The following is a 576,716-nucleotide window of genomic DNA, read 5'->3' as shown; positions in this document are numbered from 1 at the left end:
ATTCTAATCCATATCTTATAACTATTTTCGCATTTTTTTCAATAGCTTTTCCCTTTCTTTACTTCCTATAGCCTTATTTTAAATTATCTCATTCCTTTCTTAATTCAATTACATATCTTTTTCTAATTTTTAAAATCTTTCTAATCAATGTTTTTGTACTTTTGTCTGTCCTGTTTACAATTTCATATTATCTTTTCTCATAAAACAAATTTTCCCCTGTAACTTCTAGACTGGAGTGTAACACCTTTGTATCTTTTTTCAAATCTTGTTTAAAAATTTAAGTTACACCTTTACAGTTATAACATTCATTTTTTTAACCTCTATTTTACAACACATACCTATTTTCAATCGAATTCTGCTTGGTACATTCCTTTAAAAATACACACTAAATTCTTAAAAGAAAAAAGTATATATGTATATATATATCTGTGTATGTATGTATAACAATAGTAAATGGAATAATTATTCTATTCAAGTACAGCTCTGCCATTAATATTAATAACAATCTTTTACATTTCTATTTCTTTTAACAAACATTACCTAGTAATATCAGTTGTCTTTCACTTTAATCATCTATATTTCATATTTTACTTATTACTGTCTTTAAATAAAAAACAAAACAATAGTTATTAACAGTAGGCAATAAAATTATTATTCTTATTCAAATTCATCTTGTCAACTGATAAAAATCTTCCATGTTTCTTTTCAGTTTTTTTAAACTTTCTTTTTAAATCATTGAGAGCCTTGTTCTCTTTACAAACAAATATTCCATTACACATCAATACAATTTTTTTCTATCACTTTAATCATCTAAACATATTTTCTAACCCTTTTCTATTTCTAATATAACAATGCTATCCCATGCACCCTTGCAGAATCCTCTCCTTAAGTTAAATTTTAACCATTGTCTCTGTGTCTTTTAAATAGGTTTATACCTTTAATTCTTGTACACTTTTCCTGTACCTTTATATCTTGTTTCTGTCCTTTGTAGCTTCTTTTCCTTTCCCTCTTCCCTCTGTTCTTCTCCTTCCCCTTTTTAGTCCCTTTTCTATCTGATTCTCCCTTCTGTGATCCTCCCTTCTGCTTCTTCCTGATATTATGATTGCTTTTCAAATTACTCTTTTTTAGGTTATTGCTTCAATGCTTAAGTTTTTAACTCCCTTTTTGCCCTTTCCCTTTTTTACCTTGCTTAAAGTTGCTTGGTCATTAAAGATGGCTTCTTCTTTATCCCACCCTTCTTGTCCTGACAACGTTTCTTGTTGTTTTTCATAGTTCAAAATCTCAATTTCTAAAAATTGAAATATGAGGCCAAAAGATCCTCTTTCTTTAAGTCTCATTTTTAACTCTTCAAGGAGTTATGCCATTTTAAAAAAATTTAAACAACCCCCAATTGATTTTATTTTATTTCATTAGGTTCAACCATCCAAAATTCCAGGAATAATCCAATAATCCAAAACTGTTTCTTGCTTCTTTTCTCACTTTCTCTTTTCAGGGGCTTTGTTATCTTGTAACAAAGTTTCAGCTACAATGTATCTTTTGCAAGCCTTGTTAAAATTCCACTATCTATTTTTTTTAATTTCCAGGTAGTCTCCTCCATTTTCCAGATTCCACCCTCTTGTTTCCTTTTTCCCTCCTCTGCTTTCTTTCTTTTTTTAAGAAAATTTTTAAATTATCCAAGAATCTTTATCCCTTTGACACTTTATTTTCAGCTAGAAATAGCCTATTAATGTCCAAGTGGATTAGTATCAATTTCTTATTTGAATCTCTTCTTCTTAACATTCCAAGTCAATTAAAACTGTCAATATGAGAGGGAAAAAAGCCAATTCTGTTTCCTTTCCCTTTCTCTTTCGCCGCTTGAGATCTTTTTTAGGAATAGTATTAGTCTTTAAAATTCGGGTTCCAGGTACCTTAAATAGATGTTCTCCATTCAACCTGGTCAGTCAAACTTTCTCCTTTAAACTTCCTCCTGCACAATCTTGTCCAGTCGGGTTCTTCTTTGAGGTGGCCATTTCTGACCACCGCTGCAACCGCCTTTGGGAAAGGAGTAATGGCCAGCCAAGGAGGAGAGATGCAGCTCAACCCTGCTGACAGCTCCCCCTTCTTCACCACCTCTACGGGGTGGCTTCAGCCCTGAATCCGGGCGGCTTGGGCGCTCCAGCAGCGTCCATGGATCAAAACTGCGCATGATTGCGGATTTTGTCCATCGCCGAAGAAACCTGAACCGGAAGTCCAGGAGCTTGGCTTTCTTAAAGGGGAAGGGTTATTTTAAAATTTTTACACTGCTGTTGGGAGGAAATACTTCCCTGGACAATCAGCACTTTGAAGAAATAATTGAATAATGAAGCAAAGCTTTTAGTGACAGGGAACCAAGATGAGTGACATTCAGCAAGGCTTCTTGGCTAGCTAGAAAGATTGACATTCAAATGTGAGTTTGCATACTGTTTCTGAGTTTTGGTCTAAAACTGGTTTTTGGTGAAGGTTAATTCTGTGCTTGGTGAAGTTTAATCCTGTGTTTATTGATGGGATAATTTTCCCTATTCAGCTTCAATAAGCAACAGCTACTGTTGTGATTTAATTATTTGTATTGTGTTTGAATTTTTTCCTACCTCATGGTTTCTTTTTCTATCTGGGGAGGGGGCTTCCTCACTGCTTTAGTACTATCTGGCACTGTCCTTTTGGGGAATACTTTCAAGAAGCAGGATGCAAGCTTGACACTGATTTTTTTTATTGCCTTTCTGGGGGACATGTGACCTTTTCTTAATCTGGATGATTTCCTTAGGATATCTTGTGAGGTGAGTGAGACCAGCTTTAAGTGGTGCAAATGGATCTAAGGATTGCTTTTCCTGGATGTGCTTAAATGACCTCTCTGCTAAAGGGTTTCACTTTATGAGCAAGAGTTGGCTGCTTGATATTTATCACTGCATTTTAACTATTTTCATTCCTCAAGGTGCTCTGGCACCCTGCTTGATTTGTAACTCTGGCTTGCAAGTATTTTTAATCTAATGATTGGTATTTAGGGCAGCTTTTTGCAAGCAAAGAAGCTTTTTGTATTTTTGTACAAGTAAGCCTTGACTTACAACAGTTCATTTAGTGACCATTCAAAGTTACAATGGCACTGAAAAAAGTGAGTTATGACCATTTTTCACACTTATGACTGTTGCAGTACCCCCACTGTCATGAGAGGCCAGGCGAGGAGAAGCACCCCTTGACATGAGTAATGTCGAGTTGGCCATGCCCACCCAGTCACATGACCACCAAGCCACACCCACCAACTAAGCCACGCCCACAGAACCGGTTGTTAAAAAAGCTGAATCCTACCCCTGACCATTGTGGTCATATTTATATGCTGAAGAAGAAAATTAAAATAAAATTACTATTATTCTGGAAGCTGGGGAGCTAACTCTAAGATGCAGAACTTTATTTTTATGGAGGCAAGAATGTTGAAACAAAACTTGGAACTATACTTTAATAAAATGAAGTATAATGCAGGACAAACAAATTCTATTTGGTAGATTCAAGATTTTATTTAAGTTACCAAACAAGCTTTGTTTATTCATGAACATCAACCAAATAAACACTGACTTTTTATTTCACCAAGTATTTTGCCTCTTTCTACTTAATCATGAGATATACAGTTTTTATACCAGGGGTTCTCAATCTTGGCAACTTTAAGATGTGTGGACTTCCAGAATTCCCCAACCAGAAAGCCCTGCCCACGAACACAAAATGGAAGGCCATGCATCTTAAACTCACCAGGATTGGGAACCACTGATTTATACCAATGACTTCCATATTGGATTTGTAATGTTCATAGCAGAAACCTGGATCTTGCTATGACTAAAACTTCTCCAAGCCATCCTTCTTCTTGATGATGGTGCAATTTTAGAAGTGTATTCCTGCAGCTTCAGGCCCTCCATAAATTTATGTGCTGTCAGCCTTTCCTTCTGTCCTCATGCTAAGTTTTTAGGATTAGCCCAGCAAAGACTGGAATTGTGGATTTTTGGCCCCAGTTAGGCCTGGAAGATGTTCCAGATAAAACTTACGGCTGATTTAGCAGGCTTCCGCCACCCCCCACTTTTTATCACTAAGTAAATGTATATTGCTAGACAAACAAATATTACTAGAAAAGATTATTAAATAAAATAATACAGTAATCCTTTGTTTGAATATTACCTGTTTGCGACATGGAATAAATTGGGTATTTGCTTTTTTGTTGTTGTTTATTCTCACCTCACTGACAGTATTGAAGCAGTCTGAATTTTACTAGTAATGCAGTCCAAGACTTTGTAATATCCCCCACTCTACCCTTCAAGCTCCAAAACATAGTTGGAATACCCCCTTTTATAATATGTTTCTATTGCAATAGGATTTAAATAAATACTGAATATTCTGGTCAATTATTGTTCTGAGGAAGCACTCGATGTTAAGTGTAACAAAACTTAGACCCCAATCTTTGCAAAGAGACCTAAATTTTATGCATGAGGGAAAGAAGGCTGAGTATTAAAGAAGTGAAATCCTTTAACTATCTGGACAAAATTTTCTACGTTTCCAACAAACATAACAGACACTAAAATGAAGTTATACAACTGATCCAAGAATAGTGGTTACAATTAAATCTTTTCATTTAATCAGAGGAACACAGTATGGGAAGATGGTTAGCCACAGAGGAAGATGGTGTGGTGAATTCTCTGCTTTTCCCCCAGTCGAGCTTTTTTTATATATATAGAGCCAGTTTATTACATTAAATGTCTTATGAAATAGTAAAATATTTTAAGCAGGATATTAAGGAAGGAGACTCTTATGCAAAGGAAAGGGGACGAAAGCTTATTTGGAAAACCTAAAGGAGAGGGTTTTGAGGAGCTACTTCTTCCCAGCAATGAAGAACCAAGGGAGAAAGCACTGCCCATAGACACAGACCTCTGATATGCAGGTAATTGGACAATTAATAAACAACTTAAAAAAGAATTGTAGGCAGAATAAGATATGAGCCACAGTGGCACAGTGGTTAGAGTGCAGTACTGCAGGCTACTTCTGTTGACTGCTGGCTGCCTGCAATTTGGCAGATCGAATCTCATCAGGCTCAAGGTTGATTCAGCCTTCCATCCTTCCGAGGTGGGTAAAATGAGGACACAGATTGTTGGGGGCAATATGCTGACCCTGTAAACTGCTTAGAAAGTGCTGTAAAGCACTGTGAAGCAGTATATAAGTCTAAGTGCTGTTGCTATTGCTATTGGTATAAACATACTATGGAAGACATGGCAGGTATGTCTAAGCAAATGAATAAAGAATTTAAGGAATCTCAGTCTTTTTTACCATGGTCCTGTTCTAGTTTTCGGCACCTTCCCATTGTGTTTTTTCTGTGCTTTCTATGATTTTCTCTGTCACTGTAATTGATTTTGTATATTTCAGGGGATAGGGTAGAATCATCGTTGCAATTGGTGTATCTGCTCATTTGCATTTTGTCAAGCTTTATAAAACTTATATTTGATTTGAGAAACTAATGGGAGAAAGACGGGAATGAACTTCTAATGATATTTTACTGCACATACTATTTTGAATTCAGAGCTTGTTGTACTGTCCAGGGTTTTTTCCTTTCCTTTTAAAAATCAAAATGCATCTCCCTCCAGAAGGTAACAAGATAAGGAAGGCATGCAGAGCATGACAAGACTGAAAACCACATCACAAGTAGTATTTGTTCTGCAGAGACGTAACCCACTTTTTTCAAAGGGAGAAAATTATAGCATCATTACTTTGTTTATAGGATGAACAATAAAAAAAAACACACATGATTCCACTCCCCATCCTTTAAAAAAAATATTTTCAGCCCGATGAAATACTCAAAATAAATTATGTAAAAGAGATGAGAGCCTGATCTGTCTTTCTGTCCGTTGGCAGGATAAATATCCCAAAATGCTCAGAAGTGGACTAAATTTTGGTGGTGAAAGCAAAAGTACATGCAGGATCTAGTGTCCTCAACAAAATGAGGAAAGCAGCATTATGCTGATGATATGAGCTCCCTCCATCTTGTACATACAAACAGCCATCACCACTCACATACAAAAAAGGCAGAGCTTCTTTTATCATTTGCCCATTTATGAGCTCCCTGGGAAACTCCAAAACAGAACATATAAAGTTTTCTCCATGCTTCCCACTGTCTCCCACATATATGTGTAAACACACATAGATGCAACACAAAGGAAAAGGAGAAACTCACACATACAGGCATAAAACATAATTTCCAAGTCCAAAGGAGAATAAGGGCATCTGATGTTTTGGAAAAAGGAGAGGAAAGCACTTCAGAAGCATGTTCTGCAAATTTCCCCAACCTTATCCCCCGATCTTATAGAATATTGGGAAGAAGTTACACAAAGCGGGAAGTGATTCTACCTCCATCTGTCTCTTTGTCAGCAGAGGAACTGTTAAGACTTGAAAAGACAGACTGAGAATCAAGTTTCCAAAAAAGGCCAGATATAGCAGAGAGCTGCAATGAAACAAAAATCCCCAATGTGTTTGGGCCATGGCTTGCAATGTTGGTGACTGTCCCGTTCTGAGCTCTCATCCCTTCTGGTCATGTGGCCTAGAGAAGATCACAATGCATCCTTTGCTTCCACATGAGCACACATGAGATAATGTAAGGAAAAAGCAAAAACATAAACACATACATTGATTGATTGATTTAAATTTATCCATTGGATTCTGGGTGGGATGCAAAAGTAGAGCAAACAGAACAGCTGAAGAGATGAAATCTAACAATTAAGACTAAAGTAATCTAACAGGCAACAAAATCAACAAAACAAAGCAGGGGCCAATGAACAAATAATAAACATCAACCCTCGATTTGGAACCAAAGCCAAGTTTTCAAAACTTTCTTTAACTCCAGGAAAGAAGAGTTTATCTCTCCTTATCTCTGGGAGGATTCTGTTCCAGAGGGTAATGGCAAAAAGTCCTGCTTCATAGGTCCCAGGAGATGGCAAAGCTTAATGGAGGGGACATGGAGGGAACACACTCTGCTGAATTGTACTGGATGAGGAGAAACAGAGATAAGTGTCCTCTTACTTTATTACATGAAGATAATGCAAACTTTTGTAGGTGCTTACTGGGCAGAAGGTTGGAAAATCCAACATCTTCCAGAAATCTTCTGGGGCTTCACACCAAGTTTTACCTCCTGCTTTGAGGTAGTGGCTTGGTATTTCCCATCATTTATCATTCAGGGCATGTCCTTTACCTAACCCTAGTGTGTGAGAAACAGTGACTTCTCAAATACGATGCCGGCTTTCTGACAATTAAAAGATCAAAATGTGAAAATTTGAATACTTTTAACAGTACTACCTCCTGGCTGTGTATTGTAGAGACTTGTGATTGAGATTCTGACCTTTCTTTCCTCTTCGGTAGATATATTAATTTTACAGGAGGTAAACAAAACCAAACGTTTATTTTTTTAAAAAACTATAATTTAAAAAACTTTGTACAGTACATGTTAAATGTTAAAATGAAATTCATTGTTGAAGAAAATAAAGTACAGACTTGCTCAGATTGTAAGATACTGCAACCTCAATTTAGTTGAGCAACAAAATCCAAATAAAATCGAATGTCCCAGTCAGATGATAATGATGATAATGGACTGCTACAAATGGAAAATTGTCTCCACTCCCAAAGTTTTCCCAAATAGATAGAGAAGGAATTCTAAATATTATTACAAATCCCAAGAAGAGTCTGAAGAAAAGCTATATCACCGTGAACAGGACTGAAGTATAATAAGGTTTGGAATTATATTCTTCTTAACTTTGTACAAAATGTACAACAAATGGAATGTACCTTTGACTTGGCACAATACAACAAATATAGCTTTTAAAGAAAGCATTTCTACTAGTAGTTAGATATTTTATCTACTTTTACAGAGACAGAGACTCCCTGAAGTGTATACTTCTTTGCTTCAATTCCTGGATCTCCCGCTTCTTATGAGTTTCACATGTTACTCAGATACAGTACTACTAGAGAGATAGAAATCTGAAGCTCCTACACAATCCTTAATCTATTCTCAAATTCTCAAATTCGAGTTAAATGGGAATGAAAGGGGTTCTAGTCCAATTCTGTATATGACAGAGGGCCGTTCCAGGCAATGGGATTATTATAAATCCATCTGGAAACTGGCAAACAGACTACATTCACAATACATCTCCTGTTATGTCTGCTGGTAAAGGGGTTTGAGAGAATGCCAGAATTTTCTGAGTGTTTGCTCTACCTTGTTTAGCCAACCAAATGGAGCAAGAACTATCCATAAATCCAATACTTTAGAACACTACACATTTCTCCCTCTGTATATTCTTCAATCTCCTTTCTGCTCCTTTTCTTCATAGACCAAACTTAGTGATATATTTTTTTAAAAAAACCATTAATTTGTTTTTAAAACACCAATGAAAACAGCTATTAGGGAAAGTGAATTAAGGATAATGGCTGGCATCAAGGTGCAGTTTAACTATAATCTTCCCTGATACAGATGGGATGAAAATCACTCATCAAAAGTTACTTGAAGTATTTGTGGGGGGAAAAAAGCTCCCATTGCCATCAACCAGAGTTTTTAAAATTCCAATTGAAGGAGTAGCTTTGGATGAATAATTATAATCAGGACTTCAGTAGAGGGAGAAAGGCTATAACTGCTTTCCTGCTTTCAGTAATGTTGATTGTACTTATGTACTACAACAGATGCCATTTGCATATTAAACCTCCTAAAGCAATTTGTGAAGGAGTACAGATACCCTCGACTTACAACTGTTCACTTGTAACTGTTCAAAATTACAACAGCACTGAAAAATGTGACTTATGTCCATTTTACAACCTCTGGAGCATCCCCATGGTCATGTGATCATAATTCAGAAGACTCACCTAACAACCAAGTTACTAACTTGCCAACTGCGGTGATTCACTTAACAACTCTGGCAAGAAAGGGTGTAAAATGGGGCAAAACTCTCTTAACAAATGTCTCACTTAACAATAGAAATGTTGGACTCCATTGTGGTTGTAAGTCAAGGACTACTTATACTACAAATTTATAAAATATAAATTAATTTCATGCCATTTCTAGTTTTATCCATGGTATTCATCTCCTGGGAGGAATGATTATTTCTTCTTCTTCTTCTTCTTCTTCTTCTTCTTCTTCTTCTTCTTCTTTCTTCTTCTTCTTCTTCTTCTTCTTCTTCTTCTTCTTCTTCTTCTTCTTCTTCTTCTTCTTCTTCTTCTTCTTCTTCCTCCTCCTCCTCCTCCTCCTCCTCCTCCTCCTCCTCCTCCTCCTCCTCCTCCTCCTCCTCCTCCTCCTCCTCCTCCCTCCTCCTCATACTACCCTTTTCCCAAGTTGCTTGGAGAAAGTCAAAGCTTAGTCTTAATTTATAAATATTGCTGAAAAATTACTGTGTGTAATTTCAGGCTTAGTTTGCACCCTGTAGATTCCCAGTCAATCCCCACATCCAAGTAAGGACACAAACCACTTAGTGCAAGTAGCAAAAAACAAAAGCTTGATATTTATTAAACATCAGCAAACATTAAAAACACTGAACTAGAAAAATGGGACAACAAGTACACAAAAACAGAGAAAGAAAAACAAATGAAAAATGATAGGTTGTCCTTGGTTGGTGTCCACAATCGGGACTGGCAACTCAGTGGATAAGCAACCGGTTGCTAAGTGGAAAATCACCAGACCATGATTTATGATTTAACTTCTGTCTTCTTTATTAACTCTACTTGTTGCAAGCAGATGCAAAGCATGCAAATAGTGATTCTGTAACTGTGGGATACAGTAATGTGATGAAAGAGTCATTGCATGAAGTGGTCAGTAAGCAAGGATTACCCGTAGGTAAGAGATAAACTAGCAAAGGATTTAATTATTTATATTTAAAAGTATGTGATTTTTTCAGAACAATATTGTGGCTAATTGGCATAAATAACTTTCAAAGGGAAGGACCTTTAATTATTCAGCTTTAAAACTTTTATATATAGAATAATAGCAAAATGGAGATTGAAAAGTAGGAAACCAGATGATCCTCTTTTATTCCTTACTATGGAATAGACAATTTGGTGCAGGGAACTCTGCGTCCAGTAGACATTTCCTGTAACAAATATCAAAGAGTAGGAAATTCAGTACCTCAATCCAATAAAAGGTTGCTCCTAGTCATCAAACTCAGCTAAATGGTTGTTTAATCGAACATATTTTGCCTCAGCAACTAGTGAAAAACTATCTTTGGTCTTCAGTTGAAATAAACATCTAGCAAGCATTCCTCCTGGCATGAGGACCGCAATACTGTGTAAGAGATCTATCCTGATGTTTCAAATTAATGGGGGAGGGGCAGGTTGATGCACAGGGCCAACTGCCTTCTGGTCTGACAGCAACACAGCCACACATTTTCCCCATGCTGGTGCGCTTTTTCTTTCTGGCAAGTGCTAAAAGCAATTTTCTCACTACTTCTCACAAAGCTTTTCAGGCTGTTGATCTCCAGAGAATGGCGTACAGTTCCTGTCATCACCAGCCAGCAGGTCTATAGAGGTGCTACTTGAGGGGGGATGGAGGCTATGGAAGCCATGGGCAGAGTGCTTTATTTAATGGCCAAATCACCATTATACCACAAGAGCCCCAAATACTGATCTGGGTTGAAGAGAGCCAGTACAGCAGTTGTCAGAAAGAGGGTGACTTTTATGATATGAGTTCAATTTTGTCGGTATAAAGTTTCTCTTCTCTCTTTACCAAATCCTTTAATTTAGAGGTGGAAGTTCTAATTTGCTTGCACAACCCAAACCGTACCATATTGCATTTTTCTGTGCAATTAGTTAAGCTCTTCTTTTCAGAGGCAGAAATAATCAGTTTCCTCTTATCCCCTAGACAAAAGCATGTAAGAGTGTTTATACAGAAGGAAGAAAAAGCAATTTCATGCTACAGAAGAAGAATGCAGGATGAAATTATTTTATTCATTATCTTAAATAGCTGAAATCCTACTTTCATTTTCCAGAAGGTAGTCTCTGCATCAGAGCAGGATTTGTCCATTGGAGAGATGAAAGGAAGAACCCAGATTCCTGTTTTACTCCTGTATTATTTTAGAGTTTTCAAACCAATATCATTCAATGTTTTAAAAACGACATTTGTGTAAAATTGTGTGCCTAAGGACGGTTGAAGAAAATATGCCAAAACTAAAAACTAAAAATACAATCCTACCAAGAGGAAGGAGGCTATTAAACAGGAAAAAAGCCTATTAGATTAGCCAATCCTAGGTGACATTTGGACCCTGTTGGTTTCCAGTGAGAATTTGGGGTTTTCCATGAGGACTCGGTGGGCAGTTCAGCCAAAATCGTAGTTGCAGCCTGGAATGGGCTGGTGCTTGAGACCTTGAATGTATTGAATCCTTGACTGGCTTGTCCCTGTATGCAGATCTCAGAGTACCCATGCCTCTGGAGAAACTTTAGGAGATTAAAGCACCTAGAGATACCTAGAGTAGGACTGGAGAAAGACGAAGAGGAAATCTGAGTGAGTATAAGAAAAAGGCCATATATATGAGCACATCAGGGGTGGGATTCTACCAGTTCGCACCTATTCGCTAGAACCGGATGTTAACATTCTAAGCAGTTTGGAGAACCGGTTGTTAGAAGAAATTACTGGCCTAATCCTGTAAGGAAGGCAAGAAGGAAACATTCTGGTGTTGCTTACAGAAACTGCCTCTCTGTTAACCCTTATTACATTCTTGGCAGGACTAGACTTCCTGTCTCAGGAACTTTTCTGGAATTTTTCCCCCCTCCTTTGCTAGTACTTTGCTTGTGTGGAGTGACCATTTAAAGTTACAATGGCACTGAAAAAAGTGACTTATGACCATTTTTCACACTTACAACTGTTGCAGTATCCCCACAGTCATGAGAGGCCAGGCGAGGAGATGCGTGCCTTGATGTGAGTGATATTGAGTTGGCCACACCCAGCCAATAACATGACCACCAAGCCATGTCCACCCAGTCACATGACCACCAAGCCACGCCCACCACCTAAGTCACGCCCACAGAACTGGTTGTTAAAAATTTGAATCCCACCCCTGGAGCACATCATGGTGGTAAAGTCTGTTAATACTAGTATTTTAGTATTTGATTTGTCAATCGCTTACAAGATACAGGTATAAGACTAAATATAGTTTTGAATACATGAGATAGATACTTATAAGAAAAATTAAAAAACCAATAGGACAGGGACAGTAGGCACAATTGGTGCGCTTATGCACACCCCCTACAGGCCTCTTAGGAAGGGGGTGAGGTCAATAGTAGACAGTCTAAGTTTTTGGGGTTTGGGGAAGAAACCACAGAGTCAGGTAGAGTATTCCAAACATTGACCACTCTGTTGCTGAAGTCGTATTTTCTGCAGTCAAGTTTGGTGCGGTTAACCTTGAGTTTGTATCTATTGTTTGTTCTTGTATTGTTATGACTGAAGCTGAAGTATTCATTTGCAGGTAGGACATTGCAATGTATACTCTTCCCTTGTTGTTGTTCTGACCCAGCCTTTTCAAGCAATGAGAAACCACTTACTCACGAGTAAAACAAATCCCTTTTTATAGCAGAGCAGGAACAGTCTTTATTCACGTTGGATAGACCAAATCAAAAATAATTAGTCACAAATGAAAGTCTTTTCCCCTTCTAAAACTTGGCACGAACAGTCTCTGTTCACATGAGAACTCAAAATAAAATAAAAAGTCCTTCAATGATTAAGCCAAGCAAAAACAGTTCCTGTTCACAGCAGCTGAGGCAAATTTGCTACCTATTATTTCCCAGCAGGGAGGCTCAGTTGGCACCTCAAATACAGAGCAATTAGTCCCAACAAACCTGGTTCTGGCAAAGGAATCCAACTTGATTGATGTACCTTGGAAAACGAATAGTTGTCTGCAACAACTGGCCACTCCCAAACAACTACTATTTATTTCTCAGCCGGGGGGGGCTGGTTAGCGTCTATGCCTTCTTTTCCCTGAGAACCTGCTTAGTGCATTCCGTTGCTCTCCTCTCCTCTCTACACATATGCGTATCTGGGATGCGCCCCATCTATTCCTCCCCCTCATTCAGTTCAGGCCCCAGAGTCCCACTAAACCACTGGGGGCTCCTATCTCTCTTGTCTGATTATTTCTAAGCAACATCTCTTCCCTTTGTTGCTCTAGGTTATCCACATCTTCCATTACAGATCTCATGTGTAAGTTCAGTTGAAGTGCCTGAGACATGGTCTTACGAAGTTACCTAGACTGAATTTGAGTCTGTGATTCCTGATGAAGTGGACTATTTCTTTCAAACTATGAGCTCAGCCACTAATTTATTAGTTTCAGATCCTTCCTGAGTTGCTAAATGTACTCAAGACACAACATGCAGTTGAAATCACACAGTGGTGTGCTGAATGGGACAATTTGCCATGGTCAACTTGCTGGGGCCATCTTGCTACAGCCATCACACTGACACTAACTCACTGAGGCCATCTTGCTGCAGCCAACTTGCCAGGGCCATCTCACCATGGTCATCTTGCTATGGCCAACTTATTGTGGCCATCTCGCCATAGCCAACTCACCATGGGATAACTCAAATTGACAAAAATGAAAATAATGTTGAAGAAACAGTGGCAGTTAACATTTATTGCGCTAGGTTATCCTGCATGGAATTGTCCATGATGAGTTGGACCCAGCAAGTTATCGTGCAGCAAGTTGGCTGCAGCGAGATGGCTGCAGCAAAATGATCGTTTTGAGTTGGCTGCAGTGAGATGACCATGGCAAGATGGCTGCAGCAAGTTGGCCATGGTGAATTGTTCTTAGATCCTCCTCAAAAAACAATGCTCGACTGGATGATCTGGGACAATTTGCATCCATTTTGGGTAATGTTATTGAAAAAGAGGTCAAACAATAGCTTCTGATAATATGGAGGAAATGGATTATCTGGATTCATTTAAGTCAGGCTTCAGCTGCTCTTTGATCATTCAGAAGCTTTCAGTATTGCCAATCATGACTGGCTGCAGGGATTGGGAGCAGGAATCATCACATTACAATGGTTCTTTTTGTAGTTGCTTTCAATTGCTGTTGATCAAGCTCACAGCCCTGCACTTGTGAGGTGCTTTAGGGCTCAGTGCTTTCAACATTCCTCTTTAAGATCTCCATAAAGCCACTGAGTGAGGTGATCTGCCGGTTGGGATTCACTATCTTCATTATGTTGATTATACCCAACCCTGAGCTAGACAAATGATGTTGATAATCTGTCCCAGTGTCTGGAGACCATGTGGATCTGGATCTCAGGCTCAATCCTCCCAAGACCAAGTGCTTGTACATATTTGAATTTTCTGGTTCAGGGGTCCTTCTACCTATAACCTTTTTTTAATTTTTTTTATTGGTTTTTAAAACAAACATAAACAAAACATAAAAACATCAATCCATCTTCCATATATATACATACAGTGTGCCGGTTGGTTTACAAATTGTTTCGTACTTCCATTTTGTAGTCTTCAATTAAAATTACATTGTATATAATCTCGTATTTTCAATCAAATATTAAATACATTAATATCATTATTAATCAATCATTTGACTAAACTTTTATTCATTTATGCTTTACGAAATAATCATATTTTATTTAATTTGTTTTATGACAGTTCATATTATCATCTCAAATCTATCCTAGAATCATTTTGTAGATATAATAAGAAAAGAATACATCTTTATATACTTAGTATTTTCTAAAAGTCTACATATTTCATTACTATATTTTATTGTCTAACCATTGATAGAATAGATCCCAAATTTTATAAAATTGTTTATTATCTTGTTCTCTAATTTTAAATCTCAATCTACTCATTTCAGCACATTCCAATATTTTCTTAATGATTTCCTCCTGTGATGGTGTTTTCTCATTTTTCCAGTTTTTAGCAAATACAATCCTAGCCGCTGTTAATACATTTACAATCAGCTATTTCAAGTCTTTACTATATATTTCAGGTAAAATTCCCAATAAGAATATATCTGGTTTCAAATCTATATGTTTTTTTGTCATTTTTTCCAACCGCGTGTGGATTTTAGTCCAGTATTTTTTAGCATCCGCACAAGTCCACCACATATGGTAATATGAGCCAGGTGTCTGATGATATTTCCAACATTTTTCGGATTTATTCTTGAACATTCTTGCTATTCTTGTCAGGGGAAATGTAAAACATCTTATACAAATTTTCTTTATATGCTGTTGACATTGTCATTTTATAATTTTGAGACCACAATTTTTGCCATTTCTCTAGATCAATCCCATATCCACAATTCTTCCCCCAAGCAATCATAGTTTCTTTAACTTGTTTTTCTTCTAGTTTAATTTCTAATAAATATCCATACAATTTTTTAATCACCTTTTCATCAGTACCTGTCAAAATCTTATCTAAGTCAGTCAGTTTATCATAGAAACCTTCTGTTTTAGAATCTTTATCATACCTTGAATGTATTTGCGCATATGAAAACCAATTCATCTTTATACCTTGTTCCTCTAGTTTTTGTATAGATTTAAGTTCACCCTTTTCATTCAATATTTCACCATATCTAACTGTTTGTTCCTTTTTGTATATTATAGGATAAGAAAATGCTTCAATAGTCGATAGCCAGACTGGAATTTTCAAATAACATTGTCTTTTTTTACCTTGCCATATATATTTCAACACAATTTTATATAAATCTTCAAAGTAGTCTTTTCCAAGCCTAATTGGAATTGTTCAAAACAAATCTAAAATTCTGGGTAATATATTCATCTTGATTATTGATATTCTCCCTATTAATGACAGTTGTAAATTTTCCCATTTTGCCAAATCTAGCGCTATCTGCTGTTTAAGTTTCATATAATTGTTCTCTTTTAGTGTACTGCATCTTGCTGTCAAGTATATCCCCAAGTACTTGATCTTATTCGTGACCTGAATTTTCAATAGGTCTGCCAGTTCTTCCGTTTGTCTTGATAGCATATTCTTTGTCAAGATCTTTGTCTTATCTTTATTTTCAAACCAGCCACCTTTCCATATGTCTCTATGTTTTCTATTAATTTTGATGTTGTTCTAGTGGGTCTTCTAAAATGAAAACCAGATCATCTGCAAATTATATTCTTTTCATCTCTAATATTTCTATTTAGCACTTCCAAAGTTAACATAAACAACAGAGGTGATAGTGGGCACCCTTCTCTTGTTCCTTTTCTTATATCGATAGAGTCTGTTAGTTCTCCCTCTATCATTACCTTTGCCGTTTGCTTATGATATATAGCTTATATTGCTTGAATAAATTTTCTAGCAAAGCCCATCTGTTCCAGCTGTAATAACATGAATCGCCAATTCACATTATCAAATGCCTTCTGTGCATCTAGAAATATCAAAGCCATTTGGTTTTCAGAATGTGCCTCGTAGTATTCCAAAGTGTCCAAGATTACTCTCATATTGTCTTTAGTTTGTCTCTTTGGCAGAAATCCGTTTTGATCAGGATGGATAAAATTATTTAAGTATTTTTTAAGTCTTTCTGCCAATATTTAAGCAAAAATTTTATAATCTGCATTTAGTAGGGAAATAGGTCTATAGTTCTTGATTTGTAATGGATCGGTTTCCTCTTTTGGAACAAGTGTAATATAAGCTTCTGACCATGATTTAGGTATCCTCTTCTTTAACATAACTTCATTCATAACTTCTAGCAATGGAAGATTCAACGATTCTTGTAACGTTTTGTAAAATTCTGCCAGAAGTTCATCTGGGCCTGGTGCCTTTCCATTATTTTGCTTCTTGAGTGCTTCAGTTAACTCCATCATTGTTATATTACTTTCTAACATTGTTTCAATATCTTTAGGTATCTGGGGTAACTTAGCATTCTGGAGTACCTGTTTAACTCTTTCCTCATCAATATTCTCTTGTGTGTATAGTTTCCCATAATAGTCTCGTATGATTTCCTTCTTCTCTTTACTACCATAGCAAACTTGGCCTTGGTCATCTATTAATTGCAATATTTTCCTTGATTCTTTCTCCTTTCTCAATTTATATGCTAACCATCTACCTGGTTTATTTGCATCTTCAAAGTAGTTCTGTTTAGCACCTCTGATTTTCTGTGCTAATTTTTCTTTTTCTATTAGACCCATTTTATGTTTGGTTATATCCATTTTTAACTTAATGTCCTTTTTCTGTGGCATTTTCTGTAGCTCTTTTTCAAGTCCTTTATACTCATCCTCTAATGCCTTAGAGCAGGGGTGGGCAAACTACGGCCCGCGGCCACATCCGGCCCGTTGGTCTGTCCAATCCGGCCCGCCCCTGAAAAAAATCGCTGGCCGTGGCGTGTTGCCCTGCGCCGTGTGGCCCCCAAAGCTGCAAAACAGTGCAGAGCGCTCTCAGGGTAGGAAAGAAAAGAAGAACTTTGCAAAGGCCTTGGCTGGGAGTTCGAAATCACCTTCAAGTGCGACCTCTCCGTAGGTGAGTCCCCGCCAATCCCCCTTTTTTCCGGGGCTTCCAGGCTTAAAGTTTGCAAAGGCAAAGTTTGCAGGCAGGAGCGTCTTCCGGCCGAGGAGTGGGAAGGGTTCCGCCTGGTGGGCGGCGGGCTGCTGGAGCCACCTAAAGCTAGGCCACTGCTGGTGGAGCCTTGCCCTGCCTTGGTGCCCCGTTCCCGGCTCGGCGGTCCTGCTCGGGCGGCACTTTAAAAGCCTGCTCCCAGCACCCGAGCAACTTCCCAGCAACTTGCGGCTTCCTTTTTCTCGCGGGCGCTCGCGCCTGGCCCGAGCCAGCGCAGCTGAGGGGAAACCGGAGCACCGCCGGTCGCCTCCTCCAAGCAGCCCGCCCGCCCGCCCGCCCGCCGAGTGGAACCCTTCCCGCTCCTCGGCGGGAAGACACTCCTGCCTGCAAACTTTGCCTGTGCAAAGTTTAAGCCTGAAGCCCGAAACCCGAGCAACTTCCCAGCAACTTTCGGCTTCCTTTTAACTCGCAGGCGCTGCGCCTGGCCCCAGCCGCACGGCAGAGGGAAGCCCAGCGGGCGGGCGGGCGGGCTACTTGGAGGAGGCAACCCGGCGGTGCTCCGGCAGCAGCAACAGGCAGTTCCGCCCGGGCTCCGCTCAGGTGTCCGGCTGGGGCTGTCGGGAGTTGCTACCGCCGGCGCAGCTCAGCGCTCCAGTCCCACGCGGCTCCAGTCCGCGTTGCCTTGGGAAGGAAAAGGCAAAACCAGGAGCCGCTGAGCCTGAGCCTCCGGTGCCGCTGCTGCCGTTGCAAAGCACCGCCACGGCTCTTCCTTTTTGCCTTTCCCTTCCCGAGGCAACGCGGGACTGGAGCCGCACGGAGCCGCGCCGGCGGTAGCAACTCCTGACTCAGGGGCCTCCAAGGGGAGGGGAAGGAGGAGAAGGGGGCGATTCCCAAAAATCTTGTGCTGACCCGGCCCGTCTGTCAAATTTTAAAAGTCAATGCGGCCCCGAGCCAAAAAGTTTGCCCACCCCTGCCTTAGAGGCTAATCTTTTCATGGTATTTCTTTTCCTTGTATTATCAAGCCTCTGGCATATGCCTTCATTGTATCCCATACATTCTGGATTGATGTATCTTCTTTTTAGTTTTCTCTAAATAAAAAAGCCAGTTCTTTCTCCATCCACTGTGTGAAGTCTTTTTCCTTTAAAATAGTATTATTTAAAGTCCATCTAGATCTTCTTCTTTGTCCTTTCCATTTAATTGTCATTGGATTGTGATCTGCCCAAGATCTTGTTTCAATATTTATTTCTTGAATATTAGTTAACAATTCTGTTGACATCCATATCATATCTATTCTGGACCATGATAAATGTCTATTTGACTAGAAGGTATATTGTTTAGTTTTAGCATTTCTTTCACTCCATGTATGTTTTAAGTTTATTTCATCTACCATTTTAAAAAAAGATTTAGGGAGAGTCTTTCTGTTTTGCTTTATTGTTTTCTGTGCTGTATAGTCCAGTTTATTGTCTACAATTCCATTAAAATCTCCCATCATAACTATATTAGCATAGTCCAGTCCAATTATTTTCATATGTAATTTTTTATAAAATTCTTCTTGATTGTCATTCGGGGCATAGATTGCAATCAGGAGTGTTTTCGTATTATTGTCCATTATTTCCACCATTAGTATTCTTCCGTCGTCATCAGTATAAATCAATTTCACTGGGATGGTCTCTTTAATATATAAAACCACTCCTCTTTTCTGGCATTGTGTCAGGAAAGTAAATATTTTCCCTAATTTTGGCTGTATCAGCAATTGTTCATATTGCTTTTTAATATGTACTTCTTGCAGGCAGATTATATCAAATTTTAATTTCTCTAATTTATGGAAGGTTTTCCTTCTTTTAACGGCTGAATTAAGTCCATTTATATTAATTGTAATCAATTTTTTCTCTTCCATGGTTATATTTTGTAGTTGGGTTTGACAGCTCTCGTGGATCTTGATTCACGTTGTTCTTTGGCTTCCTCCTTTCCACCTACTGCACCTTCTTCTTTTTCAATCGTCATTTGGCAGTCCTCTTGGAGTTCAATTAGTGAAATTTCTTTTTCTGCCTCTTCCTCTTTCCCTCTGAAAAATTCTGTGTAAAATGATTCAGCTTTCTCAATTGAATCAATTCTATTTCTCTGTTCTTGCCATGTGAACATTAAACCTTCTGGAATCAGCCATCTATAATTCACCTCTTTTTTAAGTAGAATTTTAGTTAGAAATCAGTATTCTCTTCTCATCTCTCTCACTCTTCTGGGTACTTGTTTCAAGACCACAATCTCCTTGTCTTTATATTTCAATGTTTTCTCTCTTGCCACTTGCAATATTTGCATTTTAATGGCTTTCTTTGTAAATCTGATGTGAACTTCTCTTGGTAGGCTATTTCTCATTGCATATCTTGTGAAGACTCGATAAACTTCATCTATTGCATCCATCATCTTCTCTTCAGTTGTTTCCAAAGCTTCAGCCAATATTTCTATCATTATCTCAGCTAGATTTTGTCCTTTTTCTTCCTCTATGTTTTGGAGTCTAAGATAAAATTCTGATCTGTCCATCTCCCATCTCAGCATCCCACTTTTATCTTGTTCAACCACAGTTAATCTGTTATCAATGTCTCCAATCTTCTTGTCTCTTTGTTTATCTTCTTCTTCAATTTTTTGGAGTCTCTCATCATACTTCATCATCATTTGTTGGATGTTCTCCACTTTTTCATCAGTTTTCCCTGTTCTTTGTTCAGTGTTCTCTATTCTGTTTTCAATATTCTCTGATCTTGTTTGAATATTTTGAATTCCTTGCATAATCATCTGCAGGGTCACTTTTTCTTGTTCTTTTTCTTGCCTTAACATTGTCTGTATTGAACGTTGTCCTCCAGATGGTGAAGAGGAAGAAGTAGAAGTTGAGGAGCCAGGAGCTGTTAATTTCCTACTCATTTCGAGCGATTCAAAATCTTCAGGTTCTTCTAGACCTTAATCCAATTGTGAAATAACCAATTGCAGTTCCAAATAAAAATAGTAGGAAAAAAGAAGCCAAATAGTAATAATAATAATAAAATTCTTCAGGTTCTTGTATACCTTAATCCAATAGATTGGTTAGATAACAGTAAAAATTCAAAAATGAAGGAAAAGACCATAAACACACACAAAAAAGAAAAAGTTGTAAAATCCTAAAAAAGGCGGAAAAGTGAAGAATAAAAAGCTAAAAAAAGAAAGGAAAAATTCTTCAGGTTCTTCAACACCTTAATCCAATTAAGAGGTCTCAAATATAAAAGGATGCATTAAAAAAAAGAAGGGGCGGGGCTGGCATCACGATGATACGGCATGCGATCTTGGAGGTCTGAGATCGCTGCCGATATCTTTGCTCCTGGATGGTCCAATTGGATCTAAACCATCCCGAAGAGACGGTGAAAGTGAAGAGCGCATCCTGTTGATCCCAGGGATACCGCAAAGTCCCTGGTAGATCCAGGAGAAGCTCTTTTTGCCAGCAGCAAAGAGGCAGCCATTAAAGCTGCTGAAGTTGGGACAGCTCCGAAACGAAAGAGAACAGAAAGAGAGAGTGTGCCGGTTTGGTGAGAACTTTTTCTTTATCCTGAGATTTGAAAGGACACCCTAAGGAAAAGAAAGAATCTGTAAAAGTTTTGACAGAAGTGATTAAGCGGCGATTTTAAACAGGAATCTCAAAGTAATATTTTTTTTTCTCATTGCTGGATTTTCTATACATGATTTTATATTTTGAAACTGGACTGGGTTTTTTTCTTCTTTTATCTATTCTTTTTCTCCTTTTTGATGTTATAGTTTTTTAGGCTAGAGACCCCCTTTTAGTTATTTTTTTAAATATCTTTTTCTTTTTTTAATTAATTCTTATTATATTTTGCTTGGAAAAGGAGGGGGAAAGTGAAAGCAAAAGAAACTTTGTAACACTGCCAACTAGAGACTTGGAAATATTTTATTTCTCTTTTGACCAGACAAAGCTGAGAAAGAACTGAGACTTCTTTTCAAGGACATTGCCTGTTTGATAAGATAGAGGGAAGAGCATGGGAGAGTATTATTGCAGGTGCTCTTCTGGGTTTCTATCAACAGCTGGTGTTGAAGGTTATAGGGGAAAAAAAGGTGATAACTCTCTGGAGAAGAGAGTTATAACAAGAGCCTTGGATAATTAAACAAAGTGCAGTGTGCTCTTTTTATTTCTTCTAAGCTGCGCTACCCCTCCTCATCAGTTCACTTTTTGTAATAGCTATTTGGATTTTTGGCTCTTTGGAACTTGTCTTTGTTTTTTTTTCTTGTCTTTGGAAGTTAAATTTCTATGCTTGCTTTTTATTTTAAAGGAAAAAGCTTTAGTATTAATGATTCCCTTCCTTTTCTTTTTAAGGGAGTAGCCTTTTCTCTCTCTCTCCCTTCCTGGTATTTTTGTCTTTCCATCTACCTTCCATAATCTTGAATGGTGTAGTTAGATGGGTCCTCATGGATTCACAGCTCTTGTTCAAAAAGCAGGTGACAGCTATGGTTAGAATACCCTGGGTACACAGAGGTATCTACTTTGCCTATTGTGCCCATTATTGGATTCCAGATGTGGCTTTACAATGGACTGTTGCAATGCTCTCTACATGAGTTTGCCTTTAAAGACCACTCAGGACCAGCTGATCCAGAATGCTGTGGTTCAGGCAGCAATGGGTATGTTGCAATATGCTCATGTGACATTAGAGTTCCAGAGCTGCATTAGCTATCAGCTACCTGCCATGCATAATTCATGTGCTGGTTATCAGCTATAAAGCCCTTCATGGAATAAGGTCTAATAATTTTGCCTGCCCAGTAAGAGTTTAATTAAGCAATATCATATATGAGCCACAGTGCAGTGCTGCAGTGGTTAGAGTGCAGTACTGCATGCTACTTCTGTGGCTGCTGGCTACCTGCAGTTTGGCAGTTCAAATCTCACCAGGCTCAAGGTTGACTCAGCCTTCCATCCTTCCGAGGTGGGTAAAATGAGGACCCAAATTGTTGTGAGCAATGTGCTGACTCTGTAAACTGCTTAGAGAGGGCTGTAAAGCACCATAAAGTGGTATATAAGTCTATGTGCTATTGCTATCATCTAGTAAGACTTAGGAAGTGTGCTTCTCTGTCATGTCACCTGCTCTCTGGAGGAGCATCCCCCGAAATCTGTACAGCTGCCACCATTATAGGAAGTCACTGAAAACCTAGCAATTCTTCAGGCCTTAGGGAGAGGTGATAGTGTCAACTTTTTGTAGTTTGTTTTTAATGGATCACTTCTTCTGGATATCTCTAAATTATAAGATAAATCAAACTAAATTGAGCAGAAAGGTTGTTTCTCTCTCTCGATGTCAGAGGTCTAGGTTTGCAAAGGTGAGAGGAAATTTTGTGGAGCCTCTGAAAGGAGGCAGAACCCTTCTCCATTCAAAAATATTTCATTTCAGAGCACCTTCAAAAGTGCCACAGTAGTCAGTAGATTTATACTAACAGAGATTTCCCCCCTCCCTTTCAGTTAAGAAGCTTTTCTGCGGCATTTTAATCTCTTTCACTCAACAGTAGCTGACATTAGGATTGGACTCAAAGGTGAGGTGATGGTTATTTGTTAAGCGTGCATTCAATTTCCAGAGGATTTTCTGAATCAGCCATTACAAGGATTGCATATTGCAAAGTCCGTTGGGATGGAGTACAGTGTCTAAACAATTTCTCCCTCATGAAAAGACCATCCGTTCAGATCCAGCTATTTACCATGTTCTTCCATGCAACAGTGCTGCTCATTTTGCTGGTTCCTGGTGAGAATAAATGAAAGGAATATTTAACTCTTTAAGATATTTAACTTAAGATACCTGCTCCTCATCATGACATCAAGATATAAAGCATGCTTTCCCTACTTGCCGATCCATACAAATGTATAACTAAAATTTGAAAATGATTTCCCATCTCAAAGATTAAGAAATCCGCCTGTAGCAAGGCTAATGAAACATAGACCCAATTAACATATATTTAAGCAGCTTCATCTAATTTGCAATTGTCATATTTTCCAGGTACATTACATCCAGGCTAGTTTTTATAATATAACCTGAAAAACTCAACAATAGGTTTTATATATGTCACTGGAGAAACAGCCTTTCTGCAGCTTGTCTTTGAAACAAGAAAGATCTTCATGAATAAAAATCCGAATTTAAAATAGGCCATAAATGACTTGGGAATACTACTGAGAAGAAAAATGAATCTTATCTTTGACTGAATACTGTACTTACAATCTGCTGTATGCTTTGTCATGTAAACTCTCAGATTATATTTTTATAAAGGTTGTTGTGAAAATAAAACAAAAACAAAAAATAAAAAAGAAGTGCATCTCCATAAATAAATTGTACAAACTGAGTTTTAATTATTTTTAGGAAATTAAATTGAACGTAGAGCTAATTATTCATCCTGGCATGTCTAGGCAGGAAAGAATTCAAATTAAAAGCAGAGTTAGAATATTATCTTGGGACAATATTATCATAAAATGGAAATCTAATTCTCTAAAATCTTGTTTTACAGTGATAGAATAGTGACTCCTCTAAGTGCGAGAAAAAGCAACGAATACATTTAATACTTGTCCATTTTCAGAATCCAGAGTTAAAGCTAAGGCCTTACCATATTCTCCCTATGAATGAAAAAGACATTTTGCAGTTGTTTAAAAAGTTTTTGCATGGTCGGCAAGGGTTGTATTTAAATTACATGCAAAATCTGACCTATTAGAATAGGAATTGGCAGAGGAAATTGTGAAAGGACCAATGCTAGCCTGGGCAAAAAACTTCAGTTACAATATAGATCTGGATGATTGGGAGGAAATCTGGCAAAGGAATTTTACATTAACAAAATCAATGCCATACAAGGAAAATCTATATAAAATGATATATAGGTGGCATCTGGCACCCTCTAGATTAGCTAATATATATCCAACAGCAAATCCAAGCTGTTGGAAATGTAAAGAGAAATTTGGTACCTATTTCCACCTTTGGTGGACATGCTCTGAGAGTAAAAAATATTGGACAAGGATAAGAATATGGATAGAAGAAATTATTGAATGTGGACTGGAGTGGAAACCAGAACTGTTTCTCCTGAGGATGATTAAAGGGGACTATCTTCCCAAAGTGAGATACCTGATTATCCATTTACTAACAGCGGCACAAATTCCTTTGGCGCAATATTGGAAAAGGCCCAATATACCACCGATGCACATTATTATTCAAAAAATTTATGAATGTGCCAAAATGGAGAGGCTCACACTCAAATTAAATGGGAAGGATGATTCAGAGTATTACCTGGTCTGGGATAAATGGTACAGCTGGGTAGAATGCAAGTAAAAGAATGTACAGAATAAATGAACCCAGGAAATATATTATATATAGGTTGTATATACTGAATGTATAAAATAATGGTTTCAATCTTCTCTCCTACTACATAAACACTATGAAGGATTTATTGATTAAATAATACAGTTATAATCCAATAGTAATAGTAGAGTAATAGGTGTTATTTATTAATTAATATGTAATCTGTAAGAGATAAGGAATACTTGCCAATTATTATTTATTATTGTTTACAATGAACTATCGAACCTAATATATTGCCAATGTAATAGAAAGAAATATGTTTACTGTTTTATTTGTACGTTTACTATTTTTTATTTCTGTATATTTGTATGTTTGTATCTTTTTAATCTTTTGCAAATAAAGTTCATTTTAATAATTAAAAAAATAAATTACATGCAAAATCTGGTTTGCCTTATCATTTCAAACAGAAAACAAAATAAGGAAATCCAAAGTATATTGTAGAATCCTGAGAGTTGTCCTATAAGTTGTCCTTCTAAATGTTAGAAGTGTGCATTTATCCAATGGGGAGAATCCATTGCCATTACTTGAATCCATTACTTGACACCAATATTTTCTTCTGGTATAAATATGGTTGCAGGGGAAAGCACGCATCCAGGAGAGATGCATATTTTTTTTTTCAGTACAACAGATGGTTGGTATTTCCTTCTGTTAGTTCCAAGATTATTTCAGTCTTTAGATATATCCCACATAAAAATAGAAATATATGCATGCTCAAAGCAATTTTCCGCTTATTATTTGTGGGAAAGAGTCCTGAAATGTCAAGGGTAAAATGTATGTGGCTGGTATCGTCACAATAAATGCTTTCTTCTAAATATTAAACTTTGTTCGAACACAAGGAAACTGCAAACTTACCTAGGAAAGAGTCAGCTCCCCATCTTTCCTCTGAGCTCTAGCAATCTGGGGATAGGATGCTAAGCCTATCTGGGAAGGTTCTCCAGATAAAAGCCATCATGAATATTCTTAACTCACACATGCCATGAACTAGATTCCATTCTGAAAGTTCCTCGGTGCTCCCTGAGCCTGGTTGTTTTCTTGCAGATGTTTCATTACCCAACCTAGGCAACATCTAGTCACTGTTAATGTTCCTTTCTAGTTTGGGCAATGAAATGTCTGCATGAAAACAACCAAGCTCAGAGAGTACCAAGGACCCCACATTTCAACCCTGAGCGACACACATTTTCCTTTACTGAGATTCCAGTCTCTCCTGCAACACAAGACAAAATGGTGACAGAGGAACACTCGCGGTGAGCACAAGGAGGAGGTCTTATCTACAAAAGCCTACAACAGCCAATAAGAAACGGGCAAATCTTACCCCTGACCAGGTGATTGACCACAACATCGTTAAAGTTTTGCAGATCCTGTGTATAGTAAAATATATCAGAAGGGGGAAACACCACTTTTAAGCTAAAACACCTAAGTATTAATTCCAGCTTTCTCTGTGAAGGACAAGGGATAGTTCAAGGTGATATTTAGCTGAGTATCTTCATGCCATGGCTACATATGAGGATGAGCTAATCTACCTGAGGTAGATAATGGCAGTCCAGATTTATAAATTCAAGTGTCTGCCAAAAACTACTAATTGGCAGGTGTCATTAGGGTGGCAGATATATCAGATGAGCAAGAGGGGTTAACCATACCCTGCCTTTTTCTTTCCCACTGAAAATTTCCACTGAAAAAAGTTGCTTTCCTGTTGTAACCAGGCTTATGGACAGATTAAGAGAAGCAAAGTAATACAAGGGTTAAAGATGAAGGATTTCTGCTCTGCTTGATGCCTTTTCATTTGACATTGTATCTTTTCTTCATAGCTTTCAATTTGGAAGGTAAAATGGAAGATCCAATTTAGCCTAATTGATATGCTCCTCTCCTCCTCCACCTCCCTTTTAACATGTCATAAAATTGATTCCTATACATTTCAGATACGACTCTACTTATAGTTTTGTTTGTTTGCTTTTGTTTTGAATTCTCCCAATTGATCACTGGGTTGAAACAAAATATGATGGCATACTTACATGGTAACATCCAGTCTGACCCCAAATCTACAAAAGGAGAGATGGGAAGGGAGAGGGCTATATAAAGCAAAGCACAGCCAGTGTTGGTTTTATTCATTGCAAGATTCCCAGGACAGCAGTATGGAGAATATAAACAGGCAATTGCCTCTTACTGGTATAAGATTGGATAATGAGCAAGCAAATTACCATTACACAAAGGCAGATAAGGGAAGAGAGGGAGCTGGAACTGAAACCAAGGAAGACATAGACATAGGAATGGCTTCAACAGTCTGTTACTACTATCTATTTCCATCATTCTTGAGTTGCAATAAAGATTTAGTCCTAGCTGTGTTGTGTTGAGTCCCTGTGAAGCTACAGCAAGTTAATTACTACCTTGGGGCATCTTGACAAGCACGAAGTCACTAAATTCTCAATTTCCCCCATGTCTTTTGCTTCTTGTGCTGGTTTTTCCCACAATGGGTCTGTAAAGAAGACAACTCAATCCAGAGCAAAGGAGTGTCTCTATAAGATGTGTTTGTGGGTGGGGCAAACAGGAACTCATGGACATTTTCATTTTATCTTCTTAGCCCATCTCCCCGAAAACACAGAGCCCCTCAAGGCTTAATTTTGATTTGAAAAAATTTGAGGTCCCCAGACAGATGTCTCCTGAATTGTTGCAGAATTGGATGCATCATTTTAGAGATGCCAGAAAGATTGATGTTCTTTTTTAAGGTTCACACTTTGTTTATGAGCCTCTCCTCCTCCTCCAGCCCACTGAGATATCATGAATGGCAGGCTAATTTATCATGACCATAATGATGGAGCAGTTCGAACTTAAAGAACTTGTTCCAGAAACAAAACACTTTTTATATTGATTTTTAATTAACCCAAATAGTAATTGTTTTGCTTGATCCTTATTTTCTATACTATTTTATAGGCAGAAATAGGAATGTGTTAACAAATAATTAATCATCAGCATGGTGATAGCAAGTTACAATGGTGAAACAGTTTTCACAAGGAAAGTTGTGTATATGCATTAATTCACCTTCCCTAAGTTTAGGGTAAATTCAGTTTTATCTGAATTGAAATCAGGGGCAAGTCTTTAAACTTAGTTTTGACAGCTGGGTCTTGAGGTGTATGAGGGAGAATATACTGCACTGTTGACCAGGCAACACATGCACGCACACACACACTTCCTAAAACCTTACTGTCTTGTATTAATAACATGCTCAAACTGTATAGAGGTTTCACTTTGCTTGGCAAGGAGCTACACCACCATTGCATCCATATACATTTCCTTAGGTGTTTTAAGGGGGGCTTTGAATACCACAATTGGCTTCATGGGCTGACTTTCAACTTTGGATCTTACAGTTTTCCTTAGGTAGACAAGTATACCTTACATAGTTTTGGATGCTACAGGTCCAAACACATATTTTAATTACTGGATGTTCTCAAGTCAAGATGTTGCTCCTGAAAAAGCAATTCATGCTGTTGCAGAGGGAATGTGGCTGTGGTTACCTCCATTAATGAACCTTCCATTGGCACAGTGGAATCCTTTGCTACTGAGGAAACTCCCTCCTATTGGTGCAGATATCACAGACTCTTTTGTCATATCATAAACACCTTTGTTATTCCCTGTCTAAAGTTGTTCAAAGAAGATGGTCTGTTTAAATCACTGCCCTTGGTTTTCTCACTTCAGAAAATATTTTAATACTTTATTTTAACATGATGGGAGATAATGATTCTCTTTATGCCTTTAAATCAACTGGTAACAACCATGCATGCTAATGCTCAAATTTGCAATAAAATAAAGCTTAATACATTGGAAGATCTAAGGTCTCTAATAATGCATATATCTAGTTCTAGCAGATGCTCCTCCTCAGAATATGTTTTCAAGGCTTCTCTTGAGGTTCTAGTTTTGAACAAAAGCCTCTTTGAATATGGAATTATTTGAATTACTTATGCTATATTTCTTAAAAAGCTGACCATTACATGTTCAGCCTCTATTACTTTCTACAAGCTTCTCAAGGTCAAATTAGGTGGTTTCAAGATGAGAATGTGGGATAGAAGATGACAATGACAGCTTGGATAATTAGAAAGCCTGGTTCTTTAATAGCAAACCCATCCCACCCCCCAAATATATTTTATTAAAAATGACATAAATTATCATGTATTAAGAATTGTTCCACTTAATATAACAGAGACCAATAGATTATACACCAATTACAATTTTCTGCTGCAAAGTGTATTATTGTTAGCATCCCTTTTCATCTGAATAGAAAAACAAACTTTGGACAAGTCTGGGTATAATGATTTTGAGTCTAGACTAATTATTTAAATTAAGTTTTCATCAATTTGTCATCTGAAAGTAAATAAATATAACATCATCTCAGCATTCCATATAAGGAATACATTAATTAATTTGGTCAAAATTCAGCCTTGCCCAGATATTATTTTTATATGCATTGCAGGAATTTGACCTAGGTAAAGTTGAGTCAACCTTTACCATTCTACTCTGTTACTTTGAGGATGAGATGTAGAGGTTTTTCACATTATTTTTCAGATATCTAGTAAGCATTTTTTTTATTTTCCAATAGTAAATTTATGCATCCTTTAATTGCCTAATCTGAATTCAGTTCATCAAAAGTTTCCTGAACAAGTTCTTTAGTACCAGAAGCTATACAAGATTATGCAAAAGGTATCCAAAACAAACTTTGATGCATTATAGTCCATTTTGACAGGTATAGTCATGCTTCTCATCTCACTATAGCATAGAAACAATGTTATCCTCTATTATTGAACTACTTTTTGTTGTTGTTGTCATCTCTTCTGAAGAATATTTAGCAAATGTGGCAATTTAGGGTAAATCATTTTATCCCAGAGCCTAAGAACTATCCAAGTACTGCTATAATCATTTTGAAGCTCTAGCAAGGCTGCTTTTTGTTTATGTGATGTTGTGAGATCTAATAGTATTAATTTTGTGAGTTGTTTTGACAATTACATTGCTATAGTACAGTGGGTTACCCCAAAGTTCTGTTTTAGGCCCAGTACATCTTCATCAATGATTTGAATGAGGGGATAGATGAGGAACTAATCAAATTTGCAGACGATACCTAGCTGGCAGGAATAGCCAACACTCCAGAAGATAGGCTTAAGATACAGAAGGATCTTGACAGACCTGAACACAGGGCGCTATCTAACAAAATGAAATTCAATGTTGGAAAAAGTAAGGTTTTACAGTCAGGCAAGAAAAATCAAATGTACAGGTACAGTATATGTGGTACCTTGCTCAATAGTAGTAACTGTGAGAGAGATCTTGGAGTCCTAGTGGACAGCCATTTAAATATGAGCCAGCAGTGTGCTGCAGCTGCCAAAAAAGCCAACACGGTTCTAGGCTGCATAAACAGAGGGAGACAATTAAGATCACTTGAAGTGTCAATACCACTTTATAATGCCTTGGTAAGGCCACGCTTGGAATTCTGCATCCAGTTTTGGTTGCCATGATGTAAAAACGTTTTGAGCCTCTAGAAAAAGTGCAGGGAAGAGAAAGAAGATGATTAGGGGACTGGCCAAAACATATAAAGAACGGTTGCTGGAATTGGATATATCTAGTTTAATGAAAAGAAGGACTAGGGGTGACATGATAGCAATGCTCCAATATCTCAGGGGTTCCCACAAAGAAGAGGGAGTCCACATCTTCTCCAAAGGCAGGACAAGAAGTAATGGATGGAAACTAATCAAGGAGAGAAGCAACCTAGAACTAATGAGAAATTTCATGACAGTGGAACATCTTGCTTCCAGAAGTTGTGAATGCTCCAAACACTGGAAGTTTTAAAGAAGAGATTAGACAACTATTTGTCTGAAATAGTATAGGGTTTCCTGCCTGAGCAGGGGGTTGGACTAGAAGACCTCCAAGGTCCCTTCCAATTCTATTATTCTATTACCTTCCCTTCTATTCTATTATCTCTAATTCACCAATAATCATGGAGAAGTCTTAGTCGTTTTAGTAAAAAAAAATCTCTGTATTCAGATTGTTCAGTCCCAATACTTCTTTTGAGTTGCTTTAGTATCATTTAGTATTGGCACATCTATAAATAAAATTTGATTTTCCTCAACTATGGGCGGAGGAGGCAGTTTGAGATTATCTGGTTGGGACTGGAGATCAGGTCAATGATCTACTCGGCTTTAGTTGGTCTGGTAAGTCTGCTGTGAGACCAGTGGTGGGATTCAGCCAGTTCGCACCACTTAGGAAGATGGTTGTTAACTTTCTGAGCAGTTTGGTAAACTGGTTGTTGGAAGAAATCATTAGGGCAGAGAGCCGGTTGTTAAATTATTTGAATCCCACCACTGTGTGAGACCAAGCTCTTTGGTCCTGTGGTTGGGGGACAGCGTGAGGGAATCAGGAGGCAAACTGAAACCCAACCTCTGTAGCCATTGTAGCGACTTATTTTTTATTATGTATGTATGTTTTGTCACAGGTAGATTTATCAAACAATCTCAACATGATTAGACCAAGAGACTGTGCAATCCCAACCTCCTGAAGATGGACACTGCATATTCACCACTCCAGCTCTTAAACATAAATTTGATTCATGCCATGCTAGATATTGAGTGACCATTAGTCCTATAAGGTAGACCTGACTAAAAAACAGACACTATGTGGTCCTAAAACTATTTTTATTAGTACTGTTATAGTAACAGAAACTCCCCCTCTCCTTTTTCCCCCCCACGTGAACTGGCAGGCAAGTCTATCTGAAGTGTTTTTGAATTTCTTTGTATGGTGCTCAAGCCACATTCATCTGATTATTGCCTTGGGTTTATGTATTTTCTGTCTGTCAAGGCCACCCAGAAGTTCCTCCCAGTTCCCAGGTAAAAGGAAACTCCAGCAAAAGCTACGTGATAGTCCCTAAAATGGCAAATCTGTGGCTTGACTTTACTTCACAATGAATATGGACATTCATATGTTAGAATGAACCCTTCTCCAAAGAAGATTTCCTACTTGCAACAGGAATTATCTTTTGAAATACAGTTTATTAATATCTTACATATGTATAAAGAATGTTTTTTTTTAAATAGTATATATAAATGCATGCTTCCACATGCTATCTATGTTGAGGGCTATAATCCCATGGAGTTTACCACTTCAATAAGGATTAAGTTTGAAATTCTTCAACTCAGATCATCACTGAATCCAGACAACAGCAGTTTCTTAGCTCAGGATCACATATAAACATTATGTCTTGTAATATATTCCTTCAGCATTATTCAAGTGTTTACTTAAGATACAGTTCCCAAGAAGATGAAAATCTGACCTTCACAGTTAACCTTGGAAACTTATATGTGATAAATAATTAATGGAGCCAAGAGGATATATAATAAGCTAGGTTTAACCTTTGCAGCTGAAGTATAAAATATATCTCCTTCTGTTTACACTGCTGAAAATCTGAGTCTTGGTCCTCAACAACTTAAACCTTTCCCTAGAATATTTGCTTTGCAAAAATTCCCTCTCTCTTCTCCACTCCCTCTCCCAACTACATAGAGAGGTGTTTTCAAAAAGAAATAAAATCTGCATTAGAAGTGCTCTTCTCTTTATTAAATCCTTACGTAACGAAGAGGGCTTTTGAGCTGTAGCTTGTGCCTTCTCATTCTGGTCTCATTAAGATTAGGCCCAGCGGTATCTGGAAGAAGCAAAACAAGCATCATGCTGTCCCATTGCTCAATCCTTTCCTTTTATATGTATGTGATGATGGTCCATGTATACAAAAGGAATGTATTGCAATACGTCATGTTATATTTAAGTAACCAGTGGTATTATAAAGCTATGTACAATGCAGGAAATAGTTAATTGCACCCGATAAGGTGACTATGTTTTCATTCTTTGTTAACTTTGCATTCATCTCCCTGTCTTCAGGTAGCAGGTTGGCTGGTTCCTTCTTAAATCCTCTTTGCAATATTTTTCATTAGGTATTAATATATGCTACTGTGCAGATAGGCATGGGAACATTTATTTAAAAGTTAATGAATGAATTCATTCTGACTAAAATCAAAAAGGCTAAATAAAAACCAGCAGAGTACAAAAAGTAAAAAAGAAGAGAAAAGAAAAAGAAGGCCACATGGCAATTTGCTGCAATTTGGACCCACTGGGAGTAGATATGCAGTTGCCATGACACCAAACTTCTTTCTAGCAGAGAATTAGGAGCCAACAGCCACCGTATTATGACTAGGATTATTGCTACCTATGCCACGCTCCCTTTTCTACCTTTGCCAGGGTTACAGGAGGTTTGGAGAGGTAAACAGATGGGTGAAGTGGATATTGGCAGCTGCTAATATTATTGGCTCCAACCAGGGCCTTCTAACATAGGGTTGCCAAACAAGCTGTTATGGCACTAGGGGGTGAATCTAGGGCTGAAACCAGTCAAGATGGTGGCCAAGACTGCATGATCAATCCCATTTTGTACATGGATTGATATGCATGCACAACACTATAGGACTTACAAGCAGATGGCTATGATGGTTGTTTTGATTTTATTGACCCCATCCTCCTGTGGATATTGTTGTAGTGTGATTATCCATTGCTGAAAACTATAGTGCTTTATTTCCTGAGATCCAAGGTGCCAAATAAACTGCCAGTAATGAAGAAAGACTTCTGCTTGTCTTTGCAAGTCCAGTTGAAGCTGGTAGGATGTCAAAGCTGCAACTGTGTTCATGTTGAGAAGGCGTTCCGGAGAACTGACTGGGATTTACTACTTAATAGATATGAAAATCAGGCTAATTAGATTCCCTAGTAATTACATTAATGTTTGACTCCAAGCAGTCAGATGGTATTCTGTATTGTATTTTTTCTTCTGTGTTTTGAATAGGAATACACAGTTGTATTTTCATGCTTTTAAATACTTGTATTTCCATGCATAGTATCTGTGGAAATTCTCAGTCATCCAGGGTCATAGTTGTCTCAAAGATGCTTTTCAAAAGGGAACTGGACTGTTTTTTCTCTGAGGAAGAAGGACAAGTGAAACGTTTTGTTCTTCCTTGAGGAAAAAAACAGTCCAGTCACCTTTTGAAAAAATGCCTTTGAGACTTCCATGCATAGCATTGTGCATGCTTCTGTTGGAATACTTGGAGCTTGTCCCATTATTTCTCTTTTCTTTCAGTTACAAGGTAGCCCTAAATTTGAGGGGTAAATTCCTAGTATTACCAAAATTGCTTACTTTCTAATGTCAGCAATGTAAGCATACGAATATATTGGTGAATAAATTATTCAGTCAAGTGTTGTGTCTATATGAGGCAAAACTATAACTAGGCCGTCTTGTATAATACTAATGAGTACTTTACTTATGGACACATATTTTAGCAGAAAAGCAATCAAGTAAGCACTTATAAAAGCCCAGTGGCAACCTGACTATTGCTGGAAAGAAACAGGATGCAAGCCAGAAAGTCTTATTATAATATTGGAGATCATGGTAAAGTGCATTACATTAGGAGTTAAATATTCCTAATTTTAGAGAATTTAAATATAGCACAGGAGATTTAATTTCCCTTCAAGACAACCTATAGGAATGCAACACAGTATATCAGTTATGGCGAACCTTTTTGGTGTGGTATGGTGTGCTGAAAGCACAAGCACGCGTGATAGCATGTGCTTGCATGTGTGCCAGCACCCACAATGCAATGTGCCCTTCCCACCCTGCGCATGCGCACGCAACATCCCCCCTTACCTGCACTGCACATGCGCATGCCTCCCAGCTGATTTTCGGCCTCCCTGAGGTTCGAGAGAAGCCTCTGCAGCCTCGGGAGGCCGAAAGACGGGCCTTCCGGAAATACCAGAAGTGCCCGTTTTCAGCCTTCGGAGGGCTGCTGGAGCCCGGGGAGGCTCTTTTTGCCCTCCCGAGGGCTTGAGGGAAGCCTCTGCAGCCTTTGGAGACCGAAAAACAGCCCCATTTCATTACTTCCGGTATATCCCTCGAGCCCCCAGCTCCAGCAGACCTTCAAAGGTGAAAATGGACATCCAACCATACATTTCTCAACCAATGGTATTAAGGGTCATTTCATTTCTCTTCTCTAATTCTGAAATACACTTCCAAAAAAACTAAAACTCACAAGGATGTCAAACTCAATTTCATTGAGGACCGCATCAGGGTTGTGTTTGACCTCAGGGGGAGGGGCAAAAGGGCGTGGCCAGGGTGGGCATGGCCAGCTTGACATTACTCATGTCAGGGGCCACCTGGGGCAGCCCGGGCAGGGCTGAGGGGATATTCCTGCAGCCCTGTGCCAGTGAAAATGGAGCCGTGCATGGCCCACCCTAGCTCCGCTTCGCTAGCAGAGGCACCACAGGCTGGTCCTTTGCTATTTCCAGGGTCACCCTGAGGACCAGATCTGGCCCGCGGGCCTCGAATGTACCCCTGCTATAACCTATGGACTAAGAAAAAACCCAGTAGAAAAACTAACTACTCAAGAAAAGAAAAATTATAACTGGGGTGGGGGGGAGCCTACATGAAAATTTCTGCTAGGTTTCAAAGTGCTACCTTCTCTGTACTAAGTGTAGTGTATTTAAATAGAGACTTCTAGGGCGATGTTCCTATTGGTTAACAGAAGCAACGATACGATTGGTTAGTAACGTTAGTACATGATTGGCCGCCAATAGCAGCGGGAAGTTTAACTAAATGTCATTGGTTGCGAGCCATGGAGCAGCCGCTATAAAAAGGGCTGCTGGCTCGACTGCAGTTGAAGTTACTGTTATTATTAAAGAGCTGAATTCAACTCCGGTCTGTGAGTCTCTTTACTGGCGACAGAACACTAAGCAAAAACCTTAACCTCTGTGCTGTTTCAGCAGTGTAGGTAACTATAGAAACGGTTGATTAAGCCATTTGTTGTATCTGCATATATGCATGCTTATACATTTTACTTTTGCATATAAGATTTCAATTTACCGTACATATCATTCACATGCATGCATACAAATATGACTGGGAATACTTACCTAATCATATATAGTATCCAGAAGGGTTAAGCCAGCCTTCCATCTGAACTGAATACCTATCAAGTTGTTCCCAACATGTCTCAGCCCAGAAAGGATTTTCTTAAACCAGCATAAAGTCAAGCCAGCAGGACAGTAACAGCTTAAATGGTGAGTGCAAGATATTTTCTCAGAAAGCAACAATTGCCTTTGGCAAGCTTAAATGATCAATTTATTAGTCAATTGCTCATGTAAACCAAGTCTCCTGGAAAATCTGTTTACATTGCTCTGAATTTGTGAACTTGATTCTATTTCTGAAGTAAAATAAGCTTCCAAATTCTTAAACCATTGAATTCCATGTTTATTCAGAGTTACTCTATTTCAGTGCTGATTCACCATCTATAAAAGTATGTGATAAAATAGTTTAATAGTACTGAGAGGATTTTGTGCCCCCCTCTGCCTCTTTCTCTGCCCAAACATTTGAGCATATCAACAGGAAGCAAACAGAAAGAATTTGTGGCAAATTGCATCTGTAAAACAATCCCTGCAGAATCTGAAACAGAAGAATTGCAGTGATACTGATACCACTTTACAAGCCAAATTAATTAATTTAGAATCCAAAAATCCAGGAAGCTTAAATGAAATAATTCTGTAGTATCACCAATACACTTACAGAATTAAAGCTAATGGACTGAATGCTATTCTCTGCAATTTCTTATTGAGCTGGTTGCCGCATCAATTCTGTCAGTTCCTAGGCCAGACACTACTCTGCTGGTTCAAACATACGCAGTACACATTTTCTCTAGGCCATGATGTGGCCGGGAACTAGGAAGATTACCCAGAATGCCCTCTTTCTGCTGAAGAGGGAAAGTATTTCTTCATAAACATAGATCCTAGCCAGAATTTGGGTATGGAGGCTAGGAGAAAAGAGAGAAGGAACATTTCTCTCTCAAGCCTTGGATTTAAATTTTTAATCTATAAGGATCTGGAAAAAGGAGAAGCAAGCAGGAAGCATTTGCTGCAAAGATCCTTTCTTTCTAAGATATTGGTAAACTTCTAGCCATGAATCTGCAATTAGGATCATATGTGCCAGATAAAATATTTATTGTCTCTAATATTATCACTAATATTTCTTTTATATATATTATATACTAGCTCGATACCCATGCTTTGCTATGAAACTATGTGGTTGGGCTTAGTTTTTGGGGACAAAATAAGGAAAAGAAAATTCTGCCTCTGCCTACCAGCATCCATTGGTATTCATCTGGCTAGTGTCCTGTCAGTGTGTGAGAGAGTTGAAGGCTGTTTGGAAACTGAAATGGTATTTGCTGTGTGAACAAGGAGACAGCAAGGAGCCTGGGCGTGGCTTAGCTCAAGCGTTCTGTAGTAAAGCTGGTTGCTGCTGTGAAACTAAAACTGAAACTGAAACTCCTCTCCCCTTGCTTGTGTTTTGCATTTGGAACAGATTTCTTTTCAGGTGGGGAGGGGGAGTAGAACTCCCTAACCCTAACCCTACCTGAAGGTAGGACAAAGAAGCAATGAATGGAAATTAATCAAGGAGAGAAGCAATCAAGAATTAAGGAGAATTTCCTGACAGCGAGAACAATTAATCAGTGGAATGACTTGCCTCCAGAAAATTAAAAACACTGGAAGTTTTTAGGAAGAGATTGGACAATCATTCGTGGAAAAATGTAGGCTTTCCTGCTTAAGCAGGGGGTTGGACTAGAACCAAGCTGGCTGAGGAATTCTGGGAGTTGAAGCAGGGGTGGGATTCTATCAGTTCGCACCTATTCGCTAGAACCAGTTGTTAACATTCTAAGCAGTTTGGAGAACCGGTTGTTAGAAGAAACTACTGGCCTAATCCTGTAAGGAAGGCAGGAAGGAAACATTCTGGTGTTGCTTACAGAAACTGCCTCTCCATTAACTCTTATTACATTCTTGGCAGGACCAGACTTCTTGTCTCAGGAACATCTCTGGAGTTTCCCCCCCCCCCTCTTTTGCTGCACTAGTACACCTCCAAAGTCTCTACCAACTCTGTTATTCTAGTTCTGTTCTTATTTATGGCCCAAGCCAATAATTTAATAGAAATCACCAGACAATCAGTGGAGACTCAAATTATGTTTATTCATCCAAAGTTGTCACAGTGCTTTGGACTAGTGGCATTGCTATGGCTACCATTCCATCCCCTTTTTATACGTCTTTAAGTTTAAAATTTAGCCAGTCAGTATTAATGAAATGTGAAATGTGTCAGCTTATTACAATAGTTTCCCTCTATCACCATGAAAATCTTCCTTTCATATTCTGTTAAAACAGCTGTCTCCTTATCTCAAAGTTACAGCAAACTTCCTTATTTATGGCGAAGCAGGTGTCTCTTTATCTATAGCTAAACAGTGGGCATTTATCTTTCCTATACATATTTTACTATACGTAAGATTTAAGTCTTCTGTGACATAGATTTTCCTACATGATATATTCACTTCTTTAAGAGGAACCAGCATTTCTAGCTATATTCCAACAGTACTTGTGAGCGTTTTGTGCAACTTGGGACCTCTTTAAAGAAATAATTTTATAATCATCTTCTGGTTTATCTAGAACTTTATAAAATCCTCTATAATTCTCCCCTTGGGAGACCCTTTCAAAATAACTGTGTTTTGAGGATCCATTTCAGGAGTGGGGTTCAAATTTTTTAACAACTGGTTCTGTGGGCATGGCTTAGTTGGTGGGGGTGGCTTGATAGTCATGTGACTGGCTGGGTGTGGCCAACTCAACATCACTCACATCGAGGCACGCATCTCCTCGCCTGGCCTCTCATGTCTGTGGGGATGCTGCAACAGTCATAAATGTGAAAAATGGTCATGTCACTTTTTTCAGTGCCATTGTAACTTTGAATGGTCACTCCGCACAAGCAAAGTACCAGCAAAGGAGGGGGGAAAAACTCCAGAGAAGTTCCAGAGACAGGAAGTCTAGTCCTGCCAAGAAAGTAATAAGGGTCAACGGAGAGGCAGTTTCTGTAAGGAACACCAGAATGTTTCCTTCCTGCCTTCCTTATAGGATTAGGCCAGAGAACAACCGGTTCTCCAAACTGCTTAGAATGTTAACAACCGGTTCTAGAGAATAGGTGCGAACCTGCAGAATCCCACCCTTGATCCATTTCTTATACCCCCTTTACTGAAAGGAATTAAGCTAATTTTGTCAGCCTGTTTTCTACCAGAAACCTTTTTGATGGCGTTTGAGGATGGAAACAGAAGCTCCGGGATGCACTCTGCTTCCATTTCTAAGCATTAACCTTTTTTCTAATATGGCCTGAAATTAGCTGCTAAAATTTGCTAGCAAAGCAATTAAATTCACACCATTGAATTCCAGGAGATTGAAGGGAGGGGGATTCTTAAGGATAGAATGAGGAGGGGGTGGTTTACTTCTGACAGATGTGCTATTTCTATTTCCACACTTATTTTTAAAAAATTCATAATCTCAAGATAATGGATGCTGGCAACTATACTCAGCTTGTGGGCATTACATTATCTACCTAAATGTACTTAAGTGTATTTACTTACCAGCCAATCAAGGTAGTCAGTGGTTGTATATATAGAGGTAATTACTATTATTCCTTTAAAGGCTAGGCTTGATTCATCTGTTCTTATCATTAACCTTAAATTAACAACAGGTTTTTTTTCTCCCTCTAGACAGTGGAGGTGGCTTTTGGTCTAGTAATGGAAAGGGTGATTAGATGTGCCCTAGAAATATGCCCTCCAATCACTTGGAGCAGGAGTTACCTACCTGTCTGATCTTTGTTTGTGATGGCTCAGAGTTCTGAGCATTTTAGCCTGGAATCATGTAGTTTGCACTAGGGTTTTTTCTAGCTGTGTAAACAACAACAACAACAAAAGCTAGAAATAAAATCAACTCACTGTTGGTACTATCTACACAATACATTTCACTGCATTTTGAATAATAGTGCTGAACTGTTTATATAAAGTGATGATGATTTTAATTCAAGTGATTTGTACTGTACATATTCATCTGATACATGTTCCCATAAACAAACAAACAAATATCCCTTACCATCTTACAGTCCAAGTGTGAATATTGATCCCTCATATTGATTTTCAAGGTGTCCAGAAAAGAAATATGAAATTGTGTTTTTGAGTGTCATCTCTCAGAGAAGGCAGGTATGCAAGTTTTCAGTATATTTCTCCATTAAAAATTCAGAATCAGGTAAGATTTCCCACCCATCTACCCACCCATGCATGCATACCTACATTCCAGAACAAGGTCTGGTCATAAGCACTTTAATGTTGAACTTGGATAGTTGCTCTTCCCTCCTCCCCCTCTCTTATGTTCTGTTGCTACTTTCTTTTAATCTAACATTTCAGCTTAGGTTGCAAAAGAAAAGGATGGCGTTCCGCCTTACAAATATAGCAAATGGCATCATATTGAATTAATGTATCTCACTTTGAGCCATTTTGCTTTGTAATCTTATGACCTCTGTTTAACTATTCTAGGTTCTGTTAGTCACCAACTCTATGTGTTTCTAGAAGAAACCATGGCAATATTTTGCACTGAGAGGTCTTACAAGGCTTCATGTGCATATCCATTAATTAATTTGCAATAAATAAAATTACAGAAAGGAAAATTGAAAACTTTGTAATGGAATTCCAGAACATGTGGAACACAGAAGTGGACAGATGAAATAGCAGTATTTAAAAACTACTACAGAGCAATTGTTTTTTAATAATTAAAATGAGTAAATTTCTAAATTTTCCCTATACTTACTCACATATCTTGAATTTTAAAAAAACCCTTTTATCACATTCAAATTTTTTTGCCTGTCTTTCTTTTCAGTGTTTTATTATGATATTTTTACTAATTTATTTTTCTCTGGATCTGTCAAATTGTTAATATCATTCTTTATCAAGGCACTTCTACAAAGTATCATAAAGCATGTCTTCCAAGGAATTCACAAACATTTTACAAATATCAATTAGGGATCTGTAAACAGTAGCACGCATTATTTCATACATTCCAAATAATTTGCTCTTTACTAATATAGCATCCTTTTACCAGTTTTTCCTTCCACTTCATTTGTAAAGTCATGCTCTTGATCAGACTAATCTTTGCTGTAGTCATTTAAAAATGAAATTCTATAGGAAATGAACAGATCAGTATTTATCTTTCACTGAGGTAATATCTAAAAGGCATTTTAAAAACCCAAAGGTATTTCTAGAATTTTTTGTTTAATCTTTAACATGTATTCAAAACTGGGGTATTTCAAAACTTTTGTACAGTGGATAAAACATATTAAGAAAGTTTATCAAGGATTTGTATCAATAATTTAATAAGCAAAATTCTGTTCATACTATTTATTTACTTCGTAAGTTTTAAATTTTGCCTTCAAAGTTGACAAGGATTGATTTATGTCCATTTCTTCAATGGTGACTTCCTAGAGGTTAATAAAAAAGAAGAAAAGTTGATTCCAACAGACAACATAATACTGATTACACAAAGTAATCCAGTATGCTGCAGACAAATAATGAGAAAAACCAGACATATTAGGCAAAGAGATGAATTGCATTATAGGCGGGCCTTCAGTCTGGAAACAGATTTATTTATGTGCTATTGAAATTTGGAAATTTTGTGTGAAATGCATTAGAGTTAGTATGAAATTTCATTTTGCCTTTCCTTGCCTGGTTGAGTGACTGCAAATGAAGAAGCAAAGCTTGGTACCCAGGTTCCTAGGACATTCCCTGATCTAATGTATTCTGCACAATTTTTAGAGTTAATTTTAATCTGGTTTACTTAAGCAACCCAAGTTTCTGAATTCCCATGGAAAATTAAACCACAAACTAACCTAAAAAGAAACTGAATAATTTGTGATTATGTCATGTCGAATACAACTCATCAGTCTGGAACCCACATTATGTATCTGATATTAACACAATTGAGAAAGTCCAGAAATATTTCACAAGAAGAGTTCTCCACTCCTCTACTCATTGCAGAATACTTTATGCCACCAGACTTGAAATTCTAGACCTAGACAACCTAGAACTACGCCACCTTCGGTCCAATCCAAGTATAGTATATAAAATCATACATTGCAATGTCCTACCTGTCAATGAATACTTCAGCTTCAACCATAACAATACAAGAGCAAACAATAGATACATATTCAAGGTTAATCGCACCAAACTTGATTGCAGGAAATATGACTTCAGCAACGGAGTGGTCAATGTCTGGAATACTCTACCTGACTCTGTGGTTTCTTCCCCAAACCCAAAAAACTTTAACCTTAGACTATCTACTATTGACCTCACCCCTTTCCTAAGAGGTCTGTAGGGGGCGTGCATAAGCGCACCAACGTGTCTACCGTCCCTGTTCTATTCTTTCTTTTATTTTTCTTATATGTATCCATGTATTCATAACTATGTTTTTATTTATACCTATTATCTTGTAAGCAATTGACAAACCAAATAAAATAAAATAAATAAATAAAATAAAATGTCAACACAACTAGAGACCTCAGTGAGTGGAAAAGTTTTTTCTCCTTTAGAACAAGGAAAGGTATTTCGTGATCCTAGCTTGTTTTTCCTGTTGACTCACTGTATGCAGTCGTGATGTTCTTAATTAAAGAACATGCTTAAATAAAAATGGTTGAATTCTAGAGATGAGCCAAACAACTTACAATTTTTTGCCAATTTTTTTTACAATGCCAAAAATCATTATTTTGTCAGCCTTTTGGTGGAAGTGAACTTCTGCAACTGAGGAAGGAATCTGCTTTAGTTTTCGATTTCCCTTTCTGACATAATTGAACCAAGTTTGATTGGCCATAAAGGACATGGAGGTTATTCCACTCATGGCATGGTTAGGTTTACCGGTGTGGCTAATCCAGGTAGGAGAGAAAAACTGACTGTTAAAGGGAAAATGTTGCAACAAATCCCCTTGCTTGTAAGAAAACAAGGCATTAAATAAGAGTTTGTCCTTTTGTTCAATATGAATATTTACACTGAAATACAGTATATTGAACTATATGGGAAAGGGAAAGATGTCCAAATGAGCAGATGAAATAAACATATTTGAAAAAGAAACTGTTATGCATAATCATACCATTAACAGACCATCAAATGCAGTTTGTTATGAATTAATCTGCATTTTGTTTATTCTTGCATATATGTTTACATCAGCCTTTTAGAATACCTATGTACGTTGTGCCCTTTGGTCTACTGTAATCAACCTTGCTGATGCTTCATGTGAAAAAAAGCCCATGATCATTACCTTAGCTGTTTTATTACCTTATAGTACATTTACTCATGAACAGTAAATATGTGAAGAACTGGTTCTTCAATTTAGGAAGGAAACTATTTGGCCATTAGTTTCCAGAACTCATTTAACAATAGAAGTAGCAATCGCACTTCATAGTGTTTTACAGCCCTTTAAGCAGTTTCCAGAGTCAGTATATTGTCCCCAACAATCTGGGTCCTCATTTTACCGACCTTGGAAGGATAGAAGGCTGAGTCAAACCTTGATCCAGTTGAGAATTGAACTGCCAAACTGCAGGCAGCCAGCAGGCAGCAGAAGTAGCCTGCAATATTATTGCATTCTAACCACTGCACCATCACAGCTCGTATTTACTTCTGCAGAGCCTAGAAACCTTTATTGAATACCTTATTCATAACAACTATAGGCAGCTTAAAATTAAAAACAAAAGGAAATTGTGTAAAGGGAAAGATTTTGTTTATATAAAGAAAAACTTCCTGCCAATAAGATCTGAACAACCGTAGAATGGTGTGTCTACTTGTGAGCTTTCAATTTCTGCTAGTTTTAAAAAGATACTGGCCCACTGTCTCTCAAGGAGAGTTTAATTGACTGGATGAGCCTTGTGCTCCTTTACAACTCCATAATTCTATGATAAAGATAATTGTCAGTAACATTCATTTTGGATTGAAGACTCAACAGAATAAAACTGGGTTTAGTGATTTTCTAAATACTATGAGAGAGGGAGATTTACAAGCATTGTCAAATACTGTAAATAAAATTAAGTCTACAATGAGAAATTGAAGGTGTTGGGAAAGTTTTGCTTTGAGACATGAAGATGAAAGAGGATACAATTGCACTTTGAAAATACCTGAAAGGATGTTGCAAAATTGAAGCATCGGATCTATTCTTTATAATTCCAGATAGTAGGAATGATAGGACATGGAGTACCGATCTTAAGATAAAAGAAGACAAATTTTGGTGTCGTGGTAGGGGAAAAAATGTCCTAAGAGAACAAAGCATGCTCTGAAAATGACCTAAAAGTCTTGTGTCAGAACAGCATCTGCATGCTGCTCCTGTGGTAGGAACAGTTTGACAATGAAATAATTACTGAGTAATTGAGCTCCCATTCAGTGGATGTCTTCAACCAGAGGTGGGACAGCTAGCCTTTGGGTATGCTTTAACTTACATTCCTACATAGATAGTGGCTTCGTCTCAGTGACCCTTAAGTGACTCTGCCAACTCTATGACTTTTAATTTTGTGTATGTATTTTAATTTATTTTTAATTTTTAATTCTATGTATTTTAATTCTGCTAATTGACTGATGGTCATAGAGAAGAGTGAATTTCTGATTTCAGCTATAATGCATTTCTTGGTCACCTGTGAATCAACATGGTTTACAATTTTCAATTTACACTTTACAAATAATGTGAGTATATTTTTATGTTTAATCATTTCCTTGAACAGATGTACTATATAGATATCTTCTGCAGTGGTGATGGCGAGAATGTTAGTTTCACTAATACTCGAATAAGCCACTTCCTTTTCATTATCTGCTGCATCTTTTCCAAAAATACCAGGCAGAGTAACTTTATATGATTTCAAAAATAATTATCATATAATTTGGTGTAATGTTTACAAATTAACTAAGAATATAATTTCCATATTGATCCCAAAGCTCCTCTTTTGCATACATTAAAAGACAAGTCATTTGCCTTTTAGCAGGAGAATAAAAACATAAAGCTTTATTCTACCAACTAAACACTTAAATGAAGAATTTAGCCCAAGGAAGTAAGAGAATCACTTCAGACAGCCGATTCTGGGATCTGGCATCAAACTGTTGGTGAAAAAAAATGGCATATGTCCTATTTTTTTTCAGTTACAGTGTTATTTTCTTGGATGGTGGAAGCAGAATTTCAACATCAGTGTCGAAAACATAGTCTATAGCCAATCCATCTGGGTTTTGGAATTAGAGAGGGTCACTTTCTTGTTCCCAAATGTCTTGGCTAGTTCTGTTTCAAAATTTATATCAAACATTTGGAACTTCTGCACATTTGTGAGGCCTCTTTGCCAGATAGGCAGAACCTTATCAGAAAAAAATTCATGGAATCAACCAAAGTCCCTATTCTCTGGAAGTAAATAATAATAATATTATGCGCTTTTATTGATCTGGGTAGTTTTCACTCTTTTAAATGTAACCGTGAAATGTTCTATTCATTACAAAGGAAATAATCGCATCATATTATAGCAACATCGTCTGCAGAAATTCAAAGATAAAAGTTTCACACCAAGGATGATGATCTGATAATATTCACTATTTATATCTGGTTCAAAGGTACCCTAACTTTCTCATGTGGGAAGTGATGCAATTATAAAATCATTTTCATTGTCCTAAAAACAATTATCTGGCCCCAGACCCTACATTTCCCCTCTGACTCACCAATTCTCAACCTGTATTTTGTTCTAAAGGCATTGAGTATTTAGCTTCCCAGGTGTCGATAATGATTTTTTTTGGTTCTGTTTTTGACAACTATAAATGCAGTGGGGGCTGACTTCCAGTATATTCTCAGAAAATATGGCACAAATTATTTCCTACCTGATATCTTTCACAAATTGTTTCTTCTGTTAAAATTGGGTGCTACATGACAAGGTTACCAGATCTGATCTGAAAAAAATCCCAAGCAATTATTAAATAACAGCAAAGAGTTCAGGTATTTATCTTCTGCTGGAATCCAGATGTTTGGAATCTAGATCTGGGAATAAGAGATAGGACAATAAGGACAGGGATGGACTATTATGGGTTCACCTGGGTTCGGGAGGACCTGTTGCTAATGTTATGGCTGGTTCAGCGAACTGCCAAATCCCACCCCTGGCTGGCCTCCGGAGTCCGGGGAAGGCAGTTTTCGCTGTCCCGGAGGCTCGAGGAAAGCCGCCAGAGCCTGGGGAAGGTGAAAATGCCTCCCCCACAATGGTGCAGGAGGCTGACTAGGCCATGCCCACCATGGCCACACCCACCCACAACTAGGGAGAGAACCCATTGCTGACATTTTTGAAGCCCACCCCTGAATAAGGATGTGCAATGAAGCGACTAGGACAGCGGTTGGATATTTTATTTATATTTATGTACATTACTTTAGAACTAATTTGCTAAGGTGCCTAAGGCACCAGGCTTTTAGCCAGGAGACTGTGAATTTAGTTCTGGAAACTAAACAGGAAACAATGGTAAACCAATTCAGAAAAATCTTCCTAAGAAAACTGTAGGGACTTGTAAAAACAGTCTCTGAATATTGAATGCTATTGAATAGAAGCAAAGAAAAAAAAGATAAGCTAAACCAGTGGTCGCCAACTGATGGGCCACGGCCCACTGGTGGTCCGCAAGAAAATTTTGGTGGGCCGCAGAGAAATGAGCACCCTCCCAAAGCACCCCCCAGGCTGCGCAGGAACACAAGGCTGCACTGCCCACATGGCCCGCAGGAACCCACCCCACCCACTCCTTACCTGGCAAACTTGCCTGCTAAGTTGCTATTTTTTCTTTTTCTTTTTCCCGACCATCAGTTGTTCTGCTGTGCCGGGAGATTTAGATTAGCTAGAAAGCAGGAAACCATTGGATTTCTTGCTTTCTAAATAATCTTTAGATCTTCACCTCTGCTTTTAAGCAGAGCCAAACCTTCCTTAGGATTGAAGCTTCTATTATTCAGTGTAGACCAAATGGTAGCCAATATCAGAAAGATAGATCTCTGAATGAATATGTGATTCTGTGAGCAACTCAATCTGCCTGCCTGCTTTGCCTGATTTTGGGTAAAAGTTGCTCTTTTTTAATAAAAAATTCAATATTTACATAAATATTTACAATATTTACACACAAGCCATGCCCAGCCAGTCACATGACCACCAAGCCACACCCACAAATTAGGCCATGCCCACAGAACTGGTTGTTAAGAAATTTGAATCCCATCCTTGCCTCTCTGTGTTTGTGTGTGTGTGAGAAAGATAGAGAAGAAGAGAGAGAGGTTAGATCAGATCTCTCTCTCTCTCTCTCCCTCTCCCACCAATGCCAGCAAGCCACTGTCAGTCAAAATTCATATTAGTAGTCCCCAGGATTTAAAATTATGAGTTTGGTGGTCCCTGAGGTCCAAAAGGTTGGCGACCCCTGAGCTAAAGCATATAAACCGGTAACTTGGTTCTCTCTTTACTTTAAGCCAAAACCAAGCATCAAATATTTTATAACTGAAAATAAAATAGCAGCTGATGGACCTGAAAAAGCCCGTTTCTAGGAATTAGAGCAGTGCCATATCATCTGAGACCTTCTACTAGGAGTTGAGATTTTTTTTAAAAATATATGTTGCCAATCTCCATTTATTGGCTTCGGCAATATTATACAGATCAAAAAGACAGATGGTCTGCCTGTTTCCTTTCCTGTATTTCCTTGTTTATCTTGATCTTAAGATAAGAAGGCTGTGTGGAAGGGAAGATGCAATTCACAGGAGTCTAAAAAAGAACTGCAAATCTGAAATTATTGCCTCTCTTCCTGCCAAGAGACAGAGCCTTTATAGTGCTGAGACAGGCAGAAAATTGACAACTGCAGTTCTGTAGCATGAAGGTAGAAAATCAACACCAGTTGAAGTTCTTCCTGTGTCAAGATAAGGAAATATGAACATTACATATAATAGAACAAAATATTGAGTTACTCTTAGCTGCCTGGAAACCACAATACCCCAAAGATTAATCTGGCACAAAATGCTGACAAAATAATTTCACTTCAACACGATTTCATCTAGCCTATTTTATTCCACACAGATTTGGACATTTCTGTATTTGTGAGATACACTGAAAATAAAATAGAAAGACTATGTCCCCTGAGCCCCCATGCTTAGTTTATTTATGTAAGACAACCCTAAACAGGTTTATTCAACAACAAAAGTCACTGTATACAATGAACTATACTCCTTATATTTTATAGTAATATCTGGAAGATTAATATTATTGTCAAAAAAAAAAAAAGAGAAGAGATGAGCTTCTGAGATGCTTCAGAGAGTGTGTCTAAGATTACCAGGTCCCCTTTAGTCCCCTGTGCCATGTCAAATAGTGATAGGGGGTTCCCTGAATTTCAGAATACAAAGACCATTATAAAAGTGAGCACCCCAAAGAAGTCCCTGTAGATCTACATCTCTTTCTCTGTAGGTAAAGATATGTCTCTATATAAAATGTCTGTCTGTCTGTCTGTCTGTCTGTCCTTGACTCATGACCACAATTGGGACCAGAATTTTCTGTTGCTAAGCAAGGAGTCACACCTGATTTTATCACCTTTTTTTTGCTACAGTTGTTAAAGAAATCACTACAGTTGTTAAGTGAATTGTGCAGTCGTTGAGCAAATCCAGCTTCCCCCCATTAACTTTGATAGAAGCCAGCTGCGAAGGTCATATATGCTGATCATATATGCTGCAACCATTGGGAATACGTGCCAGTTACCAAATGCCCACATCTTAATCCCATGGATGCTGTGCCAGTAAATTATTGAACTAGGCAAAATGATGAAGGTATAATAATAGATATAGATCTATTTAATTCATGACATAGATGCAGCCTAAATAAACGATTAGAAGGCAGGAATTAAATTTGCATTAAATATATCCCATTTGCCTTGCAGAAATGTTCTTCAAGTTTGATTCCATATTGTAATTTGGGGAGTCCTTGGTACTATCTTAGCTTGGTAGGGGTTTTTTGCAGACATTTCATCACCAACCTAGACATTTCACAACCAAACCAATTGTTGTAGAGCGGCGGAATAACCTGAGGCAAAACTCGGAGCGAACTTCAGCTGTTACTTTATTGACACAATAAAGGGTTGCCGCGGCTGCCGCGCTAACAAGGCAGCCAGCTGGCAGACAACAGCTGATGCCGTTTGACAGCTCCTTTTATAGCCGGCTGTCAAACGGCATCAGCCAATAGGAACGGTCCGTGTTCCCGCTGGAAACACGGACCGGAGTGAAGACTTCGGCTTAGTCCATTGCGAACGCTACACTCCTTTCCCCCAGAACGGAGCATGCATAGTCTTTGAGATAGCTCGTGCACTTGCGCAGGCGGCCAGATTGTCTAAGTTCTGGTGAAGCTGCTGCTGGAAGGAACTTCTCTGCTTGCTGAGCAACTTCTGGTGCTGACGAAGCTGGCGTCTCGGCTTCAGGCATCTCGGCTTCAGGCGTCTCTGGGCGAGGGAGCAATGACAGTTCAGGTAGGCTTGCGTTCTTATCGGGTCCGAGGGAAGTTTCTGTGGGCGCCGGCAGTTTCTCTGTTGCAGGAACATCTTGAGGGCCATCTGCAACTGCATTCCAACGCCTTCTAAGCTGGTCGATATGACGGTGCCAGATGCGCCCGTCTTGCAGTAGGACCCTGTAAGACTTAGGACCAGTTACTGCCACAATTTGCCCCGGCATCCACAAAGGGTGTCCCGCATAGTTCCGGGCATAGACCTTGTCATTCTCAGTGAACTCCCTTGCCTGGCTTTTAGACCCTAGGGGTGTGACTGGGGCATAATGCGGATGGAGTCTGTCTAGGATGGTCCTCAGACGTCTACCCATGAGGAGTTCAGCTGGAGACTTATTAGTGGTGGCACAGGGGGTTGGGTGTTGGGTCAGGAGGTACTTAGAGAGCCTAGAGTGCCAATCTATAGGCCCAAACCTTGCCAGGGCCTCCTTAACTGATCTGACTGCCCTTTCAGCCAGGCCATTACTGGCAGGATGAAAGGGAGCTGTAAGTGCGTGCCTTATTCCTAGGTCGGCTAGGAAGACCTCAAACTCACAGGAAGTAAACTGGGGGCCGTTATCAGACATAATGGTGTCAGGGAGGCCATGGGTAGCGAATATCCTAGATAGAGCCTTAGTGACAGCTTTTGAAGTTGTGGTGGTCATCAAGGTCAGTTCCACCCATTTAGAAAAAGAATCCACCATGACCAGGAATGTACGCCCATGAACGGGGCCAGCCAGATCAATATGCACCCGGGACCAAGGGGCCACAGAATCTTCCCACCTGTCTGGAGTGGATGTGGGTGGAGCAGGTCTGGTAGCCTGGAATGGCTGACATGCGTTCACCCAACTTGTAATCTGAGCATCCATGCCTGGCCACCAAACATAACTGCGAGCCAGGGCCTTCATCCTGACAATGCCAGGATGGCCCTCATGCAGGACCTTTAAAACTGAGTTTTGCAACTTGGAAGGGATAACTACCCTAGTTCCCCAAAGTAAACAGCCTTGCAAAGAAGATAGTTCTTGCTGGCGAATTTTGAAAGGCAGGAATTCGGGGGCATAAGGAATTGCTGGCCACCCCCTTCCCACCCAGTCAAGCACTTGGGTGATTACCTTGTCCCTGGGAGAGTGGGCAGCGATATCAAAGGCAGTGATGGGGAGTTTGAGATCGTTGATCTGGAAAACAGCATTAGTTGGTGCAGGATCTTCCACAGGAACAGGCAGTGGGCAGCGACTAAGAGTGTCAGCGTGGCATAGACTCTTGCCAGGACGATGAACCAGTGTATAGGAATAGGCAGCCAGAAATAAGGTCCACCTGGTCATTCTTGGAGACAAAATCTGAGGAGTTTGTCTTTTGCCAGACAGAAGGCCTAACAGAGGCTTGTGATCCATAATCAACTCGAAATAGTATCCATATAGAAACTCATGGAATTTTTTGACAGAAGCAACTGCAGCCAAAGCCTCCTTGTCAATTTGGCTGTAATTGCGCTCGGCTGGGGAAAAGGTTCTGGAGAAAAAGGCAATGGGTGCCTCAGAACCGTTAGGCAGTCTATGACTTAAAACAGCACCTATGCCAAAAGGAGAAGCATCTGCAGCTAGAACTAAAGGCAATTGTCCATTAAATTGTATCAGGACAGCATTGGATGTAAGTAATGATTTGACAGCGTGGAAGGCATGGGCTTCCCTAGGTCCCCAGTGCCAGGGGGACCCTAGGTGTGCTTGTCCAAGAGTCTGTGCAGAGGCTCTGCAACGGAAGTTTTGTGAGGCAAGAATGAAGCGTAAAAGTTAAGAAGTCCTAAAAAGGCCTGGAGCTCAGTTTTGTTAGTTGGCGTGGGTGCCTCGTGAATAGCCCTTACTTTGGATTCGATTGGGTGAATACCAGAGGCGTCAATTCTGTATCCCAAAAATTCTACCTGTGGGGTGGCAATAGTGCACTTGTCTTTTTTTTAGCTTAAGGCCATGCTGTCTGAAGCGATCGAGGACTCCTCTGACTCTTTGTAGTAACTGAGGCTTGTCAGGGGCAGATATTAAAATGTCTTCAAAGTACGGAACTACGCCCGGTAATCCTTGGAGAAGTCTTTCCATTAAGGATTGGAAAATCCCTGGGGCTACACTTACGCCAAATTGGAGGTGCCTACATTTGAAAACACCCCTGTGCGTTACAATAGTTTGCAGTTCAGCGGCTGTGTCATCAACAGGGAACTGTTGATAGGCCTGTGACATGTCTAATTTAGCGAAAATGGTTCCTTGCTCAAAAGAATGTAGAAGGTGTTGGATAACAGGGACTGGATAGGGGCTGATTTGTAAATATCTGTTCAATGACGTCTTGTAATCAGCGCAGATTCTCACGCTCCCGTCTTTCTTCAGGGGTGTCACTATTGGGGTTTCCCATTTTGCGAAGTCCACAGGCTCCAATACACCTTGTTTAATTAATTTGTCCAGCTCAATGTCTAATTTGGGGCGGATTGCAAATGGCACCCTTCGAGGCTTTAAACGGATTGGTACTGCCTGAGGGTCCAAGTTGAAGGATATTGGGGTTCCTGAATAACAGCCCAGCCCCTCGCTGAACACATCAGCATAGTCCTTAAACAAGGTATCCACTTCAGCATTTGTAATAGAGTGGATTCCGCTTACATGGAGGCCAAGGGCAGGGAACCAGTCTAACCCCAACAGGCTAGGGAGTGCACCATCCACTACCACTAAAGGCAAGTGACCTTTAAAATTTTGAAATTGTACAAAAAACTTGCCTTTTCTGAGGACTGGGATGGTTCTACCTTGGTGGTCACATAGGGTTAACTGGCAGCCGAGAAGCTTCTTCTTAGCCATTCTGGGAAGTAGCTTTTTCAAGGTGCTCCAGGAGATGATGGACAGTGCTGAGCCTGTGTCAACCTCCATCCTGCAAGGTTTTCCTTCTATAGAAACAAAAACACTAATTTTGTTAGAGCCTTTGTTAGTCAGCTTGGCTTGATAGCAGGTAAAACAGTCTTCAACTTGTTTTTGGAAATGTTGGGTTGTCTGAGGCTTTTGGGCAAAAATCTTTCCTGCTTGACAGACCCTGACTAAATGACCCTTCCTTTGGCATTTTAGACAAATGGCATTCCTGAACTTGCAGGATGCCCTGAGGTGGTTTCCCCCACCGCTTAGACAAATGCCATGGAGGTAGAATGGGGTTTGGCCTATTTTCCCCTTGACTGGTTTTTTGCTGCCTGAGACGATTTACATCATTAGCCCCTTCAGAGCCTTCTTCTAAGGAGGTTTCATCGTAATGGATGGCTGAGTTGCCCTGGCTAATTGGATTTCCCTGAATTTCTGCTGCTGAAAGTGCAAATAGTTCAGCAGCTTGAGACTCTTCAATAGCTATTTTAAGGGTTAAATCTCTTTTAGCCAATAGACGCCTTTGTAGCCTTAAATCCCTGACTCCACAAACTAGTTGGTCTAATAGCATGTCTTCCAGATAGTCTCTAAACCCACAATGCAAAGCGGCTGTTCATAGGGCAGTCATGTACCCACTAATAGTTTCTCCCTCAGCTTGAATCCATCTCCTAAAAGCATGCCGCCTGACAATTTGGGATGGCTTAGGGGAATAGTGGTTGGAAAGAATTTCCTGCAATTCTTCCCAAGGAATAGTCTTAACTGAACATGGAGCCAATAATGCCGTAGCAGTGTCAAACACTGTGGCTCTGCAAAAACTTAAAAAGTAGGACTTTTTCCTATGGTCAGAAATGTCAGCAAGGTCTATGGCATCTAGAAAACAGTCAAATCGGTTTCTGTAGGACTCCCATGTTTCAGCTGTCGGTCTGAAAGGCGGGAATGCAGGGTTCGAAGTCATCTCAATTCAGCGGTGCCGTATCTTTCGAAGGAAAGTTGAAATTCGCGCTCGTGAATAGTGATGGTAGCTCTTAAATGACAATCAGCTTGGTAGTGACTTCGGCTCTTTTTGTAGTGACTTCGCTCAGTGATTCTTTGCCTGGTTGCCTCTTATAGGGATCCCATCCTCGTCGCCAGTGTTGTAGAGCAGCGGAATAACCTGAGGCAAAACTCGGAGCGAACTTCAGCTGTTACTTTATTGACACAATAAAGGGTTGCCGCGGCTGCCGCACTAACAAGGCAGCCAGCTGGCGGACAACAGCTGATGCCGTTTGACAGCTCCTTTTATAGCCGGCTGTCAAACGGCATCAGCCAATAGGAACGGTCCGTGTTCCCGCTGGAAACACGGACCGGAGTGAAGACTTCAGCTTAGTCCATTGCGAACGCTACACCAATCATCAGCGCTAGTACCTATCTAGTTTGGTGATGAAACATCTGCAAAAAAACACCAAGCTCAGAGAGCACTAAGGATTCCACAGTTTAACCCTGAGCTACAAATACTCTCTTCTCTTGATATTGTAGTTTGGCAAGCAAAAGTCATGATCCAGACAATTGTGTAGTTCTTCAGTCTTTTTTATTTTTGGATTATACACAAGTTTATTGATGAATGATTAGGTCATTTAGCTATGACTTGCACATGTGAATAAGCAGTTCAGATGCAATATCACTATAAATCAAGTGTAAGAAACTCATATAGCCCACCAATTTTTGTGTGTGGCCTCTTGCAGACAGCTTTGGAAAACTGCAAAAACTCTATTCCCTCCATGTATATAAAACGTGCACATATTGGACTGGTACCAAAAGTTATAGATTTTTTATTACACCATTCCTACAACAGTCCATTATTGGGACAAATAGTACAAAAGCTTACATTAAACTGTGTCTGATAAATATGGGCCCATTATTAGTATTAATTCATGACAAGAAATCTCTTTGAATGTAGACCTTTGTTCCAAAATATTAGACAGAGTAAATGTGTAGAGTAAAAAATATTAATTTCTTTGTCATATAAAAAATGGTAGGTTCATCAATATTTATCATTTAAATACTTAAAACTGTGTTTATATAAACCAAAGCAGGGTTTTAAAATCATTACTTATTTGTTTGTCTCAATGAGGGATTATCTCATTTTTGATACACTACTCTCTTTTATAATCTTTTTTTTTTTTTTTTACTTTTTATTAGGTTTACATTCATACCTGAATGAATTTAACAGCTTTATAAATGTGGAGTGCTGACATAGAAACATAGAAACATTTCAGTGCTTTTATAAGATATTTTGCTAGGAAAATGCAAAATGTTTTTGGGGCGAAACGAACAAGGTGTATCAGCAAGAAGCATGAAATCCATTAAAATCTCTGAAATATTAGCCTTTCAATGCTAAGTGGAAAAACCAGCATGCGTGTCCAGGAAACCCTTGTTGCCCGTTAGCAATCTGTCTCATGCTGGTTTTCGCTCAGCTGTCATGACAAACCTAACAATCTCCATTTTAGGGGGCGGTCAGGGGAATAATAAAATGTTCAGTATTTGCTGCCTCTTGGAGGAATATCTTGAGACGTTCCTAAGCAAAGTGTGATACTTCATTCTCTCAGTTGTACAAATGGAATACAAGGAATCCTGGACTTAATGACCATATGTTTAGTGATTGATCAAAGTTATAGTGCTGAAAAAATGTCTTACTCTAATGACCGGTCCTCATTTACAACCAACTCATTGTCCCCTTGGTCATGTAATCAAAAACAGCAACCGGTATTTATGACTGTTGTAATGTCCCAGGATTATGTGAGCAGCATTTGTGGACTTCCAAGATGGCTTCCAGCAAACAAAACCAATGGGGAAAGCCAAGTTTGTTTAACAACTGCATGATTCACTTAATGACCATGATAAAAAAGATAGTAAAATGAGGCACAACTCCTTTAACTACTGCCTTGCTTGGTGATAGAAATTCCAGTTCCATTTGTGGTTGAAAGTGAAGGACTATTTGTATACAATAGCCCATACTCTTTATTCTATAGCCATAGTCTCAGAATTTTAAAGAATTTTTTCCAGTGAAGGTAGTACAGTAGAATCTCTGCTATTGTTGAAGGCACTAAGGAATCTGATAAGGAAATACCTCTGAAATGTTGATGCAACAGGTCATGGGGTGTCTAATATTTATTTATATTTATATGTATTGGTTAAATAAGTTGGTTTACATTTGCTGTCAAAAAACATACTGTCCTAAGGCAGTTACCAGTTACCAGTTCCTCACTGAATGCTAATTTATTGTTATAGGATATAATAAGAGAATAATAAAAAGGCTGTTCAAGTTTCTATCTGTCCCATCTAAATAGAATAGAAGCAGGGTTATTTGAGTTTCTTACCATTTGCTTCCATCCCTGGATTGTGTTAACTTTCCGGCATGTCTCTCCTTAATGATTCTTCTTTTCCTTCCTAAAGGTCATCTTTAAATTCTTTGACATTCATGCCTCATCCTCCAACATGATGAAATAAACAGGAATATTTTGAATGGTTGTTGTTGTTTTTTTTGCCAAAGGTGCATTGGTGAAGATTACATTAATTACTTTTATAGGAAAAGAATCAACACAATCTGATTATCATAAAATAGTGATGTTAAAAGGCAATATTTAAAAGTCTGTAGAGATTCTCATTCATCCAAGTCATGGTGGTCCTAAAGGTGCTTTTTTCAGGAGGCAACTGGGCCCTTCCGTTCCCCACTATCCTTTCAGAGCTGAAGAAGCATCTTGGATGAGAAGCGAAACGTCTTCAAAAGGAAACACAAGGAAGTCCAGTTGCCTCCTGAAAAAAGCACCTTTAGGACAATATTTAATAGTTTTTGACATTGTGATAAAAAGCAACAAGTAAGATAACCTCAATATAAGAAACAATTTATTATAAGAATCAAACAAAAAACTATTTGATGTTCAAAGTGTATTTCACTGTTAATTTTGTGTCAACCAATCAGTTTAATGAACTGAACTATTGATTATATTGGTTATGTTTGCTTTAGCCATAATATTAAATAAAATACATAGAAGCTAGATTGACTATGTACACTTATATAATTCTTTATTGGCCAAGTGTGATTGGACACACAAGAAATTTGTCTTGGTGCAAATACTCTCAGTATACACAAAAGAAAAGATACATTCATCAAGAGTCAAGAATCATGAAGTACAACACTTAATGATAGTCATAGGATACAATAAGCAATCAAATCATACTAGGAAACAGTCAATATAAATCGTAAAGATATAAGTGACAAACTTACAGTCCTACAATCACAAGTGGCAGGGGATAGGTGATAAGGAGTGATGACAAGATTAACAGTAATAGTAGTGCAGACTTTGTAATAGTTGAATAGTGATGGGGAAATTATTTGTTTAGCAGAGTGATGGCTTTCGGGGAAAAATGTTCTTGTGTCTAGTTGTTCTGGTGTGCAGTGCTCTATAGCATCGTTTTGAGGGAAGGAGTTGAAACAGTTTATGTTCAGGATGTGAGGAGTCTGTAAATATTTTCACAGCCCTCTTTTTGTTTCGTGCAGTATACAGGTCCTCGATTGAAGGTAGGTTGGTAGTAATTGTTTTTTCTGCAGCCCTAATTATCCTCTGAAGTCTGTGTCTGTCCTGATGGGCTGCAGAACCAAACCAGACAGTTACAGAGGTGCAGATGATAGACTCAATAATTCCTTTGTAGAACTGAATCAGCAGCTCCTTGGGCAGTTTGAGCTTTCTGAGTTGGTACAGGAAGAACATTCTTTGTTGTGCTTTTTTGATGATGTTTTCGATGTTAGGTGTCCATTATACGTACGAGGAATAGAATTGTAATGTTCATTGCAAACTATATTTTTTCTTCTCGCCACAAATGTCCTTTACAACGAATTGTTTTGCCAAGTGTCAGGGCAGTGATCAGGTGCCCGGACAATTGGTTCTTCCAGATCCAGAGATAATGCACACTTCAGTGAATAAAAATATTTTAAGATTTATTATTTAACTGTGGAAAACAGATTTTAAAACCGTAACATAAAAAGCATTACATACTGGGCAAGATGATACCCAAATATCTTATAAGCTGTCCAGAGCTCCTTAATAATGACAGCAGAAATACCCCAAGGGTGGCCAATTTTCACAGAACTCACTGTTAGGTTCTGTGCATACACAAGAACAATCACAATCCCAAGGTTTTTATCAAAACCTTGCACCATGACTTCACGGCCCTACTATGGTTATGAAATTGCAGGATCTGACTTTGATTGGATAGCACATGGTTTTAGGATGGGAACTGTAAGTCTGACACTTTCACAGGTTTGCAGTTATGTGAAGATTCTCTTCTTATTCAGCAAAGAAGAGTGAAAAATAATCAGGTTAGCTTAGAATGAGTTCTAAAGTTCTCAACTTTTCTTAATATGAAGGAGAAATGTCACTATAAACTTATTGAAATAACAATGGTATTCTGAATTGCCACTACACAAGTGCCACTGTTTCTTTGAAGCATGTAAAAGCCAGCACCAAAAATATATCCATTGACAGAAGCAATTGAGCATCATTTGATAATCATGCTGTAACTCACACAATTATTAAATGTGCATTTAGATATGGGATTGTGTTACTTCTTTGAATCAAGAAGCTGGAAATAAGCTAAGGCCGAATTAAGAGATTGAAAGCAAGCATTTAAAGTCTTAATACATGGAAATGGAAGAGATCAAAAATGGCAGCAAAACAATGGAGCACAGCTTTGAAGATTTACAGGCTGGGTGCACAGTGAAATATCACTGAAACTCATTGATATTTCTGTTCATTTTATCCAAATGGGACAGGAGGAACAAAGCTTTTTAGAACTGCAATCCCCAACCAACTTGTCAAACCTGCTGCCAGAAGCTTTTTTTTTTTTACACAGAATGTAGGTAAGAAAGAATTTGCAAGTGCAACCTTGATAATAACCGTGCTTTTTTATTTTAAAAAAATCATCTTATAAAAGATTTACCTGTTTACTTGTAGACAACTGTAGTTAAAAAATAATAATTATGTATAATAGTAACCTGATTTCAACAATATTTTGTTTCTTCAGCTATAAGGACAAACAAGGAACAATAAAACATCTTTTTCCTGGGTCACTAGTAATTCTAGTGATTCTGATTTTTGATTATTCATTAGACTTTGCTCATTGTAATGATAATATTTTCTTTATAAAAATAAAGATGATAGTTTTGAACAGATATACCTCTGTTAATTACTATCAGACTGACAAGTTCCTGGGCACATGAGGAGTTGGAATAATTTGCATATAGAAATTTCCCAGTCTATTTCATAAAAAAAAAAACCTCATCTGAGATTTTTAAAATTTTGCAATGTTTCAGTACTCTTCATATTTTACCTACTACTCTGCTTTTTTCCTCACTCAAATTATAATTGGATGTGCATTTATATATGTATTTTGAATTTACCAGTTCAGATGACATTGTGCAACAAGAATAAAAAAATAAAGTATAATATCCAAGAATTGCCCAGCTATTTCTAATCCATATATATGAATATCACTGCTCTAAAATTGCTGCTCTGTACTATATACACTTGTCCCTGCTGTCCATTTTCTCTCAGTTTCCCCTTGCATCCTTTCCACAGGGCAGATTACAACCAATAAAAAAGTATAAAAATATTATGAAATAATATAAAATAGTATAAAAATCAACAACCATAAAATAAAAAAACAGAAAAACCTGGCACTGCAGCTTCATTAAAAAGTCTTGGAAAATGTTTGAATCTCTTCATATAATGCTATAAAAAGAAGTTCTTCCAAATTTAGTCTAATTTATTCCTTAATGTACTTTCCCCCACTCAAAAACAAAATTGCTGCCAAACTTGTCCATGATGGGGCTCTTAAAAAGGGTCCCATTGGTAATCTTAGCGCGTTTGGGACAAGTTCAGTTTGTGACTCCATGGACACACTTACACCCTGTCACTGCTTCCTGAATTTTGATTTCCATTTTTTGCAGGGAAAATCTGTTTCTTTCTTGGGCCCAGGCAAAGATACAGCTTCTTTCAAGAGGCGCCAATAGCACATATGTCAACACAGAAACACTTTGCCTGTTTCAGCTCAGAATAATGCCCAGTTCTAGAATAGGTGACTATCTGAATTGCTTCAGCTTAGATTATATAAAGCTTTATTCACTATTCTGTAGATGTAATTATATGTGGACAGAAGCATGGGAGACAGGGCAAAGATGGGCTGCCAAGGGAACAGTCAGAGATGAGAGATCATGGCCCACGGATGGATATTGAGTAGAGCAACAGACTCTGAAGGGACCCTCCCTATTTCCCCAGACTATAAAGGAGACAGTGGGAGGATTATATTTTGAGGCTTGCAAAATTCTATTAATGTAACTTTACAATGAAGTAGAATTCATTTATGTGGTTATTTTTCTTGTCCGGTCTACCTGAGAAAGCTTGAACTGGCCTCAGAATGCAATAGATAGTCCATGAAGCTGTTTCAAAAGAGGACGAATGAGGAAACTTTATGTCGTTCATGCTTCACTTAGTTGCAGTGCTTTGAGGGCTATCAAGGGATATTGTGCACGAAGAGCACACACTCTTTTCATACTCTGCGTCAAGAGCAATACTCCACCCTTGCGATTACTGTCAGCCCTGCAAGGTGGTCAAGACAAGAAGCACACTCAAAATTACTAGTTCTAACTTTATTGTAAGGTTTACATTAACAGAATTTTGCAAGTCTGAAAGTACATTTCTCACTTCCCCACTTGCCTTTTCCAGCCCAAGAAACTAGGGAGAGTCACTTCTGAGATGTTTGCCATGCCCCCACTCCTTCTGTGGGCTCAGCTTCTGCTTATCTGACTGTTGCCTAGCGGCTCTTCCCTGTCTCCCAAGGTCATTCCCACATACCACTACAGCTACCACACACATGAATCACCAGCATCAACGCTCACTGCTCCTGTCGAATTTTCTTTTGCTTGTATTGTAGTATTTCATAATACGTGAAACAACAAAGTGGAATGAATGTACAGCCATGAAAGAACTGAACACTGAAGGGGATAGCTCTTTGTTGTTGATTTTTTTTTATTTTAGAAATTATTATAGTTTAAATTTTATTCAAGAGGAGTGGGATGCTGAACCAGAGTACAATAAAGTAGAGAAATGGGAAAATATGCCAGTTGCAATTCTCCATACTTATCCCTTCTTATTCCATTCCTAGGCTCATACTTCTATGCCCTCTTCATTCTTTCCATGCCTTGAGCACTGCAGTCAGCATCAGAGGTTGCCACAGAATGAAAAAAATTCTCTTGTTGAAAGACAATCTAGCATTTACTTATTGATTAAGTTACTTACTCCCCTCTGTTATCACTATGCTGAGTTCCATGGGAACGGATAACATTATATTCCATAGTAACAAAGAGAACATTTTAGTCTGGTGACAAAGATTACAAAGAATATAACATGACCTCAGCAAGGAACAGGAAATCAGACATCACTCCAATTGTCACTTTAAAAAGAACCTGGTCCCTATCTTTCTCAAAGCTGATACCATACCATGTAGTAAGAAAGATTTGTTCCTGTTTTTCTGAACTGTTTAGCCATTAAATCAAAAGTCCTAGCAATAACTGAAATATACACTGTCTTTTTCAACAATCCAACTGGGAAATGTTACTGCCCCATTAAAAGGGGGGATGTAGCTGTGATTGATCATTTGTACATTTATTTATCTAAAACTGCAAAGAGCAAATTATAGACAGCATTCGGGGTGGCCTTGAAGACTCTGTGGGGAGATCCATTATCGGGGCAACAATGAGACAAGCCCATTCTAAGAAACTAATTTCAGAAAATGCCTCAGACCCCTCCCTAAATCACAGAAGGATAAAGGGAGGGGGCACAGAAGTACTTTTAGACTTGCAAGGCTGTTACTTTAGCTGTTCTAATAAAAGTAGTTGTAGACCCATACGGCATTGGTTTCTTAGTCTGATCTGCTCTCAAGGGCTGAAAGTTCTCCCTAATTTGTTCCTTCCTTTTTTACTCAGTTTTTATTTTAAAATAATGGTGATTCGACTGAATTTCTAAACATTTTAAAACTTGCAGATAAAACATGTCATATTATTTACATGCAACAGCAATTGATATATTAGGGGATTTTGCCAACTTTGTAAAGTAAACTGTACTTGTTCTGCTCTTCTGCAGGATGGGAGTGGAGCTAAATCAATATAATATATTCTGCAAAGTAGTTGTTTAGTTTCCTAGCTTAATAGGAGATATTTTTAGAGAAAATAAGGTGCAATACAATTGTCAAAACATCACAGTAATTCCTCATGCAAGCAACATTTGAATATTCCAGAGAGTAGAGCATTGAATTGAATTCTTTATTGTCATTGTACATATATACACAGTATACATACATACAACAAAATTCACATAACACCCAGAGACCAGACTCAACATGAACATGACAATCCCTAAACACCTCCCCACCTGCCAAAATTCCCTGCCTCCTAAAACACACACAAGCATCCACACAACAGACCAAGTAATACTGTCCAACAGCTCACTGATGGTGGTCCTTAAGTTCATTGTTAAGTGCAATTATAGCTCTGGGATAAAAACTATTCAGAAAACATGTGGTCCAAGTTTTAATTGTTCTGTATCTTCATAAACAGTTCATAAAGATTCTAAGCAGGATGGGAAGAGTCTCTGAGAATGTTTGTGCAACTTCCTCAAACAGTGAGATGCGAAGATGTCATCCAGGGCTGGTAGCTGGAGCCCAATGATATTCTGGGCAGTTTTAATGATTCTCTGTATAGCATAGGAAGGAAAATTCCAACTGAACATAAATGATTTGGGAAAGGCAATGGGACATGGGTTTACATTGCTAACAAAGTGGACAAAAGGACAAGAAAAAAGATTTAACTTTGCTTTGTTTATCAAAGTAAGGCCAAAGTAGATGTGAATTGTGGAATACATTAACATAGAGGATGCTGAAACATCTTCAGAATAAGAAGTGAAAAAAAATGTATATTATCCCCCTATATATGAATATATAGTGAATATATTTTAGGAATGATGGTAGAGATAAACTTGGTAGGTGAAATATTACCAGTTTTGAATATGCAAATTTCCAAACATTTCTTGTTAGCTAAAGATAAAGAATTCTTAGGAAAGCTTGATGTAAAAGTTAAAATGGAAAGTGAAAAATCTAGTTTAATGTTAAATATGAAGAAGATAGAAGCAACATTAATGTTAACTGGCATATCCAGTAAACTTAAAGTTGACAGCAAAGAAATTACATTCTAATTTTAGAAAGACAGGCAATTACAGATTTAAACAAAGATGTGAAGGATAAGGATATTTCTATAATAGCAAATATTAGAACAAAAGGTCTTTTCAAGCTGGACAGTGAGAAAGAGTGGGGAAAATAGGTCCCTTTGAATTATAGATCTGGGTACAGTTATTAAGAGTACCTACCTACCTACCTACCAAATAAAGACTGGTCATACCCCTGAAATGTTGATCATCAAACAGAAATTCATAATTCATATAATATAGAGATATGTGAGTGAAAGGTAAAGGATCGGGGGGGGGGGGAACTCTAGCAAAGTGGAAGGATGTTGAACTGGAACAGAACAAAATATCACGAGATGGGATCAAAGAGATTCCTGCACTAGTCTTCAAAAGACTGCAGGATATTGCATGAAGCAGGTTGAGATGGCAGCATCCCTGCAGACATCAGAAGCCTAATAGTGCCAAACTAATGTGAGAGGGATGCTGGGGACTTTTGTACTTTATTGAAAAGTCTAGAATTTTTTTTTTTTAATGGTGTCAAACAAGCCTGCAAGTTCTTGGTACTGTTGTTGTCTGACATGCAGTTGCTCACTTTGCTTTTTGGTTTGGGGGCTAAGATCAAGTGTGAGGAATTAATATTCTGTCTTGTATTATTGTAATGCATAACTGTATTATCTGAATCTTTCTTTGTAATTTGAAGAACAGATACTGGGATAAACTATAAAATGAACCTATTATGACAGAGACAAAGGAATCTGAGGGAAAAATTTATTGAATAGTTTCTGTCCTCTCAAATAGTGCTTGAATTGATTAGCAATAATTAAAGAAAAGAGAATCACAATTAAACATAAATAACTCAATTGAAATAGTCAAACACATCAATTAAAAGACACAAAAAGGACCCACTCATGATAGTCATTTTGGCATAGTAGTTAAGGCACTCCTTGGTAAAAACCAGAAGACATTGAGTGCTAGTCGCACCTTAGACTCAAAGCCAACCTTGAGCCAGTCACTCTGTCTTAGATCTAGGAAGGAGGCAAAGGTTACAAAAATACTTCCAAGAAAATTACATACACTTGTACCAGGAGTCAACAATAACTTTTTAAATAATATTTTTTTATTTTACATTGTAATATCCACCTATTGATTATACGATATTAATGTAGTGATATTCAACCTAGTCATAATATTAACTTGTCTCTTTTAACATATCTTCTTCTTTTAACATGTTATCTTAATTTTGTTTCCCCATTTCTAACTTCCACTTTTATTATTTAACCATTGGTAGAATAAATCCCATACCATATAATCAACAATAATGTGAACACACACACACACACACACACACACACACACATGGTACATCTGCTTTCAGCAGCATACAAGCCAGGTTAAAAACATGCTTGTAAAAAATGCTTTTGCATCCTTACATGCAGCAATAGAAAGAGAAATAACCTGACAAACCTTAACAGGCAGTTTTGATAGTCTGGGAGCAGCCACTTAGAATGCCCTTCCTTGTGTTTCCATCTATGATGCCTCCATTCTTCTGAAAAACTTAAAGTTCCCATAACTTGTCCGGTACACTAGAGTCTTTCAAATAAATAGTCCTAAATTCACAGGACTTTATAGATTATAAACAGCATTCTGACATTTTTCCCTAAAAAAAGTACTAGCCAGAAGAGTTGCTTCAACACAGGATTTCTTATGATTCTTATCACTAGCCCATTTCATAGTGTGAACAGTTTTCTGAACCAAATACATCAAGCATAAGACAATTATATAGAGAGCACACTGAAATAGTTCCAGTAGGATATAACTAAAGCATGGTGAGATCTGACACTATTATTCTGTCTGATCTTGTAATTGGATGCAGGGAAGAAAATTCCTTTTCTAAAAAATGCAACACTCTTTGTCACAGATGATGGAAAGCCGACAAATTTAGGAAAAGGATGGCTTAGCCAAAAGCCATCTTAAAACTGTTGTGCTGCGTTTCTGTCATGGACTATGAAATGAAGCAATAGTGCAGAATACAAATTAAAATCACATCCTCAGTTTATCATTTCCCTACCCAGTTAACCTATTGCAGACTTCCATAAAGTTAATTAAGCCCCCAGCCTTCTAAAAATCGTGTACATCCCTTAATAATAATGGAATAGTCCAATAATTAGTCCAGTGCGGTGGCCTAGAGGTGGAGCTCTCGCCTCACAATCAGGAGGCTGTGAGTTCGATCCTAGGTAGAGGCTAATATTTGGAATAGACTCTCCTGCTTGAGCAGGGGGTTGGTCTAGATGACCTCCAAGGTCCCTTCCAACTCTGTTATTCTATGTTCTGTATAGTATCAATAATAATAGGCAGGGGTGGGATATGACAGGATAAACTACCAGTTCGGGACTTACGAGCTTCCCTGCCAGCTGTGAGCCGTGCGCCTGTTAATCGTCATTAGCACGCTGCATGCGGAGAAGCAGCCTTTGAAACTCTTTTCTTGTTTTTTTAACTGCAGCTGTGCCTCGTTCGGCAGCTGAAGTTGAAAAATCAGGAAATAAAGATCAGGTAAGAGCCCGGGTGGGTGGGTGGGCAAAAAATCAGCAGACATAGAACCGGTTCTATGTCTGCTGCTCTTCAGAGCTACCGGTTCTACAGAGGTGGACAGAACCAGTAGAAACCCACCCCTGATAATAGGCATATTGAGTGTAATCCCAAAAGTACTGGAGCACCACTTTAATACCATTGGCATTGACAAATTCACCATCAGTCAATTGCAAAAGTCAGCTTTACTGGAACAACTTACATCCTGCAATAATACCTCTTCAAACTTTAACATCTGCCTATCCTAGGTCCTTTGGACTCAATAGATAGATAAAAATGTCAAATCTTAACATCTGGATGACAATGTGACAAACCATAATAATCAGAGATGGTATTCAGCAGGTTCTGACCAGTTCTGGAGGACCGGTAGCAGAAATTTTGAGTAGTTCGGAGAACCGGTAGAGGAAATTTTGAGTAGTTCAGAGAATCGGCAAATACCACCTCTGACTGGCCCTGCCCCATCTATTCTCTGCCTCCTGAGTCCCAGTTGATTGGCTGGGTCTTCTTTTGTTGCCCTGCCCAGGAGAACAGAGCTGGAAATCAGGTCAGTGGGGTGGGAATGAGATTTTGCAGTATCCTTCCCCTGCCACGGCCACCAAGCCACACCCATAGAACCGGTAGTAAAAAAAATTGAATCCCACCACTGATAATAATAATAAAAATAATACAATGACTGTGGCAAATGTAGTACCAATAGTAAAAGGTGCCTTGTGTGTAATTCCAAAACAGCTGAATTACCACTTGGGCACCATTGGTACTAAGAAATTCACCATCAGTCAATTGCAAAAGACAAGCTTTAATTGGAACAGCTTATATCCTGTGACCATATTTCTAACATTCTCAAACATCAATACCTACCTATTCCAGGTATTTCAAAAGGACTCGAAAGGGGAATAAAAATGCAAAATCCAGTCTGAACATCTGACTGACAGCGGAACAAATCATAATAATAAACCTCCAAGTTAGTGTCAGACTTTTAGTCTGTGTTTGGCTGTTTGGGAACCAAACTAAGTGATGTGAATTTGTCTGCAGTAACTTACCAATTACTTAGTATCACATCAATATTCTTTATTTTTCAATTTTATTTATTAAGTTATTGTCCACGCATCTTACCACAGGGTAACGTTGTAATGAATCTAAGTATATTAAATGTATATACCACCCATCTCACACTGCAAAGCCACTCTTTAAATAGTATTGTGTGTTAAATTAATTGAATTGTACTTCTTCCCATTATATAAAGTAAAGGAATGCTGACACTGTCCTGCAAAATTGCACAACTCTCAGTCTTGGGTGAAACTTCCTTTATATAAATCAAGGTGCAGGTCTTGTTTATCCATTCCATTTATTTCGCTTTCTTCCAGCAATTATTGGATTGTTGATGAAGCTGTTCTCTAAAATCTTTTCTCTCCCTATCACTATTTCACAAAACACATAGAGATACACTCAGCTGAGCTCTTCTTTGAATGCCATACCTATTTATTGATAGCTATGATACTAATACAAAAAGCTGATCTCTAAGTTGTCATTGTAATCTCAATTGGTCCTATTTCTATTAGACTGTTGACTACAATTCTGAACTAGAACAGCTTAATACAAACTATTTAATACAAAGGGCAAATATCCTGTCTAAAAATGTTGACATTTCAGGTTCAAATCCTTTCCCTGCCATGTTTCCTGGGTAACTTGAACAAATCCAGTTTCTCTTCCCTGATTAGTACTCAATAACAATTACTGTTACTGAAATTAGCTCAACAAACCAGAAAAACAAGCCAAAAAATATTTGCACTCTTTCTTCCCAACAATTCAGAACACTTTCTTCTCTAGTACATATCAAATTGTTTAATTCCATATGCTGCTACAACTACCAAATACTGTCAAATTGAACCAAATATTTTAATATTTAGATAATTTTGAATGACTTTTTAAGAGATGAAATTTCTTGGAGATAATGCTAGAGGCCTCCAAACCTAAAGTCAGAAACTAATCGTCAGTTGATTCTGGCATAAAACTGCTGCGTAGTCTCTAATAGTTTTTTGACAATGAAAAGCTCAATAAAAAACTGGGGCTGGACCTTTTTTAGGACATCTTTACCTCACTTCCACATCTCTGGGATTTGAAGATGCAATTAATTGCTTTAAAAAAACATGGTTCCTGATAGCCAAAGGGAAGGGGAAACACTAAAAAATGGCTGCTGTGCTTAATTTTGTAAAATGTTTATTTCAAGTTCTAAAAGCGCTGGTCACACCCACACCCAGTATAGTAAAGGGGGGAAAAGTCCTGATATGTGACGTGAAGCCTCCATGACAATGTGAGGTTGACACCCTTGTTCTACATTGTAGTCCTTATTGCAGAGAAAGCAGAACCAACTCTTGTAAATGAAGACTTGTAAAAGGCGTTCCATTGGTGATCTGTGGGGTGGATTGTATGGGAGTTGGTGGGCCTGTAAGTTGTGTTGGTTTGCTTTCACTGCTGATTCTTAAAGAAAAAAATACCTGAATTTATAAGATTAATTTTTCAATGTTTTTCTTCAGTGCTCCATGACAATTGTTTCATTAAGTGATTTGCCTTAACTGCAGCCCATTTTCTTTACTCAAGGTTAAACATCTTTTTTTTCCCCACAGAACATCCATTTCTTATTTTAAAGGCTAATATAATCTGATGAGGTTACCTAGATTGAGTAATGAAACATCTGCAAGAAAACATCCAAGATCAGAGAGTACCAAGGACCCTTCATTTCAATTCTGAGCTACAAATATTCTCCTTTATTGCTAGTAGAATTTTTGCAGCACTCTATAGAAGAATGGCATCTTTGAGGGTCTTGTTTTTTTGTTGTCCTGTTTTCCTGAGAGGAAGAATCAGTGATAACATGGGTGCATAAAGGCAAGAAATTTTCTAAGTCACCCAGGAGCCTTTTATTTGTACTGACACTTGTCTCACAACACGAATTTTCAATTTTACCTCAAGAATTTACTTTTTGAGAAATGTGATGAAAGCTCAAATGACTTCTATATGGAGAGTCTCTTCACTAGACGTCTAAGAGGGCATGCAGTGCTAGGAAGCAAATTGGGCTACACCAAATTCAGCTTGTTTTTCCATTTAAAAATGTGGTCAAAATGGCATTTTGGTAAAGCAAAAATGTTTTTCTAAGAGGAACACTTTAGTGCTTACAAAGTTCACCTTTGAGGGCTGGTGCCATTTTAGGAACATATTTATTTCTAGAAATAGTCATATGGTGATGTCCAGGCCAATCAGAAACTCTATAGCAAATCTCCTGTTACAATGCCACAGTTTTTCAGGTTCAACTATATTTAGACATCATGAACACAAATTCAAGGCAATTTGAGAAGGCGCCATGCTTCCATGATAAGTAAAAGCTAACTTAAAAATGATCAATGGCAAGGCTGCCTTGGCACACTGCCAAAATACTATGAAAATCCCAAGCCTAAACAGTAGAAGAAAACAATAGGAGAGCTTACCTATGTTGTGTGGCTCCAGGAAGAAATGAGAGAAGGCTCTCTAAAAATAGAGCTGTTGTTGTCCTGGCAATATTTCTGGGGACCTTCAATGAAGTCAGGATGGCCCTAGAATTTCTTTAAGATTTCTCTGTAATCAAAATAATAGTCATATTTCCTATTTTAATATGGTGTTTTTAGTGATGTGTCAGAAATCACCTCCCAGAATTGCTGTATGAGGAAGATGGGCAGATTCTAAATGTGACATAAAATTAAAACAAAATGAAAAATAAAACAAAACAAAACAAAATGTGGATGATGGAGAATGTATTTCGCAGAATTTTATAACAGCAAGATGAGTTTCTGGCATAAATAATTTCTGGATATCACTAAATAGAAAAGATTGTAAGCACAGTTTCAAAGCTTAAAAACTATTTTAAACAGGATAATTAAAAAACGCCTCCATTGTGAAAATGTTTGCATCCACTGAACTTTCAGTTTGCTAAAGCTTGTTAATGCTAGTTAGTGACAGATGAATGCCAAATATTGTAGAATAATATCTACCTTGAAAAATGGGTTGTAAATCTGCACACTCAATTATCAGCAATAATTTACTTGTCTTTATAACCTACTGAAATGCAGACTTCCTAATGTAATATAGAAGATAAAAGATTGCCAAGAGATATCTCAGGTATGGCATTGTATTTGATCATACCTATTTCTATGGAATTCTTCACATACTTTTCTAGAAACATGATGCTATTAAATGACTCTTACCTACAATGGCAACAAATGTATAACATTTTTAAAAGCATTGCTAAAATGAGTGTGGATGCATATAATAGGTACTCCATTCTCCCAAGATAGCACAAAAGTTAGCAGCTGCCTATTATCCTTTGTTAGCTTAGCATTACAAGCCTTATATCAGGGGTATCAAATTCACATCATCACGATGTTGTCGTGTGATGTATCATGACTTTTTTCCCCTTCGCTAAACCCGGTATGGCCAGTGTGTGACGCATTCGGCCCGTGGGCTGCGAGTTTGACAGCCCTGCCTTATATGAATGATTTAATTTCAATAAGGTACTTCCAGTAAGAGGAAAAGATAGATTGGGATCAGCATTTCTTTCAAAAATTGATTAGAATTGTTTAGTGCATTCCAAGTAAGCACCAAGAAAGTATCCAACTAAGTTTCCAATATATTAAATACTGAGGCAGTCTAATTAGTCCTTCACACATTGAAATATTTACTTTGGTTAACTAATGTGATTGATGTCTCCATCTGTATGTCAAAAAAAATGGATCATCCAAAGAGACCTACAGAGTTTTCCCATTAAAAAAGCAAAATAGTTAAGAATCTCCTTATTTATATTGTGTGAGCTTCAGAAAAGGGAAAGAGAAAGTTACAGAGGGCAGTAACTGTTGTTTTTATTGTGGCATTCATGGAAGTTTATAAAAACATAGCTTCAGACACAATGCCCAGTATACAATTCATGCATGAGATAATGGAGTTAAAGGTACATTTGTATTTTCAAGTAATATTTTAAAAATTGATACATTGATTGATGGTGTTGGGAACAAACACTTAGCACAACTAGGAGATTACAATTCTTAGATGGTTATTTCAAAATGATACGCAAAATCAATCCTTCTCACGTCTATAGTTGCATCTAATATTTATTAACTTGTCTATCTCTTTTCCTAATTCAGTTGAGTGCACCAAGATTTTTTCCTCCCAACATTCTTACTGTCTTGATATCTCATTTTCTCATCCCATCTTTGGGTTTCTTAATTTAGATCAGGAGTTTCCAAACTTGGCAATTTTACAACTTGTGGACCAACTCCTAGAATTTCATTGCTGGCTGAGGAATTCTGGGAATTGAAGTCAACAGGTCTTAAAGTTGGAGACTCCTGCCTTAGAACAAGACTGCACAAGCTCTTTTGTATTGAGGGCAATTGATATAAATCTTCTAGGTCTGCATGGAGAGTGAGCCTAGGATTAGGAATGGGTAGCATCATCAGTCTCTAACAAAGTCTGTTTTCTTTTCTTATATCCATTTCTCTCTCCAACCCCACATCCCCCAAAACTGGCAAAGAAGGAACATATGGTTGAGATATGGTTTAAACTGATCTTTAGTGCCAGGATTCTGAAATTGTGCCCTTATTATATACAATGCTTATTCTGCAAAACAAGACTTCTTAATGTCTGAGATTGCAGGAGAAAAGCCTCATATGGTTCCTTCAGCTGGTGTAGCCTTAGGCATCTAAGTCCTCATTTTGTCAGATGAAATGTGCTGTTTGGCAAGTTAAGTTCAATTACTGCATTTATATTGACACACTGCTGAGCTAAGATACCACACACTGAGCATAATCTAAAATAAGATTAAATTTGAGTTGGTTGTAGAAAGAAAACATCATCTAAACTCCATGTTTTTCACTTTAATCTACTTCAAAAGTACAAAGGTAGAAAGAAAATGTAATATCAGTTCAGCAGCACCTTGTAATTACACCAAAGTGTAGTCATTGGGTACAATACCAGGTCATTATTAAAGAAAGCTAATTCTTTTTATTTTACCTTCATGAAAAGAAAAATTCACAAATCTAAGTAATCTAACAAATGCTTCCCTAATTCTTCCTTCCTGGGAAGAAAAGAAAAAGTTATGCATATGAAAAAGAATGCAGTGGACTTTTACAATAGTAGTCAACTACAAATTGAATATGATCTGTGAATTTATTTAGTTATGTTTATCATAGCAGAAGTTGGCCTGGTATCTAATGGTTTTGTTTCTGTAAGAAAGCTTTTGTATAATCTCAAACATCTGTGTTCCACATGATTATAAGAGTATAATTGCTCAATTGTCATCTCTCATTCTGACTAGCTGCAATTCTTCAGACGTCTGGAGGGGATGTGGTAGCAAGAATATATAATTTACTAGTTTTACTGGGATTCAGCTTGTGCCGATTTGGTAACAAGTTGATTTTTTTCTTTGTGTGAGTGGAGCATTCCCACATATATATTAAAAGGTCCTGGACTTGTGAAATTAAAATTAAAATGTTTTGCTTTGTAAGTCCTGTGAGATACAAACAGTATTTTACTATTATATGCCAGGATGTTATTCTGTTCACATTTGCAGAATTCATTTCAGTTTCTAGCATTTTGAAGGGAATATCCAACTTTGGTCTTAAAGTTCTGCTTACTGCTAAAAGAACTCTTCTTCATCATGGTCCTTTCCCATCTCAAAAAAAAAAATTCATGAGATTGAATCTGTAAAATGGAAATGAATACTTCTGTTTTTATTCTTTTTTGTCAAATAAATAAAAATTTTGGTCCCTGTATGGTTCACCTATTTCAGGCATAGTTCTCATTCCTACTTTCAAATACTAGCTCAACTCCTGCTTCTATTTTTAAAAGGACACAAAAATGTAAGTTATAAAACAATTCAATATTGCCTCTGAATACTGATAGATTTCAATAAACATTGCTAAACATATTTGGTGTTTATATTTTCAAATTGTTTAGATAGGATATATTTATTCTGAGATCTTCATTTAAAAATCTGTTTCCTTGAAGTAGTTTTTTTTTAATCTGACTTTTTGACTAGCATTTTAATTTTCAGTAGCCAATTTTTATTTCATTTTTCTTTTTGTCTCAATATCTAGCTTAGTCTATTTTATTTTTTTCTTTTAAAAATGTTGTTTTGGTACAATATATCTCAGAAGTATGTGACTTTTGAAAATATATGTACAATAAAATATTTTTATAACTAAAATGAATTTTTTTAAAAAAATTCAACTTCTGTCAGAATAGTAAAAGTTAAAAGAAGATATCAGCCTGAACTTTATGTAGCATACAAAGTTTATCCATCATGAATGGCTTAAATTACAACTTTCACAATTGTAGAAAACAGGGATGGATTTGATAGAAGAATATTTGCAGCTCAGGGTTGAACTATGAGGTCCTTGGTGTTCTTTGAGCTTGGTTCTATTTCCAGGCACAGCTAGTCACCTAACTTTTCTTTTTAACGTAATGGATGTGACAGCCTAATTGTTCTTACATATTTTGAGGCTGCCCAAAAGTCTATGAAGGTTTTGGAATACTTGTGAAACATTACATTAATATTGGTGGTATTGAGGACTACTTAAGCCTCTCTCACTCTTGGGCTACAATTGAGATGAAGGCAACATCACATCAGAAAAAAGGATGCTGCCTGGTTATATTTGTGCTGGAGAAAGGCTAGAAGGCAACAATCCCAGCACTGGGGAATGTGGAGAGAAAGTGGAGAGTCGTGAGTAACTCATTCTTCATGTGGTCATTGTGACTAATGGAATTATAGCAATAGCACTTAGATTTATATACCACTTTATAGCGCTTTACAGCCCTCTCAAAGCAGTTTACAAAGTCAGCATATTGCCTCCAGCAATTTGGGTCCTCATTTTACCCACCTCGGAAGGATGGAAGGCTGAGTCAACTTTGAGCCTGGTGGGATTCCATCTGCCAAATTGCAGTGGGAGTAGCTTGCAGTACTGCACTCTAACCACTGCGCCACCGAGGCTCCATTATGTACCAAAAGCCCATACCTGTAATCCTCCCCACTGTAATGAATTTCAGAACTCCCTTATCTGCAGTTTGAGTGCCATCATTCTTTCAGTGGTGTGGTATAAGGTATTCTAAATGCTGCCGAAGACATAATTTCCTTTGTTTTAATGTACAGGTGACTCTCTACTGATTCTTGGTTTGGATTTCTAGGGTCTTTTTAAAAAACACACAAAGACAAGGCATCTTGGGTTGTTCCAAAGGTCAGTCTAGTTAAATTATTCCTCAGATGCCATCCCAATAGAAATTTAGTGCACAGTTGCATGTCTTATATTCCACCGACAAGAATGTAGATGTACTCAGTTTTGCCTCTAGCAAAGACTATCAAGGAAATTCTGCATCCACCTTGAAGGTCCACAGTGTCTCCCTGGGGTTCATTTTGAATTCCTATCAATTTTAAGTGCCTTTCTTCACTGGAGGGCACTTGAAACTCTCAGTATTTCAAAAACAGAGAAGCAAATTTCAACATATGCTACCAAGTTCACACTTCTGCATGTAGTTATCCTCCTTTAGAGACCATCTTTCTCTTAATGTTGAAATGCAGTGGAATGCTTAAAGAAACTTTAATTACATATTTGAAAACACAATGAAGGGTCTTCATTATTGAACAATACAATAAAAGATATGTTCAAATACGTATGAAAACACACAAAAGTATCTTTGACCACTATGTCCTTCCATGCCCAGGCCCAGATAGGATTAAAAGCAAAGGACAACAAATGGCTCCTCTGCTGAGTCCTCCTAAATCTCATAAGAGAGTGCATTGAAAATGAAGATGTGTTCCACCCCATCAGGATTCTTAATTGTTTCTGAAGCCTACTTGAAGAAAGCAGGATCCTTACTCCAGAACTTCATCTCCAACAGGTGCATATCAATGGGGACAGGCAACAAGATTTTGATCAATGAGGAACAACAATGAAATAGATGAGTGAAGCTAACAGATGTTCTACTCACTATGGGTATTAACAATTGAAGATTAAAAAATTAAAAACCATTAAAACGCTGGGAATTCATTACAGGCATTATTAGGTATTTCAGCTGTCCCCAGAACATAGGATAGAAGGAGTCCCAATTAATGTGTAGCAAGGATATTTTGTTGCCAAACTGACCTATATGCTGCTTTCCACAGAAAGATATGCCATTTATTAACTGGTATATTTTAAAATGAATTACGAAATAATTTCATTCTGTTGAATGTGATTTTGTCACATCTTTATTTCTTCTATTTATTTATTTTATTTATTTATTTATTTTGATTTGTCAATTGCTTACAAGATAATAGGTAAAAGAAATAAAAGAAACCATAGGACAGGGACAGTAGGCACGTTGGTGCGCTTATGCACGCCCCCTACAGACCTCTTAGGAAAGGGATGAGGTCAATAGTAGACAGTCTAAGGTTAAAGTTTTTGGGGTTTGGGGAAGAAACCACAGAGTCAGGTAGAGTATTCCAGACATTGACCACTGATGAAGTCGTGTTTCCTGCAATCAAGTTTGGTGTGGTTTACCTTGAGTTTGTATCTATTGTTTGTTCTTGTATTGTTAGGGTTGAAGCTCAAGTATTCATTGACAGGTAGGACATTGCAATGGATGATTTTATATACCATACTTAGATCAGACCGAAGACGGTGTAATTCAAGGTTTTCTAGGTCTAGAATTTCAAGTCTGGTGGCATAAGGTATTCTACAATGAGTAGAGGAGTGGAGAACTCTTCTTGTGAAATATTTCTGGACTTTCTCAACTGTGCTAATATCAGATACGTAATGTGGGTTCCAGACTGATGAGCTGTATTCGAGTATTGGTCTAGCAAATGTTTTGTATGCTCTAGTTAGTAGTGTGATATTACCAGAGGAAAAGCTACGTAAGATTAGGTTAACAACTCTTAATGCCTTTTTGGCTATGTAGTTATGTAGCTATGTAGCTATGTAGTGGGCTCTAGCAGTTAGATCATTAGAGATGAGTATTCCAAGGTCCTTTACAGAGCTTGGATCATCAACAAGGTCTTGACTATTCTGCTTGTATTTTATTTTCTGATTTTTTTTTGCCAATATGTAAGACAGAGCATTTATTTGTTGAGATTTGAAGTTGCCATTTGTTTGACCATTCTGATACATAGTCAAGATCTTTTTGTAGGGTAGCAGTATTGTCTGTGGTGTTGAACAGCTTTACATCATCAGCGAAGAGAACGCAGTTGCTCTTAATATGATCACAGAGGTCATTTATGTAGAGTATGAAGAGAGTTGGTCCTAGAACACTGCCTTGGGGGACACCACTATTGACAAGTACAGAATTTGATAGGACATTCCCAATTTTGACCAAGGAGCTGGTCCTGAAAGATTTTTCAAAGATTATGCTTAGAGGTTCTGCTATGGCAGTGGATAGCTTTTTTAAGAAGTAGGCACATATTCCGTCCAGTCCAATAGATAGAGATGGTTTTAGATTGCGTAGTGCTTTTTCAACATTGTCGTCTGTAAAATCGATATGTATTAGATCATTGTATTTTTCTGTGGTTCGGCTAGGAAATACTGGGCATGATCCATTGCTGTTTACAAATACTGAGCCAAAGAATGTGTTAAAGATGTTGGCTTTAATGGTGCCGTCATTGCAGTCTTTACCATTAGGTCCTATCATGGGTGGGATGGACCTTGAGTCTTTTAGTTTGTTGCTTACAAAATTGTAGAAAGCGCGGGTGGAATTGGTGCATAGAAGGTTTTCCTCTTGTTTAATGTGATAATTGGTGCATTCAGTCTTTATCTGGTGGCATACATTTTTGTATCGGCTTTTGAAGTTGGCAACATGACCAGATTTGTTTTCCCACCAGAGTGATCTCTTTTTAGATTGAAGTTTCCTTATTATTATGGGTAATCTGTTTTTTTTTTTGTTTTGTTTTGGAAGTTGTTATTTGTACATATAGTTTGATGACTATTTTGACTTCAAGTAAAAATATGTTGTAATGGTCTTCAACAGTATTGCATCCAGTGAATAGAGATTGCCAATCAAGGGATGAGAGATCATTGTCAATAGGATCATAGTTGCCTTTTTTTAAGTTATAATTGGGGATTACGTCATTGTGATTATTTTTGTGTGGGCGTATGTTGAGACAAAAGTCAATCATGTTGTGGTCACTGTTGGAAAAGGGTTCTTTAGTTTGTATTCCAATCTCATGGGTAATTTGGATGTTTTTTAGATGTAAGAACTTTTTATAGAAGATAGCAACACCACCTCCTCTACGAATTTCACGATCTGATTGGTAAACATGATAGTCTCTTAGTGTGGTAATGGAGTCAGGGAGAGATGCGTTGAGCCATGTTTCACAGACAAATATGATGTCGAATTTAGCCATATTTAGTAAGAGGAGAAATTCAGGTATTTTATTCACAAGACTTCTTGCATTAAGTAGCTTGCATTTAAGGCCAGCTGTAGTTGAGGTAGTTAGGGGCGTGCGTGCCTAGACTTGGGTGATGGTGGATTGGTTGAAGTAGGGTTGTGGTTGAAGATTAAAGCTGAGTTGCGGGTTGTGTGAGTTACTTTTGATACAGTCAGTATGGTAGTCAATGTACAGATCCTTCTCTCCATTGTCTTAGACATTTTTTGAGTTCTGTGCAGAGTACACCGGAGCGGGCACGTTGCTGTATGGTTAGGTCAGGGCGAGAATGGAGGTTCTTATGGTTGGTGTTGCTTTTGGCAAGTGAATTTATAGTATAAATGAATTTACGTTTGCTTGATTCATTTTTGCAAATGACCCTGCACAAGCGTGGGGCCACAGAGCCGTCTCTGTTTTTGAGCTCTCAACCAATGCAGGAAATGTCAAGTATTTCATCAGGGGAGATGGTTGATGCTTGATAATCACTGATGATGTTTCAGACAGTTGTGATGTCATCATTGTCATTGATGTCCTCTAGACCAAATAAGATGGCGTTTGGACGTTTCCGTTTATGCTCAACAGTTTCTCTGATGAGGATTGGGATATCATTATTTGTCTGATTTATGTTATTTTTTTTGTGGATTGGGTTGTGGATTGGGTTGTGGTTGTTGGGTAGAGATGTGGTTTGTAGCTATTGGATGTTCAGGTTTTTGCATTGTGTCTTTTTTTTCGAGGTTGGATAATCTTCCTTTTAAAGTGTCCAGGGATGCTACTATGGTGTCAAGGGATGTTATTTGTGTTTCTATGGTATCAAGTCTTTCAAACAGATCCAATTTGGGTCTTCTAAGATGTTCCAGAAAGTAAATTAGCTGAACTAAAATTAGTTCCACAAAACATCAACCTGCAATTCAGAATAACTCTAAACTCCAATTCAAGAGTTAGAGGCCAGTCCCTGCATAACAAATACTCGAGAAGGAAATATCAATTCAGGTTAATATACAACAAAAGTTTAGCAGCATAGACAAAACAATATTTTAAACCCAGAATTCTTCACGCTATCACAAATTGTATATATACAAATATATTTCTTTTGTTTTTATCCAAGAATTCAGCTAATTAATAACATCTACTTTGTGATCCAAATAGACTATTTCAGTACATCTGTCCTAGGAGTGAGAAGCAAATTTTAAAAGTTGCAATATGGACTCCAACCAATGCCTCCACCATGTTTCCCCAAAAATAAGACCTATCCTGAAAATAAGTCCTACCATGTTTCTTGCACTTGCACCCAATATAAACCCTACCACCAAAATAAGACCCACTTAAGTGCCTGCACAGCTGGCCAGATGCCCATTCCATATGGTTGCTTGTGGTGCCCCAGCTGCAATGTGAGGCAGGGAGTGGAACTGCCCCACATGCCCCACATTGGCTTACCTCAAGGCCCCCCTACATCCAAATACCTGCCTCACTTTGTGGCAGTGGCTCTAATAGCCCCATCCAGCAGGATTTCACATGGCCACCAGCCCACTTCTTCTGCTTGTTCATGCGGCTGCAATGGAGCAGGAGGTCAAGCAATGCATTGGTGCTGTGGCTGTGAGACAAGGCAAGTGTCGAGATGTGGATAGTCTAGCTACAGGGGCTGTGAGATAAGTCAGTATGGGGTGCATGGTGCAACTCCTCCCCCTGCTTCAGCCACAGCACCAGCACATCACTCAGCCTCCTGCTCCATTGAGGCCATGTGAGCAAGCAAAAGAAGTGGGCCAGCGGCCAAGCTAAGTCCTACTGGATGGGGCTGCTGGAGCCATCACCATAAGGCATGTGTCAAGGTGCGGGTGGTCTGGCAGCAGGGTCCCTAAGCTAAGCCGGTGTGGGGCATGTGGGGCAACTCCACCCCCCTGCATCATGGCAACACTGGCACACCACATAGCCTCCTGCCCCATAGCAAGCAAGCAGAAGAAGTGGGCCTCCCATGTACTTTTAAAGTACATGAGGGGAGGAAATAAGATATCCCCTGAAAATAGTATTTATTGGAGCCCAAAACAAAATAAGACCGGATACTATTTTGGGGGAAACATGGTATATTGATCTTACAACTTTAAATCCTTTGAATTTATTAAACCAAATATAAAGTGCTTCAAAACTCATTTTCTAAAAGTAATTTTTATTCAGAAAGAATGATGTGATGTTATGCAATTATAAGACAAAAAGCTAAACTCAGCCATTCAGTTTCCAGATTTCAGAACAAAGACTGTTTAGTTCATACAAACTTTTGTCAACAAAAATCTTGACAGCCCTCACTCAACTTTTAGTTATCATTCCACAAAGAAAAAGATACACTTGACATCCAACTGTTTTTTAATGATAAGATCATGACTCCCTGGCTTCCAAGATCTGTTTTTGAGGTGACTGCACTCCGATTTTACTGATTATGGCTACCACTAGCATATTTTTGACAGCTATTGTATATTGTATCTCCACCAAACATACAGATACAATCCTTCCTGATGTTTGTTTCTTGCAGCCATAGAGCCCTCTCTCCACTACTGTTCTTTTCTTAGTAACAGAGATCTCCAACTTTTTCAGGGGAACATTTGGAAATTAACAACATATCAGAGGTCCTCACATAAAAGGACTGCATTATCAATATGGCCAGTTAGAGGATTGTAAGCTACCAGGAAGCAGCTGGTAAGATTATCCCATGTTATCTCTCTGGACCCCTAGGAAATTTTTCTCTCTCCTTATCTTATGCCTTTCTGTTTGCTGCTCTGATGGGCTATTTCCAAAACAAACCCCAAGCCTCAAACCTTTAATATTTTTATTCATCAAGACAGCTTCTAGAGCATATGCAGGGCCAAGAAGCATTAATAAACACATCAGGAGCCTTGGGTTCCATATTTGATTCTCTTCCAGTTTTTTTTTTTACATAACTGGCTGCAAAACATCAGCGAACCACTAGAGGGCAGCAACATTTTCTGTGTCCCTTTGCTGCCATCCAGTGGTTTTGCAACGTAGCTTTAGCAGTTCTAAATGAAATAAAACGTGGATATGACGTGGATAATCTAATGGGGATCTGAGCTATCATCTCCATAGCTAAATTAGAACCATAGGATAACTATATGGTAAACCCCAAGAATTCCAGTTTTATGTGAATATGAGATAGGATGGATCAGCATGGAAAGATATGCTGAGATAGTCATATAATATGACAATAAACCATAATTTGGACATTTAAAATATAACTTTTTATCAGCTGATGGAACATTTTCATTGTTAAGAAGAAGTTTATCTTTATCAGCTCCTGAAGGGACAAAAAACCAGAAGTAATTTCCCCCCACCCTAAATTTAAGAAATTTCAGTTATGTCTGAGTGGCAGCAATTTCCTATCAGTTCCAGAAGCATTTGGTAAGTGGCAATAGATTTTTGTTGTTTCTTTTTCCTCCAGGAAGTATGTACCTCTTGCTTTCAGACTGAGGCATGAATTGGTACAACCTGTCATGGCTTCTGCCTTCTTCTGTTTGACAGATTCAAAACATCTGGAAAATACTTTCTTCCCTCCCCCCCAGTGTTTATCTGGGATTGCAGGAAATGTGTATTTCTTTCTGTCTGATCATTTTGTTAAGCTTTGACTGTTTCATCTTGGAGGCTAAGCTCAGCTCAGCAGACTCTGAATTTTTAATCTCCGCTGCTCATCATTGATATTTGTCACCTGAGAAATTGTCTAGAATGTATGATGGTGCTTTTAATCTTTGCTGGAAATGTGAACAAGATGAAGGGACTATTTTCATGTTTGGTGGATGTGTAAAAATAGCCAAAATTTGAATTTTGGATTTAAATATACACATTGGATTCAGTTTTAGATTCAAATACATCACTGATTCAAAAGATTGTAAAAGTTAAATTTCAATTGAAACCAGAGATTTTTCTTTTGGGAGTAAAGGATAACCAACTAAAAAAAAAGTCAGGGAACTTATTTCATACATATGACAACTGCAGCAAAACTATTCTCAGAAGTGAAACGGTTCAACATCACCCACAATGGTGAAGATAATGAAATTTGTGGAAATGGCTAAATTAACCTTTTTTGAATAGAGAAAATATCTACAGAAACCCCTTATAGACTTTTTGCATAAAATGAGAGAAATGTACTTATGATTTGTGGTTTTGATGATTAGAAAAATAATTGGATGAGCGAAAAAAGTGAGCTTTCTTTTGTAAACTAAAGTAAGTGATAATTTTGTCATTGTATTTATATTTGCTGCAAGGGAAACGGGAATCTTTTTTCTATTTTTTTTTTCTTCTTTACTGCTTTTCGTCTTTATTAGTCTGCAGGTAGTTTTTATGTTCTTTGTAAAAATTTCAAGAAACATATATTTAAATAGGAGGAGGAAAGTGAGTGTTTGCCACCTTGAGTTATTTGTAAAAATAATAAAGGTGGAAAATAAAATAAATTAATCTCTGCTGCTACAAAACTGGAAGCAGATTTCCAGCACAGCTAACCTGAAGTTTACAGGTAAATGGCTACAATGCCACTTACCTGTAGTAAGCCTTGAGGATAGCCACTGTAACTGGATTTGATGGGAGTGGAATGCGGTACCAGATAGAAGCAGGACATTATACTGAAATTAGCTGAGCTTAGCTTTGCACATGATTAAACATCCAGGGAAATTAAGCCTCTGCCCTATAAATTATAGCAGATAGAGTAGTTCAAGGAGAGATTTACAGCTAGGTGACCATTAATAATTCTATGTGCTTATTCTTTCACACCTGAGAGATTCTGTTTAACCACTTACTGTCACCTCTCATATATTCCTTCCCCACGCTCTCTATAGTGTTTGAGAGATTCAGGGTGATGTAGTGAGTAAGGTTAGAAACTAGAAAAATTCAAATTCTAGTCCTGCGCTGGGCACAAAGCTATCTAGGTGACTTTGGGCCAGTTGCTTTCTCTTAGCCCATGGGAAGCAGGAAAAGAACAAACCACATCTGAAAAAATTTGCCAAGAAAACTGCAGGGACTTGTATAAGCGGTTAGTAGGAGTCAAAGAAAGTGAACTGAAACACAAGCAAACAGGCAGACACACACAAACACACACACACAGAGAGAGAGAGAGAGAGACAGACACACAGAGAGAGAGAGAGAGAGACAGAGAGATAAAGAGCAGAGAAAAGTATAGACATTTCTTCCACTGATGACTATTTTTCAAAGAACAGTAATGTAGAACATTGTCTAATTCAGATCTAGTCCAATTGGCCTTAATTTTTATACTCCCCACTAGCTATATATCCATTCAAACATTACAAAATAGGATGCAGATTGCCAGGTATCAAACAAGCTGGTAAAACCAAAGAGCAGATGAAGCATCCAGGGCCTGAAGTCATGGATTCTGGGCAAGCTCACCATCTTAAAATGGCATATGGGAGCAGGTTGCAGATGTCACTTTGGCTCTTTGCTGTGGTCAAATGGGCATCAAGATTACTGGCCTGAAAGCAAGTGCATTGTTTCTTCATAAGAGCAGCCTAAGGCAGGAGTCACTGTCCTTGGGAATATTCTGCAGGAGGAAAGTGTAAACCTTCCTCATCCTGGTCACTATGAATGAGACTAACCTAGCTTGCTGCTACTGTTATCTTCTCTCCCTTGTCTTCAGCTCCTTTTGTTTTTAATGACTTGTATAACTGCTTTCCTTAGCAGCTGGAAAGATTTCCAGCATTCTTCCCATAAGAATGTTTAGAATAACCATTTCTTCTGCAGAAAATTATATTGCTTAAGGCAGTAATTTCTCACAAAATCCCCTTTGGAATCAACTTAGTTATCAGTGATTTCTCTCCTTACACCTGATGAGATAATAATTGGATCCAAGGTTGGGAAGGAAGAGGAGAAAACTAGGTCACTGGGATGATTGGATTGTTCTCCAGCCCTTTCCCCCTCCTCTTGTGCTGCTATTCATTCTTAATTTCAGGCAGCAAAAAAATAAAGTTGCAAACCCAACAATTAAGGACCATTAAGTGAAAGCACTAGTGAAGCTCTGCCATGCTGCAGTGGTATACCAAACTACCATGGGGGGAAATGATGAATCAGAGAGTGGGGCATCTACCCTGAAGTGTGGCCAGGATTGGGACTGAGCAATGTTCCTCCTCTTCTAGCTCCCAAATGTCTCTGCTTGAACCTGCTTGCACTGATTTTACAAATGCACACAGAACCCAGGCTATGGTTTTAGGGGGGAAACCCACAACTTTGCTATCTGACTGTAGCTCATTGCGAAGCTGATGAAATAATGATGGCTGGCAGAACTAACAAATATCGATGGTTAATCTAGCATAGAATGTGAGACTTTTGATCAATAGTAGCTGGAACAATCTGACAACACCACTATGGCAGGGGTGGGATTCTACTGGTTCAGATCAGTTCGGGCGAACCGGATGTTAAATTTGCATCTGGTTTGCCGAAACGTTATTTGAACTGACTGACGGGCGTTGCCCGCCCCTTCCCTCTCAGGAGTCTTCATGCAGGCCATTTTCAATGGAGGTGAGGTAGCTAAAACCACAGGTTCAAAGTTATCCAAAAAAAAACCCTTCCGTGCGAGGGTTCCTCCCCGGCCTGGGAGCGAGGCACCCCCCAAAACACGCCTCTCCTCTTTTCCCCCAACTTCCCCCCCCCCCATCCTATGGTTTCACTCTATTACCTTTCCTAATATGCACACAGGAAGTTAGATCCTCCTTACACGCCATTTTCCCATTTTCCGCCACGTGTTTTCCCCCCCCCCTTTTGCGTGTATTAACTGATAGTTTGGATTTGAGTCACAACCCTTACCAACCATGTTTATTCATTTCTCCTCGAGGTGTCAGGTCCACGTGGAGGTCTGAGGAGGGGAAAACGGCCTGCAATCTGGGAATGGGCCTGTTTCTGGCTTCTAGAGGGCCTCCAGAGGCAAGGGGAGGCTGTTTTTGCCCTCCCAGAGGCCCAAGGGAAGCCTCTGGACCCTTGGGAAGGCAAAAAACCACCCACCCGGAAGTACCAGAAGTTGCAAAATGGGCCTGTTTCCGTCTTCTGGAGGTCCTCCAGAGCCTGGGGGAGGCCATTTTTGCCCTCCCAGAGGCCCAAGGGAAGCCTCTGGCCCTTTGAGAAGGTGAAAAATGCCCCTTCCAGAAGTACTGGAAGTTGCAAATTGGGCCTGTTTCCGGCTTCTAGAGGGCCTCCAGAGCCCAGGGGAGGCTGTTTTTGCCCTCCCAGAGGTCCAAGGAAAGCCTCAGGACCCTTGGGAAGGCAAAAGTGGCCCTCCCAGAAGTTCCGGTAGGCCACACCCACCATGGCTACGTTCACCCAGCAACTGGGGTTTTTGAATCCCACCCTTGTACATGCTGTGAACTCTGTTCTGTGTTAGAGAAGGGTTTATAGATCAGGGAGTAGGTGCAGCAGCATAGAGAAAGAAAAAAAGGAAAACAGAGCCTGTCTGTAACTTCTACTGTAATAGTAGGCATTGGAAACATTTTTATTCTAGTGACTGTGTTCAGAGCTGCAAATATAATCTCTGGCTTTTTAACCACTCTCTCCACACCACTTGCATGCTTTATCTAGTCTATAAGTTTGAGGTAGAGACTAATATTTGGAAGTCACTTTAGAGTCTTTGACTAAAAATAAGCACAAATATTTAAAAAGCACGTAATTATTTCCCTCTGCATTCCATCTTTTTTCAGACAACACCTAAGGCAGTTAGTGACAATGAAAACAATAAAAATGCAGTAAAAGAATTCTGAAAGCCAATTATAATTAAACAACATAAGAGAAATTTATCTTTCTATTATGCGAATTTCAATTCACCAAATGTGCTAGATGATGTTAATAATCAGATCTTTTTGACTCTGTTATGAAGACCTTCTTAGATATTGCCAATTAAAAGCAGTTTTTAATCCTAGTTAAATTCAGTTGTTACATGAGCCAGAAACTATTTCCATTTGATATTATTGAGCTATGTGAATGAGAATTAGAATTCTGATCAGTACATTAATTCTGACAGTGAATTGATTAAGTGCTATCAAATTGGTATCAACTCTTAGTGAGTACATAAGAGTGATCAACCTGCCTCCTATGAAACATGATGCAACATGCACAATGGTGAAAGAAATAGTGATACACAGCTGGCAGAACACTTTGAATTTTTCCCACTTTGAATTGACCTTTGATAGAGCATAGAACTAACATTCCCTCCAGCAAATGACAAACATATTTTATACACAGGTCTAGTTTTCTTTTCAAAGAGCACCAAACTCATGCTTATACAAAGTCCTGAGGAGTGATTTCAAAATTGCCAGTCAGGCATTGCCAGACAGATGTTACTACCAAAGCAGATGTTTGGTCTGTCTTGCAGCCAAGCCAAGATGGACACAGAGAGCAGTTCCCAGTGAACTAGGGGCGGAGGGATACAGTCTGAAGTGGCCAGTAGGTACTAGACAGATCCCAATCCATGACGGTGTCAACAATCATATCATGCCAGATCTTATATACTGAAGACACTGTGTAAGAAAAATAGGCAAAACACTAAGTCTGGAATAGCCTAGGACCATGATGGTTTCCAGTGTTCCTGCGCACATGTGCCAGGGAACTGGTCTTCTGGTTTCTGGCAAATGTGTGCTCCCATGTGTGCTCCTGTTTCGGCACTTGGTGCCGAAAAGTTTCGCCACCACTGGCCTAGGACAACTCTATACTGCCTCAAATGAGACAAGGGCAATGTAATGAGACTGTAGCAGGAAGAAAGTAAACTATCAGAGAAAAGAGTACCTAAAATCAGCCTTTAGCTGTGCATTAAAGTAGCAGCACTCTTGGACTGAAATCATTCTGGAGTTGCCAACTCTTTCACTTTAGCTGGAAACCTAAACAGTATTTTTATGATAGAAATGTACCACAAGATTTGGGGCATGTCACAAGACAACAAGGAGAACTTTATACAAATTTGGTTGGAGACATTTGAGAAAGAACTAAGATACGTTTAGTCTGAAATATGGCATACACAGTTTGCATTTGCCAACCATAATTAGAACTTGAATAGTTTGATTGTAAGATTGTCTTTTTGTAACAAAATAAGTAACTCTAAGAGCTGATTTAATTAGACTAGAAAGCCAAGTGCCCAGAATAGAATCCTTTAATATGGAAAAATGTGGCATTGTGCATTGATTTTTGCTTCTAAACATTTATATGTGCTTTTTAAAGGCATCTTATTCTATTTATACATAGAACTCTGGTCATAGGAAACTTATTTCTGAGCATTTGATAGTTGCCATCCAATATGTTGTCAACTCTGATAATCCAGAAGATATAGGGGTTGCCTGAGCTAAGTTTTTGAGGAACTGCTGATCTGAAATTCATGGGGTATTGATTAGCCCCTGAATGTCCACAAATAAGCTTTTCATTTACTCAAAGAAAGTGAGAAGCAGGAAAGCAGTTCCTGAATGCACCAGAATGAGGGCAGTAAGGGAGATAGGCCTAGAAAGCAGGAATATCCAATTTGAACAATCTAGTGAGGAACAGCTGATTAGGATAGAGATTCAGTTGGAGCCTGAAATTTCTTATGATACACTCTGATAATGGCTGATCTTCTTGATCCGCTATAAGGTAAGTTGAAGGAATATTTGTTACAATATTTCTCCTTCTTAAGAAGATTCATTTGGGGAAGGAGGTTGGACAAGTGGGCTGTGAAGTTCCACAGCATTAATTTCAGACTCCATTTTGTGCACTAGTTAAAGCTGTTTTTGAAAGGAAGATCTGTTGATGCTCATTCACAGAATTATCACCTCATATTTGGATTACTACAACTTTTTGCATTATGGAACAATCCTCAAACACCATTTGAAAACTGCAGCACACCCAAAATGCATTAAAGTGGTACAGTTTGGTCATGTAGCACTTTTACTGTGTGAGCCACAACAGGCTTCAGGGACTGTTGTTTAAAGTCCCATATGGCTCTGGGCTTGGTTATCTTCAAGACTGCCTACTCCATGTGGATTCTGCACATCTGTAAGATCAGAAACAGGGCAACCCTTCCCCCATTGGCATTTGAGAAGACAATTAAGATCTGGGTCTTCTGGACAGCTTTGCCTTTTCTGTGTTTTTAATATTAATACTGCATGGAGACTCAGAGTGGCATTGATTGGCGGGGGAGGAGAACTTATATGCTACTCTTCTTCTAGTGACTCTCAGCCAACTGTTAAATTAACAATTGTTAAAACATTTTAAACTGTTTTTCTTTGTTTTTAAACATTAATAGTAACACTTTTGCTTTTCTCTGTGCAGCTAGAATTCATCACTGTAAATAAGTACCGGTAAGTAAGAGATATAAATATCCACACTGGCAACTTCTAAGACCTTTCAAGTCTGATTTCAACAAGACAGTCTTGTTATTCTGTGATTTAATATAGATCATATTCTATTTGGGAGCAACTTCAAATTATTGTTCCACAAGATTATTTATGAATAAGCATCAATCAGTAAATAAAGCAACATCTACACAGCATCCACTCTTGTCTGTCTGCAGTCTGACCTCAGACATTGTAAAGTAACAATGGTGCAAATTTCTAGTTTAACCTTAAAAGGCAGGTAAAAACAGTTGACAGCTTCCTTCATTATACATCTGAGAGCCAGTTTGGTCTAGCGATTAAGGCACCAGGCTAGAAAGTGAGAGGCTATGAATTCAAATTCTGCCTTTGCCATGAAAGCTGGCTAGGTGACTTTAGGCCAGTCACTCTCACTCAGCCCAAATCACCTCAGAGGACGGTTGTGGGGAAAATAGAAGAAGGAAGGAGCATTAGATATGTTCACTGCCTTGAGATATTTGTAATAACAATAAAGGCAGAATATAAATGAATGAATGAATAAACAAATAAATAAAATCCTCTCACAATCAATGGGTAAATTTCCCACTGTCCCTTTTGTCCCTCACTGATTTTCTTCAGCACCTTTTAGGATGGCATGGGAACCTCTGTGTCTAGGCATCTGCATTGGTGCATGAATCAGATATGTTTTTCCTTCACCCATAAGATTTACACCAGAGAAGAGACTTCAAACCAGAGGAAACCATCTCCATTTCAATATACTAGATAAGGCAAAGATAAGTTACTAAAAAAGAGAAAAAGGTAAGCCAGCTTCATTGGAAATTCCATCATTTTCTGCACATCCAAGCTTTTTGAACCATTTTGTCAAATAACAAGAAGCAAGAGGAACGGTCTGCATACATCTCCATTTCTCTTTCTCATTTGATCTAATATTAATTAAGAAACTGTGTTTAACAGACAAAAGGAACATTGTGTGACTCTTATGCTGCTCTCTCTTCAAGATGCAGTTCGGATAAAATTGAGCCTTTTCTGTCTTCATGTACATACTTCTTAAATCTAGCTATTATTTCAAATACAAAGAATGTATCCATATTGCATTCACTGACAGCTGGACTAAGCTCATATCCTGCATTCAAGACAACTGTGTTATGAACATTTTTTTTAAATGAGATGTTCCACTATTTAATTTCTCAGTATTCTGCAGGCATTCTGCTTATGTTCAGGAGTACACCTGTCATAAGGAGCCTGGCTGAATTCATTTCTCCCGCCCAACATCTGCTAAGTAGACTCACAAGTAAAATCTAAGTTGTCACTGAGAAAAAAGGTTAGACATTCTATAAATGTCAACAAATCAATAGTTCTTCTCTTACTGAAATTAAGATCAGAAAACATCAGGAAAATGCCTTTTTTTATTAAGAAATCCCCTCAAAATGGAAATTAATCCTAAACAATCCTAGAATATAGGGATTTAAAAGAAGACTGAAGAAGCAGCTGGCTTTTACAAAAATTAGACAGTAATCTTCAACCAGTTCTGAACTACTTTGATATCATACCAATTTTGTGTTTTTAAAAAACTTTATGAATATGCATATTCAGTTGAGAAAAATATCTAAATAACATTTATGTGCACTTCCTTTGCTAATGTTGATTGTATAACAACAGTGAATGTCATTTGTATATTACAGTAAGCATTTTGAAATCTGCATGCTAGCAGAGTATTTTTGAAAGCAATTAAATGTATTTGGATGTATAAAGAAGCAGCAGGATTACAATTTTTCCAGTTACATGCTGCATATATAATTTGAAAAATGATTGCTCCTGGAGAAATGGGTTGGATACATTTCAACAGAAACTTTTAAAACTCCTTCATGTGGGATACTTTCCATTGCTTTTACAAATAAGCAAGGTGTTTTGGAGCAGAGGTCTCCAAACTTGGCAACTTTAAGATTTGTGGACTTCAACCAGGAGTGGGATTCAAAATTTTTAACAACCGGTTCTGTGGGTGTGGCTTAATTGGTGGGCATGGCTTGGTGGTCATGTGACTGGTTGGGCATGGCCAATTCAACATCACTCACATCGAGGCATGCATCTCCTCGCCTGGCCTCTCATGACTGTGGAGATGCTGCAACAGTCATAAGTGTGAAAAACGGTCATAAGTCACTTTTTTCAGTGCCATTGTAACTTTTAATGGTCACTCCACACAAGCAAAGTACCAGCAAAGGAGGGGAAAAAAACTCCAGAGAAGTTCCAGAGACAGGAAGTCTAGTCCTGCCAAAAATGTAATAAGCGTTAATGGAGAGGCAGTTTCTGTAAACAACACCAGAATGTTTCCTTCCTGCCTTCCTTACAGGATTAGGCCAGTAATTTCTTCTAACAACCGGTTCTCCAAACTGCTTAGAATGTTAACAACTGGTTCTAGCGAATAGGTGCGAACCTGTAGAATCCAACCCCTGACTTCAACTCCCAGAATTCTGGCTGGAGAATTCTGGAAGTTAAAGTCCACAAGTCTTAAAGTTGCCAAGTTTAGGCACTCCTGTTCTGGAGGGACAATCTCATGCTTAGCATGTTTCATTCCATAAGATAGGAAGTTTTGCTTCTGAAGAATAAATACACAAATAGAGTTCATTTCTTGCAGGCAAGCTATCCATCTTCTCTTAAATATTTCTCCATACTGCCTGGAAATTGGGGGAGCTGACCCAACACATTTGGAAAGAACCATTTGAGAAAGCTACTGTTTCTTTTCCAGCCAGGACATAAATGCACACTCACGCTTAATGTAGTTCCCCAAGTATCACACTTAAGGTGCTTCCAAAGGGGTCTAGTGTCTGCAAAATAATAATTTCAAAAATCATGAATATTGTGGAGGCAACAATAAAACGTCCTGACTTGTAGGTTGATGTAAAAACTACTGAGATAATGTACATGACATGCCCTCAATATTTAAAACTCAGGGCATTTCCCCATGGCTTAACTAAAAATTTCTCCACTTGTTGAGATAAAAGAAAACTAAACTGACATAAAATTTGGTATCCCTAGTGCCAATCTCTATTCTGTTTTTATAATCGTTGTTCTAGCTTTCTGCTACTGTTCTGTCAGAACATTCCGATGTTTCAAAGAAGGTATCAAAGAATAGTTTGATCTACACACCTGTCAAAACCTAGTATTGAGACACAAAACTGCAGGATAGGAAGGGGGTTTCTAATAAGGCTATTATACTATATATAACTGCTCAATAGCAGTAGCTGTGCCCTGCTCTTTCCCTCCACAGAAAATAAGAAAGAATGGGGCCAGAGGAGACCACCCTAGATCTCAGTGGAGGAGACAGTGCAAGGTGACCAATAGATGATGGTTCATCACCTATGGATCAGCTGACTGTACAACCAACAAGCCTCTGGTTACTCTCAGCATAAAAGGAAAATATTACTATAAAATTGGAACAACTAAGGATATCTTAGCCTCATTTTGTAGAATTCCACAAATTATACTAGATTCTGATTTAGCATTTACAGCGCAGCCAAACATTGATTTTTCAACCCCAATTTTCTATACCATGCTAATGGACTTTAATCTGCTACATTGACTTCAATTCTTAATGATTAATTCTTTCAACCACATTTTTGCAATACGTGGAGTGAGCTGCAAAACTTTCCACATGTTTAACCAGGAGCAAATAAAGCAAAAGAATAGTCAGAGCATTAGCTATGTAGATTTGCTCAGTCAATATTAACCCTGTTTAACCTTGTAGATATTAAAGATTTAGGATGCTGTTTTACAGTGATAGCCTCCTCAGTTAGGGGAGTTAGGATGAAGTGGGAAAATCCTGACATCACAAGAAATGAGAAACTAAACTCATAAAGATACCACCAAACATTACAGAAGGGCTTTGCTGGACACCTTCTAACAGAAACAAAATGAACAGCATGTGTGTGTGTGGGGGGACGGGACACAAAGGAAAACCTTATTCCCTACCCCACCATTCCATGAACAGCTTCCAAACAGAACAAGAATAAAACAGAATAAACTTTATTACATTCGACCAGTACAAAGGAAAAGAGGAGTGTGGGCGCCGGGAGAAAGAAACAGCAAAATATCCATGGAATAAGTATAATGAATAAGCAGGTAAATTTAAGATATTGTGGCATAACAATTAATAAATATAAAACCTGTAATTGAGCTGATCTATTTAACGTATGATTATACATAAACTTATTTATGTCATTTTCTACTTTACAATCCCTTGGTTGGATTCACATAATAAGTATGAAAAAATAAAATGGAAAAAAGTAAATAACTTTATGACATACAATATTGCAATGGCACAAAACATAGAATTTTGCTTTGATGTTTATTCATAATGCATTTATGATCTTATACAGGGTCTGTGGAGCACCTTTAAACCTTTTAATAAGTGGGCTTAACTTTTGGTGTCTGACTTGTTCATCTTAGGGCATAGTTTCTACTCCTCCCTTTCTACACGGGCATAGTCTTTTAGGTATAGAACCTTCTTATATCTGCCCTCCAATCAGCAGTTGGGAAAGCATTGTGACCTTTAAAAGGCCATCTTTTTTTAAAAGTAAGATTTGGTAAATAATTGATCCAGTACCATTATAAATTTTCACTAACAAGCTACAGAAGTGTGGGACTCCTGATGTTCTGTGTCAGCTGTCAATCCTTATGAGAGCCTTATATCATTGTTCATTTAGATATTCAGGTGAGAAGCTTTTGTTCAAACAAATTGTCAGCTGTCTTTATATGTATCCATTGGAACTAATCTACCGAGTTAAAGACAATTCTGGTCCAAGGGGTTAGTATTTTGGATCAGGACTGAATTTCAACACTTGGCAAGCCTGCTCCCAGCCTCAGGATTGCATTAGATTTATATCTGGGGCACCTGAAATGACTGTAAGGAAAACTGATAAAATCTATCAGTCATAAAATGTGAAGATGAGTCAATTATATTCCATACATCATTTATGTTATGATTTGGCTTGTAATTATTTAAAAATAAAATTGCTGCAGGAGAAAGTTTTCTTCCTTGTTTTCAATACAAGTTTAAAATGACTGTAAGCTTCAAAGTGGCACAGAGTATGTAACATGAGACCTTAATTTGCTATGCTTTGGAAAATAGCCCTGAGCTACTTATAATGATTAACCTGGTTGACTGTATGGTTATTAACTGTCCATTTGTGCTTTTATCTGTTGTTGGAAAATACTAATTCTTTTGTTTTTTCCCCTTAAATGATGATGTAATGCTCACTTCTGCAAAGAGATGCTAGCCTGCTTGTATTTGTTAAATATTAGCACATCAATTACATATAAAACAGGGGTGTCAAACTTGATTTCATTGAGGGCTATATCAGGGTTATGTTTGACCTCAGGGGGCCGGGGTGGGCGTGGCCAGCATGATGTCATTCCTGTTGGAAATGCCTGTGGTGGCCCAAATGCTCTGCCATGAAAACGGGCTCCTGGGCCCCGTTTTCGGCGTGACAGCCTCCTGGAGCCCTCTGCCAATGAAAACAGAGGGTGCGCCCCCCCAGCTCCATTTTCACTGGCAGAGGACTCCAGGAGGCCGTTGTGGCTGAAAATGAACCTGGGACAGCCACACACAGCTCTCCTGAGCTCCATTTTCACTGGCAGAGCCACCACAGGCCAGTCCTTTGCTCTTTCCAGGGTGGCCCCATAGGCCAGATTCAAGCACCCTGTGGGGCGAGTCCAGGCCCTTGAGTTTGACACCCCTAATATAAAAGAATTTTTAAAAACATGCCTGTGGAGTGGAGAATTTTACTAGCAAATTTATGTAAATTTAAAAGCAGTGGAACTAATGTAGACTCTTGCTTCACACCCTAGAAACCTTGATATAGTTAGAAAGGTCTCTTTGATGAATGAATTTTACTCCTAAATCTGTCTTCTTATATAGTGTATGTATTAGAAACAAGAAGCATCTATCGAGGATCGTAATCTGCTCCTCAAGATCAAGTTTAATACTGCTTAAAAATCAACAAACATTGAATATAATTTCAAAGGTGACAACTTTTTCCCCCAAGGAACTGTAATAATAGATTGATCATTGATCAACTCACCTGGAAGCTGGCTTGTTCAGCATTCGTGATATCTTAAACATCACAGAGATTCATTTTTATATATAGACACTGCACATAACTTACTAATTAATAAGTTAACTGGTCTATAGTTGGCCAGATTGTTTCTTTCCTCTTTTTTATACAAAGATATAAGTATGGCTATGCTCTTATCATCCAGAATCCTGGCTTTGTTGTTAATATATGTGAATAAAGAAGGTAGCACCGAGCTTATCATCTTATGTTAGATTTGATAAGCTCATGTCGGATTGTATCAGTTCCAGGGGTTTTCTCACTTTTAAGTTGGTCCACTGGTTGGGTAATCTCATTACTCATTAGTGGAGGCTAGTCAAGGATTTCTGGTTGAAAAACATTAAATTGTACATGTACTGCCAATGCTTCTTTTTTGGCTATAACACAGGGACCATCAAACCTTTCTTTTCATGTGTATTTTTGGCCTCTTCTTGACTCACTATTATTTATTTAGCTTATGATGAGAACATGACAAAAGAAAAGTAAACATATACATACAATCCACATAATTATGTACACAACTTCTACAAGGATACAGCAGTTAAGCCACTATAACCTCTAGCCTTCTTATAAAGGACTAAGACTTATCTATCATTCTGAGTTCCTTGAGGAAGAAATAGGTCAAGAGAATGATATACCTTCTTTCAAATGCAATCAATTCTCTGTTTTAGAATCTAACCAACCATTCCATCTTGTTTTTTATTTCTTTTGTGAACCATCAGATGCTAGTGAAGTCAGCTGGATTTTGTAATGGGCTTTAACTGGCTTATCCACTGTTCTAAAAGCATAATAGCAAAAGGTAGCGACTGCTTTAAATCTCAGAATTATATCAGAATAAATCAGTGGAGCATCTAGCTCTCTAGATACCAATATATAACCAATTGTGGAGATCATATGGTCTGAGGAAAAAAAAAAAAAGGCTAAAAACTCATCTGAACTAAGCCTATATAATTTTAAAATTATACCTGTTGCTAACTGAAGGCTAACTTAACTACATTTTATCTAGTGAGTCATTCCCTGGGCCAAGGGAATCAACAAAAACAGGGGAGAGGAGAAATCCCGTCTTATCCTTCCAGCCCATTCTTTATTAAATTTATATGGCCGCCTATCTTGTCTGACATGACTCGGCAATTCACAACAATAATAAAAAACAAAAATAGTAAAAATGGAAAAACCAAAATAGAAAAACTTTCTAGTTAAGTCCATTAAACTGGATAGGTGAAAAATAACTGTTTATCAAATGAAATCTTCAAGGCAGAACAAAACTGGCGTCATTCATTTAGGGTGATCTCTTCCTTTGAGCCCCCCCTCCTGATTTATGCCACTCTACTTAAGACTCAAGCAAAGGTTAGATAAGAAAACAATAAAGTATAAAAAAAATTGTTAGTCATCTGAATTTCCTGTAAAAGAAAATCCATGATTTTGCTCTTTAATGACCCTCCTGCTATGCTCAAGGAAATGATGGATAATGTATTGTGAGGCTCCAGCAATCTATTATCCACTTTCACAAGGTTCATAAGATAGCAGTGTTAAAAGAAGGGTGGATTCCAGAAGTCTTCAAATTGCAGCAAGCGCACTTTGGGGGATAAATGTCCTGTAATAATTATAACAGGAAGTCATTAATTATTTCAATGGAACAGAACAAGCTCAGGGGAGAATTGCTTCCCTTAGCACATTTATCTTATGTTGATCATTTACCTCCCCAATTTGAAGGATCTAGATGTTCTGCAGCTATAACTACTCTATATCTCTTCTCTTTGCAAAGGTTATTCTGCTAATTTATTTTATAAAGGATTATTCTGCTAATTTATTTTAATCACAGCTGCCCTGTTTGGGGAAAGAACCCCACAGTCCTGTACATGTTGCTTATTCAGAAGTGCAGTAAATGTATCTCTGTCAGGTGTGAAAGATCAGGACTATGTGTGAAGTTCCAATTAAACTGATTTATTACTACTGGCCCCTATGCACAGGAATCTATTCAACTAACAATTAGCACCATTTTGATGCTAGATAAGGATCAAAAAAATTCGAAAAAGGTTGGACCTAGGTTGAGGGTATATAAAGATTCTAGGCTGATTCCTCTTTTGATTTTGCCCACTCCTTCTCCTATATTCTCCCTTGATTTACAGCATACTTCAAGATAATATTTATTGTAAAGCTATCTCCCCCCAGTATCCCCTTCTATCAATCAGCACTATCCTCTCTGCCCATATATTGCCCTATCAGCACCTTATGAAAATTCCTTGCAGCTTTGTGGCTATCATCTCAGTGTTCAAAGTTAAGAAGTTATCATAATAAGGTGCAACCCTGTTTTGGCATTACTTGAGTCTGCTGATCAAATGTATCATGAAAAGAGTTTGTTGTTGTGCAAAATATTGGAGTATTTCCCCATTGTTTCATGTTTGTTTTATTTAAGAATTACATTTCAAAGCAATTGTTCTCTCCAAAAATTACAAAACTATCTCAGAAACCTAAGCAGCCTGGTGCTTTGCTAATCATTGATCTATTGCTAATTAAGTCCATTCAGTTTCCTCCTTGATGATTTTGCCTAGGCTATTATGTATGTAGGAAAAGTGGCAAGGAAGAGAATAAAACAGCTCAGAACAAAAGCACATGCACTTTAAGCTGGAATTTAAAAAGTTCTGAAACCAAATGACTGGTTGTTTGGAAGTGCCTTTAATAACTTGAGCTGAACGACAAGGGAATTTTATTAAAGATGATAAGGCCCACCTGGTTGTTGTTGTGGTTGTTAATTGTGTGTCTGACCCATCGCTACCCCATGGACAATGTTCCTCCAGGCCTTCCTGTCCTCTACCATCTTCTCGAATCCATTTAAGCTCACGCTGACTGCTTCAATGACACCATCCAGCCAAATCATTCTCTGTCGTCCCCTTCTTCTATTGCCCTCAATCTTTCCCAGCATTAGGCTATTCTCCAGTGAGTCATTCCTTCTCATTAGGTGGCCAAAGTATTTGAGCTTCATCTTCAGGATCTGGCTTTCTAAAGAGCAGTCAGGGTTGATCTCCTGTAAGAATGACCGGTTTGATTGCCTTGCAGTCCAAGGGACTCTCAGGAGTCTTTTCCAACACCATAGTTCAAAGGCCTTGATTCTTTGCTGCTTAGCCTTTCTTATGGTCCAACTTTCACAGCCATACATTGCAACTGGGAAAACTATAGCCTTGACTATACACACTTTTGTTGGCAGGGTGATGTCTCTGCTTTTTAGTATGCTGTCTAGATTTGCCCATAGCTTTCCTCCCCAGGAGCAAGCATCTTTTAATTTCTTGGCTACAGTCCCCATCTGCGGTGACCTTGGAGCCCAGGAAAATAAGATCTGTCACTACCTCCATTTCTTTCCCATCTATTTGCCAGGAATTGAGAGGGCCAGATGCCATAATCTTAGTTTTCTTAATTTTGAGTTTCAAGTCAACTTTTGCACTCTCCTTCTTCACCCGTATCAAGAAATTTATTAAACATGATAATGCCCACCTAGTAGGGCACATTAAATCCAGCATTTGAGATATCTGAGAGTTTCCATACTTATGCAAGATTAAATTTGTAAGAGTTTTAACCTCACTTTCAGCCAAAAGATGTTCACCTAGAATTTAACTTTCAATAGATATGCCTGTGTGCTTTGAGTAAGGACAATGAAATATAAACCTATTAGCCCACAACCATATGCAGTTAAAATTTGGATAATAATTTCCAAATTAATCCCAAAATATAGACTACTCAGTTAGCTACATGTATTTAATGTTCAGGGAGATATGCTCTGAGTATGGCAAATCAGAATTTAACCATATGACAGGCAGCCGAGAAATGCAAATCAAAGCAGCATGAGTAACTTCTGAATGTTATACTAAACATCTACCCCACCCCATCAAACGAGCAAATAATGGAAATAGCATTCTGTACTGCTTCAGTAATGCACAATCAACAATTGCCTCAATAGAAATGCTCCAGAAAATTTGATTATCTCAGCATGACACTAAGGATGCCGATGTCAAAATCATGAAATTATAATTATAACGTATTTTCAAAAAGGAAGGTAGAGAAAAAGGGTTGCTTTATAAATAGAACATTAAAGATCACCTGGCTTCCGCTTGGAATTCACCTGCCATTTGCCCTTTGATGATGATTCTTAAAAACTCTCCTGCAGAGCTACATTTCATCAGGAGTTGGATAAGCTATACCACTTGCTGAGTGGTTCTAATGAGTTTTCCAGATTGTGGGCTCCAAAGTACAATGCAGGGATTTCTTGCTTAGTTTATAGCTATTACGGAACATGATGTTATTGCCATGTGAACATGATGGGTGAAAGCTAAAATGCAAACTTCGGTTAAAATTGAGATTGATAAAGTCCATCTCTAATTGAATGGTCAGGATATGGTCTTTGATTATTTGTTGAGGCTGTTTTAATTCCAGGTTGGGCATGCATCAACAGACAAGGAAGAAAAAGTTAAAGACTGCTTTTCTTTTTAAGACAAAGTAGCTGCTTCTGATTACATTGAAAGTGCTCGTTACAGCTGACTTTCCTTTATTTTCTTGTCAAGAGATGGCCATCTTGTAGAAGATTACACGAATTGCTCTGACATCCACCTATCTATTTCAAGAAAGGAAACTAAAACATGCCTTGACATACAGAATGTAGTCAGCAAAGAAGAATTTAGAACAACCAACTGATTCTGCAGAGATTCACCAAAGTAGGGCAACGCTAAAGAGAATCATTGTGAGTAGGAGAAAAAGAAAACTGAGCCTTATTATTTGTAAGGGGACTCCAGGGACAGGCTGTCTGTTTCCCTGCCATCATGATCATGCAAATTGAAAAGAAGCTCCACATGGAGGGGGCCATTCTCACATTTGCCATGTCATATAGAAATTATACTGTCATGCTCCTGAAACCTCCCACCAGTCCTGCTAGGATTTAAGCTGGCTGTCAGCCCATCACAGTTCCTTGAATAGATATCACAGTTCGACATGCCTGTGGAAATCTGGTTTTGACAGGAGGATGTTCTAAGTCATTAATTCTGAGTTAAGGAACCCTCTCAGGGGAGAAATCATGGTCATTTTATCAATTATTTCAATTTTATATGACATCCTGAGGATCTTAAAAGCCATTTGCAGTAACTGGATATATATAGATATATATATCCGGAACATTTTAGAAGTTTTATAGCTAGAAGCTGAATTCTCCATTACTTGCTCTATTAACAAAATGAGGATCATGGGAACTCTTTCCATCACTTCTTCATTGTATCAGGATGCCTCTTTAGATGCTAGGTGGCTGAAAGAATACCAGGAAAACTAAAAATAGTATCAAAATATCACTATACAAACATCAGGCCATTTCCATCCTCTGGAAAGATGATACCTTGTGCCAGCTGACATAAAATAAAAAGGCAGGCAAATATCTGAATCAGGGTTCATCGTTTCTTGAAGCTCTTGCAGCTGCCTGATTGCCTGCTGCTTCAGCAGGCTCACAGTCTGCTGTGCTCCATGTTCCAGCTGTGATTCAAGGCTTCAGACAAAACCATTACAGATAACAATTTTCACAGCTTTCCAAAATATGAGTGAAGAGGGGACTGATCTTTACCTGCTATGGCAAGCAATTCAAAAACAGGAAGGCTGCTACCTCACTACCATCTCAACAACCTTCTGTCAATTATCTGACTAGCGAACCCAAGAAAAGTAGACACTTTGAAATCTCAAAAGCAAAAATTTTATCGGAGACATTTTGGTACTGAAGAATTAAAACCAACTCTGGTTTTTCCCGTGCAATGCTTATATAGTTAAACAATAGCTTCTCTTTCTCTCCACCCTTGGTTAGTCACATTGTCCAATTATGAATTGTCCTTTTGTTTTGAGAACAGTTACAGTTCATCTTTCTGTCAGACACCTGCATCAGTGGCCTTGATGGGATCTTGGCTCCCACAGTCCATCTTAGGGACATCTGCATACTTTCTCCCCTTTCCTCCCCCCAAGTTCTTTGCAATTTGAATAGTGATCAGACCTAAATGTTTCAAAAGGTGTTCAACCTTGACACCTTCTCCAAAAAAAAAGAAAGTTGAAGATAGGCCATAGGGTCAAGCATATTTTCTCCTTCTTTCTTTCCTTTCCTCATTCTGTCCTTCCTACCTTTTGCACACAAAAGAAGTATTAAATAATTGCAAACATTTAGATACTTCCAGGGATATTTCATATTTGACTTGGATGGGATTGCACTACCCTATTCAAGGACTATCCTTCTGGACTCAGATCTCTTATTAGATAAGCAGGGGATCCTGGCATATCTCAACCTTATATGCCATTTGTACCCATTCTATAAGTTCACTTATAGAAGCTTCAGCTAGTCCAGAGTGTAGCAGAGTGGACAGTTATGGGCATGCCTCTATATGACTATGTGATACTGGTGCTATGTGAGTTGCACTGAGTGTTTGCTTTCTGGTACAACCCAGCCTCAGATGAGCCTTTAGAATGGAAAGGCTTCCTCTGCTTTGTCAGGTCCAAGGAACCAGGAATGGCATGTGAAGTTACTTTTGAGCAGCTACTTTATTGTGTTCACCTATAGACGTAAATCTTGCCAGGCTAAAGCAACTATCTGCATAATTATAGGGTGGGTGGGTCTGCCCTTCCTCCTTCCTACATGCCAAAGATTCCAAGCTCTACTGTCTCTTTGCTTTCTAGGAAAGGGCTTCTCCCCTCTGCAACTCTGGACTACAACCCACCACATTCTTGTTCCTCACAATAAGAAATAGAGTATAATAGTATATGGGAATGACCTTGGGAGGTTAGGTAAATACTGTAGATGCTGCCTCGGGAATGGACATAGCTGAGGAGCCCAACCTACACCTGCTTAGAGCGAGAAAAATTCATCCTAAATTATCAGGCTATGAAGACGAAGGTGGGAGAACTGTGCTTTGAGACTTGCAAGATTCTGTCAACATACTGTAGCTTCACAATAAAGTAGAGTGAGCTTATCTGGCTGTCTGGTATACCTGGTAAGGCTGGCTTTAAACAGAAAAAGGTGAACTATTTGCTTTTTTGTTTGTTTGCTTGCTTGCTTGCTTTTTTTACATAACAGATCTGAACTGAAAAGGACCAGGTGGCCAGGAAATGACAGCAAAGAGATAGGGGAAAACCCTGTTCTCTGTTCCCATCTAATGGTCATTTGATTTTTTGCTACTCTGATGTGGCATGTGCAGTTCATCTACTGCAATACCATCCTCTCTAACTGATAAGCTATTCACCATGATCCAAGGCAGAAATTCTTCACAGGGTTTTCTTTGGTTTTACCTGAATTTCCAAATATTGAAGATGCTCCTTCTAATGTCCACCTATTACTCTGCTAAGTAAAATTAGTAAAATATATGCCAAATACATTTGCAAGTTAAATGTTTAGCCTAGCTCAAATCTGAGTTTATTCTGCTAAATAAAAACAGGCCGGGTTTAGGGCTATGTACCCTGACATGGGGCTACACTCCCGAGCAGAAATGGATATCAATTAATCTGACTTATCTCTTTTTACAGCATTCATTGATTTTAAGTTTATATTTAACCAGATTTGAGAACAAAATTGTGGTTAAAAACATTTAGGCTTTTGATATTTAACATTCAGTGAAGAACCTGCAACTAAAAAATTACCTATAAGGACAGGAGATAGTAATATATTTTGGCTTCAGTGTTATTTAATTATTACATTATTTTCTTGATGCAATCTCACTTGCCATCCTCCTAAACTGGCTTATAGGCGTAACAGTGTGTTATTATACACAGAAGCTGCAGCAGTTTTGCCCTTGACTACCTGCTGGCCTTAAAACAATTTCACTATTGTTCGTGTCTTACTGCAACACGGAAAAAATAAAAATAAGCCTAGCTAAGATTGAGATCCTTATTTTCTCCAAATATTCAAAGCAGTGAATTTGGCAGATAGGCAAATACTCCACTGAGCAGGTTAAGGCCTTCAAATACGGTACTTGGGGGTGGTTTTCCAAGTCTCTGGAAACCAAAATGCTCACTTGAATTATATATTTCCAAATGCACAGGCATCCACCTTGATGATCCAAGCTTTTCTTTTTATACTTATTACAATTAAATGATTTTGTAGCTGACACCTGAGTACAGCTGCGGTATACTGTAGGATTTGATTTGGCCGGCAAAACCACATGGTTATGCTAGAGAGAGAACCTAAGCCAATTTTGGAGAAATGTTTTTCAGGGTAGCCATTGTGTTCCAAACATGTGCTCCACTGGGAGACAGGAGTTAATAAAGCTGAATCTAGCCTTTGGATAATATTTTTACTCATTGGCTAAAGCTGCTCTATAAGCCCAGTTAAACTGGCCTATCTGACTTTGGCAGATAATTTCAATTCTTCTTAGAAAACAGTTGCCCTAAAGATATTGAATTATTATGGTTTGTCCCGTGACGCTCCTTTGCCACTGGGAAAGATTAAGCTGAATTAAAATAAAAGATTTTTAACCTTAAAATAAAAGATTTTTAGCACTGAAGGTCAATCAGAAAGTATAACTAATGAATGTTTGGGCTTCAACCTCCCTTTGATCTGCCTCAAATAATATCCCCCAGACTCTAAAGGAGCTCTTGTTCTGGCTTCTATCAATGTGCTGGGCACAATACTTGTGGAGGGAAAATACAGGAAATTCTCTTCGCAGCCTGGTGCTGTCCTTGTGGTGTGGAAGCTACTGAACCTGCAGCCTATGTTTTTCTCCACTGCCAGTTTTACAGGAACAGTTATCTTCAGATGATCACGCCTCTCTTATCCGTATTTCTGGAGCATCCTGACACATATTTTTTACATCACTCACTAGATGAGAAAGATAATATTGTCAGCCTACATGTTGCAAAAATTTTGTTGTATCACATGTAAACTCCTGCCCTGGATAGAGAGTAATAGTCAGTGATTTAGATTAGAACTTTATTTAGTGACAGGAGTAAAGGAAATCACTCATTCACAGCTTATTAGAGCTATCAGACAGATGAGCTTGCCCATAAATTAGTATTGTACAGGTAGTCCTCGACTTACAACAATTCATTTAGTGATGTTTGAAGTTACAATAGCACTGAAAAAAGTGACTTATGACCATTTTTCACATAGCTGTTGTAGCATCCATATGCTCACATGAGTTACATTCGGTTGCTTGAGAACTGGTTCATATTTATGATGGTTGCAATGTCCTGGGGTCATGTGATCTCCTTTTGCAACTTTCTGACAAGCAAAATCAACGGGGAAGCCAGATTCACTTAACAAACTCGTAAAATGGGGCAAAACTCACTTAACAAATGTTTCACTTAGAAATATAAATTCTGGGCTCGATTGTGGTCATAAATCAAGGACTGCCTGTATTGGTTTAGTTTTATCTTTTAGCCTTTAGCCTTTAGTTGCATGGCTATTGCTTTCTATATACCACATTGTTTTATATTATACTACGATATATTGTGGAGTAACAGCAATGTGGTGGCCTAGTGGTGAAGATACTTGCCTCCCACTCAGAAGGTTGAGAGTTCAATCCTAGGTAGCGGCAGATGTTTCTCTCCTAGTGCGCAAAGAAAAAATATCTGCTGCAAACTCTGGATGGTGTCTGGAAGGGCATCTGGCTAGTAAACACTTAGCTCGATCTAGTTGCCTCGATTCTACTTCTAAGTTAAAGGATTACAGGGTCATAAAAAGGGAGATTTATTGTGGAATAATATTAAATTCATATTATTACATAGCTTACTATTGCTATTAAAACTAAACGTTAATGATGCAGTACACATTTTTTTGTTTAGGCACTCTTAGTGTCAAAAAGATATGCTACAAATGGATGCTACAAAAATTTAAAATAGTCCGTGGCACCTCTGTGAGTTTGCTTCAACATCTGGAGGCATTGCAACATACTGTTTGGGAGGTGCAGATATAGATATTTTATAATTTATGCTAAGTTTTTCTGTTTTCCTTTCAGGTATTATTCTGTAAATTTATACATTAGCATTTGAATCAGAGCTTTATATTGTACTATATACTGCAACATGGTTTCATCTTCTTAATTCTGAAGTTTGAGTGGAATTACAATTCTAAAAATTGTCTTAATTCCAAACCTTAGTATATACTCCTTATCTGATTACAGGCTAGATTGCCACGATAAGATATTGATAAACTCTAGTCCCTAATAAAGATTACACCTTTCCTCTGTGTTATTGTATACCTTAATTTCATTTTATTGAGTCTAACTGTGGCACAGTTCGTGTCTCCTCTATAATAATGCAGAAAAAAAAGGATGTTCTAACAGACTCATCTCTTATGACCTAGTTTTTTTCCTTTGAAAGAAAGACGTAACAAGTTTAGTAGAATAGGAAAGTACAATATATCTCTTTCTTCTTGGATCTGCTTTTATCTTAAGTGTTATGGATTTGGAGCACTTCAAAGCACCTTGCACATATTCCAATAGCCATCAGATGTGAAAGTTGGCTTCGTCTTCTACGTTAGGGGATAGCAGAGAGTCCATTAATAGGTGCTGTAGCTGATCACTCCTGCATCTAAAAGCAAGCTGGTTCAAAAGTTAACACTAAGGAAATTCAATACAGAGTGTGAAAGTCATTCAGTGGCAATGCCAGCTGGCAAGCACAAAGCTACTTTATAAAAAGCTCCCATTAAGGCTAAAATTCTGTAATTTCCCATGGTGTCTCTACATACATCTGTTGGGTGACAGCAGCCATAACACACATTTTATGCTCAATTTGTTCTCACTTTCGCCTTCTAGTTATAAATATAGAGATCATCTTGTTGTGATAAAAATATTGTAATTCCCAGGATTTTTAAGGTTCATTCTCCAAAATTCAGTCTACCTCACTGCACCTTTTGACATGCTAATTCTAATATGAACAATCTGAATCAAGATGGAAAGAGTTTCTCAAAGAATCTACCAAAAGCAGTCAAGGCCACCAATAATTCTTTGCTGAAGTATGTAAATTGTATTAATTTTTATGATCTCAGTCTTATTTTAATTACTTCTCTCCCGTATTTCAGCTCTAAAGCTCCCTTTAGCTCCTATGTGAAACAGCCTGCATGGTTTGAAAAAAAAAATCTGCCTTTCTAGGTAATTTGACCAATGAGGAAAAATCTGGCCTTCTATGAAAATCTAGGTTCAAGAAGTTCTTTGTATCTCTCCTTACAAGCTTTATGGTATTAAGAAGAAGGATGGAAAATAACACTAAAAAGAAGGGGCCGGTGGAGGGAAGGATTTGACATGAATGAAAAGATTCTCATAACCCTTTTTTTAAATTCTACATTGACAAATGCCTACATACATGAGCCTTTGCTGAAAACAGCAAACAGTACGAATCATGATTCCTCAGTCTTTCCCCTTCATTATTCTTTAATATATTTTCCATGGGACTGAAGTCTCATTCATTTCTCTACTTTTATATTGGCTATCTAATTTTGTATTCAGTCCATATGCATACATCAGCCATGCATTATTGACTCTTACCACACATGCTTTTTAAGTAGCCTATTCCCACTGCCTGCAATTTAATTTATTGCTTTTCCTCTAATACCAAATTCTCACTTCCATTGAAAATAGACAAAAGCATGCTCTTATACACTGCCATTTTTGCTTCTTTAAACAATATACATATAAGTTTCCCATAAGGGACCACATGGTACCGGCTATATTTCTTTCAATAATAGCATATGTTTACATTTCATCATTCATTCAATCATGTTCAGTGAACATTCTACCATGGAAAATACATTCATCTACCTTTTTAAAGAACTATTTATACATAACTTGCAATCTTTCATTCTGTTTTCCTGTCAAATATTATCACCTTGGATTTGAACAACTAAGTTTTAGGTTAAAGTACTTTGTTACATTATACAATCTAGCATTTTCTTAAAATCCCTTGGATTTGGGGGAAACAGCATCGCATTCTCTGCATATATAGCCTCATTCATATCTGTAATCAAAATACATCAAATATTAGCACAGACATTCCTATACATTTATTATAACGAATATACTTTTGCTTGGAATTGGATTCTGAATGGAGACACATCTGAGATTTGTTATCTGAGAGGAATTCAAGCCAGGAGGAGTCAAAGGAAGTGGACAGGATCCTTGGGACTGTGAGCTTAGACACCTGTGTTCTGGACCCCTCCTGGTTGGTCAAGCCCCCCTGAAAAGTGGCATATGGTTGAGTCCAAGTGGTGATTAACACCTCTTTGCAGGAGTGGGTGGTACTACTGACCCTAAAGGAGATAGTGATGCACCCCTTTCTCTGCAGTGTGAATTCCCTCAGGGCTCAAGCCTTTCACTTCTCCCTTTTTACATCTACATAAAACTATTGGGGGTGACCATATGTCGGTAAGAGGTCTAGTGTTACCAGTATGTTGATAATACCCAATTATATATCTTCACCCCTAGTCAGACAGGTGGTACTGTGGTAGTGCTGGCCAAGTGCTTGGAGGCTGTAAGCTTCTGAATAGGGAGGAATTGGCTCTGACTCAACCTCAGAAAGAAAGAGAAGCTCTGACTTTTTGGCCCTCCAGGCCCAGATGATATTCCATCTTCGACTTTGGGTGGGGTGGCACTTCCTCAGATTGAGTTCATGTGTAATTTGGAGGTCCTGATGGATTCACAGCTTCTGCTAAAGGAGCAGATGACAGCCATGGCGAGGGGGGGGGGGCTTTGCACAGATTTGCTTGGTGTGCCTATTGTGCCCTTTCCTAGGCCCAGAAGCCTTGTTCATGGCCAGTATGCCTTGGTCATTCCCATTTGGATTATTGCAATGCATTCTAGATGGATCTGTCCTGAAAGACCACCCAGAAGCTTCAGTTGCTCTGAATGCAGTGACACGCACATTAATGGGTGTCCTATTTTTACCCAATTAACACCTTTGTTGTGCAAGCTGTAGTGGCTTCCAGTTTCCTTTTGGTATAATTCAAGGTGCTGGTTATCACTTTTAAAGCCCCATATGGCATAGGACCAGGTTATCTACAGCAGAGGTCTCCAAACTTGGCAACTTTAAGACTTGTGGACTTCAACTCTCAGAATTTCTCAGCCAGCACTGCTGGCTAAGAATTTCTGGGAGTTGAAGTCCACAAGTCTTAAAGTTGCCAAGTTTGGGGATCCCTGATCTACAGGACTGCCTTTCCATAAGAACATCTATACCAGGTTAAATAGGGTGAGCACGCTCTTAGTCCTTTAACATTGCCACCTTAAGGGTGTTGGAAAGTGTGTCCGCCTCTGCCCTGTGAAATACTTTTCCACCTGAGGTTTGGCAGGCCTCTACCTGTCTAGCCTTCTGGAAAGCACTGAAGACCTGGCTTTCCTCCCAAGTGGTGTAGAATGAGGTGACTGCCTGTTTGAAGCTTGAATTGGTGTTTTTAATGTTATGGTTTGAATAGTTTTTATGTGGTTTTTATGTTATTCTAATTCTTGATTGGAAACTGATATATAAATGCTTTAAATAAATAAAATATTCATATCTATATATTAAACAACCAAGAGGACATCACACATTCTTGTTTCACTCCCTTCTCAAGGCTGTACCATTCATATGAGCATTTCATTTTTTTCTCATATACATTTTCTTTCCATCATTTACCCCTTCTGTTGTATTTAGCAATTATCCTTCAACTCTGTATGCTCTCAAAACACTCCATTCCTGTTCATTTTATCAAGCATTCTCGTTGAGTCAACAAAGGTACAGAAAACTTCATTTCTTACATCCATACCTTTCTCAGTGATCTGCCAAAACTCTGGTATAAAATATCTCTGTTATTCTGCTCATTGTCACTCTTGTAGCTCTTCAGTCAGAATTTTGCCAAACATGATATCAGACATACCTTATCACTCTATAGTGTTTTCATTCATTTTTCCTAGCAAGCTCTTGTAGGGAATAAACAATGGACTTCTTGTAATCATTAGTCACCTATGCAATCTTTATATATTCATTAAATATTTATATATTCATGGATTTTGCATATACAGATAGTTTTTGACTTACAACCATAAATGAGAGCACAAATCCCATTGCTAAGCAAGATGGTTGTTAAGTGAATCATGCCAGATTTTATGAATTTTGTTAAGCCGTTGTTAAGCAAATATTGCAGTTATTAAGTGAATTAACACAATCATTAAGCAAATCCAGCCTTTCCTGTTGACTTTGCTTGTTGGAACCTGGCTAGGAAGGTTGCAAATGGTGATCACGTGACTCTGGGATGTTGCAACTGTCATTAATACATGCCAGTGGCTTCTGCTTGGTACATTCTAAAACTACACAATGTATTTTAAAAAAAGAAAAAATTGTAAATATATAACATAATTAAAACAACAATCCATACCAATTTAATTCTATCAATAATATTAATATTCATTTAAATCTTGAACATTTTACACATTACTTTTCAAATAAGTATCATACTTCTATGGGAACACTTATAAACTTTCCGTAATTACTTCCCTCCCACTTCACTTATATTTTATAAAACATTGAGTAGTTAAAATGTTCCCATTCCTTCCTAATTCAATTCTCTCATTTATTTCATTTCATTTATTTTGTTCACAAAAGTTTCACTAAATTACACAGACTATTTTATTCCACTTTTTAATCATATGTTGTTTCCAATTTTCTAACATTATTTCTATTACAAATATAATAATACAATCTTATGTACCTTTACAGAATCCCTTTTTCAGTTAAATTTTCACCCATTATCTCTGAATAAATCCTGTTTCTTTACATCTTGCTCCAGACTTTTATAACTTCTCTTCCCTTTCTTCTTCTTCTCTCTCCCCTTTTTACCCCCCTGTCTCTCCACCTCCATTTCCCTCTTCTGTATTCCCCTTTTCTGTTGTTTTCCAACATTATATCCCCTTTTCACATTATTTTTACCTTTTTTGGCTGTTTTTTTAGGTCTTAAATTCTCCATTCTCTTTCCCCCTTTTCCCCTTTCTTCCCCAGATAGAATTACTTGTTCATTAAAAATGGCTTCTTCTTTATCCCAATCTTTTTGTTGCGCAGTCCTTTCTTGCTGTTTCTTGTAAACACCGATCGCCATTTCAAAAAATTGAAAAGTAGAGCCAAAAGAGCCCTTCCCTTCTTGTTCCTCTTCTTTATATTTTTTTAAATTCGAATTTCAGTTCATCCAGTTCATTCAGTCCATCCAGAAGTGATGCCATTGTAGAATGTTTTTTTTTAAGCAACCAGCCAATTATTTTTAGTCATTCAAATATGATTTCCAAAAATCCCAAAGTCACCAAACAATCCAAATACACACAAGCTGTTTCTTTTAACACTTTCTTCTTTTTTCACTTTCTCTTCTTGGGGTTACTATTTAGTTGCAAAATTCCAGTTAAAATGTATCCTTTAGAAGTCTTGTTAAGATTTAACTTTAAGTTCTTTTAAATTCCAAGCAGTCTTCTCCATCCAAGTCCTGCTCTTATTCTTTTCCTCTCCCTTCCCACTTATAACAAAAAAAGGATTTTTTAATATTCAGAAATCTTTATTGTCCCTTTGGTATTTAATTAAATTTCCAGTTTAATTACCTGTTAGTGCCAAAGTGGATTTTTCCAATTTCTTTATTCAAATCTTCTCATTATCAGCGTGAGGAAGGAGAGTGAAAAAAAAACTTTCCCTTTTCATTTTCATTCGCTGCTTCCAACTCTTCTTTGGGAATGATGTATCTTTTGCAAAATTTAAATTCCAGGGTACCTTAGTTGTTGCTTTTTGTCCCGGTCAGCCAAAACCTTTCACTTCTTAACTTCCTCCTGCACTTTCTTTTCCGGCTGAGTGCTTCTTTGAGGGGGCCATTTCTGACCGCCGCTCTTACCGCCTTTGGAAAAGGGAGTTTAGCCAGCTGAGGAGGAGAGGTGCGGCTGTCCTCAACCCTGCCAGGTCTCCCCTGTCTTCACCACCGCTATGGGGTGGCTTAGCCCCGAAGCCGACTGGCTCGGAGCACTCCAGCGGCGAGCACAGGCAGAAACCGCGCACGATCGCGGATTCCTGCCTGCCGCCGAAGCTCTGCAAACCGGAACTTCAGAATCCGAACGGAAATTATGTATTACATTAAGTGTTATAATTTTAGGGGAAAGATATAAAGGCGTCATACTCCAATTAGTGATCACAGGAGAAATTTTGCTTAATGAGAAAAGATAATAGACAGCTGAAACAGGACAGACAAAGAATATAAGCATGATGATTTGAATTGAGATGAAATAAATAAAATTAAGAAAGTTGAAAGAGGGGATAAGTTATATAGAAAATGTAGAATGATAATAAGATATGGAATGGAATATAAAAATGAGCATGAACTTGAATTTGTGTCTGCACGAAGAGATGTAACCCGGGATCAGGCTGCTTTCAAAAAAGATGTTTTATGTTTTTATGTTCTATGTTTTGTTTGTTTATATTTGTTTTTAAAACTCAATAAAATTTTCAAAAAAAAAAAAAAATACATGCCAGTGGCCAGTTCCTGAATTTTGATCACATGACCATGAGAACATTGCAATGCTCATAAATGTGAGGAGCAGTCATAAGTCACTTTTTTCAGCACCATTGTCACTTCAAAGAGTCATTAAATGAATTGTTGTAAGTGAAGGACTATCTGTACTTACATTTTAACAATTCTCCTCTTACATCATCTACCCTGCAGCCTTGCTATTTTGCAGGATTCACGCAGCATTTGTGAGTTTCTTTTCACCAATGTTTTCTTGGATGTTAATATTGGTTTCATTTTCATTTTGGGCATATTGTTCCCATACAAATTGCTAAAGTGATCCTTCCAACAGTCTCTTGTTTCGTTTCATCCCAAATCAGTTCTTCATTGTTATTTTTAATTCCATTTATTGGGCTGGAGACTTCTTGTTTAGCCCTTTTACCCACTTCGAAAACTATTCTCATTAAAGTCACTCAGCATTTTCTTGCCTATTTTAACCTTTTATGATTAGTGCTCTCATTGCTTTCATTCTTTGCAACTAGCATTTTTCTCTGTATGCAGTTATCTCCTTCTGTCCCAATTTTTGCAGCATTCATTCTCTTATATGTACTTTTTGTAATCCATACTCCTTTTCACTTCATAATTCCTTCTTCATATTTCCCATTAGTATTATTCACCCACTTCCATGGTACTGTGTAATATAATTGTTTTCATTCTTTTTTAATGATTCCACAATCTCTTTTAGGTCTATATTTTTACATCCAATTTCTATTTTTAATTCTTTCAGGAGACTGACCTATCTTTTAATATGTTTTCATTCAAAACTTCTACTTTCAGCAATTCTTTCTTTCTACTACTTTTACTCATGTTTCTTTTATTTCTTTACCTTTTTTCTTAGAAACATTTCTCCATGTCCAACTGTTGACATTGCCAAAACTGGTCTGTCTCTCATTCAAAAACTCTTACCATATCCTTCTCAAATTCTCTCAGTTTTTCAATTTAAACCATGAAATCCATCCTGCTTTTAGATTTACATTCATTTCTCTACCATGCACAATATATTTATGAATATGACTGGTGTTTGAAACAATTTGTTCAAAACAAATAGATGTTTTTCTAAGCAGATGTTCTCACCCTCTAATTTCCTTGGTTTCCAAATGACCCAGTCACTTTTTCCTTTATTTTCTCCTCTCATTCCCACTCATCCATTTATGTCATCTAACCAAATTGTTTTTCTTCCTTGATTGCACTCATTTAGAAGGTTGAACATTTTTCCAGAACTCATCTCACTTCCATTATCATCAGTCTATGAATTACTTTCAAACATATTTATAACAATCTAAATGGTGCCATTATAAACTTTCTGACATATATAGTAACTCATTCATACCCATTTATTCATAGCAAAACCTACTCCTTCACTTCCCTGCATGTATTCATCAACTTAGCCATACAAGACCACGTTAATTTATATCTATTACATTTTCCCCTTCTCTGTTTTATAGACACCAAAGGAATATATTTTTCTTTCTGTTTATTCATTTTATTCACGCTCTTTACCATTTACTCTTTTTAAATCCCAAGATACAATCTTCTACATATGATGGGCATCAAAAGATGTTAATAGATATTGATCTCAATCACTTACCAGGTATTTATTTGGTCAACTGAAGGTTTCACATAATGTTTTTTTAATAATATAGAAAAAGAACAGATTAGGTTAGTAGCCTTAATCTTATTTGTGCTGTATGCAGCATTCCCTGCTACCGATCAGGATGATACCAGTCAGTCATATTATTCTACGCAAGCTGGAACTATAATCTAGATTAGCGATTCTCAACTTTGGTATCTTTAAGATGTGTGGACTTCAACTCCTAGAACTCCCCAGCTAGCATGATCTAAATATTTCTAGCAAGCTAATGTATTTCCTCTCCACCTACCAGCTCAGAGGTATATGGATACATAAACAAGATGCTGCAAAATAATCCTCCACTATTATATGATCATTATGTGCCTCAAATTGACATCCTTCCCAGTCATATTTTAAAATATTCATATGCAGGAAAATAGAGCTGTTTTTACATTCTCATAGCCTGAGAATTTTGTATAATCAAAAGACACTGGTTTTATCCTCCTGACTAGGGAATTGGAACATTCAAGAATGTCACAGGATTACATAGGAAACAAAAGCAGTGTTTGAAAAGCCCTGAAAAATATAAAGGGATTGATATTTAAGTTTCTCTTTGACTTTGTAACTTTGAAACTCTTATAGTCCATTCTTCCTTATAACTAACATAAACTTTTTTTCTGCCTAAGCACCATGAGAAGTCTAGTTTAATCCATTTATTAAAGTTCTAGGGTGGAAACCATATGTCATTTACACATTATTTCAGCCTTTTCCTTCGGCCTTTCATTTACACACTATTTCAGCCTTTTACTTCAGCTCCACCCCAAAAGCTGGCAAGGTGACTAACAGCCAAATAACAATAAAAATAATAAAAAAACAATCAAAATTTTATTTCACAAAAATGAAGGAAACATCAGAATCACAAAGAAGAGCAAAAAAGCCAGTACAAACAAAATATGCATGATTAACTTTTAACACATTTTTTAAAAAATAAACTAATAAAGTAACTTGCTAGAGAGAGACTCTGATCTAACTAGAGGAGCATCTCTAGATCAGTAGTCGCCAACCAGTGGGCTGGGGACCACTGGTGGTCCATGAGAAAATTTTGGTGGTCCGCAGAGAAACCGTAAAGCAATTAATCCAGGCTGCATGGGAACACAAGGCTTGCGTCGTTTGCACTGTGAACAGTATGAGGGAGTGAGGGGAGGGGGAAAGGGTGGAGGGGGGAACTTGCCCCACACACCTGCCCTGCCCACCGGGCTGCTTCTTTCAGCTTCTTTCTTCTTCTGCTTTTGGCTGCACGCAAGGAAAGCAGCAAAAGTCTTCCTTTCTCTCCCCCAAACTCCACCAGAAATAAGTCTTTGGGACCCTGCAAGGCATCCTGCTCCAAGAGGCTATGCCGGCAAAGACTCATTTCTGGCGGAGTTTGGGGGAGAGAAAGAAAGACTTCTGCTGCTTTCCTTGCATGAAGCCAAACGTCTCTCTCTCTGCCACCCCCACCCCCCCCCAAGAAAGGAGCTGGAGACAGTATCCTGAGATCCCAAATAAAGAATGATCGATCAGTAGGAAAACGGGGTGGGGAATTTTCCTGCAGACTCTTTTGGGGATTTTCCCAGGGTCTCTTGTCCGCGGGATTTAAAATTATGAGTTTGGTGGTCCCTGAGATCCAAAAGGTTGGCGACCCCTGCTCTAGATCAAGTTTGACAGGATATCACCCTAAATTACTTTCTGTTTTTTATATCTCTAAGACTAAGTTCACATCAGCCTCACCTCAGCTCTGCATGTAAAGGCCTTGCTATTCTGGCTATTGCTCAAACAAAGTCTACATAATTGATTTTCCCCCACAAAGCTAGACATGAATTTAGACTGGCTAAGAAATTGCAGCTGAGCAACTTCCCCCACAGCCCAAATCCACTGTAGGTTCTGCTACTCCAATGGGCAACAGGTAGTCTTCAACGTATGACCATAATAGACCCCACCTCCCAAATTTCTGTTGCTAAGTGACACATCTGTTACATGATTTTTGTCCATTTTATGATGTTTCTTGTCAAAATTGTTAAGTGCATCACTGGAGTTAAGTTAATAACCAGTTGGTAGCTAACAACAAGTTAGAAGTTAAGTGAATCTGGCTTCCCCATTGACTTTGCTTGTCAGAGGTTGCAAAAGGGGATCGATCACATGACCCCAGGACACTGCAACTGATACATACATGCCAGTTGCCAAGCATCCAAACTTTGATCACATGATCCATGGGGAAGTTGCAATGGTCGTGAAAACTGATCATAAATCACTTTTTCCCATGCCATTGTGACTTTGAATTGTCATTAAATGAATAGTTGTAAGTCAATGATTACCTGTGCTTGAATACCAGCTGAATCCTTCTGAGTATGGACATCTCAAGAAGGATTTTCTCTGAGAAACCGATTGTCCACATTCCCAGTAGGCATGACTTCATACATCTTTGTTAAATTTTCCACAGCTGCCCTGTACTTTTCCTGGACCTTGGATTTGAGGGAAGGCTTGAAGATATTTCCTGTTTTATCCACTCCCCAATTTGCTTCTTCTATTGTCATAATTGGAACAGTCTAACTTGGTAAAAATATATTGCTAAAAGATAATAGCATCCTGTCAACTAGGAGTAAAACACTCTGAAATTAGCATATTCAGTATGTGTTATATGAGCACAAAAGGTCACTTTGCTTCCATTTCATTCTTCTAGAAGACTGTTCTGTACTCTTAGTTTGTGTTCATATGACTCATTCAGCTAGATGCCTCAGTTAGCAAATGTGCATGTATTACCTCCAATATATGTTAAGTTTTTCCTGTGGTAGTAGATGTATTGTGTTGATCTATCCTAACATAGATAGGATGTATGTGTGTTGTAAACCCAATACCAACAGACATTTAGATTATGAATAACTTTCACCTTCCAGCAATCCACACTTAAAAACAACACCAGTTTTAAGGATATACAGCATTGGGTGCAATTTTGAGAACTGAGCAAGGTAAAGCATACAGTGAAAGCTACTGACAAAAGGAAGGACATTACATTCTTATTCATGCAGATGTGATTTTGCTTTTTTTTTTTTTTGTCCTTTGCGTCAGGGATCCCAACCTTTTCGATCGCCGCGCGTCCGGTTCCGACATCAGCTGGGTGCCGCCCCGGCAATGTTGGTCTGGGCGCCGCCATCTTTTTATGACGAAAAGGCGCTTCCGGTGACGTCATCGAAAGCAAGCCACCATAAAAAGATGAGCGGCGCCATGCTTCTGGTGGAGCTTCTCGCAGAAATGGCTTACTCCGGAAAAAGCTTCACCGAGAGCGCTGGCGCCCGCCATCTTTATGACGAAACAGCGCTCCGGTGAGCTTTCTCTACCCGAAAAGCTCACCAGCGCTTTTTACCAAAAAGATGGCGGCGCCCAGCAACCAGCGGCCCGGTAAGGCTTTGTTCCGCGGTCTGCACCGGTCCGCTGGACCGGCGGTTGGGGACCCCTGCTTTATGTGATTGTAGAAGTTGCAAGATCTGCTTTGAGGGGTTGCTCGCAAATGTAAAAATAATATAGAAACATACTCATTAGAAGCAGTGGTGGGACTCAAATTTTTTTACTACCAGTTCTGTGGGCTTGGTGGGTGTGGCAGGGGAAGGATACTGTAAAATCTCCAGTCAGAGGTGGTATTTGCCAGTTCTCCAAACTACTCAAAATTTCCACTACCAGTTCTCCAGAACTTTTCAGAACCTGCTGAATACCACCTCTGATTAGAAGATTGTCTTAAAACAGCAAGACAATTGTATTATTTTCTTCTTCTATTCTTTTATACTGATTAATTCAGTAGCAAATTGTCCTTTAAAATATCTTCAGAGCTGATAATACTTTCTAGCCTTTATAAAATGTCTAGAGTTAAATACACCATTGAGCCACCAAATACTGAACACTGAATAAATGTAATTTATGAGGGTTTTTTAATGGTTTAATTTGTTCTGTATTTAATTATTTCAGTAGATATTAAGCATATTTGAAGATCAGGGCATTTTTTTTCATTTAACTATACTAATTCTTTGTTAGCTTAAATGTATCACATGGGATATAAAAATATGGACCCAATCACTAAGAGTGATGGGTGATACAAATTAGAGACCCAAATGGGAAGTTAATTAGTTCCAGAATCACTATGGCTTCACCTGTAACTCTGTCTGGGATTCATCCCAATATTTAACATGCCTGAACAGCCTCAATGAACAAGTGAATAATTATTTCTCCAAGTTCATCTTTTTACTTCTCTATGGCTCTCTGCATCAATCCATTAAGTCAAAGTGGCACATTTGATTCATGATATGCTGCTATGATTCTCGCTCTAGTTTTCTTCAATTCATGCAGTTTTCTGTCTTCAGTTAAATTGCAGAGAATTTTCCCCCTCCCGCAGTAGTGGGTTTCCAAATTGTTTCCTACTGGTTCTATGTGCAGTTCTATGTATGCACGCTTTGCACATGCATGCATACACGGAAAGCTCAAAGACCACCTCTGTCAACGTGGTAAGCTGAGCTTTGTGCGCTGCCGCACAAATCAGCTGAGGTAAAAAAACAAGGGAATATAGGAGAGGTAACAGCAGGAGCAGGTTGGTGGGGGCAACGAGAGGTGGTATTTGCTGGTTCTCTGAAATTCTAGTCAGAATTTCCACTACCGTAGAGAATTGGTCCAAACTGGCTGAATACCACCTCTGCCCTCCCACTCCCCCACAGACCCTACAAAGTTATAGATTTGCTATTCGTTTTTTAGTACCATAATACTAATTGTTTCTTTGTACCAAATAAGAGAGTCCATAATAAAAGAGAGTTCAGTGAGGCTTCTGACAGCAACCTGGACAACTGTACAGAGAAAATAGGGTATCATATCCTGGTTTAATTTGCTCAGTATCAATAACTCAAACAATGTATAGCTGAATTTTAACAAATGAGGAGAAGCTGAGCTTAGTAATAAGGCATAAGCTTTACACACGAAATCAGGCATTGGCATCAACAAATAACAAACACTGAGCAGGTTGAGTTGGGATAGACGTGACAATCATAATAAACCAGCCACAAATCTATTGTTTCTACAATTTCCCAAATACTAGAAGGTATAGAACAATATATCTGGAGCTTCCATGGATTATGGAAGGTTGTAGATTACACAAAGTCAGCATAAAGTACTTTAATTTTTTCATATTAATTTGTCAGATACAAATTAGCATTACCTAGAATATATGATCACCATTTGTGACCATCACTGCTGGACCACAGGACATTGCAATTGTCATATCTGCAAACTGGTTGCCAAGTACCCGATCCTGATTATGTGACTAAGGGGACCCCCATAACATAGTCACAGCTATGAAAATGGATGGTAAGTCCCCTTCAAAATCATCATAACTTTGAACTTTGAACATCATGTGTATTCTTTGTCCCAATCTTAGTTTCAACAAAGAATGGGTCCTTCCCTTAGTACAGTATAACTGATGTCTGAAAGAATGCTTCTATCTTGTATGTGAAACAAAGTTTCTAAAATGTTTGGAGAAGTTAAATTGGTGGGATAGGAGGTATCTAAATTATTGTAGTTGCATGAAGTTAAGCATTATGTCTCCAGAATATAATTTTGTCACTAACTAAGAATTTTAGCTTGTTTTGGCTCCAGTATCTTACCTAAGGAGTTTGGGTTAATTTCTCTGTATTTATTGTTTTCAAACTTTATTCTGAGTTCAAAAAATAATGAAAGATGAATGGGAGGTTACTCTAGTAATCTAAAGTAATTAGATTAGTCTAATGCTAGCAAGTGACATTAATTTTTCATTATTTCTGCTTGTCAAAAGACACCAGTGCTGATGGAGAACTTCCTAAACTTAATGAAAGGTTAAGACCAGGATCTTTTGTTTCTATGGGCCAGATGCTCCAAAAGCCTTTCCCTTTTCACTAAGGAAATTCCTTCCTGAATTTTTCAAACTTAGCAGAGTACAACATTCCATTTAATTTGCTTTCAAGAGGAAGCCAGGGTTTGAAGGCAGCGTGAAAACCCTGCTTAAAGCTAATTACGATCTATAATGAAAAGAGAAGAAGATTCTGCTGAGAAGACTAGGGAATAGCTTTCTTTGGGGTCACAGACCAGTAAAATACACAATTATTCAAATGAAATTATAAACGCCATATAAAACCCAATTTCAAAAAATAAAAGTAAAATATTAATTATAAAGTCTGTCAATAAGAAGATGCATAAAGGAAAAGAGAAATTAGCATGCTTGTCTGATATTAGGAGCTTAAAATTGTTGTATAATTTGATAAAAGACTGCCTATAAAAATATTTGTACAATTAAAAATTAAAATACTGTTCTAATAGACCATTATTTAAATATACTACTGAATTTTTTAAATTTTTGAACATTGAAATATTAAAGTTGAAAGATTTTGATTAATTAGACATTTCATTGAATTCTTTATCAAATTAGTGAAATCAATATGCTTCTATGAATTTAGTGCAATACAATAATATAATATGTACCAAATATATAATATAATACAATACAGTACAATACAATACAAGATAAATATACAATATATTTTAAAATATTTATCTAACTAACGTTTGATATTCCTGTATTTCTGTATTTGGCATATTATTGAACAGGATTTTGCTACATGCCAGTTAATTTGGGGATCTTTATTTTTAAATAAATATTTTATAGAAATACCATCTGGAGCAATCAGAATATTTTTCATCAAAAGTTTGCTTCATCAATGAAGCAAAGTTCATTGAGTATGCATAACATATATAGGCATCAGCACAGAAATATATGGGTGAGTAAGTCTCAAATTACATCACGTCATGGAGAGAATCTCAATTTATATAGGGAAAATTCAAAATCTATGCTCTCCAGAATAGTTGATAGGAAAGGATCAAAGCAACCAAAAATGAAAACCCAGTGATACTTTTGAAGATATTGGGTTGTTTGGGAAATATATACCAAGTGACTAACTACCATGTTTGCAAAAATTCTGTTTGATTTTATCTGTCTGTTTGCCTACCTATATTGATTAGCTTGTTTCAGGATATTTCTTACATGGTCATATTCAATTTCCAAACCCATTATAACACACCAATTTCTGCCCTGCTGTAATTTTCCAGAGTGCATGGCAGGAATCTACCAGCACCTGTAGGTCCGAGCCTTGAAGTACAGAACAAATGACATTTCCTCATCCAGATCCTAGTATCAACTTTGGGCGTGTCTGCATCATATTGCAGTGCTGCATTAGGTAGACAGCTTGCCACTAAAAATAATTTTCTTAGAACCTAGACTAGATAGGTTCAAATAGAGATGTCTGCCTTGTGAGCTCTGAAGTTGGGCTAGCAGTGTTACTACAAAGAACTTAATGGCAGCTGGACTATATTCACTCCTTTATGTAGAACAATTACAGAATGGCTGAACTGCTTTATTGAGCCTCCTGTGTGGTATATACTTTTAACTGAGATAATGCAAGCACATCATGAGCTCAGATGTCTGCCCATTCACAATTCAGTACAGTCTTTGGAGTCTTTTTGAGAAGACCATAATCTTTATTTTGTTGCAGTTCAGTTGCAAACGCTAATAGTCTAGTTGTTCAGGCATCTGATTAGAAACCTAAAGATTGTGAGTTCTAGTCCCACATTAGCCACGAAAGCTGGCTGGGTGACTTTGGGCCAGTCGTTTTCTTGTCAGCCCAATTCACTGCACAAGGGGAAAAATAGGAGGAACAAGGAGTATTAACTACATTTGCGCCGTTGAGTTATTTATTTAAAAAATAAATAATAAAGGTGGAATATGAATAAATAAATAAACCAGAACAGAAGGATAAAGAATGAAAGCCCCTCTTTAGCTCTACTGAGGTCAGTGATAAAATCACAGCATTATCTGCATAGAAGAAGTTGTAGGTCTGGCATTTAGTTCATACTTATTTCTTGTGTTGCCTATCAACTTTGAGTTAATGATTATGATTTGAGTTCAAAGGACCAATCATGGATGCTAGTTAGCCCAAACTAGTTAATTTCTCCCTGTCCCTGTTTCACTTTTGGCTTCTTTATCAGGCATGGGATATAATATCTTCCTTTCCCCATTGGCATGACTGTGGGGCCAAGTTAGGATGGGGGACAGCAACAGAAGACTTGAGGAACCATTGCATACCTGATAGGCAGTTGTCCCTTAAAGGGACCACATAAAGGGGCATAAATACATTCAACTACAGATGAGATGAATATATCGCAGCAGTGCAAGCCCAAGGCACGTCAGTTTGCTTCTCTTCCTCGTGGTCTTGATTTATTGCATGTGATTCCTAACGGTTTGATGTAGCTGCTGCCGACAGAAGCATTCATTATCCTGCCACCTGTGCTTTTGATTGCTCTGTAGTGGAATTTCATCCTGCTTTCAAATGCATTTGGGTTATTTTGGGCCAAGTAGAAGATCCCTTGGGGTATGTAACAGTGGCCATTCTAATTCTGTTGTTATGCCCAAGCCTACCGCTATCTTAGATATAAAGGAAAAAGCTCTGGATGTGAGCCCGGTACAGCTGTGGAAAATGGGAAGACACAAAAACCAATGGCCTCCTTCTTTACTTGTGTATTTCTGGAATAGTTTATTTCCCTGAAAAAATGTGGGCTGCCAATTCCTGCATTTGCTGAATAACCCAAAAGTGGCGAGAGGGCATATTTGCACAAAGTAATCTCTTTGCTCTCTCATTTTTTTGTATTCAGCTTCTTTATCCAATCTTTCAAAAACATTTCAGATTATGGTTTTTAGGTCTCTGAAACAAAGCAGTACAAACAACAATAATAGCAATGGTAGGAGTTATACATAAACGAATACAGCTTACCCACCTCCTTGTTTTCCCTTCACAACGCCTACCATGAAGCTATTTGCCTTGAAGCTGGAAATCACTCTTCTGTCCAGCCATATTTTACTTGCTTCTGTCTGTTCCATCCTTTTTCTGCAGCTAGAAGAGAATTATTTTAACCTGCCTGAAATATTTTATTTAAAAGCTTACTTCCAATGAAAATTCACTATTAAATCAATTGAATGGCAAAAGCTGCATGTGACAAACATAGGCTTGGAAGAACCAGATAGGTTACAGCCAGGGGTGGGATCCAACCAGTGTAACTACAGGTTTGGTGATTTACGTTTTGCTGCGTGCATGTGTAAAACGTCATCAGCTTGCTGCCCGGACAGCTAAGCAGTGCTGCATGTGGGTGCGCAGCATTTGAAAAAGCACTATTTTCCTGCTTTTTCAATCGGTTCTATGTCTGCTGCTCTTCAGAGCTACTGGTTCTACAAAGTTGGACAGAACCTGTAGAATCCCACCCCTGGTTACAGCCCATTTTCAAAAGAGTTCCTTAAACCTGCCTCTTTTGGCTCTTATTATTGCCACTCTACCACTTTTACAGAGACTGTGGTGACGGCTGCCTGTCTGCCAATCGATTAGTCCTTCACAATATTTCTGACATCCCTGGTGTGATTGTTCAGCTTCATTGTAGCTTGCTTTCATTTTGCTGCTGTCATATTCTTGACTATCTCTCCTCCCTCTTTATCTCCTTTATTGAAGAAGATTCTAATTTTCACTACATATATTTAGGGGAAACGACACTACCCAAAGACGTTCATGGTATAACAAAGAATCCGGAAATCACTGGAGGTAGGAGAAAATATCTGGTGGGATAATTGCACAAATGCGCACTGACATTTATAAAGTTTTCTACAGGCTCAATGCAAACGAGAAAGAATAATGATTTAAAGAGCAGATGGTAAATCATTTAGAGACTCATGTAGATTAGGAGATCAAAATAGCTTTTGCACATCACACATTAGTACAGCGCTTTTAGCATTTCCTGAAAAGATTTCCAGAAAGCAAAATCCCTCTTACTAAATAATAAGTATCAGAGTGGAAACCAGGGACTCTCGGGGTGAATTGTGAAGGAAGGAACTGCTAGGCTAAGCTGGCTCAGCACTCTATGAAATGTTGAGTTCTTCACCAAGAACGCCTAGCAAGTCATTTTGTATGAGTTATTCGCTATGAAGGAGTGTATTAATTTTTAGTGATATTTCCATAAAGAGAGAGGAGGGGGGAGGAGGAGGAAAAGGAGGAGGAGGAGGAGAAACAAAACTGAACTATAACAATGGGTGGGAGAGAGGTTTTATTGGTAAAAAGGAGATGGAATAAAAACAAATGGGTGACAAGAAATAACAAGGGAGCATTTCTCCTGGTGCTCCTGGAAAATGGGGTAACTAAAACTTTCAGTGAGCATGAGTACCCTGCTCTATTAGAAAAGTCTGGGAAGTTTGAGATGTTTTAGCTTGGAAAAAAAAGATTACCATGACTGAGAAAAAGTAGAGAGGGAGAAGTTTTTCTCCTTTTCTAAAAGCAGGAGGTAGCTAATTGGAAAGACACCAAAGGGCAGAGAGTCTTAACTTGTAGAATTCATTGTCACATGATAATCCAAGGCAATAACTTGGATAGTTTTAAAGAGGGGTTGGATAAATACAAGGAGGACAGATCTATCAAGAGCTTGAAAATTTTATCTTGAAAACTTAGTGTTCTCAGTGCCTAGAGGCTGTTGGGCCTGGATAGAAGAGAGATTGAACCCTGGGAAGTCAGAAGTCAGAAATACATTAGGGTTCTCTGCTACACCACCATTACTGTTCCATATTCAGAGACTTGAAAGCCCGCATTCCCATTGGTCCATTGCAACCGCTACCTGATTGGACAGCCAGGGCAGTTATGATTGGCTCGCTAAGAGTCTGCCGCGATTGGTTGAAACCAAGCGCGGGAGACTTAAAGCAGCATCATTGGCCGCCAAGCCGCGGCCAGCTCTATAAAAGAGCCGCCGCAGCTACTAGTTTTTCAGACTTGTTCCTGCCGATAAATAAAGAGCTGTTGTTACTGAACTGAAGTCTCTCGTCTTTATGAGCCCGACCTTCCGAACTTAACAATTACTCTATGATGGGCAGGCATTACCCATCAGTTTGCCATCTGCAGGTGGTTCTGGACTTATGATTCCTGCTGGATCAGCAAGTAGAAGCTACAGCTTGGCATACAGATACCTGCAGGGACCACCTGCTCCACTGCATTGGCCAAACCAATTGTCTTTATCAGGAATAAACTGCCATACTTCTAACACTGTTCAGGCACTTCTATAGTAGCACCAATGTTGCAAAACAGTTGCCTGTGGAGATGACACTAGCTCCTGACCAGTTCAATTCAGCCTTCTATCCTTCTGAAGTCGGTAAAGAGGACTCAGATTGTTGGGGACAATCTGCCAACACTGTAAACTTCTCAGAGACTGCTGTGAAGCTCAAGGAAGCAATATGTAAGTGCTATTGTTATTGTAACTTTTTAAAGTAAGCTGCCAAGAAGCTGTTGGATTGCAATGGCATAGAACTATAATAAGTAAGGTTAATTGATTACCTCCAGCCTGGCAGCTGCATGCATTCAAATGCCCGTTGCAGGGGAGTAAAAGAAGGGGGGTGCATATGTCTCTATCTCTTGCTATATATAAATATGATGGTTGTGAATTCTGGGAGTTGAAGCCTACATATCTTAAAGTTGCCAAGATTGAAAAACATTGTGCTAGGTTAAGCTGTGTCTTGGATTAGTCCACCAGGCTTCTCTTACAGTCTATAGAAAAAACAGAGCCCACTCCTATGGGAAAATAACCCTGCAGGCCTGGTTAAACCTGTGGTTTAACTAAACCGGAACATTCACCTATATTTGGCGAAAACCTAAGTCAACTTCACATTGTGTTTTGTAAAACATTGAACATAAGAAATGATTTTGTTCTCTGCTCCCTCCAAGTGACTTAAAGCAGGTTTTGATAGATCTGAACCATAAAAAAAGAAGAATGTGTGCTTGCTGCTAAATTTTGGTGTTGCTGCCAGCTGGAACCAATTCCAAAAAGAGAGAGAGAGAGAAAGAGAGAGAGAAAATACATTGTTTCTCAGAAAACACACAGCTCCTGCTGTGAATGAATTAAGAGCTGGTGTTCTATTTTAACATGCCAGACTAAAAATACTGTTCAGGAAAGTGAACCACTATATAGTGTGTTTTTAAATGGCACAGGAGAGATACTAACAGATCTGGAGAATTTTTTAATAAAACTAATATTTGTATCCCTTCTCAACCCCATGGGTGAGTTGTATCTTTCTCAACCTTGGGTGCTCTACCTGAGGCCTGGGAGTTTGAAGGTTTTGCACAGTATCTTAGCTGTTCCTAGCAATGCTTTTTCTTCTGGAGAAAAAGCTCAAATGTTTTGCCTGGGATCTGTTGGAGTCACTCTCCCAAGTTAGGAGTCACAGTCTTGAGTGCTCCTACTACTATTGACAGCAGCTTTGGTTTATTTTTCACATCCTCTCCAGCTCCTCTGATGCCTGATATTTCTCCAGCTTTTCATATTCCTTCTTCTGGGGTTGCTGTCACTTGGCACTGCTACTTTTATCACCAGCACTCTGTTCTGCTCCTTGTCTATTACTACAGTGTCTGGTTGACAGTGGAATGTCTCTTTGGATCTGGAAAATTCTTAGGAGGATCTTAGCCCTGTTATTCTCCACGACCTTCCGCGGAATTGCCGATCTGGACTTACCTGCACATTGTGCAGATGTTTCTGCACACAATTCCAGCTGCAGTCCAACTTTTGAGGAAACTCAATCTTCTGTGTGGTTATGCATAACATCTCATTAAAAACTTACTTTCATAAACTGAAATATACCTACCAATGATGAAAGAATAATATCAAAGTTATAATACATACCTCCTGCAGTTTCATGCCACAATGTAAAAAGCTTATTTTCAGTCTAGATGCTGATAAGATTCCCCTATGATACCATCTAATTTTTTCTCTACATCTTTTAGCCCCAAACCAAGTTTTTTTATACCTATAGTAAATTTCCATTTCAAATAAGATTTGATAAACAGTAGTTTTGAAATTCTACCTTTAATTTCTATGAAGAAAATTAACATTAATTTTTCAGCTTTACATGTCCATTTCTAAACTCTATCACTTTTTAATTTCATAACATGAAACTTACTTGATACTACAAAAGCCATGACACTGTAAGGTTTTTTTTAGCTTATTTTAGATTGTAGGATATGAGTTTATTTTTAAAAAGTATTTCTATAAAGGAATAACTCCATTTTAAATGTGTAGCTCCATCTTGATTTAAATTATAGTATGTTTTGAAATACTGGACTTAATTTTTTTCTTTAAGGCAGAGCGTTAATGTGAATTTTTGTAGATTTTAGTTCCTGAAGTACACTTTTGATAAACTGGGAAGGGTATGCTGCATTGATATGAATAGTATGGTTTGCTTTGGAAAATATTCTGGGAAATAATAAACATTAGAAATGTTGTGGGTCAGATCCTGTTCATTCCATAAGCAGAACAGCCTTAAGCTGAATTGTTCATTTTTCTGCCTCCATTAACAACTTCCAACAAAAAGCTGAAATATGTTTTGGAACAGCTAGATTTCCTTTTCTTTTCAAGATTAAAATAAATTCAAGATTGTAAATATATTGGAACCCAGAATTCTACTGAGTATTGCATGTGTAGTTATAAAGTTACATGGGTGGAGTTACGATTTTGACACTTCTAGACCAATATTATGTTTGTTCTTCCTATTGTTTAAGCATAACTATTCAACTACCATTAGTCTTCCCAAGAGTTTTTTTTAATAACAAAATATAATTCTGCCCAAGTTCTGGGATCCTATTTGCTTTCTTCCATTTAAGACATCTATAGATTCAGGAATTTTTTGTCCACTCAGTTTCAATTGTGTGCCATATTTTAATGATGTTTTTTAAAATTAGCCAAGTATAAATGGAAAAATAGCACAATTGGGAAAATGGTTTTAAGGCTCTTCTTATGCTTCAATATTCCTCTCCCGGGTTTCCTGAAAGATGAATATATTTTATCACCCACAAACCTTTTTTCTTTTTTTTACATAGGCAGATCTTGCCATCCTTAGTCATTATACTGAGACTTTTATTGCAATGGTTTACTGCATCAAGAACAAAATTGCATTTTATTTATGAAAAGACTAACATGGAGAAAAGGTTTTAGTGAAAATGTAGCTGACACAGCTAAGTAGCGTGGATAATTCAGAAGTGACAAAGATGTGAAAATAAAATAGTTTCTGGAGGAAAGACATTTTATAGGCTTTTAAACTGCTTGTGTTGAGCTATTAATAACTTTTTCCAAAACCACTTCCATGAAGCTTCTAATTCTCATCAAGAGATTTTTCACTAGTTCACAGAGTTTGTGTGTAATCATTTGTAAAATATCTATATTCAGAATGATGAATGAATGGTGTACATATATTTCACTTGAAGTCAAGAAAACCCCATAATTTTATATTAAAGTGCTATACTTAGTATTTGGAAGGATGACTGGAATCTGAACTTGATAAATTTCATTGGAATATTTTAAAACTATTGTCCAGCATTTCCTTAAGAATTTAAACTACATTATATAACTTTTAAGTATAGTACCTAGTTTGGTGGTGCTGCAAGCAATTTGGTATTTACTTCCATCTCTGGTGGTAATGACCAATTCATCATTCCTTTTGATTAAAAGTTTGTGAAGAAATTAGCAAGATCATCCAACAATTTTCACAATGAATCATTCAGATGGTTTACTATCCATTTTTCATAAGAAATTGACTCAACTTCTCTTATTAGTTGCTACAGGTTATACAACTGAAGTACAACTTTCCTTAGATCAGTGACATTTATAAGAAATTGTTTTGGCCAAAAAACAAAACAAAAAAACAAGGCTTTTGAAGAATGCTATAATTAAAAATAGGCTTATGGAAATCTCTCAGCTCCGTATTACAGAAATATCATTCAGGTTGGAAATATTAAACATTGATATTTAAATGATTCGCCTTTTTGGTTGCTTGTTTGCTTAATAAAAAGTCAGTTTAAAAACTTGGAGATATAATTCTTTTCTTGCTTTTATATCAAGAAAGTAAAAGTAAAAGCTGTTTTCCCCTTGGGGAGAAGTTGCTTCCAAGCATTAATGCAGTTTTCTCTACTGTAGGGATTTCCAAATAAATTTATGCAAAAAAAATTCCTAGCAGGTAGATTCACTTCAGCTTCAATCAAGAAATGCAGTGGAAAATTATCCATTGCTGGCATTTCATTCCAGTCAGATTGACACATACATATGTGTGTCAATTATTGTTTTTTGAAATTATTTTTACAAATGCTGGAGAGGGTCTGAAAAAAAAGTGGGGGGAGGCATTCTTTGATTTGTGGTGGCCATGCAATAAAACAGTACTATCCTTTCAGCATAAAAATTTTGGGCAGATAAGTACCATTATTGAACAAACAATTGCATACTCCCCAGAATTAGTCTTACTGCATCTAGTTACAGGACCAAATATCAAGCTTAAAAATATTATTTATTGGCTGCTTAAATAATAGTTGTCCACCATGGGAAAACTCTTGATAATTAAGAATCAGACTAATAAGACCCCTTCAATTGCCACATTAAAAATGCAGATAAAATTAAAATAATGATACATCAGAGGCACAAACCTAATTCTACCAAATCTGGTTTATATTATCATAGTTGATCTAAATAAAAAGACTATTGTTAGGTATAACATTGATACCAAATATGGTTTGGGTGAATAAATATATAAAACTTAGATATCATGGTTTAAGTGCTTATCACTTTAAGCACAATGCAGCAGGCAATTAGCCGATTAAGGGTGCGGTTAGAAGTTACAATATAAGGAAGCATTAGAAGCTGGAAAGCTTACTGTGAGTTACTGTCTGTCTGTAACTGTGTGCTGCTGCGACTAACTGAGATTACTGACTGTGAGTGCCTGTGACTGAACTGTTATTGTTTGCTACTGTTTGCTGAATATCCAGCGTTTGTTTCTCTGGAGAGTGAAACCGGAGGAGGAGAAGATATCTTTATCGGCTGATAAAGATATTGCAAAGACTCTTAACTTGACTATACTAGTGAGTCTTACTGGATGGAAATACTGTGAATGATTTAATGGACTGAATGACAATGCTTAAACTCTAACTGGATTAAAAACTATTTAAACTACAAACAGTGTTTGTGTTCAGTGTGTGTATACTCTGGGGCCCTTCCGCTCTCCTTTGGTTGCCTGGCTTGACTACTGCTGCAATACTCTTCTAGGGGTTAATCTCCAAACCCTAACATTGGTTATGGGCCCAGCAGCATAGTCTAACTAACCAGGATATAGCAGAGAGAGTTGGTGTGAGTTGCACATTACTGTAAAAACAAACTGTTTTAATTAGTTTAAAATAGTCAAACTATCTGAAGAGCAATGGCACAAGTAAATTTGTCACAACTGTCCATGATATCCAGGCTGGATGGAACAAACTATGTTTCATGGTCAATGAAATGTAGTTTACTTCTACGCAGAGAAGGTTTGTGGGACATTATAGCAAACCCACCAGATGTGAGTAGCTGGGATCCTGCTAATGATGATGATAAAGAAAAGTTACAAGACTTTAAACTGAAGAATGAGCAGGCTTTATGCATCACAGGACTGACTCTCTGTGATCAGCAGCTTGTCCATATTCGTGGAGAAGAAAATGCTGCAAACTGCTGGGAGAACCTCAGGAAGATTTATGTTCGGGACAGTGTAGGAGCACATATAAATCTTACACGGAAGCTTTTTCGAACGCATCTTCAGAGGAATGGAGATATGTTAGTTCATTTAAACTGTATGAAGAGCATTTTTCAAGATTTGCAAGAAAAAGAGCTTATATTTAATGAACTGCAACAAGTCTACATAATAATATCTTCATTAGATCAAAGCTATGATGACTATGTGACTTCGTTGGAAGTATTGCCAAAAGAAAGCCTCTCATTAACCGACATAACAGGCAGGCTACTAGAAGAAGCCAGAAGAAGGCATGAGCGTGACGAGCTGAGAGAAGATAAGAAAGAAGAGAAATTATCTTCAAAGCTTGAAAGAAACCAGCAAAGCAAAGTAAAGCACCTGGAAGAAGTGAATTTATCTTCAACAGCATACACAATTAAAAAGTGTTTTAATTGTGGAGGCAGAGGACATTTGGCAAGATTCTGCAAAAAGAGAAAAGCCAGAATGTAAAAAAGCCAAAGAAAGCATTTGAACTAGCCACGTTTAGCAACTCTGATGTGAAGAATAATTTATGGGTGGTTGACAGTGGCGCATCCCACTGTATCACAAGAGATAAGACAAAATTTATAAAAATGTCTACAAGTTCTCAACATATATCACTTGCAAATGGCTGGAACCTGAAAGCAAAAGGTGAAGGTTTTGCACATTGTCCGTGCATAAACCAGGATATAAAAATGTTGTATGTACCGCAACTAAAGTTTAATTTGCTTTCAGTAAGGGTATTAGATAAATTAGGTTATGTAATTACTTTTAAAGATAATAATTGCATAATTGAAAAAGATAACAAAGAGTAACTGCAGCTTTAAATGGAACATTATATGTATTAGATAATAGTAAGAAAGGGAGGCTCAAACTGTATTTAATAATATAAAGCCTCATGATGAATGTATCCATTTATTGCATAGGCGTTTGGGGCATGTAAATTTTAAAATGCTAAAACGTACAGTTGAGTTATCTGAAGGAATAAGGTTAAAACCTTGTGATAAATATTTGCGTTGTAATGTTTGCTGTGAAGATAAGAGCAAAGTATTGCCTGCAAATAGGTTAAATGGTTTCAAAACAAAAGAACCTTTAGAAGTAGTATTTGCAGACATAATAGGTCCAAAGAAACCCAGTATGGGGGTGCTAGATATATACTGAGCATTATGGACCATTATTCTAGATATGGGTTTTGCTATTTAATGAAAAGCAAAACTGAAACATATCAACATTTTTCAATTGGCTTAGGTTTGCTGAAAGAAAGTCTAAACGACAACTGATAACCCTGGTGACAGATAATGGTACGGAATTTATTAATAACAAATTCCAGAACAGACTTAAAGTAGCTGGAATAGAGCATAAGAAGTCTGCTCCATACAGGCCAGAACATAACGCTTTTATTGAAAGAAGAGGCCAAACACTACAGGCAATGGTTAGAACAATGTTAAATGATTCTGGGTTACCTGATTCTTTGTGGGGGAGGCTACAATGTGTGCTAATAACATATTGAACAACGTTGTTAATACAACAACAGGTGAAATTCCATTCACCAGATGGCATGGCAGGAAACCTGATCTAAGTTACCTGCACACATTTGGTGCACCAGCATGGGTGCATATTCCTGCACAACTCAGAAAAAAAGGGCAACATAGAGCTAAAAGATTTTTCTTCGTTGGTTATCAGGCAAACCATAGGGCATATAGATTTTGGGAGAAAGGCACATCTAAAGTGTTATGTAGTGCTAGTGCCCAATTTCTAGAACATGAAGGATGGGAGAAATTAGAAAAGGATGCCAATAAAGATGTAATTATTGAATCCTATAGAAATCCCATTAGTTATCCCTGTAATTTTAAAAATAAAGTAAAGAGACAAATACAGGATGAAATAGTGCCCATAAAGGAAGAAACAGATTCAATAGCTGAACAGGATGAGGAAGATGAACAGGTAGTAGTTCAACAAAGTCCTCCTGTAAGCCCTGTAATTCCCAGAAGAACTACACGTGTATCTAGACCGCCTGATAGGTACCAGGCTAACACAGTGTGCCAGATTAATCAAGTTCCTAATTCTGTTGAAGAAATTAAAAAGTATCCTACTAAGGAAAAAGAAAAATGGTATGCAGCAATGAATAAGGAACTGAATTCATTAAGTGATATGAAGGTGTATGAGAATGCCAAATTACCTGTAGGAAAGAAATCCATTGGCTGCAAATGGATTTTTAAGGTAAAAACAGATAAAGATGGTAATTTAATCCATAAGGCAAGGTTAGTAGCCCAAGGTTTTAGGCAGAATGCTAATGACTATGATGAGGTGTTTGCACCTAGTCTTAAGGCAGCAACCTTGAGGGCAGCTTTAGTGTGGGCAGCTAGTAAAAATTATATAGTTAACCATTTAGATGTGGAAACTGCTTACTTGCACGCCCCATTAAAACATATTATTTATATGAAAAACCTGTTGGTATTAAAAGTGAAAATAAGGATAATAATGATTGTTGGTTGTTAAAGAAAAGCCTCTATGGTCTTAAACAATCAGGCTATGAATGGAACCAGTATATTGTAAAGGAACTAGACAATATAGGATTTAAAGCTGGTTTAGCCGATCCATGTCTGTTTAAGAGGGAGACAAATGGGAAAGTATCATTATTATTACTATTCACAGATGACATTGCTTTGATAACTGAAACTAATGATGAAGCAAATAAAATAATAGCATCATTAGGAAAGAGAATAAAGATCAAGCAATTAGGGAGATAAAGAAGTATCTCGGTTTGAATATAAAGAAAACACGGAAAGGTTTTAAGATATCTCAGGAAGATAAGATAAGCAAATTACTAAAAGATTACAAGATGGAGCTTTGTAAGCCAGCTAAGACTCCAATGAGTCAGGAGTTTAGCAACACTGATGTACAAAGCCCTGAGTTTGATAAGGTGATTTATCAATCTTTAATTGGTAGTTTGAGTTATATTAGTAATTGGTCTAGACCAGATATATCGTACTGCGTGAATCAGTTGGCTAGATTCAATTCTGCACCATGTGAAAGACACTGGAATGCAGCTAAGAGGATATTAAGATATCTTAAAAAGACAATGAATTATTCATTGTATTTAGAACCAAAGGGTGATTTAATTCTGAGTGCTTATGCAGATGCTAGCTTTGCATCAGAAAGAGACACTAGAAAGTCGACTTCAGGAACAGCCATAATGCTGGGTAATACATTAATAGGCTGGAAGTCAATAAGACAACAGCATATAAGTTTGTCTACTATGGAGGCAGAATTCTCCTGTTTATCATTGTTATGTACAGAATTAATAATGTATAAACAAATGTTAATTGATATAGGTATAACAGTAGATTATCCTATAATTATACATGAAGATAATCAGGCAGCAATTCAAATGGCCACAAATATTGGAGTAAAAACAAGGAGCAAGCATACAGATCTAAGATACCTAAACGTGAGACAATCTGTAAGAAGTAAGATGATTCAGCTAGAGTACTGTATGTCGGAGGACAATTTAGCTGATAATTTTACTAAAGCCCAAGGTGCCAGTAAGCACCAGGAGAGTTGTGAAAATATGGGATAAGATTGTAAAGGTATTATATATTTATTTCACCCAAAAGGGGAGTATGTTAGGTATAACATTGATACCAAATATGGTTTGGGTGAATAAATATATAAAACTTAGATATCATGGTTTAAGTGCTTATCACTTTAAGCACAATGCAGCAGGCAATTAGCCGATTAAGGGTGCGGTTAGAAGTTACAATATAAGGAAGCATTAGAAGCTGGAAAGCTTACTGTGAGTTACTGTCTGTCTGTAACTGTGTGCTGCTGCGACTAACTGAGATTACTGACTGTGAGTGCCTGTGACTGAACTGTTATTGTTTGCTACTGTTTGCTGAATATCCAGCGTTTGTTTCTCTGGAGAGTGAAACCGGAGGAGGAGAAGATATCTTTATCGGCTGATAAAGATATTGCAAAGACTCTTAACTTGGACTATACTAGTGAGTCTTACTGGATGGAAATACTGTGAATGACTTAATGGACTGAATGACAATGCTTAAACTCTAACTGGATTAAAAACTATTTAAACTACAAACAGTGTTTGTGTTCAGTGTGTGTATACTCTGGGGCCCTTCCGCTCTCCTTTGGTTGCCTGGCTTGACTACTGCTGCAATACTCTTCTAGGGGTTAATCTCCAAACCCTAACAACTATAATATGATAATATTTTATCATATATGGTAAATTGGCACATACTCAGTACCTGTCTCTTTACTTACTTTTGAAGAGATTATTTTAGTATTTTATATATATTTTTTCTCTGCATCTTAAATTTATATTAATGTAATTTCTTGATTATGTTTGTTAATTATATTCAATTAAAAAAAGTTGTATCTATCAAGTTGAAAACAAAAGTATAAGTGTTAGAAAGAATAGAAACTATTAACTCAGTGAATATAGAACAGAAAATTTTAAAATGCCAAATAAAAATATTAAAAATAAAAACATGCTTATTTAAATATACCATAAAATAAACAAACAAATTTAAGTAATTTAATAACTCCCTGGAAGATGTAGCTTGGAAAAGAATGCACTAATGCAATTGTTTGCACAAACTCCCATGCAAGTGAAATATGAGAATAGCAATTAAACCACTGGATCAACCCTTGCACAAACTCATGGACAAACATTTCTTAAACATTGCCTGTATTTACTTTCTTCTTTCCTCATGTTTTCAGAGCCAGCTCCGTTTTAAAATTTTTCTTTTTAAATTCTGCTCTTTCTTAGGCAAGTTTTCCATTAGAAGCTTCTAGGGCTTGGGTAGCCATGTTAATAATAAAGGAGATGCCATCTAGAGCTATTAGCGAGCCATGTATCCCACTGATTGTTATGCTTAAGCCCTTCCCCTACGGTTCTAAAATAGGCTATTCACTAAAAATCAGTGACTGCTTACCACATAAAAGGAGCAGGGTGTTCAATGCACCAGAAACATCGGAAAATCTATTCGAAAAGTATAAAGGCAGAAATGTACCAGTCTAAGTGTACTTAATATTTACTGCTTCAAAATCAGGTCCTCCTTAGCTTAATGAACCCTACTTGGAAATAAATGTGTATATAATTGCAGCCCTGGTTGATTAATCAGAATGAAGCCATTATAATTACTGAGTGCAAGTTTAATCACTGGATTGTGAATTAAACACATGCTTGCTCTTCCTTTTTCTAAAAAGCTATTTTGTTCTGAAGGGTTATACTAATAAGAAACATTTTTTTACATATTTAGGATAGCCTTACCTAACACTGAAAAATTAATGTTGAATTAAGTTACCATGCAAGTTAGGAAGTTGAATTTTTATTTACATATGCTGAGGCTATTGGTAGGAAGAATGTGAAGAGCCGAAGAGAAGAGAAGAGAAGAGAAGAGAAGAGAAGAGAAGAGAAGCTGGAAGGGACCTTAGAGGTCTTCTAGTCCAGCCCCCTACTCAAGCAGGAGAACCTATACTATTTCAGGTAAGTCACTGTCTATTTTCTTCTTAAAAACCTCCCGTGATGGAGCACCCTCGATTTCTGAAAGCAAGCTATTCCACTGGTTAATTGTCTTCACTGTTAGGAAGCTTCTGCTTAATTCCAGATTGCTTCTCTCTTTGGTTAGTTTCCAACCATTGCTTATTGTCCTGCCCTCTGGTGCTTTGTAGAATAATTGACACCCTCTTCTTTGTGGCAGCCCCTCAAATACTGGAATACTACTATCATGTTGCCCCTAATTCTTCGAGATGATAGATGCTAGATAGATGGATTTAATCTGTTCCCAGTAGACTGCAGGCTGAAATGAACAGCTTGAATTAGTTATTCTGCTATTGAATATCTGGGATATTAGAACTTATTCAAAATCTGAGAGAACATAATCACTAATCAGTTAACTGGTCACTTAGCTTAAAAGAGAAATGAGCAATTCTGGTAGCTCTTGTCTGTAGCAATTAGACTCTGACAAGCCAATCTGTGACATAATTATTTCTGCTATTGATACTAACACATATCCAGTCAATTTGCATACAACTGTTCTGAATTAGCAATCCTTAGTTTATTAAACTAGGAATGGGGAGCATACATAATTATCCTTCCATTTCTTGTGTTCCCTTATGTATCTACATGTCAATCATAGTATCTTGAAACCAGCTCTTAAATTTAAAATTAGAAATTTTGATTTAAATTGGCTTATAACTAGGACTATATAGAATATAGATAGTCCGGAGAATGTCAGGATGCTACATTATCACTGGCCAGACTATTATCTAAATAAGGCCAGGCTCATAATGGAATCATCAGATTGGATCCCACCCTTGGTAAATTTCATGGCTCTTCAAACCCTTGATAGAGCCCTCTAAGATACCAATCAAATCTCTTTCCTTCTCTTTCTCTTTCTCTCTCCCTCCCTCCCCCCTCTCCCCACGCGTGTGGCATGTGTGCGCATGCCTTCAAGTCAAACAACATTTGAGTCTATGCAACATTTCTGCAGAACATTTTTTTTAAAAGAAATTTTATTAATTTTCAAAAACAATACACAAACAAACAAAGCATAAAACGTAGGAACATAAAACATCTTTTCTAAAAGCTGCTTATTAAATTTTAACAAAACAAATAAAACATCTTGTTTAAGAACATTTTTGAATGAGGTTTGCCATTGCCTTCTTTCTACCACTGAGAGTAAATGATTGGTCAAAGTCATCCAGTTGGCTTCCATGCGTAGGCAGAACTAGTACTCCTATTTTCTTGTTCCTAGTTCAGTGCCTTAATCATTAGACCGAAGTGGCTCTCAGTTTGCTCTCAGATGCTCAAAATTACATCTAGAACCTCGAGAAATATAAAAGCATTTTTCCAGATTCATACATTTTCTCAGTAAACATAAAGGTTTCTTACCTTTGTATCTTTTGTTCAAATTTCCTTTTACCATAGAAACTTCTCAGGAGAGATTGTAAAAGGGGGCTGATTCTTCTGTAGGCAGATATTGATTCAATAAATTGCATCACCTATTTTTTTCTCTATTATGTCCCTGATTACATGCCTGGCTGGTCTGCACTTAAGCAAGCACGATGGAGTAATTGCTTGTGCTTCTCCTCCTCCTCTTCTTCTCCTCTTGTCTTTCCTTTCCTTGAACTTTTCCAATATTCTTTTCCTACAAGAAAATATGAATTTAAAAAAATGAAGGATTTAGTATTATACTGCCTGTCCTAATGACCATCCTTGAATTCCATTTCCAGGGTGTCAGTTTTCTCACATCTAAGCTTGATGGAAGTTTCGCTTTTCCACATTCATTCCTCCTCCTTATAATGCAGGATGCTAGTTTCTTAGATGATAGGAGGGAATTGTTTAAAAAAGGACAGACCATTTTTATACTAAAAGAAAAAGAATAAGATTACTGCATTATTCTGGATGCAGCAAAATTCTATGGAACATAATACTGCTACTCTCTTGCACAGATTGCACAGCACTCTGATTTTCACCTACTTTGAGAGTGATAGGAGCATCTGCAGGTAGCCTCCAAAGGTATACATTGGGAAAGTGCATATATGAATATCTATCTATCTATTATCTATCTATCTATCTATCTATCTATCTATCTATCTATCTATCTATGAAAAGTATGCCTGCAAATGTATAACTATTTCCATAATAATTTTTATTTCTAAACACAGTGGTCTCCTAATGAAGAACAAGGAAAAAGAGAAATGAAGGAAAACTACAATCAACAGATTTGTCCATACCTAGTATTCATTTATATCTCGTAAATCTGAAAAATTAGACAATGTTTCAAGAGAAACTACAGACACACTAGATTTTGCTCTAAAGCTTGACAAAGGGGGAACATTTCTTCACAAACTATCAATTTAATAGAAAGATGATAATTCTGCTATCAGTCCATTCCTAACAATTGTGATATGTTAGACTCTAACTGAAGTTGGGGTTAGATTCCTTATAATAAGCACTATGATCTATGTATTAGAAAAATGACAGTGACCTTAGAGGCCTAAGCTTCTACCCAGCCTATGAATGGCATTTTGGAAGCCCCATTCTCCAAAGCAGGATGGAACAGCAGAAGTAGATTTATAAAGCTAAACAAGTTTTATTTTTAATCAGTATGCTCCCTGTGTATTTAATCGTGTCCCCTTCATAATTAATGATATAATTATTTTGACTGCCAAGATACATGATATACAAAGCAATCTAGAGCGAGCTGAAAGTCATATACACAACAATAACATTTTGTTTCGGTTTCAAAGCGAAAAGGAACTATGGATAAGCCATTTGGATAAGCCACAACTAGGCCTCATGAGTTAAACAAACTAGTTTGCAAGCACAGGATTTGTAAGGTGACCAACCGTCCTCCTTTAGGGAGGACAGTCCTTCTTTTTAAAGTTCTGTCCTCTCTTAAAATGTGTCCTCCTACATGTCCTCCTTTTTGATATTTGAGGACTAATCTGTAAATCTCCGTATTTGATCGATGCCAGTCGGATCTGTTGTGTGTGATGTGACATATTTGTACTTGACATGACGATTCGTCAAGGCTTGGTACAGTGCAGCGAGATGCGATTATGAGACGCATGTGCTCCACATAGGAGAATTGTTTTGAGAGAGTGCACCGCACACAAGAGTGCACCGTGCGCAAGTGGCTTTGTTTTTTTCCTTCAATTTATTTGTGTCCTTTTTTTAATTTTAAAAAAGTTGGTCACCTTAGGATTTGGAATCACAAATTTAAAAGTGAAAGTCTTCTTGGGCATGACTATTCCAAGAAAAACAATAAACGTGCAAACAGGAGAAATGAAAGCTAGTAAGAGATGCCACTTTGCAGATCAGTACATAAAGGTCACCCTCCAGGCCCTGCTCATAATAGGTTCAAGAATTCCTGTTGTATTTAAGAACTCATCTCTGCAGTTCTTCTGCAAGAAAAAAGGTTGCACATCATGCAAGATAACCCAAAACAGAGGTTCTTTTGCTGAACTGCCATGTTTGCATGAAATGATGACACTGGCTCTGTGAAAGTGCTCTCTTTCAATAAATGGTGTTATACTATGGAGTAGTAATTATAATATTGGATTGCAAATGGGAGAGGGGGATAATTCAAATCTCCATTGAACTTCAAAGCCTGCTAAGTGAGTTGAGGTCTGAGCCGGTTACATTGTCTTGTCTAACCTTTTTCAGATGGTGGTTCTAAAAATAGAAGCATGAACACTGGGGAAAAAAAACCAAGTCATTGCTTTTTCCTCTTTGTGGAGAAAATGCAAAATACTAGACAGCCTGTGACCCACTGGGTCATCATTTCAGACATTGCTTTATCTAAACAGAGAAACAGAACAACCTTGGGGTCGGGCAATAATGCATTGTGTGTGAGACTGACTTCCAACTTTCCTTGTGACAAGTTGGCAGGAAGCATTTGTCAACTTTCAAACCCACAGGAAGAATGGGTCCTGGCCACAATTTTGCCAAAATCTTGAAGTACACAGTGCTGTTATCACCTCAGAAGACTTCCTGCTGCCCCCTCTTGACTTGTGGAAAGGTGGCAGGGAACAATTTTCTTTTCATATTTTTCTTCCTTTTTTGTACACTATTTTTTTTTGTTAGGGTTGAATGTTTTTGTTTTGTTTCATTTTGTTTGTTTTACTGTTTTGTATTTTATTTTCTACAATAAATCAATACATTTAAATAAATAAAAAATAACAGGCTGTAGTTTCCCCTCCCCTCATGATCCTCAGCAGAGCCGCAGTAAAATCTCCTCAACTGGCCTGGAGAACTGCCTGTCTTTTTGCTAGGAGAAGAAGTGAGCCCCTAACTGTGAAGAAAACTGCATCCCTGCTTCACATTCCAGCATGTCCTCAAGAATCACAGGGAGGAAGAGGGCTCACTGATCAATTGCCAGCACCCTCCAGCCAGCCTACCTCACCAGCAGGCATCCAATTTACTCCCTCAATCGTCCCTCACCACCCACCACTATCAAGAGATTTCAAATTTTAACCTTGCTTTCTAAACAGCAATAGTTACTCATCTCTCAGGCCTTTCTACCAGCTGATTGGACACAGGGGCCAGAGGTAGATGGGAAAAATGTTGGGGATATGCCTATGAGAATTATATGAACTTGGTTGATTGCAGCCATGTGGCAAGGTGGTAGCATGGATTTCAAATTTTGGACACATTCTGTAAGTTAACCCTCACATCCCAGACATAAACTATTTCAACTCTCAAAACAACACTATAGAACTCTGCACACCAGAACAACTAGACACAAGAACAATTTTTTCCCAAAAGCCATCACTCTGCTAAACAAATAATTCCCTCAACACTGTCCAACTTTTTACAAAGTCTGCACTACTGTTACTATTAACCTTCTCATCACTCCTTATCACCCATCCAGGGGTGGGATTCAAATTTTTAACAACTGATTCTCTGGACGTGGCTCAGGTAGTGGGTGTGGCTTGGTGGTCATGTGACTGGGTGGACATGGCTTGGTGGTCATGTTATTGGCTGAGCGTGGCCAACTCAATATCATGCACATTGAGGCACGCATCTCCTCGCCTAGCCTCTCATGACTGTGGGGATGCTGTAACAGTCATAAATATGAAAAATGGTCATAAGTCACTTTTTTCAGTGCCATTGTAACTTTGAATCATCAGTCCACACAAGCAAAGTACCAGCAAAGGAGGGGGAAAAAACTCCAGAGACATTCCTGAGACAGGAAGTCTAGTCCTGCCAAGAATGTAATAAGGGTTAACGGAGAGGCAGTTTCCGTAAGCAACACCAGAATGTTTCCTTCCTATCTTCCTTACAGGATTAGGCCAGTAATTTCTTCTAACAACCAGTTCTCCAAACTGCTTAGAATGTTAAGAACCGGTTCTAGCAAATAGGTGCAAACTGGTAGAATCCCACCCCTGCACCCATCCCCTCCCACTTGTGACTGTATGACTGTACCTTTGTCGCTTGTATCCTTATGATCTATAGACTGTTTCCTAGTATGATTTGATTGCTTTTTGTACCCTATGACTATTATTAAGTGTTGTACCTTATGATTCTTGACTCTTGATGAATGTATTTTTTCTTTTATGTATACTAAGAGCATTTGCACCAAGACAAATTCCTTGTGTGTCCAATCACACTTGGCCAATAAAGAATTCTATTCTATTCTATTCTATTCTATTCTATTCTATTCTATTCTATTCTATTCTATTCTATTCTATTCTATTCTGACATACCTTGCTTCAAAATTGTTCGCCTATGATGCACTATTTCACCCAACTAAACATTACAAACATTCTAGCAGTTACAATAGTTATAATAATATATAGATTGTCAGAATGACTTCAGTGATTACCAATTGACTGTCTATGGCATGATCCACAGGAAAAAGAAAAAACACTTAGGCGTTCTAAATAATATCACAAAAGAAAAAATGGTCATGGAACTGACCAGAAAGACAGTCTTGAAATGTTGAAATTAATTTAACCTGGCATTCAAGAACTTGTGCTGAAGGGTGAATCAGGTTGAAACACAGGGAAACCATGTGCATGATGGTATCAAATGTCATTTGTATACAAGTGGAAAATTACTAAGGAAATCAAAGGCAGGCACATTTGATTTCTGAGGATAAACTTCTAAAAAATGAAGATAAAAATAACTTTGAAAGAGAAATAAATTATTAAAAGCAAAAAGCTGGTTAGAGAAATTGTGAGACTTTGGGAAGCCAGCCACTTGTTCACTGTAGGAAAGTGAACAAATTTGTATTTAGCTGATAAAAACTTTGTATTTATCTTTAGTGCCAAATATGTAATATAAAATTGTGCCTGAACTGACTTTCAGGAATACACTCAGCCAAATAAGAGTGAAAATATGAAGTTTCAGACTTACTGATCTAAAGCAAGGCATTAAGTCCAAATAATATTCAACTAAAAGTTCTCTATCATACTGAGCAACTATACAGTAATTAAAGTTACTGTTTTCCTTTTCTGTAACAGATGCTCCAGTTTTTCTACTTATTCTCGTGGTCCTTGAGAGTTTCTTTCACATTTTCGTTAATGTTCCCTGGCATATTCTGTTTCCAGATCAACTAATTTTGTATATCCCTATCTATTACACTTCCTGCTATCTGTCTGCAGATTCTCTGACCAATTTGAAAAAAGTCCAATGAGAAATTACTTTATGATGTCTTTCCCCAGGCTTTTCATGAAGTTACAGAAGTGACTTCTGTAAGAAGAAGAAACAGACCCGGGCAGAGATGATTGCACAGAAAGACTTTTAAAGATTCACACATATCCTCTGGCTACTTCAGAACTCAGCAAATGCAAAAAACTTCACACCTCTTGTGAAATTTGAAACATTTATAAAATTAGTAAAGTGCATTTACTTCTAGCAACTTGAATGAGATACGATAGGACATCAGGCAAGATCATTTTCATGTAAGTCTTAAAAGAACTCAAATAGAGAACTGATGATCATCTGAAAAATGTAACAAAACCCTCACTTACTGAATCAGAGGACTAGAAAGGTGCTTTTAAGATTTTTTTTCTAGCTATACAAGGAAAGCATCATAAAAGACAAGCTTGCTAAATAAATATAAGAACAAGCGCTGCTGAGGAAAACATTAACATGGCTTCTCCAAAAATATGTTTCTCCCACTGATCTTTTAAAGTAGAACAGCAAATTTAAGACCTGCAGTAATCTAGTCAGTGTTAGCCTGAATTTCAAAAAGTTCTGAGCAACATTAACAATTCCAGCAAATAGTTACAGAATTTTTGGTAAAAAGCAAAAAAGGATTTCTACCCAGGAAACAATGCAAAGAATACTTCTCTCCTCCTTGCCAACTGTATTGGCCCTTAGTCTGTTTGATGTAATTTGATGTATTAACAAGCTATCTGGTGTTAGGAATTATCAGTGTGATTGATAAAATGAACAAGGCACAACATTAAAAAAAGCCACTCAGACTTAAAAAATAAGCATGAAAATGGCTGATGCCATAGTCAAAACTATGGGGGCAAAAGCAAAATTTTGGGGCAAATTGGGGCAAAAGCAAAATGTCTAGTCTTCCCTACTCTAAGTGAACAGTGACAGATAAGGAAAGTGGTCTTAAGGTGCTTGATGGACAGTCGCTTCAGCTCTTTACAATGGCAGGCTTCACCTTGCAGATCATTTGCAAAAGAACAGAAACAAAACTGCCACTATTGTATTGCCTGTTTATAGATTTGTGATATGACATCTTAGAAATCTGGGTACAGTTGTCATTGTACCTGGAAAAAAAAGAACTGGAAAAAGCAATCCACATGATTAAGGGACTGGAAAGGTTTAGAAACTGTTTAAAGAGCAAAAAGTGGAGAGGGATGGAAGCGAATACAATTGCACACTGTGTGGAAAAAGAAATCAGGAGATTTTCCTTTTCTCTCAAAATTCTCAGATCCTGGATCACCCAGTGAAGCTGAATGTTAGCGTTGGTGGGATTGGAATACATAAAATATTTCTTCTCACAATAATGTGTGGAATGCGTTAGTACCAGAAGTCATGACAGCTACCAACTTCGATCACTTTAAAAGAGGATTAAACATATTCACGGAGGTTAAGGCTAGCTATGATTTCAAATCATGTTGAGTGTACATTACCCACAATATTAGAAAGAGTAAAACTGTTTATAACGTTTGTAGGAAATGCAACAGAAGCTTTCTGTTCTGTTCTCATTTTGCTTGTAACTCAGCAGTGGTAACTAGTTGGTTACTGTATGGGACTTTGGTTCTCATCAAACACAGCTCTTTTGATATAAATACTGATTTGATATCTGAAAACGGATATATCACATCCTGTAAAGTAGAAACAAAAATGAAAAATGCAACAAGATATCTTGACTTAACTTCTCTAGCACTCCTCTCCAATCCATTATTTCAAAACCAAAGCAAAGCCCCCTGAGCAATATCTACAAGTATCAATGGAGGGAAGATAAGATAGATCCCTGCAGTTACATGATATATATATATATATATATATATATATATATATATATATATATATATATATATATATATATATAAGGAAGTTTTGGGTACTTACATGTATGGTATTCAGCTTTGTTCGGGTATTTTCCCACGTCATTGTAGTTGTGCTTTTAAAGTTGTAGCAACGTTTCGGCAGAATCTCATCTGCCATCATCAGGCTTCTGTATTGTGTTCGTCTGTGAGTCAGACTATCACAGCCATTTCAGTTTTAAATTTGGGGCAGCCTACTGCTGTGCCAGAATGTTTTTTTTCTTCATTCTGATTGGTTGGGAGTCTTGGTCTGTGTTTATTGGTCTTGGAATTTGCTGTGTTCTGCTTGATTGGTGTTTCTAATATCTTCTGTCTGTTTTGTGGCTCTTTTTGTGTCTTGATTGGCTGGCAACATTGTGTTCCTTTATTAGAGGCCTTTAGTGCAGCTTGGCTCTGAGTAAATGGACGGCTATCATTTTTTAGGAAGCTAGGTTTCATCTGGGTGCTTGGTTGGGGTGTGTTTGAGCTGGAGGTATCGGGGGAATCTGTTTGTGTATATATATATATATATATATATATATATATATATATATATATATATATATATATATATATTGATGCATGATATATATTTGATGTATGATGCACAGGGGATTTCATATATGCCAAAAATGATGTTTTGTTTCAAATAATACTTGTTTTGACAACTAATCCACCATTTAAATAGTGACAGAAGGATATATCTAAATCTGGGTGTCGGGAAGAAACACGAGTTAAGCAAGTATAAGGTATTAAAAAATGCAAAAGAAAGAAGATGATTGGGTTCACCTTATTTGAAATTGTATTTTGCAGCTTGTTGTTTTGTTTGGATGAAAGACCATTCTTTCATCTGCTGAGAAATAGAAGGCTTTTGGAATTAGAAAGATATGACCTGAGACTTGGATGGCATGGATATTCATGGTACAATAAAGTCATGGTTAATGTGGATTTTAAAAAATCATTATATTAGAGGTACTATCTTGAGAGTATTAAATATAAACCCAGGTTTTACCCAAAAACATCTTTGTAGCTTTCTGCACAAGAAACATTTTATAGACAAGAAGTAATAGGCAAACACAAATGGGTAACTTACAGTGAGATATTAAAATTTTGTCAATGGAATATAAAATAAAATCATGAGAAGAAATAATGGCAGAGGTATATAGTTGTCAATGGTACTCTTATATACGATTATTAGATGTTAAAAGTAGACAAACAAATGTATAGTTTTGAACATTGTTAAGACTGAGTTTGAAATAGAAATGTGCAGCAATGATGAACTGTAATTGCTAAAATGTATAAACCTTTACTGAAATTTGAAACAGAAGAATAAGTGCAAGAGTGTATGATACAGTGAGCTAAAACCTCAGTTTAATTTTATTTTATCCACATGGAACAATGGAAAAATATGTGATTGAAAGAATTAAAATTTAAATCATGTTATCATCTTAAAGATAATTTTTATTAAATGAAGTATTGTTGGTATGTATACGTAACCAGAGAAACTATCTAGAATGTATAAAGACACTTCAAATGTATGTTGGAAATGTGAACAAGAAGGGGGCACTTTATCATGTTTAACAGATGTTTTAAATAGCTATAAATTTGAATTCAAATACATTAGAAGATAGTAAAGATTAATGTACAATTAGGACCAGAGGTTTTTCTTTTGGGATTGATGGACAAGTAATGGAAAAAAATTATAGGAATTTGTTTCAATACAAGACAGCTGTGGAAAGATCATTGTATGCACAAAGATGAAAAGAGTTGGCATTACCCACAATGCAGGAATGGTTGGTGAGCTGGTGATGGAACTTGTTAAGATGGTCATACTGACTTCTTTGATTAGAGAAAAGACAATATATATGTTTATTATTGACCGGAAACTCCGTATAGGCTTTTGGGGTAAAACAGAAGAAAAGAAACATACGATTTATGGTTTTGATTATAGCATAGATTATAGAAAGAAGAGAGTTATGGTATAACCATATAGGAAGAGGTGAAACTCGAAAAATTAGAATATTGTACAAAAGTTCATATATTTCAGTAATGCAACTTAAAAGATGAAACTAATATATGAGATAGACTCATTACATGCAAAGCAAGATAGTTCAAGCCATGATTTGTCATAATTGTGATGATTATGGCTTACAGCTCATGAAAATCCCAAATCCACAATCTCAGAAAATTATAATATTACATGCAATCAATAAAACAAGAATTGTACATAGAACAATATCAGACCTCTGAAAAGTGCATATGCATATGTACTCAGTACTTGGTTTGGGCCCCTTTTGCAGCAATTACTGCCTCAATGCTGCGTGGCATGGAAGCTATCAGCCTTTGGCACTGCTGAGGTGTTATGGAAGACCAGGATGCTTCAATAGCGGCCTTCAGCTCTTCTGCATTGTTCGGTCTCATGTCTCTCATCTTTCTCTTGGCAATGCCCCATAGATTCTCTATGGGGTTCAGGTCAGGTGAGTTTGCTGGCCAATCAAGCACAGTAATCCCACGGTCATTGAACCAGGTTTTGGTGCTTTTGGCAGTGTGGGCAGGTGCCACGTCCTGCTGGAAAATGAAGTCAGCATCCCCATAAAGCTCGTCTGTGGAAGGAAGCATGAAGTGCTCCAAAACCTCCTGTAGACAGCTGCGTTGACCCTGGACTTAATGAAGCACAGTGGACCAACACCAGCAGATGACATGGCTCCTCAAATCAATACAGACTGTGGAAACTTCACACTGGACTTCAAGCATCTTGCAGTGTGTGCCTCTCCATTCTTCCTCCAGACTCTGGCTCCTTGGTTTCCAAAAGAGATGCAAAAGTTGCTCTCATCAGAAAAGAGGACTTTGGACCACTGAGCAACAGATCAGTTCTGTTTTTCTTTAGCCCAGGTAAGACGCTTCGGACGTTGTTTGTTATTCAGGAGCGGCTCAACAAGAGGAATACGACATTTGAAGCCCATGCCCAGGATCCGTCTCTGTGTGCTGGCTCTTGATGCACTGACTCCAGCCTCAGTCCACTCCCTGTGAAAGTCCCCAACACTTTTGAATGGCCTTTTCCTGACAATCCTCTCCAGGCTGCGGTCATCTCTGCTGCTTGTGCACCTTTTTCTTCCACACTTTTCCCTTCCACATAACTTTCTATTAATGTGCTTTGATACAGCACTTTGGGAACATCCAACTTCTTTTGCAATTACCTTTTGAGGCTTTCCCTCCTTATGGAGGGTGTCAATGATAGTTTTCTGCACAACTGTCAGGTCAGCAGTCTTTCCCATGATTGTGATTCCTACTGAACCAGACTGAGAGACCATTTAAAGGCTCAGGAACCCTTTGCAGGTGTTATGGCTTAATTAGCTGATTAGAGTGGGACACTTTGAGCCTAGAATATTGAACCTTTTCACAATATTCTAATTTTCTGAGATTGTGGATTTGGGGTTTTCATGAGCTGTAAGCCATAATCATCACAATTATGACACATCACGGCTTGAACTATCTTGCTTTGCATGTAATGAGACTATCTCATATATTAGTTTCACCTTTTAAGTTGCATAACTGAAATAAATGAACTTTTGCACGATATTCTAATTTTTCGAGTTTCACCTGTATACTTATAGTGAATATAAAGATTGGAAGCTACGTTGTTGTTATCTTTTTTCCTTCCTTTTTTGCCTTTTTTCCCTCTTCCTTGCAGTTTTAGTTTTCTCTTTGATTTATTTTTTCTTACTTATGTTGGTTTGTATTATTCTTCCTTTACATTTCTTAAAATAAAAATTATATTTAAAAAGGTAATGTTAATGTATTATGCTTCTGTAGACTAGATTGGCATTGTTCAGCTTCCTGATTAGACAAATAGTTTGGGGGGGAAAAAGGGCTCCAAAGTATTGATTTTTAAATGAAAGGCTCACTCTATCACTACAGTACCCTCAGGCTTTTGCAAGTTTTTGCCTTCATATACTGTTTTGTGCTTAACTGATTGATCAAGGAAGGAAATCAAATCAAAACAACACAAAGAAAGTGTCAATATTGCTTTTAAATGTTTAAATCCCTAACCTTTCTGTGGGTTCAAAAAAATATTTCCTGTATTACTCTGTAGACTTTTTACGCTCTCAATTATAACTTACCCCAAACCCAAGTGCCTTTCCAAGTTGGAAACTGTTTATTTTAGATGTACCTGATAAGACAGGCTTGGCTAGTTTTATATGGTGTGAAAAGAAGGAAGACTATTTTTTCCAATAGAAGAGCACTGATGTTATCTAATTGGGTAATGAAACATTGGCAAATGAACAATCAAGCTCAGAGAATACCAAAGATGCCAATTTTACGAGCATCTTTTGAAAAGGTTCCCAAGCAATGATTCTGAAAATTCTGGAATCAAAATTTGAGGAAATCTGGGACAAATTTCAGGGTTGCAGTGGCCAAGCAAGTCATGGTGGAGACAATATCCTGCTTTTCCAAGCACGGAGGCAGGTACTAAGTCTCAGTCTCCTTCAATGTAATATGTAAGTCCATTAGTTCTCCTTAGGATCTTTTGGTATGAGGACTGGAAGATACTGTGGCTTTTATCTTCTTGGCTTCTTGGTGTCTTTTTTCTCAATGCCCCAGATACAGCTCCAGTATTTGGAGATAAGATATGGTGATAAGCAAGAGTTTACTAAGATTCTAAATAAAGGTTAAACAAAAATAAGATAGAAGAAGAGCAAGTTGTTCTTCTATTAAAAAAACAAACTATCTCTGTCCCAAGGTTTTGATGCTGAATGCTAATTCAGCAGTGGATATCTCTGCCCATCAATAGAGGTTGGGTCTGTACAGTACAACCCAATATTTCAGAAGGAGAAGGAGAAGGAGAAGGAGAAGGAGAAGAAGAAGAAGAAGAAGAAGAAGAAGAAGAAGAAGAAGAAGAAGAAGAAGAAGAAGAAGAAGAAGAAGAAGAAGAAGAAGAAGAGGAGGAGGAGGAGGAGGAGGAGGGTTTTAGTTCCTATCTCCCGATCAAAATTGCGTTTGAGCAGACCAGATTCGCGATGCCGGGCCATCCGCTCAGGGGGGGAAAAAAAGTAAGCCGAAGAAGGTAATCAGCTCGGTTTGAGCGCCGGCTTCTTCTTCGCGCGCCCTGAATTCGCCTCTCTCCGCCACCTGCGCTCTGCATATGCCTCCGAGATGCAGACCCCCCTTCGGACACGCCAGGTTTCCCAGAGGCTGACAGCCCAGCCTCTCAGTAACCCGGCTGCCGACGGAGGGCAGCCGGTTGCGAGCACAGTGGAGGGGGGCGGAGGGAGGGGAGAGGGAGCCCGCCTCCTCCTCCCCCGAGGTTGGACGGCGGTAGTGGCTCTGCAGGAGGCAGCGGCGGTATCATTTCGGGACTGGGCAGCTGCTCGGTGGCTTATCTCCCACCCGCTACTGGAAGGACCCGGGCATGTCCCCAGCCGGGAGGTAGTTCCTTCGCTGCTGCTGCTGCTGCCGCCGCCGCGCCCCCGTGCGCCCGCTTTCCTCGGTTCGCTCCCGCATCATGCTTGGGCAGAGCCGCCGGGGGTTGCTGGTGCTGCTGCCGTTCTTCGCGCTCCGCGGCGCAAACCCAGAAAGGCGCCCGGCTGCTCCGGAGCAGTTGAGCTCTTCAATTTCTTTACCGGTTGTTCCGCTTCCAGCGCACTAACGATGAGGCGGCACCGGTACTTGCTGGAGCGCGGCGGTGCGGACGCCCCGGCCGAGGCTGAGGGCGAAGGCTGCGGGGGCCCCGAGGGCTCTAAACGGGGCCCTCTGTGCGTGTGCTGCTGCCGCCGCCGCCGCCGCCCCCACCGCGACTGGCTCTACGAGTCGTACTATTGCATGAGCCAACAACACCCGCTGCTTGTCTTCCTGCTGCTCATCGTGATTGGCGCCTGTCTCGCTTTGCTCGCCGTCTTCTTTTTCGCCTCCGGGCTGGTAAGTTGCCTGTAGCTTAGAGTGGCGCTCTTTGGCGGACAAAGAAATTTGCCGCTACCTCGAGGAAGCGTCCCCTGCCCTTCAGAGTCCCAGACAGACTTGCGGGAAGTGGCCTTCCGCTTCGCTCTTAAGAGCTGAGGAGTTCTTGCCCCGAGAACTAGTACCGGACCCCGCGGTCTGGCTCAGCTTTGGTCCTCCAGGCCCTCCCTCAGGATTCACCCCACTAGAGTTTAGCAGAGAAAGGGAGCTTTAAGGCATCGCCCTCGATCTGCTTTAACATGTGGCCCCGAGCACTGGCTTCACAGGGTTGTTTTTCAAGCCCTTGGAAACTTTTAAATACAGAATTTTGTGTACATTTCCCACTGTCCTCAAATATTAAGAAATCAAGTGACCATCTTATTTGATTCTAAAAAAGGATTGGTTGTGAATTGGTTATGCCATCCTTGTCATTATTTCAGTTATTGTCTAAAGCTCCGTGTTGTCTAATACTGAAAACATTTTTCAGCTACTGTATTGTATATCACATCTATGGAAAGCCTCTGGTTTTCAGAATGTTAAGGATATGGTGGCAAATGCTAAGGCTGCCATTATATACCGTAATTGTATTAATTTTTTAAATATCTGGATCCAAAACCAGTTAATATATTTGAGGGAAATGCAGTTATCCCTGGGATTGCTTAAGTCCAATTTCATTCAATATTTTTTCACACTTTGAAAAGTTTCTACAGTACTCTCTTTTAATGGCATTACTTTTGTATTAGAAGCACTCATTCTTCCAAACATATCCAGGTCTGAATTTATTATTTGTACTCCAGAATCTGCGCTCTTTCTCCCTTTTTCATTTTTATGTCTGATTTCTGCACAAGGGCTACAATCAATTGCAGAGTTATTGCTGAGCTTTCACAAGATTTTGTCTCTCTTTAAAGCAAGGACTGGCTTCCATGCCCTGCAATCTTTTAACTTCGAGCTTTTGTTTTTCAAACTGATTTTCACTGCAGCCTCCTTTTGATTTGCAAGCCAATATTATTTGACGTAATTGTCTCTGTAACTTTTACAGTTCCTGTAAATAAAAGAGGCCATGCAGTTATTTCCAAGGATAATTATGTGGTTCTTTTACTGTGCTTGGTTCTGTTAGTTGCCAGTTTTTTTTAGTGGAATTTACACATACCAATGATTTGGTCATCGGCCTGGCTCCTTGGAAATAAGTCTCACAGATTTCAGTGAAGTTCACAGCCAAGTAACCGCTTAGGCTCTCAGTCCAAATTTAATTCTTCTAATTCATTTGCTTGGTTTCTCTCCTGCTGACAGATTAACCTTGTTGGCATTTGTTGTCTAAGTGACAAGAGTTTGAAAGCTACACAAATTTCTGGTATCCACTTTTAAAAATGTTTTTGTCCCAACAGAGAGATGGTTTCTCTCTGTTTTCTCGGTATATAAGGCCAAACAGAGGGCCCTACATATTGAAGGGCTCCATCACTAAGTTTTGGGAAACCCAAGGGTTTCCAGAAATTTCCCTCAGGAAGATCTGTCCATTAAAGGTTACCTCTGAATAAACCGGTGGAGAATTAGTGCCACTTTTGTTTAAAGTTTATTTCACTCAAAGATCAGAATTGAAGAAAACAATGAAGAAACTGCTTAAAACTGGGAGAGATAGGCTAGATGTGAAATTCAAGCTAAAAGGGTAGACTAGAATATTATAAATATTATTAAATATTAATTTCATGTTTAACACTACTTATCTGTATAAACTATGTCTCTAAAGCTAGGAAGCAGCATTATTTGAATGTCTTCAATGGCCACAGACTTTGGACTGCAGGGAGAACCTGAAAATTGAGAGAGGATGGAATTGAGTGTCCTAGAGAAGATCAAAACTGACTGACACCGAACAGAAATAGTCAATGCTGTAACCCACTTTTTATATATACTTGCTTTAATTATTTCATGTAACCTTTTTTCAAATTGTCCTACATATTAGATTGACCCATATAAACCCATAATTTTCAGCAGAAGGAAAAGTATGTTAAGGGATACTTTTGGCCCCATTCTGGAAATCCCTATGCTCTCTACTTCTGTTTGCATTGCAAATAGGAATTGCGATAAAGCAGAAAAGCCTTGGGCTTTGGAGAATTCACATGAACGTGATTGAATTCTATGCCAGACAATACTGCTCAAACAAAAACTGGCATGGAAAGATGGGGACATTAAAATCAGGACCAGCATGGACATCCTATGCTCTTTTCAGTGTGAAAATACTGGGCACAACATCAAAACTCAGCTGCATGCTCCTCCATTAAAAAAAATCAGGGGCGTGCTTCCTATAGCATCAACATATATATATACAAGTAGGATTATCCCAAAGCTTGATGTTCAGGAAAATAAGTAGTATAATCATTGGCCAATACTCTACTCTAAAATAAAATACCAGAAATTTGCAGGGTGAGAGATGCTTGTTTTCTTTCTATAAAAAAATAATAATCCTTTCTTTCTAAGGCGTGTGCACCATTCATTTTTTGAATGTTTTCATGTTTACAGTAGAGCTCTCTAAAGACTATTTGGTATTCTAAATAAAGAGGATTGTCTTATTGCAACCAAGACAAGATCTACACTGGAGTATTGCTGGGCATCAAATGCTAACACTCTTCCGTCAAAATACAATTGCTGCTCAGGAGGAGCCTACAATTAACACTATCTGTGGTTTAAATAGAAGTACCAGGCACATAATCAATCTATAGCATTAGAAATGCAGGAGAAACATAGGAGACCGGTTAGAAAAGTTAAGGAATGTTAATAACCTAGAAGACTACATTTGTGGGCTCCAAATGCTGCCATGTGCTTTTTAAAAAGCCTATGAAGTATTTGTGAGTGTGGAGATCTCCACAGAAAAGAGTTTGAAAAAATATGCAATTGTTCCTTTTCAATCCCCACCTTCTCTTCCCCTCCCCCTCCCTCTCTCCCCCTCTGTATGTCTCTCTCAAATAAATCAGAGATCTTGTATAGTTTTTCAATTCCCAGAGTCACAATTCTAAGTTAGTGGGCCGTGTCTATCAACACAGCCAGATTCTGAACTCATTCCCAACAGTAACAGCTACGATGCTGTAATATTCGAGCTTAGTTTACTCAGCAGTGCATCATAACTGAGGGAGGGACAGGAGGAGATGGACTATTGAGGAACAGTGGTATCAGGGAAATTGGAAAATGTCTTGTGAGTCAGTCAAAAGTCCCAGTGATGGGATAAAATGAATGCAGAGATTATCCCTCAAAAACCTATTCCAGTACTTTTTTAATGTCTGAATTGAGAAATTGAATGTTGCTGATTTTCCTTTCATCCTACTCTATTCATTTCCATGAGAAAAATGCATTCTGGATCTTATGTCTAACTTCTTAGGCCAATTTAAATGTTTTCCCGATTCTGAATGTGTCATGAATGCCCTGAACCTGAGAAGCTATTATGAGGTACGGAAACCAGTGTATGCACTGGCAGAAGCTCGGCTGGCTTAGAGAGATATTTTGAATGTTAGAGTTTGGTTTGTCTTTGGCATTCCAAACATGCCATAGGAAGTGGGGGTGAGTTCATTTCTTATATATTTAGGAGGCTTTTTTTCTCACTGGCTAATAACAAAAATGGTATGAGGCCAGGGAGAAATAATTATCCACATATTATTTTGTCCATAACAGCAATTTTCTCTTACAGTCAAAAAGAAAAGTTGTCCTTGGTTCTGTTTGCCATTATATGATAAATCAGAGATCTAGGGGTATTGGGAAGTTTCTTGCTTAAAAGCTTTTGTCTGAGGTACCTCTTGCTAAGAAACTATTCAGGGTCAAACATTTTTTTCAATCTCTATGTCAATTGCACTGATATAAATTCATAATTATTACTTTGTCATTAGACAGTTTTAAAACACCAGCTAATGTTTGTAAATTGTACGGTTATTCATACCATGATATTCTGTTTTAATACAATGATAAAACAAAGTTATGAAAATAATGTTAAATTCCTTGCAAAATAGTTTGAAACATTAAGTTTATAATTATGCAACTGCTGTGCAGCACAGTTTTCAGTATTTTTAATATTAAAATGTAATGAGAATATTATTTTTTCTGCTTTTTAACAATTCAGTAATCAGTTCAATAATAATCTGGCTACTGTTTGGATCTGTAAATACATGAGACACTTTTCTTAATCTTTTGTATAAAAATTATTGCAATATATAAATTGCAGTTTATAATTAATGAAATCCCCCCTCCCACAGTACAGTTTATACTATTTAAAACTCATATTAGAACTAGGGATTTTACTTTTGCTCTGATAATGCCAAACCAAACAACAAATTATACATAGTGGCCACCTAAAAAATACCTTTCACAAAACCTCTAATCTCTTATAGCTGAGCCTATAAACAAAATGTCTATTTAATTTAGTGTATTCTACTTGAATAATGGCAAGTCTTATTTATATGCAGAAATGGTACAGAAACAAATCTTCTAAACTTATGTAGTGCAAGAATTCTGCCTGCCCAAATTGGTTTGAGAATTTCCCTTTCAATTTGACTCATTAGAATATTACACCCTTTTAACATATAACTTCTTAGGCAATTAAACATTTCATTTCCTAAGTCAATATCAGAGAGGAAATTGCACGGTTTGAAATGTAGAACATTCCAATGACAACTCTGAATATTTTTCTTTTGTATTATCCCATTACTTATTCTGCAACAAAGTATATGTCCTAGTTATTCTTGATGCAAGAAAAATGAAAAGTAGTAAGGTTTACTTTAAAGAAGAAATGCTTCAGTGTTGAACATGTGTTTTCTAGTGAAAAGAATGAACTCCCACTGCAGGTGTCCAAAAGTTCCTTACTAACAAAGCATTATATATTATTTTTATTTTCAGGAGCTACTTATTTATACTTGAGATTAATACATGAATATCAGGAGGAAAGCCATTGTATTTGGTCTCATCTCCAGCCTAAATTTGGGAGGGTAATTTCTTCCATAGACAAACTGTTAAAAGTTCACAATCTTCAATTGTTTCTTTTAATACCACAATCAGTTGAAACTTTTCAATTTTTCCAGGAAAGTGTAATAATATAACCAAAGCCATTGAGAATCATTCTTCCAGTCCCTCCATCCTTCTGTATAAAATCACATGGTTTTTACTGAGAAGTTAATTTTCCAGTCCACACTCAATTTCCCAGCATGACACTGGGACTGTTTCTCAAAATTTCATAAAACAGTTTCTCTAACATATTTTTTTCATTCTACTTAATTGTATAACCAATGTTCAAGTAGGGGAAGATAACCTAGAATGCAATACTTGCTGTGGTTATGCTACTGCTAATCTCAACTGGGTTTATGTTATTTATACAATGCCGTTTCATTATTTTCAAGATTTTTTGGCTTCTCAGAAATTAATTTTAATAAGTTTCTGCATTTCAGAATTATAAAATTGATATTAACACAGTTCAAATAGCAGTTCTTTTTAAAAAGATATTCACATTTTTTTGACATCAATACATATAAACAATTAATTGACATTAACAATAACATTCAAACTCTTTTCAGACAATAAAGAATTATGATATGAAAGGAGAAAGGGATTAGACTGTGCCCCTGACACTGCCCCTGAATCTTTACATGTTCCTTCATGTACAGTTCATCAAATGCTAGGTGCACAGAAACTTTTCAGGTGATGTGTCAGTCTTGCTTACCCTTACTGTGAATATTTGGCCATATTTAAATATTTGGCCATCTATCTGAAAAGAGGAACAGGTAAAGACTAGCCATAAAGAAATCTGAGGTCAATAGGGCTTACAGTCAGTGTTGGGGTACAAAATATTAAAATATGATGTAATATACATGCTTTTCCTTTTCTTTTTCCACCAATATATAAAAGTAAGTTCCTAGATATCTTAGATAATTTGACAAAACGGTCTAGGAGATTCTAAAATTCTCTATTTTTTCTTGAAAAGCCTCAGTGACAGAGAAGCTTCAAGCAGAAAAAGAAAGAAAGAAATTGGTCCTATGAGATCTTTGGTTAGGGCTATTATGCATTCCTGCAGAAACTGAATTTGGCCCCTACTCTTGAGGGAAGCAGGTGGCAAAATGTACTTGAGATGTCAGGATGTGAACTTTGTCCCTTTTCTACTTGCATTATGATGTCATATACAAGCACTTAAAGGTTGAGCATGTGTTGTGATGTCATAGTACATATTTTGTTTCATTAGTTTGAGGATGTGCTGATGCTCCTCCTATTGTTTGGATTTAGAAAATCTGTAAAGACACATCTCTGTCACCAAACTTTTAAATGCTAATTAATGTTTCAGTTGACTTTCAGCTGCCCTGGTTTTACAGACCTGCAAATGTCATAAACATGAAAACTGATCACAAAGCTATTTCTTCATCACTGTCATAACAGTCGCTAAATTGCTAAATAAAGACCATCTATGTTACAAATAGGTGTAATAAGAACCAGTACCAGGATTAGGTTTGTGATATTTTCAGCTGAAATTTTACCTGGTAATGTGATTTGTCATGTTACCACTTTTAACTGGAATCCAAATGCAGAACATACAGCATTGTTATAATCATCATCACCATTTTCATCCTTATCCTCATAATCAATATTTCCATCTTCCCATTCATAGAATATTTAAGGCATGTAACACATCTCATAAATACAACAAAATAAATAAACAAATAGAATAAAACAAGACAAACCTGTATTCAAATATATACAGTTCTAACGAACTGTTTTAGGGGAATTATCCAGACCATCCAGAACTCTTAATTCTTGATTTTATCTGCTGGATATGATTGAGAGGAAGAACCGGAACTATTATATTGCATAACAGAATCTCCAAGATCTAATCCACTAGGGCAGGAGTGTCAAACTGCAGGCTGCATCTGGCTCACAGAGTGCTTAAATCTAGTCTACAGGGCTGGCCTGGAAATATCAAAGAACCGGCTCGCGGTGCCCCTGCTGGCCAAAACAGGCTGTGGGGGACCACATGAGGCCCCTGTGTCCCATTTTCAGCCTCCACAGCCCCCCTGCAGCACTCTGCTGGCCAAGAATGGGCTGTGCAGAGGCCCTGCAAGGCTCCCGTATGGCCCATTTTTGGCCCCCACAGCCTTCAGCAGCATTCTGTACCCTGTTTTGGCCGGCAGGGTGTTGCAGGAAGCATCTGTCCCATTCCCTCCCCCACTCCCTGCCTTTCCACAGAGAACTACAGTGCTGATCCGGCCCTCAAAGAAATCCAGTTTGACACCCCTACACTAGGATATTAAGAAGAACTTGAACTTCCTTGAATTGCAGAGCCTCTTGGACTTATTAAAAGAAAAAAATCCAATCCAATGCATGCATGACTGCTACAATTCAATCATGTTTACTCCTGGGTAAACTTTTCAGGATTGCAATCCCAGTTAATAAATCAAAGGAATGATAAATTTTGGGGGCTCTTTTAAATAACCTTTTGGTTGTTTTGTTTTCTTTTGTGATTTTTTTTAAAATTATTTGGCTGGAAACAGGGGTGGGATTCTACCAGTTCGCACCTATTCGCTAGAACCGGTTGTTAACATTCTAAGCAGTTCAGAGAACTGGTTGTTAGAAGAAATTAGTGGCCTAATCCTGTAAGGAAGGCAGGAAGGAAACATTCTGGTGTTGCTTACAGAAACTGCCTCTCCATTAACCCTTATTACATTCTTGGCAGGACTAGACTTCCTGTCTCAGGAACTTCTCTGGAGTTTTTTTTCCTTCCTTTTCTGGTACTTTGCTTATGTGGAGTGACCATTCAAAGTTACAATGGCACTGAAAAAAGTGACTTATGACCATTTTTCACACTTATGACTGTTGCAGCATCCCTACAGACATGAGAGGCCAGGGAAGGAGATGTGTGCCTCGATGTGAGTGATAATTGAGTTGGCCACGCCCAGCCAATAACATGACCACCAAGCCACGTCCACCCAATTACATGACCACCAAGCCACCCCCACCAACTAAACCACGCCCACAGAATTGTTAAAAAATTTGAATCCCACCCCTGGCTGGAAACAACTTTGTCTCCTTTTACAACTAGATAGTCTCATTTGTATAACATGCTTAACTAAATCAAGAGAAGAGGAGATAGACTGTCAGGAAAAAAACGGTAATCCACTTGATTATATTCATACGGGTTCTAAGCTAAAACAACCCTGTAATTGTTTGGGGCTAAACTTAGTTCCCCAAGTCAACCTGAGGTAGGATGAAAGAATTATCAGAGATTAAAAGTCCTTCTAACATCAAAGATAGACAAATTATGTCAGTTTGATCTAGCGGTTAAGGCACCAGGCTAGGAAGCGGGAGACCATGATTTGAAGGTCCTGCTTTAGCCATGAAAGTCAGCTAGGTGATTTTGGGCCAGTCTTTCTCTCAGCTCAACTCATCTCACAGGGTTGTTGTTGTGGGGAAAATAGGAGGAGGGAGGTATGTTGTATATGTTTGCCACCTTGAGTTATTTGTAAAAAGAATACAGGCAGGAAACATACTAACAAATATTATAAAAAGATCCAACTAAAAAAAACTTTTCTAAACATCTTTAATCCTCCCCCTATAGTTATAGTTCTGGGTAAGGTCCTCCTGCTGAACCTGATGTGATGTTGTTGTGTATGAAAAAACCCACCACACCTTTTTTCTTGTCCAAGGGCAAAAAAAAAGAAAATACAGCAGCTGATTGCCTCCTGGGCTCTTTTGTAGCGTCTGCTCCCCGATTGGTCATCACAATTTATGCACCGCTGGCCCGTAGGAGGAATAGTGGCTTACTCAATTGACCATTTTGTGAGAACGTGGCATGGAAGGGATAGTCTGTCCTATTATCGTCAGAGAGCTGACGATACATTTCTCAATGTTGTCATAATATTTCAGAATTGACCCACAGTATTAATTTTGGATTTGGGGTTAGTTAATGAGTGCTGCTAAGTTATTTTCTGTATAACTTTTGATACAGGGAATTGCGTGGATAAAGAATAAAAAAATGGAGGCAGAGAAAAACTAGAAAATTGAATCAGTGTTTTCATAAATAATCAGTTGGTGTAGTGGGGGCTGATAAAGGTTAAACCTTTGAGAACTTTCTTGCACTTACAGTATATGGCATTTTTTACCTTGGAATCCTAATGCATGCAGCAGTAAAACTATAATTTATTATATGCTTATCTTATCCATACTTCTTAAAGAGGTTGCTTAACTATTAGGTGAGGCAGTTGCCTGTGTTTTTGGTGGTTCTCAATAAACAGAAGAACAGGGAAGATAATGAATACATGTGCAGTTTTATAAACAGAGCCTCAGGCGTAACTGTGGGATAACTAGCCACTGTACCGCTGCCTTGAAGGGTATACAAAACGATAGCAAGAAGTAATGATTTTAAACTACAAAAAATGAACTGTAGTGATTTTTAATATAATTCTAGAGGATCCTTTCATACTGATTTGCTCACTGAGAAATATCTGAATAGAAGTTTTTATTGGGGTCTCAATGCAATTTATTTTTTTAATTGAAAGTGTTTTTGTTCCCCAACCAGAGTTTCTTTTAGAAGATGGTAGCTGTATAAATTTGTTTAATTAATTAATTAATTAATTTCTCACAGACATATTCTAGATCTTTCTCAGGGTAATGACCGCTTGAAGACATGTGTGAGGCCTGTTCTTTTGCTTTTGTTTTTCTATCAACTACTAGGAATTATATGTTTTCTATGGATTTATATATTAAATAGCCTCACTGACCTTGCAGAAACCACAACACAAGATTAAACTTTCCTAAAGAAGAGTTTTGTTCAATTAAATCTATGTTGAATTTTATAAGTGGTTTGCACTTTCTTGGCTCAGAGTAATAGAAGAATAAATAAATTAGAATCCTGTAATTACCTTGTTGTTGTTTTAAAAATCACTCTTTGGAGAGATTAAATGGAGAAATTAAATGGAGAATGAATAATTTTAATGAGATTAAATGGAAAGATTAAAATACAAGGCTACTTAATGTACTATTTTTATATGGACAAACACTATTGTGCCATTTTTGGTAATGTTGCTAATAAATACATATTTTATTTCCTAATGAAAAGTGTCCCATTATTTTAAAGCATTTTATTTTAAATTCCTGATTATTTATTGTATAGTTATTTTGTACTTAGTTAAAATGGAATATGTATACCTACATAGAATCATGAGCTATAATACTTTGAGGTGAGGCAAGATGTTACTTTGACAGACATATGTTCATCGTTTACATTAGGTGATAGTAAACAAGATGAGGATGTTGACATCTATATATAGTACAGTAGACAGGTGAAAATACTTGATTTGCATTGCATGATTCATTGCTTCCATTAATTATTTCCGTAGTGGATCCCTTCTAGTCATTCTAATAATTCTTTGTGCTTGTGTTAGCAAAAACAGAGAAAGCTGCAACCCCAAATTCTTAAAGGACTTACTGATATTTTAGAAAAAGAGGATTCTGTTATTGCAACCAAGACAAGGTCTAGATTGTAGTATTTTTTGTGCATCAGATGAATCACTGCTCCTTTAAAATGCAATTGCTGCTCAGGAGGAATATATAATTAATAGAGTGTAAGAGTAGCTGTGGCTAAAATTGGAGTACAAGGCACATTCTACTATATAACATATAAATGCAGGGGAAATGTAGGATGTGTTAGAAAAGTTAAGGAATGTTTATAAACTAGAATACTACATTTGTGACCCCCAAATGCTGCCATGTGCTTTTTAAAAAGCCTATTAAGTATTTGTGAGCATGGAGATGTGCATAGAAACAAAGTTTTCAAAGTATGTGACTATTCATTTTTATTTCACTGTACATGCCTATTGGAAATAAATGTCATGCCAAGGCCATCTTTTCTTCCTGAAGAGCTTAGATTATAGCACTGTTTTTTTTCTTTTAGAAAAAAAAACCCCTTTGCAGGCAATGATAATGCTAGGTGCAGAGATTTCTTTGCTTTTTTGAGATACTGCCCTACCCACACTCTCCAATTGCTTTTTCTTACCCAGTACTTTCAAGTTCAAGTTCCCCTCAATTAAACATTGTCACCTTAAAGTGTGTCTTTTCTGTGGTGCCACCATCCTTTGGAACACAATTCCCCCCTACCCTGAATGTAGATGGCCACTACTACTGGGATTCTAGAAAGCCCTTAAGAAATGGCTCTGTTCCCAGGCCTAGCGTTAATGTGTTTGTTAATGTGTATGTGGAATCTTGTCGTATTGATACTATGCTTGTTTTAGTCTGGGCTGCCTTTTTATATATGTTTTAACTGTTTAAATTGTTTCACAAACTTAACTCTCCAACTGCTTTTTGTATTTTGCAAGCCACCCAGATTGGGTGGTTATAACTCATTTAAAAAATGTAATTGAATTCAAATTGAATTGAACCTAGGAAGATGGGTTCAGTTACTGTCTATTGTTGTATTTCCATTTTAATGTTATATTTATATTTTAATTTACCTTTATTTTTATTCAAGGTCAGAGACACATAGAGCAAATTGCAGATGATGGAATAAAGCTCCCTCTGAGCATTTTCCAGTTCTCTATTGATCTGGAGTTATTCAGCCTTATCATCACTCCAAATGAAAGTTCTTTTTCATTTCTAAAATGCATCCCAGACTGCCTAATGGGAGGATGTGCAGTTGAAAATTTGTAATAGTAGTTGAAATGTTTTTCAGAATGCTCTTGTGCTGATTTTTAAAATAAGAATTTAGTAAGAAAGTTCCATGGAATTCTTCAGTACATGGATTGAAAACTGTTGATATAATATTGCATATGAAAGTATATGCAAGCATATATCATGCCTTCTAGGAGGGAAATTTAGTTTTAATCAAGCCCAGTTTCCTCTGTGCAGAGCAAAATGGAAATCTGAATGGAGGCACAATGTCCTTAATATTGGATATGGTCCCCTATAATTGATCTCTCTATATATAATACAATCAGGTAAACAAAGGTAGAATTAATATCTATAGCTGTCTTTGCAATGTCCTCATTCTTGAAGGTATTTCTGCTGCATTGCAAGATCTATCAACTGTCCCAACTTGGTTACAAAAGAAAGACTCTCAAGTCCATTGTTAATAGGAGTAAACTTTACTAAACCAAATGGTTAAAAAGCTGAATCTGAGATTTTTGCACCCAAAGCATATAGTTAACTTTTACCTTGTTCTCATCTCCCCCCCCCCCCGATTATCAACAGGTGTCCAATTGGGTGTTAATAAATTGTTTGGATAACAGTCCCTGTCTTTTCAGACTGGATGGTTCTGCATTCCACAGTGTGACCTTGGAATAGTTGGTGGCTCTCACAGGATGGCATGATGCAGAGTTTCAATTCCTCTCATGCCACCCCCTCCCCTTGGAGTATGACAGGCTGACAGCAGGCAATGCATGGCGTAGCAGGATGGCCGTCCTGACAAGATCAGAGAAAGGACTTATCTAGCTCTTCCTGTGGCCAAGATAGAATTATTTGGTGCAGCCTACTTGCATTTATTGAACAAGGCTTTTGCTTAATCTATTTTGGACAGTTTTTAAATGCTTAGTTTCTCTTTTTCATCATGAGATTAACATTTTTGTTAAAATTTAATTTTGTACTAGGGAAACTGTGTAAGACAGTTTACCAAAACATTGGGCTGAATAGCTGCAGCTCCATAGTAGGGGACGTATGTAGTGTGCAAATGTCACATGTTCCATTCGGAGCAGTTCCACTGCTGGCATTTGGAGGGCTGTTGCCACACTTGATATAGGAAACTGGTCTGACTGCTATTATAAGACAGCCTGTATTTGATACAGGCCATCCTCTTTCACTGTGTTTCTCTGAGGTAGATACTGAATCCATTTTATGGATTATTACCAGTTTTTAGATAATTTTGTTTTTAAAAAGGATGTTTTGTTGTAAATAACAAGATACATTTTAATATTTATGTTAATGATTTTAATAATTGATTATGTGCCTTCAAGTTGTTATCAACTCTTATTCACCCGATAGAAACACTTTATCCATCACAATCTGGGCCTAGCCTCATTTTTCAGTTCTTCAAAACAGTGCACTGCAATTGAGTCCATTCATCTTGCTCTGGTCACCCTGTTCTTCTCTTTCCTTCCACCTTTTCCAGCATTAGAACTTTCTCCAGAAATAATTTTAATAAATCCTTTATGAAATAGATGGTGACTGATCTTTCAATTTACATACAGATTCAATAAACTTGAATAAACACAATGCTCAGTAGATTTATAAACATATTTAATAACTGTATAATATGAGTTCCCACTCAAAACAAAAAAAGCAAAAGCTGTTAATGCAAGTTTCAATATTTATATTATTTACTGTGTAAGATATAAATTGAAAACAGGTGGAAAAAATAGAACATTAGTAACTTTGGAAATCAAGCTATATAAAAAGAAGAAACCAGGGAAAAGCTGTGGTTCTTCGTAGAAGACAACAGAAAGCTTAAGCAGAATAATAAATATAAATAAGTAAATGGTATTTACACCCTGAAATTGGAGCATGTCATGGAGGCAAGGGAAAGCAATTTTATGGGGAGGAATCAGTGCGCAGTTATTACACTCTTTCTCCTTCTCCTCATCCCTTGAAAAATAATATTAAATGCTTAATAAGGCACTAAGAAATGGCAGGCTGGAAGCATGGGAAAAGATTGTAGTGTTGCTCTTTAAAAATATTTTTCAAAGCAGCCAGATGCATTCCTTTATCTTTGGCAAAACAAGGGCAACATTGTTTCTGTCTCCCTGTCCAACATACAGAAGTAGACCACATCACACACACACACACACACACACACACACACACACACACACACACACACACACACACGACCCATCTTCAGCAATTACATAAGAAAAGCAAATTCAAAATGAATGTTGCTCTTCATGCTACTGTGTCTTTGCTGTCTTGCTAGAGGAACAGGCCTGTCTGCTTCTTTTCCACTATATAGATTTTCATGGCATCTTTCCTGCCACTTTCCTCAGTTAGGCTTCTGTGTCTTGCTTCCAAGGGTGTCCGGGGGTGGGGGGGCAATTAAATGGATGTGGGTCACCCAAGCAATTCAGTCTTTCTGAACAAAACTGCTCAGTGGCAGTTTTGATCTAAATAACTATTGCTTTTGTGAGGTAAGTGATAAATACTTCAGATATGACCAAGCAACCAGGACTGGGAGATTGTGACTTGTGCCTAGAGTCTTGACTTGTGCCGGAGGGGACTCTGTCCCATTTGTGGGCTTGACCACAACTTTAGGAGGCTCTATTGCTCCTGGCAGTTTTAGCGTTTATTTGAAGCTTTCTGGATTAGAGAGTTCTCAGTCAGCTACTGTTACCTAGGAGGGCAGGTTATACAATTTTCAAATACTGTATTTTATCATCCTCAGTTAAGATTACTTGAAAGCAGCAGATAGAGGTCAAGGTAGAAACTAATATAAAATCTAAGCCTAAAAAAAGAACTAAATATTTTCAGCTAGAGGGTCTATAGATGGGTTCAGAATTAAATCACTACAGAAAATGTTATTTTTGGCTTTAAAGAATGATTGGTCTAGAATTCTTACTAAAAAAAAAAAAGGTTTTGTAATCTTAGCACAAATAAAGTTGTAGATAAATAGAAATGAGATTTTTTTTTTTCATATTAACACAACTAAAGAGGTAGAGAAGAAAATAATAGGGAAAGATAGAAGCATATGCCGGAGATTTATTTTTAAGTATATTTGCATAGTTGAAAAAAGAAAAGTAGGGACAGAGAACATAGTGTTTAAAATAAATATTTGTGCAACTCAAGATCATTTTAATGCTGTCAAATTTAAATATGACGTAAATTTTAAAATAAAACACAGTGCATTATATATTGTATTTCAAGTATGTTATCAATAGTTATGTTATTCAATGAATACTCTAACCTTCCATTCCATTTGATGGAAAAATATTTAGTTCCATTGCCATTTTAAGGGTGAACTCCACTCTTCTTTCCTCCTCCCACTTGGTCATGAGAAGGAGTCAAACAGATTTCAGTTCAGTTTTCATACGTGGCTGGTTTGCCTTATGTGAGAAATGGAAAAATGATTAAAATAAAATCTAGATTGCAAAATAATTTAGCAAAATAATTCAGGATTTTGTTATTGTTTTGTATAGAACAAAAAAAAAAGTTTTTTTTTAATCTAATGTGGGTGGATTTCAGAAAGGGAAACTGCACTTGAAGGTGGAAACTGAAAACAGATGCAAAGTAAATTATGGAGATTTTTAGAATTTTTGGCCAAAGAAATAGATTAGGCTCACACACAACAAAAATCTAATTTCAACCTCACCCTACCCCAAAAGCTAACATTTGGAAGAAACTTTCTTTATTTCAAGAGAACCTTATATTTTTTTGAGCACCATAAAATGATTTTGTTAGATAGACAGTCTCCAAATCATACAGAAAAAAATCCGAAAGACTGGTTCTCAAGGACTGCTTAAGCTCATGTGAGGGGTTTGAGCCAGCTTGTAGAAATATCAAAAACACACTATCCTGACATAACTGCTTGGAAATTTCCATCTAGAGTTTGCCATGGAAGGAAAGCATAAACTAATTTTTATGGAAGGAAAGCATAAACTAATTCCTGGAATTTAGACTTGCAAGTAAGTGACAATGCATTCCTCAGTGTGTTTATTCAGAAGCAAGTAACCCTGGATTTAATAAAATCTAGTTTCTGGCATATGCATGCAGAAAGACAAATTTTGTAACTACTTTTTTTTTCTCCTAGAGAATGCAGTATACAGTGAAAGGCAACTGAGCAGCATAATAAAATCTTACATTCATAAGATAATTTAATTCAAGTTGCAAACCAATAGGTTTTCGTTGTTCAAGCATTAGCTAGAAAATATATGGTTCTCTCTTTTTTATTTAAAATATATATTTCTCTATATTGTTTGTTAAATTGGATTAAATCAATTTGCCCTATGACACTGATCTTCTGCTTTACACAAAAATAATTGACCCTTGAAAATGCAATACACGGTAATTTAAACATATGATCAGTCTGGAAAAGTTTTACTAGTTTGGTATTTATTTCAACAGAGCATGATGGTAAGAATAAATTGTAAACTTTCATATTTTCTTATTTTCAGGAAACGGAGGACCATGTTGCATTCCTGATAACTGTTCCCACCGCTCTGGCAATTTTCTGTGCCATATTTATCCTTGCCTGTGTAGAACCATTATTCAAAAAGTTCCTACGTGTTTTCTCTGTGGTTGTCTGGGTATGCCTTGTTGCCATGGGATATCTCTTCATGTGGTTTGGAGGAATAATCTGTCCATGGGACCAGGTAGGCTTTGATTTTTTTGTTTTTATACAAAACATTTCTATCAGTTTGAAGGAATACTTGATTTTATTAAAACCTAGACAACCCATGATCCATTGGGAGATCCTTTTAGAGATATTTCCTTACCAGATTCCTCAATGTCTTCAATAGTGAAAGAACCTATAATATACCGGCCTCACTGGAAAAGTTGAGATACATTCAAAGATGTATCTAATTATATACCTCTAAAACTGTTACCATGACCTTCAACTGGGTGAAATGGTGCATGATAGGATAACATTTTTTGAATCTCAAGTGGCTAATTTACAGAGTGCATGCCCAATCTGGGAACTATTATTCCTGAGAAAATGAAAGTTGTGAAAGTTATGTCTGCATCAGTGTTATTGGGCTGCTGCTATAGCCAGTGATCTTCATTTTCAACATTCTGTGACAGTTTCCCAGCCAGTCACACACTCCCCTGTTCCTTCTCACACCTAGCAACAGCCACTTATTTGCCTGCTAGAAAGGGAAGGGGGAAGGAAGGAAGGGAGGTACAGGGAAGACAAAATCCCCATCACCTTCCAGCCCATGCCACTTCCCTACATCCTCCTCCAATATGTGCCACCATGCTGCATGTCTTCCCTTACCCTTGCGGCATGCCATGCATCATCCCTGATTGCTGTGGCATCTCTCACACATTCCTATGACCTCCATTCATTTTTTTGCACCACTCCTTATGTGCCCTAATTGACTCACATAGTACCTCTTACATATCCCATGTCTCACATACCTTTCTTGATCCATGCCACTTTCCCTGTTCAGCACCTTTTGTGCACTCCCAAGCACACTTTTCAACATACACTGTCCACCAGCACACTCCTAGCAAGTGTGGCATCTCTGATACATACCCATACCCAATCCATAGCACCTCTCGTGTATCTCACACATCTCCATAGATCCCATCATTCTCTTCCTTACTTGGTAGCAACAACATATCTGCCTGCTGGCCTTGGGCCTTGCAACTTCCTGCCGGATTCCCCACTGATTTCCAGGAAGGAAGGAAGGATTTATGATACTCCCTGCCAGTTTCCCACAAGGAAACTCAATGGGGAAGCTGGCAGGAAGTTGGAAGTCACTCCTGCTTCCACTGTTTTTTGTTTTTTGTTTTGCTTATCCATGGTCATTCTATTTCTCTATTTAGGTAAGGAAATATCTCTGAAACAATGACCTAATAAGGTGCCTGCTGTCTATTATACGACTAAAACTCTTGTTCCCATAACCTTTAACTTGGCGAAACAGTGCATTATAGGGCAACAATTTTTGACCAAAGTGCCATAAATGGTCTAACTTACCATAAGTGTCCAAAATCTGGAACACATGACTGCCAAATTCAAATTTGGCAAATTTTACAAAACATGTTACGACATAAAAATTACCATAAAATAGTATATGACATCATACAAAATGTAATAAAACATTTTCTGTGCTGATGTTTGATATGTTCAACATGTTTTTTCCCCAAAGCAGATAACTCTCTGAATATATCCCAATTTTTCCAATGAAGGCATTACATAGAGGTTCTTTACAACATGTTCTGTATTATGACATAAACTATTTTATGATAATTTTAATGTCATAACATGACATTTGAAGCAATTTTGTTCAAAATTTATGCCTAGGGTGCACCGTTTTGCTTAGTTAAAGGTTTTGAAAACAAGAGTTTTAGCTGTACATAGATATTGGGGGAGGAATGGATTGAGAAAGTTAACAAGTTGAGACTCCTCATGACTGAATAGAAAAACTTCCATTGTCAAGAGCTGAAAACAGACAGTGTTTTTGTTGAATGATCGAAAAGTCAAGTTGATGTAGTTTGAAATGTAATAGTTTTTCTTTTCGATCAGCTGGTTAGCTCATAAGGTCGTTCCAGATTCAGGAAAATCAGCTGCCTATGAAACATACAACAAACTCTTTATTCTCTTTGACCCTCTTTTATTTCAAAATAGAAGTAGGTTAAATTTAGAAAATCTGAAAAAAGAGAAGTGGATTTACTTGAATTATTATTTTTTAATTTAAGTAAATAATGTGAGATGATCTTAAGAACAATTTTAAAAACACACATGGCCTCAAATTGCAGAAGAATTGCATAAAAATCTTCAGTTGAGAACTATGCAGGAACTGTGCTAGAAATTTAGAATGGGAATTTTCCTTTACCCTTCTCTTGGAATACTATGTCTTAAAGTAGCCACAAGAAAGATTATAGGATTGGACTAAAATTAAGGTGTATCATATAGCAAAGCAACAGCTTGTAGCTCTTTCCCGCAGCTGCTCATCTATTCCTCAAGTGCTTGAAAAGTAGCTAGAGGCCTGCATTAAATGACACAAATTGTGACACCTGAGGCTGAGAGGGAAGAAATTTAACACTATTACACTTACCTAAATCTTGATCAAACCCACCATCTAGGGAAACTAAATTGTAAATGATGAAGTGTTATTTGACAGAGACGGAAAAAAACAATTGTACTTTCATGTTGGGCGTCTGAAGATACTATTGAAAGCAGTGCTCAAATCAAAGTACGATTTAACTTGTCCTATGGCATGTATAGCAAAATAACTTCTGAGGAAATAGCATTTTTGGAATTCAATAGAATATTTGAAAAAGGCTTTTAAGCAACCACCAAATAAATTGTTGCCATCAGCAGGAATCTGCTGCTGCCAGCCAGGCAGTAAGGACTGTCTGTCTCTTGCTTCTTTGCAGTGACTCATTAGAATGAGCATGCATTAGGGGATTAAAAATGAAATGCATCCAGTTTTAAAGAATTGACCTGAAACTCTCAGAAAGGTCCAGAATGAGGAAAGGTCTTATTTTGACCAGTGTTAAGACAGAAGTTGTCAGTTCTGAGGCTGATTAATGACATTACCAAGACTTTCATCCTAGTCAGATATCATATACTTTATGTACAGATATTAAAGAAATCAAATACATTGCCTTTTAGATTTTAGATAAATACTTTCATTGACAATGATAATAATTTTCTTTACTTTTTTTGCCATTCATTGTAGCTCTGTACAGCTTTAGAGTTATACGGGATATATTGAATTTTTTAATATTCAAGTATAAGACACAAAACTAGAAATGTGATAGATAGCAATACCCTGCAACCTATTTTAAAATGTCTTCAGAGTGCTTTATATGGCACCTACCCCATTTCTTCATGATTCTAAGCAAAGTTTTTTATTATTATTCTTCAGATGTTGAGTTTATTATTTCCAATTAACTGTTGCTTGTATTGATTATTTTGGGCATTTTTTTTATTGCTAGAACGTTATCATGTGGTCTTGGCTTTCTACTAAGCCATATAGGGCAGTTGGTCTTCAAACTGTGTATGTGTGTCTCCCCAAAATTTGCTGTGGTACAAAGATGGACTTTAAAAGTCCCATGAAAAAGAAGGAGACGAGCCACTAAATATATTATCTTTCATTTTCCATGTGTTTCAATTCTAAATCAATATTTATTTATTTAGCGAATGGCAAATACATGGGCTTATAGTAGTTCAAATGTTAATGTCCAGTCCACCCAGCCATTCAAGGACAGGGTGGTCTATGTTGAAAAAAATCAGACATTGGGCCGGTGTAAGCTCTTGATGGACATTTGGACACAATATGATGGATATTTTGTTGAGCATCACAGTCACACTGAGGAGTAGAGACAAGACCCCACTTAAACAATGAGTCCTGGCAGACAGCATGTTCGGTACAGATCCTGTTCAGAGTTGACCATTGCCGTTGCCATGTTAGAGAGACAGGAGTTCTACAAAGATGTCTGACTGCCAACTGTCGTTAACTGACAATTCTTCAATGTAGTCTGGCTGCCAATTGTTGCTAGTTGTTTGGTTCACACCGTCATGCTGTCCAGAGTGCACCACGAGGAGGCAAACAGCATCATACCTCTCTAAATCAATAATATTTTAATGACCAGTTCATGGAACATGTTATATTAGAATCTTTCAGCCCTCCATCTGTAAAGGGAATGTATTTGTATAGAAGAGCAATCAGTAATCAGCACCTCTGTCTGAAATGGTATAGCCCAGAAATAAATTAATCACCTTAGACTGAGCTAGATCTAAGTATGAGCAATAACATGTTTTTTAATGTTCCTAATATGTAATTCATTTTCCTCTGCATTGATTAAAAACAGTTGATAACAGCCTTAGCCCTTAAAATAGTAATCCTATTTGTTTTGATTGAGAAAAGAAGAATGCTCTAGTCTAGTACATGCACACACACACACACACACACACACACACACACACACACTAGAAAAGGAAGGACTAAACTCTTTTTCTTTATGGTGTTTATTTGTTTGTTGATTCAGGTTGAAAAAATTGTCATGCAGTATTTTGAATCCTATCAGCAATAATGATAGCTGTGAATAATAGTAGGTTTCTGTATGGCTAGGATATCCCATTGGTGGTGATGGGTTTTACTCAATCACCACATTTGATGCTTGGCAGATTTCTGGCTTTTCTTGATTTTTCTCTTTAAAGAGAAAATTAACTGAGAAATAGGTTTCTTGCAAAGTGAAATGCTAGGACCGAATGCCATCTCTGTTTCTAAAAAATGCCAATGACCCCCACATATTTGGCAAATACTGAGTCGTTGTAGTGCAATACTTCATTTTGAAGTAGAACAAAATAAGTTAAGCTGGAAGGGTAGAAGTAATACTGACAGAGGCAGAAAAGCTTTCTCTAAACTCCTTGGGTTTTAGTTGTCTATGTGCATATGGATTATTCTGAATATCACAACTTTGTCTTCAGTGCAACATGTCCGGTACGAAAAATTGGATTTCAAAAAATAGTTTGTTTTTTGGAATTCATCCAGCTTCAGCCTTGTTCTTAGCCAAGCTATTTTTGTTTAGCTTCATTAGTTCATTCTTGTGATTGACCATTCCAGCTGTGGCAGGGATTGAATGAGTGGGCAAAATCCCAAATCTCAGAGCTGTTTACTGTGAGAGTGTTGAAAAATGCTCCATATCCAATAGTGTTTACTAGCTCCAGAGTCTGGATTTTTTTATATCTAGAGAGGTTGAAGATTCATCATGGGCTGTGTGAAAAGTGTTAAGATAGCCAATGGAAAGCTTCTTATTTGTTTGGATTCTCTGATAAGAAGTGAAGAAATCTATAGATGTCTGATACTTCTGTTGTGTCTTTATTGTTAGATGATCCTAGAAGTGCTCCATGGCTAGTCAGATCCCAGGCATCAAATATGCAGAACAGGTTTACCAGATCCTTTTTTTTTTTTTCAACTCAGGGTTTCTTTTTCTCACTTCCCCCTTTTTAAATTTTCCTGCTTCAGCAGGAAGAAGGGGGCTAGCAGAGAGGGGAAGAGTGTGAGGTTGCTGTTTCTGGGACGAGTGGACCCGGGACCACGTCTGGGTTCAGCTCACCTGGCTTCTCTTCCTCACAGCCAACTTTTTTTGGGGGGGGGGTGTTTTCAGGCCGTTTTTCGGGCCATAGAAAGAAGAGGGTAATGTAACCATGGAGTAAGTAGTAAATGTATAATTATATTTAGAACTACTATAAAGAAGATTTAAAGCTATTTTTTTGTATCATTTTCCCTATCTTTTCATATATATTTTTGTCTGTTGCATTTTTAGTTATCTTTCTTTCTTTTTCTTTTCTTTTTCTTAGTTTATATTGGTTTGTATTAGTCTTTATCTTCCTTTTAAAAACCTTTAAAGTTATGTTTTTAAGATGTCACTTTAGTAAAAGTAATATTTTTAAAAAATAAGTCACATTCTTTAAATCAGATTTCAAATTATCCATCTATACCTGAATCAAATCAGAATTCATGTAGCACATACTCTGCCTTTATCATTTTTCTTGGAATACTGATCTGTCTGCTGTCACTGATAAAAGGTTTGAACTTCTTGAATTGCACAGTCCATACAATTACAAAATCTAAGTTCTTTTTGTTCATCTTGTACTAAAAGAAAGGACAGTTTTTAAAGTGAGAATGCAATTTGAGTGATATAGTTATCTAAAGGAATAGAATTGGATGACTTATTGAAAGAACTGATGGTACCACTGGGATATTCATGGCTAACAGCTATTGTCCTTGACTGTACCTGCTAAATACTAATGAACATAATTAAACAGAGATAAAGGCAGAGAGAAAAAAATAGTTCCACAAATATGTAAAACAAAATTAGCATTCGAGAAACAGCCTGAAAACAGCCTGAAAAACAGCCCCAAACCAGGCCATTTTTCCAGCCGTTTTCAGGCTGTTTTTGGGGGGGCATTTTGGGGGCAGTTTTCAGGTCATTTTTCAGCTGAAAGACAGCAGAAAACAGCCCCATAAATGGGCGGGGAGGGGTCAACCGGTGGTCTGATTTGCCGGTTTTCTGAAACGCACAGAATCGGAACAACTGGTTTGGGAGAACCGGTCCAAACAGGCAGTAGTACCCCACCTCTGCATACCATGTATATACATATAAGCCCAGCTATACATAAGATAAACCTTGAATTTTTTAAATGTGCTACATGTGAATATGTTGACCTGAATTTTCATGGTATTCTGGTTAAAAATTCAAGGGCTGGGCTTATCTGCAAGTATATATGGGATAAACAGATACTTTAAAAAAGTATTAACATATTAATTTATGGACTAGCTTATCCATGGATAAGCTGAATCCTATTTTGGGGGTGTACAGTATCTTGGCTTATCTTAAGTATATAGGGTAAAACTGTTACAGTAGCAAATAGTTGTTGATACTTCATTTAAAAATAGTCAATTGGTGTTTCCCAAGCAGAACTTTTTAGCAATTATGCGGATCCCACTTTGAATCCTCTCACCATTTTGCGGATCCCACTTTGAATCCTCTCACTATTTTGAATTGAGAACCAAAGTGAGAACCCATGGACATTGGCAAGGTTAAGGGTATTTGAGTGCAGTGGTAAGTTATTTGTTTTCTGTTTGTATGTTTATTCTTACTTAAAATTACAAATACCTTTTTTTTTTTACCCATAATGCAACTTCTGTCCATTTTCTGAATTGTATTGAACTTTGAAGATGGCAAATTCCAAGAATTTAAGATTGGTTATAGCCAGTGGTGGGATTCAATTTTTTTATTCACTACCGGTTATGTGGGCATGGCTTGGTGGGCGTGGCAAGGATACTGTAAAATCTCCAGTCTGAGGTGGTATTTGCTGGTTCTCCGAACTACTCAAAATTTCCACTACCAGTTCTCCAGAACTGGTCAGAACCTGCTGAATCCCACCTCTGGTTATAGCTTTACTTTCCAGGATGAAATAACTACACAAATTATGAGAGCTGTATTATAATTATAGACAGTTATAATTGTTTAACAAATTGCAACATTGGAGATCATATTGTGAATTTTAAACTACTTAAATAAATAGTGCTCTCTACTACAAACCAATGTTTAAACAGCCATGTAAAATACCACTCAAGATCTCGATATTAAATAAAAGAAAGCTAGATTTTTTTGGGAAGCGTGAATTAAAAAAAAATAAAGGTAGTCCTCAATTTACTACCACAGTTGAGCCCAAAATTTCTGTTGTTAAGTGAGTCATTTGTTAAATGAGTTTTGCCCCATTTCTTGACACAGTTATTGTTAAGTGAATCACTGCAGTTGACAAGTTAGTAATCTGGTTGTTAAATGAATCTGGTTTCTCCATTGATTTTGCTTGTTGGAAAGTTGCAAAATGTTATCAAATGACCAACAATGAACCGGTTGCCAAGCATCTGAAATTTTATCCCATGATCATGGGGATGCTGCAAAGGTCATTACTGTGAAAAACGGTCATACATCACTTTTTTCATTTCCGTTATAACTTTGAACGGTCACTAAATGAACTGTTGTAAGTCGAGGACTACCTGTAGTAAATGAGGTTGCTTTCACCTAAGACTCCTCAACATTCTTATAGCTGGGGGATGGGTATTAGTTTTTAAAGGTTGACCTTTAAGGCCTATAGGGGTGTGAGTGTTACAGCACCAGCCTTGGAGCCAAATGATCAGCCTATATTTTGGGAAAGTTCAGTTATCCTTTAAGGCAGAGGTGTGGGGATCAATGGTCCCTGTATGACTTGTGGACTTCAACATGGCTGGCTCAGAAATTCTGGAAGCTGAAGTTCATAAAAGGGCCATCGTTCTTCATCCCTGCTTTAAGGAGTGAAAAGGGTGACTGAAGCTTCTTCGGGGTTCTAGGGTCAATTTTATCTGAATGAACAAATGGGAAAATATCAGAGATATGTAGATATATCACTAAGGATTTTGTTCTTTCAAAAGATTATACCAAAACACATAAATAAATATTTTTCTGCTAAAAACAATTATGGCTGTTTGATTGAAATATATTGAATTATTTTTATCTGTGTCATATCTCTTGATTTATGTATAAATGCAGATGGGAGAAGTTGGGCTACCCTGTGGAAAAGTAGCTGTGTGATATTGGGAGCATTTGCCATTCAGTGCATAGAATATTTGTCAAACAGGTCCTACAGATCAACTACCTACTACATACTGTAGTAGAACATTAAAATGCTACAAATATAAGCATAGATTGGAATGTCTCCAAATTTCACAGTCTTTCTCTGTACCATTGTGCCGTATTTCAGAACATCTCCATGCTGTGACATACTGTAATAGATTGTTTTCTTATTTACTCTTCTGCCAGTATTAAAAAGGGTGTATAGAGAAATAGCAATTTTTTCAGGAATCACATAAGAAGCTTCTCCCCCCCCCTTCTTAATCTGTAAAGGCAACCCATATGCCAGTGATCAATTTGTTTTTATGTATCAATGGCTACTGGATGCTTGGACATCCACCATACATACCATAGTTAGTGCAATAGGTATATATGCGGTACATGGTAACAGCTTCACAGTATGCCACAAGAGGGCTCCCTCTGGTAAGGGGGATTGGTTCTTACAAAAAAGCAAGGGGACTCCCTTTGGTAAGAGGCCCTCCACCCTCCGTGGAAACGTTGGCCAAGTGCCATCAAACGCTACAAAAATGAAACACCAGCATAGACAAGAAACTCCAGAGGAGAGGAATAAATCACTTGTGACGCTGTGTGAAAGAGCTACTACATCTAGAACTTCAGAGACAGTACAACAGCGTGAGTCCCGACTACAGGATAACAGATAGAGCTGCTACATCTAGACATTCAGAGACAGTACAACACCATGAAGCCTGACTACACTATAGGAGATATAGAGCTGTTACATTTACAGCTTCCTTTATAATTTGTATACTCTACATATACTTTTAAAACCCTGTAAATAAAGTTACTTTGATTTGACACTGTAGATATAATTCATTCCTTTTCCTATCTAATACAGGATTGGGATAAATAAATACCTGGGCAGCTGGTTTATTATAAATTCTGTTTCACTAAAGAATCATGTAGATTAATGGAATAATGGAATTACACAAAATATTAACTGAAAAAAATGATACTAAAATTTGTATTTTATGCAATTCTCAGTCCATTTGTCCAAGGCATATTGCCAGTTATGTTTTTGTCAAATTCAAGAAGCAGTTAAAAAATTCATCTGGCATTCTTTATGTTCCTGTTTTCTGATCCCTTTCCTTAAGTTTCTTTTTAGAAAAAAACTTCCCCAACTTGATTCCCTTCAGATATGAAAGTTTATGGCCATCATCTCAAAGATACCAGGATAGACAAGGCTGTGTTAGATTGTAAACTGGAAGGTAGGTGTTAAGAGAGCTGGTTTGGTGAAGTGGTTAAGGCACCTAGCTAAATATCAGCAGACTGAGCTGGGTGACATTGGGCCAGTCACTGCCTCTCAGCCCGAGGAAGGAGGCAATGACAAACTACTTCCAAAAACATTGCCCAAAAAAACCTTCAGGGTGTAGTCTAGGCAGTCGGTTTCTAGGAGACAACACTGATTAAAAGGCTGTAAAAGATACTTAGGTACTTTTATACATCTGTAACCATTGCGATGTGCTTAGTATGCCTGTAAGGAATCTTAAAATACTTGTGTGATTGGGTTTTTGGTATATTGGATGGTTTGAAAAAAAAAATAAACCTAAATAATTCTTTGAAATGTGTTTGCAAGTGCCCACACTTCCCAAGTAACCTGTGATTATGTGATCACCATTTGCAATCTTCTTTGCCAACTTCCCCAGAAAGGCAATGGGGAAGCTGACAGGAAAGGTTATAAGTGGAGGAGATGTTGGATTTGAGGTTCATCCTCTCAGTGTGCCAAGGGATTGCTGCTCTCCTCCATGCAGAGTGGGGAAATTGTCCCACGCGCTGGAGGAATGGACCTCAAATCTGGTGAAAATGCTAGTGAAGTCCAGCATTAGCATTTGCTAGGGTTTTCCCCTCCAAATGCCAGTGTTCTGAAAGGCTAGTTAAATGCTGGTGTGGTTTTCCCTTCCATAGGGGAGGGGGAAAACACTAGTAAACACCAGTATCCTGAAAGGCTCAGAATGATGGCACTCATTAGTGTTTTCCTCTCCGGAGAGGAGTGGAAAACACCAGCAAATATCAGTGTACTATGCCTTCCAGAAGCAGAGCATTTACTAGCATGTTCACCAGATTTGTTCCTCCAGCAAACTGAGGGATTTCCCTCACTAGTAAATGCCATCATTCTCGCAATTGTTCTCCCCAGTGGGGTGGGTTGAGGGTCTAGGCCTTGGGTGAGGTGAGGTCTGGGCTTTTTCCCCAATGTTTGCTTAATGACCCACCTGGTTGTTTAACAACCACAACTGGGAAAACTGGGATTACGGTCATTGAATAAAATGGTGACATGGTATCTCTTAATGACCACTTTGCTCAACAACTAAAATTCTAGGCTCAATTACAGTCATCATGGAGAACTACTTGTACAGCTATTTATTTTACAATAAGTGTTAGATTCAGATTTGCCATAAACAATTTCAGATCTGAGCCACAATGCAAAGTCACAGCCCTTCCTGGAAGTTCAGTCACTGTAGCATGGCTCAGTTCAAAACTACCATGCCTCAGGAAGCTTCCACTGCCTCAGTGCAGTCCAGCTATGAGGCATAAAGCTTCTTTGCCCTGGTAAAAAAGCAAATGTTTGGGAAGCCCAGTATAATGATGACAGCAGACCTACTCATGTTGGTTATTATAAATGTAGGATTTTTCTTTTCTGTTGCTCCCTTAAAAGGACTTTGTTAAAAAAAAAAGTGTGCTTCAATCTTAACTCCATCTTTAGTCTATTAACCAGGGTATTTCCCCCCATGCAAAATACCTACCTACCCCTTCTTTTTACTGATCTATGCTTTCTTTTGGTTCAAAGAGAACAATAGGGAACATGGCAGGAAAGCAATGAGTCATCAGGTATCTACTGCTTCTAGCATCCTGAATTTTATTTGAATAAAATTGGTTTTGAAAGACCAGAGAAAACGTGGCTGCATTGGGATTAAGCTGTTGGTGAGCAAAACATCTTTAGCTTGTTGAATGTGTTTTCTCATTACATGGCATGTTGATTAAGGAGAGAGATTTGAACTTACAATTTTCACTTTTTGAGGGCACAAATTATTCTTAGCTCTTTTTTCAATTGAGGAGCTCTAAAAATTACTATTACGAACCAGCAATTTAAATAAATGGTTTTTCCAGTTTGAAGAACTTTTCTTTGCTAGAAGATGTTATGGAGCATTAGAGATTTATATATTAAGGAATTTTCAGATACATTGGCGTTGATTAGTCAAGTTGAAATTCAATGATCTGATGCTGGGACACTGAATAATTCAGAGGAAACTTTTCTAGACTTGGCAGATATCTAAATGGTAATTTCTATGGAGCCTCCCTTTTTATTTTCCAGCCCAAAATATTTTAAGATATGTAATTGGTTAATTCCAAGATTGCAGAATTTTTAGTAAATTGCAGTCCTGAACATGAATCAAGATACATAAATATGACTACCTCATAACATTTCCTCAGATAGCTTTATAGGCATGGATAATAAATCTACCTATTTAAAAGGCTACTTTTTCAGGATCATTAAATCTGTTTATTGTCTGTCATAGGCTAATAAATGAATAAAGTAGTTCTTCTACTAGTTATATAAACTGTAAATTGAATGGTAAAGTTTATTCACATGATACCTTAAGTTTTGTAATAGTTCATTTATTTATAGGGAAGTCCACGTCTTTTTCTTTGGTACTAAAATTCATTTACCCCATTGGGAGAGTTTTTTTCATACATAACAAAATCAAATCTGGGTTTGCTTTTAGGTGAATTTTGACATTAAAGATTGATAGTTAAAAGGGAATTTGAACATTAAGGATACCAGTTTCAGGCAAAAGATACCTGTTTCTAAAAGCAATAATTTTGGTAAAACGATAGAAAAGAGCTGGTGTTTTCTATTGTAGGAACCAAATAATTTTTTTGTATTGCATGTATTTACACAGACAGCCATACAAAAACTGGAACATTTTTGAATCATCCAGAAGATGCAGCTGCTTCAGTGTTTAAAGGAGTACATTATACTTGCATAACACATTTTGTGAAGGGCTCCTTTTGAATCTTTTCACAGTTCTCTGTTTAGAATGCTTTACCATGGTATATGGTCTGTGTATTCTGTGATTCTGAATAGGTATTCTTGTCTCCTATGTACATTCTGAAAAAACAAGTTTGAAATGCAACTCTTTTTAAAAAAAAATAGCTCAGAGGGTGTAAATTAACAACCATCCTATAGATTTGCAATAGAAAAAGGAATTCTGTTTGCAAGAAGCAGGACATCCAATCTGAAACCATTATTCACTAACAGCTATTCCTTATTGCTTCCTCTAAAGCTATCCTTGAAGCTTCAAAGCTATTTTATGGCTCAATGCATTGTAAGGGTTAAGATACTGGACTGGTACCAGGGACACCCAGGTCTCTCATTATGGAAGTGTCTATGAAGATTCTCAGTCATCCAGGTCCTGGTTGTCCCAAAGGTGCTTTTTCAAGATGCAACTGGACTTTCTTGTTTTTCTTTGAAGATGTTTTGCTTCTAATCCAATAACTTATTCAGCTCTGATTGGATCATGGGGAATGAAATGAAAAAACATCTCATCGTGGAAGCTGTGCCGGCGACTTTGGACCAATCACTGGCAATTACTGGCAAATCCACTTAACTTGCAGTTTTTGTTGAGGAAAATATGAGAAGAAATGTTATGAACTTTGTCTTGAGCTTCTGGAGGAACGACAGAATATGGAGTATATATCTCATAACCTAGAGGTCCTTTGTACTCCCAGATCCTGCTCCATCTACTGTGCCACTAGTGCCCCTTCCTGGATTAAGACGCCCTTCAGGCTATCATTCATCTCCTAGTCATCTCACAGGCTCAATTGCTGCAATGGGCTTCAGAAGCTTCAAGTGATCCAGCATGCACTGGTATAGGCAGTTATGGGCATACATCTGTAAATTCCCATGATATCTCTGCTTTGCAAGCTGCACTCATTGCCAGTTTGATTCTGGAACCAATTAAAGGTGCTGATCATCATCTAAAATGTCCTACATGGCATAGGGACAGATTATTTGGTGGAGTGCCTATATCTCATATTTTCTATCTTGCTGGAACGTACTACCAGAATTGGTGCACATTGGTTTCCTCCAGTTAAATAATACCATCTATTAGGAACTAGGAAGTGGGCCTTCTCTTCCATTGTGCTGTGGACTTCCTGTCCTTTTGGTACTTCATAAGACCTTGAAGACGTGGAACATCTTGTTGAACTTCTTTTGGTCTGTATTTTTGAATAGAACAACCTAATCTCACCTTGTTTTTCTCTGTATTGGGTTTTTATAATTTATTATATGAGGAGCTGCCCAAAGTCCATTTGTTATCAGATAGTGCCAGAATTGAATTAGAAAAAATAAATATAAAAGGCTCTAGACTCCTTTGAAAGAAAAGATGGCTAGACTCCTTTGAAAGAAAAGATGGCATGATAATAATAATAATAAATAATAATAATAATAATAATAATAATAATGCATATGTAGAAAGGGTTTTAGCAGTAACTGGATTTGTGTTCCTCATAAGAATAGAATGGCTTTTCTCCTAATCCAGAGGCGCAGTCACTAAGATAGTATCACTGTATGCAATATTTTGGAGTAATTTTGTATCTGTTTCAAAATATTTTCCCAAAAAAAACAAAGCAATGAATAAACACAACTTGTGATGTAGGAAATGTTAGACAGCTTTCCTGAAAGATAAAAAAGCAAAGCTTGATGGCTGAACCACAATTTGCCTTGTTGATGAGCATGTCTGTGGAATTGGATTAGTGTCATAGATGACAAATCTGTTGTGACTGTGTGAGAAATTGTATATGTCTCTTTCCCTTCCTCTTTAGAATATACGGAATCATATGAGGAGAGCTCTTTAGGTACAAGGAAGGTTCTAAGCATAGGCCAGCTTGCAGCAACCGGGTATAAAAAAGAAGGCAGAAAGGTTTTCTCAGAGGCCTGTTTACCAGGGCTAGGCCAAATGAAAATAGGGAAGCAAACTTCAAAATAAACATGCATGATAATGTATGTTGTAGGAACAGGATTTTTTTTAAAAAAATATTCAGACATCCGAAGAATTAATCTTTTTCTTTAAAAAAAGTAAGAACTGAATTTGAATGCAGCATTGCAAACATCTATCTTTTTTCCCATGTCTTGTTTCTGAATAATAGTTTGTCTTCCTAATCACATCTATAGCCAGAGTCTGGATTTATGTATTTCTTTTATTGGGGAAAAACATTCTCTGTAGGTTTTCTTCCCCAAAGATCTTTTTTTTTTTTAATTGAAACACTGTGTTAGGATTATTTATTCATAACTACTCAGAAAAGCAGGAAGAGGCCTTATATTTTGTCTCAGGTCTAAGCTTTTAAATCCATATTTTTTTTAAAAAAAGACAGCTGGGATACTAGGGATTACGATTTATCCATGGGAGAGCAACTACTTATGAATTATTTGTTGCAAGGAAAACAATTCAAAAAATTGAATAAATTCATTAACATTAAACATTTTTGTTGAAAATCTTTTTACAGTTGGCTGAAACATGTACAACATAATCACTAATTGCTATTTTTAAAATCCTATTTTATGTAATACTTACATAAAAATAACCAGTGGGAATAATTTATTCCGTTATAATGTATAAGCCTGAAAGAAAGGATTGAAAACAATGAGGCCATTTTAAAGAATAAAAATAAATTTCAACATCTTTTATATAGTCTTTTTATTTTATTCATACATTCAAAAGCAAAATTTAAAAAATCTTTTAAAGCAAGAGTTTGCATTCCATAATCTCTTTTGAATTTTACACAATTAAATTATTACCATGCCAGAAAGTTGCATGTATTAAATTCAACATATATCAGCCCTGTTAAAAATATAGTTAATTATCAAATTAAAATCATTAGCCTTAAAATAAAATATAGAGGTCTTTGTTTCTGTGTGTGTGTGTGTGTGTGTGTGTGTGTGTGCGCGCGCGCACACACACACACACACACACACATACCTGCATGCAGACGGGGATGTTTTTTCGGTACTTTCTTAACTCTTTTCTGCTATTCTATTTTGTGGCTCTTTCTATTTTGTTGTGAAAAACCCTGAGGGCTCCCTCTCATCCTATCTGAAAAATCATTCTGTAAGAGTTGGAATTTGCCAGGGTGCCAGGGTTCTGGAAAATAAAACATCATACAAAACACAGCTAGAAATCTGCAACTTGCACTGTCCCTTTTATTATTTCAATATTAATTCTTTGATTTAGATATTGCTTGCTCTGGGAATTGCTGCTGAGGATAATTTTTTTCTGGATGAATGCACACACTTGTACAGCACTGCTTCTCATGAATCAAGCAGTGAGGATGAAATCACAAATTGAACAGCCAAGGCTATCATCAGCCTTTAAAGTAACCTTCAGGAGAAGGCTTAACTTTTTAGACCATATTAAAAATAGATGAAGCTGTATGATTTACTGACTCTGATTTACTAACATCCCACAACTACTTTCCAGCTTAAAACTGAAAGATATATGCTGAGTAGATCTAGGCTGTTCACTAACTTGCCAAAACCAACACCATCCATAAGAACCTCCGTTGCCGCCCTGACCTAACCATACAGCAACGTGCCCGCTCCCGTGCACTCCGCATCGAACTCAAAAACCGTCTAGATAATGGAGAGAAGGACCTGTACATTGACTACCATGCTGACTGTATCAAAAGTAAACCACTCAACCCAATACTCAGCTTTTACCCTCAACCACAACCCTACCTCAACCCATCCACCATCACCCAAGACTAGGCACGCACGCCCCAACTACCTCAATTCCAACTACTGCCGGCCTTAAATGCAAACTACTCAATGCAAGAAGCCTCGTGAATAAAATACCTGAATTTCTCTTCCTCCTAAATATGGCTAACTTCGACATTATATTTGTCTGTGAAACATGGCTCAATGCATCTCTCCCCGACTCCATTACCACAGTAAGAGACTATCATGTTTACAGATCAGATCGTGAAAATCGTCGAGGAGGTGGAGTTGCTATATTCTATAAAAATCCTTACATCTAAAAATATCCAAGTTACCCAGGAGTTTGCCCTTCCTGAAACCATCATCTGTGAACTATCCTCAAATATCACAATTCGATTCTTACTATGTTACAGAGCACCTGATTATGACATCGAACATGTAAACAAGCTAAATACATTACTAACATGGGCTGCATCCTGCCCATACCCTTTTATCCTTCTTGGTGATTTCAATCTACCTCATATTAACTGGACCCTAAATGATTGTACAACTGAAATCATACACACAACCTTCTACAATGCTATTACAAATCTGGGACTGGAACAACTAGTAACCAACAACACTAGACTAAACAACTGCCTCGATCTCATCTTCTGCAACAGTTTGAACCTAATCTACGGAATACAATCTAAAGAACCCTTTTCCAGTAGTGACCACAATATGATCGACTTTTGTCTCAACATACATCCACACAAAAATCACCACAATGATGTAATCCCCTATTGTAACTTCAAAAAGGCAACTATGATCTTATAGACAACGATCTCTCATCCCTTGATTGGCAATCTCTATTCACTGGATGCAATACTGTTGAAGACCATTATAACATATTTTTACTTGAAGTCAAAAGAGTCATCAAACTATATGTACCAACAACAACTCCCAAAACAAAACAAAAAGCAGATTACCCATATCAATAAGGAAACTTCAATCCAAAAAGAGATCACTCTGGCGGAAAAACAAATCTGGTCACGTTGCCAATTTCAAAAACCGATACAAAAATCTATGCCACCAGATAAAGACCGAATGCACCAATTATCACATTAAACAAGAGGAAAACCTTCTAAGCACCAATTCCACCCGCGCTTTTTACAATTTTTTAAACAACAAACTAAAAGACTCAAGGTCCATCCCTCCCTTGATAGGACCTGATGGTAAAGACTGCAACGCGACACCATTAAAGCCAACATCTTTAACACATTCTTCGGCTCAGTATTTGTAAACAGCAATGGATCATGCCCAATATTTCCTAGCCGTACCACAGATAACAACAATGATCTAATACATATCGATTTCACAGAAGACAATGTTGAAAAAGCAATACGCAACCTAAAACCATCTCTATCTATTGGACCGGACGGAATATGTGCCTACTTCTTAAGAAAGCTATCCTCTGCCATAGCCAAACCTCTAAGCATAATCTTTGAAAAATCTTTCAGAACCAGCTCCTTGCCTAACCTATGGTCACAAGCCACAGTCATCCCCATCTTCAAAAAGGGAGACCCAAGCCTAGTTGAAAACTACAGGCCAATCTCCTTATGCTGCGTCACCTGTAAAGTCATGGAATCAATTATTAACCAATCCATCATCCTTCACTTAGAGACAAATAACCTACTCTCCAATAAACAATTTGGTTTCAGGAAAAAACTATCCTGTAATCTGCAACTCTTACACTGCAAAAACATATGGACGACACAACTCGACCAGGGCAAAACAATAGACGCAATCTACATAGACTTCTGTAAAGCCTTTGATTCAGTGGTACACGACAAACTACTCCTAAAAATAAAATCCTATGGTATCTCTGGACAACTGAATAACTGGATAGAAGCATTCCTGTCAAACAGACAACAAATGGTCAAAATCGGGCGTCCTATCAAATCCAGTACCTGTCAATAGTGGTGTTCCCCAAGGCAGTGTTCTAGGACCAACTCTCTTCATACTCTACATAAACGACCTCTGTGATCATATTAAGAGCAATTGCGTTCTCTTCGCTGATGACGTAAAGCTGTTCAATACCACAGACAATACTGCTACCCTTCAAAAAGATCTTGACTATGTATCCGAATGGTCAAACAAATGGCAACTTCAAATCTCAACAAATAAATGCTCTGTCTTACATATTGGCAAAAAAATCAGAAAATAAAATACAAGCTGAATAGTCAAGATCTTGTTGATGACCCAAGCTCTGTAAAGGACCTTGGAATACTCACCTCTAATGATCTAAGTGCTAGAGCACACTGCAACTACATAGCCAAAAAGGCATTAAGAGTTGTTAACCTAATCCTACGTAGCTTTTCTCTGGTAATATCACACTACTAACCAGAGCATACAAAACATTTGCTAGACCAATACTCGAATACAGTTCATCAGTCTGGAATCCACACTACGTATCTGATATTAGCACAATTGAGAAAGTCCAGAAATATTTCACAAGAAGAGTTCTCCACTCCTCTACTGCTGTAGAATACCTTATGCCACCAGACTTGAAATTCTAGAACTAGAAAACCTTGAATTACGCCGTCTTCGGTCTGACTTAAGCATGGTATACAAAATCATACATTGCAATGTCCTACCTGTCAATGAATACTTCAGCTTCAACCATAACAACACAAGAGCACACAATAGATACAAACTCAAAGTAAACCGCACCAAACTTGATTGCAGGAAATACGACTTCAGCAATAGAGTGGTCAATGTCTGGAATACTCTACCCGACTCTGTAGTTTCTTCCCAAACCCCAAAAACTTTAACCTTAGACTGTCTACTATTGACCTCACCCCTTTCCTAAGAGGTCTGTAGGGGGCGTGCATAAGCGCACCAACGTGCCTACCGTCCCTGTCCTATTGTTTCTCTTATTCTTCTTTTATTTTTCTTATATGTACCCATTTCATGTATTCACAACTATGTATACATTTATACTTATTATCTTGTAAACAATTGGCAAATCAAATAAATAAAATAAATAAATAAATAAATAAAGAGCAGCAGCAAGCAAGCAAGCAATTGAATGGCAGGAAGGTAATTTTTATCTCCAATGGCACCCTGAGAATAGGACCAAGAGAAGTGTCTGGGCTTGGGCAGAGCGTTCTTTCCCCTCTACCTCTTCTCCCTTCTGTGAAGTTGCAGTTGTGGTTCAGAAGTGTGTGGTTGCATGTCAATCCCTGAATGTCAGCATTTCTGTAAATCTTCCTGCTCTTAGTACTTTGAAATACAAATATTGTTTTTGCCTAAATATAAATACAAAGGGAAATTGTTCTAGGTTAAGGGTATTATTATTTTTTTCTGGTTAGTATGTTCATTTTTGTACTTATTTTTCTATCTTTGGTTTTACATTTGTGGAGGAGGGGATACAGAACTGGAAGTGTTGAGAGGAAAGGAAAACTAGAAAGGAGACCTACTGGCTGACAAAGTTGGATTGGATTTTAAGAATGTATCTGGAAGACTGCAGTGGTGAGGACACACAGTGAGATTATATTATACCATAAATGATAGGTAACTATTAACAACTATTACAACTCTAGAGTACCTACAGCCTAATGGTATGCCAACTGTTACATAGATATAACAACTTTCCATTAGTATCTTCTTACATTGCAATTATCCTTTTAGGATTCAAGTGAGAGGCAGATAGATATTTACGGTAACTCATTTTTATACTATTGTCTGCACAACAAACTATTTCTCTGGTTCAAATTTGATAATCCAATACCACTATAAAAATTCCAAAAGTATTTCCAAGCTGTCACCAAATAGTAAGAATGTGTACTAAATGGAAAACCCATTTTTGAGCTTGAAACAAAACAGATCCACTTGAAGTACTGTAGAATGTTGTAATGATCTAAATTCACTCTGTTCCACCAAAATAAAACATGAGATAATCCTGTTGTCAGACAAAATTTAGAATATGCATATTTTAAGATCAGAACCTTGGCTATGTTAAAGTTGTTGTATAACCAGAACATTCAACATACCATTATAGAAAACAGCTATGTTTTGCTGTAATATCTTGGAACACATGAGATTTGTTTTCTTATAATTCTTGGAACAGCTACCTCAAGCTTGAAATGTTTTCTATACCCCTACTAAATATGTTTTATTGTTGGCTTACTCTGGCTGTGATCATTCTATAATATGATAGATAGGCCAAGCAGTGTTACTGCTATCCTATTGAGTTGCAGTCATCACACATCTGGTGGGATTATATCCTCTGGCCCAAACATTATACACTTTAGAGTAACAGCTGGTGATCCCAACAGCAGATTCAGTCACAAGAGGGCAGGGTTGTAAAGTATATGAAATTTTCTTTAAGCTTTCTTACAGTATTTTGGAGAAGTAGAAAATCAATAAATGTGAATTTGGAAAATACAGCCAAACACAAAATGTTTTGGCTGAAAACACATTTACAGGATCAAAAGCCTGCTTTTAAATTAAATTGTTACATTTCATAATGGATGCCCTGTATATGCTTCAATTCTCCACCATTGCAATTATGAAAGAGAAAGGATTGTGTTTTTTTAAAGTACTCATAGCACCTAACAATATTATTTTAGAAACCCAGTAGAAACATCCAAGTAGAGTAGAAAGAAAAAATTGTACTGAAGAAATAGGGTTTCATGAATTATTCCAATTCCCTAAAGAGTTGTCTATCTACTATTGATTTTGTGGATCGGTTAAATGTCCTAGTTTGTTCAGGCCACATGTCCCAAAGATGCTTTTTTTTGTTTTTTCTTTGAAAATATTTTGTTTCTCATTTTCTCATCTTGGGTGAGAAGAAAAACCAGAAAGTTCAGTTGCCTCTTGAAAAAAGCACCTTTGGGACAACCATGACCGGAATGACTGAGAATCTCCATAGACATTTTATGCTTTCTCTTTTTTAAAAAAGTCAGGTAGTTCCCAAGGAAGCCAATTATGTCCATTTTGTTTTGTACAGTAATGATTTGGAGGAGATATTTATAAATTTTAGGGTCTGGGATTTCGATCTAGGATTTCATGTTTGGATCTAGGATTTTGTGTTGCAAACTTGCTAAATGATTATTTTGTCAATTCCTTGGAATTGCCCATCAGGTAGAAGGTCACCAGAGTTTTCTTCCAGGAACCCAGGATGGAATGAGGTTCTATAACTATTCTAGCAATTACTGGCTGCTATAAGAAATGCTGCCAGGCTAACACAAAGAAGAAAGGAAAGTTATTTGAAGTCTTTGCCAAGTGTAATAACCAATCTCAACAATGACTTATCAAAATAGATGGAGCCGTATTTTTTAAGAGACAATGCTATACTTAGTGGTGATTTATTTTTATTTATTGGCATTACTGATAGACTGCCCCAATCTGATTTAATTTGGGCACTACTATTAGAATTGTATAAACCCTTATATGTAATTTTTCTGTATGTTGAAACGTGACTCATAAACTGCAATATGAAAAATTTCAACCTCTGAATGAGTTTGCTAAGCCTACTACCTCTGTTCACTTGCCTTTTGCAGAATGGAAATCTATTATGCCTAAAATAGTTTGTGACGTCATAGTCCTATCATTTTGTGACAGAGATGAATGAATCATTCTCTATGTGTTTGAATGTGTTTGTTTTTTTTACTAGCAAGATTTTCAAATTCTATGTTTTCTCCATTGACTCTTCTATTTGTACTTTATTTCTTCAATCCAGTTATTATATTAGACCACGGGTGTCAAACTCACATCGTCACAGCAGTGTCACATGACATATCGGGACTTTTTCCCCCTTCGCTAAACCGGGCGTGGGAGTGGCCAGTGTGTGACGCATCCGGCCCATTAGACAATCTGTTTTGATTGTCAGATTCTGAACTCTCTGACATAAAGAAAAAGAGATGAAACAGTGAAAAATAATTTCAAGCAAGGAGATACATGAGCAAATAAATAGAATAGAGAAATAATATTCTTGATTGTAGTCTGCAAAGTTTAGAATAATGAGCTTGTGCAGTAAAATTAAACTACTCCATAAATATTTTTGGAAAAATTGCCTAAATTTGGACTTTGGAGTTGAAGAAAAAGGGAAGATTGAAGTATGCTTGAGAAAAGATGGCTTGCAGAAAATAGCTCTAAATGAACACAATTCCTCTTTATGAGAAAAGTATCCTGAGTTTCTTTTCAAGTACTGATGTACTTTGTACCGATTTTTTTTCTTAACTGAAATATAATGATAAACAGAAAACTGACAGCAGAAAAAGATCCAGTGGTCCATTGAGTCTGCCCTTTAAGTTTTTTGCTTGTTTTTGTTTTCTTTTTAATTTATTTATTATTTTTTATTATATTTATTCATTTTTACTTTGATTTTGGTTTTTTATTTTTTAATTGGAATATATTAACATCTGCTTCTAGTACTTATTTAAAGATCATTCCTCTTCTTTTTTTATTTCTTCGGAACAACATTCTTCCTGAGATTAGGCTAGCACCAAGCCTACTAGGGTTTAAGAAAGCTATTCAAAAAAAGCCTTCAGGGATTGTTATATGATTGATTTACCCCCTTGTAGTATGTCATTTATTGTTAAAATTCTTGTTTCTTGGGATGATAATTTACAGTTAATACTATCTTGTTTATTAGATTTATTGTTTTAATCTCTATCCAGGAATTGGGAATGTCTGCCATTTAAAGAGTTGGCTACAGTTGAAGTAGAATGAATGAATGAATGAATTAATTGAATGAATGAATGAATTAATTAATTAATTAATTAATTCTCATAGCAGTGAAATACACCTAAGGCCTAAAAACCTGACTGTGTTCCAAAGCCTGGGCTGCTGTATGTGTTAAAGGCTCCATTTCCTGGATGTATTGCTAACTGGCCAAATATCTTGGCTACTACATATATTTATTTTACTTATTTTTTTATAAATATATTTATAAATATGTATTTATAAATTATTTTATTATTTTAAAATATTTTAGTATTCAATTTTAATACATTTTTTTGAATTGTAAGCATCATTGTAACAGTCATTGACTGAGATGAATAGCTACAGAACTTAATTGATTAAAAGATAAATCAACAAATAAATAAATGCTATTTTCTTCCTTTCAGTTAATTTTAGTGTTTTTTCTTGTTAATGTTCGAATAACAGTAAGGACTTCATGATAAATATCTGGGACAATTGAGGTTACTTTATGTTCAATGTGATTCGTTAATATTTGTTGGATCAACGATATGCAAAAATTTAAAAGAAGAAAAACAAAGTGAAGCAATAAATACAATAATAGGCCTTTTGGCTATTATTAAGTGTAGTTATTTTACTGTGGAAACTCTTAAGTCCATTTCATAGAAGATGGTACCAAATCAAGAAGCCAGGATCAGAGGGATTTAAATTGTCTCTTCCAACATTCTGGATATAAATGTTTTGTACTATGGGGTATTTTGAGGAGATGGAAGATTTCCATAGGTTGTGCTCAAAAGCCTTTGGTAAAGCTGAGACTAGCACCACCAGTGTCAAATAATTCCTTTTGTTGCTTTGAAAAACCAATGGCTTGAAGTTGGTGTGAGGTTTATTTATTTAAACTAAAGCAGTAAGCAAGCTTAGCTACTATTTAGGCAGGATTTTAAACAAAGGGACAAAGGAAGAGATATGCTGGAACATCTCAGACAACATTTAGTTAATGGAACTTAAGATCAGATGATGTTTTATGATGTAGAAATTTACAATGTCTGCTTCAAAATAAGGACCACTAAGTTTAATAAAGATTACTTCTAGGATTGCAACCAAAAGTAGTTTAGAATTTTGATTGAAAGAGCCTTCGTTGCAACATGACATGCGGAAGTGAAGGAATGGGGGCAGCAAGTTTTATTTCATAACCCTGCTATACACTTACCAACAACAGTCATTGAATTTGATGTTCTTTGTGCTTGCTCCAGAATCAGTTGCTATGAAGGAAGTGGCCCTTTTGTTAACAAAGAGCTCCAAAACAGACCAGTTAATCTTTCCACATAGCAAGACGTTCTGTCTATCTGTATGTGGGAAATGAAACCAGATACATTCACATTTCATGTGCGATATTTGGCAGTAACACTACTCTGTGGTTGGGATGGAACAGTTGTTGTTTTGTAAATGATGAAAACTGACCATTTTCAAGGAAGAAATCAACTTTATATTATAATAATTTAATGGAAATTGAGAGACAAAGGTTCCTCTTTCTACTGGCTTAAAGTGTATGAGAATGTGTGCATGCCGGGTGGTAATAGCAATGGTAAAATAGCAGTGGTCTAAACTAACTTCGTTCGAGTGTGGAGGGCTATAATAAGATCTAGACTGCTTTCTTTTAGCATTGTCTGTTTGATGTATTGAAAACAATTTACATTTAGGAATGAGTTTCTCAGCAACAGAGTCTGCAATATTTTATAGCAGTAGCTGTGTGGGGAAAATACTTGAAAGAAAATAAATTCTTTATGTGTTGCAGTGACATTTTCCATCTTCTTTTACTGTATCCTTTATCATCAAATTCAGTGATGCACTACTTTACTTATTAAATGATTTGGGGGTGACATAGAGCATGCTAGATAGAGTGGACATTTAAAATGATTGTCTACTTCCCACTAAAGATCTTGGAGTCGAAATATTCCCTGAAAAAGAAAAAGAAACTTTTTTATGTAGGGGCATAGAGCGGAGAGATAATGAGGAACAAAGGTCCTGAACCATTTCTGTTCCCCAAATTTTATAGTCCCAAAAATGCTTCTCTGCCTCATAAAGGATCCAAATGTGATTTAAACCCAAAGGGTATATTTGGTATTCCACTAATGGTGATAAGGCAAAAGTAGTAAATAATTAAGAACTTTGCATCATACAAAAAGGCAAAATAATATATCCATCTATTCTGTATTATGGTAATTCTACAATCCAAGAATATATATGCTTCTTTTTTCTATTCTTTTTCCTGTATTGGTTTAATATCATGTATTTGTATGAAATGTGTACCTTGCTTTTGGGGAAAGAATCAGTTACTGCAGAGGTTTCAAACTCACATAATGTATCGGGACTTTTTTTCTTCTTCGCTAAACTGGGCAGGGAGGTGGCTAGTGTGTGACGCATCCAGCCTGGGAGTTTGACAGCCCTGAGTTACTCCATTTATTTTAGTTTGAATTTATTGCAGTTATTGTATTTAGAAGGCAAACTGAGGTCAACATTTTTGTATGAAAATTAGTATTGATTTTGTATTAATTTCCTATTTTTGTATTAAACTGCATTGAATTAAATTAAAGAGCAACTAAAATTATTGTATGAATACACTAATTTGACTATATGAAAATGTTAGTATTTGGGTGTATTTTATGTTAGAAATGTTTCTTTGCTACTACCTTTTTGATTAATTCTGCTCCATACTTGTGGTCTATAACCAAAACCAAATGTGTGAAATATATAGAAATCATAGATGATTCTTTTACATAAATTAGATTATTGTAACATACTTAGGAATTATAGAAATTGTTTGATTTATAACTACATGCATACTTCAGGATTCATATTTTTATATACAAAAGTTTCTATTTATTTTTCATTTATATATATTTTAATATACTCTTTCCAAATTCAATATCTCTCCAGGCATTTAATGTGTTCATTAAACTAATATGCACATCCTTGAATATAGTTTCCCTTATATACACATAGAGCTAAGTTCTCTTAAATAGAAGAATTACATTGCAAAATTTGGAAAAGTAACACTGAAATTTTAGTTTATTATTCAGGGAGTATGAATTACTTGAATACAAATTAAAAAATAAACCAAGCTGTTCTGATTCTTAAGTGTACTGCAGGAATCAAACTTATATGAAGAAACTGCATTTACTTGTCCTCAATCCAAATATTTTTAGGTACAACCTCAGGGCATTGCAGGATAAAAAAAGAAGAGAAATAAAAACGTATAAAGTTATTCTCCTAAATGCTGCTGCAAGAGCCCAAGATGGGTTAGACTCCTCCTGATGACATCATCAAGCTGAGTCTGTCTTGTATAAAAGGGACTGTCTGTGGGAGTTTCCCCCAGCTTTGACTCAGCTTCTTTAGATGACAATTGAGCTGGTGTCTCTGAAAGCAGTTTTAGACAGCAGCAAAAGTCAAACAGCGATCTTAGATAATTGGCACAGCTCCTGGGGACCTGGTGCAGCTGTGCCTTCAGGAGAGTGGGGCTCCACTCTCCTGCAATGCCGAGGATTCAACACTTTCAATCCAAGGGAGATTGTAAGTAACGGAGAAGCCCTTGGCCCTCCCCTACAGCTCTCCCTCTGCGATTTCAGCCACCGTGATCGTAAAGATCGGATCAGCGATAACCGCACCTCACAGCTGATCAAAAAAGCCGCGGTTTTCCCTTTCTAGCCGATTTCGCCACTCTGGGCTGTTTCCAGACTAGGGAGCGACTAACAGCCACCATAGCCTGCAATTCATGCAAGAGGCCATTTTGAAAGCTTCGTCTTCCAACACACGTGGCAAGTGGCCATTTTAGGTGGCCTCATCTACCAACGGCCTGCTCCTGTCCCCAAAAAGGGCCCTAATTAAGGCTGCTGCATAGGCAACACATAGCAAGGTTTGCTTCCAGCACCTCTTGTGTTCGCTTATGCCAACTATGGATCAAGACAAGATCCACGCAGAGCTTTCAGTCCTGGACACCCAACGCCTCCAGACTGCCAAAAGAAAAAGAAGGAGACAACACTCTAAATCTGTTCAAAGGGAGGTAGCGGCCAAGATCAGGGCCAAAGCTTTGGGCCTCAAGAAAACATCCCAGGCCGAACTAAAAGCAGAGAAACGAAGACATGCGGCCTTGCAGAGGCAGTTCAATAAGGCTATTGAGCAGATGAGAGGACAGCTGCAATGGTCTCCCAACCATCTTACCCTCCAATTGTTCAGGCAGGTACTTCCAGGGGGGGTGGAACTCCAGGCCCCTTTTAACAACACCCAAGCCTGGTCTCCAGAGCCAGTTGAGGATCAATTCGGGCCTCAAAACCTAAGCAGATCAGGCCTCAATTTTAAACAGTCCTCTTGGGACTGCTCTTCAGCTCAGCCTCCACGGCCCAAGGTGGTTCTTGACCTAGACTCGAGGCTACCTTCACCCCCACTGCAGGCCTTTGCCCCACAGATCCATCATTTGGTGGCAGACTACAAGATGTAGTCTCCATTGCCATCAGACAGGACCTAGCAAAAGGGCTGCAATGAATTTTTCGATCCTCAAATAGGGCCCAGCCACCTTTTCCGGCCTACCCACAAGCCCAGATCCCCCAGAGGGGACTGCTTCACCTTCAGGAGCCCAGGGTCCCTTCTGTTCAATCAGAATGGGGGGAGCTAGAGCAGGGAGACTGTGCAGAACCATCTGAATGTAGCCACTCTCCTGCTCTGAACGGGAGGAGGGAGAAATCTGGGAGGAAGAGGAAGATCTGCGAACCGATCAACCCCCATCAGCCGCAGTCTTTAAACTGGCTTTATTCAAGCCTCTTCTCCACAAGGCACTGGTTACTGCCCAGTTGTCCCCAGAGGAGGCTGCCCCTGAACCTCAGGTGGTACAGTCAGGGCCCGGGGATACCCTCTTCTCCAAACCCAACTTCATATGATAGGCGGTTCTACAATGTGGGCCATTCCCTTGCTACTGCTCTTGCAGTTCCCTCTGTAGATGCTCCAGTCGTGGCTTCTTTCTCCTCGGGCACTCCAACTGAGCCCGAGGATGTACTTTAGGCAGAGGACAAACGTGCCGAGCAGACATTAAAATGTAACCACCAGGCCTCTGCCTTGGCTGTCTGGGCCTCGACTGCTGCATCGTTCTTCACGCTGGCTGCACCAGCTACAAGACCGCATACTTCCATCAGACTTTAGATCGTATCAAGATCTCAATAAGATCATAGCAGCAGCAGAATTCACAGTGGACGCCATTCCAAATTCTGCCAAGTTCTCCTCCAGGGCCATGGCATTGTCTGTGGCAGCGAGGAGACTGCTATGGTTATGAAATTTGCAAGCGGAGCCTCGGCGCAAGTGGAACCTGGCTTTGGCCCCAGGCACCAGTGAGAAGCTGTTTGGCGATGCTCTCGATCCATTAGTCGTCAAAATGGGGTACAAAAGGAAAGTTCCTTCCTTGATAGGCCAGAGGGCAGACTTCCGCCCTGCCCCATACCGGCCACCTCCATTTAAGCCCTAAATTACCTCTCGCTTCTCCAGGCCGCAGAGACCGTATTCTCAGCACCAAGAGCAACGCCCTGTCGCACACAGGTAGACAACAATAAACTGCAGATAAATGGCCCTTTCATGGGGGAGGGGGTTGCTCATTCTGCCGTTCTAAATAACTCCTCGTTCTCCCTACCATTGGAGGTCATTTGGCCTTCTTTGCCTCCAGATGGGAGAAGTCAATGAGGGACGCCTGGGTACTCAATACAGTAAGGTTGGGGTTACAACTAGAATTACTATCGTCATCCCCAGAAAATTTTGTGCTCTTTCCCGTCTTGCGGGACAATTCAAAAAGGGCCCTTGTGGAATCGTCCATTCAACACCTAGTTGACATGAGGGCTATTCAGCCAGTCCCTGAACTCCAATGGGGACGTGGATCTTATTCTTGGTTTTTTGTTGTCCCCAAAGCCTTGGGGGGTTGGCGAGCTATTCTCAACCTAAAATTTCTGAATGAGTTTCTCCCATACAGGCGCTTTAAAATGCAGATGCTGCATTCTATTCTAGAGAGCGTTCGGGACGGCAATCTCTTCTCTTCCATTCAGCTTACGGCCTATCGACAGTCCCTCAGGTTCTGTTATAATGGGAGACACTACCAATACAGGACCTTGCCTTTTGGACTTTCATCAGCCCCCAGATCATTTACGAAGCTGTTGGCAGCCTTGGGCAATCCCAGTAAGAGTCCAGTGTTACCTAGATGATATACTGGTCCAGTCATCTTCTCCATCAAGGGCACCAGAGGATTTGGAAATCACCATTCAGGTGCTCCAAGAGCATGGCTTCTCTGTCAACAAGGCCAAAAAGCCACTTTACTCCCCCCAATACCTTACTCCATCTGGGAGCTGTAATAGATACCATTTCCTGCAAGGCGTCCTTGTCCCAGGAACATCAGGAGAGCATCAGGGAGTTAATTGGGCATGTAAAAGCTAAATCTAGAGTGCCCCTGGCTCCGCTTTCCAAGCTCCTGGGGAAAATGATATGATGCATTAATATAGTGCCGTGGGCTAGATGACATGCCAGGTCATTCCAATGTTTTTTCTACCTTATCAGAAGACAGTTGTTTCCTCTTACAGGTCAGATTAACTCCATTGGTCCTTAAATCTTTTCGATGGTGGTCATCTGAAGCGCTTCCCATGGGATACTTGTTCAAGGAACCAGACAGGTTAGTGCTGACCACGGATGCCAGTCTGTATGGCTAGGGAGCCCACCTTCAATCCAGGGTGGTCCAGGACAATGGTCCCAGGCAGATTTGGGCCATAATATTAATTGGCTAGAACTTCAAGCGGTCCACTTGGCCCTGACACAATTAGAGGGTGCTGTCTCAGATAAGGACATCCTGAATCTTGACTGACAATGTGTCAACCAAAGCACATATTAACCTCCAAGGTGACGCTAGAGGCAGAACAACTCTGCTTATGGGCAGAGAGACAACAGGTATCGCTCAGAGTTGAGCACATCGCAGGTGTGGCCAATGTTGAGGCTGACTGGCTTAGCAGAGCCACCACTGACCATGCAGAGTGGCGTTTCCACCCCGATTTATTTCAGGAGATGTTGGAGCACTTTAGATGGCCAGCAGTGGATCTCTTCGCTTCCCAGGACAACACGCAACTCCCAAGGTTCTACTCTAGGTTGTGGTTCTGGGGGCGGAGGGAACAAATGCTTTATGCAGCCCTTGGCCACAGGAGCTCCAGTATGCCTTTCCTCCTCTGCCCCTGATTCCGAGGGTCATCCAGAAACTGTTGGCAGAAAGAGCAGAACTTATACTTGTAGCCCCTCACTGGCCCAGGAGGTCATGGTTTGCAGACTTAGTAAACCTTTCCATCTCCAGTCCTTGGAGGATACTGGAAGACAGAGTGTCGCTCAGTCACGGGTCAATATTGCATCCAGAGCCCCAGTGGCTTCGGCTGTCTGTCTGAAGATTGAGCGGGGATCTCTGATCCGGGACAATTATTCTTCCAGAGTAATAAGAACTATCCAGGCCTTCAGGAGACCCTCCACCAACTGCATCTACGATATAACATGGAAAGCTTCAGCAAATGGTATTGTGAGTGTGACATTGCCCCTTCTGGGGCCTCAATTGCCCAGGTGCTAGACTTCGTCCAAGAGAGCCTAGACAAGGGACTTTCACCTAACACTCTGTGGAGGCAGGTTGCAGCCTTGTCCTCTGTTCTATCCTTGAGGGGAGTGGAATCTTTGTCTAGACTCCCACGGTCCGCAGGTTTCTGAAGGGTGATACAAACCTGAAACCTCCAGTGGTTCATTGATATCCAACATGGGAACTCTCTAAAGTACTGCAGTCAGTGACTGAGGCCCCATTTGAACCACTGAGGTCAATTCCCTTGCAGTTTTTCTCTTCTAAGGTGGCATTTCTGGTAGCGATCACCTCTTCCAGAAGGATTTTGGTCCTGGCAGCCTTGTCTGTCAGGAAAGACATCTAGACCCTACCTTTGTACCTAAGATTAATACCGTGTTCCACAGATCCCAGGACACAGTGTTACCTGATTTCTGTCCCCTTTCGCACCACGACCTAGAGCACAAGTGGCACACCCTAGATGTTAGAAGAGCATTTAGAATTTACATTAGATGTACCTCAACGTTTAGGAAAACTGAGGCCATGTTTGTGTCCTTTTCCCCTTCCCATTGGGAGAACAAGCCTCTCCTCCCACCTTGAGTAGGTGGATCAAGGCATGCATCGCACAGGCCTACAAAGCCAGAGCCTTTCCAGTACCCCAGGACCTAACGGCACACTCTGCTAGGAGTGCCTCAGCTTCAGCTGCCTGGGCCACCCAGGCACCCCTAGAAGACATTTGCAGAGCGGCTACGTGGACCTCCCCGTCTCTGTTCATCAGTCATTACTGTCTGGACTCCTATGCCTCCATGAGTGCGGCTTTTGGCAGACAGGTGATTCAGCGAGTGGTTCCAACTTCGGAGAGATTTGCTGGACGAGGACCCTCCCATGGACATGCAGGCTTTGGTATGTCCCATCCTGGGCTCTCACAGCAGCATTTAGGAGAATGGGCATTGGTAAATTTACCTGAGAACACCCTTTCTATATATGTTTCTAGAAGGCCCAGCTCCTCCCTTATTTCATCCGGACCATGGTAAGATATGTTAATGTTAATGTTAATGTTAAAGATTCTGTTTGGCTTTCAGAGACACTTACTGTCTGTCTGTCAAGTACCTTCACCAAAGCTGGGGAAACTCCCACAGGCAGAACCTTTTATACAAGACAGACTCAGCTTGATGATGTCATCAGGAGGAGTTGAACCCATCCTGGGCTCTCCAGCAGCATATATAGAAAGGGTGTTCTCAGGTAAATTTACCAACGCCCATTCCTAAAGGCCCTTATATTTGAACTGCTTGTGGAAGGAATTTTGGTCCTTTATCCAGTACAGAAATGTTCTGAGCTGTAACCTTACTTGTCAGGAAAATTAGTGCAGGGCAGTGGTTAGGATCAAATCAAATCAAATCTTTATTGTCGTGGTCCAATACCCAGATACCTACAAAATAAGATTTGACTAAGACTGTAAAAAGACAAGACCCATACAATATGTACTAGAAGCAGAGGCAACAAAAGTGAACAATATAAAACTATACAAAACAGGAAGAGTACAAAACAGCTAAAAACCATCCAAGAACTTAAAATCCTGAGCCATAAAAAATGAAATTAGACCTAAATTTAAAGAAAGAGGTAATTACTAGACAAATTTCTCTCATTTGAAATTAACAGTTAGAAGTTAAAGGTTTAATAGCTACTTAATATTCGACTATCTTAAAGTCTGGGCGCAGACCTATTTCTCTAACACTAGTGAGGTGATCATGCATGCATATTATGCCATTCTAGACTCTAATTGAGTATGTGGGTCTATGAAGCCTGTGACTATCAGAAGCCTGCAACTGAAATCTTTCCAGACTAAAGAAGTTCAAAGCGCTGCTCAGTTCTGTCTGGTTAAGGTAATATACATGCACTGCATTGCACAATTTATCCAGTCTTTAAATATCAGATTTTTTTGTACCAATACTATGATACTGTGGTTTGATTTATCTCACTAGACAATAATATGTTTTGCTTAAGTCTTAAAACTCTGGGTGAGCCCAGCTGTTTGTGGCTTAGTGTTTATTTGAATTCAGCTATTTATGTCTTGGCCAGTAAATGCTGCCTAAATATTTATTTGTATATCATTCAGAGAATGGTATTTATTTTCTAAAGTTTCAACCAACAAATAAATGTGTTGATTCATATGATATGGGGATTTAACTTAAATCTGTTTTTTTTAAAAAGAAGAACAACGTTTTTGCGAATCACTGTACGATTTGTAACAGACAACAATCTCCTTAATGATTGAGTATACTGAGCTGGTCATATCAAGGAAGACGTTTATTTATTTACCCAAGTGTATAGAACTGCCCAACTTAGTCAACTATGGGAGGTATACAATTAAAAACAACCAGTGAAACATCCCCAATAACATAGCAAGACCTTATAACAATAAAAACAAAACAATGGAAACAGGCAAAAATGACACTGTGCAGTAAGGAGGTTGGTATAGCTGTAACAAATCTAACTCATCCTTACAACTCCACTTCAACCACAGAGTTTTACCATCAATTATAGCACAGAACCTCTGGAAGGATTAGGCCTTCATGGATGACAGTTGCCATTCTCCCTTCTGAACATGTGCTATATTGCCACACTTGAAATTCAGGTGGTTTTATCTCCAAGAGAAAACTACCTTAATTTTGGGTTCATTCAGGTCTTAGTAGTACACCAGATCAGCCATCACATTCAGGATGATTCTATATAAGGATTGCTTTGTTACAGACCAACCTGACATTTGATAGCAATAGCCAGGAGCCAGGACTTCTGGGGATCTGGTGACTTGGGATCAGTACTGAATTCTAGGACCAGAAAATGGAATTTTTTTTTGAAGACCATGAAATTGCATCTCAGTGAGCAGCCTACTTCCAGGTCCCCACCTTATATCCTCTGTCTCTCACTAATTGGATGATTTGGTCAACCCACCTGAATGATATAGTCTGCCCCCATTCCTTTCTCAGTCTTTCTCTCCTGTACCCTACAATTCTAAATGCAAAGCATAGGTTCCATCTGACAAGGCAACTACCCACCACATATACCAAAGTAGCCTCAACTCTTTTTAATCTAAACCATCTTAACCTAAACTTCACTTGCTGAATTGGCCCTCCTGCTTTGTGAAGCACATATAGAAAAAGAAAGAAATCTGAAAATACATGGAAATTGGGTTGTATATCCCTTATTAAAATGATTTATGAGGTTCTCCATAATTCTCCCAGAAACCAAGTCTTACCAGGAAAACAAACTGGACCTGGTTTAACTATGTTAACTATGTTAAGGTTGAATGTGACAGATTATCTCAGTTCATACTCTATGCTTAAGCCATAAATCTGGGTTAATGAAATTTGTCAGATTTGCATATCATGCCATGCCAAAACAAATACGTTTGGTGCATATCAAGGCAGTGTGTATCACACTTTGGACTCATTCCTCTTTTATCTAATGCAGTTTTGAAGGGTTTTTGAGTTATTTTTTTATATGAGTTGCTTTTGTCTTCTTTGCACAGGTATCATTTTTCCTATTCATCATTTTTGTCGTCTATACCATGCTGCCCTTCAACATGCAGGATGCAATAATTGCCAGCGTTCTAACCTCTGCATCACATACCATTGTGCTCAGCATCTGTATATCATCCGCAGACATCATGAAGGAACAATTGATTTGGCAGGTAGGTTTTCAGCAACATGCAGAATGATTTGATGATTACCTTGGACAGCAAATATCAGCAGTATATAATTAGGAACATGAGAGGATCCGTTATTATACTTCTAAACATCATATCTTAGAATTCTACATCTGTTTATATTGAAATATCCTAGTCCTAAATTTCATAGGAACTCTATGCATCTCCTGGATCCGTTAGGAAATATTGCTTTATGCAAATTATATGAGAAGGCACTAAACTTTATTAACTTTGCCAACAAAAATAACTTCTGGGCAAGTAAAGGTTCTGAACACTTCAAGGAGACTTCCAAGCAGTATTGGCAGTAGCGATTTCAAGATAGGGATCAGAGGGGCCTGTTTTTCCCAAGTGAAATCTTCATTCATGATTGCAGAGAGTACTATATATGGTTTAATTTTTGTTGTGTGTTTAAGATGAGGAAAGGTAATCTAAATAAAACATAGTAATTATTTTCAGGACTTTTCTTTTTTGGAGAAAAATATTTAGAATTGTAAGCAACCCAGAGTCACTTGATTGAGTTGGGCAGCTATAGAAATTGAATAAATAAATATATTTTTGAACCTGTGCTGTCTCAGTCAGCAGGCCCCAGCACAGAAATTGCCACAATAACTGTATGTGGTGAAGGTATCAGCTATGCTGAAATGGCATTCTTGTTATTTGAGAAATCCTATGTAGAACAACTGATACTTCTTCTTACCAGAATATCTCTCCTATTTGTTGTGAGTGTGCTGATTTTATTTAATTTTCAAACGTATACTTTCCTCACCAACATGACTCTGAAAACCAATGCCACCCATCCTCCACAATCCTACAAACCAATCCAGTAAAAAAGATAATGCAATACAGTTTATGTTTTGTTTCTACTTGATAATTGGACAATTGAGGATATAATTTCATGAATTTTCTGAACTGGCATCACCCTACAAAGATTTGTGATACTATAAGTTGATGTCCCACAAGATTGTCTGGGGCAACTGGAAGTCTGGGCAACTGTCATATAGATACATATTGTGTATATTCATATTATGGACCATTTCCTATTACAAAGGGCACATGACAGACATAATGGGAAATTAGCTGTCATAAGTCTTATCTGCAGATAAACTGACAGAAGTCTCTTCTAAAATCTTTCTCATCTTGTGTGTGACAGCTTCTAGTCAAACTTGTCTTGGCTTAGAAATTAAACTGGGTTGAGCCTGCTTAATACCTGGATGTTGCCTAAGAAAGCCTAAGAATCCCCTTGGTACTGCTAAAGAATGGATGTCAACCCTGGCAACATTAAGACTTGTAGACTTCAACTCCCAGAATTTCCCAGCCTACATGGCTGGCTGAGGAATTCTGGGAGTTGGAGTCCACAAATCTTAAAGTTGCAAACGTTGGATACCTCTGTGCTAGAGGGATGTATCTATGACATCACCAACCTGAAGGACAGTTGACCTTTTACCTCCTTCTAGATGCTCATTTAGCTCCCTTGTAATACAGTGCCTACTTAAAAGAGAAAAGAAGAAGCACTGACATTACTGTCAATCTGGTTTTCTATACTGTATGCTATTTTTACTTCTAACAGCTGATTACTACCCTTAGAAAAAGTAAATCCAATCAGGAAAAAGTAATATATACAATTATTCCATTCAGTAGAGACCCATCTTACTTAGTGATGGGCTGTTTTCTCTGTTTCAAAAATCCACATTTGGTTTTCTAGCCCTTAGGAAGAGTGGTATGTTTTTCACAGCATACTTCTTATCTGCAAGAAATTGTAATTGCGGTAGAATAAAATAATAATACCTCTCCCCTCCCCCCTCCAATGTGCTGGGAGGAAACTGCTAGTGTGCTTTAAGAAATGAACTAAATATGAAAGGTTCCTACAACTGCAAAACCTTCCACTCTGCTTCAGTGATTCACAAGGCTGGCCCTAATTGTTTCAAATCAGCTTCAACTGGAAGCAGGTAATCTATTTTGCCTTTAGGTATGATTGGATCTCTCAAGCAACCTAACCACAGTTGAAGATGATTAGTTTCCCTCAGAGGGATTTCAGGTCAAAACTTTCAAGTTGAGCCCACACCATAAAAGATCAGTGTCTTATTCATAGACTGTTAAAGTTAGCAAATATACCAAAGGCATTTTTAAAAATCAGAATAATTAAAACCATTGCTAACATATGTAGTGTTAAAAGAAACATTCTGGGTATTTGTTCCTCCCATATAAATTTAATTATTTTTGAATCTCTTTACTTTCATCTAATACAGATTTGTACAGATTTCTACTGATATGGGACCCCTAAGCTTACGGATAATATAGGCCATCATCCTAATTAATATTTACAGTATGTGATTTATTTCATTTTAACTCAGTGTGTTTCATGCACCCAATCTGTTATTTGTAAACCCAAATAATGGCTTAATAAATTTATGAAGCTAGAAAGAATCAAAATAGTTGTTAATCACATACTGGACACTTATGGAGATTTTTTTAATGTACTAAATTGAACCCAAATGAAGGTAAAGAAGATTTGGACTAGGATTGTAGAATTCAGATAGAACCACTCACTGATAATAAGAGGTCCTCTCTCAGTCCGAATAGCAGGATCCAAATCCACATTGCCTTGCCTCTTTTGCTACTTTTCTTTAATGGATTTCAAAGATTAGCCATGAAATTATATGCAGCAGTTCTAGTTTAGCACTAAAATTAAGCTGTCAGAATAACTTAAAAAAACCTTCAATCCATTAAAAATTAGTGTATTTCAGCTATCAGGAACCCAGCAGAGCGCCACAAAGTTTCTTGTGATGAGCTTAAATATCTGTTGGAAAAACAGAACTTGTAGTGTGTTTAGACATGAGCATATAGAAATCTGTATATTAAAAATTGCTAATATGTTTAAATATGGACAGATATTAAAATATGCTGTATAAGTAAACTTTATATTAATTAGGAACAGTAAATTTACATAATCAAATTGAATACCTACTGAGCAATTTAGTAAACAGAGCCAGTTTGATGTGGTGGTTAAAGTACCAGGCTGGAAGTCCATGAGTACTAGTCCATGAGTAAGCACAAAGCCAGTTGGGTGACCTTGAGCCAGGTACCCTCTCTTAGCCCTAGGAAGCAGGCAAGGGCAAATAACTTCTGAAAAAGTTGCATATTGCAGAGAATAGTTACCAGGAATCAAGGTTTACTCAAAGGCAAAAATAATAATTTTAAAAATGGTAAAATACTTATACATTTTTCTTGTAATCTACATGAGGGAATTCCTGTTCATTTATATAAAAAAATATTTTTGACATTAGAGAAATGGGAGAGCAGGCACCCACCTTGACCTCATCCTAGGCCAGATGAGCAGGGAAAATTTTATACAAGTACTCTCGGTTAATGATCATGAACACCATTGATAAGTGATGCAGACATTAAGCAAAATGCTTATCTGAAACTGGCAGTGAAAGTTACAAATGGAGATCATGTCAGCTCAGGAGACTGAAGTTCTTGTAAATGTACTCATGTTGCTAAGCTGATCAAAATCAAATCACAATCATGTGACTGTAGGGATGCTGTGATGGCCACAACATAAGGCTGCTCATTCAGCGTTATTGTAACTTTGAATGGTTGCTGAATTATTGGCTGCTAAGTGAGAGCTATGTGTATTTGGTTCTTAAGCTCAATCCAATGGACTGAGGCTATGAATGTTACACGATAACTATGTAACATCTTTGTTCTATAAGCTGTAGTAGTTCTCACTAGATTTCTGGATGTAATTTAATATGCTGGTTACGTGGCAAAGGGTTAGGTTATTTGTGGTTCTATTTCTGCTCACCATACCAGAATCGATGGGTTGGCAAGCCCCAGGTCCTATTAGCCAGTTTCATCTTGTGGGACCTAGGGGTCATATCTTTCCTGTCACTTCCCCATGGAAGAGTGCTGTCACAGAGAACCAAATGCCACTCACTCTGTTCATCTTTCATAAAGTATTAAAGATCTGGATGTGCTCACAGGTATTTGTCCTGGGAGGTTAAGCAAGCCCTTATCTGTCTGTTTTATTTTAATGATTGGAAGAAGATTTTTTTTTTAACTCTGAACATTCATGACTGCATGGTTTTGAATATTGATTTTGTGACTGTGCTACTTTTTGTTTTAATTTTTCTATATTATCTAGAGATACCTTGGTGAAATAGGTGGCCATATAAATTGTTTCAATAAATAAATAAAATAATAAGTTAAAACTTCTTACTGATTAGCTGTTTCAATAATAATAATATATTGGATTTAGCTTATCTTTCCTGCAGAATAGCTGGCCAGTGAGATTTTAAAGGAGAGTTTAAGAGAGTTCTATGTTCCTGGCAGAGATTTACCTTCATGGAACAAGAGGAACTGGTTCCCCAGAGAGGTCTAAGACAGTTGTTTATTTGGCTTCTCATGTCATCCAACAAGGATCCCTCAGTATCATGCATGAATACAGGCACTCCAGAGGCAAACTGTTTTCTCTGTGATCTATTGGAGAACCAGAAAATGTTAAAAGAGAATTAATGAACAAAAATGTCTAACCTAGAAAAAAGTATCCATAAAGCAATTTTGGAATTAAGTAGGAAGTGTATAAAAGTGTTTCTGGAGCAGGAAATGCAGAAGATATTCCATTTATCTAAATAGCATATTTGTTGGTATTTGCGACTTGGAATTAGACTTTCTTACTACACATCTAGTTGAGGATGAGAACAAATCACATTGTTTTTCCCTTGATAGTAAAAGTCAATATGAAAACAAAATGGCATTAAACCAACAGTCAATTTGGGTAGCAAACAAATGAAAGGGCTTTGGAGCTAGGAGGGAAATTAATGTTCACTTTCATGCCAAGTGCGGTCCTACCATAGAGACAATTAATTCAGAGATGTACAGAAGAAAGTTATAGCTTAGAACACTTTAGCTTGTGCTGTAATGTATCTGTGTTTCAAAGATGTGTGATATTGAGGCATCGATAAAACCAAGACAGAATAAAGCACTAGTTTCCAAAGAAGTTAAAATTTCTTTTATCTAATTTAGCATGAGTTCACTTTTTAAAAAGACTGAGAATCTGTTTTCCCATAAACACTCCTGTTTTCCCTAAAACACTAAGCTATTCAATTTTTTTGTGCATTTGTCACTTTCCAGACAAAGTGATAAAAAAGATAATTTGCCAACGCAAAACCAATACATTTTGTTAAATGGCCATGTTTTTTTATTTAAGAACTTTATAAGGGGAAACGTTTTGTGCTTAACTTCATTTTTCTGTTAAATGAGGAACTGTGTACCAGCTATGTTCTCAATCTCTGAGACAGTCCTGTTCTTCAGTGAACATAATATGAAAATGACACAGCAAGCTGGTAGATTGTGTGAAGTTTTCCATATGTTGTTATCATTGCACTGACTATGGAAAGTTCAAGTCAATGAGCAAACAAAGGTCTCACAACGTTCATGTTTTAATTTAGAGTGTTTTTTAAAAGGAAACTCATAGTTGTCCTTCTGCTTTTAAAAGGCCTAATTTTAATCATCACTAAATTTGCTATCTGTAATTCATTATCACGTGAAGCAAAATATATTCAGGAATCCTTCACTTACAACATTCATTTTTTTAGATTGAATAATTTAATGTTTCTGAACCAAATGGTATGAGCATAACATCATGTTCACACAATATCTAACAAAATGAAATTCAATGTAGAGAAAAGTAAAGTCCTACACTTAGGCAAGAAAAACCAAAAGTACACATATAGACTGGGTGAAACCAGGCTCAATAGCAGTAACTGTGAGAGGGATCTTGGAGTCTTAGTGGACAACCAGCTAGATATGAACCAACGGTGTGCAGCAGCAGCCAAAAAAGCTAATGCAATCCTAAATTGCATTAACAGGGGGATACAGTCAAGATCAAGTGAGGTACTAATATCACTGTATAAAGTCTTAGTAAGACCATACCAAGAGTACTGCGTCCAGTTTTGTTCACCACATTATAAAAAAGATGTTGAGACTCTAGAAAAAGTACAGAGAAGAGCAAACTAGAATGATTAGGGGACTAGAGACTAAAACATGAAGAACAGTTACAGGAACTAGGCATGGCTAGTCTAGTGAAGAGAAGAACCCAGGGGAGACATGATAGCAGTCTTCCAATATTTGAGGGGCTGCCACAGAGAGGAAGGGGTCAAGCTATTTTCTAAAGCACCTGTAGGCCAGACAAGGAATAATGGATGGAAACTGAACAAGGAGAGATTTAACCTGGAAATAAGAAGAAACTTTCTGACAGTGAGAACAATCAACCAATGGAACAGCTTGCCCTCGGAAGTTGTGGGAGCGCCATCAGTTGAGACTTTCAAGAAGAGATTGGACTGCCATTTGTCAGAAATGGTGTAGGGTCTCCCGCTTGGGCAAGGGGTTGGACTAGATGACCTATAAGGTCCCTTCCAACTCTGATTATCTGTTATCTGTTAATATATATGATGGGGGACATGCTTATACCTTCTCCCACACAAATATGCACCATTTGTGAAGGATTTTCCCCCCAAATAACTTTCTTCTAAAATGGCAGAGTAATCTTAGGATAATATAAGAGAGTAAGGTAGCTAACCTTAACAGAAAAATGCAAAAACTATTACCTTGGCAAGATGCCTGAAATATTCTTTACATCTTGGGAAGTATGATAACATTTAGAAGTAGCTCATGTAACACCTCCTTGATTCATATAAAAAAAAGGAGAGGAATAACTTAATCAGCCTTGAAAACATTTACTAAAGCTAATCTTAATAAAAGTATAGCTTTAATCAGGGCTGGGATTTTTTAACAACTGGTTCTGTGGGCGTGGCTTCTTTTTTTTTTTTTTGCAGCAACGCCCCCCGTTTTTTGTTTTTTTTGCCTCCTGGGCCTCAGGGAACCTCCTGGGAAGGGTTTTTCCTGGGCCCAGGAAGGCAAAAACAGAACTCTGTGCCTCAGGGAAGCCTCCTTGGGCGAAGCAGTAAGACAATGAGGAGGATCCCGGCAAAGCTGATCATCGGAACAGCTAATAATCGGGGGAGGAAATACTTTAAGGAGTTACTGGGTGGGGAAGAATGAAGTCAGTGATGTTGGGCATGTGTGCGATGTCACGCGTGCACAATAAGGGCTGACTGGGCGGGAAGGGGAGGGGTGGGCGGAGAGGGGCAGGGCCATCCAGGGGCACGACTTGAAGATTCTCCGAACTGCACAGAATCATAACAACCAGTTCTATAGAACTGGTCAGAACCGGTAGAATCCCACCCCTGGCTTTAGTCACTCTGTGTTGATTTTGTGCTTTAGTGTATCTATAAGGCTGTCACTGAGAACAGGGAAGAGAGCAGATCTTCTTAAATTCAAATTTATTTTCCTTTCATCATTAAATCCAACATATTTACATCAGAATCATGCATACAATATTCTAGGGCCCAAAACTGATTATGTGCTGACCTATGGATGTTCAATAGGCCTGAAGAAAGGAACAACACTCTTTGAGGTAATTTCTATTTTTCATCTAAACTAAAATCTAAAAGCACACTATTATGTTGGCTTCATCATAATAGTGAATAATAGTGAAACAAAATAAGATGGAGTTACCCAGAAGGACATACTTCCAAAGACAACTATTGTTTTTATTGTTGGTAGTTAAAATCAATAGAGCAGAAAATGAGTTGAATTTAGTACTACAGGACTGTCCCCAATTATATACTACTCATTTTTCTTGCTATTCACTAATTAGAATTAATAATTGCAATTCACTAATTTCATATTATGGAATATTAAGGTGCTGTATGTTTAACATGCAGAAGTGCTTCTTTTATGTCCATAGTCATAGTCTCAAGGGCTAGTTTTACACAATAATATAAAAAAAAATCAATGAATATAGGAACATCCATTCATTATGAAGAAATTATCTTGTGTGACCATCTTTCTTTAATATATATAAAGCCACAACCACATACACACACTGAGGGAGGGAGGGAGGACAGTTTTTTTCAAAAGTAATTTGTAACCAGAATATTAACTAATTGTTTCATAGCTTTTAATGCAAAAATCCTCCCAAATCAATTTCTTGTTTAATCTTCCTTCTTCAGTCCCCACTGTGTACCACAAGAGTTCCTTTTAATCTGTGCTCATTATTCTAATTTAAAATGGATATGAGTGGTTTGAGTGGTTTGTTTGGCAAAATAGTTTTTTTCCTTGAGCAAACATCAACATGCATGTTGAGTTTAATGAGCAGCAGTTCAGCTCATGCTGTGTAGATATGTGCCTAAATGTATTATTTATCTTGCCTCAATCTAGAATTGTGGGAGTGCCAAATTAACCAGAACAGAAGAGACAGCTGCTAAGAAATGGTGGGGAAAACATTGTCACTCTCTTTTTGTGTAACTGGAGTGTTTATATTGGCCCAGCACTCTCAGAGTGCAGATTTCTCATTCATTAGCTTCAGACTTGGGATGCTTCTGGCTAGGTAGTTTTTTGTCCTACGAACTTGAAAGCATCTTCTAAGTTTTGTCAAATTGGAGTTGGGGATGGTGCATGGTAGTGAAAGAACAAGGAAGAATAAGAAAATTTGTATAATTTTGTTTTGTCATGAACAACGCACAGCAGCAAAGTCTTCTCTGGACCTTCTACCCCATACAAATTATAGGCAGAGACCACATAGTAAAATCATTTTCTCATTATCTGTTTACAGATGCGTATTTGTAGGAGAATACTCATGCATTGAAGAATAATCACATCCTCAGAAAATCTAGTTTTTTCTCCATGTTTTGGGGACAGGATGAATAAAATCTCTATTGATTGAGTAATAGTATTTTTAGTTCTGATTGCCATTTTATTGTTTTAGTTGGTTTTTTAATACCATGTGTTGTTTTTCTGTTTTACATTTGTAATTTATGGTCTTTTATTAATGTCACCCAGAATCATGTTTGACTTGTGCAGCCATACAAATCTTACCAATCAGTCAGTAAATGTCTTGGAGAAAAGTATTTTATCTGAAGTATTTGTCTACAATATCTAGTTTTTAAATATATCAGGGGGCACAGGCACATGTTTCCTCTTTAAAAAAAAAAACATCTCTCCATGTTAGTATGCCTGTATTATTAGTTCTGTTTATTATTCTGATCAGAATTTAAAGTGTCCTGGCCAGGCTTTTGACTTATCCAAGGAGTCAGGAGAATGTAATGAAAATAAACATATATGATTTCCTAAAGGCAATGGGATGGACTCCAGTGAATAAAATGGCTGGTTGTATACGTGTGTGTCAGTGGTGGGATTCAGGTTTTTTTACTACCTGTTCTGTGGGCGTGGCTTGGTGGGCGTGGCAGGAGAAGGATACTGTAAAATTTCCAGTCAGAGGTGGTATTTGCCGGTTCTCCGAACTACTCAAAATTTCTGCTACCGGTTCTCCAGAACTGGTCAGAACTTGCTGAATACCACCTCTGGTGTGTGTGTGTGCGCAGTGCACACACATGTGGCTGGCTAGCTGTCATGTTTTACTGTTTTTTACCTCCTAATTGAAATGTAGCATCCCAAATGCTAAATTTAGAATTTGTCATGTGAGAGGAAAGGAAGGACAGGCACATAATACAGATACATTATTATAAAGAATTGCGATGGGGAACATTAAAATGTGATTCCCCCCCCAAATCTGGGCTAATTCAAATCTGCTATAGCATTTTAAGGTTGCACAATTTCATTACTGGCAGGAGGCGGATTAACACATCCCTCTTATTCTTAGATGTACAAAGATGTCTGTTTGGGCTACAGAATTTAAAACTTAGAACCTCAAAAGAGGCAGAGGAAATCTTAAGAATATTTGCCCAGAAACAGGTCATGTTATCTCGAATGGATCTTACTCCCAAATAAGTTTAGATAGGTTTCCAGCCTAAGAGCTTCAATTAAATGTCATGCTGCTTTGTATCATGCACCTTATCAGATGACTCACATAGAAATGTATTCAAAGCTAAATTTCAGAATTAGCTAAGTGATTTACCAGATAAAGTGGAGAGGGAGGGAGAGAACTTTGAATTGCAATTCTAACAGATGCTTAGCATTGGTTGTGTAGAAGCATAGCTAATTATAATTTCACTCAACTTCGTTGCTGAATTTTTCCCTAAGGAAACAATCTTCTCTCTTCACCTAATGAAAAGGGAGCACTAATTATTTGCAGGAATATTATAAGATCCAGCAGTTACCAACCTAAGCAGATGGGAGGTTTCTGTATGACAGTGTCTCAGGACAATAAAAGTTATAGGCTACATCTAAAAGACCACCTCCATCAATCTAGCTGCCATCTAGCAGTTCTCCCTATGAGTTCAGAGATCCAGGGGTACTAGATAATTTTTTCAAGCTTTGTAGAAATAGTGTAATGGGAGTTGGTGGCATATAGGCTTAACAAGTATAATTGTTAATTAGTTATCTACACTCATTAGAATACCCATTGTGATTTTTCAGTGTTTGATTTTTGTTGTTATTTCACCCTGTCTAGCATTTTTACTGTTAATGTTGGTTTAAATTTTTCTGAAGCAGTAAGAAGGTAGCATTTAGTTTAAGTATCAGTCAAGTGAGGGGCAACTATTGAGGACACAATAATTTAACTAAAGGCTAGTCAGAAGATGTCCTAAAGAGATAAAACTGTGTGGGCTTAAGGACCAGTAAAATAGTTAAGAAAGAATTGAAAGCTAAATCCCCAAACTGTGTCATCAATCAGCTGACAGCTGCTTTGGAGGGAAATTAAATAAAAAGAAACAGCAAATGAGGATGCTGTAAAATCACCAGGACTAAAACTAAACAAGACAGCTCATTTGAAGATTTGAACTAAGAAGAAATAGTGAGACAGTATGGTTTGAGAAATAAAAAAGCTGAAAAATGCTACCAGCATTGGGAGATCAGTGGAGGAAAAAAACTACAAATTTATTTATTTATTTATTTGATTTGATTTGTCAATTGCTTACAAGATAATAGGTATAAGTATATACATAGTTATGAATACATGAAATGAGTACATATAAGAAAAATAAAAGAAACAATAGGACAGGGATGGTAGGCACGTTGGTGCGCTTATGCACGCCCCCTACAGACCTCTTAGGAAAGGGGTGAGGTCAACAGTCTAAGGTTAAAGTTTTTGGGGATTTGCGGAAGAAACCACAGAGTCAGGTAGAGTATTCCAGACATTGACCACTCTGTTGCTGAAGTCGTATTTCCTGCAATCAAGTTTGGTGCGGTTTATCTTGAGTTTGTATCTATTGTGTGCTCTTGTGTTGTTATGGTTGAAGCTGAAGTATTCATTGACAGCTAGGACATTGCAATGTATGATTTTATACACCATACTTAGGCACATAATGTACTTTTTCAACATTGTCTTCTGTAAAATCAATATGTATTAGATCATTGTAGTTGTCTGTGGTTCAGCTAGGAAATACTGGGCATGATCCACTGCTGTTTACAAATACTGAGCCGAAGATTGTGTTAAAGATGTTGGCTTTAATGGTGTCGTCGTTGCAGTATTTACCATTAGGTTCTATCAGGGATGGACCTTGAGTCTTTTAGTTTGTTGTTTATAAAATTGTAAAAAGCGGGGGTGGAATTGGTGCATAGAAGGTTTTCCTCTTGTTTAATGTGATAATTGGTGCATTCAGTCTTTATCTGGTGACATAAATTTTTGTATTGGCTTTTGAAGTTGGCAACGTGACCAGATTTGTTTTTCCGCCAGAGTGATCTCTTTTTGGATTGAAGTTTCCTTATTGTTATGGGTAATCTGTTTTTTGTTTTGTTTTGGGAGTTGTTGTTGGTACATATAGTTTGATGACTCTTTTGACTTCAAGTAAAAATATGTTGTAATGGTCTTCAACAGTATTGCATCCAGTGAATAGAGATTGCCAATCAAGGGATGAGAGATCGTTGTCTATAAGATCATTGTTGCCTTTTTTGAAGTTATAATTGGGGATTATGTCATTGTGATGATTTTTGTGTGGGCGTATGTTGACACAAAAGTCAATCATATTGTGGTCACTGCTGGAAAAGGATTCTTTAGTTTGTATTCCGTAAATTAAATTCAAACTATTGCAGAAGATGAGATCGAGGCAGTTGTTTAGTCTAGTGTTGTTGGTTACTAGTTGTTCCAGTCCCAGATTTGTAACAGCATTGTAGAAGGTTGCGTGTATGGGTTCAGTTGTACATTCATTTAGGGTCCAGTCAATATGAGGTAGATTGAAGTCACCAAGAAAGATAAAAGCGTGTGGGCAGGATGCTGCCCATGTTAGTAGTGTATTTAGCTTGTTTACATGTTCGATGTCATAATCAGCTGCTCTGTAACTTAGTAAGAATCGAAATGTGATATTTAAGGATAGTTCACAGATGATGGTCTCAGGAAGAGCAAGCTCCTGGGTAACTTGGATGTTTTTTAGATGTAAGGACTTTTTATAGAAGATAGCAACACCACCTCCTCTACGAATTTCACGATCTGATCGGTAAACATGATAGTCTCTTACTGTGGTAATGGAATCAGGGAGAGATGCGTTGAGCCACGTTTCACAGACAAATATGATGTCGAATTTAGCCATATTTAGTAAGAGGAGAAATTCAGGTATTTTATTCGCAAGGCTTCTTGCATTGAGTAGCTTGCATTTAAGGCCAGCTGTAGTTGGAATTGAGGTAGTTAGGGGCGTGCGTGCCTAGTCTTGGGTGATGGTGGATTGGTTGAGGTAGGGTTGTGGTTGAAAGTTAAAGCTGAGTTGCGGGTTGTGTGACTTACTTTTGATACAGTCAGCATGGTAGTCAATGTACAGGTCCTTCTCTCCATTGTCTAGACGTTTTTTGAGTTCAGTGCGGTGTACACGGGAGAGGGCACGTCGCTATATGGTTAGGTCAGGGTGACAACGGAGGTTCTTATGGTTGGTGTTGGTTTTGGCAAGTGAATTTATAGTGTAAATGAATTTACGTTTGGTTGATTCATTTTTGCAAATGACCCTGCAGAAGCATGGGGCCACAGAGCCGTCTCTGTTTTTGAGCTCTCGGCCAATGTGGGAAATGTCAAGTATTTCATCAGGAGAGATGGTTGATGCTTGATAATCACTGATGATGTTTCAGACAGTTGTGATGTCATCATTATCATTGATGTCCTCTAGACCAAATAAGATGGCGTTTGGACGTTTGCGTTCACGCTCAACAGCTTCTCTGATAAGGATTGGGATATCATTATTTGTCTGGTTTATGTTTTTTTGTGGATTGGGTTGTGGATTGGGTTGTGGTTGTTGGGTAGAGATGTGGTTTATAGCTATTGGATGTTCAGGTTTTTGCGTTGTGTCTTTTTTTTCAAGGTTGGATAATCTTTCTTTTAAGGCGTCCAGGGATGCTACTATGGTGTCAAGGGATGTTATTCGTGTTTCAGTGGTATCAACTCTTTCCAACAGATCCAGTTTGGGTCTGCATGATTTGCAGAGATATGGAAACTCATTGGATGATTCTAGGTATTGAATCATTTGCTCGGGTAATCCCAAGCAGTCATGATGAGCGTATTTGTTACATAGAGAACATTTGATGGAGTTTTCATTATCCTTTAGAGTTTTGTAGCATTTAAGGCATGTGCAAGAGTCTTTCACAATTCCTGTGAACTGTTCTAATGCTGAAGAAATAGAAACCTCTGATACATAGGTCATGAGGATTTCTAAGCCTGCATTTTGTGAGATTAAAAAAAAATCATCTTTGCCATATTCAGGGCAAATGAGATAGATAAATCCAATTTTTATTTTGGACATCAAATTCAGTGGCAAATTTCCTAGATTATCATAGAGATTGGTTATTCTCAAGGGGGAGTGTCAATCCTAACCCTAACCATTAATAGATTATGGGAATGCTATGGATCTTATTTTAAAAAAACATTTTTGTGTAATAGTTATAGCCAGGGGTAGGATTCAAATTTCTTAACAACCGGTTCTGTGGGCGTGGCCTAATCTGTGGGTGTGGCTTGGTGGTCATGTGACTGGGTAGGTGTGGCTTGCTGACTGGGCATGATTTGGTGGTCATGTGACTGGGTGGGTGTGGCTAGGTGGTCATGTGACTGGGTGGGCATGGCTTGTTGGTCATGTGACTGGGGTAGGCATGGCTTGGTGGGCATGTGACTAGCTAACCAAATATAAGTAATCCTCGCTTAATGGCCAGTTGCTTAGCAAGTGTTCTAATTTACAACTGACCTCCATAACGCTATTTGACCTATTTTTGGTGTTTTGACAGCCATATGCACGTGCGCGCACACACACACTTATTATCAGTTACACAACATCCCACACAGTCTTCTGACTGAGGTTTTCTATGTTTTTTGCCAGTTTCCAACAATTCCTTCTGTTTCCAGTTAAAAATGCCCATTGGAGAAAATGGACTTGTTTAACAACCACAGTGTTTGCTTAATGATCACAAGGTTCACTTAATGACCATGGTGTTTGCCTAACCTGGGGTCTGCAACCTTAAACACTTGAAGAGCCATTTTTCTATTTTCTTTTAAACAGGTATCTCTCTCTCTCTTTCTCCCTCTTTCTCATCTCTTTTTCTTTCTCCCTTTTTCTTTCTTTCTCTCTCTCTCTCTCTCTCTCTCTCATCTCTCTGTCTCTTATCTCTCTTTCCCTCCCTCCCTGTCTCTCTCTCTCTCTCTATGTGTGTCTTCTCACTCTGTCTTCTCTCTCTCTTCCCCCCTCTATCTCTTGTCTCTCTTCCCCCCCCTCTCTTTCCCTTTCTCTCTCTTTCTGTGTGTGTGTGTGTGTGTGTGTCTTGTTTCTCTCTGTCTCTTGTCCCTCTCTTTTCCCCCCCTCTCTGCGGGTGGGGGGAATATAAGTAATTTTTTTCAGTGCTGTTGTAACTTTAAATGGAGGCTAAACAAGTAGTTGTAAGTCAAAGAGTATCTGTGGCTTTAACCTTCCAATTAGCATCTAACTAAATTTCAGCTGCATCTCTGCACCAGGCACATAGGATAATTTCCTTATTCCCAAAATGCAGGAAAATAACCCAGGCTCACAAGAAGTTGTATTTCTGATGTTTTTCAAGCTTAGCAACTTGTGGACTTCAATTCCCAGAATTCCCCAGACAGCATGAGACCTGATCATTTGATTACTCCCAAGTCAGTAACATGAAAGAATTACCAACTTTAGAGATACTGAGCATTGTATCTCTGTACGAATTGATTTAGTAAGATCCCATACTTACCACGCTCCTGTCTCTGCTTGGACAGAACCATCAAGGTACTTCTACTGGATTGCCCCTTGTACCAAGGCTCTGATTTAATATTGCCTCCTCCTCCTCCTCCTCCTCCTCCTCCTCCTCCTCCTCCTCCTCCTCCTCCTCACTAAATGCATGGATTGACCTCAAATGGATCATGTTACCTATTTTCTACTGGGGGATTAATCTATAAAATATAAATATAAACTGCCCCTTCATCACAAGGACACAGCTTTAAAGATATTAAAGTCTCCCCCCCACCCCCAAGGCATACTTGCTCCAGGCTACTTTAAAATGCTTGAAAGCCCAGTTCAGCTTCAACAACGCTTCCTGGAACTTCTTGTAGCACTGAGCTCCTTGGCTTTTATTTTGAAATCCAGCACTCTTGGGCTTCAGCGCTGGATTTTAAAAGGCAAGCAGCTACTCTGTGCTACAAGAAGTGCGGGGAAGCCAATGGATTGGTCAGTTAAATAACACTTTTAAACTACTTTCTCTCCCAGCAATCTGGGCTGAAGCAGAATTAAACAATATCTGCTCCTTTGTTTTCTGAATGGATTTTATAGGAAGGTGGCTTAAATTCACACACACACACACACACACACACACACACACACACACACACCAGCCACTTTCCACTAGATCTACTTCATTTAGGAAGCACGGAGAACATTGACAGCAACAGCAAAACCCAATATCTTCCAAATAGGATAGGGGGAGGGGGGAGAGAAAAGGATTCTTGCTCCAGGCTTAAAGCCCGGCAGCTCCAGCAATATATCTGCTGCCTCATCAGAGGCAAGTGGCTGGGAGGGGAAGGGGCGAGGTCAACCAGCGGCATGATTTGCCGGTTCTCCGAACTGAGCAGAATCATAACCTCCGGTTCCATAGAACTGGAGGGAACCGGTAGAATCCCACTCCTGGTTATGGCATCAGCCTAGAAAATGGGACACTCTGAGTTCTAGTGCTGCCTTAGGCATAAAGCCAGCTGGATGATCTTGAGCCTAGTCACTTTTTCTTAGCCCTAGGAAGGAGGCAATGAAAAACCATTTCTGAAAAACTTTGCCAAGAAAACTGCAGGGGCTTGTCCATGCAGGACCTAATAATTGGACATATTTGAACAGAAAAGAAATAGAGATAATATATCTTGATTTGAAGACGTTCCCTTTGTTATTTGATGACCCAGCTTGTTAAATACGTGCTGCATGACAAGTTTAGGTAGTTGGCTTGAAACTCAAAACAAATATTCATCAACAATTCCCCATCATCTGGGAGTAAGATATCTAGTGGGATATAACATGTTCAGTTACATGACCTTACAATTTTCTTTAATTGGAAACAGAATTGTAAAATATAGATGACATAAAATTCCTGCTGCTTGTTACCTTTTGCTTATTCTGTATTATACTGTTAATTTCAATATATTGCTAATGCAATATTATTTGTTTAAATTTTAAAAAGTAAAATGTAACATCTGAAAATGTTACTGTAGCAAAGTAAGTTGTCTACTTATCAATTTGTTTTTCTTCCATTATCACCTAAGTCCAATATCATATAAAAGGGAATCTAACAAAGACTATTCCAATTTGTTTCTTTTCCAACATTATATCAAGGGCTATGTTCATGATTTGTGACTAGTCTATTCAAGCCTCCATTGCTTTATGGGACTGTGAAAATGGCTGATAATTATCACCATGATTTCATATTCTCCAGACATCATCATTCTTTTACAAGATGGCTTTCTGCACTTTATTTGTGTGTTAAATTAATTTGCCTCCCATCTCACCATGGGATTACTCTGGCAGTTTACAACAATAAAGTGGAAAAAAGAGATTAAAATGTAAAAGTAAATAGCAAATGAATAAAACGATAAAAATAATTAATGGAAGTACAATAATATGGAATTAAAAAGATGAGTGGAGGGGGAGCAGGAAGCTCAAGGGGGAGGTGGGGTCAGCTAGTCAGCCCAGCAAGCATTTCCGGTGATGTACTCTGCAATTGGCCCCCAGGCCAACCGGCAGAGACAGGTCTTTGGGACTTTGCAGAAGGATGGGAGGGTGAGGGCAAATCTCACCCTGTAGGGCAGGATGTTCCAAAGGGCCAGCGCTAAAGCAGGGAATGTTCTTCTCCTGGATCCCTGAATATTCCTTGATATTATCTTCTGGAATGTTGTTTTGGTATTGTTAATGGGAGAAGATGGAAACAATTTCTAGAAGTATCTCAATAATTCTTGGAGTTACAATTTTATAATAAGGATAGATTGCTGTCTAAATAATAAATTATCAGAGTTAGAGGGAGGCTTTGACTTTTGGATGAGGTAAATATTCCCCAGGTACAAATATGATATTCCTAATATTCATACTTTAAAATGCAAAATACAGTTTTGTAAACCTAATGGAGAGGAAGTAGGGACCAATAAAGTCTATAACAGTGAAACCCAAAGGTAAAACAGACTATGGTAATGATAACTGAGTGAGAGTTTGATCTGTCTTATTGTCCTGGTAGATTCTGGCAAATGTCATCATTTTTATCTGTGGGAATCTGGCTGGAGCCTATCACAAACAGTTGATGGAACTTGCTCTACAGCAGACATATCAGGATACCTGTAATTGCATCAAATCACGCATCAAGCTGGAGTTTGAGAAACGACAGCAGGTAAAGACTTTATTTACTATTTTGTTTCCTATCATTTATATTGTTTTGTTAAATGTACTAAAATTTCTGTTGATCAGGCAAGGGGAAGGAAGAACTCCTCAGAAATCAATGTAAGTTTTGTTTGTTCCAATTTTTACTCAAGAATAGAAAAGATGGAAATTCTATTACTTTTAAGCTTTTGTTCTCTCTTTAGTTTGGTTCACAATGAAGGAAAGTGGAAGATAAAAGGTACATTAGACTCTTGGCATCAAAATTCTTCTTTTGGTCCATTGCTTTGAAACTTGAAGGAACATTCTTAATGCTGAAAAGGAATACTGTTGAGATTTGTGAAGCATTTTCAAAACTAATGTGTATATATTTTTAATAAATGAGCCAGCTCTTTCAACAATAGGATCTCATGATATAAAGAAATGCTGGGAGAATATAATAAGATTATTTACTTTTTGTTCCACAAAAAATGGAAGCTTTTATTTGGATAAATCAAAGGCAATGTAGACAACATTGCTGCTGCTGCTGCCTCTACTACTATTATTACTCTAATAATAACCATAGTCTATAGGCAATTCAAATTATCCTCCTTTTAAGGCTCTATATAAAGAATCCGAAAGAGGCTGTTGGCAGCCTGCCAAATGCTTTTGTGTAGATGTTTTTGGCTATACCTGAATCTGTCTGTGTTGGTTTCTTTATTCTGAATTGCCTCATCACTGTGTTTGTTATCATTTTATTAAGCTCTTTTTCCTGTTTTGCTTCTAACAAGGAAAATATCAAATTCCTTCTTTCCTCAGTTTATTACTCATGAAAAAAAGAAGTGTCCTATCCATCAAAGGGACAAAATTTGTCAAAAGAAGTTATATTAAACAAGTGAGGCTTGCAACTTCCATAGAGGGGTCTAAAACACAAAAGCAGCCACTAGATACCCTATTCATTTACTCCTATAATTGCAAGGATTCAACAACATTTCTCCATATATTTTTCAATCATGATGGCTAAAAAGTTCATAGCATTCTTTTACATAGGAAGGTGAGATTTATAGGACTCTGAATTTTGTAACCTATAACAGGGGTCACCAACCTTTTGGACCTCAGAGACCACCAAACTCACAATTTTAGATCCCAGGGACCACTAACTGGTTCAAATAAAATTTGCTAGCAAGCAAACTCACAAAATTAACTCACAACAAACCATGCATGTAAATATTGATTTTTTTTTTATAAAAAAGAGCAACTTTTATCCAAAACCAGGCAAAGCAGGCAGATTGAGTTGCTCACAGAATCATTCAGTGATCTATCTATCTGCCATCGGCTAGCTCAGTCTCTCAAATTTGCTTGCCGTGAGGCTGCGCTGAATTTGCTTCCTTCAGTCCTAAGGGAGGTTTGGCTGTGCTGAGTCAAAGATCTAAAGACTAGCTAGAAAGCAAGAAATCCAACCATTTCCTGCTTCCTAACTAATCTAAATCTCCCAGCACTGCAGAACAAATGATGGTCGGAAAAAGGAAAAATAGCAATTTAGCAGGCAAGTTTACTGGGTAAGGAGTGAGTGTGCGGTTCTCGTGGGCCATGTGGGCGGCGCAGCCTTATGTTTCTGTGCAGCCTGGATTAATTGCTTTGTGGGGGTGCTCTGGGGATGAGATTTCTCTGCGGTTCACCAAAATTTTCTCACGGACCACCAGTGGGCCACAGCCCACCACTTGGCGACCGCTGTCCTATAACACACTTTTCTTTGTCTGCACTTCTTAATTGCAGCATATTCACAACTATGATGATATAAGGGTGTATGGATATGATACACATTTGCTGAAAATTGTGATGCTTACTTGGAAGAAACATTAAGCATAGTGAAACATATATGGATAAGCATGTACCTACAGTATATCATTATTCTTATCTAATCTATTGTACTGTAGTCCTAAAGGTGCTTTTTTCAAGAAGTAACAGGACTTTCTTTGAAAATGTTTCGCTTCTCATCTGAGAAGCAAAACATCAACCAAGAAAAACCAGAAAGCCAAGTTGCCTCTTGAAAAAAGCATCTTTGGGACAATCATGACCAAGATGACTGAGAATCTCCATAGATATTGTACTGTGGGAATTTCCATGGCATCATTTTAACCAGTAAACAGGAATGAATGAATGAATGAATGAATGAACGAACACGAACTGTAAATTAGATAATGCAGAAGCCTGGAACATGAATTGATTATTCATTATAATCTTCTTATACTTCAGATCCTTGTTTACAAATAATCTTGCCTTAGAGATCCCTTAGAGATGCTTCAGTGAACCTAAGACTTCCTCAGTCTTTTAGAATTCACCAATAATATCCCATTCAGTGGGTCTCCTTTAGCTTAGCTGAAATTGGGCTTCTGTAGCTGTCTAGATGTTGTTGGACTGTTGCATTGTTCCTGATGAGGCCGGCATGTAGGTGAAAGATGGCAGCCAACCACATTTGATAACCAATACAAAACCTTTGCTAGACTGATACTTGAATACACATCCGCTGTCTGGAATCCGCACTGTATATCAATTGAGTGAGTCCAGAAGTATTTTACCAGAAGAGTACCACACTCCTCTGTTCACAACAGAATACCCTACACCACCAGACTTGAGATTCTAGGCTTAGACAAGGTTGAACTACGCTGGCTAAGATTGGACTTAAGCATAGTACATAAAATCATATAGTGTATTACAATGTCTTACCAGGTAATGAATATTTCAGCTTTAATCACAACAACACAAGAGCACACAACAGATATAAACTTAATGTAAACTACTCCAAACTTGATTGCAGGAAGTACGATTTCAGCAACAGAGTGGTCCATGTCTGGAACTCACTACCTGATTCTGTTGTCACCTGCTCAAACTCCCACTCCTTTACCCTCAAACTAACCTTTTGACCTAACCCCATTCCTAAGAGGTCTGTAAGGGGCGTGCATAAGCGCACAATCATGCCTACCGTCCCTGTCCTATTGTCCCCAATTATTAGTTCCTATTTCTTGTATTTAAACTTATGTTTATTCTTATTTCTATCATATTGTAAGCGTTTGACTAAACAAACAAACAAACAAACAAACCATCACTTTTCTATTTTTTGTTCCAAAGATAGAGCAGAATTGCATGGTGCATAGAACAGTATCAAGTTCTGTGTTGTAACTTAGATAACTATTACAAGCAGCCTGAGATACTAGCACCTGATATAGTCCCAACTCTTTTTTTCTCTTGGGAATCCTCTGGAATCACTTCCGACTACACTACAGTAACCAAAAATAGTGGGGTTTTTTTTTTACTATTTGAAGGGGAAACAACCAGAAAACAAAGCATATGCCCTAAAAGAGGTTGAATATAATTTATAAAATAAAGACAATGTCCTTTAGAAAATTGAAAACAAGAAAAGAAAAAGAAATCTTGATTCTACCTATCATCCATTCATTTGGCCCACAAAACATGAAGTATGGGCCTCAGTTATCCAAAGATTACTAATTCCTATTATAAATAAAAGCAAAATAGGAATTGACCTCAGAAGAAAACAGTTTGTTTCTCCTTATCTTCATAGATGCTCCCTTTCTTTTGATGTATTGCTAGAATGTAAAATGTGCTTGGTTTTGTCCATTTTATTTTGTTACTTCTTTGATAGCTATCTATTAAATGCATGACTCTGTCTTATACGTGTGTAATATATGCACACAGAAATACACACGCTTAGCTTTTTTAGCTTATATATTCCCACTCCCTATAAAATTGTTTGCCTCACTGTTTAAACTCTCGCAGAGAATAAGGCAAGGCAATTTCAAAGACTTCAGGCCTCGTTTTGACACTGACAAGCAGTTAGCATAATTACCCTTGTTCATTTCAGATATTTCGCATTGTGTGACTTACAAGATGTTTTGAAAGATTTTTCCAGGAGGCGTTGTTAGTATCTGAGATAACTCACTGAATGTCACTTTCATGGAGGATACAGGATCCTAATAATAATAATGTGCTTAGAAACAGGACTCAAGAGCTGTGACAGGTTTAAATGGACAAGGTAACAGAGTGGGATTCTACTTGTGTAACTGAATCAATGCCCTTCTTAAAAAAGGAGAATGAATAGTGTTGTTGTCGCTACAAAAATGATGTCAGAAGGAAAGAATTTTGTTGGAATATGTAGATTTTTAAAAAAGGAAAAAGAGGGGAGAACAGCTATAAAAAAAACCCCAAATCTATTTTGTATTACATATCTGTTCACTTTATGAATAATGAGAAATTTAGAGTTATGATAGAATTTTTTAAAAAATAGGGGCTTACTGTCTAAAAATAGGGGCTTACTACAAAAGAGAAAAAAGTAAAATAGGAGAAAAAGAGAACATTGGAGTAAAAGTAGATAAACAACCTTGTACTTGGGGTGAATTTCAGAACTGATAAGGGACAAAGTAATAACCAAAGGGGCATCATTGGAAAGCATTGATTTTAAAGGGGGAGGGAGAGAGAGTTAAACTCAAAAGGAATTGTAAGAATTATTGACAGCAAGGCAGACTGAAGAGAATTATTTAAGAAAGGGGAGATTTGTATAGCTGAGACGTGGCAGGTAGAACATCTGTGCTATGATATGGCAGCAGGGTGTAAAAGGGGAACAAATTAATTAATTAATTAATATGTTTCAGCTTTGACTATTGTAAAAGCTTAAGAGTTGCATTACCCACCAAACTAAATAGTTTTCCCAATGTGATGACTGATCCATTTATGACAAATGAATTAGCACTGATATATGGAAATTTGTTGGCCTTTGTATCAGAGTTGTTCTTTGATTCTAAAGAAAATGATGTGCCTGAGGGAAACAAAGTATTTTTGCTTAATAAGGTATGGAGAATAAATAGACACATCAATGCTTTGTCATGTATTATTTGTAAATGCAGCCTGTTGTATGTTCTCTCATTGAAAAAAAATCTCAGAAGAACAAAAATTGAGGTCTAATCTCTGACAAATATTGCCTTTGTAGCATCTCTTCTTTGACCTGCTTATAATGCGACAGAGAGCAGGAAACAGGTTTCTGAGGAAGGAAGTGCCTTTAATGTTTTGTCAAATACATAAATAGGGGCATGTTTTGAAGAGAACTGTCATTCATTGATTCCATTTAAATCTCACTTTTTGTTCAGGGACTCAAGATACTCAAGGCACTTACTCTTTTCCCTTTTCCCCTACAACAATCTAAGATAGACCGAGGTGAGAGAGAGTTAGCCCAAAGTCACCCAGGGGACCTTCCATGGCTTTGGGTGACTTGAATAAGGTCTCTTTCTAGATAATACAGTAATCATTAGTCTACACTGGCTTTATTGAACATGATGAGTAATATTGCTTCTGTACACATGACCGTTGGAGTCATTTTAACAGCTTCTTTCCCAGAGCTTTGGCAGAGGCTTCCCTTTCTCCAAGTGAAAGATCTCTCTCCTCTTCCATGTGGACCAGAACAGTTTTCAGATCGTCAGCTATTCACTTCTGTGGCAAGAAAAGCTACAAAGCAAAGAAGGAAAATCACTCTTTTAAACCCACAACAGGCATTCCCTGGGACTAGGAACTATGTTGAGAGTCATATCCATCTACCAATTGCTGTCTGTGCTACTCAAATCTGTATGCAAAATGCCAACCCAATTGGCATCCCCTAAGTAGCCTGAATTAATGGCCAGGTCTCCTGATTTAATGTTTTCGCAATGTGACTACATGATCCTGAATGGAAGATTTTCAAGTGTTGCCTTTTATTGGACAAAAACTGTGTGTGTTCTACTTATGAATAAGAGAAACAAATAATATTCGAATAAGCCCAATGCAATAAATGGCAAGGTAGGCTGAACCTAAGATATTTATGGTCATAGGGCAAAGGCATATTATTGACCTTTGAATCTGCCTTTTAAAAAAGGAATAAGGAGCTATTAACTACGGATGGTGATGCCTCCAGGTGAGATATCTATTACATGGTTTCCTGGGATCCATTTTTACAAAGGCTGATGTCTTTGAGGGATTCACATCATTTGCATATACCACTTTCATTCATGGCTTAATTCACATACAGAAGTTAACTGTGAGATCGGTTGCCATAAAACATGATGATGCCACTAATTTGAATGGCTTTAAAAGAAGATTAGATCCATTCATGCTGGACAGGCAATCAATGCCTCTATTTTAGCTGGAGTTTGGAGCAGCGTACCTCAATGCCGGTTCAGGGGAACAATAGAGAGTAGAATATGATGTAAGCCCCTCAAAGACATCAGGTTGACCCCCGTGAGAAATAAAATGCTGGATTAAGATAGGCCTTATCCTGATTCAGCAATACAATGTTATTATGTTCATTTATGGTAACCATCTGAAGGACAAGTCCTTTATGTTTTGCTTTTGGAGAAAATTTATTTGGAAGCAAAAGTTCTGACTGATAACATTAAGAGACCTTAGTTTAGAAATAATGTGTATCTGTGCCCGTATACTTACTCTTTTCCTTTACCTTCTACGACTGCTTTTCTTCCCATTTTTTCTTCCAAATTATTAGAAAAGTTTGCAAAATTGCTCTTCCAATCAGTCTTCTACAGAAGGTTATATTCACTCTGTGTTTTACAGAAGAAAAATGGAGGAAAGATTACAAATGATTAGGCTTTGCAAAACATTAAAAAGAGGAGCTTTGCAAAACATACGCCATTCGTCAACATTAAAGTAGTTTTGGCTGTTGCAAAGCTGTCATAGTTGCTTCTGAGATTATATCTAACTGCAGCTTCTCTGGTAGTCCCAGCAGAAATATTGTCTGTGACTACAGTATATCAATAAACTAATAAACTGGAGCCAGCCTCTAGAGCAGCCACATGAATTTGCAAAAGATGTGACTACTTTAACATTTGAAGAGGTGTAACAGTTTGGCTAAAATGCCTAGTGAAGCACCGCTTTCAAATGGTTTAGTCAGCCCTACAAAATGATAGTACATCACTCACTGCTTTGTCCCAAGCATCCTTGGAGAAGTTATGGTTTTCTTTAGCAATTTTTTCTTATTTAAAATTAGTGGAAGCCTGGACATTTTTGTCTTTTATTTTCAAAACCAGGAACGTCTTCTGCTTTCTCTGCTTCCTGCTCACATAGCCATGGAAATGAAAGCTGAGATCATTCAAAGGTTACAAGGACCCAAAGCAGGCCAGCTGGAAAGTACAAACAACTTTCACAATTTGTATGTCAAAAGGCACACCAATGTAAGGTATTGTTTGAAGCCAGTTCTTGGAACTGTTTTGATCTTATCCTTTCGCTCTGGGCCCCAATCATTGCTTGGTGTCCCAATGGGGGGAAACAGCACAATGGAGGTGGTTGATCACGTAACAATTTATCCCACTTCCCTCCACTCCACCCCCCACCCTCCCTACGTGTCCTTCAATTTTAATGTTTGATTTTAATTTATTTAGGTTTTAATGAACTACGGAATATATGTATAAACATATTTTAATGATTGTAAGCCACCCAGTGTTACCCTATGATAAGATGGGTGGCCAGTAAAATTTATAAATAAATAAGTTGGCAGAGGCAGCACCAAAATTAGTATTTTCTTCATTAATGTAAAACCTACACTTGTTTTTTTCTACTCTTTTCTGATTCTAATGTAAAAGCATATAAACAAGATAGTTAAAATGTAACATTGTAAAAATGTAAAACTTCAACAAATTTATTTTTTGGGGGGGGGGGGAAATGAATTTAGTTGGGGATATTAAATGCACCCTGCAGGCTGAAATTATAGCTTTTATGGGAGATACAGAACGTAAAAAGAATAAGTTAGCTGATGGTATGGCTTCAGTCAGATTTGATTAACTAGCCCAAATTCAGCTGATTTTCAACACAGCAAAGTTAGAATGTGTCTCTGTCACTAGGATATGTTGAGCTGTCATTAGAAATAAATGGAATAATCAGCTTTGCCCAGATCAGCCACATTCCAAGCTCATGGTAGAAGTAATGGGGAAACAGTAGAATAGTGATTCTATAGCATTCAGCCTCTGCATTCTTGTGACATTTAGCGAATTTGAAAAGCTGGTGTGATTTATGTCTGGCACAGTTATATACCAGATTGAAACTGCTGGAAAGTTGATAGTTTTGGAGGAAGTTGGAGACACGCATCTTTCTCAACTCCTGTATTTAGGACTAGGAAACAGAAAGTTATCTTCTCACCTTTGCAGCACTTTCTTCAGGGGTGGGATTCTACCGGTTCTGTCTGGCTCTACAGAACCGGTAGCTCTGAAGAGCAGCAGACACAGAACCGGTGTGTCTGATATTGTTTTGGCCCACTTGCCCGGGCTCTTACCTGTCCTTTATTTCCTGCTTTTTCAACCGCAGCTGCTTTGCGCGGCACAGCTGTGGTTGAAAAAGCAGGAAAAAAGGGCTTTTCCAACCACTGCGCACCCGCATGCAGTGCTGCTGAGCTGTCCGGGCAGCTCAGCAGGTCGTAAATTGCACTCGCACAACTCACGCATGCGTGCACGACGCAGAACAACAGAACCGGTAGTTATACCAGTTGGACCCCATCCCTGACTTTCTTAATGGCCTTCCAGCAGCTACCTTTTAGGAATCAAAGAAACAACACAGGCAAAACTGAGATGAGTTTTGTCAGTTGCTTCCAAGTTTGCAAAACACCAGGCTACTAACTCATTCCACACCCATTCCACTCCAATTTTTTTCTTTATAGCTAGGTGGCCAGACTATTCTTTGTTGTAGTCTGGTGGTCATTCAGATTTTTGCAGTCCTGATTGGTAGGTCTACATTAGCATGAAATAGGGTGAGGAGATTTTTGCTACTACAGGGTCTGTAGCACCTGAGGTGGGACTGTGCTTTTTGCCCCTTGCTCTTAAGATTAAAATTAAAAACAACCATCGATCCCCTTCAGACTACTTCTGAGGTTTTGGAAAATGGAAGCAGTGACTATATGGAGATGCCTTCAGACTCTGAAGGAGTACTATTAGAGGTGCCAGGGAAGGGAGACTTTAACTGCCATTGTTGTAGACGAAACCTGATGAATGTTGGAGGCCTGCCAGAATAGTTTTCAGGATAAAATCACCACACACACGACCAATCCATTAAAAATAGCTGTGTAAATTGGCTCTTTTTAAATCCCTTGTGAAAAATGGTTGGTGGCCAAATGTGTTTGTTTCTGATAAGGTATTTGGAACATTCCCCATTCCTGGTTCTTTTAAACGAATGTTAAGATAAAATATTGTTTTTTAACTTGAAAAAAAATCAACAATGCTAATTTTTTTTATGTGCAGCATTTTATATGCCGATATTGTGGGATTTACTCGCTTGGCTAGTGATTGTTCCCCTGGAGAACTGGTACATATGCTGAATGAACTCTTTGGCAAATTTGATCAAATTGCTAAAGTAAGTACGTATGAAAGTTTTATTCATGGCTAATGCTATAATGTTGCCACTGTATTTTTATAACCATAATACCTAGATAACAATGGCATGAGGAAAGTTTAGCCTTTCCTGGATACTGCTTCCTCACAGCCTCCAAAAATGCTTTTGTACAAATACAGTTGCTCCTTTTGCAATAGTTGCTTTTGTTACATCCTGGTATAAGAAGGGAGAAAATAAATTACTTTGAAACACCCCAAGTTAATAAAAATGAGGACAAATCAGTATAATATTTTGGAAATAATAAAAAATACAATTTATGCATTAAATGCGGTAGTGTTTTATTGAGGATCTGGAAAAAAAACCCTTTGTTCTGTTAGACATCTCTTCACTTTGAACTGTTTATTATTTATTTGCAGGTATATACTGGTGTTCCAAGGCAATGTTTTGAGTCCTAGAAATATCACTTATTACTCTAAGGCTCAGTTTGTTGAATAGCAGCAATAGTCTTTATAATCTTTATCATCCTGACTGAGTCACAGTTCCAGAGTTTGGTTTCTCCTCTTTGACTGGCTCTGCCACTCTTCTGTAAAGACTGACAATCAAATTATTCGTTCAAATTCTATCAAAATTTGGGGTTTGCCATTTAAAGTTGCATTGCAAAAAAACAAGGATCTTAGAGGAATTGGTGCATCCTAGATATTAGTTAGACATACACGTGCATTCCCACATCGGCTGATTGTTGAATAGTGAGTTCAGAACATGTCCTACTTTGCTTCTCTGATTTCTTTGTAATAGAGAATTGCAGACTAAGAAGAACATAAGCTGTCTTTTGGGCATCTCCCCAAACATTGCGTGTGTCAAGGACCCCTAGAGAAGTAATGAAGTTTTGAATGAATTAAAGTAATGCTCAAATCTAAGGACTAATTTTATCCCTTAAGAGAGATTAGCTTGTAATAAAATAGCATTATAGCTTAGAAAGTGTTGGTATTCCTGCATCTGCTCAAATAGAGTTGGTAACAAATATCCTGAGTTTAAAATTTCAAGTCTATTTTCAAAGGACTTGTCTAATTTGATGCCATTAAGAAGGAGCGTTGGCTTTAAATCCCTGGGAGTTTGGAGACAGTATTGTTTGAGCATGCTTCTGATTTCATAACTCAGGAAAAGTAGGTCACTGGAAATAGGGAAGCACAGAATCCTGGAGTTTATTTCAGCTATAAACATTTTGGCCCAGTCATCTCTGTATTTTTAGATGGAATACAATTGACACAATCAGGTGCATCAGGTTCTGCAGCCTAGCTGATAAGCTTTATGTTGCTGCCTTGACTGATTCCTTCACCCCGTTTCCCCCTCCCCCGCTTTTTTTAGGAAAATGAATGTATGAGAATTAAAATCTTAGGAGACTGCTATTACTGTGTGTCTGGCCTTCCAATATCACTACAAAATCATGCCAAGAATTGTGTGAAAATGGGACTGGATATGTGTGAAGCTATAAAGTGAGTAAATATTGTATATGTATTTAAAATATATAAAAGATTCTTTCATAATTATGAAACAAAACTTAATAGGAAAGGTTTACTCTATGCCTCTTTCCCAAATTCTAATTTTTAGCTCTTTATTTTAAACTCAAATCTGATTGGGTGGTCATGAATTTTTTTATCCTGAAATTATGGCAGTGAAGGAAATTAAAGTTTATTTATTTTATTCAGACACGGAAAGGGCTCCTAAGGTTACCAAAAGTGTAAGTTTTAAAATACAATCTTCAAAACATTACAATGCAGCAGAATTTAGAATACAAGAATATCAGTCTTCTAACAACAAAGGAGACATTTATTTATTTAAAATTATGCAGATTGAACAAAAACGCATTAAAGGCTACTTCAAACAAACCCTGAACCCTGGAGGCACATTTATTTGCTGTGGAATGTAGAAAAAAAATCATGGCATGAAAGTGTTTTGCAAAAAAAAAAAGCTTGCTATAAATTTGGCTGCATTCAGTGCAGTGGGAGTGATCATATTTCTTTGAAATATGTAGAGTTCACCAGTAAAAAATAATAATAATCCACAACTACAGGAAGCTCTCCCCAGTAGACAATTGCCCCCTGCATATGGAAGGCAGCATAAGAGGATGGGTCGTCCTGCCTTCTGTCAACACTCCTATTTGTTTGTTTGTTGTTTATTATTTATGTATTAAATTTTTATGCCGCTCATCTCCCCTGCAAGGTGCATCTGGGTGGCTAGAAGCCTCTGAAGAGTGCCCGTCAGTCACATTCTAAGTGACATATGGTTAATAAAACAGCTTCTTAAATGAATATTTGAAAAAAATGTTACTTCTCTGCCCAGGAGATAAGGTGCGAAGACCACCTCTGTCTCTGAAGTGAACTCTGTTTTAACTTCATGAAGAAATTCAGAGTCTTAATTACAGCTGTTAACAATTGCTTGGTGCCCCCTACATAGCCATCAGCAAAGCTCAGACTATCAGATGTCCCATTAAGCATGTTACCCATTCCAACTGTTTGTTGTGCAATCAACACTTTTGTCTTAACTCTGTGGATTAGGTGTAAAGTTAATTTGTGCTAATGTCTAAATTAAATGCAATGCTGCTGCTTTTCCAGAGACACTTAATTCCCTCATTTCCTCCTTTGTATTTTAAAAGGTAACCATCATGAACTTTCTCAAATGAATTCCTATTGAGAAAATGATCTTGGTACTACTGAAGAAGCAATTAGAAATTATTATCAATGCAATCTAATCTTAATGTTCAAGTTATTGAGAATAGCTGCTCAGAATAATCAAATATAGGTAGGAATTCACGAAAAACGATGGGACAGAGAAGGGGATTTTTTCCCCTTTCATTTTTCCCTGCAGATATATCATTTGGCAGGCAAATTCATCTGAGTTAGGGGTGGGAGAGGAATGCCTGCTCTCCAAGGTACGTGTTGCTTATTTCCTTTTTAGTCCAAGAAAATGGGGGAAGGCTGCTATAAAATGGTAGAATGTATTTTACATACAAATGAAACTCCTGGTTCAGTGCTGATTCTCTCCTGTTAGGGCTGGGGAGGAAAAACTTCTGGAATCTCAGAGAACCGCTGCTATTCGTTCAAAATCCAAATGCTTTTTTTCATAGTGCCAAACAAACTAACACAAAAGAGGAGGCCATAAGAAAAAGGAATTCAAATCTTAATCAAGGTGTTTAATCCATGAAGCTCCTTTTTCAATTTTAATCAATCTCCAATTGCAGGCTTAATAGTAACTGGTAGGTGTGATGTATGGTTCGCTATTCTTTCTCTCTGCTAAGCCTGAACTGATCTGATAAGTGACATTTAAGGAGTGAAATGTAGCACAGGAACCAGGGTTCACAGCAAATAATTTATTGCAAATTAAACAATAGTTTGGGGGTGTTCATATTTTGACCTACTCTCTTAATAATTATGTAGTGAAATGCTAAATAAGCTGTGTCCTGATAGATAGATAGAACTTCACTTCTTCCTTCATGCTGAAAGATCGGAAGAAAGGACTGGGGAAAGAAACTTTAATCTGATAAATATTAATAGACAATCCTGACAACAAAATAAGAAAGACTTATCTAAGGTTCATAAGTGAAACTGTGACTGTGTGGGAATAAAAAAATAAAAGAGCAACAAGAAAATACACAAACGGAGAAAGTGACAGTGCAATTTGGAACGAGGACATTTTGAATTAAGACCTGATGTAAGACAATTAACCAAAAAAAAAAAAAACGCTGGATCTGATTTAATAGATATTGGTAAGATACAAATCTATTTAAGTGATGTTGGTAGAAAATTAATTTGATAGAGGTAAATATATGAGAAATTTGTATATAGAATATTGCTTAATGCTGATTGAATTTTTTGGATTAATTGTAGGAAAGTGATTCTATAAACATATGAATTAGATGGTCAAAGAATAATTATATCATATTATCATAGTATTATTATTATTATTCTCATTTTATTGTTCTACTGATCAATTATACCAACCAATCCCTGTTTAAAAGTATTATACAAGAAATCTAAGGGGAAAAAACGAAATTAGAATTACTTACTTTGATTAAATATATATCCTTAAAGAAAAAAGATAAGTCCAGATATTTAAATACATTAATTAGCTGGGTGCTTCAACTATTTACAATATTTTCATGATTACATAGATTTGATGTTCTTCTGGTTAAACATATTAGTATTTACTTACTTGTATTTATAGTGGATTAATTAAATATATATTGGGTTAATATTTAAATCTCTAAACCTTAGAATATTTGACCACTTAAGAAATTGAAATAAGATCTGTCTGGGATTACCTATAATAGAAAATTTTTATTTAACAACATATGTATAAATACGTGTACAATATTTAAAGGAGAAGACAATATAACTCTACTAGGATAGTTGATGGTAGATTGGAGAGAGCTTCTACAAATAGTTAAAATGGCAACAATAACTACAAATGTAAAATCAGGGAAGAAACCTACAACAGCGACATCTTTACCTCTGGGACAGAGATCGATTGACGCAATGTTATTGGCGGAAGGACAAGTTCCGCCCAAAGTTTGTAGGCAGTACAGTCAACACTTGCCATGATGCAGGAAATGATGGTAAAAACCCATGAACTGATAGCGAGGAATCACGAAGACATGACATTAGAAATGAGAACGGAAATAGGAGGAGTGAAGAATGAGATACAAAATTTAGATAGTAAAATCGGAAAGATCCAGGAGACAATGTCAAAAAATGAACAAAAATTAAACATAGTAGAGGCAAGAACTGAGGTGGTGGAAAAGAGATTAGAGGAATCAACAAAATTGGAAAATTTTATATTGAACTTCGGGATTCTGTGGTACATATAGAATTAGAAAAAGCATCATTTTATTTGAGATACCAGAATGTTGTTGAAGATAAAAAGGAAGATCTATATGAAATAATGGTGAATTTGATAGCAACAGCCCTACAGAAAGACAAACACGAAATTGAGAATGACATTGATGAGGTCTACAGAGTGTACACGCATTACGCCCGGAGACACAGACTACCCCGAGAAGTCCACATCTGATTCGTGAGAAAGACGATACGAGACATGCTATATGGCAAGACCAGAGATGAGCCACTGATATATAAAGATCATGAAGTGGTAACGTTGAAGCAAATACCCAGGAGAGTTAGGGAGCAAAGAAGGGGCTACCAGTTTTTGTCATCTCAGTTAATTAAAAATGGTATATCGTTCAGATGGCTCATCCCAGAAGGGCTCCTAGTAGCATGGCAGGATAAAAAATATAAAATTGACACAATAGAGAAAGCACATCAATTTCGTGAACAATATCTGGGACCTGAAGAAGAACGTGAAAGTGGAGAAGATTTAAATATAAGAAGCCAGGAAGAACAATTATCTGAAGAGAAAGAACCCGTACCACAGTCAGAATCTCAGAAATAGAGATGATGTGGACAACAGACCAAGTACAAGAGAACCCAGAACAAGGAAAGAAGCAAAAAATGCTCTACACAGACAGTAATATGAGCAGAGAAATTACCTTATTCTCAGTTAATATCAATGGTTTAAATTCAATATTAAAAAGAAAACAGTCATTTGAAAAACTTAAAAAGCAAAATGCAGATATAACTTGTATACAAGAGGTACATATCATGGATAAACAGGCAGACCTCCTAAAGGATACTAATTTGGGAAAAGTGTATTGGGTTCTTTCAAGGGGTATTGTGGTATATATAAAAGATTGGCTGCAACACAAACAAGTATATGAGGATGCTGATGGAAGAATGTTATTTATAGAAATAATATTAAATCAGAAAAAGACCTTGTTAGTTACAGTATATGCCCCGAATATATATCAAAAAGAATTTTATAATAAACATCATAAGATAGTAGAAAATGAATATACAAATGTATGTATTGTAGGAGATTTAAATGCTGTTTCAGACAAGGATAAAGACTATAAAAGTTCCAAAATAAAAAATAAAAAAAATAAAAGGAGACTATTCCCATTGTCTTTTAATAACATGGCAAGGGAATTAAACTTGAAGGATGTGTGGAGAGAACTATATCCAACCAAAAGGCAATATACTTTCTTTTCCAATCCCCATCATTCTTGGTCTAGAAGAGATCAGATTTGGATGGACCCAGGTTTAATGGAAAACATTGAAAACATAGAGATTTTGCCAAATGTATGGGCTGATCATAACCCTATTCAAATTAAATGGAAAGGAAAGAGAACGGTTGGAAGATGGACATTTAATAATAGTATATTAAAAGATAATGAATATATTGAAATGGTGAGAAAAGAATTGAAAATATTTTTTGAAATAAATAAGAGAGAGCATACGTCTCTTCAAAATCTCTGAGATACAACAAAAGCCTATGTGAGAGGTTTAACTATTGGTTATAATATTTAAAAAAATAAAGAAAAAAGACAACAACAAAATGTGTGGAGAGAGAAGCTTAAAGAGTTAGAAGTAAGTAGACAAGTTGATCTGAATAATCAAAATATTAGTAAAGAAATAGATTTTGTAAAACATAAGATAAATTTAAGTATGCAGGAAGACCTGGCCCGAAAAGTTAAATTAGTAAAACAAAAATATTTTGAAAATGCGAATAAAAATAAAAAAAGATCAAGGAAAAAGAACGATTGTAAGTCTCCAAGACCAAGAAGGGAAAGTATGTACCCAGGCTAAGGAAAAGAAAGATATTGCCAAGGACCTTTTTACAAATCTATACAATCAAGAAGAAGTACCAGAACAACTTATTAACCAATATTTGGAAGAAAATTTTTTACCGGAAATTACAGATGAAGAGAAATGTATTTTAAATAATAAAATATCCACAGAAGAAATTAGAAAGGCAATTGGAGCCCAAAAACTAAATAAAACCCCGGGTCCGGATGGAATTCCATCTGAATTCTATAAGGAGTTCCAAGAGTTATTGGAGGAATTAATGACAGACTTATATAATGAAGCCTTGGATAACGCTAATATACCAAAATCATGGACCGAAGCATATATAACTCTTATTCACAAAGAGCAGTCAGACCCACAAAAAATTCAAAATTATAGGCCAATATCACTTTTAAATATAGATTACAAGATTTTGGCCACAATATTGGCGGAAAGATTAAAGAAAATATTAAGTAGGATTATCCATACTGACCAGAATGGGTTTTTGCCATATAGACAAATGAAGACAAATACAAGAATAATTATTGATGTTTTAGAATACTATGAAGTAAACTCAACTAAAACAGTGGCACTCATGTTTTTAGACGCTCAGAAGGCGTTTGACATTTTAAATTGGAATTTTCTTATTAAACAATTGACAGGCATGAAATTTGGTGAAATTTTTTTAGGATTCATTAAAACAATATACAACACCCAAACCACAAAAATATTAATAAATGGGGAAAATACAGATAATATAAGGATAAACAAAGGTGTAAGACAAGGATGTCCCTTGGCTCCCCTACTTTATATATTAGCAGAAGAGACACTATTGGTACAAATCCGACAAAACCAAGAGATCAGGGGGTTAAAAGTTAAAAAAGAGGAGTACAAACTTCAAGCATTTGCTGACAATATGGCCTTTATAGTGGAAGATCCCCTGGAAACGACACCTATTTTGATGAAAGAAATAGAACAATATAGAAAGGTTGCAGGGTTAAAAATTAATAATGAAAAAACAAAAGTGATAACAAAAAACTGTACAAATGAACAAAAGGAAGAACTAACAAAGAGATTAGGGATACAGGTGGTAGATAAAGTAAAATATCTGGGGATATGGCTGACAGCTAGGTGCTCATCAATTAAAAAAGATAATTACGATAAATTAACAATCCAAATATTTAAAGACTTAGATAATTGGGCTAAATTACAAATATCTCTATTAGGCCATATTGCAATAGTAAAAATGAATATTTTGCCAAAATTGTTATTCTTATTTCAGACAGTGCCAGTCAAGTTGGAAAAAAGCTTTTTTGAAGAACTAAATAAACATATATCCAAATTTATATGGCAAGGGAAAAAACCCAGAATAAAATATAAATTATTACAGGATGATACCCTGTTTCTCCAACAATACGGCCTCCCCCAATAGGAAGTCCCAGCATGTTTTATAGGCATGAAATGAAATTAAGCCCCTCCCCCCAAATTAAGGCCTATATTAAAACATGCGAAATGGGGGGGAATGGTGGGGGGGGCTTGCCGTTAGGAAGTACTCTTGTTGCACACCCGGATATGGTGCTGCCTGCGTTGACCCTGATACAAAGTGCCCCACCAACGCCGAGGTCAACATCCAAGCCGTCGCCGCCCACCCGCCCGAAGATGCAAGGGGGGGGGAATTAAGTCACCCCCGAAAAGAAAACCTAGCCATTTTTTCGGGGCTCAAAAAAAAAAAAGACCCGGCCTTATTATATGAGAAACACAGTAGAAATAAAGGAGGCTTTGGTCTTCCAGATTTCGAAACATACTACTATGCTGCGATGGCAACCTGGCTCAAAGACTGGGTTAATTTGATAAATAAAAGGATCTTAACATTAGAGGGCTTTGATCTCCAACTAGGATGGCACGCATTTATGTGGGATGGAAAGAGTAAACACCACTTGTACTTTCAAAGGGATTATATAAGGAGTGTGTTACTAAGTATTTGGGAAAAGATTTTTAAAAAGTACATTACTGTAAGGTCCCACTGTGGTTATCCACAATGGAGGCAGTTACACATCCAAATGTCTTAGATTTTGACAATATTGTAAGATATAAAGATTTATTACATCAAAATGGAGAGTTAAAGGGTAGGAATCAAATACACATTTTAGGAAAAGAGATACCATGGTTCCCCAATGCGCAGATACAATCGCACTACAAAAAAGATAAAGAACAATTTGGCTTTAACATGACCTACCAAGAATTAGATAAAATTTGGCAAGGAGAGGAAAAGAAGATGATTAGTAAAATATATAAATATCTATTGGATTATAAATGAAAAGAAGAAACAGTCAAGGAGTGTATGATAATTTGGGCAAAAAATGTGAGCCACAGTATTGAATTAAACAAGTGGGAACATATTTGGGAAACAAACTACAAATTAACTCTGTCGGCCTCGTATAAAGAGAACCTCTATAAAATGGTGTATCGTTGGCACTTGCCACCCGCGAGACTGGATAAGATGTTCCCGAACCTTCCCCCAAACTGTTGGAAGTGTAACTGCATCCAGGGAACATATTTTGATATGTAGTGGACCTGTCCATTTGTGCAAAAGTTTTGGAAAAATATCAAAAATTGGATTTTAAATATAACTAAAGAAGAAGTAAAACTTGAACCCGAAACTTTCTTGCTGGGTATGATAGATTCAAAAATGGAAAAAAATATATCAATATTTAATTTTACACATTATAACAGCAGCTAGAATAAGCTATGCACAAAATTGGAAATTGTCTACCACCCCTTCAGAGGAGATGGTCATCAAAAAAATTCACGAGTGGGCGGAGATGGATAGCCTAACTAAACTACTAAAAAATAACCAAGATAGTGATTACTGTAAAACATGGAATTGCTGGTATGAATGCTTAAAGAAAAGGCAATATTTGACAACTGGATAAGCTATAAAGTTATTGAAGACGTGCGATTTATCATATAGCATTTTGTGAAACTAAGAATGAAGAAGGTATTGTCACAAGGCAGATCACGTCATTGTTAAAAAATGTGTAACCATTGCTCAACTTTTTGCTGCAAAATGTATATATGTATATATATCTGTTTATATGTTCATTTGTTTTTTAAATGTTTTAAATGTATGATTCTTAAATAAACTTTATTTTAAAATAAAAAAAAATCTATAAAGGCAAACACCACCTCAATGCTGAAAAAGAACAAGGTTTAGCAATAAGGGCAGAGGATGCCAACAGATCTTTGCATCAGCCTCTTACAAGGAAGAACTGTAACTAAATATAAATTTAGCAAGCCAGAATTGAAGATTCAAATTGAATAGAAAGCATTATTTATTTGAGAAAATTTATACAGCCACCCAACTCACAATCAATAACTCCATGCGGCTTACAAAAATAAAACCCAATATTATCTGAACATCCTTAATTAATGAAAGCCAGTGTGGATGGTGGAGTTCAATATCTATTAGGCCATCTAATGATGAGCATCATACATAGAAGATTGCAACTTAGAATGTAAAAAGAAAACTATGAATTAATGAATAAACAAATTAACAAAAAAAATAGGTACATTCTGTGTGAGGGAAACAGAGAAGGGAGAAGAATGTAATAGATCTGAATGAAAATAGCCCAACCTCTGGGTGGAGCTGATGAATAGATAGAAGGAAGTACTGTAAAGTTTTAGGGTTTTTGTGAACAAAAGCTAAAATTTATATCAGAAAGTAAAAAATATTATCTATGGTGTTATAGGTGCTTAGGAAATCCATAGATTGGTAGTCATTTCAAGTTAATCAATTAATAGAGATGACTGTTGTGGACATTGTGCAACATTTTGAATCAATGTGAGCCAGGAGAAAAAATATTCTGGTAAGTGCTGGATGGGTGGAAATCAAGAAGTAGCTGACAAGCTAAGTCAACAGGAGAAGCTAGATTCATGTAACAACTGCAACTCACTTAACAACTGCCTTGCTTAGAAATAGAAATTCTTGTCTCTTGTGGTCATACATTGAGGACTACCTGTACTGTTAGGAATAGCCCGTATTTTGGTAGTATCAAAAGAGGATCTTAGAAAAATGAAAATGGAAGCAAATGAAAGGGGAGCTGATAAAAGTAGAATCACTTCAAGAAAAGACTGTATATGAGACCTGTTCAAAAATGTATTCAATATGGCCAATGTTAGAATATTAAAAAATTATATTTTTTAACAGTGGACCCAGGGGATAATTTTAGTACTATCAAAGGAGACATCTGCCCTTATGGGGAGATTGTATGTAAAAGATATTATGAGAGAGGAATAGGTTTTACTTGACAAGATCATGATGGAGTTGAAAGTAGATCTACCAATGATACTTTGCAAGAATGACATTGAAACAATTGTTACACTGGACATTCAAAAGAAACTGGCTGAAGGCTGATGTCTTAATAATTAAAAGTGATATACAAACACTAATCCAAAAAATGAGCTAGATAATGTGCCTATATTAGTTTACAAAAGAGCTTGAGAAAATTTTGAAGAATCTTATGAGAATGGGAGACAGAAAAATGAAAAGAAATCAAGTTCTGTAACATTATTTCAGTGGCCTAAAGATTAAGATTGTTAGAAGTAAAGGGAAAAAATACAAAGCAGGTTTATTTGATTGAGGTTAAAATAGATAACCCTTAGTGGACTTGTGCTGATATCAGGACTGAAATGATAATGTTTTATGGGTTTTCTTATAGATAAGAGATGAGATATAGGAAGAAGATAACATTTGTTGTACTTAAGAAGTATGTGTAATAGAAGAAGAGAAATGATTAAGAGTAAATGGATAATAAATATAAATTGAATATAAAATGAGTGGTTGGTATGAAAGAAGTATGTTGAAATTACTTGGATGTAGAGAGAGAAGGAATTAAGGTCAAATAGCTAGACAAATAGATGAAGGAAGAATGAATGCACTGAATAGAAAGGGTAGGTCAAGAAAGTTGAGACCTGAAAAAAGAGGGGGGGGCAAAAGGTCATGTCTGAGTGCTGAAGTGTGTGAAGGAAACAAGGATAGTTCACAAAGGTACAAAAGCAAAAAATAAATAAATAAAATAAGGACATATCATAAACGGTGCTGGTAGAAACTAGGTATGTTTAGATTTTTTTTTATTACCACGTCTTTGATTTTCTGCTTTTTATTTCTTTTCTGAGTTTTGCTAATCACCAGAATTGATTAGCATCATAGGCATATATACAAGTATGAATCATTTTAAATATATTTATTTCTTTAAACGTTTATATTAATCAGAGAAACATTAAATCAGCACTTAAAATGGCTAAAATAGTTTCATTATTTCAAATTGTTTGCAAATGCATATCTATTAAAAATTTTCTCAATAAATAGGAAGGTGAGAGATGCAACTGGAGTTGATATTAATATGAGAGTGGGAGTACACTCTGGGAATGTCCTTTGTGGTGTGATTGGACTGCAAAAATGGCAATATGATGTGTGGTCACATGATGTAACACTGGCCAATCATATGGAAGCTGGAGGAATTCCTGGGTAAGATCATTATTTAATTTATATGTATTTTGATATATTTCACATATATAGAATAATCCTGGCAGTAATTTCATATTGTTAGGGTGTTACTTGGTCATAAAACAGGACACTATACAGTTATAGTGTATGCTTGCACATATTAATCAATCCAAAAATACTACTCGCTCAGTGTATTGCAAATTTAACTACTGCAAGTATAGATTTCTTCCATTTATTGAAATTGAATAGTGTTTGAAGACTGTATGCTGTTCTGGCTATGTATAGCAGATTCAAGATTTTGAAGCTGTATTCAAATATTAAGATTTAATATTCCGTTAAATAGAGAAACTGTTGTTTATTGGTGTCTCAATCTCCACAACTTTGCAAGTTCAGCAAACATTTATAATATTTAAAATCATGTTTTCTGAAATGCAGATTAAAAGTGGGCTTGACTTTCATCAAGACAGTTAGCTGGGGTCTGAGGGTCAAATTATAAATAGAAGAATCACATTTTTACCACATTAAAAATGATATACATGTGGAAAGTTTCTGAGTCTTTTCCTTAACAAGCCAGCATTGTATGTTCCATAAGATATCCACTCAAATGCTTCTACCGCTGACGCATAGAATGACATGCCTTAGCTACAGTCTCATCATTGGAATCAAATCTCAGTTTGAGTTATTTATTGTATTTCTATTACTTATTACTTATTCCTTATATAGTTATGCATCTAAATCTTGAGGAAATAATTCTCAGCTATAACTAAAAGGAAAATAAATGCTACTTTCTTAATGTTGTACAATGGTCATTTTTAAAATAAACCATAATTTCAGCCGTGTTCACATTACTTCAGTCACCTTGGCACACTTGAATGGAGTGTACAAAGTAGAAGAAGGGGATGGTGATGCAAGGGATCCATATCTCAAGCAGCATAACGTGAAAACCTTCTTTATAATCAACCCTAAGGTAAGTAACATTGTTTTTCTTCTATAGCGAAGTGTTTATGTTTGATAATCTACAAGCAGTCAGTGATGAAGGTTTGACTGGAATAGTTCTGAAAAGTGGGGGATTAATATTGAAAAACATTGAATGGGCTAAAAATTCATTGGGCTAAAAATTCAGTTTCTTAGGAAAGTGGTCAATGCCTATTTCACCCTTTTGTCTCTTTTTTACTTATTTTCAAATTAGGACGAAAAACGAAGCCCACAACATCATTTCCGACCCCGAAACACCCTGGAAGGAGCTAAAATGAGAGCCTCTGTTCGTATGACTAGATACTTGGAATCGTGGGGAGCAGCTAAGCCATTTGCTCATTTGCACCATCGGGACAGTATGATTACTGAAAATGGCAAGATCAGCACCATGGTATCAGCTTCTGTATATTTTTAAATAACTAAAATATCTTTTTGTGGGGAGAAAAACTAACTAACCTGATTTTTTAGGGCCCACCTAAGAATAATCCATCAGCCTTTTTAGCATCGTTATCCTTCATTAAATTAATAAATTTCAGAATTAGGCATTGTTTCTTCAGGTGATATTACATTATTGAAATAATACTATATGGTGTCTGTAGAAAATTGGGTGGAGAACTGCCATTGTTAAATGTATTAGAATTATAATGAATAAATAACTGACTAAATACTGCCTAGGCCTAGAGAGGACAAATTTCTGTAAAGTGTTTGACTCCTGTGTTAGTGCTTTTCTAGATGTCATAGATTACCTTACCTCTACTTATGCAGAAAATTTAGAAACCACTACATGTAGTCCTCAACTTTAAACTATAATAGAGCTTGCCTGTGAAGGTTGTGATTGTTACAAAGCAGATTACCTACGTGAATGACCTGATTTTATGATTTTTTTTTGTGGTGATTATTAAGCAAATGCAGCAGTCGTAAGTGGACCCATTGTTTGCTATGGGGCATTTTTGCCAAAAACTTGAAGGAAATGCTGGTTCTCAGCAGAAAGTCATAAAATATGGTTATGTGAGTACAGGATGCTGCAACAACCAAAAATGTGGGCCAGTTGCCAGATCCTCCATATGTAGTAAATGATCAAGGCGGAGGCAGCCGTCAGGACATCAGAATCATATAATAAGTACCTTGGAGAGGGGGATTCCTGTCATAACTTTGAGCAGTTGCCAAGCAATAAAGAAATGATTGTAAGTCAGGGACTGCCTTATTCTCAGTTCCCATTATAACCCCAGTGCTGCATAATTTCACAACGTGGTATAAAATGTAATATCTATTTAAGACTCCTAGGAAATTATTATCTTATATGGTCGGAGGGCTCAATTTTTTCAATAAACTTAAGAATGTTGCTCATTGTGTGAGATGCCGTGGAGATATTGCTGCTAGTAACATCAAAAGTGGATCCAGAAGAAGATCAGGGCAAACACTTTCTTAGTTATTACCAAGAAAAGAGAATAAAATGGTTGCAATATTGCAATGTTATTTAGTCATGACTGATGAACTGTCTCCTCTCCAGGTTGGGTGGCATCTCTCTAGTTACCTAGAATGAGCATAGAAATTCTTCAAGTAGATCTGGAGATGGTGACAGGGTCAAAGCAAAGTTACAAAGAACTCTGATTAATGTTTGTGCCAGTATTGAAATAGATGTTGTTTGTTGTATAGTGACACACAGAGAACATGAATGTGAGAATCATCAATCAAAGAAAAATTAAAATTGTCAAAGCAGTAGCAAAGCAAGTGCTGAAACTCAACAAATTGGATGCAAATAGGAATATGTGAGCTTAGATGGATCACAATGGGCCAATTTAATTCAGTTGCTTAAATTCAGGGCAGGAATTCATATGAACAATGAAATGAATTTCAAAATGAGATAGCTAATTATTTTACCTGGCTACATTATACAAGTGCATTTGTATATGCATTTACTAAAACTAGAGAAAAGAAAGACCTTGAGGAATTCTGTGACACATTACAAGAGGTGTTAAGTGCAAGATCAAGAAAAGTCAGCACGCTGCCAATTAATGTGTTGAATGCAAACATTGGGAAAATGAAGGAATCTGAAACATCAAAACATCAGATTAGAGAAGTACAATAATATAAGAGATAAAAACCTTTAAGAAAAGAATTGTGTATTGTGAATTGCTTCAAGGAACATAAATTTGACGTCTGCACATGGACATCAATGGTAGACATCATCAGAATCAAATAGACTGCAGAAGATCAGAAAGTGCACTCTGTTCATACAAGGACTGACTTTAATGCAAACTTTCAACATCAAACAAGAGAGACAAAGAAAAAAAAACTGTTAAGAATGTCAATATACAGAGCAAAGTAACAAGAAAAGGAAAATGGAAGATCTTTTTTAAAAGTTCAGAGAAACAATGGAAAATTTAAAGCGAAGTTATGATAACTGGAAAAAATATAGGCAAATAAGATTAAAGAAAGATGGAAAGTCCTTTACAAATGGGATTATAAAATGAAAGTAACGTTTGTCAGGCAAGGAACATATGTTCAGAAGTCAACTATGAAATATGACAGGCAATCAACCAACAGTCAAACAGGAAAGCATCAGGTATAGATTAAACAGTGAACCGTTTGATGCTAAAGGCTAGAAAACAGTTAAAGTACCAATTCCTCTGTATCAACAAATATGCAACGACTGAATGTATATAAAAAAGACAACTAGTTTGCATTAAAGCACAATCTTGTACATTGAATCCAATAGTTATTTTATAGTTCTTTATATCTGGATGATACTTTCTGTTACTCTTTCTTAGGACATGCCTATGGGTCAGTATAATTTCCAGCGTTGTAGAGAAAGGTACGTGCAACTTATAAAGACCTCAGTATCATGGAAAACCATGCTAGTTTACTCAGTCATTCTACACAAGCATTTTTTATAGCCATGATAGTTTTGCGTAACTGTTAAGGTAAAAGGATAAATCGAAATAATGCAAATATTATAAAACCATGTCAGTTTAATTTAGACAAGATAGAAATACATTAGGTATTTTTATTAATAGGAATTTGTTGGTAGGATGAAATCATCAGCAAAACAAAAAGATATGTTCTAGACTGAGTAATTGTAATAATTATTTTGAAATCTTGTCAAAATGTTAATGATGTGATTTTTAAAAGCATTAAAACTGTGTACCAAATAGTTTAACGTGAAATTCAGACAAGTTATTAAATTGTAATGATGGTGTTAATAATGTGATAGGATATCTCTCTTTAATAATTATTCTAAAACTATAGATGGCAGTTTTGTGTTCTCTGGCTTTCTTTGCACCTCCTTCCATTCACTACAGTTAATAGGTTTGTTTTCTTTAGTCCTCATTGCTTCTCATTCATCTTCCCCATCTCTTCATCAACCATAGTTAATTCTGTTTTTCATATCAATACTTCATTTAGTTATCCTATCTGTTAATCATCCTAGTTAGGATTTCCTCTCCTTCCCTTCTGTGGCTTCTGATCATTTCTGAGTAAGTCTCCTCGGCTATATTTCTAATGGCCCCCTTTTTCACTCTGCTCTGAAGCTCTTTCTTTAGCTTCTTTGTCCCTGGTGACTGATTTTGCTTGGTCCCTGGATCCTATCTGAAATTTTAGTTTCAGAAACTAACATTTTCTCTCCTTCAAAGAAGCTAGGCTTTTGTCCTTAAGCATATTTCAAGAGCTCATATGAGCCCAATCAATAAGTGTCAAGAGATTTCCCACTACAATTGCAATAGGATTAGCATACTATTTCTCTAATAAAAATTAGAAATGTGAATTGTGAAGAAGGAAGGAAGCTCATAAAAGGTGGCATTCTCTGTACTGCAACTCTCATGACCCAACATTGTCTTCATCGCGACCTTTGGGAGTCACACATTTGGATTATTGTTTGCACATAGCCTACTGAGCCCTGATTGTTGTTAGCCCTGACTTCCCCCAGCAGCAGCTAATCATCATTCAGCTTCAAGTTTTGACCAGGCCAATCTTGACCATTTTGTCCCACATGACAAAGAGGTATAAAATTAGCCATATTATATGAAGTTTTGTATTCCATGATGTTATAGAAACAGCAAGGCAATTTTTCAAGTTCTTTGGAAACAAAATATATAATTATATCACTTCATTTGAGGCTCCATTATAACATTGCTAAAGCCATTGAGTCTAATTATTAAAATCTGGCTCCATTATATCATTGCTAAAGCCATTGAGTCTAATTATTAAAATCCGGTATCTCAATTTATGTTCTTATCAAACAGCTCTGTTTGACTGAAATAGAAACAGGTGTACGCTATGTAAGTCTACCGTCACATCATAAAAATTTAACATTATATTGTAAAATGAAAAGCTGTTACCAAATACAGATCACTACAATATATGTCAATTTATGCTGGCCTGCTACAGGAAATAGGAATAGTAATATATTGGTCTTCTTTCTGCTTTTCTGATTGCTTTTATTTTGATTGCCCTAATGAGCGCTATAAAGGTAAGTAATAGCATTTAGGGTTATATACCGTCTCATAGCGTTTTATAGCACTCTCTGGGCAGTTTCCAATGTAAGCATTATTTGCCCCATCAGGACTGAACTCCAGGCTGTGGGCAGAGTTTGCCTGCAATATTTTAACCACTGTGCCACCAAGGCTATAGGTAATCCTCAACTTACAACCACAGTTAAGCCTAAAAATTTGGCTATAAGTCTTTGTGGTTGTTGAGTCACCATGGGGCTAGATTCAATTTTATGATTCTTTTTATGATGACTGTTAATCAAGTCATCATAGCAATTGCATGATCAAATCCAGTTAACCCAACGGGTGCTTTTTGCAGCAAAGCAGGAAAAAATAAGAAAAATGTGCATATATGACACTGCTAACTGTTGTAAATGCAAGCTAGTTGACAAATGCTCAAAGTGCAGTCATGCGACCGCAAGGGGTGTATGACAGTCACAATTTTGAGGATGGGTAGTAACTTTTTCCAAAGCCATCTCAATTTTGAACAGTCATTCGGCTACTAGTCATAAGACGAGAATTATCTGTATTTTATTTAAATTTTATCCTTCAGGATGCTAACTTCACTCCCTTATTTATATCTCTACAGAACAAAATCTCAGAAGAAAAAATTTGAAGAGGAATTAAATGAAAGGATGATTCAAGCAATTGATGGAATAAATGCTCAAAAGTATGTTTGCCCACAAAGTTGTTGTTTGTACCACTGCTGTTCATATTATGGAAGTAAGCATTGAAGCCCATTGAGAAATCTGAAGGCAGAATTTTTTGAACTGGAGTTGGAGAAGCCTATTTCAAAATAGGAATCCGACTGTTCCCTTTCTTCCCAGATTATATATACAGACTAGAAAAATATAAGCTGTTCTATGACTTAACTCTGTTGGACAAGAAATCAATATTTTATTGATCTGCTGAAATTTAGTGACCAACATTTTATTCAAAATAGATGAGAAGAACTGAATATCTATTCTGATCACATTAGTTCTGAAACCTGCACATAGTTTTACATTCCTTCCCTTCCTTTAGTAGGATTCTAGGGTACTTATTATCACGTAGAACTGTGGAGATACAGTACAAGGGCTTATTTTGACTTGTGAGCTTCTATGTTGATCATGAAATGTACATGTAAAAATTAACTATTGTTGCTACGTTAAATGCTTCTTATTACAATACACTATTCAGCTCTTCAGTTTAAAACTGCCGCCAACTTTAGAAATCATTCCTACTTTACATTTTTAGACTGGTACTATTTTAGAAGCCTGGACAATGTAGATTGTTGGAGATCTATGGCTCCTATTCACAGGCTCCCCTAAAGAAGAGAAATTGCTATAAATAGTATATTTCTATTACATAAACATCCAACTGTTCAATTTCCTTTATGAACCAAGTTAATTTTTTCTTATCTAAGTCTCCAGAAAAAAAATATTAGCAGCTTATGTATATTGCTGTTATGATTCTTTTCCTTTTCTAGGCAATGGCTTAAATCTGAGGATATTCAAAGAATATCATTGCTCTTCTACAATAAAATCTTAGAAAAAGAAGTGAGTAATATTTAAATTATAAATTCTATTTTACATATATTTCCCAAATTCTCTAGTTAATAAGAAAAAAGAAAGTAGCTTGTACTTACTTGTACCTGAAAATGCGTGAATTCTTTAATGTTGTGGGTGATTCGGATCTTTTATATACTATATATACAGTATAATTTTGTCTTTGATATAGAGTTGCGTGAGTTTGGTTTTGTACATGGGAAAAGAATTCCAGAAATCAAATAGGAAGAGGTGAAATCAAATAGGAAGAGGTGAAACTGGCTGTATTTCAGAAAATGTGAATTTCCTGCATATTCTTCAATTTAATATATCTATTACTTAAGTCAGAATTTTGCAAAAAAAAAAAATTAATCAAAATAACTGAAGTTAAATTATTTCAATGCTATAACAGCTTTTAGAGAAGTCCAATAGATCTAGAAAATTAAAGTATTTAGTAGCTTGTTGATTATTAATTCATACCGATCTTCTTTCAGAAATGAGCTGAATGACATTAGTGATTGAATGACAGCCACCTATGATATAGTTATCCTCAGTCCTCATTAACACTTCATCTGAAGTATCTTGGTTTATTCCAGAATAGGAATAATCATCCCAGAGTTTCAAAATCAATTTGTGTTACTCATTTCCATGTGTGGGAGGTTAATGGATCCTATGAACCCATTAAACCTGCTTTTTCCTGAAAGATCAAGGTACAATGGATTGGAAAATTCCTGTACTGCAATCCATAACAGTATTTTTGTTGCTCTTATGCATTTCAATATGGTTGTTTGTAGCAGTTGTTCCATAATTCAAATAGCATGTATCCCAAAATGAACATTTTGAGTTTCATTTCTGTGGAGCATTTTAAAACTTTGTCAATATAAAAAAAGTAATTAATAAAGAAGCTTCATAATGCTTATTGATGCTTTGAAAAAAGACATGGTTGGCTCAGGTTCACTATACCAATGTGGCCAGTCATCAATCCCAGTGAATTAATTGACAGAAGTCATCAAAGGCATGGAACCTGTTCAGGATTTGTTTATGAATAGCTCTTCCCTCCTGGATTTCAGCAGTTAGAATTTTCAGTTATGTGGCCTCTAGATATTGAAGTTCAATTATAAATATCATAGTTAATAACTGTTGATCAACCGTCATCTTTTAATTCTTCCAATTCCTTTTGCTTAAAGCCATAAAGCTGTCTAGATAAAGGACACCCTTGAATGAGTAAATATTTTAAAATGCAATAGGTGTCATAACTAACTTGTAGTCATTTTTAACAAAGAAGTATTTTGATTTTTTTTTGTAATCTCTCATTTTCTTTTAGTATAGAGCAACAACTCTTCCTGCATTCAAGTACTATGTAACCTGTGCCTGTCTTATATTCTTCTGCATTTTTCTTGTGCAGATTCTAGTGCTACCAAAGTAAGTGAGTGATGAATATTGTTTTTTTGCTAATACTCATGGAACCTCTTTTAGACTAAATTGGACCTGTCTATATTCCCATCATACTGGCAGTTCTTTTAAAAATACAGCCTACTTTATGTCTAGTAAAAAGACATACTGTATGTCTATTTTGTCTTTTCCACCACCACCTTCCTTTGTTCCTTCCTTCTCAGTTTGTCTTTCTTCACAAACCTCTTTAGACTGGCCCTGACTTGATCACAATCAGATTTGGTGCAAGATATCAGAGACATCCTGACCATTTACTCCTTTGTGGGTTTTTTTTAAACAACCTCAGCAAAGATGTAGCACTTCCCTTTTTCCACTTCTGCTTGGTGGGCATGTAACCTTGTTTCTCAAAAGTGCTTTTTCAAAAGGCAACTGGACTTTGGTTTTTTTCTTTCTTGATGGCATTTCACTTCTCATCCAAGAAGCTTCTTCAGTTCTGACCAAATGGTGGAGGATGGAAGGATTTATAATCCTGTATATCCCATTTGGTCAGAGCTGAAGAAGCTTATTGGCTGAGAAGCAAAACGTCTCTAAGAAGAAGAAGAAAGTCCAGTTGCCTTTTGAAAAGCACTTTTGGGACAACTATGGATGACTGAGAATCTACATAGACATAACTATTATGTCTCTTCAGCTGCTTTGCAGCTAAAAGGTTTTGCTGCTGATTCAGTCAGCAGAACTAGTCATAATCTTTGAGTTTTGAACCTTTATTTTCAGATATTCATATTAACATACTTATTAATAAAATTAGTATCTTAGAAATTCACTCTAAAACCTGTTGAAATTCATTCTAAAACTTGCTGAAAGGCCAGTTCCAACTGTTACCCTATAACAATAATTCTGGAAGTCTTTCAGAAGTCTTGCTGGCTGAACAGCAAGATAGTCCTGCCAAGAGTTCTATAGACAAGCAAACAAGCAAGGAAACAAATGTTTTAAATAATGCTGCCGTTGTATATACTTTTTATTGTTCTTGTTATTCTTTGGAGTTCAGGCTTCTTGCAAATACTTCTAGCCTCCTAGGTTAATTACTGGCAGCAAGGCAAGGAAACATAAAAATTAGTTCGCCTCATCTTTGAGCTCGGGTAAACACTTGACCACATTATAGTTTCTCAGTATAAATTCAGTGAAAGTTTGGTCTTTCACCAATTTACTTTCTCAGTATCTTAATGTTCACAATTAGAGAGAATGTTCCCAATGTCTCATCAAGGAATGAATTCATTGCATTGTTAAACTTACATTCACTGCAGCAATTCAGAAAATTCTGAAATATTTTGTTTATTTTATGTTTCCTAACTCTCAACAACTTTGCGTGGCTCATCACTAAAATACATATGGACATATGTGGCCTGTCAGGAAAATTGAATGATGGTGAAATATTCTAGGATTTTTTTTCATGAGCTCTCTTTTCATATGAAAATTATTGAGCTTATTGATGATTATTCCTCAACTTTAACAAGGTCTTATATGCAGTGATATTTGATTCTGACTCCATTGGGCAGTGGATCACCCCATTGCATATTTTCCCTATTTCACAACTAACTAGCTTTATTTCTAGGTGAAAGTACAATATCATTTTAAAAATCAAATTGAACAATCCTTGCATAATTCAGTTGATTACTTTTTACATAGGAAGCTTTCAGGATATTGAGTTGAAGGTTGAAGCAGGATTTTCAGCACATTGAATTTTGAAAAGAACACTTAGTGCTCTGATTGTTTGAAAGCAAATGACGCTCACAAATTCTTTGTTTCTCTCTCACTTCCTCTCTCATTTTTATGCCACTCATTTATATGAAGGCTTTCTTTTGTTGCACCTGATAGAATGGAGAGCTACTGCAAATGTTTATATTAGAAAAAATGTTTTAACAATGAAACTCTTATGTGTTCCAAACCTCTGCTCTAATTGAAATCTTTTGAATGTTTCATGAATGTACTTTCAAAATGGAAAAGAACAGACTTGGAAATTATCAAACTTAATCTAATGCTCTTAAAGATGAAAATTAGCTCTCTGATTTTCCTACAAGAATTTATCCCTGAATTTCTTTTTCATATACATGCAATATAATTAAGGACAAAAATAAGCATTTAATACTGAATTTCTGAAATGAACAATTGATCACTATGGAATGGAACATCAACAGAATTGTTATGTAAATCCAACAGCAACATTAGTAATTTTATCCCACCTCTTTTGGGGAGGGGGGTCTCTTCAAGATGGTGAACATATCTAAAACTCCTGCCTCCAGTTTTCCCCATGACAGCAACAAATTTGATGGGTGGGGCTGAAGGAGAGTGACTGACCCAAAGTCACTCAGCTAGCTTTCGTGCCTAAGAGATTAGAATTCAGTCTCCTGCTTTCTAGCCTAGTATCTTTACCATTACATCAAATTGGTTCTCTCACTACACCAAATTATATTTCATGACTTTCATGCAATAAACTGCCAGTGCTTCCCCATAAAATCCTCATGTTGATAGATTTTTGTGAGGAAAAAATGATGTACTATGTATACCATCTTGAGCTTCAGAATGGGAGAGGTATAAATTTAATAAATAACTAGAGTTGATGAAAAAATATCCCTGAGAAAATACAGTGTTTTTGTGTATCTGTTGATACAGTTAAAAGAGGGATACGTATAAGCTTCTGTGGCAGAGGCATCTTCTAGTCAGCACACATATTTATAAAATATATACCTACAAATTGCTCTAATTTTTTTTACTGTTTACATGTATGGAACATCACAGTGTTGTGTAGAAGTTGGGGTTCTGATGTTGGACAAAGAGCAAGGAGGCCCAAGTCATTCAATCATAGAAGCCACTGAAACTTATTTGATCATATTGGGCTACTCAATATCATAAGGTTGCCATTTCAGACAAAATTAGGGAGCATTATGAATGTCCAGACAAGCTCCTGAATAAAAGGCAGGATATAAATCTAATTAATACACGGTAGAAGCAGGTAAGGCCAAACCTCTGCCTCTCTGTGTACAATTGTGCTAGGACACTGACCATATTGATCAGATTAGAACAAGATGCTTGTTATTTGTTTAAATAGGAGTATATATTCATTTCTGAGTGATTGTTTTATCCCCGAAATCTAATTCCTGTGGGCACAGACCTAGTTCTGGAAACACCCATTTGTTCCTATAATAACCAATGTAACCTGATGTAAAATTGTTTTTTTCCGTTGGTCCAGAAGAAGAAAGGCAATATAGGTGTTTTGCTTAGAATTTATTCCTAATGAATTCTAAGATATTAGTATTTTGTTGCTACGCTAAATGTTGACATTGTTTTTTACTCCGTGGTAGTATTCCCTTACTAAAAGTAAAGATTCTGCCTTAAATACTAATTAACCCTCAATATGCATAATTGGCATTTTAATCATATTTCTGCAATTCTCCCAGCAGAAATTTAAAAATATTTTTACCATACTATATACTATACAGCTTAAAAATATCTAGGCATTGGTCAAGGAAAGAGTTGTTTTTCATTTATTATCATAATTAAGAAATATAATATGTGCATAAATTAAAGAAAGTCTCTACTTCTCTCAGGACTTGATCTATACCAAATATGATAGTGGCACATGTTTCCAAGATAGGGAGGGAAACTAATTTGAATATTGAAAAAGTCCTGCATGTGAGGGTATGGTATACTCCTTCACATTGCCTCCCCTAGTCCTAAACTAAACTTAAAACTCCTTTTTCTCTGGTGAACCAGGTCACTAGCTCAGGAGAAAAGGGTTTTGGATGTTTTTAGATCTTGAACCAATGAAGAAATTTAAATCTCATCAGCATATGCCCCTTTGGAAGTTCAAAAGAGTTCCCTACTTCCCTATAGTCACTTTTGTAGAGAGATGCGGCCAAGGCAAAGAAAACAACCATCGTTTGTGTTATGTTTACATGGAATTGGTTTCCGTGAAAAAAGCCCCCTTTCTTTCTTTTTCCCCCCAGAAAGTCTATACTTGGAATCTCCTTTGGAGCTGCCTTTCTGCTACTCTCCTTCATTCTTTTCATCTGTTTTGCAGGACAGCTTTTGGTAAGTGTTCAATGCATACTGACTGCAAAGGGCAAATCTGTCAAATTAAATAATTGATCCAAAACACTTCATTACTTCTTCAAGACTGCTTTCTCTGACTAAACAGCAAATTATCTCTGTTGGGTACTTAATTTTAGAATGGCGTGGCATAGAACAGAACAGAACAGAACAGAACAGAACAGAATAGAAGCTGGAAGGGACCTTGGAGGTCTTCTAGCCCAGCCCCTTGCTCAAGCAGGAGAACCTATATAATTTCAGACAAGTGATTATCTAGTCTCTTCTTAAAAACCTTCAGTAATGGAATGCCCATGATTTTTGAAGGCAAGTTGTTCCACTGGTTAATTTTCCTCACTATTAGGAAGTTTCTCCTTAATTCCAGGTTGCTTCTCCCTTTGATTAGTTTCCAACCATTGTTTCTTGTCCTGCCCCCTGGTGCTTTGGAGAATAATTTGACACCCTCTTCTTTGTGGCAGTCCCTCAAACACTAGAATACTGCTGTCATGTCGCTCCTAATTTTTCTTTTCTTTAGACTAGCCAAACCCAAATCCTGCAGCCATTCTTCATATATTTTACTTTACAGGTCTTTGATCATCTTAGTTGCTCTTCTGTGAACATATTTTTAAAGAAAGGAGACCTTAAATGACTTATTTTTTTTTGCTGTGAATTTACTTACATTTTATTTAGTTTTATGAAATGCATTTATTTATATTGAGAAATTGCTACACAACACCAAAAATGTAAGAAATTCAAATTGCAACTTGCATTATCAAATTTATTTAATGGCATGTTACTGTATTTTAAATAGTTCTGCTATTACTTTAATGGTGGTACGATGTTAAGCACTCCAAGTTTTATTTGCTTTCTGTTGTGTGAGAAGTGTAAAGAATATAAATGTGATTTAACTTTTTGAAAAATAATGCTAATTTTAAATCAATGCCATGTGATGAAAACATGCTAATAAAAATCATTATGACTAGGACGGCTGCACAATACTTTCAAACAGCACCATATTTTCCTGCAACTATATGCTTCTGAGGAAAAGCACACTTCTATAAACAGATAAATATTACACTGGTATTTGCATGTTCTCTGAAGTACCTTTTGGAGATCAAATCTGAAGTTCTATACAGCCTGAAATGTTAAGACCATTAGATTTCCATGTAATGCCACAGATTGCTTTGAAATTGAATAACACTTGGTTTTAAGGCTCCAGATTAAGTCACTTAGCTCTATGCAGCATGACTCACAATGTTTTATTTTTTTAAAAAAAGTCCTTGATATTAAAAATTAGTTTTAACTATTGCTGGGTTAGCTTAGCATAAGAAGTTGTGTCTTCTCTCTTCTTATAAAAACTAAATCAATATCCACGTGCCTGTAATATAAAGCTAATTTGTAGAAGATTCTTTAAGCAGATTCCAACTTGAAATGTTGCTTACTGTTTTCCACAAAAAAGTAGAAAGGCTGAAATGAAACAGATTCCTTCTACTTAAAACAGCCACAAATATCACCACTTGAAACAAGTGTCACAGAGATTCTCAGCAATGAAACTGGGCTTATATTTTCCACCACTACCACCACCACCCTGTAATATAGGTCAAGATTTCTGGGGCAATTGAAAATATTTGCCAGGACATATAGCTTGTTTAGGTACAACGATTTCTGAAATTTTTAGAGAAGAAAAACAGACTTGCTTTCTTGCAATAGAATCCAGTAGCATTCTCTGCAACCATTTTAAAAAGCTATTTACGTCTAAGTTTATGCATCAATTTATGGCTGGAAAATAGAAACTGACATACCTGAATCAAATAAAATTGTTTGCCTTTCTCCTCTGTAGCTTCTGTTAGTCCTTACTGCATCTCCATATTGAGCAAAAATATAAAAAGACATATGTCAGGGAGCAAGGCATTGGGAAGGAAAGACAAAACACAATGAAAATACAGTAGCAATAGAAGAACATTGTTAAGCCATATTCGGCAAAATAATTGTAGAACAAGATTGGTTTGGAATAAAAGTATAGCATTGGATGATTCTCTAGAAAAGAGTTTTTGTTTGTGTCTGATTTCTACCTTTTTCTGACCATACTAACATATGTAGTTCCCTTTGTTCTCTGCCACCAAATAGGAAAAGAAATTCATTTTTTGAACAACTAAGAGATAATTTACTATGCCTTTAAGGTTTTTTTTTCCTTAGAAACAATTTTTTTTTTTAAATATACTGTTGTTTACCAACCATAGTATGACTTCTAAAACTTACATCTTGGAACAACATCAGTACAAGGACAGTTTTCAAAGTTAATTGTTGGTTGATATGACATAATAATGTCATATCAACTATGCCTTAGATGGCAAAGAAAGATAAAGTCTCCTATAGGCGGAACTTGATTCTTGGTGATTTCATGAGACATGACTGGCTCTTATGACAGTGTGCAAGTAGCTTGCCATTGCCTTCTTCCATGCCTTTATTATGCTTATGACTGATGAAAAATGAATTGGATTAGATAGTGTTGGTAGGCTAGATGTTAGTGATTTCAACATAAGGTAAAAATAATTGCTTTTTGTACTGAAAGGTATTTCTATAGATTCGTAATTTTACTTATTCTTAAGTAAGTTTAAGTGTGATTACTAGCCAAATCTTTGAAACTAAACTTTTTACCATTAAAAGCTAAACTAAAATCAAATGAGTTTAGCATAATATTCATAAAAGCCAGCAATAGAAAAATGATTTAAAGATAGAAAATAAGGAAAAATGGTATTAGGTATTAAGTATCATTCCATCCTAGACTGCTATGCAACCCCAGAATGTATCAACAGCATAGACTAAGATTGGGTAACAACCTAGTCTTCATTGTTCTCATGAGCCTTCTGAAGTCCTCCTTCCAAAATTTAATGATTCAAAACCAATAGGCTATTTTGGTGGAAGATACTAATGAGGATATAGAACATTGGCTTGCCTAAATCCTTGCTTTCTGTCAAAAGATTCTGTACTATTATCCCCCAAATAAGACTGTTTTCTTTCTCAAAAGCACAGATCAGAGATTGGGGAAGGGCATTGTTATGGATCTTCTGTATACTTGGTTGCCCTTATAAACCATGACTATATGAATAAGGAAATAATTGCTGGTATTATCCAAGATCCCCCTTCCCTCACTGGCTAAGCTGGAGAAACTACCATGATTTTTACCCAAGAGTGATATTGTGGTTTTGTGTATTTGTGTTCTGAGTTGCTTAGGGAATGGCTGTGATGGAATGTTTCTACAAAGGGGGAGGTAACATAATGGACTTGCAGTTATCAGGTTCCAAGAAGAAGGGACCATATTCTAAGAAGGGAGGCGATAAAAGAGACATCACAGTCCCAAGCTGGGTCATGTGAAGTAGAAGAGATTTAGGATAACCATTCCATAGAACTTTGCATAGTATATCCGTTAGATTAAACTACTATAAGTTTAGTCTGGCAAGATTCTGTCTGTATGGTGTAAACAATAAAGATCTGGCTGGATTTTATTACGGTGTACTTGGGCTAAGTCTGACAGTACCCAATTAAGTGCCAGCCCTAGGAGAGCTTTTTACCATCAGTGTCCCTAGGGAATCCTCTGCAGTATATTAGGGAGCTGGGAATGGAGATCAAGATCCACTTTCATCTTCATTTTAAAAAGAGGGATTTCCAATTAAGTGTATGCTATAGTCAGAGGGATCTCAGCATTTTCTCTGGAGTTTTATCTTGATAACTGTTTAATTAGTACCACTGGAATACAAAACTGTGATTATCTTCTGTTTTGCTGTCAAAATGTTTGTAAATCACTAGTTGGAATTCAAAAAAATTCTACTCTATTTTCTCTCCAAGGCAACAGCTTTAGCAATTGAGGAGTAGGTCTGTTTTCATAAAGAGTTTTGGGTGTATTGAAAAGATATTAAAACCATAGTTGATTCAGAATAGAGTTAAGTACCAGAATAGAATATCTCAGCTGGAAGAACACGGAAGTCTGTTGAGACATCCATAACTGATTTAATGGTATATAATAAAACCATTTAGGACAAAATTGTAGACTCAGAATTTCAGCAGCATCAGTCAGATTTACATGTAATGGGATTTTGAGAGCAAGAGGAGAAAGATAAAGCTGTCATTTTTGTGGAAGCCCTAATATCTTGAGTATTATTCTTGCAAGAAGAATTTTATCAGCTAGAAACTAAGAGAGCTCATCGTGTTTCAGTCTCTCCATTTTGTTCCTTTGATAAGCATTGGATATTTATTATTAAGTTTATTATATTTGCTGGGAGGGATGAAATATTCAAAAAGCCAGATCTGGTGTCATTGAATTTCAAAGGACAAAGTTTCATGTTATGCTATTCCTAGAAAACAAAAATGTGTTTGACATTATGTGGGAGAAAGTTTCAGGGCTATATTACATATACAGAAAATCTTATTCAGTTTCTGGACAGAAGCCAATGATCTGTTCAAAAAATCTTGCAGAAGAAAAATGGCTTACTATTGTCAGTTCTTCCTGTAGTTGCACTGGTGAAATAAAACTTCTTCAAGTTTTGTTATTGTGCCTGCTAATAATTTCAAACAATATTTCAGAAAAGCAAATAATTTGGAATTAGCTAGTCAGGTAAAAGGCAACCAAACTCAGAGAGCACTGAGAACTCCATAGTGTCTGCTAATAGACCACTAGCTATATTCTGTGAAACTTCTGTGACCAATAGTGAGAAAGAACAACACATAATATTGGATGCTATCTAAAAAATGAAATTCAATGGTGAAAAAAGTAAGGTTCAATATTTAGGCAAGAAAAATCAAATGCACAGGTATAGGTGGTACCTGGCTCAATAGTAATTACTGCGAGAGGGATCTTGGAATCCTAGTGGATAATCACTTAAATGTGAGCCAGCAGTGTGCTGCAGCTGCCAAAAAAGCCAACAGTTCTAGGCTACATTAAGAGAGGGATGAAATCAAGATTACATGAAGTGTTAATACCACTTTACAATGCCTTGCTAAGGCCACACTTAGTACTGCATCCAGCTTTAGTAACCACGATGTAAAAAAGGTTGTTGAGACTCTAGAAAGAGTACAGAGAAGAAGATGATTAGGAGACTGGAAGCTAAAACATATAAAGAACAGTTGCTGGAATTGGGTATGTCTGGTTTAATAAAAAGAAGGACTAGGGGTGACATGATAGCAGTGTTCCGATATCTCAGAGGTTGCCACAAAGAAGAGGGAGTCAATATTGAGGAGGTCCAAATTTAATTGTTGTTTTTGTTATTTTTTTGTTTCATCATTTTCTTGAGAGAATGAGGGGATCAGGGTGGCTTCTGATGGCATATTTGTATACCCAAATTGTATATAGTGATTTCTTTTTTTCTTGTTCTAAGATTAATTCATTTTAAGGGCTGTTTCTTTTATAACATACAATGTTAAGATACTGGTGTCTTCTAAGATAGTCAAATATTATTTAAATTTTTAAAATGTTGCAGAAAACCCTAATGGAGAAGGCATACTTAAACAATATTTGTAAATCTAAAACAATCATTGCAAATTTGATTAGTAGACTTTCAAAGTTAAAAAAAGTAAGATTTTAAAATTCTCATTATTAGACTGGAATATTTATCGACTTTTCAAAACTTATATTTAATTATTTTTCAGCACTGGGTCATATATTATCTGGAAGGGATCTCATTCAAATTTCAGATTGTAATGTTCACCCTCTGTCCAAAAACAAACACGCTCATATTCATAATATTTTGCAAGATTTTTTTAAACCTATTCAATTTATAGGCTGTATTCTATTAGTCCTTTCCAATCTGAATTCATTATTCTCTCTTCTACCCATATGAACTGCTTTAGTTAGATTAATTTTTGATACCTTAAATTTCTGGGAAAGATGGCAGACTGTTCTGACCCAACCGGGTGCCCAAAGAGCAAACACAGACAAAGGCAGCAACCCCCACCTTTTAAGGTTTAATAACGAATTCTGTTCTGAAGGCTGCTTTCCACTAATTAGCTTCAACAAGAAAGAGCCTTGCCAAGTTGTTTGTCGAGGCTGCCAAAAACCCAGAGATAAGAACTAATTTACAAAATTCTCCAAACACGAACTAAGATGTCCACCCGTTGAGTTTAAGAGCTTCTTTCTGTCTGCAAAGAAGGCTTTTCCAAACCTGGCTTTTATCCTCTTGAGGGAGGGGCCATTACCTTACAGCCTTACTCCCGAGTCGCCTGTGCTGCTGTAATTGTTCTTTCCTCTGAGTAATCCTTCGTGCAACTGCACTTGGCACAGGCTCCTCAGGAACCTCCTTGTCACTGCTGCCAGCCCCCACAATCTCTGAAGGCAGCAGTCCATTCCCTGATGGTCCTGGCCCCTCATCAGAGTCATCGCTCTCCTCAGCCGTCTGTACCTGCTGCTGGCTAATCACAACACAGACTGAAGACAGCTCTGCTGTTTTGGAGAGCCAACCTTCATTGACTTTTTTTTAAGAAGCTAGATAGTATATCTGCCCTTTTGATCCCCTCTGAATAAAAGAGAGAGATGTTCCTTTTTTCTCACGAAGAGACCACAAGATGATGCTCTCTAGCTGAAATGGGAGGCCTGTAGATGGGGAATAAAAGAATTAGAAGGAATCTTGGAGATCTTCTAGTCCAGCCCCTTGCTCAGGTAAGAGTCTACTTATACAAATTCAGACAATTGTCTCCAGTGATGGAGCACCCACAATTTCTGAAGGCAAATCATTACACTAGTTAATTGTTCTCATAGTTAGGAAATTTCTCTCCTTAGTTCTAGGTTGCTTCTCTCTTTGGTTAGTTTCCATCCATTGTTTTTTGTCTTGGCTTCTGGTGTTTTGGAGAATAGGTTGACACCCACTTCTTTGTGGTAGCCCCTTAAATATTGGAACATTGCTATCATATCACCCCTAGTTCTTCTTTTCACTAAGACTAGACATACCCAATTCCTGCGATAATTCTTCATATGTTTTAGCTTCCAGCCCCCTAATAATCTTTCCCTCTCATAATTATTGATATTGAATGAAGTTTTACCTAATCTGTACCTGTACATTTGTTATTTCTTACCTAAGAATAGAAATTTATTTTTGTCTCCATTGAATTTCATTTTGTTAGATAGGGCTTAGTGTTCAAGTCTGTCAAGATCCATCTGGATCTTGAGCCTATCTTCTGGGATATTGTCTATTTCTACCAACCCCAGAATTCATCATTATGGATGATGATGATGATCAATTATGATGCATTCCTGAGGAAGTCATCATAATTGCTATAGCCACAAATTTCAAAGGGACAAGGTTGGAAATACCTGGTGAGTGACTCGCTTCAAGCCTTAATAAAATAAAATGAAGATTCAAGACATGTACATGATGACATTATCATGAATCTTTTGTGCTGGTGTCAGATATTATGAAGTTATTGTATAGGTGACATGTTGACCACTTCTCATTTTGTTAATAGATCCCAATGCTGCGATCTATTCTTTTTATTTTAAAAGGTTTTTTTAAATCTTACATATCATTTCAAACAAATTAATTGGATATTAAATAACTTTGTCTGCAGAGGTATCCTATTTATCTGCAGATAAATTTCAATACAATGCTGTGATATATGGGAATCTTTGAGTTTTAGATATAACTTTACCCATGAAGATCTTACATTAAGAGATAATTTTACTTTTTAAATAGTGGATTAATTTTGTTTTGAAGTAAACTGGATATATCCTATTTTTACTTCAGAACAATTTAGGGGATCATTCTACATTTGAATTGGTGAGAGGTTCCAAGAAAGAGGATTTTTAAAAACACTTTTAACAGGAATTATTTTGTATATGAAGTGAGTTTCCAGGACTTTAAAAAAACATACTTTTTTTCCTTGCTCTTCGTCCTTGGTTTTTGTACATTTAATGTTTGTTTGTTTTTCATTCCAATTAGTTATAATAGAGAACTATATTATAGACATATAGAAGATTGAATTGTTTTTATTTATTCTCTATTTATATAACATTGAATAATTTTACCATATTTTATTACATTGATTTTGTTATTATGCATCACAGTATATATTTCCAGTATTAATATTTAATATTAAACATAATGTGATTATTTGCATGTTTATTTATATAAGACTTTTAGACTCCTAATTTATAAATTTGCCTGTGATCTATATGGGAAGATTCATAATCTTATAATTTAAAAATGTTATTTATGCTGCTTTTGGATCAAATAAACTAATCTTATTTGATAAAATAAGGCAATTAAATACCTCAAAATAGAAGAGTTGGGATAGGACTTTTACACCAAAGGAATTTTGTAATCACCATTATTGCTGAAATAATCCAGAAAAACCAGATAATTAATATAAAATTAAACCATTAACCAGCAGCATAAATCAGAGTACTAAAATGAAATTCATAATGTAATACAACACAAAGGTACTAAAGACTGTGAAAAACAGTGCTATAACTGTATCAATATTCTAGAAATCAATATTCTAGAAATCAAACCTAGCATGACTACTTGGTAAATATGTATGTGAATGTGTAAATGTTTGTTTGCATGGCTCAGATGGCTTTTAGCTCAGATGGTGAACAATAACATTTGTAAACTTGCATATCTTTGTATGTTTCTAAATTTGGAGATCAAAATAAACAGGCAATGCTCTTTATTACTCAATATGGCAATATAGCTTCAGTAGTGAATGTTTTTTTTAAACTATTAGGCCAAATATTTGAATTAGTAATTCTAGACTTGCCTCTTTTGGATGAGTTCACAATCTCCTGCCTACTACCCTCTCAAATTTGCCTCATTTCATTTATTTATAACTTTTTAATATGACTTGATCTTTCTGCATTTCCTGCTAAATATTGTAAGTAGGGAATACAAGGGTTACATCCAGGGGTGGGATTCTACCGGTTTGGACCGGTTCTATAGAACCGGTTGTCTATAGAACTGATTTTGCACAGTTTGGAGAACCAGCAAATCATGCCCCTGGCTGGCCTCACCCCTCTCTGTCTGCCCCTCCCCGCCCAGTCAATCCTTATCACACATGCACAACATTGCGTGCATGCCTGACATCGGTGACTGGGTTCTTCCCCACCCAGTCACTCCTTAAGGTGTTTCTTTTTTCCCCCTCCCAACCATCAGCTGTTCCTATGATCAGCTGTGCTGGGATTCCCCTTGTTTACTTACTGCTTCACCCAGGAGGCTTCCCTGAGGCCCAGGAAGGCAAAAAATGGAGGGGGCGCAGCACCTCATCCATTTTTTGCCTTTCTGGGCCGCAGGGAAGCCTTTTGAGAGCAAAAATGCCCCCCAGGAGGCTCCCCTGAGGCGCAGGGGGCCCCAAAATGCAGTGCAAGGGGTTGCACCTGTTCTCAGTTTTTTTCCTTCCTGAGCCCTAGGGAAGCCTTCTGGGAGCAAAAATGCCTCCCCAGGAGGCTTCCCTGAGGCCTAGAAAGCCCAAAAACCAGGAGGGGGTGCTGCAAAAAAGAAGAAGAAGAAGCCATGCCCACCCAATCACATGGCCATGTCTACTAGCCACGCCCATCTGGCCACATCCACAGAACCGGTTGTTACAAAATTTGAATCCCACCCCTGGTTACATCAAATAATGTTTTAGATTTAAGGGTGACGGTACTTAGCCAATCTTGGTTGAGCTCAGAAGCTGAGAAGTTGAAAAATATCTGGGAGAGGGCAAAGTCAAACTACTTATGTAATACTGGTAAGCAGGAATTGAATTTGATTTGAAGCCATCTTTATCTTCTTCTTTTTTAATTGTCTTGTTAGGCATTCTGAGATTTCCTTATAGCCCAGAAATGAAGTTAAAACCTGAGCAATTGTCTCTACTAGGAGACTGTGAAGTCCTTTTTGTCTGCTAAATTGTTTCCTGCTTTATAACGTAGAGCGTTGTCATTCTAAATAAATAGCAATTGATCAACATGATGCTTGGTAACCTCTTACTTTTCTCCTTTTGTTTTGTATCTTCTGCTTGCTGTTGCCCTGAATATTTTTGGAACACTTTTTTATCCCTTTGGGGACTAATCAGAAATAGATATGTGCATTTTCATGTATTCTGTATTCAGCAGTGTAACAAGAAACTCTCAGCTTTCCTGAGGTGGATTCTGAAATCAGCTGGAGTCATTGAAAACCACCCTTGGCCACGAATCATGATTACATTGATAACAACAGCTGTAATATTAACTATGGCTGTGTTCAACATGGTAAGTTTAATAAGATTTTCTTGTACTTAATTGTATTGATTTGTTTATTCTGTTTGGGCATGTTACTTTCAATGATGAAAGAAAAGAAATGTGTAACCTGCATGGATTAAATTCTGTTTTTTATTGCTTTCAATGCCTTAAGATAATTTCTATTTTTTATCAGAACAATGTGTCAAACAGAAAGCTTCTGATAGGTTGAAAAAAATCATACAACTTTATAGAAACTTTTTTCCCTTCATGATGAAACATTTGTCTTTTAAAAAAAGAGAGCAATATCATGTTTAACTTTTAATCAAAACTCTTATTTCATTTTATATATACATATGTTGTTGTTATTTTATTTAGATTCTGTATATTTGACTGAAACCTTATGAATTTTTTTTAGTTTTTCTTGGATGATGGTGGTATGGTTGAATCTCTCCCCATTCTTAATTCATCAAATATAAGTTCTCCTGATGCAAGAGATCAGACGCTCTGGTATATTCAAAGCAACTATTTTTTCTTACCAGTAAGTTTGTATCATATTTGCATGATTCTTAGCAGAAAAAAATTGTGCCTATAAAATGATTAAAAACTATGTAAAAAGGCTATTCCATGCAAATTATTTCTTTCTTTTTTCACATTTTAAAAACATCTTTTTTAGTGAACAGCATGATTCCAGGTTTTCACATTTCCACACAAACATGACTTTGATTACATATTCATCTTTCACATTTAGTTTCATATCTTATCATTACGTTACATATTTTCTATTAATTTCCTCAAATACTTTCCTCAAGTATATTTTATAACTTTTCAATTCATTTCTTCACCTATTTCTTTTAATGTTAAATAATTCTCGTATCTTCATATTCATTGTGCTTTATATTTTTATGTCAGGTTTGCAATTTCATCACATATTCTTATTTTATCATTTCAAAAATTCCATCTCAGTTCAAACATTTCAAAAAGTTTCCCCCACAATTACCAATTAGAGTGTGCCACCCCTATACCTTATATATCATTTAATTAGTTCCCCTTTAACTCCCAATAATCATTTAACTTTTTAATTATCACCTTAAAAATTAATAACAATAATTTCCTAGTAATTACATAACATATATACCTTTTAAATCAGATTTTGCATGGTACTTTCCCCTTCAATTACATCAAAAACATTTATAATTTCAAAAAGAAAAATTTATCTATTCAATTCATCATAAAAACTGATATTAATCTCATTACAACAATTCTCATAATTCATTTCAACTATATTCTATAAATTCATTAAACATAGTTAATAAACTTATCCTAATTTCTCTTTTTCCACATTTATTCCATTTATTTCTGCATATAGTTTAACAAAAAAACAAGTATTCCAATAACGAAAAAGTATCAGTTCCAATCTTTCATTTTAATAATCTATATTTTCCTACTTTCAAAATAATTTGTTGCTAATACATTTATTCTACATCTCATCACCTTGCAGAATCCCCTTTCTTAATTCTTAATTAACCATTGTCTCTATGTCTTTTGGATAAACAATTTCTTTTCATTATTGTTCAAAGTCAGATTCCTCATGGTACTTTTCCCTTTAATTACATAAAAAACATTTATAATTTCAAAGAGAAAAATTAATCAATTCAATTCATCATAAAAAACTGATACTAATCTCATTACAACAATCCTCATGATTCATTTCAACTATATTCTATAAATTAAACATAGCCAATAAATTTATCATAATTTCTTTTTTCACATTTATTCCATTTATCTCTGTACATAGTTTAACAAAAAACAAGTATTCCAATAACAAAATAAATATCAGTTCCAATCAGTTTCCTACTTTCAAAATAATTTGTTACTTCTAATGCATTTATTCTACATCTCATCACCTTGCAGAATCCCCTTTCTTAATTCTTAATTAACCATTGTCTCTATGTCTTTTGAATAAACAATTTCTTTTCATTTTTGTTCAATTTCCATATTTCTTTATTTCCTGGTTCTGTTTCTTTTACTTCTTTTTCCCTTCATTTTTCCCTTTCTTTTGTTACTCCAGTTTTTATCCCCCTCCCTCTTTAAAGCTTCCTTCTGTAATTCCCTTTTCTGCTGTTTCCTTTTACTTTGTTTGGTTTTCGAATTGTTCCCCTTTTTGATAGCCTCCTCAAATCTCCAGTTTTTAATTTCCATTCTTTTCCCCCTTCACTTTAATATTTGTTGCTCCAATTGTTCACTGAAGATGGCCTCTTCTTTAATCAGCTCCTCCTCTTCTGGCACTTCTTGTTGTACTTCATGCTCTAAAATTGCCATTTCTAAGAATTGTAAGGCAAAACCAAACGACTTGCCTCTTTCTTGTACCATTTCTATCATATTTCTTAGTTCCATTTTTAATTCCAAAAAAAGTTCTGCCATTTTAAATACTTCTTTTATATATATATATATATGTATGTTTTCTGAGGTTCTCGCGGGTATTTGTATGTGGATCTTTGGTTATTCGGGTTTTCTCCCGCGTAAGATTGGAAGTATCTAGGCAACGTTTCGATGAAGTCTCATTCATCATCTTCAGGCTTCTGTCTTCAGCTCTGTGCTTCTCAGAGTGATTCTATTTTATTGTAACAAAGTTTCACTTACTTTGTATCAAATCCAACTTTTAAAAGAGCCAAGTTATAGAGTCACAAATAATTTTTTTTACCACTAGATGGCACTCTCTGTTATATCCAAATCCCCCCCCGCCGCCGCCCATTGACAGTGTCAATATACTTCATTAGGCCTTACAGACTAATTTGTTTTTTGTTTACTTTGAAGAAATGTTTGGCTGGATTCAGTGGGACTTAGGCAGGACTGCAGTTCAGTAGTCCTTGTTTAGCAATCGCAATTGGGACCAGCAACTTGATCATTAAGTGAAGCAGTTGCTAAATGAAACTGTTTTTTTAATCATACTTCAGTTTTCTTTTGCTTTACAGACCTGCAAAGGTCATGAATGTGAGGGTTGGTTGCAGAGTTTAATTTGATGAGTCAAAAATCCTTCAAATAGAAACTAGCAAGTCAGGGAAAAGAGTAGTGGAATCTAGTCCTCTAATTTTATATGTAGATAATTTTATTAAAAAGTGTTCACGTCTTGTCCCATTTATTATCTGAAATAATACAAGCTAGGCACTGTTTTATAACCAATAAGAACTGGGTGTTGATATTTGATTTCCAAATATTTACTTGATTTGATTTTTCTTTTCTAGTATTTTATCTACAGCTGCATCCTGGGTCTCATTTCTTGTTCTGTTTTCCTCCGGATAAATCATGAGCTGAAAATGGCAATCATGTTGGTTGCTCTGATTGTCTACAATGTCATTCTTTTGCACACACATGGCTCTGTGCTAGATAACTACAGCAAGTTACTCTATACAATGGCATCTCTAAAAAGGTAGGCCACCAAATGAAAACCATTGTTTATGTCTCCGGGAACTGTGTGGGATGCCGACTGCTTCCTCCATGTTTCTTCTCTCCTTGTAATGTTTAAGAGAAATGGCCTGGGACCCAAATGACTGTTTTCTATATCTCAAAGATCTTACCAACTTGATACATGAGATGAGAAGACAAGAAAGAAAAAAAAGTCCCATCTTTAAAGCTAGAGGATGGGTGAAATATTTAATTCAGATAATTGGTGGTAGCTTGGTAAGATTAGCACACTAGACAGGGTAACGTAAAATAGAAATCAAAAATACTATCTTTGTTTATTTAAGGCATTAGAACTCTTGCACTAGTATTTGTGTTCATAGTCTATGTGTCAGAAACTAATCATCTCCGCAAGTAAGGTATTTTTATTTTTACTCTACTACAGACAACATTATATGCTTCCTGGTGTTCTATACTTGATTTTGACACATATAAATAATGACAATTGGCCCCATCACATTGTCATGCACCTGTTAGAGACTGACTCTGAGGGAGAGGAAGAACAGCCGACAGGGAGTGGAAGTGTGGCCTCAGAGGTTGTGGGGGAAGCTGGGGAACGGTACAGGCTGGCTGGGCAGTCAGAAGACCCAGGCCCATCCCCTCTCCATCCTAGGGCATGCAAGGAGGAGAGGATAACGTGAATGGCATGGTCTACGGGGGAGGAAAGGGCCTTGATCCCCTTCATGAGCTGCAGCTGTGAAAACTGGTTAAAAGGATGGACTGCTTTGAAGCCAAGTTGAAGGAATTAAAGGAACTTCACCTGTTTTTGTGCCTGTGTTGTTTTTGTATCCCACCCTGGGTCATCACACACAGTCCAGCAGTCACTGTGAGTGAGATGGTCAGGCTGTATATTTGATAAATAAAATAAAAGATTCCAAGCCCTAGAAAGTGTACAGAGAAGAGCAACAAAAGTGATAAAGGATTTGGAGGCTAAGTTGTATGGTTGAGGGTATGTCTAGCCTACCAAAAAAGGATTAGGGAGATATGATAAACTGTCTTCTAGTACTCTAGAGCTGTCACAGAGAAGAAGGGGTTGACTTATTTGCCAAAGCACTAAAGTGCACAATAATGGGTAGAAGCTTGTTAAAGAGAGATTCAACCTAGAACTAAGGAAAAATTTCTGACAGTGAGAACAGTTAGTCAACGGAATAGCTTCCTCCAAGAATTGTGGGTCCTCTGAAGAGGTGAAATGCTGCCGGTTCAGCCCAGTTCACCTGAACTGGTAGTTAAAAATGCTACCTCTTCAGGCAAACTGGTAGTAAAAAAATGCTACCAGTTCAGCCGAACCAGTATTGGTAATGATCAGCTATGCTGCACGATTTAGATTAGCTAAAAAGAAGGAAATCGTCAGATTTCTTGCTTTCTAGCTAATCTAAATCGCATGGCACAGCCGATCTCCCCCCTCACTGTTGTACTTACCTTAGAAGGCTTCAAAATGCTTGTTTTTCAGAGGCTTCCCTGAGGCCTACTAGGCAAAAACGGGGCAGGGGTGCTGCAAAAGAAAAAAAAGACCAGTCACAAGACCACATAGCCACGCCCACCCAGTCACATGACCACCTGGCCACACCCACCTAGCCATACCAACAGAACCGGCAGTAAAAAAAAAATGAATCTCACCACTGGTGCTCTTGTCAGTGGAGATTTTCAAAAATAGACTGGCCAACCGTTGACTGGGATGGTATAAGGTCTGGATGGTATAGGTTCTCCTGCCTTGAACTGGGAGTTGGACTAAGGTCTTCTAGTCCAACCCCCAGCTCAAGGCAGGATAATTTATACTATCCAGACCTTAGAAGACCTCCACAGTCTCTTCCAGCCCTATGATTCCATGTTCTATAAATAATGCAGAATTGAAATTCTTATTGAATCACTTATTTTGGCAACCCTGAAATTGCTACAAGTTATTAGGTATTGAATTTCGTAAATTTAGTTAGGCTGCTGGGAAGAAGAGAGGTTTTGTGAATTTTTAGCTATGGTCAACCTGACTGGACTGGATATATACTTTTTTCCCCAAAATTTGCTGAGTTTTTTTTTCAATTTCTCATGAAGAGTATTTTTAACATTTCCTGTTTTTATTCTTTTTTTCTGAAAGTGGTTTCTGTATGGGGAAACATTCACATACAAAACTGTATATAAATTGGCAATCTAAAATGATGTCATTCAGAGAAAACTCATTAGGTCCATAGAATGAAGAGTTGTATTAAAAAAAAAATGTACCATAAACTTAAATGGGCATATTCAGAATTTGTATGTCAATTTTGATTCCCTGTGATCAAACTACTTTATTTTTTACAGGCCAGGGATCCTGAAAGATCTAAAAACAATGGGTTCTGTATCTCTTTTTATCTTCTTCATCACATTGCTGGTACTTAGCAGACAGGTAAGACTCTTGCTGTTCTTTTTTTTTCTCTTTCTAGGAATTTCATTCTACTTTCAACGCTCTGTGTGCCCAAATTGACTAGTATCTTGGCATTACCATTAGCAGGAAACATGGATGCAGCTTAGCTATTTTCAGGGATCCCAGCCTGGTCTACTTTACTTTTCTAAAAATGATATGTTAAAGCCAAAGGCATGGTGGGTGATAGACGTTGTGACTTGGAACATAGAAGGAGTACACAAAGTTAATGAAAGATATGATGGAAATTAAATAGATGTGTGGTTTTTGTGTGACTAAGAGAAGGGGGAAGTATCTGGTCTTATGGAGCTAAATTGATGGAATAAATGCAGGGAAGGGAAGCTGTAGGCTTAATTATGAATGAAAGGGCTAACATTACCTTAGAAAATATTTCCTCGTGTCATCTATTTTGTAACTGTTCAAAGTTTATTCAAGTTTAATGGTACTTCCCTATTACACTCTAGTGAACACTGATAATAACAGTATCAGAAATTAGTTTTGCAAAAACCTGTATAACAGTCTGAATGAATGAAACCTAAAAGAATACAGTTACTCTTTTAAATGCCATGGATGGTTGGATGGCAAAAAGATGAGGGAGTGCTACAGAATTATTGGGCCATTCAGAGATTCACAAATTAATAAGATATGATTGATGAATGTCAGTTTTTAAAAAAGGTCTGCCTCTTTCAAATACATGATTTAAATTTAAATTTATTCATGCATACATGCACAGGGCAAAAGAAGGAACTGTGGGTTCCTTGGTGCCCTATGAGCTTGGTTGTTTCTTGCAGATATTTCCTTAGCAAACTAGCTAACATCATTAGTGCTAGCAGGGAATGGGCTATGTTCTCATTTGATTAGACTGTTGTTTTCTGATAGCTTGTTTGTCTGATCTGGTGGTCCCTTAATTGGGATATTGTTTACTTCTTGATTGTGGTCTCTGTTTTGTGTAAGTGCCATGCTTCCAGAATTCTCTAGCATTTTTGCACTTGGCTTGGTTCTAGAACAGGGGTTGTCAGACTTGATTTCATTGAGGGCCACATCAGCATTGTGGTTGACCTCGGGGAGTGGGCGTGGCCAGGGTGGGCATGACCAGTTGATGTCACTCATGTCAGGGATGCCTGTGGTGGCCTGAGCACTCTGCCAGCGAAAACGGGTTCCCAAGCTCTGTTTTTGGCTGCAACGGCCTTCTGCAACCTGCTGCCAGTGAAAATGGAGCTCCAGTTTTGCTGGCACAGGCACCGCAGGCCAGTCCTTCTCTGTGTCCAGAGCAACTCCACAGGCCAGGTCTAAGCACCCCATGGGCCAAATCTGGATATATTGGATGGGAGCGAGAGTATGGTATGGTACATCTGGAGAAATGTTAGGTGTGGTCAATGAGAAGTGAGTTGGGTCAAGTGGAGATGTGTGTATAATAAACCAAAAAAAGAGGTGATTAGGAATGAATAGATTTATAAGTGAATATGGATTAAAATAATTAAAAGAAATTAAAAGAAATAACCATTTTGAAGGAAGATGATTTCATTGATTTGGTTATATAGAGAAACTGAATGAGGATCAAATCGGCAAATAGATGCATGAAAGAAAAAAAAAATCATGGGCTGAGAGGAAGGGATAATACTTAGAAAGCGATACTTGGATGGAGTTCATGTAATCCTTAAATAGAGCAAAGAAGTATAAAGATTAAAAGGCAACACATGAGTTGGTTTATGGACTTGGTGGGGGAAAGTATGGCTTGTTTTACAGGTGCAGATGGCTTTGAAAAGGATATTGGACAACTGTTAGATAAACTCTAGCTTAGCCCTGAAAGGAATTGATTTTGGTTGTTGGAAGCCAGCATGAAGTTGCAAAGATGTCTCGCTTAACGACCCACAATCCTTGTTTAACCATGGCAATGGGGACTGCAGGGATTGCTGATACAGACGTGTATCATTGTAGTCCACATTGCTCAGCACAAGAAATTCTGGTTCCAATTACCATCATAACATGAGGACTCCTTGTATTGATTGTACAACTAAACAATCAGGTAATCCAAATTACAATTTCCATTGCAGTTATTCCATTCCATAACTAAATAAAGATTCTAGCATTCTAACACTAATTTTAAATTGAAACTACAAGGGCTGTGCACTTTCCTATTTCTTAAAATTGACCTGTTTATTGCAGTAATTTAGATAAATTGGTTTTCTATTTTTGGTAATTCCATTTAGTACTGTTTTATAAACTTTTAGTAAGGATTGTAAGAGAAGATGTTTGTTTCCCTCGGTAATTTAGCCTAAAGTAGAAATGAGGCACTAAGAGATTGCAATGTTCATTTTTAAGATAGTAAAAGAATTGAGGGGAAAAATATCTTTGATGTATTTTGTATTATTATATTTTGTATTGTTAAAGCCTGTTCTGAAACTTTACTATACATGTCCTAAGCATTCAAGATGGCCTATAGTTATAACTATAGTTAGTATCTCTAACCAAGGAGAACCTATTTTCTTTAACTGATGAGGCTAGAGATGCACCTATTCCAGAATTATTTTTCTAGATGAAGAAAACATCATCATCACAACAACAATAGTATAGAAAGAACATGATCAGATGGCCCAGTTTTGCACACTTTTGAAATCATTTATTCATTTTGATCCTTGGTCCAAATCTGCCTTGCAAAATACATTGCTCCAAGATGGTTGAATATTTCATTTCAGTTTCTCTTGGTGGGTGTATTTATAGAATAGAATAATAGAATAACAGAGTTGGAAGGGACCTTGGAGGTCCTCTAGTCCAACCCTCTGACTAGGCAGGAAACCCTACACCACTTCAGACAAATAGTTATCCAACATCTTTTTTAAAACTTTCAGTGTTGGAGCATTCACAACTTCTGGAGGCAAGATGTTCCACTGATTAATTGTTCTGACTGTCAGGAAATTTCTCCTTAGTTCTAAGTTGCTTCTCTCCTTGATTAGTTTTTAACCATTGCTTCTTGTCCTACCTTCAGGTGCTTTGAAGAATAAATAGCTTGACTCCCTCTTCTTTGTGGCAGCCCCTGAGATGTTGGAACACTGCTATCATGTCTTCCCTAGTCCTTCTTTTCATTAGACTAGACATACCCAGTTCCTGCAACTGTTCTTCATATGTTTTTACCTCCAGTTCCCTAATCATCTTTGTTGCTCTTCTCTGCACTTTTTCTAGAGTCTCAACATCTTTTTTACATCGTGGTGACCAAAACTGAATGCAGTATTTCAAGTATAAAGTGGTAATAACACATGATCTTGATTCTATCCCTCGGTTTATGCAAGCCTAGAACTGTGTTGGCTTTTTTGGCAGCTACTGCACACTGTTGGCTCATATTTAAATGGTTGTCCACTTGGACTCCAAGATTCCTCTCACAGTTACTACTATTGAGCAAGGTACCACGTATACTGTACCTGTGCATTTGATTTTTTTTGCCTAAATGTAGAACCTTACTTTTTTCACCATTGAATTTCATTTTGTTAAATAGCACCCGATGTTCAAGTCTGTCAAGATCCTTCTGTATCTTATGCCTATCTTCTGGAGTGTTGGCTATTCCTGCCAGCTTGGTGTCATCTGCAAATTTAATGTATTCCCCATCTACTCCCTTCTGCCTTCCAAGTCATTGATGAAAATGTTGAAGAGTACTGGGCCTAAAACAGAGCCTTTGGGTACTCCTCTGCAAACTTCCCTCCATGTAGATGCAGTTCCATTGAGGACTACACATTGCGTGCGGTTGGTCAGCCAGTTACAAATCCATCTGGTGGTGATGCTGTCTAACCCCCATTTTTTCTATCTTATCAAGTGGTAGGTTATGGTCTACTTTATCAAATGCCTTGCTGAAGTCCAAGTAAATTATAGCAACAGCATTCCTCTGATCAACTAATTTTGTCACTTTGTCAAAGAATACAATAAGATTAGTCTGGTAGAATCTGCTTTTAATAAATCCATGTTGGCTTTTGGTCATTACTTTGTTTGCTTCAAGGTGTTCACTAATTCGTTGCTTGATTATGTTTTCCAGAATCTTCCCTAGCATTGAGGTCAGGCTGATAGGTCTGTAGTTTCCTGGATCTATTTTCCCCCTTTTTTGAAGTTGGAGAGTACATGAGCTCTTTTCCAGTCCTCTGGCAGTTCCCCAGTGCTCCAGGATCTTTGAAAGGTATAGTTCAGTGGTCCTGAGATCTCGTCTGCCAGTTCCTTCAGAACCTTGGCATGTAATCCATCCGGTCCTGGTGATTTGAACTCGTCTAGGGTAGACAGGTGTTGACTTACCATTTTCTTCCCTATTTTAACTTGTGTTCCTGTTCTGTTTTTTTTTTTTGTGGTGCTGTTTTTTTTATAGGTTAGACTGTTTTTTCCCTTCGTGTAAACACAGATGCAAAAAACGAATTAAGTAGTTCTGCTTTCTCCCTGTTGCTTGTCACCTTCTTGCCACTTTCTCCCAGCAATGGATCAATTGTTTCCTTGACTTTTTTCTTGTTTTTAACATCTTGGAAGAAGCTTTTTTTCGTTATTTTTTTACTTTTGTCACAAGCCTTTGTTCATTGTGAGCCTTAGCTTTTCTCACTCCATCTTTACAGGCTCGGGCTATATGCTGATATTCTGCCTTCGTTATTTGCCCCTCTTTTCATTTTTTATACTTGTCCTTTTTGTCTTTCAATTTGTCAGAGAGCTCTTTATGTAGCCATGCTGGTTTCTTTTGACAGCTGTTATTTTTCTTCTCCATTGGTATTGTGCTAGACTGAGGTTTTATAATCTCACTTTTCAAAATTTCTCAAGCTTCTTGACTTGTTTGCCCCTTGGGGATTCTCATCCATGGAATCCTTCCCAAGCTCTCTCTAAGTTTATTGAAATTAGTTCTCTTAAAGTCCAAGACTCTAGTTTGACTTTGTTCTCCTACTTGTGCTTGTATAATGTTGAATTCCAATATTGCATGGTCACTTGCTCCCAAGGTTCCTATAGCTTCAACACCTTCTATCATTTCATCTCTGTTAGTGAGAATTAAGTCCAATATGGCTGATCCCATTATTCAGGGGTGAGATTCAACTGGTGCTACTTCCGGTTCGGTGATTACGTTTTGCGTGTAATAGTACTAGTAAGATTTGCTAGTCTTGTATCTACTTTTAATTTCACTAATATAAAGAAATACGTTCATACAGGCGTGGGCTGCTGGGGGTTCACAGGGGTTTGGGAGAGCCCCTAGCTAAGATTCTGCACAGCTTGGAGAACCCCAATTCCCACCCCTGGCTGGCCCCGCCCACCCCGTCTCTCCCAGGAGTCCCCACATGGTCCGTTTTGGATGCAGGTAAGTGCAGGGCGCACACAGAAGTCGGGGAGGATGAAAAATGGGCCTCCCAGAAGTTTGGGAAGGCCGGAAATGGGCCCATTTCCGACTTCCAGACCACCTCCGGAGCCCAGGAGGCCATTTTCGCCCTCCTGGACGCTCAAGGAAAGCATCCAGAGCCCAGGGAGGGCAAAAACACCCCCCTCCACCATGGTGCAGGAGGCTGGCTAGGCCACACCCACCCAGCAACCAGGCAGACAACCCTTTGCTAAAAAAATTTGAAGCCCACCCTTGAGTTTATGTTAATATTAAATTTGATAAATATTTAAATATATATTAAAGGATAGAATAAATAAATTTTAATAATATTTTGAGCTTTTTTTCTGAATACCATTCATACTATTTCTATTGTATATTTCTTGTACAAAAAGTTCTGCATTTTGTGCATGTCTTTCTAAGGTCACTGTTGTTTCCATTGTATTTTCTTTCAGAACTATCCTTTTTGCTACTGCTGCTTAGCATTGTGACAGACTTATGGCTTTATTTTATTTTATTTTATTTTATTTTATTTTATTTTATTTTATTTTATTTTATTTTATTTTATTTTATTTTTATTTTATTTATTTATTTATTTATTTATTTATTTATTTGTTTGATTGATTGATTGATTGATTGATTGATTGATTTGCCAATTGTTTACAAGATAATAAGTATAAGTGTATACATAGTTGTGAATACATGAAATGGGTACATATAAGAAAAATAAAAGAATAAGAGAAACAATAGGACAGGGACGGTAGGCACGTTGGTGCGCTTATGCACGCCCCCTACAGACCTCTTAGGAAAGGGGTGAGGTCAATAGTAGACAGTCTAAGGTTAAAGTTTTTGGAAACTTTAAAGTTTTTGGAAACTAAGGAAACCTTACTTGGCAAGTAAGCAAAAGTAGCAAAAGACTATTGAAGTAGCAAAAGACTATTGAGCTGTTGAATTTGATCAAGATATTGTTCTCCTGTGGTCTTTGCAATTATTGTTGTTAGGATGTACTATTTAATTGAAAGTCTTTTTATCACTTCGGAAAATTGAATAGTGCAAAGAAATATCTTATTAAGCTTTAAGTGGCCTCTTACTTCAAAGACACACTAAGCACATGGAGTTTTTTTAATTTGCAATCTCGCTATTAATTAGTAGATAGAGACTGTGATTCTCTCCCATTCCTCCAAAGTTTGACCTTACCAATAAACTGCACTGTGCTTTGGAATTTAATATGGTTCGTGGACAATTACAGGTAGTCCTTGCTTACTGAATGCCTCATTCAGCAACTGCTCCTAGTTATAATGGTGCTGAAATGACCAATGTCTGCGTTTATAATGTTTGTAGCATCCCTTACTTACTATTAGAGTCAGTAGGGGTGTGTCCCATGTCTGAACTGCTGTTTTTCCCCCATAGACACTTCCTATGGGACTTTCAGATCCAGGCAGGCAGGCAGGTTTTGGCCAATATATTCTGGTAGTAGACAAGGGCCAGAAGAAGATGGCAATGATATAAAAAAAAACCAAAAACCACCACCCCAACCCCCCCCCCCCCCCCCCCCCCCTTTATTTATTTTTTTTATTTATTTGCAATGTGCCAAATGACAGTAACATTAGGAAGGAGTATAAGAAGCTTGAAAAGTACCAGGACCTGAAGAAGCAGTTTGAGAGGATGTGGACAGTAAATGCCACAAGTGGTCCCAGTGGCAGTAGGAGCATTTGGTCAACAGATCCCAGGGACAACAACAAAGTTCCCTGTTGTTAAGAACAATTAAGATACTGTGCAGAACCTTCAAATTTGCAGAGCTTTAGGAAAGAGGATCCAAGCTTGAGAAAGACACATACCACCTTGAGGAATGAGAAGGGATCCCTCCCCCATTTTTTATATTTTGTCTGAGATTGTATAGGTTCTCCTGCTTGAGCAGGGGGCTGGACTAGAAGACCTCCAAGGTACCTTCCAGTTCTATTCTATTCTATTCTATTCTAAATTTTAAATAGCTACCCATTTTAATTTTGGAAGACATAAAAACAATTATTAAAAAAGCAGAACAGTAAAGGCAAAGCTCCTAAAAACTGTTATTAGTAGAACTATTGCTTAGAAATCACTACTCAAAAAACACACTAATTATATTAAATGTCAAAAATGGATATTGCAAAGAACTGCAAGAATAAGTATCACCTTATTGGAAAAAAGTAGTGGGAAAGAAGATAGGGGTTTTTTTTCCTACCTTTTCATTTCATTTTTTTTTTTGACAAATGTACTATGTGCTTCACTTCTCAATCTCTTATCTATTTTATTTCTTTTCAGTGGTTTCAGTCTATAATGGGACTTGAGTAAGGTCTTTTTTGTAAGGGCTAGCTGAAATTTTGAGTAATAGAAATTGCATGATATGGCTCATCCATAAAATAGTATTGGACAGGAAGTGGTAAAAAGAGGAAGGATGCAACAGAATAATAATTAAGGAGATTGCATAATTGAACTGAATGTTATCCAGGTTTCGGTAGTGATGCCAACATCAAACCATTCTATAACAAATTATTTAAATTTTGAAAGCGGAGAAAAATTAAAATGGTCTGTTCAAGGACCTGTCATAGAATAATTCAATACTTTAAATATTTGGCCATTTAATAATGGCATGTCCTTGTAAATTAATAAAATTGATAGCAGAAAAGTTTGTGGATATATTTTAACATTTAACTAATGAAAAAGGATAATCTTATTAACTCAGTGTTAAAATGCTACCTGAACAAGATTTTATTTCAGATGTATGCAGGACTAAAACCTGGTGCAGAATAATTATTACATCCAGTTTCTGGATAGACAATATATAATTCATTTTTCAAAAATCTCTTAGGGCTTTCCTAGCTTCTTCCAGGCAATCTGTCTTACCTTTGTATGAACACAAAGCTATTGTATCATGTCTGTCTATCTGCTCTCTGTCTGTCTGTCTTGCTCTTGCTCTATCTGTCTGTCTCTATCTCTATCTCTGTCTCTCTGTCTCCATCCATACAAACATACACAAATGGCGTGCATAGATAATTAATGATAAATAAATAAATGATTTATTATCATTTTTTTACTGTGAGCACATTGCCATACATTAAAAATGAAATTCTGTTGCCTGCCCTAAAAAGTGTATACATACATAACACACACATACATATGCAATACACACACACACCAGTGGTGGGATTCAAATTTTTTTACTACTGGTTCTGTGGGCGTGGCTTATTTGGTGGGCATGGCTTGATGGTCATGTGTCTGGGTGGGCATGATTGGTGGTCATGTGATTGGGTGGGCGTGGCCAACTCAATGTCACTCACATCAAGGGGTGCCTCGCTTGGCCCTTCCCTCCCAGCCATTCCTTGTCACACCCAGCCTCAACGTATCTATAGTTCTGTAAAAATGTTGTTCACCTTTCTTTGACTTTATTATCTACATACTATAGATGTACTTTCATGGAGCATTGAAAGGAGGAAATGGCTCACATGCTTTGCCCAAGAGTGTAATAGGCAACAGGCTTTTAAGAGGCTGCCACAAAGAAGGGGAACAATGTATTTTCCAAAGAAGCAGAATGCACACAAGAAGCAATGGGTGGAAACTGAACAAAGAGAGAAGCAACCTAAAACTAAGGAGAAACTTCCTAACAGTGAGAACAATTAACCAGTGGAACTGCCTGTCTCCAGAAGTTCTGGGTGCTCAGTCACTGGAAATTTTTCAGAAAAGACTGGACAGCCATTTCTCTGAAATGGTATAGGGTTCACCCCAAGGTCCCTTCTAAGTATTATTCTGTTATTCTGACACTTTCCCAGGACCTCTACTCAAATTTATTTCATAATTTCACATATAAAATAGCCATTCATGTAATACAACCTCCATATTGTTCAAAACAGTAATTATTATGGCTGATGTTTGACAGCAAGCCTAAAAGTCAAAGATCAGAAGACTGCTTTCTTTGTATGTATACAAAATATCACATACCAGGAATAGCATATTAAGCTGGATTTATGCAACCTGCTGTACAAAATAAACACATGCATATTCATGCTCTGGACTAGACATTGAATGCATGTAAATCCCTGAAAAATATGTGGCAGCCCTGGGCAAAAGAAAGGCAGTAAAATCATTCTAGGTGTAGGGACAGTGTAAAATATTAACACATGATAAATAATGGAACAATTAAAAATAATAGCATAGTTTTCTCTCTCTTTCTCTTTCTCTCTCTTCCTATTTCTTTTTCTTTCTTTTTCTTTCTCTCTTTCTTCCTTATTTCCTTTTTCTTGTCCCTCTCTCACACACATACCACTCTCTTCCTATTTCTTTTTCTTTCGTTTCTTTCTCTCCCTTCCTCTTTCTTTCTTTCCTTCTTTCTTTCCTCTTCTATTCTCTCTCTCTCACACTCTCTCTCTCTCTCTCTCTCTACACACACACACATACACACACACCTGGTCTGGGACGAACTGAATGATCCCGCGAGCTCCAGTCAGCAGCGGGTGGCAGGAAAAGGAAGAAAGCGGGCGGTGCATTCTCCCTAAGACCTCCAGTGGCTGCTTGCTTTCTTGCAGGCGGAGGTGGTGGCAGGGCCGTGGAGCACCACCCCCCCTCGAGCCTCCCAAAATACCTCTGCAGATGGCAGCGGCAGCAGCAGCATCCGCCTGCCCTCCCAAAAACCTCCAGCGTCCACTTGCTTTCTTGCGGGCAGAGGTGGTGGTGGAGCCGTGGAGCACCCCCTACTCCAGCCTCCCAAAGCACCTCTGCAGATGGTGGCAGCGGCAGGAGCATCTGGCCGCCCTCCCAAAGACCTCTGGCAGCCACTTGCTTTCTTGCGAGCAGAGGTGGTGGTGGGGCCATGGAGCGCCCTCCCCACTCCAGCCCTCCCAAAGCACCTCCGCGGACAGCGGCAGCAGCATCTGCTCACCCTCTCAAAGACCTCCGGCAATCGCTTGCTTTCTTGTGGGCAGCGGTGGGAGGGCAGGGCGGGTGGATGTCCCAGCTGGGGCTGCACATGCGGTGCACAATTTTCAGCAGCCCCAGCTGGGACATCCATCTGTCCTCATGGCTGCAACGTGGTAGGGAACGCTGGGAAAGCACCGTGTGGGATGGAGCTGCACTGGCTTAGCCATCCAGCCGAGCCCAGGGATGGTAGGGAAGGCCCGGAAAAGTCTGGGGAGGGTGGGGGAGGGGCTAGCACAACTCGCAGGCTTACCTGTGAGCAGGAAGGTCAGGCTGCTCAGTTGGGGCGCAGGCACCACATGGGAAGGCTAGAATGGCAAGCTACGAGGACCCAGGAGGGGAGGAGTGACTGGGCAGGGCAAGTTGCAGGTGAGTGGGTGGGCAGACGGGATGGGCGTGGCGAGTGAGCATCAGGCAGGCAGGATGAGCAAGTGAGTGGAGACCGGGTGACCGGGTCAGGGGTGTGGCCAGCCAGATGTTGCTACCAGTTCAGCGACCCATGCCAAATTCTTGCTGCCGGTTCACCTGAACCAGTGCAAACCGGCTGAATACCATCTTCTCTCTCTCTCTCTCTCTCTCTCTCTCTCTCTCTCTCTCTCTCCTCTCACACACACACACACACACACACACACACACACACACACACACATCACTGTCCATTTTGAATACATATAGGAAAAAGAGGAAGCTTGAGAATTTACAAGATTAAAGAGAGTTGTTTTGGTCACTAAATTTGTAATGTATTTGAATCTAATATATACATACACACACACACACACATACATATACAGGTATGTAACAATAGAAATAACTTGGTATAACAATATCTCTGAAATATATTATTAGATAAAACAGATGGAGCTCTCCTAAACTAAAATTAGTTGCGTGGTTTCGCCTCTTTCTCTGTGTAGATCATGTGTAGATGTCTATGGTTGCACACAATACATTTAATGTCTTCATAATTCTATTTAAAATTGAATAAATTTTGACAAGATAACATGTTTAATTTAGAATGTGATTGACTATGTAAAGTATCTTCTGGAAAACATCAAAGTAGGGGGTTTCTTTACAAAGCACATGACAATCAAATTCTGTAATTAATCTCATCAGTACTTTCTTTTACTTCTGTCACAGCAGTGTTAGCAAAGACTGCTTTTGTGACCAGATTATTCTTACAGATTCTAGAGTTTTGAGCTGCGTAGAAATGTCAGAGTCCTTAGAATTTAAGAAACCCATTCCGCATTCCCTTTGTTGCCTATAAGTTCAGTGACTTGTAATGCTGAATTTTACATTTTAACTCTCTCTATTGCTTTTCAAAGGGAATAGGAAAATAGAAAACATCATACAGCTGCGATACTTCTCTTAAATACTGAGATATTGGTAGTCTTAATTTAGGACTATTCATTCATTCGCTAGCCACTTGAAGTTATGGCGGTGCTGGGTGAAGGAACTTATGACCCATGCCCAAAGTTACAGCCATTGCAGTTCCCCCATAGCCACATGATCAAATTCATGTGCTTAGCAACCTACCCATATATCTGAGGGATGCTGCAAATCCCCCAATCCTTATCTCTCCCATCGTCTATGCTCTTTTGGCCCCCTGCCATCCTGCACTCTGCCATCCCAGCTGGCCTTCACCATCTACTTGCTCCTGCTACTGATAGGGCATGCCCAGCCCAGCTGCTGGGCTGGACTGGGGCTGGTTTTGCACTGCTGGAAAGGGTGGTGGGAGCCAAAATCAATTTCTTTTTCTTTTTCAGAGCACTAAGCCAGTGGTGGGATTCAAAAATTTTTTACTACTGGTTCTGTGGCCGTGGCTTGGTGGGTGTGGCAGGGGAAGGATACTATAAAATCCCCATTCCCTCCCCACCCCACTAACCTGCTTTCCAGCTCCTTTCTCCTGTGCAGGGCAACAAAAGAAGACCCAGCCGATCAGCTGGGACTCGGGAGGCAGAGAATAGATGGGGGTGGGGCCAGCCAGAGGTGGTATTTGCTGGTTCTCCAAACTACTCAAAATTTCCACTACCAGTTCTCCAGAACTGGTCAGAACCTGCTGAATACCACCTCTGCACTAAGCCACCTACCCACCCACCCAAGAGCACTTTGCACTGAGGTTCAAGGGCTGCTTTTGACACCACCCCCTCTTTTTTCTTTTTTTTCTTTTTTATGTAGTTTAAAACTAGGCCCAGCCTAGCCAAGCAGTGAGGCTGGGGCATGTCTCATCTGTAAGCAGGAGCAAGAAGATGGCAAATGTGGACTACGATAGTGGAACATAAGATGGCAAAGGTGAATGGGACTGGGGAGCTGGGGTGGCTGTGGCTACCTAGGGCATGGCAAACATCCCAGAGCCACATACTTTTGGGTCTGCTTGCTGGCCCTCAAGGCAGGTTGCAGGACATCCTAAAACTCAGGTAGAGAGAGTTAAAGACAATCTCTTACCTTACTGAGACTCAGGGCTGAAGAGAACAAGCCTAGAATGGCTTGAATTGAGGTGGATCTTCAGCTAAAGACTGGTAAAATTCACTTAATGATGGCAATGGGGTTCTGGGATTGTGGTTGCTAAGAAACATAGTCATACGACATTGCACTTTATGCTTGCATCACTTAGGAACCAGAATTCTGGTCCCAGTTGTGGTCCTAAGTCGAGGACTACTGGTATCAAGTGAAAGCTGAAGTGATGAGATTGCAATTGATCCTCGGGTACAGATGGAAGGGTACAGGAGTGAGAACTGATGGTGGAAAGAGAACAGTAATGTCTTGGTTGTAATGGGCTGCGGAGAGGTGGTATAGATAGACCTCAATTTACAATTTGTTGTTTTGTGACCATTCGAAATTACAATGGATTCCCCTTGGGAGTACTTAGAACCTGGATTCAAAGTTCTGACAGTCACTCACCCCCTGCAATCATGTGTCTGCCTATCAGCTTCTCTCTGTTATGGCTGTGTGATATAATACAGTATATGTGAGTATTGTATGTATGTATTTATTTGTTTGTTTGTTTATTTATTTATGTAGTGTATATTGGAGGTAGTGACCCTTTGAGAGCTGTATGCAGTGAAATTTCATTTTAATGTATGCTGATTAGTGTACATTCAAATGAAGTCATTCTAACTTCTAAATTCTATTCGCAGCTTCCCACAATCACATAACTGCAGCAGTTCTGTTAAAACAGCAGGTGATAGCTTGGCAGGAAGCCTTTGTCCAGATTTGTGAAGCACCTTTTCCTAAATTATGAATCTTGTCTCACTCAAGCCTTAGTTACCCTATGTGGACTAACAACAGAACATCTTGCCCTTAAGACCATTTGGAAGCTGCAGCCGGTCCACAATACGATGGTACAGACTCTCAGGGGCCTACGTTGGTGACATCTCTGTCACTTGCAAAGCACTGGCTATCCATCAGGAGGTATTTCAAGGTGCTGGTTGGGACCTATAAAGCGCTTCATGGCATATAAGGTCTGATTATCTGAAGGCAACTATTCTCCCATCATTTCTAACTGGTAAGACCTTATGGGCCTTATCTGTAAAACGGTGTCATTTGATGGGACTTTAATGACAACTCTTCTCTGTAGCAGAGCTGCTCTGTAACATAGCATCTCCCCAGAGGTTTGAATTGTTCTTCAAAAAAGGTCTCAAAGATTTAACTCTTTCCTCAGATTCTGTATCAGAGAAGTATCTCTCTTTTGTGAGCATGATATTAACGTGCTGGGTGGATTAGTCCTTGAGTTACCACATTATTTTTTGTTTTTATTGCATTGGATATGCTTTTAATATGCATGCTTCCAGAGTCATTGCAAAATGGGCAGGTTTAGAAACTAGATTTATAAATAAGTAAAATATATTTGAAGCATTTCTTTTGAAGCAAGTTTTTTTATCATTGGCTATATAAATAGTAGATTTCTTTATTCAGTGTCATTACTTTTATTTGGTAAATAGATTAATATCAAGACTCATATTTCATTCTCCCTGTCAACAAAAATAAAAAGTCATACTAAATGAATTCAAGTGTGACTGAATTTCTGATTCAGTGTCATTTTTATTCATTATTTTTTTAAAAGGCTGGGTATTATATGGCAACCTCTCTCAATTTTCATTCCATACATTTTCCCTTGTTTGCATTTTTGGAGGGACATTTTCCTTCTTTTCATTATGATCTATGAGAGTCATGGAAGAAAATTATTCATTGTTTCGTTCTGTTTGTTTTTTATTAATTGCTTTCTCCATTCCCTGTTGCTCCCACCCCACCAGATGGTCAAATATATGTCTGTTTGAGCTTTTTTCATGATATTTCTACAGAATTGAGAGGAGAATAACAGTATTTCAGGGAGGTGAGATATTTCCACTACCGATTCAAAAATGCAGATGTCTCTGTTAGATTCCAGTAGTTGCTTTTTCCATTTCTTCACTGAGACTGTTCCAAAAACATATTGGGAAAAGATTTGAAATATAAAACTGATTTTCCATTGGATTTTCCTTTTTCAAGCTACCTTCCCAAGCTAGCTTTGAACACCTATATAAAATGGTTTAATAATAATAGTTTTAGCTTGGTTTTTATACTTGTTAATGTATTTTTAGTTCCGTTTTATGTCACCTAAGAGTAGAGTTGCTTGTTTGTGAGATGGATGGCTATATAAATTGGTTTAATAATTAATAATAATAAAGTCCTTGGGAAGGACTCAATAGGTGGCTAAAAATGCCAAATCCAGCTTGAACACTGGCTGACTGTGCCATGAACCATTATAATATCTGCAGATAATTATATCACTCCCCCCAAAAGTCTGACCTTGATTCTTTCTTTACTTATTATTTGTTTGGATCTGAATTACTCTTGGTAGCTTTCCCTTTTTTTAAAAAAAAGGTACATTTGAAATGCTTAAGGAAGGATAAGCTAGGAGGAGAAGAGGAATTGGCTTTTTTAATTACAACTCTTCACATTTTATTATTTTCATCAGAAAAAAGGGAGAGACATATCTCCTATGGATAAGATAAGAATAATCACTAGCTATTTCCTATTTTATTGATTTATTTCCCCCCACCACCCTTTTTAATCATGATTCTGTTTCACCTTACTTTTCACTGTGCTCATCTTTCTAATTATAATTTTTAATGTTATTTTAGTTATTTTTAAATCTTTGTTATTTGTTCTCAAATAGAAAGCAAGTTATTGCAAAGATACTTTAAGCTTTAAGTTTCATTGGGTGTTTTATTCATATACTTGACCATCTCTCATTATCTGGGTTGATGGGTTGACTTCAGGCTAACTTAAAATAGGATTAAGTATTTCAGGATTATGCATACTTTGAGAACCTAGCTATTTTCTCAGGGAATTGCTTTGTTACATTACTTTTGTAATAAGCAAACCCAGCAATAGTGTCCTTCAGTATTCTCAGTGGTATTCCTCTTTTCCCTTAATTGTTTTATTGGACTCCTTCTCGAGACTTAACATTGTTCGACATGTTAAGTTATGCATTCAGCTCTTATTTCGTATATGAGATTGTAGCTTGAGATATGACAGCACGCACATGCCATATATTGTAGCAGTGGTATAATATTGTTCTGTATTTAAATAAATGGACACAGACCCTAAATGGATCAGGATAAGAAAATCACTTGGGGTAAATGTATATGTGTGTGTGTGTGTATGTATGTGTATGTGTATATATATATATTTGTTTTCTTAAGTTTTCGCGGGCACTTACATGTATGGTATTCAGCTTTGTTAGGGTATTTTCCCACGTCATTATAGTTGTGCTTTTAAAGTTGTAGCAACGTTTCGGCAGAATCTCATCTGCCATCATCAGGCTTCTGTATTGAGTTCGTCTGTATTGTGTTCGTCTGCTTGCTATATTTCTCTTTAAAACCATCTGATAGGACAAGATGCCTATTGTTTCTTTACTTCTGTGTCCTCTTTGTAACAGAATGAATATTACTGTAGGTTAGATTTCCTGTGGAAGAACAAGTTCAAAAAAGAACGTGAGGAGATTGAGACGATGGAGAATTTGAATCGGCTTCTTCTGGAAAATGTACTGCCTGCTCATGTAGCTGAACATTTCTTGGCAAGGAACTTGAAGAATGAGGTCAGTCCATCCCACTACCTCTCATCTTAAGTTAACTAACCAGGTCAATTTCCAGAGAGCAGAAGACAAACCACAGACTGTAGAGCAGGGGTCTTCAGACTTGACAGCTTTAGGCCTTGTGGAGTTCAACTCCCAGAATTCCTCCTCCAGTCATGTTAGCTCAGGAATTCTGGGAGTTGAAGTCCACAAGTCTTAAACTTGCCAAGTTTGAAGACCCTTGCTGTAGAGTTTCCTGCCCTAGAAAGTAAGAAGTGGCAAAACAGCTTAACTCCAAGTCTGCTTGCTATTTGTTAGAAGACAGGGTTGGAAAAAAAATATGGCATTTTTTTTTCTGGTACTCAAATACTGAGTATGGTACTCTAAAGCAGTGTTTTTCAACTTCAGCAACATTAAGATATATGGACTTCAATTCCCATAATTCCCCCAGCCACATATTGCAAAGTTGCTGAGATTGAAAAACTCTGCTCTAGGACATTGTTGCCATTTGGATTTAACAAACCACTGAGACTTAAATGGCCCTCTTTTATATCTGTTAATTTACAAATAACATATTGTTTGTGAGTATTGGAAATTACACAGAACAAACAGTATACATTTGGAGTCACCAGATCTTGAGCTCATTATTGCAAGGAATCCTTAAAAAACAAACCTTTGTGTTTTTTGCAAACTGTATTCCAACACAAAATTACATTTCTATTAATCACTCACATGCACTGAAAAGACAATGATCTGTAACCAGGGTGTAGAATAAACCTTCAAAGGCAATAAAAAGAAAAGCTTAAGTCTTACCAAATCCTCTCTTGGCTTGAAGGAATGGGGAAAGAAGCAGATCATTTGTGACTTGGCAGTTCATACAGTCTCTTGCAAAAATCCTGAAATCATACAAAATTGTAGCCATTTTAATTGTAAAAAATATTTTAAATTACTTGGGCCAGTGACTTCCTTTCTCAGCTCTAGGAAGGAGGCAATGACAAACCACTTCTGAAAAACCTTGCCAAGAAAATTGCAAGGACTTGTCCAGGCAGTTTCCCAGAGTCAAAAAACCAACTCAAAGGCATAAAACCAGAGCCAGTTTGGTGTGGTGGCTAACACACCAGTCTAGAAACTAGGAGACTGTGAGTTCTAGTCCTAGCTTAGGCACAAAGCCAAGGGGGGCTTTGAGACAGTCACTCTCCCTCAGCCACAGGAATGAAATAATGCAAACTACTTCTAAAATCTTGCCAGGAAAACTGCAGGGACCTATCCAAGCAATCATCAGAAGTAAAAATTCCCTCAACACTGTCAAACTATTTACTAAGTCTGCATTACTATTGCTATTAATATTCCCATCCTTCTTTTCACCCATTTTCTCCCACTTATGACTATATGACTATAACTTTGTTGCGATTTTTATTGACTGTTTCCTAGTATGATTTGATTGCTTATTCTACCCTATGGCTATTATTAAGTGTTGTACCTTATGATTCTTGACTCATGTATCTTTTATTTTATGTACACTGAGAGCACATGCACCAAGACAAATTCCTTGTGAGTCCAATCACACTTGGCCAATAAAGAATTCTATTCTATTCTAAAAAAAATCTAATTTGAAGACATTTAAAAAATACTTAGTCCATTAGCAAGCATCCACCTGCTGACAGTTTTCCCAAAGCAAAATTCTTCCAAGGTATAACACTTCAGTGTAATTTCTTTTTTGCTTTAGTATTTTCTAAAATGATAAAATCTTTGTTTTCCCCTCTGAAATTTAAAATATTACCAACATTGCTGTTACACTGGAAATTATTTCTATAACCTATGAGGATGACCTGCTTTGCATAGGAAGTAATTCTCTCCCAGCTACCTGTTTCCATTTCCATCTGAAACCTAGGTATTACAGCCATCAACGGTCAGTTTTCTGTTCCCTGATCGTTTTATTTATATAGTTTCCAGCGATCCAGTATTTGTTTAGTAGAAGACATTTCAAGTCTTCAAAAGGGACAATTGTCACAGCATGTAAACAAGAGCAAAGTTCCCTTCCTGGAAGGATTAAAGTAGCTGCAGGCTTTGGAAACCAGACTCAGCTGTTTCAGAGGCAGTTTTCTCTGCATTCTTTTGCGTGATTGCTTGATTTTTCTAGCAGCTCTGTAACAGGTTTTCTCTTGCATATATACTTGAGCACCAGAAACTAGGAAAAGTCTTCAAAGCAATTCCTTGGAGCTTTCCAAAGAACAGGGATGCATTAACTCTTTAGGGTGAGATGTCATTGATTGGTAGCTTATCCTATCTTAGTAATTGGTCTAGGCCAGACATAGAATAGACCGCCATCCAATTAACACCTTTCCTAATAACACTACAGTACCTGACGTTGATTTACGTGTAGGTACATCGGCATATGCAGTTAAACTTAGTTCATCCTTAGGCTCCAAATATAATGCATAATGCATCGTTTTTTTAAGATATCTCAACACACGCTTAGCAGCTTGCCAGTGCCTTTCAGTAGACTTAGCATTAAACCTGGCTAATTGGTTGATACTATGCTATGTCTGGCCTAGACCAGTTACTAAGATAGGATAAGCTACCAATCAATGACTGATAAATGACTTTAACAAAAACAGGACTTTGCACAACACTGTGGCTAAACTCCTGGCTCATTGGTGTTTTAGCTGGCTTACAAAGTTCCATTTTAAAGTTCTTCAGTAATTGGTTAATTTTATCTGCCTGTGAGATTTTGTAGCCTCCCCTAGTTTTATCTATTTTTAAACTAAGATACTGTTTAATCTCATCTAATTTTTTTTTTAAATTTCTTCTCTAACAGTGAAATAATTTCAGTAGCTTCTTGATCAGTCTTAGTGATTAATGCTATGTCATCAGTGAACAATAGCAGCAATTAAATTACACCATTACTTTCCTTTTTGAATAAACATGGATCAGCCATGCCAGCTACAAAACCTATCTTTGTTAATTCCTTCACTATGCACTGGTTCCATTCATAGCCTGATTGCTTCAGGCCATAAAGACTCTTTTTTAATCTCCAGCAATCAGTTTTGTTATCAGTTTTTATTCCCAAAGGCTTCTTTAAATATATAGTATGTTGCAACGGTGCATGAAGATATGCTGTCTCTACATCTAAATGGTTTATTGTATATTTATTTTTAGCTGCCCACACTAATGCTGCTCATAATGTGGTAGTCTTCAGACTAGGTGCAAACACCTCATCGTAGTTGTTGGCTGACTGATCGAACCCTTGTGCTACTAACCTGGCTTTATGGGTAACAGTCCCATCCACACCTGTCTTAATTTTATAAATTCACTTACACCCTATGGCATGCTCACCTGGTGGTAACCTGACATTTTCATATACCTCCAAACTTTGTAAGGATTTCAGTTCCTTATCCATTGCTTCCTGCCAAGCAGCCTGATCCTTAGCAGGATAAGGAGTTTCAGTTCAGTTAGTAGGAACTATATTTACTTGGGATACTATACTAGCCTGATATCTATCTGGTGGTTGTGTTACATGGGTTGAACGTCTAGGCAACTCAGGACTTACTGGTGGACTCTCCTGTTCCACCTGCTCCTGTTCTTCTACCTCCTCCTGTGCCTATTCTTCCTCTTTAATGGCTATTGATGGTTTAACTATCTCATCATTAGGGACTACTTGGGTGTCGATAACAACTTCATTGTTGGATTCCTGTTCTAGTTTATTCCACCCAACATGCTCAAGAAATTTAGCACTAGTGCTACAGTAAATATTAGCTGTGCCTGGATCCCAAAATCTAAACGATCTATGGTTGGCCTCATAACCTACGAAAAATAATTTCCTAGCTCTATGATGCCCTTTTAATCTTACTTGTGAGGGAATATGCACCCATGCTGGAGCTCCAAATGTGTGTAGATAACTTAAATTTGGTTTTCTGCCATGCCAACGAGTAAATGGCAATTCACCAGTTATTGTGTTCACCACATTAACACATGGTTGCTACACATTATGGCTTCACCCCATAGTGTTTCAGGCAAATCTGAATCAGATAACATAGTGCGAGCCATGGCTTGTAACGTTTGCCCTCTTCGTTCTATAAACGAGTTATGTTGTGGCCTGTAAGGTGCAGAACGCTTATGCTCGATACCAGCCAATTTCAACATTGTTTGAAATCTATTATTAATAAACTCAGTCCCGTTATCTGTAACTAAAGTAATTACCTTATGTCTCATTTTCCTTTCTGCAAATCTTAGCCAATTAAAGAAATGTTGGAACGTTTCTGTTTTGTTTTTCATTAGATAGCAGAAACCGTACCGTGAGTAAAGGTCCATTATACTTAAAACATAGCAGGCACCTCCCAAACTAGGTTTCTTAGGACTAATTATGTCAACAAAAACAACCTCTAAAGGTTCTTTGGTCTTAAACCCATTCAGTCTGTTTGCTGGAGTAACCTTGCTTTTCTCCTGATTATAGGCATTACAGTTTAAGTACTTGCTACAAGGTTTTAATTTTACCCCCTCTGACAATTTAATAGTGTGTTTCAGCATTTTGAAATTAATGTGCCCCAGACGTCTATGTAGTAAATGTATACATTCGTCATATGGCTTAACATTGTTATAAACCGAGTTAGCCATCTTCATGTATAACATATAAATCATTCTCTAAAGTAGCAGTAACACTTTTACCCTCTTTCTCTATTATACAGTTATCTCCCCTAAAGTTTACTACATAACCAATATTAACTAAAGCCCTTACTGATAACACATTAAATTTCAGTTTAGGTACATATAACAGATAAATGCTCATTTACACATGAACAATATGCAGTACCTTCGCCAGATGTTTTCATCTTCCATCCATTTGCCAATGATACATGTTGCTTACTCATAGACATCTTTACAAACCTCTCTCTATTTCTAGTAATGCACTGCGATGCTCCACTATCAACTACCCACAAATCATGGTTTACAGTTGAATTGCTAGACATAGCTAAATTAATATTCTTCTTAGACTTCTGGTGATCACCAGTATTCTGTCATTTTCCCTTCTTACAGAATCTAGCTATATGTCCCCTAGCCCCACAAGAATAACATTTCCTAACAGTATAGGCAGTTGAAAAGAAGTCCTCTTCTTGTGGTTGTTTCTCTCTCAGTTGGTCTCTATCCTGCCTTCGTCTTGCCTCTTCTAACAATTGTCCAGTTATGTCAGTCAATGTCAGTTCATTTCTGGTCAGGACTTCCAGTGAAGATATGTAATCATCATAACTTTCATCCAGTGAGGAAAGAATGATGTAAACCTGATGTAGCTCTGAAAAAATCAGTTCCTTCTCATGTAGCTCTTGAAAAGTTCTTTTCTTGAAGTTCAAATGAGCTAACATATCTCCACCTTTCAGAAGACGTGCTCTAAACAGTTTACGTGTAAGATGTATGTGTGCATCTACACTGTCATGAACATAAATCCTCTTCAAATTCTCCAATACCTAGCAGCAGACTCTTCTCCACGAATATGGACTAGCTACTGGTCACTCAGTGTTAGTCCAATTATACAAAGAGCTCATTCGTTGTTCCGTTTAAAATCAGCTAACGTTTTGGCATCGTCCACATTATTTGGTTCCCAAGCATTTATATCTGGTGGATCCTGAACTGCAGCCCATAACTCTTCCCTACGCAGAAGTGGACTGCACTTCATAGACCAGGAAACATAGTTTGTTCCATCCAACCGAGTTATCAGTGATAGACTTGTTGACGGGTCTTGTGCCATCTTTGCCAGGACAGTAACCCACGATTAAACAATAAACAGCTGTCTGTATTTGGTACTGCATATTCACACTAACTCTCAGTTATCTGAGTCTGGTATGAACTGGGCCCATAACCAGTGTTGAGGTATTCCCCATTAGGAGAATGAGTGCACTCAGGGAAACATAGTGAGAGTGGTGAGGAATAACACACAACCAGCATACAGATACACTGAATAGTAAAATGTAGGTTTTACTTCCTGTAAATGGGTAAACAAAGTCCAACAAACAGACCAAATCATACATGGTTAAAGCAGTTAGTATTCAATACAAACAGTCCAGGGATAATCCAAAAACGAAGTCCAGTATCATAAACAAAGTTCACTAAACGGAGTTTGCTAACAGTTTGCAAGATTCACAGCAATTCCAGCAGAATGATGATCAGGCAGAAGGCAATAGGGAAATGTAAGAAGAGAGCAAACCAGGTTTCTGGCTCCATCTTATGGCCGTCGGAGGAACCTCAGCCAATCACAATTACAGCACTCTCTTAAAGATACAACAGTATTAAATAACTATCCTGGTTTATATATTGCCAACCCAACTGTTAGGTGACTATCATTCCTAACACATATTTCTATGATTTATAACTAAAATTTCATCACTCCAAGTGATCATTTGCTGCTTAGAAAGACCTCTATCAAGCATGCTAATGTAATATCACCATATGATTACCGAGTTGGAAGGACTTCCAAATGCTAATGTAATATCACCATATGTTTACCGAGTTGGAAGGACTTCCAAATTCTGAATTAAGGCTCAGCCTCATGATATAATATCTGTCTTATTGATCTGTTGCAGCCTGCACAACAGTAACAGACAACCAGCAATTTACTTGCACTAGGCCATATCACTGGAAAATTATGCATATGCACACAGAAAATCCTAAAATGCATTGGTTCCCCACCCCCTACTAAAATGCATATGGAAGCACAGCTGTGTGGGAACTGTATATGTAAATAGTTTTGGACTGGGGTTTCTTTTCAGCATTCTCTGCTGGAAATGCTGAACAATGCTTTGATGATAAATAATGTTGACTTCCTTTGGCAAGAATCTTTTTCATACATTTCCAATCTAATTAAAAAGATGAAAGAAAGCAGTGTCCTATTTCATTCTTCCAAATAATATAACTTTTCCAATCTCCAATTAAGATAGCAGGATTATGACCATTGGTATATCTTGCATATCACAATCTTACATGAATTACGCCTATTAATTATTGAGACCTTTTAAAAGAGATTAGTCAACTCATGGTGGCAAATATACCTAATATTCCTGCTTCCTATTTTCTCCAACAACAACAATGCAGTGAGAGAGCTGATAGAGAGTGACTGACCTAAAATCTCCCAGCCAGCTTTCATGCCTAAAACAGAATTAGAAATCAGAGCCTTCTGGTTTCTAGGCCTTTCCTTTCACCACTACATCAAATTGGGTAGTTGAGATGTGTATCACAGAAATGCTGAAAGGTCTATCAAATACTTTTGGTGATGACCAGCATAGTTTGTTGTAGTTCAGGATACTTGGCATACAGATGAATTTTAATTTAATAGTTTAATCAAATTAATAAATGCTTTTCATTTAATAAATGGTTTTTAATGAAACTAAAGCAAGAAGCAATGCAAAGTTGATTTAAGCTTATCTTTGTATAATTTTATAAAAATCATTAGCGCTTTTGCCTTTTTTTTCTTCATTATTATTGATGTATGGCTTCTGCTGAGAACATGGATAACATTGTCTCTTATTCGTCTCTCAACAACAGGATTTATACCACCAGTCGTATGATTGCGTCTGTGTCATGTTTGCCTCCATTCCAGATTTCAAAGAATTTTATACAGAATCTGATGTTAACAAAGAAGGTTTAGAATGTCTCAGGCTTCTAAATGAGATCATTGCTGACTTTGATGATGTAAGTGTATTGTTCCTTCAGTTAAAATATGAACGAGAACTTATGCTGAAACAAAGACTTTTTAGCCAAGACAGGAATGCCTTTAACCCCATTAAGTCAATTAATTCTGTTCAAGAAATATATATTTTGAAACCCTACATCTGCTCAACCTTTCAGCAGAGAAGATTGTTGGCTTGGAATTTTCAGAATAACAGAGTTGGAAGGGACCTTGGAGATCTTCTAGTCCAACCCCATGCTCAAACAGAAAACCAGACAAATGGTTGTTCAATCTAAGCAGTGTTGACCATAATCCATAACTGTGCCTAATTTTAGACTTCAATTCACACTGTCAGCAGAACTGAGTTCATGGGATTGTTGCTGTAGAGAAGATTGATGGAGAGAGTGCTGTGAAAACCACAGTTCCTGGGGGACAAAAATTAAAGAGGAATAAAGTTGACTGTAACCAAAAAGAGCTGTTACCTAATTGTGTGAAGGATAGATTCTTTTCCCTAGACGTTACATATTTTGTTCGGAAGTGTACAGAAAAAAGAGAAAGAGCCAGTTTCCAAGTCGCCTGGGCATGTGACCAAGCCTGCTTTAGAAAAGTCCTGTGAGGTACAGAGGAATCACCTCTTCTTCATTACAGTTTCTTAGTGCAAGGAAGTTTCCTTGGTCTGTATAAATGATATCCTCCAATTCTCTCCTTTGGCCAAAACATAATCTACTATGTTATGGACCTTATGGCATATTCTCTTTTAAAAACAAGCTTTGGTTTGTTTGTTTTCTTAATTAAAATGTTTTAGGTATAGAAAACCATCGAAGGGACTAATCTGGGAAGGTACAGTCTATGAGAATGAGCAGAACAGTTATTAATTTAGCTGTTATTGAAGACAGTGAACATTAGTCATGTCAACAGCAAGCAGAACTTTGAAGCTGGGAAAAAAGTCATTGAGCTATCTCTCACTGCTTTAGCAGCTGCAGAGTAATTGCCAAACTATTTTGATTAACACGTAGACATTATAATTATGTGATTTGCTGTGAAACTGTTCCTGAATTCAAATTTTGTTCTTTAAACAGTTTTACATTTTTTTCTTCTGTGATTGTTTGGATTTGACCATTATTTTCCCATTATTATGATGCCAGGTTAGCTTTTGTGGTCAGTGTATAAAACTATTTAAAGTAACATGTTTAGGAAACCCAGCACAATAGCTTTATGTTTAAACATGTGATGCTTCAAATCTGGCAAAGAAACTGAACTTGGAAGAATGTAATTGTATATGTAAAAGTTTGTTGTGTTTAAATTTTTGTGAGCATATGGAAACGAGAAAATACTGTTTGAAGTAATACTTCTATAAGTATATTTTTCAGGGCTACATTAAATAGTCTTTCTATATTTAAGTTCAGCAAACCAAGAGGCAGTGTAATGTAGTAGTTAAAATTTGGGAGTTGAATTGGGGACACAATGGTTCAACTTGTCATTCAGTAAAGGAATTTGCCAGTTGACTAGGCTCAGTCATTCTGTCCCAGCCCACTCTATTTTATATATATATATATTTAATATGGAATAAAATGAGCAGAGAAGAAATTTTCATATATGCTGCCATGATAACAGCAGAGAAAGGATGAAATAGAAATGGAAACCTACGCATGAGTTACAATGGGTATTAAATCTCAGGCTCAGTAAACCAAACCCCGCTTCTTACAAAAAGTTTTGGCTGACAGACTCACAAGCTTAGTTCCAAAAGATGAAGAGTTTAGCAACATCAGCAGATTTTCCTTTGGACGTATACCATCCAGTCTGCACTCGGGGCTATGGACTGGTACAACTAAGTTGTTTCCTTCAACACAGTCAGCTCATCCAGTCAGCTGACCTGAGATAAAGATATTGGAATATGGAGACACGTCGGGGAAGGCTTACTTCATCTCACCTGCATATGCATTGTGCCATAACATCTGGTTTCTATATTATTTATGACATGAGCAGATATGTTTAAAGAGATTACTACTGTTCTGTGTAGACTATCCCTTAAAAAATGGGGATAGTTCTTCCGGACTTGGGCTCCTTGGGCTTTCTTTAAAGAACTATCTAGTGACAAATATAATATCTAGTATCTAAACAAGTATCTAGTGACATGTGTTAACAAGCTAGTATGTGATTGTTTTGTAATCAGACTTCTGTTTCTCCACAGCTGTTATCTAAGCCCAAGTTTAGTGGAGTTGAAAAAATCAAGACAATTGGAAGCACATATATGGCCGCCACAGGACTAAGTGCAATGCCCAGTCAAGAACACAGTCCGGTATACATCAATATTATATACACATTGAAGAGATCAAAAATATGCTGCAGAAATGTAGTCATCCTGATCCTAATGAAGTTCCTCTGAATAATGCTCCGAGCTTATTTGGAGTATTAAGAGGTGTATTTTCAGTCATTTCAGATTGAAAAATAAATCTGAAAAAGTCCCACTGTAAACTCAAAGTAATTTGTGTGTTCCGTGCAGCTCTTGAATTAAGGCCACAGCATGGAACTGTCATCTTGGCAAATGTAGTAAAAAGCCTCTATTCACCAAGAATGAAAGGATGTGTTAGAATCAGAGAAAGTGTGTCAAATTTTTCTTTCCCATCAGAGTGGCTCCATCTGAAGCCCAACAACAAGCAGCATTTGTGGGGAGAATCGGTATAAAGAAAATGTCAGTTGCTTCCCAGCTATTAAGTTCCTTCTCTGCAACTCTCTACTTCTACATTTACAATTATGGGGTTAAATGCAAAAATGGATCCATATTGTGCTATATGATTCACCCTTTCCTTCAAATAGACATCCGCCTCCAATATTTATTGTTTGACCAGTTGTAGAATTATTGTTGTCATATATGAAATACAAAACAAAATGTTGACACCTAAAATGCTCCTCCCAAAACATCAATTTGCCAGTTTAATGGAAAGATTACTGTCATTGTCAGTACAATAAATAGAGTATGCTTCTGAGAGACTTCAAAACATCAAGTTGAAAATATTTATAATATCTGACATTTCACTATCTATATTTAATTTGAAATTGTACAAATCAAGTTTTATTTATCTTCCCCCTCTACCTTTCCAATGAAATTCAGAGGGACTTTTTTTATTTCTTTTGCAAGTAGGATATATTAACTTTGCTGTGTCTTCAAAACACACAGAAATAGTCCAATCTTACTTTGCTATTTTATCACTGCAGCTCATAAAATGGACCCACGCCCTGGTGTGTATTCAAGATGAGCCATAATCCAAAAGACAGCTGGACTCTTCTCAGTAAAACAGATACAGGAACCCAAGGGCTTGTTTCCTTCATTTTAATTTGCATTTTGCAGTAGAGGGCATATTCTAATATTTCACAGCTTAGGCCCCAAACTGAGAGTCCCATTGTGTTAGCCTTAATAACAAGCACTAACCTCTTTAATGTACATTCTCCCTGTGCTACTTCATGCAGCAGACCACTGACAGAGAGTGGAATGATGCGTGTTGAGATCAGTAAGCGGCAAATGTTTACGCAAGGAAATTGGAAAAGGTCTTACCTATTGGAAACTGGCAGATGGTCTCGTAACAGGAACTCAGAAATATCTAGATACAGCCCTGGGAAATTTCTTATCTGCAGGAAGAAAGTAGTTTGTTCAGGATTTGAAGAATACTAGATTTATCCCTAACCTCATGCACGTTGATATTCCATAGGTTGCAGCAAACATAACCACAAATGGTTTTGTGTTTTCTCAAATACTGCAATAAATAATGTACAGTTTAATTTTTGCACATTTTCTAAGAATTCCCTGTATATTAATTATTTTTATATACCGTATATGCGGCGTATAAGGCGACCGGCGTATAGACGACCCCCAACATTTCCACTCAAAATATAGTTTGTTATATACTCGCCCCCTCTTCCATACGCCTTCCACTTTTGCACTTTTTTTTTTTTTTTTGAGGCACTTTTGTCTACCGTGGAAGCGAATCCCGTGAAGCCGAAAGGAGCAGCCAGCCTTCTCCCAGCTCCCAAGGAACGAGGCTCGCACGCCCGGGCTCCGCTGAGGTATCCGGCTGGGGCTGTCAGGAGTTGTTACCGCTGGCGCGGCTCCGCGCTCCAGTCCTGCGTTGCCTCGGGAAGGGAAAGGCAAAAGGAAGAGCGCGGCTTTGCCTTTCCTTCCCGAGGCAACGCGGGACTGGAGCCGCGCCAGCGGTAACAACTCCTGACAGCCCCAGCCGGATACCTCAGCGGAGCTCGGGCGGTGCGAGCCTCGTTTCCTTGGGAGCTGGGAGAAGGCTGGCTGCTCCTTTGGCTTCACGGGATTCGTTTCCACGGTGCGCAAAGTGCCTCAGCCGCGGGCAGCCGCAGTGCTTCCCAATTACTATTTGCGGGCGTATAAGACGACCCGGCATATAAGACGACCCCCAATTGGAGGCATCTTTTTCAGGGCAAAAAGTCGTCTTATACGCCGGCAATATATATATATATATATATATATATATATATATATATATATATATATATATATATATATATATATATATATATATATATATATATATATGAATGTTCAAGTAGCCCTAAAATTGAAGCATTTCTTCCTGGAATGTTTTCATATGGATATGCATAGAAAACAAGTTTGTGGCATGTTTTGATGATTGTACTTGCCTTACTGTAGTCTGTGTTTGCATTCAGGAACCTGACCGACAATATATGCATATTGGGACTATGGTAGAGTTTGCATTTGCCCTTGGAGCAAAACTGGATGTAATAAACAAGCATTCCTTTAATGATTTCAAACTTCGAGTAGGTAAGTGAAGAAAGAGTATTACATGTTGTCTCATAGCAGCAACTTCTTTTTTTAAAAAAAAAATTTTTATTCTAGAAAAAAACATTTATTTGACATACATTTAAAACAGACAAATCAACATATATATATATACATATACATATATACATACATATACATACACATACACATATATACATTTTACAGCGTATATTGAGCAATGGTTAATTTTTTTTTTATCTTTATCATTGACGTGATCTGCCTTGTTACAATAACTCCTTCGTTCTTTGAATGTTTTAATTTCTCTATATAGTTTATAATTAAATGCACGTCTTCTGTCATTTCTATAACTTATCCAAATATCAAATATTACCTTTTCTTTAACCAATCATACCAAATGTTCCATATTTCATAATAGTCACTATCTTGTTTATTTTTTAACAATTTGGTTAGGCTATCCATCTCAGCACATTCATGTATTTTTTTAATTACCATATCCTCTGAAGGAATGAAAGACAGTTTCCAGTTTTGTGCGTAGGTTATTCTGGCCGCAGTTATAATGTGCAAAATTAAATATTGATATTTTTTCTCCATGTTTAAATCTATCATACTTAGCAGAAAGGCTTCGGGTTCTAAATTTTGTTTTGTTATATTTAAAATTCAATTTCTAATATTCCTCCAAAACTTCTGAGCACATGGGCAAGTCCACCACATGTGAAAATATGTTCCTTGTGCGTAGTTACATTTCCAACAGTTGGGGAACATCTTAGCCAGTCTCGCAGGAGGTAAGTGCCAGCGATGAACCATTTTGTATAAGTTTTCTTTATACGAGACTGACATCGTTAATTTGTAATTTGTTTGCCAGATGTGTTCCCACTTATCTAATTCAATACTATGACCCACGTTTTTAGTCCAAATTATCATAGATTCTGTGACTATTTCTTCTTTTAATTTGTAATCGAAAAGATATTTATATGTTTTACTAATTGTTTTCTTATCCTCTCCTAGCCATATTTTATCTAATTCTTGTGGGGTCATATTAAAGCCAAATTGTTCTCTATCTTTTTTATAATGGGTTTGTATTTGTGCAAAGGGCCACCATGCTATCTCCTTTCCTTGAATTTGTATTTGGTTCCTATTTTTAAGCTCTCCAGTATCATATAGTAAATCTTTATACCTGACAATATTTTCATAATCCAATAGATTTGGATATGTGACTGCTTCCAAGATAGCTACAGTGGAACCTTTGGGTAGTGGGTTTTTTTAATCTTTCCCCAGATATTGAACAACACATTTCTAACATGGTGCCTTTGGAAATATGAATGTTGTTTAGATTTTCCATCCCACATGAAGGCGTGCCAGCCAAGTTGGAGATCAAAACCTTCTAATACTAATAACCTTCTACTTTCTAATTTAACCCAATCCTTAAACCATAGCAGCAACTTCTAATGTTTCATTCTGTATTGCAAATTCATGGGGTTTTTTACTTAGTTATTTCAATAACTCACATCTATAAAAAAGGACAAAAAGGTCCCACATTCCCAGTTGTTAAAGATAAAAGGATAAAGTCATAGCATAGCACAAAATTTTGCAAGACAATGAACAAAAAAACAAAAGAAAACTCAGAAGCTTAACATGAATTCAGTCTATGGTAAGAATATGAAGCAGATTTTCTATAAGTAGAGAAGAAATGTTACCATTTTCTCAAGGTTAGATTGTGATTATATGCCAGCAAGAAAAAAAAGGACTGTGAGAAGAAAGAAAACCTTATATACATTTTAGGGGAAACTTTTTAAATAATGTAATAAGAATGCAGTAGGTAGCGTAAGTCCATCAAGGTCTAAGTAAGGAAGAGAAAGAGATTTTAAGGAGATTGCATTTCACCTGTGCTTCTTTCGCCTTTTTTAAAATTAAGAAATCTTTAGTCTTTTTAAATCTGAACATGTGAGTTATACCGGCCTACTTTATTTTATTTTATTTTATTTATTTATTGTCAGAAATTCCATGGCTAATTCATATAATGAATCTAAGGGCTACAACAAACGTAAAATGATCCATAAAACATAACTAAAAATAAAAGTACCCTTTTCATTATACTTTTTTTATTAAAAGTCAGTCCATAAATAAATAGATAAAATATTTTCTTTTTCTAAAATATTCAGAGTTTGTGGAATCAAAAGAAAGTACATTACATTTCTGGCTGACTGAAGGTCATTCCAATATTCAGCATCCTTTGAAAAACGCTAGATGTTTTTGAATACAATGTGAAGTTAAAAGGCATCAAGAGTGTGTGTATATGTTTGTGTTTATGTAAATATAAAAAGTATTTACTTTAACAAATTATGCTTTTCATATTCTCACTCAGTATTAGGTTATTCTATTAGGTTTGTAGATTACAATCATCTTAGCTTACAGCATCCCCTAGTGTCACAACCTTGGCAATGAATCGTATTTTGTCCTCATGTACAATATTTTCTTCACCCTTTCTATCCATGAGTTAGATATAACTCATGATAACCCAGAAAAACTTTACCAGATTTGTTTATATCCAATGGGATTTCTATTTCTTTTCCTGAATACTGTGTATCCTATTCAAAGACAGGAATGGGTCAAGCCAATAGCTGAATATTACATTTCAAAAGTAAAGAAGGTGAAACCATTTTACACCTCTTTTTCCTAGGATCCTCTGGGAAAGTATTGATATAAGCTGCATCAAATGCAGGGGTGGGCAAACTTTTTGGCTCGGGGGCCGCATTGACTTTTAAAATTTGACAGACGGGCCGGGTCAGCACAAGATTTTTTGGGAATCGCCCCCCTTTCCCCCCTCTTCTCCTCCTTCCCCTCCCCTCGGAGGCTCCCCTCCCCTCGGGGGCCCCTGAGTCAGGAGTTGCTACCGCCGGTGCGGCTCCACGCGGCTCCAGTCCCGCATTGCCTCGGGAAGGAAAGGCAAAAAGGAAGAGCCGCAGCGGTGCTTTGCAACGGAGCAGCGGCACCGGAGGCTCAGGCTCAGCGGCTCCTGGTTTTGCCTTTTCCTTCCCAAGGCAACGCGGGACTGGAGCCGCACAGAGCTGCGCCGGCGGTAGCGACTCCTGACAGCCCCAGCCAGACACCTGAGCGGAGCCGGGCGAAATTGCCTCTTGCTGCTGCCGGAGCACCACCGGGTCACCTCCAAGCAGCCTGCCCACCCACCGGGCTTCCCCTCTGCCGCGCGGCTCGGGGCCAGGCGCAAGCGCCCGTGAGTTAAAAGGAAGCCGAAAGTTGCTGGGAAGTTGCTCGGGTGCTGGGAGCAGGCTTTTAAAGTGCCGCCCGAGCAAAGTTTAAGCCTGGAAGCCCCAGAAATCCGAGCAACTTCCCAACAACTTTCGGCTTCCTTTTAACTCGCGGGCGCTCACGCCTGGCCCCGAGCCGCGCGGCGGAAGGGAAGCCCGGCGGGCAGGCGGGCAGGCTGCTTGGAGGAGGCTCCGGGCTTCCCCTCCGCCAGGCGCGGCGCCATGCAGAGTTAAACGAAGCCGAAAGTTGCTGGGAAGTTGGTCCGTTTTCCAGGGCTTTGCAAAGGCAAAGTTTGCAGGCTGGAGCGTCTTCCCGCCGAGGAGCGGGAAGGGTTCCGCCCGGCGGGCTGCTTAAACTTTGCTCGGGCGGCACTTTAAAAGCCTGCTCCCAGCACCTGAGCAACTTCCCAGCAACTTTCAGCTTCGTTTTAACTCGCGGGTGCTTGCGCCTCGCCCCGAGCCGCACGGCAGCCTGCTCCAAGCAGCCCGCCCCGCCCATCGGGCGGAACCCTTCCCGCTCCTCGGCGGGAAGGTGCTCCAGCCTGCAAACTTTGCCTTTGCAAAGCCCTGGAAAACAGAGCAACTTCCCAGCAACTTTCGGCTTCATTTTAACTTGCGGGCACTCGCGTCTGGCGGAGGGGAAGCCCGGAGCCTCCTCCAAGCAGCCTGCCCACCCGCCCGCCGGGCTTCCCTTCCGCTGCACGGCTCGGGGCCAGGCGCGAGCGCCCGCGAGTTAAAACGAAGCCGAAAGTTGCTGGGAAGTTGCTCGGGTGCTGGGAGCAGGCTTTTAAAGTGCCGCCCGAGCAGGACCGCCGAGCCGGGAAACGGGGCACCAAGGCAGGGCAAAGCTCCACCAGCAGCGGCCTAGCTTTAGGTGGCTCCAAGCAGCCCGCCCCGCCCGCCGGGTTGAACCCTTCCCGCTCCTCAGCGGGAAGACGCTCCAGCCTGCAAGCTTTGCCTTTGCAAAGTTTAAGCCTGGAAACCCCGGGAAAAAAAGGGGGATCGGCGGGGACTCACCTTCGGAGAGGTCGCACTCGAAGGTGATTTCGAACTCCCAGCTGAGGCCTTTGCAAATTTCTTTTCTTTCCTACCCCTAGATCGCTCCGCACTGTTTTGCAGCTTTGGGGGCCACGCAGCACAGGGCAATTACGCCACGCCCAGCAATTTTTTTTCAGGGGCGGGCCGGATTGGACAGACCAATGGCAGCGATTTTTTTTCAGGGGTGGGCCGCATTGGACAGACCAACGGGCCGGATGTGGCCCGCGGGCCGTAGTTTGCCCACCCCTGATCAAATGTGTCTTCATTGTATTCTATTAAGTGCCACTGAATAGAAAGTTACTGTATTCAGTTCTTCTCCTTGCCCAATAGCATTATTTTATTTATAATTTTGCTTTTAAGAAAAGTACATGCAACTTAAAAACCATAGTTTTATAACCATGAATTGCCACTAAATGCTAATATGACCATTAAAAGTGGTATTGATATAATGTGGATTACGGTGCTTATTTCTTATGACTAACACATCTGTCCTAGCTAACATAGTGCACACGGTTTAGACCTGGTAAGGCATAATAAGTATCCCAGTACTTGCTTGGCTTACTCTTCCCAGGCCTTGAAGTTATTTTGAGTCTGACTGAATGACATTCAACTAAAACATTAACTCATCTAGAATCTAAGTCTGCTTATGAACATAGAACCAAACTCTATTATAAAACTAATGAAGTTTATGTCCCTAAATTTAGATTTCCAGTCAGCAATGTTCCATGATATGAGAGAAGTGGCAATGTCAATGAAATTACAAGATATTTTGCAGTTTACTCTGATCCCTGTCACTTCAGGTCCTTCATCTAACTGTTTTGAGATAGGTTTCTAAAAATTCTCGACCAGATATTAGGACTCATCCAGTATCTGTGCTATATATGTTAGGATCTTTCCAGGTAGAACTTTTTCCAGTGTAAGGGTATTTGTTCAAGTAGTTTTTAGTTTGAAAAACCCCTAAATACTTAATCTTTGATTTTCATACTGTCATATTCTTATATTGTCCCAAATGAAGCATTCAACTAGAGCACAGATACTCTGATTAACTATTGGTTAAAATTAATATTTAGCTGATAGGATTTGGCCCTCCTAATTTTGATAAACTCTTGATAGCCCTGGATGAAGGTTAATGGATTGTGAGCCATTGCAATATATGTAGATATTTTCCTTAATTGCTGGTGGCCTTGGTCTGTAAATAGGAATAGTCGGTCTCTGGCATAGGAACATAGTGTTATGGAAGCAATATTAAAGTTGTCAGGGAACCAGCTGAATATAGTCTTAAATCAGCTTGTTATTTGAAGGAGATACTTACTGAATGTAGGTCTACAGCCCTTTCATGCTACTGTGTTTTGATACCATATTTGTATCAGAGCACAGATTCAAGGAAATTTCCATCTGCTAATAGAATCTATCCCAACATAGCTGGGATCAATTGTGCTGTGCTGTGATTTACTCCTGGCAGTTGATCCCACTCCTTAATAAAGCTTTTCCTGAGAGAACCAGTTTGGTGTAGTGGTTAAGGTACTAGGCTAGAAAGCGAGCGACTGTGAGTTCTAGCCCTATCTCAGGCATGAAAACCAGCTAGATGTCTTTGGGCCAGTCACTCCCTCTCAACCAAATTCATCTCACAGGGTTGTTGTGAGAAAAAATAAAAAGCAGGAATATTAGGTGTATTTGCAGCCTTGATTTGGGGAAACTAGAAAGAGAATATAATATTAGGTAGGCTACTACCTTGTTATTTATCAAAATAATAAAGGTGATAAATAAATAAATAAAAGCCTTTTTCTGGGTGACATATTAATTTAATATGCATGATTTTTTAATTACTGTTTGCAGAGTTCACCTAAAATTAACAGCTAAGTAATTTCTCCTTGCCAGCAGTCTATTATTTGACTGTAACATAACACTTTAAATTATGAATATCACTTGGCTTGGGACCCATTTTTTTTCAGTGGCTTTATGTTTCTTTTTTTTTAACTTGAGCAACTATTGTGTTTAGTTATCTATTACATTAATCAATGTCTGCGATAAAGAAGAACAAATAGACGTGTAAGAAAGATATATTGTCGCCAGCAAAATTTTCCTTTATGCAGTTTGTCCTTCAGCAGCTTGCTATTTTTCGCCAAGGGGATGTGAGGGCAACAATAGCTGAATGCAAAGCAATTGGCATAGATGCCCTACATTGGTGACCCTCCCTCCCTCCCTCTCGTTTGCTTCTTAAGTTCAGAAATACCTTCTCCATGCTTTTTATCTTAGGGAGGGAGGTCTGAATTTTAGGATATGGATCACACACTATCAATGATTATATAGGCTGAGTCCTATTGAGAAAGTCAGGTTTTTAGTTTGATAGAAAAGTACCCCAATGTTTTTGACAACTTGCTGAGCAAAATAGTCAAGTTGAATTATTTTGAGTTACATCTTTGTATTTGTCTTGATTTATTAAAAAAGAAACTAAGGAAACGTTTCCAACTAGAAAGCAAAATATTAATTGCTTTTTTGTGGCTTTTATATTGGGTTTTTATCTTTGTAAGCTGCCTAAGAGTAAGTTGGGTGGCTGTATTTTTTTTAAAATAAATAAATAACAATAGAGGGCAAAATAAATTAAACTTTCTTTTTACAGGTATCAATCATGGGCCTGTAATTGCTGGAGTCATTGGAGCTCAGAAACCACAATATGACATCTGGGGCAACACTGTGAATGTGGCCAGCAGGATGGATAGTACTGGCATTCTAGATAAAATACAGGTTATTTTTTTATTCTTGCTAATAGCCAACAAATCTTATGTAGAATCTGATTCTCTATATTGTTAACTATTTGGAAGAGGTAGCATTTCAAAAGTTAATTTATAAAGGAGAAAAATAGCAACAGTTACCAAAAAAGTTTTGTGCACATGTTCTACATGTTCTGTCTTCATTTCTGATCATCCTTTTCTCTCTTCATCCTTCCTATCTTCAAGAAGAAACCCAACTAGTCTCATTGGAGTTGTTAACTTCAAATTTGCTTTAATTTTTTAAAAAGTTAATACAATAAAAAACTTTTATCCACCACAGAATATTAGCACTATCCTAGATGATTCTGCAGTAAATTCTGAGTTCTACTTAGAAGCCATCCACCAAACTTCTTGGTGTTCCAGGTTTAGCCAAGTGAAATCCCATTGATTTCATTGGATTTCTAAATATTACTAATTGCTAATATGTCCCAATATATATTTTTTCATGTTTTGTCTGTTAAGATAATCAGGAAAGACTCTGAATGAGATTCTCATCTTTAAAGATGGCAAGGTTATACTGAAAACCTTCCCCATAGTTATATTTGTTGATCTATACTCACAGCAAATAGTTCAGGTCATAGAAGAAAAAGATTTCTAGGCTTTCTTAAAAATGTCTGAATGTGTTTATTTAAATAATTTTTGCAGGTCACGGAAGAAACCAGTAACATCCTACAAACATTGGGCTATATTTGCACCTGCCGAGGTATCATAAACGTCAAAGGAAAAGGAGAGCTTCAGACTTACTTTGTACATACTGAAATGACTAAGTCCCTTTCCCAAGGGAATGTGGCATCATGAAAGATATCAAGGGTAGACATCTCATATTTTTAGAGACAAAGCACCCCACACTTTTTTCTTAAATCTCCTCTAGCCCACACCATGAACAACATGTGTGTACTTTTCTGGTGTATAGAAATGTTGCTGTAGTAGTGTCTACAGTCTCGTCCCATCATTTACCATCAAGAGACCTCGGTAGTTGCCAGATTCCAGAAATGGCTAAAGTGAGTGCTGTGCACTGAGATAATGACGGCTTGATTTGTATTCTTGACTCTTCAGTGGTAAAGAATCGAGGGAAATAACCTGAGTTGGAAAAATTAATGGCCTTATGCAGAAGGAGGCTATGAAGAAGATAATTGAAAATTTTTTACAGAAAAGCACTTTATGGCAATAAAATTAGAGCTGCATGAAACATCATGAAAATATATGGTAGCTCCATATAACATCCTCTAATCCTGAATTATATAATTCTGAATATCTAATTCTATCCCTTCATCATTACAACTAGGGTGTGTTCACTAGTTGTGTCTCACAGCCAACAACATAAAATAGAGCTTCAGGCTTGATAGTTTCCCCAGAGAAATTCATAGATAAGCAGGACCAGTTTTGTATAAAATGTGTTAAAATGTTTTGATGCCCTTGTCTTTTGTAATATAAATTCATTAAAGGTTTCTATGTACTTTATTTGCAATTGTGAGTTTATTACACCTGTAACATGTCATCAGTGAGCTTTCTGGCACAAAGGCAAAAACAAAAACCCAAACTCTTCTGCCCAAAGTTTATGATTTAAATATCTTCAAAGTCAAATGTGATAAGGCCATGGAAGCAAGGATAAATATTAGCAAAGTAATAATTCATATTTTATTGTATATTATAGCTGTTTTGTATGTATGAATTCTCCTTAATGCAGGGGTGTCAAACTGGCGGCCTGCAGGCCGGATGTGTCACACGCAGGCCATGCCCACCCAAGCTCCGCGAAGGCAAAAACGTTGCGATATGTCACGTGACATCTATGTGACATGGCGAGTTTGACACCAGTGCCTTAGTGCTACTTAACACAATGTTGCCATTAAAAGTATGAAAAATGAGAGGCAGTCAGAAACTTCTCCCTAACTTTGTTGTGGATATAGAAAGTAGAGCAATTACTGTAGCAGTTTACCTACTCATCACTAATATCCCGCTAGTGATCATAAAAAGAAAAAGCTGAACCTGCAAAGAGGAAGTCTGAATTAATGCCAAGTTTATAATAGCTTATTTATCCTAGATAGGCAAATGCTGAAAGTATTATTTATGCAAAATTATTGCTATAAAGATCTAAAAAGAATCGGAGAACATGGAAGACGATGCACTACAATAATTTATTATACTACATAGTGTACTATAAAATATAAACAAAAAATACCATTCAATTCCTGATAAAAATTTAATCATAAGGAAAGTGAAATGATAAAAAGTATCATCATGTAAAATACAGAAGTTATGGCCTTGTTTCAGATAGCAGGACACAAATATATAATGGTAATATTTACTATGTGATGTCATTGTACATAGGTCATCATTTTGGGTTTGCCTAAAGGAAGCTGCAGACACTGTTCTTTAGTGATAAACATCAGTTTGCTTTCTCAGAAGGCTGCTCAATATTGTACAACATTTACAAAACCCACTGTTAAAAAAAAGTCAGCTTTAAATGCTGAATAACTTAATGCGGGGTAAGGAAGTCTATTTACCATTTTGCCATAATTTAATCTGCTTTTACTGTTAGATGTTGGAATCAGAAACCTGGCAGAATAATGGTATTTCTCAATCATAAAAGCCTGTTTGGCTTGCACTTTTGTGGTTTCATCAGGCAACGTTGTTACCTTTTCACTCTAATCTTTGCAGCAGTTATGTCTATATAGTATGGTGCGTCATCTAAAATGAAAAATTATCAAATAGCGCCGTGTCCTAGAATACCAAAATATTGGGTTACATGATTCTTTCTTGTCAGTGCTTTTATTAACAGCTACTAATGAGACACATTCGATGAGGCTCCTATTAGTCTGTTTGCATGCAGGTATCAGTAACCGCTCTCCTGACATTAAATGCTTCTGAACTCATTGTTCAAGGACCTTTTGTCTGTCTTCCAGTTGAAAAGTAACTATTTCCCCCTTTAGCTTTGATATCAACACCTCCACTTAGATTCGGTGATATCTATCTAGCGCTTACAGAGGCGTCTCATGTTGCAAGAAACATATATTCCATATCCAGAAGACACTGTGTGATGAAATGATTCAGAATCATAGCCTCACCTCTTTGTATCTGTCTACTATTCCTGTATTTCTCAGAAAAAAATCCCTGCTAACACTTCACTTGTGAAATAGATTTAACATAGCAGTGAGTGAGAGCAGCCTGGGCTTTGTTTTGCCCAGCCACAGCTTTTCTCAAACTTCCAACCCCCTTATAAGTGATTTGACATCATAGTTTATTCAGATGGTCTCTTAGTAACCAAAGAACTCTGCAAACACACCAGCTGGAGCTGGGTGGGAAATGCAAAGCAATCTAGCCTGCCACTCAGCCAAACACTGGCCTTCACAGGGGAATGCAAGAAGCCCAGAATGGGAAAGAACCGGAGGAAGAGGAAGAGTTGGAGGGACTGGAAGATGTCAACAAGGCACTAATAAGGAAACACCAGCTTCCACTCTCGGCACAGTCAGCCTTCAGCTACATCCCGCCTCGACGCAAGGACCCTCCTGAGCTTAGTTATTTTTACCAGGAGAGAAAGGTATGTCCAGAAATTTTGTGCGATAATTGGGAGGAGGGGTCAAAGCATCCAAGACAGGTGTTGTGATGGAAACCCCTATTAAAAGGCTCTGGGAATGAAGCATCGCTCAATCTTTCAGCCCCAGATAGCAAATTGCAATGCAGGTAGTCCTCAACCTACAACCACAGTTGAGGCCAAAATTTATGTTGCTGAGACATTTAAGTGGATTTTGCCCCACTCTACAACTTTTTCTTGTCACGGTTGCTAAGCGAATCGAAGTCGTTAAGTGAAACTGGCTTCCCCACTGATTTTGCTTGTCAGAAGGTCACAAAAGGTGATCATATGACCCTGGGGCCAGGGATGGGATTCTCCCAGTTCGGACCAGTTCAGGCGAACCCTTTGTTCCAATGATTAGCTGGCTCTGAACCAGTTCGCTGTGACGAGCATGTGGGCCCACCTGCCCGCCCCTGCTCTTTCCGGTGCTTTATTTCCTTTGTTTAGAGCAGGGGGTCTCCAACCTTGGCCACTTTAAGACTTGTGGACTTCACAAAGGCTGTAGTTGAAGGTAAGCATGAGCTTTTTCTATATGCAGAGCGCGTGCATGGAGCGCGCGATCACCGAACCAGTTGTTATACCGGTGGAATCCCACCCCTACTTGGGACACCACAACCATCATAAATATGAATCGTTTGCCAAGCATCTGAATTTTGATCGCATGACCATGGGGATGTTGCATTGGTCATGTGCAAAACAATCCTAAGTCATTTTTTTCAGTGTCATTGTAACTTTGAAGGGTCACCAAATGAATTGTTGTAAGTCAAGGACTAAACTATATGCAATTTTTGAAACATGTAGTCTATGGAGCTTACAATAGCAACAGCACTTAGAGTTGTACACCGCTTTTGTCAGCTGGTGCTCCATTCAAAATCCAAGAAAGAAATACTTAAGACTCCATTAATTAGAGAAAAGATATCTTTTACTGGAAATCAAGTGGTAGCATCAAAAGAATTCTGAATCTGAGAAAATGAGCGTGTAAATCACATATACAAAGTGATGGCAACGTTCCCACCCACAACAGTTCAAACTGTCCATCCAATAAAAAGTTGTATATAATGTCATGTGGGCATCTTCAGGTGGTGATGAGGCCTCTGTCCATTGACCTTGACATATTTTGATAAAGAGTTGTAGCTGTGCATAGCATAGGAAAAACATAAGCAAGAAACTTCCCGCCCAATTTATAGTTTTTTTTGTAAACCTTCCAGCTCACTTCCCGTAACTATTTTCCCCCTCCTCTTCCCGTTACTGATGACAGCCGAAAGATGCAAAGCAAAGGAAGGAAATCTTGAAGGCTGACAGCTTTATAGTGTTTTACAGCCCTCTCAAATGGTGTTACAGAGTTATATATTTCCCCCAACAATTTGGGTTTTCATTTTACTCACCTTGGAAGGATGGAAGGCTGAGTCAACCTTGAGCCTGGTGAGATTTGAACTGCCAAATTGCAGGCAGCCGGCAGTCAGCAGAAATAGCCCGCAGTACTGCATTCTAACCACTGTACCACCAAGGCTCTTACTGTTACTTTGGCACTCATTCTGGATCACTTGTTTGAATAATGGTTGGTCAAGCCAGAAAGAGCTGTATGCTTGTAACCTCATTTTTGAGCAGTGTCTTGTATTGTGCTATATTGAGTAGGAATATAGATTAACTTTGGAGCCAAGGGTCATATTCAGCCATGTGGCATGCTGACACTGGCACAACCCTACAGCTTCTTTCTCTCTTTAGAAGCTAAGCCAGGGGTGGGCAAACTACGGCCCGTGGGCCACATCCGGCCCGTTGGTCTGTCCAATGCGGCCCGCCCCTGAAAAAAAATCGCTGCCATTGGTCTGTCCAATCCGGCCTGCCCCTGAAAAAAAATTGCTGGGCGTGGCGTAATTGCCCTGTGCCGCGTGGCCCCAAAGCTGCAAAACAGTGCGGAGCGATCTAGGGGTAGGAAAGAAAAGAAATTTGCAAAGGCCTCAGCTGGGAGTTCGAAATCACCTTCGAGTGCGACCTCTCCGAAGGTGAGTCCCCGCCCGATCCCCTTTTTTTTCCCGGGGTTTCCAGGCTTAAACTTTGCAAAGGCAAAGCTTGCAGGCTGGAGCGTCTTCCCGCCGAGGAGCGGGAAGGGTTCCACCCGGCGGGCGGGGCGGGCTGCTTGGAGCCACCTAAAGCTGGGCCGCTGCTGGTGGAGCTTTGCCCTGCCTTGGTGCCCGTTCCCGGCTCGGCGGTCCTGCTCGGGCGGCACTTTAAAGCCTGCTCCCAGCACCCGAGCAACTTCCCAGCAACTTTCGGCTTCGTTTTAACTCGCGGGCGCTCGCGCCTGGCCCCGAGCCGTGCAGCGGAAGGAAGCCCAGCGGGCGGGCGGGCAGGCTGCTTGGAGGAGGCTCCGGGCTTCCCCTCCGCCAGGCGCGAGTGCCCGCAAGTTAAAATGAAGCCGAAAGTTGCTGGGAAGTTGCTCTGTTTTCCAGGGCTTTGCAAAGGCAAAGTTTGCAGGCTGGAGCACCTTCCCGCCGAGGAGCGGGAAGGGTTCCGCCCAATGGGCGGGCGGGCTGCTTGGAGCAGGCTGCCGTGCGGCTCGGGGCGGGCGCAAGCGCCTGCGAGTTAAAGCGAAGCCGAGTTGCTGGGAAGTTGCTCAGGTGCTGGGAGCAGGCTTTTAAAGTGCCGCTCTAGCAAAGTTTAAGCAGCCCGCCGGGCGGAACCCTTCCCGCTCCTCAGCGGGAAGACGCTCCAGCCTGCAAACTTTGCCTTTGCAAAGCCCTGGAAAACGGACCAACTTCCCAGCAACTTTCGGCTTCGTTTTAACTCGCGGGCGCTTGCGCCTGGCGGAGGAAGCCGGAGCCTCCTCCAAGCAGCCTGCCCGCCCGCCCGCCGGGCTTCCCTTCCGCCGCGCGCTCGGGGCCAGGCGTGAGCGCCCGCGAGTTAAAGGAAGCCGAAGTTGCTGGGAAGTTGCTCGGTTCTGGGGCTTCCAGGCTTAAACTTTGCTCGGGCGGCACTTTAAAAGCCTGCTCCCAGCACCCGAGCAACTTCCCAGCAACTTTCGGCTTCCTTTTAACTCACGGGCGCTGCGCCTGGCCCCGAGCCGCGCGGCGAGAGGGAAGCCGGTGGGCGGGCAGGCTGCTTGGAGGTGACCCGGTGGTGCTCCGGCAGCAGCAGAGGCAGTTTTGCCCGGGCTCCGCTCAGGTGTCTGGCTGGGGCTGTCAGGAGTTGCTACCGCTGGCGCAGCTCTGTGCGGCTCCAGTCCCGCGTTGCCTTGGGAAGGAAAAGGCAAAACCAGGAGCCGCTGAGCCTGAGCCTCTGGTGCCGCTGCTCCGTTGCAAAGCACCGCCGCGGCTCTTCCTTTTTGCCTTTCCCTTCCCGAGGCAATGCGGGACTGGAGCCGCATGCGCAGCGCGCCGGCGGTAGCAACTCCTGACTCAGGGGGCCTCCGAGGGAGGGAGCCTCCGAGGGGAGGAAGGAGGAGAAGAGGGGAGGAAGGGGGCGATTCCCAAAAAATCTTGTGCTGACCCGGCCCGTCTGTCAAATTTTAAAAGTCAATGCGGCCCCGAGCCAAAAAGTTTGCCCACCCTGAGCTAAGCAGTGCTTAAAGGCTTTTAATCATGTTGGAAGAGCTCAATATGTTCAATGGCTATGGTAAATTCAGTGAAGGTCACTAGTATCTGTCTCCTAGATAGGAATTATTGTAGATCCTGTGTTTTATAAAAATGTTCAGCACTGTATTTTTTTTAAAGAAAGCCTTGTTAAAAGTTCTGTCACTTATTAACAGCGTTTAGAAGATATGAGTACATACACATTACTGCTCAGCAAAGAAAATTCAGTATATGGTTAATACCAATGTTTATGCATATCAGAATGCTCAAGGGAATGGATCCCATCACTGTGATGTGATCCTGGTGATCCTGTTTCATCATTCGACTGATCTGGCCTTTTAATTTTTAAGGCAGGAATTGTTGCCCTGTATGACTGCGTTTTCAAAAGACCAATCGGGTATGATGCAAAGCTTCATCGGTGCGACAGAGAACACGCAAAAAGCAGAGGACTTCACATTAACGACGAGGTGATTGTCAAGTCTCAGGGTGCCAAAAATCACTACTCACCCTCCTTTCTGCTCACTCATGATAATGTCCGAGTTCTGGCTGCTATCAATTACTGCATTCTACAAGCATGCAATGGAGTACTGCAGTAATTACTAGTTTAAAGCTAGGAACTTATGCAAATTTACTTAAGGCTAAGAACTCCTAGGACAGGAGTGTCAAACTGGCAGCCTGTGGGCTGGATGTGTCACATGCAGGCCACGCCCACCCCAGCTCCACAAAGGGAAAAAACATCACTTGACAGCACGTGACACCACTAGTTTGACACCCGTGTTCTAGGCTGTATCAAAACAACATGCTTAGGGTTATATGACACAACTCTTGTCAGATTCAGGCTTCTTCAACCAGGCAGACCATTGGCTGAATCATAGATGCAGGTATTCTCAGAGGTGAGCTGCACTTTCGTTGGCTAGGGGTTCGCTGATTGTGAGCGCACGCGCACATGCATGGCTTTGGGGCTGAAATGCAGCTTCAAACATAGTATTTTGCACTTAAAGTAGACTGAAGTATAAGGGATGTCTCCCCCCAAACCATTAGTATGATACAAAGAGAATTAAGATGTTGAGCTCATTCATTAAAATAGATCATTATTTAGCAAACATTTCCCTCCACCCCTGAAATATATGGAATTGAAATAGGCGAGCTATTATGTCTTGCCACCAAGTTTCTATAAGATTTATGGAGAATAATATTGCTAATGGAATGCTAGAAATCAGTTGTGTAAATAAACCTTATGAAGTGCTACACAAATACTCATTACTGTCAGATGATAGTTGCATTTTGCAGGAAAAAAAATGGCAATCCTTCCTTGAGGAAGTATTTAGTAACACAAATATCCAAGTACTTGATCATATCAGACAATCTACACAGAATATGAGGCATTTTAAAGAGAAGTTCCTGTAGGGTGGAAGAAATTATACCCCAATGGCATTTTTCTTTTGGAAAGGATTGCAGGGGACTCGACCTGTTTTTAATGGATATAGCTGAAGAGTGTAAAGCTGTGAGAGATATTTTTTATTTCTTTTCACTTCAGGAAACCAGAATGTATTTGGAAGATGTCATTTTGATTTGGATGTAGGACATCCGCCACCATTGCCAGCAGCACCATACCAAGCATCTTATCTAGTATTCTCTTTATCTCTTGTATTTTTATAGTCGGCAATCACATCTCAAAATATTCTTACAGGAAAAGAAAAGGCCTATAGCCATCTTGTCTTCTTCTGAATATGGGCGGCATATAAACAAACCAGTGGAACAGCTAATCCGAGACTACGTGCGCATTAATCACGTAAAGACAGAGTTCTACAGAAAAAATGGAATAGCCTGCTTGATAGAAAAATGAATCCAGCTTAAGAATCTACTGTTGATAGATAACTAACAGCAAGATGGTATCAAATTCCTGTAGTGTCCTGCTTGGATTTACAGTGCAAATGTAACATTACAATATCTTTCTATATATTTATTGCTGGGGTTTTAGCTAAAACCAGGTTTAGGTCCTTAAAGGCATAGTGATACTTGTGTGACCTCCAGTTTATACTTGTACTCGCCTCTCCATTTTTTCTCCTGGAAAAATTGTGCAAAGATTTCACCAGAAAAGTGGCTTGACACTCTTAACACACTGAAGTAGCCATGTATTAATCTGAAAACAATCACCTCTGTCATTTCTTGTTTGTTTATGATTTATAGTTTGTTTTTTTAATTGTATCAAAACTAAAGGACTTAGTTAGCATGTATTGTAGCTTAACATACTTTTCCTTCCAATTTCATATCTTCGTTAATTTAATGTTTTATAAGCGTGTTTGGAATGCTTAACCAAGGAAGTCACCATTAAAGGAAAAAATATTGAGAAAAATATATATCAACCTGCTTATACACCAAGGATGCACATGTGAGTATTTATATATGAGTTGTGCATGAGGAATGAAGATCAGCTGATAGATGGGCAGCTTCATAATAATAAATTTTCAATGCTGAATACAAACATTAAAGCTTGACATTAATTTCACCTCGTGAAGTTGAATAGTTTTGATTACTGTTTGTAGTGGAATTTTTGTCAAAGCTACTAGATACTAAGACTACCCATAGTATGAGTTTATGTAAGCCACATTTAATCTGCATCTCCTATCAGCCCAGAAAGGAAGCTTCTTCACAGAACAGCATATAGGAGAAGGGGGACGTGCCAATTTTAATCAGGAGAATAGAGAAGGAAAAATAAATGTAAAGTCACTGGCCCCTATAAAAATCTTTCTCGTGGTAGAATCTTCTTGTTTTTACTTAGTGGTAAGCTGCCTAGAGACATCTTTTGGTGAAATGGGCATCATATAACTTTACTAAATAACAACACTTAACAATATACAATGTATTCAACATATACACATACATACATACCAATATACATTCCATACAAATATGCATATATGCATATATTCCATACATACCTAAAACGTAAGTGCACTCAAATTATATGTTTACTGTCACATTAAGTCTGGCTCCTTATACATGCATCCTCAGCCTTTAAAAACTAAACAGGAAAAAAACCTAAAACCATTAAGAACTAAACATTCCAATATTTTCCAGGACATGCTATATAGTACCAGGAGAAAATGCAACTATTTCTCAGGTTAATATGATATTAAGTCAATCACATCAGAAAAAAAATAAACTTGGGTGCATTTGTACTTTCTCTCCATGTAACACTGGGAGACAAAACTATATAATAGGATAAAACACTGGATTTATTTAAATCTCAATTTCTCAAACACAAAATGAAGAATAGCCTTCATATACATTTATTTGGATTCGGCTTTATTTTCATGGAAGCTATAAAAGTTAGGAAATACTTTCTTATGTAGGTATTCCTGCACATCGTTTTTGTTGTCCAATGGGTTAAACTCAAAAAATGGGATCTGAAATGTAAAGAAATGCAGGAAACATTATTCAAATAATTCTGCAGAGATTAAAACATTAGAACAATTTTATCCTGTTTTCTTTTTTAAAATAAAGACATGAGCAGCCTTATCACAAAAGGTCATTTAATCCCTTTTCATTTACTTTCCCCACCTGATAAATAAAGGCCTTGTTCCTGCCCTGTTCCAATATTCTTGACAGTCCTGTCACCTATGCTTTGATGCAAGAATGGCTCCAGGCATATGGCACAACAGGAATCCAATGGCAACGGGTCCTTGGGGGACTACAACTGGGGATTTTAGTCTTGAATAATGGCTGTCTTCTAATAAAACTGAAATGCTAAGTGCTACAACAAAATCCAATTATACCCACTGGGGAGAGTTCATCTAAGGGTTATGAACATAGTTTAAAGTGAAACATTCAATTTAAAATGAAGACAATCCCAAAGGCAGTCTCAAAGTGGGAAAAAGAAAGATTCCTGTCTGAAAATTGTAAGAGTTATTTTTGGTCTAGTACTGAACTAGACACTCCAGTGATTCAATTCAATATAATGGCAATAATGTATGTACTGGTATTAAGAACTGGATAGTGAAATATTGCTTTGAGACATACACTTTTTATTTAATTTGTATACTGCCTTTATTATTTTTACAAATAGATGATGAACATATCCAACACACTTTTACTCCTCCTATTTTCCCCACAACAATTCTGTGAGGTGAATTGGGCTGAGAGAGTGACTGGCTCAAGTCACCAGACTGGCTTTCACAGCTAAGCCAGGATTTGAACTCACACTCTCCTGCTTCCTAGCCTCATGCTCTTAGTTCATTCTTTAGCTATGAGACCAAGAACAAAATAGTCTGGATCAACCCTCAGAAGTAATCATTTCTATGAACAAAGCACCAATATGGATCTCCAAATATAGTTAAATATTTGAAGAAGGGTGTTCCTATCTCTTGAAATATGTAGCAATATTATTGAATTTACCTGTACAACCACATAACCAATGAGCTTCAGGTGTCTTTGCTTAATGGATTCTTTTCCAAGAAGATTGTGACTATTAGCACAAAATCTTTTTTCATCATCAATGCAGAGAGCTATTCTGTAAAATCAAAACATTGCCAGTGCTTCAAATTCAAAATGTCAGTGCAGGCTTTTTTAAGTCAGAGCCCTTCAAAAGGGTTAGATTACAACTCATTACTGACCAGCACAAAAAATAATGTTGGATATACTGCAACACATCTGAAGGGAAACATGTTGGGAAAAGCTGACCATTCCTACTTTTTTTTTTAAAGCGAATGCCATCACAATATGAACAATAGTTCATTATAGGCTAGTTTTGCCTGTTTTAGGTAAAACATTTTTGCTTTTTTTTTTAGGTAAAACCATTGTAAAACATGCCTACTGCAATGACTACAGGATGCCACAAACAGCTGCAAATGCAGCGTGGCTGGCAAGTACCCGAAGTGTGGTCACATGACTGCAGGGAGCAAGGGCATCAGAACTTTGAATCTGGTTTGTAAGTACCCACAGGGAGATCTGTTGTAACTTCAATTGGTTGCTAACTGACTGGTCTTAAGTCGAGGACTACCTGCAGTCTTCTGGAACAGATAGTCTTCCTAGTTGATATTTCAGTTCAGTACAGTTCTGGTGTGCAACCACAATGAAGCATAACCAAGTAACTCATTCAGACAGTTTGCAGGAGGCGAGTCGGAAAGCCTCTGCGCCTGTGCAAAGTGTGCATTTGGTGCACCCAAAGCACGCCCACCAAGCCACGCCCATCGAACCAGTGGTAAACTATTTTGAAACCCACCACTGATAAATATATATGACAAAAGTTGGTCAACCTCTTTCACCCTGACACACACTTGAGAGAATTGTAAAACAAGCAGTTCCAAGCAGAGTCAAGTTAGCATTAGGGGCATAAACAGGAGCCTAGACGGATGGACAAAAAGATTGTGGGTTTTCATTGGCTTATGGCTATTGTGAGAATTAAAAGTAGTTTGCTGCGCAAAGGAAATCCATGGACTTTTTGGGACCAGAATCATCTGCCATAGCAGTAAGGTGTGAACAGGGATTCCTTCCTTCTGAAGGTAGCATGATGGATTTGCATGCTGCCACCTTCTTTAGGAAACAGCTCTAGGGAACTGCAACAGTATGGAAAGGAAGGGGCAAAAACATAGCAAAAACACTAGCTTGACTTGAACATTGAAAAATGTGTGGTGAGTTCTCAGGTGTTGAGTTAAAACTAAAAAGACTTGGAACTCTTAAACCACAATATTGCTGATATTCTACCAATGTTAGCACATGTATAATGCTTTGCTTCTTCTATCACAATCAGAATCAACCACATAGGAAAAAGTAGAATAAACTTTTCAAACAGAAATATAAACCAAATGCTAGAAATAATGTTTTACTTTTTCATGAGAAAATAAAACTGAAAAGTTTCTTCAGGTTGTGAACTCACTTTGGAAAATAACCAACCAACCATCCAGTTTTCCTTACCTTTCATATACCTCATCGTATGCGTTGACGGGTAGTACAAATCCTTCTTCATTGAGCTTAATCTCAATATCTTGTACAGAGAAACAGAAAGAAAATAACATTCCTCGCAACTATCTTTTTGCTGAATTTCATTACTTTTCATAATTGAATAAACTTATTTTTAATCAAAATTTTAATCAAACAAGGAAATGGGCAGCCTTACTATTTGTTAAATACATTTAACTTGGCTAGAAACAAACATAGCTGTGCTCGAATAAAATCTTAAGAATTCTAAGAAAATACTCACGTTCCATGCAGTTGAAAGTGGCTTAAAAAGTAGGAGGTAGAAGGCTTCAAAGAAATTGTCTAGGGCCCTTGCACCAATGGAAGATGTATTGTTTCACTTTTTATCCCCACCATTATGTCCCCACATCCAAACCAATTGACTGCATGGAGAGTCAATCACTCTTGCTGGAGTTCTGAAGGTATAGTTTACAGAGTTCACACTGAATGAACATGAGCTTCTAGGAATATAGTTTCCAGAACTTCAGTGCTATGTATGAATATTCGATACAAATACTCTGAAGAACAAATTCCAACAATAGAGATAAGACATCATGAGAGAAATAACACCAGCGGAAACTATTGCCTAAGTCCAAAGCAAATCCCTGCAGTCATCGAAAGGCCTAGCAGAACTCACAGAGATTTCCAAAAGTTAATACAAAACTATATTTTTTAATGTGATGCAAAGGGAAAATAATCAAATATATTGCTGAAGATTAACCTCATCTCACCCATTACTCCTTGGAATATGGCCATTCAACCCACTCAATCCTGGAAAAAAAAACTGCACCCATCTAAACTAAACACAGCTATTTGAAAAGTACAGACAGTTTGCTCACCTATAGTGTAGTGATATGGTGTCAGAACATTATAGACAAAATATTTTTGGCTCCCTAAGAGGTCAATCATGCCAGCCTTCACTCTGTTGAAAAGATGAAGATCAACCTTGGATTCTAATGACTCACATCTAGTGTAAAAGGACTTGACTTGGTAGTCTAGGGGGAGCCTGAGCCTCTGCAAAGACAAAAGATTAGAATTTTAATCAATTTTATGACAAGTTGCTTCCTGCTGATTAACAAAACAAATATGAGTAAATATGAGTAAACATTAACAAGGTACATAATGCTGGAATAATAATGACGAATAAGGCGGAGAAGACACAGCAGAGAAACCACCACGTTGGAAAACCTATAAAGTAGCATTAACAGACTCTTATTTTTCTCTCCATTTACAAGACAATGTAACTTATTTTCCAGATGCAGATGTCATGCCCTGGAATGCTTCTTTGGGGTTTATGCTATAATGGGAGCAGAAGTCTGCCCCCCCCCCGGTATAAATCTATATGAACACTTTCATCCTGTATATCTTATGGCCAAAAACTCACAGGACTACAGCCAAAAATGCCAGCAAAATTATTACTGCTGGTATGGAGGATTACTTACAAGCAACATTAATATATTTGGCCATTAGTATTATGCAACACTTATTGGATTGAGTACAAATGTACAGATGCTGGCATTTGCTTAACGATTAACATCAATTACCATCAAAAATATCATACCTTATAGTATGGACACTCCAGTCCAATGGTTAAAAACAGCTGAGTCAACTGAGAAAGAATCTTCGATCTTGGACTTTCAGCTAAGATCCAAACAACCAGACAGACACATCATCACACAGCAACTTAAAGTTAATTGCTCAGCTTTCATTTTTACTAATGTTTATAATGCCGCTCTAACCCCAAAAGATTCTTGAGCGGTTTATATTCCCTTAAGAGTTAGAAAAAGTTAAATCATCATTCTCATCATTAAATAAGAATTATGAGTCCTCTAATGCCAAAGAAAAGCAAACATCATTTAAAAAAATGTTTTAAGGGGAGGGGGCACTCATAACAACTATGGAATAGCCACATTTTGATAATTGTCTAAAAAGTCAACACAGTCAAATCAGTCTAAGCTTGGGGCAGGGGGTGTTCCAAAGAAGGTGCCATAACTGAGAAGAAAAATCTCTGTGATTCCTGAAGAGAACATTCTCTAGAGCAGAGTTCCCCAATGTTTTCGGCTTTGCAGAAACCATTGCTCGCTCGCCCGCAGCTCATGCAAATGAGGATGGATGCATGCACGCTCGCCAGCTGTTTCTGCGGCCCAGTTATAAACACCTCATGGCCTACTAGTGGGCTAAGGCTGACAGGTTGGGGGGCCCCTGCACTAGAACAGCGGTTGCCAACCGGTGGGCTGCGGCCCACTTGTGGGCCACAAGAAAATTTTGGTGGGCCACAGAGAAATCTCACCCCCAGAGCACCCCCCAAAGCAATTAATCCAGGCTGCGCAGAAACACAAGGCTGCGCCACCCACATGGCCCGCGGGAACTTTCCCTGCCCACTCACTCCTTACCCAGCAAACTTGCCTGCTAAATTGCTATTTTTCCTTTTTCCGACCATCAGCTGTTCTGCTGTGCCGGGAGATTGCTTGCTTTCTAGCTAGTCTTTAGATCTTCGGCTCTGCTTTTAAGCACAGCCGAACCTCCCTTAGGACTGAAGGTTCTATTATTCAGTGCAGACTCACAGCAAGCAAATTTTATGTGACAGACTGAGCTAGCTGATGGCAGATAGATAGATCACTGAATGATTCTGTGAGCAACTCAATCTGCCTGCCTGCTTTGCCTGATTTTGGGTAAAAGTTGTTCTTTTTTTATTAAAGAAATCAATATTTATATAAATATTTATAATATTTACACACAAGCCATGCCCAGCTAGTCACATGACCACCAAGCCACAAATTAGGCCATGCCCACAGAACCGGTTAGTGGTCCCTGGGATTTAAAATTATGAGTTTGGTAGTCCTTGAGGTCCAAAAGGTTGATGACCCCTGCCCTAGAAGGATCTGTATAGAGTTTACGCTTCCAGATCTTACAAAACAGGCACTGCCCACTGATAGGGATCCTGTAGAATGTTTTAAAGGAAACAATCAGCATCTTGATTACCATCCAGAAGGAAACTGGTAATCAACACAGTTTTCAAAATGGAGAAGTTTATAAAGGAGAACCTACAGTAATTCTTAGAAGTTTGTGAACCCTTTTTGAGTGTTCAATATTTATGCATAAATATGACCTAAAACATGATCTATACAAGTTCTAAAACTAGATAAAAGCCAATTGAATAAGCAAATCAAAAGCATTATGCCTGTTTATTTATTTATTGAAGAAAAGAATGCAAAGCTACATATTTGTGGCAAAATTATTTCATGTAGTCCTCAATTTGTGGTCACAATTGGGACCAGAATTTCCTTTGCTAAGCAAAGTAGTTATTAAATGAGTCATGGCCACTTTTATGGCCTTTTTTGCCAGAGTTGTTAAACCAACCATGAGGTCATTAAGCAAATTCAGCTTCTCTCTTGACGTTGCTTGTCAGAAGCTGGCTGGCAATATTGCAAATGGAGATGATGTAACCCTGGAATGCTGCAATCATCACAAACACATGCCACTTGTCAGGCACCTGGCTTTAACTGTGGGGATTCTATGATTGTAGGAAGTGCGAGGACTGATCCCATTTTTCAGTGATAACCTTTTTTGTCATTTTTTTACTGTGGGCACAATGGCACACATTAAAAATGAAATTCTGTTGCCTGCTCTCAAAAGTGTACACATACATAACACATACAGGTATACACATGCTAGCTAGCTAGCTATATTAATCATAGTCAATCTTGAATGCATATCGGAAAGAGGAAGCTTGAGAGTTCACAAGATTGATACTATATGAAACAAAACTGTGACTGAATATGTTCTGCTTGGTATACCACGGTAACAAGGCCTCACCAGTGCCATTGTAATTGCAAATGATTGGTAAACAAATGGTTTTAAGTCAATATAACTTTAAGAAATCTCCAAAATTTTAATCATATTTGGTTTGTTCTGTAAGTGCTATTATGTCTTTATAAATATTTTAAGACCAGGCAGGCATCTGAATGCCTTATTAATCTTCATTTAAGGAGCACCTATGGCTCTTACAAACTATTTGAAAACAACTGTTAGTAAGAGAGCTATTATAACAGAAATTATAAAGTTTACTTGCTTACCTTGCAATTCCTGAAGAAAAAAGGGACTGAACAGTTTTTCCATAAAATTGAGCGGGTAGCATTTAATGAGAATGCATGAATGAAGAAGGTTCACAAGTTCATGAGGCTCAAACTCAGAAAGTCGCATGCTAACGAACCTTTCAACCTGTCGGAAAAAAGATGGAGCAGACGGGGGCAAATAGTTGAGCTTCCCAAATGGAACAACCTGCTCAACAATCTGAGAAACGGTGAAATTATCAGCACTGTAGATAAAGGTTTCTGCCACTGCATTGAATATGGGTTTGGAAAGAATGCATAGCGTGCTGCAGTACTGCATGATTTTGGAAATTGTGTTGGGATGCATCACAAAGGCAAATTTAGTAACATGTCTTTCTAGCGCCTCTGTGAAACGCTGGTCAGAGCATCTGAAATGAATGAATGCTTCCAGCACATCTATCATTTCATCATCTGTAAAGTACGGGATATAGCATGATGCATGCTTACAAAGTTTTATTATCAAGTTATTGACCTGGGTTTTATCTAAAACAACCAGAGCACTTAACACTGTACTTGTCTGTTTGGGAGTGAACTGGCAATCTTCTGTCTCTGCAAAACTGTTCATTTTGCTTAGCAGGTTCTGGAACAGGTTCGTTCTCCTACCTACATACAGCTGCAGAGTTCTGTATACCAGGACCATTTCTTCAATCTTCCAGTCCTCAACATTTGTACTCTGAATTTGATTCATAATTTGTTCCAGCACAGCCTGTTCTGGTCCTCCAAGGTTAAATAAGCCTTCTCCAAGAATACACAAATTTTTAATGGTCATTTGTCCCTTATCAAGACGTTGCTGGGTCTCTGATACCAAGCAAACCATCAGGTTACTGCAAGGATCCACATGCAACTTTGTCAATGCATTTAGAGAATTTACAAGAGCAGAGTCAGATAAATGTGTAGATTCTTTCTCCAACCGCAAGCAAAGTGATTTGAACATATCATTTTCCATCAGCAACTCGGGACTTTTCATTAAGCTGTCTTGTAGCTGGACTTCACCCAACCGCTGAAAGATTGCTGCTACCATGATGTCAGATAAACTTTCCAATGAACTCACAAATTTGAAAATATCTTTGTATGAAGACCATTGGTTCAATTCTTTCAAAAATATCTGTTCACCTACTGTCTTGTTATTAGAATTTAAATTGTTATTGGCCTCTCCAAGATGTTGCACTGTTTCCACAACAGGGCTAGTGTGATTTTTTAGTTTCACATGGTAGTTTCTACAAGAAGTGCACAGGAACCCTCTTCTGTTTTCCAATAAAGAAGAGTCAAAGTGGCTGACTGCGAATTGCCTCATTTTCTGACAGAAATGGCTGAAGGCTCTGCTTCCAGTTAGTAATTGTCTGCATGCTTGTACATTTGAAACATATACACAGAAAGATTTGACAACCATGAAAGCCATCTTAGCTTGGCTGATGACATTGCCTGAAAACAGAAGAAAAAGTTAAATAGAAAGACTGACTTTTTAAACAGTTTGAAATGATAAGCAAGAGCAGCATAGAGTTAACATCAATGTCTCAATTCTGTGTGAGAATGAAATGATCAGAGTATGAGACTGTTAACCAATGAATTCAACTCAGAAAAATACCTTAAATATTAAGCATCTGTAAATATATCTTTGAAAGTATTATGAATAAGGCTAAAGTTCAAGTAAGTACCTAGATAAGACATGACAAGGGAGACATTTCAATCCTGCTCCTTGTCGGTATTGCCATGGTAAAAAAGAAAACAAACCCAATTATGCAAAATGCAATACATAAATAACTGCATATGTAAATTGTGCATTTGTTTTGGTAAACACTGCAGGATTCAAGACTTTTTATGTGAAATGCAACTACTGTGAGCTCTTTCCTACTCCTCGGCCAATGCGTTCTTCTCCGGTCCTCAAGGTAGGAGGAAGGAGGAAAGTGTGGCAAATTGCTATTGCCAGAAGGGTCCTTTTATTGCGGTTGGAAAAGGAGATCAGCAAAGTTACTGCTCTCACACAAGGGAGCCCACAACAACAAAGCACAACAACCACCCATAGAAACCAGAAATGGATTGAGGAGGAGCGCTACTGCCCAGGCCTGAGCAACAAAGCAAAAACATCCAAGGCAATTTACGAAGTCTGCACTACTATTACTCCTTCTCATCACTCCTTATCACCCAACCCAACGAGTTCAGGAAATAAGACAATGCACTTTAAAAAGCTCGGCTTAGAGAAGACAGCAGGATGTTACTAATTTGATAGGCTGGCCACGGACAGGTAATTGAACATGTAGCCTGTCTCTGGAGCTTCCTTCTTGTTGAATTGGAGGAGTTGTTCAGATCTCATGGGGAAAGCAGAAATCGAGATATAAGGCAAAGAATTTATCTGATGGTCAGTGTCTTTCTCAACTTTAAGATGAGTGGACTACAACTCCCAGCATTCCCCAGCCAGCATGTTGGCAGATAAGGTATAATAAATATTCCTTATAGAGTCTGTCATCTGCACCTCTATAACTGTCTGGTTTGGCTCTGCAACCCAACAAGACACAGACTCCAAAGAGGAACTAGGACTGCAGAAAAAACAATTACTGCCCACCTGCCTTCAACTGAGGACCTGTATACTGCACGAGTCAAAAAGAGGGCTGTGAAAGTATTTACAGATCCCTCACATCCCGGACATAAACGGTTTCAACTCCTTCCCTCAAAATGATGCTATAGAGCACTGCACACCAGAACAACTAGACACAAGAACAGTTTTCCCCCCAAAAACCATCATTCTGCTAAACAAATAATTCCCTCAACACTGTTCAACTATTTACAAAGTCTGCACTACTATTACTATTAATCTCAACACTCCTTATTACCATCCCCCCACTTGTGACTGTATGACTGTAACTTTGTTGCTTGTATCCTTACGATTTATATTGACTGTTTCCTAGTATGATTTGATTGCTTATTGTACCCTATGACTATTACTGAGTGTTGTACCTTATGATTCTTGACTCTTCATGAATGTATCTTTTCTTTTCTGTACACTGAGAGCATTTGCACCAAGACGAATTCCTTGTGTCTCCAATCACGCTTGGCCAATAAAGAATTCTATTCAAAAACAGTCGCAACAGTGGACACTCTCCTAAGCTTCCCGGCCTGTTTTTACTACCCTAGTAGCTGTAATCGCAGCACCCACCGACCAGAGCAGGGGTCTCCAACCTTGGTAACGTTAAGCCTGGAGGACTTCAACTCCCAGAATTCCCCAGCCAGCAAAGCTGGCTGGGGAATTCTGGGAGTTGAAGTCCTCCAGGCTTAACGTTACCAAGGTTGGAGACCCTGGGCCAGAGAACCGCAGTTCCCAAAGTTACAACAGCGTGCAAGCGGCGCGGAACAGCTTCCCCCTCCCCAAGGGTTACCAAGGGCTACTTAAGAGGGTATTAAGCCAAAAAAAAAACAACCCAAACAAACGGAGCGGGAGCCGCGCAGTCCTCCGACGGCCTCCACGCGGAGGTCATCCTTACCTTCTTCCCCAGCTATTTCAAGGTTCCACTTCTGGTTAAGCGCAGCGAACCAATCGGATCGCGTCTTTTCATTCTGTGCCCACCTCTCCTGGATTCACGGATTGGCTGAAAAAGTCGCAAAAGCCCACTTCGCCCCTTCAAGCGTGACCCTGATTTGCTTTTGCATACTTCGTGGAGATAGAAATGTACAGAGGGATACATGCCCGCCCTGCGCTCCCGTGTTGATTTTTGCTGGTAAGGATAGGATTGGAAATCGAAACTCATCGGCTTGACCAAAAAAAAAAAAAAAAGCCTCATCACTTCCAATGGCGGAGCTCGTTATCATTATTTTCCAATTCAACATCGTCGGCTACTGCAAGCAAGACGACCCAGCCCCTCCTGCTGTTAATAACAATTATTCAGGGGTTTGTTTTTTTTCTGAAAATTTTGCAAAACGATGCTATTATCTGGGACTGTAAATTGTTCCATTCTCTTGCATTTCGCAAAACTGAGCGGGATGAGACGTTTCTTAGGCGGGGCCCCCCTGTGGCCTTTCTCTGGAAGCTACAAAAAGGACGGAGGGGAGAAAGACGGTCGTCTCTTTATCTATTTGAATATTAATCTGCTTTTTTTAAATAAAAAAAATGTACCCACCCCCTTCATGACGGCTGTGTGACAGAGACAGAAAGTGCCCCAGGCCGGCGGCGTGGTGAAAGCAGCCTCTTCTTGGAGGGATTTCTGCAGAGCCGGCGCCCTTCGAGGCAAAAGACTGGAAAAGATCTCTTCGTGTGACCGCGCCCGGATGACTCTCTCCGATCCTGCGCCGGCGAGGATCTGAGTTCTGGAGGAGCGCAAAATTGGGCAGCGCACGTGTGATCGGAGCCTGTTGGCAACCTTCTCGTGAATACGAGCAGCTGCAGCTCTGCTTGAAGGAGAGGTATTTTTTTTCTTGGCGCAGAGGTGAGTTTTACCTTTATACATCCCCGAAATGATAAGACAGGTTCCCGGTGCGGAATTTGCCTGCCGGGCGAGATCCGCCAGGGTCTGGCTTGGGGGGGCTCTCCTTTCAAGTTATCCCACCTACAGGGGACTCACCACTTGATCCTCCCACCCACCCCAGTTATATTTATTTATTTTATTTATTTATTTGATTTGCCAATTGTTTACAAGATAATAAGTATAAGTGTATACATAGTTGTGAATACATGAAATGGGTACATATAAGAAAAATAAAAGAATAAGAGAAACAATAGGACAGGGACGGTAGGCACGTATCCCCCCACCTCCCCGCTTCCCGGCTTCGGACTTATGCTGCTTTCTAACTGAATTACGGTTTAGCTTTCTGTTAAAAAGAAAACAACTTTCTTGTTACTTGTGTACAGTAAGCCAGGGGTCTCCAACCGTGGCAACTTTAAGACTTGTGGACTTCAACTCCCAGAGTTCCTCAGCCAGCTGGCTGAGGAACTCTGGGAGTTGAAGTCCACAAGTCTTAAAGTTGCCACGGTTGGAGACCCCTGCAGTAAGCCGTTCGGAGCATTCGGAAACGGAGAGGAATGTAAGGGAAAGCAACAAATGCAGCGGTAGCTCCCATTGGTGCAAAACGTGGCATGCTTCAGTTGAGGTCCGTGTTAAAAATCTGCCCTGGATCAGTACTTTTCCGTGTACGATTTATAAAGCCCTTGGTGGCCTTAAGGCATGTTTGGGACCTGCCCTACACACCTTCCTGCCTGCTTTCAGGGATATATTTATTGGCCACGTGGGAATGCATTTGATCCTCAGTGTTTTTCCAAGAGCAGTCAAGGTGCATCTCTTCTGTCAGGCCTTTAGTTGCTCCCTTTAACATTAGTTTTTATTTTTGTTTTGTATTTTATTTGCTGTTAACCGAATAGAAGACTGAAACGCTAATAAATGTAGGTGCTATGCATTAAGAATTTTCACCCAGTGTATTTTCCTTTAAAACTCAAGATACGACCAAAACCAGGTTGGTGTAGAAAAGCGTTGTGTCTGTTCATTAGAAATAAGTGCACCACATTTTTTTTCTTTGCCTGCCCCCCTCAGTTAAACCTTGAAAAATGTGTTGTGAAAGAAATAGAAGATTTCTGCTGCTTTATGCGAGTCAGAAAGGACAGGCAAAAGCCATAGCTGAAGAAATATGCCAGGAGGCAAAGGAACATGGATTTGAAGCTGATATTCACTGCTTCAGTGAATCAGAGCAGGTAAGACTGTAATATTAAGAGCTGTTTTTCGACAAATTAAAAAATAAGCATTGAATGATTTGCCCTTCCTCTTGTACTCTGTTATCTGAATATTCAAATGTTTCCTTAGAAGTCTCTCAAAAAGCATGACTTATTTTTTTCTACTTAGTTTAAATCATGAAATAAACTGTTGTATTGTCAACTGTTTATATAGATCTATCTACAACTTTAACTTTTTTTCAAAGAGAAAAGGAACTGAAGGAGAAATAAAGGAACAAGGATATTTTTTTAAATGCATGTACATGAATTTCAGTTTCTTCAAGATATTTTAGAAAGTCAAGATTAAACTTAGAAAGACTAGAATTTGATCTCATTTCTTTCTAATCCAGAAATAGTATATTGTGCTGAATATAGCCTATGTAAAGCATTGTCTTGGATATCTAATAACTAGAAATGATTAAACTATGCAAGTATGCATGTACCCTGTAGTAGAATCAGTACTGATATGTATTTTCTAATGATCTAACCACACCTAGAGACATGCATGTTATTAGCCAGGGACTTTTTCCAGCCAGGATCTTTATAAGCAGAAGGGCTGCCTATCAGATTGATTTTGTCTCTGTGATGGGCAAAAATCTCTCTGCCAAGCAGCCCTGTTGCTTTCAAAGAAACTAGCTGGAAAAAACCTTCCTACCATTCAGAACAATCATGTTTGCTAGCTTACCAGCCAACAGTCACCTTTAGTGAAATAGGTGGCATACAATTTTGATAAATAAAAAGCCAGCAAACACAAATGTTTCTGAAGGTACAAAGGTTTTTTCCTGCTTGTCTTCTATTAAGAAAGCTTGCATTTGAGCTGGCTATCTGAGCCAAAAGCGAATGAATGCAATGTTTCTTAAAGGCAGAAAGCTTGGGAAAAGTCTTTTCTACCTTTCAGAAACATTGCATTTGCTAGTTTTTGAGCCAGAAAGCTAGCGGAAAAATTGGTTCTAAAAGTTAAAAATTCTAGTGAAGAGAGGGGATGAAAACTGCTGCACTAGGCCAGAGAAAGGAAGCTAGGAAGCTCAGATCTTCAGAAGTTTTTTTATCTGTTCCACCAGTGCAATTCTCTTCTGTTTACTTAATGGACCACAACCGACAAACTCAGAAATTGCAGTAAGTCACATGGGCACCTCACTTAATGATTGTAATGACTTATGACAAACACTCCAGGCCTAATTCTGTTCATAAGTTGAGGACTAAGTGTAAATTTTACTGTTAAAATGATTCATGTATATTCCATTGAAGTTGCAATCATATTTATTATTTTTTGTTAATTTTTTTCTATTAATGGCACAACTCTTAATCTTACTTTTTTCAGCCTATGTTTATGCTATAGTAGTCTTATAAATTATGTGTTGAATCACTGAATATTGATTGACTCTAAAGAGTTTGGTAATTCATATGGTAGATCTCTGTATATTTTTTGTATTGTTCGGGCTTTTGTCATAAAGATAGAACAGTGTTTCTCAACACTGGCAACTTTTAAGATATGTAGACTTGAACTCCCAGAATTCCCCAATCAACATCCCTTAATGTTGATATAAATTTCTTAGTGTATGTACAGATGACACAAAGTTATTTTGATTTTGTGCTCATTATTTTAACACAGTATTTTCCTTTTGATTTATAGTATAATTTGGATAAGGAAAAGGATCCTGTGGTTATTGTTACTTCTACTACTGGTACAGGAGAACTTCCAGATACTGCAATCAAATTTATAAAGGAAATTAATGACAAAAGTTTGCCATCTGATCACTTGTCTCATATACGATATGGACTGCTAGGTAAATGACTTATAAATTACTGTTCTCATGAAGAAGGAAAAAAATCTGAGTTAAGTATAAATCTCTCTTGTGGAGTAGATTAAATTCTTTCTCTATTTGCACTTGGTTCTGGAACAGTAGAGCCATTATAGGATTTTTGCAATTTAACTTAAGATCATGAGTAGTCTTCCATTCTTCTTAATCAATTTGGCATTGCTGAAAAGAATGTATATAGAGGAGGTACCCATCCTAGGTCTTTTTGTGTTGAGCCGGAAGTGCATTTTTCTTTGGTCAACCTTTCTTTCAAAGCTCAGCTGCAGATCTGGATGTGGGTCGGATGCTATACTTTTTCCTTCTATTTTTGCCTGAAAAGTAGATTTAAAAATTGTAACTAAAATAGTCATAAAGAAACTAGGTAACATAAAATAAAACTTAGAGATAAAAAAAATCAAATACAATTTTAAAGTCTGTAAATAACAAACCAAATCCAACAAAATTTGAAACAGTGTCATCAGTGTCCTGTTAAAGAATGACAGTAAAATGGCTTTTATAAATAATACTTTAGTGAAAGAACATGATTTTTCCAAAGGACATTTTTCTGTGCAAGTTATAAAACATTTATTTTATTTAAAACATTTATATAGCCACCCATCTTTCAAGCAACTCTGGGCTGCTTCCAAATATATTATCACATATCATGCAAAGTTTATAAATGATATAAAATTTAACTATTAACTTGTGTTTACTGAAGCAACATTATTTATCTCTGGCTAGACACTATTGCTCATCTGAGATTGAAAACTGATTCCTTTGATTCTCTTAATTCCTCTTCTGTTAGGATTAGATTCGCCCCAGATCACTTTATTATTTGGGCAATTTAAATGTTCAATAATTCTTCCATCATTGCCTACCCCCACAGAAATTCCTTGGGTATCAAGTAACTAACAAAGAGCAAAAACAATTCTTCCATAATGCAAAGCCCCATTTCAATTACCAGTCACTCAAGCCAACTCTTTTAATTATTTTCGTTAGGACTTGTGTTTCTTTTTAGTTAGCTAACTCAGTATAACTAATCAAATTTATTCATCAAATTTATAAAGCTGTCCAACTCCTTCATGATTCTGGGCAGAGGACAACATTAACAACAGTGGAAAACAATATAATAAAGAAAGGACAATTATGTCTGGATAGAGTGATAAAACTCACAACTGAACATATATATTTCCGTAGAATTGCTCCCTCTCCCAATCTGCCCTGTTCCAAGGCCTGCAATTCTTTTTTTAGAAAGAAAATTTTATATTATTTTTAAGGGCCATTTGGGCAAAGACAAGATAGAAAGACAAGATAAATCTTGAGAAGGGAAATACTTTTCCAGAGGGCAGGTGCAACAATAGAGAAACCCTTGTTCCTGGGTTCCATTAGGTCAGGGGTCTGCAACCTTAAACACTTGAGTCATTTGGACCCGTTTCCCACAGAAAACACCAGGAGCCACAAAACATGGCTGGGCGTGGCCAACTTTATGTCACTCCCACCCAGTCACATGACACCCCCCCCGCCACGCCTACCCAGGTTTTGTGGCTCCTGGTATTTTCTCTGGGAAACAGGTCTCTTTCCCCCCCTCTCTCCCACTCAACTCTTTCTCCCTCTCTCTCTCTTTCATCTCTCTTTCTCTCATCTCTCTCTCATCTCTCTTTCTCTCTCTCTCTCTCTCTCTCTCTCTCTTGTGTTCCCTCTTGAACCATTTCAAAGTCGCGTGTCTCCCCGAGCGATTGAGGTGCATGCAGCACCAACAAGTGCCGGAAGAAGAGGCAAGTACAGGGGCGTACAAAGAGCCGCGGGTTGCCAACATCCTCATTAAATGATAGTGTTTGATCACTGAGACTCAGAGCATGCCAACTCTGTCAAACTGTATAGCACTGGAGACAGTAATCCCTCAATGCCATGAAGGATTTTATAGGTAACCCATACATTGAATTGCACATGGAAACTAAGTAGAAACCAATGCAGGTCATGAAGAAAGGTTTTCCCATTACTACCCAACTGCTGCATCATGTACCATTTGCAGTTTACGTATTGCCTTAAAGGGCAGCCCCAAGTAAAGCGTATGTAGTTCCCTACATGCAAGATGACCAAGGAATAAGTAATTCCACTGCATGTCACCTCCCAGCTGGCCTTCAACCAGGAGGAAATGACGTTCATATTCCATCTTATTCCAAAAAGAACTCACAATTTCTGAAGTTCTTTCTGGTTGGTTGAAGTATGGAGTTCATTTAGTCTTTTGCCTAGACATTGTCTATATGGAATATATACTAATTCGATTTCTATGGAGATCGAAAGAAACTGGAAGAAACTGAAGCTCTTCCATAAGGAGAGGCTGTAGAGAATTCTTTGGTTTATGCTCATAGCTGTTACTCAAATGATTAGACTTCTGTAAACAGATAGCAAAAGATATATTTCAGCCAATCATACATCATAGTGTTGGAGCGGTATTGGCTAGAGATGATGGGTATTGGAATCGAGGTCTAAGCTAGTTGAGGAATGCTGACCTAGAATTCCCCAGTACAATCTTTACAGAGGAGTGTACTAGAATATAGGCATTACGTTGACTCATTCTAGGGTTTTGGGAGGGGGGATGTAGAGATGGCTGGTTTCTTGTTTGTTTTTTATTTTTCAAGTGCTTGAGTATATTTCTAAATTCATTTTGAAATTATTTGTCTATTTGCATGATCTGGGTGTCTGATGTTTAATCCTTTATAACTATCTGGTTTGGTTCTGCAACCCAACAAGACAGACACAGACTTCAGACAGTAATTAGGACCGGAAAAAAAAACAATTACTACCACCCTGCCTTCAACTGAGGACCTGTATATTGCATGAGTCAAAAAGAGGGCTGTGAAAATATTTACAGACCCCTCACATCCCAGACATAAACTGTTTCAACTCCTTCCCTCAAAATGACGCTAATAGAGCATTGCACACCAGAACAACTAGACACAAGAACAGTTGTTTCCTGAAAGCCATCACTCTACTAAAGAAATAATTCCCTCAACCCTGTTCAACTATTACAAAGTCTGCACTACTATTACTGTTAATCTTGTCATCGCTCCTTATCACCCATCCCCTGCCATTTGTGACTGTATGACTGTAACTTTGTCGCTTGTATACTTACAATTTATATTGACTGTTTCCTAATATGATTGATTGCTTATTGTACCCTAGGACTATCAATAAGTGTCGTACCTTATGATTCTCGACTCCTGACGAATGTATCTTTTCCTTTATGTATACTGAGAGTATTTACACCAAGACAAATTCCTTGTGTGTCCAATCACACTTGGCCAATAACGTATTCTATTCTATTTTATTTGATCTTCTCAGGTCTTGGAGACTCTGAATACACATTCTTCTGCAATGGTGGGAAAATAATAGACAAACGATTTCTGGAACTTGGGGCTCAACGGTTTTGTGAAGTGGGATTAGCTGATGACGCTGTAGGGTAAGAACCTAATTTCTTTTGGAAAAGTTTTAATTTCTTCCCAACATGTTTAAATATGAATCTGAAATGTTGCTTTTAATCAATGGAATGATGCTAGTCCCATAACAAGTGGAGGTGGGAGGATTTAAAAGCAGGGGGGGGGGGTAGAATATGTCAGGAAGTTGGCTAGAGTTGACCTGGCTTCATGCTGCCCATGCTAGTCTTGGCTCCTGGGACAACTGTGGTATCACAAGATAAAGCTGCAGAGATTCCCTCATCTCAGTTGAGACAACTTTTGTCCACTGGCAGAACTATTGTCACAGCTCATGACTCAGATTATAATTCTGAAGAAGTTGCTCCAGCTGAATCAGTGGAATGTCAGCCTGAAGAGACACCAAGCCAGGAATCACCTGAAACTGATTAGATTTAGGCACCATCAGAATAGCTGGAGCAACCATATGATAATGTAAGGTCTCCAAGCCCAAGTATCTGGCAAACAGAGTGGAGAGTAGAACAAAAAAGCTCAGTGAGATTCCTTCCCAAGCAAGGGAGTAACTTCATGATTAAAGACAACTGGCTGCAGGCTGATTTAAGAGGCGGCCATGATGAGCCATGTTTCTCCATTTGATTTCCTGCTATGACATGTCATTCCTATGAACCCTGCTTGTGAAACACTAGCCTTGGACTGGCTGATAAGCCTGACTTGTATCTCTGAACTTTGGACTGGATTTGAACTACTTTTCTGCACAGTTCTATTGAAAATGAAACCACCCAAAATCACCCTGGCTATTTTTTTTCCCATTTCTTTTCTTATAAGCTATTATATGCTGAGTCTTGAGTAAATTGTTTTCCTCACCTAGTAGGTGTGTGAATGTAAAGCCTAAAACAGGACAATTGTTGAACAGAAATAATACTAATAACTCAGGGACAATGGTCATCTTTGTTACCTTACTTCTCTATAAATTCCAGGAAAGATTTGAATCTTTATCTTAAGTTCATAAAGGTGAAGTTTGGGTGAGCTTGTAGAGAAAAAGAGGAAGGTTAACTTTTCTTTGCAACAGTAAGTTCTTATATCTTTTTTTATGAAAATGTTCACATAAGGATTTCCAAAAAATACCGGTATTTTTTTTTAAATACAGTTTTTTATTTTTAAACACAAACATACACATACAAAAACATAAAAACATAAAATCCTCTTCCATTTTATATACATACAGTGTGTCAGTTGGTTACGTATCTTTTGTGCTATACTTTTGTAGTCATTTACTCACAATTTATATCAGTCTTCACATTGTCAAACTAACATATGTTTATATATTTATCAGTTATTAATCATCCATGACTAAACTATTTATTCCATCGTTTTATACGAGATGTTCCAAGTTTTATCTTAAAATTTATGTTATACTTTCAACCAGTGGTTATATATATCTATATTATGTTTTATATCAATCTATTAGATTTCTATCACAAAATTATCTAGTCTATTATATTACCATGCCTTTTTATCCAAATCCCATATCATATAAAATTGCTTATCTTCTTCTCCAATTTCAAATGTCAGTTTACTGACATTTCAGCACAGTCCATAATTTTTTTGATAACTTCATCCTGCATAGGTATTTTATCATTTTTCCAGTTCTTCGCAAATACAATTCTAGCCGCTGTTAAAACATTTACAATCAAATATTTCAGTTCTTTATGTACATGTCCAGTATGACTCCCAATAAAAAGATCTCTGGTTTAAAGTCTATATGTTGTTTTGTCATTTTTTCCAACCAAGTGTGGATTTTGGTCCTATATTTCTTTGCGTCCGAACATGGCCACCACATATGGTAATATGAACCAGGTATCCGATGACATTTCCAGCATTTATCCAATTTATTCTTAAACATTCTCACAAGTCTCATTGGGGGTAGGTGCCACCTGTAAAACATTTTATACAAATTTTCTTTACATGAAGTTGACATTGTCATTTTATAATTTTGAGACCACAATTTTTGCAATTTTTCCAAATCAATCCCATATCCAAAATTTTCCCCCCAAGCAGTCATTGTTTCTTTAACTTGCTCCTCCAATTTAAATTCTAATAGATGTCCATAAAGTTTTTTAATTACCTTTTCATCAGTACCCATCAAAATTTTATCTAAGTCAGTCAACTTATCATAAATACCTTCTGCCTTGGAGTCTTTATCAAACCTAGATTGTATTTGCAAATAAGAAAACTAATTCATTTTTACACCTTGTTCTTCCAGCATTTGCATAGATTTAAGTTCACCCTTTTCATTCAATAACTCCCCATATTTAACTGTTTGTTCCTTTTTATATATTATTGGATAAGAAAAAGCTTCAATAGTTGATATCCATGTTGGAATTTTTAAATAACATTGTCTTTTTTTCTTCTCCCAGCTCAAAAACAATGCCTCACGAATATAATGTCTTCTAAAATAGCCCTGTGTTTTAATTCCCTTACACCAGAGAAAGGCATGCCATCCCAACAGCAAGTCACGGCCTTCTAAAGTCAATAATCTACTGTTCCTTAGTGTTATCCATTCCTTTACCCACATCAAACTTGTCGCCTGGTAATACAGCTCCCAATTGGGCAAGGCAAACCCTCCTCTTATTCTTGCATCTTGTAACAGCTTTAATTTTATTCTTGCTTTTTTACCCTGCCAAATATATTTCAACACAATTCTATTTAAATCTTCAAAAAACTCTTCCCCTAATCGAATAGGAATTGTCTGGAATAAATATATATTCATCTTAATTGTGGCTATTCTCCCAATCAATGATAGTTGCAATTTTTCCCATTTCATCAAGCCTGTTGCAATCTGCTGTTTGAATTTAACATAGTTATCTTCCTTCAAGGTACTGCATCTTGGTGTAATATAAATCCCTAAGTATTTAACCTTGTTTGTGACCTGTATTTTTAAAGTTTCTTCCAACTCTTTCTTTCGTCTTGTTAACATATTCTAAATTTGTTAATATATTTGTTTTGTCTTTATTTATTCTCAAACCTACTTTTCCATATTCTTCTATTTTTTCTAGTAATTTGGGTGCTGTTTCCATTGGGTCTTCTAATATAAATACCAGGTCATCTGCAAAAGCTTGCAATTTATACTCCTCCTTTTTAATTTTCATTCCTTTTATTTCTTTTTCTTCTCTGATATTCCTGTTCAACACTTCCAGTGTTAACACAAACAGCAGACGCGACAATGGACAGCTTTGCCTTGTCCCTTTTCTTATATCTATGGATTCTGTTAATTCTCCATTCACCATCACCTTTGCAGTTTGTTCGTGATATATTGTTTCAATGGATTGGATAAATTTCTTACCAAAGCTCATTTGTATCAGTTGCAGTAAAATAAAACGCCAACTCACATTGTCAAAGACTTTTTGAGCATCTAGAAACATCAAGGCCATAGCAACCATGATCAACTCTGCTTATCTTCTTATCTGCTTATCCTGAGCAGGGACAAATCATTTCCATGTTATTGGCAAGCAAACTACATGACCATGACCATGAAGTCACCCACAAGTCAAGACTAAGTGAAAAATGATGATTTTTACCCTGATCTTTTCATTTATTTACTCTCTTTGTTTCAGGTTGGAGCTGGTGGTTGAACCATGGATTGCTGGACTTTGGGTTGCACTTAATCAGGAGTTTGCATCTAGAAAAGAAGACAAAAATACTTCTTTTTGTGCCAACAAGTTTTCTAATCTCTGTATAGGCCTCCAAGCAGAATGCTTGAAAACTGAAGATTCCGGTGTGAAAAATAATCTTTCATCAAAAGAAAATATAAACTCGGAACTGCCTACCGAAAACTCTCAACCTTCACTTTCTTTCTCAGGGTCTTCCCTGTCAAAAGCAACTCTTAATATTCCTGCTTTGCCACCAGAATACCTAGAAGTGCAGTTTGAAGAAAGCTGTGTTCAGGTAGAGTCTCCCATATTGAAGATGTTTATAACCATAAACTTCAGAATCTGGAATCTTGAATTTTGCTTTAGAATTCATGTTAAACATATAGAAAAGTCTTTAAAATTATTTTAATTGAGTAGCTGATAAAACAAATGAGGAAAACGTAGATGTTAGCATGAATTCTTCAACAGCGCCGTGCCTTGCTCAGACTTAATTAGATCTTTAATAATTAAGGTTTTTTTCTTGCAATCCCTATAAAGTAAGGACTAGAATTCAGCAAAATCTAGGTCGGAATGAGAGGTTGTCCTTGGAGTGGGGAAATTGTGCTGAGATCCTTGTTCTACCATCCATTAAAAGCAGTTTTGGTCCTGGCTCCTTTGATTCTAACATAGGAAGAGGCTTTAAAACATGGATGCCATGTAAAAATGAGGGTGATACATGCTCTAGCAGGTGGAAGGTCCTAAAAAGGCTTTATTTGGATGGATTGTTCATTGAATGTAAATATCAAACATCTTGTGCAATTATTTCTTGTACTTAGTCCTTTGAATTAAATTTGTGTCAATCTATTTGCAGAATGCTAGCCTACCTTGTATTTCGGAGAACACCATTTTTCGTGTTCCTATCACGAAGGCCATTCAACTTACCAGGGATGATGCAGTTAAAAAAACATTGCTAATTGAACTGGATATTTCTGTAAGTTGATGAATGTTTTCAATTACTTCAGCTGATATTGATAAAAATAGAACTGCAATACGTATTTCAATGTGATGTATTCCTGATCAAAGCTTCAGCTAGCCAACTGCTTTCCCTGTACTGGCTTACATTAGATAGTTGGCATTCAGTGTTCACTGGGTAACTAAACATTTATTTAACTAATGTAGGGTTTCCTCACGTGTGTATGCATGTAAAAGAAGTATTCTAAAAGCCTTTATGATAGTTCTATAAATTATGGAATTTGATATTGTTTCATATTAGTTGGGTAATAAGTAAAACAAAATCCAGCAAATAGGAGGAGCTGGACCTCAGTATAGAACTTCTCTAAACTAGGTTGATAATTAGAGGATCTAATTAATCTTCTCTTGGAAGTGAGTGTAGGTGGGTAAATGGAGAAGCAAGCTGGAAAATGTAAGGAAAATGGTATAGAGCAGGGGTCGCCAACCTTTTGGACCTCAGGGACCACCAAACTCATAATTTGAAATACCACTAATGTGAATTTTGACTGATGGTGGCTTGCTGACGTTGGGAGAGAGAGGGGGAGAGGGAGAGATCTGATTTAATGTCTCTCTCCTCACACACACACACACAAAAACACACAGAGGCAGGGGTGGGATTCAAATTTCTTAACCAGTTCTGTGGGCGTGACCTAATTTGTAGGTGTGGCTTGGTGGTCATGTGACTGCTTGTATGTAAATATTATAAATATATAAATATTGATTTTTTTTTATAAAAAGCAACTTTTACCCAAAATCAGGCAAAGCAGGCAGGCAGATTGAGTTTCTCACAGAATCACTTAGATATCTGTGTTTCTGCCATCAGCTAGCTGAGTCTGTACTGCTTCAGTCCTAAGGAAGCAGAGCCGAAAATCTGAAGATTAGTTAGAAAGCAAGAAATCCAATGATTTCCTGCTTTCTAGCTATTCTAAATCTCCCAGCAAAGCAGAACAGCTGATGGTCGGAAAAAGGAAAAATAGCAATTTAGCAATTTTCCTGTGCTGCCTGGATTAATTGCTTTGGGGGGTGCTCTGGGGATGACATTTCTCTGTGGACCACCAAAATTTTATCGCGGCCCACCGGTTGGCGACCGCTGGTATAGAGAGTAAAAAAGGGAGAGCTAGTCAGAAAACACTTCTTAATGTTGACATGAATTTAATCACAAATGTATTGGCTAAGGCATCACATTTATTTCATTGGAAAGGGTTACATTTACTTATTTATTATTTATTCATTAAATTTATATAGTCTCCCATCTCACTTTCACACAACTCTAGACAGCTTACAATAAAAAATTTTTAAAGAAAAAACCCGCAATGATTGCAAGATTGGTGTTGATTCTACAGGTTAAACCAGACAAGAAGCATGACCAGATGAGCTAGTTCTATTTTAGGATGAGGTTATAATTAACAGAATCTTTTAAGCCTGAAGGTACTTCTCTTGCTCTGCCCATGCCCAGCCTATTTATTACCTGAAAATAAGGGAGTGTCTCGAGCTTTTTGCCCCGCCCACATTCCTGCTGTGGGGTAAGTTGCCTTTTATCTAACTGTTCCCTTCGTTGTGTCTTGCTCCCCAAAGTCCGAAGGTCATTCCCATATACAATTGCACAGATCAGACAGGATGGGTAAAAACAGTTGGAGAGAAACAGTCCCATAAGTAACATGTTACATCTTATGATGTTACTTAGATAATTCCTAGATTTGCTGGAACTCAAATTTTCAAAGAACACTGGTTCAGGAAATATGCAGTTGTTGTTGTTTGTATTGTGTTATTCCATTAAAAAATATAACTATCCCAGGTCCCTGGGAAGGACTCAATAAATGAATAAAAATGTCAAATCTAGTCTAAATATCTGACTAACTGTGCAACCAACCATAATAGTAATAATTTGAATACAGGAAACAACATTTAACTACCAGCCTGGAGATGACTTTAATATAATTTGTCCCAATGATGCATTGGAGGTGGATGAACTTCTTGATATTTTGGGACTCTTGGGAAAAAAAGATCATTTTGTTTCCTTAAGAGTTAAGGAAGGCACTAAAAAAAGAGGTAAGTTATATGTCAGTATTATGTGGCATATGATACCTTTTGAGAAGAAATGTGATTTTGTGAGTGATATTCTTATTTTTGTCTGGAGACAATGTCTTAATTTCTATAATTAAAATAAACTCCGCATATCTTTTCATGGTTTTTTTTGTTTACAACAATGCATGCCAGTTCAAACAAGCCATCAGCAGATGACTAGAGGTTGTGGTTTGGGGGTCACCCTTCCATTGATTGTGTGAATCATTGCATTATTTTTGCTCTATTAGGTTTATTTATAGCTTCGTCCTATATTCGTATACTCATATGTATACATTGTTATCCAAATTATAAATTTATTCCATATTACATAGACTTGAATTTATAAGCTTAATCTTCTTTTTGTTGAATTTATCTGGATTCTTTAGGAGCTCTTTGTGAAACTCCTTATTCTGAATAAATGTAGCTTCACTGCAAACTTTTATCAAAACATCCTCTCAGAAATCAGATCAATTTACATAAAATTGCCTTGGTCCAGTATAAATGTGGGGGGAACATAGAAACACGCTTGTGATAATGTCAGTTTATCTCTAATTCATAAGAAGTTGTCCCCTTATCCTGCCATTGCTGAATAAAAGAAATATAATTCTTTCATAACTGAAATCTGGGCTCTGTTTTAGGGTATATACTAAATTATTGTTCTGCATCTCAGTATAAATCCGATAGTTAATCCATAAAGAAAATTACCTCAATCTCCTTCCTCAACTTGGTGCCATTTGCAGTTTTGACTTGGAATTCCATGATGGCCTGGAATTTTGGGGGATGCTGTCACAGCAGTGTTCCAATTTGGGGAATATCATTCCAGGAATTTACTGGGGGGGAGGGATTTCTTTCCCTGCAGAACTTTACATTTTAAGATCCCTTCTGAAAAAAAGCATTCTTAGGACATTCTTTTATCCAACTGTAATAGAAAGGGATTTCCACTCAGACATAGATTTTCCCATTGATCTCTTTCTTTGCACACCCATAAAATCTGCTGTAAAAGCTCCTTTCAGTCTAGCATTTGGATACAAATGGACATCATTGGATACAGACTATCTGCAATTGATCTTGTTAGGTTTTAACATTTATGCCAGGAACCCTTCTACATGTGGGACTTGAGGAAGTGTTTCAGGGAGGGTTTTCTGTTTACCCTCCAGGGTTGTCCTCATAAGCATTGGACTTGCCAGTTATGAGCATGCTCAGTGCCGTCCTCAGAATATAAGGGCAAATTATATATCCCAGGGCTTGCTTTATACCATGTTTCCCTGAAGATAAGACACAACTGGAAAATAAGCCGTAGTGTGATTTTTCAGGAAGCTCATAATATAAGCCTTACTCCAAAAATAAGCCTCAGTTAAGATTGTCAGTCAGATGGATGTATTTAGAACCGGATCTGTCCAAAAATGAGAATTACATGGAAAATAAAACCTAATGCGTCTTTTGTAGTAAAAATTAATATAAGACCCGGTCTTATTTTTGGGGAAACATGGGTACTACCTGAACCAAAGGAATTGGGTTGCTTTTTAGATTTCTTTCCAAGTAATTATATAGAAGATGAAGGATTTTCTATGTGGTCACTGTTTTAACTTATGTTATTCTTTTAAAATAGGAGCAACAGTGCCACAGTATGTACCAGATAACAGTACTGTTAAATTTATTTTTACATGGTGCCTGGAAATCAGAGCCGTTCCCAAAAAGGTATTTTCCCCATTTCTTTTTTCATATAGTCATTAACTGTAATTCTTGCCACATAGCAAGGTTCACTTTCAATCTAGACCAAATGCCATTTTAGTTTGTCTCCTGTGTTGCAAATGTACTGTCTGCTACTTCAAATTAAATGTCTTTGAAAGCTGATGTGTTGCTTACTTAACCATCTAGCCAAGCTGATTACAGCCTGATGTTGAGAAAAATGCATCATCATTTTTTCTCTTTATCTTATATTTGATGGGCAATACAGTAAATCTATAAACGGTTGCATATACTAAATGAAATGATTTTATACCACTTCAGAATCAGGAAATATTTCTATGAATATTTACTGAAGGCATAAAGATTTGTCTCTTATTTGCAATGAGTAAAATCACTATTGTGGAGCTCATAGTAATAATCAATTAACAATATGTTTGAATAAGGCTGTTCTTGTGTGTGCATATAATATTACTTTTTCAATTAAATACGCTGAGTCTGAATACCTAGTGTTTAAATTGTGTATTTGCAAATGAACATATTGGGATATTTTTTCAATATAATCCACTAGATGTCATCACCTAACAATCTATGGAGACCTCTATTTACTGGCAGTGTTTCTCAACTTGTTTACATGTTATATATTTATAAAGGCAGATTACAAAGCATATTAAATTGTTGTATTTATTTTTATGCAGTTTCTGTAGTTTTAATGTAATTTGTTATTCATATCTGTTTACTTTTGGTTTGGAGATCTGCTCATTATGACTAACTTTATGAAATTTTGTAGGAGGACTATTTTTTTAAACTGTAGGTAAGTTTTGTTAACTCATGGTCAATTTTGAATCATTTCTTTGTTTATTTATTCATTAGGCATTTCTGCGCTCTTTGGTAAACTATACCACTGACATTAGTGAAAAAAGAAGACTTCAAGAACTGTGTAGCAAGCAAGGATCTTCGGATTATAACTCTTTTATAAGGAATCCTACTGTTACTTTATTAGATTTGCTCCGAGTTTTCCCAGCTTGCAAGCCTCCACTTAGTCTTTTGATTGGTAAGTCATTTTATGGAATGCTTCAACTGGAGAAAACAAGATACTAAAGATTTATATATTTAGAAGTTGGTATGTTGCCCGCTTTCGAAAAAAAGCTTAGCTAAATTACCCTAATACATTTTACACTATGACTTGTCTTGCTGTATGAGTTATAAATTCCATATTAAGTTGTATGTGTGGAACAATAGCACTAGCATTTAGAGATATATTCTGCTATACAGTTCTAAGTGGTTTACAGAGTCAGCATATTGCCCCAACAATTTGGGTCTTCATTTTACCCACCTCGGAAGGATGGAAGGCTGAGTCAACCTTGAGCCCGGTGAGATTTCAATTGCCAAATTGCAGGCAGCCGGCAGCCAGTAGAAGTAGCCTGCACTACTACTCTCTAACCACTGCACCATTGTGGCTAAGTTATGGACTCTAAATTAGAAAGTACATGTTTCAGTCTTGTTTCTGTCATAAATTCAGTGAGTGAATTAGGCAATTCCTGTCTTAAGCCTCACCCTATGTTCATTTTGTAATGTTTATTTATTTATTGGCAAAAGAATACTTATAGACCACCTGCACTCATAGGGGATTACAATCAAAACAAAAAGAGAGTAACAAAATTAATAAATAGCCCTTCTACTGTAGCGCTCAGAAAAATAAGGTCTTCCCTGCCTTTCGAAAGGCAAGATGTTAAGAAAAGTTCTTATGCTCAGTGTCTTGGTAGTCATAAGAAAGTATATTGATAGGCTCCGCCCAGTTCACACACATGAGAATCTTCAGCATACCCTTCTTGAGGAACTGAATGGAGCAAATGAGTGGTTTTATGTAAATATTAGATAAAATGGAAGGGAGGACCAAGCACCATAATGGAATAATTATAGGCATAACTATTATTTCCTCACACTTATTCTTAGCTGGAATTGCCATTTACTTAGTGTGGAACCACTGAAGAACAGTTCTAACAAATCCCAACATTTTTAGATAGTCCAGAAGTTAGTTGGCAGTATGTAAGATGACAACTCAAGAATACTCTTGAATTGCTTTGTTAATGATATATAGAATGCTGCCAAAAGATCTAAAGCAGGAACGTCAAACTCGTGGTCCATGGGCCGGATGCATCACGTACCCACCTGGTTTAGCGAAGGGGGGGAAATCCCGATACATCACGTGACACCGCCATGAGTTTTACACCCTTGATCGAAAGAGATCAGGAAGGCTGCACTCTCCATACAGGTCTTGAGAAAAATCATCCACTATAACAAAACCATTTCTATGCTGGCTGTAAATGATCCAGATAAATCATTTGCTTTAGAGCCATCCCTCTGTAACCAGCACCTATTGCCAGAGACATCTGCAGGACATTGTATTTTTGCAATACAAATTCTCTCCTTTCATACATATATATTCAGGGTTATGACATATATAGAAAAGAAGCTTACAGCACACTCATTTTCCCCTTGACAACTTATTTCATAGTGTTGACACCACCTCTTTCTTAGACCGAATTAACCATCTCCCCAATCCAGCAACCAAAAGCTTGCCCAACAATCAAGCTTAAAGGTGAAATTAGATGTGGTGGTAGTGTTATTGGACTTCTATATAAGAATGTTTAGTAAAAATTGCAATCAAAATACAATATACGGAATACTTCATAATGCTTTAAGTTTTATTTAAATACGTAATTATTAGAAGATTCCATTGTTGTTTTGTTTTTGTAAATAGATGAGAGTGGATTCAAGGCTAAATTTTATACTCAGGTTTGTTCCTTTTCAGAACATCTTCCAAAGTTGCAAGCCAGACCCTATTCAGTTGCAAGGTAATGTAATTACATTTTAATTGTGAACTAAAAGTGTTTTCCATTTGTTTAAATGGATCCAATCCTTTTATGGTTGGAGATAACTGAGAAGTTAAATTGAAATCTTTGGAGGTGTACCAGCTTAGCAATTGAAGACTGGAGGTCATTCACATATACATCATTAGATTTCTTGTGGTTTGTTTCTCAGCACTAGCAAAATGAATAGGCATCTTTGCTAAGCATTATCTCTGTTATGAAAGTTCCTATTTGGTTGTTGTGGCTCATTTGTCCAGGCAAACTACTGTTTCAAACTGATTCAAGTTGAAGCCAATTCTCAAGCCTTTGAACTACAAAGCTATTTCCTGTAGCAGCACCTTCATGGTGTGTGTTTGTGATTCCTCAGCCATCTTGCTGCAAGGCTAATCATTGGAATTCTGATAAATCATGCTGAGAAACTAAACAGTATAATCAGAGAGCTTTGGGGAATTGTCTTTTATATTAACTGTTATAACTGGCCACATGCTTTCAGTCTCAGATTCCAATCTGGAATATTGGACAATAGTAATATTTTTTTTATCAGAAAATTATTCAATAGAACATTTGGTTTTTCCTTTGACTATTTCATTGCAGTTCGACTTTGTTTCATCCTGGAAAGATGCATTTCATCTTTAATATTCTGGAGTTTCCATCCCACCTAGGTGAGCTGCGAAGAGGGGTCTGTACAGGTTGGCTAGCTGATCTGGTTGCCCCAGTCCTTCAGGTGAATCAGAAGAGCAAAGAATTCTTCTGTCCACAGGTATTAACATTTGATAAAAAGCTTACGTTTTGCAAGGCAGAATCTGGGAAAATAATTGCTTCCATTCTTACTACAGTGGTTGTGGATTGGTAGTAGCAGCTATAAAATATAATTTAGGATCTTCTGTAAAGATATTATTCTACTAGCAGACGTGGTTCTGAAAATGGAAAACTTGCATTCCTGAGGTCCAGAATGTTGGAATATTCTGGACAAAGTTTGGATTGATTTCTGAGGTGGGAGAATGAGGATGGATGAAAATAGAAGCCAAATCATAAAATATTGACTGTAGCAATTAATTGTAACAACTATCTTTGAGCATCATTTTATGATTAGTGTACACTGCTTTGGGATTGTTGATGAGAAATGTATTATAATTTAAAAATTACAAATGTTTATTATAATTTAAAAGATAATTTGTACACGTAATGATGTACTATTGGTATGTGACACCAAAAAAGTTTTCTAGAATGTTCATACAATTCTATGTTGGAAATGTAGAAAATGTGAAGTGTTGTTTTATCATGGTTCGTAGACTTATAAAAAAAAATCTAGAAAATTTGAGGTTTAAATAAAGAATTGTAAAGTTTTAATATTCAACTGAAACCAGAATCTTTCTTACTGGGTTTAATGAATAGATAAGTAGAAAAGACTTATGGAAGATTGTTTTTGTACATGGCACCATCCATAGTGAGATACTTTTTTGAACAAAGATGAACAGACTCTGAAATACCCTCAATGGAGGAATAGTTAATAAAGATGACAAAATTTCCAGAGATGGCAAAGTTGACTTACTTGATTAGGGAAAAAACAATGTTTATATTTGTCAGTAACTAGAAATCCTTAATGGACGTTTTGCTGAAAATGGGGGGAAAATGAAGTTGTGATTCATGGGTTTGATGTCTAGAAAGAACCACGATTAATCTTAGAGAGGATAAAATATTTATGACAGCAAACAGAAGATTGATTGCTAATCCTTTATATCAATTTTCTTTTGTCTTTTTTCTTTCATTTCTTTCTTTACTAACCACTTTTTTGTGGGGTGACTTTCTTCTTTAAAATGTAATTGTTTTTATTTTATGAAAATTACTTTAATGAAAATCAAGTAAAAAAAGAAAAAGCATAACAATAAGAATTCTGTTGAAGAGTACATAAATAATCTAACAATTTCATAATTCAGTTGAAGAAAACAAACCACTTCTAGAGACAAGAATCAACTTGCATCCATATGAGATGCTTTATGGCCAAAAGAGAAATTGCAGTCATTTAAAAAATAAATTATTTCATAACATCAAGTATTTGCTAAAGAAACAGCAGGGGTCTTTGCAGCTATATGAAAAATGCTTATAATGACACAAGCCTTTCATTTATTACATTAATAGAAACTATGTTTTAATAGAAGTGAGGCCTGTGACTTACTGTTCTTTTGTCTATGACCTTCTTAACAAGCTATCATGATTGTTCTGTTCAAAATGTAGAAGCAACTGTCACACCATGCTGTGGGAGGAAGTGTCAAAGACAAATGTTGCACTTGGTAAACCAATTTCTGTTATTAGAAATTGAGTTTCTGTCATCTTATTTCACCTCCTTTCAATGGAAATCATTAATTATTTTGTAGTTTAATCATTCCTGTATTTCTTTATTTTTAAAAAAAAAATTAAGTAAGTTAGCAATCATGCCTAATCACTGAGGAGATTGGTTTCTACATTTTCTTCAGTTTCATTTTAATTGCGTTTTAGATCAACATAATGTCTCGCCCATCCAATGTTTTTCACTTACCAGACAACCCATCTGTTCCTTTTATTATGGTTGGTCCAGGAACTGGAATTGCACCGTTTATTGGCTTTCTTCAGCACAGGCAAGTCTTTTAAAGATATCAGTCTGTCACCAACAACCTATTTTCTAGCTGGCAACACTATGAAAACCTTTACCTGATCACGAACAGTCAGATTCTTTTATTTATTTGTTTGTTTGTTTTATTTGTCAATATAATAGAAATAAGAATAAACGTAAGTATAAATACATGAAATAGGTATGAATAATTGGGACCATAGGACAAGGGACGGTAGGCACGATTGTGTGCCATGGAGTCCTTTGTCTCACGAGTTATATCTTCTATGAACGAGATCTTCAACCCAATCGGATTGTATTATTACAGAGCATAATGTTACGATATGGGAAATTGCTGGCTTGTTTTTTTTGCTAGATGTCTACACTTGCTTTTTGTTTTATATTTTGTTGGTTTCAAGTGATTTTTTTTGTCTTGTTTTTTTTCCTTTTTAAAAATAATTCTCTCCCATTCCATTGTTAGTACTTTGGGGGGGGGGGTGTTTATTTGTTTTTCTCGCGCGCGCTACAATAGCTGCTTTTATTATAGCAACTTAGCTTCCTTTTTTAACATATATAGTAATATAAATTAATAATGAACATGGCAGTATTTTTAAAGGTTAGTAAAATTATATTTTTTAAAAATGTATAAAAATATATGCAGTCTCATTGCATGCTTCTCATTTGGTAATGAATGGTGAAAAGGAGGCCAACTTGAATTAAATTCTACTATTCCCAGTTAATCCTATCTGTGATAATGTCTGTTTTTCCCCCTTCTTCACTTCCCAGAGGTTGCTTTTCAAATACAAGTTTTGGTGTGACCTTGTTTAACTTTTGAAATAAGCCAAGATGGGCTAGATGCTAATTAAGCAAAATAGAACTCCAGTATCTTATTTCCAGTTCATCTTGGTTTAATAGATTGCAACCATACCAAATGAAATCTTGCATACGTTATTTCAGGAGAAATTTAGGCAAATTAGGGGATAAAATATTAGTTTTGTTCCCTGCGATGGTATGTTATGATCATAGATACACTGACTAAAATGCTTGGAAAATTGCTTTCGTTGGATTGGTTTCAACTAACTGCATTTCAGTATGTTAAAAGTTCTTTTATTGTTGCGAGCTGCAGCTTTTTAAACATCACATCAGTTGTGCTTGAAAGCGATAACTTTCAAAGCTGAATTGTAGATGTGCAGAACATCTTAAGTTCAATATTTGACCCTTTTTTCATTCCAAAAACATTGCAATTTATTCATTTAATTAATATGAGTTTACCACATCAGACTTAATGCTTTATTTTGTAATATGGGAAAGAGTAATAAGGAGAGTTTTCTAGAAAAGTAACTGTATGTGGAGCATGAAATTGAATAGTTGCCATGCCAAATGACTTCTTTTAAAAACCTGAGTTATAAATTTGTAGAATAACATTAATTGAGATAGCCAGGCTCTGCCCTGGAAAATGGAGAGGCAACAGATTGGCTCTCATTACTGTTTATAATGCAAGTCAGTGTTTAACAAGCTGCTGGGACTAATTTGTTCCATATTATTGAAATAGCCACATTATATGCAGCTATGAAATGAGTAAAATGTTGATTTAATTACAACCAAAAGGATTTCAGGGTTATAAGGCCATTCTGATCTGATAATGGACTGAATGAATATCAAGTAGGAGAACTAGGACCTATATTAATCTACAAGAAATATGTCTAAAAGCCACTCCTATTTACTTGAAACACTACAGCATTGTGTTTAGTTGATTTAATGTATTTCTATTATTGTAAATACACTTAAATGTAGACACTTCAGTGCACCCGCTCTTCAGATTTCAACAATCAACCATAAAATATTGTCTAGATAGATAAAGGTTTGTGAGTGGTATTTGCAATTCCCAGATTTGAATTTTACTGAATATTTGGGGAGGGAAATCTCAGTTATACAGTACATGAGGGAGCCTTAAGAATATTTCTAAGCTAGAAAAGTTCTTAAAGGAAGAATGGTGGGGGGATCCAAAAGAAAAAATAGACACTTAACTATATTTTAAAAGTTGCAAGTTGGTACTTCTGCCAAAGGAAATGCTACGTAGTACTGGCTTGAATGGATGCCCAAACTCCTGAAACTGTCATATTCACTTTTTTAAAAAAAATTCTGAATTTGTAAATCATTAAATTGCAGAAAGGTTTTGTTTAATTTTATATTAGGTAGAGCTTGTGAACTGTGGTAGTGCAGTGGTTAGAATGCAGTACTGAAGGCTACTTCTGCTGACTGCTGGCTACCAGCAGTTCAGTAGTTTGATTCTCACCGGCTCAAAGTTGACTCAGCCTTCCATCCTTCTGAGATCGATAAAATGAGGACCCAGATTGTTGGGGGCAATAGGCTGACTCTGTAAACCACTTAGAGAAGGCTGTAAACCACTGTGAAGTGGTATATAAGTCTAAGTGCTATTGCTATTGTGTTAGCTTTTCTTCATTTAGAAATTCATTGAAACATGCAGTTTGATGAGTCCTTAAACTTTTACGCACAATAATTCCCAATTCCAGATTTATTGGTAAATTGATCAAGAATTTCAATTTGTTCTCAGATTCTAGGTTTAACATTTTGCTATAATATGTATATCATAATTGTGTATCATATTGCTCTCATAATTGAGGACCTTGTAAGAATAAAACAGTAATTTCATTGCAACAGGAGTCTCAGCTCCAGAATCCTTCATAAGGCTTTGCACTTATAATTCTTCTGTACAATTTATATTAATGGTGGGAAAAAACTAGATAGGTGTTACTCTTCATATGTAAAATAAATTATTTTGCTACAAATACTGAAATTTTTAGGTTTATAATCTGTTTCTTCTTCAGGAATTAATAACAGTTAAACTTTTCAGATAGAATCTATGCATAATACATTTTACAACTGTATTATTTTTAATTGGATATTTTATTTAGGCAGAAGCTCAGCGAAAAGCATCCAGATTATAAGTTTGGAGAGACGTGGTTGTTTTTTGGCTGCCGCCATAAGGCCAGAGATTACTTGTTCCAGTAAGCTTTCTTCTGCTCCTTGTTAGCATTTTAACATTTAGCAGTTGTCCATTGGAACCGTATTTTCTTCATTCCAGCCTCTTGCTTTGATTTCTCTTGCAGAGATGAGCTCAGGTTCTTTCTTGAAAACGGCGTGTTAACTTACCTGATAGTTTGCTTTTCAAGAGATGTTCCAGCTGTGGCAGAAACTGCCCCTCCTAAATACGTTCAAGATAACCTCCGGCTTTATTGTAAAGAGATTAGTAGGATTTTGCTGCAGGAGAAAGGATATTTTTATGTGTGTGGGTGAGTAATACTGAATTTTTTTAAGCGTTGGATATGCAAGAATGTGTTAAAACAGTTTGCTGCTGTAAGCTTAGCATGTACAAACCCAGACCTTCAGGCTTTCATCACTGGCAATACAAAAACTGAGAGCAAAATAATAAAAAACCCAAATCAATGAGAAATCCAGGTGTTTTTGAGGTTATGACTTTTTTTTTAAAAGACAAGGAAATCCTGGAGGCAGTTTTCATTACGGCTGTCAGTGGGAAGATGACAGGATAACAATAAAAGTTGCTTGAAAGATTGAACAAAAATGAACTAGAAAGAAGGGCAAGTATTTCTAGGTTAATCTTGTGGAGTCAAAATAATAGAAAAATCAGGTTACAAGTTAAGGCAAGTAAGGGGGCTAGGATGCAAACAAAAAGGCAAGATTAAAAGGGCCCTAAATAGGCTAAAAACACCAGTTACAGAAATCTGTCTCTCGATTCATACTGATATATAACATGCTGAGTAAGCAGCATTATACTTGTTCATTTATTTATTGAAGAAAACGAACCAAAGTTATATATTTGTGTATGGTAAAAGTATGTGAACTTTTAGTAACTGCAGTACCTGCCTTAGAGCAGCCATAACTGCAATTAAATGTTTCTAAGAACTTTTGATTAGTCCTGCATATCAGCTTGCACAGAATTTAGCCCATTTCTCCTTATAAAACACTTCCAACTCAGGAGTGTTAGATTGAGATCAAGACTTGGACTTGACCATTCAAAATGTTAACTTTCTTCTGCTTTAAATATTTACTTATTTATTTAATTTGCAGTCCATCTCACCATGAAGTTGTACAGCTTTTTGGGTTGTAGAGTTTTAATATTTTGAATCATTGTGTTGCTTAAATGACTCACTTTCTCTTGAGTTTCAATTCAGAAACACACAGATACGACTCTGACATGTTCTTGTAGAATTTTCTGGTACAATTCAGAATCCATCAATGATGGCAACTTCTCTTGGTCCAAAGACAGCAAAATGGGCTCAAACTATGACCCTGCCATCGCCATGGGATGGAATCAGGTTCTTCTGCTTGATTGTAGTCTTTGTCAAAGATTACAATCGTAAATTCATCGTCAAAGATTGTAGTCTTTGTCACTCACCAAATGTAATGTTTTTCAATGAGCCAAAAAGTTTTCTTTCATCCATCCACAGAAGATTCTTCCATTAGTCTTCTGGTTTATCCACTTGATCTTTCACAAACTGTAGACAGACAGCAATATTCTTTTTAGAGAGGCTTTCTCCTTGCAGCCTGGCCACACATAGCATTGTTGTTCAGTGTTTTCTTGATGGAAGCCTCAAGAATACTGGCATTTGCTAATGCAAAATAGGCCTTCAGTTCTTTACATATTTGAGACCTCAGTATTTCATACCTTGCACTTAATGTGATCTTGGCTGGTTGACCACTCCTGGGGAAGGTACCAGTGTGTTGAGTTACCTCCATTTGTACCTGATCTGCCTGACAATGGATTGGAAGATTCCAAATTTTGGAAAATAATTTTGTAATGTTTCTAGCCTGATAAGCATCAACAACTGTTTTTCAAGAATCCACAAAAATCTTGTTTGTTCAAGCTATGGCACACTACCAGACACCTGTGATGTAAAGATTAGACTTTAATGATGAAACCCAGAATGTTGTTTAAATAAGGCAGGACCTACCGCTCACACTTGATTATCATCTCATTGATTGAAACACCTGGCTCTAATGTCCCCTTTAAATGAACCGATAATCCTAGCAGTTCATATACAAAATATGTAGCTTTGTATCATTTTCTTAAATCAATAAGTGAAGAAAGTATAATGGTTTTGAATCATTTAAATGTCTTTTCTTTATCTAGTTGCAAGACTTGTATGGAAAACAGATCACAGTTTCATTCATGTTTTATTCAGAAATATTGAAAATTCAAAATAACTCATTTTAAAATTTTCAGCAACTGTTTCTGGCCCCCATGCTAAAATAAAAAGAAATATCAATTACATATTTAAATTTGAAATTAGTATTTTTTAAATTTATGCTAAGTGTATAACCTCTAGTCCCAATTTTGGGGGAGCTAAATGGCATTAAATTAGTAGTTTGTGTAGGAATATGAAAAACGCCTTTGGATTTTGGAAGTCTGAAAGCCTCCAATTTTGTGGAAATTCTGTCGGGCAACATTTGAAAGATTTCAGGGGAACTATTTCTACTTAAGGGGATTGTTTCTGCTCTGGTTTGGGTGCTTTGTTTTTAAAATACACAGATGAGAGACTTTGCAGACTACACAATTGAGCCTAAAATTTCTGTGCCAAATGAGACATTAGTTCAGTGAATTTTGCCCCATTTATGACCTTTTTTACACCAGTTATGAATCACTTCAGTTGTTAAGTTAGTAACATGGTTGTTAAATGAACCTGGCTTCCCCGTTGACTTTGCTTTTTAGAAGATTGCAAAAGGGGATCACATGACCCCAGGACATCAGTCATAAATATGAGCCAGTTGTCAAGCATTTGAATTTTGATCATGTGACCATGGAGATGCTGCAGTGGTCATAAGTATGAAAACAATCATAAATCACTTTTTTCAGTGCCGTTGTAACTTTGAGCGGTCACTAAATGAACTGTTGTAAGTCGAGGACTACCTGTAGAAAGCTTTCTAGCCAGAAGCCACTGGGAGCCTTGCTCTGCCTGCACACCAGAAGGAAAAGAACCTATGGAATAGTGTAGCACTTTTGATCGCATCCCAATTCGTACCATATGAGTTTGTCCAAGAAAATTTCCCAATCAAAAGTGCCTCAGTGTAAATTGTTATAACATGCTATTGATAAATTATATATTTATCATTAGTTAAATGTTCAACATATATGAATATATGGAGACATTTTCATAAATAGCATTTTTTCCTGAGCATTTTAAAACCCTAGAAGTAAGGCAGGACAGGTTATAGCTCTGAAATGAAACTCCAAAATTAAACAAACATGCAAAGTGGTTAATTTTACTTCTTAAAGTCTGATTATTAAAAGAGGTATATTGATACCTATATTAAGAATTTTGCAAGGTGAAAACTACCAGAGAATTATATCTTGCCATTTAGTGCCACCATTGGCCGTTTTCAAAGGGGCTGTGGTGTGCTTGACTTAATATAATATTTAACAGAATATTTGATTTTTTTAAAACTTCACAACCTGTGGTCTTTGCTATTTGATAGCAATACTATATGGACTGGTGTCTGTGTTAATATCTACTCCCCCCCCCTTTTTAACAACCCTATAATCCTTTGCATTGGGGTGGAATAGGGGTGACTGAATAGAGCTGAGCATTTACTGGCCAGATGCCCTTCCTGACATCTACGTGGAGTTCGCAGCAGATATTTTCTCTTTATGCCCAGAGAGAGAAATATCGGCCACTACCTACTCACAGCCTTCTGATTAAGAGGCAAGAGCTCCACCTTTGTTAAAATCCATTTATTTAAGTCAATTATAATTGTTTTCTCTCTTTGTTGTTTATTTTAAGAGATGCAAAAAATATGGCTAAAGATGTGAATGAGACTCTGATGGAAGTCTTCACCACCGACAAAGGAGTTGATAAACTGGACGCATTGAAAATATTGGCCACATTAAGAGAAGAAAGAAGATACCTGCAGGATATATGGGCCTGAATACTAGTTTTTGGAATTCACTTGACCAATGAAAACAGCAATCTTTTAAACGCCTATACGTCTGTAATTTTCTCTCAATTATTATTTGAATTATTTTTCTAGGGAAATAACAAAGAGAAATACATCATTTCCAAGAGATTTGTCACAGTACAAGTGGTTTTAAATAAATGATGCCACTTATTTCCATCAAGATGGCGTTTCATTTTTCTCTGAAGTTGATCGATATAACTTTGCCTTGGGTTTGAAAATATGGCATAGAATGGTATTACCTGTTTTCTTCAGCTATTAACAAATTGAGGTTTTTTTTAAAAAACAAACAAGAACTATTGTATGCTAGGTACAATATATAGAGTATCAGAGATGTTATTCATTCTTCAAGTCTAGTCTTTCTGCTTTTGAAGAAAAAAAACAGTGGAAAATTACAGAAAAAAGTACTTATTTTTTTGTAAGTACTTATTTATAACTTAGTTATAAATACAGCTGGAGCACTTATATTAATGATTTTTACTAAATGTACATCTAAACCAGAGGTTGGCTCCATCCTTTTATTTTGGCAGTGTCCCCTCTTTTGGGAACAGAGGAAATTATGAAAATAAATTTTGGGTTGACATGGTATAAAGCAAATAATTTTCACGAAAATGAGCCCCAATCCTGAAAAGAATCCGCTACCATTTGATGATGGGCCTAATGCCCAGTTCTTGCCCAAATAATGTTCTATGAAGTGTTTTGTTATGATGGAAGAAAACCTGTACATTAAATTTCCTTCTTATCTAAACATGATCAATGAAATAGGCATGGACTTAGTGTTGAAAAAAATATGAATATTTGAAGCATTTTTCTTAATTTCACTTACAAAGCCCAACCTTCTGAATGAGTGGCTGTAGGGGTAATCACTGAGCACATTTTGCACAATACAGTACCTTTGGTTAGAGTCAGGTTTTCACTGCCTTTGTATGTTGCATGAACCTAGCCTGCTTGGCTAGTTGACCATTTGAGGTATTATGGAAACCAGGAAAATGACCCACTTTGGTAATCAGGTAAAGCATATTGTGTGAATAGCTTTCATTGAATTTATCTTTTAAGAGAAATAATGTCATATCTCATTTTACTGTTTTTAAAAAGATGACTGCTGCTACTTCAAAAGTGATTTAAAAGTCATTCATTTTTCTACTGTAGTTTGGAATGATGGTCCCACAGTGACTTGTCAAAAAACCCTTGGGTTAAGCTGCAAAATGAGAAGCTGGATTGATTTGAATAAATTTAACATTTGCCAGATATTCTAAAGTGTGACTGAATCAAACCTAGCACTACTAGATAGTATGCAAACTTTTACTGTTTTCAGTAAAATAAATTAAACTCTAAGAGTCTTTTAAGGTTTATCATAACTATTTTGGCTCTGTGTTGTCATTTGATGATCATGTGCTTCAATATGTACATCTCAAACAAAGAGATGAGTTTTAATGCCTGTATAAACAGCTTTTGCTAAAGACGCAAAGCAGTTTTAAAATCTTGCATTCTTTCTTTTCTTTTCTTTTTTTTGCTATTGAGGTTATTTTAAACAGAAGCAAGTTGAGATTGGGTTAAAGGAAGAATTTCTTTGCTGATGCTCGGTTTAGGAGCTTTTAAGGAATGCAAAGATGATGGTTGAGCATTATCCACTGGCCATTAATATGTGTTATGCATGCTGATGGCTGCATCTATTTTCAGAAATGTGTTTTTTTAATGCTGTTGTAGAAAGGCAAGGTTGCTTCCAATTATCTCCCAGTTTTCTATAATATTTCTAATAAACAATCCTAATATGAAGATAAGATACAATGTCTTCCATTTTTCTACTTAAACAATAAACAGGCCAACTGACAGCAAAGAAAATAGCCTCTTAAAATAGAAGCTGCGTGACAAATAGTTGCTAATCCAGTATACTAAGGTTAATTAAAAAAAACTCCAAAAAAATGATCTTTATGTGATAATGAGAGAAAAAAGTAGTAGTTTCAGAATCTTAGGTGTGATACCCTGATGAAAAAGTTAGAAATGACAGCTTTGTTAGCAATCTGTTTATTTACAAATGTACAGGTTGAAAGCAGTAGTCCAAAAAGGTAGCATCACTTGCAAAAATAAGCATTACTGAAATATCCCCCTTTATGCAGTAGGCTGTGAAGAATCAAATCAATTAACCTTCTAACTTCCCAATGGTGTTCTTATCACTATAAATTCCAGGGTGCACAAAACAAAGACAAAGTCATGCAAAATAGCTTTTTAAATAAGTAATCGGCCTTCCTAGAATGCAGTTATCCCATACATTTTATACAACGCTATGCATTCCTACTTAGACGTACTGTAAAACCCACTCAATTTATTAGGACATACTTCCAACTATAGGATTGCAGCTTAGGTTCGGCTTCAGGAATTTTAAGGGATTGCCTTTTCTTAATGTTTTTTTCACTTGGATGGTGAAGTCCTAACAACTCCATGACAAATACAAAGAGCACATCAGGGATCATAACCCAACTGTGTGTTGACAGAATTTCAGTTTGAGGGTCTTTTATTTCATTATTTGCAAGGAAAAGTAATAAAACGTAAATGAGATTGGCTCTCTAAAATATTCTGCTTACAAGCATGGAACAAATTTCTGGCAGCCTAGCAACTCTCATTAATTTCCATGTGATAACAAGGGAAAGAATAAGGTAAGGTTTCTTTCTCTTGCACTGTGAAGAAACCTTAAAACTATGGCTGATCTACAGAAACATAATTATCAACATTTGTGGGTCTTTGTCCTATAGCGGTGACAACACTAGCCAACCAGAGTTCAAGCAGTCCTCACTTTCACACTATAATACTGTTGCTAAGCGATGCAATCAAAATGAAACATAATTTGACTCATTTGCCTCCCATCCTTCTGTAAAATGAGACATCAGGTGATCTCCAATGTATAGTTCAAGCTTTGGTCATGAAGCAAATCCCAGCAGTCGTGTGAGGTGATGTGATTGCAACTTGCAACTTCCTGCCATCAATCCCATTAGCTTTTGTTTGCCCAAAGCCTCTGTAAAGGTCGCCAATGGCAGTCTCAATCATCATAAATGAACACAAATGTCGCACGAATTGCAAGCACCTGACCATGGGGACACTGCAAAAGCTGCAAGTTCAAGGACTGCTTGTAGAGCTTCCGTTTTTCAGAACTGCTGTAACTTTGGACGGTCACTGAACAAGTGATCAGCAGCTACCCGTAAATCAGTTCTTGTGCAGTTCTATCGTGCTGGACAGAAATCCTTTCTGCAAGTGAGCTTTGCGGAAAGGACCATGCAGGGGTGAAACAGATGGAGAGCTTCGGTATGTGGTGATGGTTTATGACTGCATAAGGGTTCATGCCTGCTCTGAAGCTGCCTCTTGTTTTCAACCAGTGAGCTGAAGGGGAGAGGCTGGATAGATTGTTTTCAGAGGGATGTGTGAGATTAAGTAAGAACCCAAGTTTTTAAGCTTAAATAGTTCTTTCCCATTGGATGAAAAGGGGGAGTAGTAGCTTTGCTGCAAATATAAAATTTATTTTTACTGCATGTTCAATGTTTAATGAAAGTTTTGTAATAAAATTCTGTTTGAGATGCTTGTTTTTCTTTTATGATATTCCTAAATCGCAAATTATTTCTGACAATGTCAGCTGGGTGGGCAAGGGGAAGAGGCTTTGATGGGGGAAATACTCCCTATTAAAATTACCTTGTGAGTTAATTTCCCTTCCTAATTTTCCCTTGCTGTGAGCATAAAGGTGCAAGTTTGCTACCCAATAGAAAATGCAATATTTTCTACAGCTTGGAGATGGAAGATCTGACCTGCCTTTAGGTTTTGAATTTCCAAATCTGAACATCAACATTTCTGCTAGAGCAAGGGTGTCCAAATTTGGCAAATTTAAGACTTGTGGACTTCAACTTTCAGAATTCCCCAGTCAACATGGGTGGCTGGGGAATTCTGGGAGTATAAATTCACAAGTCTTAAAAGTTGCCAAGGTTGGACATCCTTATGCTAGATCGTATATGGCCCTCTACAGCCTCTGATTATGAGTGAAAACTGCCCCCATTTTCCTGACAGAATAGAGGTGGCTGCAAGCAAACATACCATGGGGAAAATTAACTGCTGCTTTTCCACAAGCGTCCTTAAGGAAGGTATCAAATACTTTAATCCTCCATAGTTCTTGACATTACATTAATCCATTGTGTGTTCTAATGTACTCTGCCCTCCATAAAGTCTATTATTTCATGGAAAGGAAGATTCTGCTTCCTGGTTTTGCCCTGATATACAAAGTCTAAGATGTTCATAGGATCAGAAGAGAATTAGGCAACAGAAATAGGCATTAAGACAATCCTTTTCATGGCACTTGTTAAACTGCATGCAATTAGAAGATTTCAAATGCTACACTAGCACCTATGTTTACCATGATACATTAATACACTTTATTTGTAGAGTTGGCTCTCATAAGCTGTTACATAAGCAAAAGTGACAAAAATACCTTGAATGCTAGGAACAGAGGTAGTATTATTAAGAGACTCAGTAAAGCCCTCCCTGACTTGGTGGGATTGAAGGGGGTGTGGGGAGGAAAGCACAAAGCATCTTGCAAGATTCTATTATTGCTGCCTACCAATAACATATAGCATCACTTTTTGTGTCTAGTCCATCAGATAGATCAAAAAAAATTTAGATAAGACAAAATTTCTGATTGATAAAAAAAAAAAAACTGACAAGATTTCATGCTCATTTGTTCCCTTTCCAAAAACTGGCGCTCTCCACATCTAAACACAATTTGGCAACTGTATGCCCACTATTGATGAGTAATAATTATTCCCATCTCCCTTTTTCATTGAGGTAAAACTGCCACCCACAGTTGAATTCAAGCTGGTTGGATGGTAGGAAAAGATGACCTGAGACCCTCATCTTCAAATGCAAAGCATGTAGCCAAGAGAATATAAATGTGAAAGTTGCAGCCTCTCATTTGATGCATCCTTAAGGAAGTGAAAATTATTTTATGGTTTGTGGGCCAACATATTTGATACAAACCCTGCAGTATGTTCTAGGAACAGAATAGTTGAATTATTTGTTAAAGACTGTGATATCACTGTGGATAATGTTGCCTTGTGACAAACAGAGCTTGCCGTCCCCCGGCTGATACAAAATGCACCAGGAGAAAAATACATTTTATATACAAGTAAGCACTTCCTCTATTTACATGCTGATGACGAAGTTCACTTACTGTATAGCACAATGTTTATGTCTCCTCAAAAACCACTCTCACAATGCACTGGACTTATTCCCTGATGAAAGTAAGGAGAGGGTTACAATCTTGATGCATCGAATTATAATAATGGTTTGCTTAATACACATCACCATTTTACATTTTATCTTGATTTTTAAAACAGTATTAAAAATAGAAGCACTTGTGCTTCCCCATCTGCTCTTAAGAAAAGCAGGGCAAAAGCAGGAATGGATCTGCAGGCAGGCACAAAGCCATCTGCTGAAATTAAGAAAGGCTCTTCAAGATGAAGGGACCTGTTTATAGGGTCCATTTTGTGGAAATAATTTACCATTTCTCAACACGCCTGAAACATTGAGTAAGATTGGTCTACAGTAATTATTATGGAGAATTTAGACTTGATTTGCAGTCAAGCTGGAAATTGGAAACTGTAGGTTTCCATTTGTGCTCGGCAAAGAAAGCCACTCTAGTTGTTATGAGCCTCTTAGGATTTACAGTAAAGCATGGGGTCTTATCCTGCATTTAATCTCAGCAAATGGGAGTCTTCAAATTGAAATGCAAAGATGATCATTACTTTTCTAGATTAGCTTCCATAAATGAAATCATTCAGCAAGTTCAAGGAATTAAACAAGTTATTTTCCCCCCCAATTTTATTTCTATTTATTGCTGGAATATGCTCTGCCTGGTTGTTTATCTATTTTTGATGTAGTAGCTACACAGACATTCATTGCTTATTCATAGCAAAGTTGTTCTTATAGTTAACATTTTTATTTTCATTTCTTTTAGAGATTGAACAGCCACTTGGCTTGTGCTGAGGGGTGTTCTATATATTTTCAACACCTCTTACTTACTAGGATTATCACTAGTTTCTTTTCAGTTTTTTAAAATTTTCTGTCCATTTTTAAAGTTTTTCTCCTTTTGTACTTTGATTTATCATGGAGATTTTAGTTCCTAAATAGGATGTCTCAATTTTTTAAAAATTCCTTGGCTATATTTTAATGAGTTTTTTTTAAAAAAGTATGTTGTCTTTATCATGGAATGTAAACAAAAAATCTTAGATGGACTTTTAAAAAACAATTGCTTGCCAAATCAAAAACTTTTTTTAAAACAACTGGGCCCCCTCCCATCTATATTTTTCTATACAAGAGATATATTTTATTCAAAACATGTCTTGATCAAGTATAATCTGCCAGGGTAGAGTAATTTAAATCAGTAAAACTTCAAAAAAATTAATACTGGCATTTAAAAGTTTTAACAATCACATTATATTCTTTATATAATATTTCATACTCATTAATTCAATAAGTGCCATCTAAACATTTTACAATTTTTTTTATTTTACTGGTGGATAATTAAGGCTGGAGATTTCAGTAACATTTGGGACCCTTTGCTGGCTCTTTCAACTAAATTTAGTTCTGAAACTTGGAGGTGGGAATTTAATTTGGTGGATATACAATAAACTTAAAATAAAATACAGCAACGTTTAGAAATTGGGGGATATGCCCTCCTAGGGAAACATTAACAAAACAAGGGGTACCCAGAAAGTCTTTGGGAAAATTAGTGTAAAAAATGAAATTATATTGGCCTAAAATATTCAAGGGAATAAACAATTTAAAGGCAGAGAAGGAGACAGAGGATATTGCAAAACAATTTACTCTTTTGAAAGATAGAATGCCACCCTGGTTTTTTTTAGAGTTGTAATAGAACGATTGAACAATATTATTCCATAGAGAATGTTTAGGGCTGAGTTTAAAAAATGAGCTGTTTGAAGTTTGATATGCTTAGAGTAAGTTTTTTTGTTGCTGTTTTGGTTTCCCTTTTGCAGTTCTTATCTTTTCTTTCAGTACATAAATGCAACAAAAATACAAAACACAGTTTGTCAATTACATAATGAACATTCCAGGTGGATCCTTACATACAGGCTGCAAACTGGTCCCCAAGATGCAGGCATTCTTGCTTGGTACAGAACTCTATGTATGTCAATATCATGCAGAATTCAGTGGGCCCTTATTTATTTTCTATGAATTGTCCCATCCTGGCCGATTGAAACAAACAGTGCCTGCCTATTTCTAGATTTGCTATGTTGCTTGTTCTTTTGTTCCTCTGTGGCACATGTCAGCTACATAGCCTGCACCATGATGGTGTAGCCATACAAGCTACCAGCTTCTTTAGGACATATTGCATCAATATCTTAATCTGGCATGAAGGATGAAGTGCTTAAGGCTTCTGCTAAGAGTAATTCCATTCAATAATCTGTTATCTTTTCTCTTTAGGCCTCCCATTCATGGAAGAGTTGTCTCTTAGGCAAATGAGAATGCTGCATCTAGGAGGCATCTATGGCCCTTCTCACACATATCTGAAAAACTGAGGAGATGAATTAGTAGGATGGTAGCAAGCCTCAAAGTATCCGACACAAGACATTTCATTTCTTCTCTGTATATTTCCAATGTACAACACAATACAAATATTGCATTACCAAAGTTGTTTCTTTACTGCAAGATTGTACCAACACAACTGAGTGCTTCCTGTTGTGTTAAAGCTGGCCACAACATGGTATTAACAATTTGATATTCACACAGAGGGTTCACATCTTGGAGACCTGTATGAAATTAGCAGATGCCTTTTTAATATTCATCGTAGTGATTCAAATCTGTAAAATAGGCATTGGAATATGCTTTTGCGGTGAGATGTGGATTGAAGTACTTGTTTTGTTCTTCTAGGATGAGATTATTTTTATTAAATGCCTGGGAAAAGAATAAGAAAAGGAAAAGAGTAAATTCTCATTAAAATAAATGAATATTTATGAGGTGCAGTGAAGAGAAGAGAGAAAAGTAACATTATGGTGGAAACTTGGGAATACGAAAAAAAGAAAAAGGGAAATCAAGTAAAAAAGATATAATCAAATAAAATAGGAAGTGGTTTGAAAACAATTATTTTGTTGACATTTTGTTGTCTATTTATGGGCAACTTGAAAGAACAAAGTTTGAATAATGTGACAAATAACTGTTGAAAAATATAAAACAGATGAGGAAGCCATAACTTACATCATTTTTAACATTTTAAATATTTGAGCATCACTAGAGATACCACAGAATTTGCATACCAGACTCCGTATGACATGACAGATGGCTTTAGAAGTCAGCAAGTATAATCAGGATATGAAAACTGCTTTAAAGTGCTGCCATATAATTCAAGAGAAGTTCTGCCTGATCAAGTCTAGAAACAGAAGCAGTTCTAATACTGGTTCTACAGTATGCATTACAAATGTTCCTTTACATATATTAGGAACACACTTGCTTTTTGGAATTGAGAGCCATGCTTAGTACTCTGTATAGTATATCTGAGGTAATTCTACCAAAAATAGCCATGGCTAAAGCAAAATTCAAATAATTTAATAAAATTAAATGCACTGAAAAAGCTCACTGAATTATATAAATATGTTCATCTGTCACATCAAAATTATTCTGAAGGATCGTGGGGTTGACTGTAACACTGGAAATCTAGCTGTGCCCCTCCTGAAACAGCCCATAGTAATTTGCAATGGAATTTGTGTGTCTACATTTGACAACACATGGCCACTATTGATTCCTTACCTTAATGGCATCTACAGAATCATACTTGTCCAGTTTGTTGAGGTGATTGGTGATATTGGTGTTCAGAGGTGCTGGGGATACTGGATGAATGACAGTAGCGTCATGAGACTGTTGCTGATATCGCTGACAATAAGTGTAAACCAGAAGAGTCAGAAGGCACCCAAGAATTGAGCTACTCAGCCCCACAGCAGTCATGTGGAACAGATTAAATTCTACAAATTAGATGAATCAGAAAAGAAAATCAATACCTTATTTAGTTTACATGTTATAATTTTTGTGCCTTACTTATTTTGGGAGCAAGGGGAAATATTAAATTTTATATTGATTACAGAATTCTGCTTTCTCAATTTCCTGCCACACATATTTTTAGAGCAGAACAAGTTTTTCAAGGCTACCACAATTATATGGACAGCTAGTTGATATAGTAGAGAAGGTGCAGGCCTAGAAATTGGGAGACTTTGAGTTCTAGATCTGCCTTAGGCATAAAAGTCACTGGGTGACTTTTGGGCCAGTCATTCTATCTCAGCCCAACTACCTCAGAAGGTTGTTGTTGTGAGGGAAAGAGGAGGCAGGAGTATTAGATATGTTTGCTGCCTCAAGGTAATATATAGATCAGGGGTGTCAAATTTGTGGCCCACGGGCCAGATGCATCATGTACTGGCCATGCTCATGCCCAGTTTAGCGAAGTGGGGAGGGGGGAAGTAGCGATATGTCATGTGACGATGCTATGGCGATGAAAGTTTGACACCCCTGACATAGATGAATAGTCTGGATAAAATAATAATACTAATAAAAACCCCACATGGAGTTAGTTAAAATCAGGAGTATTAAAGAAACTGAAGCCTTTATTTTAGCATTTCAAGGACAAGCTTTACCAATTGAGTACATGAAGGTGGAAATTCAACATGTAAAACAACATCAAATGAAGCCTTTGTAGTGGAAAAGGATGAAACAATTGACTATTTGATCAGTGGCTGCAGCAAAATTTCACATACTGACTACCATCAGCATCGTGACTCAATTGCCAAAATTATTCATTGAAGACTTTGCCAGAGATTTAGATTTGAATGCAGTAAAAACTACACGGACCATGAAATGTCATAACTACTTGTTACCACCCTCTCAACTCGGCAAGGCTTGCACAACTCCTTAATTTATCCATGCTAAAGGTAGTGAAATAAGCAGGAAAGAGTCAGACTGTAGTGAAAGAATTCATCCCAACTCTAAAGAAATACAAGAAAGAATTTTTTACTATGCCTTCACTGTTGCTTATAATGCCATAATCAAAAGATTCCCAGTGGTACCCATAACATGAATGGTACAATAATACTGGTATTCTGACAAGACAACAGATGCACGGAGATAAACCCCGTCTAGATACCATTTAAAACAAGGAAGGAAAGTGAAATCCCAGAACAACTCTCCATAGCAACCAACACCCAGATAAGCAGCAAACAGCCCCAGATAAACAATCAGGGAAGAAACAACATCCTAATCAGGGAACCATTAAGGAAGAAATTACACCCGAAACAAGACTAGCAGGGCAAGCCACTATACATAAACGATCTGCAAACATCACTCCTCCATTCATAACAATGATATTAGGTCTCCCAGATATGAAAGGTCTGCAAGAAAATTATCAAGCTCAGAGCACACAAAAAGCCCAAGTGTTAAATACTGCATTACATCTTATTCTCCTCTAATGGAGCACAGGAGAGTCATGGAAATTTGAAATATGCAATCCCAGTCTTGGCTGGTGTAAGAAAAATAGAAGAAACTCTCATGAAAGTGTTGTGGGTGGGAAAAGATGAATAACTATCATAAATAAGACAAAAGTGAAGAATCTTACCACCACATCTTTTTTCTTTGATACTGCTGGTTCTTGCAACAGTTATATCTACAATAGCAATTAATTGAATTAACAGCTGAATGGTGAAGAATGTCTGTTCTAAGTATATTTCATTTGACTGCAAGCAAATTATTCCTCAAAGGATACCTTAAGTACACAACACAAGTTGCTAACTTGCCAGAACAATGCACTCAAATCCAGTCACTACATATAATAATAATAATAATAATAATAATAATAATAATAATAATAATAATAATAATAATAATAATAATAATAATAATAATAATGCCTAACCCAGGTCCTTAGGAAGGACTTGATAGGTGGATCAAAATGCACATCTGCCTTACAGTGCAACCAATCATAATAATTTTATTAAACTGGTATGCCACACAGTAGTGTTTCTCAACCTCGGATACTTGAAGAGCTGGCTAGGGAATTCTGGGAATAGAAGTCAACACATCTTCAAGCTGCCATGGTTGAGAAACGCTGCTATAAGTAATATCAGCAGAAGGTAAAAGCCAAGGTAGGAGAAAGAAGAGATTTAAATCCATCAACTAGACTGGCATATACATTTGGGATAAGAGGGAAGATTAAGGCGCTACAAGTAATTCCTCCTTGTCTCCTCCCTCCAGCTCCATCTTACTAAACAGTTCTTAATTCTTCATTTTAGACATATCTCAGTATACTTTCAGCAAGCGTGCAGCCACCTAGTCATGCTTGTTATATCAGGAATCACATCAGGGTACCATCCGTGGTTGGTCTTACCTGGTATGAAGTTGGAATCGGAATCACACGGCTGACTTTCAGTCATATTCCCAGAGCACTGGTGACCCACAGGAAATAAAACATTACACTGGCGAGTGCGGACCTGGACTCCAGATGCATCGCAGCCTGACCAGCCTGACCAGTCTGACCAACTATCTGCAACAGACAAAAATCAACAGTGCATGAAGGGACTATCTGTCCACCATGCGCTCCCTTTAAATGTCCTCCTATCCCAATCTTCAATCTTTTCTATGTTTAGCATATTGACCTGATTCTGCAAGGACAATCAATGCACTTTTTTGTATTTTGATTGACAAATCAAAATAAATAAATAAATAAAATAAACTGGAGCAATGGTTATGTTTTAGAATTTAGACCAACATTATGTCAATTTAAAAAAACATTCAAAATTTTAAAAAATGCACATTTGATACTACATCTTTTGGTGTTCTTTGTTGGATCTGGATGGATTAACAGTATGAGTTCAGCGATTCACCTACCCTAAAAGGGAACAAATTAAACTCTCAACTACTTTTTTTCTGCTCAAACATTTTCTGATATCCACACCTTACATCCTTAGAGAAACAGATACAGAAGGGAGACAGATGGTGGAGGAGCATATACAGAAATTCTGTCAACTCTAAATTAAAATACCTTTAGCTTTTGGGAAATTGAATACACCAGAATTAAGGGCTATGTACAAAGGTGGAACAGTTACTAATCTTAATCTCCTATCATGTATCTTGTTCCACATCATTGGCTGCTGCTAGCGATGGCAAAAAAATGCAGAAAATGTCATCATGATCATGCAGGATTGGAGAGTTTATCAGCTATGGACAACTGGGGAGAAGTTAATATGGGAAGCATATTAGTGTAAGGCTTAGTTTTAGCCTAGGTTATAGCCTATCCTGATTGGTGAAGATTGAAATTGAAAGTGAAATTTCTGGAGAAAGCTGGTGAATAAATGATAAAAGTGGGGAAGAGCCCCCATCTTCTTTCTGCCCTACAGCTCCCCCTCCTCAGTTATAAATATATCTTCCATCCAGCCTTCTTCTTCTTAGCACTAGGTATCTTAGCAAGGTAAGAACATTTCGCAGGTTTCACAATGAGGCTGACACTATCATCAGCCAATGCAAAGGGATGACAATAGCATTAGGCAATAAATATACTGTCTCATTGTGCTTTGCAGTTGAATGGGAAAGGCAAAACCTACAAATGTAAGTAGAAAATACACCTAAGCAAAGGACTGGTCTGACCACTGTTTTCCATGTGGCTGCTAACTGGAATTAGACAACTCATCCAGTTTGCAGAGAACCGTTGAGCTTTCTGCTTCAGCATCCTCAATTTTCATGAATGAAAACATGATTTCCACCTTGTATGCTATCTTTTGTTGTGGCTAATTCCATTCTAAGCAATCATCAGAGCAAGTTTGCATGGATTGTATGGCTCAACAATGAGTGTGAGAGCAATACAATGGACTCATAAGGCAGGGCCCAAGCTAGATTAACAGGTGAGGGCATCATACAAGGCCCATCCCAATGGGATGAATGAAGACCCCCAAGATTTGAAGCTGGATTTGAATGCTAGATCTGGTTCCCTATTCCTACACCACCTAACTTATGGCTTTAAGTAAGCTGAAGGATCTCAGCATTATCTTTCTCAGTATAACATGTGTATAAAGGAAAATAAATGTAGAAACAGTAAACAATTCTGAACATGCTGCCTAATTTAATCTAATTCTTAACAATGTCTGTTCTACAATTGGTGAGGAAACAAACAGGATGTTTCAAACCTGGGCATTGTTCTGTATTGCAAAGTGCTTCTTCGGTGTGGAGCCCTAAACAGATGTCACCTCCATAAGCCGGTGTTGGGTTTGTACAGGAGCGAGTCCTCATATAATGGCCACTTCCACAAGTAGCAGAGCACTTAGACCACGATGACCAACAGGACCAACTTCCATCAACTAGATGTAGAAGAACAGTGCTATTATTCATAGTTTCTCAAAAAGCAGTTAATACATTTATTGTCTTCCAGTTTACAACTGCATAATCTAGATCACTGCAGTGTTCGAAGCCACAAACCTGTAAATACAAATATATATATAGTTTCTCAAAAAGCAGTTAATACATTTATTGTCTTCCAGTTTACAACTGCATAATCTAGATCACTGCAGTGTTCGAAGCCACAAACCTGTAAATACAAATATATATCACTTCTAAAAAGGTAACTCAATTATGATAAGATGGGAAAAAGCCCAAACCAATGCCAATACTGCCACTTCCAAATGGGAAGTATACCACAATAGCTATGCTGAAATGTGGTATGAATGACTTTCTACATTTCTGCCCTGTGGCAATCCAGAGACTCCTGATGACTTACATAGAGTATAAAGTAAAACACCCATTCTATCACAACTATAAAAGCAATAAAATAATAACACCAAACATATGGAAAACTACAAACAACATAATGAACATGGCATGCTAAAATCAAGAGAAGGCCCTCCAGAATAACTGTTTTTAAAAGCTTCTGAAACATTAACAAGCAGGGGGGCTAGCCTGATCTCGCCTCGGTGCTGCCATAAACAAAAGATAAACTTGTTTTTTATTTATTTAATCAATCATATTTATAGGGCAACCTAAGTCAACCAACACTGGGCAGTTTAAAGCAAACACAGCCAACATAAATCCTCCACTAGTAAGATCAGATAAAAATGACAGAAATCAAACAGGTTCCAGGTCTGATAATTAAAACAAAATGTGTACAAAACACAATTCCTTGTCCCAGGGCCTGGAGAAAGAGCCAAGTCTTCAAATTTTGCTTAAAAGGACAATAAGTCTGGGATAATTATGAACCTCTGAGGGAATACCAGAGATATAAAGTCAAGAAACTCTGAAGTTATCGTCACACTTCACCGCACAAGAACACCTCTTCACGTCTTGGTAGTAAGCAATTACCACCCACCACCCACCCCCATGAAGTTTTATGTTTCCAAACATGAATTCAGCCCCATCCAAGCCCTCTTTGAAAACAGGAGAAGCAGCTGAGAGCTTGCAAAAAGCTTGAGCATGCCATGTAAGAACAAGGGAGATTGGAGAGGGATTTTGGCAGGGGAGAAATACACTGACTGTCCCTTCCCAAATCACAGTCACAACTTCAGAAGTGAAATTAGTTACTGGGCAAAGAAGTCAAGACTCTGTCTTCTGAAACTGTGTCACATCTTTTAGTTGAACTAGTCCCAAAGGAGAAGAATATAAAGCTACAAGTAATAACTAGTATAGAAGGAGAAGGCCAACAAGTGAGGGGGAATTTTCCAGGTTACTTTACAGCAGGGGTGGGCAAACTTTTTGGCTCAGGGGCCGCATTGACTTTTAAAATTTGACAGACGGGCCGGGTCAGCACAAGATTTTTTGGGAATCGCCCCCCCTCCCCCCCCTTCTCCTCCTTCCCCTCCCCTCGGAGGCTCCCCTCCCCTCGGAGGCCCTCTGAGTCAGGAGTTGCTACCGCCGGCGCGGCTCCGGCTGCTCCAGTCCGCGTTGCCTCGGGAAGGGAAAGGCAAAAAGGAAGAGCCGCGGCGGTGCTTTGCAACGGAGCAGCGGCACCGGAGGCTCAGGCTCAGCGGCCCTCCTGGTTTTGCCTTTTCCTTCCCAAGGCAACACGGGACTGGAGCCGCACGGAGCTGCGCGGGCGGTAGCAACTCCTGACAGCCCCAGCCGGACACCTGAGCGGAGCCCGGCGAAACTGTCTCTTGCTGCTGCCGGAGCACCGCCGGTCGCCTCCTCCAAGCAGCCTGCCCGCCCACCGGGCTTCCCCTCTGCCGCGCGGCTCGGGGCCAGGCGCAAGCACCCGCGAGTTAAAGGAAGCCGAAAGTTGCTGGGAAGTTGCTCGGGTGCTGGGAGCAGGCTTTTAAAGTGCCGCCCGAGCAAAGTTTAAGCAGCCCGCCCACCCGCCGGGCAGAACCCTTCCTGCTCCTCGGCGGGAAGACGCTCCAGCCTGCAAACTTTGCCTTTGCAAAGTTTAAGCCTGGAAGCCCCGGAACCAAGCAACTTCCCAGCAACTTTGGCTTCCTTTTAACTCGCAGGCACTCGTGCCTGGCAGAGGGGAAGCCGGAGTCTCCTCCAAGCAGTCCGCCCGCCCGCCCGCCGGGCTTCCCCTCCGCCGTGCGGCTTGGGGCCAGGCGCGAGCGCCCGCGAGTTAAAGGAAGCCGAAAGTTGCTGGGAAGTTGCTCGGGTGCTGGGAGCAGGCTTTTAAAGTGCCGCCCGAGCAAAGTTTAAGCCTGGAAGCCCCAGAAATCCGAGCAACTTCCCAGCAACTTTTGGCTTCCTTTTAACTCGCGGCGCTCACGCCTGGCCCGAGCCGCGCGGCGGAAGGAAGCCCGGCGGGCGGGCGGGCAGGCTGCTTGGAGGAGGCTCCGGGCTTCCCCTCCGCCAGGCGCGGCGCCACGAGTTAAAGGAAGCCGAAAGTTGCTGGGAAGTTGCTCGGGTGCTGGGAGCAGGCTTTTAAAGTGCCACCCGAGCAAAGTTTAAGCAGCCCGCCCCGCCCGCCAGGCAGAACCCTTCCCACTCCTCGGCGGGAAGACGCTCCAGCCTGCAAACTTTGCCTTTGCAAAGCCCTGGAAAACGGAGCAACTTCCCAGCAACTTTCGGCTTCGTTTTAACTCGCGGGCGCTCGCGCCTGGCGGAGGGGAAGCCCGGAGCCTCCTCCAAGCAGCCTGCCCGCCCGCCCGCCGGGCTTCCCTCCGCCGCGCGGCTCGGGGCCAGGCGCGAGCGCCCACGAGTTAAAACGAAGCCGAAAGTTGCTGGGCTGGGAAGTTGCTCGGGTGCTGGGAGCAGGCTTTTAAAGTGCCGCCCGAGCAGGACCGCCGAGCCGGGAAACGGGGCACCAAGGCAGGGCAAAGCTCCACCAGCAGTGGCCTAACTTTAGGTGGATCCAAGCAGCCCGCCCCGCCCGCCGGGTGGAACCCTTCCCGCTCCTCGGCGGGAAGACGTTCCAGCCTGCAAGCTTTGCCTTTGCAAAGTTTAAGCCTGGAAGCCCCGGAAAAAAAAGGGGGGATCGGCAGGGACTCACCTTCGGAGAGGTCGCACTCGAAGGTGATTTCGAACTCCCAGCCGAGGCCTTTGCAAATTTCTTTTCTTTCCTACCCCTAGATCGCTCCGCACTGTTTTGCAGCTTTGGGGGCCACGCGGCACAGGGCAATTACGCCACGCCCAGCGATTTTTTTTCAGGGGCGGGCCGGATTGGACGGACCAATGGCAGCGATTTTTTTTCAGGGGCGGGCCGCACTGGACAGACCAACGGGCCGGATGTGGCCCGCGGGCCGTAGTTTGCCCACCCCTGCTTTACAGTGTCAAATGTGTAACTATTTGCCTCTTGGTGACTCTTCTTGATCTTGAGACTACAGCAGCTGAGATAAGGATGCTCAGACAACCAGATAGATTAGATGAGATTTATGGGATGTGATAAACTTTGTCCTGCTCTTACAATGGCAATCCCTTGTTGTCAGGGAGAAGGAGGGCTTTAGAGAAGGAGGGTATCATTTCAAGGATAAACAAGATATCCCTGTAGAAAGGGGCTCAATTCTTGGGTGATGTATCCATATCCTCTCATTTCATAGATATTCCTCTGGGGCGAGTGGAGGTTACTTCTTTATCAATTATTTGATCATTAGATACAAAAACAAATGTCGACCTCAGAGTAACCTATCTGATGTGAAGGCAAGGAAAGAAATCACAATGACAGTACCATGCAGATATTGAGTGAGTCTGCAAAAGCAATGAAAAAGGCAAATTTCATTCTAGGAATTCATTAGGAGGGGGCTGAAAATAAAAATGCTAAAGTCTATTCTAAATTCTAAACAAAACTATAATATATTGTTTTAGCTCTGACTGCTACACTTGGAAAAGCATTTAATAAAGCTGGAAAAAAACAGAAGAGAGCAACCAAGTGATTATAGGCTTCAATCAATCAGAACAGAGCTGGAAGAGACATGGGAGGTCTTCACATAAACCATTTCAGACAAGTGACTTGTCCAGTCTCTTCTTAAAAGCCTCCAGGGATTTTTAAGAAGAGACTGGACAAGCCACTTGTCTGAAATGGTTTAGGGTCTCCTGCTTGAGCAGGGGATGGACTAGAATATCTCCCACGTCTCTTCCAGCTTTGTTCTTAAACACCTCTACTTGAAAAGGCTAAAATGCTTTCAATTCTTTGCATGTCTGAAGAGTTTATAATCAGGTACAGCATGATTTCTAGAACCGCTAAAGCTATGGGTCTGCACTGGAAGAGAAGGGAAAAAAACCACTTAAGGATAATATAAGTCAGGGGTCCCCAACCACCGGTCCACGGACCGGTACCGGTCCGTGGAACAAGTCCTACCGGGCGCTGGTTTGCTGGCGCCGCCATCTTTTTGATGAAAAAGTGCTTCCGGTGAGCTTTTCCGGGTAGAAAGCTCACGGAAGCACTTTTCATCAAAAAGATGGCGCGCCCAGCTATCACGGTACCGGGCGCGCCATAAAAAAGGTTGGGGATACCGGGCCGCGGCATAAGAAAGGTTGGGGATCTCTGATATAAGTCACTAATGTGGGTAGCTTTAAAAATGGAAATTGGATAAATTGAGGGATTAGAATGGTTTATAATTAACAAATAAATAGGGAAAGGTTTATCAAGCATTATTGGTCTTGAGGATTCAATATCGTCTCCATGTTGGGAACAGGACACTTCCAAATAAAACCTCTAAGGGAAAATGGTGGGAAAGGGATATGCCTTCATCTTTTGCTTGCAGCATCCTATTGGCATCTAGCTGACCAACATGAGAAATTTAAAAAAAAATGATTAACTCGGTTTGATTTAGCATAGTTGTTCTTCTGCTCTCATGCAGAAATGAGTATAATTAAAGAAATAAAACTAGATTATTCCTTCTTTACAATGAATGTTTTTTTAAAAAACATTTAGGAAGTATTGCATAAAATAAAGCAGAAGGCACTAACATAAAGCACTTGGTCTCCCACTACTTCCATATTGGGTTATACAAAGTTGAATATATATGACTACTTACCCGGGCATGGAAGGATGTTGCATTCTTGGTATTCCAAGGGAGGTCCCAGGCAAGGCAATCCCCCATACTTTGGCTCAGGATTATTGCAAATTCGTTTGCGGTTCCGAATACCTCTGTTGCAGTCACGACTACACTGAGCCCATGGAGACCAGGGGGACCAAGCACCATTGATAGTGTGAGTGGAGCGATGCCCAGAATGCAAAAGATCGCCTAAGAATACAAATATAAACAGGATAAAAATTTTTACCACAGCAGTAATCTGCAAATGTATTGATAACTTTGCTCTAATTTAATTTGCATCTGACTGAGTAACTTTTAACACTTATGAAGTACTCTGTCATATGGATTATAATATGGTATCAAAGACTGACAGTTATACTTCATAGGAATCTGTGTAAGTGTAAAAATAACACTGGCCAGTGAACCATGAAACTCCAATTCCCAAAGCAATTTAATCAGGCCCTTAGTGGCTTTACCAAAGTGGACACTCCACTTTTGAAGGTTATAAGTCATTTTGAAGTCTGGCTATACCTCATAATAGAAAAAAAAACTTTACTATCAACCTGATCCAACTTTATCATGTAGTCTGACACTGCCAGACTAATGGCTACTGGTTGGAAAAAAGAGTGGTTTTTAAACAGACTTCAGTTGGTCTTTCCTGTGTAGATCTGTCTTGAATATATAATTTGTAACAAATGTGGATTGTCCATATTTAAAATGTGGTAGACTTCAGAAAGATTGGCAAAGTAAAGAAGTCTCATGAAGAAGAGTGAATTCATAAAACAGATTTTAATAATATTAATTTAATTGCACTGAAACAGGCTAATGTTAAAGATTAAAATGGTTGTTTTTAAAGCATAATGAGCTAAGTAAAAAGTAAAATAGACAAGTAAAATTTAAAAGCCATTGCTTTTTATCAAAATGACTCTGTTCCATCAGGTGTAGAATACACAACAAATACGGGTATCTGTTGTAGCATATACTTTCTGTAAGAACACAATGACCAGGATGAATTATGTATAACTGCATTTACAATGAATGCTGTGACTTTTAAATCTAGGGTATTTGTGATGTTTGCTTTTCTGCTACATGTTTTTATCCATGACTTAAGAAAAGTGAACTGTGGTTTAGAACACATTTATTTTTGTTTGTACTGCAAATGCATTTCAATTGATCACAACACAAAGGTTTTTTTTAAGGATGAGACAGAAGTGCAATACAACTCTTGGCAGCCATATTAATTTTGAGTCTTTGTAAGAAGTAAACAAATGAACAATGCCAATTCCAGATGGAATGGCTACAAAGAAAACTGCACATGTAGAGACATTTTCACCCATTACTCTTCAAAACAAGTAACCAACTTCATTAAAAGCCTTTTCACCACTCCTTTTAGTTTTTAAATTACTTTATAGCCAAATTCTAGGCATGCTTGTTTAGATAAAATCTGGTGTGTTCTCATTAATTCCCAATAAGTATGGTGGCAGCCTTATTATTTTGTCAAAAAAAATCTGCATTTCCTCTTGCTGAAATAATTAGGGACCTCCAATTGCTGGGATCCCTCATCAATTTAAGAAAGATATCTAATAGCAACCTGTGTATTCAGAGTCTACAACACTGAAAACAATGTGCAGAAGAAGAACAAGATTAAAGTACAAAGTGGAAACATATTTTGGGGAGGGGAAAAACCCCGCTAGGCAGGAGATGGGACTGGCCTAACCATTATAGAACACGCCATGTTAATTCTAGAGCAGGGGTCCCCAAACTTGGCAACTGTTAAGACTTGTGGATTTCAACTCCCAGAATTCTGGGAGTTGAAGTCCATAAGTCTTAACGTTGCCAAGTTTGGAGACCTCTGTTCTAGAGCATGGGGAAAGGAAATAAAGATATTCTGGAATGGGGCACTGTATGCCGAGCGGCTATCTGAACAGAAGAAGCATTCTCATAATTCCTTGTAGTTTCCCTATATGCAGTTACAGTTCGTAGCACCTAAACAGCATCCAAACCAGTTCAAAAGCACCATCTCAATCATCCTTACAATAACTCTACAAGGTGGATCCTCCGTACTTGGCAAATGTAGTATTTATACAGAAAAGCTTTCTGAAAGGGAAAAGTGAGCTTTAAATCTGATATTTCTTGCCTCAGTATTTTAGTTAGATGCTAGCTCTTTTCTGTTTTTATCTTTATCCTCAAGACTATTCAATTTACAATAATAATTGCGAGAGTTGCAATTACCAGGTCCTTTTTAATTAGAGCAACACAAAGTCAACAGAGACAACGATTAAAAGCCTTCAAGTGCTTGAGATTCTGCCAAACAAAGGTTACTATTGTTGTCTCCTGGCCCAGAATCAAGAGTCAAAGATGAGACGAGTTATAACAATTTGTGTTTAGGTGCAGCATTAGGAATGTTAAAATAGTCACAATGGAACCAAAACAGAAGAGCTATTCTACAAGATGTAAAAAATGAGGCACACAGGCCATGTTAAAGGAAGTTTTAATTACAAAATCCTTGCTGCAGGGAGGATGGTAGAAGACATCGTCCTGCTGGCATTTCAAATGAGCTGCTGCAGGCTATAAAGTTTTATTTCCCAGACTCAGGCCTGTATACAACTCTGTACAGCTGGAAGAGAATCAGAAAGAGCAAGGCAAGTGAGGAGATGTGGGAGGGGATCTGTACACAGACATCAAGATTCTCTTGTTTGTTTCAACTACCAGTTTTCAATTGCACACAAAAAAAAAAAAACCATGCCAGAGATTTGGTTAATTTCAGGATCTGAGTTGGTTGAATGGCAGACATGGCTGAAATCTGGCTAGAACTTACCTAACAACTTTCACTTTACTTCCAACTGCAGGACAATTGAGAGAATACATTCAAGAGAGCGAAATCTTACAGTGAAGAATCAACCAGAAGGTGCAATGGGGGTTAACTCTCCCACTGTCCCTGCCTCAGCCATTGTCCTTAGAAGAGATATTTGCAAGGACAAAAACACAAATATTCCACATCCGTATGTTAGTTAAGTGCAGAATAGGAGCACAAAGATCCAGATTCTAGGTTTTCCTTAACCAGGAATCCACCTGAATAATCTCAGGCCAGTCACATCTTCTTGGTACTAATAATGGTCAGACTCTGTGATGTTGGGTGATAAACAAACCCCCTTGTCAAATCATGGATTGATAGCTTTGCTGCAAGAGCTAGGAGAGTATTAAAAGAAGCACATCCCCCAGCATGCAGGGCAAATGAGAAGGAAAACAAAAAACAGTAACTCTCTACCCTCTATTTCTATGCTATACCTCTATATCTGGCTCATTAATCTTTCCCCAAGACAAAGAATTGAGCCTTTTTTCCCTAAAAATCCAGAGATGTCTGGATTTGACAAAACTGTCATTAGGCAAACACCCACTAAATAAAAGCAATGTGGAAGCTAAAGAAATTGTACCAACACAGGGAAGGAATCAGACAATAGTGTCAAGTTCTAGCAAATCATGGGTCAGTGGCCTTGTTAAGTATCAATGAGGTGTCTAGGGCTAACAACTAGATGACTGCAAGGAATAGAAGTCCTTCCATTCTCCAGCATTCAGTCAGAACTGAAGCTTCTTGGATGAGAAGTGAAATGTCTTCAAGGAAAAAACAAGAAGAATATTAATAGTTTTTGATGGAATGTAAGTAAGTATGCACTGCAGAATTGTAGAATCAAAAATCAGATGCTGATGAATTTTAAAAGTTTAAAAGATGTCAGAAAAAAGCAATAGCTTTATATCACTTTTAATTCTAAAAATATATTCTAATTATATATTCTATATATTCTAATCTTCAATGATCAGTCAAGCTAACTAAAGGGGCAGGGTGATTTGCAAAAAGAAAACATTAATATCTCCTTCAAAGCACATTACATATACCTTTATGCATTAAAAATGTTTCTACAGAAAAATACAGTTTAGTGTTGCCTTGTACCACAAGATGAATGGCATATAAATTTGACAAATAAGATAAACGGATAGATAGATTTTTGTTTCTTTGCAGGAGAACTGAGCGGTAGTAGTTAATTTTTAAATGATGTGCTTTGTGTTCATATTTCCTGGATATGTTCGCAGGCAACATGACACTATGAATAAGTGCAATAAACTATTACAGATGTCAGCAGTTATTACTTACTTCAATTGCTGCTAACTCTTTGAGCTTGTCCAGATCAGGAAACAGATACCCCAAGATGACTAGAATTTTACTGAGATTGGTTATTGTAACAGTTTTATGAGCCTGGTTGCATTTTCCTTTTCCTTCTTCTTGTACCCCAGGGAGCCAGGGAAGGGCCAGTCTGAACCTCTTCCTAACACTTTCCCTGTTTCCCACACTCAACCTGTCCTTTTCCACATGTTGCTGTAACAGTCTCTAAGCAGTGTTATCTCCATAATTCCCTACAATGAAAAGATAATAGGGACCACGCCAGAGGCAGCTATGTTTGCCCCACTGCAGAGGTCAGATTTGTTCATCAACCATAGGTACTGAGGGTAACAAACCTGGGGAGAAAGGAGAAGTACTGCTGCCTGATGAACAATGTATCTCCAAGTGTATGCCATTAGGTTCAGCCATAAAAGAGCTCCCTGCAGTTCATACTCCATCACTTAATTTACTGTAACAATAAGCAGTTAGTGTTTCTTCCTGAAGTCTGTAAGACCTTCTATTATAACAAGCTTAAAAGATTGACAGGGATTATGTGGATGATTGCTTACCATCAGTTGCGCACCCAGTGGCGCCATCCTTTGAACAATAGCGCATTTCAATCCTTTGCCTTCCCACATCTAACAAACTTGCATCAGGAAGTCGTGCTTTACAAGTGTATCGGAATCGTTGTTCATAGTGCCCACCATTGTCAGAGATATTCACTGGTGTCCACGGAGTCCAAGGAGTTGTCTTCTTCAGTTCTGGACAAGGGTTGGTATTGCAAGTCTGATATTCCTACAAGAAATGACATGGTTTAATAGAATTTAACAGAATAGCTGAGTTGGAAGGGACCTTGGAGGTCTTCTAGTCCAACCCTGCTCAGGCAGGAAATCCTATACCATTTCAGACAAAAGGCTGTCCAGTTTCTTCTTAAAAACCTCCAACGTTTATGATACTGTGGGATAAATGTATGATGCTGTATGATAATTTGGATAATTAAGATCAGATCTTGTCAACGCTTACAGTCTGGTGACAGACTGTAAATTGTAACAGGGTTATAATATGATTAATATGCAAGCTGAAAGATTGCACCAGATTCAGTCTTCCATGGACCAAATAATCTTGAACTAGAAGCTTAAAAAACATTAACAACTGCAGAAATTATCATTTGGATGCTAACAGATTTACTGTAGGCAACAATGGTTATCTTGCTAACTCCAGATCCAGTGGAAAATAGAATTCTGGTACAATGGAATATACTTTTTTATAAAATATAATTTGATGGTCTAATATACTTATCAAGGATATACTTGATTATTTAAACTGAATATTTTAAATTGTATCCACAGTTGTTTTTTAAAAATAAAATCCACTGATACTAGCATAAACATAGCTTTAGAAAATCACAAGCAAATTGTTCCGAAAAGGAAATTTGAAAGGGAGGAAAACTATCAAGACTCTTCTCTTGGATAACCTTGTCCCAAAACATTTAGAATTTGAATGGTTAAAGGTATGTATGAGGCAAACCATCACCACAAAAGTAAACACCTATAGCGTATGTATGTTACAAATAGCAGTTCTACTGTTCTGTTTATTCCCGCCCTCCTGCCCATTATTGTCAGAGAACAGCAAGGCAGTTTGAAATGGCCCAGGGCTCCAACACAAGAAATTCCATGGGCAGAAAAATTACCTTCCTAATACGTTTTCCTGACAGATATAATGATGAGTTACCAGCGCCATAACCCCTGGCTTCTTTTTAGCTCTACCTCATAGCCCACTCTGGCTTGATACAACTAATTTGGCCAAGTACTTTTCTTCAATTGAAGTTTTCTCAGCATTGGTGAAACTAAACTCCCACCTAACTGTACCCTTCCTCAGTGCCTTGGTGCAATCATAACATGTTTAGAATCGTTCTGGTTTTTATGTGTGCTGTAACCGGCTAGATTAAGAATGGCAGATATCTCAAGTAGTACCACAGCAAGAAAAGGGGGCTAGGGGGAATTCAGCCTTTAATCATTTAGTATGGGCATGCAGGGCATAGCTTTTAAACTAGCTACCCCTGATTAGTAAAAAATGTGATGTTGTAGATTCTGGATTCCTCCTCTACTGAAAAATGCGCCATCTAAACTAATAGTCTCTGCAATACTTAGCAGAATGTCCATCATTAAATACTCATTTTGGGTCCCCAGGTTAGTTGCTCATTTCACAATATTTAATTTTTCACTCTATGTATATAGTTAGCACAAACAGGCTTTATGACTGAATCAAATGAGAGCCATAATTACAGCAGCTAAAATGAAACACATTTCTCCTACATAATATGTGTGATGGTTGACTTCTCTTGGGTTAATGCCAAATCACTCCCCTCAGTAAAAATAAAAAAATCAGAAGAGAAAACTTGCTTTGATCTGTTATGTTACGATAGGACTGCTCTGACCTTTTATTTACCACTCAAATTTAAAGGTTCACTAAGGGAGATCAAAATAATCCTCCTCTGGAAGTCTACAATACAGAGGCCACTGAAAGGTAAAGTGAAATGGAGAATGCTCTTAACCTGTGTTTGTGCGGGCAGAATATAAATAGATTTCATTTATCTAGGACGCTTCTGGTTTTGCTCAGTCAAAAGTACCAAACAATAAGGTAGAAATCCACAAATCAGAATATAGCCCGGATCAGCACAGCAGCAGAACTTAGCAAAACTATAGAATTAATGTAAAAGGCAACTCTGAAATACTGGAACAGTAAAAAAATTCACCGGGCAGACCCAGCTGGTCTCAGGGCAGTCTCCCATGCAAGAGGAAAACTCTGGCAACAGAATAACAGCCACACAAACTTCCATTCTACTGTGTGCAAAGGTGAAGCAGCTGCTTTTTGAGATGCTGCATTCATGTTCCCATGTCCTCCACAGTCATTTGGGGGTAATATCTGACGCATGCACAGTTCTAAAAATGATAATATTTGTTGTGTAGTGATGGATTAGTGTATTTCTGAATTCTTCTCTGGGTCATACAACATCACCTTCTCGACTTTATATTAAAGTCCTACAAATATCAAAGCAAACAACGAATGCAGATATTACTCACAACACTGCAACCCGGACAATCTGGACCATTTTCGCATGTTCGGTAGCGAGCCTGAATGCCTCCTCCACACTGGGCTGTACATCGCTCCCATACACCCCAGCCAGTCCAGAACATATGCGGAGAACACAACAAATGCTCATTACAATACCTGTAAGAAGGAAAGCAAGGTCAGATTTAATGTGGTCTTTAGTGTGCTGTTGCATTAAGATGATTTATTAATATAATTGTCTAGAAATGAAAGATAATTCAATTTCAGACATCATCCCCTTTTGAGCTTGGATCAGATAATTCTGCCTTGGATGCAAAAATAAAAACATGATTTGATATTCCTATCATTGTTTAGGTTTTCTTCCCCCCCACCCCCACCCCCAGATGTTACCTTTTCTTTCTTTTACTCCCCTTTGAAAATTATTTTCAGTCTGTTAGGACCATTATGCCAGCAGCCTGCAGGACAGTGCTAGCATTCAGTAGTGTGATCAAGAGATTGCCACAAGCTGTTTGTGATAGGCTTACATTCTGACTGAGCGATCAAGAGGCCTCTCCATTGTGATTGTGAAATAGCTGTTTGGAGCAGAAAAGCTAACACAAATTGACTCAACCAGGTACTCAAACAACATGGCTGCTGCTGCAAGGATGGTGATGAAGCTAGCTCAGTGAAATCTACTGCAACTAAGAGAGCGGAGAAGGGGAGGAGAGGACCAAATAAAGGAACAGTATAGGATAATCTAATCTACTCCTTTTTGGGTGGTTTTTTTTTGGAAAAAATGTATGTGCAAAGTTTCTTCTTAGAGAAGTTTCCAATTCCACCTCCTTGAGTACAGGTTCTTCACAGGCCAGGCTGTGTCTTGAGTCAATTACTATTCACCTTGATGGCCCATGACTGCCGTGCCAGGTCTGTGATGAATCGTATTGTGAACTATGCAGATGACATGGCAGTTGTGGGTCTTGTCCAGGATGACAATGAAGATTCTTACAGGGAGGTGGTGGTGAAGGCTTTGGTGCAATAAAAACAACTTGGTTTTGAATTTTAACAAAACAAAGGAGATCGTTGTTGATTTTAGAAAGAGCCGGCATAGTCATACTCCACTTCGTATCAAGGCTGCAGCTGTGGAGGGGGTCAATAGTATTAAATATCTGGGAGTACAGATAACCAACAATTTGACTTGGTCTCTTTAGTAAAGCATGCAAACCAGCACCTGCATTTCCTGGGTCGGATGAGAAGAGGACATCTTTCTCCTTCTGTCCTGGCCACCTTTTACAGAGGCACGACTGACAGCGTTTTGACAAATGCATCAGTTTGGTTTGGTGGCAGCAATGCCTCAGATAGAAGGTCCATACAGAGAGTGATAAGGACAGCTGAGAAGATTATAGGAAGCTCACTTCCCATTATTCAGGATACTGCTTGTAAGTGCTATGTGCTTAGAACTTGAAGCATTGTTAGAGACCCCACATGCCCACTTCACAGTCTGTTTCTGTTGCTCCCTTCTGGGAGGAGGCTTCAAAGTATCTATAATAGGTCTACTAGCTTTTGTAACAGCTTTGTTACTTATGCCATGCGTCTTGTAAATTTGCAGGATCTTTTTTGCCACGTACATGTATACATCTGAACTAGACTGTGATTGCTCTCTGTGTCATATATGTGTGTATATGTGGATATATGCATAATGGTTGTTTTGATAGCTGAATGCAATGAAAATTCATTTTAATTTATGTGATTAGTGTACATTTAAAGTGACAATAAAGTTTTTATTCTATACTATTCACCATCTTGTACATGTATAAAGAAACAAAAATAAGGCCCAAACTATGGATACGCATGAATCTTTACACGTTTATTGAGGGCTGGTCTCTAAAGCTCAACCAAGGATAAGAGAGAACAGGTAACAAGGATCATTTGTATATTATCCATACAGCATTCCTCCAAAAATTAAATCTTGTGCTGAACTCTTATTCACTTTTATAGATCTGAGGATAGACCAGAAGTTGCACAATAAAAGGACCTCAACGACTGTGATATTCATATTTAACTACCAAATTTTAACGAGAAGAAAATGCAAATATGTAACATAATACATGATTATACATACAGGTGTAACCAGATTTGACCAAACCATGATGATGAGGTTGAAAAGAAAATCTAGAACAGATTCTTATTTATACAGAATGAGTCAGAATGTGTTCCATCTTGATTTTGGACCTTGACAACATCAGTTAGTTTCTTTGGAACTCCAGTATACTATAAGAACAGTGGTACCCTAGCAGTCACACCTAGAAATAATATTAATGTAAAATGGAATGGGGTGGGAATACTAGATTTGGTCTTCCATCCCATCAGAGTGATCTTTATATTCAGATAAACTATGGCTTCCCCAATATAATGGAAAGATAGAGATCTTGAGTTCTATTATTTGTTCCAGCTTACTATGGGAAGTTTTTCAGTTATGTATGGTACTTTATGAACTCTGCTAGCTAGCAGACCTAGCCAAATGATATTTTTGAGTGGAAATAACCATTGGGTTACTTTTTTCTCCCTCAAACCATTTATCAGTTCCATCATGTTCAAGAAGAGACATCACTAGTTCTTCCAGAAACTTTCTTTTTTCTTACATACTGCAAGGCTACTTATTACAAACTTTTATCACATTCTGTCCTGTAATAAAGTTAGAGGAACAATAGCTTTTATGAAAATTGCCATGTTTCACAATCTTGTGAAGCTCCAATATTTTTTGCAAGCATCTTTTTATTCTGCTGGAAAAAAAAGTGAGCTCAGTAGGCTTGCAATCTTCCCATGCTAAAGAAAAAAAAATTGAATCTTTCTAACTCCTAACCCAGGCAAAAAGTAGAATTGAACCACCTCTGACTATATCCAACAATTTATAGAACTCCAGACTGGGCCTCTAAACAAGAAAGGCTTGCTTCTGCATAGCCTTAATTATAACCCCAGGAGGCTCAATGTCACCCTGCCTTCAAGCAGGGCTTTATCAATTTGTGTCACTTATGGATAGCCATGCAGTTTCACCAGTTTTCCATTTCACTCAACTTCATACACAGTTCGGATAGTAATAGCTGACAATTGGGAGCTGGTGCATTCCCAAAGCTCTGATTTTTTTAATATTGTTGAAAAGTGTTTTGCATTTAATAAAACAAGAGGCATGATGCCGGTTTTATTATTTTCCTCCCTGTATGCACAGCACAGAAGTGCATTCCCTGCAGCAAAGAGCAAGCAAGCCCCAGAAATCTCAAATATGATTCAAAGTCTCATTTTAGGAATGAATCTGCTGGAACACAGGAGTCTGAGCAAAGTCCAATTAATCCTCTTGGAAGCATTTCAAGCTAGCAGGTAATGCTTTCTCCCTGCTGATATTCCTCTTCCTGTTTTTTTTTCTTTCTGTTCTCAAAACTCAGAGGATTTATGGTTTGCAAAACAAATAATATAAGAGTATTATGTCTCTGACTGCATAGACGTCTGCACTGACCTTATGTCCAGAAATGATGAGATAGAATTGAGAAGGTGACATGAAAAAACTGTCAAGCAAGTAATATGACCTTTGACATATCCAACAAGCCCTGCTCAGCTTCCAAGGTGGTCAATGGTTTTAAGTAATGAGAAGGAAGAGAGAACAACAAGCTAGTTCCTTCTACTGACATAAGAATAGGAACACCTACTTAGGATAAAATCCTGTTTGTACATAAAAAAAGAAAACAGATGTTATTTGGCTAAATAATTTATTACTAACTCTTACTAGGCAAAAGAGTTCTATTTCATTCATCAGAGATCCACAAACTATCCAGACTTTCCTAGCCTGGTTCACTTCTAGTGTGTTGGAATAGCTTGGACCACAGATCCTATCACTCCTAGCAAGAATGTCAACAACCATGCTATATGTATGTCATAACATATCCAGGGAAGCCCAGCCTAGGGATATTTGTTTTCATAAATTAAATCAGTCAAACATAATAAGCATTGTTCCGAATTAATCAGCAATATTTACTTTTTTTCTTCCCTTCCACAAATAGTTTTTAATCTTAAAAAGACAGAAAGTTTAAAGACTCAATAGGCAAGGCTCCAATGTTTAATAATGTAAATTGCAATGGACATACTCTTATCTATTTATATCTTAAAACAATAAAATTAGTACTAACTGTGGGGGTAACTGTTATCGGCAATTTGTGAATGGAATTTATACATAAGGTAACAAATTTAGCAATCTGTTTTGACTGTCTGGCAGGCAATGTAAATAGAGATTAGCAGAATGTCCTGAAAATTTAGTTAAAAGAGAGGTAATCAGCTGGCGATGAATGACCCTAGAATGCTGACAATACAAGGGGAAAAATGACTTGTGGTTTCTATTATACCCATGCTACAGCAATAATATAGTACAATATTGTACTTTAAGGAATGTTCTTATAAAACCTTTCTAAAACAGCTTTACGGAGGGCATTAAAACAGGCTTCATTTAAAACTCTCTTAAATTTAGGAGTAAAATATTGCAATAAATATGAAGCTGGTTTGGGAGCTAAAATTTGATTATTTATAAATACATCCCATGGGAGGACAGCGGTATGACCTTCTGTTCCTTAAGCCTTCTGTCTTAAAGCTAATTTAGCTTGATCTAGCCGTAACGTATTTATATAAAGATTGGATTCAAGATTACTGACTCCTGTTTCTTACACAAAGTACTGTTTTCAGGACACACCTGATTTTTACATATTTAGTTTGGTCCTAGCTGAACTCTGTAATACAGTTGTAAATCCTTTGATTCAGTGGTACACGACAAACTACTCCTAAAACTAAAATCTTATGGTATCTCTGGATACCTGCATAACTGGATAGGAGCATTCCTGTCAAACAGACAACAAATGGTCAAAATTGGGAGCATCCTATCAAATTCTGTACCTGTCAACAGTGGTGTCCCCCGAGGCGGCGTTCTAGGACCAACTCTTTTCATACTCTACATAAATGATCTCTGTGATCATATTAAGAGTAACTGCGTTCTTTTTGCTGATGATGTAAAGCTGTTCAACACCACTGACAATACTGCTACCCTTCAAAAAGACCTCGACTATGTGTCAGAATGGTCAAACAAATGGCAACTTCAAATCTCAACAAATAAATGCTCTGTCTTACATATTGGCAAAAAAATCAGAAAATAAAATACAAGCTGAATAGTCAAGACCTTGTTGATGACACAAACTTTGTCAAGGACCTTGGAGTACTCATCTCAAATGATCTAACTGCTAGAGCCCACTTTAACAACATAGCCAAAAAGGCATTAAGAGTTGTTAACCTAATCCTGCGTAGCTTTTTCTACGGTAATATCACTCTACTAACTAGAGCATATAAAACATTTGCTAGACCAATACTTGAATACAGCTCATCAGTCTGGAACACTCATTACATATCTAATATTAATACAATTGAGAAAGTCCAGAAATATTTTATGAGAAGAGTCCCCCACTCCTCTACTCGTAGCAGAATACCTTATGCCACCAGACTTGAAATTTTAGACCTAGACAACCTAGAACTATGCCACCTTCGGTTCAATCTAAGTATAGTACATAAAATTATATATTACAATGTCCTACCTGTCAATGAATATTTCAGCTTCAACCAAAACAATACAAGAGAACACAATAGATACAAACTCAAGGTAAACCGCATCAAACTTGATTGCAGGAAATACGACTTCAGCAACAGAGTGGTCAATGTCTGGAATACTCTACCTGACTCTGTGGTTTCTTCCCCAAACCCCAAAAACTTTAACCTTAGACTGTCTACTATTGATCTCACTCCTTTCCTAAGAGGTCTGTAGGGGGTGTGCATAAGCGCACCAACGTGCCTACTGTCCCTGTCCTATTGTTTCTTTTTTTCTTATTCGTATCCATTTCATGTATTCATAACCATGTTTATCTAATAATTGCTTGACAAAATAAATAAATAAATAAATAAAAATGGCAATAATTCCGTTATCCATTCCTTTTACTCTTTACTTCCCCACCACTCTCTTTTGGAAGACAGGTTTCCTGGGGTTTTACATTCCCCTTAACTCATTCACTCTTTTCTCATACGCCTCTTGACTTCATTTTCATTCATTCTCTATGTGACCAATGCATCTCCAAATGAAGGAGAGGACAGTGTTGGGTAGGCTAAATTGATTAATACATTTGCTATTCTTATAATTTCTCACAGCACTTAATTAGTGCATCAATAATTTCCACTGCTTTTTGGTCAGAGGCTAAACCTTATCATTTTTTTCCTAGTTCTGATCTTTGCCACAGTGCTATGATTCCTATGGAGTCATAAAATGGAGTCTAAAACACTCTTTCCAACATCCCCTCATTTCAATTTTATTCATTTTTTTTCTGCATCACTTCATCACTTTTATTTTTAATTTTATTCAATCTACTGGAAATGTCATTAGTTCTCTTCAGCCACTTCCAAAACAACATATTATAATACATCATCAGTGATATACCGTATTATTATGAAAAATACAAACATAACTGTTTTTTTTTATTCCAAGCTGTTTCCACACTTTTCTTATTTCCACTTTTCACCCATTTTGATGGGAAATTAATGCATTTTCTAATACTTATTCAAATAGGATCCATGCTTTCTCTTCTTTCAATCATCCAACTTTCACTCCAGAGGGTTTTTTTTCTTTCTATGTGCATTTTCCCTAAAGATCCACACTTTATAGTATGAAAAAATATCCCACATTTATAACCCTCCATTGCTATTATATTTTTAACATTCTACCAACCTTTCATTGTAAATGATCAGATCTGCCTTACTTTTGTTTTTATATTCATTTTTCCATTTGTTTGTATGAATAGGTTAATGCTTAAACCACATACATGAAATATATTTTTTGATAGAAGTTCTAAGTATATTCATCTTGGAACTCCAAATGACTGTTCATTTGATTGTCTTGTTTTGTTTCAACCAATCTATTCATGTCACACATAAAAATGAGTCATTCCACCTCACACACACACACACCCAGATTTCATTCTTTTAGGTTGCACAATTTTCTCCAAAACTTATCTAGCCTTTTTTCTTTATCACTATTCACCAGGTATTCTTCTCTTAAGAATTCCTATTTTCAAATGTACTTGCAACTCAGATGGTAACTGTTCATATTTTTTACATATATTTTGCATTCATAATTAAACCTACACTCCTCCCTGCGTGTACCCATCAACTCAATTCCACACGATTGGACTACCTTCATTTAGATCTATTACATCCTTCTTACTCCCTCAGTTTCATAGACACAACAAAATTCTTTTTTTCACTTATTATTTCCTTGTTCTTTTTCCAGATAGTTCCACAAATACTAAGTTCCTTTACCCATCAGGGGTTTGGTCAATCAAGGGTACCAGACAACTTTCTTAATAATATAATGTGTACACTGAATTACCAGTTTTAGTAGTATCTAGGTTAAATGCTATAAGTGTTTTATATTCATGGTAAGGACAGTATCAATCAGCCTGGCATTTTCTGGCCAGGATGTCACAACCACAACTGAACTCCATTTTTTTTTCTGACACATGCTCATATTATCCTATGTAAGCTAGCATTTGTAATCAATGGACTATCTTGTAATGGACTACATATTGTCTGTATTTCAGCTCAGAATTACATGCAGCATGTTAACACACAATCAAAATGCATGATGTGTAAAGAAGGACCTTATCTGTTCTGAATTTCCTAAGAATTTGCTTTCATTGGCTTCTTCTCACATCTACACTTTGGGAGACATGTCTTTACTTTATGTCTTTCCAAATTATAGTCGTGTATGTCTTCCATTTATTTACATTTTTCTTAAACTGTATGGCTAAAATGTCCAACTGAGCATACAGCTGTTATTCTTGTGGCATTTTTTGCCCCTTTCTGTGCTCTAAAAAATACATGTACGTATACCCACAGAGATAGAATGAGCAAGGTATAGAAGACTATGCCAGTGGTTAAATTGTAAAATAAAATCTTCAGGTCTGACAATTGCAGCTGGCGCTCTAATGATGAACATCTGAACAGAATACACACTTTTCTCTTAGGTTGAATTCTAGCATTGTAGATGCAATCAAATCTTTCAACACCTCCATTCCCAGAAATGGAAAAAAATGTTTTCTTCCTTTAAAATTGAAATAATTCTCCTTCAGCCTCTATTTAATTTCAGGAAGAAGAAATTTCCAGGTAACTACTGAAACAATAGAAGCATATCTTTACGGCCCCATTATTTTCTATTACTATAGGAAAAAACAGGAAGTGTGTTAGAATATTTTGGTTTCTTTTATCTATGTGTTGTGAAGTAATTATCTCTGGATAAACTTGAAAATGATGGTTAATATCAGCTCATTTCATCCATGAATGAATGTAATAATTTGCCTTTAAAATTATATTGTTTGATTTACTAAATAGTTACTAAATTGGGGCATCTTCTGGTTTGCAAAACAGTGGTATCAGTTCAATACTATCATCTCGTATTAATTTTATATTTTCTGATGGATGCTTTTCCCTCCCATTCACCTGCAGATTTCCAGATCAGAATAATATTCTGATAATAATATTATAATGTTTTATATTCTCCAACATGGATTATCTCCATTTTAATATGTAAGCCTAAAAGTTCTTCCATTTTTTTCTCCTTAATTTTAATTTTATCTGTTTAATGTTAATCATTTTAATGTTGTTTTTTCTTCTATATCCTGTGAGGTAACTCCAGTTATACTCTATTTTTAGAATTAAAGAAATACATTAAAGAAATACAACATGGTAACCCAGATACAAAAAAAAGGGGAAGCAGATGATGGAGATATTAGCCTCTTACCTCTCTTCACGGTTCTGCCCAACACATACACGTCCTCCATAGCGAGGGCTTGGGTTATTGCAGGAACGTTGACGTACTTGAAAGCCTATTCCACAAGTGGTGCTGCAAGGAGACCAAGCTGACCATGGAGTCCACCCTCCATTTCTGTAAGAACAATAGATCATGCTCAGTCATTTCTAGGTGTGCATGTCTAAAGAAATATCTGATTCCACAGGGGGGAAAGCACTTTGTGGGTTACTTGGAGCAAGAACAATAACGATCAACAAAACAATTAAATATCCTTTCATTAACTCTAGAGAATCTCATTACAAAGCCCAAGCAGCTTTTTAAAAATGGACAATCTAACATGGGCTTAATTACATGGTTAGATCCTCTGATCTTCCAGAAAATCCCATTTTTCCCGGTTGAGACATCTTGAGGAAAACCTTTCACAATAAGATTTGTCTAACCGGAAGTATTCTTTTTAATCTTTCCATCACTAAGCAACTTTGCCATTATGTTAAAGTTGTTTCTGGTGGTTGTTTTTGCAATCATTGGGTCATAAGTTGTGCATATTTTGATCTAAACAAAATCACCATTGGAAAAGTCATAAGACAAGATATCATAATTCAGCAAATTACCTATTCTCACATGAGTTTTGATTCCACTAAAATAAAAGAAACATGTGTTTCTGTAATGGGTTGTGAGAATAACTTTGGGAGATTGTAGGAAGAGCCACAATCAGGACAACAGTTGGACAAGAGAGAGCCCACAGAAGGGAAGGGGATAGAGAAAGTATCTCATAAGGGACCCTCCCTAGTTCTCTGGAAAGTAAAGGCAGGGGAGGGTGGAAGCGCTTTCAGACTTTTGTAAGATTCTGTTACCGTAACCTTATAATAAAGGTAATATTAATACTCATGTTTTTGGTTTCTAGTTTGGGCTACCTCGAAGGGCTGACAATATTTCAGCTGTATGAACTTTAAACATTTTTTAAAAAAAAACTTGAATAGTTAAATTAGAGTTTGCCAAATTTCAGATATGAATATAATTAGAAAATTGTAAGTCTTGGAACTCGTGAAAACTTTTAGTTAATCATATTTTAACCACAGCGAGTTTTAAGATCTTTCTAAGGTAGCGAAGATTTCTCTTCTCTCTTATTGTTTTCTCTTATAGTATCAAATGATTCAACATATTTTTAAAACCAGTTCGTATTTGAAAACTATACTTCAGTTTAGAACCATATTCCCCCAATATATTGAACCAAGGGTTAAAAACAGTAGGCAAAACAGTATATATAGGCGGAGTTTATGAGTTCCAAAAAACCCTGTTGTGGTAGGATTGCACTGTATTAGGTAAACAGGTCTGCTATAGTTAATTTAAGACTCTATATTATAGGAAGGGATTTTGAAAGGTTTTTTATGCCACCTCTATTATTTTTATAATAAATAATTGAAAAAGGCGAACAAACTTACTTCCTCCTTCTTCTGTCCTCACCAACGGTGAGATGAGTTGGGCTGAGAGATAGCAACTAACCCAAAGTCACCCAGTTGATTCTTGAAGCCTAAGGCAAGGCAGCACTAGAACTCACAGTCTCCTGGTTTCTAACATGGAGCCTTAAGCACTAGAGCAAATGGGCTCTCTTTCTGTCGTAGTTCTTTGTTTTTAAAAAACTAAGAATTCTTCAGTATTTTAACAGTAAGAAATCCATGTTTAACACTGAGTGTATACTTAACAAACTGCTATGTTCAATCCCAATTCCTTAAAGTCATAAAGTTGGGGATCCAGATCTGCCCATTAATCCAGAAAAGGCAGAATCTGAACATAACCAGAAAGTAAGATTGGATCAAATTGCTGGCAAGATCTATATTTATCCTGGATTAAGTGGGAATGGAATCATTTTTGTGCTTGCTGCTACGTTTGGAGCCCTGATAAGTGGCACATTTTATCACCAGCTGCAGCCAAAATTACTTGTTGTCAAACATACAATGTATGTAATATATATTTTATTACACTAACTTATTTTAGGCATATAAACTATGAAGCAGTTCTACTGTCAGCAATGACCTCCTGGGTCATATACAAATAATCTTCCAAGAATTCAATATTACACTGTTTATTTTACTTTTTACATACCTAGAGCAGTTAACAATCTCAATACTTGACCCTTCACAGTGGCGACCCCCACATTTTGGAACTGGATTATCACATAAGCGTGTTCTACAGAGGCAAATGCCTACACTTGATCCATCTACATGTGTACAAGGCTTCCATTCTGACCAGGAACCAAAATGGCCATCCACAGTCAAATTCCTCTTCTGGAAACCAAAGGAGAAATAATTAATTCTGGTGATCACATTTAAAGTAACAGATAATTGCTGTATAAATAATTACAGACCCAACTTGCCTCACTGATCAAGAGCACCTTGTATCTGGCAACTTTTGTTGGACAAGCACAGCCTTGTCACAATACTCTTAAGATATGCAGTGGAGGATCTTTTTGTAACACATGTATAAACACCTGTATGATCAGTTATGTTCTAACTATGAATTAGCTCAAACTAATTTTAAGTTGGTGTTGCTAGTTTATAAAGCTTTAAACATCTTGTGGTCAGGTTGCCCAAGGAATCATCTACTTGCATATGGCTTACCCTGTCAGGGACCACCTCTCCCATTATAAAGCTAATACATACATCAAGGCTTGGTGATGCAGTGGTTAGAATGTAGTAAAATGAGGACCCAGATTGTGGGGGCAATATGCTGACTCTGTAAGCCACTTAAGAGAGGGCTGTAAAGCACTGTAAAGCGGTATATAATTCTAAGTGCTATTGCGAAGTGCTTTGAATCAACCAACTCAAGCTGGGGTCTCTGATGCTCTCTGAAACTGGTTGTTGTCATCAATGTGCTCATGTTACCTAGTTTGGTAATGAAATGTCTGCATGAAAACCACCAAGCTCAAAAAGCACCAAGGACTCCATAGTTCAACCATCAGCAGCAAAATTCTCATCTACCAGTATCAACTGCAGTGTTTAGAGCAGCAGGACAGGACTAGAAGCTTTGCTATCTAGTATGCAAAAAACAACCTTATTCTATCTTGCTTCCAGCTAATGGAATGGTCTCAAGGACCTTCTCCCAGGATTCAGAAAAGTAGGCAAAAATTTCATCAAGCTTTTAATTCTTAAATTGATTTTACAAGTGGTCCTCATTTAACAAATACTTGTTCAATGCCCATCAAATACCCCGTTTTCCCAAAAATAAGCTCTATTCTGAAAATAAGCCATAGCATGTTTTTAACGTGTGTGCCTAATATAAGCCCTATCCCACAAAATAAGCCTTAATTAAGAGCCTGCTCAGCCGGTGCCCACCATTACATCTGGTTGTTCACAATGTTGTGACCATGAGGTGAGGTGGGGTGGTGACAGAGCTGCCCCACATGCCCCGCACCAACTTACCTCAGGACCATCTCAGCCAGGCCATCCATGCCCTGACATATGCCTTGCGGTGGCAGCACCAATATCCATGTGCCTATGTGGCCACCGTCCCACTTCTTGCACTTGTGAGGCAGGTATCAGGGTGTAGATAATCTGGTTGCGGGGGCCCTGAGGTAAGCCTGTGTGGGGCATATGGAACAGCTCCACCACCCGCCTTGCAGCGGTGGCACTGGTACTCCGCACATCCTCCTGTCCCGCCTGCGAGCAAGCAGAAGTGGGCCTCCCATATATGGAAAAAGATAAGATACCCCCCACAAAAGTAAGGCGTAGTGCTTAATTTGGGGCCCAAAAGAAAGGGGGAAACACAAGTATATGACAGCACTGAATGAATGATAGTTATGACAGAAGGTCATATTTATGATTATTGCAGCATGCCTGCAGTTACATGATTGTTATCTGGGTGCTTGGCTTACAATTACAACATTGAAGAGTTCCTGAGTCATATAACTGCATTCTGCAACATTCTCTGACAGCTCCTCAAAAGCAAAATTGAAGAGAAAGCTGACAGGAAGATGGGGGTCATATGAGGTCCTCACTTAACAACCCACATGGTCCTTGCCCAAACTTACCCAGCCAGCTTTCATGTGACTAAGGGAAGCCTAGAACTCAAAGTCTATTGCTTTCTAGTTCAGCACGTTAACCATAATAATTTTAATATATTCATTGGTTGAATGCTTATATACTGTGTAACATAAGATTATTTATAAGCAGAAAGGCAGGTATAAATTTAATCATCACATTTTTGAGGGCTTGCTGGGCAAGAAAAATACTGAGGGAAAAACTCCTACATCAAGTTGCAGAAATAAAGAATTTGAGAATTGAACCTTGTTTCCAGACTGTTTAGCTAAGATTTAGCTAAGAGTGCAATGAGTAATAAACCAAAAAAAATAAAAGAAAAAGATTTGCAAAAGGACCTTGCAACAGGGCCTCGCCAGATTTTCTTGCATCTGCAGTCACGAGCTGTGAATACTTGCTCAAACACTAAGTAAGTTAATATTGTTCTGCTTTTCTTGTGCCCTGCTAAGATGCCCCCCACTGGACATCTGGGTGAGGAAATTAAGCAAACTCTGTTAATTGATTGTTTTTAGTGATTTTTTTTCCTGGTTGTACTTTTCTCAACATTGGGCATTTGTTATTTGGACTCTTGGTTTAATTTTATGGTTTTAATTTTTGTATGTTGCTCAGTTATTGCTATGAGGGGGTGTCCATTTCTAAAAAAATAAATAAATAGATAAGCAAGCAAGCTCTGGTTTACTGCTATAAGAACAAGGGGGAACAAGTGTTCAGTTTACATAAGTGCTTCCCAAAATCTTTTTTTAAAGTAACAATTATAAACTTATTACCTAAACATAATAAAGACATTCTGATAAATGGTATAAAAGACTTTCTGATAAGTGGATTTGGGTAATGAAGGAAAAAGCTTGGAAAATAATGGCTTATACAATCCCATCAATCCAGCAAGACCACGAGAAACTCCAAAGATTGTGCTTTTACTTTTAGTTAATTATGTTTTTGTATTGTTTGCATAATGGTTGGTTTGAATAAGTTGGTTTCACAACTTACAGCTTATAACTTATAAAAGCAATTTATATTGTCACCTACCTTTGTTCGGCCAAAATGAAAGTAATGAGGACACTGCAGGGAAAGGTTGATGATGCAATGAAGATACTATAATTCACCAGTGAGGAGATAACCTCTAATCAAGAAGTTTCTTCCAAATAAATTTATGAGGTCAGATGACAAATCATGGTTAAATCAAATGAAAAGTGAATGCTTCTGAAATCTTCCTAACCGAAAGGGTAGGGAAAGTGCACAAGTCTTTATGACTCATTCTCATTATGTTAAATGTGGCTTAATGTGATTTCAGAATAAGGCATATGTATATGATGTATTCCTTCCAATTATAATAATAAAAACATTATTTTCTGTTCATTTTCATATGATTTCTCATAACTCAGAAGAAATTAATGATAGCTGAGCCAGAGTTAAAAGAGTGATGAGATACATTTATTGCTAGCCTATACTATTTCCAAGAGAATGGCTAATCGTAATTAATCTTCCCCCTTAAAAAAAAAACACCTACATTCTGTTACAGAAAATTTACACGTCAGACATAAGGGCTCCAGCTAAATTTCCTGACACACTAAATTTCCATGCAAAGGAAGTTCTTACATGGCACAAATGATCATTATGCCCCGAAAGGCAGGCTAAAAATCTGTAAAATAATCCTACAAGAGCTTTAATGGGTAACACACATTACAGCCCTTGGAGGACTATTGTACGGATTTTTCTCCTCCCTGTGACAAAGTTTCAACATTTCACAACAAAACGCTTTCTTCACCTTTTCTCTGTATACAGATACATTTAGGTTTGAAGGTTGCAATTATTATCCTAATAGAGGGAATCTTTTTTCTACTCAGGAGTCACTTGCACCAGCTGAAGCTGGTGAATCATGGCCACCCTGCACGCAAAACTTATTACCAGCTGCCTGCCATGCCAGCTGTCTCAAGGTAGAGACAGCCAGAGCCATCAAATCATTCCAGCGGCAGAGCAACTGTGCTTAGATGCCTACCATCTGTAGATATTATAATTGGGCAACAGAAAGTTGCTTTCTAGATCCCCCTGTATTACTTTTGATTCTGAGGGGCTCAATTACAATAGCTCAGTTCTCTGTTTTGTCATTTGACACCTATACATCAAAAAGAAATTCAGTGTTTCAAGTGAAAACAGGCTCTTAAACATAGAGAGCCTGTGTAAGGTACTGAAAGTGGTTTCCGTACATATTCAGACCCCTCACATCCCGGACATAAACTGTTTCAACTCCTACCCTCAAAATGACGCTATAGAGCACTGCACACCAGAACAATTAGACAAAAGAACAGTTTTTTCCTGAACACCATCACTCTGCCAAACAAATAATTCCCTCAACACTGTCCAACTATTTACTAAGTCTGAATTACTATTACTATTACTCCTCCCATCCTTCCTTTCACCCATCTCCTCCACTTATGACTGTATGACTGTAACCTTGTTGCTTCTATCCTTAAGATTTTTATTGACTGTTTCCTAGTATGATTTGGTTGCTTATTGTACCCTATGACTATTATTAAGTGTTGTACCTTATGATTCTTGATTCTTCATGAATGTACCTTTTCTTTTATGTACGCTGAAAGCATTTACACTTAGATAAATTCCTTGTGTGTCCAATCACACTTGGCCAATAAAGAATTCTATTCTATTCTATTCTATTCTATTCTATTCTATTCTATTCTATTCTATTCTATTCTATTCTATCCTATTCTATTCTATTCTATTCCATTCCATTCTGTCCTGAAAAATTTGTGTCACAAAAATATGCATACATCTCTATTTTCCTCTACCTGGCAATATTACTATATGAAAAGCATCAGTCACTAGAACATTTTGTTCTAAGTCACAAAATGAGCATATTCAAATAAACTCTCTAAAAGTCAATGTGGAAAGCAATAGAAAGGAGGAAATTATCTACAAATACTTTCAGGCAGCTCTTAAGTGTAAGTGCACCCACATCTAGGCCCATCTGTTGTAAGGGGGGAGTCTGTTCACTAAAACAAGAAAGGCCTTGTAAATTTAAGGAAGGAACAAAACTTTGGTGTGTGCATTAATAGCAAAAGATTTGTGTGCTATTTCTGCATATCCTAAGACTCGGAGGTGGGGATGAGATAGACTGGCTCAATTGTCATGGAGCCCTCATAGGTTAGCTGTAGGAGTCCAGGTTTTCTATAGAATGTGATCTCCCGTATGAACTTCAGAGCCAGCGGGGGTAGAGGTTAGAAGTTCTGCTCTTGTGACAGTGATTTTGAAATATTCAATTCTGGAAAAAGGGAAATGGGCAGCATGAGTCATCCTCACTATATTCAGGAAACCATACCATTTTATTCAATCCCATGAAATACGGGGTTTTCAAGAAGCTTGAATGATGGATCGAATAAATGCTTTGGCTGAATGGGTTTGAGAGCAACAGACACAAATGAAGAGTACTGAAAAGTAGCCAAGGTCAGATCCCTGCAAAATTCTACTCTTCTTTTTAAGGGATTTATGAATGGCTGCCTCAGAATATAGAATATTAACAACATTTCTTCCTTTCCTGGGCAGAACATAGATATCCAAATGTCTGGCATTAATGTATTAAAAAACAAATTAAAAATGATTAGCTAACCACATCAGAAGGAAATCTTGTTCCTAAACTCTGTGTGAAGTAGATCCTCAGCCTGATTCCTTTTCTAAAATTCTCTTGGCTTCCCGCTTCTTCCTTAATATCTTTTCCCTTTTATCTTCCTGTTTTATTTCATGCAAAACCCTGCCCCTGGGACCTCTTTTCACTTAATTCAATCTGTTTCTTTCTTCTTTAAGAACACAAAGGTAATGTCAAGCTGCATCCTTAGAAAACTTACACATGACAGCCTAGAACTGAAGATGGTAGATAATTTTGATTCCTTGGGCCCAAGGGAACAGATAAAGATGGGCAAAGTGCTGGAGAAGTAAGGTAAAGATTAATTTTAGGATGGAAGGCAATGAAAAACCTAGATAAGATTTATTTATTTATTTAGGTTATGGACTCTTCAACAATAACAGCTTAAAGCACTGCTCTTTCCAGAGATAATGTATGGCTCTGAAAGCAGGATGGAGAGAAAAAGACAGACCTCTTCAATTTATGGATCTAAAGAGTGTTTCTGAAAGTACTATGGATGGCAAGAAAAATGATCAATCAGTCCTGAACCAAATAAAGGCTGATTGTTCCCTTGAGGTGATAATCAGCAAGCAGAAGCTTACCTACCTCAGGCATCTGATGGGAAGGATGATGAAGTAGAAGAAAATAAGTTTGGTTGGCAAGATTGAGGGAAGAGCAGGTAAGATGGATAGGTGGCATCACAGAGATAACTAGAATGTCCTTGGAGGAACTATGAGTTAATGCTTGGGCAGGTTAAGATGGGAGCATTTATCCTTGTATTTACCAGGAGCGGAGCCCATCTTGATGACACCTAACTTCAATCAAAGACATCAGGTGCTTTTTGTTATCACTGTTGCAGCTTTTTCTTTGCTATTGTCCTTCATCTTTTCAGTTCTTTCCTATTTTCTCCACTCGCATTCTGTGACCTCCATCTTCATCCATTGTTATGGACCTTTTGCTACTGGGACTCACTTTTTATTCTCTTTCTAAACAGAATTTTTCTGCCTTCCCTTCAGTCTCAAATCAGTTTCCATCTTCCCAACTGCTTCCCTAACCCCCGTCAATATTCTATTGCTTCAGTGATTGCATATATATACATATATATAGTGTTACGTTTGTAAAATTGTAGGTGGGTAACTTGATGACTCATGTATACAAATTATGCCTTATAAAAGCTTGCTAAGAATAAAAAAAACACTAAGTATGTAACTCTGAGAGACAAAACACGCCAACTATTATTTTGATAAAATCAAGTGCCGTTAGTTGCCCTATACCAGGGGTGTCCAACCTTGGCAACTTTAAGACTTGTGGACTTCAACTCCCAGAATTCCTCAGCCAGCTTTGCTGGCTGAGGAATTCTGGGAGTTGAAGTCCACAAGTCTTAAAGTTGCCAAGGTTGGACACCCCTGCCCTATACAAAGAATACCTGAAGAGATGTGGTGGATGGGGCGGGGGTACAATCACCCTAGAAGGCTCCAGTAATTACTACCAATTGCTCTATGAAAAGATCCCAAGCCTTTCTTTTCTGGTTTCAATACTTCAGTTTGAACCTTTTCTGTTTTTAGAATATTTTTGAATTTTCATTTAAACTGTTTTTTATTGTAAATTGATTTAAGGAGACTATTATAAATAATTACAGTAATGAAATTGTTGCCATGAATACAACTGATTCTATGGAAATCACTTGGATTCAGACAACTTGAAAAGGATGAAGTATCTGAATTCTACTTACTGGACACAGAGAGATGCTCTGCTCCCACTGACTCATGCTCAAGCTTTCTTCCAACGGTGTGCATTTCCTTAGCACCAAATCCCAGCCACAATAAGGATCTTGGGATCCAACACATGTGCTGAAAAATTAAATTGAAAACATCACAGAAATCCTCACATTTTTCTTCATGGGAAAGAACCAACATTCCTTAATGTGCCATGTAAAGACCTATTGAGTAAACAAGCAGACTGAAGATGGAGGTATAGGTAATTCTTGTTTAATGATTGTTCCCTTAGCACCGTTAGAAGTTATGAAGGAACCTCCAAAAGCTACTTAGGATGCTATTTGGGAGATCCAAAGGCTGTATATACCCCTGCAGTCACATGACTGCATTTTGGCGCTTGTTAATTGGTATATCTTTATGGCCAGTGGCAGTGTTCCATGATCATATGACCATTATTTCTGTCAGAAAATGGGCAGGAGTACCTTGGTTCACTTAACAATTGTAGTGTTTCCTTAACAACTGCAGCATTTGTTTAATGACCATCACACACACACACACACAAAAAGTCAGAAAACTGGATCCTGGCATGTGGGTACTTTGACTTACAACTGCCATGACTTTACAATGGAAATTTCAGGCTCCATTAAGGTCATAAGTCAACCTGGAGAGAATTCCTTCTTTTCCACAGCCTTATTTATGCTATAACTGCCTTCCTATAATCTGTAGACTATTATTCTCCAGGCAAAGCAAGAGAAAGGGCTAGCCCCCTCTTTTTATTGTTTATAATCTATCCCAAACTCTTCAAATACTCTTCAGATCCCTGAACAGAAGGTAGCACTTTTTTCAATCTAAGTGTTGAATTTTCCTACTGATAATTGTAGTTTGCTGGTGCTAATAATAACATTCTGGAAATGTTCTACATTGCCTAAGATGGAAAATTGCTTTGGATAGGGGAGTTATTAGATTGAAGAGTTTAACTGAAAGATTAATCAACTGAATTGAATTCCATTAGGGGTAGGCTACCATTCAAAGCATTTGGAAACTGTTTTTCTGGTGAAGGAATAACAATATTTTTGTTATAACTTTTTATAACTGAAGTCTTTCCTTTATTAAACAGAAAATTGTTCTGCTTCAGATAGTTACTTAATGAAAATAGTTTTAAATTAACTAATCCTGTAATTATATTTTACTCATCATTCTACCTAGATCATCCAAAGTCAACTAATCAGACAGCTACCTGTATGTTTTATAAAACTGGCATCTCTTCAGTGGGATCTTTACCACGCTTCTCTGAAGACCCACATAGAGAGCACTCTGGCTGTGTAAAATCTGAAGGCTCTTGATGGGTTCCCATTGCTTTTTTGGGAAGATGTGAATCTCCTCCAGCAAACAACTGCTGGCTGTCTGATTAACTGGAGCAAGGATTTTCTTAATTGTCCCATGATCTGTAAAAACAACAAGTGGGTCAGATCAAACAAGCAGAATTTACTGAAATGTTGTCATCACAATTTCTTTCACATTCATTTTAATAGACAGAAAAGAAAGGAAATTATAATGAGGAAGTCAGGTAGAAGCTGAATACTCCCGTACTTTGAAGCTAAAAAAAAAAATACAGCTGCTTTATGCCATTGATCCATCCCGCTTTTCTGTTATAGCTGGAAGCAGTATTTCAACACTTTGTGCAAGCTTTTTTCAATCCACCTGGTATACCTCCTTTTGACTTGAAACATGATAGTGGTGACGGAGCTTTTGAGTGCAAATTGATTCCTCCCAAACACAGTGTCCTACTCTGCCAGGGCTACAGCAGACAGGAAGAGGGAAGCAGATCAGTTGTTCAATATGAGCTAGCAGAACTTTTCTCAATCTGGTGTTTCCAGATCAACGATCACCATCTTAAGAGAAAGATGCTGTAGTTCAACACATCTGTGTGACATCAGGTCCAAGAAAGTTGTCTAGCAATGTAAGATTGTAGCTTCATATTTGAAAAATATGGGTAGTAACATTAGGTTTATCAGAAGTTCTTAGAGAAAAGAAAAGTAAACCATGGTACCTGCCCATTCCTTAAAAAGACTTGTCACTAAGTTTTACTCCTATGATATCTTTAAAACCACACTCTCTTTTATTGCCTCAAATATTCATAACCTGTTCCCTGCTCTAAGCATACTCAACTTGTTACACGGGTACCAAAATATCATTGATAATATGCACATATAAAAAGAAGGGATATGATTAAATCAGACTGGCCTCTCTGCCTAGCATCACCCTTTGCTTGTCCCTTAGATAAATAGTTAGAAGCAGAAGGTATTCCAAGGCACGAGAGTTTCCTATGGATTCTACCATATACTGCAATCACATTTTTTTTGTACTTTTGATACTTGAGTCAAAAAGGGTAGGTCATCACTCTTGCAAAAAGTTCTCCTGATCAGGCAATCGTTTTTTTTCTTCAAACAAAAAAATGGCACAAGCACAACATCCATGAAGAAAGGCATTCCCATTACAATCTGATCAGGGCCCATGACTTGGCTTTCAGAGCAGGTGACACCTCACAGTACAGCACTGCCAGAGCTGAGCTGAGAAGGGGCATCAAACATACTAAGGAGATGTATAGGAGGAAGGTCAAGGGCCACTTTACTGACAGTGACCCACGGCAGATGTGGAGGGGGATATAGGCCCTGACCAACTATAAAGGCCAGGGCCCAACAAACAGCGAGAGCAGTAGCACTCTGGCAGAGGAGCTAAACAGCTTTTTTGCATGCTTTGAGACCACCAAGAACCTAGACATACTGCCTCATGAAGACGACGACACTGCACCTCTTTCTCTTCAGGTGCATGAGGTGAAAAAAACACTAAGAGCAGTAAATCCCAGGAAAGCTGCAGGGCCTGATGGCATTCCTGGTGCAGTAGTTAAAGCATGTGCTGACCAATTGGCAGAAATATTTACAGAGCTGTTCAATCTGTCTTTAACACATGCCATCATCCCACAATGCCTGAAGGCTGCAACCATCATCCCCATTCCCCAAAAACAAATATCTTAGTTTGGAAACTTCACCTTTAAACACGGGCTATGGGCGACTTTATGGGTCTACCTATAACCAAACCCTTCAAAACCCAGGCCATTGCCAACGGCTTGTATGGCCACAGATGTGGCAGGTGGGCCCCGCTTTGCGTTCTTAGCCTCCCCGGTTCCTGGGGGCTGCCTAGGCCCTTGGTTTCTAGGCCAGCGGTTGGGCGTGAGCCATGTTCGTGCTCCGTGTGCCCCTTTTCCCAACGGTTTCGGGTCTCGTTGGTTCCGTGTTACCCAGGGACAGAAAGTGTGCCTTTGTAGGCCCCGCAAATCAAGACGGCCCCCCCAAGGAGTCAGGCGGGCTGCTTGGGGGGGCCCACGGACAAGAGCGACCCAGGCCTCGACTTTACGCCCAGGCGCTTGCAAGGCTTTATCCAACCCGGATGTCCGTGACCAAAACGTTGTGCAGTTTGCCGGGACAGCTCCTCAGAGCGCCCTTTTGGGAAAACAGTTCGGTTGACGGCTTAAGGCGCCCATTCAGGTGATAATTGTTTGTTACCCACGTCACAGCGAGGATGTGTTGCAGACCGGATCACGTTTTGTTTCAAGGGCAATGTCTCTCGCTGTTAGTGGTGGTACGTGTGAGCCTCAATTTTCAGCGTTGTGATGGTTGGGGCTGGATCTTCAACCGATTCTGGGAGCGGCGTTCTGCTCAATGCATCAGCGTGGAGATTGATTTCCCGGGCGGTGTTGCAAGGTGTAGTTGTATCGCCGCCAAGAATTCAGACCAGCGGGTCATTTTGGGGGACAATATATACGGGGTTGGTTTATTACCCGCAATAATCCCCAGCAGTGGTTTATGATCAGTAATTATTGTAAACGCACGCCCATACACATATTCATGAAATCTTTTAACTGCAGCCACAATAGCTAAAGCTTCTTTGTCCAGCTGACTATAATTTCTTTCAGCTTTAGCCAAAGTTAGCAAAAAACGCGATGGGAGCTCCGCTCCGTTCAGTAATACGTGGGCCAGGATTGCTCCAACCCCAAAAGGTGAGGCATCACAAGTAATAGTTAGCAGGAGAGTCTCGTTGTACTGCATAAGTACAGAATCAGAAGTTAGCAATTTCTTTACTTGTTGGAAGCGTATTGTTCACGTTGTCCCCAAACCCACGTTGCTTTTTTGTCTAAGAGTCTATGTAATGGTTCAGCTACCGTTGCTTTATTGGGTAAAAAGACGTTATAAAAATTGATAAGTCCAAGGAACGCCTGTAGATCTGCCTTGTTCCTTGGAGTGGGGGCCTTCTAATTGCCTTTAATTTGTCTTCAGTGGGATGGATTCCTTGACTGTCCAGGAGGTATCCCAAAAACTCCACTTTTTCGGTACATAACTGACATTTATTTTTTTTAACTTTGAGGCCTGCGTTTTGGAACCTTTGTAAGACCTCTCGGAGTCGTTTTCTAGAATGTCTCGGTTAGGGCGGCGATGAGTACATCGTCGAAATGCAGTCTGACCCCTCTTATTCCTTGTAACAGCCTTTCCATTAAGCTCTGAAAGATTCCTGGTGCAACGCTTACCCCGAACTGGGCCGGTTGCATTTAAATGCACCCTATGCGTGATGATAGTTTGCGCCTCCGCGGTGGTGGATCTACAGGCAATTGTTGATACGCCTGCACTAGGTCTAATTTAGCGAAAACTTTCCGCCGCCCAGGGAATGGAGCAGGTGTTGCACTACCGGCACTGGATATGCACTTTGCTGAAGTGCGTGGTTTAGGAGTGGCCCGGTAGTCTCCGCAAATTCTCAGTGACCCATCAGGCTTGATAGGCGTCACTATTGGGGTTTCCCACGGGCGTGGTCGGTGGGTTCCAGCATGCCCTGTGCTATTAGCTTATCGAGTTGTTCGTCGATTTTAGGTTTCAGGGCTTAACGTGCCCGACCAGCGGCTTAAGGCGGATGGGTGCTACCTCAGGGTTCAAGTTAAATGAAATCGGGGTCCCCTTGTACTTGCCTAGTCCGTTCAGCGAAACGTCTTGGAATTCTTGCACGAGGGCTTCCTCCCAATCGTGCTCTCGCACGGTGGACTCCGGCTACAGTGATTCCAGGCGGTCTGAACCATTGCAGGCCTAAAAGACTAGGCGGTCACTGTCCACGACAGTCAGTGGCAGTCTTGACGGTGCGGTCCTTGAAAGAGACCTGGAATGGCGGGACCCGACAACAGGAATTCGGTTACCCTGGTAGTCTTTGAGTATAACCCTTTGAGGGTTGAGGTCTTGGCGGCGAATCGTCGGAATGAGCTGTTGGAGCGTCTTCCAGGACACCATCGAGAGGATGATCCTGAGTCCACCTCCATTACACAAGGTTTGTTTTCGATGCGACCTTCACTCTGATCTTCCCGGCATCAATGGATGTAGCGTGGCCTATGGTAATTGTTTGGTGGGTCTCTTCCTGCCTGGTTTCTTCACGCCTGGTGGAAGTGGTGGGCGGTTTGTTTCTGTAGGAGTGGCTTCCCCATTGGTGATTCAGTTTGTCTCGGGTGTGCCGAAGAATCCTGAAGACTGGTATTCGGCCTGTCGGGGTTTGGAGTTTTGTTTGCTTCTGCAAACCTTTGCGATGTGACCTCTTTTCCGCATAAGCGCGGCAGAGTGCGTCGAGGAATTTGCAGCTGGATCGTGGGTGATTCGCCCACATCCTGCACAAGGTCAAGTGATCGTTGTGTGGACTGGTCTCGTTCCGTTCGGAGTCGGCTGACCTCTTCCTCATCGCTTTCTGACGGGGTTCTAGGTCTTTGTGGTGAGTCGATACCGGGTGTCTCTCTGAGCGAGGCGAGGTATCGTTGGCGAGTTGGTGTGGCGGTGCGCTAGTGCGACGCATTCGAACTGCCGACTTTTTGGTTGCCTCCGTAGATCAGTCAGCTCTTCGGTCTCCGCATCCCATCCTCGTCGCCAGTGTTAAGTTTGGAGAGTAATGGAGACCAGACATCTGACCAGTGACTTCAACTCTTTAATAACAGTAAATAGAACAGAACAGAGCAAGGCTATGGGCAGCAGTAACCCTTTTATAGGGTTGGCTGCTACCCTATTAACCAATAACATATGCAACAAGTTCAACTAAAACCCAATAAGAAGTGTCCTAATATTGTCCAATCAGGGGCTTGTTATGGACCAATCCTTGTTCATTGTTTAAGGACCAATCAGGTGTGCAGGCTTTCAAAACCTGCTTTGCATTTGGGCCAAGTTACTTTTATTGATTCACAACATAAACACTCTCAATTACTATAGATCCATAGCGTTAACAAGCTCCATTATGAAGGTTTTTTTTTTTTAAAAAAACAAGTTTTATTAATTTTCAAAACACAAAAGTCATCATTATCCATTACATATTTGAACCTTTTTCCATTATAAATTTAACAAGTCAGATGAACTATAATTCTGTTTTAAACCATTTCCATATAAACATACAAAAACCTCTTATCCATTTTCTCTTTATTTCTCTTTACTCTTATTCCATTTTATTATTATTATTTCACCTATTTCTTTCTGACTTAGTTACCATTATTCTCATTCTATATTTCTGCAAGGTTTCATTAATTCTCCCCAAAAAAAACATATATACACAACACACAAAACATAAAAAGATCTTTTTGGAAAGTAACTTGGACCCAGGTATCTCTTTCTTCATGGACTTCAACTGTATTCATGCTCATTTTACATATCATTACTTATTTTATTTACCATTCTAAGTCTTCTATATTAACTTCTCCCCATATTTCACTCTTTTTAATTCTATCTTAATTAATCATCTTAATTTGAGTCATTATATTTGTATCTTTTGTCCATTCTTTATTGTACCTTTGTCTCATTCCTTATAAAAAAAAAGAAATTTCTCCTGAAATCACTAATCAGAGTGTGATGCCTTTCTATCTCCCCACTAAATTAATCAAGTTAATCTTTAAAATAACACCCAATACCCAATCCGATTTTGCTTGGTACATTCTAACTGAATAATACATCCAGAATAATTAAATACATAGTTAAACAATAAATCTAAATATTAAAAACAAATACTATAATAAAAATTTATAATAACATCAATACCATAATCTTATTAAACTCTTTAATTAAAGCTCAATATTCTAAATCTCCCTCATATTATTAAATTATAAAACCAATCATTATTAACATTTCAACATTTTAATCTCTTATCAACTCTTAAGCCATTTAAGTTTTCTATTTCTAATACAATACTACAATATCATCTTATGTACCTTGCAAAATCTCTTTGCAGAAATTATACTTATCCTTTATCCCTAAAAGATTCCTTTTTTCCCATTTAATTTCAAAACTTTGTAGCTTTTCTCCACCTTTTCCCTTTCTTTCTTCTCCCAACAAACCTTTCTACCCCCTTCTTCTAGCCTCTGCCTTACTGGCTTCCCTTCTCTATCGTATTCCTCTTCCCTTTTGTTTACCATCATTATATTGATTTTGCACCTTATTTTTCCCTTTCTTAAATATTTTTTTAAATCTTAAGTCCTTTATTTCTCTTCCTTTCCTCTTCCTTCCCTCTTGGTCGAGTTCTGAGATTTATTAAAGATGGCTTCCTCTCCTTCTTCTTCTTCTGCTGTCTTCATCTGTTGCAATGTTTGTTGATAGTTAATGAGCGCCATTTCCAAAAAAAGGCAGGCTTCTTTCAAACCAGCTTTACCATTTTTTTTTTGCTTGCTCATAGTCCCTTCTCAGTTCCTCAATAGAAGGAGCCATTATAAATCTTTTTCTTTTCTTTTCTCTTACAACAACCAAAATATTCCAAAGGAAAAATAAAACAATCCCAAAATTATCAATCAGTCCAAACCAAGACAGAGTTCCCACTCTCTCCTCCTAGGGTAGTATCAATCAGAAAAAGAAAGTCCAAATCTATTTCTTAAAATCTTATTGCAATATATTTTAGTCTTTCAATCCTTAAGGCATCTCCTCCAACAAAGTCTTAGCATACAAATTTTTTTTTTTAGTCCTCTCTTTTCCCACTCATCGCTTAGAGCCAGTTTTCACCTAAAAAAAATAGGTTTCTTAATATTCACTTTTTATTCCGTAGAAAAGAGGGTAAGCTATCCTTTCAGCACCATCAAACTGCCGCTTTTTCCTCTTCTCGAAGGTATCATTCAGAAAGTCATACTTTTCAGGAATTTTGTTAAATATGTCTTAGAGTCCTATGAACCAAGAAAAGCTTTCTCCTTTCAAGCACTTTCTCCACTTCCTCCTGCGCATTCTTACCCGGCTGCCAGCTTCTTTGTGGCGGCCATTACGGACCGCCGCTGCACCGTCCTGGGAAAGGGGGTTCTGCCGGCCGGGAGGGGTCTGCAACACCCCAAACCCCTCTCCGGATCCCTCCTACCTTTCAGCTGCCCCTGCAGGGTCAGCCTAGCTCCGTACCCGTCCGGATCGGAGCCCCAAAAACGGCTAGCGCGGCAGGGATCACGCAGCTTCGCAAATCCCTGCCGCCGCGAAGCCGACAAACCGAAGCCCATTATGAAGGTTTTTGAGTGACTAGTTTCACAGCACATCAGAGACTGCCTCCCGCCCTCCTTTGATCAACATCAGTTTGCTTATAGAGCAAACCAATCTATAGAGGATGCTGTGGCCATCACACTTCATAGAGCGTTGAGTCATCTGGAGAACAAACAGAGCTATGTGAGGATGCTCTTTGTGGACTACAGCTCTGCGTTTAACACTATCATCCCAGATATACTAGTAACCAAACTGTATAATCTGCAGGTCCCCACCCCCACGTGCTTCTGGATTAAGAACTTTTTGACAAACAGACCACAGTCTGTCAGACTTGACCCCCACCTTTCTTCCACTATTACACTCAGTACTGGTTCCCCCCAGGGTTGTGTCTCGAGCCCCCTGCTATATGCCTTGTACACTTTTGACTGCTCAGGAGCCCGTTTTCATTGGCAGAGCACCCATAGGTGCCTCCTGACATGGTGACATCATGCTGGCCACACCAACAATGGCCACAACCACCCAAGCCAGTGGTGGGCTGCTACCGGTTCACCCCAGTTTGGATGAACCGGTAGCTAATTTTATGGCAGTTTTATGGCCGATTCAGTGAACTGGCAAATCCCACCCCTGGCTGGCCCTGAATTTTACATTAGGCTAAGTCTGAAATGTTAGACTTCACAAATCAGTAGGAATAATTGATTTCCTGTTCTGAAGATATGTTTTTTTATTTATTTAAATGATTCTATTATCAATTTAGCAGAACTTTTAGAATAGCTGCTCTAAGATATTCCATCAAAGGAGAAGTAGCTGGTTAAAAATAACAAAAATTGGGAATTAATGTTTCCAAGCATTTATTATATTTTAATTGATCTAATTAACATTTAAATCTTGTAATTCCCATGGGCATAGGAGTCTGGAGGTAGGGTGAGCCTTGTCATTGTGATTCTGCATGAATGTGAGTTGTGTTTATTATTTGACATTATTTCACTGTTATTATGCTATGTATTAATTGTCTGTTTTTTCTTCCATTGTCTTTTTTAATCATATGTTTGCCACCCAGAGTCACAACTGCAAGATGAACAACTACAAAAAGGAAATTAATAGCAATCAGTCAATCATGCAGAAGCAAAATGCTTTTTTCTAAACTGGGAGAATGAGCATTAAAATGCCAAATGTTCAAGGTTAACAAGTACAAATTATGTTGATGGGATCTGTAATGGTGGTGAATGACCAGGAAATACTGTATATTTGATAGTTCAATGAAAATGTCAACTCTGTGTGCAGTTGTTGTAAAAAAGCTAAATACCACATTGGAAATTATTATTTTTAAATGAAAATAAAAATCCATAGAAGCCTCAAAACTATGTAGACCTCTGATACACACAGTATATCACAGAAGTGAGTACATCCCCCTCACATTTTGTAAATATTTAAGTATATCTTTTCATGTGACAACACTGAAGAAATGACACTTGGCTACAATGTAAAGTAGTGAGTATACAGCTTGTATAATAGTGTAAATATGCTGTCCTCTCAAAATAACACAACACACAGCCATTAATGTCCTGAAGGTGAAACGAGGCCAGGGCACTGCACGTGTCAGTCTGGAGTTCGTTTTTCAGCTGCAGAGGACATTCCTGATGGCCTCTGACAGCAAAACCGAGGCCAGGGGCAACACACACGAGCAGCACCAAGGGCTGCAGAAGAAGTGGACCGGGAGCAAGCTCCTGCTGGGTGGGGCTGTTGGTGTCTCTGCGAGGTCAGTAAAAGACCACCACCAAAAATAAGACCTGGTACCTTTTTTGGTAGCCAAAAAGAAAAAGAAAAAAAGACCATGTCTTATTTTCAGGGAAACATGGTATTTCTGTACAAAGACTTAAACTATACCAAATAGTATAGCTATGATTATTTTTCATACTTCTCTGAAAGCCTTTAATTTGTAATTTTCTGATGCTTATATTTATATATCCAAGTATTTTTCAAAATGGATGCTTGTGCTTGCTAAAAAGAACTGACTGCAAAAGAAAAAGTAAATAAAAAAGGGAAGGTTAGTATTTGTTTAATTCTATGATCAGAATATATATGATTTAAAAGGGGACAAGCCTCCTGACCTAGAATTAAAACTAAGTTACCTTCGCACAATCACACCATCTTTGTGTGTGCTATGCAATCATTGATAGGGAAAATCCCAAACCAGACATCGTATAATTGTTCTTTTAAAAGCATTATTTCTTTTAAAAAAATGTTTGAAATGATAAGCCATGGGAGGAAACTGGCTATTGATTCCCAATCCAGTCACATTGCTCTTTTGCACAATTGGTTTAAAATTTAATTATACATATACCTCAGTAACCATGGTAGGTCAGGATCTGAAGAATTACTTTAATTTCCCCAAAGATTTAGGTATGTTATATGGTGTTTTTTTTTCCTGGAACAACAGAACCAATTATTCCATGCTTAGCCACATCACAAACAATTTTTAATTATGTTCATGTGGTCTGGATTTAATGACAAGTTGAAGGACTAAATTACTTATATATTGATAAATTGATTCTCTTTCCATAGGTGTAGATGGATGTATTATTTTATATTTATTTTAATCACTATGTGATGTGTAGTTTTTTATGTTGTGTAATTATGAGTGTATTTTGTGATATTGTTTGTTATTAAAACAAAACCAAATTACTTTTAATAGTTCTTTCAGTGTTGTATATTTATGCTCTGTGGTATAAACAAATGAACGTAATGGATCTGTATGAAAATAAGAATTCATAGGTTGGCGATAGCTGAATGATATAATTTTGTATATAATTTGTATATATTTACATTTGTTTACAGACCTATGAGACTCCTGATGGTTTAGATAGAATGGAATAAAAAACCCAATAAAATATGAAACGTAAACAATTAGGAACAGTCAAATACTAATTCAGTTGAGAGCCAGTTTGATTTAGTGGTAAAGTTGCTGGCCTAGAAATCAGGAATCTGCAAACTGTAAGCCTGCCTTTGGCATGAAAGCCAACTAGATGACTTTGGCCAAATCACTTTCTGTCAGCCCAACCTACCTCACAAGCATTATTGTTGTGGAGAAAATAGGATGGAGTACTAGGTACATTTGCCGCCTTGATCAGGTGAGATATTTTGCTATTGTATTTTTATAATCTATAATATAACATATTATGAAAATATTATAACACCACCTTTTTTTCCAATGCCTTCTATTAATGGTAGCAATCGTCCCAAATGTTCTGTGAAACAATACTGTTTTGACAGCTATTCTAAAAGAAAGCATCATATCTCTAATCCCCCTTCTCTCCCCCTCCCTTCCTCTTTCCCTCCCTTTCTCTCTCTTTCCTCACCCCCTATATTCTAGAAGAAAGGGATTCGCTGGAGAAATGCTGCTGTCCATCTTTTTAATGGAAGGGACATAAGCGTATCTTCCCGGTATAAGCTTACAGAATCAATGGGCCTACTGGAAGGAGATCGCCTTAGAGATACCAGAGAGTTAAACCAAGTGCATCAAAACAAGCTAGTATTTTGAGTTATAACTGGAAGCCTGTCAGAAGCCAATGCACAAACCACCACAGATGAATTTGGTGAAAATTGTGCAGCATTCTGAAAGACTGGGATTCAGAGGAAAAGGTTATTCTGTTATACATCATGAATAGACAAGTCAGAATAAAGTAAAAGGATACAGGCAAAGTGATGGAAAGGTTCCAACAAAAGAAAAGTATTGTTTGGTTGATCTGTTTGTTATTTGTTTCAAATATATAATTTAAATATGAAGCTCACTATTATATACACATGTAAAGGAATAAATCTAAAATCATGACTGATTTGTTTATGCTAAAAGACTAAGAGAATTGATAATGAATACAAGAGTGATAAGAGCTTCCGAGTGAAGGACATGTCATTATTTAATAGAATCAGAATCATGTTTTAGGGGGAAAATGGACGTAAAAGAAAAGGAAAAAATGTGAAAGAAATGAGACTGAAAGTAGACCTTCAGAAAGACAAAGTAAAATACTGGGAGAAGGCGGAGCCACGTCGCCGCGTTACAGCTGTAATTTCGGGCTCCGGTTACAGCTGATATCTTCGCCTGGTCGGTCCCAACGGACCTAAACCGTCCCGTAGAGACGGTGATAGTAAGGGGCGCGTTTGTCGATCACAGGGACACCGCAAGTCCCTGGTGGATCCAGAAGAAGTCCCTTTACCATCGGCGGAGAGGCAGCCATTAAGCTGCTGAAGCAGGGACAGCTCCGAAAGGAAGAGAAGAAAGAAAGAGAAAGTGTATCGGCTGGTGAGGTTTATTTTTTTTATTTGGGATAAGGACACCCTAGAAGAAGAAGGAATCTGTAAGATTTTTGACAGAATTTGATAAGATGGACTTAGTGGCGATTTTTTGAAGATGTCAAAATGAGGCTTGGCTTTTTACTTTTTTTTTTTTTTCTAGCGAACTTCTATTGTGATTAGTAATTGTAACCAGACTGGTTTTGTTTTGTTTTTTTCTATAATTACCTTTCCTTTTTGACTGTTTATATTTTTAATAGAGGCTTCCTTTAGTAATTTTTCTTTTTTTAAATATACACATATATATATACATATTTTCTTTTTCTATTGGTTTTTTTTGGGGAGGAAGAAGGGGGAGTGGAGTTGAGAAACTTTGTAACTCTGCAACACTGCCAACTAGAGGCTTGAAAATACTTTACTTGAAGTTGAGAGAACTGTGAGAAACTCTCTCCCAAGGACACTGAGTTGATAAGATAGAGAGAGGAACTCTGGAGAATGTTTTCACAGGTGTCTCTTTGGGATTTCTACAATCAACTGAATGTTTGAAGCTTGGCTTTGAAACTTGTGGAGAAGCCATAATAAGAGCCTTGGATGTTTAAATAAAATGCAGTGTGATTTTTGCTTTACTTGTTGTTAGCTTTTATCCCTCCTCCTTAACCCTATAGTTTTTTGTAATATTTGTACACTTTTGCTTATTACTATTATTATTATTTTCATTTTTTTTTCTCTAAAGGAAAGCCTCAGAATATTGTTTCTTTTTTTCCTTTTTTTTTTCTTTTTGGGGGACTTTTGTTTTTTTATCTTTGTATGTATATACTCTTTTTTGTGGCCATGTTTTTTTTTTTTCTTGAGATTTCGCAATTGGATTAAGGTGTGAAGAACCTGAAGAATTTTTCTTTTCTTTTCCTTTTATTATTATTGTTATTTTTTTAATATTATTGGGTTTTATTCTCCTTTTGACTATTGCAACTGAGGATTAAGGTCTAGAAGAACCTGAAGAAAGAAATTTTTCTGGTGGCAATTTTTCTTTTTCCTTGAAACTTTTTTTCCTTTTTAAATTTTGGGTTTTTTGGTTTTTTTTTACTGATTTTTCTTTTTACGTTTTTCCTTTCCTAATTGGATTATAATTGTTACACTGCCAACTGGATTAAAAGAGTGGGAAGATTCCGAGTTATTCAAATGAGTAAGAAAGTTCTACCTTCTGGCGCATCAACTTCTGCTCCTGCCTCCCCATCAATTGGAGGACGACTTTCAACAATGGCGAAGCAAGATAAAGGACAAACGGATCTAACGACGGTTATGCAAGGAATTCAAGAACTTAAAATGAGTATTGAACAAAGGATGGGGAGTATTGAACAAAAATTGAAAATATCCAACAGATGATGGCGAAGTATGATGAGAAACTACAAAAATGGAAGAGAAAGACAATCAAAGAGATGAGAAATTGCAAAAATTAGAAGAGAAAGACAATCAAAGAGATGAGAAAATTGGAAATATTGATGACAGAGTGACAACGCTTGAACAAAACAAGAATGAGATGGTGAAGTGGGAGATGGATAGATCAGAATATTACCTCAGATTTCAAAATATAGAGGAAGAAAAGGACAAGATCTTGCTGCAGTAATGATAGAAATCTTGGCTGGAGCTTTGGAAATAACAGAGGAAAAAATGATGGATGGAATAGATGAGATATACCGAGTTTTTACAAGATATGCATCGAGGAATAAGTTACCAAGAGAAGTTCATGTTAGATTTACTAAAAATCTATCAGAACGCAGATATTACAAGCGGCAAGAGAGAAGACATTGAAATATGGAGATAAAGAGATCGGGTTTTAAAACAAGTACCCAGAAAAATTAGAGAGGTGAGGAGAGAATATCGTTTCCTGACTAAAGTATTATTGGAAAAGGAGGTGAATTACAGATGGTTGATTCCAGAAGGATTAATGGTTACATGGAAAGAACAGAGATACAGAATTGGCTCAATTGATGAAGCAGAATCGTTTTATAAGGAATTTTTTAAAAGAAGAGAAACAGAGATAGAAGAAGAGACTACCTTAACTGAATTTCAAGAGGACCAAATAGAGATGGGAAAAGAAGAAGGTGCAGTAGGTGGACAAGTGGAGACTAAAGAACAACGTGAAGTAAGATCAACGAGAGCCATTAGACCTAAATATAAATCATAACTATGGAGGAAAAAAAATTGATTTCTTTGAATATAAATGGACTGAATTCAGCTACTAAAAGAAGGAAAATTTTTCATAAAATAGAGAAATTAAAATTTGATATAATTTGTTTACAAGAAGTACACATTAAAAACAACATCAACAATTATTGGTGCGACCAAAAATAGGGAAAATTTTTACTTCTTTGGCCCAGTGTAAGAAAAGAGGAGTGGTATTGTATATTAAAGAAACCATTTCAGCAAAATTGATTTATACTGATGAAGATGGAAGAGTATTAATGGTTGAAATAGTGGATAACAATACAAAGATACTTTTGGTTGCAATCTATGCTCCGAATGATAAACAAAAAGATTCTATAAAAAGTTACATATGAAAATAATTGAACTGGACTACGCTAATATATTTATAATGGGAGATTTTAATGGAATTGTAGACAATGAATTGGACTACACAGCAAAAATAACACGACAAAATAGGAAGATCCTCCCAAATCCTTTTTTGAAATGATAGAGGAATTAAATCTAAAAGATATATGGAGAGAAAGAAATACTAAAACTCAACAATATACTTTCTACTCGAATAGACATTCATCATGGTCCAGAATAGATATGATCTGGACGTCAACAGAATTATTATCTAATATTCAAGAAATAAATATTGAAACAAGTACATGGGCAGATCACAACCCAATGACAATTAAATGGAAAGGACAAAAAAGAAGATCTAGATGGACATTAAATAATACTATTTTAAAGGAAAAGATTTTATACAGTGGATGGAAAAGGAACTGGCCTTCTTTTTAATGAAAACAGAAAAGAAGATACTTCAATACAGAATGTTTGGGACACAATGAAGGCATATGCAAGAGGATTGATAATGGAATACACAAAGAAAAAAATATTAGAAAGAGGCAAATGATTAAAACTTTAGAAGATGATTATAAAAAATTGGAAAAAGAATTACAGAGAATGCCACAGAAAAAGATATTAAATTTAAAATGGATATAATTAAACATAAGATGGATCAAACAGAGAAAGAAGAACTGGCGCAAAAAATTAGAAGTGCTAAACAGAACTATTTTGAGGATGCAAACAGGCCAGGTAGATGGTTAGCATACAAACTGAGAAAAGAGAAAGAATCAAGGAGAATACCACAGTTAATGGATGAACAGGGTCTAGTCTGTCATGGTAATAAGGAGAAAAAGAGAATTATTCGAGATTTTTATGCGCAATTATATAAGCAGGAGGATTTTGATGAGGGAAAATTAAACAGTATTTACAAAATGCCAACCTACCCAAGATATCTGATGAAACTGGGAAAATGTTGGAAAATCCTATAACAATGATGGAATTAACTGAAGCACTTAATAGACAGAATAACGGGAAAGCACCAGGACCAGATGGTTTCCGGCAGAATTTTATAAAACATTACAAGAATCACTGAGCATTTCAATGTTAGAAATTATGAATGAAGTTATGATAAATAAGAAAATACCTAAAACATGGTCAGAAGCTTATATTACGCTTATTCCAAAAGAAGGGACTGACCCATCACAAATTAAGAATTATAGACCTATTTCTTTATTGAATGCAGATTATAAAATCTTTGCTTCAATTTTGGCAGAAAGGCTTAAAAATACTTAAATAATTTTATTCATCCTGATCAGAATGGATTTCTACCAAAGAGACAAATTAAAGACAACATGAGAGTAATTTTGGACACTTTGGAATATTATGAGGCACACCCTGAAAAGCAAATGGCTTTGATATTTTTAGATGCTCAAAAGGCATTTGATAACGTGAATTGGAGATTTATGTTATTATTATTGGAACAGATGGGTTTTGCTAGAAAATTTATTCAAGCAATAGAAGCTATATATTATAAGCAAACAGCAAAAGTGATGATAGATGGAGAATTTACAGACTCTATCAATATTAAAAAGGCACAAGACAAGGATGTCCACTATCCCCTTTGTTATTTGTATTGACTTTGGAAGTATTAAATAGAAATATTAGAGAGGATACAAATATAAAAGGAATGAAAGTTAAAAAGGAGGAATTTAAATTGCAAGCCTTTATGGACGATTTGGTCTTTATTCTGGAAGATCCTTTAGAGACAGCTTTAAAACTACTGGAAAAGATAGAGACGTATGGTGAGATGGCTGGCTTGAAAATAAATAAAGACAAAACAAAGATTCTGACAAAAATATGTTATTAAGGCAAAGAGAAGAGTTGGCAGACTTATTGAAAATTCAAGTTACGAATAAAGTTAAATACTTGGGGATAATTTTGACGTCAAGATGTACTACACTGAAAGAGAATAATTATATTAAACTTAAACAGCAGATAGCATCTGACTTGAAAAAATGGGAAAATTTACAATTATCTTTGATAGGTAGAATCTCAACAATTAAAATGAATATTTTACCCAGAATTTTATATTTGTTTCAAACAATACCAATTAGGCTTGGTAAAGATTATTTTGATGAATTAAATAAAATGGTGTTGAAGTATATATGGCAAGGTAAGAAAGCGAGAATAAAACTAAAACTTTTACAGGATGCTAGAATTAGAGGAGGATTTGGCCTTCCTAATTGGGAGTTGTATTATCAAGCTGCAAATTTAATGTGGGTTAAAGAATGGATAACGTTAAGAAAGTCTAGATTACTGGCACTGGAAGGACATGATTTATTATTGGGTTGGCATGCTTTTTATGGTATAAGGGAACTAAATCGCAGGGTTATTTCAGAAGGCACTATATACGGAATCGTTATGGTTGAATTGGGAGAAAATTAAGAAACAATGTTATTTGAAAATTCCAGTTTGGTTATCAACTATTGAAGCTTTTTCCTATCCCATAATTTATAAGAAGGAACAAACAGTTAGATATGGGGAAATACTGGATGAAAAGGGTGAACTTAAAACGATGCAAAAGCTAGAAGAACAAGATATAAAGATGAATTGGTTTTCATATGCGCAAATACACTCAAGGTATCTTAAAGATTCTAAAACAGAAGGATTCTATGATAAATTGACTGATTTAGATGGGATTTTGACAGGTGCTGATGAAAAAGTGATTAAAAAACTATATAGTTATTTGTTGGAAATTAAATTAGAGGAAGAACAAGTCAAAGAAACAATGATTGTTTGGGGGAAGAACTTTGGATATGGGATTGATTTAGAAAAATGGCAAAAATTGTGGTCTCAAAATTATAAAAATGACAATGTCAGTAGCATATAAAGAAAATTTGTATAAGATGTTTTACAGGTGGCATTTTCCCCCACAAGAATAGCAAGAATGTTCAAGAATAAATCCGAAAAGTGTTGGAAATGTCATCAGATCCCTGGCTCATATTACCATATGTGGTGGACTTGTGAGGAGGCCAGGAAATACTGGACTAGAATTCGCATATGGTTGGAAGAAATGACAAAAAACATATAGATTTGAAACCAGAGATTTTTCTATTGGGAATCTTACCTGATACATTTAATAAAAACTTAAAGTATTTGATTGTAAATGTGTTAACAGCGGCTAGGATTGTATTTGCTAGAAATTGGAAGAGTGAGAAAATACCATTAGAGGAAGAAATTATTAAGAAAATATTGGAATGTGCTGAAATGAGTAGATTGACATTTGAAATTAGAGAACAAGAAGATAAACAATTCTATGAAGTTTGGGATCTTTTTATCAATGGTTAGATAAAACAATATAATAATAGAATATATATATATTTTGGTTTTGATAATATTTTTAGAATATTATATTAAGATAGATTTGGTATGATTTTACGATTTGTTATAAATTAACTAAATTATAGTTATCTCGCTTAAGCATGAATTAGTTAAATTATAGTCAAATGATTGTTTAATAAGGATATTAGGATATATAATTATTGATTGATAATATGAGTTATTATGTAATATAATTATTATGATGACTATGAAATAGATGCACAAAAAGAAGTGATAAACCAACCGATACACTGTCTGTAAATTTATGAAGAATGATGATGTTCTTATGTTATGTTTTATGTTTTGTGTGTTTTTATTTGTTGTTAAAATCAATAAAACTTTAAAAAAAAAAAAAAAAAGAAAGACAAAGTAAAATACTATATGATTACTACAAAAGTATTAATCTCATAGCAGACCAAATGGAAAATGGATATAAAGAAGGATAATATGGAAAGTGATTGGTATAAATTTTTTAAAATGGAAATGTTTTAAGCTACATTAATAGGTATCAAAACAAAGGATGCTTGTAGAAGATATTTTACATTGTGCATAAAGAGGAAAAATTTGCTTCAAATAATGCCATCAAAGTCAGCATGGAAAAGTCAATATTAAAAGAGGAAGAGAAAATGCAGATATTTTAATGAAAATGAAAATTGTTTTTAAAGACAGTGAAAAGGATTAACAGCCTCCAGCAGAATGAGTGGAATTAAGAATAAAAATGATTAAATGGTTTCAGATGAAATATTAAGTGAAGAAGTGCTATAAAAAGGTTTTTTTTAGAGATCTGCAAGGGAATGATAGTGATATACTGAAACCTGAAATTGAAATGAATGCTATAAATGTTAATGTTCCACAAAAAACAAATAATAAATGTTTTTGTTTTCAAATGATAAGGCTGTAAGTCTAGATTTTGTAACGGGAAATGTTGAAATATAGTAAATAAGATAACAGTTATATAATATGAAGAGCCACAGTGGCGCATTGGTTAATGTGCATACTGCCAGCCACTTCTACTGGCTGCTGGCTGCCTATAATTTGGCAGATCGAATCTCACCAGGCTTAAGGTTGACTCAGCCTTCCATCCTGAGATGGGTAAAATAAGGACCCAGATTGTTGGGGGCAATATGCTGACTCTGGAAACAGCTTAGAGAGGGCTATAAAGCACTGTACAGTGGTATATAAGTCTAAGTGCTGTTGTTATTGAAGTCCATATGAAGACTGCACTTGGAAGAGTGCTATTCCTGACCTTGTACATTTGGGACAGGTAGAAAAACCAAACCCCAAAACATTGAATTTGTTAAGTATCTCTCAGAATATCTGATAGAAGCAATAAGAGACAATGAGCAAAATTTGGGAAGTCTAGTGTGGCTTTATGCCAAGAACATGCCAATCAGATTTTTTTTTATTTAATGAGAAAAAGCTGAACATATGAATAGGAGGAAAAGAGGTTAGGGTTAGGGTTAATTTAGCGAAAGCATCTTATAAGGAGGTATATGGAATGTTTCATATTTGATGTGGAAGGTTGGTCACTAAATGCAGTAATATATTGAAAATAAACCATGCATGAAAATAAATGGACTGCTTAGCAACTAGTACATCCTTGAACAGAACATGAGAACAAGATTTATGATATCCCTTAGTTGTTTAACGGATGAATGGAATATTTGTGGTGGATGTAGAAGGTGATGGTTGGGAACACGAATACTTATGACTGCAATGATGCCATATTGTTGCAGAAAACCCAAACAGTTTGCAAACTTTGTGTTTATAGTGCAACAAGGATTATGGGTTTGAAAATTAATGTAACAAAGAAAACAGGATATAAACACTTTCAAATTATACACAAAGTAAAATGAATTTTTCAAAAAATGACAAAAAATAGAGAAAGTGAATGAATTTTTATACCTTTCCATAAGGTCTAGGAATGATTCTAATGAGAAGCAAAAATCCCTGATTCTATGAGTACTGCTGCTATCCATTTTCTAAAATAAGTGTTGAGTAATATTGAAGGAACATTAAAAAGTACTTGTATGCAGTAGAAATGGGTGGTAGTTATGAGTGGTAAAACAAGAAAAATCAGGGCCGAATGAATAAATTCGGGGCTGAATAAATATGAGCTGAATACAAAAATAAATGGCCAATGGAAAAAATACATTGTCTAGTGGGAAAACAATAGACTGAGATGCTTTGATTCTATTGAGAAATTGAACAAGTATCAAACTGCAAACAAGAGTGAACAGAACAAGAGGAAGCAGAGGGTAGAGAAATTTATTGTTGGATCAGATTGATAAGGTCCTGAAAAAGAACAAGGTGAGAAGTTTAAAAAACAAAATATAATATATGGATCAGCATACAGATATGATGGAAATAAGGATGATTTGCAAAAGCAATAATACATAATGGACGGTGTGATTTAAACAAGATATAATTACTTTTTATTGTCTTATCTCCTGCTTTAAATTACTTTAGCTAACTATTCTAATTCTTTTTTCTGGGCTATGTATTAAATTTAACCACAAAAAAAGAATAGAATGATTATGAATATCAATGTATGTTCATGTTTTCATTCCAGTAGTGAAAAGTCTAATAACAATTTTAAATCCAAAACAAGTTAAGAGATTTAAAGGGTTGATAGGCTGGCAGGTATGGATCTATTATCTTACATGCATATGCAACTTTTACAATTTGTGGAATTTTCACAATCTGGTTAAAGAAGTCAGCCTATGGAGATTCTAATCATCCAGTTGATGGTTGTCCCAAAAATGCTTTTGCCAAAAAGCAACTGGACTTTCTTGATTTTTTTTTTCCTTTGAAAACATTTCACCTCTTACCCAAGAAGTTTCTTCAGTTTAGTAAACTTTTTCTAAAGAAAAAAAAATCAAGGAAGTCCAGTTGCCGTTTGTAAAAAGCCTCTTTGGGACAAGCATGTTTATATGCACATGTACAAAGAATCAGAGACACAAAGATAGAGATACAAGAAGTAGTATCAAGTAGTAGTATGACTAGTTTGCAATAATACATATCTACATTACCTCACTATTCCAAAGGTAATTACAATGATAGTTTATGTAAAACTACAGATTATCGAAACAGCAGATTATATGTTGCAAGTAGCTTGGATTTTTTTCCCAGAAATCTTCCAAAATTGTACTTAATTGAGTAGTTTCACATAGCACAAGTAAAATAACTGAGAAATAAGATGCAAAAGTATAAATAACTGCAGGCTATGAGTCCTTCCAGAGCTCTGACAGTTCAACGTTCATTTCTAATTCTGCCTGAAGGCCACACGTAGACTAGAAACACCTGCATCTACACATCCAGACTTGTATATGAATTTAGATCCAATCTACATACACGTTCACAACAGAGATTTTTTTTCTCAGCTTCATGGGATTCCAAATGATCATTCAGAGGAAGGCACAAGAGTAAAGCACAATCTGGCACATGCTTTATTTTATCTAAAATCTTAAAGGAAGATATGATACAGTAAATTACATAGCTAATTATTAACAATTTATCTTTTTATTTTTTAAATATACTGGCTGCTGGCTGAAACGTAACTAGTAATATCATACTCTGTAAGTATACATCACCTTATATCAGCATAATAAATATACCGCTTTCAACAAATTGCAGTGTGAAAGTTGAGGTCATTGTAAATTAATTCATGTAAGAAACTCCTGCAGACTAAACACACTGTGTACCAACCATTCCATTTTCATTTATCATGAGTTTTAAAACAACATACCAAGCAAGTAAAAAGTAGTGGACAAGGACTAAAAATCCTTGAGCTGCCTATAAATAATAGTCAAGTGAAAAGACATACATTTAATAACAAATTTGCTTCTGAAAATATTTCCATTCAAGTACATTGCTATAATTCTGAGACATCTACTAGTTGTTTAATTACTTTCTTCCAGTTTTAACTCAAACATAAAATGGAAGGCAAAAAATAGATATTGACATTTCAGTGTCTTCAAAACTCACATATTTTCAGGATGATTTATGAACCAATTTTTATTGATTAATCATACTATACACATGTTTTGCTTTATATTCTTCTCAGGTTTGTTAGATTTTTAACAGTGTATACTTAACCTATGGAATCAAAACTTCATTCTAAGTACAACACATTTTAAATACTGTAGTTTCATTATATGGAAATGAATTAACACCAGTTCTAATTATAAATACTATATCCTGTTTCTTATATCTCACATTTATATTAAATGTCATATTTCTGCCTTCATGAACTGATGATTGTAGGATGAACATTATTTTATAAACAAAGCAATTCAGTCATCCTATTCTAACTTACTCCATTTTTATTATTTTATAAGTGGGTTTGAAGATCCATATTCCTCAAAGAAAAATTACATTGTGAAATAAATAAATCATTGTATTTTTTAAACATTAAACACGTCTATACTCCCATGCTAGAAATCATATCATGAAGTTACTACTCTTCAGTTTCTTTTGCCAATCCTTTTAGCAAAAATATCAAATTCAGCTTAAGTACAATGATTGTTTGGAAATCCAGTAACATTAACAGGGGAATGAAGAGTTGAAACAGAAATGTTCTTTTCTTTTTATTACTTTTCTTAAAATACAGATGGTCATATCAGCTTGGATCCCAATAGACAATTGTGTATAGTGGCATTCAGGAAAGATTTGCTGACTTTCATCATTAACAGCTTTCATTTTAAAAAAATGGTACCATACTACATATATAAGGGTCTTGAAGCCACAAAATAGATTGTGAGGATGGAAGGATGACCAAAAAACAAGAAAGAATATGTTAATCCATGAACAGAATTCAGCTTACTTGCATGGAGTAATTGCCACTAATTCACTTAATGTACAAAAGTTTGACAAGTAGGTTTAACATGCAAGTAGCTTTAATAACTCTCAATGGGGAAAACACACATTTGTTTTCCCTTTCTCAGCCATTCCAATATTTTGCAACAGAAGTCACAGTCTAATTAAGCACAGGTACTATAATTAGATATTAACATTTCTAACTAAAGCAATGTCCAACAAAACTACTCAGGTATTTAAGTCAAAACTTTTATTCCTACAGATAAGACATAAATATAGGAATTATTTATCAAGTTTATATGAATTTTTAAACTTGCTTTAATTGTTACATCTTTTAAATCTATGAAGTCCCTAAATACTGCATTTTCTTAGAAATTTCCTTAGAAATAGAGCTGAACATCAAACATGTTTTTCTAAATTTCTAAGAAGAACCCATAGGTCTTTCATTTTAACTTCCAATTCATAAAAATGATTGGCAAACAAACTATAAATGTTAAAATATTTTTTTTCTCTAATAAAGCAAATCTCATGGATAGTTGGATAAATCCATGCATGTGGATTAATGGCTGGCTGGACAGATAACTTAGTATCAGTTCAATTAAAAATATCTGTTGATATGTTTACTTCTTTATTATTGTATATACCATTATTTTCCCCTTGCTGTTAGATTTGTTATTTTACCACTGGTGTTTTAAAGTGCTTTTTGTACTTTAGGTTTTTTTTAAAAAAAAATCTCAGCTAACAAATTACTGAATAATCTATGCATGTTAGAAATAAAGAAAAAAATTACCTGTGGCCAAATAGATTATATGAAAAAGCATTTCTTTTCCTTGTACCACATCCACAACCACATGAGAAAAGCGGCTATTGTCTTCCATGAAGTAAGGAACTGGTGTGATCGGTTGGATCACTTCATGCATCAAAATGAATTTTTGGGCATCTTGGAGATTCCTCTCTGTCAGATTCAAATACAGGCCTTGATCCATGGTGCCACACTGAAAATATATACATATAATGCTGTTTACATCCATTCAAGATTTTTAGAACTTAAGACATATAGTGTATGTATTGTGAGATCCCAAATTATAACAATCTAAAGGCTAACTCTTATAATAAACTGTGCACAACTGACTGGTCATCCAGCTATGTAATATACTTCAATCTTTTTCCTCATTAGCAGATTATCCATATATACCAGGGTGTCAAACTCAAGGCCAGATCTGACCCGCAGGGCACCTTGGAAACAGCGAATCTGGCCCATGGTGCTTCTGCCAGTGAAAATGGAGCTCCGTTTTTGCTGGCAGAGGGTTGTAAGGGGCTGTGGCAGCCAAAAACGGAGCTCAGGAGCCCATTTTGGCTGGCAGAGCGTTTGGGCCACCACAAGTGCCACTGACACAAGTGACGTCAAGCTGGCCGTGCCCATCCTGGCCACAAGATCAAACACAACCCTTATGTGGCACTCAATGAAATTGAGTTTGACACCTTTGATATATACTCTATAAATTTCCACACATACAAATATGTTGCATTGAAGATATCTCAAAAAAGAAATAATAGGTATGTGATGTTTTGATCCTTAAACACTCATATCACAAACAAGAAGTACATAGCACATAGTCCTCCAGATTGTGTTGGTTTTCTGTCCATCCTGTCCATCCCAGCAAGACTTGGAACTCAAAAGCACAAAGCAGACCTCAGCCTCAGTTGTAATTATAATTATAATTATAAAAGGAGCCTCAGGCTCTGTAAGAGAAGGAACAGCAGATCCAATGGACCGAGTCAAAAAAGAAATCAGCATAGAGTCTCTATGTGGCCACAAATGGACTAAGTGCAACCCCACTTGAATTCTGTTGACCCTTATCAAGCTCCACAACAGTGCTATTAGATGAGTAAATTCCTATACTTAGGCATGAGTAGTAATAAATCAATTTAATTGGAACTTCACGTGTGGTCTTGGTATTTCATGCCTGATAGGCTCTGTTTTTCTGTGAGGGCTTCACTATGCATCTACTTTTCCCAATGAAACTCCTCCCCAAAATTAGGTTATCAGGATTATAATTAAGCTGCTGTATTCTAGCCCTCAAGCTTTTCTGCTTCAAATGAGTACAAAATTATAAAGGAGGGTGTAGATCCAACTTTGTTTCTGGAAGCCAAGATGGCAATTGTGAGAAGTTTTTCTTTTGCTCAATTTTACTTGATGCTCTAGTTCTATCTCCTGGAGGAAGCTGATCTGGCAACAGTGATCCATGCTTAGTCCTTAGTCCTTCCTTGGTAAATTAATATAGCACACATCATAGGAACCGCCCCCACAGAGTGTTTTTCAACTAAAGTTGCTGTAAAATTCTTAACCAGATTGTGCTTATTGGTGCCACACCATCCTAATACCTGTTCTACATAAGTTTTCCGTTTGTTTGTAGTGCAATTTAAAGTGTTGAATCTTCCTATTAAACCATAAATAGTTTAGGACAAGAAAACTGAAAGCTCATTTCCTCATATATTGTACAGTTTACAGTTTATGTCTAGGGTCATATCTAAGAACAAAAAGAATCTAAGCAATGAAAACAGAATGATGAGTTTTTAGGAGTAGCAGAATGTGGAATTCACTCCTTATGTAGGGTAGGATAGATGAATACAGACATTTCCAAGAGGAACCAAAAATATCCCAGTTCAATGGACAATGTGTTGCTCTCCCAATGTTATCAGCTTGCAACTTATATCATCATAACCATGGACTGAAAGCTGTCAGTTAAATATTAAATTCAGGATATCTGGGGTCTTTATTATTTTTGCCATGTTTATTTATTTCTCTATTGATCCCTTGTGACTACAAATATTTTAACTTCCTAAAACTGTGAGTGCAATTTGATCAACATGAATTTTTATTTTCAACTACCTGAAAATTAGGATTAGGGTTGGGATAAGGAAGCCAGGCAGAACGAGAGTTTTCTTGGTATTTGAATTGCCCACTAAAGACCTGAATTATGGCAGTCATGTTGAACACACAAACAGCTGAAACAGCTACGCTGTTCCTTTAAAAAAACACAGAGAAAACAGATTATTTTATACAGCCAGTGAAAATTTTCTATAACACTTATAATTCTTTGCATCTCACCTCAGAATAGATGTTAACTATGGAGCATGGTTATTAAGTTAGAATTTTCTAGAATGATAGTCCTGTAAGATCTAGAGCAACATCTCTGGAGGCACCAAGTTGAGAAAGGTTTCTTTGTAGTTTAACGTTATTTTATAATTAACAATCTCATGGTACCTGAGACTATATATAAATTATATATTATGCAATTACTATTCAGTTCTTATCACATACATTACTTTGTTTTGAATGCTACAATAAAAATCTCCAACATTGTACCCTTTCCTAAAATAGCTTAGCTTTAAAAAAAAAAGTATTGCTACAACATGTAGATATTTATTCCTTGAAGAATAAACTAATTACCAGTTGATTAGTTGAGGTAACTAAACAGAAAAGTGGTGATCTAAAATCTTGCTACACATACTTGGGCAAGAAACAAAACCCATTATCATGAAAATAAGCAAGGATAAACGCTCTTCTGTTTAACAATCATTAATATATGCAAGCAGTAAGAATTATATCTTTCATTCTCAAATTATTTGCAAATTACCTAGGATCAGCATTTCCCAATCTTGATATCCTCCAGATGTGCAAGTGTCAGTTCCCCAAATTCTTAGCAACATCCATGCTGGCTGGGGAATTCTGGAAGCTCACACATCTGGAATTTGCTCATGCTGGAAACTGAGTACATGTTCACAGATCCCTTATGTTACTAGACAGCAGTATCTCTTTTGTGACAGAGCAATATACCTGATTCTTAAATAAATGTTTAAGTGTATAGGATCATTTATGCTAAAACCCTAGTTATTCAAAGGGAATACACTACATAGTAATAAGCTGATCAGCTAAGCAAGAATTCAACACACTGAACAGCTATGAAACAAGAGCAAATGACAAGCTAATTTAGTGATAAAGGTGTAGGTAGATTTAATTCAGCAACATAGCAGGTTGAGTGTGAAGTTTTAATAATACTCATGAAACATTTAGCTAAAGTAAGGTAAAAGATATTAAATGTAGAATTAAAGTAGCTGAGTGAATTTTGTTCTATTTTGTTATTCCTGGAATGAAATAACAAAACTATTTTTATCTTAAAGAAGGAAACAGATAAAAGCTAAAAGACTTAATAAATATTTTAATTAATTCTAGACAAAATTGCCACATATATGCCTATAGAAAATGTACATTTACTCCTAACTCAGTGCTTCACAGAAAGAACTTTGGAAAAGTAATTATTCAGATAATACACTGGGCACCCAATTCCATATTGTTTCCTAGAGAACAGTCTGTTAAAATTATTTAATTAATTCACTTTGTATCCTGCCAATACAGGCATCCTGTATTCTGCTAACCCAAATAATAGTCCCAGCACTTGTTCCCATTTGACAGTTTCAAATACCAGTATTATTTTCCCTTTATAGTGTACATTGTGCATGCTTTGCAGAAGTCAGATTTTAGAGCTGAGAGTCTGCATAAGATCTCTAAAAATGTGCAGTTAAATGTATTTGGGAGATTCCCTCCACTTACAGAAATGTATTCCTCTCCTCTTCATAAGCTGAAACCTTCAAATGCTGGAAAGCCACCTTATAGATTTGGGAGTAATAACTTATTCAATTTATACAAAGTCAGAATAACTTAAATTCCAAGAACTCCTTCCCCAAGATTTGCTTCAGCTATATTTCAAGGTGTCTTTGTCAGACCATAGAAAAGTGAAAGGGCAATAAGACAAAGATGCTATTTGATTCATTTCTGTGGCTATAAATGCATATTACAATCATTATGAATCTTACAATTATTAATCTTTTGCTGCAATACACAACGGTAGCGAGCTCTCTAGAAATTATATTGTTTGTAATATGTGGACTATCAGTCATGCAATGCATAAAATCAAACTGAATTATGGAATAAGTTTATATTTAGATACAGACACACAACAAATAGACAGATATATAGAAATAGACATCCAACCATAAAGAAAGTAAAGAAATAAAAATAGAGCCAGTTTGGGGTAGTGGTTAAAGCACCAGGCTAGAAATTGAGAGTTCTAGTCCCACATGAGACAGAAGCTAGCTAGGTGACCTTGGGACAGTCTATCTCTCTCAGCCCTAGGAAGGAGATAGTGGCAGTAGAAAAAAAAATCTGACTTTAAAATGGTCAGATGGTCAGAAGGAAATAAACATACTATAGCAGGGGTCTCCAAACTTGGCAACTTTAAGACTTGTGGACTTCAATTCCCAGAATTCCTCAGCCAGCTTAGCTGGCTGAGGAATTCTGGGAGTTGAAGTCCACAAGTCTTAAAGTTGCCAAGTTTGGAGAATACTATAGAATACCTTTGAAACTACCAAAATAATCAGGGAATTTGCTGTCATTTGAATCAGGAAACTATCAATTTACAGTGACTCCATTGGTTTCCAATTGATTGTTGCATTAAGTTTAACATATTAGTCATTACATTTACATATCTTAGTAAGATCTGGCTGTTCAGATATCTAAGAAATGGCTTGTAAGAGAAAAGGCCTTGCAATGTGCCTCCAGAAGCTAACTGTTCATATGATTATGACAAGATTTACTCCATCATAGCTTTCATCCAGATTCAACTACCTTTCTTGAATGGACCAGGTTCTTTCTGGCATGCATTTTCATTGTGTGATCAAAACAATACTTCATAGTAGGGATCCCCTACCAGGCCGTGGCCTATTCGCAACCAGGTCCTGCGAGCAACACCCCCAAAGGCTTTTCTTCTCTCTTCTGTGAGTGGAGCTTCATGTGCATGTGTGTCAGCCCGCCATTCAAATAGCCCGGTTCCCCGCTCCACCCCTCAGTCGGGCTGCCAAGCAGCAAAGATTGGGGACCACTGCTTCACAAGATCTCTCATCTCCAGTTGAACAATTCATAGTTAAGAAAACATGCTGTAATACAAGGCATGTTTTCATAACTCCTTTGTATATTTTTTAAAAAATAAACCACGTTTACTAATGGAGCTGTTATCTTTGAAAATGGGTAAAACAACCCCACTTTTCCCCCCAAAAATAGGGGAAAAAAAATAATATAGATATAAAACAAAAAAAAAAAAAAAATCGGGAAAAAAAGAGAAAAAAAGAAAAAAAAAAAAAAAAAAAAAAAAAAAAAAAAAAAAAAAAAAAAACACCCCCCCCCCCCCCCCCCCCCCCCCCCCCCCCCCCCCCCCCCCCCCCCCCCACCCAAAAAAAACATCCAACAAAACCCCCCCCCCCCCCCCCCCCCCCCCCCCCCCCCCCCCCCCCCCCCCCCCCCCCCCCCCCCCCCCCCCCCCCCCCACCCCCCCCCCCCCCCCCCCCCCCCCCAAACACAAAAAAGGAACCCAACAAAAAAAGAAAAAAAAAAAAAAACAGTAAAAAAAAAAAAAAAAAAAAAAAAAACAAAAAAAAAAAACAAAAAAAAAAAAAAAAAAAAAAATTTTTAAAAAATTTTTTTATTAAAAATAAAAACGGGCGGGGGGGGCCCGCGGGTAATTCATTAATGTGGCTGATACAAACATTTGAGTATATAATAGTCTCCATTTTTGCCAATTGCTACCATCTTATTAAATTAAAAATTCAAACAAGGAAAGCTTTTAGGTTTGAAAAATTCACATTCATCTAGCTGTTAGTGATATACCCTTCTAAAAGTGATAAATATGCAATCATTTTCTACCAAAATCTTTATCTTAGATTTTTTTCAGTATGGGTTTGTTTTCAAGATTGCCCATTCCTGGATATAAATAGACCTCCTCCTCAAGTTAATTTTGAATGTTCTAGAAAGAAAATACTACATAAACTACATACACATTAGTGGTAAAGATCCCGTAGACTAATTCCAGTTCTGGCAGGAAGAACGTACTCTGTAATTCATTGTAGTAAAATGGAATTTCTCCAGGGTGGGAGCAATTCAAACGAGCTTTCATGAAGGTGGTCCAAGTATCTTCCAGCAAAAATCTGCCACCAATGTCATTCTTACAAACTCGAGCGGCCCGAGAAAAAACTACTTTCCCACAGTCATGTTCCACTGCATTCTCTCGGAAGAAAAAGTAGATGAAGTTTCCGATGTCATATGAAGATACAAAATTTGGTTCTGGAATATATTTTTGGGAAAAAATAGAGGAAAATAAATTTGCTCCCTAAATCAACTCAATCCATCTATACACCCTTATTTCTTTAGGATGTACCTAGGATTCATGCAACAGGCTACTGATTTTGCCCCCCCCCCGCCAATATTTTCCTTAAATCCAAATTTTTATGTAACATTTTTTGAAATTTCCATTCATGTCCACTTACTTCTGTCAATTTTAGTCTGACTTCCTTTCTCCTGCCAAGATTATGTTCATTCAAATAATACCAGGATAAAGCTCAATAATTTAGTAATACATATATACTGTAGTAACTGTCCAAAAACTACCAATGATCTTTTTAATTACAGTTACAGGAGTAACTGGAGTCCAGTTATGGACTCCTTGGTGAACTGTGGTCATTCAGATTGGGAACTCCATTGTTAAGCAATGTAGTTGTAAACTGGAACATCATGGGACTGCACTGACTTAATATGACTGCATGTACAATGGCAGTTTGGGCCAATCTAGTTGCCATTGTTAGGTGAACCTCATGTGATTATTTGACATGGTATCACCATTTGCAATCTCCTGCTGGCTTCACAATTGACTCAGCTTGTTGAAAGTCAGCAACGAAGGTGGTAAATGGCTATCACCTGATCACGCTGAGCTATTTCAACTGCAAGCAAGTTGCCAAGCACTCAAATTGCGAAGATGTGACTGTAGGGATGCTACAATAGCTGCAATTAGGATGGGTGCTTGTAACTCTTCACATTCAGCATTGCTGTAACTTTGAACAAGCACTGAACGAGTGGTTGCTGATTGAGGGCTACTTGTATTAAGAACTAAATAAACATATGCTCTTATATTTTCACAATTAACACTCTGTTCTTTTATATCTTTTCTTTATTTCTCCCCATGCCCCAATTTCATCTAACATGACCAACTTTAATCCTGCACTAATGACATCTAAGAAGTCATTATTCCATATGTGAAGAGGCTGTGGACAAAGCAGCATTAAGTTGTAAGAATGAAGCTTTTTCCTTCAAAATGAATTAATTGAAAGCATTTCCCAACAAATAAAATGTCTCTTCCATATACTCACCATTGAGCCACTTAGAGTTGTACTGTGCAGTCCGAAGTGGAGGAAGAATACCCAAACTGCGATAAATTGCAGGATCTCTCCCTGGAAAGTCCATGACAGTTGCTGCATATAATTCACCAGTGCTTGCCAGGAGAGCTGTAGAATTGTGCTGGGGGCTATAAGGACAGCGTGCCATACCACTGATCTGATCATGTGTCTCCTCCAGGTTACTCAGCTTCATCAGAATATTGGGGAGAGGAAGAATTATTACAAACTGCATTAAAGAATATGAAACCCACAAATCTTGAACATAAACTGAAGAATTTATTTGTACATGTGTCCTGCTTTTGGTTCAGGAACTCCTTCCATTTTTCCCCATATCAACGGTGAATTAATTATTACATAACTCTATTCTTATATTAAATATAAACATAGACATATGCACACAAATAACCGGAAGAAAAAACTGACTTTTAATGTGAAGAATTAAACATGATGTCTTAAATTACATTCTTAATATAGACCTTACTAGTTTAGAGACTTCAAGTTCAATAAAGGGTTACATACTTACAGTACACTTGATCTCATTCACCCTATACAGATTACTATTCACAATGTCCATTATATAGATGACCTTTACAACATATTCACTGTTCAAAATATGCATATTTATTCAGGTATGGAAGAACACGTGGAGTTGAGAGGAAAGGTAATTCCTTCCTCCTTGCTTCCACTGCAGAAACTCGGTCAACAGAATTCCAACCAAACTTTACAAAATATTGAAAAATATTATTTTATTATGTGAATCCATTCACTCCTTCTATCATATACAGACTCATTCAGTTAATCCACAACATGAATACATATTGTATCACAGCACCAGTAAACCAATCTAGCAGTGTTCAAGTATTGCAGGATATGGTACCAAACATTTGAGAGAAAATCACAGTTTTACAAAGACTAAGTTTTTCCATTTCTGGTAGTTCCCTCTTCTTGAAAATGCCACCTATATCACAATAGGGCTTAAAAATAGCCCGAACAGTCATAAATTAAGCTTATTTTGAAGCTTTATTATAAATGATAGGTGCTCCTTACCAATATTGTAAGGTTGGGCAGCAGAACCTTTCATTTTCCAGTGTAATTCCTCTTTGAAAAGTCCCCCATGGCCAGAATGCTTAAAACAGTCTCAGATATTCAGATTGGGCTATTTTAAAGCCTTACAAGACTGAGGAAATTTCTAATCTCAGATCAGCTGTAGATCAGACTCCATGAAAGAGACCATGGCAGACCAGAGAGTTTCTCATTCCAAATGTAATCAACAAAGAAACTCCCAGTTCCCTTTGCCATTTTTTCCTCAGCCATTAATAATATTTATGATTAATAATATAATATGTGGTAATAACATGCTCAAGTCTCTGTTGATATAATATTGGTAATTATAGAATGGATGAAATACTGGAAATTATGCATTATACATTGCAGTTGATAGATGGCCACCAAGTGCATAATGGAGAGTATCCAATTTATTTGTATTTGTACAAGAAATTCCACAATCATAGAAGTCTTCCTCCACTTCTGTCTTATTGAATTATAAAACCTACAGGATTGTAGTGTAGATCCACTCATATTCTTACCGTCCGATTGGTGCAAATGGGTGTAAATGCATTAGTTCCGCATGCAAATAGTCTATCTCCACCAATCAGGAGAACACGGATATAATTCTGGCACTCTTCCTGCCAAAGCAAAGTATATTATTAGTACAATGATACATATTAAGAAACTTGTATAAAGTCAAATTTTATTTACAATTAATTCCTAATGACAGCAACACAATCCATCAATGTGTTCTGTAAGTACTAATACATCAACATATATACTTATTACAACAGCTGTTGATTATAGATTACAGCAATGTTCATTGTGCAGTAAGTGTTTGTGTGGACTTCTATAGAAAAACTATGTTTTGTTGTCTGATGCTACTGTAAACCACTTCATTTATTACAAAGGCTTTCAGATTTACATTAAATGTAAAAAATGTATAAAGATACTACAAATGCATGTTGGTAATATAAATGTGAAGAAGGAATTTTTTACCATCTCTGATGGACTTGAGACAAAGCAAAAAAAAAATTGGAGTAAGATTTACATTTTAAACAGAAGATTCTTAAAGTGACTCTTACTAAGCTTTACAAAAAAAATTATGGTAAAATATAGAAGGAGATAAAATTGAATTTTAAAAGTTGTCAAAAATTAATTTTTCATTCGAAAGAAGATTCTTGAAGGGAATATAAAGATAAAGCCAGAAAGTTTTCTTTTAGGCTTAATGAACAAAGAACATGAACAAAAATTTGGAACTTAGTTGATATATATGCTGATGGTAGAAAGAATCACTATGTACAAAAATGGAAAGATATTTTAATTACTGCAAAAACTGATGGAATTAGCAGAGATGGCTAAATTGACTGCCTTAATAAAAAAAAGAATACAGCTAACTTTGTTTCCACTTGGAAACCACTTCTGAACTTTGTGTTTGAGGTGAACAAAATGAAACATTGACATTAGGTTTTGCTGATAAGATAGGTTTGTTATTATAGAAATGGCTAGTGTATATTATTATGTAAAAGTAAAAAGTTAAGGCTGTATGATATTATCTTATTCTACTGTGCTAAAAAGATTTGGAAGTCAATGCCTTCTTTCTTTTTTTGCCTTTTACTTTACACTTTTTTCTCTTCCCTTTTTCCTCCCACAATTTTCATTTGTCTTTGTATTTTCTATTTTGATAAAGTAATACAAAAATTGAAAAACATAGTACAAAAGTTGAAAAATAATCCTCTCCATTTATTGTACTACACAAATTTTGTAACTATTTAGAATTCAGGCCCTTTAATTCTTTAATTCAGCTTTTTCTTTTTTATATATTCTTTTATTTTTTATATATTCTTTCTATAAACACATGATGATATATGAACCAACCCTAACAAGCCATCAAATAATACTGCAGAAATGCCTTCCTTTGATATCCATTTCAAGATTAGATGTCTTTCAGTAAAGTCAGAATAACTTGTTTCAAAGTTGGAACATTTCTGAGGAAGCTGGAACAGCTTAGAATGGGATGTTAAATTTTCAGAAAGTTTTCACCTTGATTATTTACACACTTTTATTCAATCAGCCCAATTTTTATGGAAAATGGAAAACTTCAGATTTTAGAGTGAGCTTGTAAACTTCAGATTACAACTACATTTGTGCCAGGACCACTTCTGCGTTGAAAGGATTGAACAGTGATATCACTGTTGTCCAGGGGCTGCCCAGTTGGGGGGCCTCCTTTCAGCTCCCTGTTAAGTTGCACTACCGAAATGGTACCCATCTATCTACCCACAATCACCTGCTTTCAAATACTGGGATGGCAGGACCTGGAGTGTGTGATGGGAGCTCACCCCCTCCTGTGGCAGGAATCAGGTCTCAAATGCAAGCCTGCCAATCATCAGTCCTAATGTTATGAGCCACCACACTCCAGAATTTCAGATAATGTCAGTGATTACACAGGGGTATTAGGAGCTGGATATTAGCCCTATTACTAATATACTTGAGTTCCATTTTCAGTTGGCTTGTTTTTTTTCAGTCTTAAAAAAAACCTGTAATCTTTCTTCTATTCTACAGGAATGTTTCTGTTTTTGTTCTTTTTTCCCTCGAAAAACCTGCATTGTGCAGTCTATCCATCAGAGTACTCTTGGCATGAAAATTCACAATAAACATCCAGAAATCATACTAAATCCAGAAGGCAAAATATTGGGAATAACTATTACATGTAATATCGATGCAGTTTTACCACATCCAAGACATCAAGAGAAAAAAAAGAAATAGCCCCATTTAAGACAGAGAAAACTAATTAAGGACTTACCGTTGATTTGCCTTTGCTATAACAAGCTTTTTTAGTAGTCTCATCACAACGCCATTCCACACCCTAATATTCAGAAACATAATGATTATTTGTTCACAAAATCAAATACAATCTGATATTCCCATTGAAAGACAATCATTTTCTACTGAAATCAACATCGACATCAACTTACAAGGAAAATCAAAATGATGATACACACTGAAATGAACATGTAGCATATTTGCTGATTTATGGTAAACTACAGTACACAAGATAGGGATTAACAATGTTCTTTCATTGTTCATGTTCAATTATGAAAATCAAATCATTTACTAAAAGAATATTTATTCCTGTTTAATTGTCTATTACCACCCACTCTTTTTCTCCTCAGTCCCACTCTGATTCTTGAAGTTCTTGGCCAGGTTGAATGAAAGGCCTGGATTAATTATAGCAAAGGAACTCAAGTGTGGGCTGAAACTTCAGCTTTTCTGGACTTTTCACCACTTTAATGCACATCCAGGAGTGGGATTCTCCCAGTTTGGACCAGTTCGTGAAGCACATGATTAGCAAACTGGTTGTTACACTGACAGCATCCCACCTCTGTGCACATCCCCAGTCCTATTTCATATGTGAAAACGGCAGACATAATGTGCCTCTTGTGTGAGAGACAAATATTACACTATTCTTTCCAAATTATCCCATGACAGCTTACAATATATTAAAACTATTAATCCATGAAAGAAAAATAAAATGAAAGTAACAGGATACATATATGAGCGCATCTGTAACGTTATATGTGGGTTTAGGTCATACACAGGTTCCTTAAAGATAATTGGACCATTTTTTTAAAATTTTGTCAGATAAAGCAGCTGCTCTGAAAATATCTGTTCCATTTGACAGTGAAAGGACCTAAAGCAAAACATCACCAGGTAAATTCAACATCCAGGCAATTTTGTAATGGGTGTGTGCATATGTTTAAGTGATTGTTATCTCAAACAGTTTAAACACTTTAAAATAGTCCTGTAATTTTTCCCCACAGCTGACAGAACATGTTCCAAAAAAAATTAAGTCTAGAAACTGCACTTTTTATTACCTACAGCAATCCTCAAATACAAGACCCATTTTTGAGATTTGCATAAAATTAACCAGAAGATTAACAAAATATCATCCCAATAGGAGAAACATTACCACTGGCATAGCTCTAATTCATGTGCCTTAAGTGACAAGAAGAAACAGAAAATACCAATGACACATCACTACAAATGTTTGAATGATCTTTCTTGACACCTCTTATGGTTCATCAAAATCATAGACAAGATAAAACTTGGCAGGAGCTTCATAGCAAAGATGCTATTAGGAAAGCAGTAATTGACAAAACTGCATTCTCAGCAAGTTTTGCAGACTGAAGCAAAACTACTACATCTACCACCTATCTAAATATACATAGGGTTCAAGAAGAACAAGGTTTTATCTCCTGTATCTTTTCTAGCAGTGCTGTTACAACAGTCTCAGTACGAAGTTAGAAGTTGGTTTGTTATGGATATAAGTTGTGCGTTTGCCACCTGTTTGAACTCCTTGCCCTGAAGAAGTTGGTGATTGGTTAGTTCTGAATACATCCTTAGGGTGACATATTATAGGGCAGTTAGTATAAGGATTTTAGTCTTAGACCAACCACCATGTGTGTGCCATTTTTTTTATCTTGAAAAAATATCTAAAATTAAAACCTGAATCATGCAAAATACTATCTCAAATGAAAAGATATACTCTTAATACGTTCTCAATTATCACTTTTGCTGTTCCGGTAATATCAACTTGATTTGTTTTAATAATTATGTTGTTGTTGTTGCTGTTGGAATAAAATTGTATTCAACAGTGATCAGTTAGGCCACCCAATTTGAAGAACTCTAAAATCATATTTTAGGAGTTCTCTAGCTCATATTTGTGATTTAAGAAACATGTCAAAGGTATTGTACGTATTACTACAGAACGCTCAGAATTATGATAGTATAACAAATCCGTATGATTTTGTATCATCTACATCCAAGATGAAATGGTGATTTGGTTTCAAATTTTGGCAAGCCTATAAAGAAAAGAGCAAACATTTTTTTTCAGTTTGAGAAACAAATGGTGTATCAACATATGCACAGAACAAGTAACAAGGAAAAAAATGTTAATCAATAACTCATGATGAGAATGCTAAGAAAGTCTAGCAATACCAAAAACCCTAATCATACTGTAAGAAAGCTACTTCATAAATGCCATTACTAAAGAAAAATACAGATAAAATGCATTAAAAGGGCTGCCTGAGGATATGCTGAAAAGACAATAACTGGAATATTGAAATGTAAGTTTCCAATTTAACATGTAAGAATAAAATCTGATGGCACTAAAAACACAGTAGCTCAAATGCCAAACTTCCAGCATATCAGTGGTGACAGCTTTTGAAACCCACAGCAGTTTGAATATCTTGGCAAGCACAGAAGCCTGGGGAATTCTCTCTCTCTCTCTCTCTCTCTCTCTCTCTCTCTCTCTCTCCCTCCCTCCCTCCCTCCCTCCCTCCCTCCTCTCTCTCTCTCTCTCTCTCTTCTCTCTTTTTTTACCTCCCCCCCAAAGAAGATGACTGTACAGCCAATCTTGATGGAGGAAGGACAAAGTACTCAGTTGCTATACGGAAAGCTGGCAAGGAAGCATTGTTTGTCTGTGGAGTCTCTGTGAACCCAACATATTTGCAAAAATATAAACAGATCTATGCTCATAGCAACCCTGTGTTCGTATAGAAATGAAACTAAATCAAGACAGCCAGGATCAATCTCAATTGCATTTTAATTAGATTCAGAAAATCTAGTTGATGCAAGAGCTGTCTGGAAAGTCTGTCAGATATAAACCTTGTGAATGCAGCTGTTACCAACTACTTTCTTGTCTCTCTCAGCTTCCATTTTTGCTAGAAGTTCAATATCTAACCATCTAACCCAGAGATTTACAGAACTGTAGATTTTTGATATTTTAGGTTAGATTCTCACATTGTACTATTTTGCTTAAGGTTTTTTTTTTATTAGTTTAACTATTAGCTTGCATGCCATGTGGTAAAAGAATGTTCTACTCAGGGATGGGATTCAAATTTTTTAACAACCGGTTCTGTGGGCATGGCTTAGTTGGTGGGTGTGGCTTGGTGGTCATGTTATTGGCTGGGCGTGGCCAACTCAATATCACTCACATTGAGGCATGCATCTCCTCGCCTGGCCTCTCATGACTGTGGGGATGCTGCAACAGTTATAAGTATGAAAAATGGTCATAAGTCACTTTTTTCAGTGCTGTTGTAACTTTGAATGCTCACTCCACACAAGCAAAGTACCAGCAAAGAAGGGGAAAAAAACTCCAGAGAAGTTCCTGAGACAGGAAGTCTAGTCCTGCCAAAAACATAATAAGGGTTAATGGAGAGGCAGTTTATGTAAGCAACACCAGAATGTTTCCTTCCTGCCTTCCTTACAGGATTAGGCCAGTAATTTCTTCTAACAACCGGTTCTCCAAACTGCTTAGAATGTTAACAACTGGTTCTAGCGGATAGGTGTGAACCTATAGAATCCCACCCCTGGTTCTACTTCAACCTATAGTGAAGATGAGAGGATATGAACCTCCAAATGTAGCTATACCATAATTTCCAGGATCTCTCACCATGAGTCCTGTTGTCTAGAACTGCTAGAAGGCCACAATTTCCCATCAATTGTCTACTGATTTAAATACAAGAAATAAAGAAGGAAACAACCATTTAATCAACCCCTTAGACAATCCATGTAGTTATTTATAAGGGAAAAAAAACCCTACTATTTTACTGCTGGCTCTGTCAACTGCACTACTTTCATTTTCAATGTGTATTGTATGTCTTCCTTTGACTTCTGCTGTAATAAAAGACAAATCTTAACACTGATTCATAAACCACTATGCCTACAGCTGAAGTCTTAGGTTTTTAATCTAATTTGTACTCTATGCGTGTGTGTGAGAGAGAGATGGATACCCACTGAGGTGCTATAAACTGAACTGAAAAGTTTCAGTAAACAGAACAGGATCAACTTTCTAATATGCAGACATCAGCAGGGGATAAAGCTTTCGTCCCTATGCCATGAAAACCTTTACCATCCAATTTCTGCAGAACTGATGCGATAAGAACCGCGGATTAGACCAAGGGCTTTAGTCCATGCTTGGTTTTCCTTTAACATTCCTACCCTTTTCTTTTGAAATGTCTGCATCAAAATCTAAGTGAACCTCATTTTGTAACAGAGAATCATTTCCCTCCATGAAACATCACATTCTGTTAAAGTTATAATTGATTAAAACAACCAATTTAAAATTATCATGTTTCTGAAATCAGTAGAACATCAGTAGAACCGACATATATCGTGCAATATATTAATAAGATGTTAGCTGTCAAAGACATTTGAGAATCTCATATCCCCATGTGGGATTGACATACCACACTACTTCAAAAGATTCTTCCCTTGACAAATGAAGGTTTTAAGTGAGAGATGCAGTTTTCAGCTCTTTGCCTGCTGAGGAAATAGTTTCCATGGAGACATGGTCCGCAATCACTCCTGTCAGCTTAAACAGACAGGAGCAAAAGGAGACTGATGCATCCTTTACATTTGCTTTCTAACCATGATCTGGTAATCTATAAAATCTTTAGAAGTTTTCATTTGTTTCTAGTGTAAGCACTTAGGAGCGCAAAGCAACTGCTTTGACATGACATCAGCAACCTTAACAGGCTGCTTTGAAATCAGAGGTGCAGCATTTTAATTGGAAACCTTTTAACTGTACTCTTCCCCAGGCCCTGCCAAAAAATGAGCAAAAACCTGGCAGATAACTTCATGCAGGTAACTTGTATGACCTTCCTTTCTTGGAAGTGAAATTTAATTTATTAGAAATTAAAATTAATTGGCATTATTCCATAGCTTGAGAGCTAATATTAATGGGGAGGGGTGACAGCACAAACATGTATATTCTCTTTAGTATATTTTCAAATTTCTTCTTTAGGAAGGAAAAGATTTGCCCATTTGACTTCATCATAAACATCTCCTGTTTGTTGTGGGAAATAGTAGGATAATTTCTTCATTTCAGAAAGATCCAGCCCTGATTTACCAATTCTCATGGATGGATTGCTCCTTTGATGCTAAGCATCATGTTAAAAAGCCTTATCAGCAAGGCTTATCCTGAGCACTAGAAGTATTCTAAAATGGGCTTTAGAATCAACTAAACTTAAAAGCTCAAGGTATTTTACAGCCCAGGTTCAAACATTAAATTGTTCCTACTCAGTTTAGAAAGTTGTTCCCCAAAAGAATCAAAGACCCCTTTAAAGTCTCCAAAATGATGCAAACTAAGATGGACACAAGATGAGGATGAAAAGCCTGTGTAAAGTGGCCAGACACATTGGAAGGAAATGAAAAATTGTAAGGGCTAGAAAAGAAACTGGTGATGGTGAGAAAGACCCATGAAATGAATGTTACATGAGCCACAGAGGCCAAGAGCCCTCACTCTTTCACCTACTTACCCATATTTTTCAGTGTATAAGATGCCTTCCCCCCACACACACACAAAAAAAGTGGGTGGAAATGTCTGTGTGTCTGATACAGTGAATGTTGCTGAAGCCCCACCCACCTGCCCGCCCCCACTCTTTGGCCTCTGCCTCCCAGCAATTTGCTTCCTTGCTGCAAACAGCAAACCGCCTGGTTAGCTTCAGCACAGCCTGATTTAGCATGAGCAGCTGATTGTTGGTTGGATCTGCCTCCTGGAATACTGATGATCAGCTGTTCCAGTCTGCAGGGATCGCCATTGTCTATCGCCGCCTCCATGCATCCCATTTTCAGCCTCCCCATGCCATTTTTGGCCTCCGTGTGCCCCACAGGATGCGCAGAAGCTGAAAATGGGGCATGTGGAGGACAAAAATGGGACACGTGGAGGCAGTGATAGGTGGTGGCTATCCCTGCAGACTGGAACAGCTGATCATTGGTATTTTGGGAGGCAGATCCAACCAACAATCAGCTGCTCATGCTGAATCAGGCTGTGCTGAAGCTCACCAGGCGGTTTGCTGTTTGCTGCAAGGAGGCAAATTGCTGAGAGGCAGAGGCAGATTTTTTTTTTTTTCTTGTTTTCCTTCCCCAAAACTAGGTGCATCTTATAGTTCGGAGCGTCTTAATAGTCTGAAAAATATGGTATATAGCAGTGATGGCACTTTGACTGACACGCCTGTTGGTGTGGGGAAAACCTGCACATTTAGAGGCTGCCTGTGCTCTGCTCCAATCCCTGCTCCCTGCTTGTTGCGTGGAGGCGTGGTGTAACCGCTGCTGCAAGATCTTTGCAGCAGAGAACCAGTTTTAACCGCCATAAACTGAGGTTTGTCAGTTTCATTACCTCAGGAACGCTACAGGAGGAAAGGAGATCCATGAGGTTCATGGCCCTGTAAGGTGGCCTTCCGATCCCCACATCCTGCACCTGCAGCCCTGAGACCAGGGAGACGAGTTTCACAGCCCTGTGTGATCACCCCAGCCCAGTCCGTCATAAACCAAATTATTGATATTTCTTGAAGTGACACACGACCCGAGGAAGGCTACACTTTTTCCTGATTTTCGACACACCAAGCTGAAAAGGTTAGCCATCACTGGTATATAGAGTAATACAAAACTTGTCATGTGAGGTTATCATGCCAAAAGCAGTCACTACTATGAATGTGAAAAGGATTCTATTGTTGAAATTAATTTCCATTTCCCCTCAATATAAAGACCAAATGCAGAAGAAATGGTGTGATGTACATGGGTACTTGAATTGGGCCCAGGAACAGCTCTAATTCTGAGAAACTACTGATGACAATTAACTAGTCCTCAGCTGACGTTTGAAGCTAAGCCTTCATCACCGTTCCAACAGCAACAGCAAGCAACCAAGACAGCGCATGTCTCCGGGCTACAAAAATAATAACACTTTCATCTCTTAATTATTTCAGAAGAATCCATTGTTAAGGCCCAGGTACCAAGATGGGCGAAAAAGCTGACAGCCTAAATTTCACTCTGTCTATTTTTTTTCTTTACAATTTCACTTGATTAGGGCTAGAAATGTAATAGCCCCAGAGACTATTTTTCTAGATAATGTATCTCCTCATTCAGTTAATAATTTCAGTGCCCCAAAGCTTAACTTTGTAAACAAATAAAACCTGGCTAATATCTAGTCTGGTTGTTAAATTTGGGGAGAGGGAAGGAGGGAGGAAGGAATGGTGTGTGTTTGCATGATGTATTAAACAGGGGTCATCAACCTTGGCTACTTTAAACCTGGTGGACTTCAACTCCCAGAATTCCCCAGCCAGCTTTGCTGGCTGGGGAATTCTGGGAGTTGAAATCCACCAGGCTTAAAGTTGCCAAAGTTGGAGATCCCTGTATTAAAAGACATGCTAACATAACATCCACTTTCATACAAATCCATACAAACATACATAGATACCAATTTCTTTAAATTAAAAACTGAAAACAAGCAAGTAATGAAACAAAATTCCAGACAGATGGCAGAGCGTGCCTTAGGCGACAGATGGCTCTGGTAATTAGATACTGGCAAAACATAGCATTTCCAAAGGTGGTTTAATTACATGGTGCCAGAAAACTAGCTATATAATTTCAAATTTCATGTCATTGCCTTTTTACTATTGTTATCTGTTTGCATTCTCATCAAATGCCGTGTATTCAAACAGGATTTTAAGGTAAAATGCATTAAAGAAATGATCATCAACAATTGGCAGTAAATTGTACTGGCACCATTGGGGGAGACAGGGCTCCATCAATGCAGGTTTTTAAGGAAGATATTGGACAGCCATTTGTTCAGAATGGTATAGGGCAGTGGTGGGTAATCTTTTTGGGCTCCTGTGCCAAAAATTGTGCGCATGCCAGAGCCCAGAAGGCAATGCATGTGCTCCTCATGCCCCCTGCGCATGCGCAACAATCTTCCGCTGCTGACCCCTTACCTGCACTGCACCTCACAGCTGATTTTTTTGGCTGTTTCGTCACTTCCGGTATTACTGGAAGTGACGAAAGGGGCCTATTATTCATCCTGCAAAGCCTGCAGAGGCTTTTTTCAAGCCTCCAGGAGGCCGAAAAAGCCTCAAACCAGCCAAAAAAATCAGCTGTGAGCCACACACATGCGCACTGAGGTAAGTTTGCTTGCAGTTCCCATGTCGACACAAATGGCTCTATGTGCCCCCTGTGGCACGCATGCCATAGGTTTGCTATCATGGGTATAGGGTCTCTTGCTTGTGCATGGGGTTGGACTAGAAGATCTCCAAGGTCCCTTCTGACTGTGTTATCTGTTATTTCTGGCAAATCACCTTCTACACAGACACACTTAACTGCTACTAGTAACTATAAACTGTCAGAATTATGATAGTGGGTTTTGCTCATATTCTCTAATACTACTATAACCTACTTATTCATCCTTATGAATCAAAGACTGATGGTAAAGAAAGAGCAAGAAGAAATTCGGAATTGAAAGATACTTCTTGTGGGGTCAGGATGCTCCCTGGAACTCTACTACAATATTTTTTGATTGTAGGAACTACCGTATATGCCGGCGTATAAGACGACCGGCGTATAAGACAACCCCCAACATTTCCACTCAAAATATAGTTTGTTATATACTCGCCCCTCTTCCGCACGCCTTCCACTTTTGCACTTTTTTTTTGAGGCACTTTTGTCTACCGTGGAAACGAGATCCCGTGAAGCCGAAAGGAGCAGCCAGCCTTCTCCCAGCTCCCAAGGAAACGAGGCTCGCACGCCCGGGCTCCGCTGAAGTATCCGGCTGGGGCTGTCAGGAGTTGTTACCGCTGGCACGGCTCGCGCGGCTCCAGTCCCGCGTTGCCTCGGGAAGGGAAAGGCAAAAAGGAAGAGCCGCGGTTTTGCCTTTCCCTTCCCGAGGCAACGCGGGACTGGAGCCGCGCGAGCCGCGCCAGCGGTAACAACTCCTGACAGCCCCAGCCGGATACCTCAGCGGAGCTCGGGCGGTCGAGCCTCGTTTCCTTGGGAGCTGGGAGAAGGCTGGCTGCTCCTTTCGGCTTCACGGGATTCGTTTCCACGGTAGACAAAAGTGCCTCAGCCAGCGGCAGCCGCAGTGCTTCCCAATTACTATTTGCCGGCGTATAAGGCGACCCGGCGTATAAGACGACCCCCAATTGGAGGCATCTTTTCAGGGCAAAAAGTCGTCTTATACGCCGGCAAATACGGTACTTTGATTAGACATACATAACAACAGATAGCAAAGTAATGTGATATTGGTTGTTCTTCCTGTTGGATGAAGGTATAGACTAGCATAAAATACATAAGAATATGAGGTCAAATATGTGGTGCTTCTAGATAGAAAATCAGTTAGGATTCTGAAATTTTCCTGTTTCCTTTTTTCCATCTTTTAATATACTGTTCGTGGTTCAGGGGGGGAGAAAAAGATGGAAGAAGCAGTAAGGATACAAGGGGAGTTAGAATTTAAAATAAACCATGTTCCCTAGATCTTGCTTAAAATGGTTATGTTTATATTGAGAAATTGAGTAATTCTGAGCATTAACTTCCAAAAAGAAATAAGTACATAATATTTACTTGTACATAAGTACATAATATTTATATGAATATGTCACCCGAAAACTCTGGGACTCCCTTTTAGGTAATCCAGTATAATCAGAACATGAGCTGAAGGGCCCAGGAATATGCAAAGGTGTTTGTTTGTTTTTTGCAGACCACCAGCTCCCTGCCTAATTTCTTCCACCAGACTCTAATATTTCATGTTCTGGTTGCTTGGATTCTGGTCCATTTTATCAAGCCTCAATCACAGAACTGAGAGCAGAGTCTGGAAAATTTTCCCACTGAAAGATGTAATGAATAGGTCTTTTTTTCTTGCAACCCACACATATTGCCAATCAAAATGACAGACAATCATGTACAAATTCAATAATGTAATTGTTAAACGTGCTGCCAGAATGGAACTCTACTGTGCAGACAGACATCCCATATTTCAGCTGGCCAGATGTGATTTGTGGATTGAACTCTTCCCCATCACAAAGTCTTTATTTCTTTTTGTAGACTTTATAGTTGGAAGATGTGAGAATATCTTCCACAGCTTTTCAGTAACTTCAAGGAACCATAGGAAGAGAGTGAAAACGGAAATTTCCCAAAATGCTTGGAGTAGCAGTCCTTTTCTTTCCCCTTTTATATTTTGTTTTGTGGCTCTGTGCAGTGTTAGACCTTGGTAGAAAATGAGAGGTTGACACTCTGCCCTCCTCTTCCGCTGTATGTTCTGGAGATCTTTTAAAAATGGAAAGGCAGGCTTTGATTTCCTCCCTGGGACAATGCATTTTGTCCCTGGTGTTGCTGTTTAATGTATGAACAACTCGAAAGAAGAATGGCTGCCTTTGTGCTAAGCTGGAGGAGGAAGAGATTTATGATCCCTGAATCCTAGCTAATGAGACCTGATGGTCTATCAAACCCAGCATCTTGTTTCCCACATTGATTTGCTAGATGCTCTAAGATACCAGTAAGCTTAGCAAATAAGATTATACGCTCAAGGAAAATGGGGACTCCTTCAAGAATACATTTAAACTCATCGAAAAGAGGATAAGGTATAAGCCATTAGCATAACTTTGGGCAATAAATTTCATTCTCCATACTAGGTGTAACATAAAAATCCATTTATTTTTATTTGTAAAAATGTGTATTCTAAATATCAAAACCAGGTTTCCCCAGGGAAGCTGATGCCCAAATACTTAAAGCCAGATAATTTATTTCAGCCATATAAATCTAATGAAATTATTACAAATAATTTTATAAACATCTGCCATTACCTATTTTGTTGCAACTTTCCCATATTTAAAAGGTTGAGATATTTTAACCTTTTCATATAATTAAAAAGCCCTAACCCTTGAGTCTATTTATTGCCCTTTTTTGCTCCTTGTTATATTTGTCAGTATGATTTTTATTGCAAACAGAGCTGTAATAGAGAATTGTATTTAGGTATTTGAATAATAGCCACCTTATTTTTAATACTGCAATAATAATCCTTAACAAAGTGGTCCGTCTTCTTCAATACCACTGCATATACTCATTAAATAGCCTACCACAATACCACATGGCTTAGTATTCATTCAAAGGCCTGTGAACAATCTCCACTTTAAGGTTGTTCAGTGTATTTTTAGTTCCGGTACTAGCATGTTTCATCTCTGAGTGCCTCAGAGATGGGTGGACTGGACATTATTCAATATGCAATTGGGAAGCAGCTATGGAAAAAACACTTCAAGCTGTGTCAAAATGTGCTAGAACATATTTGGCATTTAATTCCAGCTGTACCCTTTAGCAGTGCTTGGCAGGATTCTCAAGCACTACCATTGAACTGGTGACACATGTTGCAATTTTCTGTCAGGCAAATTCTGTAATCAAAATGAGGCAAGGCTGCACAGCTATTGGCAAATGAAACGAAATGTTCAAGCATCTGGGTTACTTTCTACTACAGTCTCATTAAGTGAAGAACCTGCAACAATAGCTACAAGAAGAAGAAAAATCACAGAAAAGATTATGTCATAACAGGAAAGCCTCAGCATCGGTTCAACCTTGCCTTGGCCTGGAAGCAAAGCTGTATCAGGACTGTTTAGTATTTGAATAGGAGATCACCATGAATGCAATGGCTCTAGCTTAAGAGGGAGATGATGAAAAATAATACAGAAGGACGTCATGGAAGACTACTACTATACTGTGGCCACCAAGAAATTGATAAGGTTGCCAAGGGATGAATTCAACTCAAAGCATATCTGCCTTTTCTCTATGTAATATTCCATGTCACAAAATTATGGAATGAAAATTAACACAATTATAATCTTTACATTAGTTACATTATTCCAGTTACAGTTCCGTTTTTAAGTGAGTAGTTTGACCTCCATTGTTAGTCACTCAGTGAAATCAAACAAAATCTAAATAATATAGACTTGTGTTATCTTTTCTCTGTGAAGTTTTCCTTCCATTCTGGTTATATTTCCCTTCTCGTTCACACTTTGGATAAAATTGGACTTTTGTGCACTTGTTGTACATTGGCCAAAATGTACCAGAACTGATCTACACCATCTTTGCTATTAGTCCTGCATGGGTATGATCAAGATTGATAATTTTGCTTCACTACACCTTTTGTAGTTCTGCTTAAAAGTTTAATATGGAAGCCTCAATTTACCAAAGTCATACAGTCAATGAAAGTAAATATCTATGACTGCATCAGGTGTTAATCATGGCATATAAAAAAGAAGACTGTGATTTAGAATGCAAAAGAAATAAAATGCAAAAGCATATAATTAAAAACAATGAAAGAAAAGAAAGAAAAGTATGGTGCATAAACTAAAAACTAAAAAACCTACAAAATTAAAGGCTGTAATGTTTTTGAATGAAAGCGGTATGATTTTCTAGTGTAAGCTTGAATGCAATGGAAGGAAATGTATCAGTTTAATGGGTGAATTAAAGAGATAAAATGTATGTTAGAAAATACGAATTAATGTTATTTAGACTGATGAGGGTGCATATGTATGTTATGATCCAATGAACAGTAACAGTGGAAGAACCAGGGATGGGGAGAGGAAAAACTATAATATTCTGAATGAATGCAATCCAGGCAAACATTAATCTGCTTGGTGACATGGACTGATAAGTGGAAAAAAATCAGAACACAGAAAAAGTGATTGGGCCTTTCAGAAGAGTAAAAATGAACGCTAATGGTAACTGTTCAGTAACCATCCACTTAGAAAAAGTATGTTTCAAGCATGTCATTAATGCATAAATCTATTCACATACACACACACAACAAAATAATGAATTAAAAAACATGAGCGATCGGAGAGTTAGTGAAGGATACAAGGATTATAAGGGAATCTCAGGGTGCTAAGAGAATATTTTTTGAAAAATAGATATGAAAGAAAAAGTAAAGAAGTGATAATAAAGAAAAGGCAGAATGACAACCAAAAAAGGTATGAGCTTTATTGTGAAAAATATATTTGAAGATAGAACTATTTCCCAACAGAATGAGTGGAAAATCATTCTATCTTATTTAATCTATGAATCTCATTTTTCCTAATATTAAAAAAGGATGTAGAAGCAAAATGAATTAAGTTATACAATACCATAGAAGTGTATGAAATGTGCTAATGGAAAGCATGAAAAAAGAATATTCTGTGGAGTGATGACATAAAAGTGACTGTGGATGAGAAAAAGACACACTAGCGAGTGACAGCTGCAAAAGTTATTACTGGGAAAAGAGAGAAAAAGATAGTGGAAATAATATAATTAAGGAGAGCAAGGAAAAGTAAATATAAAAAGAGGCAAAGAAAATGCAGAGTGGTTTTGATGGAAATTAAAGTCTTCAGGAAATAGGAAAAGAGAGGAAAAACAAACAAGGTTCAAACAGAGTGAACAGAATTGTAAAAATTATTTTAGATTTTAATAGGAAATTCTGGTAGAGGGTTAGTGGATAGCCTACAATGTATTGCCAGAAATCTATTAAATAAATTAAAATGGCAATGTTTTTGCCCATTTTGCTTTACAGGAGTGAGTATTGATTATACCCATCAGGAGAAACGCAAAACTTGAATGTGCAGAGGTGGGAATTGGTTACATATAAAGTACATAAAGCAAGAATACAGGTGGCAAATACAAAGTAGCTATGTTGAAGTAGTTTGTCACACAGAGAGAATGAACAAGGATCGAATCACAAAATAAATATATGAAAGAAGATTGAATGGCTTCAAAGGAAGCAGAAGGTTGAGAAAGATACAGTTGAGCGGAGGCAATGAGATCCTGAAAAAGAGAGAAATGAAAAGTTTAAGGAACGAAAGGCAACATATGAAGCAGTGTATTAACCTAGCCGAAGCAAAACTAGATTACAATTATAGGAAGTTATAGAAAGGTATTGTGACCATAATCTATATTTACATTTTCTTGTTTTGTAAAACTCATGCTTTAATTTATTTGCATTATTATTTCTCACTCTTTCTGTGTGTTTTGCTTATCCCAGAAAGAAATGGCACGATGTCAGAGAAAGTGGAGAAATAGCAGCAGAAGAAAGATATATTAATAAAATTTAGATTGTGAAACCAGCATGTGTTTAGTGTAGTATTTATTCATCAGGATTGGTAAATTGTCTTTTATTCTTTTTTTGGGTGGGGGGCAACACAGTCAAAATACAGACATGCCAGAAATGATGGGAGAGAGGGAAGAAAGGAAATTTAAGTTGTGCACTTCATATTCATCTCTCTCTAAAGTCCAGAATCTCACGTTATTTATTTTATTTATTTATTTATTTTTATTTGTCAATTGCTTACAAGATAATAGGTATAAATAAAAACATAGCTATGAATACATGGATACATATAAGAAAATTTTTAAAAAATATAAAAGAAACAATAGGACAGGCACATTGGTGCGCTTATACATGCCCCCTACAGACCTCTTAGGAAAGGGGTGAGGTCAATAGTAGACAGTCTAAGGTTAAAGTTTTTGGGGTTTGGGGGAAAAAACCACAGAGTCAGGTACAGTATTCCAGACATTGACCACTCTGTTGCTGAAGTCATATTTCCTGCAATCAAGTTTGGTGCGATTAACCTTGAGTTTGTATCAATTGTTTGCTCTTGTGTTGTTATGGTTGAAGCTGAAGTATTCATTGACAAGTAGGACATTGCAATGTATGATTTTATATACTATACTTAGATCAGACCGAAGGCGGCATAGTTCTAGGTTTTCTAGGTCTAGAATTATATAATTATATAATTATATAGAAATAGAGGTGCTTGTGCTACACCCAATGTTGTTAAACAATCAAGATCAAAAAATAAAATAAGGATAAATACAACTAAATCCCCAATTTCTGAAACACAACCCTCCTCAACAAATATGCAAACTATTATAATCATTAAAAAAATCTGGAATGAAACACTGGAGAGCATTAAATTCCATTTAAATAATTATGGCCCCATGATCCCCCTCCTCCTCCACCCTCCTTTGCATGTAACAAAGTTAATGTATAAAATATAAAAGTATGATCATATCAAAATATTTTAAGCTCAGCATGCCTTGTGTCGAGTTTGAAGCCATTTCATCTTAATGAGCTGTTCTGACATGATCAAGTGTGCAGTGACTCTTCCAAGCATATAAGAAATTTTAAAACTCCACTTAATTCTCAAGATCAAACTTTTAATAAATTATACAACCAATTTGAAATTCTGACTTAAACATTAAAACATCCAGTTTTTAACTTATCAAATCATGAAATATAATTTAGGGGGCAATCTAATTACCTCTTACCTTTCACATATTCACATACACTCTATTCTTGAAGTGAAAATGGTGTTGGCCACAGTGTCCATCAGAGTTGGTCATTAATGTGTATCATAAATGTCCATGTTGCAGGGAGGCATGGTTGAATCATGGTTTTCATAAACATGTACATATTTATAATGCAATTTTATGCATTTCCACTTAGCATTAATGTTTTATTTATGTATTTATTTTTCTCCCAGCTTTATTTTTTTTATAAATAACTCATGGCAGCAAACATACACAACACTCCTTCCTCCTCCTATTTTCCCCATAAAAACAACCCACTGAAGTGGGCTGGGCTGGGAGTTTGTGTTTGGCCCCAAGTCACCTAGTCTACTTTCCTGTATAAAGCAGGACTAGAATTCATGGTCTCTCCGTTTCCAGCCTGGTGCCTTCACCATTAGACCAATCTTCAGCTCAGTTTATACCATCAAATATTTATAGAAAATAAGGAATTCTGAGAAATATGCAATGAAAACATTTGTTTTATAAAATGTGGTCCTAAGCATTTGTTTCATGAATATTGTGCACAAGGGCAGCCTCCACCCTCCTCTCCCCTCCCCCAACATGGGAATTTAAGCACAGGCAGCTGCTTTGGACACTCTTGCCACAACCCAGAATGTTATGTTTGAGTTATAGTAAAATCAATAAGTTTTAAGCTACAATGACTAACTTATTCTATTGATGTGGGGCACATCAGAATTCCACTCATTCATCATATAACAATGGCAGCTACCTTTGCAATGCAAACAAAAGCAGGCAAATACACAAAACTTTCTTTATAATAAAGAGGCTTATTCATTGGTTTTTGTCCTTGGATGCATATGTAACCAAGTGTTGCATGTGCCTACAAAGACATCTTTAAAGACTGAAGGTAAACATAATTCAATGACACATTAAATCCAGAGGTAGATTTACAAGTTCTATCCAATTTCTACAATGAAAATACAAAGTACAGACTCTTATAAAGCACTTAGTTTGTTGCCATGATTATATTAGTTTGTGTGGAGTTTGTGTAGTTGAACATTAACCTTATAATGCTTTGATTAGTTGTGAGCCAATCAAGATAACTACGTCTGGAGGTAGATTTAAAGAGGAAAATTAGGGGATTCATGGTAGAACTTATTCTGGAAGATGATCAAGCTGAGCCCAAGGGAGGAAGTCAAACACATCATCACGCATAAGTACCTACACAGCTAGAAGAGAGCTAAGTCCAGCCCACCTTGAATTCCTTTCTATTCATAGTTCACATTAATTTCCCTTGACAGTTAGTAGTTCAGATTCCTGTAGAGAGCTTAACCTTGCAATAAATCTTGATATTCAATTGAATTGCCTGAATCTCCTGATTTCCCTGGCACTTGACCATTTATACTGGCCTAGCTCTGTCAAAATTGAGTCCCCATACTGGCAAAACCAAATTTTTCTGTAACATCTCTTGCAGAAGAGCTCTAAACAACAATTCAAGGCATTCATGAAGTGAGCTATCAAATGAACATTAGAAGGCTGTAGTAAAAAAAAAAGTGAACAGTGTGGCCACAATAGTGCAACTGAGACATTTTCATGTATATCACTCCCCCAGCCCTGCAGAGGAAAATAGCTCTAATACTAAATTTAACAGAAAAATTGTCTAATCACAAAATTGGAGATACTGAAAACTCAGTTCTATCTGTCCTGTTGTCTGCAGTCCAGGCCGCTAGCAAACTAAGACAAGCCCATAGTCTAGTTTGGCATTTTATGGAGTAAGCAGGTGAGCACACAGATCAATCAGTCTCGATCCACTTCCTCCATTATATTCAACATAACATCGTGCCTTCCACAGTTCAAAAGAGGATGAATGAATACACTGCTGTACATTATGTGGAAAAGAAAATACCCATCTGAATCTAAAGTAAAAATAGAAGAAAAGAGAGCAGAGAACTTGAAATTATGCACCAATACTTTACTCTTGGAGAGCAAACAGAGTGGTTGACTGCTTCTCTTGTCTAGTCACAGCCTTTCCAACATGGTGAGATTTGCTGTGATTTCATTTGAATTATCATTGGGCTGCGTAAAGGCTACACAATGCACTTCAAGGGTCAAAATGGCCCAATCCACTCTGGATCATTTGAAATTATGGTGATGATGAGGAAGGGAATCTTTGTCAATCTCAAATTCTGGAGCAGGGTTACAAAAAATGTAGGTCTGCTTCCTCATTACCTGGCAAGGAAACAACTCAAATGGATGCATTTTTTTTTTCATTTTTCAATAGAACAGAATGAAATTAGAAGAGAAACTGAATCTGTTCTTACTACTTTTATGCTTTCCAAGCTATACCAATTCTATGCTTTATATGACTGTTGCGGTAGCCACTCTATTATAACATAGCCCCTCTATCATAAAATAAAAATCCATTTACATGGAAAGGAATCAAGCTAAAAAGAAAACAGGAACAGAATTTCAAGTTCTTTATTTCTGAACTGAGCCATGTCTGACTCAGGAATTCTGGGAGTTGAAGTCCATAGGTTGTTAAAGTAGTTGTAGTTGCCCACCCCGGACCTACATTATAAGTCAAATTATACGCTGAGGTTTTCAGTGACTTTATAAATAAAGATGAAGTTAAAAAGATGAAAATTGTATTTTTTAAAATTACCATACAGGTAAGCTTACCTGGATTAGAGAAAGATTCTCACTATGCAGCCTGAACAAGTAGTTCCTAGAGTGAAAAAGAGGAAATAGCAGTTATTCAGACCATGCAGGTAATATAACTGAAATTCTAAGAAATAAAGATATTCTTGGTTCTGAAACTTAAGCCCTCTACATTTTTTGTGGGGGGGGGTTGCCACCAGCGGGCTTGAAAAAAAACACAGCCTATTTTTTAAAAAATTAAAAACCTACTTTTTAAAGAAAAAAAAAAAACCAAAAAAAAAAAACCAAAAAATATTATGACAGTACCTTTCGAACAGCCTGACTGGAACAAAAAAGCAAACCAATTTTCTAGAGATCTCTGATTTGTCACAGAGCCATCAAGTTTCATCCCTCTACATGTGGCCTCAGTAACTGAGGCTCATTAGCAAAAAAAATAAAAGAATGAATTTACGAATTTAACATTGTATTCTCTCCCAAATACAACTCACTTTACTGGTAAAGATTCAGTACTTACTGTACTTTTCGTAAGTTCAGTACTTATTGTACTTTTTACACATCCTAGTGTAAAGGGATGTAAAGGGATCACATTCTAAAGGAAGGAGGCAAAGTTTGAGAGATTACAGGTATTTTCTCATTCGCATTAATATAATGAGGACATACCCAGAGCCAATTACATCACAGCAATGTGGGTGATGTAAGTAGTCATGCTGTTATTTCAGGTTGCTTTTCCTAAGAAACCAACAACTTGCAGATCATCACAGTTTTGTAGGAATGCAGTTTTAAAAATAAATTCCTTGACAGTTCACTTCATTTTTTTCACCTCCACCTTTTTTCTTTTCCTGCAATTCTCCATAACCATATTAATTCATAGAATGAGCCTGGCTTTCTAGAAAACATACACCAATTATTTTAGAAATTAACTCACTGTGGGTCCTAATCTTACAATGTAAAGAGATAGTGCTTTTTTCCCCATTTATTTTGTTCCTCTCCTTTCCTAAGCCATCGTTTATCTCCAGACCACTTCAACAAGACTATAGAACCTTTTGTTGGTGAAAGATTGAAACAAAATGACTGATTTACTGACTGTGGAATTTAATTTAATAAAGTATAACAGTGGAGGAACCTGTGGACCATGGGCTACACCCCATCGCCAAAGCTCTCCAAGATCTTGAGCAGAAGATTCATCCACAAAATGGTTGAATTTTGGCAGTGTGTGGTTATGGTTTTTGGTTTTTGCTCTTATTACTTAGTTCTGGGATAGTGGAGAGGAAGAGAATTTCAGATAATTCAGTTTAATTGCAAATAGGATTGAAATAGAGGCATTCTATAAACATTCTCACTATTACTACTCATGTTATAGCACTGAAAAGCCTGCTCTCTGCTCTGAAATTCATTTACAACATGAAGTGAAGAATAGATACTTAAAGCAGAAGTCAGTCTCAGAACTTAGTGCACATGAAAATAGCAGCTACTAAAAGGCAGCCTGGTGTGAAAGAATGCCTCAGATATGCAAGCCCTTTTCTTCGGTCCTGAGATCTGGAATTTCAATACTTTCAATATTTCAATCCCAGGATAACACAAGGAATAGCATTCCTTGGAACAGCTTCCCAATGGCCAGACCCACAGGGAAGAGCCCAGCTAACATCTGCAAAAATGGACCTGGAGCATCCACTCTGAGCGCAACAGTGCAGAGGTCCACAAGCCAGCTCCAAGACTGGGAGAGCTCAGGGGGAGTGCAGGAAGGGGGGAGAGGAAAAACTCAGATGCTGCAAGATCTTAGAGAGGGAGTGGAAAAGGTTTCCAAATGTCAGTGGACAGCGTTTGGCAGCAAGAGCTAAAGACAAGGAAGTAAGAACAATTCAGAGCTTTAAAAAATAGTCTATGGAGCTAACAACCGTAGGGATTTGAGAATGTTGACATAGAATGTAGGGGTCTCCACCCCTACAGTAGATGGATGAAATAAGATAGCAGTTGTACAAAATTTCTAATTACAGAAAACCCCTAAATTAAGATGGCTGCAGGAAAAAAGTAGGAAAGAGACACAAACATACTAGTTAGTATTCAGGTTACAAGTAACAAGTAGGAAAGTTGAAAACCCTTTGATTTGACATAATAAACTAAGCCCTAGCGGGACAAAAACAAATATTTTTGACTGCATTCTCTTATCAGCTTGAAAAAATCCTAGTATCTGGGAGAAACAAGATAACTGTTTGGGAAATGTCTTTTTATTATAAAACAGGGGTCCCTATAGCCCTTGGGCCGTAGCCCACTACTTCATTGCAGCCCATTCAGAAACACACTGCAGAAGTGGTGGCAAGTATGTGCACGCATGCAACTCCACTTGCACACACAGCCTGCGGGCAAGTGCACACACGCAGTTCCATTTGTGCAAGCAGTGGGCATGCATGCGCTCGCCTGCCACTTGTGTAGAACTATCCCCCTCACCCCAAATCTGCAAAGCTGTAAAAGTTGGAGATGGCTGTTATAGAAGTTCCGAGTCCAAGTAGTAACAAAAGACAATCAGACACGATTAAGTAACCAGCAGAAGGATACCATCTCATGAAAAAAAACAAAAAACGAGCAGGAACCTCTGGCATTCTGCAGCATTATTTTCTACAAAGTCAGGTTTTAATTTGAGCTTTCCCTTTGAATGTGTAATTCTATAGAACTATACCTATATAGGTTCTACTTTTATCTACTAACATATGCAGAACACTGATATGTGGTGAAACCAAACATTAAGGAAATATCTAATGTTTTAGTTAAAACTCTACATTTAACAATTTTCATTGATAATTATGTTTTTCATTGGTAGGTTTACACTTATGCTTTAAATGATGAATAAAATACTATTTTACCCATCCCCTATCTCTAGATTGACATAGTGAGCAATGATATGGAGGAAGATCCACAATTAAATAGAAATGCATGTGCTCTAGTAGTGCACTTCAATTTCCAGTCTTTCCAGGTGTACATAGCCAGAGAGCTGCTTTCTTCCAAGTGAAACTACTGGCCCGTCTGTCCTTGCCATGTCTTACTATGATTGGCAGCAGGGGTATTTCTCATTACCAGCCATCTGCTCTAACTGCAAATAGCCAGCCTCAGTCTGACTCTTTGCAGGCAAAAGATGAGTTTCACCCCACAGCTATGATTCTTTTTCAGGAGTTAATGTGATCAGCTCTTTTTGTTAATTGGAGATAACAAAGAATTTGGCTAAAAGGATTCACGTCCCAGTTCAAGGTAAAGTTGCATGCTTTGTACAATCACGTGTGGTTCCTAGATTGTAATACAACTATCATAGCGTTAAAGCATTTAACATTCGTTTAATACTTTATTAGGTACAAACTATGACACAGCAAGCATGAAAAATTATTCTACATGGCCGTTTAGCTTGGTTTAAGTTAACTTAGTCTATGAGTTAAGCATTTTCTTATTCAGACGTTTAAACATTTTCTTAGATAGGCAGGCATCTGATAATTATCAAGTTCGAAAGGTGGCTTAGATATCATCTAGTCCTATATTGCTCACTATAGAATCCATCGACCAAAGCATCTCTGATAGGTGACCATTCAGTCTCTGTTCAAAGAGTAAGAGGGACTGTTGGAGCTGCTTATGTCTTGCATATTTTCTACCCCTGCTTAGATACTTCAAAATGGAAGAGAAGAGAATGCTAACTTTCTCTCTGAAATATACACTGCTCAAAACAATAAAGGGAACACAAAAATAAGACATCCTAGATCTGAATGAATGAAATATTCTTATTAAATACTTCGTTCATTACATAGTTGAATGTGCTGACAACAAAATCACACAAAAATTATCAATGGAAATCAAATTTAGCAACCCAGGGAGGTCTGGATTTGGAGTTACACTCAAAATTAAAGTGGAAAAAAACACTACAGGCTGATCCAACTTTGATGTAATGTCCTTAAAACAAGTCAAAATGAGGCTCAGTAGTGTGTGTGGCCTCCACATGCCTGTATGACCTCCCTACAATGCCTGGGCATGCTCCTGGTGAGGTGGCAGATGGTCTCCTGAGGGATCTCCTCCCACACCTTGACTAAAGCATCCCCCAACTCCTGGACAGTCTGTGGTGCAACGTGGCGTTGGTGGCTGGAGTGAGACATGATGTCCCAGATGTGCTCAATTGGATTCAGGTCTGGGGAATGGGCAGGCCAGTCCATAGCATCTTGCAGGAACCGCTGACACACTCCAGCCACATGAGGTCTAGCATTGTCTTGCATTAGGAGGAACCCAGGGCCAACCGCACCAGCATATGGTCTCACAAGGGGTCTGAGGATCTCATCTCAGTACCTAATGGCAGTCAGGTTACCTTGGTGAGCACATGGAGGGCTGTGCGGCCCCCTAAAGAAATGCCACCCCGCACCATTACTGACCCACTGCCAAACCAGTCATGCAGGCAGCAGAACATTCTCCACAGCGTCTCCAGACCCTGTCACGTCTGTCACATGTATTCAGTGTGAACCTGCTTTCATCTGTGAGCAGCACAGGGCGCCAGTGGCGAATTTGCCAATCTTGGTGTTCTCTGGCAAATGCCAAACGTCCTGCACGGTGTTGGGCTATAAGCACAACCCCCACCTGTGGATGTCGGGCCCTCATACCACCCTCATGGAGTCTGTTCCTGACCATTTGAGCAGCCACATGCACATTTGTGGCCCACTGGAGGTCATTTTGCAGGGCTCTGGCAGTGTTCCTCCTGTCCATCCTTGCACAAAAGCGGAGGTAGTGGTCCTGATGCTGGGTTGTTGCCCTCCTATGGCCTCCTCCACGTCTCCTGATGTACTGGCCTGTCTCCTGGTAGCGCCTCCATGCTCTGGACACTACGCTGACAGACACAGCAAACCTTGCCACAGCTCGCATTGATGTGCCATCCTGGATGAGCTGCACTACCTGAGCCACTTGTGTGGGTTGTAGACTCCGTCTCATGCTACCACTAGAGTGAAAGCACCGCCAGCATTCAAAAGTGACCAGACCATCAGCCAGAAAGCATAGGAACTGAGAACTGGTCTGTGGTCACCACCTGCAGAACCATTCCTTTATTGGGGATGTCTTGCTAACTGCCTATGCTTTCCACCTGTTGTCTATTCCATTTGCACAACAGCATGTGAAATTGATTGTCAATCAGTGTTGCTACCTAAGTGGACAGTTTGATTTCACAGAAGTGTGATTGACTTGGAGTTACATTGTGTTGTTTAAGTGTTCCCTTTATATTTTTGAGCAGTGTATTTCTACTCTACTGATTTGATTAAAAAAATAATGTACTGTATCCCTAAGCAACAATCAGCTTACAAGGCTGACATAATGGGGTGGGGGGCAGAAAATATGGAATTAGCCTTCCTCTTTGAGTGGATACTTCCCTTCGGAGACGTTTCCCCCTGAATTAGAAACCAAGAGCCAAATGAATACCCCTTTGAAGAGGTTCATTTGACCTATGGAACATCAAATGCTCATGCCTAAATTGCACAGAACAAAGGCTTCTTATAAAATTGTGAATAGGAGGATTTAATTTCAATTTGAAAACCTTACTTATTTTTTTTTCCTTCTTGCAGTAGTTTTACACCTGAGAAAATATTAGAAAGTCGGGGAAGAAAAGTGTTCTCTTCACTGCTTAGTCTCCAAAATGGTCTTCCCAATCTTTGCCTTTTCTTTCCCTCAAACTACTCTAGACGTATCCAGCTGAAGACCAGTTTCATGTCCAACATAACTTGAAATAAACCACTGGTTTCTGTTTTCAATGCACTCCTTCTCCAAGGACAATAAATCTGTCATGTGTTAAAATGACAACAAAAAACTCTCATGCCGGACATTCATCGTTCAACTGCATTTCTGATCTCACATTTTCAAGGGCCTCCTGAGTTCAGTGGAAAGCCTGGTCATTCTCTTCCGTCTATGGTTACATATGAAAAGAGGCTAAGTAAACAATTTAATTTTTTAACAGAATTGCTCTTGAAACTTGCCACTGTTTAAGGAAGTGAGAAAATATGTAGCAGTATTTATTACAAGCATTGATACTCTACTATTCACGCTGCAAATGTGTCCAATTTTATACTGTAAGCATTTGGCTTTAACACTGATTTCATAAGAATCATTTTTATAGCATGTTATTTTGGACAGTTTTGATTTGTGTATAGGTCGCAAGCCAGGGCAGCAGAGCTGAAGCTAGATTGGGCTAAAGCCAAAGACAAACAGAGAGGGAATAGATGAGTGAGCCAAGTAGGATTACGAGAGGATCAGGGCAGGCAGGTTCAAGAAGCTTGAAAGAAGAGATATCCAGCAGTCTGCAGGAGCTATTTCTGGCCTCCTTTAACAGGGGTTGCTGGGAGACAGCTGTCAAAGAAAGCAGATCTATAGATGTTTTTGCCATTAGAAAGTCAAAAACATACGATATTCCTTATGTTAATAGAAAAACAGCCTCTGCTCATTCCCCAATTTCTCATGGGGGTTTTGGGCTATTTACTAGGATAAAGGTAGACATTTTTATGAATATACTGGCTATATAGATTGATCACTGTGTTTGGTGAGGGGGGTTCTTTTGGCTTACAAATTTAAATTAATTCCTTCTTAGTGTGTTTTAAAAGTGAGGCTACATTTGAAAATAAGACTAAACTAAAAATGAATTATCTCTACCATCTTCCTTCATAGCTGTACCTGTAGGGTTACAACCAGTTGCTTAGTGATCTTTCAAAGTTATGATGTGATGCCCCCATTTTGGGCACTAAGCAACTGGCCCACATTTATGGCCGTTTGCAGGATCTCACAGTCCTAGGACAATGATTTGCAAAGTTCTTGAGGAAAACCAGTATTTACTTCTGGTTTCCAGCAAAAATGCCCCATAGCACACAGTGGTATTTCAGAGGTATTTCTCGAGAAGAGTACTCCACTCCTCTGCCCACAACAGAATTCCCTATGCCTCCAGGCTTGAAATTTTGGGCTTGGACAATCTGGAACTGCACTGTCTGCAGTCCGATCTAAGCATAGTACACAAAATTGTCTGCTACAATGTCTTGCCTGTCAACAACTTCTTCAGCTTCAACCACAATAATGCACGGGCAAACAACCGATACCAACTCAAGGTAAACCTCTCCAAACTTGATTGCAGAAAATATGACTTCAGCAACGGAGTGGTCAACGCCTGGAATGCTCTACCTGACTCCGTTGTTACAGCCTCAAACTCTCACAGCTTCAACCTCAAACTGTCTACCGTGGATCTCACCCCATTCTTAAGATATCCTTAAAGGGGGCGTGCATAAGTGCATCAGCATGCCTACATCCCTCTCTTACTGTCCCTATTTATCTGTATTTACTTCCTATGTTCATGTTTATGTTCATACCTTAATCAGTCCCATGTTTGCTAAATCACCGCCACAAAAAAGATTGTAAAATCAAGAGTCACAGGATAACATACTTTATGACCATTACAATTTATGATCAAATTGGCAGGCTCAATTATGATTGAAAGTTGAGGACTATCTGTAATGTCTCCCTGATGATGTATAATTTTCATTAGAGCTACAGTTTTAACATATGAAGTTAAGGCTTTTGGTCTGTCCATGCCATTGTTGATGATGCCACAAACTCTATTTAAATCATAACATTTCAGAGGTACTCTTCTTTTGGGGTTGTTGTAGTTGCTTGCAAAAAACTCTTCAGGTTTTTTTGCAAAAGGAAAAAAAGAAAGAAAGAAAGAAAGGAAGGAAGGAAGAAAGAAAGAAAGAAAGAAAGAAAGAAAGAAAGAAAGAAAGAAAGGAAGGAAGGAAGGAAGGAAGGAAGGAAGGAAGGAAGGAAGGAAGGAAGGAAGGAAGGAAGGAAGGAAAGAAAGGAAGGAAGGAAGGAAGGAAGGAAGGAAAGAAGGAAAGAAAGAAAGAAAGAAAGAAAGAAAGAAAGAAAGAAAGAAAGAAAGAAAGAAAGAAAGAAAGATCAGTATGCTGACATCTGAATCATAAATTAAGAATTTGCCATGCAGATTTAGGTAACTCTATTACTGTTTGCAACTTTCATTCTCTGGGTTGGTTACACCTAGCAAGAACCTAGAGTTAGAGCAGAATGGCAGAATTCACCCTAATGGAAATTGCCAGTTTAGAAAGAGGAAGGAGAAAAAAAGAACTTGCACAATTCCAGTACTGTAGGTTTTTCTACCATTGTAGCCAGCTTCATAATGCACATGATGTGTAGAAATACTAGCAGGAGAATACCAACTCATCCAGCATTCTGATCCCTCACCCTATGGTTCAGAAGAGTAATACATTTTATCATCTACATTCATGTCCACTTAATTTAAAAATACTGCACATTTTTAAAACAAAATTTCAAAACTATTTCAACAGCATTGGTATCCATTTTATAATTAGGTTCAGTTCAGATGTGTCTGGTTTCCACTAATCACCTCAGGAGAGATGGGCATGTTGGTACTCACTGAAAATGGTGTGAATCTTTCTAAACTGGCCTATCTGTCTTCACTTTAACCCAGAGTGCCCAATCTTGGCAACTTTAAGACTTGTGTACTTCAATTCTCAGAATTTCCCAGCCCGCCTGGCTGGGGAACTCTGGGAATTGAAGTCCACAAGTCTTAAAGTTGCCAAGATTGGACATCCCTGCTTTAAAATAAGATGAGATGCTTCATAACTTTCCTTTATAAAATATGTTCTGAAAGCTACCAAGTCAGCAGAAATGATTATCGGCTAAAGTAATAAAAGGTGCTACATGTTTAAACTAGGCTCATTATTTGAGAGGGGGAAGGAGAGCATTCAAACTTGTTACTCAGTGCTGCTAGTCAGAACAGCCATATTTATAAGATCTAAAGGTGCCACACTACAATTGGCAATTATGGGGGGAATCTTGCTTTTTAATGGTGATGGAAGAGAATATATGAAATCGTAAACAGGACAGGCGAAAGTATAAGTATAATGAGTAAAAAGATATAGAAATCTAGGAAAAGAAATGTAATTGAATTAGAAAGAAATGAGATAATTATAAAAGACGATTAAGGGAAGTAAGGGGGAAAATAATATTGAGAAATTGAAAAAAGAGTGATAAATTATGAAATTGAATATATAAGATGAATATGTATTTGAGATTATGTCTGTATGGAGGTGTGATAAACTGGAATCATGCTGTACTCAGAAAAGATGTTTTATTTGCTATGTTTTGTTAAAACCCAATAAAACTTATATATATATATTATATATATATATATATATATATATATATATATATATATATATATATATATATATATATATATATATATATAGTGCCAGTGCAGCAGTGCATCTGCTTGCGGCATACCAAGTATATATCACTATATATATATATATATATAAAAAGAACAGCCATATTTTAGCCAGAACTACATCATGTAATTCACCTGATTGTACAGCTTTGCCTGAAGTTCCAAACATTTCTAAGAAAACTAGATTCTATTGACTTTCTAAAGCAGTTCCTTTTCTAAGCACACCCTGAAGCCCCACAATTATTTTCAGACATTGGAAGTCAGGAAGGCAAAAGGGAAATGAAGCTTTCAAAATTACTTTCTTAACTTCCTAAGAGTTAGTAAAGAATGTTACTTTTCTCCTTTTTTTTCCAATACTGTAACTTTTTCAAATAGGTAACAAAAGGTGAAGGTTTCCCTGTCCAACTATGTCAGACTCTAGGAACAGTGCTCATCTCCGTTTTTTAGCCGAGAGAGCCAGCATTGTCTGAAGATATTTCCATGGTGAGGTGGCCAGCATGACTATACCCCAAGGCATACAGAATGCTGTTACCTTCCCACTGAAGTGGTACCTATTTACCTACTCTCATTTGTCGGCTTTTGTTGTGGTTAGCTGGCAGTAGGTGTGGACGCTGAGGAGAGTGAGGACTCAAATGAGAGGCCAGGACCATTAGGGAGTGGACTGTTGCCTTCAGAGATTGTGGGGGCTGGCAGCAGGGATGAGGATGTTCCCGAGGAGCCTGTGCCAAGTGCACATGCACGCAGGATTGCTCGGAGGAAAGAACAGTTACAACAGCACGGGCGACTCAGGAGTAAGGCTGCAAGGTAATGGCCCCTCCTTCAAGAAGATAAAAAAGCCAGCTGTGAAACTAACCTTCTTTGCAGAAAGCAAAGAAGTTTTGAACTCAGCCTCGTGGACATTACAGTTGGTATTTGAAGACTCTTGTAAACTATTTCTTATCTGTTGTTTTTTGTCAGACTTGAAAAAAACTTGGCAAGGCTCTTTCTTGTCGGAACTAATTAACTGGAAGCAGCCTTTTATCTGTGAAGAAACAGGATTCTTAGCTTAAACATAAAAATATTATACTGCTGCCTTTGTCTTGTATTTGCTCTCTTGGAACCAGGTTTGGGTCAGAACAGCTTTTGAACTGCTAAGTGGGCAGGAACTGGGGCAAGTAACAGCAACTCATCCCATCGTGCAGTGCTCAGATCTTGAACTCGGGCTGCCAGCTTTCCAGTTGACAAGCTCTGCATCTTTAACTGCTAAGCCATCGCACCCACCTATCTTTTCAAATAGTAGAGTGATAATAATTTTAATCACATTATATAAACAATGCATTGAAAACTACACTGAAATAATTGCATGGTTTGCAATAATTGTTCTTTGATTATATCATGATTTACACCATTGTAATAAAAGAAAAGAGAAATCACAGAGATGAAGTAGCATGGTTATCCTGTGCAAACTCATCCTTTATCCAATTTCAAGCCATTGTGTATTCAGAGAAATGCCTGAATTTACATACTGAAATTGGAAAGGGGCCTTTGTCACATACTGAGTGTGGAAAATCATAAACACAAGTGTCACAATTCTTTTTCATACATCTAATTTAATTCACCTAATACTCCACACACACACATTTTGGGCAACAACCACACAGGACTGATGGAAACTTAAACCCCAAAACCTCAGGAAACTGCCAGCTTGCTTACCCATGCCTTAAAACATAGTATAACAGAGAAATATAACACAGTTATTTTAACACAAATGCTCTCGGAAAACAGAAGGTACATTTTAAAAATAGCATCTCACCTTGCGCCAACAATCAGTTCTTTTTGTCTTGGATCAAATGTTATTTGAGAGAAGTCAACAGCACTTTCCGATCTGAACACATGTAACCAAGGAGCAAGTTCTACAAAAACAGAAAGAAAATAGTCATAATATACACACTAATTGGCATTTATTTTCATTTGGTGCTATCAAATCATTTTATTTATACCAATGATCTCAACAGTTTTGTAAAATTAAAGTAAGTGATTAATCACTTCAATTCTGTTCTGGTTTTCTGTAGAGTTTGCTTTCCTTCCTGTTTCTTTTCTGTGAGCCTCTTAATAAATGTAAATATTGTCAGCATCAGAATCAAGACCTAGGGAAAATTACAAGATGCTCAGGTCCATCTTGTCAACCTTTTCTCCCATCCTCTGCTTTATAAAACAATATTACTCTTTAATATTGATATGAACATTAACTTTAATAAATAACCAAGGAAACAGCAGTTTTAGACTTACACTGAAAAACAGACAAGCAGCAAAGAGACAGTGAGGGATCGGAGATACTTCAGATCATCATATACATTTCCACTTCTGCATTCCATTGCTCAAGGGTGATGCTAGGGGAAAGCTGCCTCTTGTCTGCTCAATACACTACCCTCCAAACCTAGATGCATTTTCAGAAGAGCTTCTTTTGAAAAAAGGGAAGTTCTAAGCCAGGAATCCCAATTTTTTTGACTTGGTAGACACATCTGGAATACTGAGAATTTGCCAAATTCATTTTTATACCATTTCCTGTGGAAATGCATTTTGGAACAATTTTCAAAACATAAAATGCAGTACTAAAAGTTAATGATTTAAAACCATATAACATTTGCTCATTAAAAGGAAGAAGGACAAAATGAAAAGACCCATCTGGCATTCATAAAGGGAAGTCAGTGGTGAACTGATCGGTTTCCAACAGATGCCTCCGACATACTATAGTAGAAACACCCTGGATGTCAGTAGGGAAGACATTCCACAGGGAGGGTTTGCCACAGGCAATCACCAGATGCTTCTCTGCAGTTCTCTGCTCACACAGATCTTAGCAAATAACAAGGGCTGTAATGAAGAAGGCATCCTGTGTCAGGAATTACTTCTTTAAGGCCTTCAAGCCAAACCTCAATTTTGGCTCAGTAGCTTACTTGCAGGCAGGGCAGAGATATGACAGATTCAGTACCTGTCCATCATATTTTGGACTAGCTGCAGCCTCTACAGCAGGGGCATCAAACTGGATTTCTTGGAAGGCCAGATCAACATTGTAGTTGTCCTCCATGGGCTGGGGTGGAGGGAGGAGACAGGACAGACACCCTCCTGCATCACCCTGCCAGCCAAAACAGGCTGCCTGTGGCCCCTGCACGACCCATTTTTGGCCTGGACAGCTTCCTGCCACTGGCAGGCAGCCCCCCATGCTCCATTTTGGTTGGCAGGGTGCTGCAGGAGGCCATCCAGGCCAAAAATAGGACGCATGGGGGCCATGCACGGCCCGTTTTTGGCCTGGATGGCCTCCTGCCACCTGCGGGTGGCCCCCCATGGCTCGTTTTGGCTGGCAGGGTTCTGGAGGCCATCCAGGCCAAAAACGGGGTATACGGAGGCCACCTGCACCCCCCGCAGCCCATTTTCACTAGCAGAGGCACTGTGGGCCAGTCCCCTGGTTATTTATATTCAGATTCATAATCTAAACATGAGACTAATTGTGCAGCTTAGTCTGGCCATTTGGGACTCCCGGGATGCTAATAGTTTTAGGATAACCCCCATAGTATGTAACTATTAAAAAAAAGAGAGAGAATGCAGCTCTGGGGGAGAGAGGATAGGTAGTTCTTAAATATTATAAATAAACCTAAATAAAATAATATAATAAATATGCTTTATTTAATAGGCAAACTATCCAATTGGGAGCCTCACACCCAACCATGTCTGTTTTGATAAGGTTCAAACTCAGTTTATTATCCTCATATACTTTGTTGCTACATTGGCTATAAATTCAAAACAAGGCACGACTTCTAAGAAGTCAGGATACCAGTGGTCTCCAGCCAAAACTCTGGATAATTACCCTAAGAGGCTTAATTTAGTTCATGGGTTGGTAACTTTCAGCAGTGGGTTGCTTAGATTCCTGGCTCTCCACAAGAGGCTATCTGGTTATTTAACATGTTTATTATGTACTGGATGCTGCTTTTAGACACAGATGTTTTTACATGGATAAAACCACATAAACTGTTTGTAAGGGTTTCTTGTAGAATGCCCTTGACGAAGGAACAGTCCAAAACATGTGTTTCTAGACAATAAATAATTATTTGCTATTGGTGCTTAAGACACTGTCTCCCCTTATTTTGGTTTCCACCCTGGAGAGAAGATAAAGTAGGTGTTTTGCACCAAGTGCAGCTTCCAAACAGTATTTAAAGACATATGGTACACAAGTAACACAGCAGGGTGTGAAAGCAGCCCTTCCAATCTGCTGTTTACCTACTAATTTCTTTGCAATTTCTATTCCATTTCCTTGCCTTATCAGTTATTGTTTTTCAAATCAGTTCTGATACTGAAAGCAAATGGTCTGCTTCACTAAGAAAAAGAAGTGGAACATTTAACACTTAACGCTTTGAAATATGCCAACTCCCTTCCAGCATAACAGAATGTTCCCCAGTTACCCAAAAGCTTCAATGTGAAGTGACAGATTTGTCACCTTCACTAGTCTACATGCTCAATCAAAAATACAGTTTCATACGAGCAGTGAAACAAAATGCTTTCCCTTCCCATATGTCAACAGGGTAATTCCAGGAACCTCTGAAAAATGTGGCAAAATTGTTCTGCCTTCCGATCCAGGGAGTTCTCCTTCAATTCACCTACATTTATGCCACAGAATGACTGATTGATTTCTCAGCCTTTGTTCAAACGCATACAACCTCAGGCACCCAGCTTGGAAACTGCCCTGGATGATCTCCAGTTCAACTCTGTACGGGTTTCCAAACTGTCCCACTGCAGGTAGTCGTGACTATTCATTTAACAACCATTTGAAGTTACAACAGAGCTGAAAAAAGTGGCTGAGGACAATCCTCATATTTATTACCATTGCAGTGTCCTCACGTTCATGTGATCATAATTCAGGTTCTTGACAACCTCTATGTATTTAGAGTATGGTCTAAAGGCTCCTGGTTTCTATACATTAGGCATGAAAGCCAGCTGGATGATCGTCAGCCAATCACACTCATTTAAGCCAACCCACCAGGGTTGTTGTTGTGTGGAAAATAGGAGAGGAAAGGACTATGTTTGCCACTTTGAGTCATTTATAAAAATAATAAAGGCAGTGTCCTTTAATGATATGATTCCCAGGGGGTCTTCCAACAAACAAGATCAATGGGGGAAATCAGATTCCTTTAACAACCATGACAAAAAAGGTCAAAAAAATCAGCTGTGACTCACTTAATGACTACATTGCTTAGTGACTGAATTTCCAGTCCCAACTGTGATCGTAAGTCAAGGACAACCTGTGTATCAAACTGGGCTTCTTTTTCACAATGTTATGCTGTAAACAGTGACTGAAAAATATGCAACATTTGAAATATCTGAAATATTTAAATATTAATATAAACATGATGCGTGTATCCAAGGGTATGCATGTGGGTGTGTGAGCGTGTAAGCGTCTGCTATCTTTTTTATAACTGCCTTCCTGCTGTGCTACATTTAATGCTACACTGAAGATTATCCTAATTTATGAATAGCTTTTGGGGAGAATTGCTGTAAGCGGAGGAATGAATTGGCATTAAGAAAAACTGCTGTCAGCAGGAAGCACCCAAAAGCTCCTCATGCATACATTTTGTGTAATGCTCAATTTCCAGTGACTTCATAGAAATAAATGTGTAGTTGTCTCGGCAGTAATACCCAAGTGGTTTGCTGTCTTGTCATCTCCAGCTTCCCAGGCAGCCTCACCTCTCTTGGGGGTCTCCTGTGCAGTTTCTAAGCCCAGACAATTAAAGCAGCTGCTGCCTTCTGCTGGAGTAGCAATTTTGTATTTGTTTGGGAGTTGATCAAAATCCTCTTACTTGAGGAATCTTCCTCCCGCTTGTTGTCTGGATTGCGGAAACCATGACATCATAGTGGCTGCTGATTCTTCGCTAAATGTTGATTATCAAAAGGAAATCATTCCTTTCTCAATTCGTCCTTTAGCCCTGCAGCCTCCCTTCCGTTCACAATTTCAGCCTTTGCCAAATAAATGGATCAATAACCAAGAGAATGTGAGCTGCTACACTGCAACTATCAACAACGTTTTATGGTTTAGTTATTTGACCAATTATTTAAAAAAAACACAAAAACACCTCTGGTCCCGTGACCGACCCAGATTGGATCTTGCAACATTATCCTGGGACACATATAATTTACCTTCATTCATACTCAAAAAGTATTCAAAATAAGCATAGTTGGATTTCACGAATGAAGGCAAAAAGTTGGATTTTATTTCTTCATTGTTGTTATACATTTAATATCTCTCATTGAGGAATCACTATTTTCTTAATGCTATTTACTGCCTCATTCATCCATTTTGATTCTCCTTTTCTTGCCACCATTACTAAATCTTTAATTACTAAAACTGAACTTATATTTCACTGCTGGTCATCTAAAACAAACTAATAGTTATTATATTCTCTAAGAGAAAAGAGATTAGCAGCCCAAAAACTCCCCAACAAGATATTTAATGCAGGAGATTAAACAGTTTATGCTCAAACAGAAGGTCTCAGAAAGCAGATTGCTTAAATGGTCATTAGCTCTCTGTATCAGCAGTTTTAAATCACACTTATTTACTATAGAAGGCCACCTAATTCTAAAATGAGAAAAGAATATGCACTTTGATTTTTTTTTAAATCACCCAATCCCTAAAATATTGCACTAAAACTACAGAAAAGGATACCATAACAGATTGTAATAAAGGTTGTTGAAAGATAAAAAACAAGAAGGACAGCTGCTCTAATCCCATCATGCTTCCACCAGAGGTCATCCAAGACTGTGATCAAGGCCTTCTCAGTTTCCCACAGAGGCCTGAACTCTGACTGAAAGTGGTCCAGATAACCCACTTTTTCCAGAGACCTTTGAAGCACAACCACCATTTCTACAACTTTTCAACGTTAGGAACTGGATGAAAGTTGTCCAGAATAGTATTTTTTTTTCCTCCAAACTTTCAAAATCAGCTTTTATATTGTCCAAGGGATACATGTAATTACTATCTTTTCACAGCTCTTGTTTACACAAAAGATGAGATGAACTCTTCTCTCCTTCTTGCTCCTTCTATGTCATCAACAAGGGTCAGCATTAAATCTAGGACAACAAATCCCCTTGTTTCTTCCTCCACTTTTCCAGAAATGAAATTGCAGTCAAGGCAAGGAAATATTTTGTTCATAAATGAGCACTTGTACAGCAAAATAGTTAACTTCCCTCATCCATAGAAGCTCACTGGGTGAATTTGAGCTAGTCACTTTTAGTCAGCTGATCACTATCATAGATTCAGAATCATACCTCATTCTTGCTATAGAAAAGTGGGGAAAGTAGCAGTGTGCTGGTTTGGAGCTGCTGGAGGATAGAGAGGGTGACAGTCAATCAATCAAACAGACAATTTAAACAAGTCTTCCCCTGTTGACAAAGTGAAGGTTCCAGCATATGTTAAGACAGTAGTAAATGGAAGATTTCCACTAAAATTCATCCATGTATAAGCCTTATTTTATGATTCAGGAAAGTGTCATTTATGTCTTCTGGTTGGATGGTTGGGTGAGTAGATTTGCCATAGCAATACTATGGTGACTCTCTTCATTTTTACCCAGATGCTTCCTCAGAAGGGATTTCTGCACAGATTTACATATTTTTTTTTACAAATAATGCCTCCTTTTCCTTGCAGTGAAGTCTAGTTCTCTGGAACAAAATTTATTCTTTGCTTACAATATTTTTATCAATAGTTTCATGCTATTAATTTTTAGATTGTATTATTATACTGTATCAGGATTCAAAGCATAAAAATATAATGATATACATCAACGTTGTCCTTCCAATTATTCTGAAGCTTGTAAATTACCGATCTCGGTTGCCTGTAATTTATTAGCTTCCAGTGCCAATGTCTTACTGCAATCACTCTTGTCCCAATATTTTATACTCACTCAAACCCCAAGATTTAGTTCCAAGCCTTTTTTGACCAAGCTTCTACTCAGCTTCTTGTGATAGGCATCCCTGTCACCCATAAGGAATTTCCATTTTGGTATTATAAAGCAAGGTTTACAAATCCTAATCTTTTGCTGATGACTCTGTCCAGGCTCAGGTGCCAACTGTACTTCTGTAATCTTCTAGTCATTCCTCCCAGCATTCTGACCTTTAATAGTAAGTACTGATGCAAACATCATTTGTGCTCCTGAATTCTTTTCTTATCCTGAGCTTTATTGACTTTGGAGATACATTCAACAATTCCTCTGACTGGATCATTTGTCCCATGTGAATTAGCCAGGGAAAGCAGTAACCAATTACTCTGAACAGCCTCAGCAGTCTGCTGTCACATCTGGAATACAAGCTCCAGGAAAGCCATGCTCTTCCAAAGGTCTCAGGTTTGGAGATGGTTGCTTCTGTTCTTCTCCACAGGAAGTCTCTGACAACCATATGTCTGCTCCTTCTTAGGCTGGCAGTTAAGTACTTTCCATCCACAGGATTCTGAGTATTTTCCTTAAAATTTCTTCTTTTAACATAACAGCATCACTCACTAAGTCAAAAGTCTAAATAACAGCTGTGTGCTTACAGTGCATTTCCAGAATATCTCCTTTCTCTTGGTCCTATAAATCATGTTTTCATTCCTCCACCTCTTACTCTTTTTTATTTTGCTTTGATTTAGAGAACTGCAGTCTTTCATGTCAAAACTGTGCTCCCTCCCTGATAAATTGGAACGACATGCTTCCAACCTTTTCACCTTCTGTTCTAAAAGAACCAGTTCCACACACTTGTTGAGTCTCTCATTCAGGCAGTTCTGAGGCATGGGGAAGAAAAGGCTAATACAAATTCTGCAGGTCACTTGAATAACTACCTGCCTTAGATGTCCCACTGAACATGGCATTTTTCTGCACCTCCACCATTGCTTGCTTTCTCTGTGCCCACACAAAACCTCTGAATGTCCAGCTTGGTTGCTGGGTCAGCTGACAGGGTAGCCTAGAGAGACACAGAAAATGCACCCTACAACCACAACAGCAAGCTCAGGCAAGGCACAAAGAGCCAAAAGCAGAGTCAAAGGGGCAAATTATTTTACAGTAATCAAATCACCACCACCACAACCTCAGGATCAAAAAGAAGAATTTTCAACCAAGTGTCTATGTGTAATGTAAAAACAATTATAGCAGCCTAAGCAAATAGAAGAGGAAAAATAAAACAAAGGAAGGCCTTGTACAATAAAAGGCTAAACCAGGTGCCTCCACAGTCTAAACAAAATGTGAGGTGGTCAAAACCAAAAATAGAGACTTAAGTAAGCCTTATGGTCCCAAACCATAACTCATCTTCAACTCATACCAAGCTCCTTTCTTTTTGCTCTGGCTGTTCATTCTCACCCTTATACTGGCTGCTCCAAGTACTTCTAGCTATCTCCTTTCACTTCTCAGATGATATAGTAGTATCTTTTCTGAGACTACCAAAGAAGTGATAAAAGAAATCAGATAAGTTTAGAGAGATAATTAACTAGTGTCAAATATGCATTTAAATTTGCCTTAATCAAAACTTGGTCTGGCAGAATATAAACTATTTCTAACTATCACTATGCAGAAAATGAGATTTTTGTCAAATACAGTAATATGAAAATGCAATTGTGGCATTTCTGTTCCAAATGTTACAGGTTAGGTTTAGGAAGAGTACTCAACGCCATGGTTTTCTCCCAAGAGCCTATCATGGAGTACAAGATCTCAGGGATGGTAAGTGTCATGGAGCCTGTCCATGGCACCCTCCCACCTCTTCCTGCTTAGCAACCCACCCAATCCTGAGGTTATGATGGAAACTAGACAGCAGGATTGCCGCCTCTAAGTGTTGTGATCACTTACGACCACATCACTTTGCAACAACAACCCAAGTCCCAATTGACATCAGAACCTACCTATAGTTTCAAATACTAACTAGTTCTTCGTCATGATATCTGTGATTCACACATGGATTAGCAGGTTGAATAGGAAACAAAGGACCTGGCCATCATATGATAACCAGCTTTTCCAAAGTGGCATCTCTTGAAATATCTTCAAGTTTACAGTCTACATATCTGGATTAAGGCGGAAGTTTGAATCCACTCAGCATACCTCCAGTAGGGGATTATCTACCAGAAAAGGAAGCCTCGGGTGCTATCACTGCTCTTGGGGAAGAAGCACAGATTGGAAGGGGAGACAGCTATTTAGACCATTTATAACAAAAATCTGCTGGTTTCCACTACCCATCCAAAGAGATACTGGGGAGAAAAACTAGATTGCACTGGGACATATTTTGCTGCCAAGATGATTAATAAGCCACCATATGACAGCATGGAAATCACTGAAATGGAGACAGACACTCTTTGGAAGGGCAGTGGGCATGAGGTAACCAAATCTGTGTGATCCTAAGATGGTTGAAAGGATTTGAATTGTTTGATTTCAATTGTTTTAATTAATAATAAGATATATATTAAAGAGATGCATCTCTGGTCTCATCATCCAAAATGACTGAACCATTGTTAGCACACTTCAAGGATGCCACAATGTACAAGAAGTCAAGACTGCTGGAACGGGAACTATGAATAGGGATCCCATTTACTTTTCATCCTGGCTGGAATCAGATGGATAGGCCACTTACATTTATAGGCTACTGAATCTTTAACAGACTGTTTATTCTGGGTTGATTAGTGCAGTAAGCTTCTTGGCAGGACACGAAGAATTGAATTTCAAAGGGAGAACACTGTTGGACAATTTTGCAGACATAATCAATGACTTCGATAAAAAGAAGGGGCCTACAATATCTTCAGAGTTTGCTTCCCTTAAAACTGTTCCCGATCCATATGCAAATGTGGATCACTGAAATCAGCTTGCTGGTCAACACCTAGTAGCACTTAACTGCATAACTTTTACCAAGACAAAACAACAAGAAGATAAGGTGTCCTGAAAAAACAAATCCAAGGAGTTTTGAAGATGAATGGAAAACTAAAAAAAAAAAAAAAAGATATGGTAACTTAGAATATTAGCTCAAGGGCAACTCTGTTAACCTTATGGTCAAAAGCAAACCAAAAGATTTTGATAATGGCTTCTACCAAATGACTCCATAAATGAAGATTGGTAATTCCATAAATTATAGGGGATTATAAACAGAGCTCTGTACCTAACCTTTATGTACAAATCCTCTAAATAGATGAGATATCTATAAATAACATGCACAAAAGATCCCACATTTGCTTTGATCTAAGAAGATCCAAATTTGATCTTCTTTCCTACCAAATTATTTGGAAAAGCTCTTTCTCAGTTACTTACCCTCACTTGTAACAATGGGATGCTCAAACCTTTGACACTGGGAATCTTCCACTGCCATGCCTCCCAAACATATTATCTCCAGACTTGTGACCATCAAAATTGCTGTCAGAATAGTGTCTTGCATATTGATCCTGGGCACCAATCACATCTCCCTTAATCAGAAATGCTTCAGGTATTCAGATGCAAAAACAGCCTGCAAAATGTAAAAGCAACAACACCAGAATTACCATTAGACCAGAGGTTAACAATTTGTTTATTCTTGGCACACATCCAATTTTCCAGATTTTAATCCTAAAGCATGTTTTGTCATTCATCCCAACTCTTTTATTCAAACAATAAACATTTCTGATGACATACAAATAATAACATAATAACATAATGACATAATAACATATAAAAATGTAACAATATAGGAAAGATATAATAACATATAAAAAAATTTCCTGCGTCTTTCTCTCGCTCATGTATACACAAATATCACTTCAAACTATTGTCTTTTTTTCTGATGATGATTCCAAAAATTATTTTGCCATGACATGCCAAACTGAAGCCATAATTCATGGTTCCTAAACTAGATCAAGAATGATAAACTCCTGTATTTCAGAGGATACAATATCAATACCATTCTGTCCTTATTCCGAAGCTACCAGTCAGACAGACCTAAACTATTAAGAGATGATGCATATTTTCAAAAGCATCATCATTTTTTCTTCTTAAAATTGTCATTTCTTTTTAAAATCATCATTATTTTTCTTTATAAAATATCCATTTCAAATGGTCTGCATTTCTAGGCCAGCATATCTTTGATATGAATATTCTATGAAGTTTTGTTCAGTCTCTTTTGGAGAACATCATTTTCTATATCCCTGTTAGGTACCTAGTATGGTTGTCATCCAGTTTATATAGATTGCCCAAGGGGAATATAAGAATAAATTAGACCTATTAAAGAATTCTGCCATTTGCACCACAGCAACTTTTTTTTTTTTTTCACTCTTGGTAATATATGATTCAACATACTTTATTTTGCTTAGCTTCCCGTAAGGACAATTGCTATGAGCAATGGCTTTTGATCTGTGCTTCAGAGGACCCTGGAGTTAGTTGGAAGTTTGTTAATGTTTCTGGTAGGTATATTTTTCTGAGTAACACAGTCTCTTACAATGTCCAGTTGTGAGAAAGCTTATTCAATTATTCTTTAGTTTAGAAAGAACTATAATAAGATTCACCAGGTCTGGCCTGCATCTTCTAAAACTACATAGATATTAAGAATATTTCCCGTATGGTATGTCTTAAGATCACTGAGAAAATTCAGAATGTGGCATTTACAAAGATATACTTCTTAGTTGTTTATTTTTTTAAAAAAAGATACTTAAACTACCTCATAATAAATTTTCTCAAATGGATAAAAATTTTCTAAGTAACTCTTTCCTTCATTTATGTATCCTCTTATAACTCCTGCTGTTTTCCCTACTATTATTTCTGCAGATGAAATGACTGTTCGTATAAGAGCCATCACAAAGCTTGTAGCTCATGTTATAAAAACTGAATGAAGAGCCTCAGGCAAATTACCAGCTATTAATTTTGAAGATCTGGTTATAAACAAATAAATCAAAACAAAGGAGTTGAATAGTTATTTATTTAATCTCATATTATTTTAATGACATCTCCATTGGATAATGAATCAACTTTAAAACCATTTATATATTACTATTGATGATTGGAATGATAAAATACCAACCTTAATGTGCAGAAATGATTCACAACACAAGAAGCATTGAACAGTAATAATATAAATGAATTTATAACAACTTTCTTATTTCCCTTTTGGTCTCTGGCTTGGTTTGATGATAGATGGAAAAATGCAATAGTTAGCATAGGTTGACCACACAACTTAACTGAACATTGAGCACTAGGTCAAAGCTACATTTTGTACAAATTGTAATCCATTAATGCATGGCTTGTAATTCAATTCATTCACTGAATTGGATAGCTCTGGAGTGTTATTATTGCATTAATTCTTATGTGCTACTTTTATTTATAAAAGCATTTACCCCTCATCTTTCTGGCTCAAAACTACATAGAATGACTAGCAACTATATAATTTATAATTAAAAAAATAAAAACCATACAATTGCAAACCCAATTCTTTTAAGAGGTGAACAATCCGAATACATCGAAGATAAGTTACAGAATTATCCTGCAATCGTATGTTCTCTTAAAGGCATTTCTAATTTGATTCAATCGATTATTTCATATAATTACTAAATTTAGAAACAAATAATCCATATCTCCTTAGACTGAGTTAGAAAGGGTGTTAAGCTATCACCACTTTTTTGTAGGCAGTGAATTTAAAAACCCTCGACAGTTGCTTCTTGTAGTTTCATGAAGATCTTAAAGAAATGGTGGGGTGAGGTCCATAAATCCAAGCTCAGGAGATAAAATCTACTTTGAATCTATTCTTTAGGAAAGACTGAAAACTCAATAAACAAGAGCCTAACCATCATACTCTCCATCTGATGTCAAACAATACTATATTTAATAGTCACAAAAGCTGCTAAGAGCTTAAACAAAAAAAAAAAGACACACTTCTACTGCCTAGTTCTCATTCACAGACTGAACCCATTGTTTTCAATCTTAAGCCTGAGATAGAAACAGATTGAAATACTTGATATTACTGAACTTAAAATCATCAACATCTTGCCCAGTATAGACATAGTGACCACAGGTGACTAAATATGCTGTGTTGAAGAAGGCTTTTTAAATTCTACCACTGTCATTTTCACAAACAAAAATATCTTTACAAATGTGTTAAAATACACAAGAGGGCTTTTGGAGTATTATGTGGCCTATGCTGATGACTGTACACTTTATATGTCGTGAAAGCTATGCTGAGCTGTTTGGAATTGGACAGCATACAATTTTGTTATAAATAAGTTAATGCTCCCTCTTAGAATTATTTAACCAAAAGCCTCCAATATATATATATATATGAGATGCAGCCAAAAAGAAACAAGATTTAAATAGAAAAAAAATTGTCCAATTTTCTCCTTTGAAAAAGGTGGGAATAAACTAATACAAATCATTGTTTAGACATTGGTGATTTAAATTTTCTGTTTTCAAAATAATAAAAATGGAAGGAAAACGCTAGCTTTTTTAGTTTCACCATTTGTAGAGTCAACTATGGAAAAGCAGTATAGATTGCAACCTGTTTAGTGCCATAAAGTATAAGTGACGTTTAACATACTAATATCATTTGCGTCAATGGATGGTTCATAAATTTCACCATTGCTTCTGGCCATTCTGACAAGCTCCTCCAACAAGCTTATAAAAGAAGCTGATTGTTCTCTACTCCAACCTTTTCCAATATTTTTTAACATGTCTCAAAGGACTTCTACATTCTTATTAAAGGGCCATCTAGGGCCAAGCCCATTACCAAGATGTAACCTAGGATTGATTAGGGACCCAGAGCATCAAAAAAAATTTCTTTGCAGCATAAAAATAAAAGTATAAAATTATTATTTTTTCTAATATACTACAGTTCTGTTGTTTTTCAGTACAGGAACACTAAAGCAACATAAAGAACTCACCAATTAATCACAACTCAGGCTTTTTTATTTTGTCTCCTACAAAATGTTATTTAAAAAAAGCAATTACATTCACAGTGCATTTAAAGTGAAACTACTGTATATTGTTGTTTTGGGGGGGGGATTGCTTTTACATTTCATCTGTCAAGATTTAAAAGTTTTGGAGTCACAAATTTTGGATATATTTTTTTTAATTTAAGAACTTTTTCAATCTTGTCCTATAAATATTGGATGGAAAGATGTGCTTAAAAAAACCCAGAAGTGATAGAAGAAGCAAATACTGCTCCATCATTTAATTGCCACAGTATTGATTCCCTCAGCTGGAATGAGAACTCCTGAGTCTCCCTCAATCTCTGCCTCTCCTCTAGGAACAGCATTCCGCCATATACCCAAATGCTTCCTTCTTTTAAAATGTATCTACTAAGGAGGAAGAATGTGTTCCTCTTCCTGTTTTTAGGAAGATTTAATTATTCCACAAGCTTTAAAAACTTGAAATGTGGTCTTTTTCCCTCTGCTAGTACAATGCTTTTTGATTTTTGGTTACATTAATGCAGCGGTCTTCAAACTTTACAGATTTAAGACTTATGGCCTTCAACTCCCAGAATTCCTCCTCCAGTCAGTCAGGAATTCTGGGAGTTGAAGTCCACACGTCTTAAACTTGCCAAGTTTGAAGACCCTTGTATTAATGAATGTTGCTGGGTGGTGCAACCATTCTGGCCCAACTGGATCAACCAGTGGCTTTCAATACCACTGATCATGGCATCCTTCTGAACTGTCTTTGGGGATAGGGAGTGCTTCATCTCCTGTGTTAGTGCAGGTGAAAGGGGAGAGGTCATGTTTTGGGACCCTGTCTTGTGGGGTGCCCCAGTGCTTGAGGTTTTCCCCTCTCCTTTTAAACCTCTACATGAAAAGAGGTCATCCACTGGTGAGATTCAATTATATATTGTTATGATATGTACAGAATAACCCTTGAGTAACAAGGATATGCACATGGAAACATTTATGAGAGTAGTTATGAATAATTATCCAGCCACACACAGATACACTAAATCGAGTTAAAGTTTACTTTAAGAAATAGCACAGTCCAATAAACGGTCCAGGTCATATACGTTTAATAGTCCAAAGAATATCCAATTACAAAGTCTTCTTACCAGTTGCCTTTGTCATTTACAGTAAACAAAGCTATCAAAGTATAAGCACAGCATAAATACAACAGAGAACCTTAGATAGCAACAGAATGTCAGAGAGAGCAAGCTATGATCTCTAGCTCCCTCTTATGGTAATTTGCAATATAATCAACCAATCGGAATATAGTATAAATCAATACAATGATTTTGTCTTAAAGCTACAAACATACATTGTTGGTTTATATATTGCCAACCCAACTAATTGGTGGACAGACTCCTAACATATATCTCCATCCCTAGCCAGACAGATGATACTGTAGCAGTGCTGCAAAGTGAATGGAGGCCATAAGAGTTGGGGAAGAATTGACTTCAACTCACCCCTGGCAAGTCAGTGACTCTGGGTTTGTGTCCCCACTAGGAGCCATATAATAATATTCTATCTCTAGCTCTGGGTCAGGGAGCATATCCCTGGAATAAGTTGGTTTGCAGTTTGGGGGCAGGGCTGTTATTTCTCCTGCTTGAGATGGCTTGGTGGGGGGGCTTGTACAGATTCATCTGGTGTGCCAATTGTGCTCTTTCCTGGGGGCTTTGCACACCTCTTGTTTGGATTGAAGACCCATCCTGAAGCTACAACTGGCGCAGAATGTGATAGTGATGGGTATCTCCAGGTTTAGCCATATAACTCTCTTATGAGAGTTGCACTGGTTTCCGGTTTCCAGGTGCAATTCAAGATGCTGTTTAGTTTTTACAAGATATGCGTCGAGGAATAAATTACCAAGAGAAGTTCATATCAGATTTACTAAAAAATCTATTAAAACACAGATATTACAAGTGGCAAGAGAGAAGACATTGAAATATAAAGATAAAGAGATTTTGGTTTTAAAACAAGTTCCCAGAAAAGTTAGAGAGATGAGAAGAGAATATCGATTTCTGACTAAAATATTACTGGAAAAGGAGGTGAACTACAGATGGTTGATTCCAGAAGGATTAATGGTTACATGGAAAGACCAGAGATACAAAATTGACTCAATTGACGAAGCAGAAGCGTTTTACAATGAATTTCTTAAAAGAAGAGAAACAGAGATAGAAAAAGAGATCACCCCAACCGAATTTCAAGAAATGGGAAAAGAAGAAGGTGCAGTAGGTGGACGAGCGGAGACTAAAGAACAACGTGAAGTAAGATCAACGAGAGCGGTTAGACCTAAATATAAATCATAATCATGGAGGGGAAAAAATTGATTTCTTTGAATATAAATGGACTGAATTCAGCTATTAAAAGAAGGAAAACTTTTCATAAAATAGAGAAATTAAAATTTGACATAGTTTGTTTACAAGAAGTACATATTAAAGAACAACATCAACAATTATTGGTTCGACCAAGATAGGGAAAATGTTTACTTTTTGACACATTGTAAGAAAAGAGGCGTGGTTTTGTATATTAAAGAAACCATTCCAGCAAAATTGATCTATAAGGATGAAGAAGGAAGAGTACTAATGGTTGAAATAGTGGATAATAATACAAAATACTCTTGGTTGCAATCTATGCCCCGAATGATAAACAAAAAGGATTTTACAAAAATTACATATGAAAATAATTGAATTGGACTATGCTAACTTATTTATAATGGGAGATTTTAATGGAATTGTAGACAATGAACTGGACTATTCAGCAAAAACAGTACGACAAAATAGGAGGACCCTCCTAAAAATTTTTCGAAATGATAGAAGAAATAAATTTAAAAGATATATGGAGGGAAAGAAATACTAAGATTCAACAATACACTTTTTATTCGAATAGACATCTATCATGGTCCAGAATAGATATGATTTGGACGTCAACAGAATTATTATCTAATATTCAAGAAATAAATATCAAAACAAGTACATGGGCAGACCATAATCCATTGACAATTAAATGGAAAGGACAAAAAGAAGATCTAGATGGACATTAAATAATACTATTTTAAAGGAAAAAGATTTTATACAATGGATGGAAAAAGAACTGGCCTTCTTCTTTAATGAGAACAGAAAAGAAGATACTTCATTACAGAATGTTTGGGACACAATGAAGGCTTATGCAAGAGGATTGATAATGGATTATACAAAAAAAAGAATATTAGAAAGAGGCAAATGATTAAAAGTTTAGAAGAGGATTATAAAAAATTGGAAAAAGAATTACAGAGAACACCGCAGAAAAAGATATTAAACTTAAAATGGACATAATTAAACATAAAATGGACCAAACAGAGAAAGAAGAATTGGCCCAAAAAATTAGAAGCGCTAAACAGAACTACTTTGAAGATGCAAATAGGCCAGGTAGATGGTTAGCATATAAATTGAGAAAGAGAAAGAATCCAAGAAAATACTACAATTAATGGATGAGCAAGGTCAAGTCTGTTATGGTAATAAGGAGAAAAGAGAATTATTCGAGACTTTTATGCACAATTATATAAGCAGGAGGATCTTGATGAGGGAAAATTAAACAGTACCTACAAAATGCCAACTTACCTAAGATACCGGATGAAACTGGGAAAATGTTAGAAAATCCTATAACAATGATGGAATTGACTGAAGCACTTAATAGGCAGAATAACGGGAAAGCACCAGGACCAGATGGTTTCCCGGCAGAATTTTATAAAACACTACAAGAATCGTTGAGTATCTCATTGTTAGAAATTATGAATGAAGTTATGATAAACAAGAAAATGCCTAAAACATGGTCAGAAGCTTATATTACGCTCATTCCAAAAGAAGGGGCTGACCCACTACAAATTAAGAACTATAGACCCATTTCCTTATTAAATGCAGACTATAAAATCTTTGCTTCAATTTTGGCAGAAAGGCTTAAAAATACTTAAACAATTTTATTCATCCTGATCAGAATGGATTTTTACCAAAGAGACAAATTAAAGACAACATGAGAATAATTCTGGATACTTTGGAATATTATGAGGCACATCCTGAAAAACAAATGGCTTTGATATTCTTAGATGCCCAAAAAGCATTTGATAACGTGAATTGGAAATTTATGTTATTATTACTGGAACAGATGGGTTTTGCTAGAAAATTTATTCAAGCAATAGAAACCATATATTGTAAGCAGACAGCCAAAGTGATGATAGATGGAGAATTTACAGATTCTATCAATATTAAAAAGGCACAAGACAAGGATGTCCATTATCCCCTCTGCTATTTGTATTGACTTTGGAAGTGTTAAACAGAAATATTAGAGAGGACATAAACATAAAAGGAATGAAAGTTAAAAAGGAGGAATTTAAGTTGCAAGCCTTTGCAGACGACTTGGTCTTTATTTTGGAAGACCCTTTAGAGACAGCTTTAAAATTACTGGAAAAGATAGAGACATATGGTGAGATGGCTGGCTTGAAAATAAATAAAGAGAAAACAAAGATTTTGACAAAAACATGTTATTGAGACAAAGAGAAGAGTTGGCAGACCTATTGAAAATTCAAGTTACGAATAAAGTTAAATATTTGGGGATAATTTTGACTTCAAGATGTATTACATTGAAAGAGAATAACTATATCAAACTTAAACAGCAGATAGCATCCGACTTGAAAAAGTGGGAAAATTTACAATTGTCTTTGATAGGTAGAATTTCAACAATTAAAATGAATATTCTACCTAGAATCTTATATTTGTTTCAAACAATACCAATCAAGCTAAGTAAGGACTATTTTGAAGAATTAAATAAAATTGTGTTGAAATACATATGGCAAGGTAAGAAAGCGAGAATAAAATTAAAACTTTTACAGGATGCCAGAATTAGAGGAGGATTTGGCCTTCCTAACTGGGAGTTGTATTATCAAGCTGCAAACTTAATGTGGGCTAAAGAATGGATAACATTAAGAAAGACTAGATTATTGATATTGGAAGGACATGACCTATTGTTGGGTTGGCATGCTTTTTGTGGTATAAAGGAACTAAATCCCAGGGCTATTTTAGAAGGCACTATATACGGGAATCGTTATGGTTGAATTGGGAGAAAATTAAGAAACAATGTTATTTGAAAATTCCAGTTTGGTTATCAACTATCGAAGCTTTTTCTTATCCTATAGTTTATAAGAAGGAACAAACAGTTAGATATGGGGAAATATTGGATGAAAAGGGTGAACTTAAAACGATGCAAAAGTTAGAAGAACAAGATATAAAGATGAGTTGGTTTTCATATGCGCAAATACACTCAAGGTATCTTAAAGATTCTAAAACAGAAGGTTTTTATGATAAATTGACTGATTTAGATAGGATTTTGACAGGTTCTGATGAAAAGGTGATTAAAAAACTATATAGTTATTTGTTGGAAATTAAACTAGAGGAAGAACAAGTTAAAGAAACAATGATTGCTTGGGGGAAAAACTTTGGATATGGGATTGATTTGGAGAAATGGCAAAATTGTGGTCTCAAAATTATAAAATGACAATGTCAGTAGCATATAAAGAAAACTTGTATAAGATGTTTTACAGGTGGCATTTTCCTCCGACAAGAATAGCAAGAATGTTCAAGAACAAATCTGAAAAATGCTGGAAATGTCATCAGACTCCTGGCTCATATTACCACATGTGGTGGACTTGTGAGGACGCAAAAAATATTGGACTAAAATTCGCATGTGGTTGGAAAAAATGACAAAGGAACATATAGATTTGAAACCAGAGATTTTTTATTGGGAATCTTACCTGATACATTTAATAAAAATTTAAAAGTATCTGATTGTAAATGTATTAACAGCAGCTAGGATTGTATTTGCTAAAAACTGGAAAAGTGAGAAAATACCATTGGAGGAAGACATTATTAAGAAAATATTGAACTGTGCTGAAATGAGTAGATTGACATTTGAAATTAGAGAACAAGAAGATAAACAATTTTATGAAATTTGGGATCTTTTTTACCATTGGTTAGATAATGCAATATAATAATAGAATACTTAGAAACTTAGGAAATAATGATTATATATATTTCTTTTTTTTCTTTTTTCTTTTTTCTTGGCTTTGATAACATTTTTAGAATATTTCATTACGATAGACTTGGTATGATTTTTATGATTCGTAATAAGATAAGTTAAATAAACTATAGTTATCTCGTTTAAGTATGAATTATTAAAATCAGTTAAATGATTGTTTAATAACAATATTAGGATATATAATTGTTGATTGATAATATGAGTTACTATGTAAAATAACTATTATGAAGGTTATGAAATAGATGCACAAAAAGGAGTGATAAACCAACCGATGCACTGTCTGTAAATATATGAAGAAGAAGAATGATGTTTTTATGTCATGTCTTATGTTGTTTGTGTTTTTGTTTGTTGTTAAAATCAATAAAAAAACCTTTTTACAAAAAAAAAAGATGCTGTTTATTATCCTATATGGCACAGAGTCAGGTTATCTGTTGGATTGCTTCTCCCTAAGGACATTTACCCATCCTACCAGGTCAAATATGGTGGGCATATGCTTAGTTGCTGCTCTTTTGCCATTTGAGATTTCCCTGGCATCCCCTGCCCTGTGGAACACCCTTCCACTTGAGGTTTGGCAGGACACTACCCATCTAGCCTTCCAAAGAGCACTTAAAATCTGGCTTTTCCCCAAAGCACTGGGATAGGGTGAAGTAGATGGGAAGATTTAACAAGGATGTTGGAAGTCTAACTTTCACGCCAGGTTTTTAATGTTTTTCATTCTAAAAGATTTATATATTATTTTGTTTTCACTTATCTTATTTTACTTGTTGATTGGGAACTACCTAGAGTCTGACCTAAGATGAGCAGCTATATAATAAATATAGTTTTTAAATAAATAAATGAAACAAATAGAATATATGCAGGTTGTGTATTTAAATTTATTTATTTTTCATTGCATGGTTTTTAGCAGTCTGTGGAAATCAGAACAGCCCTCTCAAAACAGAGAGTTATTCACAGCTAAAGTAACCTACAAAGCCAGCAGATAAATGAAGGAATAGATAAGTCAAATACTGTTTTCCTCTCTTCTAAGTTAATTTCTCTCTTGATCACATTTAAGTAGTTGACTTGGCATTATATTGTTGGTTTCCAATTTAAGGGCTTTGTTCAAACCATGATGCAATCACAATCCAAGGTTTGGATAGGGATATTATGACAGTTACACTGGGCAAATATTATATATACCGATATAACCTGCGTGGGGAGGAGGTAGAATCTAGGACTCAATTAAAAGATCATGTTGAGGTTTGGTTAAAATGACCTTAACTACAGTTTGATGGGTGCCTGTGATATGGTAAGAGACCAGAGGTGGTATTCAGCAGGTTCTGACCAGTTCTGGAGAACCGGTAGTGGAAATTTTGAGAAGTTCAGAGAACCGACAAATACCCCCACTGACTGGAGATTTTGCAATATCCTTCCCCTGACACGCCCACCAAGCCATGCCCACAGAACTGGTAGTAAAAAATAAATTTGAATCCCACCACTGGTAGAGACTAATCATAGTTGCTATCACTGCTTCTTAAAGCTGCTGTTTCTTAGAAACAATTCAGCTGGAAATGAACTGGATCAGGAATGGAGACAGAATCAGCTTTACTAAACCTGACTAAACCTGTTTGTTGTATATTTGAAAACTGAAACCCAAACTTTGCTTTTTAAGTGCCATCTATGTTTTAATATAAAATCTGAACTGAATCAGAGCCCCTAGCCAATTAACACAGCCTGAACATAACGTTGCCAATGTATTCTGAAAAAGAAAAGGAATATATTATAGCATTGACCTCCTGATATCAACACTGGTTGAATTCTTTCTCCACTGTTTGCCTCTGAGGAAACACTTAAAGCTGTACTTAACAAGAGCTACCATAATTGCACAGACTGATTAGAAAAAATAAAACCAACCCTTGTATTGTACTGGTGATACCCTCAGCAATTCAGAATCAATTTTAAAAGATCAAAGGCTAGGAAATTGGAGGGTACATTTCCAGTGTGGTATACGGTACTTAAAATAGACGGGCTGCACTAACATGTAAGACAGTAACTCTCGGAAATAACAGAGGCAGAAGCAGCAGCTGGTGTTTGAACACATTAACATGGGAGCATTTTCTTGGGTGTTCCCAGTCTAGAAAATGCTGACATGACAAAGCCAAAAGGGGAGACAAGAAAAATCAATCAACAATCATAATAACTATTTGTAACTCCAAATATAAGCTTAATTAGGAAGAGGTTCTTCAAAACTAATATTTCTCAAGCTGGCTGACTAAGGGGGGAAAACAATATTCCAGTTTAGTCATCAGAAAGCGTTTTCTTGTGAATTTTTAAGTTTTGAAGAACATGCACATTTTATTATGAAAAAGGTGTTAACATCCTGACAAGTAGAGAGAACTTAATTCAGTTTATAGCTAAATATGTTCTGTTACTGGCATAACTGATTAAGAGAGCTTTGTTGAAACAAACATTGCCAAACTTTTGATTGTCGATGTAACCCTGCTTTTTATAAGTGCTGAAAAAATAGGCCGTTTTAATGTTCCTTGAGAAGACACAGAAGTATAGGTAGTCCTCAACTTATGGCCACAATTGAGCCCAAATTTATGTTGCTAAGTGAGATATTTGTTAAGTGAATTTTGTCCCATTTTGCAACCTATCTTGCCACACTCGTTAAGTGAATCACTGCAGTTGATACATTAGTAACACGGTTGTTAACACTGGATTCCCCATTGACTTTGCTTGTCAGAAGGTCACAAAAAGTGATCACATGACTTTGGGACACTGCAACTGTCATAAGTGTGAAAAATGGTCATAAACCACTTTTTTCAGAGCCATTGTAACTTCAAACGATCACTAAACGGATAATTGTAATTCAAGGACTACTTGTAGTTCTCACTGAGCTTTAAAAAAATCCAACCCTGTAAGAAAATCCTGGGTCCTGACTTTACCTATAAGAGCCATTCAAGCTTAGTTTAGCCTAAACTCTGATCAGGTAAGCTTCACTCAAAATTATTTGGGTGGGGGTGGAGAGAGACAGAAGAGACCAGAAAGCAGCCTGAATAGGTATCTCAGTACCTGTAGGGAGTAAGGAAGGTGACTTTGATAGAAATATGCAAAAATCATTATCTCGGCAAAGGGGAACTGAAACATTTTTAAGCTATGAGAATAGAGATAATATTTAAATGTGGCTCAGGCAGACACCTCCCTAATTCACAGTTGAATGAGATGTAGGAAGAGGTCCAGTACAATCAAAGTTGAGAAATTCTGTTCTTATAGCCAATCTCAATAAAAGTACTTTTAGTCCTCCCATGGAGTTGATTTCATGGACTGAGCTGCCTAGTGAGTTTGAAAGTATCATCCCTCTGTAGTTTATCATTAGCTTCCCAAATTTGTGCAGAAGTCATATCTCTCCTTCATTCTACAATTACAAGCTTTTGATCAACGTCAGGACAGCACTATTCCTTAAATAGTGGCCTGATATCATATAACACAATAATTTTTTGTGGCCTCGTGTATAAAACAAATGGTTCATTTAAGTTGCAGTTGGGCAAGAAAGGAATATACCATTTCATTTTCATAATTACATTTTCATTTACATATCCCAGGGCATCTTAAACCTTACAATCCAGTACTATGTCACAACTCTGATCTGCAGGCCTGCACACTCAAAATAAAAAGCAAAGCCCAAAGCAAGTGTTACTGATGCAAGACTGATCAGGTTTTTAAAAATGGTTTTTAGCTCCTTTGAGTTTTTAACTGCTGTGGTTTGATCTACACTTTGAGAACTCCTCTGCTAAACTGTAACACAGCAGATATAGCTTTGACTTAATATTTTGTACAAACCCAACCACTTTAATTGTAAACCACTGTCTGTAGCATGCTGTGGGTTATTCAACAAAGAAACCAAGGCTTATAAACATATGTGAACTGAGGAACCACTCATCAACTATCATGTGAGATAATTTCAAAAGGAGTTGGTGTTGTGAATCAATAAAAGTGAATAACCTAAATGCAAATTAGGGGTTGAAAACCTGCACACTTGATTGGTCCTTATACAACAACTTGGGATTGGGCCAGAACTAGTCCCTGATTGGCCACTTTTGGGACTATTCTTATTGGTTAGTAGTTTGAACTTGTTGCACATTTTCATTGGTTAATAAGGCAGCAGCTAACCCTATAAAAGGGTTACTGCTGCCCGTAGCGTTGCTCTGTTATGTTCTATTACTTTATTAAAGAGTTGAAGTCACTGGTCAGATGTCTGGTCTCCGTTATTCTCCATACTTAACACTGGCGATGAAGGTGGGATACGGAGACCGAAGAGCTGACTAACCTACAGAGCAACTAACAGAGCACGTGGTTGAACACGCACCATCAACGGCAACATGGCCAGCGGTGCCGTACCACCCGCTCCATTCAACCCAGAAACCGAAGACTGGGAGGCCTACATGGATCGGTTCCAGATGTTTCTGGAGACCAACAATTTGAAAGATGCGACAACCGGCAAAAAAAGAGCTATCTTTCTAACTCATTGTGGACCAACCGTGTTTAAAATGGCAAAGTCGCTTGCCAAGCCAGCAGAGGTAAAAGAAATGGACTGGGACGTCCTCGAGCCGTTACTACGGGCTCACTACGCGCCCACCGTGCCAACCTTAGTAAGAAGACACGAATATTACCAGAGGGACCAACGGAAGGGCGAAAGCCTTGCCAATTAAATCGCGGACCTCCGGAACCTAGGAGGCCTCTGCGGGTTCGCAGACTTAGAAGAAGCCCTCCGGGACCGCCTGGTTCTGGGGCTAGAAGACGGCGTGATCCAGAGCAAAATTATGGCTAAGGGGGACATCAGCCTCACCGATGCCCTTAAAGAAGCCTCGGCAGCGGAGGCGACCAAGAAGTCGGCAGCCCAAATGCGCCGCACCAACGCACCGCTACGTAAACTCGCCACTGATACCTCGCCTCGCTCGGAGAGACACCTGGTATCAACTCACCACGAAGACCTAGAGTCCCCGTCCGACAGCGATGAGGAAGAGGTCAACCGACTACGAACGGAGCGAGACCAGTCCACACAACACTCCTATCGACCGTGTGCCGGTTGTGGATCCAATCACCCACGATCCGGCTGCAAATTCCTCGACACGCTCTGCCGAAATTGCGGGAGACGAGGTCACATCGCAAAGGTTTGCAGAAGCAAACAAAACTCCAAATCCCGACAGGCCGAATGCCAGTCTTCAGGATTCTTCGGCACACACCGAGAAAAAGTAAACCACTCCTACAGAAACAAACCGTCCACCACTTCCACCAGGCGTGAAGAAACCCGGCGGGAAGAGACCCACCAAACAATCACCATAGGCCACGCTACATCCCTTGATGCCGGGAAAATCCGAGTAAAGGTCGCCATCGAAAACAAACCTTGCGTGATGGAGGTAGACTCGGGATCTTCCCTCTCAATGGTATCGTGGAAAACGCTCCAACAGCTCATTCCCACGATCCGCTGCCAAGACCTTAACCCTCAAAGGGTTATACTCAAAGACTATCAGGGTAACAGAATTCCCGTTGTCGGGTCCCGCAAATTCCAGGTCTCATTCAAAGACCGCTCCGTCGCACTACCACTAACGGTCGTGGATCGAGACAGGCCTAGTCTTCTAGGCCTTCAATGGTTCAGACCGCTCGGGATCACTGTAGCCGGAGTCCACAAGGCCGAGAGCGTCGATTGGGAGGAAGCACTCGTGCAAGAATTCCAAGACGTTTTCGCGAACGGACTAGGCAAGTATAAGGGGACCCCAATCTCGTTTAACTTGAACCCTGAGATAGCACCCATCCGCCTTAAGCCGCGTCGGGTGCCGTTCGCCTTGAAGCCTAAAATCGACGAACAACTCGATAAACTAATAGCGCAGGGCGTACTGGAACCCACCGACCACGCCCGTTGGGAAACCCCGATAGTGACGCCTATCAAGCCTGATGGGTCCCTAAGAATTTGCGGAGACTACCGGGCCACATTAAACCACGCACTGCAGCAAAGTGCTTATCCAGTACCGGTAGTGCAACATTTACTCCATTCCCTGGGCGGCGGGAAAGTTTTCGCCAAACTAGATCTAGCCCAGGCGTATCAACAATTGCCTGTAGACCCAACCACAGCCGAGGCGCAAACGATCGTAACACATAGGGGCGCATTTAAATGCAACCGGCTCCAATTCGGGGTTAGCGTCGCCCCTGGAATCTTCCAGAGTTTAATGGAAAGGTTGTTACAAGGGATAAAAGGCGTTGTCCCATATTTCGACGATGTACTCATCGCCGCACCTAACAAAGACATCCTAGAAAAACGACTCAGAGAGGTTTTACGAAGATTCCAAAATGCAGGCCTCAGAGTAAAAAAAGATAAATGCCAGTTATGTACCGAAAAGGTAGAATTTTTGGGATATCTCCTGGACAGCCAAGGAATTCATCCCACCGAAGACAAATTACGAGCAATTAAAAAGGCACCCACTCCAAGGAACAAGGCAGACTTACAGGCGTTCCTTGGACTTATCAATTTCTATAATGTGTTTTTACCCCACAAAGCAACAGTAGCTGAACCATTGCATAGACTATTAGACAAAAAAGCAACGTGGGTTTGGGGGCAACGGGAACAACATGCTTTCCAACAAATAAAGAAATTGCTAACTTCTGATTCAGTACTCATGCAGTACAACGAGACTTTGCCGCTCACTATCACGTGTGATGCATCACCTTTTGGGGTTGGGGCAATCCTGGCCCATGTGTTACCAAATGGAGCGGAGGCCCCCATCGCATTTTTTTCGCGAACCTTAGCTAAAGCTGAATGGAATTATAGTCAGCTGGACAAAGAAGTTTTAGCTATTGTTGCTGCAGTTAAAAGATTTCATGAATATGTTTATGGCCGTGCGTTTACAATAATCACTGATCATAAACCGCTACTGGGGATCATTGCGGGTAATAAACGAACCCCGTATATATTGTCCCCCAGAATGACCCGTTGGTCTGAATTCCTGGCGGCCTACAACTACACCTTGCAACACCGCCCGGGGAAATCGATTCTCCACGCCGATGCATTGAGCAGAACACCGCTTCCAGACGCTGTTGTGGACCCAGCCCCAACCCTCTCAACACTACAGATCGAAGCTCTACATGCACCACCCTTGACGGCTAGAGACATTGCTTTTGAAACGAAACGTGACCCAGTTCTGCAACACATACTACGCTGGGTTGAACGGGGGTGGCCGACGGACCAAATAGCACCTGAATGGGCGCCCTTCAAAGCCCGCCAAACCGAGCTTTTTTCCCAAAAAGGCTGTATCTTGTGGGGCGATCGAGTCGTAATCCCTGGCAAATTGCAACAGACTGTTTTGACGGTATTGCATGAGGGACATCCGGGTATTGTGCGGATGAAATCACTCGCACGCAGCTATGCTTGGTGGCCGCGAATCGACAAAAGAATCGAGGCCTGGGTCGCTACGTGCCAACGTTGCCAGGACGTCAGCAACGCCCCACCTAAAGCAAGCCCAACCGAATGGGAACGCCGAGGGGACCGTGGTCCCATATTCATATTGACTTTGCGGGGCCTACCAAAGGTCACACTTTCCTGATTACTGTCGACGCCTATTCTAACTGGCTCGAGATTCATCGAATGCACACAACTACAACAGACTCAGTTATTAATAAATTAAACAGACTATTTGCCACACACGGGTTTCCGGACGTGTTGGTCTCGGACAACGGCCCACAGTTCACTGCATTGCCCTTTGAACAATATCTTGCTGATCGGGGCATCCGCCATGCGCTAACCTCGCCCGCGCACCCTGCGGCGAATGGACGTGCAGAACGCATGGTACAATTTGTAAAAACACCCTTCACAAAATGGAATTTGGCAACATCGATGAGAAAATCAATCGAATTCTCTTGTTGCAGCACATCACGCCCCACAGCGTGACCAACAAAACGCCCGCTGAACTTCTTATGGGGCGGAAAATACGATCGCACCTTGACCGGCTCCACCCCGCTTTTGCACCGGAAAAACCTTTCGGCTCCAGCAGCAAATGCCGGGAATTTAAGGTAGGCGATTTAATCTTTGCCAAAAACTTTTCCGGCGACCCGTTATGGATACCCGCAACCGTTACCCACCTCACCGGGCCTAGATCTTACCGCCTGCTAACAGACGATGGGAGGGTGTGGAAACGCCACATAGACCAGCTCCGATCGAGATTACCACCCAGCGGCCATGACTCCCCGGTTCACCAACTCAAGGGGAGGAAGTATCGAGGAATTGACTTTGATACAACTAATAGCAGGTCAATGGGAGCCCTACAGCCCAGCGAAGCACCGGAACGTGAAGTGGGGAGGGAGTTGACGTTTTCAGGGAACTTTAATACGGGGGAAAACGAACTGCAAAACCCCGAAGAAACACGGAGTAGCAGAGACAACCACAGTGAATGCAGCACGGAATCGCCGTGCAGCGAAATAGAATTTAACAAAGGTCATCCAAACGCTCCACCGGAACCGGACATTGGACAAAACCCGGTGGAGCCTCGGAAATCATCCAGGCAGACCAAACGGCCTGCCTATCTTGAGGATTTTATTACAGCTCCCCTCAAACGGAACCCAAGGAGGAGGGGTGTTGTGAATCAATAAAAGTGAATAACCTAAATGCAAATTAGGGGTTGAAAACCTGCACACTTGATTGGTCCTTATACAACAACTTGGGATTGGGCCAGAACTAGTCCCTGATTGGCCACTTTTGGGACTATTCTTATTGGTTAGTAGTTTGAACTTGTTGTACATTTTCATTGGTTAATAAGGCAGCAGCTAACCCTATAAAAGGGTTACTGCTGCCCATAGCGTTGCTCTGTTATGTTCTATTACTTTATTAAAGAGTTGAAGTCACTGGTCAGATGTCTGGTCTCCGTTATTCTCCATACTTAACAGTTTATGAAACAAATTATGAAAGTTCGTGTTAATTCCCAACAGATGTTGGATGTATCACATTCGGTGAAGTGTCTATTAGATACAGTAGTAGTAGTAGTGGTAGTAGTAGTAGTAGTAGTAGTAGTAAATCAGATTATTTCTGATGATCTGAAACTCTCTTTATCCATCAGGTTTTTGTAACTGCTATTTAGTTATATCAGAACCCCTGAACATGCCATGTATTATTTTGCCTTAATCAGGTTATATTTGGAATTAGATTCATTCCTGGAACAATTCAAGGAAGACTTTGCAAACTGAATCATATACCAGAAAAGATCAATTAAGGCACAGGAAATCAAATTATATGAAGAAAGCCTGACAAGAGCTGAATAAGACAAACTTGGGAAGAAAAGATTTGAGAGAGAGATATGACAATATCTTTAGATAACTGCAAGGCAGTTATGCAAAGCGGAGCAGAGTTATTCCAGAGGGCACAGCCAGTACCCATGGGTAGAAATAAGAAGCTGATTGTATACTAAATACTAATAAAGAGATCTTATCAGTAAAAACTAATGGCTATAGAGCAAACTGCCTGAAATATGAAGGGCCTTCTGTTTTTGGAGGAGTTTAAGCAGAAACTGCACAATCGTCTGTAGACCTGGCTAGTTTCCTGCATTGCCCAGGGATTAAACTAGACACTTTACAATGTTTCCTCTAATTCTCATTTTCAGTGGAAAAAGACTAATTTCTGCTCACAATCAGAAGTAGTTAATCATTTTGCAATTGGTGCCTGCACTATTCAAATTATTCTTCTAGTAGTCAAGGACCCCAAACAACGGGGCACTAATGTAATCACTTTCCCTTAGGTTCCGCTTTTCAATATTTTAAATAAATGTTTCCTATTATTAAGCTTAGAAACAGAACATACCAATTTTACTTAATTTGACACAGTTAAAAAAAAAAACAGCCTGTATGCAGTTTGTTGCTGAATTTCATTAGCACTTCTTGGGGCTCTGAAGATTATGGAAGGAGCTGGGACCGCATGCTGAATGTGGCCTACCTACTCAGACCTCCATAAACATTACACCGGCAATAAAATCAAAAACAGATTTCAGTATTTTCCGTACGGTGCTCTCACTTCACTGCTTCCCAATTAACTAAGGGCTTATCTGCACTACCAGGTTGTTTCCTTACCAATAAAGGCTGGAACAGGCCGCACTCAGCACTCATCCACCACAGAAACAATCTCTAGGCATTATACCCATTGCCTACTTGCCAGACTATTGTGAAAAGCAATCTGCTGCGTCGTCCAAACTGAATGTTGCCAAACAGTCTTAAAATAATCTTTTAAAGATAGCTTATTCCCAAGCTGGCCTCAGGACAGGACAGGACCAATGAAAAGGGACACTGTCTCCTACTTCTCCTCCTACAGTCAATGCCTTCAAGACAAATAATGAGGAAAATAACCACAAGAAGAAAAAGATTGGTTCTCTTCCCACTTTTGAGAAACACAAGCATAATTTCCAAAACAAATGTCAACCCAAGAACAAGGATGGGATGATAGGGAAGAGGAACTTTGCAAACAGAAATTGGTTATTTATATTTTAATTTCTTTAGTGTCATCCCAAAATATGATATGAGCAATTATGAAGAAATAAGAAGGTAGTTATTTTCAATGTGAGACTATATGCAGCACTGTAAGAAATGGAAAAGCAGTTCAACCAATTTAGTGCCACTTTTAAATATTCTCATTAATCTCCAACACCTTCCTTCACTATTAAAATGCTAATTACATGAAGATCTTGCTTTTACCAGCTACTAGTCATTTTGATTGGCTATTTTTTTAAAAAACTGAAGTAACTGTGGGAGGCTAAAACAGCCTTCTCATATCTGATGCTTGCCAGAGGTGTTAGTCCTCATTTTCAGAATTTCTGGAGCACTGTTGTTGGAGACTGTAAGGAAGATGACCTTGACAAAAATATGCAAGAACTGGTACCTGAAACTTTTTTTTATGTCCTGAGAAATAAAATAATGCTCAGAAGCAGCTTAGACAAAAGCTGCCCTGGTTCATTAGAGCAGCAGCCTCCAACCTTTTTTGAGCACCAGAGACTGGCTCCATGGAGAGAGGTTTTTCCACAGACCATGGATAGGGCTTCACTTGTTTGCATGGAGCAGTAACAGACCAGTGCTGGTCCACAGCCCAGAGACTGGGGATACAGATACAGATAATCAGAATTGGAAGGGACCTTGTAGGTCATCTAGTCCAACCCCCTGCCTAAGCAGGAGACCCTACACCATTTCTGACAAATGGCAGTCCAATTTCTTCTTGGAAATCTCAAGTTATGGGGAGCTTTGCATTAGACTATAAGAAGGGGAAAGAGGCATGGAACAATCAGACTTGGGAGATTCGGATTATTGCCAACCTCAGTAAAAGTAGTTCTAGCCTTAATTTGGTAGACTTGCTTTCCTGGTCTGGTCTACTGAGTAAGGCTGACAATTAGACTGAAAATGTAAAGAATCCAGAAGGAACTATTCCGCCAAATCTGAATGGGTCTCCAAATCTATGGCCAATGACATTTAAAAGCAGAACTCTAAAGTTGCAGCTTTGATTGGTGAGACCAACACAGGGCACAGTAATTCTTGCCAATTTATTTCTTTCCAACATTGATTTACAAGGAGAATGGCTTTCTAGAAATTTACTCCACTAAGAGAAAAAAAACAACCAAAAACCCAAACACTAAAATGATTCCAAATGGAAAAATACCCCCAAAACAAAGGCAACAAATAAGTCCCTATGGTAAAACATTTAGTGGTCTAATGAGGTAGAAACGCAGATCAGTATTAGATGTGTTTAGTTTTAACATGTAAATCAAAATAGTCCTTTTCCCCTTCAGTGAGTCTAGAAACAGAGAATCGAAATGCATAAAGGTAAAGGTTTCCCCTGTTGAGTCTGACTTTAGAGGGCAGTACTCAATTCCTTTTCTTAATCAAGGGAGTCAGCATTTGCAAGCTTTCGAACTGCTAGGTTGGTAGAAGCTGGGGCAAATAATGGGAACTCACCCTGTTGCAGAGCACATGGTTCTCAGTTTTACTATTTTACTGGTTTATCAAAACATAAAATACAGAAGTACAAGGAAAAATGAAAATAATGGGAGAATAAGGGAGGAAAAGGGGAAGAAAGAAAAGTGTAGGGGTAGAGGGTAAAAAGAAAAAAAGCATTGACTTCTAACTCCTTTTTGATGCATATATAATAGTATATACTAGCCATTTCTATAACAACAAATCTATTGGTAATTGGCAAAACCCAAAAGCAGGGTTTCCTTTTTTTTTCCACCTCAATCACAAAGTCCAAAAGTGGTTTCCAAGGAGAAACAAAATTAGTGTAGCAATCAGTTCTTGAACCCAGGCTATCAGCTTTCTCTCTGATAAGTTCAGCATCTTTAACCATTGAGCCAATGCACCCCCATGAAAACACACATATGATCTCTTAAATTGAAACTATCTGTAATGTGCAGTTGTACATTGCTTGCTTCACCATTCTTTCAATAAAAAAACAACAACAACTTTAGAAACTTATAATACGGAATGGAAGTCTAGGCTAGATTGATTCCCTTAAAAAGAAATCTCTAAGATCTGTTTGAAATGCATTCTTGGCTCTTGTTTCCCAATGCATTTGTTTCTCTAGCAGTCAAATGCCAACCCAGAAAGAGCTGACCAAGTCATAAGCAGACATACAGAGAGAACATGCCAAACATCGTCCCAGAGGATACAATGTGTGAACACCACAAGACAACAGACAGTTTCTCTTCCTTCCAGATTGGATCCTGATTCCTGAATACATGAGCGGCCAATTCAGGTGTGTCAGATTCATAATGAAATTTCATAATGAGAAACATTTCTTTCCTTTGTAGGAAATCTAGGCTTCCTTTCTCTATGAAAAATAAAGCATAAAGAATAAGGGGGAGTCTAAAGGATACAGTAGCTCCAGTTAAGCATTTGTAATAATATAAGAAATTGCATGCAACAATATTCACCATAGAAACAGTCTTTTGGTGGCAGTCTGGTTCAGAATGCTGTACGTGTCCATTTTCTATGTACCCTCTTCCCTACTGGCTATAGAGAGGAGGCTATACTTACACATACTAGAAAAATACAAACAAAAGGGGAACAACATCCTTACATCCTTTCCCTTATCTTATTTATTAGTATGGTGCCTTACATAATCAGCCAGATGTTTAGACTGAATTTGGCATTTTTATCCACCTATCTAGTTCTTCCCAAGAATCTGGGATAGGTAGATGTTGTTATTTGATGGTGTTAAATCACTGCAGGATGTAAGCTGTTCCAAGTAAAGCTCCTGTTGCAATTGACTAATGGTGACTTTGTCAATGCTGATGGTGTTCAAGTAATGTTTTGGAATTTATTATAATTATACATACAACAATGTAAAATCACAGGTTTATTAATAAACATTAGCTTGCATTCATTCTCAGTTCTTCCCCAAAACCTAGGATGTCATATATGTGTGAATCCAAGCAGTATGGCATTTTATAATTGACAGATGAAAATTTTGTCAATATGCAGATTTTCTAGGTGTTGTATCATTGTTATAAAAGTAAAGGTTTCCCTGTCCAGTTGTGTCCGACTTTAGGGCAGGATGCTTATCTCCATTTCTTGGCCAAGGGAGCTAGCCTTGTCCAAAGACATTTTCTGTGGTTGTGTGGCCAGCATGGCTATACACCAGAGGCACATGGAACACCATTACCTTCCCACTGAAGCGGTACCTATTAATCTACTTGCATTTGCATGCTTTCAAACTGCTAGGTAAGCAGAGACTGGGGCAGGAATAGGACCTCACCCACTGTGTAGCACATGGGTCTCAAACCCTAGCTGTCAGCTTTCCAGTTGACAAGCTCAGCATCTTTAAACACTGAACCATTGCACCCCCTATATTTTATTTTGGATAACAGATCTTAAATCATTGTGTTTGCTCTACTTCACAGTACTTATAATCTCCATAGGCAGTAATGTACCCAGTAAGACCGCCTTTAAAACCCAGCAGGTTCCTTATATCATCTAATATTTTTAATTAACTTATTATTTATTTTTTTAACAAAGCTAGTGTGTCAAGCATAAAGTCAGCTTCAGATAACATTTTGAAGGGATCGTTAGAAAATAATGATAGAGGACTGCAGCCCAAATATGACGGGGCTAACACTTTATTTTGGCAAACTGGCTGCAGGAAGCTGATATACTCCAGAATAGGGGTGTCAAACTCATGTTGTCATGGCGGCTTCATGTGATGTATTGGGACATTTTTTCCCTTCGCTAAACCAGGTGTGGGCATGGCCAGCATGCAGCACATCTGGCCCGTGAGCCAGGAGTTTGACAGCCCTGCTCCAAAGCATCCCACAGGGCTAAAGAGGAGTAATTTCAATAGCCTTCTGGTAAATAGGAGATTTGTGACTGCATATAATACGACAGCTATTTTGTGAGAATACTGATAGCAGGTATTCCGAATGTCATATATATGTCCTAAAAATCTGGGTAGATACGTTAAATACTGAAAGTACTAGCTACTAACATCTGCCTGTTATATGTAGTAATATTCTGCAATCCACTATATGCAATCCACTATTTGTAATGGTATGTGGAAATGGCATTGGGAGATATGGGAAGAGTCACAACAAGGGGAATGGTTGGATAAGAAGCAGCTTAGCCTGCAAAAAGAATATGGACATGAGAAACATCTCAGAACAACCCTCTCTAGTTTCTTGGGTTGTAAAGGTGATGGGGGGGAGGAGAGAAAGAGAAATATACCTTCAGATTTGCAAGATTATGTTAATGTAACTTTACAACAAGGTAGAATTAGTTCATCTGGAGGTACTTCCTGTATGGACTACCTTTCAAGGCTGGCACTGCAAAAATTAAAGGCATTTCTTGGAATACTGCCTCTGAAATCCAACATTCTCCTTAGTCTCTTTTGCAGGAAAACCTTGCTGACTGTTGCTGTCGTCTACCATTACCCCCCATGTTCAATGTTCCAATGAGATATACAATTTATGCATAAGATATAAAACTAATGAGAAACCGAAACTGCTGCTGTGCATATTTCTGAAACATAACTTGAATGTTAGTCTGTGTCTCCTTTTTGTCTGTATTTCCTTTTTGCCCACTTTGTTCAAGCAGTAGTCCTGTCATTCTGGGTATTGCTAAGCCATAATAGAATGTATGTGCTTTATCATGCTAAGACATAATAGAATGTATGTGCTTTACCATGAATGTCAGTGAGGTCACTGAATCAACAAAGGGTCAGAACTTAGTTTGAAACCATTGTTTGTTAGCTTGCAAATCTAAATATAGCTTGCCACCATATGCAGTTTCCTGACATATTTTATATTTGGGTTGGGGCCTGGCCCAAGCAGGGGTGGGATTCTATCAGTTCGCACCTATTCGCTAGAACCGGTTGTTAACATTCTAAGCAGTTCGGAGAACCGGTTGTTAGAAGAAATTACTGGCCTAATCCTGTAAAGAAGGCAGGAAGGAAGCATTCTGGTGTTGCTTACAGAAACTGCCTCTCTGTTAACCCTTATTACATTCTTGGCAGGACTAGACTTCCTGTCTCCGGAGCTACTCTGGAGTTTTTTTCCTCTCCTTTGCTGGTATTTTGCTTGTGTGGAGTGACCATTCAAAGTTACAATGGCACTAAAAAAAGTGACTCGTGACCATTTTTCACACTTACGACTGTTGCAGCATCCCCACAACCTTGAGAGGCCAGGTGAGGGGATGCGTGCCTCGATGTGAGTGGTTGGCCACACCCAGCCAATAACATGACCACCAAGCCATGTCCACCCAGTCTCATGACCACCAAGCCACGGCCACCACCTAAGCCACACCCACAGAACCGGTTGTTAAAAAATTTGAATCTCACCCCCGGGCCCAAGCCTCCGTTAACCACAAACCAGTGGCCAAAGAGTTTGGGGAAAAGGAGAAAATGCCAATTAAGAAGTAGCTCAGCTAGCCATTTTTACTTCTCTGCAAAATGAATTCTTTTGAAGATACAAAAGACTAGGCTTGTTCATTACTGGCAAATACACCTGTCTGGTTACTCTATCTGTCCCTGTTGCAGAGCTTGGAAACAACTGTTAGCATTTTGTTTAAAGCTTATATAAGATATGAATGCAGTTCATCCGTGGGAGGGAGAATATCTCCATGGTATGAAGTTTGTTTACGGAGATATTCACAGTGGGAAGCCCCTAGGGGACAGATGAGGCAGTAAGTCCTAAACAAGCCAGAGAAAGCTGTTTCTATACCACGCTTGTTCACAGGAAAGAGCGATCAATAACAAATGAGCCTAATTTGCCACATCAGGTGAATATGTAGTCATTGGTTTATTTTTGGTATACTTAATAAACTATGAAAGTCAAGAAGTACAGTGAATAAATATGATTACATATAAAGAAGAGGAAACTAATGACAAGTACAATAACCAGCCTTAGAATTGACAATGAAGATAGGGTAGTGGTAGATAACTCCTGCCTTTCAGGATCAGCTATCAACAAATCAAGAAATATGCCACAAACTAGCACTTGGTAGAGCAGCCATGAAGGCCTTGGAAAATATACTCACATGCTGCAATATGTCTATACCTATAAAGATCAGAATAGTTAAAGCCGTGGTATTCCCTATGATAGTCAATGGATGGAGAAGCTGGACTCTGAAGAAGCAGAACAGAAAGAGTATTGACACTTTTGAACTTTGGTGTTGGAGGCGATTCCTGAGAATAGTTTGGACAGCCAAAACAAAAAATGGATCATCAAACAAATCAGCTCAGCGTTCTCACTGAAAATGTAAATTACTGACGCAAGTTATCTTACTTTAGACATATTATGCAAAGAGCCAGAGAAGGCTATAATACTGGGAAAGGTGGAAGGAAAGAGAAGAAGATAAGCAGCAAGGTGGACAGATTCAGTTATAGGGACAATGGGAATAATTTTGGAAAACCTGAAGGAAAAGGTTAGGAACAGATTATCATTTGGAGAATATGTGTATGTGGTTCAGAGTCAACGTTGATTTGATCATACATAATCAATTAAAATGTATACTTAAAGCAAATGATGGTATAGCATAACACATGAGCAGCACAGCCCCTAACTTTTTGTAGCATTTAATATAATAACTAAGATTTCCTCTTAGTTGGAAGAAGGAGCACTTCTTCCAATTTCTAATACTTGTGAATTTGACTCTCTCTCTTTTTTTTTTTTTGCACCAAGTATTTCTGGTTAGAATTGTTTAAAATGATGATCTTAATTTAAGTAGCGAAAGTTCCTTGGAGTATTTCAAACCCTGAACAGTTCTAACTCATTTCATTTCCTACTGCCAAAGGGCTAGTTCTTAATTAAAGTAAAATCCTCTTAGGCGTATTAGAAAATTTAAGAGCACTCTTACTGGTCTACATGGCCCAATTAAACTTTCTCCTATAATGCCTGCTATTTTGCTTTCCCCCCCCTCAAATATATCTAAAGGAGACATTCACTAGTAAAGCTATATAATTACTCTATTGATTCTCTAGAAATGATAGTGAGATGGTGCTATAGGAAATATTCAACAGCCCTCATCAAAAATCGATCACATGTTTATATTAACCAATCGCATGTCCATGTATAGAGCCAACAAAGTTTTACTGCCAGGCTGTACTTAATGAATGCTTACAACAAAGATTTAGTCTATGTATACTAGTTAAGTTGGGGGTAGGGGGCTAAAAGTAATTTCTCAGGAAACACATTTAAGTGATCATTGTCTGGACCAGAGATCGCCAACCAGTGGTCCGTCGACCACTGGTGGTCCGTGATAAAATTTTGGTGGTGTGCAGCACACCCATGTCTGCAACAGGGGTGATACTGGCAGCAGTGTTTTGTTTTCTGTGGGAAATGGGTCCAAATGACTCTTTTGAGTATTTAAGGTTGCAGAAACAAGCAGCCAAGCTAAGTGCCTGAAGGACCCCATCCCGTCAGTGGGAGTCCAGATGCTTCAGCAAGCGGCTTTCTGGGTTCATATCAGTGGTGTGCAGGATTAAAATTCTGAATTTGGTGGTCCCTGAGGTCCAAAAGGTTGGAGACCCCTGGTCTGGACTATAGTTTTAACAACTTACATTAATAATGCTGACCAATTTATTTTTATATAATGTTTTGTAGATCCTGTCTACTTTCATTAGACAAATAGTCTGAAAACCAAAAACTCACATAATGGATATTTCAAATAAATTCCACAAAGCCTTATATTACTAATGATTACTGTCTACTAAGTTCTAGTGTCTTTCCCTTATTGTTCTACCTATAAAATCCTTTTCATAATACTTTCCATTTATCTGATAAAATGGACACAATCCACAATCCAGGAAACTTTGTATCTAAATCCGAAGGTACAGAAAACTATGTCAACTTCCTTTGAAAACATTAATAAAGCTGCAATATTTGCTTTTCTTATGTGATTTGTAGCTCATTACTTTACGATGTATCAAGCTACAATTAGGATCTTCTTGGTTCAATTCTCTCCACAATACTAGTAGTTCTCACTTAGCAATCAGAACTGGACCAGCAACACAGTCATTAAGCAAAGTGGTCACTAGGTAAAACCATGACTGTGCTTATGATCTTACTTTACCTTTTCTTTGTTTTATAGACCTGCTAGGTTTGTTAATGCAAGGATTAGTTGTCGCCATCCTGCTCCCCCCGCTGCTGACTCCTCACCCCTGCCTCTGATAACGCCTTGCCCCCACTGATACCACCTGCTGCCACAAGATGGACTGAGACCACCTGCAGGCTGGATGTGGTCTCTGAACACTAAAAACCCCATGTCTGCCATAGTCACAGAAATCACTCTATGAGTAGAAAGATGAAGCATGAATTCATAGAATAATATATACTTTTTAAAATTGTGTGTGTGTGTGGTTTTAAGATGAATATATGAGCTATTATTAGAGTATACTGCAGCAGTATTATCTAAAACAAATATTGATGTAAACAGCCAATTAATAAGCAATAAAGTACTGGAAAACGGCAGGAAAATTTAAACAACATGCCAACATAGGAAGAGTAATACAAGTTATTGTACTCTATTCAAATAATTAATTGTTCCATCCTTACTTGAAAATAACGTTGCCATTATGCGGCATCTAATAAGGTAGGACATAAAAGTATGCCTTCGATGTTCTAAAACATTATCTAAAGTAACTCCCTTTTAAAGAAGCATAAGTATTCTACGTTTTCAATTCTGATCAAGGAGTAACCCACACTACTGGTTTTCCTAGTAGTGTGATATCTTCCTCACTAATGTAGCACAACTTCCAGCTATTCATATGGAGCACTTCATTCTTCTACACAATATTTTCATTTTTGCCCCAAATATTATTAAGTTGACTTTCATTACTGAAATTTCTCTTTGATAACAAACTGCATGTTTTCTAAAACTAGCAACAACAAAAACAGTCTAAATGAAATTTACTAGAAAAAGACTTCACACCAATGTACACTGTTAATATTTCAAAACAATACAATACAAACATTAGTATGACATTCCATTTCTTCTGCCATTGCAGAATTACAGGTAGCCTATATACTCACCCTATAAATTTAGGGCAAATTATAAAACAAGTCCAACTATCTTCCTCATAATTAGACCACCACAATTAGTTGTGGCACTAAACTGTTTACTAGCATGGTAGCAATAAAATCAAATGCTTTCACTTTTGACTTTAACATTGCCTCTTAATCACTGGCTAATGTTAACTACAGTTCATCGAGGCAAGTCATCTTTGTAAACTATCATTTGGTTGGTTTGTTGTACTATATTAAAATTTGTGGACTTTGGAGAGTAAAGCAAAAATTATTAGTCTAAAACAGAAGTAAATACTTTCAATCGTCTTCTCATGGCCATGCCAATTATGCATGGTAGTCCTGATAGGTGGGAAGCCTTTATGATAAACTGATTATGATGCCTCAAAGCAGCCAGAAGCTATTACAGAATCATTTAAAATCTAAAGCATTCAGTGACTTGAAAATAGTAAGTCATTTTATAGATTAGGGCCTATCAGATGTTCTATTTATTTTTCAAGTGGTGTTATCTATGCAAATATTCAGCATGATTTTTACAGTCGCAGATAGTGAAGAAACTAGAGAGAAAGAATTCATGTGAAACTGTCGATCTGTGTAAAAGAAGTGGCCGCTCGAAATGCATTTGAAAAACTATATTGCTACTGATCGTGGATATTTATAACCATGCCAGTACTTACAAATGCCAGGGCTTGCATTATTGCAGATTTCTCCAGCCTCTTGCCTCCTAGATCTGCTGGACATGAAGAATTCTCAGCTAGCGTGGCAAAATGAAACAAATGCATCATCAGTATGTCAGAAGAGAAGTGTTTCCACTGTACTCACTATCCCCCTAGAAATCCATTCCAGAAATGACGATTTCCCTTTAAAGAGCAAAATCAGCTTGAGATCTATAATTGAAGATATATAATTAAAGGAAAAGCCCAAGTTTTCCTATTCAGTACTGTAGTCTACGTCCCTTGAGTGACCCCAAAACAAAAGAACTGCTGCTCTTCCAGTTCCCCCTCCCCCCCCCTCCCCGGCGCCCCTTTCAAAGGATTATGAGGACAAGTCTTTGTAACACCTTGGGAATAGAAAAATCTCTTTATTGGCCAGTCTGGTATTCTCAGGCATCTTGTAAACATCTCCTTGTTGTTCTTTTTAAATCAGACAAACTGGCGAAGTACATCAGAATGCTTATATGTAGGTGTACACACACACACAAGCCCTTTTAAATGTTTCCAGCTCAACCACAGCACCCTGCTAAGAAGCCAGCCATGGCACGGAATAAATGACTATTTCTGTTAGAAGTCAGCCTTTAGAACTACTAGTGTTCAAAGTCACAGTTTCAGCAGTGATGTAGATCTCCTTTTGCTCTTGCAAGCACAATGGACACTGCATTTACATGAGTATAGAAAAACCAGTTTCTCCTATACAAATAACTCTACCTCTTTTTTGAAATTATTTGTCCAGGCATCTGTTAGAGGACAAGGGCAGCTTTGTGCAAGTGTCCCTTCAACCAAAGGCAGTTACCTGTATCCACAGCAACCATGAAATTCACAGAACTTTTATTTCAGCAGAAGCCAAAGGCCAGGCAAACATTCATTTAATACATCTGAAAATGCAGCGGGGATATGTTGTTGTATTTCACTGGGAAACAAATATGTCTGCTAGACATTTCAGGAAAAAAATGTTATTAGTTTCCAGACCAGGAAAAAAAATAATTAGCACTTTTTTTCTAATTTCCATTTTAGTCACAGAAAGTAACCACTAAGTAACCATTTGAAGTAGAGGTGTTATTCAGCAGGTTCTGACCAGTTCTGGAGAACCAGTAGCGGAAATTTTGAGTAGTCTGGAGAACCAGAAAATATGACCTCTGACTGGAGAGTTTACAGTATCCTTCCCCTGCCATGCCCACCCAAGCCACGGCCAGAGAACCGGTAGTAAAAAAAATTGAATCCCACCATTGATTTGAAGCCTTAAACACCTGTACTGCACACAGTAATCACATCAGTAGTAATGGCATATACTAGATCAGGGGTGTCCAACCTTGGCAACTTTAAGACTTGTGGACTTCAACTCCCAGAATTCCTTTGCTGGCTGAGGAATTCTGGGAGTTGAAGTCCACAAGTCTTAAAGTTGCCAAGGTTGGACACCCCTGTACTAGATAGAGGAACTTTTTTTTTACTTTCCTAGCAAAAATACTGGGATGTTTAAACATAAGAAAGATGTATATTATCAATCTCCAGAACAAAAGACACCTGAAACTTCCACAGTAAATACATGTCCACAAGAATGATGAGAGTGTGGCGTTTATACTGCTTGCTGAAAAGAAAAAGATGAAAATGAAATAAAGATAGTTATGAATGACCCTTAGCCCCCAAATGATAAAACTACGCCCTTACAAAAAATACTTTATTGTTTTAGTTCAGGGGTCCTCAACTCCCAGTCTGCAGTCCCTTGGGAACCAGGCCACGCAAGTGGCAGGCAAGGGTGAAAAGCTCCATTTGTGCATGGGGCAGGCACGCATGTGAAACCATCCCCTCCCTCACACACATACCGTCGGTCCACAGAGCAGGAAAGGTTGGGGACCTTGTTTTAGCTTATACAGGTAGCCTTTAACTTATAACCATTAGTTTAGCAACCATTCACATTTACAACAGCACTGAAAAATGTGATCACCCGTCCTCAACCTGATGCCTGCTGCAGCATCCCTGTAGTCATGTGATCAGAATTTAGGTGCTTGACAACCAGCATGTATTTTCAATAGTTGCCGCATCCCAGGATCATAGGATCGCCATCTGTGGCCCTGCCAGTTTCTGACAAGCAGTCAACGGGGGGAGTCAGATTCACTTAAAGAAGCACATGATTCATTTAACAACCGCAGTGATTTACTTAACAACCATGGCAAAAAAAAAACCTGAATAATCAGGTGCCACTCATTTAATAATTGCCTTATTTACAATAGAAATTCTGCTCTCAGCTGTGGTCATACTTTGAGACCTAACTGTATAAACCTGCCAGCCCTCAAACTCTAGGCTAAAAGAAAGAAAAATAGCACAGATAGTTCACTTATAGAATAGAATAGAATACTTTATTGGCCAAGTGTGATTGGACACACAAGGAATTTGTCTTGGTGTAAATACTCTCAGTATACATAAAGAAAAGGTACATTCGTTAAGAATCAAGAATCATAACGTACAACACTTAATGATAGTCATAGGGTACAATCTACAATCAAATCATACTAGGAAACAGTCAAGTGGGAGAGGATGGGTGATAAGGAGTGGTGAGAAGATTAACAGTAATAGTACTGTACACTTTGTAAATAGTTGAACAGTGTTGAGGGAATTACCGTATTTGCCGGCGTATAAGACGACTTTTTGCCCTAAAAACATGCCTCCAATTGGGGGTCGTCTTATATGCCGGGTTGTCTTATACGCCGGCAAATAGTAATTGGGAAGCACTGCGGCTGCCATGCTGAGGCACTTTTGCGCACCGTGGAAGCGATCCGTGAAGCCGAAAGGAGCAGCCAGCCTTCTCCCAGCTCCCAAGGAAGCGAGGCTCGCACCACCCGAGCTCGCTGAGGTATCCGTCTGGGGCTGTCAGGAGTTGTTACCGCTGGCGCGGCTCCGCGCGGCTCCAGTCCGCGTTGCCTCGAGAAGGGAAAGGCAAAACCAGGAGCCGCTGCTGCCATTGCAAGCGCCGCCGCGCTCCTGGTTTTGCCTTTCCCTTCCCGAGGCAACGCGGGACTGGAGCCGCGGAGCCGCGCCAGCGGTAACAACTCCTGACAGCCCCAGCCGGATACCTCAGCGGAGCCCGGGTGGTGCGAGCCTCGTTTCCTTGGGAGCTGGGAGAAGCTGGCTGCTCCTTTCGGCTTCACGGGATTCGTTCCACGGTGCACAAAAGTGCCTCAAAAAAAAAAAAGTGCAAAAGTGGAAGGCGTGCGGAAGAGGGGCGAGTATATAACAAACTATATTTTGAGTGGAAATGTTGGGGGTCGTCTTATACGCCGGGTCGTCTTATACGCCGGCATATACGGTATATGTTTAGCAGAGTGATGGCTTTCGGGGAAAAACTGTTCTTGTGTCTAGTTGTTCTGGTGTGCAGTGCTCTATAGCATCGTTTTGAGGGAAGGAGTTGAAACAGTTTATGTCCGGGATGTGAGGGGTCTGTAAATATTGACTGTTCAAAGTTACAATGGTACTAAAAACAGTGAATTATGACCTTTTTCACACTTACGGCCATTTTAGTATCCCCATGGTCACATGATCCAAATTCAGATGCTTGGCCACTGGTTCATATTTATAACGGTTGCAGTGTGTCTTGGGGGGGTCATGTGATCAGCTTTTGTGACTTTCTGTCAAGCAAAGTCAATGGGGAAGCCAGACACACTAAACAACCATGTTACCAATTTAACAACTGCAGTGATTCACTTAACAACTGGCCAAGAAAGATTGTAAAATGGGGCAAAACTCATTTAACAAATGTTTCACTACGTTTTTGAGGCTTTGGGCAATTGGAGGTTTAATTGTGGTCTTAAGCTGAAGACTACCCGTATTTAAAACTTAGATATCCTAGCTTACTTATTATTTATATTTTGCTATCAGTCCATGTACTGTTATATTAGCAACACTGATATCCCTGGCTCCAAGGAGCTTTTACTCCAAAATAGATAGTGGTGAAGCAGCAGTGAGAGTGAAGGATAGACAAGGTTGGACAGTCAACAGCCTTTGCTGCTGTTTGTAAGCTTTCATTGACAATAACAACTACAGTGTCCCAATTGGCTCTGAATTTTGCACTAGTCAATTTCCTGCTGAATGTGCAGTATCTTGTTTTAGAATAAGAGGTCAGAAGAATATTCTGATCTCTCATTTTAAAACAAGATACATTCAGCAGGAAATTGACTAGTGCAAAATTCAGAGCCAAAACAAAGAAGCCTGTAATGAGTCTTGGGAAGAAAAAAAAAGATTTGTCTGTCTCAATATCACGGCCCTTTTTTATTTGTTCACAATTTTCCAGACATACTTTATGTGACAGAGATGGTAGAAACATGTCTGTTCATGATATCCCAGAAGTATCCTTTGATTCAGAAAGCATTCCTGAGACAGAGAATAAAACCTGTTCAAAGGTACTTTTTTTAAAAAAGAAAATACCCTTTGAATGATTTTTCCTAAATATAATTTATAGTCTTGATCATTGTAACACTTATTTCCCCAAACCATTCAAGAGAGAGAGGATTTTATCAAAAACACATTAATTGTTAATATTAATTAGCTATTAACTAAGAAACTCCTCTGATAATCCTCCCTTCCATCAGTACTCCTGGTCCTGAGAAGTTCTCTGATGACAGTCTTTGGATCATGGTCTATTCTACCATATCAATATATACAAGGTGTTTTGATTTTTGATTTTCCATTTATCTACTGTTTATCCTTTGCTGGCTATAACTACTCACAAGGATATCCACTTGTAGATCCTTTAATATTTTGCATGGAAGAGGAAGACGTACAGGGAGTAAGAGAACTATCATTTGCACTGGACATATCTTTACAACTCAGCAAACTTGTTCCTAATTTTCAGGTTACAATATTCTAAAGTTTGGTAAGAAAGTTGCAAGATTTCTAAAAACCAGACCAAGAAAACCTTATCATGAAAACCGTCCAAAGGTTATACCTGGAGCCAGGATGGCTAAATATTAGTATTTTCAGGGGTGCATAGACACTTTCTTAAGCATGGGTGGGGAGGAAAACAGTATCTTCCAAATGTTTAGACTACATTTCCCACTAGACCTCGCCACAAGCCATTTTGGCTGGGACAGATAGGAGTTGAAGAACAACACACCAGCCTGCATTTCAACAAATGATTAAAGACACAGCAGATGACAATTCATCTTTATGCACTTCCATAAAGTTTGAGATAAAAATGGCTAATTATCAATTGCCACCAGGACCAAGCAAAAAACTTTGACAGTCCTTGGATAGAATTTTCCAAAGGATGATAATGGTTATTTATGAGTTGCCCAATAAAACCTTCTATGTTGAGGCCAGGAAATGCTGAGGTACCTAAGGTTGTGTGTCTAGATTTTCTTCTCTTATCACCATTTTTGCTGGGTCCCAGATCTCGTTTTCAAAGTAGACAAACATATAGGTTGCCTCAAAAACACTACAGTTTTGAGTGTATTTGAGGAAGATAGTAAACAAGTCATTTGGTTTTATTGATTTTTTAAAATGTAATTAAAATAAATATAGAAAATATATAAGAAATGCAGAATACAGAACCAGAGTTCCCTACATTTCAAACTGATTGGTCTTTCTTTGTTTTTTTAAATTAGATACATTTCTTCTAATCACACAGCAAGGTCAATTCTTCAAAAAAATTGTGTGTGGTTTATCAGATTAATCAATGGATATTTTTGAAAGGTTGGTTGTTGACCTTCTAAGCATTGGAGAAACAACTGTGGCCTGACTGCAAGTCTTCTTTGATTTGAGAGCAAATCTGTCAATTACTGGATGTAATCCTCTCTCTTATCTTCCGGTGAGACCACCAAGGTCCAAAGAAAGCATTATTGTGGATGCTGGGGGAAACCTCTCCATTATAAGCAACCAATCCTGGAGGTCAGGGGACAGCTGTCACAGTGCTATAATTCATTATATGTCACGAGTCTGAAGAAACAGACTGTGACTAAAGTATGCCTGAATGTGGAACAGAGTAGTTTCAGGCCCATCCATCCCAGATAGATAAAAATCAGTCTGAATTAAAGTCAACAGAAAGATCCATTCCACAGATACATAGTTGCTTGAGAGAACTGAATATCCTGCATTAACAGCTTTGTGAATTTTGGGTTACATGTAGAGTCCAAAAGCAGAATTCACGATCTTACTTTTAGCAGTTTGCTGCTTTCAAGATTGTTATATTATTTTGACACAAGGACTTTAAATTTATTGATAATTATGTTAGCATCATTTGTTCACTATGATGTCTAACAACCAGACAATTTAGTCTCATTCTACACATCATTCTTGCAAGCTTACTGACAATATCCTTTGACAACTGACAATACTACTTCTTCATCTGAAATACTGTTGTAAGTTAACTATAGTGTGGGGTTGCTAATAACTCTGTTAAATAATAATAAGTTTCATTCAATATATAATATACAGAAGCAGAGAAGCTGTACCAAAGATATTCATGTTGTCTTCAAGTTATTGAAGATTCTGTTAACCCAGATAGTCTTCTCAATGCTTTTATATTTACCTACATTTGTGCTACATTGCATTATCTGGTCCTGGCCTCAAATGCATGGCGTACGCTGTCTGGTTGTTAGATATCACAGTGTATTTGAAAATAGATATCGAGACCCAATAGGATGAGACTTACTTTAGTACATAAACAGGTGGCATCAAACAGAACTCCAGACCAGAATCTGATCATAACTGACCACTTAAATTCAAAGAGCACAATCACCAGCTCACATGCAAATGTACAAGACTAACTTGTGACACCTAGAACTCCAGAAACTTCCATTAAATTTCACTGGCAGTCTGACTACAACATAAAGAAAATAAATAAGTAAATGCCCCAAAACAGCAGCAGAGAAATTCCATCCTAAAAGACTCCTTTAAAAAAACTTATTAATCAATTTCTGCTATAGCTTCTCAATATAGGAGAGGGGAGAGCAGGGGGTGAAAGGAGTGGATCTGACCAGACACTTTTGCTGCTTTCCTTTTAAGGGATGAATGAATCATAATTCGTTTTAACACAAAGGAAAAGATTGAACTAAATTCCCCAGCCCCTCCCTAACAATTCTGGTTGCAAATCCTTGATTTGTTTTCCTTTTTAACCCCAAGAAACTTTTAAGCCAGAAATTTATATACACATAGGCTCTAGTAATAAATTATTTACTTATTGCTTACTTAAAATCCACATATTTAAATGTTGAAGAAAGGGGGACAAAGGTTAATACCTCTAATTGATGATGTGCTATTATGTGGATTGCTGAAAATTGCAGTCACATGACTGCAGGACATTGCAAATGACTGTAAATGTGAGCTGGGTACCAAGTGCCCAAAATGCAATCACATGACCAGGGATGTGTGTGGGGGGGGGTCATTGGAAATCTGGAAACAGGTCAAAAGTAACTTTTGGGGAGTCCACTGTAAGTTTGAATGATCACTAAGCAAGGACCATCGGGAGTTGCCAGCAATGTGATGTCTTCCACTGCATCTCTTCTATATAAGTCAACAGAAAAACTACCCAACTTCCAAAGTGTTGCCCACTTTGTCCCTCTCATTTGTTTTCTTAAAACTGTATTCCAAATCTCTTTTAAACATAAAAGAAAAAAAATTGGCAAAATAGCAGAAATGTAAGAGCTACTTTAAGACTGTACTATTCTATGAACCACAGTACAGAGGAGGAATTCCTATTCCCAAAAGGAGTCACAGAGAATAGTTTTACCTCTGTCAATTTAGCACCTTCAGTAAGAAAATAATGCACGATTGCCAGGGGTGGGATTCAAATTTTGTAACAACCCGTTCTGTGGGCATGGTTAGATGGGCGTGGCCATGTGACTGGGTGGGCATGGCTTCTTCTCTTTGGCAGCAACCCCCCCCCCCCGCTTTTTTGGCTTCTAAGCCTCAGGGAAGCCTTGTGGGGGGGCTTTTTTGCTCCCAGAAGGGCTCAGGAAGGACAAAAACGGAGCATGGGGGGGGCGTAGCACCCCCTGCGCTCCATTTTTTGCCTTCCCAGGCCTCAGGGAAGCCTCCTGGGTGAAGCAGTAAGTAAGCAAGGGGAATCCTGGCACAGCTGATTGTCAGGAGAGAGGGAAAGAACTATCTTAAGGAGCGACTGGGAGGGGAAGAAAGCAGTCAGCTAGGTCAGCATGTGCGCAATGTTGCACATGCGTGATAAGGACTGACTGAGCAGCGGGTGGGGGGCAGCCAGGGGCACAATTTTCCAGTTCTCCAAACTGCACAGAATCATAACAACTAGTTCTATAGAACCGGTCAGAACCGGTAGAATCCCACCCCTGACAATTGCAACTAAACTTACCATTTTCATTTATATAGGGATGAAGTATAAAAAAATTAGTTTCTGTCATTTGATGGAGGAATTTACGGTACTGTAATCTGAAGAAGTTTCCAGAAGGATTATCAACTTTTTGCCATGGTTGCCATTTCTACTCATGAAACTTATGCATAAGGTTAATTATTTTGTCTAAATCAGTATAACAACAACATGGTTATAATTATTTTGACTACAACTATTACATTTACATTATATATTTATGCAGCGTTCTTATGACTTGACTTTCACTTTACACCAGTTTTCTTCTCATTAACTTGATTTTCTACTATATTTCCTCATTTTTAGGGTGCACATACAGTATGTAATAGATGCATTTGGTGATTATTTCTCATTAGAAATCAACCTGCACAATTTTACCTTCTTACATTTTTTTTTGTTTCTTTGAGGGATTTTAACATAATTTATTTGCCCACATTTGTATGTTACCTATTCCTTGAAACATACAATGAACACATTTTAAAAATAAAATAAAATAATACCATTCATAAAAATAAATTTTACATTTGGGAAATCCTACCATAAAACTACCCCAGCTATCCCCAAGCTGCAAGCCTCCTTATCTTTTTTAGACTCAATACCCAAAACATTCTGTCTGTGCTCAATATAGAAAGCACGATTCTACCTAAAGCAGGTAGACCAAACTATATAGAACCATATAAAAGATTACAGGTAATTGTGAGCATATTAAATCCAGGAGCCTACAAGCAACCAACAGATGTTTTCCTGCTGAATTGGCAGCTGCATTCTGTGCTAGCTGCAGCTTGCAAAAACTATTTAAATGCAATTTGATATAAACTGTATTACAGTACTCTATGAGATGACAAGGTCATGAGTCACTAAAAAAGGCAACTGAAGATAGCTGAAGGCTGTCCCAGAAGCAGACAGAGAGAAAAGCACCCCCATATTACACAGAAATTCTTGCACAAAAAGGCAATCCCATCTACAGTAGCATTCCTGCTACCAGAAGATTATTATACCAACTGTTCCTCCATGTTTCTGGGGTTATTTTGCATAGTTTATTACGGTCTTCAGGTCAGGATTTTTAACACATCTCCGTATCATCAACAGATTGCTTATACATGATCCCAAACTGATAGATAGCCTCTCCACTGGTTGATATTAAACAAAATGAGAAAAAAACATATGCCCTGGGACACCCCACACTTAAGTTGGCAAGGACTTTCCCCTCCCAGAAATTCCACTGGAAGCACTTTTACAGAACCATTACAAAATGGTGCCTCAATCCCCAGCCCTTGAAGACAGTCCTAAAGGATACTATGGTCAATCATATTGTATGCCACTGAAGTCTCTAACAAGGTCAGGAAAGGTGCACCTCTCCAAACATCATTGAAGTTCATCCACAAGAAGAAGAAATGCAGTATCCATCTCATTCCCAGGCCTAAATCTGACTGAAAGGTTCTAGGTAATCCATTCCACTCAGGGCCTTCTATAGTTAGGGTTAACTATAGTTAGGGTCAAAGACCATTAACATTCTCAATTTTTTTTACCAAGGAATAGTAGATTGGATACTGGATGGGAAATATACACAACTACTATCACAAATAGAAAGCACGAAAGACGCTCAGGCACAAGCAACAGGTTTCTGGGTAACTAGGAGACCAGGCACTTGATAGATTTTCCAGAGTAAGGTTTTAATCCATCCTGTATTATCAATTTTCATTAAGTTGTTTGATGCCAGCCTGTCTTCAAATGTTAAAATGCGTGTAACAGGCTGTGGTCTCAATTTATCACCTTGCAGTGCTTCATATTACCATAATGTTAAAAATAAAATACTTGTAGAGGAAGTTATTTATATGTAGAAGTATCAAAATATTTCCTGACATAGATTCATATTACGTTCACATACGCTTAGCCTTTGCAATGATGTAAGTTAAAAAGAAGAGAGTGGAGTCTTACTGGTTGTCTACTGTTGTTAATAGAGATAAACTGGGCAACATCTACCCTTAACCTGTGAACTGCACTGTCCAAGACATAATATTCTATTTGCTACTGAAGTTACAAGAAAATAGTAATTTCTTAATACTCATAAGACCACAGGGAACAGGGAAAGCTTTTCTCTTTTTCAAACAAACAAACAAAAAGTAATTTGGAACATGCAATCTAATTCTCATAACTAGAGATTGTTAATGGAAAATTAAAAATGTAACTCAACCAATAGTTATATTGTTCAATCTTTATTAATTCATAAGCAAAAAAAATTCAAATGATTGGGAGCAATAACAAATTACTAAACTAAAATGGGATGTGTTGTTTTCATCCCAATTTAATCATTGCAAAATTACCAGGAATGTAGCAAAGTATAACTATAATGACATTATTTCCATATTCCAGGCCTGAATTGTTGTTATGTTTTAAGTAACTATCTACAGGATAACTGAAATGTTTTTGTTTTATGTTTGTTCATCATTTGAAATGTAGGTGGTATACATATCCTTGAATATCAAAAACAAGTATCTTGGTTTTAGAAAACACTTTAAAAGATGTGTGTCTCAGTGAGAATAATCATAATATTGCAAACCATGAAATAATGCCACAATTTTGTAATTCTTCATAGACCAAAAAGTTGACCCCAGAAATATAGTGACTATATACAAGATAATTTGTTTCCATGGCATTTTAAAAATTAACCATGGCATACAGATTTCTGCAGTACTATTTATTTCATGAGATTCATGGATTATTAAAAGACAAATATATATGTATGGGGAAGAGAGCTTTGATAATAAACAGGACAAGGAAAATGAAATGAAGGCACTTTAATTAGAGATAATTACTTTTAAGTAGAAGTTATTCACCAAGTAAATGTTTATACCTTATGACTGGGTACTCCAGGTGTTGAGATATTAATGGCAAAGTGTTAACTGGGTTTTCTGTAAAAATTTCACCCCACACTTGGGCAAGGCTTTCTCAGTAAAAAGGTCCAGAGGAGGGTATGTGTCAACCATTCAAGATAGATCAGATTAGAAAACCAATGCCATATACTACTACATTTATTATAAAGCTACAGAAACAGAATCTTGCAAATCTGAATGCTCTTTCTCCCTCTCTCTCTTTATCTTATCTGAGAGATTTAATCACATTACATTCTTGCCCCATTCTCAGACATCCTTTATCTGACCGTTGCCTTCGTAGCAACTCTTCCTCCTGTCCTTCAAGGCCATTCCCTTTCCCCTTTTTAGTATGCCTTGCAGTATCAGAAATCTGTGTAACATTTGAATTCAGGGGCTGACTAGTGATTGACACTTCCCAGGAAACGTCTAATAATTAGTTATTGGGAGTAATGTTTCCATTTTGATTGGGACTCATTTGTTTGAGTAGCATCCAGCTCAATGGACCGGTTACTTGAATAACAGTTTCTAGACATTATCTGGCTTTCTTGCTTCTTTGTGTGTAACCTGCCTATCAAAGGCATGATCAATTTTAAGGGCATGGATGGCTGTTATGTACTTGGAATCTTGGTTTTTTATTGCAATGTTGTATTCTATCAATTGCTGAAGCTACTGGAGCCCTGTTTGTTCACCATAATAACTATTGGTTATAATCCAGGAAGTTAAGATTGTATATCAAGTTAGTCTGTCTTGGTCATGTATGCAGTTTTTGGTTTGTACAGGATTCTGTGTTGTGTTTTTGTAGGATGTTCATGGTTGATGAACCATGAATGCTTTCTAATGCATTCTAAGATTTGTGTATAGCAGTATTATAACAGTTCTGTAGCATATTTTGTTTACAAGCAGTCCTTATTTTGCAACTGCCTCATTTAGCAACTTTACACAGTTACAATGGTGATGAAAAAGCAAAATTATGACAAAGCCTCACACTTATGTTCTTTTCAGGTCTGCAAAGCAAAGGAAAGTAAAAATAAAATCATAAGCACAGTGCATTTTAATTTTGTAACTGCTTTGCTTAACCATCACTTTGTAAGTCCTAACTCTAGTTGCTAAAATGTGGACTATCTGTTTAGTTTCATTTCCTAGTACATTTGTTTAATAAAACTGTAGAAATAGATCTTCTTTAATGTATTTTGTAGGAAATTAAATTCTGCTTTATTGAGTGTTGGTGTAGATATACTTTGTTGATGAGGTGTAACTGATTTTATGAGTTGGGAGGGAGTTCCTACAGAAATTTAAAACTTGGTTCTTGCATTTAAAAAAAAATAAATTTGGGATTGCAGCATGTCATCCTCCAGTTCTGTGATAATGATGTTTAAAAGGGCCACGTTTTTTAGTTGTAGCATAACTGTTTCTGCTATACATCCAATGATGGGGGATCCCATATATGTTCTTGTGATCTGTTGGCACACAGAGCTTGTTAGATCAGAAGAAGATAATCAGTCTGAATTGTAATAAATTCATTAGGTTGGGAATTATATTGTTTCCCTGTTGTATTCTTGTGCAGAAGTTTGCAGACACTTTTTTCATGAGGTTGGGTTGTATGGATGGGAATAAAGCAATAACATTGAAGGATGATTTCATCTTTGTGTTAATATTTGTAGATGTTACACTGAGGAGTGGATTAATAAATGGGTTCACATATCACACTAAACAATATTTGATAAAAACCTTTAATTTCTATTTAATCCATGAGAAATTAAAGTTGACACTCTTAATGGATTTTAGTTCAACAATTTCATAAGATTACTTTTGTAGAATCTTTGCTTTAGGAGGTCAACTATGAGGCCACTGACAGAATGTTCCAAGTAAAGTGTTTTCCTCATTGATTTTGGAACACTGAATATGCATGGGCAGATTTCAACCCATTTATCCTTGCTGAAGGGACTGGACAGTTTGACCTACACAGAATCAGGTAGAACACTTCTAACAAATGAAACCATGTATTGTACAGGACAAAGATGCAGGCTAGGAATGCTAATGTTTTCGACAACATTATCTTTACTTTTCACATGTCCTGTATTTTGTTTCCCCATATCTGTATTGGTTACTATCTTCAACTCAAATCTTGAATGTATATGTTCTATAACTTCACCTGATAGAGGTGATGGTAGCTTATCAAAGCTCACACAGAATAACTGTGTTGATATTGTCTCAATTGTTCTGGCATTTAACACAGTTAACTCCTACATGAATTATGGTGTTCTTCAGGATCCTTCTACAGAAGGTGCAACATATACAAATAATTACTTGGGAGGGGAGGATAATAAACAGCCAGAAAGTGTAAATATTTCTGCCAAAATAATAAAATAAAAATATGTGAGGAGAGGTGAACTTTCATTTCCTTAAGGGGCATTCTTATTTGGACCAAAGAGATGGGTGGAAACAGCAGAGGTTGGGTAATAATAAGGATGAAAAATGCATGCATGTAGGAAGTTACGTTAACTGTATTGGTGTTCTGACCCAGGCTTCGTCAAACGTAATTAAACACAAACTTGTTTTAAAAGCAAAACCTATTTTAATGCAACACTGGGACTTATTTTCATTCACAGCCAAAACTAACTTAAACAGATAAGCACCCGCCTGTCAGTGCTGTGGAATGCTGCCAAAAACAGAAATATCCAACTTTATTATAACAGTAGCAGAAAAAACCGACCAGAATACGCAGAGCTTCAAGGACTCCGAATATTTTGAACTGCTTTGCTTCCTGCAAAGCGTTCGTCATTGTCTGACTTTTATCCCTTATGGGAGGGGCAATCACCTCCCAGCCTTACTCCCGAGTCACCCCTTCTGCTTCAGCTGCTCTCACCTTCTAGCAGCTTTGAGCACACACGCACTGGGAACAGGCTCCCCTGGGTCCTCTGCTTCGCTGCTGCCAGACTCCGAAGGCAGCACCCCACTCCCAGATGGTCCTGGCCCTATCCCCACATCAGACACAGGACCCTCGTCCAAGTCCTCTCCACACTCCCTGACTGGTTCCCTTTTGTCCTCATTGTCTGATACCTCTGCCGTCTGCACCGTCTGCCAGCGAATCACAACAATTGGCTGCCATTCTTCACAAAATTACAGTTTGCTTCTATATTATGTAATGAGTTTAAATTCGGGTAAATTTAAATACAGAAAAAAAGATATCTATTTTGCAGAAAGAATCAACATAGCAACAAAGGAATAGAAAAATCAGGTTTTTGGAGTGTAGTATCTGTGAAAAAACAAGTGTCATGAAATGAACAATATTCGTATGGAAACCACTGGATGCTACTTACTAATGGTGCTCAGAAATTCACTCATGTGTGATTAATTAAATCCTAACAACGACAAGCTATTTAATATAGGAGTGTATTCTGTATCAATATAGTGTAGCACCACATAGCTCTCTTAACATCCATTTTCTGCAAAAGATGTGCTAATTGCTCCCTTAATCATCAGGTTCTTAATGATATTTTGACACCAGGGGAAAAAAAATTGGTGTATTTTCACAAAAGAACCTATAATAAAAACACAGTCAATGGGATTATTTGAAAGCATACAAATAGCACTTCCCAACCAACTCTCCCGCCATAACTCATAGGCGGTTTTCTAATTTAGCCTTAAACTCTCCAGAGACAGGAGCTCTCGCAGAGTGTCATAAAAATACCCCTTTCCTCTGAAGAACATCAGAGCAACTTAAGCAGGGCTATTCAATATCGCATCAGCCTTTCAAAGCTCACCGGAACAACAGGTCTTCTTCTCTTAGGTTCTCTGGAACATGCTGATGACTTCGGTTGCCAGACAAAAATATGTAACTTATCCCTAGAAGCCCACATCAGGCCTGAAAAGCAGCTGTTGTTATGGGAATTTTTAAAAAAAGAAACAGAAGACATGGGGGCAAACTCAAATCTTTAGGAATTAGTGAGCAGCATTATGAAAAGTGAAATTGACAAGCAGATGGAAGGCCAAGTTTGTGTTGAAGGGTGAAAGAACAAAATGGCTTCTGTCAAAACAAGCAAGGTCTGTTTCACTAATCTTCTAGAATTCCTAATATTTATAATAAGCATGCAGATAGCAATGACCTGGAGTTTTAAGAAACTTTAGTTTTTCTTGAGAGTCCTGAGAAAATTTATAATCACGTGATTGGTTGAGTAGAAAAAACAGCATGAATAAATACTGTATATGCAATTTGCAATAAATGTGCGTATATAATAGAACATATCAAGAAACTTTCCTGAGGCTCATACTTTTAACTTTTTAAAAAATGATTAGGAATTAGGAGAAAACCATGAAATAGCCAAATTAGCTAATATCACCTAAATATTCAGGGTTGCAAATACTGTCAGAGTTCACGGTAGACAAAAGTGAAGTGATGAAAAAGAAGGTGGAGCCTCCCCGCTGACAGACCATAGATTGCAACTCTCTGCGGCTATGGTCAGTGCTCTTTTGTTGGAGAGCCCCGATCATTACGATTAGGGGCTGAAGCTGCCTTGGAGGGGCGGTGGAGTAAGTGGAAGTGTTAGAACAAAAACCATCAAGCCAGGTTGAGGGGTTAGCCGCATCTCCCTCCTGGGCTTGGATTTCCCCGAAGCGACTGCAGCAGTGGTTTAAAATGGCCACCCTGAAGAGGAAGACTCAACTGGATTAAGATTTGTGCAGGAGGGAAGAAAGAGGTGGATAACATCTGAACTCTCTCTCTCTGTTCGACAATTGGGTTATACAACTAAACAAAAGTACCCCTCCTGGGATTAAGGTAACATGGAATTTTTGATAACATCTGAAGAAAACTAAACAAAGAAAAGTGAGTGGCGAAATTACAAAGAGACAGGAAAAAAAATAAGAAAGTATTTCTGACAGCTAAGCGGGGCTTCGAACCAGGAAAGGAAGAAGCCAGAACTAAAGATTTAACTAAATTGGACTAAAATATTTTGGCAATAAACAGGCATAAAATAAAGCTGGACTTAAGATTGTCAAAAAATAATAATAATAAAGTTTACAAATTGGAGACTGGACTGTGTTGGAATAATGAGGTTCGAAAAACGCTAAATAAAAAATAGGGGGAAAAGGTGAAGACTTTGTATAATGGAGAGTGCCACCTTTTGACAAAAACTTTAGCTCAAACATCCTGTTTCTGAATGAACTTGTGTGGATATAATATTAAAGAAATATTGAAACAAAGTAAGAATCTTAGAAAGTGAAAGCAGAACTAGAATAAAGAAAAAAGAAAGGAAAGACTGACTGTGGGATTGATTGATGTTTTTGGTATAGACCCTGGGCTGGAATAATTGAGAACTTTAGAAAATTGAAAGAAGAAAGAAGGAAAGTAAAAGTGTTTTGTTTTGTTTTTGTGGACTTTAACAATCATAAAATACAAGAGTGTGTAATGATGATATCTCTTCGGGAATTAAAAATGGAACTTAAAAATATGAGAGAATTACTACAGGAAAGAGGTGAATCACTTTGTTCTGTGTTAGAAAAAATGGAAATGGCGATCGAAGAACAAGAAGAAAGCTTCAGAGGAGGAGTCGACTCAAGGAGAAGACATCTTAAATAGACAATTAACACAAAGAACGCTGCAAAGAAGTGGGGAAAGAAGGAAGGTTAAAAAGTTGAGACTTAAGAAAGCAATCAAAAGGGGGAATACCTGTGAAGTTAGGAAAGACAGAAAGACCCAGCAGAAAAGGGAAGGAAAGAAAGAGAAGGATATAAACTGGAATGAGAAAAGATATGGGGAAAAGAGGGGGAGGAGAAGCAGTAAGAAACAGGCGCATGAAATAAAGAAATACAGAAATAGTAAAATGTTGAAAAGAAATTGTTTTTTCAGAGCTAATGGTTGATGAATTAAAAAGGGGATTCTGCAGGGTGACAAGGGGTAATAAGAATATTTCTGCAATTAAAAATATTTAGAAAATAGGGTAATATAGATATTGATAACTCTTATTAAAAATTAAGGGGGGGGAATACGCTGCGGAATCCAAATGAAAAGATGTAATGATTACTATTGTAACTTCTTAAAAATAATGGTTTATTGGGAATCAAGATGAGGGAATAAAGGTATATTTTAACCACTGAGGTGTCACACTCAAAGTAGAAAAAGGGGGGAAACTTATACTTGTTTTTTTCTTTAGTGTTAAAACTTGTATTAATTTAGAATTTATAAAAAGAATGTGTAATGGAAAGGGAATATGACAGACTAAAGAACCAACTAAATTAATAAGTCAATATAGACTATTAAAAGCAAGGAGAGACATTGGCAACATATTATTATTATTATTATTATTATTATTATTATTATTATTATTATTATTATTATTATTATTATTATTATTAGGCAAACACATATTGTTTATCTTTATTTTTAAAATAAATATTAAAGGATTATATTTGAAATAATTGAAATGAAACAAAAAGATGTTTCGATTGAGATTAATGAAAGAGGCTAGAATTAATGTGTTTGTTTCTCTCCTTACTGAAAGTTTGGAATGGAAAAGGTAATAATAGAATTAAGTATGCATATATGAATGTATAATTGCTGTCATATTTGTATGTAAAGGTGATGACCCGGAAATATGTTGTCCACTAAAAAGAGATTTTTGTTTTTATGTGAAAAACTGAATAAAATTTCTTTTAAAAAAAAGGTGAAATGATGCATATTAAGGTTAATTATTCCAATTTCATCCATACACTGATGAGATGTGACTTAATTATGGATGATCAGGAAAAGAAGCTTAGGACTATTGGAGACAGTTCAATAAAAGTATTGATTCTGCATGTAGCTGCAATAAAAAAAATCAAATTCCTTTTCTAAAAATATGAGAAAAAGCATCAATACTGAAATAAAACTGTAATATTATTACAATTCAGAAAGAATATTATAGCAGTGGAAAAAGTGATGAAAATGGCAATCATAATGATTAAGGGGCTGAGCAATTTCAATTTCTGTGGCACCACAGTGGGCTGAATATGACTCTGCTTCTTGCAAATGAGCTCCTCAGAACTCCTATCCAGATTAAGCAGAAGGCAAATATCACCCATGCTTGGCTCCTTATAGAAACTCCCTGTGAAGAGGTCGCAAAACAGCATTCTCTAACACAGGGGTCTCCAACCTTGGCAACTTTAAGACTTGTGGACTTCAACTCCCAGAATTGCCCAGCCTGGCTCAGGAACTCTGGGAGTTGAAGTCCACAAGTCAAAGTTGGAGACCTCTGCTCTAAAGTTATGAGAGGTCCGGGGGCCAGAAGAAAATTGGTCTTGCCCAGGGGTGGGATTCAAATAATTTAACAACTGGTTCTCTGCCCTAATGGCCATTTTAAGTATTAAAAAACGATATACCAAAAGAGTTAGGGTTAGGGCCTGCATGTTAGGACTGCAAGGTGGCCCGAATGTCAAGAGAACTGAGGGCGGAGACAAGCAGAGGCTGCCTCTTTTCTATCCCTACCCTGGATTGAGGAATCTGGCGAGTGGGCGGGGGTGAGGGTTGGCATCAACCCTCAGCTTCTCTCTCTCTCCCTCACCCTGAAGCTACCTCCAGAGGCGGCCTGCACTGACCCAATGGCTTTGCCAGCTTTCTCTTTCTCTGCAGAAGAGCAGGAAGGGAAGCTGGGCGTCCCAAGATATCCCACTTTACGCAGTCAGGTCCACTTGGTGGGGGAGGAAGGTTTTGGAAACTGCTTTTTCATTTACATTCATCATCAATATTGTGATCCATCCCTTTATTTTCCAAACAAATGATTTGTATTTACCACGATTACTACCTCCTTGAACACCAAGGGTAAGGAGCGGCATGAATTCTGCACATGAGGCACGGAAATACAGACACTCGCATCCTCAAAGCTCACAATGCTTTCTCGCTTGGGGTGCACCACTGCTTTACTGGTTAAGTTCAACTTCACGGCTCAGCTAAACTCTTCACCCATGGTGGGCTGCAGTTGTCATCACCTTCAGGAAGCCTGGGCGATGGAAACCTTAGAATGAGCCGGATTGCTTCAGCTGTGGGGAGCCTGGCCTAAGGTTTCCATCGCCCAGGCTTCCTGAAGGTGATGGGAACTATAGTTCCTGTCATTCTGAGAAAGTCTCATTGATCCCTTACAAACAGCATTGCCTGCAATTCTCATTACAGGGAGAGGTTGCACATAGCTTCTAAACACACACTTCCCACGATCTTCCAGGGTCTGATTCTGCAAAGGCAGTTTGCTCTGGAAGGGAAGCAGGGAAGAAGTTTCTGTCAGGAGACGTCCTGCCCAGCAGCCAAAACTTCAAGCAGGAGGATTACAAAGAGCATGCGCAGATCCCAGCAGTTCCAGGAAGCTTCGACTACTGTTTTTGGCATCGCTCGGCAGGTCCGGTGGGTGGGATTGCCTTGTGACTTGCCCGCAGCTGCACTGGCAACTGGCGCTGTCCTCCTGAGAGAGGGTGTGGTGATCGGTCAGTGACCATGCCATGAATGGGGACTGACCACCCCCAACAACCGCCCCCCCTCGGCTGTCAAAGTGGATCCTGGGCACTGTGCTACAGTGGAGAAATGAGAAACGAAGTGGCTGGCACAAGGGAAGAAGAAGGCCGCTTTCCCTCTTTTTTATCCCTGCTCTTCCTCCTCCCCTCATGCCGGCCAGTCCGTTTCCTGTTTCTCCATTGCAGTGCACTGTCCCGTCATAGAGCTTGCCCCACACACTACCACTCAGATGCCCTCCTTTCTCCCAACCATTTCTTTGCTAACCTGATTTCCAGCTCTGCCGTGATTCTCACCGTCGTGTGCAGAAAAACAAACGTTTGGGGGACTAAATAAAAACCTCAATCAATTCCAACTTCGCGAGATTTTTTGTGTGTGTGTGAGAAGTTGGAATTGATTGAACTTTTTTTTAGTCCCACAAACTTTTGTTTCTTTGCACATGATGGCAAGAAATGCAACAGAGAAATGCAACGGAGCTGGAAATCAGGTTAGTAAAGAAATGCTTGGGAGAAGCAAGGGCATCTGGGCGCCAGGCACTGAAATGGCCCCGTCTCTCTCCAGCAGCTGCCCAGGCCCACCAGAGGGAAGTCCAGCACCTACTGGCACTTAAATGCAGTGGCATTCCAGCTCGGGCCAGGAAGGGGCAACCCACTTGCTTCAGCACCCTCCCTGACCCTCTGGCGCTCCACTGGCCCTCAACTGCCACCTTATGGGCAGGCCCCGGCCCCACCCTTGCTGCCTATGTAAAGGAAGACATGCCCTGAAAATAAGACCTAATGGGTCTTTTCAAAAGACCTGATCTTATTTTCAGTTTTCACCTGAGTGATGTGATTGAAGGTGCTGCATCTCTATTTGGTTTCCGTCACTCCTCTCTTGGACTTTTGGGGAGGGTTATTTTTTCTTGCCTGGTAGGAAATTGAACGAAAACCAGACGTATTCCAGAAAACACAGATTTATCATAACCAGTTCACCAAACTCAACAAAAAATTAAGTATTGGTTCTGCCGAACTGGTGCAAACTGACTGAATCCCGCCACTGGTCTTGCCTAAGTCATGCTCAACACTTTTCAAAAAGCCACTGGGTCTGCCTTCTTACCCTCTTAACTACTTTATAAAGCTACTTGTTATTTGGAGTTAAGAACCTTTCAAAAGTCACGTTGCATAGATAGTCCTCAATTTACAATCAGTCATTTAACAACCATTCAAAGTTATAACCCTTCAGAAAGGGTGCTTTACGTAAAGCACTTCCAGCCATATAATCACATGACATGATCTGGGTGCTTTGCATCTTGTTCACACTTACAACTGGTTGCCAAGCACTTTGTGATCATGTTGTCACTACTTGCAATCTTCTCTGCCGGCTTCGCCAGAAAGTCAACAGGAAAGTCATCAGAGGGTTGAAAGCGGCTGTTGCATGCTGAAGGATTTCAGCTCTATCATGCAAAGGGATGGGAAACACTTGTTGAGCAGCAGAAACTGAAACTTGGATCTTCAGAATCTACAACCCAGTAGAGGAGTTACCTTTCACGTTCATGAAGATCTGAGCTCTTTCCTGCATTCCAGCACTGGAGTTCCCCTCCACGGATGGAGACAAGCTGCCTGTCCTCCTTTGGCAGGCAGCTCTTTTGTTCCATCCAGTTCATGACCACGATTGAGAGATTCGTCATTACAGTCATTGAATGAAGCATGGGCATCTTGCTTAATGACCATTTTGCTGAACGATTGAGATCCCAGTCCCAATTGTGGTCAGAAGTTGAGTGCTATCTGTGTATGAAGTCTGAAATTAAATGTCAGGAATCCTCCTGAGAGAAAATTGTGTTGCTTAGAAAATAAGGAGATAAAAGAGGGGACTGAAAGATTGGCTATAGGGTATCAGAAAAAATAAATAAAAGAATTATTCTCATAGGAGAACAGACCAATTAATACAATGGAGTAACTCTATTTGACTATAAAAGAAATTAAGGCTGTTTGGGATCAGTTTACTCAGAAATAGCTTACAAAATTGTTTTGATAGTTTTGATAGAGGATAAAGAACAACAGATTTTATGGAGAAAACAGACTGATTTGAATATGGATTTGGAGTTTTAAAAATGCTAGAATATAAAGGTTATATGGAAATAGATGTGTGTTTGAAAATGGATTTTAAAATGTCAGAATATATGAGTGATATGGAAAATTATGCCAAAATGTATTTACAAATGAAACCAATTGATGTCTTAATAATTAAAGGGAACATACAAATAATAAATCAGAAGAGTGACTTGGAAAACCTTCTTACTTCACATATAAAAAAAGGAATGTCTGGAATCAAGGAGATTCTCTTTGAGAAGAGGCAAAAATGAATTGCTAAAACTATTTACGGAAGAGATAATGAAAAGAAATCCACTCGTGGGACGCTATAAGATTAAACATCAAGATTTTTAAAAATGAATAGAATCCACTGGGTAAGAGTTAAAATAGATACCTTATGTATTTTGCTAGCTGTTAATGAGATTTCTTTTTGACCAAGATTATATGACGACACTTTAAAGCAGTGGTTCCCAAAGTGGGCGGTACCGCCTGCTGGGAGATGCCTTAGGGGTGCGCGAAGAGGCAAGGGGGCCAGCAGGGGGGCGCTAAGAGATGTCAGGAGGGCACTGGAGGTGGGCCCCTCGCAGAGCGCAATTCAGGGTGGGATTCTACCAGTTCCCTCTCTCTCTTTCCATCTCTTAGGCTCACCCCATTGACTTGGTACACCGTTCCACTTGGACTTGCTTGGGCTGGTCCCTCCGGTGCAGCAGGCTCAATGGGGTGAACCTGCGGGGCCAGCGCCTTGAACGTTGCTGCCGCGGCACGTTGGGAAAGTAGAGCAAAGCCACTGTGGCTTTGCTCTACTTTCCCAATGTGCTGCCGCTGCCACATTCAAGGCGCCAGCCCCGCAGGCTCACCCTATTGGCTATTGCACTGGAGCGGTGCAAGGGCTCAATGGGGTGTACCTGTGGGGTCTGTGCCTTGAACGCCGCGGCAGCAGCACGTTGGGAAAGTACAGCAAAGCCAGAGTGGCTTTGCTCTACTTTCCCAACCTACCGCTGCCACGTTCGAGGTGCCAGCCCCGCAGGCTCACCCCATTGACTGTTGCACCAGAGCAGTGTAAGGGGCTCAGTGGGGTGAGCCTGCAGGCCTGGCACCTCGTGCAGCAGCGACACATTGGGAAAGTAGAGCAAAGCCATTCCGGCTTTACTCTACTTTTCAAATGTGCCACCGCTGCCGCATTCGAGGCACCGGCCCCGCAGGTCCACACCATTGAACCCGCTTCACCGGAGGAACCTGGCCAAGCAAGTCCAAGTGGAATGGTGTACCAAGTCAATGGGGTCAGCCTACAAGAGGGAAAAAGAGAGAGAGAGAAAGAGAGAGAAGGAAGAAAAGAAAGAGAAAAGGGAAAGAAAGAAAAAACAGACAAAGAAAGAGGGGGGAATGGATGGATGGAGGGAGAGAGAGAGAGAGAGAGACCTGATGCATCAGATTGAAATGAGGTCTAATTTAGACTGAGGCCCTTTTCTACATTGAAACATCTTTGCCAGCATCTTTGCCAGCACATTGAAACATCTTTGACTTCTATTAAAGGTTTTGTGGACAAAACATCGTCAAGACTATCAGGAAGCTCTCACATTTTGTTGAGGCTTTAAACAGGATCCATTGGACCAGACCTCCACCCTAAAAATTACTTTTTCCCAATGTATTACAGTGCCAATTCTGGAGAAGGCAAAACTAAAATGTACTGGTAAATTACAAGGAGAACACATACACACATACACACACACACACTTCCTTCTAACCCTGCTGGAGCAGGTGATTGGACTAGAATAGATATCTCATTATCTTTCTCCTCCCTCCCTCCCTCCTCCTTTATTTCTTTTTCTTTCTGTCCCTTCCTTCCACCCCCACCCCCCGTCTTTCTTTGTCTGTCTCTTTTTCTTTCTTTCCCTTTTCTCTTTCTTTTCTTCCTTCTCTCTCCGTCTCTCTCTCTCTTTCTTTTCTCTCTCTCTCTTTCCCCTCTCAGGCTCACCCCATTGACTTGGTGCACCGCTCCACTCGGACTTGCTTGGGCAGGTCCCTCCAGTGTAGCGGGCTCAATGGGGTGGACCTCGCGGCACCTAGTGGACCCCAATGGAACACCTGCAGGACTGGCACCTAGAGGCGGCGCCCAGGAGCCGCACCGCGGGCGCCCAGCGATGCCGGCCACTGGCACCTAGAACACAGCAGTGGCGGCATGTTTGAAAAGTACATCAAAGCCAGAGGTCAGTAATTTTTGCTGCAAAGAATCACAAAAGCTTCTGGGCTGTGCACAGGAAGGGACACACATGTCAATGCAATTCAGCAACATAAAATAAAGAAATACAAATAAAACAAATCAACAAGAATCAGCAAAGCATCTTTGATTAGATTCTATACACTACTAGAATCTAATCAGAGATACTTTGCTGATTCTAGCCCAATGACGTGCTCCAGCAGGGCTAGAAGGGAGTGTGTGTGTGTGTGTGTGTGCATGGCTGTCAAAACTCCAAAAACAGCTCAAGTAGCTCTGGGGAGGCCAGTCATAAATTAGAACACTTGCTAAGAAACCGGCCATTAAGTGAGGACCACTTGTATTTGGTTTGCCAGTCGCCTGGCCATGCCCACCCAGTCACATGACCACCAAACCACACCTACCTGGTCATGTGACCTCCAAGCCACGCCATCCAGCAAGCCACGCCCACCTAGTCACGTGACCAGCAAGCCACACCCTCAAATTAGGCCATGCCCACAGAAATTTGAATCCCACCCCTGGGTGGGGGCATTGAGGATGAGTTTGTAGCACCAAGTGGGGGGTGGACTGAAAAAGTTTGGGAACCACTGCTTTAAAGATTTGCTTATCTGTGAGGAGATACTGATTTGACTTTACTTCTTAGAGAAAGTTATCAGTTTGGATTACACAATAGGGAACCAACAGAAGGGTTCTTTATACATGTCATGTCAATCAATTTCTGAACATGGATCTAGTTCTGTTCCGAAAAAAACATTAAAATGATCCAAATACTGTAGCCCAGGTGATAAATTGAAAGAGGGTAAATGCAGTACAGCGGGAATGAGTTTTCTTGATGCTTCTGCTTGACATAATCCTACCTAGACACCTGTGACCTACAAATCAGATTATTTTTAAATATTTTAAAAATAATACTTTAAAAGTACCCAACACTTTTTTGAAGTAATCTCAGTTTGTCTTCAAGATTTACCCAGCTGAAGGGTAACAGGCTTGGAGGACTTTGCAATCCATAGTGAACAAGTGATACCTTCAATTTGTGCTGCAAGCAGTGATGTCGTAAGTGATCAGGGAGCTTCATCTTGACATTGTAGCAAAGTCATGAGGACATTGTAGAAAAAAAATGGCTGTTGAGCAAGTTCATGCTACATTTGGGGGGATGTGAGCTCAAAGTAAGTCCAGTGCCCAAATCCATCTACAATCAATCCCAATAGCCAACCCCAATATCTGTAAAAAATATAGAAGAGGACTTCAGCCTTCCTTTTTACTGCTCAGAGCTGTTTCATTTGAATTATATTTCACTGAGTATTGAGTTAATAGAAAGAATACGCTATCTACTTAACTGGAAGCCAATTGCTTCTCCTTGCAACTGTATATGACACTTGTATTTATTGAAGTCCCATTTCTGCATTGAAGATACATACCCTAAGTACATATTTATGAAGCAACCCACAGTATTCCCACCAGGAGGGCTAGAACTTACTAAATCTGTTCTCAGCATTCCTCTCCACTTACTGCTCTACACTCTTAAGCATTCCAAAATAATTGACAGAGCTGTGAAAAGGTAGGACGATATCAAATCTTTCCTACCTACCTGTCATTAAATACAACCCCCTCCCTTTCCAGCAACTGCCATATAAGAAGGGAACATTAGAAATTAAAGCTCTTCCCCTAGACATCCTTACCCAAAGAAAAAGTGTAAAGTTCTATGACATTCATAGAAATGTATTGTATTTGCTTATAAATACATGTAGTCCTTGACTTACAACAGTTCCTTCAGTGACTGTTCAAAGTTGCAACAGCACTGAAAAAAGTGGCTTATGACCATTTTCACATTTATGACCATAGCAGCATTCCCATGGTCACATTATTTGGCTCAGTATTTGTAAACAGCAATGGATCATGCCTAGTATTTCCTAGCCAAACCAGCTACTGGAATCTAATCTGGTTCTTCATCCTGGCAGGAAATGGCATTCCTGGCTTGGGGAAGGATTACATGTCCTTTAGAATGTAATTGAGTTTTACAAAATCTGGAGAGTTAATCACAGAATAGTCACAAAGAATCACACAGATGGGAAGTGTCATTGAGACCATTAAATCAAATCCTCTATTCAGTACAAGAATCCTTATTGAAGTATCCCAGGCAGATGGTTGTCTACCCCACATGTGAGCCTGTATAATGAAGGAGAAGCCACCTCCTCTCTGGATAATTGGTTCTATGTTCAGCTGCTCTCATTGTTAGAAAGTTTCACTCATAATAATATCCATTCAGAATCCGCCTTCCTACAATTTAAGACCCTTATTCCACATTTTGTATTCTGAAACAAGAGTCAACAGGTCTTGATCTTCTTCAATGAGACTTCCTTTCAAGTATTTAAAATGAATTATATGACTCCTCAGCTTTTCTCAAGGCTAAGCAAATGAACCTCCTCTTCGTAGCAATTAAGTTTATAGTACCTGATTATCTTCACTGCTTTTCTTGGAACCTGTTCCATTTTTTAAGAACTTTCTTAAAGAACAACTTCAGAACTCAACACACTACTTCAAATAAAATAGAGTGAAATTACTATTCCCTGTGATTTAACATTTGTTATTCATCTGTTGATGAAGCCTAAAATTGTATTTACTATTTATGCAGCTGGCTGGGAGTCAATTTGCACATCAACAAATGTTCCAAGACTTTTTTTGTATATACTATTACTCAGCCAAGTACCTCTCCCATTTCCTATATCGATGCAAATTATTTGTTGTTCCCTAAGTAATGAACTTTGCACTTACTAATCTTAAATTGTGTTCTACCTACTTTAATTGAACTTTCATAATCTATTATGATCACGTTTCAATATTATTTCTAAATTCTTGGGTGTTGCCTATCACACTCAATTTTGTATAATCTGCAGATCTGATAAGCATTCCTTCCACCTTTTTACCCAAATCGGGACTAAGCTTTGGGGCACATCACAAATGTTTTTTGGAGCATAAACACTTGATATCTCTCTCCAATCTGATAAGGATCTGTTAGCTTTGGAGTACAGTTTTAATGTCATTTGCCTATCCAGTTATTAGTTATTCTGTATAACCCACACTTAACTAGCTTCCCATTGGTTTCTTTGTAGGGCTGCAGTAGGACAGACTTAATATACTGTACTTTGAGTTCAACAAAGCATTTGACAATCTATTAAGGCAGTTAAAAGATCAAAAATAAAAGGCAAAGATTGGTCTGGCAAAATTCATGCTGACTTCTGGTGATTACTATCTTGTTTTCAAGTTGCTTACAAATGATTTTTTTTATGATCTGCTCTTGAATCTTTCCAAGTGTCATTAACACAGAGCTGGGTCTGCAGTTTGTTGGAGCTCCCTTTTCCCATTTTCTAAAGAAAAGAACATTAACTCTCTTTCATCCATCTGGCACTTCTCCAGGTCTCCACAAGGTATACAAAATAATGCATAGGAGCTCAGGCAGACCCATTGCTAGTTCCTTCAGTCTTCAAGGATCTTCAAGGATGCAATTCATTTGAACTTGGAGAACTGCACTCTTTCACTATGAAGAAATATTTCTATCAATCTCAAGTTTCAGTTCTGCCCTTGCATTTGATTCTTTGCAAATTTTCTATAGAACACAGGGCTCTTGTTTGGGGAGGGATGGGACGACAAAAGTTGTATTTTCCATGTTATGTGTTTGCATTTTGCTTTCTTTACTGAATAGCTGGTACAGTAATTCTTTACAAACCTTTTAAAAAAAAATATATCGATGATTTTTTGCTTATCTGCTAGCTTTATTCTGAACTTTTGCTTTCCTGACAGTTCTGAGTTGATTGTATTCCTCTTGTTCCCTTTGTCCACATTTGGTATATATCAGGGGTGGGATTCAAATTTTTTAACAACCAGTTCTGTGGGTGTGGCTTAGGTGGTGGGCGTGGCTTGGTAGTCATGTGACTGGGTGGACATGGCTTGGTGGTCATGTTATTGGCTGGGTGTGGCCAACTCAATATCACATCGAAGCATGAATCTCCTCACCTGGCCTCTCATGACTATGGAGATGCTGCAACAGTCGTAAGTATGAAAAATGGTCATAAGTCACTTTTTTCAGTGCCACTGTAACTTTGAATGGTCACTCCACACAAGCAAAGTACCAGCAAAGAAGGGGAAAAAACTCCCGAGACGTTCCTGAGACAGGAAGTCTAGTCCTGCCAAGGGTTAACGGAAAGGCAGTTTCTGTAAGCAATACCAGAATGTTTCCTTCCTTCCTTCCTTACAGGATTAGGCCAGTAATTTCTTCTAACAACCGGTTCTCTGAACTGCTTAGAATGTTAACAATCGGTTCTAGCAAATAGGTGCGAACCTATAGAATCCCACCCCTGGTACATATCCTATATTGTTTTTCAGTCTTTTGGTGTAGCCACTTTAGCTTCTTTTGCTATCCTGCATTTTTCCCCTCCTGAATGAAACTATTTGCACTTACATTTTTAGTGCCTGCTACTTTAGGTACTGCCTCGTGGTTGGAGTTCCTTTTCCTATTAACTTCTCCTCCCATACGATCTAGCTTATCATTGTTTATCACCTATCAACTACTTTTTAAAAAAGATATGTGATAACTTCCCTTAATTTCCTTCTGCTTTCTTAGCAAATCCTTCCCAGTTAATGAGGTTCAAGGATAACTGATCTTCTTTTGAAGAATTTTTTTTCTGCTAGGACAATGCTTGGCTGAGCCTGTCCCTTAACAGATATGGGATAATTAAGGTATCCTATCATTTTGATTTCATGCTTCCGTGAAGGTTCTGTGCCTCATTTTTACATAACACAATGACCTTCTCAAGTCTCTACATATTCTGGAGCAATTGTGCACTCGGGGACTGAAAGTACAAAAAGATTTTTTTAAAATTAAACATGCATGTCAAAGTGCTTCCATGATTGTGGAAGATTTTTCATTCAATATAATAGTAATTCAGAGCCTATCCAGTTGTATTTATAGCTTCTTTGAGTACGTTTTCTACTGCTAGATTATTAAGGATCTTCTTTTTCATTTAACATAAATTACCATGATCCTAAAATTACATTTTTCCTATTTTCAATATCATCATCTTGTTTCTCAAAAACACATTTTTCTTTCTTCTCTCCGGCCTCACCTTTACTAGCCTTAGTCAGTGATCCATTTTGTCCTGAGTTGATAGCTTCATCCACACCCTACATAATTGCCATGCACAATCCTTTTTCTTCTCTGTCTGGACAGTTTCCTGCCATCCTGAGCAATAAGCAATCTTCCCAAGGGGGAAACTGATGAAATTTTGACACGGAATTTTCCAGTGACCTTGTTCGACATCCATGCCCCGGCCTGTCTGGGGTGTCGCACACACATCCTGGAAGACCTCCTAGTGAGCTTCCCTAAATTTGTCCTCAGTTTTTGAGTGCTGTGCATTTGGGGGTGGGACTCCTACACAGAGTACAGGTAGCCCCTTTTCTACTTGGATTTACTCAGGGACTAGGCTGGTAATTGCCCAGAGAAGAGCCCATTCACTCAGCCTTCTGCCACCTGCTGGGATCTAGATAACCCTGTCAATCTCCCTTGCTTTCCAAGGTCTCTTGGTCACAACTCAACGCAAGCTCAAGTTTGGGTGTGGCCAAGAATGATGTGGGATGTAGATTCTGGACTGCAGCAAGAAAATAGAGAAGGGCTCCCCCACACACATGCATTCACTCTGTGGGAACACACACACACACACACACACAAGGTACTCACTGATTAGGTCTTCCAGTTCAAGCAGCCATTTGGCTGAAAACCAACAACTCTATAGATTACCTGTGTTGTAATGGGCAGTTTGGGGTAGCACATTCCGGACAAGTGGTCTGGTACTGGCTGGGTGAAAACTGCTACCCAGACTGTGTGTCAGCATTCCAGAAAACCTCCACTCCAACAAATAACTCCAAGACAGACATCCTCTCAAAAGTTTTTTTTAATTTGGGTAGTAAACTGGCACATCTGGGAAATCCCGAATCTGAAAGTTCCGGGTTTCCTTACAACAAGTAAAATTTTAAAAATCCACCCCCTGCACCCATCATCGCATCACATCCCCCAATCACCATCCATCCCAACTTGAGACCTCCCCTCAACCAGGTGCAGAATAACATGACCTTGACTGAGCAGAAGAATGCTATTATGTCTAACCACATACACTCCAAGATATTCCCCCCTCCCATTTTTCCAGGCTCAAGAATGTGGCAGTGTAGAAGGGTCTGGTACTAATATGGCTTCCACTGGGTCCATCAGCCAGGTTAGTTTTGGAATCCCATCTGGGTTGCCAAATTGATAGAAGAAAAGGTTCTAAGTTCGAATCCAAGCCAAGTCACAAATGAACATGTTTGAAGTGGGTGGTTTTATTCAACAGCATAACATGCAATACAGCCACCAATGGAATGGCCAAGAAGATTATATTTATACAGAAACTTGTTCTTTGTTCATGAATTCTGCAGACATCCTTTCAGAGGTGTCTGCTGGCGGGAGTAATTAGTTTTCTCACCTTTGCAGGGAATGTTAATCCTTAATCTCTTGTATGTTAGGATGTTGGTTTGGGGCCGAGAAGTTTTAGTGCAAGAGTTGTTTTTGTGTAGCTAAAAGGTTTTGTGTCTAGAAGTGTTTTAGTAAGCTAGCCCTGGAGTGTGCTTTCTTAATAAGAGAAGCACTTTGTAAATTTCATCCTCATATGTTTCAACATATGGGATCTCTTTGTTCATTTGTCAGCTTGTTAATGGGTCAGGGGGGAGCCTGATCCTCAGGTGGAGTGGACTGGCAGAAATTGAGGTGGGTGATACAGGGTGGCTCTTGGGCTCTTTACCCTGAATCATTATTAATAAAAAATAACAGTCAGAGAGGAGTTTTTCCTCCATCAAACTACTACTGCCAGAGGTAGCCAGTGAAGCTGACTGACACAAGAAATGGAGAAGCATACCTCCAAGTCCTGATTATAGGGAACCATCAGCAGACAAGTGATATGAAGCCACCAAGAATTGAAGTTGATTCAAAGGAGTCTTAACTTTTACCTTAAAATGGACCACTTCATCAAATGTCCCCACTAGCCATTTCAGTGTTAGCTTCAAACCTTTAGAGGGTTCACCAGCTTCTTTTCCCAGACTATATTACCTATATTACATAGAAAATAACACCTCTGTGTTCAGAATACATCTTCTAAATAAAGATTGAAGTCCTATAAATAGGAATTCTACATCCAGTACTGTATAAAATGTGATGTTTCTTCATGCAACGTTGCAAAATCAAGATATCTGCATAGCGTTAACACAGACAATGTCTTCTCTTGCCAATAAAGACATTACAGAGATTGTTTCCCCTAACTGAACTTGTTTATATTGTTTTCTACATTGTGTTGCTAGAAATGACAAAACATGAGGCACGAAAAGGCTTCAATAATGTTATAGTAGTGATATCCTGCCAAGATTTTGGCTCTTGGTTATGAGTCTCTATTGCATAAATTAACTTTCTCAATGTAACTTTGTTTTCCATCCCACTCTGAGTGGTCTAATCAAATTCCAGTCACACAGCTGCTTAACATTCTTGTTCCCACTGATATCAATATAGATAAAGCTTGAATTAGCAAATCAGCCATTTTGCAGGTTTATGTAGGATGAGGACATCAGACTAATATTAACTGCCCTAAATCAAGATAGGGTAAGCTATTAGTTTATCTATGCACAATTGGTTATGAACCTCCAAGCTAATGTATTGATATATACAATCTGATATTAACTCTTCCCCCTAACATAATTTTTCAATGATAGGCCCAGGAAGGGTGACAGCATTTCAAGTAACTTTTCAAGTCTAAATTCCTTGTTTGGGAATTCAGTGTGCGTAATTTAATTTTTCTTCAGTAATGGCTATGCACCTTTAGACATTTATTTACACAGAAATCTTGTTTTTACAGACTAAGTGGGGAAGGAAATGTCCATGTTTCACAAATATCCTATAAATTGGATGGCACATCATCATGAATATTTATTTCATTTGCCTAATGACACACTTACATTGAGACGGATTATACAAATGGTAGAAAACGCAATGGAATTTGACCCACCGCTTGAGAATTCTAGTGAATCAAGGACTAGTAAATTAAGAAGTCATTGTATGATCAGATTCCTACAAAGTTCGCATGGGCATTGGTAAGAACCACAGAAGTAGGCATTATCTCCAAACAAGTTTCTTAATTGAAGACCATAAATCTCCCCCTACTCCGAGTCATGCAATACAATGACATAATTGTAGCAACTACTGACATAGCAAAGTATCTAGTACTGTAGAAAAAGCAGTATTTGTTGGCCTCAAAAACTGGAAAGAGATGCAGCTGCTGACAATGTAACAATGCCCAAGTGTCATTCATGCATTGATTTTTATGCTTGAAGAAGTACTTATTGCATGGCAAGAGCAACTTGATATTTTGAGTTGTTTGTTCCTGTGCATGTATAATTATACTGAGCATAGCCAAGTGAGAAATTATGGCACATCTGAAGCAAAGGGCTTGCCTGTCTCTTTCACTCAGCATTCCTGCCATTTCTCTCTATCCAGCAGAGTAAAAGACACAGATCCTCAAAGCATTAGGGCAGGCTTAACCATGTATCCCAAAGCTCATCAGGTTATGTCAAATCATTACTGAGATTTGATTTTGGTTCGTTCATCAGAAAACCTGATTGCTATACTGATGCCCCAGTCTCCCTTCTTGCTAACTAACCACTTTTCTTTTCTTCCATTCAACCATAGCAAATTCTCAGAGATCGCCTGAACAAGTCCCAGCAATTTTCCTGGCAAAGTTTTTCAGAAGTGGTTTTCCATTGCGTCCTTTCTAGGGCTGAGAGAAAGTGACTGACCCAAGGCCACCCAGCTGGCCTTTTGCCTAAGACAGAACAGTCTCCTGATTTCTAGATTGATGCCTTAACACAGTGGCCCCCAACCTTTTTTGTGCCACGGCCCGGTACCGGCATCACAAAATGATCCGCGGCCCGGTACCGGCATCAGCACGCATGACAAGGCAAGGCGAGCCGAGCGACCGGCCAGCCGTCCCCCGCTTCTCCCCGCCACCTTCAACTCCTCCTTTGTACCTTTTTTGTGCTTTCTTAATCTCCTCTGTCATCGGGATGGCTCTTCGTTCGAAGCCACCCCCCCTTCGATGAAACTAAGGCGCGAGGATTCCTTCAGGACCCAAATGCCACTTTCCAACCGGAAAAGCTCACCCGGAAGCACTTTCTCGTCGAAACAAGATGGCGGCGCCCAGCAAACCGGCGGCCCAGTAGAAAATGATCCACGGACCGCTACCGGTCCGGGGCCCAGTGGTTGGGGACCCCTGCCTTAACACACTAGCTCTCATAATAGCCACTTGTTGACAGAACATTTGAAAAACTAGATATGCCTACTAAAATTTGCTGCACTATGTGGCATTGCCCTGGCTGATCTTGTCTGAGCTCTGAAGCTAAGCAGGGGAATGTCTGGCTCCATGCAGAAATGGAATACTAGAACTGCAAGCTAAACTGATCAATTGAAAAATATCCTTGAAGAATAGAATGGCAAAATATTTTCACATTATTGCCAAAAACACCAACATAGATATGTCTACATATCTATATCAGCAGGAATTGAACTCAACTGAGGGCTTCTTTACCTTTTGACTAATAAATCTAGGCATTATTTTAACTGAACAGCCCATTCTTACAAGCAAAGTATTATATTTATATCTTGTAACAATCCATATCCACCTGGCTTACAAACCCACTTGATTCAACTGACCAAACTGTGAATTAGAGCTATGTATAACCATTCCAGCCTTGGCTTATTATATCCACAGTTCCTAGCACATCATACCACAATAATTGCTAGGCTCTGGAAAAAGAAGATTTGTGCAGATTTATTTTCAGTTGTGTTCCTGGAACTATTTCATTCTGCACTTATATCTCTGCCAATAAAAACAAATTGAAAACAAGTTTTCACTGCACGTAGAGATATATGTATGAAGAAATATGAGTTGTTGCAGAACTGCTCAAGATTCATCTTCACTGCTCATACAATGTATTTACTTTTAAATGTACAGTGGTACCTCAGTACTCATTGTTAATTGGTTCTGGGAGGCACAATGGGTAGCAAAAATGATGAGTACCAAACAAATGTTTCCGATAAGGAATAATGAGTTGCAAGGTAGCCAACATAGATGAATACTGGGACAAAATTTTTCTGTCAAAATGCTTTGAGTACCAAATTCAATGAGTTTCAAAGCAGTTGAATACCAAGTATCACGGTAGTGCTAATTTCCTTCTTTTTAAAATATATGTTTTATTAATACATTTTTATAGCACATAAAAAATTCCATATCTATCTGAACAGCATGTTATCTGACACAATTAGTTTTAAGTAGAAATGCAATATTAATCAACATTAATCATAATAATAAGCATAATAAACATATTAGTATAATTGCAAAATAGTAATACAATTAGTTATTTACAAAATTTTCAATACAAAAGTTTTTATTATCTTTTGGATCATTTTAGATTCTAATCTCTGTTTCTGTTAGTTGACCATTGGTAAAACAAGTCCCATGTCAAGAAGTATTCTGTTTCTTCCTTTTCTTTTCTTTTAAGTGTTAATCTATCCATCTCAGCACATTCTAATTTTTTTATATAACACTTTCATCTGTAGGGATCTCTTCATTTTTCCATTGTTGTGCGAATACAATTCTTGCTGCTGCTAATATATGTAAAATTAAATATATTTTCCTTTTGTCATACTGTTCTGGTAATATATCCAACAAGAATAACTCTGGTTTCAAATCTATATATTGTTTTATCATTTTTTTTCTAATCAAATAGCTAATTTTATGTTACCAAACTTCATGTACACTTTCCAGCTTTATTATCTTAAACTTCTTTCAAGTTAAATGTTAGTTAACTTACATGTCAAACTAGCTTAAATGTTACTTCAGTGTCTTATGGAGGGAAAAGTGGTACTATTCTGTAGAGCTCAAATGAAACTGCTTCTGGGAGAAGAATTTAGCAGAATAACATCGATGCCTCCAAGCATCTCAGATGATGCTAAGGCAAGACTAGTAGCTGGGCAGTGAGCTCAAGCAAACGCAGCTTTTCTGGACAAGGAGAAGTTGAGAGATCATTCACTCAAGCTCCAGAAGACAGCTCCTTGTGAGGAAACTGTGAGATCCAGAAGAACTCTACAACCAACTTGCAAGTACAGTGCAAGTGTGCTGGGAGTCATGGAAGAAAACTTCATGCCCACAGTTTCATGCAAAACCTGTCTAAAGGACACTAGGTTTGCTTATTCACTTGTTATAGCATGCTGAAAAGACATTTTAAAGTTTACAGATATCTATCAAGCAGCAGAGTTTCTTAAGTAACTCAGTGAGTGTACCTTCAATTCACAAGATAGATTAAAATAAAAAGCAAGGAAATAGACAAAAGGATTTAAGGAGAACTATAAGGAACAAAAGTTTTTCAAGGGCTTGAAATACAAAAGATAAAAACAGATTAAAGACACAACTAAATTTGGAACTGTAAGAAGTTAGCACCCACCCCTCTCCTAGGAAAATGAAATATTTTAGGATATACTAAAAAGGCAGAATATTTTCCCTAAAAAGAGAAGTAGAAACTCAGAAGTAGAAGTTCATCCCCACCTTTGTTAATGGGCAGGCCATTAAGGCCTGGGCCAGAATATTCTACATAACAAAGGCCTCTACTCATCTCACCACATGGCCTGGGAAGATTGCATCTGCCAGCACTCAGGTGAAGCCATGTGGTCCAGACAAAGGCTACAAAGTTAGCTAAGACCCCCACCCCTGAGAGTCTGACAGCCAATGGGATACAATTCTTACAGAGGAACAGGAAACACTAAGGTGGGGCCCAACAGAGGGTATAAAACTAAGGGACTCTGAGCATCTCTGCCCTTTTTCGCTCAGAAGCTCCAAGGCATGGGGTCCTGTCCAGCATTAAACCTTCTTTCCAAGCAACTTCCATGAATCCAGTGTCTTTTTCCCATTTGGAACTGAACCCGGAAGGATATTTCTTCCAACAGAACATTATTTTTTTTGAAGAACTTTAGAATTAATTAAATATTTAATATATTTAATTAATTTAATTAAATAATTTTCTTGGAAAATTATTTAAATTTGCTAAAGATGATTTGCTGACTTTGTTAAATATGTAAATATAGGATCAAAGGAAATCAGAAGTTGTGAAAGATTAGATGACTATAAATGTACAGATTGTGACTAGGACACAGGTGTCTCTCAGGGGGGAAAAGGAGGGGGGAAACCAGTTGCTATTTTACTCGTTACTTCTCTCTGGATTACAATTTAGAAAAGAAGAAAAGTTGCTAGAAAAGCAGTGAAAAATCACAGAAAAGAGGTAGGCTATCACACTAATGGATTTATGCTATATTCTATTTATATATTTTAAACATTTTAGTGCTTTTTCATTTTAATGACTTTGTTTTTGTAATTGCTTTTTAATATATTTTGTTGTTTTATTGGCTGCTGTGTACTGCTCAAAGTTGCTTGTTGTGAAATAAAATAAATAAATACATAAATAAATTGACAGAGGGACAGCCAATCACAGAAAATGGGGTCCCAGTAGAAATTTTTACAAATTGATGTTTGAAGAAACTAGGGAATAATGTCACAGCTCCAGTAGCTGTATTAGCAATGGCATCTGTTAAAAGAGATTTGGCCATAGGATGGAGGAAAGATTTGCAAATATGGAAGAAAATTTGTATTTACATTTGTGATATACACCACCCACAATCAGTTGTTGAGATAGGCAGCCATATAAATCAAACAAACAAATACAAAGATAAGTATAAAAACTGAAGTAAACCAATTAAAGATAAAATAGACATTTTGGAAAATAAAACAGAAATAAATTGAGCTGTGGAAAAAGATTTAGACAATGAGACACAATTGGAACTAGGAAAGAACTTTGCTTAACATTGAGAACAATTCCAGAAGAACCTGGTAAAGACATCATGGAAAAAAATGCTGAATTTCAAAGACGGGATTGAGAAGACATGGATACAGCAATGGACAAGGTCTACAGAATTAATACTGTTCAAATATGTGCCGTTAGAGATATATTTGTGTCCTTTGTCAGGAAGAAGGCAAGATACCACATTCTAGAACATTTCAATATTAAGTTAAGAATAAGTAATTCAGAAGTAATTTTGGTCAAAGGAATACTTATTAGAATATTGCATAATAAAAAATACTGTATAAATTTCTGACAGCTAAACAGAAGATGCCATAAACATTATGAAGTACATTTCCACAGTGATTTAACTGCTAAAAGGAGATATACCTATTTCTTCTGCCAGACAGAACACTCCTATTCTTGAAAACATCTGAGAACAATTTTATTTTAGCATGCAGCTGTTTTTCTATATTTACCTTTTTTAGAATAATATAGACAGAAGTTGCTTGGCAGATAACATTGTTTACAACCGTAATTTCTGTAAATTTTGTTGTTTTGTTTTGTTGTTTCTGTTCCATTTTAAGTTTCCCTAAAATTTGGAAACTCACTTTGGGCCTGTTCTTGAATATATAAAATAAATAAAATATATTTTTAAAAACTGAGACATTCAACAACTGCTGGTTTTATCTTAATATAGTTCATATACGGATTTATAATCTGCCTGAATTCTGGCAGAAAAATGTATTTTATATGTAGATATATGTATCCTATGCTGGCTAGGAAAACCAATCTGTTCTTTGCACATGTTTCTGGTTGCAGCCGTTTTCAGAAATCTTATTTGGCAATTCATTTTGATGCAACAAAAACATTACAACAACACCTTCAAGATTGTTAAACGCTCCACACTTTGGTATAACACAGTACCACCTCCTATCTATACATTCTTGGGAGGAGGTGGTCTTTTCTTTCATTATCCTTTTTTTCCTGCAGTCATCATTAAATTCCTTTCAGGGTTTATAAATTCTTTAAGCATGCTAGCTGGGAAATTCTGGGAGTTGAAGTCCACATATTTTAAAGCTGCTAAGGTTTAGAAACACAATAGGCAAAAGGGGAGGAATTGGTGCAAAAGAACAAATTGACTTTTTATTATATAACTTAAAAGGTTCTTTTGTTTCCATAAAATAGTAATATTTCATCAATGCTATCAACCTATAATCAATAATTAAAATTATCCAGAGCACTGTCTACCTCCTTAGGGGAAGTAAGCCTCGGTATGGCCTGATCACCTCTGTTAGACCCATACTTTCACCTGTACCTCTCAACAACATCCCCTATTCCAGTTCTCTCCTCCCCCTGAAACATAATCTCTTAAAAAATAGCCAGTCCTTTGACTGTAGTAGTAGTAGTTCTACCACTAACTCATCATAATTTCCCCAAAGCATTATGGATTAAAGTGAATTTATATGCTCTGCTTGCTGGGATTTAAGATTAGCATATTCTGGTTTATTTACCTGCTTGCGGAAGGAGATGATGGATATGGAGATCGAATCTAACTTTATAAAACCAGAAGTAGGAACAAGCACTCCCATTTGGTAGGTTAGACAGGTAGTCCTCATCTTGCAACAGTTCATTTAGTGACTGTTCAAAGTTACAGCAGCATTGAAAAAAGTGACTTATGACTGTTTTTCACACTTACATATGTTGCCGCATCCCCAGGATCACATGATCAAAATTCAGTTGGTTGGCAACAGTTTCATATTTGCAGTGTCCCAGAGTCAGGTGATCGTCTTTTGTGATCTTTTGACAAGCAAAGTCAATGGGGAAGCCAGATTCATTTAACAACTGATTACTAACTCAACAACTGCAGTGATTCACTTAACAACTATGGCAAGAAAAGTAATATAGTGGGGCAAAAGTCACTTAACAAATGTTTCGCTTAGCAACAGAAATGTTGGACCCAATTGTGGTCAAAGTAGAGGACTGCCTGTGTTTCTAAGAAGATGGAAAATAAAAGGTACCCTTTAATCATTTCCCCTGCTTTCAGCCCTTCAAAGGGAGCGCTATTGTTCAAAGTCCTTCTTCTAGTCAGGCAAGAGCAGAAAAACAGTGGTTAAAAATGTAGGTGCCCTGCAACATTTCACTGTCAATTCCTGTTATGGCTTCCAAATCATGGCAGATTACCTTAGATAAGCATGGCACCTGAATTGCTTGCACATTTCATTTTCCTTCAAGGTCAACATAGGCTAAAGCTTATAATATAAAGGAAGGTAATGGGAACTTCCAATGTCCAATTTCTTCACTCTTCACCTGCAGTTTGAATGACATTCCAAACTGAGATCGAATCAGAATTTTTCTGTACAACATCAATTATGTATGCCAAGAAGAAATCAATAAAACAGTAATAGGAAAAGTGAACTCTTCTTCCGTTGAGGAGACAGGGTCAAGAAGAGCTGCCTTCTTATCTCCAGGGAGGAAAACCTCCTTCAGTCCCAAGAATCAACTTCAATCATATATTCTTTTTTTATTTGTAACCAATTAATCCAACACATTACAGTGGAGAGGGTAGGATCAAAATATAAAAACTATCAAATAAGCCCACATACAGAGCTTAATTTTTTTTTCTCTCTTGGTTCCACAGAACTTCAAGACTGTCATCTTTACAACAATCTCTTTAGAAATCATTCAAAGCCACTGAAAAAAAGTGATTTACAATCATTCCTCGCACTTACAACCGTCACACAATCTTCCACGCTCACTTCATCAAAATTTGGCAACTGGCATGTATTAATGATGGGTTCAGCATCCTGGGGTCATGTGATCACCATCTGTGACCTTCCCAACTGGCTTTCACCGAGCAAAACCAATGGGGGAAGCTAGCTTAACACAATATCTGCAATTATTCACTTAACAGCTGTGGCAAAAGAGGTCATAAAATTGGGAACAACTACCCTACTTAACAATGGAAATTCTGATCCAAATTGTCATCTTAAGTCAAGGACCTCCTGCGTTTTGTAATGCCTAATTAACATAAATCATCCTTACTCCTCTTGTTTTTTATTTTCTTTTATCAAGCAGACCACCAAAATTTAGGTAAATTCTGAGTGCCCACCTGTATGCTTATTTTGTCAATGACAAAAGGATTGGTTTGAAGTTATCTAGCAAATATGCTTTGATCATAAAGAAGTTTTCCCAGGATGGTGTTTACTCACTGCACTCTGGATGTGCTGACCCCTGCAGTTTGGATTATTGCAATGCACTCTAAATGGGGCTGCCCTTGAAGACTACCCGGAAACATCAACTGGTCCAGAATGCGGCAGGTCAGGTTTGCCCGTGTAACATCTCTTTTATACCTCTGTTGGGCAAGCTGCACTGGCTTCCACTTTCTTTCTAGTACAGTTCAAGGTGGTCATCACCTTTAAATCCATATATGCCACAGGGCCAGGTTATCTGCAGGCAGTGGCGGATTAATGCTCACTGGTGCCCTAAGCGCTGACAAATCTTGGTGCCCCACTCCTTTGCACATACTGTACAAACGAAGCCATATTCTCATTTGTGGTGCCCCCTTTGGGTCTGGTGCCCTAAGCATGTGCTTAGTCTGCTTAATGGTTAATATACCCACTGTCTGAAGGACTGAAATTCCCGAAGAACATCTACCCATCCTACCAGATCAGATCAGGTAGACACACTCTGAGTCTCTTTCTCTGAATATTGCCATCTGATGGGAAGTAGGAAGTATGTCTTTTCCATGGAAGGTCCTGCCCTATCGAACACTCTTCCTCCTCAAGTTCAGCAGGCCTCCACCCCCCCACTAAGCTTCCATAAAGCTTGGGAAAACTGGCTTTCCCCTCCCCCCCTCCCATGCACTGGGATAAGATTAAATGATTGCACATCAGAATTTTGACTTTGGACCAAGTTTTGTTTTAATGGGTTCATTTTAATAGTCTTAATATGACTTTTATGTGGCTGTAAACTTTTGATTGGGAGTTGCCCAGAGTTGGTTATAAGATGGACAACTATACATTTTAAATTAAATTAAATTAAATTAACAAATAAGAAATAAAGCAAGAATTTTTATAGCTACCTAGTCTATTCATGGGTAGGCAAGCTGTGCTTTGTTAATGAAGGAAGATTCCTTAAAGAACTGGCTCATTCAGGGGTATCTGAAACTGAGTGTTATTTGATCATTTAGAAGGGCTGACAAACAATACTCAACAAATAGTCCTTAGTGGGTCTACGTCCATGTGGAGGGAGGGAGGCAGTGGGGTACCACAGGGTTCCATCTTGGGCCCAGTACTCTTCAATGTTTTCATAAATGACTTAGATAGGGAAATAGAAGGGGGACTTACCAAATTTGTGGATGACACTAAGCTGGCAGGAATAGCCAACACCCTAGAAGATAGGCTCAAGATCTAGATGGATCTTGACAGACTTGAACGCTAGGCCCTATCTAACAAAATGAAATTCAATGTAGAGAAAAGTAAAGTCCTACACTTATGCAAGAAAAACCAAAAGTACACACATAGACTGGATGAAACCAGCCTTAATAGCATTAACTGTGAGAGGATCTTAGAGTTTTAGTGGACAAGCAGTTAAATATGAGTCAGCAGTATGCGGCAGCAGCCAAAAAAGCCAACGCAATCTTAAATTGCATTAACAAAGGGATACAATCAAGATCAAGGGAGGTACTAATACCACTCTAGAAAGCCTTAGTAAGACCACATCTAGAGTACTGCATCCAGTTTTGATCACCACAGTATAAAAAAGATGTTGAGACTCTAGAAAAAGTGCAGAGAAGAGCAACCAGGATGATTAGGGAACTGGAGGCTAAAACATATGATGAACGGTTGCAGGAACTTGAAGAGAAGGACCAGGGAGGCATGATAGCAGTGTTCCAATATTTGAGGGGCTGCCAGAGAGAAGAGGGAGTCAAGCTATTTTCCAAGGCACCCAAAGGCCAGACAAGGAATAATGGATGGAAACTGATCAAGGAGAGATTCAACCTAGAAATAAGGAGAAATGTTGTGACAGTGAGAACAATCAACCAATGGAACAGCTTGCCTTCAGAAGTTGTGGGAGCTTCATTACTGGAGGCTTTCAAGAAGAGATTGGACTGCCATTTGTTAGAAATGGTGTAGTGTCTCCTGCTTGGGCAAGGGGTTGGACTAGATGGTCCACAAGGTCCCTTCCAACTCTATTAATCTGAAGGATAGCATGACTTCCAATGACAGAATGGTACCTGACAACATTTGTGCAACTAGCTTCTGATGAAATCCAATGATTCCCAAATCTTTGCCAATACTGTCTTTATTTTTGCACTGTCTCAGGAAGACTTGCCAACTCATGCCATAGTTTCTGGTGGCACCCTGAAAAATGGTTGGCTGTGACCATAATTGTCAGGTAGTCTATTATGCAAAAACCATGCTCATTTAATTTCCAAATTGTATGTTCTGATTCCAGGCTAGGAACCAGGAGATCATGAGTTCCGGCCCCACCTTAGCCACGAAAGCCAGCTGGGTGGCCTTGGGCCTCAGCCCACCTCACCTCACCTCACTTCCCAGGGCTGTTGTTGTGGAGAAAACAAAAGGAAGGAGGAGTATTAGATATATTCGCCACCTTGAGTTGTTTATAAAAAAGATAAAGGTGGAACTATACACATAAATGGATCCAAGAGAAGGCCTCCTTTGTCGCAGGCAGCTCTTGCCTGGTAGAATAGCACATCTCCATCCCTGATAGCCTTCCATAAGGCTTTAAAGACTAGTCTAGTTACCAGGGAGACTGGGAGATTAAGCAAGCGGTTATTTTTATTACTTTTTTTTAATTGATATGATTTATGTCACCTCAGACATTTATTACTTGGTCTGCTGATTTTTTGTCATTGTTGGCATCCTTCTATGCCAACAAGAGTCATTGCCATTAAAAGGGAGAGTATATAAATAAAATCAATTTAAAAATTAAACAGTGAGCTCAAGTTTGAGTACAGCAAAATGGGAGAGGATATTTGGATGCCTCCAAAGATGTCCTGCATGTCTAGAACCTATTATTAGAATTAGAATTCTTTATTGGCTAAGAATGATTGGACACACAAGGAATTTGTCTTGGTGCAAATGCTCTCAGTGTACATAAAAGAAAAGATACATTCGTCAAGAGTCAAGAACCGTAAGGTACAATACTGAATGATAGTCATAGGGTACAATAAGCAATCAAATCATACTAGGAAACAGTCAATATAAATCGTAAGGATACAAGCGACAAAATTACAGTCATACAGTCACAAGTGGGAGGGGATGGGTGATAAGGAGTAATGAGAAGATTAATAGTAATAGTGTAGACTTTGTAAATAGTAGGACAGTATTGAGTAAATTATTTGTTTAGCAGAGTGATGGCATTCGGGGGGGAAAACTGTTCTTGTGTTGTACTGATGTGCAGTGCTCTGTAGCGTCATTTTGAGGGAAGGAGTTGAAACAGTTTATGTTCGGGGTGTGAGGGGTCTGTAAATATTTTCACAGACCTCTTTTTGACTCGTGCAGTATACAGGTCCTCGACTGAAGGCAAGATTGGTAGTGATTGTTTTTTCTGCAGTCCTAATTATCCTCTGTGTCTGTCCTGTTGGGTTGCAGAACCAAACCAGACAGTTATAGAGGTGCAGATGATAGAATCAATAATTCCTCGGTAGAACTGTATCATCGGCTCCTTGGGCAGGTTGGAGACCCCTATAGCTCAGGGGTCTTCAACCTTGGCAACTTTTAAGATTTGTGGACTTCAACTCCTAGAATTCCTCAGCCAGCTTTGCTAACTGCTGTAAAAATCCTGGTCCCGGAGACTGACTTGAGTCCCAAATATTTTCACCTTGTGGGTCAGTTGATTAGAGAATGTTAGCACCTTAATTATTTATATTATGCCAACTTGGAAGCTAGTGAATGAACTCCAAACTTGATTGTTGTCCATGTCTGCAAATTGGTTGAATGGGAGAGGGGCACAATAATTGACAGGACCGCTATATTTGCTTAACCCTCCCCCCACCTTTAAATTAATCTGATAACATCAGAAAACTCGCAATAGAAGAGAACTCAAAAAATGGATTTTTGTGTTAAAGACTTACAAATTCACTTCTGTTACTCCTCTAGATCTGAACCACGTTCTCAAAGGTATGGTATTCTAGACTCTATATTAACCTAACACATACCGCTATAAGCAGTCCTCAACTTAGAACCATTCATTTAGTGACCATATGAATTTACAACAACACTAAAAAATGTGACTTATAATCAGTTCTTGCACTTATGATCAATGCAACATTTCCACGGTCACATGATCCAAATTTGGGCAGCTGGCAACTGGCATGTATTTAGGATGGTTGCAGCTTCCAGGGATCATGTGATTGCCGTTTGCAAGTTTCCCAGCCAGCCTCTGACAAGCAAAGTCAATGGAAGCTGGATTCACTTCGCAACCATATGATTCACTTAACAACAGTAGGGGTTTGCTCAACAACCCTAGCAAAAAAGGTCTTAAATCAGGTGTGACATTCAATTAACTGCCTTGCTTAGCAACGGAAATTCTGGTCCCATCAGTCAAGGACTACCTACCATATATTTGTTTGCTAGAACTTGAGAAAAAGTCAGTCACATGCTAATCCCAAATGTTCCTACTTACTCATTTAGTAGTAGTAAAAATAATCATCATCACAATAAGCCAAAACAATGGAAAATGATGTATTTGCTCTGCTCCCGGAAAAATCTCATACCGCCCAAGCTTTTTATTGCTGCTTCCCTGGATCGAAAAAGGAAAAAAAACTTCATGAAAGGCTGCGGCCACAATTCCTAATTTTACCTGCAAATATCTGTTTAGACTCTAAGGGATTCTCGGATTTCTAGGGAGCTTCAAAACAGTAATCTGCCACCTGTTCTTGGCTGGGCAATCCTGCAGCGCTCTGGGCTAAAACGTTAAAACTAGTCTACCATGAACAGCTGGCAAAAACTATATGTCACGGAGAGGTCAGTTTGAAATATGTTTTGGCATGGCTGATAAAACACACATTCTTTCAAGTCAGCAATACTTTACAGAGACAAATTGGGAAAGACAAAAACAGTGTGCATAGTAGTTTATAACTGATTTCATGAGGGAATATGAAAGAGGAGGCGTAAGAGGAGAGAGGAACAGAAAATGATGCTCCTCTTTTAAGTGTTTATACATCAGCAAACAGGGGAAACAACTAATTATCTAACTATAATAATTCTCTTAGCCCCACTTTGATCTTGCCCCCCCAAAATATGACGATCTTTAAATCCAGATGTGCTTCCATCACATTGCCAGTGGGCGTTAGAAAATCCAAGTTAAGGAGCAAAAACCGCAGGTGGAGTAGTTATCACTACCTCTCTCCTCCTCCCCGCAATGGCAAACCTCCTAGCAACGTTTCAGCTCATCCATTTATCACAGTCAGGTGCCTTTCTAACTTTGTTGCAGAGGTTGAAAAAAGAAAGTGGGGGAAGAAAAAGAAGAGCTTCAGGGACAAATTATATTCATTACCAACACAGAGTGGGATGTTTTGTTTTGTTTTGTTGCTCAAATTGCCTACAACTGGATGCCATCCAGATCAATTAATCTGAACTTCCCCAATCATCATCTTTTGCCTATCCTGATTAAGGATTATGGGATTCCAGGTCCAACCCATTTGAAGAGTATGAGAACCATGAAAGATGTTGTATCTTCTTGCTTTTTCTACAGTGCTTTTTTTCCTTCTTCTTAAAAACAGCGCTTTGTAGAACAATGGCAAATGTGGTTTGTTGCCCAACAGTAGCAGCAATGCAATTATAGGCTGCCTTGTTGAAAGCACTAATCACGTGACATCTCACTTCAGTTTAAAGGTTAACATTGCATTAAGGCAGGCCATGGTTTCTGGTCTGAGATTCTGGAGCCGATCATGGAAAATTCTGCATTTATCCAATTGTGGGTGACTAAATGATGACAGACAGACTATACAGAGAAAGTGGGGCAGGGAATTAAAATACAGTTCTTCAACATGAATTAATTTCCACTGGCTTTCCCTAATTTGTCCTGGTAGTAATAGTAGTCTGGCTTTTTTTTTTTTTTGCCAATGTATCCAATGTATTTTACACCACCCCCACCCTTTTCTGCAATTTCACAAAAACAAGAATTCTCTGATTCCATTGTAGATTTTAAAATAATACTGTATTATATAATACAAGTAATTATACATATATAATTATGCAATTATGTATTATGTACTAATAGCATCATGGTAATTAAAAGGCTATATTTATATAACATAATTGTGCAAATCTCCTTCTGTTACTTGGAAAGAAACATTTTTGTTGTATATTAACTGGGCATGATGAATGTAGTACATCTTTTTCTATGCATTATCCTGTCAACTTCCTTCTTATTCCTATCCATCTTTGCAGAGAAAAAAGACTGCAATTATCATGATATTTGTTTAATGAATCTACTACTTTCTGCCTAAAAAACGTGGGTAATAATCTAATTTGGGGTGCTATGCAAGTCCCAAATTTTAGTTTCTTCCAATCTTGGGAACTTTGTGGCCCACATGTAAGCTTGTGGGGAGGCTTGGCTACAGCCAAGAGGCTGAGGTTACTACAACCAACCAAAAGCCTTACTAAAATAGGTTTAAAAATTCACAGAGCGCTACACAGAAAGGTTATCCTAATGGATCAGGCCAAAGCCCATTTTAGTCCAACATTTTATTTCTCACCATGGTCAACCATGTGCCTTTGGAGAACTCCCAAGCAAGGGATGGATGGAAGCATATCACCCCACTCTGGTTCTCCTGCAACTACTATTTGAAAGCATGTTTCCTCCAACTCAAGCATTATTATAATCCAGTAAAAGTTCGCAACTATAGAGCCAAAAGCAGGAATACTGAGAAGCAAAGAGAGACAATCAGAATGCTCAGTAAGAGGGCACCTACCCACAAAAAAATGGCAAAAACACTATAAGAACTGACTGTACTTGATGGCCATTGAATACTGCCTAAAGAAACCTCCAGAGAGTAAATGTGCCATAGAAAGGGAATGCCAAGTTGACATAAGATGGAGTAAGAATGGCCTGTAAATGTTACAAGGACACACTGTAGATTTAAAGTAGAATTACTATAACCAGATCCAACAAACTACACGCCAGAGGAAGACAATCCAATTTGCTAATTTGTAATCCTATTGTTTAAATCAGCAAGAACTCTAAAATAGACAAACTCACACCATTTAAAGTCAACCATTTGACTGTAAATCTTGATGGCTCTATCTCAGAGTCTTGGAGGAAGTGCAAAATGGCCCACAGGCCGTGGGTTCCCCCCTCCAAACAAAAGCATTTCAAGAAACTGTGCAATGAAAGAAAAAAAGCTTCAGTTGCTGAATAAAGTAGAGGATTAACAAGAAGCTCTGAAGATCATGATGCCCCGGGGCCAAAGCATGCAAGAGACAGAGCAAGAGGACTGATACTGTTCTGACCCAAGCCTGTTACCAGCAAGAAAATCTCAAACAAAGGCAGCAACTCAAACATTCACAAGCTTTAATCTACAAATAACTTCTTTGTAGATAAAAGATGGCTTGCAGACAATTAGTCCAATCAGAAAAGCCTTGACATAATTCTTCAGATAAGGCGGAATCTCCACACACAATGCTGAGCCTGTAGAACATTTTTGCTTTTTGCAAAAGCAAAAACCTTTTGAAACCAGGCTTATATTCCCTGGAGGGAGGGGCCATTACGTTGCATCTTTACTCCTGAGTCGCCTGTGCTGCTCCAGCTGTTCTCTTCTACGAATTATCCTGTGCTCACGTGCACTTGGCACAGGCTCCTCGGGAACCTCCTCATCACTGCTGCCAGCCCCCACAATCCCTGAAGGCAGCAGTCTACTCCCTGATGGTCCTGGCCCCTCATCAGAGTCATCGCTCTCCTCAGCTGTCCGCACCTGCTGCCGGCAAACCAAAACAGATACTGAGAATATTAAACCTCAGAAGAATCCACTTGGAAGGTGAAACTAAGCTTCACAATGATCAAGGATTGTCAAAGGGGACAAAATAACTAGGCTACAAAAACAGCACTTCATTAAATAATCAGACCTTAGACTAAAGATCTGACATGAAGTGATTTGTAACATCTGGAGGATTTAAATAAAGTACCATTTGGGGGGGGGGGACCTACACCAAAAAATTGATTCTCTATACTGGTTGTCTTGTTTCATCTTTGTTTTTTTTAAACCTCATATGTAAATATATATATAATTACTTAGAAATATCACACCTTTGTCCAATTAGAGTTTAAGAGGGCTCAAGGAATATCAGTAAAAGATGTACAATAATATAGAAATTGTATCTTATTCATGGGCTTTTTTTAAAAAAAAAAAAGCTTTTACTGAGGAATAAGAATCAAATAATTGCGGAGGGTTAGTCTTTTAGTACATTAACATTCTCCTTATGTCATCTACCAATGCTGATTCATGATGAATCTTGTTTTTACTGAGGTAGCATTCCTAATTTCTCTATATTTTTCATCTCTCAGCTCAGTACAGTACTTTTAAATATAGTTCAGAAGTATTTTGTAATATTAAAGGAAGCACTGAGATGAGTATTCAGATCAACAATGATGCTGGGCCAGCAGCCAGAGACTGATGTCTGTGTTTCATCAGACTTCACTGATGAAAGTGGCAATGAGTAAAACAAATACATTCCCCTAGAAGGTTGTGAATCAGCAAACTCACAATTTACACTGACTAAAGTGTCCCCAATATCTGGTTAGCCCTTCCAATCATCTTCCAAGAAACTGTTCAAACCTAGAGTTTCAGAAATTCCTTTGCTCTATATCAGGGGTATACTATACTGCAATGTTATTCAACCTTGACAGCTTTAAGATGTGTGGACTTCAACTCCCAAAATTCCCCAGCCAGCATAGTTATTTGTCTATTTTAGGGTACCTGGGTGATTTAAAGAACAGGATTAGAAATTAGCTGCTTCTGGGAGGCTTGCCTTCCTCTGGTGTGTAGCATAGCTGACTGGGGAATTCTGGGAGTTGAAGTCCACTCATCTTAAAGCTGCCAAGCTGAGAAACACTGCTGTACTGAAAAAAAAAGTGCCTAGTTAAGCTAAGTGCACAGATACGTCCATATGGTTTTCTTGAGAATACAGTAATTGTTTATCATAACCTTCTCCCAGATTGGCTTTTAGGCTCTCCAGAACTAGTATCCCATCTAGTACTCTCATCCAGTTACTAACCAGGTCTGACCCTGCTTAGCTTCGGCCAGCTACATGTTACCATCTCCTAAGACTCAGACTTATACAAATTTAAACTACTTATTTAGTCTTAACCTAACCTTCTTCATAGAGTTGTGGTTGTGGACAAAATTTAGTGGTATGCGTACTACCTTGAACTTCTAGAAGAGTAGGATATAATTAAGAAATGACAAAAACAGATTCTAGGAAACTTACAATGTAAAACCTATTTAAAAATTAAAAATACTGTACAGAATTAGGGAATTAAAAGCAAGATAATAAGAATAAGAATAAGAATATGAAGCACCCTTATACCCCAAGAGGATAGTACCAAACACAGCTCTATATGAACTGTACTTATAGCCTGGGAGTAACTTAGAAGGTGGCCTCCCGCATGCCAGATTAACAATCCTCTAACATCAAGGAACATTTTCAGATCATAACAGCAGGTCAGTTTCTCAATGGGACAGGCTGAGCCTAAAATACTCCAGCCCTAAGCTGCCTAGGTTAGAGGTCAGCAAGTTTTAAAGGTGGCCTCCTTACCATGGCTGAGCTAAACCCTTATTCAACCAGCCTTGTCAAAAGAAATGATATCCTAAGATTCATGCCTTTTGAGGCTGCTGAACCACAACTCTCAAGCAGCCCTGGCAGGCAGGGCTAATAATAAGGAGTAGTGGGGCGTGTTCTTCTGCAACATCTGGAAGGCTGCACAATGGAGAGGCTAGACCAGCTGAGTGCCTCAGTAGTCACCGTATCTGCAGCTTAAACAGAAACAGCAGCAAAAAGCAAGAAAGAGGCCAGGTTAGAATCACACATAACATTCATGTTTTAAGAAAACCGTTCATCTTTGACAGGGGTGTCAAATGTGCGGCCCAAGGGCCAGATCCGTCACGTGCTGGCCCTGCCCCCACCTGGTTTAGTGAAAGGGGAAAAAGCCCCGATACATCCCGTGATGATGCGAGTTTGACACCCCTGATCTAACAGAAGGCAACACAATTTCTTTACGTACCATGCCATTCTGCCTTCCTCTGGAGGAATCCTGTTGCATTTTAAAGAAGTAATATATTACGAATTGCTGAACTACCTCAGAAAGAAAAACAGTAGGCATAAAACAAAAGATCATCTCAATGCTCATGTTTAGTAATTACAGGTCTGCTCTGGGGATAGAAGATGGGAGGATAACATTAAACTGCCTCTCCTAAAATAGGATACATAAACCTTATGCTTAACAGAATATTTTAACAGGTTGTTTGAATTCTAGTTTGGCTTAACAACAACAAAATGCCACAAAGTACATTTCCCTTAATATAGCACTACTGAAAGCTGCTGAAATGTTTTTAATTGTGTGCTTGTTACAAACCCATCTAAACCATTTGCTTCTCAGGATCATAATTGTTTGGTTCTGTAAAAAGTTAGCATTTTGACTATATATAAACATAGAAATCAACCTAGCAGATTTATTTTCAGAATTCTGAATCAGCACATTTTCTGTCAACTAAATCACTGTGAGGATTGTTTTATGCTTAAATATATCATTCACACCTAACAGCAACTTGATATTCACCTCTTGTACACAAAATATCCACACACAAAAGAAACAAAGAGAACCCACCAGAACTTCAAGGGCTAATCAATCAAAATAATGTCTTGGGCTTCATACTCATCGCCCTGCCTGTTCAGATGGCAAAAATGATTAAGTCAGCAGTTCCCCAGGGAAATTAAGTCCCTCCCATGTGCTGGTAATGCATGATTGCAGATGACCCAGACAGTCAAGTGCCAACCATGAAGTCTTCCCAGCTCCTACAAACATTTGGTATAACAAAGAACCCACACTATCATGGTCAGCGTTAAGGTCAGTCTACTAAGCTCCTTTCAGCCCTTTCCCCCTCCTCTTTCATTTGGCTGTATGAGAAAAAGAAGGTGGTGATAGAGATGGGCCCCCAAAAAACAAAAAACTAATTTTCAATGACCTCCTGACTGATTCCCTTACCTGCTTAGCTTTGCTCTCCTCCTATCCCAGAGCTGGGTGGAAATCATTGTCAATGCAAATTAGACTTCCCCCACATGTACCCTTACACCAGGATCAGAATTCAGCTCTGCTGCTACCCATACAGCTCCTCTATGTGATACTGTAATGGCAGCGTCTGCCTGATTTCCATTGCTGAAACTCAAAAATTACCAACAAAGGAAAAGCTGCCATCAATGCCTATATGTTTCATAACAATCATAAAGTGAATAGTCTTAGTCTGAAAGCTAAGTGATGAGTTTAGACAAATCTAAATTTTAATGCTTTTAGTGTCTTAATGGTTTGTTTTTGTTTTAAAATGATTTTAAGCTTTTAACTATGTGTTTCTGAATTGTGAGCTTCCCAGAGTCGTTTGCTGAGGTGGACGCCTATAGAAATCAAATTTGATCAATGCAAATAAGTAGATGGCGAGATGAACACATTAGCCAAATCTGAAAGCCATGCCATACCAGGAAAATACTACAGTATTTGCTAGATAATAGGAATTAGATATGTACATATACTTGATATAACCTAGAGTTATTGATAGTCTCTACTGGAAACTGAATCCAAAGGGAAAGACTTTTGCCACCCCTTAAGAACTGTTACAGTTTCAAAAATTCCATTTGGCCTTGTTGGGTTTGCCACCTTCCAGTATCTGATGGATAAGGCATTGCCAAGGATAGTAGTGTGAACCTTCAGGTAGTCTTTGACTTACGATCACAATTGAGCCCCAAATTTCTCTTGTTAAGTGATACATGTGTTAAGTGAGTTTTACGAGCTTTTCTGCCTCAGTGGTTAAGTGAATCACTGCAGTTGATAAGCTAATAAACCAGTTGTTAAGTGAATCTGGCTTCCCTACTGACTTTGCTTGTCAAAAGGTTGCAAAAGAGGATCCCATGACCCGTCATAAATATGAACCAGTTGCCAAGCATCTGAATTTTGATCACATGATCATGGGGAATGACGCAAAGATCATAACTGAAAAACGGTTATAAGTCACTTTTTTTCAGTGCCGTTCTAAATTTGAAGAGTCACTAAACAAACTGTTGTAATTACCTGTATTTAGATTATACAGTGATTCATTCCACTATTTAAGGGTAAATATGATTCTTCTTTTTAAGATCCTATCTTCATAATTCTGTGCTTTTTTCATTCTGGGGCTTAACTGTTATATTATTTTATTATACTGCAAAATTGTTATTTGATTATTTGATCTATGAGTCATTATGAAGTATTTGGATAAAACAAGTAAAATAACCTGGAATCCACTTGCAACTCAATCTGGCTTTAATGTTATTGAATTTTAAAGTAGCTAAATATCATAGTCTCTGATGCTATTGCACTGAAAGTAAAGTAGTGACAAATATGAGAGCAAACAAATTGCTTTCTGCAAAGGTAGACTGTGAGCTAACACAGATACAGCGAGATTTTTGAAATTCAAACAATGATCATGTAAACTTTTGGCACAATAAAGCAACAAAAGTTCAGGTTTTTATTTCAATAGTTAGGACAAATGCTGCATAATGCATGAAGACACAAATTTAATATTTCAAGGTTTTACAAAAAAAACACATAAGGATTTGGTAGGAAATAAATGTTTCTTTTAGCTCAGTTTTCACTAGATATGGAGTCAAAAAGCTGATCTTACACTAGGTAGCAGAGTCTAGCTCAAATTGGCAATTCTTAAAAGCTTAAGCAACTTGGCCCTGGTTAAAACTTGGATGGGAAATCACTTGGAATTCCATGGCTGTTCACCAGACTGGAAAATTGAAAAAAGCATCATGGAATAAGGCAATAGCAAATATTTCCATAATGTTGGCAAGAAAATTGAATGGATGCAATCACAAGGAGCCAAGGTCATCTTGAAGAAATCATTATCTTTTTATTCAGGCAGAGTATGATAATATGAAGCATAATATGATAATATAAAGAATAATGCCAGTGCCAACTTGGTTTACATAAATAATAGTATAAACCAAATACACTACCAGTATTTCAGCTTCTAAACTATTCAGTATTTATCAGAATGTTTGCATCTGGTATTCTATTAGCTTACAGGACTGTTAGTCCTCAACCAAATCAGGATGATCTTATGTTATACTAAAAATAGACCTATTTCATCAATGAATAAAAATGGAGAAATGGTATTTATTTAGAAAATTTATTAACTTGCCAACCAAGAAGATAATATACTAGCACACCTGGTACTTCCTGATCAAGCAGGGTTTATTTGTTGTAGATGAGATACTGACACATTTTACAGCTGTAAATAATCCTAAGGTGGATCCAGCTGTCAACATTTCATTGGATATTGTGAAAGCTTTTGATAAAACGTATTGGCAATGCAAGTTTTTAATTTTTTTCAAAGTTTTATTTTCCCTCAGGGTTCTTTTCTCTTTTACTGTTTGATTTAATTTGGAACCATTAGCAACTATAGTTAGATCAAAGGCCACACTGAAATTTATGTTCTAATTCATACCGGTATAAAAAGCAAAGTAACCCCATTTTTAGACAATATGTTGGTATTTATTGATAAAAGCCTGAGGGTTACAAACCAAAAGCAACAAAATTAATTTATGATCTGGGAACCCTTTCTGGGTATATTAATTGGTTTACATCTGAACTGATATCTTAGGGAGCTATTAAGTCTTCAAAATCAACTATCTCTGGACAGTCTTGATGGTGCCCAAAGACAATAATTCATCTTGGACTGAGAATACCTCAAGCTTAACTCAGATGGTTAAGCTGAATATAAATATATTGTGATGAAAAACAGCAATAGATTTAGGCAGCTGAGCTTCATTTAAACTGAGTATGTGGGGAAAACTCATATTTGAAAGATGAATATTTCACCATGGTAATGTTTACCATACTTGCATATTATGCCTCCATATGTTCTTAAGATATACGTACAGAGGTTTCCTATGCTATTTCAGAAGTCTATTTGGCAAAACTATCCTGTTTTCATTCAGAAAATTTCTAGAGTCAGTTAAGGAAGGCATGTTTTCTTTTTCAGGTGAAGGAATTGCAAGATCCATCTATTGCACCAATAGAAGAGAATATTTGTGGCTCAGGGTTGATCTGTGGGGTTCTTGGTACTCTCTGAGCTTGGTTGTTTTGTTGCAGACGTCTCATTACCAAACTGCATAACATTATCAGTGCTAGTAGGGAGTGGAGTTTCTCCTCATTTTGTATTTTAGTGACTTGCCCTGTCACGGCTGGTGGGAGTGGTCTTGTTGGTTCCTTGATTGTGCTGTTGTTTACAGTTGGCTTGCTTGGCAGTTCTTTGATTGGGGTATTGTTTGCTACTTGATTGTTGGTCCAATATTATTCTTGGTGCACTGGAAAATTGGCCACATAGGCCATTTTAGAATGAGCATATTTCGCTCCCCAAAAGATTCAAATTTCCCTGAAAACTATAGAATTTTACCTTCTATTTTTCTTACCCTGCCTGCTTGTTAATTTTTACAATCATGCTCAGTTAAGAAATGGGGAAAGCCAAATTGTATGTGCCTTTGGAGTATGTGTATGCTCTTCATGTCGTATTGATTCTCCAACAAAAAGATAGCTTTTTTGTTGGAGAATCAATACGACATGAAGAGCATACACATACTATCAACCAAATCAGGTGATATTTATTTCTTGTAATAGAACGCAAGAAGCATCTCCTGAAAAAGTGTAGAGAAGCCATATTAAGCATTCCCAGAATTCCCTCTAGTATTACAGGACTTCAATATAAATTAATAAGCCAATAATAACTGCTTAAAACAGTTGTTGGAAAGTATTAATTTGATATTTGAGAGTATACAGAGACATGGTGTAAAGAACTGAATTGTTTGCTAAGAGAACATTAATGTAGTTTTATAAATTTAAATGTATTATTTCAACAGAAATATTTTGTATCTATTGGAAGAAACTGATAAATACAGATAAATTGCATGTGGTATTTTGAACATAACACTAGCTGATACAACATAGTGTTGTGTTACTTTGATAGCTCCCTTTTAAAAAGAAGATACTTTATGTGCATTGGTTCACTGGAGTAATACGTGAAAGTAAATGTTTGCTAAGCAGCAGATTTTTGCATGTATAATGCTATTTTGTAAATGGTGAATTGGGTTTTTATATATGCATAAAATGGTACTACCAGTATGTAAAATGAATGAATTTTGTCTGGACAAATCTGAGCTCCAATAAGCTGAAGAGATTCTTGTAGATGCCCATTTTAACATAATACAGCAATAGCTTGGAGATTAATAGAACAAGAACAAGATAGTGTATACTTCTATAATTCAATATAATTGAAATGATACTGCAACATATCCCTCTTTTGATATTTAAAGTATTTATTGCAGGGAATCTTGAACAGAATTCAGAGTTGCATATTCTAGTTCTTATATTTAATAGAAAATAATATAAATTGTTAAAAGAATATAAATCGACTTAAATATTGGCAATTTAACTTCACAGTACAGTATGAAAGATTTATGCATTAAGATATTGGGGGAGAGGCTACTGTCTTATATTTTTGCCTCCTGTATGATGCAAAATATATTTTAAAACACAGATAGATAATATCTTGGCTTTTTGTTTTCTTAGTTTACAACACTACGGGCTAGTCATCTTGGCTAGTCATCTTCCCAAACAAGGCAGACTTAAACCTAGATAGTACTTGAATCAGCACCTCCTAGTGAACCCCACAAGGGGAAGTTGAAAAGATATCCAGAAAATAGCAAGCCCTTTCGGTACAGCCTTTTCTAACAGATGTGTTCACAAAGTCATCAGGAGGCAAGATCAGCCCCAAAGAAACTTTTAAGATGCTCAAAATTCAGGTTTATTTACATCCTATTAAGCACGCATAGGACTCCATTACAGAACTGTTCTTTTAGTATAGCACCTTGCGGCACGGTGGTTAGAATGCACTATTGCAGGCTAAGTCTGCCCACAGCCTGCAGTTCTCGGTGGCTCAGCCTTCCATCTTTCCCAGGTCAGTAAAATGAATATTGGGGGCAATGTGGTGACATTGTAAACCGCTCAGAGAGCAGTGTAAAGCACTGTGGAGCTGTACATAAGTCTGGGTGCTATTGCTAAAGCCTAGTTAGAAATCACTTTTATTTGCTGTGTGTGAATCTTAAAAGAACTTAGCCAGCAAATGCCTCCTTTAAAAATAAAAAATAAAAAGTTCAGGAGTACAAAGGAACACGGAGAGCAGTTTTGCGGAACTGCATTTCCTCAGTTTTCTTTGCACGTCACTAACCTCTTCTTCCATCTGAGGTTTTTTAAATAACAACAACAACAACAACAACAACAACAACAACAACAACAACAACAACAACAACAACAACAACAACAAGTTGCCCTGAGAGGCTCACTTCAAGCGCCCCCTGCCGACAAGGGCACAAATTCTCAACTTAAAGCTGCAGGATGCTGGAAGCAAACGTTTGAAAGCAGATACCAAAGTTGAGCTACTATACACCGACGAGCGTTTGGAAAAGCGTGTGAAGTGACACTACCCAAATCCAAAGTTTCTCTGCCTACGGGGCAAGGAGACCTGTAGTAAACCTCCTTTAAAACCACCACCGCCCCGCGTCTCTACCTCCCTCGCATTCCTCAGACCGACACACGGAAGAGTCCAACGCGTCCCATGTTTAGTTTCTGAAGGCAACGCGAGGCGCCCACACACCCTCGACGCGATCCCGCGTACGCGCGGATTTTGTTTCGGTGAAACCGCGACAAAGCCTAGCAAGGAAATAAATGCCAGGCAAAAGTCTTCGGAGCAAACCTCCCGACCTCAGCGACGTACCTTCGTGAGCCTGCCCGCCACTTGAAGTAAGTACAAAGCGACTGAAATCGGCTAAGCCGTTATCCTTTCCAATAAACACGGAGAGAGAGGGGGGGTGGCGAGGCTGTAGGGCGCGACCGACTCTCACCTTTGTCGGGAAGGCTTCACTTTTTGCACACCTCCGTTTCAAGGAAAGGGCAGAAGAAGTGCGAGGCGACGCGACTGTGGCCGCCGCAGAACTATCCTCCGAAAGGGGCTCGGATGGAGTAGGACTTGCACAGCCGACCCACCTCAGGAGGCAACCCGGAGCGCTCGGGAAGGTTCCGGAGAGGTGGGGAGTTAAAAGAGCGGCTGCAAGGCGGGTGGGGCGCAGACCCTGGACGGCTGGCTCCCCGGGGCGAAGGGGATCACCCGCCGGCAGCACTTTCCGAGACGCTAAACGGGGAAATTAGCGGGATGTGAAAGGGAGCGGAGAGCGGCGCCAGCAGCAGGTCCCCCGCTGGAAGACCTGGCCGGGAGGCGGCGCCGAAGCTGCTGCATGTGCGAGCGGCCAGTTGCTGCCGCGGTTGTTGCTCCTCCTCCGGCCCTCGCGGGGAAGGATGTGGAATTGGAGCCGGCCAGCCCTCTTCGCCTCCCGCCGCGGAGGGAGTCGCTAAGGGGTGGGCCTGGCCCACCTCTCTTCCTCACGTCCCAGAACCACGGAGCGAGCTTTGACTACCAGCCCTCCCTTCCCGTTGGAAAGTAGTGACGTCTCCCTTCTGTGCCTACTTTCTGGGGAGCTTCGAGGCAAAGAAAGCGGGCGCCAAGCACGCTCCCTTCACCAGTCGATTTTGAGGCGCCTCCCTTTGGCATCTTTGCGGCTGCAGCCTGATCGCTTCTTAGCAGCCAAACAGGGTTGTGCCAGGGACTGGCCTGAACTTAAGTTTCTACCTTATAGCTTGTGAAGAAGGACTTATAAAAGTTAGGAGCCAAAAACCAAGAGAGCACCACAACAGCAGCCTCTCCCCAGCCTAATTGGTCTCAGGCCTCCCATTTAGCTCTCGAACTTCCTTCGGGGAACCTTTCAAATGTATGTATGGCAATACCAAGCAATAACCTGACCAAGGAAGTAAGTAAGTCGAGCTGCAGTTTTGTAGGCTGGCCTTAAAAACTCTCCGAGAGTTTTTGGCATCCCTTCAACCAGCCCTTGAAGAGAGGGATCAGTTTAGTAGTTTAAGTGTCACTAATTTTAAGGGACGGGGAATTGAGTAAGGCGCTGTGCCTGTGAGCCCTAAGCAACTCATGCACGGGGTGGTTAGAATATTCTTGGTAATACGTAAATGTAAAGGTATTCCATGCACAGATGAGGACAATGTTCCTCATATACACACACAAAGCAAGGTGCTTGGCTGTTTGTGTCAATGGACATTTGGTCTTTTGATTTTCCTTTAGAAAAGCATCTCACTGTCTTCAGTAAAATTGACTGTACCTTCATGGTCATCGGTGCATAGGATTGTAGCCTGCCTTTATGCTCAAAATATAAAGAAATATTAATACTTTCAATTTCTCTTGACTTCAGTTTTCCCAGGTATGTGCCCATACTTTCCCATGACTGAAGATAAGATGATTTTACTAGGTGATAAGTCTGTGTAATATGTACAAATAGTTAATAAAAAGGTGAAATAACAACAATCATGGTCTGCATGCATTTTCTTCCATAAAAATTAGATAGAAGATAGGCAGATTGGCAGTGGATGCAGAATCCAAAATTTTCTTGTACTGCTTGGGCTTTAGTTGAGTTCCTACCAACTGTTTCCTGCAAATATATTTGCATTCTTGCATGAATATTGGTCAGAGAAAAAGGTAGGCATTGTATTTTGGGATATGCCCCCCTGTTAGTCTTTCACTGAGTTATTCAGACAGCTAAACTATTTCCCGGTTTTAGTGACAGTCTTGAGAAACAGGTGATTGAACTTTAAATGGGCTGTTTTCGTTGTTTGGAATTTTTTTGGTAAGAGCCATGAATATGTAGGTCCCCTCTGATCTTTTGATTGATTTATATCACTCAGTGGATGACTACTTAATTGCCATTTTTGAAAGGTTCATAATTTTGATTACTAATGTAGTATCTGTTGAGCTATAATAGAAGCTTGCTGAATCTGGAGTTTGCTGGGTTTTCAGCCAGACTAATTAAATCTTTGGATCAGTTTTGCAGTGTGAAGAGAGAGCTCCCCCTACAGATCACCATCCCTGATAAAAAAGGCTAAACTATCCCTGTGCTAACTGACCTCATTCATGGAAAACCATGTTTGCATGATTTTTATATACTGTATATTCATTACTAGATGTTCACATTAAAATATGCCAGAACATTGAGAAAGTGGAGAGATCTAATGGGTCTGACTTAAAAGGCATACATATTTTGAGCTTTATAGACTCAAATGCTATTGTTATATAGGTATGAATGGTCTTTAACTTTCTGATTGCCCTGTTGATAACAAGCAATTCTGTGCATGTTTACTGAGAAATAAGCCCCACTGTGGTTGTTGGGGTATGCTGCTCCCAAGAGTTTGTCCACTGGATTGCAATTGCAAACAACACAATTTCATCAAATTTCATCACTGTATTATTTTTAAAATAAACCTAACATTGGATATTCTGTTAGGACTGCGTTAAATGAATTGCTTTTGCTTTCATTAGATGTTTCACTGGATTATATTTTCTGGCTGATTAAGTTAATAAATTGAATTAGTACAACATTTAGTAAAGTCTTTGTAAAAGAACTATCAAAGATTGCAGGCAGACTCCCAACTGCCTTCATTCCTCAGAGATTAAGAGGATTAGCGGGTTAAGAGGTTTGTATAACTGAAGGTGAAAATTAAGTAATTATCCCTGTCAGCCTGACTAGAAAATTTATCCAAAGATCTCTGCTTATTGAGGGTAAGGACTCACCATTTCTCAACTCTTTTAGCCAGCTACTATGGCAAAGAATTCAGTGGCTGATTTCCACAGAACCTGTTGTGCATCCTACCCAATGATGGCTAGATCACACACTACGCCAAAACAAACCATATTTTAGTAACCCACACAGGTTTTTGTTAATGTAATCTTACAATAAAGTAGGATTGATTCATCTGACTATGTTTCTTCTCTGCTTGCTTTGCAACATCCGACATCATTCTTGCATGTCTGAATTTACTTCTCTCACCCCCCAACCATTTATAGTCCACGAAACTAGGGAGGATCTCTTCTGAAATCAATCAAATATTTATTACAGTCAAAGACCAGCATAAGGAAGGTGAGTTACATTCAATTAAAAAGCATAAAATATATCAAAGTATAAAAATAATTATAAAAAAATAAAGAAATATAAAATAGAAGTATATATAAAAACAAAAAAGAAATCTAAAAGGAGGGGTAAAAATGTTAGATGGGTATAGGAAACATAAAGGTTAATACATGATAGACAAACAATCATAATACAGAACACTGTAGAATTAAAAAAAACAAGATACTCATTAAGATTGAGTTATGGCATAGGTCACCAGTGCAGAATCTGGCAGCACATGTTATAACTGAAAGTAGGACAGTTGTATAGTTCCCCTTCGCTAAACCGGGCATATGCTCTATAATATAGGTATTGGAGAAGTTGTTTGTTGAGCCCCGGTCTGGGGTTCACCATATCTGGGGGGGGGACAGAAAGCAGAGCAGCACAGAGCAGAGAGTGTGACTGACAAAACTACGGTGGCGGTTGGCGGCGGTACTTTCAGATGCCGCATTGGCCAGCCACTTATCAGCTGATCGCTCTGCTGGACATACCAAAAGTTGGGATGGAGTGCCGCTGCTGCTGGATGTGCAAAGAGGCCGAAACTGACTTCCTGGAACATGTGACAGTCACCGGATGTTGGCTGATCGGCAGGACATGTCCAGACTGCCAGAAGGAGTGGAGCTCCCAGCGCTGACTTTGCAAGTGACTTTGTTCCCCACTCATTGCATACCGAGGCTCCAGCCTGATTGAAGATTAAAGTTAGGTTTGTTTAATGGTTCCTGAGCTTGCTGGCTTCAGTTCGACCCAGGTCTGGCCCTCAGACCTTTGAGAAAAAGCTAGTACTCCTCTCTTTTTATTTTTTCCCCTCTTCTTTTGCACAGCCTGTCTTGTGGATTGACCAAGCAACTGACAGATAGGAGGAAGGCAGCACGGTGGTGGAAGGGACTGTGCCAGATGTGGACGAGGTGGGCCTGCTTGGAGGAGGAGATACTCATGCCCAAGGCTATGGAAGAAGTGTACAGCCAGCTGTGAGGCCAAAGGAGTGTGAAACACGTAGAATGGTGCAGCCAGCAGAGGCCCAAAGGGTCCCAGAGGCCATCCAGGGCCCGGGGCCCTCAGGTGGCACAGTTCATCAGTTACTGGGGCTTTTGGTCCATGGTTGCCAACCTCTCCGCATTCTGGGGCTCATTTGACTGAATGGTGGGAGAGACGATGCACAGACAATGATGAGGGGGAGTGGAGCTACTCAACTGCCCTGGGTAGTTACTCCATGGATGTGCTGTGGGAGCGGTTCAGGGAAGCCAGTTTCTGGGATGCTCCCTCCTGGCAGCCATGGAAGACGGGAGCAGAGTTGGCAGCAACATGGCAGCCACGGAGGTCAGGACCCCAACCGGCTATGCCTCCGCTGACCCTGTTCCATCTGGCTAACTTGAAGTTCCACCTGGACCCGGCATCCAGCCGCACCCATGATGCCTTGCAGGTGGGGGCCTTGGAGCAGAGTTCCTCACTGGCTGATTTGGTTGGATACCTGGAATAGGCCACAGAAGGGACAAACATAATGGGGGACAGTGGTGCCCAGGACCAGAGGCTGTGCCCAAGGTCCCACCAGTTGGGCTGGTGGGCATCATCTCCTGCAGTCCCAGACCCAAGCCAGGCAGACTGGGGCCCACGTGGCCAACAGGGTATTGGCTCCAGCAGGTGCCGTGGGGTCTGCCACCATTGCAGGCATCGTTTGACAGGAATCCCGACCACACGGCTTTATTTCTGAGCCAAGCCATTAGCCATTTAGATCAATATGCCCGGTTCTACATGGCAATGGTCGTGACAGTGACAGCGGTGTTGGAAGGTGAGGCTGCTGAGTGGGTAGCAGACTTGCATAATGAACAGTTGGTGAATTTCCTTAGAGGCACTGAGGGTCAGATTCAAGGATAAGTCCCATGCACAATGGGTGGAAGGGAAACTCCTATTGCTGAAGCAGAGGGGCTGGTCGGTGGTGGAAAATGTCTGGGAATTCCACTGGGTCACTGGTAAGCTGAGGCCCTGACCAGAGAGGTTGCTGGTCCATCAATTCGGGGTGGATTTGGACCGTGATCTATGCCAGATCTGTGTTTACTGAGGCATCCTGCATTGACTTCAAGATTGGTTCCAGGCGGTCATTGACTGGGACGCTGGATTACGGGAGTTCTGTCCCAAGGGGGATGTGGGCCCTGGGCCCTGGAAGGTCATAGAAAGACAACCTGGCAGAGCTCGGCCTGCCCCTAGTGCGGCAGGCCCCTGGAAAGGCCTGTTCACTACTACGCTGTTTCCAGTGCAACCAACTGGGACACCATGCAGCTGAGTGCCCAGCTGTTGAGCCCTGGTCCGGGGTTCACCATACCTGGTGGGGGGAGGTGAACAGAAAGTGGAGCAGCATGGAGCAAGGAGAGTGATGGGTAAAATTATGGCAATGGTTGGCAGCAGTACTTCCGGCTGATGCACCAGTCAGCCACTCACGAGCTGATTGCTCCGCCAGACACACCAAAGGTTGTGAGGGAGTGCCACTGCCGCCAGACTTGCAAAGAGGCCAAAACTGACTTACTGGAACATAGGACAGTCACCAGATGTTGGCTGATTGGCGGAGTGTGTCCGGCTGGCCGGAGAGAGTGGTCCCTTGGCAATATAGTGCGCTGAGAGGCAGGAGCTCCCAGCACTGACTTTGCAAATGATTTTGTTCCCCACTCACTGTATACCAAGGCTCTGGCCTGATTGAAGATTAAAGTTTGGTTTGCTTAACGATTCCTGAGCATGCTGGTTTCAGCTCTACCCACATCCGGCCCTCAGACCTTTGAGATTGTTGTATGCCCAGAGTCACAGGTGGTATTAACAACAGTGCTTGGCACTTAGACTTTTATACCACTTCATAGCACTTAACAGGTCTCTCTAAGCCAGGGGTCTTCAAACTTGACAGCTTTAAGACTTATGGACATTGACTCCCAGAATTCCTCCTCCAGTCATGCTAGCTCAGGAAATCTGGGAATTAAAGTCCACAAGTCTTAAACTTGCCAAGTTTGAAGGCCCTTGCTCTAAGCTGTTTACAGAGTCAGCCTATTGCCCCCAACAATCTGGATCTTAATTTTATCAACTTCAGAAGGATGGAAGGCTGAGTCAACCTTGAGCCAGTCATGATCAGATGTCTGACAATGGGCAGAGTTAGCCTGCAATGCTGCATTCTAACTGCTGCGCCACCATGACATTGTCTCTCCAGGTAGGGAATTTTCCTGTATCAGACTTCAAGGACAGCTTAAGAGAGGGCATGACAAAGCAAAGGTACTCCAGTGGTTAGGCAGTTCAAGTTTAATGAAAGATGTCATTGGGGAAGCAGTGCCTTCTCTTCACTGGCAATAAAGATGGGGTACCTGACTCTAGATCCAGTTAGTGCTCTGTGTCTGCTACAAGCTGTTTTAATAAACACTTTGGCTTAATCATATCCCGTGCTGAGTAGAAGACCTGGAGAGAAGCCCAAGAATGGGATTTTAGTTGCTACTGCCTTTTTATATGTGGGACTGAAAATCATCCCTCATACTTAATGGGGCAAAGCCAAGTGGGGAAAGGGATAGTCTGAGCTAATCGCTGAGTATGGTCACCCACATTTGAGCCTCTACTTTTATGAGGCCTGCCTCGAGTCTCAGGCTGGCTTAGAGAAACATTTTGGGATTTGAAGGGCCAAACTTATCTGACTCGAACAAACAGTATTCTAAAGAAGAAGCTGTTCTACTGGCTTGGTTTCAAATAATTTGAGTGCTTCAGGTATATGAAGGCCACATCTTGTCATGAATACTTTAAGAATGGCAGATCAGCTCTGTGCATTTTCAGCAATGTAATTGGTGAAATGGGGTTTCCGGCTGTTTGCAGAATGAAGGACTATTCCCAGGTATGTGAAACAGGAGACCTAATTCAATCCTGTGGGGGTCTTTTCTCGAGCCATTTGCCCTTGCCACATTCCTGTGCCTATTCCACTACCTTTTATCTGACCATTCCCTTGGCTGCCTCTTTTTGCCCAGCCTCAAGGTCATTCTCACATACCCATTGCAGCCAAGACTTTTCTGGCCACAGCTTTTCAACTATTAGCTGTGTGTCCAGCTTATCTCCAACAAGTTCCTGGTCTTGAATGGGGAAATGCTATTCCATCCAAGACCAACAATGAAAACATTCCCAGCCCAGGAGGACCAAACAGCCACAGCCACGCAGTCATTTCAGCATTGAGCTGAAATCTGTGCTTCCTTCTCCAGATCTATATCAGGGAGACCCTTTAGTGTTAGGCATCGCATTTAGTTTTTTTTGTGGAGAGTTGAACTGTGTACTAGGCATGTCAGGAATACACACTGGGTCAGACTGGGTCTTTCCCCACAGCTTAAGTTCCAGCCACCCATTCTTTCACTGACATGCCTAGTACGCAGCTATTTGGTATACAAATAGCTGTCAGCTACCCGATCTATGCTGTTATAGACGCACAAACTAGCCAGAGGAAGTGGGGAATTTCAATGGCTAGATATGCACTCCCTTTCACCTATGCTGGCTAGTGATTAGTAGATCTACATGCTGGCACATCTGGCTGCTCAGTTTTGAAAGGTAGCAAACTAGTGTCAGCAAGCTCCCAACCTGATGATGTTGGGACTTGCCTGGTGCATTTTGAGAATCATGGGTTTATCCAGTGGTTGGCTCACCAACCTCCAACTGCTGATGAGTCTGGATTCCTCATTCAAACCAGATCTTTGAGTCCAGGACAAAATAGTTCACAGGACCTAGGGAGTAAAGAGGGGAAACCTCCCCTTTTTAAAAACAATCCTGTAGATTAATTTATCAGTTTGGAGATCCTGCAGGTATAGAAAAAATATCCAGTTTGAAAATTCCAGACCTCCTGCTGTTAAGCTACAATGTCCTTAGAGATTGGGGCCCATAGATTTAAATGGAAGACAGAAATCTTCAAGGATAATTTGATGAAAGGAACTGAATTAAATCCCAGAGGACTTTGTGATTGGATTATAAAGGATTAACAGTGCAGTGGTTGTTTAGACAACTGCTTGGATTTCATCTGAGTTGACAGAATGGAGTATACACATACTATAAAATTATATTGCTAACTTGGAGTAATAAAAGCACCAATTTATTAGCATAGGCTTTGTGGATTACAATTTACTTAACCAGACACATAAAATATTGATATATTTACTATACATGAGACTAAAAGGTCATGGTACAAAGACAGGGTTATTGGCTGCAGATATTTGCTTACTTACTCATCTACTTATTATAATGCCAAGAACACAAAGTCTTGCTTTAACAAAATCAGCATGGAACTTCTTTCTCCTTTCAAAAGTATCTAGGAATAAAATAATAATGCATGTGATATTTTGCATCAGCCAATTGCAAAAAGCAGTTTTACTCAGAACAGCTTACATCCCACAACAATACCTCTAACACCATAAAACATAAACATCTGCTCATCCCAGGCCCTTGGGAAGGAATCGATAGGTGGTTAAAAATTGCCAAATCTAGACTGAACATCTGGCTGTATGGCAAATTAATATAATCTAATACAATAGAACAAACAGTGTAGAGTATTATATTGTATGTATTGTATTTATTGTATCGTATTGTATTATAAATAAAGGTAAAGGAGTCCCTGGGATTTAACTCTACAAGTCGTTACCAACTAAAGAGGGTATGGCTCATCTCCGTTTCAAGGCCATTGAATCAGCGCTGTTTGAAGACATATCCTTGGTCATGTGGGCAGCATGACACCTGTTACCTTCCCATCAAAGTGATACTTATTTATCTACCTTCATTTGCATGCTTTCGAACTGCTAGGTTGGCAGGATCAGGGCAAGGACAGGAGCTCACCTCCAACCAACAAGTCCAGTATTTTAACCACTGAGCCACTGTGCTGTTCTACCATATAATACATACATACATACATACATACATACATACATACATACATACATACACACACACACACACACACACACACACACACATATATATATATATATATATATATATATATATATATATATATATATATATATATATATATAATAAAATATATAATATTTTATATATTATATATTTTCAAAAGTTCTAAACAATCCTATACAGATCTATGCTACTGTTCTCACCAACTCAAGTTGGAGATACACGAGAAATCTTTAAACCAGGAACTACCAAATTCATTGATCAGCATCTTCTTTCTTATTTCTGAACAGAATTCCCTTGGTTTCTAAACACATCATAGCTACACTCAAATGAGGCATAGTACAATTCCCAATTTGCTATTTATTTCTTATTTGTAAAAATCAATATTTGTTTAAGAAGAATGTTTAAATGAGAGATAAATCCAAGAAGGGATAATTAAAAAATATAAAAACATAACACTGAAACAGAATCATACTATTACTGCTGCCATGTAGGACTTACTGAGAAAGTATTTCAGCAATGGTCTGTAATAGTAGAACACATTCTAGAAATAGAAGAAATAATGATAATTAATATTCTAGTTAGGAACAAACTCATTTCTTATGACAAAGAATCTCATTTTCCCTCCTTGAGGTTAATGAATAGAATTTTATTTAATCAGAAGTCTTAAACTATGACATTCCAGAAAAGAATGCTGATATTGTTGTATATTGAATAATGTGTTTTGTTTTATTTTATTACTTGGGAGTTACCTAACTTTGAAACTGTGAAAAGAACCATAACATGGTTTCAACTACTTGTTAATGATTGGCTATAATATGGGCCAGTTTCAACCTTTTCAAACTGTAACATTTACACACTGTGAAACAAAAATTATGGATTTAAAACCTAATAGCAATTATTTAAAAAAACGGCATTTATACATTTTGAATGAATACAGTAGCAACTTAGAAAAAAATTTAGTCAGTAGAATAAGGCCAGTATTCACAAAAAATGTGAAATATGTTTGGAATTGTGGCCAACCAAATGATTAAGTATTTACCCCCTTTTGGGCGAATATTCAATAAGTATGGATATAAATATTCAAATTATCAAAAGACAATGGTTTTATTCAAATGCTTAGTCAGGAGCAAACAAGTCACTAGGCAATAAATGCAACCAACTGCCAGCACACAGAGCAGTTTATAAAGTAAGATGAGAAAAATGTGGCTTTTTGTCAAGAAAGCATAGAATTCAAAAGCTGATGAAGTAGGGAAGACAAGCATAAAATAAAAATACAAAAACAGACATATAGGATTGGGAAAGCATTTCAATAGCACAGTAGGAATTGGGATAGTTTGTATGCTGGGCTGAAACACAGATTCAGTTTTAATCCCCCACTATCTCTCTTCCTACAAAAAGAGAACATATTTCTGCTTGGTGGCAGAAAAGAAAACTACCCTGCTGGTGTCCAAGACCTGGAGGTCAAGCTGGTGGGAACCAATGACTGGTGACTGTGATCTCAAAGGAAGGAAGACATTGACTTTGATTCATCCCATTCATCCTGCCTCTCTCAGACTGTTTCTTCTCAATTTTCATGAAAACCACAAGTGACAATGAAAGGTGGAAAAGGAAGAGAACAGAAGATGCTGGATGCTGATTTTGGCGTTCCATCCATTGAGAATGTTGGTCTCAATGGTGAGAATACTTGTCGGATAGTGCAACAATGCTTTGGAAGAATTTGGGGTAAAGAGAACAGCTCAGTGTGGAAATCACAGTAAATTGCAGTATGGGGAAACTTTCACTTTGCTGAATTTAATCTGCTCCCTTTGGCCACTGTTATTATCAGTCACCTCCCTTCTTGCATCTTCTCCTCTCCAGCATTATGGAACTCTTGACATTATTGACAGATTTCTCTCCTCTCATGAACAATCTGTGGAGTCAGCAAACTAGAGAACCCAAAGTAGCACCTTCACTTCAAGAACTTAAATCACAGTTGTTGTATTATGGATTCTGCTTGCTTGGCAGCAAAAGAGACTTGTATTGCGTCAGGAATGGGAAAGCAAGAGGGACGATAGTAACAGGAGTAGATTGCCTATGAACAACCAAGCAGGAGACTCAAATGCTCCCCCTCCAACTAACCCCTATGTAGTGAATGTGTGTGGAAATCCCAGAGCTTATTCAGCAGGCTTGTGTATTAATTGGACAAAGCTGACAGCCTTGATTTTTTTTTCATCTGAATTCTATTGTGTATGTTTGCTGCCTTTATATCTATAGATTAGCCTTCATTCTTCATTCTTAGAAGGGGATTTCTCATTAAAACCTTGACTGTATGTAAGACTGCCCTATTACGGGTAGTCCTCGACTTACAAGAGTTCATTTAGTGACCATTCAAAGTTACAATGGCACTAAAATGTGATTTATGACCATTTTTTCACAGTTATGACCTTTGCATCATCCCCATGATCTTGTGATCAGAATTCAGGAGCTTGGCAACTGGTTCATATTTATGACCATTACTCTGTCCCAAAGCCACGGGATCACCTTTTGTGACCGTCTCACAAGCAAAGTCAATGGGGAAGACACATTTACTTAACAACAAGATTACTAATTTATTAACTGCAGTGATTCGCTTAACAACCATGGCAAGAAAGGTTGCAAAATGGGGCAAATCTCACTTAACAAATGTTTCACTTAATAGCAGGTTCAACTGTGGTTGTAAATTAAGGACTACCTGTATATAGCTACTGCTTGCTGATTTAAAAAAAAGTTTGTTAAGGTCTGTATTTCTTTAGAAGGAAAATCCAAAACACTTTACTTTCTAGTTTTCCTATCAGAAAAACTGGGGCATGAAAGAATAAGTCCTTGGTAGAATAGCTAAGAATTCCCCTGACAGACTAGGGTGTGTCAAGGAAGTTTAGGGGCAGCTATCATAATTATCATTTACGAAGGATTCCTTCGAAAAAGAAGTCTGCCAAAGGAAGTTTTTAAATTATCCCTCTTCCCAGAGTTTAACACACCAAGGATATACTTAATACTAAGTCATAAACTAAGGTTAACGAAGTATAATGCTCAAGTTCATCCACTGTGCTAAGCCAGAATGGATGCATATGGGCACTTTTAGGAAGAAGAGCAATATAGGAGCAAACAAAGGAACGGCTTAATGCAATAAATGAATTTCTGACAAGTATTTAATATATGGTGATAATGTTTGAGATGCCTCTCCTCATGCATATGAACTACTTAACGTGCCCTTGTTAAAAAAAAAAAAAACATTCACAGCCAGCTGAATTGACCCTGAGTAGGACAAGGAGAAGATTAAGTTAAAAACTTGTGGCCAGTATACCAAATTGTTTCTATTCACCAAGCATATCTCAAAAGATAGAATGGTGAGCATGCTGACCTAATAAGAAAGGACAAACAATAACAAGGCCACACGGAATGGTTTATCTAAAATATTTTCAAAGTCACACTGTAATTTCCACTGTATCTGCCTTTTTCTTTGTTTTGCCTTGCAGTGTAATGGACCAAAGGCATACAGTATTCAGTTTCTTCATTTTCTTATGACTACTTAGCAAAGTATCAAAGTTTTGCTGAGAGTGCAGTACATACTTATATGCATGCAAATAAAATTATACTGTGTCTTCAAAGTGATTAAGTTGCTTTAGGTGAGAGAGGTTTTGGCCACAACAGAAACCTTGAGAACTTCTAGTTTACCCTTTTGGATATGATTGCTTTTCACCCCAATTCCAATAGAAGGGAAAGGGAAAAAGGAAAGGTGGCAGGTTTGGAGGGCAAGCGAGGACAAGAGAAAACAATCCTCTTTATTTACCTTCAAACACCGACTTCCTTTTCATCCTTACCTGCATCGAAGACCACCACTCATCCACCCCATCCAAGTAAGGATGCTTTAAGCCTATATTTTGGATATCATATAGCTCTTATTCCAACTAGAGAACATAAATACTGCTGGTTGGGAATGATAGGACATACCAGGTAGAGAAATTTGGCTAAAAATAAATCGTATTCAGAAGCCATTGATGGACTTTCATCATCAAAATCACAAGTCATAAGTAATTTTATTTTCTGTCTCATGCAAAAAAAATCTGTAAAGGGTTTCCAGTCGACCATAAATGTAGATTTTTTTTCTCAAATCAAAGAAGTTAATTTAGCCCACTTTGGAAGTTCCATCATCTTCACCAACCATTCCTCTGGTATAGGCAGTGCTGAGCCTTTCCACTTTTGAGCATAGAATAGTCTTACTGCAATTGTCATATATAAAAACAAATTTCCATGATTTTTTTTCAAGTTCTTTGTCCATTCTAGTTTCAACCTGAATAAATGCATGTGTTTGTATCCAAAATGTTTTGACTTTTTTACATGTCCAGCAAACATGATAAAATGTCCCTTCGGGTTGTTCACATTTCCAGCAAAGATTCAAAGTACCTTTATACATTCTAGACAATTTCTCTGGTAACAAATTCTAATGATACAACATCTTGTAAAAATTATCTTTAAGGCTAGAGAATATGATGTAAATTTCAATCCTTTCAACCATATATTCTCCCATTGATTCCTCTGTGTATTATCGTCAAAAATTTAGCCCATTTTATCATGCATTCTTTCATTTGTACTTTTTCTATCTCGTATTTCAGCAAACATTTGTACATTGTAGCAATAACATGCTCATATTTATACATAATTCTTTTTCAAATTCAATATTTATTTCTAAACCATAAAATATTTTATCCACTTTAAATCTTTCTGGTAATTGTACATAAGGACTATTGATAAGGATATCATTCTGTTAGCAAATCATCTCTTGATTTCATTTTACAATCCCCTTGAGAAAATTGTAATACTTCTCTGTAGGTTAATCATTTAAGTTGTTATACTTTCTCATCTATGGAATGCTTCTTTTGCTGAAGGGTATAAACTTGTTTTTGGGCAAAACCTGAAATGCACTTATGACTTGTGGTTTTGATGATTAGGAAAAAAATGGATAATAGAAAAAAAATTAGGTTTTTTTTTTATAATCATACAGTAAGAGATAATTTTGTAAATGTACACATATTTGCCTCAAAGAAAATTGGAAGCTTCCATTTTTTTATTTTTGCACTTTTGCTTTTCTTCTTGCTTTCTTGCTTGCTTCTGCTCTTTACTGGTTTGTGTTAGTTTTTGTATGTTTTGTAAAACCTTAATAAAAAGATATAAAAAGGAGCCATTGATGGAGTCAACAAGCAGCAGACTGTCTTTATGCCAAGTACGAAGTAACAGGTTTGTGGTTCTTTGAATGAAAGTGATTCTGGTTTATTTTATTTATTTATTTTATTTTGTCAAGCGATTATAACAGGTATAAGTATAAACATGGTTATGAATACATCAAATGGATACATATAAGAAAAAAAAAGGATAGGACAGGGATGGTAGGCACATTGGTGCGCTTATGTACACGTATCTACAGACCTCTTAGGAAAGGGGTGAGGTCAATAGTAGACAGTCTAAGGTTAAAGTTTTTGGGGTTTGGGGAAGAAACCACAGAGTTAGGTAGACATTGACCACTCTGTTGCTGAAGTTGTATTTCCTGCAATCAAGTTTGATCAAGGTTTTTCTGCTTTTGGCTAACCTAATAGCCTACATATATACAGTAAGGAAAAATAATATTAAGACCAAACTGATGAATTAAAGATTATTAGAAAACCTCCGTCGAAGAAGAAATATTCATCCATTGGTTTTATCATTTTTAATTGGGGCTTTTATTATATTTCCTTCATATTCGCTTGCTATCTCTGCCACATCCCCAAAGGATTTGCTTGGTTCTTTGATGCTATGAGATCCTATAACTTTTCATTAAACCAGTCCAGACTATTTTATAAAGCAATCTAACCACTCAGCCTTACTCATCCACTTCACTGTTTTCAAAAAATTATTTTACAGTTCTTCTCCCTTCCCTGTAGGTTACTTGCTTCAGCCGTGGCACCATTCTATTACCGAAACATATCATATAGCTTTAAAATGAAAATAATAAAATAAGCACCTGTAATTATGCACATGCCCTGCTAGCTGTTTTCAAGTAAAGGAAGAAGAAAACTGGCACATAACTAAAGTCCTTGTAGACCCTCTCATGGCCTTGTTAGCCCACCTAGCAAGGCCAGGCTGCTTAATGTCTGGGTGGAGAGAAAGGCAGTGAGATCTCCCCCTAATTATACCTTACAGATCTGTAACTTAAGCAAACACATTGTACATTGGCCATTACCATTTAAACTCCCAGATTTTTAACTGTCCTAGGATCCTTGACATGCAGATAATTTCTCATTCTGGGCTCTTAATTTCCTGTGATAAAATAGCATTGATCTGGTTTAAATATGTACAGCAAATGTATTTTGAAACATTAGAAGATACCTCTGAGGTATCTGACAGTATTTTTATTCAATGAATTTTTGAGATATTAGCTGCATATAAAGAACTAGAGAATGCTGTGGTATTTAAGATTAGGTTTCTTTCCAAATACATGAAAGCATGTCATGTTTATTAAATACCAACAGCAACAATTACTTTAGACATGTGCAAACTTAAATCAGGTGAGATACAAATAAAATTAGAATACAGGCAATGAGCAAACTTGGCTGAAGAAGTACAAAAAAATTAAGACTTCAACTGCTTATTCAGGGTAGGAGGTGGTGAGAGAGTAATAACAAATCAAGATGCTAATCACAGTTGCGTGATTGAAACTCCATCCCTTTTTTACATGTGTGGCATGGGTGATGCATATAAAAAAGGGATGGGCTTCCCTCATGTGCTCTCAGCCACCATCTTGACTTTGTTAACATCGACACACAGAGACCTCGCATGCCAAACTATAATAGTAGGACTGTAACATCCTTTTTAAAGCATATTCACACATCGTGCCATACAGGTGTATTTGATTTACTGGGTGGAGCATCTGTGATCAACATGTACCATAAGACAAGAGAGAGAAAGAATAAGGAGAAATGCCTATGATTAGAAACAGTGGAGTTTTCAGAGATGCTCCTATATATAAATCCGTTTGTTTCCAATCTATCCATTCATGGCCATCCAGTATTTTCTCATCACACTATGAATCTGTGTTGAAACTCTGATCACTCAGGGAGCAGAAAACAATACAACCAGCTCCTCTGAGGTCTGGGGCTTTTAAGAAATTCCTGGAGGACGAGAACAGGTGCAATCCCTGAAAGAAAAATACAGTTCATCCCTCCACAGTTCACTCTTTCTGTTGTTTTTGAAAGCACAGTCCACCCAGAGTGATCACTGTTCTCAGTTTTAAATCAAACTGTGTAGCTATGATACGTTCTGTGAACTTTAAAAAATTCACAAAGATTGTCAAGCAAACATAATAAACGATTTCAATGTTAATGTTAGTGCAAATATTAATCACGCTGCCAAGCTGAAATCGTATACCCCCAGGGATCTAGTCATTCAAAAAACAATTTCTTTTGAAAGATTTGTAGAGTACTATAGCACCTGATAATGAACATGGTAATATATTAGCCAAGACTTTATTTCCTAGCATTAGTAAACTGAGTCATTTTTCTTTAAAAAATGTGGAAAAAAATGTGTTTGCTTATGGCCAGTTTAGGTACCATCCAAAATAAAGTAAGATAAGTCATGCTTGCAGGCTACAAGTTAATTATATATGAATGCCTATAATTTTATATATTATATGCACACAAAATAAGCATAACTGAATCTTCAAGAGAAGAAAGAAGCTGCCAGACTTTCTTTCAATCTGGGTTATAGTGCCAAGATGCTGCTGTTTTGTTGGTATTTTTGCATCGCATGATCTTTAGTCATCAGGAGTCATATAATTAAAATCATGATTCTATGGAACAATTCAGCTATGGTTTCTGCTGAGGACACTGGCTGTCACACGTGGAAGAGAAAGGGCCCTTCGCTGAGCTGGTTGTTTCATTGTTTGCCTATGGTGCACAGCAAGGCTTTGACTCTGTTCTGGTTGAACATAATTATAGATAATTTGCAGTAGTATAGAATATGGAGGCAACATAGAAAAATTTAATCTGGCAAGTGGATCTTGGAAGGGAGTGGAGCTTGGTTTCCTTGGCAACAGGAAGAAGTTTATTTTCCTCCAAAACCCTCCCTTTTATAAACTCTTTTGTATCTTTATAAAAAGATTGGGGGGGGAAAGCATTTCTCATGAGAAAGGGTTACATGAAAAATCAATCTCCTTTCTGATTTTTGATGATTACACAGTTATAAATGTACAGTATAAGACCACTCTTGCTGTGCATTCTAACTGAAAACCTATACCCAAAGAATGGATTTGGTGACTTGAGTAAAGGTATAGCCTCATTTCTCAACTTTTGTTGCTTTTCTATGGCTACAGTATTTGGCTTTCTACATTCTGTATTTCCAGGGTGTTCTCTGTCCTTATCTTATTCTCTAAAAATATATTTGTCCTTGGAGCTGCTAGGAAATTTTAGTCCAAACAATATCATCATTCAACATTTCCTTCCCTCACAAATCTGGACTGAAAACATTCTAAAAGTTTTGTTGCAGTTGACATCTTCATAAGTACAGTATTCTACTCTGTGTGAAAGCTGAATTTCTCCTTAGCTATAAATAGGATTGAAAATACCCACGTCAATATCTAGATTCTAGAAGATTCCATCCATTGACAAGGCAGTAACTTTGAAAAAGAGCTACACTAAGTTTCTAGAAGAGGTGAAACAATTAAAGATAGGCCCAGTTCAAATCCTGTTTGTGGAGATCTTGAGGTAGAACAAACTCAATCTATGTATTTACTGAAGCAGTTAACTTTCACAGAAAAATGTGATGAGCAAATGAACAAGTGAACAGCCAGCAGCAGCATCTACTCTTCAATTCTGTCATGTGTTTCTTTGCCGAATATGGTTGGTCATATAACCAGATGATAATATTGAAGGCAATAATATTTTCTGTGGGATTCTTGGGAACTGTTTCTCCTTGCAGAATGTGGTTTTTGGCTGGTGCTCATAAATGCCTATCTGTAATGCTTTGTTGGACTGATCGCTATAAATCATGCTACATGCTACTACATCAAATTCCAGTGTATGGTATAAAAGAAAAAAACACACAAGAAAAAGATGAAAAATTTCAGTGTATAGTTGGTGGAAGCAAGGATGATTTGATAACTTACAGTACTGCAGAGAGATATCACAAAATTAATGCAAATTAATTATAGCTATGTTTCTTTTTCTTTTTATAATTTAATGTCTTTAGTTCATCTGGCTTACTCTTTCTTATTCCTTTTCTGCATTCTACATAATGTAGCTTACCCCAAAAGAGAACAGAGTGATGCATATTTAATGTATGTACGAGCTACCTCATTTATGGCAAAATCACACAACATACATAATTGTGTGGATCTGCTTCTCCAAGGAAGTTCAAAATCAGTTTTGATTTTAAAACAGTCTTTCCTTAATCAAGTATAACCTTAAGTCTGTAGAGTTTTAAAACAGTCTTTCCTTAAAGTATAACCTTAAGTCTGTAGAGATTCTCAGTCATCCAGGTCATGGTTGTCTCAAAGGTTGTCCCAATTTGGAATAAACACCCTTTGAATGGTGTGGGATTATGAACAGATTTCCAGGGGAATTGCAGATTACAGGAGCCAGGAGTGACCCTAAGGACACAGATAAACCTCCAAGTGCTTCAACAACCCTCAAAAAAGATGCAAATGACCAGCTGTCTGCAAGGAATATATATCCTTCCATTCCCCACCATTCAGTCAGAGCTGAAGCAGCTTATTGGATGAGAAGTAAAATGTCTTCAAAGAAAAAACAAGAAATACAGTTGCCTCCTGAAAAAAACACCTGTGGGGCAAAGTATAGCCATATTTTTATTATTCTGTTAAAAAAAAAAGGCTTCTGCCTTAAAAACCTGGCATGTCAGTGCAGAATCTAGGCTGAAATTCTACGTCCTACATTGGGCAAACATTCAGGAGCCTCACAAGCTTGGTCTGATAGATTGTTACCTTTCTTTAATAGAAATGATGGGGTAAGGAAGAATTTTTCAACAGAATGAATTAAGAGTTAAGCTACTTGAGAAAACTTTGTACACAACTACACATGGTCAGAATACAGCAAAGCAGAGATATTCGGCAGGTTCTGACCAGTTCTGGAGAACCAGTAGTAGAAATTTTGAGTAGTTCGGAGAACTGGCAAATACCACCTCTGACTGGAGATTTTACAGTATCCTTCTCCTGCCACGCCCAACAAGCCACGCCCACAGAACCAGTAGTATAAACATTTGAATAAGGGAACAAAGGCATGACTATAAATTTCTGGCAGCATATTTAAATAAAAAAAGAATCACATTTAAATGGCTTATTCCAGAAGGAATGTTAGTGTCGTGCAAAGCCTTGTTCTAATAGATTGCATTAACGTGGGGATTAAATACAGGAAACACTTGGTCTTCATGTCAGCACAGCTGACATTCATTAGTCCTAATCTCTAGCCTAGACTAATTCTAAGTAGGTCTACTACAACTGATGTTTTTCACTCTAGCTGAGCACCGTTCACCTGCTTAGTTACTGATTCATCCCACAGAAATAGCAGTGCACCATAGGCTGGTTGGATGAGATTCTGGTTGATTTGTCAGGGTAACGAGAGATGAGGTTTGATATTACTCTTTGATGTGGATGTTGCAACTCCAACCCCCCCTCCCCCTCCATTTCTCATTATGTTCATTCTCCTAATCTGAGGATGACTCTTCGCAGAGGAATCCCTAGCCTCAAAGTAGACACAATGTACAGTAATCCAATGTCTAACCTATTTCTTAGGAAATTTGTGGAAAGGGTTGTAGAAAAGTTTGTGCAGTGCCCTCTAGAGCAGGGGTGTCCAACCTTGGCAACTTTAAGACTTGTGGACTTCAACTCCCAGAATTCCTCAGCTGAGGAATTCTGGGAGTTGAAGTCCACAAGTCTTAAAGTTGCCAAGGTTGGACACCCTGCTCTAGAGCAGTGATCCCCAACCTTTTTACGCCGCGGCCCGGTATCCCCAACCTTTTTATGGCGCGCCCGGTACCGACATTATTGGCGCCGCCATCTTTTTGATGAAAAAGTGCTTCCGGTGACCTCACCGGAAGCACTTTTTCATCAAAAAGATGGCGGCGCTAGCGCTTCGTGAGCTTTTCCGGTAGAAATGGCTTTCTACCCGGAAAAGCTCACGAGCGCGATCGCCACCATCTTTTTGATGAAAAAGTGCTTCCGGTGAGCTTTCTACCCGAAAAGCTCACCGGAAGCACTTTTTCATCAAAAAAAGATGGCGGCGCCCAGCAAGCCAGCGGCCCGGTAGGACTTGTTCCACGGACCGGTACCGGTCCGCGGACCGGTGGTTGGGGACCCCTGCTCTAGAGGATACAGATGACTTAAGAGCCATTTCAGAAAGAGGCCAGGATTTGATGGATACTTCTTTGTTGTGCTGCTAAATGACTGAAATAAGATTTAGATAGGGGAAACATGCTGCCCAAGTTCTCTTTGAACTCTCAGTGGTATTCAGTGCCATTACCAATGTATCTTTCTGGGTCATCTCAAAAGATTGAGGGCATGAGTTTGCTATGTTTTAGCTTCTTCCAATTGATGATGTGGAAGGAGAAATCTACCGAACAGCTTCTTATAAAAGTACCTGGTAGGTACCATGAGATCAGCAAACCGGAAGCGCTTCAGTACTCCCAACATGACTGTAGTAGTAACACATCTTGCACACCTAGCTATGCCCCTATTAATCATTTTAGAAGCTTTTTACTCAAGACAAGTAATTATTTCTTTATCTTCCAATTAGTTCCTTTTAATAGACTCTTTCCCACTTCCCATCATACTACTTGAGAACTATTTTCTCTGTTTTCACAGCATTTCCATGTTAGCCACATGCAGACCTACAAAACGTTTTCTCCTGCCATATTGACATGAGAACACATA

The 576,716-nt window shown here is 37.9% G+C and overlaps 5 protein-coding genes and 1 long non-coding RNA gene across 18 annotated transcripts; 3 read left to right on the top strand and 3 right to left on the bottom strand.

Annotated features, from left to right (window-relative positions):
• The first annotated feature begins 146,572 nt into the window (after nucleotides 1-146,572).
• ADCY2 (adenylate cyclase 2) lies at nucleotides 146,573-303,164 on the top strand. 4 transcript variants are annotated; one of them, XM_087961099.1, is made up of 25 exons: nucleotides 146,581-147,493; nucleotides 163,612-163,809; nucleotides 197,840-198,001; nucleotides 215,708-215,857; nucleotides 222,906-223,054; nucleotides 225,102-225,213; nucleotides 226,558-226,685; nucleotides 237,238-237,396; nucleotides 238,210-238,342; nucleotides 238,565-238,741; nucleotides 241,122-241,165; nucleotides 243,427-243,507; nucleotides 244,306-244,375; nucleotides 245,688-245,785; nucleotides 249,757-249,841; nucleotides 259,911-260,045; nucleotides 260,431-260,553; nucleotides 263,258-263,442; nucleotides 265,767-265,851; nucleotides 282,051-282,209; nucleotides 289,716-289,862; nucleotides 292,031-292,138; nucleotides 294,532-294,646; nucleotides 301,553-301,677; nucleotides 302,349-303,164. In XM_087961099.1, the coding sequence occupies exons 1-25, from the start codon at nucleotides 146,732-146,734 to the stop codon at nucleotides 302,499-302,501; spliced, it is 3,843 nt and encodes a 1,280-aa protein (XP_087817225.1). In that variant the 5' UTR covers nucleotides 146,581-146,731; the 3' UTR covers nucleotides 302,502-303,164. The 4 variants fall into 4 exon arrangements, 3 of the variants coding, with proteins under 3 accessions (XP_087817225.1, XP_026528311.2, XP_087817226.1); XM_026672526.2 differs by having other exon boundaries at nucleotides 259,908-260,045; XM_087961100.1 differs by lacking the exon at nucleotides 282,051-282,209 and having other exon boundaries at nucleotides 259,908-260,045.
• On the bottom strand, nucleotides 281,784-309,513 carry LOC148131385 (uncharacterized). The gene is made up of 3 exons (XR_015748767.1): nucleotides 309,351-309,513; nucleotides 293,393-293,466; nucleotides 281,784-282,077 (listed from the first exon to the last, which is right to left on the bottom strand). It is a non-coding gene; the product is annotated as an uncharacterized LOC148131385 (long non-coding RNA).
• CFAP90 (cilia and flagella associated protein 90) lies at nucleotides 304,982-311,352 on the top strand. The gene is made up of 3 exons (XM_087961114.1): nucleotides 304,982-305,241; nucleotides 309,194-309,310; nucleotides 310,534-311,352. Exons 1-3 carry the CDS (start codon nucleotides 305,059-305,061, stop codon nucleotides 310,687-310,689), a joined length of 456 nt encoding a protein of 151 aa, XP_087817240.1. The 5' UTR covers nucleotides 304,982-305,058; the 3' UTR covers nucleotides 310,690-311,352.
• On the top strand, nucleotides 309,675-351,928 carry MTRR (5-methyltetrahydrofolate-homocysteine methyltransferase reductase). 5 transcript variants are annotated; one of them, XM_087961109.1, is made up of 15 exons: nucleotides 309,675-309,736; nucleotides 324,427-324,584; nucleotides 326,236-326,389; nucleotides 329,747-329,864; nucleotides 333,450-333,780; nucleotides 334,336-334,455; nucleotides 336,371-336,524; nucleotides 338,149-338,237; nucleotides 339,099-339,279; nucleotides 341,041-341,083; nucleotides 341,693-341,858; nucleotides 343,595-343,717; nucleotides 346,626-346,714; nucleotides 346,817-346,999; nucleotides 350,507-351,928. In XM_087961109.1, exons 2-15 carry the CDS (start codon nucleotides 324,441-324,443, stop codon nucleotides 350,649-350,651), a joined length of 2,040 nt encoding a protein of 679 aa, XP_087817235.1. In that variant the 5' UTR covers nucleotides 309,675-309,736; nucleotides 324,427-324,440; the 3' UTR covers nucleotides 350,652-351,928. The 5 variants fall into 5 exon arrangements, with proteins under 5 accessions (XP_087817235.1, XP_087817231.1, XP_087817233.1 ...); XM_087961105.1 differs by lacking the exon at nucleotides 309,675-309,736 and adding an exon at nucleotides 323,072-323,305; XM_087961107.1 differs by lacking the exon at nucleotides 309,675-309,736 and adding an exon at nucleotides 323,107-323,332.
• FASTKD3 (FASTK mitochondrial RNA regulator 3) lies at nucleotides 312,065-322,612 on the bottom strand. 3 transcript variants are annotated; one of them, XM_087961112.1, is made up of 7 exons: nucleotides 322,390-322,612; nucleotides 318,878-320,335; nucleotides 316,363-316,442; nucleotides 315,641-315,815; nucleotides 314,760-314,829; nucleotides 313,242-313,356; nucleotides 312,065-312,253 (listed from the first exon to the last, which is right to left on the bottom strand). In XM_087961112.1, exons 2-7 carry the CDS (start codon nucleotides 320,310-320,312, stop codon nucleotides 312,137-312,139), a joined length of 1,992 nt encoding a protein of 663 aa, XP_087817238.1. In that variant the 5' UTR covers nucleotides 320,313-320,335; nucleotides 322,390-322,612; the 3' UTR covers nucleotides 312,065-312,136. The 3 variants fall into 3 exon arrangements, with proteins under 3 accessions (XP_087817238.1, XP_087817236.1, XP_087817237.1); XM_087961110.1 differs by having other exon boundaries at nucleotides 322,240-322,425; XM_087961111.1 differs by having other exon boundaries at nucleotides 321,866-322,399.
• A 5,030-nt stretch (nucleotides 351,929-356,958) lies between the features above and the next one.
• On the bottom strand, nucleotides 356,959-556,097 carry SEMA5A (semaphorin 5A). Of its 4 annotated transcripts, none has more exons than XM_087961104.1 (23): nucleotides 555,731-556,097; nucleotides 498,605-498,681; nucleotides 468,740-468,932; nucleotides 459,262-459,361; nucleotides 448,241-448,286; nucleotides 430,269-430,331; nucleotides 428,005-428,103; nucleotides 426,392-426,605; nucleotides 425,027-425,312; nucleotides 421,029-421,158; nucleotides 418,926-419,130; nucleotides 395,845-396,052; nucleotides 394,625-394,742; nucleotides 387,328-387,509; nucleotides 385,216-385,359; nucleotides 376,382-376,529; nucleotides 373,868-374,093; nucleotides 369,143-369,352; nucleotides 363,884-364,054; nucleotides 362,092-362,247; nucleotides 361,324-361,371; nucleotides 359,475-359,686; nucleotides 356,959-358,625 (listed from the first exon to the last, which is right to left on the bottom strand). In XM_087961104.1, the coding sequence occupies exons 3-23, from the start codon at nucleotides 468,861-468,863 to the stop codon at nucleotides 358,506-358,508; spliced, it is 3,210 nt and encodes a 1,069-aa protein (XP_087817230.1). In that variant the 5' UTR covers nucleotides 468,864-468,932; nucleotides 498,605-498,681; nucleotides 555,731-556,097; the 3' UTR covers nucleotides 356,959-358,505. The 4 variants fall into 4 exon arrangements, with proteins under 4 accessions (XP_087817230.1, XP_087817227.1, XP_087817229.1 ...); XM_087961101.1 differs by having other exon boundaries at nucleotides 421,029-421,164; nucleotides 555,731-556,096; XM_087961103.1 differs by lacking the exon at nucleotides 498,605-498,681 and having other exon boundaries at nucleotides 421,029-421,164; nucleotides 555,731-556,096.
• Nucleotides 556,098-576,716: the final 20,619 nt, after the last annotated feature.

The sequence above is a fragment of the Notechis scutatus genome, chromosome 3 (genome assembly GCF_049901735.1).
Source record: "Notechis scutatus isolate UNSWTSFEM ecotype Mainland chromosome 3, rNotScu1.2, whole genome shotgun sequence".
Lineage (NCBI taxonomy): Eukaryota > Metazoa > Chordata > Lepidosauria > Squamata > Elapidae > Notechis > Notechis scutatus.
Note: the sequence above shows the minus strand (reverse complement) of the source record. Positions and strands in the feature narration are given on the sequence as shown.

Bases quoted from the DNA above. Each gene is read 5' to 3' on its own strand.
- FASTKD3 (XM_087961112.1), bottom strand. From the start codon at position 320,312: ATGGCTTTCATGGTTGTCAAATCTTTCTGTGTATATGTTTCAAATGTA. The intron at 314,830-315,640 runs GTGAGCAAACTG...TCTCTGTACAAG, and splicing joins ACCATATCACTACACTATAG to ATATTGAGATTAAGCTCAAT. The intron at 312,254-313,241 runs GTAAATTCAATA...TTTACATTTCAG, and splicing joins TTGGTTATGTGGTTGTACAG to ATCCCATTTTTTGAGTTTAA.
- CFAP90 (XM_087961114.1), top strand. From the start codon at position 305,059: ATGCAAGAAGCCCAGAATGGGAAAGAACCGGAGGAAGAGGAAGAGTTG. The intron at 305,242-309,193 runs GTATGTCCAGAA...TTAATTTTTAAG, and splicing joins ATTTTTACCAGGAGAGAAAG to GCAGGAATTGTTGCCCTGTA. The intron at 309,311-310,533 runs GTGATTGTCAAG...ATATTCTTACAG, and splicing joins GACTTCACATTAACGACGAG to GAAAAGAAAAGGCCTATAGC.
- MTRR (XM_087961109.1), top strand. From the start codon at position 324,441: ATGTGTTGTGAAAGAAATAGAAGATTTCTGCTGCTTTATGCGAGTCAG. The intron at 336,525-338,148 runs GTAAGTTATATG...CTTTTAAAATAG, and splicing joins GGAAGGCACTAAAAAAAGAG to GAGCAACAGTGCCACAGTAT. The intron at 341,859-343,594 runs GTATTAACATTT...ATTGCGTTTTAG, and splicing joins AAGAATTCTTCTGTCCACAG to ATCAACATAATGTCTCGCCC.
- ADCY2 (XM_026672526.2), top strand. From the start codon at position 146,732: ATGCAGACCCCCCTTCGGACACGCCAGGTTTCCCAGAGGCTGACAGCC. The intron at 163,810-197,839 runs GTAGGCTTTGAT...TTCTTTGCACAG, and splicing joins TAATCTGTCCATGGGACCAG to GTATCATTTTTCCTATTCAT. The intron at 294,647-301,552 runs GTAAGTGAAGAA...TTCTTTTTACAG, and splicing joins TGATTTCAAACTTCGAGTAG to GTATCAATCATGGGCCTGTA.
- SEMA5A (XM_087961101.1), bottom strand. From the start codon at position 468,863: ATGCAAGACACTATTCTGACAGCAATTTTGATGGTCACAAGTCTGGAG. The intron at 419,131-421,028 runs GTAGTTGAAAAT...ATATATTTTCAG, and splicing joins ACCCTAATCCTAATTTTCAG to TGTGGCACCATGGATCAAGG. The intron at 374,094-376,381 runs GTGAGTAATATC...CATTTCTTGTAG, and splicing joins ATTGTCCGGGTTGCAGTGTT to GAATATCAGACTTGCAATAC.